The sequence below is a fragment of the Cyprinodon tularosa genome, unplaced genomic scaffold, assembly GCF_016077235.1.
Source record: "Cyprinodon tularosa strain WSP-4 unplaced genomic scaffold, ASM1607723v1 ctg38, whole genome shotgun sequence".
Taxonomy (NCBI): Eukaryota; Metazoa; Chordata; class Actinopteri; order Cyprinodontiformes; family Cyprinodontidae; genus Cyprinodon; species Cyprinodon tularosa.
Window position 1 is genome coordinate 975,766 of NW_024039096.1, and position 508,668 is coordinate 1,484,433.

Genomic DNA, 508,668 nt, shown 5'->3' on the forward strand with positions numbered 1-508,668 from the left:
GAAGAAGATCTAAAGATCTTTGAGCTACAAAGCCCATTCTCTTATTCACCAAATTTTCCTCATGCTCTCTAATAATTAGCGCTGTACCACAGATGTGCCTAATTTTTCCCTACTCCGAATGTGAACACAGGATATGAAGATTTAAAGCAAGCATCATATGCTTTCTATTTGATCAGGCCATTAAAAATAATGATAAAGATTCAAGCTGAGTGACCTGGGTGGAGAAAAAGTTAACAAAAAGACTTAGAGAGCTTTAACAAATCAGAACATATGGAGAAGAAGAAAGGAGAAAATGTGACTGAGGATCAATTCAATGGACTCCGAGGCAAACAGGATAAATGAGTAAGCAGGCAATAAAAATGTTCAAAGAATTTCAGGGCTAAAAATGTCAGCAAAATATTGGATATCCTGTTTCTCACCAGTAATTCATTTCCCCAATAAACAAGTATGAAACATAAGCTTTCACCCCTATTATTCAAACACCATGAGAGAAATCACATAAGATCAGGTATGAAGATGGAAAGAAAAAAAGAACAGATGTTAAGATTGCAGTTAAGATTTGACATTTTAATTCAATATTATTTGAAAAGAGGAAATTAAATCCATCCTTTGTGTAAATAAGTTAAAAGTGTCACCAGTGGAAATGACCCAATGCAGGAAGCCATCTGCTTTGACTCCAGCGTCAGCTGTAAACATTTCCACCCGCTGCACCACCGACTAGATGGCACTTCATCACACAGAGACCTGCACTGTTATTGATGAGATTTCAGAAACAAGCATCCTGGATTCCTTCAAATAAGCAGCTGAGGGGGACCTATAATTCCTCCTGAACTACTTCCTGACCTTCATTGCTCTCTGGAGAGGCCTGAACATGACATTTTTCTCAGTCCCAGACCCTACATGTCTACAAACATTAGCTGTTTCCCAGTGCCAAATTCAAGAGCCTAAATTTAAAATTCTCAATGAATATAGTAACACATACTATATTAGAGCAGAGATGGGAAGTGAAAGGAAAAGCAATTTTCTTGTGAAAATAAATCTTTAATGTGACCAGATTTAGTATTTACAAGATCTAAAGCTGGGCTAGATAAAACAATACCCCTTATCTCAAAAAAATATATAGTGCACCATGGTTGGGAGCATTATTCTGTGGGGTGGGAATTTGTCAGCAGTTTTCATTCTGGCAGCAACAGACTTGGGTCTTCAGGTTCAACTTACAGCAAAAAAAAAAGCTAAACTTAAAATATAACAGTCTGGTTTAGATCAAAGCAAAACTATGTATTGTCATAATCGAGACAGCATCAAAAGCTAAGTCCAACCTAGAATCTGTTTCAAGATGATGATGCTGCCTGTCTAATTCCACTGGGCTGGAGCCGGGGGGGGGATTTACCATTAGGCAATACTAGGCAGTTCCCAAAAAACTATGTTTACATGTATGTTTTATACAACTATTCCTTATTCACAGAGATGTACTTGAGTAAAGTAACAAAGTACAAATACTTTGTTACTGTACTCAAGTAGATTTTTCTGATATTTTTACTTTACTTTACTACTAATTTTTATGGCGACTTTTTAGTTCTACTCCTTACATTTTTACACAAATATCTGTACTTTCTACTCCTTACATTTAAAAAAATTGGCTCGTTACTTTAGTTTTGAATCATTTCAATGGAGTTACCGTTATTATTTTTCACGTAATCAATACCAAATTCAATCTAATTGGATGGGAATCTACCTTGCATTTGACGCACCACTACAGGATGAATCGACAGATTCGGCGGTATTCATTCGCGGCAAATCATTGCAGCTTGGTGGCGGTGGCGTTAGCATAGTAGTATGGACGACGAGATGATTGAAAATGAACACAACGGAGATCTAGTCCTATTGGCAGACATCCATTTAAAATGTAGGCAATGGCATGAAAAAAGTGGTTTCTACTTTTACTTTTATACTTTAAGTAAATTTACAAGCGTGTACTTTGTTACTTTTACTTGAGTAAAGAAGTTTAATCAGTACTTCCACTTTTACCAGAGTATTTTTTAACACAAGTATCTGTACTTTTACTCAAGTACGGAAAGTGAGTACTTTTGCCATCTCTGCTTATTCATGCACATTATGTTTTTGATGAAAATCCTTTTTCGCTAAAAGGCCATCAGAATGCTTATAATAGGTGTTTCTCAGCCCCTCAATGATTTACAGTGATTTCAGATCCCTTTAGTACTTTTATTTCAAAAATGATTCTAGCACCAAATCTAGCAATTTTTTTCTATTGGAGACTTTTTGCGACAACATATAAAGCACAAAACTCTGCTCTCCAGAGCAAGTAGATTCGTAACCCGGCTCCTGCTCTCCTCTATCTTGTCTGCTGTCATGATTCATGCAGCTATTATTTCATCCAAATGAAAAATGGAGAACAGATAAGCAGATCATGGCTTGTCTACAGTGAAAAGAAGGGCTGTTGTATTTACTTTTGCCGTCGCCTTTTTGGAAACACAGGAAGGAGCAATCAGCTAAGTGAGCTTAGTGCTTGGGAAAAAAAACTTTAATTTCTCTTGAGACAGCATGAAAAGTCAGCTGAATACAAAACATAGAGAGGAAAACAACAAGAAAGGGGACAAGAAGAGAGGGACAAAACCTAGAACAAATAATGTATATCTATTCTATTAAAATGTCTGTATCTGTATGATGTTTTAATGGGTTGTCTCCTCAGTTTAGAGGGCCCCATGCCTGTTTTTGCCTAGGGACCCAAATTTCTTGAATCCACCCCTGAGCTTGAGCTATTTAGTTAAGGAGAATTGGGGAAAAAAAGATGCATCTAGAAGATCTTAGAGAAAATCTAAGAGCTGTAATCACAGTAAAAAGGTGCTTCAGCAACTTTAGACTTAAAGAGTGTGAAACGAAATTCTTCATGAAAATGCTGCTCTGACATTTGTGTAAGTAGCAATGCGACAAATTACTTCTCCGAAGTACTGTAGTAATTGTGCGAGGAAGGAGGCTTGCTGTTTCCCTTGGAGCCCCCCCTGAGGTACCACACAGCTGGTTTGCAGTAATTGCTGTGCAAAGGAGAGATGGGGAGAGGTAGAGGAGGAGGGGGGAAAGTAACCCAAACTGGTCTGAGCATTTTCCGCAACCCTGATGGATGTCATGCTACGTTAGGGGTCCATACCAGGTGTGCAGGTCAAGTATTGTGAAACATAAAATAGCATTTGCATCAACACTTGAAGAGCTAAACTTTAAGGGTTTCATCAACCTTTCTGTGTAATCTCATTCCTCCTCTTTATGTCATTTCCTTTAAGACCTCCTCTCCTTGGTCCACTAGTTTCCCATCATTACCTTAAGTTTTCCCACAGTTGTTTATTAGAGGGATTTGGCCCCGTCTAGTGGTCAAAGATGTGAACTTCCAGGGCTTGATGATTTCAGAAAATTTCAGGATCCTCCTGTTCAATTTCTGACCATTTGTGAGATTCGCACCTTGACAACCGTCAAGGGAAATGTTCTGTTTTTACAGTTTATGCAATAATACATTCACCCTGTAACACTTTTTGGTCTTTTATTATCATCAGAACCCTACATACATTCATTGTATGCTTATTTATTTATTGAGCATTTATTTATTCCTGCATTTATTTTTAAATATGGTAGAGCTCACAGTAAAAATCAGAGAGGAAGTTCAGCTTATTCACCTTAATATGTCACTATGTGCCCTTTTATTGTTGGCTCTAGGAATTGGAAGCTTAGATTTAAATTAAGGAATATTGCTATGAAACACATAGATGTAAGGTTTTATCTCTATTAAAATGTGTCCCAAAAAAGGAAGACTTCTTTTAAAATAAATCAAACCTATTCAAAATCAGTGGTCAGAACATGTTTAAATCAGTTTAATTATTAAAAAAAAAAAATTGTGACCAGTTACTCTTTTCATAAATACCCCTAAAAATCTTTTTGGTGAGGCCCTTGGTGAGGCTCATGATGTAATCATTTTTCTAAGCTTTGTAAAATGTGTCTTCTTTTATTTTGAAACTCGAATATGGACAAATTCTTTAGACTATAATAAAGCTTAATACAGTCTTTGTAATATTTTAAAGCCTTTTTAAATTATAGATGACATTAGGGAATTATAGATTACATGAGGAAAGGTGGTTTAAAGGGTATTTTGTTTGGTTTTTTATTTTCAATTATTTTTAGTTCACTTCCTGACATGATATGCGAACTACCTGTTTGGATTTATTTGGATCTACTGGTTTATTCAGACAATATTTCTCTAAGTTTAGAATCATGTTCAGGCAGTTATCTATACTCAGGTTACAGGTTTAATGCTTAATAGTTTATTGGGTACACAAAATTCACTTTATCACTATAGCCACAGTAAACCATTAAAGATATAAAACAAGCACATTTTCTTAAAGTTAGATCATTGTGAGAATATTAAAACTCTTTTTTCCTAATATCTGTTGCTTATATTGCTACAAAACATAAAGGTTTTAAGTTGTGATATTTTATCATCTCATTAAAGATGCGATTAAAAAAAAAAAAAAAAACTCCAGCAGAGGAGAGCTGAAGGTCATCGTTCACTTTTTTCAGTTTCATTGTTCTATTATTTTTAGATATTGTCTCAAAACATTTGATCTAAAACATAATAATAAACTTTTACTGTAATGAGTTTTTCTACATTTTTAAACATGGAGAAGCAGCATTTAGTTCCTATGCTCCACTTATCTGGAACAAACTTCTAGAAAACTGTAAAAGTGCGGAAAGCCTGAGTTCCTTTAAATCAAGACTAAAAACACATTTGTTTAGGATTGCCTTCGACTGTTCTAGTTAAACAGTTCAATTAAAACATCATTAGTTCAACTGTTTTATTTTCTTTAGTCCAACTGTTTTTAATAATCTTTTTTGTTTCTGCATTTTTTTTTCCTACTTGCTTTGATTCTGTTTTATTTTCCTATATTTTAATCATGTAAAGCACTTTACATTGTATTTGTACTGAATTGTGCTATGCATATACATTTGCCTTGCCTTGCCTTCCTACTGAGATGCAAAACACAAGCCTTGGATTTTGTTTATTCAAATATTTTGTTATATTGAGAAAAAGAGACCTCAAGCTGATTTTGCATTGATTTTATATGGATATTTAAGCTTATTTAGTCACACTAAGCTTACATTAGAAAAAATCGACATCTAGATAAGTCATTTTTTCTTAAAATAAGTGCATTTGTTCTTGGATTGAAGGGGTAAAAGAGACATTTGGCCAATGGAACAAGATAATTTAGACTTATAATAAGAAAACAAAATTGGTTTGTCTTATTTCAAGTGCATAATATCTAATTATCTTAGTAAAAATACTAATTCCATTGGAAAACTACCTCATTTACCTACTGAAATCAAGGTTAAAAACACTTAATTTAAGAAATGTTTACTTATTTCTAGATTGTTTTTTCAGTGTAATTATGCGTTGAGGTGAGACCTCATTTGATTATTTAATGTAAATATATAGCAGTTTAATTATATGACCTTGAGGTGGCTTGCAGCAGTTAGATTTTTTTTGCAATTAACAAAAAAAAACACCAAACACTAAAATGATCTCCATAACTTTGCATCTCAAAACAAGAAACCTTGCTAGTGAGTAAATATATATCAATCCTATAATCATGACAGTGATGCTTGCAGCAGGTTTGATCTGAAAACATTCTCTCTAGTCTACAATGCCAATGTTAGAGAATTTCCTGGACTGTAACTATAGAAATAACAACAAAAAAGTAAAATAAAAAAACAAACCAGTCCACTTAGGTTATTGGGAAACATTACAACAGACTCTCTCACAGCAGGTGCAGCTGTTTACAGGTTCTATAAATCCATCATATGAAGCCTAAGGGATATTTACAGACTGCAAGACTCTGGCAAGTCTTACCTGCTCGTCCAGACTGTAACATCATCCAGATCTCCCTCTACCAATCTCTCCAGCTCTCCAAACCTTCTCAACAGCCAACAGCATCCAAGTCTCTTTCATTAGCAGCTTTGTTAGGTTCAAACTCCTGCCTCCAACCAGCTGCACCGGCCTAGTCTACCTCCTACTCAATGAAGCCCCCTTCCTCCTCCTTCTTTCAGTTCACCAGCAGTGTCCAAGCCCCGAGGGGAAGAAAACTCCATCATCATAAATCTACCCATACTATCATCATCAGCTCTACTCTATTCTGCCAGGGTCTGACGGCCAAAAACATTTATTCATGTCAATAAACTTTCTAATTGCCTTCTTGTGAGTCCCTTATGCTGGTTGAAATATTTTTAGAAAGTCCGATATTCAATCCATATCAACATTCAATTCAATTCAGTTTATTTCTATAGCGCCAATTCACAGCACATGTCATCTTAAGGAACTTTACAGTTCACCTGATCATATAGTCAAATTGATTCATAGTTTGCTATGTAAGGAAAACCAGTTGATTACATCAACTCCTTGACTCGAATGCGATCCCTCACGCTTAGCATGCTTGTAGCGACAGTGGAGAGGAAAAACTCCCTTTTAACAGGAAGAAACTTCCAGCAGAACCAGGCTCAGTGTGAGCGGCCCTCTGCTGTGGCCGATTGGAGTTCACGGAGACAGAAGCAGATACAAAAAGCCACTAGACGGGGCCCCGTCCAGGAAACACAGCGAGGCGGGTGAGCTCCGAGCCAACTCCCATGACAGAGGATGAGGAGAGCACATCCAGCCAGTCGCAGAGAAACAGGACTACACTGAAAAACAGGCTGATCTAGAAAATCTATAAGCAAAGGTGTTGATGGCAGCAGCACAGCTGATATTTCTCATCATGCACAAAGTGTACTGTGTTTGCTGCATATCTGAGTATTAGCAAAAACAGCCAGAATATTTCCCTATTCTGAAAACAAAACAAGCGGCCATGACAGGTCAACATAGAGCTAAAGTTACCTGTCCTCTCCAGGAAGCTCCTACCTTGCCCACCGCTTGCCCAGTAAATATGTCCACTTCTTCCAGTCAGCCAGCAGACACTAATCTGCACAGTAACGGTTTATAGTTAACCCTTTAAAGCCATCCAGGAATAAAACAAAACAGAAAATAACTTTTTTTTGGTTTGAATTCCTTATTCGCTCTTTTAACAAAATATGTAAAAAGAAAAAACAGAAATACATTTTCCATCCATCCATCCATCTTCCTCCGCTTATCTGGGGTAGGGTTGCGGGGGCAGCAGCTTAAGAAGGGAGGCCCAGACTAGGAACGTAGATCGACCGGTAAATCGAGAGCTTCGCTTTTTGACTCAGCTCTCTCTTCACTAGAGGTGGGCGGATCGATCCCAGGATCGATACTATCGATACCAACGCTGGTATTTATATTGAACAATATTCGTTTAACAAGATCGATACTTTTTATCCTCTCTCGCGCGCGCTGACTGCTGCGGAGTCACCAGTTTCCCCATATGTGTAACAGCACTTTGCTCCCCCTCCCCTCTCCTACAGTCACATGGCTCAGCGGCGCCAGCCAATCAGCGTGCAGGCTTAGCTTGGCCTGCCCACTCAGCACTACGTCACACAGACAACCGCGCTGCCGGTTGCTGGGTGAGTGCTCACTCAGACTTGGATGGAGAGAGAGACCAAAGACCCGCCTCCAGCCTCAGACAGACATCTTTGACCCAAGCGTTTCAGTCCTCCAGAGAATATCCAGGTAGATAACAGTGGTCATCGTCTGCAGCACTTCATTATACATCATATATTACTCAGAAAGTGTAGTTAAGACCTTGAAAAAACCAAGTACATTTATCCCATTAAAAATTGTTAGCTAAAATAAGCTAACATTAGATAATCTCTTATTTATTCCACGATTGAGAACTTTATAGAAAAAAAGCAACAGGCAAGTGCAGCTTAAATGTAAAAAGTATCGGTATCGATATCGGCGATACTGACCCAGTATTTACTTGGTATCGGATCGATTAAAAAATCCCGGTATCGCCCACCTCTACTCTTCACCACGACGGAACGGTACAGCGCCCGCTTCACGGCAGATGCTGCACCAATCCGCCTGTCGATCTCCCGCTCCCTTCTTCCCTCATTCGTGAACAAGATCCCGAGATACTTAAACTCCTCCACTTGGGACAGGACACCCCCCCTGACCCGGAGAAGGCACTCTACCCTTTTCCGGCTCAAGACCATGGCCTCGGATTTGGAGTCACTGATCCCCATCCCGGCAGCTTCACACTCGGCTGCGAACCGATCCAGCGAGAGCTGCAGATCATGACCTGATGAAGCCAACATCATCTGCAAAAAGCAGAGATGCAATCCTAAGGCCACCAAAACGGTTGAAGGTGTTGAGAAATACATTTTTGATATTAATAATTTATTACTATGATAAGTCAAGATTATTTTTTGTGTAGTCTTCTACTGGCTGTTATCAGGTATATCTGATTGTGTACAATAGGATTGTGAGCAAAGTTTTTACCATTAAATTATGCAAAAGGTGTCAGATGCAAAACATTTCAGAAACCGTATGTATCAAGTACGATACATTTGACATTATAGGGTTAATATCTTAGTCAAGAAAATATGTTTGTTTGGCTGTGAGGGTTTCTTTGATTTTGTTAAGCCTTCCTAAAGAAGATGTGTCAGTGAAAGAGTGTCGGTAGAAAACATTTTATAATTCACAACAAATGAGTACTGTAGTGCTAAAGGTAATATTTTCTCACACACAAAACCCAAAAGGCTTAAAAATCATTAAACAGAAACTAAGTTATTTGATATATTTATCCTTGGTAACTGTTTAAGAGCCTATAACAGCACCAAGACGTTTCTGGTGAAAAGTTAATAGGGAAAAAAACAAATCGAACTCCAAGATGGTAATACCTCATTTAATTATTTATTCATTTTTAAACATAAGAAAGAATGGACTGCTCCAAGGTAACAAAAATAACACTGCAAATTAAAATCAAGTGCACTTCAACAACATTTAGCTCTTCAGGGCTTCGGCCCCTTCCAGCTGCTTGGAGTGAAATACACAAAACTAAAACAAAAAAAAATCATCCCAATCGGTCATTACTGTAAGGCTTTGGGTGATGATGCTTCTGGTTAGAAATTCAGCAATGACAAAGACCCATTTATAGAAAACCCAACATCACAACAAAGACCTTTGCAGAACCATTACACAAACAGAAACGTATATAACGAGACAAGACATGGGCCGTGTAATGGACTCAGGAGGAGTCAGGCAGTGGGCTCATTCGTGTTAAACGTCTGCTTTAAGCCACTTATCAGAATGAAGGCGAGAAAATGACGACAGATGGAGCGTCACCGGGCCAAGCAGTATTTGTAAGCGATTTCCGGCACATGTTTGAAAGTCCTCAGGAGCAACAGAGGGTAGAGATTACCACATCGTGGTCAATTTAGAAGAGTTAAACCAGACGAGTTTCCACGCTGAGATATCCACTGAATATCATCTAAGCTTTTTTCAGCCCAACAGATGGCCGCATAGGACTGCAAAAATTGAGAGAAAATTGCAGGAAATTACTTAAAAGTCGATTTGCGTACCTTTCTGTGATAATAAACAAAACTACCTGGCTGTTTTTGATTAATTTAACAAGCCTCTTCTGCAACGCAAATAAGTTACAATTACAGTCTGGCCCAGTTCTGACTGCCATTAGTCTTGTAAGTGACTCATCCAAAAGCAACACCGATAATGACGAGGGGTATTTAACAGAATGGTCAGAGAAGTAAATCACAAGAACTGTTTGTAGCAAAAAAAAAGAAGAAAAAAAGAAGCACAAATAGTTTCAAACCACCAAAGAAAATATACTTTCAATGTAACGTCAATAAATTTACAAACTTTTCAACAGCATTTTTAACCTATTACATTCAAACACTGTCCAATCTTTACACTGTAACAGGCCTGGTATGTGAATAAAATACTGCAATATACAATTGCTTTAAGTTACATACGTTACGTTAAGCATATATAGCAATGTCATTTCACATTCTTTGTAATACATAGTGTGTTTCACAAATGAGTGCTGGCATCAGTTAAAAAAAGTGGTCACGATGCAGAAAGTCATGAAGAAAATTTGTTAAAACAAAAAAAATAATAAAATACAGAAATGGCAATAAAACAAGAAACAAATATGTTGGGCAAGTGGCAGTGTTTTGTTTGTTTTTTGTTGATATTTTTGTTGGTTAATGCATAAAATGTGATGTGATCGAGTGTGAATATGAATATTAAATTTTTTCACATCTAGGCATGGGCTGGCTTCAAGTTTCTTTCTTTTTTTTTTGGTTTGGATTTTCGTTATAACAAGTCCTTAGGATTCAACTACCCCTGGCCTGCTGCTGCTGCAAACACACAATCAGCTGTGTACATAAGGGAATCTCCATAAAAAAAAGGTTCCCCTACAGTAAATATTAATTACATCTTGCAAAACAAGATTGGGAAATAGCTGTACGATAAAGGGGGAGGAAAAAAAAAAAAACAGTTGGGTGGGTTCAGTCTGCACTGGAAAAAATTATCTAATAATGAGCATAAATGTCTGAAATTAAGTGTATTTCCTCTTAATTTCAGGACGTAAAGGAGATGATTTGCCAATGGAATGACTATTTTTACTCTTAAAATTAGATATTTAGATAATATGCACTTAAAATAATGTTTTTTCCTATTTTAAATGTAAATTGTCTTGTTCTATTGTCAAAATGTCTGTTATCTCCTCAATTCAAGAACAAATGCACTTATTTTAAGAAAATAATGACTTATCTAGATTTCAATTTTTTCCTGTGTGCCTCTCCCAGTTACTATTGCACGCTGTCAGTCAGGTATGTGTCCAAAAAGTGCAGATTTCACCTGCACATTTTCATTTAAAACGAAAGCTGCTAAAGTTGTCTTTGAGTTCGGAACTCCTTCAGGTAAAAGAAAATGGCAAATATGCATTGCAAAAAATGGAAATCTAAATGAGTAATTTTTTCTTAAATTAAGTGCATTTGTTCTTGAAATGGGGAGGTAACTGAGACACTTTGCAAATGGAACAAGACAATTTATATTTAAAATAAGAAAAAAGCAATTGCATTGTCTTATTTCAAGTGCATATTATCTAATTACCTTATTTTAGGAGTAAAAATACTCAATCCATTGTCAAATCATCCCATTTACCTACTAAAATTAAGGTTAAATACACTTGATTTAAGACATTTTTACTTATTTCTAGATAACTTTTGCAATGCACTGGAAAAACGATCTGGAAATAATAAAAAATGTCTTAAATTAAGTGTATTTACCCTTAATTTGAGAAGGTAAATGAGAGTTCGCCAATGGAATGAGTATTTTTACTCTTAAAATAAGATATTTAGATAATATGCACTTAAAATAAGAGAATGCAATTGTGTTTTCTTATTTTAAGTGTAAATTGTCTTGTTCAATTGGCAAAATGTCTCTTTTACCTCCTTAATCCAAGAACAAATGCACTTATTTTAAGAAAAAATAACTGATCTAGATTTAGATTTTTTCCAGTGTGGCTTGGAGCTCCACTTATAACTTTTTAAGACAAGAATGTAAATCAGATCGTTTTAGCAAGATCAGATGGATTCTGTCTGCTGGTAGAAAAATTGTTCAACAAGCTGATGTCAGTTTGATCGGCTCCCATCCTATAGTTTGTTTAGGTCTTCAAGTACTTTAAACAGCTGTTTGAAAAAATATATCTGTTGCCAGATGAACTGCACAACAATGCTACAAACTGCACAGTTTGTAGCATTGTTGCCTTGCAGTGAGCACTGGAAAAACAATCTAGAAATAAGTAAAAATGTCTTAGATTAAGTGTATTTACCCTTAATTTGAGTACATAAATGAGATATTTTGCCAATGGAATGAGTATTTTTCACTCTTGAAATAAGATAATTAGATAATAAGCACTTTAAATTAGACAATGCAATTCTTATTTTAAGTGTAAATTGTCTTGTTTCATTGGCAAGATGTCTCTTTTACCTCCTCAACAAATGGATTTATTTTAGAAAAAATTACTTATCTAGATTTCGATTTTCTGAGTTTACCTGAACTCCCTGCGCAAGCAACCGTTCTCTCTGACATGACATCACAATATGTTGCCTCTAAGTTGGAATGTGAATGGTTGTCAACCTCTGTGTTGCCCTGTAAGGGACCAGCAGCAACCACGGCTCCAACCCACATTTTACCCTTAGACAGCTGGTCTATGGCTTGTCCATCAAGTCCTTCATAACCTTGATGGAAAGGCAGTAGAAGATGATTGGATGTTTCCAGCATGAAACAATGGTTGCCTTCTTATGTCGTTTATTTGTATTTTGTATTTCAAATTCCACCTCTGTGTGCACAAACTTAGCCATTTAAGTGAAAGCAGGTTCAGGCTCTTGATACGCCATAGAAGATTTGGCCAAACCAAAATAAAATAATTGAAAAATTATAAGTATTACACCATAGGGATCTGATGCCAGCCCATGCCTAGTCACAGAGAAGCTTTTTCATTTCAGTAGCGACAGAAAATGTCCTCATGGTTCAAAAGATGTCTACAATGTGTGAATAAAATCCTTAACTGATGGTTGGTGACATGCAGATCTTTGCAGCAGTTGATTTGAATTAGATTTGCAAAGATATTTAGCTGAGCTAAAATAGAAACTATATTATTCATTTGGAAGAGTTTTATTTATTTGGGGTTTTTTTTGTGCAGTAGATTAAATAGATCTACTTTGGATTATGATGTAAGAGTTGGAGCAATATAGGCTCCTCTTTCAATATATAGTGTGAATTCTATGAGTTAAAGGAAATAAGCCGTGCATTAGGACATTTTACTATTAAATTAAACCCCTGGCTGTTTAACAACAAGAAGGAAGAATTTGTGTGAAAAAAAACAACAATAAAAACTTTAAAGATCGCTAAGGATCAACTCCAACATTTTCACATGACCAAAAATGAGAGAGGTCAGTGTCGAGTAGAACAACTTGTATGTAAACCTGGACTGAGAGACATTAAAACTGCTTCTTTATTCTCATTCAGCAAAGTCAGAACTTGAGTTTAACTCCCTTTGAGAATATTACCTTTTCTGGCTTTTCCTTGTGGCCAATAATGAGTCAGAGTTCACAGGAGTTCTGGACGTTAGTGAATGTGAAATCTAAATAATCTTTTTTATGACATTAGAGGCCTTTAAAATTATTCTATTTGTGTATCTATGGGTATTAAGGGGGGGTTGAAGATTGCAAAAGTTTTCCAACAAGCTAAACTTAATCACATTTTGTCACGTTACAGAATCAAGCTTCATTGTATTTTGAGTGGATTTTAAGTTATTTACTATCATGAAGTAGCACACAATTGTTAAAGTGAACAAATATCCTGCATTATCCCGATTTATTGTTATACCTCTAAGTAATCTGAAGTGCAACGAATGCTTTCAGAAATCCCCTTGTTAGTAAAGGGTTGTAAACAAGGTCCACGTGTTTCTTAGAGCCTCTTATGTTTATTAAATAACATTAGTGAACAAACAGCTTCATAAAGACTGATTAATTCAACCTAATAGGTCAGCAATTAAACTAAACAGTTCAAATTAATCCATTATGTCCAACAGATGGCCTCAACTTCACATTTATGTGCTATTTCATTTTCATCCGTCACATGAAACATGATAAAATCTCAAGAAGCAGGGTTATGAATACTTTAGAATATTACTCCAAATACAGCTAATTTAAAAGTGTTTCTCAGTATTCCTTATTAAGACATGTGTTCATTAGATGATGGTATAACTGTTCTGATATACTTAAAAAAATATCTAACGGCTACAGGCTTAAAGACAGAGAAATATGAGAGATCAAATGTTATACATAATAAATTAGTGAAATTATTTATTTATTTCATCATTAAAGTATATAACAGAAATATTATTTTCCAAAAGAACATTAGAATAAGTAATAATACTATGATTATCTGCTGATGGAGTTTGGGTTTCATCTCCAGTTTCTCCAAAGTTTGCAAAGTGAAATTAAAGTCATACAAAAAGAAAACAGGCTATTTGTTCTCGCCATCTGTTTTTATGTCACTAGGGGGCGACATTGATTTGAGAATATCTGCAGGGCTGAACAGATGCAGTTTGTTTCTGAAGTAAAGGTCATCTTATGTAAAGCGTCCCATATTTAAAATAATTAATATGATGCAGCTAAAGACTATGCTGTCAAATTTAAGGTCGATGTGTCATTGAAAAAGCTGCTCTGTGTTATTTCCTCTATTAGTTTTAATAAACTGAGGTTGTGTGGAGTACAGACTGAACCGGTTGTTTCTGTGAAAAACTTGCAATAAACATAACATGTGAGAGATCTGTATGGTGAAATGGAGAATCAGTCTGTAGAAAAACATGTTTCTCCACAGATGTCCATTCAAATTTGCAAAAATAACATTAAATGAGTGCCTACTGTTTGTAAATCATTGAATACAATGGCATTGATAAGTGTAATGCATGTGGCTATAGCTCATGAAGGAACCGCAGGGAGTCTCAAATTGAGACAAATAATTAGAGATGCACCAATCATGCTTTTTTTCAGCTTGATAAAGATATTGATCTATGCATTGCAGGATATATCCCTAATCCTAATCCCACTCAGGATTTAAGTGCATGCCAGGGTTCTTATGAACTAGACAGTTCAAAATTCACACCCCTTTTTTTTTTTGTTCAAACTGTGTTGAAGTTTGGTTTCTCTGTGTTCAACAATAATATAAAAATTACAGATGGTGAAAAAAAAAGTATTTTAACCAACATTTTTGCATTTTTACTTTTATATGGGCTCTACCTAGGACCTACTTAGCCCCATTCTGCTCAGATTCTCTGGCTGTTTTTATTTTTTTCTTAATTTTTTTTTTTTGTTTTTTTGTTTTTTTGTTTAAGCCAGCTCATTTAAATAATGTTTAAGTGTAAATTTAACACGCAGCTGTTCACTAATTTGCCATGGGATTAAGGATTTTTTGCAGACGAGGGGCAGCAAAAAGTTAAGCTGAAGACTGAATGATGTGGATTAAACATAAATAAAAATTTAGTATTTGGGAATCTTAAGCCATGCTTATGAAAAAAAAAAGACTCAGCTTCCAAAGTTACACTCAGGCAGTGGGCTGCGTTTAAAACCCTAAATCTGTTTTTTTTTTTTTTCAAATAAAAAAACACTCAATCGTCCAATGTAGAAAACTAATTTCAGAGTGGTCAAGTCTATGGTTTTGAGCTGTAAAGTCATTACCTTCATTCTCGGCCCTGATTAAGGTAAAAATGTCCGCAAGTAGCCTTAATATTGCAACTCCTTAAGGAAAACCCTGGAGCAGCTCAGACAGCCGCCACCCCTCTGCTTCTGCTGCACCACCTTCAAGTTAAAACCCTGCAGAAGCAGAAGTGCCCTGTTCTATTAGTTCAGGCAGCTCTGTGATCCAGATATTTATCCCAGTGGAACCCATATATAATAAAAATACATAAATATTGAAAAAATTATTGCATATAAAACAATACAAATATTATTTGTATTTATTGATTTTAAATCATTAATACTGTCATTTTCAAAGATCCAATACATAAAAGCAAGAAATCTTTAAAATCTGGATTTGAGAGTTTCTAAGCCAAAAGAGAGGAAAAATAGCAGTATTTAAACTTCTGAATGAGCACATATTTATAAGTGGATTATCTCATTAAATTTAAAAAAAAACAAAAACATTTTAATGACTTGGACTAAAAATTCTATCTAGTTTTGCCAAATAAATGATAACAAATCATCTAAATGTAAAAAAAATTATGTTTTTTTCTTATGGATCCTGGAATAGGTTACTATCTTATAAGATTATTATATATAGTTTTCCTTTTTCCATACTTAAAGTAAAAAAAAAAGATCCCATATTTTCCCAGACAGCATAGGAACCCTGGCATGCCGTTCGTCGATGCATTTACAGCCCAAAGATATTAGGAACAATCCATTTTGATGCATTTAATGAACAGAGCAAGAAAAAAAAAATCCCAAAAATGTACCATATACAGAAAAGTCAAAGATAACCTAGCCAGTACAGTAGATTGGTGCATCTCTAAACAAAACAGGCGTCCTGGTTAAAATAAAGAGATTTAAATATCAGAATCATACAACAACTTGACATGCACATCATATCTGAGTATTAATGTACATGAAGTTTTGTTGTTAAAAACAGTAATAATGGCAGAGAGACCCTAATACAAATATAACATGAAATCTTAAGACATAATGACGATACCTACACATTATAGACACATTGCTTTTACATTCATATATGTCAACACTTAAATATGTATATACAGTATACATATACATATATATATATTATGATGTATACAGATATATTGGGAAAGTAATTATTTGCGGCATTTATGATGGGTAAAAGCCATTTTGATATTTGTCCCACCAGATTCTGAGTTTATATAATCTGGATTGTTGGACCAAGACTCAGACTAAAGCCAGTTCTTTCTCTTTATTTCCCTTCAATCTACTGTAGATACCATCCTTCCCTGGACAAATACATTTACAATCATCAACTAATGCATTGTCATTAGCAAACAGCTATAGAACTGAGGGTGTTACATGAGTACTGCTGGGTAATTCATTCCAAATATGATTATATTTCATATATCTGATAGGGTATTGACATATATTGCAATGCTTCAGTGCATACAAACATCAAGTGTATGTTTATGTGTGCATGGGTTTCTGTTTGGCACACATGTAGGGCTGTGGGTGTGTTTTGACAAACGGTGTTAATGAAATAGTGGCATCTGATACTAGCTGAAGGGCTGTGGGTGAAGGGAGCTGGCAGTGGATTTACTCTCTGGTGCGATGACAGAAACGCTCTCGACTGAAGGCCAATGGCATCCTTCCCAGCTGACACGTTTGACACTGTAAGGCCTCTAGATTGAAACTGGCTTTTTTAAGCGTCCAAGCGACCGGACAGTGGCGGATTAAGCTCATAAAGTCGTCATTTATTGAAGAGTGCTGCTTATATTTGGGTTCTTGGGCGTCGGCTCTTTTCAGATATACATTATCACTGTTATCTAAATGGATTGGAGCAGAGTGCACAAATATGAAGAGGTCTGCTTTACTTTAAAATTGTTGGAGCTGAATTTCTGATAATACAACTTAAGAACTTTTTTGTTCATAAGACCCATCAGAAAAATATCTTGTCTTGCTTAGAAAAAAAAACAGCAGCACATGTCAGGCTGGCTAAACTACATCCTGTTAAATGCTGCTTTAATTAGAGCAATGTTCCTCAGCTGAAGCCTAGTAAACTGGGATTCCTCAAGGATCCATTTTGACTTTTCCGCAATTATTGTCTTATTTCTTGCCCTGAGGGTCTACATTGAGCAAAACATCACATTTCCTGCTCCTGCCATGCTGATGACATCCTGATCTATTTGCATATTAAAGAGAACATTTGATTTTAAACTGTATTTAATCGGTTTAGTTAAATTAATAACCTAAATAAGGTTTAAGTTACCCAAGTAAACTTATTTGCTAAATTCAACCTCCTTATCAGTTTAGTTATTTTTTCTGGTCAGAAGGCCTTACTATTCAGGCCTTAAGATTAACACCCACCAATCTGCTAAATACGACTGATTTTCAGTGGTTGGTATTTGACCAAGGAACGAATGACATGTGCTGCACTGACTGTTTTTATATGTTTCCTATATTCTCAATCTCATGCCGTACATTTTTTTACTGCTGTAAAAATGTTTTATAACTGTGTTCATCACTTTTTTTCTATTTTAGTTTTTATCTTTTGAATTAATCTTCTACTTCCCTGGAGCTCTTTTAATATTTAAAGAAACAACCCATTTTATTACTTTGTAAACTTCATATTTATATATTTATTTGACACCTTTCAGTGGCAAGTCAATTAAAAGTGCTGCACAAGAGAGGATAATAAAAAAACAATGTGCATTGCAGAGGCATAAAGGCAACACTAATGGTTAAAAAGAATGTTACTTAAGATGGTTATACAAAAAAGCTAAAATGATTGATAAAAATTAAAGAGAAGTTATATAAACTAATAATGTTTAGATAGCTCAGTCAGAGGGTGCTCTATAAAAATGTGTTTTAATAAACCGTGAGTTTTGGTACTTTTAAAGTTTTCTGGGAGTTTGTTACAAATTAGTGGATAATAAGAACTAGAAGCTGCTTCTTCATCTTTGGTTCTGGACATGCAGACTTAAGCCAAAGGACCTGAAAGGTCTGGGCGTCTGATAATGACAATGTATTTAGGTTTTAAGGCAATAAGTAGCAGCTTTAATCATAATAAGCAAATTATTCCAAACAACAAAAAATGTGGCTACTGAAAATGCTGAGTGGCTAGTAGCTTTGGAAAACCGCTACCCACATTGGCTGTTGAGCAAAAGGATTTGCATGTCTATATGCACATGTCTGAAGTAGAATAAAATCAATCTAAGATGGATCTTTCCATTTTTTTAAGGTATAAAGCTCAACAGAGGCCTCTTTCATCATTGTCCGAGTTCCTCCAGGGAGTGAAAACTCTAACTTGATTGAACGAAAAATAAGAACCTGAAGGAAAATGCCTTAATGATAAAAAGTATATTTTCTCTTTCTGTAAATTATGCCTTTTATTTAAATGGGATTTTCTTGTTGCAGCACTAAACTGATTGGTGGTGGAGAAAATACTCCCCAAGTGAAAAAAATTTGACTGTGACTTTGAATTTATTATAGGTATTTAATAAAAAAAAAAAAGCCTAAAAATATAAACGAGTAACATGATCTAGTGCTGCAGAGTTATGATTAAATGCTGTTCCTTCTTTATTCCCTATTCATATATCATACGAAGTGGATGAACGTTTCTATAACTAGAATTCTTGTCTCCAGCTGGAGGATGTGGATTTTGTCACAAAGAAGTGTATTTATAAATATAATGGAAATAGATATTTCCATTTTATTGTTTTAACATGGAACTAACTAGACTCACAATCCAACTAAAAGGAACATTCTTCACATAAAATATAGCCGTAACATGAGCGAGCCACACAGCTCATTATTTCTACTTATCACAACCTTCAATGGTTTTTGGTATTTTGACTCTTTTACTGCCAAAGTTGTCAAACCAGAAGCCAAAAGTGAAACGGAACAGCCAGGGTGTAGGTGCATTCGAGAGCGAGAAGGTGTATTTACTTAGTTCCTTGTGTATAGAAGATAAAGACTTAAGTATATTATGGATTAAATCTGGGTGTCTTTAAAGTCTATGGAATGTTTGGGATTTTCCTTCATCTACTTTTTCTCCATGTTCAAACATTTTTGATATTTAGGATATTTCTTCTCCTTTCTGCAATTTACTCCAGTTCGCAGAGAATCACTGACATTCCGGCAGTGGAAAACTATGGAATGATTGTGCTATAATCTTCAGTTTGATACAAATTTGTAAGAATAGCTTAAAAATCAGGGGAGGTTTTTCTCTTATTAAAATCGTATTGAAATCAAAAGAATGCGTTATGAAGGTACGCTTGTCATCTTTCAAATTTAGAGAAATTCTGCCCAGAGGTGAAGTTTGGAGTAATAGAGAAGAAGGTGGGAAAATTTAACTGTTTGTGCATACATGAAGGACAGGTATTTACACAGATAAATGCATGTTTGTACCCCTGATATGTTAGATGGGTGCTGGTTCCGTCGGGGTGCGATCGGCCTGACGAGAAGAGACGGGTCCTTTAGACATCTCTCCTGTTTTCATTTGGTCTTTGTTTTCCCCACCTCTCCGTTCAGCTTGCCCTCCTTTGCCAGCTTCTCGTTGAGTTGGCACAGCTGGCGTAGGAAGCCGTCGTTGGGGCCGATCTCTCTCTTCTGCCTCACGGTGGCCAGAGCCTGCCGAGCATCCATTTTATGTCGTATCATGAGGTAAGCAACGACCATGGTCGGAGAGCGGCTGTAGCCTTCTCTGCAGTGGACATACACCTTCCCTGGAGGACCGACATCAAAACCGTAAGAGGCATTCATGCAAACCAGGAGCAAAAAAATGCAATTTTTAAAAGACATTAAGGTAGAATTCAATGTATTTATAAAACAATGTTTTATCCAGAGATGGGAAGTAACGAAATACAAATACTTCGTTACTGTACTCAAGTAGATTTTTCTGATATTTTTACTTTACTTTACTACTTATTTTTATGGCGACTTTTTACTTCTACTCCTTACATTTTACACAAATATCTGTACTTTCTACTCCTTACATTTAAAAAAATTGGCTCGTTACTTTAGTTTTGAATCATTTCAATGGAGTTACCGTTATTATTTTTCACGTCATCAATACCAAATTCAATCTAATTGGATGGGAATCTACGTTGCATTTGACGCACCACTACAAGATGAATCGACAGATTCGGCGGTATTCATTCGCGGCAAATCATTGCAGCTTGGTGGCCCCAGCGTTAGCATAGTAGCATGGACGACGAGATGATTGAAAATGAACACAACGGAGATCTAGTCCTATTGGCAGACATCCATTTAAAATGTAGGCAACGGCATGAAAAAAGTGGTTTCTACTTTTACTTTTATACTTTAAGTAAATTTACAAGCCTGTACTTTGTTACTTTTACTTGAGTAAAGAAGTTTAATCAGTACTTCCACTTTTACCAGAGTATTTTTTAACACAAGTATCCATACTTTTACTCAAGTACGGAAAGTGAGTACTTTTGCCATCTCTGATTTTATCCGAATGTTAAACTTGAAGTGCTCTGATTGACAATTAGCATGGGTTATATTAATTGTTTAAAAAATATCCATCATCTTTTTTTGACACTTTTTAGGTTTCAAAATAAATTTCTACATTGCATATTAGAAAAGAAAAAAGGGCTTTAGTCTGGGTCGATAACGAAACCATATTTTTTTCCTTCATTTTCAGAGAAAGAAATATGTAAGGCAAACAAAAACAAAAAGTATTCCAAAAAAGTTACAAAACGATCCAATGGACTTTGTTTTCAAGTTTGAAGATGTTTCGCTTCCCATCCAGGAAGCTTTTTCAATTGAAAATGTCAGAAATAGCGTTGAGTTTGAGGCTCTATAGAGTGGACCAAAAGCGAAAATATAGATTAAAGATATGAAGCTCTGACTATGATCTGGATTACTTAGAATCTTCACCAGCATTAAAATAGGTACTGGAACATGTGGCACACAGTGGATCTGTGACTTTCTAAAGCCCTGATTTAAAGGAAGAGTCAGTCAAAACCAACAATCTCAATCATCAGTTCATCTATCACCCACAAAACTAAGCCAAAAAGCATGCATACCATGTTCCACAACAGTTTTATTAATTATACAATATTCAAATCCCTCTGACAACTTCTATTGGACATCTTTTTGGTGATGACTTCAAGTATTTGCAATAGGAAAGTAGCCAGGCCATCAATCTAATTTTTGTTTCTCTACACGGAGGGACTCTGGCTAGACCAAGCAAACATGAATGGAACTTCAAGGCAAACAGAACATGTCGGTTAAATCAAAAGATATATCTGCCAGTGCCAATGATGAATTTGCAATTTTTGTGAATACAGCTTTTCACTGATGCAATTTTAGTCTTGTTGCACAGATAGAACAAATATTTGTACTTAAATTATACATTTTTTAAATGGTAGAGGTATTTAGTTTGGAAAATATTTAAAAAAATAAGACAGAGTTCAGATTGTCCAGTATCTAACCTACATATGACCACCCATTTACTAGTACATCTCTAAAAATACATGACACTAAAGAATATTCTTTCATTTGAATACTTAAAAAAACAAACAATTATGATCCACATGATCAGATTCTATGAGACAGAAGGACTTCACATTTATTTAAGCAGAGTTATCAAACTATAAAACCGCTGGTGTCGAAGAATAAAAGTAGCTTTAGGCTTAAGAAACATGAGGCCAAAACAAGAAGATGAATTAATAAAGAAAACAAAGAAAACTGGGGGCAGATGCTGTGACTAAAGCTGCTGAGGACAGCAGTTTTTCTGCCAGGAGATGCAAATACAACACAGAACCTCTGCTGCAGAAATCAGTCACAAAGGAACAAAGTCACACCTGGATAGATGAACATTGTCTGTATCTGTACAGAACATATTGTAGCCTATACTGACCCACCAGTTATATGCAAAGGCTAAATCTGGTGGCATGTTGGGCTGAAAATCCCAGGAGTGATTTACAGTAACAGAGCAGCTGATATACTGGTCTTAGGTCAGATCTGCAGATTCTGCACTTCCTTTGAACACCCAACCCCCTCTGTGTCCTTCTTCTACTTTATTCTATTTTTAACTTCTGATATTCTTCCCTCTCCTCCGCCATATTGGCTGAGAACAAACCTCTGCCAATGACATGACCTCTTCTGTTCCTAATCCCCCCGCCAACCATGGATCAATGCTGAATCCGAATCATCCTGTTAAAGACGCCAGATCTTTGGCTTATACCTTCAGTTATTATCTCGCCATGTCCACGTCAGCTTTGTCTTGCATCTTAGTGCTTTTTCCATCCAGTTCACCTTTTATTTGACATTTATCAGCTACAGCCAACAATCAAAGAGCATCAGAAAATATTGGAGTATCTTTTATTTCAGTAACTCTGTATAAACCTTGAGTCTAATAATATATTGAACAGGTTGATACAGTTCAAGCTTTTATTTCTAATAGGAGGGTTGACCCAAAAAAAATGACAGCTCATGAAAACATTAATAAAATAACTACTTCATAAAATAGAAATGTTAGATTATGGCCTTCATGATAATGGCAGTTGTCACGTTTTGTCATAGTTAAAAAGCCTGGCTCATCACAGGGGGCTATTATAAGAACATGAGTAGGAGTATAATACAAAAGTAACACTAAAAGGGGACACCTTAATTAAGAAAAATTTTAATTATCTAAAAAGTTGTTTTAGATGTAATAGCTATAGGAAGGATTGATCTCCTGTAGCAGTCTGTCTTGCAGCATGTTTTGACGGGCCTAAAAGTGAAGACACTCTTACTGTTCAATTTGTCTTCCTTTAAGGAGGATGTTTAGGGTTGTCTATAATGTTCTTCATTTATGAAGCTATTTTCTTGGTGAAATTTTCTGATGCAATCATTCTTTTTCATTTATTTAAATAGTAAATAACAATCCCAGAGTTCGAAGGGTAATGGGGGACAAAATCTTTCTAAAAAAAAAAAAGAAAAACAATCCACTGGACTTTGTTTCCAAGTTTGAAGACGTTTCACTTCCCATCCAGGAAGCTTTTACAATTCAAAATGTCAGGTTCTAGGTTTTATACAGTAGCCCAACGAAGCTTTGTTGTTGTTTTGAAAACATGCAAATTGGGACAGACGAAGGGGTCCAACAAATTGGAATGGGGGTCGTTTGGCTTCTTTTGTTGGTCTGCAATGACCCAAGTGTCTGAAAGGTCGGTCGTTAAAGGGGATTTTTTGCCTGGCTGAATAGACAAGGTCCTCCACTCTCGGGCTTGGGCTGCGATGATAACGAGAAGGGATTAACTCAATTGCTGCATTGTAGGTCTTTGACAGGTAGAACCTGAGTCCACCCCCTCTGTTTAAGTTTTTTTTTTTTTTCTTAACATAGGTAGCTTCCTTCACACCCCTTTCAAACCACCTATTTTCTTTGTCCAAAATGTGAACATTCAGAGCATTGTCTTGTCCAGGGGAGGTAGCTCTTTTGTGCAGGGCCATGCATCTGTGGAAAGGTTGTTTGGTTTCTCCAATATAAAGATCAGAGCATTCCTCACTGCATACAACACTCCGCTCATATTTCCTTAGGGACAAAATCCAACTTTCCTAAAGTCTAGTGTAAAGTTTCCACAGTCAGTAATGATTTGTGGAGTCATACCATCTGCTGGCTTTAGTCCATTGTGTTTACTGGGTTCTGTTCTTCTTATATTGGCTTACATTCTTATTCTGGTGGATTTTCTTTCTTGATTATTATTCAATATACCTCTTTTAAAGGGTTCAAATCCTTTTGAACCCATCTCAGCATTCATTTTTAATTTCCCTCATCTGCGCAGGCCCCAACCGAGCTGCAGCACTGGAAAAAATTGAAATCTAGCTAAGTAATTTTTTCTTAAAATAAGTGAATTTTTCTTGGATTGAGGAGGTAAAAGAGACATTTTGCCATTGGATCAAGACAAATTACACTTAAAATAAGAAAAAACAATTGCATTGTCTTATTTCAAGTGTATATTATCTAATTATCTTATTTTAAGAGTAAAAATACTCCTTCCATTGGCAAACTATCTCATTAACCTTCTCAAATTAAGGGTAAATAAACTTAATTTAAGAAATTTTTACTTATTTATAGATCGTTTTTCCAGTGTGGTCCTTCTAGTTGTACTCACCTTGTTCTCATGTGACTGATCATCTCCCCAGCCATTATAAGCCAGTCAGTACCCATCATCCTTTTCAGATCCCTGTAAGCTAGGTCAATAATTGTTGCACTGTGTGGGGCAACAATGACACAATTGTGCCATCATGTCATATGGTTGTGCATCATTAAATTTTTGGTAACTGCTCTGTTTAGCCAGAAAAAACATTCAGATTTTTCACACACAAATCATTACTTCAAAAACAGATGGAAGATAGTAACAGAAAAGGAAAAAAAAGAACAGAAAAAGTTAAGAAACATAAATGTGAGTCATAAGTTCGATTTGACACATTAATGCATACTGGAAATATATCTAGGTACAGTTTAATATCCTTTACAAGGTAGTTTTCTCTTCATTGTTTTACTATAAAATGTGTTTAAACCTTTGGAGGTTAAATAATTATGTTTATGAAAAGAAATTATTTGATAAAACAAGTATTTATTTTCTTTCTCACCATCTTTCCATTGCTTATTTAGGGTTTCTCTGGTTTCTCTCATGTCTCTAAAGCCCTGCGTACACTGTGCGATTTTCGGGGAGATTTTCCAATCGTGCGAGAATCTTTCGATTGGGCCGACTTTCAGCCTGATTGTGCGCCGTGAATCGTGTAGTGTATAGGGGGTTACGAGCGATGATCAGCCTCTCACAACCACCTCTCGATCAGGAATCATGAGGTTGGGAGAATATCAAACATGTTTGATTTTCTCCCAACCGTCGTGGACAAATCACTCAGAGCATTGCACAGCATTGCACAAATTACCAAGGCAGCGCGGTTCACTATAGTGAGCTTAATATCCCCCATTTGTTTGGCTTCAGAATAGAGAGCTACAGAGCAGCTCAATCTCAACCCTGCGTTCAGTCGTACAGTGTGAGCAGCAGACGCATGCAACGATTGAAAAAAATTGCACAGTGTACACTGGGCTTAAAGGTGCATTTAGAACGAACAAGGTGTCTATTGCCAGGGCAGTGGAATTACATAGTATCCCTATGCAAACCGCACTGGGAAAGGTGGGAAAGAAGCCACTTATAGTAAAAAGTTACTAAATCCTCGTATGGTGAATAAGATGACATAAGAATATTTTCGACCACATTCTAAAATTCTTCTTATAAACTCTCATGAATAGAAAACCCCAGAAGGAAGTGTTCTACCTTTTCACCAAGATTCCTCCTTGTTTATTGACATAGTTACAGACTTAATTTGTTTTGAACTATTTTGCATAATTATTAGATCAACTGCAGCTTGCCATCAAAACCAATAAAACCGTTGCCCGACTCCAAACCCCCCACCACTCCACCCCATTACTAAGAAAGCATGAGAGCAGATCCTCATTAAAAATCTTGACCATGACCTTTTTGGTGCTGTGAGCTATAAAATGTCACAGCTAATGCGCAGAGCACGTCATCTTACTGCTGCAACAGCATCTTCCTCAATCTTTTCTCTTTTCCACTTTACCTATTGACCTCTACACTTCATGTTTTTGCCATATTGCCTTGTATTTAAAGTTACCCCCCTTGGTAACAGCTGGTTATAAAATCAGGACACAAAATGGATGGTTCAGCACACCGCTTGGTAGTGGATACATTTTCTTTAAATTTTGAAAGAGCAGGAGAAGATTTTGAGGTAAAGAAGGCCTGCATTCTCCTGCGTCTGGAGGTTTCCTCCGTTTTGCTCTCTTTCTTGTTGTACAGCACACCTGACCTGGCAGCAAGATCAGATTCAAGACTGGGCTACGTTGTGGTTTCTGCTTTATTTGCTCACTTCTAGGGAGTTTAAAGGACCAGAGTTTAAACAAACCAATGTAAGAACCAGTTGTGTAACGTATAAAACATTTAGCCAATGTTGACAAAGAGGGACATGAGCCGATAAGAGAATATGGAGCGAGGCTCAAGGGAGTTTCAGATTTAGCTTTCTGATTATCCTCTGTCCTGACTTTTGAGACGCATAACCCACACTGAATCATTAAGGATGATTTAATTATGAAATGGTGTCGCCTCTATTTAACAAGCAGCACTAAGAGCTCGGTTTGCTTCAGTGTCAGTCTAGTCATCTCCTATACCAGGACTCTTTGGGAAAGACGACTAGAAAAGGCAGCTTATGAAAATAAATCAATGAAAACAGTTTTGAAGCCAAGATCTGTCAAAATGAAAGGATGATGTATGCATGTTTCAAAATAACTATATTAAAAACAATGATACTAACCTTAATAGACTGCAAGACCATTAATTCGAGTGGATGTAATGCAATGATTTCTTTCAATATGACTGTGCCTTCATTTTATAAGAAAATTATATTAAAAACTTTTTGCAACTCTTTTAATACACACAAAGCAGTTTATAGGCTGCAAGTTAAAAGAAAAGAACTTTATAAAAAGAACAGGAACGGGAACATTCTCACCTTTGCCATTATGGTGCGCCAGTCCTTTGTCTATAAAATCCCCCCCCTCCTCAAAGAAGGCACTAAGGTTGAAGTCCTCTGTGTCGTTGGCTGGAATGCCATGGTATGTAATCCCAGTCCCGGCGTAGAACTCCGGACTGGTGTTGACATGCATGAAGGAGGTACCCTCTGCTACGTTTAGGACGTGCGTCACCCCGAGTTTCTGCAGTCGCATTGGGTTGTGGGCCACAAACCTAAGTGGGAAGGGATGAAAGATTGCTGAAGCTGAAAGAAAGTGAAGGTCAGTTATGCAGCAGGTTTTTTTACAGACTGTAGGTCTTAAACTCCTAAGTGAAACATACTACTGTTCACATCTACACAATGTATTAGCTAGAATTATTAATCGGCGGGCCATTTAGCGTCTGGCTCATTAATTGACATCCGCCACAATGTGGCTGATATAAAAACTTTATTTTTGCTGCAAACAGGTTAAAGAAACTTCGGGTTGTTGCTGGTTGCTGGTTCTACTCCTTTTAATTCTATTTTAATACTACTTTTCAATTCCATCTTAAATAATATTTTTGGTTATTATGACAATTTGAGTTGGACTTTTGTTGGATAGCGCAAATCCCGTTTATGTCCATGTTTTTTTTTTAAATATATTCTGGCAGATATATATATCAGATATCAGCCAAAATATCGTATATTGTTTTATTAAAGCCCCCAATATCGATTTCAGCCTTAAAAATCCCATATACGTTTGGCTCTTCAAAGTACTTTAGGTCCGACAATAGATTATGAATACTATTAAACAGATTGCATGTTTTCCAGGTAAGAAAATTAAACTAATACAAAGATACAAGGGTGTTAAGCTCCATCTGTTTCGTTATTGACTGAATCACATCCTCATGTAAAAGAGCTCAGTGGTATTCCTGTATAAGAACTCAGTGTACATGTTTTGAAGTGATATTCTTAAGTTTATTATTTTCTTCGTATTTACTCTGCACCCTTTTCTTTTCCATGTCAGTTCAAAAATAAATAAAATAGCTTGGTTTTACAAAAAAAATCTTAGTCTTACACTACCAAACATTTTACATTGTATGGATGCATTGCAAGACAAACCAAAATAACCTAATTTTCCAAATGTATGTTTTTTCATGGTTCCTTATAATTTGGTTGAGGAAGATTAAAATTGAAATTCAGTAAAATTCCCAATTATATGACACAGAGCAAAGCTACCCAACAACAACAGGAGTGAGCATAGCTGTAGCTGCGTATTAAGCCATCCTGCAAGACTGCGGCAGCTTTACTCGTTTAATTTGAGAGCCAACACTCTAAACATTTTTCGGATTCTCTCATCTTCATCTTTGTTCTTGTCATTAGAACTCTTATTGTACAAGCTATTGTACTGTAATTCTTTACTATCACGAAGTCTGTGGTTAAAAGCCTTCAGCTGATCCAAAATGCTGCAGCCTGAGTTCTTATGAAAATGAAAAACTTAAATCATAGATTCTCTTCATCTGCTTCCTGTTAAATCCAGAAAATAATCTAAAATCTTCCTTCTCAAATATAAAGCCTTAAATGGCCAAGCTCCATCTTACATCAGAGATATGATTGTTCCTTATATTCCAAACAGAGCACTTTGCTCTCACTCTGCAGGTTTATTAGCGGTTCCTAGAATTTCTAAATGTAGAATGGGATGCAGATCTTTTATTTATCAGGCTCCTCTCCGTTAGAACCAACTACCAGTTTTAGTGCGTGAGGCAGACACCCTGTCCACTTTTAAGAATAGGCTTAAAACTTTCCTTTTTGATAAAGCTAATAGAGTGGCCCATGTTGCCCTAAGCTAACGCTATAGTTATGCTGCTATAGGCTTAGACTGCTAGAGGAAATAGAAACCCCTTTTCATTATTCTGCTTCATTCCATCTCTACTCTCCCAATCTGCAGAATTTGTTAGTTCCATGTCTAACTTTTCTGCTCTCTCTGCTTTTTCTCATAGTAGCTCAATCTGATCTGTTCCTGTGTGGCTGTGACTCCATCCTGGAGAGAAATATTAGCTGTGCTGCAGCCATTAAGCCCTGTTATAGATGTTGGTTCTTCAATCTAGTCCTGTTTCTCTGACTGTGACTAATTGGATGTGCTCTCGTTCATCCTTTGACGTGGGGGCTGGCTTGGAATTCGTCTGGCTTGCTGTGTGTTTTCTGGACAAGGCCGCCTGTGGACCTAGTTGACAGTTGCATTTTTTATCTCTGCTTCTTTTTCTATGTCTGCCTCAGTCTCCTTGAACCCCAGTCGGCCTCAGCAGATGGCCGTTCACACTGAGCCTGTTTCTGCTGGTGGTTTCCTCCTGTTAAAAGGGAGTTTTTCTCTCCACTGTCGCTACAAGCATGCTTGGTGTGAGGGATTGCTATTGAGTCAATGAGTCGATGCAATCAGCTGGTTTTCCTTAGATAGAAAACATTGAACAAATCTGACTGCATGATCTGGTTGAACTGTCTGTGTAAAGTGACCTGAGATGAAATGTGTTATGAATTGGCGCTATAGAAATAAACTGAATTGAAATTGAATTTAAACTAGCATTATGCCGATGCTATTTTTTGGCCCCGATACCTGGCTGTGCAGTGTTGCATCTGTTTGAAAGGAATATCCTATTCAGGGAATATATAATTCTAATTTAGAATAATGTGATGTCATTGGAGGGTTTTGATAACTGCATCAGTTTTTTGGGGGGATGACAAGCTCCATAACTGTTAACTTGCACAGACGTGCAAACATAATCTGAAGTTTGCAGAAGGTCAATAAATTTTACACTTATATTTTTTTTTTGTGATAAATGCCAGAAGACATTGTAGTCACATATTAAGTGGAAGGAGACGATTACAGTGGTAATCAGAATAGCCTAAAGCCAAGCCACAGAGTTACAGCAACAGCTTATTTATTTCAACAATAATATGAAAACAAAGATACTTAAATCCCTTCAACTCATGCAGCCAATTCCACCTCATGTCCTTTAATTCCAGGACACAATACATCTTTTCCTGCTCCAGCTCAAGTGCTAATAAATGCTGCTTTTACAAACAGCAACTGCATATCAGATCTATACAGCTAACAAGGCACAACAAAGCCGTGCAGGATAGTTGCTGTCTGGCCCAACGCCTGAAAACACTTTACTACCCAACCTGCCTGAAAGCACTGTCCATTGATTGTGAATTAAAGGTCTGTGTGTGTATAAAACACTATGTTCTGTCAAGGTTTTATGGAGCATTTAGTGTCACTAATTGTGCACAATTTATATCCAAACAGTATATCTCTTTGCATATATGGTTATGCAGAGAAAAGGGTATTTAAAGCATTTTGTGCTTTAATCAGATGTTAGGTGATAAAACACATGATAAAACAGGAGTGTGAATTTAATACAATACTATCTGAAAATTTTGCCATACTATTGCATTCTACCTCAAGTCTACAGTTAATAGAAAAATTTTTTGCAGAAGCTGCAAGTCTGTTGGGGTATGTCTATCAGCTCTACTCATCTAGAAAATGAGGTTCTTTACCTTTGTATAGGTGAACCTCAGTCAGACTGGATGAAGATACATCAACTCTTACCGCCTTTTTTAGAGGTTTTAAACTAAAGGTGGCTAAAACGAGGGTCTGCCCATCTATTGAGCATAATTTCCCCAAACTTAGGGGGATAGTGATTGAACATTTTTCGGATGTTAAATCAATGTTCTCCACCTCAACGAAGTGCAACGAGGGCTGAAACAATTAATCGGATTAATCATGGTTAATCAATTATTGAAAATAATCGTCAACTAATTTAGTGATCGATTATTCATTAACTGCAGTTTAGAGACTGTTAAACGTGCCTTTAGCTGACAGAGCGGCCAACTTAGGGTAGTAATTATGCCAAGATTTAAAAGAAATATATAAACATTTTGCAGTTAAGAAAATGCTCCTCAAGTGGGAAAAATCTGAGTTTCACCTGGTTTAATTTCGTACAAAGTCTTCTTTAATTAACCTTTGGCTATCCGATTATTAATTGATTAATCGGTAAAAGAATCGACAGATTAATAGATTTGCAAAATAATCGTTAGTTGAAGCACTACTCCAAAAAATTTATATTTGAGAGGACTAAGTCCTGCGCAGTGAAAAACATTTGCATTGTTTCACTGGAACTGTTCAATGTTTTTAACTAAGTAAAATCGGAATATTGAGGGTTTATTGCGACCTTCGACCTGACGGCATTCGCAAAACACACCTGGTGGTGATATCAGTATCATGTTGTCAGGATTGTTTTTATGAAAGGCAGAGAAGTTGGTGAGTAATAAAGGAAAGACTGGGATGAATTTAGGACAAAACCAGATAAAAACCTGTTACAGGCTGCAAAACTCCCTAATCTAGCACAGTTTCATCTTCCAGAGGCATCACAACTAAACATACAGACAGAGCTGCAATGGAAGGGTATTGATCAAAGACTAGGTTTAGACGTTAAATGAATTAAGAGGTCTATAGCAAAAGTGGTAAAGACTGTCCATAAATGCTTTGCATGCAGTCAGATATTCTGCAAAAAGAAATTGTTGAAACATTTTTTTCTCTAGACAAGCAAAGCCAAAAGATGCATAAGGCATAACAAAACATCTGCAGCAGTAATTTCAAAAATAGCTGGATTAGAGCTACAGATTCACATTAGGTCCACAATTCTCTCACTTTTTATTTGCAAGAAACTCAATCGACTCCTTCAATGGGCCACTTATTACCCGCTTGATACTAAGAATCTCTATAAAATGCAATGAAGATTGGGGTGGTGTGACTACTGTAATGTATAACAAAGCAGATTTTTAAATAACATTTTTTATACTGCTTAGGTTGACTCTTAAAAGCTCTGCTGCAATTATGCAACAGTAAATCCTGCATAAATGTCATTCCTTCATGTCTGATTGTTGTTTAATATATTTTATCTTAACCTCTATATGGCTGTTTATCTCGTGGCTTTTTTAAGGTGCTTTCTAAATTAGGTTGTACGGTATAGTGGTAAAAGACACACATTCAAAACCATCAATCTCAATGAGTCTGGGGGACTTGCTTTGACAGCTAGGTGTGCTTTTACTGTTATACGTGTTTAAAGTCAATACCTGGTCAGTAAGCCGAAGCTGGCTGGTTGACCTCGAGCTGCAAAAATGAGATGTTTGCAACACAGCAGCACCCCTACCACATATATAAAATAAACTAATAAATAAAATCCTGAAATTAAGCAGCCCAACTTCCTGTGTCTGAATAAAAGACATGGGACAGCTCCTCTGTTGTCATTAATAAGAAATCTCAGCTTATTAAGCCTGCATTCATCAATTATTAAACATATGCTTACAGTAGGAGCACTTTCAATTAAGCTGGAGAAAAAAACCTCAACACAAAATATAGTAAAGTGCTTCTCAACTACCCAACCCAATGCAGAGGCACACAGGGTTCAACTGGGTGCAAAGCCGACGCTTTCCCTCCTGCTGGAGTCCTAGCCTCCTCACCCTGGGATCTGCAGTCCCAACACATCCATTATTAAAGAGCAACGTCACAGAAAGCCAGAAAACAGCCACACCTTTATTTTGTCGCTGAGCTGTGCAAGGTGGTGTCAAGAGTGCTGACTACAACTGCTCTGAAAAATACCACAGGTCTGCAAAGTACAGTCATAATCCATTTATGAACAGGAAAGGCTCTCAGACTAGTTGTGTAAACACAAGCGCAGCACCGGTGATTCTTGTTTACTGGCTGCATAGTAGATGTAACGATCAGTTGCAAAGTTTTTATCTCCTTAAGGACCAAATATTATAGAAAATAAATGGAAAAAACTACACAAAACACAGCAAAATTATGACACTGCCATACAGTCCACAACAAAGCAAGCAAAACTAGTTGCTTGGTATTTTTGTTTTTTAATGAAACAACCAAAACCTTTTATTCCGTATTTTATATAGTATACCTAGATATGATACATATTTTTGTACTTTATCTAGGATAGGTCCTGGGGTTCTTCACTGTACCCTCATATGCCTTAAAAAACTTTTAAAGCAACCATCACTATGGAGTAGGGATGGGAATCGAAAACCGGTTCCTGCTCAGAACCGGTTCCGTATTTTCCGATTCCATGGCATCGTTTGGCAGCTCGCTGAACGATTCTTTTTTTGATTCCCGCAGCACCAGAGCCTAATGCGCCGGCTCTGGGGAGCACGACTTACGTCACGTTTTTTTTCGCAAGTTACGCATTTTCGATTCCCGCAGCACCAGAGCCTAGAGCGCCGGCTCTGGGGAGCATGACTTACGTCACGTTTTTTACGCAAGTTACGCAAGTTACGCAAGTTGGAAGAACTATTTGAGGAGGAAGACAACGAGCTGCGGTCACTTTGTGAATCAAAGCCCCGTCTTTCCTTAGCCCAGAGGGTAGATCAGGAAATCCAGCTCTATAAAAGCTTGCCCTCCATCCCCTGCAGGGATAGTGCCACACTGTGGTGGTGGAACAAGCAAGATACGCTGCCCTCGCTATCTGGACTGGCTGAAAACTACCTCTGTGTGCAGGCTTCCTCCACCCCATCTGAGAGGGTGTTCTCCACGGCTGGAAACACCTTAGGCGCTGAAAGATCCCGTATCCTTCCAGAAAAAGCAGATATGCTCATCTTTCTGCAAAAGAACTGTTAATTTTCCCTACTACTGTTTTATAATTAGTATTTTTTGTTATTTAAAATAGGTTATTATCCCATCATTTTTTAATAGAGATTGTTGGTTATTAAGTTTGTTCTTGTATTCATTTTTCATTTAAACACAGATGTTACTCCAGTTTCACATTTCCTGTGGACATCTTGATCTTGTTGAGTTTGTAAGATTGTGCAATTGTTAAGTAAACAAAGTTGATGCTGATAATCAAACTGTTTGTTCTCCTTTTTTCCCCAGATTGGAATCGAAAAAAGAATCGATAAAGAATCGAATCGTTTCATAGAATCGAAAAGGGAATTGGAATCGTGAAAATCTTTTCAATTCCCAACCCTACTATGGAGTCTGACAGGCTATATCAGAGTTGATCAAAGTGCATTACATTTACACCAACAAACATCAAATGTCAAATAAAATAAAGCTGTAACAAAACTTATAATCAGAGCCTAGATTGCTCGGAGTAATGTGGACATGTAAACTTCAGGACATGGAATTTAATTATTACACATAAAAATACATAAAAATGACTAATTCATCAGGATTTGTGGATTTATAGACTCCTGTTCCACATCTTAGTTAGTCATGCTGCCCATCTATGGTCTAATTTATCAGCAAAGCTGTTTGAATGAGTCCAGAGCACTCCTTCCATCTCTGAAAATGATTTAAAAGTTCCTGCATGTCAGGACTCCTGTTTTGTGTCTGTGTTTTCTGTGTTTGTCTCCCTTCATCCACCAGGAGGCGCCTGGTTCTGGTCCGCCTCCTCACACACCTGCGGATGGTTTCCTCGTTAAACGGAGTATTCTTAACCTGCTGACTGCCAGTACTTCGACGCCAGAGTGTTTGCCAGTTTTAGGTACTCTAGTCAAGCGGAGCTTTTGTCAACCTGAGTTTAACTTTATTTTGTCTTTGCCTCTTGACAGGAAGTAGTCCTGCTAACTGGATCTCTCGGACCTTCACACCCTGGAAGGATAAACTGAGCTTCAAACTGAGCTGAGGTTCAAACAGGAGGTGTGGATCCACTTTCTCCAAGAGATCGTTTGAGCTTTCACTGAGAAAGGGATTATTCTCCACAACGACCCGTTCAAGTCCCGCAGGAAATCTGAGTGGCAGTCAGTTTCTCCGTTCTCCAACAATCAACCGCATTCTGGGTAAAACCTGTTCCGTCCTCCACCGAATCAGACAGACACTGGAACCACAGCACACAGACAGGAGTCAAGGATCCAACAACTTCACTGGAAATGTGAGTTGGCAACCAAAACCTCTTCTCCAAGTTTCACGAGTCAAATTCCCCACTGAGCCTGAACTAACCGCTGTGTTTTCCCCTCACTTTGCAGTTCCGGTTGAGCAGTGTTCTGAGCAACACTTCTCCCCCTGTTTACTTCTTCAATTAAACCCAGTTAACCTTTTACCTGGTCTCTCTGTTCGGTTTTCTGCATTTTTGGGTCAGAACTTTGAAACATCATGACACTGCACTTGTTTTGGAACAGCCATGCTTTACACGCCACATTTGGAACTACTTGCCTGCAGGCAAAGTTGCTAATATGTGCTCATAATATGGTGACACAAAACAGGGGATGAGTTTAGTGTCAGACAGTTTAATAGGTCATAATTCTTTATTATTATGTAATTTAGGAAAAACAAATCACTTGATTTTTTCTGTTTAACTTCAATAAACTTTAATGTCGCTAAACTACCAAAAAGGTGCAAATACATTTCCATATCTGCACTCAAAGAAAAAAAATCAAATTTATTTCCCACTAACTGTGTCATGGCCTGAAAAACCCTTCATCCTAACTATGAATCTCTGCCTGGAAATAGTTAAAGGGCGACACACCTGGGAGCCAGCTGAGATCTTTTTTTCTGTGCAATCAGAGTGAGGATCTTAAATTATAATACAAGTTAATAAAATGGTGCATCACAAGAAAAAAAATATCTTCGCTGTTTTAAATGGTATTGTGGCCAGCTAGACAAATATAGTTCATGTTAGGGTACGACTATTATGATGTAATAGGACTGCATAGAGGCTTTTACTATCCCCCTTTATATAAACAATGGATGAGACACAGTTCTAAACAATCAATATCACCTTTCTCTGCATGAAAATGTGCTATAAAGAAAAAAGCATTACACTATGCTTTCATTGTTGTAGTGTAAGAGTTTTATAAATACATTATAAACAAGATTAAATTTTCTACAAGAATTAATCATTAATGGTATAAGCCAGAGGTCACGGATTGGCCGACCGCGGTCCCTATCCGGACCCACCTGCCGGCTAATCCGGACTCAACTTAATTTAAACATTTATAAATGACTGCATGTTGTCAACTCTGTAGGTGGTGCCTCAGAATCAGAATAGCTAAAAGGAAATTAGCTATAATATGTATCTATTATCTATTGTTTTTTTCTGGATTAATCAAAATGCAGAAGGCTCAAAATAAAAAACAAGAATTATTTCGCTTTTATATGTAGGTTATATTGGTCTGTATATTTTAGGATGCATGCAGGGTGTAAGAAAACACTAACCACTAACTTTTTATGTAGTACCAGTAAGAATTAAAAATGTATTTCACCCCTGCTCTTTGTTTCATCCAAGAGTGACAATTGTTTTCTTTCTTTCTTTGCAACCTTTTGATCTGATATTTAACCAAAATTATGTTGCTAGATGTTTATATACAGTGGGCTGTACATTTTGCAGTATTTGGCTTCATATAAAAATGCTCAAGAATGCTTCTACAAAAAGAAATTTTTCCCAGCTAAATTCCCCTAATAGGGTGTGGGCTCAGCCCCCAATGTTCCAAGGTCCAGGAAACGCCTCTGGTTTGAAATATCTCTAATAGGTTCATGAGAAAACATCTGCTAGTTTTAGTCGGTGGGCAGGGCTAACCTCGATCCTGTCTGAGGTCTGTAGCTGCTTCCTCCATGGTGGAACACAGGTAGCGCTCGCTAGAGATCAATGACATGACGATACCGACTAACCAAAAGCCCAGTCCTCCCACTAGACTCAACATTCTGTATTCTCCTGCTCTCTCCAATAGACATTTCAATCTGAAAAACTCACATGGAGAGAAAAGACAATTAAAAGAAATGTATAGATACAATTACTTTATTTGGTGCTCAAACCTCGACAGGAAACATAGCACTTAATTTTGATAGATATGCATGAACAGGAGTAAAGAACAGGGCTGTTTCCCCCCAGGCCTGAAACTTGTGGTGGAGTGGAGATAGATGAAGTTGGTCAGTCTGTAGACTGCTGGTTAGCAAGACGGTATGTTGAGCTTTATGGGGAGATCCAGTGGACTGCATGAGCTGATACTAGAGCTTCACTAAGGGACCTGGAAGATGGAAGTCCAGTTTGAATAACACAGGTTAGGGAACCTGTCCATGATGAGCAAGCATGAAGCGACAGTGGAGAGGAAAAATCCCCGTTGGGAAGAAACCTCTGGCAGAACCAGGCTCAACATGGCCGTCTTCTGCCAGACCTCTTGAGATGAGACAGGGAACGCAGTAAGAGTCCGGGAGGAATGACACTCATGACATTAAGCTTTAGCTACGATGGTGGAGGAGGGGCTGGAGGTGGGTTGAAACGGGATCACCTGAATCGAAGTCAGACACAACGTAACCACCGCTTGCACACTAGGCAGCAGACAGGTTGCCAATCGGATGCGTTTTAAGATGCACTTTGGATGCTGACTGGCTTCCGTGGAGGCAGGGTTCAAAGCTGATTGGCTGTGTCCTAGGCGGATGAAGGCGAGTAATCAGTTTATTCAGTTGAACTTCAACCTAGGCTCCATTTTCAAAAATCAACTCTTTATTTCCAACTTTTATTTCCTTTAAATGTCCTTATTTTTATTTATTTTAGTCATGCATGCCGTCTGTTCGGCCCCTTACCTGCTGTTTTTATGATGCTTTATAAATAAAGCTACCAGGAAGCCCTTCCTTCCACAAACAAGTTTCGAACCTGGGTTTCCTGTATCAAAGACAAAAGCTAAACCAGCTAAATATTGACAAGCTATAATCAGTATGCACACTGAGCAAAAATAATGCACCGTTTTTGGCATTAACTTAATCATATTTAGTTACTTTAACACATTTTTTTCATGTTAGCAGGGTAGGACATAAACAATTATGTTTAAATAACTAATTATGATTAAGTAGATGCCAAAAAATTATTCTGTGCAGTCATATGCACAAAAGATAGATATATATCATTCCTTTACGATAAATACATAAAGGTAGGTTGAATGCAGTGATCTACTTTTGCTTTTTTAGCATTCACACAATAAAACAACTCCCTAAAAGTCTTCTTGTGTGTTAGCTTTGAAGATAGCCATGAAGGCTGAATACTCAGTTCTTCATAATCAGGGAACAAAACTTCATCATCAGACATAAAGCCTGAATTCTCAAAGGAAATTTATGAGGCTGAAAGCACATCAAAGTGCCTCTCAGACCTGCAGTATTGTGTGATGAGCTTCCACTGAGCGCAGGATTGCCAGCACTTCGCTTGGAGGCACGCCCCAGCAGACAGACATATTCATATTGATTTTAATGTAGCACGCAGATACAGAAATGTGCTCTACATCCTGTTATGCTGACCCTTCATTCTACTCTGTTCTGGTAGCCTCAAGATGTATGGAAGGTTGCACAAAAAAGAACATCAAATACATGTAAAGTGCTTAATTACAACAGAACATATTTAAGCGTTTTTGCAGACTGTTTGAAGTTATGTAGCTATTTAGTCTTATGTGGGTTTTTGGTGCCTAATAGAAGATTTGTTTAAGAAACAATCCAACTAAAGCTTAAGATATTCTGCTTGATGAGTTTTGGATGCAGCATATTTAAAGACAGAGAATGTTATTCATATTTTATATAAAATTTATACTGTAGTTTTGGTTTAATTAACTGCTTAGTAAGTTGTTCCTTCAGCAAATTTACACTCCTGTAATGAATTACTTGATTTCTAAATTAGTTAATGATTATTTCATTTAATCAATTCGATGTACATTTTTAAACTGTGGCTCAGACTGAACCCACCAATCACTCAAAGCAGTTGATCTGCCCAGGTAATGCAGGCTTGCTGGGGGGGGAAAAACTGCTTTCATGACATAGATGTGTTGAAATATGGGCTTTAACCATCACCGTTTCTAAGTGAGATAGCTAGAAATGCTGTATCAAAAATTAAATTATAAATAATTTCCTCTTTAGGTTAGCAAAGTTTACCTTAGAGGTCAAGCTTGGAGCTCTGAGCATCAATTAAAGTCCGCTGACAGGGACCTTCTGTTTGAGCGTTTTCTTGCATGAACCCCCTAGGCCCACCCTGAGGTTCCAAATACATTGGAATTACACTTATTGCATCCAGACTTAAAGTCTTAGTGAAATGGCCGTTCCAACAGTTGCATCCCCAGATATTGTTAGGTTCTCTTGATGTTTTGATGATGCAAAGTGAAAGTAGCACTTTAAGAAATAAAAGTCGTAGGGAAGCGGCTGTTCCAACAATTGCATTTCCGAATTCTCCCGATAGGTGCCCGACTTTACACGAGTAAATAAAGTGATTATCAGGGGTATGGGATTGTTGTGGCAGAAGGTTCGCAAGCATTTTGGTTGTGGCCACTTTCTCGGAAGCATCTTGCTAACCAGTTAGCAACTTAGTGTTGGTAGGTTCCCAATGGGAAATTCCATTGGGACCAAGTAGCACTAAATTGGTGACTTAGAAATGACACTGTCAAGGAACGCTATGGACAGCGGAAACATGCAAGAGGAGGAGAGTTTAGTGTCGGAGGTCGTCGATGAGTCTCCTCCGTCATCCATTTTTTATCTAGAGGAGGAAAGTGGGGATGAAGATGTTGTGGAAGAGGATGCCAGGGCGACAGAGGCTTGGTTTGGTGTAGAAGGCTTACAGCCGTCCATGTTTGAGCCCTTGCCTCGCAACGCTGCCAGTTCTGTTAGCTCTACGCCTGCAGAAGACACAGACGTCCATCCCCGTGAACACTGGGACGGAATTCAATGGGAAAGGAAATTTTTCTTATTTCTTATTTCAACCGTTGCGTATATTAGCTGCGACATATGAGTCAAGATGCTATGACCAAAAAAATTTGATTGACAGATAACCGTTGACATATGATTGGCCGAATTTAGGTGAACAGGCTGACGTATAACTAACTGGCCTGCATAAGATAAGGGGGGAAAAAATCCACAGATTTTACAAAAGGTACTTTTTTAAACAGAAATGTTCTAAATTTTGGGACAATATAGTCTGATAAATAGTACATTTATATATATGTTTAACCCAAAATGATTTGACATTTAAATATGACTTCCCTACGACTTTAATATCAGCAGATAGAAGGTCCACAAACAGGGCTGAAAGCCTGAAAATATTTTCATTTTATCTCATTTATTTATATCTGCCATTGAAGGATATTGATTACTTTGTCTTATCGTTTGTCAGCTTGGTCAATTATATTGCACCTTCATACATAAATCTGTTTAAATTACATTAATAGATTACTAATAGATTTACACTTATTGGTTCGATTAAAGGTCTTTAAATGATAAATAATAATATGAGTTAGATTCCCTCACATGTCAATGTTTTAATTGAAATTTTATTGTTAGTGCATATTTAGCTTTTATTTGTGTGTTTTGTACGTATGTAATGATGTGATGTAATTTTGATGCCTATCTTGGCCAGGTCTCCCTTGCAAAAGAGATTTTTAATCTCAAAGGGTATTACCTGGTTAAATAAAGGATAAATGAAAAAATGAGTTGGGGCATGTTTTAATGTGTGATAATTATTGTTTGCCAGTAATGTGAAGATAATGTGAAGACTGGACTTTATTTGTGCAGCGTTCACATCTCTACCTAAAAAGATTATAGGACCTTTATGTTAAAACTAAAAAAAATAAAAAAACAGTAACTGTGCACTTTTAATTCAACAACTATAATCACAAACATTTAAATAACAAATCGACAATACGGTTAATTTTGATGGATTTAAACAATTTCTACCACAGATTTTAAAGTTTTAAGTGATTCTGCTCGGGACTATGAAAATGTAATATTGCATTTAATGCATTTAAAGTTTTTTAGTGTTTGAACAAACTGTAGGATGAAGTGAGAGCTGTTGGATGCTGTGCGTCTGCATCCCAGCTGGATAGAATGGGAGCGGCTGGTTGAAGACATGGCAGTGACATTGGAGGGATTCTATGGAGATATTTCTTCTTTCATACGTTGTCTCTGTTTTCAAGAATCTATATCAATAAAGATGTGAAATGTTTGATTATTGGACTGTTTCCAGTCATCCGCCTAAAGGCTGTTTACTTGGAGCGCGCCCCGGCGCGCGTGTTGCCCAGCATGCGACACTCCTGTCACGGCTTAATTAAATAATAATAAAATAACAATCCACGAGACTGCCTCCGTGGGTGATGCATTTGCATTAAAAAACAGCACTCACGCGTTCCCGATATAAATCTTGGGGAAGACCTCGTTGTAGTGCTGGGTGGGGAGGTTGTAGAAGCCGCTGCCGTCGGAGAGAAGCTGGTTGAGCTGCTGAACGGTAACCTCACCGCCTGCAGCCGGGATGTCTGTCGGTGGGGGCGGCGGCTGATGGTGATGATGCTGCTGCTTCGTGGGGCTCAGGTGTTTTTTCATGGCTCGCCTTTATTTTTTCTTTAATATCTTTTTTCCCCCTCTTCTCTCACCTGGTTTCAGATTATGACCACCCGGTGTTCAACAGATTCTCTTTTACCTTGGCACGTGAAAGCGCGAGCCCTTCAGTTTTCTCCCAACGGTGGTGGTGAAGCGCGTGAGTTTACGCAGTGGTTTTCAGCCACTCTTTCAAAGTAAAAGACCATAGACCCAAACATTCTAACGCAAACACATCAGATAAAAAAATGGGATAGATTTCCAGAGGCATAGCCAGAAGATGTTTATAAGGGTGGCCAGGCAATAACCAATGTACACTGAGGGGGGCCGAAGCGGATAAGCACCAGAACCTCAGGGTCAATCTACACTGTTCCAACAGGAAAATGAATGAGCAAAACATCTATAATTTCTAAATGAAGACAAACTATACTTTCCTACAGCCTTTGCTAACAAATAGACGATAATATTCAAACATCCCTGCTTTCTAGATAAAAGATATAGTGCATAAAATACTTTGAGGTTTGAGTTTTTGGCTAAATCTTTTCCATTGTCATTACTTACCTACTTTCATCAGTAATCATTCTGCATAAAACTGATATTTAATTCAATTCAGTTTATTTATATAGCGCCAAATTCACAACACCCGGTTGCAGCGCTCGTGATCAGCGCGTCAATCAAACCTGGCCGCAATCGGCAGCTTTGCCTCCGTCCTCTTCCTCAGTGGGATTTCTCTGGTGGCCTGATCGGTATGTATGCTGTATGACAATTTGACACATTCACTTCCTGCTCCTCCACAAAGTAGTAATATTTTGTTGACAGGTCTATGTGGGGCCTGGTGATCTGGGGAATTCCAGCGGCGTTAACTTGGGAGAAACAACACAGCTTTGACACGTTTCAGCTGCAGCTTTTTGATAGCTACCGGCAGTCGGACGCCTGAGCTGCGGCTCCACCTCGGTTCCAATTGTTGTTTAACCGCGGCGGTGCGGACTGAGACGCCTTAATCAGCCGGTATCGTGGCTGGTTAAACTTGGAGCCCGCCTGCAGCAGAAATTGCCCTCTTCCAGCAGCATAGGCTGGGCTGGATTATTCAAGGGGCTGTTTATGTGACAATTGTTCAACCTCTGTTACTGGACTGGTTCTTGATTGTTATTATTCCCGGTATTATTTTTCTTATCCTGAGTTTATTCAGTTATCTGGGTTGCCTGAGTCCATGGGGAATTGCATTTTGGGTTCCAATTGTTCCTGTGACTCTTAATGTTTGTTTTTTTTGGGTTATTCTTTTTTTTCTCTCCCCTTATAGTGTGTGTGCGCGTGTGTGTGTGAAAAGCTATTTATGCCCCTCTTTGTCTTTTCAGTTGCTGAGAGCTGACGTGGTGGTTCCTGGTGTCCTGGTGGTGGGGACTTCCCGTTTTGGTGTGCAGTGCCGCCCCCTTCTAGTCCATTGTTTTACAGAGTGCATGTGTGTAGTGGCTGCCACGAGTGATTTGGGGTGCCTTCCTTTCTGTTTTGCTTTATCTACTGGGATCACTCCTCACTTCGCCTCGACCCACTCCATCAGGTAAGCCTCAGCACCTGAATTAGGCTCCCCCCTCGCCTTCCCGTGTGTGTGGGTAGTATATTTTAACAAGACCTGTTATTTTAATCATGTTTAAATAAAGAATTGCTGTTTTTTTTCTAAATTATAACCACGTCTCTGACTCTCTTTATGGTAGAACGGATCTACGTATCCTACCTTTAAAATTAATTCTTTGGGTGAAATTCCCAAGGTGGCGTTATTGGTCCATTAGAAATCGCTAGTATCAGGTTCTCTTTCCTGTATACACCACCCTGCTGCCACATTCTGGCGTTGCTGGTAGGACCTACTAAGAGCAGAGATGTGTGTTTCTCCCTTTTATTTTTTTCTTCTCTTCCCTTTGCTCTTGTGTTTCTTATTGTTAAATATTTGTATTCTCTTGGTCCAGGTTGGGGTTGAACAGTTGTGTGTATTGCTGTGACTTAGACTTAAAAAAAAAAAAAAAAAAAAAAAAAAAAAAATCCAACTAGGTTTTTTTTTTTTTTTTTTTTTCCCTTCTCTTAATACGCCGCTGCCCCAGGTAGATTATTATTTTTTTTTTTTTTTTCTGTTGGTGGGGGTGTGTAGCTATGGATACAGAACTGCAGGATTTAAGGAACTTAGTTGCACAGTTAAAGGCGGATAATGAGAGGCTGCGACAGGAACAGGTGGCGGCCAGGCCTGCCCTTGATGCGGCGGCCTCCGGCCACTGTTGGTACTGTAACAGAGAGACTTGTTTTTGTGCCCCGAGATAGGAAATGCCCTATGTTCAGAGGAAAGTCAGGGATTGGCATTAGTGAATGGATTGAGGAGGTGCAGGCGTGTATTAGAGCGCGTCATTTGGCTGCATCCGACCAGGCTTTTTTCCTCTTAGATCACCTTGAGGGAGAGGCACGTGAGGAAATAAGATTTCGGCCCGATGCAGAACGAACAGACCCAGCTAAAATAATCGCGATATTACAGGAGCTGTATGGTTGCTTTGACCCCTATGTAGGGTTGCAGGAAGCCTTCTTTTCTCGTCGACAGCAAGAAGGCGAGACTCTTCAGGAGTTCTCCCTTGCATTAATGAGCCTTATGGCATCTGTTAAACAGCGCGCCCCTAGTGACGTGCATAATGCTGAGGTCTTACTGCGCGATCAGTTTGTTGAACACGTAACTGATGGTGCTCTTCGTCGCGAATTGAAGCAGTTTGTGCGTAGGCAGCCAACCGCTACGTTGCTTGAAGTCCGGGCTGAGGCGATCCAATGGGAGCGGGAGGGTTTGCCAGGAGGAGCCAGGGGCAGAAGTTATTCTGTCCCCTCAGTTCTTGGGTTTCAGTGTGGAGCTACAAGTGGCCCACAGTTGTCCGTCAAGCCACCCCTGGCGTCCGAGCTAAGGGAGATGAAGGAGATGCTTAAACTCCAGCAAGAGCAAATCAACCAACTTACACAAAGCATTTCTCGCTTGCCGGGCCCTCATTCCCAGGGCCGCCCCTCACAGTGGGGCCCAGTTATCTGTAAGCGATGCCACCAACCAGGACATTTTGCTAGGGAATGTGACGGGGTCCGTGTTCCTCGCCCGCAGCAGCCTTTGCCTGCACAGAAGACAAGTGTACAACACAGTCCTTCACGGCCTGCGGAAAACTACCACCCGCCGAGCTGTTGAGTCACAGTTCGGCGGGCAGTGATATTGGCTCAAGAACAGGAGGTGGTTCAGAAATGCCCAACCTCATGTCCTCTTGCCCCCATATGTGTATTAATATTGGGGGTATTGCTGTTCCTTGTTTGGTGGATACTGGATCCATGGTATCTACCATCACGGAGAGCTTTTTCCATTAGCATTTTGAGCCGTGGGGCCCGGAGAAACTGCGCTTGTGTGACTGGCTACAGCTCCGTGCAGCCAATGGGTTAGACATCCCTTACCTTGGGTACATGGAACTGGATATTGAACTGTGCGGTAAGCTGATGCCAAAGTGTGGCATTTTGGTGGTTAAGGACTTGCCCAATGGTATGTCTGCACAGGCCCCTGGGGTGCTGGGGATGAATGTGATCCACCGATGTTATGGCGAACTCTTCGGGCGACATGGTTTGGCCCTCTTTGACTTACCCTCTGTATCACAGGCTCCTAAGTTAGTTCTGCAAAAGTGCCATCAAGCTAGTATACGGCCCCCTCAGCCCGCCTGTGGAAGAGCCATGGTGCGGGGACGGAAGGCCTGGCGGATTCCAGGTGGTACATTTAAGATTGTGGCTGCTACCTGCTCTGAGCACTTCGCAAATACCACTGTGTTGTTTGAGCCACGAGGCTCTGGCCTTCCAGCCGGGCTACTTGCCTCACCATCTTTGGTCAAAGTGGAAAGGGGGACTGCATACATCCCCATTGTAAATGTGGGTTCCACTGATGTGCTGCTTTACCCGCGCACAGTCGTAGGGAGTTTGGAGGTGGTGAGCGTTGTGAGCCTGCCAGCAGGCGTTACAGAGGTACCCTCCTCTGTTGCCACAGTGGCTTCCCATGTAGTTGCCCCCTCCATTACGGAGCAGATAGCGGCCATGGATTTGTCTCCCCTTCCTGCTGAGGAGCAGGATCGGCTGAGGTTGCTTCTCAGCAAGTATGAGTCTGTCTTTGCTTGTCATGACAGCGACTTGGGTTGCACTAATCTGATCGCTCATGGCATTCCGCTTTTGGATGATGTCCCAGTCCGTCAGCGGTACAGACGCATTCCTCCGTCGGATTACGACCTAGTTAAAGAGCATATTAACAAGCTGTTGGAAGCATAGATAATTAGGGAGAGCAGTAGCCCCTATGCGTCACCCATCGTCCTCGCCAAGAAGAAAGATGGTAGTCTGCGCATGTGCGTCGACTACAGGCCCCTGAACCGGAAGACCCGGAAAGATGCGTTTCCTCTTCCCCGCATTGAGGAGTCCTTGGACGCTCTGACTGGTGCTTGTTGGTTCTCCACCATGGACCTAGCCAGTGGATACAACCAGGTCCCGGTGGTTGAAGCGGATCGGCCTAAAACGGCATTCTGCACCCCGTTTGGCCTCTTCGAGTGGAATCGCATGCCCTTTGGGCTCTGCAATGCTCCCAGTACTTTCCAACGTCTGATGCAGCGGCTCTTCGGGGACCAACAGTGTCAGTCCTTGTTGATTTACTTGGACGACATTGTTGTGTTCTCTTCCACCATTGAGCAGCACTTGGAGAGACTGGAGGTTGTTCTGGGGCGTTTACAACATCAGGGCCTGAAGGCCAAGCTTGCTAAATGTGCCTTTTTCCAGCAGGAGGTGCGGTATTTGGGGCATGTGATCTCGGACCAGGGTGTTTCCACCGACCCCAGTAAGGTTGAAGTGGTAACCGACTGGCAGCCTCCAAGCACCATCTCGGAACTGCGGTCGTTCCTTGGCTTTGCCAGTTACTACCGCCGGTTCGTGAAGGGCTTTGCCAAGTTGGCCGCCCCTCTGCACCAGCTGGTAGCCAAGCTGGGGAGCACAAAATCCGGGAAGAGACCAGAGGGTGCAGTGGCAGGGAACTGGTCTGAGGAATGCCAACGCAGTTTTGAGGCCCTTAAGACCAAGCTCACCACAGCTCCTGTGTTGGCATATGCTGATTTTTCCCTCCCTTTCATTTTGGAGGTTGATGCCAGTTTTGGTGGCCTAGGAGCGGTCCTGTCACAGGAGCAGAACGGCAAGGTAAGGCCCATCGCTTATGCGAGTAGGGGCCTAAGGCCCACGGAGCGCAATATGGCCAACTATAGCTCCATGAAGTTGGAGTTTTTGGCTCTTAAATGGGCCATGACCGAAAAATTTAGGGAGTATCTGCTTGGTCAGAAGTGTATTGTTTACACGGATAACAACCCCCTCAGCCACCTGTCATCGGCTAAGCTTGGGGCCACCGAACAACGCTGGGCAGCCCAGCTTGCCGCATTTGACTTTGAAATCAAATATAGATCAGGGAGGGTCAATAGGAATGCTGACGCTTTGTCTCGCCAGCAGCCTCCCAGTATGCAGGACATGGAAGCCATGCTCCCGGGTACATCACTCCCGGCCTCTCTGCAGCAAGCTCTGCGGGTTTCCAAAGCAGAGGCAGGACAGGCTACCATCATAGCCCTTCCTCACCATGCCCCTGCAGAGATCTGTAGGCTGCAGCAGACCGACCCTGTTATCCAGCAGTTCCTACAGTTTTGGGAGGAAAAGCGACAACCAACCCCTGCTGAGCGTAAATTGCTCACCCCACCCGCGCTGGCTTTGCTCCGTCAGTGGGATCGTTTGGTGGAAAGGAACGGCACTTTGTACCGCCAGACCCTCTGGCCAGATGGTGCTGAGTCCGTCTGTCAGCTGCTGTTACCAGCGGTACTAAAAGAAGAGGTTTTAACAGAAGCCCATCAGAAACATGGCCATCAGGGCATCGAACAGACTCTGGAGTTGTTGCGGCAGCGGTGTTACTGGCCGGGTATGTCCTCTGATGTGGCACATTGGTGCCAATCCTGTGAGAGGTGCAAGGTGGCCAAAGGCACTAACTCTGCCACCCATAGCTTCATGGGGCATTTGCTGGCTTCTCGGCCTAATGAAATCGTGGCCATAGACTTCACGGTCTTGGAACCAACCCAGGCTGGGGTAGAAGATGTTCTGGTCATGACGGATGTGTTCAGCAAGTACACGCTTGCCGTACCCACTCGTGACCAGCGAGCCTCCACTGTGGCTCAGGCTCTGGTAACTGAATGGTTTTGTAAATTGGGGGTGCCTGCCCGCATCCATTCAGATCAGGGTCGAAATTCGCCTGAGCTGCGGCTCCACCTCGGTTCCAATTGTTGTTTAACCGCGGCGGTGCGGTCTGAGACGCCTTAATCAGCCGGTATCGTGGCTGGTTAAACTTGGAGCCCGCCTGCAGCAGAAATTGCCCTCTTCCAGCAGCATAGGCTGGGCTGGATTATTCAAGGGGCTGTTTATGTGACAATTGTTCAACCTCTGTTACTGGACTGGTTCTTGATTGTTATTATTCCCGGTATTATTTTTCTTATCCTGAGTTTATTCAGTTATCTGGGTTGCCTGAGTCCATGGGGAATTGCATTTTGGGTTCCAATTGTTCCTGTGACTCTTAATGTTTTTTTTTTTTGGGTTATTCTTTTTTTTCTCTCCCCTTATAGTGTGTGTGCGCGTGTGTGTGTGAAAAGCTATTTATGCCCCTCTTTGTCTTTTCAGTTGCTGAGAGCTGACGTGGTGGTTCCTGGTGTCCTGGTGGTGGGGACTTCCCGTTTTGGTGTGCAGTGCCGCCCCCTTCTAGTCCATTGTTTTACAGAGTGCATGTGTGTAGTGGCTGCCACGAGTGATTTGGGGTGCCTTCCTTTCTGTTTTGCTTTATCTACTGGGATCACTCCTCACTTCGCCTCGACCCACTCCATCAGGTAAGCCTCAGCACCTGAATTAGGCTCCCCCCTCGCCTTCCCGTGTGTGTGGGTAGTATATTTTAACAAGACCTGTTATTTTAATCATGTTTAAATAAAGAATTGCTGTTTTTTTTCTAAATTATAACCACGTCTCTGACTCTCTTTATGGTAGAACGGATCTACGTATCCTACCTTTAAAATTAATTCTTTGGGTGAAATTCCCAAGGTGGCGTTATTGGTCCATTAGAAATCGCTAGTATCAGGTTCTCTTTCCTGTATACACCACCCTGCTGCCACAATAGGGGTGGCCACATGGGTGGCCATGGCCACCCATCTAGCTCCGCCCCTGATTTCCACGTAGTTAAATTGATATAATACATTTTACACATTTTCCTTCTTTATTTTGAAATATATTGTCACAATATTAACCCAACAATGACAAACTTCAGTTCAATTCCAATTCAGTTTCACTTCTATTCACAACTCATGTCATCTCAGGGCACTTTAGAGACAATTCAACCAGATCATACAGTCAAATTTATTCAAAGTTTTCTATCTTAGAAAACCAGTTGAGTCGTAATTGATTCGAAAGCAATCCCTCACACCTATCATGCTTGTAGTGACAGTTGAGAGGGAAAACTCCCTTTTAACAGGAAGAAACCTCCCTCAGAAGCAGGCTCAGTGTGAGCGGCCATCTGCTGAGGTCGACTGGGGTTCAAGGAGACAAAAGCAGACATAGAAAAAGAAGCATAGATTCAAAAGGCATCTGCCAACCAGCTCCACAGGTGGTCCCGTCTAGGGAACACAGTCAGGCAGATGAGCTCTACGTCAGAGGATGAAAGAGAGCACATCCAGTTAGTCACAGTCAGAGAAACAGGACTACACTGAAAAACAGACCAAGCTCCAACATCTATAAATAAAGGTGTTGATGGCAGCAGCACAGCTGATGTTTCTCTCCAGGATGCAGTCACAGCCAAACAGGACAAGACCAGATGATGCTACTATGAGAAAGCAGAGAGACTTGCATTTAAAAGAAGCAGCTGGGAAGATCCTCGGTGTCCCCCTCCCCTCTCTATTGGACATTTATCACTCCCGCCTCACCGGCAGAGCCACCAGGATCGCAGGTGACCCCACCCACCCCGCCCACAATGTCTTCACTTTGCTGCCGTCCGGGAGGAGGCTGCAGAGTCTCCGGGCCAGAACCAGTAGGCTCAGAGACAGCTTCTTCCATCAGGCAGTGAGGATGCTCAATTCCCTCCCTGCCCTGCCCCCCTTCGCCCCCCCCTGACCCCCCAATATCCCCATCCTCTACTATTTTCCACTACTCTCCCCAGGACTGCTACTCTATGCACTATTTGCACCATTCACACTACTGTTTACATATTTAATATTTTAATATTTATTTTATATCTTAGGTTTTTATTTTCGTGCTATGGCTCATTTAATATATATATATTTTTATATTTTATTATGCACCGTGTTGTATGTTACATGTAGCACATTTGACAATAAAGTTGAGTTGAGTTGATAAAAGAAGGAAGCAGATGTGGTTGAACCTAACGCATGCTGGAGGGAAGAAACAAAATTAAATTTATTTGTAAAACTGTCAGATCAAATATGGAGTCTTTATGGTTTTTATTCAGTATTTACCATGTTGTCCGTCCTGTATTTGACACCTAAATTCAAGTTTTTGCAATTGTTTTTACTTTTGAAGTTGGCAGAATGCAAGTTTCTGTTCTCACAAAAGGCCCTCTCAGTGTTTATTTTTATTCTCAGATATTTAACTTTGTTTCTTTTTTTATTTATTTTAACTATTCTGTTAATTCCGGCTTTTGATGTGAATTTTCTGTTCATGTTGTTTTTTTGCCAAATTATTTTGTACTTGGATTTCCTTTGATCTAGTTTTTGTATATCATTTTCTGCTTTATATCTTAAATCATTATTTTTTTCTTTGCAGCTCGAATTCCTACTTTATTTGATTTATAATAAGATCATCGGTTTCAATTAATGCTTAATGCTTTTTTATGTTTGAATCAGTTTTTCTCTATGAGTGTATTTCTATTGTATTCTAAAATAAATAAATAGAAATAAATAAGCTGGAAAAAAATTACATTTTATCTTGAGTTTTTTTTAAAACAACTTCCTTTATGTAGAGTTTAACAACCACTTGACATTTCTCTCATTCACCACCATTTATTCCAATCCACAGACAGTCTTTCTCATTCTGGAGATGGTTGGCTGATAAACTGTAGGGGGACACACAGAGGACACAAGGTGGACAGGGTGCTTGTTGGAGGTTAAACATGATTCTTTTCTGCTTTCTGTCAGGTTTAAGCTCAGAGTAAGAGTTCAGTTATTCTCTGTTTTGCAGGTTATGTCTGGGTTGTAATGCGTAACAACAGCTTAATGATTTTTTTATTTGTTTTTTAATCATAAGGGAAGAATGTTGATTTATTGTCCAACAGACAGGAATTGAATGCTGAATTTAAACAGTTTATTAGAAAGTTGAGTGGAAGGAAAAAGTCCTAGTTAAGTGTTTAACCCAGGAGTTCACAAACATCTCTGATCTCATACCAATGTAACAGAATAGCAACTGCCTAAAAACACATCAAATTACTTTACCCTGTACTTAATTTAAAATACAGAAAATAAATGCTTTGATAAATGTATTTTTTTAAATTATATTAAATAACTTTGTCATTTCAAATACATTTTAATTAGTTACTAGGACATTTAACTATTGCTTGGCGAATTTTACAATTTAATTGTTTATTTAATATCAAAATGGAGTATTAGATAATTAAATAAATGTTACATCTAAGTCATAAGTAAGTTATTTGATTGTACATTTATTTGATTAATTGGACATTCACATGACTATTTTTCATTATATATTTTGGCCTTTCATATGCCTTAAATTATTTTAAAACCATCCCAAGAACACCCCACCAGGAGTCTCCCTATCGTCTCTCAGGGAGCCCCTGGTTTAACTCTTAGGGAGTAATGTGCTGCCACGCTGAGTACCACATGTGTTGTGAACTGGAGTTCAGGGTTGTGTTCCAGAACCCAGAGGGACAATCTGACCTTAGAACTGACAACCTACAAAAATATCACTTTTTCTGTGATAAATCTTTAGATAATCTGTGATAAATCTTATGTATCCATATTAAACCAAAACACAAACATATTTTTCTGCATGTCTAAAGTTATCATTTATTGAAACTGTAAAGAAATCTATTGTGCTGACACATTTGAGCTGTATATAAATGACTATGAAAACATAATGGTGAAAGTCTTGGTTTGTTAGTTACTGTTTTTCTTGGTTTTCCATTTGTTTTCCTCTGCTGCCCTCTTGTGTCATCTTGTCCTTGCTCTGTTTTCTGTTCTGCCAACACCTGTTTTCAATTCCCTCGTTAGCCCTCTTTTTGTCTCTGTCCCCTTTAAAAGCCCTCCCTCTTCAGTTCCTGTTTGCTGGATCCTCGTCTAACTTCTGCCTGCCTTCCTCGTCTCTCCCTGGCTCCTAGAGTTTTGGTCTACCCCTGATGTCTCCTTGGTTCAGGTTTATTTGGATTTTTTGTTGAATTTTTGATTCCTGCCCCTGGACCTGTGAACCTTAATAAACCCACTTTAATTCACCTCTGCCAACTGATCTCTGCATTTGGGTTCCCCAAACTAACACCGTTTCATGACAAATGGCAGGTATAACAGAATTCAGTCTTAGTCAGACCAAAAAAATGGCTCCGGTTACATACTACTGGGCTGCCATCATTAAGAACGTCCCTTAATAATAGTTAAAAGACACTTATTAATAGATCTGGTGAATCACACGTCATTACACATATCAGTTTTCCTCTCCACTGTCGCTACAAACATGCATAGTGTGAGAGATTGGAATTGAGTCAATGAGTTGACGGAATCAACTGGTTTTCCTTAGATAGAAAACTTTGAATTCATTTGACTCTATGATCTGGAGAGCTGTAAAGTGCTTTGAGATGACGTGTTGTGAATTGGCGCTATAGAAATAAACTGAATTGAATTGATAAGATAAAGGATAAAGTAGAATCCGATGCACAACCAAAGTTTTCTCTGTTCAAAATCATCCTTTCTTTCTGTTTGCCCCCATTCATTTCCAAACTCCTGTCACATACATAATGAATGAACCTGTCTTAACCAGTAAACTGCTTGCGAAAACATTTGCCTCAATTAGTCCATAACGTTACAGCACAGCTACGAAAACCATGTAATGCACCTTCCACATGTAACAGATAGGAAATATTAGGGTGTCAGTTGAACATACATAAATTTAAATCAAAGAATAATCCAAACAAGATGTATTAGGAGAGTTGGTGATGAATTTCCAAACAATAATTTGCTAATTTAAACTAGAGAAAATTAGGGGCTCGTATTTTGCAGACAACACAGTAAAGTACATAGACTCTGTTGAAAACGCCCTATAGAGCTGTCAATGTATATTCTGTTATCTTTCCATTGATGTTTTTTTTTTGGGAAACATTTCTGGACAATTTTGTACAAGCAGCCACTAGATGGAGCCACTTTCATATTACATCAACAAGGCATGAGCCAGTGTTGTGAAGAAACAGTAACTAAGGAAATATTTGGTTATAAGGCATTTTCTTCTGTTATTATCATATCATTATCAGTATTTATGAGTTCAAGTTTTTCCGAAACTTTGCTGCGCCTGTTTAGTTAGGATACACTGCTTACTGTCCATGTCTGTGATTTCTTGGTGGTAGTCATGAATTATGAGGCAGGTAAATGAGTTAGAGCTTTCAGCCTTGTTCTGTCTGGCCATGAAAAAATAATCTCTCCCAGCTATAATGAATTATGAACAAACTTTTATCAACAACTGATGTAGAAAATGTCTAGATTTGATCTCTGATTGGTTCACATTTAGGGTTGGGCCTTAAAGACAGTTTTAGTAAACAAGTCATTCCAAGGAAGGTGTTGACATTCTTGTGACAGCAGCGGTAGTCCTGATAGAGGTGAAATATTCAGAGCATGAGATGAGGAAAGGTAAAAAGAGATATGATGCAGTGGAAATCATTGTTAGCTTTACTAAAGGTTATCATCATAGTACCGAAAGTACTAAAGGGGCTGAGAGGTGAACTCTGGTCTGGGGGGTATGTCTGTAGTGACAACTCTGTGAATCTCAAAGACTTAGCTGTTTGACTTGACTTTACTTAAATGCTCCTGATGCACTTCACTTACAATCCAATCATCATTGTTGTGTTCTCATGGTGATGAAGGGAGGTGCAGTGTAATACCATGACCTCCACAGATCTAGTGGAACCAGATTTGAACTACCTGCATGCATCTTCTCTCTCTATGTGAATGTGGGTGGGTGTGTGCTCTTGTTTTTAATACATTGTGGCACTCATTTTCAGGTAAAATGGGACATTGTGGGGACCGACTGCTCCTTGTGGGGACCGATACCTGGACCCAACATAGGGAAGTGTTGTTTTTGGGTAAGGGGTCACTATGTTTTGAAATGGGTTTAGACTGGGTTTGGGGTTGGATATGAAGCTGTGAATGGTTATGTTTAGGGTAAGGGTCGTGGTTAGGCTGTAGAAATTAATGGAAATCAATGGAAATGCCCTGCAAAGCTAATGAGACAAGTTGGTGTGTGTGTGTGTGTGTGTGTGTGTGTGTGTGTGTGTGTGTGTGTGTGTGTGTGTGTGTGTGTGTTAGTTTAACTAACTATAAAGGACCACAGCTTCCTTTGACCTTTGTAACATATCTGGTATAAACATTTTCCTAAGCTCTGATATTTGAAAAGGTTAGTTATTTTTCAAAATCTGAGTTCATCCATCCATCCTCTTTCCATCCATCAATTTATCAGTCCATCCATCCATCCTGCATTCATTCATCCATCCATCCTCCTTCCATACATCTATTTATCAGTCCATCCATCCATCCTGCATTCATCAATCCATCCATCCATCCATCCATCAATCCAGCCAGGTCTCCCTCGAAAAAGAGATTTTATCTCAAGGGACTTCCGGGTAAAATAAAGGTAAAATAAAATAAAAATAAATCCATCCATCCGTCCATCCATCCATTCATTCATCCATCCATCCAGCATATATTCATCCATCCATCCTCCTTCCATAGATCAATTTATCAGTCCATCCATCCATCCATCCATCCATCCATCCATCCATCCATCCATCCATCCATCCATCCATCCATCCATCCATCCAAGCATTTGTTTCCTTTCCCTTCACAATTATGCACTGCTTTGTGTTGCTCTGTCAAATAAATACAGAATATATATTTATATGATTATGTGGAACTTTACTGTTTTAACTTTACAAAATGGGAAGAAGTTCAAAGGTAATGAATCATTTTAAGAACCATTGTGAACAGAGTTGTAGAGTAACTTTGGAATAGTTCTATCCTTAAGCTTTTATTCTCCTTGAAGCAGGTGTGAAATGTTGCAACCAATCAGGTCTGATGGACCATTTAGAAAAGGAACAAACAGCTGGCATTGCCGGCTTGACCTCCACAGTTCATTTAAATTATTGGCTGAGCTGTTTGGTGATAGATCCTTCCAATGTCCTAAAGATTTTAGAGTGCAACATTGATTAAGTAGCAGATTTATTGATGCATCCCCCTTTTCTCATTTTACTCCCCAATGCCACATGATCAGATAATTGGATGACTACCACCTGAGTCCTGCTGCAAATCATCTATAAGTGACAAACAAAGGATTTAAGGGGATGCAAAAATCCTATTTGAGGACACTCAACTTATGTAGTGATATTTTAATTTCAATAATTTGCATGTTTAGTGAATTAGCTTGACTAGAATGATAAATGTTATTCTAAAACATTGACCAAACTGACTTGATAAGTTGCAGTGCTGAATTATGTCGAAGCATCAGAGAAGATGCTTTTTTCCTATATATAATATACATAAACAGCTACTAAGGCGTAACAACTGTCTCAGAAAATATATCATTCATTTATAGCTAAGAGTGTCAGAGGAACATCGACAATCCAGTGAATAATTTCTTCCTCTATAGAGATTTTGACATATTAAAACTCACACTGTTTCTTATTGGGATTTTATTTAGCAAAACAACACAAAGTAGTGCTAAAACTGTGAAATGGAGGAATTGGTAAACAAGGTTTTCAAAAACGTCTAAAGAAAACTTTAGTCTGAATGTAGTCTGAAAATATTTCTTTCACATATTTAAACCTTTAATAAGCTCCTTTACACATAATAGATCTAATTTTTCCATTTGTTTCAAACAAAGCAACTTACAAATGACTCTTAGGGCTATAAATAACTTTTTCTTTTTTTTTTTTTATTATAGACTAGTGGCTTAAGTTATCCTTATTTACCTCTTTGGTTTTGCTGCTATAGACTTAGACAGTGATACACAATTGTATTTGTCCAATTCCTGCATCCTCTTCCACATTTAGGGTATCAATTAATGGCTCTAATGTAAGTTCTCTCAGCTAAACTCTAGCAAAACGGAAATAATTCACATTAACCAACAATAGCCATGCCTATTGCCACCACCCCCCTGACCTTTTGAAGCCTTTGCATCATATTTAACCTGATCTTCAAAGACACCAAACATGTCACTAAAACCACCTTCTACCAACACCAAAGCATTGGCAGCCTCCATCCATCCTTCTTCCAATATGCAGATTTTCTAATAAATGCCTTTTGCACCTCTAGCTGAACCACTCAGTCTAAAAGTGTGCAGTTCCACAGACCTCTAAGACGCTGCAAAGAACCCTTAAGCCTCCAGTTCCCTGGTAGACGACCGTAGGTTGAGATGAAGATGCCGCCCACCCAGGAGTACGAGGGGTGGGTGAGAGAGCAGCTTTTTAATAAATACCGGTACTATTATTATTAGAAAGTGGATTCCAGATATATGACCACTTCTTGTTACTCTATAACATTCACCTACTATTGTCTATTTTTGCAATAGCAGCAGTTATTTAAACTTTCAACTTTTTGTTTTGAAAGAGGCTACAGTAGCACGGTGTTCTGTTCAGCTGTAAACCTGTCCATGTGGGTGGCATCAGTTGGGCCGCTGCTCCCCACAGCTTTACATTCTAGTGGTTGCATCTCTCTAAAACATAGCTTCTGGGTGAGGATTTACTGCATCTAACTCTATGTGCTCTTTTTGTCTTCCAAACTTCATTACTGATCATATTGCTTAGATGTGTTTCTCTCCTAAATGAAGTCACCTTAGTAGCCACAACTGCAACTAACCTTTACTTTTCTCTCATCAGGAAAGTCCCCTTGGATCAGTGCTTCTATATTCCTGTGGTCACTAAGCCTAGCTATTTTGGAGGTTTCTCCCTGGTAAAGTGGAGTTTTTCTTTTCAGTGTCGTTACATGCATGAGGGATTGCTTCATATTCAGCAACACAATCGAAGCAACTGTGCACTTCCACTACATGCTCAGACAGAAGTAAATCAACCTTTTAACCTGCATGAATTAAATCTGTAAAATGTCTTAACATAACGTGTGCTCAATTGGCGCAGTTATCTAAATTGAATTGAATATGTATTCAGCACCTCAGGAACAAGACTTTTCAGGTGTGTCTCTCCCAGCTTTGAAAGCTGAAAGAGACCCGTTCGGTTTTTGAATTTTGGAGCTTGCCACAGAGTAGGAAATTATAAAACTTAAGTATACTTTAACCAAACTATTAGATTTTTGGATTTGGTTCTGGTGACATTCGAAGGCAAACCTCAGCTCTAGCTTACGGTCCTTTGTACCTTTTAATCCCATCTTTCCGTTATATTCTCACCAGTTTTTCATTTTGCTCCATGCCACCATGTTTTTCACCATAAACTTTCCAGATTTCAACAACAATAAAAGCTATCTGTTGTTTTCCTTTCACGGCACAGTTAAGTGCTACTGTTTGACAAGTTAACCAAACACTCAGAAGTTGGAATATTGAGGAGTATGATAATCATTTTGGAAAACATATTATAATTGTATGTCAATATGTAGAAAAATAGCTTAGGTTTATCATTAAATCTAATTAACTTCATGAGAGGTGAAGGTGTACGGCACACATACTCATAAAAAAAACTTAACATCACCTCAATCATTTACCATCTGTAAAAAAAAATGTAGTAAAATATTTATTGTTCTTGGATCAAAAAATCTTCACATGCCTTTTATCCACTCTATAAAAAAACATGGCATTAGAACTGAAGCAGTTTTTTCACTTGGTTTCCAAAGATTTCTTTAAGATGGAAGTGTACCCTGCAGCCTCCTTTTAGCTGAATTATCCAGATGGTCTTTGCCTGTGCTGTCATTTAGAGCTACCCTGACTTTCTCGCTCTATTGTAATGCATATCTGCATGTGGTACTTTTAGCCCAAAGTTCCCTTTCATCGCAGAATAAGTGAATCTCAATCATTCTTGACTCCTTTTATTCACAGTGACCAATGCTCTGTCCAGCTTCAGTCAGAAGCTTTTGTAATCCCATGGTCGAGGGTTATTTGTCTTAATTCAGGGGATATTTAACAAAAGTCAGTTCTACAAGAGAGGGATGAGAAAACATTTGCCATCTGCCTGATTGCCTCCAAACAACTGGAAGGTGATCTTTATGCAGAATTCTTAGAAAAGCTGATAAACAAACACTAGCTAGTCAAACATTTAGTCTTGCAGGAAAATACTTCATATTTTTTGCTTTTATTTGCAGAAATAAAGGTAATTCTAAAATCATTGTATTCCACTTGAAAACATCCCTTTCTGTACTTAATGACCCATCAACTGTTTTTTTTTTCTTAGATCCCTTATAAAAAGAAATAAAGTAGATGTTACGGCACTGTAACCTGACTCCGCCAGATGGATTTGCTCCGTTGAAGTAATTTTGAGAAGGGGCGAAAATACTGGTTAGCTGATTGGCCTATGTTGGTGATAGACGGGCCAAATAAACCAATCAGATCAACGAAGCATATGACGCACTAAAAGAACGACGACGAAGAGGAGCCAATTGATAGATCAAACTCTTGCCGAAACCAGTCGGGAGAAGAGCAAAAACATATTTTCCTCTGAGAAAAGCCTCCAGAGCAGTGTTTTGCTCTTCTTTCAGTGAAGAAATACTCTGTAATTCCGATAAAACTTGCTCGATAGCCACGCTAACGCTAGTTTCATCAGCCGAAGCCGCCATGTTCTTTAGACTGAACTGTCGCGCTTTTCGTTGCGTCACACCTCAACCCGCCTCAAAGCCAACGCTGATTGGACGTTCGCTTGGTAAACAGCTCCAAATTTAACGGAGAGTAGCCAGACTGATCTGCGAGTGAAACCTTGAAAGCTCGCGAGATCAGGATGGTCTCACGAGGCTAACAGCACTGAACATTAAGGGGGAAAATATCAAGAATTACTTCTTGCACACTATTATTTCAGAAGAGAAAATACCCAGATTATAACATTGTTTTTTTATGTTATTGTTTTTTTAAAAGAACAATGGGTGACACATCTGTTTACTAAATATAACGTCCTCTGGATTTGTGACAATCAGGACATTTCCTCATTGCATATGGAGTGAATTTTTAGGGAATTTATAAAAACTCCAAAGGCATAGAAAACTGCAGGGGGGGGGGGGGGGGGGGGGATTACCTATACCATATCTATCCGAGGCACATTTATTTATATAGCACATTTCATTGGCAAATTATTCAAAGCAATTTACATGAGGAAAAAAGATAAACAAAATATTTAGAGAATAAAAGAGACACATTAAAACAAAAATAAAATGAATGAAAGTTAACTAATAATATTTAGATAGTACAGTCAAAGGCCACTCCAAATAAATGTGTTTTGTTATCTTGATTTAAAGCATCTAATGGTTTCAGTGATTTTACAGCTTTCTGGGAGTTAATTCCAGATTTGTTAAGCAGAAGAACTAAAAACTGCTTCTCTGTGTTTGGGTCTGAGTATGCAGAGTATTTCTAGATGCGGGTTAGTTTTCAGAAAGCTTAACTAAATCTTAAAGTGTGGAATTGGGAAAGTCCTTCTGATATGAGCAAGTTAAACTCTGATGCATATCTGGTCATTAGAGGTAAAACCCTGGGACTAATGTTGAGCCTCTCTGATGTTACTGATGCTTTGGCAGCTCTGAGTCGACATTGGTGTGGGTGGACATCTACCCCAGAGTCATCTTTGCATCTCAGCTCTAGTTTAAATGGATGGTGGTGTTTGCTCAAATCTTTAGGAATCATCCAAAAAGAGACCGACTCCATGGAAGAGGGTCACACAAAACAGATAAACTTACCAGGGTTCAAAGGCAGGCCATGACACTGTTTCCATGTATTTGTATAACCCTACCAAAGTCACTGCGTTTGATTAACACCTAAAAATATGAATGAACTTGGGTAAAAAGGATATATAAACTTTAATTAGCCTCCAATGTCTTGAGCAAAATCTCACATGATTAAAAAAAAGGAGTTTTGTTTGTGGTGCACTGCTGTTCTCATGTCTTATTCCTCTACAGTTGCTTGTTTCATCTTCTTTTTGAAGATGAGTGAGTAAACAGAATACCCCCTCTGCTCCTACCCCCCTGTAATCACATTATTTATTGATGCTTACACTGCATTGGTAAAAATAAACCTAATATTACCTTATAAATCGGATTTCTCCCCTCTTATAGACAAGTTGATTTACGTCTCCATAATTCAGTAAATTAAGGTTGCATAAGCCAGGCAGCACCAACATGGCACGGCATCAAGCTCTACCTGCAAACATCTGGGAGAGCTGATAACATTCTCCCACATTACAAATAGAGGTTTGTGCTTTCCACTTCAAGCAAACCTTCCTCCTCTAAACTCAATGGTTTGTTTGAGGAGAGGATCTCCTCCATTTTGTCAGCTAAGATTAACAGCCTGCATGTTTGTGTTTCCCATACAAAGGCTCTTTGATCAAACCCTGATTAGACCAGATGTTATTTGAACCCCAAAGTGATAACGTGATTACCACACAGTGTTTTCTCTGGTAATCTGTCTGCAAAATGCTGGGGAAAAGAGAGCAAGGCAATCTGAACTAGACCCACAGAGCTGTGAGTCTGTTTGCATCCTTACCTGCAGTTAGGAATGAAAGTGTAAACAATGTTTATATGATGTCTGAGTTTGTCTAGAGTAAATTAACTTTATTTAGGTTCAATTCAAACTCTCACTCTCCTTTAACTTGAAGCTAATGCTTATACAAACAGATGCTCTGCTTTTTGTTGGCGTATTAAAACAATCATCCTCAGCAATATTGGAATTATTGAGCTGACTCAATATGATAAATAATCTTAACACATTTTAAGAAAATGGCCGTCCTAATTGTTGAAGATGCTGTGAGATCATATTTTAGTCTTCAATCCATTATTTCATCCCTTTAATACTAATTGTCCTTGTCTGTGATCTCTACCTAATTATTAAATGAGAGTAAAGAAGCTTTTAACTTTACATAAATCACGCATTTAACTACTATTAGGGTTAAATTCATCAAAAATATAATTCATTTTTGTGGTAATGTTCTCGGTACAATATGAATAAGCCTGTACAATAAAACTTCGGCAAATAGGACTTTATATAAATAAATTATACAGAACTAGATTATGATTGTTTATGATATAAAATCGCATTATAGTCACCTTTACTGATTAAGGGTGACAAATTCATAATGTAACTGATCACGCAGGCAGCTAGATACTAAAAAAATACTAGAGGATGTTTTGTATCAGCCAATGGGGATGCAGATCCGAACCGCTGAAGCTCCTTGGCCTACTAAGTCATTGTGTTTAAAAGTGTAATTTTACAATAAAATAAAAAAATATGAGGAAAAACCTCATTATGAAATAAAATCAGACTTTCTTAAGTGTTACATTTTAAAATAAAAACTGCTAGAGCTAAATAAAAATGTTTCAACAATAATTGATGTTATTGGGATATTATATGACATATATTTTTTTATGATGAGTTTAGATTTTTTATTATTATGAATATATATTTTTGGTATTTTCCCAATTTCATTGTCACATTTTACATTAGTGTTTCCACATTTAATGTTTTTTTATTCAAGTAGCTATTTTTTCACAATGACCTATTTATTTCTTTTTAAACACGTTGGCGTTCCATGTAGTATAACAGATTAAAACGCATCAAAATTACCCTCAAAAACTGAAGATTTCTATCAGTTCTTAAGGACTAAACTAAATTAGTGGGAGATGCCATAAAACGTACAAAATAAAATTGGTAATAATGAAAAATCTGATTTACAAGAAGCACATAAGTGTGATGGAAAACACAATCAGCCCATGTATGGCATGCACATCTTGGGGAGTGCTGGTCTAGTGGATTAGAGCAGTGCGCTTGTGCTCTGCGAAGGTTGCAAGTACCCAGTGTGATCCTGACAGCCTCCACTCTGGGTCTCTGTGCAAGACCTTTAACTGCTCCCTGAGTGCCACACATGCAGCCCTCTGCTCCCCAAGGGGATGGGTTAAATGCACAGGTAAATTTCTTCAGTGTGAGATCAATGAAATTCAATTATCTGGTCCACTTTCAGGCCAAGTGGCGTATGCCATGGTACAACCAGTGCCATCATTGTCAGACCTGGCCCAATTCTGGTTGAAATATCAGTTGTCATGCCAGCAGCTAACCAATAGTGCAGGCTTGAAGCCAGAGCAGGCCCAGACATGTCTACTGTGTGGGGTCTATCAGTCACATAGTAGGGCTGGGCAATTATTTGTATTTGCAATATATTGTGGCACTCACTTTTAGGAACATTCAATTTAACAAGAGAAACAGATTTTCACTGCAGCCCTTTAGTTGGCAGTAATACTCTTTAAGTGTACTTGCAAACAGAAAGGTGGAGAGTGGCCGCTAACACGTAGATCCATGCAAGCAAGTAGAAGTAAGCACTTTTTCGCACAGTACAGGCTAGAAACCAAGGAGTGTGGACAAGCAAGCTTTTAAGATCACAAAAAATGTCTTCAAGCTTGTGGTTTGTGCAAAACAAAATCAAAATAAAATCACTATCACAATACAGGTTAAAAATACCCCGGATTTTGATTTTGGGCAAAATCATTCAGCCCTTTTACATAGGGAGTGTTTTTGTTACGTCAATGGCATGCTGCAAAAAGAAAATTCCAGCACTTTCTAATAACTAGTTGCCACCCTGACCTCCAGCAAAAATACTTTACTACCTCATTACACTTGCAAAACATATGGTTACCTGGTGTGCTACAATATTGGGAATAAAACAGGAATAGGAAAACTGGTAATAGGCATGTTGCCTTGTGGTTACCCTAGGTGGTTTTAGCAAAAGTATAGTCATTAATTGTATTGATGATTAGGCTCTCTTCACTCCGATTCTCAAAAAGCAGTACAGCACACTTGGCGCACTGCTGAGTGTTAATCCAAGACTGATGAACTTCCAGAGCTCCATAGGCAAGGCAAGGCAAGGCAAATTTATTTGTATAGCACAATTCAGTACAAAGACATTGCAAAGTGCTTTACATGATTAAAATACAGGAAAATAAAACAGAATCAAAGCAAGTAGGAAAAAAATAACAAAATAAAAAAATAAAATAACAAATGCAGAAACAAAGAAGAATATTAAAAAAGTTGAACTAAAGAAAAAAAAGTTGAACTAATGATGAAGGCAATCCTAAACAAATGTGTTTTTAGTCTTGATTTAAAGAAACTCAGGCTTTCTGCACTTTTACAGTTTTCTGGAAGTTTGGTCCAGATAAGTGGAGCATAGGAACTAAATGCTGCTTCTCCATGTTTAGTTCTGGTTCTAGGTATGCAGAGCAGGCTGGAGCCAGAATACCTGAGTGGTCTGGAGGGTTGATACACTGATAGCAAGTCTGTGATGTATTTAGGTGCTAAGCCATTCAGAGATTTATAGACTAACAGAAGTATTTTAAAGTCTATTCTCTGAGACACAGGGAGCCAGTGTAAGGACTTTAGAACTGGGGTGATGTGCTCTACTTTCTTAGTCTTAGGCTACGTTCACACTGCAGGCCTTAATGCTCAATTCCGATTTTTTTGTGAAATCGGATTTTTTTGCGTGTCCGTTCACACTTCCAAGTATATGCGACTTGTATGTGATCTACTGTGTGAACTGAATGCGTCCAACCGAAGTGTCCCGCATGCGCACTCGAGGACGCGATGACGTCACACGTAGCAAGCGTCCTCAGTGTTTGCGGAAGTAAACATGACTCGTAATACCGCAGCGTATATTGCGTTCTTTAAGTTCTTCTCCAACAGGAGCAGGCACATTACGAACGAAATCTTTTTAAGAAGATCAAAAAGAAAGACCCTCCCCCGGTTCCGGTAAGACCCTTCGAGTTTGGTCTGAATCGAGCTTTCTAAATATGACTTAAGTCAGCAACCTCACTTGCTCTCCATTGACTGCTCTCTGTGTTATCTTCCGCCATGGTTGTTAGTTTTTCCCGCCTCCGCTTAGTAGGACGCAGATTAGTAACGTTTAGTAATATTTGTCAAGTATCAATGACGTGTAGGTCGGATGAATGCGACCTGGCCGTACAGACACAGGTCGCATTTGAAAAGATCAGATACGTATCGGATTCAGGACCACATATCCAAGTGGCCTGGGTCGCATTTGAAAAAATCCGATCTGTGTCGTTCAGACTGTCATAAAAAGATCAGATACAGGTCACATATGGGCAAAAAAATCGGAATTGGGTCACTTCAGGCTGCGGTGTGAACGTAGCCTTAGTGAGGACACAGGCAGCAGAGTTCTGGGTCAGCTGCAGCTGTCTGATCCACTTTTTAGGCAGACCTGTGAAAACGCCGTTGCAGTAATCCATTCGACTAAAAATAAATGCATGGATTCGTTTTTCCAGATCACGCTGAGACATTAGTTGTTTAATCCTGGAAATGTTCTTCAGGTGAAAGGTAGAAAGCCGGCCTTGTAATTGTCTTTAAATGCTTTTGGAGGTTCAAGTCTGAATCCATACTCATTCAGTCTCAAATATGTGTTAATGTGTTTTAAAAAAAGATGGGGGAGAGATCTTCCTAAAATATGAAACAATGCAGGGATAAATAATGAATCATTTTAACACACAATGCACAACAAAGAAGTGAAATAAGTTATTTGGTGTTCGGGCCCCGGCAGAAGACCTTGACGCTGTGAATCAATATTCGCTTGGCTCAGTAACCTAGGAACAGGATTAGAGTAATCATCTTCCTGGGGGCCAGGACACTGGTGGTGGGATAATCCAGAGGGTGATTGGGACTGAGAATAGCGTGAGTGTGAGGTGGGAGATAGAGGTGGGTGAAAGTTTGTTGCTGTGCTAGAGGGAGGCTAGGCCAGGAGCTAAATTAAGGGGATCTTCAAAGATGATTGGCTTAAGAGGAGGTGCCATCCTTGCATTTATTGGCTGAAGCTTGAAGGAGGGATATCACAGGTGGTCCAGGTTAAGATAATGAGAGTCCAGATTGAGCTTCATATTAAAGCTTTTTGGGGGGAACACCAGCTATACTGTAAATCTTAGGTAGAATAAAATAATCTAAAATAGAAAAGAACTTAAAAGTAGAGGAGGAACAACATGAAAGGGAAAGCCTGATGGCTTCCTAAAAGATGGAAAGACTTAAAAGACAAACACAGAAATTTGTTTTGTTACAGATTCTGCATGTGAGTTTTTGTCGGGGTTTTGTTGTTTGTTTGTTTTCTTTTTTCCTGCATCAGATATTTCTGTCTCACAGTCTTTGTGTTCGTTTGCATCCTCTTCCTGTCCTCCATACCCCGGGCAGACAGCCACCCTTCCTGAGTCTGGTTCTGCCTAAGGTTCCATCCCTGTCACAGGAAGTTGTCCTTTAGACTGTCTCCTTTAGAGAAAAACAAACACCATTATGGAAAAAGTTTAATATAACATAAACTGCGACAGGCTGCAATAGCTTGATAACATACAAAGGAGGGCAATGCATTGAGTTGATATTTTGTTAAAGCATTTGTCATCTTTTTACATCACAAAAGGCATTTCTTTATATATATATATATTTTACTGTAGACAATATTAAGGAGCCAACTGGAGAAACTTTCTAACAGGAATGCAGACACTTGTTTTCCACATATTTTATCTGACAGCGAGATTGATTTTAATGGAACTAATTTGGGCTGTTCTCAGTTAGATTAACTGGATGGGATGCATTGTGACATTATTTTCTATTTTTACATGAATTGACCCATAGGGACTCAATAAATGTAGCTTGATTATAACAGATTTTCGGTTTTCAAAATACTCGTCTGTGACTGGCCTCTTGATTGAGATTTGACTTCTCCCAGACTGTGTTTATTCCTCCAGTGCTATCTTTAGCCCCAAGCTGTAAATACTCATTGTGCCTGATCAGAGTTGACGCTACGGATAGACCTCATTTAGACATATGTCGATGGTGCTTTTTATCAGTATGTTTTGTCCAGGTTAGGAACACAGTTTTTGTACAAACAGCTATAATGTTTGTTTAAAAAAAAAAACAATTAAGGTTTGTAAATTGATAAAAACTGAAGAAATTACAATTAAACTAAAACACAATTTGATTTTATCCGCCAACCGTCTCCCCTTATTTTGATTTTAGTTGGAAAATGTAGCTGCTCCCTAAATTATTTAACCCTAAGCAATATTAAAGCAGATTTCACTCATATGGCCTGGTGTAAATGTGAACTTTAAACATGTATAAGCTTTTTGCCAGCCTCGTGAGACCATCCTGATCTCGCGAGCTTTCAAGATTTCACTCGCTAATCAGTCTGGAGACTCTCCATTGAAGAAAATTTGGAGCCGTTCACCAAACGATCGTCCAATCAGCGTTGGCTTTGAGGCGGGTTGAGGTGTGACGCAACGAGAAGCGCGACAGTTCAGTCTAAAGAACATGGCGGCTTCAGCCGATGAAACTAGCCTTAGCGTGGCTATCGAGCAAGTTTTATCGGAATTACAGAGTATTTCTTCACCGAAAGAAGAGCAAAACACTGCTCTGGAGGCTTTTCTAAGAGGAAAAGATGTTTTTGCTCTTCTCCCGACTGGTTTCGGCAAGAGTAGCCTGGCTTGTGGTTGTGTTTTCGTCGTCGCTCTGTTAGTACATCATATGCTTCGTTGTTTATTTGGCCCGTCTATCACCAACATAGGCCAATCAGCTAACCAGTATTTTCGCCCCTTCCCAAAATTACTGCAACTGAAGGTTTCCAGATGGATATGCGGAGCAAATCCATCTGGCGGAGTCAGGTTAGCTTTTTGCAGAGTTCCTGGGGAAATTTTGCCAACTCCTCCATGGGGCCGCCAGTTAAATAATATCCTCAATTCTGTGCAATTCTAAATCCCACCAGGGATTTCTGGTCTGTTCAGGTATCTAAGGTGGCCAGTATCCTTTCTCCCAGGATTCTCCAATACTTCTTCAGAGCAAGAAAATAATACCCCAGAAGTTAATGGACTAATCACGCCATTTAACAGAGGGGATGTTGTACTTCTCAGCAAATACTTCAAGCTTGTATGTACAGTCAAACAAATGAAGAACTGTGGATTTTAATCAATTTATAGAATAATCTGAGATTTTTGAGAAAAAATTAACAGTTCCATTGCCTGAGAAAAAGATGTTTGTGCATCAGGGAGAAAAAGTAAAACATCATCTGCATAAATTTTAATCGTGTATCTTATTTTTCTACATTTTATACCTTTAATATTTTAAGTTTGGTTGATTGTTGCAGCTAGTAGTTCAGTAAAGATACTGAAAAGTTAGGGGCAGTGTGGAAATCCTTCCCCCGCGATCCTCTGAAGATCAAAGCTTGAATAAGTTTGATTATTTGTTCTTATACAAGCTGTCGGAGAACTGTAATATTTTAAACATTTTGAGAATTTCAAAGCCAAATTTATGCAGAGATAAAAAAAATAACTTAAAGTTAACTATCAAATTCTTCTTCTGTATCTAACAATGAAATTTGAACATTTATATTCTAGGAATATTCAATTAGATTTGTTAATCTGCTGAATGAATGCTTTCCCTTAGTAAAGCAAGTTTAATCACAATTTATTAAACAAGGATTTATTCTTTCTAAATGTTTTGCAAAAGCTTTTCAAATATTTTAAGGTCAAGATCAATGAGCGACATTGGTTGAAAGCTGGTAGGAAAAGAAATGGTAAAAACAATGGTAAAAAAAAACTAGGGTTAAAAATACAGTTTTCTGAAAAGAAAAATGATATTTGGCATAAAGATGAAAGCTCTAGGTATTAAAATAATGTTTTCTCCTTAAAGGGACCAGAGAGAGAGAGATATTCAGAGTCTACAAACTACGAACTCTGAAGGTTTGGATGAGGAAATGTTTTTGAAAGATTTTCTTTGAAATTTTCAATTTCTTACGCTTAATAATTTATTTTTTTTCTTTTTCATCTGTTGTACTTCTAGAGATGCTGGGTACTTTTTGTTTGTTTTTCTCTTATGCTACGTTCAGACTGCACACAAGTGAGGCAGCAGAAGCAGCTAGTTTACATGCAAAGTGCATGGCTGACGTGCATCAAGGTTTATCAAAAGGTCCTACATCATGTTTTGAACTGCAGGAGCAGGGCAACTGAAACAGCACCTCATGAGCTTCTGAGCATCTGACTCAAGCAGCAGATGCTGGAGTTGGAAAAATTGAACTTTTGCTGCTCATCCCGCTACATCAACCAATCAGAGAAGCTGATCTGGGAGTTTACAGGGAGACAGCTATGATAACTCCTCTGAAACAGTTTACTAACACCTAAATTAAAGGAGAATTCCGGTTTTTAACACTTTTAGCCCATTTTCTGTAGTGTCCAGGATGAAATCGAATGATCGACACCAACATTTTGACAATTGGTCCTGTCTCTGCTTTTTGGCTCATGCAGAATCCCCCCCTGGCTGCTTCAGAATGGCTTCCATTGTGCATGTCCGATAATGTCCTTAAAACAACCTTAAATGTTCTTTTTTTAAAATATGCTACTCACCGGGTCGTCAGCGCTGTTCAATGACGTTCCAAAAAACGTTTCGTAAAGAAAAAACGTTCCTGTAGTGTTTTATTTAGCATTTTGTAAATCCCATTGAGTTCTGTTGGAATAGTCAATATCCCTCCGCCACCGGAAACGGAAATGGGGCCTGTTTACACTTAGTTGTAGTCTTTTCGCTTCACTCTGTGTACTCCGACGTCGAGGTGCTAACGTCTCTGTTAAACACTTTAAAAAACTCTGAAAATGGAATACGAAAGGTGGATTCTTGAGGAGGACATATTGGACTTTGAGTTTGACGGTAGAGGATACCGTTTTGAACCGGAATATACTGAGGAGGAGTATATAGAGACATTGTCGCCAACTAGTGGTCTGGAGTGTGCAACGCTTCAGATTCGAACGGGAAGCGGAAGTTTATAAGCGGTTGTGATGTATCGGAAAAAATAGTTCTGGGATTTACAAAATGCTAAATAAAACAAGACAGGAACGTTTTTTTTCACGAAACTTTTTTTGGAACGTCATTGAACAGCGCTGACGACCCGGTGAGTAGCATATTTTAAAAAAAGAACGTTTAAGGTTGTTTTAAGGACATTATCGGACATGCACTATGGAAGCCATTCTGAAGCAGCCAGGGGGGGATTCTGCATGAGCCAAAAATCAGAGACAGGACCAATTGTCAAAATTTTGGTGTCGATCATTCGATTTCATCCTGGACACTACAGAAAATGGGCTAAAAGTGTTAAAAACCGGAATTCTCCTTTAACTTAAAAGCTTCAAAGATGCTCTTGAGCCGTGTTAGAGAAGCATCAAAAATAAAGCAGCAGAAGCTTTTTTGCTGATTCAAGTGTTTGCAGTCTGAATGTAGCATTAGGCTTCATCCAAATACCTCAAGTTTTAGCATGTACCTCCTGTTCCTAGCTCCTATTCCTTCACCTTTCCCTGGGTCAACAGTAAGAAGACTATCTGGATGGGGCAGCCTGTCGAGCTGGTTGACAGTTACCTTTTGTATCTTTGCTTCTTTCTATATGTCGGCTTCTGTCACCTTGAACCCCAGTCGCCCTCGGCAGATGGCCGCTCACACTGAGTCAGTGAGGCAATGCAATCAGCTGGTTTCCCTTAAATAGAAAAGTTTAAACCAATCTTAATGTATGATCTCGTTGAATTGTCTCTGTAAAGTGCTATGAGATGATGTGTTGTGAATTGGCGCTATAAAAAATAAACTGAATTGAGCTGAATTGAATTGAAGACTATCCAGGGTAGGAAAGGAGGTTCGGACTGCTGTGCCTTCAACCTTATGGACATCATTATGCAGCAGACAAGCATTTGAATGCTGGTCAAATTGGGGCTACAGCCTTTCAGAAGAGAACAAAAACAAATAACAGACATATTAAAATTAAGCAGGTGGCTAAAACTCTCCAATATAAAACCCAAAACATATGAAGGTGAAAACAGATGCATGTTTCACACACATACGCATACTGCATCTTCCTTCTTTCTGAATTCATGTTTCCTAATTTTGCTGATTTGCCTTTGACTGCAAATACTCCACACAGACTTGTTCTTCTCCTGAGTGGCTAAATGTTCTGGAATATGTATAGTTTTGAATTAATAGATTTAACAAAGAGGCCTACATTTAGAAAAACATCAAATATTTTTTTAAAAAGCTGTAACATGAACAGAGTTAAACTACCAGCTGCATGACAGGAGCAGTAAGACTTTGATATTTGCTTTTTTTCTTCAAAACTGTGGACATTTAGTATTAAAACTCTGAAAACATCATACATCAAATTCAAAATGGATGAATGTAAGTCTATAAAGAAACTGTAAAAACCAACCTAAGGTTTCAGCTACACTTATTGGAAATATGTATTTTACCAGTTGTCAGGTCTAAGCACCTAAAACATCAGACATATATACCGGGAAAGAAAGAAAGCACAGAGACAATTAATTTAGTTACTTGCGAGAATAGGAAGGAGACTGCAGAGTTTACAAATCTCCAACCCACTCTGCAGTCTTCAGCTTTCTCCTTGCTGTTTGTTGAAGAAAAGGGGATTTCCTAATTACATCAGCTTAGGTTTAACTAAAGGGAAAGGGGAAGCAAAAGGATCTTACTTTAAACCTCAGCACATATGTTAAAACAAAGCATGTTCAAATTGTTCAAAAGAACACATGTTTAGAAGAAACATGTGATAGAGGCTGTTCAGGCCTCCTTCACAACCCGTCCGTTGCATGACCTTTATCTGGAACAATCTTAAGCAAGAGTTAATAAAAGATGAATCACACATCATACATCATAATAGTTCATTAGAACACAACCCATCAAACACAAACGGAGTATAGATAAAATATCTCTAACACCAGTACTCTCACCGGCTGTGTATTGTTAACTTGTTAAGCTCTGATTGGCAAACAGTGGTCTCATATTCCCTTTATAAACCCTCCAGCTCTCATTCCTTTCATTGCTGGTCTTCAGTATGATGACTTTCCAGATTGTCCTGGGGTATGGCAATCTATCAAAAAAAATCTAAAATCTAATTAACAAAAATCTATGATATTTTTTGTTGTTAATTTTTGTATTTTTCTTGTTCCCTTGCTAACCTTGGATGTTTTTGGTCTTCCTATGAAAGGTGAAGTATTAACCTAGAAATACCTCCAGTAAATAATTTTAAGACCTGAACAAACATTTTATGTCTACGTCCAAAATCGCTACACAAGGGTGACAGCGGTGAAGTATCAACTCCTTCCCATGCTGCTCATGTGTCATTCAGTGCTCCTGCAGTAAAAGGTCCTAGTCAACCTTTCCCAGTGCAACAACCAGCAGCGTTTGTTGGCATGAGCCCAATGGCTGGCGTATATACCGGTTCTGTTCCTGTACAACCTGGACAGTATGACACCTATGCTGTTCCTGCAGGATATTCTAGTGCTGCCTCTCAACAGGCTTTAGCTGCTCAACCTATCCCAACAGGTAACCAGTCTCAGATTGTTCAGTGACCTGCTATAGCTGAGTTTTTCAGATCTATAAAAACAATCTAACCTGAAACCTATTTCCACAACCATTATCAGAATGGATCATCACCCCTACTTTTGAGGAAATATCAACCAACGTTGAGGACACTAGTGCCCCTCTCCCTCCTCCACAGCCTCTAGGAGCTACCCTTCAGTCTGGGGAGACTGCCAACATTGTAAAGGAAGCTGAACTTGGGCATTACCAGCGGGAGACGGAGGAATCAGGCTACCCAGCTGTCCCCACAAACTCTGACTTTGGTGGCTTGTTGCCCTACCCTCTTGTTCCTCTTTATGGCCTTCCCTACCCTTACCCTGCTTTTGACTACAGGCTCCTGTTTGGCCAATATCCTCCTGGAACCTACACTACCTTCGGTAGAAATCATGAGAGGGGCAAAGACTATTCTAAGGAAATTCACTATCTGAAGGAACATGTATCTGATGTTCCAGAAACCCCCCAGAATCCTGGACTTGGACAGCAGAATTTCATCCCAAGGACCCCCTAAATGGAGGCAGAGGTTGGTGAATGACTCTTGTAGATTAAATTAATATTAACTAATGCTCTGTTTGTTCTCTTCTTAGATGAAGCGCCCCAGTCTTGGAAGAATTTTATTTATATCTTTTATGGCTTAAAATAAAATCTTCAAAATGCCTGCCTGTCCCTGTGAGGTTTTCTGTATGAAGGTGACATTTTGGTGGCCTGCCGGCTTGTGTGTATATCCTGGCAGGAAACTAGTTTTTAGGAACTTGGCCATCTTTGTTTGCTGTCTGGGTTTAGCTGCACTAAAAGTAGTCGGGGCTTTCTATTATCTTAAATGGACTAAAACATATGGATGCCCAAATTAATGGAAGGCCAATGACACTAGAGACACTAGAAATCCTGAGGTTTGAAACTGGTATGGCAGAAAAAGAGTCTGTGATTTTTGACACTAGAGTTGTGTAAACACTACACTTGTGCATTAAATGCATCTAAGCTTGGAGAACTTAGTACCCGCTTTAATCTTTACCTACTGAATCCCACAGCCTTTGGCCATGTAGTGCAAATGCAGACAAGAGGGTAAACTTTAACTACAGTTCCTCATTAAATGGGGGGTGGGGGGGGGGGGTTGAAAGGATTAAAATGCTATTGTAACTTGTCTTGGACAACAAATATAATTGTTGCATTTTCATACAACAAATTCAACTTCTATTCAAGCTAAAACTTGAATCAAACTCTTGACAAAGCTAATTACTCTTATTTACACATCTGAGGAAATTAGATGTTCGGTACAAAATTTTCAACATGACTTGTCACTATTCATCTATCACAAAGCCACTGGAAATCCACTTGCAGGCACCTGGGAGATCAGGATTTTTACCATGCTTGTCCTCATTGAAAATGTCTACCCTTTTGCACAACGATTTGGCTTTTGTCAACATGGGAGAGCCAAATCTGAAAGGTATTTAGTCCTGATTTAATGTCTAAGGTATTGTTTCCTTTCAACCGGATGATGCATCTCTTTGAATTGAAGCAGTCTTTCCATGTGCATGCTGCCCATTTCATGACATCCCATTATAACACCATTTCTGGCAATTCGGCTCCTGTTTTGGAAGGGTAAACAGGGGACCTTACAGGTAAAAAGCAGCACAAATCAAGCACAAATAATCGCACTGCCTAGCATCACCACTAGGCATTTATTTACTGTGCAGGCATACCACGGTGAAGTTAGGTGCTCCCTAGAGTGGGTGGTTAATGACAACTCTACAAAAATTTAGCAACCACTAATTTTTCCAGGACAGGGAGAGGGAGCCAGTCAGAGAGCAGAAACTGAGGATGAGTTTTTGCATGACTTTAAAGGAACAGCATATCATAGTTAAGTTTATTTTGCATGATGTAGACCCTTTAATGCAGACAAGTTAAATTGTGATTCAATAAATACAATTTTTACATTTTCACAGAGGTGTAACTAGTTTTTTAAACCTAAATGACAGAAAATAAGCCACAGTTACAAGTTATGACAAATGTTTTTGACCCAGAATTACCTCCATGCATTTAGGTCAATCTACCAAGAATATGCCTTTAAAATATACTGATCTGTGACAAAATGTTGAAAGGTATAAACAACAATATTTTGGACATACTTTGCTTCAACCCTGTGGGATTATATAGTGTAAAAGGGAAATATTCTAACCAGGGACAAGATTCTTGATTCTTTTGCAGAATTTTTGAGCAAATAAAATAAAGATACACTTTTTAAGAACAGTTACCTGGCAAAGCAAAGCAGTTTCACACCTCTGCTCAAAACTCTGGGAAGGTGTCAGTTTACACAACTTTGTGTAAAAGAGCATTAAGTTTTCCTTTTTAATGTAGTTCAATAATGGGTCCAACTATCCTACCAAATGAGGTTCAATATGTCATTTTAAATTTTAAATAAATGTATTTTTTAGTGCTGGAAAAAATGTTTTTATACTACAAAAAAATCCAAATGTTCATATTTAATTTTTTATTTAATTCTTTTTTTTCCTACATAACTACATAAGCTAATATTGAAAATAAATAAATCAATATTGAAAAAATTAAATCAACTCCATACATTTCTGCAATTCAGAGCAGGTAAGATCAGTCTTATTCTTTTCTCTTGCACAACAGCTTCTGGAAAAGTCTCAGGCCTGTGCTGCTGTCCTCTTGCATGAGTATGTACACGTGTATAACCTTGACAGAGAAATTCTAGGCTTCACTGAGTGCCTGCAAGCACTGCGCTATCTTTAGCTTTTGTTGTAGCTTTTACCATTGGCCTCTTCCCACTCCTCCTATTTCTCCTCCACAGCCTACTCACTGTTGGCTGCACATGCAAGCATGCAATCTTATTCATGCTTGCACACGATCATCAAACCCCGTGCACACTCAACTCACGGAACTTGCACACTGCCTGTGGCTGTTACCGGGCAGAATGGAAGAAAGCAACCTAGTTCTGGGTAAAAAAACTTTAAAGTGATGTTTATTTGTCAGTGTGGAGTGAAAGAGTTTCTCTTGCTCCCTGAGTGCCTATGATTTCTGCCTGAAGGCAAGTTATGAGCATCGAGTTTCACAGGATTTTCCCTGGTCTTTTTTGATGGCCTGAAAAGAGCTAAAACCAAACTGAATAAATGAATCATAATAAACACTCACTAGAGGGTAGTACTCCACCAAATCATTTTCTGATGTACTATTTTTATTGCATATTATGCATGTGGGCCAGTCTCACTAATGATATGAAGTGGAAATAATGCAGTGTGACTCTTGATGCTTTTATCAGCTTGCGGCTTATATTCAGAGAGTTCATCAATAGTTTATAAGCACTCTGCTCAGCTCCTCTGATTTGTCAGCTAAATATCTGACATTCTCAGCTTGTTTTATTTTCTAATAGTCAAATAGGAGGTTAAAAAATGTTAACTTTGGGTACATTGAGGCTAAGAGGAGATATCACCTTTAGCTGAGCTGACCAAAAGAATCTGATCAGAGGTGTTTGTCTTGATAAACCAGTTCCCACAGGCTGTAGTGTTTGTAAACATGTCTAATTCCTTTCGGGTGGTTTATTCCCAAAACAACTCACGTTTAATTTTATTTTTCATTCTTTTTCAAGGATGCAGTCTTCATATTAGATCCGCAGGTCAGCCCTGCATGTTATCTTCAGACTCAAGCTGATATGAAATAAAGCTTTATTTTCAAAGTCATGCAGCATCGTGATGGAAAACAACTGAAATGCAGGGAAAGCCACGCAATATTGTGCAACAGCCCTGAAACATCCCTGCAGAGAACTCCCAGCTCTTTGATTCTCATCATGTTTGGTTTTTTTTTGGCACAGGTAGTTCAAAAGGATCCTCGAAGAGGGTTATAATGTTATCAAAGAAAATCTAAAATGCAGTAAAATGTGGTTATAAAATACATTTTAATGCTATAGTGGAATAAAAATCACATACAAATGAAAACCAAATACAGTGATGTGAAAAAATTTACATGTTTCAGAACATTAAGCCCATTTTATTATAAAATGTGGCGAGACTAGATTGAAATCGGGAAATTATAAATTTCTGAACCCAAATAAAATTGCTCCACAATGCCACCTTGGGAATTTCACCCAAGGAATATTACTCTCCTTTTTGATAGGACACACAAGTTCGCTCATGCGTGGATTAAGACATCTGAGACAATTTTAAAATGTACAAACAGCTTTTTATTAGAGGCTTCTTAAAATATTCTTTTTAAAACCAATTCTTTATAACACTAAAGAGAAAAAAAAAAAAAGTAACTACAGTAGCTGAGGTTACCGGCGGAAGGGGGCCACCATAGGACGGTATCCACCCAAACACAGCACACAAAACCCCTGTAAAGCACCAGACGCAGTGAGAAGACCCAAACTCAGGAATCACGGCACACAAAAAAAGAAGACACCGTCACCACACCAACACTGCCGCCGGGCCTCAGCACTGTCAGCAGAGAGAGAAAAAAACAATTAATAAAGACAACAATCCAAAATGTACAACAAAAAGAAAACAATATCAGCCTAAATGTATAAATAGTTATACCACACCAAAAGGCTGGGACAAAAATAAAGAAAAACAAATTAAAATATCCAAATCCGGTGCGACCCTCTGGCCACGCAACAACAGCAGGTGAACTGAGCGCGCCGGTGCCGCACGCCACTGCCGCACGCCAAACACCACTTCAATTAGGACGTGTAGCCGCCGCCACAATCCAAGGTTGATGATGCGCAGAATCCGGAATATCAACAGAGCAGCAATGGTAATATGGGGAGAGCTGTAAAAGTTAATTAGTCAATATTTAACAAAACTGCAACAAATTGGCGCTAACAATGAGCGTTACTTCTTACCTCCCAATCCAGACAAACTCATGTATGCGCACACACACACACAAACCGACGACGAGGAGGAGAGCCGCACAGTAGCGTTTTGCCTATGATCACACCTGATTTAGATCTTCTGTGAACAAGCAGCAATAGTGCAAAAAGAGGGGAGACCTACCACCAAGATCAGAGCAGCATGCACCTGATGTTATGCCTTTCGACTGTCAGTCCCTGAGACGCGAGTCACAGCCAAAGCTTGAGGAAGACATGTGTGTCCGATTGGGCGCAGCGGCTTCTTATATACCACGCCCACTTTGCCCAGCCGGAACCTCGCACCTGAAAGCTATTTGTATAGCAATACATATATTTCTATACCACTACAATAACATAAACAACCCAAAGAAATGCAAAAAGCAGAAAACTTCCCCTGGTTCCCAGGTTCACCACCAACCACGACAGCAGGGTGGTGGGACTCATCAGAGACGACAACGACCAGCACTAAAGAGGAGGTGGAGTAATTTGTGGGCTGGTACAGAGATAACAGCCTCGTCCTGAATGTGGAGAAGATGAATGAGATCATCGTTGACTTCAAAAAAAGTCAACGATTAAAAAACAAAATGGCCTAACCATGCTCTACTGTTCATCAACAGCTCAGCTATAGAGGTCGTCAGCAGCACCAAATTCCTGGGGGTGCGCATCACAGACAACCTCACCTGGACTCTAAACAGCACCTCGTGGCTCAAAAGTGCTTATACTTCCTGCAGAGGATGAGGAGAGCCCACCTGCCCCCACCCATCCTCACCACCTTCTACAGAAGCACCATAGAGAGCATTCTGACCAGCTGCCTCACTGTGTGGTGTGGAGGCTACAGTGCCTCAGACTGGAAGAAGGTGAGGAGAGTGGTGAGAACAGCAGAGAAGATCATGGGGGCTCCTCTTCCCTCCATTAAAGACATTTCATCCCAGCGCTGCGTGTCACAAGCCCATAACATCATCAATGACCCCTCACACCCCTAACCTGACTCCGCCAGATGGATTTGCTCCGCATATCCATCTGGAAACCTTCAGTTGAAGTAATTTTGGGAAGGGGCAAAAATACTGGTTAGCTGATTGGCCTATGTTGGTGATAGACGGGCCAAATAAACCAATCAGATCAACGAAGCATATGACATAACAGAGCGACGACGAAGAGGAGCCAATTGATAGATCAAACTCTTGCCGAAACCAGTCGGGAGAAGAGCAGAAAACATCTTTTCCTCTGAGAAAAGCCTCCAGAGCAGTGTTTTGCTCTTCTTTCAGTGAAGAAATACTCTGTAATTCCGATAAAACTTGCTCAATTGCCCCGCTAACGCTAGTTTCATCGGCTGAAGCCGCCATGTTCTTTAGACTGAACTGTCGCGCTTCTCGTTGCGTCACACCTTAACCCGCCTCAAAGCCAACGCTGATTGGACGTTCGTTTGGTGAACGGCTCCAAATTTTCTTCAACGGAGAGTCTCCAGACTGATTAGCGAGTGAAATCTTGAAAGCTCGCGAGATCAGGATGGTCTCACGAGGCTATCACACCCCCAACATGGACTGTTCTCCCTGTTGCCCTCTGGGAAGAGGCTTCACAGCATTCAATGCATTCCCAGCAGGTTCCGGAACAGCTTCTTCCCCACTGCCATCAGACACCTGAAATGTTGAAAAAAACACCTAACCAAAAATACTGCATTCTTGCACCATGTTTGTTCTATTTCTTTTTTTTTCTTCCACGTACGGTAGTTTATATTGGATCACTGCTGCACTCTATGGAATGGAAATGTTCACTGTTAAGATGCTGCTTATCTACTGTCTAAAAGCTGTGCAAAACAACATTTTGTTTTGTAATAAAAGTTGTCAAAGTCCAAGTCTAAAACTTTCCAGAAAATCAGTGTTATTGAATGCGATCCATACAAAGTCCCTGCAGACTTTTTTCGACAGCTTTTTTCAACTTATAGGCTTCCTCAATTTTTCTTTTAAGACTCATACTTATATTTTACACACAACCCGCCCTCATACACGATAGAAATCTGAAAGCTTTTAAGAGCACAGATGCCTTTAGATGCCTTGCAGCTGATGCCAAAGATGTTTGAATCTGATTGAGTTTCTGATTGAGTTTCCTGCCACGTCAGCAATACTGTCTGTATATTATGCCTTCGTTGACCCAAATATGTATTTGCCCATTTGTTTATGCAAAACAGAATAAATGTCAACAGAGATGGCTGTTAACGATCAGAATGGCTGACTGCACCTTGAAAAGTAGTGATCCTCTATGGTCACTAGATGAGCATATATATAACAGAATGCTTTGCAAGCAGAGCTCTGCTCTCAAAGCATTATGGGATTTGTTTTCACAGCGGTCCGCTGTTGCTACCCAACAGCAGTGACAAATAACAAGGTTGGCATAGGCACCATGCAAGGAGGCGGGCTCTCTTGACCAACAGGGAGCAAAAAGTAGTGATCATCTGTCCAAACGGTCAGTTAACCAAGTTAACTATAAAGCCCACTATATAGTCCCCCCTCTATATATAGATGGAGGGGTTAGGACGGACATTCGGAGAAAGCCATAAAACCGGTGCAGCTATCTTTGTTTTGTTTCAGCCTTCCACCTCTGCTTGACATCATACACATCACTGCATTTAATGGCTCTGAAACATTTCTGTATCGAGGCAAATACACTTCTTGGCTTCTGGCAAGATGTATTTTTCAGAAGTTTGTAAATTTACAAATCTCGCAACAATTTATCATGCCTGTGAGGTAAGTCTGAGTTTCACCTTTTGGATTTCTTGAGGAGAGCAGAACACAGCTAGCCTCAACAGACCATCCTGATCTCGCGAGTTTTCAAGGTTTCACTCGCAGATCAGTCTAAGGACTCTCCGTTAAAGAAAATTTGGAGCCGTTCACCAAACGAACGTCCAATCAGCGTTGGCTTTGAGGCGGGTTGAGGTGTGACGCAACGAGAAGCGCGACAGTTCAGTCTAAAGAACATGGCGGCTTCTGCTGATGAAACTAGCGTTAGCGTGGCTATCAGGCAAGTTTTATCGGAATTACAGAGTATTTCTTCACTGAAAGAAGAGCAAAACATTGCTCTGGAGGCTTTTCTCAGAGGAAAAAATGTTTTTGCTCTTCTCCCGACTGGTTTCGGCAAGAGTAGCCTGGCTTGTGGTTGTGTTTTCGTTGTCGCTCTGTTAGTATGTCATATGCTTCGTTGATCTGATTGGTTTATTTGGCCCGTCTATCACCAACATAGGCCAATCAGCTAACCAGTATTTTCGCCCCTTCCCAAAATTACTTCAACGGAAGGTTTCCAGATGGATATGTGAAGCAAATCCATCTGGCGGAGTCAGGTTAGAACACAGCTCCATCAGTTATTGCAAAATCAGGCCAAGAAACAAACAAAAAAGGTCTGGCAAATACCATAGCTATATGTTGTTTATTATATCAAATTGTGTGTGGAAGCTTTCAAAAAACAATTACAGGACTGTCGCTTCAAAAGAGGAATCAGTAGCTTAAAACTTACATTTAAATTAACATCAGATTTTAAGCCCAAATTTTAACTTTTCTGATTTAGAACAGAAAAATAAGTAGATTGAATTCATCAAATGTTTTTAACTTAAAAAAAACTGCAGAAAAAATGTGTGCATTTTATGCCTCCGTTTGTTCAACTCATCACGTCCAACATCTACTTGTAATGAGGTGAACAAGTACGTCCTTTCTTCCAGGATCCGAAAATTACCTTTTCATGCATTTAAATCCCTGTTCAATCATGTCAGTGTGAGACTGTCTGATGATAGTCATTTAACACCACAGCGTGCGAGCTATGGGTGTCTGTGTTCAGCTGTTTCTCTCTTCTTCCTCTTTTTGTTTTCTTTTTTTCTGCATGACAGATTCTGAAACTGTCAGGTGTGTTCATGCGGTTCTACAGAGAAAGCAGACCAGTGCTCTAAGTTAGAATATCTTTTCTGTCGTTGAGCTTTCAGGCCGGTCAGGTGAGACAGATCTGAAAGTATGGATTTTTTTCTCCAAGCGAAAGAAAATCTTTTTTTTTTTTCTCATTTCACTTTAGCAAACGTGAATGTGAGAGAAATAATTCCGTTTATTCCACTTCTAAGATATCCAGTGGATTTTCCTGCCAGGCTCCCAGTGGGTTTTCTTGCAGCTGTTATGTTCTGAAACTCAGCATGCGTGCTGGACTGCACAGCTGGTAAATAATGAATGGAAATACTAAATGTGGTTCCTTCTGCAAAAGCCAAGCTGCAGTTTTAGAACCTCTGAATTCCCCTTAAAATGCACCGCGCCCCTGACAGAATGAGAGGCTGTTTAACTGTATAGAGGTTTTCCTTTCCCTGATGCTTTTAGCTAAGTTTCTAATGACAGAGCCGTTGGAAGCCCTAAAGGTCAGTCTCTGCCGCCTAGTTACAGACCTCTGCATGCTCCATGTTGGGTCGCTTTAATGTGCACCCAAGGAGATTTTCCTCAAACAATTCAATGAGTGGTTTTCCCATTTTCTTTTTCTCTTTATCATCTCCTTTTTTAGACATGAAGATAAGGAAGCTTCAGGCAATTGAGAAAGGGAGTTGTAAAATTTTCTTCACTAAAGGAAAATGGTGTGGTGGTTTTATTGTGTAGGGACATCTAAGTAAATCAGAATGAAAGCAAATGCAGTTTAGTAATTTCATTCAAAAGGTTAGACTGGTAATATTTTAGGTTTATTACAAATAGGTTTTAAGGTTTCTATCTGTTGCTTTTAAAAAGTATGGCTTACAGCCAATGACAATACTCAGCAAATTCAAATATTAAACAAGACCAATTGATGTCTTTCTTTATATTTTGACCATATTATGCTGCACAAAAATATCGGAAAGGCTGCTCACCTCACTAACATGAGAAAGCCACAAAATTTCAGTATTGTAACGTATGATTGGAAAGTTGGGTGGAAGAAAAAATTGAGGGTGCACAAGTAAGAGAAATAAACAGATTTAAGAGGATTGTTCAGCAAAAGCCCATCCTAAAGGCAGCCATCAGTTGAAGAGCCATCAGATACTAGTCTGTCCGATACACAAAGAGAGACTGTTTTCTCCCTTGTGCTAAATTGCTTTTGAATAAGAGATAACATCAGTAATGTCTTGCCTGCACTGAGGAGAAAAGGAACGGGGATGTTGCCCAGTGATCCAAAGTTGTGTTTTCAGATAAAACTACATTTTGCATTTGGTTTGGATGTTAATATCCCACAGTCGGGATAAGTGGAAAGGCACAGATTCCTAGTGTCTTGAGGTTCAGTGTGATATTTTAAAAACCGACTGAAATCTTTTATTATCACTGTGCTTGATTTACCAGCCAGCTTTCTAGCCCTAAACTCCACATACTGCAGTTAATGGGTTGATTGTCAAGACAAATTTAAGAGAAATCTGATGCCTTAACAAAAAACTTTCCATTGATAAATCACACAGGTCCATCCAGGATCTTTGACATGTTTTTATTCATAACCTTCTTACGTCCAGCTCTCCCCCTTTTTCTTCCCCACTTTTTCCTTTCACTCAACCTTTCACTGATGTGCTCCCATGAAATGATCCTAACAGCAAGATTCTTTTGAAAAACTGGGCAGCTCTCATGATTGAAATGGATTTCGGAAATTAATTAATATTCTAATTTATTAAAATATTTCACTGAGCTACTCCTCTACTGGTTTTAGAAAACGTTTGCGTTACATGTGTACAAAAGGCCTTTGTGCTCTTGTGGTTTGAGAAGCATAACCCATAATCCAAATGTTCTTGGTTTCATTCCAGTAGAACTCTGTGCTTCATTCTCCTATTCCCTTTCATTCAGATAGACTGAAAATAAAAAGGCTAATGTTTTTCTCAGTTTAGCTACTGACAGTTATTAGAGCCTTTATAGGCAAATAATCTGATTTACATGGAAAATCAAGAGTCGTTATTGTCATTATATCTCAATACTGAAATTTTTCTAAGACATCAGTTAAAAATGCATATGAGAAAAAAAACAGACATAAAGCAATACTAAGAATATAGAAGAACGAACATCATCAGAGGAGACTTTAAAAAGTAGAAACAAGAAAACTTATGAATATGGAATGTCGCCTATTTGGTTTTTGCATAAAGTTCATCGTGGTGTCAGCAGCGACCTCCTTGGTCTTAGTAGTGTTCAGTCTGAGATTCCTCTTTGAGAACCACTATACAGTCAGATTGTCTTCTCTGTAATGGGTTTCGTCATTAGCCCCATTTACACTACCGTCTTGAAACCGATCCGTGCCGAGCTTTGTTCTTTAAACGGTCATAGAATGATTATACAGGGTATTTGGTGCTGGTCCCTAAGGTCTCTGGAAAGGGTGTGTAACATTGTTTCATACCTAACAAAATGTCCGGGGGGAATTTCAAAATTGTCCGGCATTTTGGTCGACTACATTACAGCATGTAATCGAAACCCACTGGTCACTCGAACCGAGCCGTCAGCTCTGGGGCTGGTCCAGGAACCCCTGCGTACGGGGGCAGGGAGCCTTTTCAGAATCCCAAATCTGGTCACCATAGATATGGTAGCATTGCTATCAACAGTTTAGCGACAAAATTATACTTACAGCTAGCAGTTGTGATGATGAACTAGTACCAGTTTAGCACGGTTCGCTGGCACGGTCCCCTTCAGTTTTGCATGCCATTTACACTCAACAGTTATCTCGGTTACTATGCTTGTACCAATCTCAGTACAGTTTCAAAAGGGATCATTGTCAGAAATGAGAAACACCACAGTAGTGTTGTCCTGAAAATTTACGGACATGTTTGTTTTGTAAAGAGCAGTCATGTGTGAATTGAGTGAAGGAGGCGGGACTGAGAACTCAGCCTTGCGACATTCCTGTGTTTAGGATCAGTGGGGCTGATGTGGGTATCTCCATCTTTGCCATCTGGGGCCTGTTGATAAGGAAGCCACTCATCCAGGAGAAAAGATTGCAGCAATTATTAACACAGAAGTTATAAGGCTTAAAAGGGGGACAGTCGAGTTTTTTTGACATTTTTTACATTCATTTTTTTCTGAAAGATTAACACATCCTTCTGTTGTACTATTTGTAATCTTGTGTTTTATGCTTTGTTTTTGCTAAGTTTGTTCGTAAAGAAAGCCCTTCCTTGTATATGTACAATAACAACAGAGGTATGATAATGTGCTTGTCATTCTTTCAACTCAGTTTAGTTTATCTATATAGCGCCAATTCACAACACGTCATCTAAAGGCACTTTACAGAGACAATTCAACCAGATCATCCAGTCAGATTGATTCAGAGTTCTCTATCTAAGGAAAACCAGTTGATTGCATCGACTCGCTGACTCGAATGTAATCCCTCACAGCAAGCATGCTTGTAACGACAGTGGAGAGGAAAAACTTCCTTTTAACAGGAAGAAACCTCCAGCAGAACCAGGCTCAGTGTGAGCAGCCATCTGCCGAGGCTGACTGGGGTTCAAGGAAACAGAAGAAGAGATACAAAAGGCAACTGTAAAAGGCGGACCCGTCCAGGAAACACACAGCCAGGCTGACGAGCTCCGAGCCAGCGCCTATGTCAGAGGATGAAAGAGAGCTCATCCAGTTAGTCACAGTCAGAGAAACAGGACTACACTGAAAAACAGGTCAAGCTCAAAGATCTATAAACAAGGGTGTTTATTGCAGCACCACAGCTGATATTTCTCTCCACGATGGAGTCACAGCCAAACAGGAAGAGACCAAATGAAGCTACTGCGAGAAAAAGCAAAGAGAGCATAATGTTAGAGATTGAACTAATAAATACTGCAGAATGGGAGAATAGAAATAAAATGAGGAAAAGGGGTAACTATGTCATCCAGCAGTCTAAACCTATAGAAGCAAAGATGCAGAAAATAGCTTAGGATAACTTAAGTTTTGATGAGGTATTAGAAAGGTAGAGCCACAGTGTGGCCAAGGTAGAACATTTTTTGGGTTTTTGAAAATCAGGCCGACATTGTGGAGGCGTCTGCAAATACAGAGGAGTGGAAGAAGAATCTGGGGTTTAACAGAAAAAAAAAAAAAAAAAAACAAGTCCTGAAAGCCCAACAATCTAAGTCTTCCATTAGGCCCCGGAACAAAGCCGGCTAATACCAGCAAAATAAACCATGTACAAAAAATAAAGACAGAGTGCCACACTACCAAAATAAACAGCTGCAGGCCGCCAGCTGGCTCAAAACAAACACAGGACACGTAATCCACACAGGACAGCCCACTCTGAGCTGGAGAAGGAAACCAGTGAGAGCAACACAGTTCAGTGATTTAAGGACTGCGGTGATGTGTTCCACTTTCCACATGTTGCTCAGCGTGTTTTGTTTGAGGTTGTTTTTGTTTTGTTTTTATTGACAGCGGTTGAAGTGCCATCATAATCAACCCCCCAAAAAATAAAAGCATCTTCATTTTTTTTCCTTATCATGTTTGGATTAATATTATCTTGTCTTGCAACGTTATAATTATCATGTTATATCTAAAGTTTTTAGAATGTTCAAACACCTTTTTGTGATTTGTTGGCTGTTTTTAATCATTTCTTGGCTTACATGTTTACTTTAATCCATGTGCAAATTACATCCCTGTAAAAAATCCCATTCATATAAAAAAGGGAAGCTTAGCCAAAGCCTCTGGTATATTTGATGTGTGGATTAGTTTTCCTAATGTTTTTCTATCTTTGTACCTAAAAGACCTGTTGTTGTTTTCTTGTTTATCCTTACTTTATTTTTAGTTTTTTCCTTTTCCTACTATACCAAATGGTTTAATCATCACAGCCAAGCTCTTACAAGAGTATTAGGATTAACTAACCTGTTATTGCTTTTTAAAAACACAGGAGATTATTATTCTCCTTTCTGAATATTTCATTCATCTTTTTTTTCCGTTTAGCAGCACATGTGGGTTCTCACATGTGAGGTATTACCATCGCTGGGTTTTCCTGTCTAGACATGATCTAATGCTCTCTGTGACCCGGTAGTCTCATTCCACCAGTGATTCCTGGCAAGGTTCAAATTTTAAGGCCGCTGTAATAGGATTACATTTTGAACCTAAGGACTTTGTCTCTGTCTCCTTTACTTGCCAGTTGACTTTAGTTGTGCTACAAAATGCTTTACATAGAGAAGCAATGTGTAGAACAAAACAGGAAACTCTTTGTGGTTGTCATACAGAACATTTGTTGAAAACTGATAAAATAAATGTAGTGTCTCCAAAGGCTAAGGTCTATGTTGCTGATTGTATGTGCAAACTATAATCTTGCTTTTTTTATGTAGCATCTGGAGGAATGGCCTCTTCGTCTGTGAGTAGCATTTTACCACATGTAAATACTTGTCTTGTTTTACTGGAAATAATAATAGCATCCTTATCAGAATATGAGCTTTTAGTACATTTGCAAATTTTTTACCATCTTTGCAGCTCAAAAACGGTCTATCTGACCAATATGATTGCTGGACTTCGTGGTGCTTCTACTTGCTTAAAATTATATAATATAAGCAAGCAGAAATATAATAAACAGATGTTAGAAGATAACAAACGGAAATTATCATCATCCAGGCATAACATATTCTTAGTGCATGTAAAACTCTGATTTCGATTTTTTTTTTTGCCATTTCGTAAATATAAAAAATTGACCTAAATAAAATATTTATTTCTTGTTAAACATTGAAAGAAGGATCTATGTTGTTTAAAACTGTGCATTTCAATATCTGCTTTTAATTTTATTTCCCTCCCAAAACACTTTTTTTTAATCACTTTGGTTTGCAATGTCTTATTATATAATGTTTTAATAGTGTCCCTCATGTATTTGTTGCTGTACTGTGTTTCATGTTCTCCTGTGTGTTTCGATAACAAACGTAAATCCATTTTGTGTCCTTAAAATTAACGCACGTCTGTCTTAACATGTTGATTTCTAAAGCTGTAAGATCAAAATAGATTACCTCATAATTGTGAGGTGAAAATAAGAGAATGTATTGTTTTCAAAGGAGTTTTAGAAATAAAAACCAGAAGAAAGTGGCATGCTTTTGTATTCAGGTCTCACCATCTTTCCCTTCCTGACCAGCTTTCCTCCCTTTCCTGAAGATCATCACAGCATAATTAAGTCAACAGCATGTGTTATTTATATAAAATATATAAATAAAATTTAAACAAAAAATGCATATTAAGTGTGAAACTACCAAGCCAACTTTGACATTTAGCTCTTTTGTTTCCTGTTCTATATAAGCTGGACAACATTACTGAAAGTCAGGTCTCCCCCTGACTTTCAACATTTATGGTTTTATATTGAGATTCCAGATGGTCAGTGTTCCTTAAATTTGATTAACGTGAAAGTTATTGCAGTGCCGTAATGATTTGGACTTGCATCATGCAGAATTAGAGTAAATATCCAGCCATCCATTGTCTATTAACTCAGAGTCCCTGGATGCTGGTGCCTATCCCCGGGAGTTAAAGAGGAAGAGGCAGGGTGTTCCCCAATTAGAAACTCACAAATACCCATACATGGTTTAACCTCTCAAAACCCACCGTTTTAAAGCGTTTACAAATAACAACTCAGAATGCATGAAAATTACACCGGTAAAATTTTGGAAAAATCATTGGAGAGCTTAGATTCTCCACAATTCAACAACCTATTTCATTTTATGGACATAGGGAGCACAAAAAGCACAACTGACACAGATATACCAGCATGTCAAAATGTACTAGGATAAAGCAGCCACAACAAGCAAGTTATTTATTACTGCTGTTCATATTTTCGAGAATAAAAAAACAACTTTGAGTCATGTTTGAACTGGTGCAGCTTGGGTGTTTTACTCACCCAGTTTTCATGTATATATTCAGAAACTAGAAGGTGTTAGCTGTCAAATAATGTATCACATGTGTAATTTGGGCTTATAGTTCCTAAGTTATTTGCGTTTCCATTTGGGTATGCAAAATAGGTGAGAATTTCCCAAAATGAGGTGGATATAAAGAGGTTAAAATCAATCAAATCATCAAATGTTTCCTTGTTCTGTGCTGCAGCAAATTGATTGATTGACTTTATGATCTCACAGTGGATAAATTTACTTGTCACATCAGCTCAAATAGTCAAAAAAGAAGAACGTGCCAAAGAGGGAAAAAGGTGCATGGGATGTGCGTCTACATATTACAGCTTCTTTTTTAATAGTAGGATTGTTATACAGGGTTTTTCCACAGGGTGATTACACTGGTATTGATATGGATGGATATTTATATTTATATACAGTATATAGTTATATAGTTATTTTGATCATCTGTAAAAGAAAAAACAGGTAACTTTTTATATTAAGATGAAGTCAGATTCCATTTAAAGTCAACAAGCATGTCTTCAGCTGTGACATAAACATCGCTGTATGGGTTGTTTATAGTCACAATCGCAAAAGAACAGTAATTTTCCAAAGCAAAACCTTTTAATAATCCAGTCTGCCTTGGAATGGAGATATTAAGTCTGGCCGACATCTTCCAGAGAAATCTTTCACAGAAAAATGTGAAAAAGAAAGAAAAGGAATCCCATGATGGATTGTTCAAACACTTGCCGCATGAGTGGAATTAACAAAAAGCCCACTGTGGGTGGTTCACTGCAGAACCAAATCCGCATCTGATCCGCATCTTTTATTTCAACTTAGTGAATTTTAAAGTCACTAATCTGAAATAAAAATTATACTTAGTATACTCGTTCATATATGTCAAAAAGCTTTCCTGCTAGTAGTCATGCTCTCTAAAAGTTCTTCATACCTGTGTATAAATGACTTGGAGTGTATTAGAGTGAATGTGGCAGTAATTTAAAGGTCTGATTTTGATCCCAGAGGGAGGGGGGTTATCATCAAACACCTGGGTTTAAAAAGTTCTGATCTATCGCAGAGGGGTTTGGGAGATGGAAGAAAAAAAGATGAAAGGGATCAAATCAAACCCTGCATGAAAGGGAGGAGAAGGATGAACAGTGAGTGTTTCTAAACGTCGCTCATGGTTTATCAGTTTCTTTTTTGTATTTTTCTGGCATTTCCTGATTGAAAGATTTTTCCTAATCGTGTTCACCAAAACATTGGGATTTGTGTCAGAAGGCTATCTATAGTACAACTAAACTCATAATACAATTGAATAGAATGTGAAACATTGACATATTTGATCATTCTGATGCATTAAAGCGAGCCGTACCTGCACCCTCAGCACAAAACCAAACGCACCTGCAGATGCTACAAACAAACAGCTCTGAAAACCTCTCAGCCTTACTTCAGCAGCAGGATTAGTGAGCTGGCATATGGTGGCCAATGGGCACAGCTTCGGCATACCCCATTAACTGGCCGTCTCTGGATGAGTTTCTGAGTATGCTTCTAATAGCGGGATCAAGGTTTGACCCAAGGTTATGTTGTTGGAGAACGAAATGAAACCTATAAACCCCACAAACCTTCAAAGAGGGCCTTTAACCTTTAGACTATGTAAACAGAAAACAAGTGTATATTGCTTCCAAAAAAAATATGGGCGACGTATTTACATCTTTCAAGCATTTTTGTCGCATAACATTCACAGACTTCAATGTGTGTAAATTTGAAAAACATCCAGCGTCCCTGACTCAATGTTTTGCTGGAAAATCGTTTTAAGATCAAACCTCCTGTAATCTGGCTACACCTTCATCAGATCCACACATCAGAAACATTTTTTTTTCACTGATTCTTTGCATAAAACTGAATGGGAAGTAAATCTACAGAGCATCGTTTAAACGTTCCCACAAATTCTTTCATCAGGTGTTTATTTGTCTTCTTATTGTCTCATGATATTTTACTGGAGGTTTCTTCCTGTTAAATGTTTTTATTTTAATTTTAACTAATAATGTTGAAGATTCTCAGTCATCCAGTCATTCCAAAAATGTTTAAAAAGCAATCCACTGGGCTTGGTTTCTACGTTTGAAGACGTTTCGCTTCCCATCCAGGAAGCTTTTAAAATGTCAGAAATAGTGTTGAGTTCTAGGCTTTATGCAGTAGCCCAACAAAGCCTTGATTTTGCCTGAGCTTTGCTCTGTTTCAATTTGCATGAAAAGCAAAAAACAGGAAAAACAAGGCTTTGATGGGTTACTGCAGAGGTCACGGATTAGCGGACCGCGGTCTGGATCCGGACCCACCTGCTGGCTAATCCGGACCCAGCCTGATTTAAAACATTTATAAATTACCGCATGTTTTCCAATGACAGTATCTAACTTCACTTGTGCTGCTTCTCCTGTTTATATGGTAAAGCCCTCCGGAGCGACTGGAACCAGGCGACACATGATCCAAATTAGCCAATGAGCTGCTGTCAGTCTGGGTTGCTGCTGCTGCCACTTTTAGACACAGCAGGCAAACCTGTGGCAAGCCGGGCGATGGGAAAGAAGGAGAAGACGATGAGAAAAAGAGAGCAGAGAAAGCGTGGACTGCTGGAAGAACTGCTGTGAACTGGTGAAAGAAAAGTGAAATGGTGTGCTCAAAGATGACCCTGAAAATGAGCACCTTGATATGTGCTTGAGAATGGCTTAGTCTCCGTTCAAACCCAGGTTTAAAGCCTTGCAGGGCAGCATAAAGCCGACTGCGAACATTAAGCCATAAAAAAGAAAGAAAAAGAACAAACGGTCAGTTCAGGTGTTTTGTAAAATATGTCAATCAGGGAATTGTCTATATACCAAACTGAAAGATTGTTGTTCTCTAATTAAAAAAAAAACACTTTAGATTTTAAAATGGAAATATTTTCTATTTTTTAAATATTTTTCTATTTAAAAATTTAATTCATAACATGGATGCATAAAAACCTCATTTTATTTTGGTGTTAAATTCTGTTTAAAGTAACCGATTATAATTACAAATGTCTCCAGACCTTTTTGATGATTTTCTTTATTCAGATCACGCTGATTTTTAATTGGTTACCCCTGGGCTATTGTATAAAGTGTCAAACTCAACACTATTTCTGACAGTTTGAAATGAAAAAGCTTCCTGGATGGGAAGAGAAACGTCTTAAAACTTGAAAACAAAGTCCAGTGGATTGTTTTTTAACTTTTTTAACAAATCCTACTTGAAAGGTCCGACAAACCTCTAAGGTATTTGCAGAAAATCTAGATTTTTACAAATAATAAATTACACATAATCAGGATTTGATGTACCAATTAGGTGATATTTGATGGTAATCTAAACACTGTAATGAGACAAAATGTGTAAATGTGTTTGTGTTTTAAGCTAATCTTTGTTACTTTCTTCTGAGAAATAAATTATTCCTTAATCTAAAACCATGACTAAGATAAATAAATTTAAATGAGCTATTCACAAAATGTTCAGCTCACAACCCACCACAAAAGAAGAAGACGCCCATCCCACTGTCACACTGAGAAATACAGCCTTGATGTTATTTCTCTCCCGGTTTATAGCTCCATACGTAAGAGAATTGAAGCCTCGGCTTCCTTTGCAATCTATTCAGTCCCATAGATATCCATAATAAAGGCTAGATGTCTCGTCCGCGCTGCTGGCAATGGGGGTCGACGTCCGCACGTGGCGGCCATCTTGCCACAGGCAGCTCGCTCATTCGTAACATTGTGTTTTAAAGGCGCATGTACTTAAATAACCATAACTTCCTCAATTGTCTAACGATTCTCAAACTGTTTGGTTTGTTAAACAAAAGTCAGACATGTAGTTATGAAACTGCACACTTATGAATAATTATAACCATGGAATTTCATATGAAAAGAACATTGAATAGAACATACAGGTGCAATAAATATACACATGCACAAGGTATTTATGTTAAATCAATATATGCTATTAAAACTCAGTGTACTGAATGGCAACATGATATATAGATATATCTATAGATATCTATACATGTATAAATATGTGTATATATATATATATATATATATATATATATATATATATATATATATATATATATATATATATATATATATATATATATATATATATATATATATATATATATATATATATATATATATATATATAAATAAACACTTTTATTTGGGTGTGATTAATTATTTCACAGTCCTAATTTATTTATATTTACATACATACTTTTATAATATGAATATTATTGTTATAATAAAATATGAAATACTGACAAAAAAGGCTTATTGTGTGGCAACCTCTTGGTGTAGCAGCATAATCCAGGTTTCAAATTAAAGGTAACACTTTGAAGTTTCATGTAGACTATTCGGATTAATATATTATATCAGGGGGTAATTACACAAAAGTTCCTATTTTTAAACCATTATAAAAGTGACATTTATTTGCTATTAAAATTGGTACAATAGTCCCCTTCACAAGTATGTATAGATGTAGCATGTTGAAATCCCCAACTACACTACTGTGATGGTATACACATGGAAGACAGAGATTTAAAAAATGACCCAAAAAACATAGCTTGGCTAATGCCCTTTGAAAAGGAAGGTTTTATTGAGCTTCTGTATAATGTACAAGAGAGCGTTGTCCACAAGGCCATCAAAGCGGACAGGAAGGTAGCTGTGGTCATGTACTAGTGCAGGAATGTCAGCAAACGGGGATGGAAGATCTTCTCCTCCTGCTTACACATTATATAACCTGCAGAAACAAAAACAAAAGTGACCAACAACAATTCACGGTGTATAAGATTGGTATATCAATATGTGATTAAATTTCAATGATACACATGCCCTTTGAAGATGAGCTGGAAAGTTGAAAATGTTTGGCACAACACCATCTTTAAGTTGTCCAAAGGAAACTAATACAAACTTATAAAAGCTTTGAGTCAACAACAATCTTGTAATACTATTATGTCATAGCAAAAGTCTGGCATCTTCCTTTTAATAAACCCAGCAAATTCCTGTAACATAATGTAAGATGTGTTGACAAACCAAATCGATTGGAAATCATGTTCAATTCTGCCTCTTCCACTGATGTAAAGTTGCTGGTTAACGTTAGCAGCTAGCTAAACTGTAACGTTAGCTGCTAACTTACTAACGTTAGGTCTCACTTTGCAGCTTCTTGTTATTAGCCAGCTAACGTTAGGCTAATAATGAAAATACAACAACACTCAGATTATTGTTATTAGCCAACTAATAACTACAACCACATCCACAAATATTGTAATTTACACCAAAGATTAATTGTCATACAATTGTTATTGGTGTCAGTAAAACCTATATAATTGACTAATAATCTCAGCCTTGATAACTTGCGCAAGTAGCCGTGATGCACAACTATGCTGCGCGATTAAGTCATTTTTCGACAAGAAAATCTGCAATTTCGACATGTTCAAGCATCAAGAATAATAGCCACGTTCATAATGTTTGTAAGAAACCAAACTGTTTGTAAATCCGTCAAGAATTCAGTGAGATAAGAGTATTTGTGTTCGTGCTGATCACTCACCTTACATTAGGTACCACAGAGCACAACAGAAAGCCTGCCTGAGGTAAGATGGCCGCCGGTGATGCCGTTTGAGACTCCGCCGTAAGACATCTAGCCTTTATTATGGGTATCTATGTTCAGTCCTGCAGGCTCAAGTGTAAAATAAGGCCAAGTGGCAGCTTTACAACCTCTCAATAAATGGTGAAAAACCTAATCTACCCCCCCCCCGCCCACACACACACTCACATGCAAGCACTGTCCCTTTTGAACCCTCACAAGACCTTTACTGTCTCCTAAGCACCAAATCTTCTCTACCCACTAACCTCCCTGAAAGCACAGCAGCTCCTGTGATTGAAGGCCTAGAAAACGTTTTATTTTTATTTTCATTTTCGATGTATCCTTGATGTTTATAACAAAAAAAAAAAAAAAAAAAAAGAAGGCCAGTGGAGGACTCACACAGAGAGAAAATGTTAACTCTGACACCTGAGGTAGGGTAACTCTTAACAGGTAGTTGCAGATAGAAGGAATAGACAGAGATGGACAAGAAAAAGAGCAAAGCAGACAATGGAGCTGACAGAGTGATCTCAGGTTTTCAGTATCGATCCGAGCTGCTTTTCCTCACCGCCCTGCCCCCTCAGGAACCCCAACTGGATTGGACACCCAGCCACATAAAGCAATATGACCCCCCACCGATGCCCTCTTAGGTCACTGTTTAGTGACTGCTGACTTCTGGTTGCCTTGGTGACAGAAAATTACATGTGAGACCTGGGTGGCCGCATGGATTGTGCTGAGTTCCCTGGTTGCTCTTTCATTATAAAGTCCATAAGAAAAACTGCTGCTAAGCGTTGCTGCTCTGTTTAGAGACCAGCTAGGATGTAAGCTATGATTTCTAGCTACTGATATCTATTTCTATCCCATGTTACATTCGTGATGCAGTGCAATATGAAAAAGTAATTACGCCGTAAATCTTATTGTTATGCAACTCTCTGCCTAGACAACATCATCAGCTCCTTAATAAAACCCTTTTACATCACCGGGGAGGACCTTTTTGACAAATCCAACTTTTTTGATTCATTTACTGATATGGATATCAACATAAGTCCATGAAAAACTTGATTATTACATCTTAGACACTTGGCTGCCATGTTGAATTCAGAGGATGAGGTAGATAAGGATATTATGAATCTCTAATTAGAAATTCATTATTATTTATTTCAACTTTCTATTCACAATTTTAAATCTACAAGCTGTCAATCTATGGAGTATGGCGTGTCTCAGAGATTAGGAGTTTCTACAATTTGGAAAACCACTGAAATCTTCCACTTATAACAACGTTTATATGATGACTTACTGATCCTCTTCCACTTGACTTGGTTTTAGGAGTTTTAACACCAGAGGAACATGCTCAAAATTAGCCAATGTGTTGCGACTTGTAATGGTTACAAACTGTTAAAGGTGCTAAAAAATGGCTGTCATGTTGGATATTAAGATTAGGATAGATCTGCAAAATTAGGTTTCATTAGGATTATTATTGTCGAAGATGTGTGATTCCGTTAACCCCTAATAATTCCTGACTGTTGCGTGTCAGAACTAATGTTTTCCCAAGTAGTTTTTCTAATTAGGGCGGTTCCTCTTTTGAGCTATGCAGTTATCATCTTCATCATCTACATCGCAAAGATTTAGGATTGGAATAATAGCTGTGTCCTCCATCTAAGAACATAGTGTGATATTTTGATAAGGCTAGAGGCATGGATGTGTCCTCATCTGCAAACGTGTATGATGTAATGATCTCATCAATGACCCCTCACACCCCCACCATGGACTGTTCTCCCTGCTGCCCTCAGGGAAGACGCTTTGAAGCATCCGATGCAGGTCCAGCTGATTCCGAAACAGCTTCTTCCCCACTGCCATCAGACAGCTGAACTTTTAAGAAAACTCAAAATCATGTCACAGACTCTGCATCACACTGACATCACCAAACCAAAACACTGCAAATTTGCATCATATATATTTAATGCTCTGAACTTCCATATCAATGCATTTTATTTTATTTTATGTTATTTTTGCTCCATGTTTTTCTTTCTCCCACACGGATTACATTTGATCCATGCTCCACTTTAAGAAATAGAAATGTCATTAGAGCTGTACATAATGAAATGTTGTTTTATACACAGTCTGTGTTATATAAAATGACAATAAAAGTTGTCTAAGTCTAACTTTAATGATGTGGGATACTGGAGTTCTTTTTTTTTTACAGTGTCCTGTCTGGTAATGTGGCAATAAGAATAATTGTCTTGATGCCAAAAAGAGCCCAACAGATTTTACTTTCACAAGTGGAGCAGTATGGCAATTGCCATACTGCTCCACTTGTTTCATACATATAAATTGCTTTATTATAATTATGCAGGGAGTTTTACAGTTTATATGGACACTGCAATGTAAATAGAACAGAAAAACAGAAGAAAAGGAAAAAAGAAAAAAGAGAAAAGATGAAAGAAAGAAGAGATAGGAGATAATGACAAAACATTTTCAGTCTGCTTCATCGCCTGTAACGAGATGAAAAAAAAGAACAGCACAACCGAAAAACATGGTACGAGACATACAATAAAGCAACACCTTGAAACTATTGCTGAAGTAATATTATTAAGTCTGACATGTACTCTGTGTTACCTGAAGATATGAATATGGGATACTGGAGTTGTATAGAATGCTTCTCTAACTGTGATTCGGGGCCACTTCAGCAGGATGTGAGCCCAGTTGGTAAGAGCTGCCTTTTGCAACTCAAAGCAGCTCCTCTGATCTGATCATGTCTCCTCATTATTTAATACATATAGATTAGGACATTTTATTTAAAGAGTTTGTCCCGAGTAATCTCTTTTCAGAAAGGAATTGGAGACAGAAAGCTTCAAGGTGCAAGGTGCTTCAAAATTGCAGTGGTAGATCCAACCAGGAAATCTGATCATCAAAGAGGGAGAAAATCTGACTTCAAAGTCAAACCCAAACTAGACGGCTAGAGATGTTCTGTTTGTTAGAAATTCTAATCACTCTGTTCCCCTCTTTAACTTATGAACCACATGTTCCATATGAGGAAGGTTAAAGGCGACTCTTCCAGTTCATCTTGGTTAAACCTCTTTATGCTTTAATTTAATGTGTGCTTATTTGTTGTTTTAGGACTTTTTGCTGAAATAAATACAAAAATAGATGCATTGCTCCAAGGTTTAGCCTGTTTTGGGCAGATAAGCTTGCGCAGATGTTGCCATATTTTTCAGGCACTCTAACACTTATTTGGCTTTCTATGATAAAATGCATTCTAAGTTAATTCCTCATCTGCGTTTACTATAGATTCCCAGTATCTGCATTCGGGTGAAAAGCCGGTGCTTGTGTAAAGCTTTATCTAGCCCAATAACCCCAAACTGCTTCACGCTATAATCAATCCTTGAATCTTTAATTAACACATTCACATCCTTATATGGGAGATACTCTTGGTTTAGGACAGAACTGGTTAAACTGGAGTAACAGTGACCATCAAAACGTCCTGTGAGCCAACAAAACAGTCACACTGCATTTTTGAAGCAATGTTTTCTACCATGTTTTGTTTAAAATTACATTATTGTCGAAAAATTTGGCTCATATTGCAAATAAATAGAACAGAGTTTAGCTCACCTCCTGCCACCCCTCTGACACCTCCAGCCCCCCACACACTCACACTGTCCCAAATGGCTCAACCCTCCCCCCAGCCTTCTCCTGTACAGCGCCTCTCCACCACCACCCTCCCCTCCTCCTCCTCCACTGAGGACATCTGCACCAACCCCCGTGTGACTACAGGCCAGGTTAAGAGGCAGCTGGAAAGACTACATCAGCGCAAGGCTGCAGGCCCTGATGGCATCACACCCAGGATCCTGAAGACCTGCGCCAGCCAGCTGTCTCCTGTACTGGGACATCTCTACAACCTCAGCCTGAGTCAGGAGAAAGTCCCATTGCTGTGGAAGACGCCGTGCTTGGTTCCTGTCCCCAAGAAGCCGAGGCCATCCGACCCAGCAGACTACAGACCGGTCGCCCTCACATCACATGTGATGAAGGTCCTGGAGAGACTGGTCTTAGCCCAGCTGAGGCCACAGGTGAGGACGTTTCTGGACCCTTTGCAGTTTGCCTACCAGTCCCACTTAGGAGTTGACGATGCTGTCATTTACTTGCTGCAATGAGCCCATTTGCATCTGGATGGTGGAGGAGGCACTGTGAGGATCACTTTCTTTGATTTCTCCAGTGCTTTCAACACCATTCAGCCTCTGCTGCTGGGTGAGAAGCTGCGGGTGATGGGTGTCGACGACACAAGGATCTCCTGGATTACTGACTACTTGACAGGCAGGCCACAGTTTGTCCGTCTGGGCAGTGTCCTGTCTGATGTGGTGGTCAGTGATACAGAGGCTCCACAGGGAACTGTGCTCTCTCCCTTCCTCTTCATCGTATACACCACTGACTTTCAGTACAATTCTGAGTCATGTCACCTGCAGAAGTTTTCTGATGACTCAGCTGTTGTAGGGTGTATAAGAGAGGGAGAGGAGGGGGAGTACAGGACACTGGTGGACAACTTTGTGGAGTGGTCCGAACAGAACCACCTGAGGCTGAATGTCAACAAGACCAGAGAGATGGTGATTGACTTCAGGAGAGAGAAGAGGTCTTCACAGCCACTACGGATTAGGGGGGAGGTGGTGGAGGAGGTGGAGGACTACAGATACTTGGGAGTGATAATTGACAATAGACTGGACTGGAGGTCTAACTCTGAGGCTGTGTACAAGAAGGGGATGAGCAGACTGTATTTCTTGAGGAAGCTGAGATCCTTCAATGTGTGCAGCAAGATGTTGGAGATCTTTTACCAGTCTGTTGTTGCCAGCACCATTTCTTTGCTGCTGTGTGTTGGGGCAGCAGCATTAGAGCCAGCTACACCAACAGACTAGATAAAATCATCAGGAGGGCTGGTTCTGTACTTGGACTCAGGCTGGAGTCTTTTGGGACTGTGGTGGAGAGGAGAACGCTGAATAAACTCTTATCCATCATTGACAATGATCAGCACCCTCTCCACCACACAGTGGTCAGACAGCGAAGCACCTTTTCTGCTGCTCCAGCTCCGCTGTCGAAGGGACAGATACAGGAAATCTTTCCTACCATATGCCATCACATTGTACAATAAAAAATAAACTCTTGTTTCAGCATACAGTAACCAGCACTGTACTGTACTGCACTCCATATTTTAATACTTATTTATAATCTGTTCACTGCACCTCAGGACTGTTCACTGCACCCTTATAATGTAAATACGTGTGGATGTTATGTTATTTTTACTTTTTCTTATCTTATTGTGTTGTGACTGTCACTATGTGTAAAGCTGCTGCTACACTGCAATTTCCCAGCTTGGGATAAATAAAGTACATCTATCTATCTATCTATCTATCTATCTATCTATCTATCTATCTATCTATCTATCTATCTATCTATCTATCTATCTATCTATCTATCTATCTATCTATCTATCTATCTATCTATCTATCTATCTATCTATCTATCTATCTATCTATCTATCTATCTATCTATCTATCTATCTATCTATCTATCTATCTATCTATCTATCTATCTATCTATCTATCTATCTATCTATCTAAATGGAAACACTGGAGAAGAATGAGCATTGCTAAAAGTCTATAGGGAGACCTCTTAAGTTAAGAGATAAAAAAAAAAAAACAACTAAAAATTACGTCATGAGGAGAAGTGGGGTTCTTATGGCAGCTGAAAGCATCAAAAAAGAGAAGAAATTTACTCTCTGCATTTGACCCATCCCCTTGTGGAGCAGTGGGCTGCCATTGTGTACTCGGTTTTGCTCAGGAACCCAGAGTGGAGACTGTGAGGATCTAACTTGCAACCTTCTGAGAGCACAAGTGCACTAATCTAACCACTAGGCCAACACTCCCCGTTATGTTCACTGGGATGATGTTTTTGCAAAAGGTGCATCTTATCATGAAATGGACTGTTTACATCTACAATGGTATGAAAGAAAGAATAAAATAAATAAAATCTAATTTATGTAAATGATCTCACTTTTGATATATTTAATCTTAGTTTTGAGGTTTTTCAAGGCTTTTATGTCTAATTCTTACATGTCAATGATGTCTACAACTTAGAAAAAAAAAAGTCTGCACAGCATATGTTAGAAAATATTCCATGAATGCAAACCAGAAAGGAGCCATGTGGCTCTTCTGGTTGCTTTCTTCAAACCGAGATAAAGCATGCTTTAAATCTGGAAAGAGAATCTCGGCCTCTTTAGCTTCAGCTGACTGATACCTCTGAATGTCAACATTGTGTATCAGCTGTTGGAAAACAGCATATCTTAATGCAAATTCATTCCAGCACCAGCTGCTGTGTCAAGATGAAAATACCCTTGAAACTTCTAATGAGCTCCCTGCTGTGAATAAAGAAGGCAAGGAGGTCACAGAAGTTACAATAAGAGGAGGGTGTGCTTTTCTGGGTTATCTTCAAGTGTTATGTGTTCCTGCATTCATGTGCAAGCAAGTGCCTTGACTGGAGGCAAAGGACTGGATAACGAGTCGTTATCATGTCATTGTGTGGTGAAACTAAAGCTGCAGTATCCACACTCACACTCGCAGGTCTAAAATGTCTGACCTCATATTTTCCAAACCCATAAACCCCATTAATGCAGCTCCAGCCCTGTCACAAACAGCAGCGTTTCTGTAAAATGTGGCACCCAAACACCCAATAATGTACAGAACCCCTAAAGCAAGCAGTAAAGGTCACTGGTTTGTTGTTTTTCTCCTTGTAAAGAGGATTCCTTAACACAGATATCCCCTTTTACAGTTAAACCGGACTCACCACTATCAGGTCCAGGTGACGGCCCCCAGGCAGCACTTTCATCTTCCCTCATCTGGTTTCACCACCGTTCACACCTTGATTCATGTGTTTCCAACATCTCTCAGGACAACCAGCTGGATAAACGACCCACATATTACTACCACACACCAGATGGGTACAAACTGTTCTTTAGCTTGACTGATTCATTCCTCACTGTAGTTACAATTAGTAATTTTATCTCTATATGATGTAGTTACACATGCAGGTAGAATAGAAAATCTGTTTATTGTCCCACAAAGGGTAAATTCTGGTATTGGCTGATAATAGTAAAAGGGAAAACGCAGTCCTGGCCCTTTGGACCCTCAACAATGGCTCTTAATAATGACTAAATTGATATAAAGAACTAACTAATGTGGTTTAATAACAAACCGCATTCTTAGAAGCTTTAGTGGTTTTGAAAATATGAATTTGAACCAAATTTTTACAACTAAACTACATTAAAAGAACCAGAAATATGTCTTTAGAGCTATTTTTAATTAGCTTGGAAATTAATACATCCTTCGTTTTGCATTAAAGAATAAAAAAATCCATTATTCGTTTTATATGATTTATGTTTTTCCTTATTTTTAAAAGCTAAAAATACAGATCAACTCTTGGTTGTTTAAGATGGTACCAGATTTTCCATGGCAAATATTTAACAAAAAATAACAGGTTGTTTTATTGTAAAGTAAATGTAATATTTTGCTAGCCTCGTGAGACCATCCTGATCTCGCGAGCTTTCAAGATTTCACTCGCTAATCAGTCTGGAGACTCTCCGTTGAAGAAAATTTGGAGCCGTTCACCAAACGAACGTCCAATCAGCGTTGGCTTTGAGGCGGGTTGAGGTGTGACGCAACGAGAAGCGCGACAGTTCCGTTTAAAGAACATGGCGGCTTCAGCCGATGAAACTAGCGTTAGCGTGGCTATCGAGCAAGTTTTATCGGAATTACAGAGTATTTCTTCACTGAAAGAACAGCAAAACACTGCTCTGGAGGCTTTTCTCAGAGGAAAAGATGTTTTTGCTCTTCTCCCGACTGGTTTCGGCAAGAGTAGCCTGGCTGTTAGTACGTCATATGCTTCGTTGATTTGATTGGTTTATTTGGCCTGTCTATCACCAACATAGGCCAATCAGCTAACCAGTATTTTCGCCCCTTACCAAAATTACTTCAACGGAAGGTTTCCAGATGGATATGCGGAGCAAATCCATCTGGCGGAGTCAGGTTAATATTTTGCAGTTCCAGATTACTTTACAGACTCAAAGCAAAATGACTTTTTGATGCCAACTGATGCAGAACCTCTGCTTTAAAAGCTGCACTTTCTGCTGAGAGCAAAAAGGGATCCAGGCAGCATCATCCTGTGGGGATGTAGAAGTGAGAAGTCATAAAGATGGATGGTTTAAAACAAAAAGTTAACAAAATACTTATGGGACAGATCTTATATTAAGCAGGACAGAGATATGATGAACTGCTTTAAATCAAAACTCTTTCTTCTCGTAGAACAGCTCATTTAAAGTTTAGAACCTGGAGAATTTGTGACCCTGCTTGAAAATAGATGTTGACAAATTGATTATCTTCATGTCTTACCAAATTAGAGCTATTTAGCAGATAAGTTACTGCAGTCAAAAACTTAATTACATGAAATATGCACATCATAATGCTCCTATTTTTGGTTTGCTTCTCACTTATAACTTCTATTGAATCTATTTACATTTTTGGTTTAAAGGGATAATATGTTCGGGGGTGTAAAAATACCTTAGTAAGGCACCTCGTTCAGCTGCAGGGAAAAGATCCCTAGTTTGTTTATTTTGTTAATTATATCCAACACAGGCTTGCTTAGCAGCTTAGCTGATATAAGTTTCTGTCAGCTTGAACCCCATAGTTAAGACCAGAAAAGAAAAGAAAAACTTAGAAACCCCAAAGAAATTTCAGCTGCTTTTAATTTACTTGCTCAGGATAACCTGAATCCTTTAAATGCAAAAACAGCCCTGGGTGGAATACGTTTACATTATCACAAAAGAATAAACAGCAACAGCTTCGGACATCTTAATAGTCGCAGTTTCACCATCAGCAGTTGGCAGACAACAGAAGGTGGGAATCCAACTAAACGGATTGTTTCGTCTCCGATGGGGGAAGGGAAGGACCTCCCTGATGGCCTCGTTTACCTCCCCATGAATAGTAAATACAGCCAGAACTCAGGACTTTAAAGTCCAAATGGGTGCTGTGCAAACATTTCATGAATGTGATGGAAGAACAGCATGCAATTCTTGTTATCTGCAGTTTCATAGTGACTCTCCTTCAGATCAAGTTAACCCCAGAGGGAAATATCTGTTTCATTAGTTTCTGTGTGCTCTGATGCACAGACGGTAACCCGACTCACAGCCTCCAAAACAGAAGAAAGAGTGCAACTTTTTGCCTTTAAATAAATAACTTACGTGATTTTATGCTTAAAGTGCAATGATGCCAATTTTCCATACAGGGTTAAGGATTTATTCAGCCTCTAAATTTACAAAAATGTACAATTTGTATAAACATTGGAATGATAACAACTGAAACTTCACATCTGCATGTGCTGATGACAGGAATGTGCTTTCTATTAGTGAATAATTAATACTCTGAAACCACAGAACATTGCTTCACGTCGCATTATTAGGAGAACTCTGGCCTCTGTCCACAAAGAAGCATCCAATAAATATTTTAGAAAGAATTAAAAACAGCCTCTCTGTGAAACGGGAGGGTTTTTCTTCTCTAGAATCTTTTCATATAAATGTTTTTAGTCCTTCTTAGAAATCCTCTTTAAGTATGGCCTAAACAAGCACTTAGTGATAACTGACTGTTGTCGATATCAAATGGTTCAGCTTTCCACGGCACCAACGCCAAGAAAGTCAATACTGCTTCGGTTTTATGAGCAAGTCCATTTCTGCTGACCCCTGAAGGCAGTTTATAATTGCTGTTTTTCTGTTGGCACAAATTGCTCTCCTTCAGGAAAAAAAAAAACGGCTCATTGAGCCTAGAAGTGTCCCAACGCTGAGAGGATCTCCTCGAGGTTATGCCCACAATCCCGGAGCTCAGAGTTCATCTCTTTCTGTTTCGACTGTGCTTCACCGTCTTCTTCCGCTTCAGGATCATCTCGTAGAGTTTCTCCAGGCCCGCCTGCAGCCCCTGTCCGTCCACGGCGCTGCAGCCCTGCACGTGGTACAGCGTGTAGATGCCGAGCTCATGCACGGACAGCAGTTTTTCCACCTCGCCGACGGACAAGGCCGAGTCCAGGTCCTGTTTGTTAGCCAGGATCAGCACCGGCACCCCTTGGTTCTCTGAGGTGCGGGTGATCTTATGGAGCTCCACTTTAGCCTCCTCCAAACGCTCCAACTCAGTGGAGTCCACAACAAACACTATCCCATCCGTTCGGCGGGTGTAGGACTTCCAGAGGGGCCGCAGCTTCTCCTGACCGCCCACGTCCCACACTTGGAAGTTCGTGGCCCGGGCCCCCCCCACTGCCACCTTCACTTTCTCCGTGTTGAAACCTTTAGTAGGGATTGTTTTCACAAACTCCTTCAGTTTGAGCCTGTAGAGCAGGGAGGTTTTCCCAGCTGAGTCCAAGCCGATCACCACAACATGCAGACACTGGAAGCTGGGCAGGAAGGACGAGGTGGGGGCGATGTCGGTCAGCTGGTTCCCCATGATTCGGACCAAGAATTCACACCCGCTGAGGAGAGGTGGCAGATTCCTTGAAACTTGCAGATCCAAACAGGCTGACAGGACTGGACGATGACTGGAGACCTTATCAAAACACAGAGCAAAAGCTTGGGTTAACATTCAATGAAAAGATAAGTTCAGCCTGTCTGCAATGTGAACTATTTCAGTGTCAAGCATCGATGATAAGAGTGGAAGAGTTTGAATTCCACCATCTGATGCAACGTGATGGAAAACAACCGTCTGTGTCGCAACCTGTCGAGTTTACATCAACAAACCTGGTTGAGACGACACCGACCGACGCGCAGAAAATAAATAATGGAAAAATGATGACAACACATCACCCTGGTGAACATAGTGGTGGCAGCATCATGCTGTGGGGATGTTTTTCTTCAGTTAAAGTAAATGTATCAAGATGCTGCAAACTTTTGGTAATGGGGTAAAGATTTAACACCCTCCCCCCATCTACCAACAAGACAATGACCCTTAAAATGCAAAGGAATGGTTCAAATCACAGCTTATTAGTTAACTCAGTTGACCTAGTTAAAGTCCCAGCTTGGATCTAATCAAGATTCTGTCGTTAGACCTTAAAAATGTTTACCGATAGATTCTATTCACTCCATCAAGCTGATTTTGAGCAGTTCAGAAACAAAAAAAAGAGGTCGATTTTTACAAAAACACAAAGCAGATAAAAGGAGTAAAGTTGGATTTTACCGTGAAAGATGATGCACATTAATACAAATCCTTTAAGTTTTGCAAAAAAATTGATATACCGTATTTTCACGACCATAAGGCGCACCGTACTAAAAGGCGCAGTCTCAGTTATGTGTCCCATTTCTGTATTTAACACACACATAAGGCGCACCGGACTATAGGGCGCATTTTTTATATACAGGTACATGTCCTCTACTACCTTTAAATAGCTCTACTGCGTATTTTAAAAATACAGCGGGGGCAAAACTGAGTATGATTGTGCTTTATTCATGTATTTATTACAAAGTATTAATCAAACCTGCGAGCTGGCCGTGAGACAGACATATCGCAGATGACACAGCGCTGTGATCACTCCTAAATTAACTTAAAATCCTGAAACCTGCCGACGGAATATGTTCGCTTTTATTGCCGGTATCCTGGTGCCTGCAGTTTAAATTATTTAGATGAAAAGCACCTGCCAGCCACCGCGGTGAGGCTGCTGTTGAAGGGATTTCTGCTGTCGGTGATCCGCTGGTATGTGGGGGTCTGAGCGCCTCCGACAGAAATAGATAATCTGGATGAACTGACTGCAATTAAGTTTTCAGGTGGCCTTTCTCACTTAAAAACATATTAAAACTACTTTATTCCCCCTGATCACAGCAAATATAGCTGCAAGATTTAGATTATTTAGATGAAAAAACACCTGCCAGCCACCGTGGTGAAGAGGAGGAGACCCGCCCAGAGGCTGCTGTTGAATTAAGTTTTCAGGTAGAAAAATAGAGCGGGAGCAAAACTGAGTATGTTTGTGCTTTATTCATGTATTTATTACAAAGTATTAATCAAACCCATCAAAGTCATCATCCTCTGTTTCTGAATAAAACAGCTGCGCTAAATCAGACATGCCAGTTTCCCCTTCTTCGCTGTCAGTCACTTTCCGTGCAGCGCGGCTCCTCAGAAATAATGCCGGCTTTTGCGAAAGCTTGAACAACAGAGCCAGCAGACACGTTAGTCCAAGCATCTGCAATCCATCCGCAAACGGTGGCGTAACTTGCCCGGCGCTGCCTTCCACTTATCCTGAAACTGTGATCTCCGTCTGTCATCCATCGCTCCCACGCCGCTCGCAGCCTTACTTTGAACGGCCGCTTCACACTGATGTCGAGCGGTGGAAGTTCCTTTGTCAGACCCCCGGGATAACGGCGAGCACAGCGTTCATTTGATTCACCTTTTTTTCACATCGGCTGTGAGATGGGCACGCAGCGATGGTGATGCGTGGAAAAAAGCACCTGGTCTCCTCACATACACCTGCCTTTCATCATCTTCTCATCCATCCAGCCCGTTTCATTTGCGTTAATATCATATGTCATCAGAGCGCTGTGTCTGTCTCGCTGTCAGCTCCCAGATCAGCTTCCCTGATTGGTTGATGCGGCGCGTCCAGCAGCAAAACTTCAATTTTTCCATCTCGAGCAGCAGCAGCGTGTTGGCGGTGCGTCAGATGCTTAAACGCTCCCGACGTGCTGCACCTGCAGCTCAAAATGCGCTGCGGGACCTTTTGCTGCGCCTATACGCGCGTCAACCATTGACTTTGCATGTAAACTCGCTGCTTCTGCTGCACCTGCTGGGTCCGGTTCACACCGATGTCCAGAGGTTGAACAGCGAGCACAGCCTTAATTTGTTTCCCCATGTTTTTCACATCAGCTGTGAGATGGGCACGCATGGAGTTACATATTAACAGCGATGGTGATGAGTGGAAAAAAAAACACCTGGTCTCCTTACATTCAGCCACTCTTTCATCATCTCCTCAATGAGGTGGTCTCAAAAGTCACAGTTACAACACACATAAGGCGCACCGCACCATAGGGCGCACCGCACATTTTGAGGGAAAAAAGACGTTTAAGTGCGCCTTATAGTCGTGAAAATACGGTAATTGCTTTTAAGACACTAGTCAGTCTAAACTGATTTCCTCCACATTTAGACTATAATAAATAATCTTGTATATTCAGTCCTACATTAAGGAGCCAAACAACAGTTAATTGGACGTTTGTGCTTGTGTTAGTCTTATTTGCTCTGCCTAATCCTCTTAAGACGGTTAAGCAGAAAGTCTTTTCCTTCAGGCTGATTGATTTCAATCCAGAGGAAGCAATATGTATCCAGGGCTTCCCTCAGCACTGCTGCAGCAGCAGCTGCTCTAATCCGGTTGTTGTTGACATCCTGATGCCCATCATCACACAGCTGCTTCTGCACTCTGGCCTATTCTGCATTCATCCTATAAGGTGGTGAAGCAGCGGACGCTGAGCTGCAGAGAAAATGCACAGTCATGTTTCAGATCTGAGGGTTTTGACCTCTGACTAAATCTAACTGTGCAGGAAGAGAGCAGAGCTCATCCTCTCATGCAGACGGCGGCACCTTTCATCTTTTTGTTCTAACAATATATCAAGTGGAAAACTTCCCCCAATTCCCTGGAAACCTCTCAGCTCTAGAAACTCAAACATGACTTCCAGTTTTAAAATGCAAAAATAATTCATCCATACCTGGTTAAATGATTGGAGGAATAATCATCCGCAGGAGAAAAATAAAACCATGTTTGAAAGGAAATGTTTCTGTTCTCTCTCTGTTGCTCCTGCTCCTGCTCCACCGGCCGGTCGGATCTCCTCCTGCTGCTCCTCTGACTGAGGAGGAATCCTGGAGGCTCAGCCAGCACCACCTTCAGCCCGGCTGACGTCACGGTCAGCTGAGGGTTACTCTGGCGCCTCCTGCTGGAGGAGTTATGAACTGCAGGGCATACAGAGGCGCTCTCTCACCCGAGCGTCTAAAACATTAAACACATAAAAGACATAAAGAAAAAACTTATTTTGACAATTGATGTTGAAATTGACCTGAGATTTATTCACAAAACATTATCCATCAACATCAGAATAAACAATGTTGTTATAACTCCACAGAGAGAAAAACTGTTTTATTATTCATAATTTAAAGTGGAAAAAATAACAGAAATTCAGCTTTTACTCTGGTTTTAACCATCAAAAATAAACATAGTTTCAACATTTTCCCCTGTACAATTATTTATGTTATTACTTCTACTAAAATGAATTGAAGTTTTTGCTTCACTGATCAGAGAATTAAATCATTTACGCTTGGGAATTGCAAAATACTTGCACTGTAAATGATCCATCCTATTCCCTTCACAAAGAAAGAAAGAAAGTAAGTAAGTAAGTAAGTAAGTAAACTTTATTTGTATAGCACTTTTCACAGACAAAGTCACAAAGTGCTTCACATGATAACATAAAAACAACACAAGTAAAAACAGATAAAATGCAATAAAAGCTATAATAAATAAGGGAATAAAACAACAGGCTATGTGCTTTGGAAGGCTAGTGAAAACATGTGTGTTTTTAGCTGTTTTTTAAAGATGTCCACCGAGTCCAGAGAGCGCAGGGACAGGGGGAGTTCATTCCAAAGACGGGGTGCCACCGCTTTTAAGAAAGAAAGAAAGAAAGAAAGAAAGAAAGAAAGAAAGAAAGAAAGAAAGAAAGAAAGAAAGAAAGAAAGAAAGAAAGAAAGAAAGAAAGAAAGAAAGAAAGAAAGAAAGAAAGAAAGAAAGAAAGAAAGAAAGAAAGAATAAATTGATATTAGTGATATAGTAGGACTCTTGTATTAGTGAAGTCATCATTTATTTGAATTAGTTACTATCAGATTGTAGGATAATTACAAACATTTCAGCCAAATATTTGAGTGAAAAAGCACATTATTTAATAAAGCTGCAGATATTTTCTAGAAAATAATCAGCAGAATAAAATTAAAAAATCTCTCTAACACGTTTTACAAAACAGTTACAAATGACCAAACATGTTCAATACAGCACATTGCTCTTCAAGTTGGTTTGGAGCTTTCTATTGTGATGCTTTGGCTCCACCTTGTGGCAAAAGTACTAAAAAAAAAACTATGTTTTAGAAATGGGGAAAATTACCAAAAATCTCATATTTTTTTCTGTTGAAAGCTTGAAAGCAAAAGAAGACTCGTGTGCAAACAATTTTCAGGAACATCAGCTTATTATCTCCTCTATGTAATATTTTTTGCTCGATATGAAATCTTATTTTTTCAAATCCTAATTTTGCCAAACTAAGCTATATTTTTCATTTCACCTATTAAGCAACACAATGGTTTCAGTAACATAACATCAGTGCAACAACTTGGAAAGATAAAAAAAAAAGCTTGACCTTTTTTTAAAAAAAAAAGATGAACAAAGACTCATTTCAAACTTCTACACAAATCTTACCATTGAAATCATTTTTATGCATTTTTCTTCTTTTAAAGCTACACTCTTGCTTTAAAGATTTTATTACAGTCAGTTACATAACAGAAAAATGGGATTCAGTGTAACTGGTTGATGAAAAATAGAGATCTGTGATGAAAATGATCAAAACCCTAACATGAACAGGATATCCTGAGCTATTTTCTGCATCTTTGCTTCTATAGGCTTAGACTGCTGGAGGAAATAGTTACCCCTTTTAATCATTTTATCTCTATTCTCCCATTCTGCAGTATTTATTAGTTTAACCTCTAACATTATTCTCTCTGTTTTTTTCTCACAGTAGCTTATATTTGGTTTCTTCCTGTTTGGCTGTGACTCCATCCTGGAGAAAAATATCAGTTATGCTGCTGCCATCAACACCTTTGTTTATAGATCTTGGAGCTTGGCCTGTTTTTCAGTGTAGTCCTGTTTCTCTGACTGTGACTGGCTGAATGTGCTCTCTGTCATCCTCTGATATGGGAGCTGGCTCGGAACTTGTTTGCCCGACTGTGTTTCCTGGACGGGGCCGCCTGTGGAGCTGGTTGACTGTTGCCTTCTGAATCTCTGCTTTTTCTTTGTTCACTTCTGTCTCCTTGAACCCCAGTAGGCCTCGGCAGATGGCCGCTCACACTGAGCCTGGTTCTGCTGGATGTTTCTTCTTGTTTAAAGGGATTTTTCCTCTCCAGTGTTGCCATAAGCATGCGTGGTGTGAGGGATTGCTTCCGAGTCAATGAGTCGAATTAATCAGCTGGTTTTCTTCAGATAGAAAACTTTGAACCAATCTGACTGTACTATCTGGTCGAATTGTAAAGCACCTTTAGATGACGTGTGTTGTGAAATGGTACTATGTATATAGACTGAATTGAATTGAATTAAAATATTATCCTAAGCTTTGAAAAGCTCAAACATCTCTCTTTAATGCATCACTTGAAAAACAGAAAAGGGGGGTGACTTATCATCCTCCAAATCTGACCCATCTCAAAGAGCGGCATGTAGAAAACCTAGATTAAAAAAGCTAAGCAATGTAGCTGAGACAGCAACCATCTGTAAGTACTTCCAAATTCTGGCAAAGTAGGGAGCTGAGCTGACCATAGAAGTGTAAATCTTGGGTTAGGTCTATATTTGAAAATCTTTCTGAAATTTCCCCATTCCCCCTGTGGAACAAGGTGGTGGCAGGGTCATTCTGTGGGGACAATGAATCTCTAGGACAGATAGATATACCGACAGATAGATAGGATGCTGATAAGATAAACCAACAGAGTCTTTGACAAATGTCACAGTTTAATAAAGTGCAAATGAAATTATCACTAACAGAGATCAACTCTGTAATAAAAAACATAGGGTTTAATAACACTGAAAACATGGACAGCTTTAAAAAGCACAAGAGTTAAAGTCATTTGTAATAAAATATTAAGTTACTTATATTGAAAACATTAATGTGCTTCATTTATAAGATGGTAGTGATTGATCAAAAGCCTTTGGAATATCAAAATACTGGCATAATACAATCTCATTATCAAAGAACTCGATCACACCTTAAAATAATAAAAACAGTGTCTCATTGCTGATGTCTATAATGACGGTTCATCATCTCCACAGGATGGGGCATGGTTGAGTTATTCCCACAGTCGATGTACTCGAAAACATCCTGTGAAAGCTGCTCGCTGTGAGACATGTAAGTGATATTCATGGTCATCCTGGGTGGAAAACAGAAGACAAAAAAATAAACATCAACAACTGCATCTTTATTTTAAACAAGACTTTTAATTAAATTAAACTGAGGCAACAGTAAGCATATATAATAAAAAAATGTATGGCACTTGTTTTCTCTGCTTTTTGTTTCTTTGTTGAGGTCTAGATGCAAAAGATCTATATTTGGCCATTCAGCAAAGAAGCTGCTACATGGCTGTACATCTTATTTTGGCATTTGACCAATTAGATGAGGCCTTTAATGATATATTACCTACTGTAAATTAAGTTGGAAAAAAAAGGAAACAAGAAAAAAAAAAGTTAATTTAAAAGTTAATAATAAACCTAGTGAACAATTATACTATAACTAAAAAATATACGTATCAGCATTAATGCCTCTAGGGTTATGTTGTACCAAAAATGTTTTTCTTTCAATCTCAGAGTGTTTTTGATGAATTTCTTATAGAAGCACTTTGTTATTTTTCTTAATATATTCGGGCAAGTCGGCATTTCTTGTTATTACACTGACATTAATTTTTGCCATCAAAATATTCGTATTTTTTAATGTTACAAAGGTGATAAGAACTTGTCCTGGATTCCAATAACATTGTTGGCTTGAAATCACCGAGTGCCCTATAAAGGGTTAATAAAGAAACAAACAAGCTTAGCTCCATGTAAAAAAAAATAAATAAATCATCCCATCCTGAAAACAGACTTGAGTGAAGTTTATGTGTTTGAGTCATTGAGTGGTACTTAGATAATTTTCCTGATGGAAACCCAAAATGAAAATTACCTGTTGGTTGCACATTCTCCTTCAGGACTTCCGGCTTTAATCAATTAATTACAGCAAGCAGGTTGGGTCAAAAAGGAGGAAAGCAGCCAAAGGCCATTACATTTAATTGGACAATTAGGTATGTTGTTAAAGGACCCATAACTGTCCTTTTAATGAAAGGCTGTTACTGTTATATCAGAGGTAACTGAGTGCTCAACTTCCAAAACGTGTCACCATTTTTGTGTTGGGTTTATTTTCCCTAAAATCCATGGGTTTTCTGGCACATCTATGGAGGGAATTCTCAAATAAAGATTTTTTTTTTTTTTTTTTTTTTTTTTTTTTAACCTTGAAACAACCCCCTTGGAGATGTTTTTTTTTTTTTTTTGCCCCCGTTTATCATTGATGCTGGCCTTAACTAATACCAGAGAGGTCTCCAGTATTGGTGGGCTGTTAGAGGACTCCTAGACAAAACGTAACTGTTTCTCCTTTTTTCTTACAACCAATACATTATTTATTACTTTTTTGAGACTTTGTCTGCTTTACATTCAGATGGGTCCCATAGAGGTTATTTTTTTAAATAAAATAAAAAAAAAATCAATAGAAAGTAGCTTATCTGAGTTCATTACTGACTCGTAACGAATGAATTCTTTGTCACATAGAACCAGGTAGTGTCAGGAATCCAGTTTGTGTGGTCTGTTTTTGTGTTTCCTTTCCTCCTCCACCAGGTGGTGCCCCATCCTCATTGGGCCTCCCTGCACACCTGCAGCCCGTTGCCTCATTACCTGAGGACTCTTAAGCTGCTGACTGCCTCTACCTCAACGCCAGAGTGCTTGCCAGTTTGGGATACTCTAGCAATGCTTAGTTTAGCAGAGTCCTTGCTGTTTTTGTCTTTGCCTCTCGGCAGGAAGCCATCCTGCAAACTGGATGTTTTGGACCTTCTCCCCCCTGGAAGGATTCTCTGAGCACCAAACTGAGCTGAAGATTCAAGTTTGTGGTTTGGATCCACTTTTCCCCCCCAACAATTGTTTTGGGCTTCTCTCTGAGCAGGGGATTAATCTCCACAATAACCCGTTCAAGTACCGCAGGAAAAGTGGCAGTCGGCTTCTCCGTTCACCAGGGAACAACCGCAATCTGGGTAAACCCTGTCCGCCCTCCAAAGGACAAGTAATTCACTGGACAAATAACTGAAAAAAACTTGAGGGGGAGAGATTTTCATATTTTGAATGGATTTGATGATATCAATACATGATGATGATCAACGGATTTGGATAAAAAATATCAGGTTGAGCTCTCACGGTTTGGCACCTACATGTAATAAGCGAGTGCTTTCAAGTCCATCTATGACACTATATTGAATAAATATCAGACCAAATCCAAAATGACTCAAATATTTTTTTTAATTCTCAAAGTAAATAAAGTTAGATAAAGCACAAACCTGGGGTTTTAGTGTAAAGTCCCACACTTTAAAATGCTTTCCTTTTGTAAATGATATTCTGAGGACCACTGACCCCTATCCAACTCCTGTTTTAACCTGTTTTAATGCCGTCTAATGCAGTTATATCCCAGGTGTCTGCTGAGTGTCATGTTTGAACAGTTAAAATACCCCAGCAACTATCTGGTATCTCTATTGCCAACACTTGTGGACCATAAAGCTGTGTCAGATATGCAACCTACAGCTGTCTTATCACACCAGATAATCGGCAAACCCTTCTGTGGTTTTTATGTGAAGAGTTATATCTATATTGCACCATTCCTTCTGTTACCAAACCTTATTTTTTTAACATAAACATGGAGCTTCTTCACCATCTTGAAGCACTACAGTCAAAACTGGAGCTAAATATAAATTTTTCTTCATCCTTGATGGCTCGTTTAACTTTGATGCACACATTTCCTTCTGACACTGAAAGGTGTAGTGACATGTGGAAGCTACCAAAAAGAAAAGCAGAAGTTATTTCTTTTTCTAAAGCAAAACAAAAGAGAACAAGGAAAAAAAAATTGCCAATGAAAGTTCTGCGGCCTAGATCTTTTCCTCATTCGCCAAATTCTAAAAACAAAAACCAAACCGAGTTTCACTGCCCTTCCGTGCTTTCTGAAGGGAACATTTAAGATTCGAAGATAGCGCCCTTGTCTACATCAGCCCTTTTTTTGCGGCTGTGGCTTGTCACACAGCTGCAGAGAAGTGTTGCCTCTTTGAGATAAGCTGACGTCTGCCTCTGCTGTTGGTTTTGTCATTGAGATGAAAAACTTACTGCAGTCTCAGGAACAATGTGTGGATCTTGATAGTACTTGACTTGCAGTAATTGCTGAAAGAGATAAACATGAAGTACTGAAAACACACATTTAGACAATGGCAACAAGATGTAGATTCAGAGTTTTCATGAAATGTTCCCGTAGTTTGGTGGTAATCAAGTTTTGTTCTTACTTTAAGCCTTTGTCTATGAGTGGCAGGTCGATTTGAACAGTGTACTGCAAGAACCAAAAGGCAAGACAGTTATAATAGGGCAAGTACAGAATAAAAGTAAAAAAAAATAAAAGTGTTATTGCTACTATATATTTATAACAATGCCTATAGTGGATTTTACTGCAATTTTATCCAGCAGCATACATTCGTATTTAACCCCCAAGTGTGCTATTTAATCTCTCTAAATTATCCATTACTCTCCAAATATGCATTAGTGTAAAATATCCATAAATGTATATTGGTTATTTATTCTCCAGGTGCACAGTTTTATATTGTTAAACAGTTTACAGTACAGTACTGTTTATATTTTAACTTTTCACTTATTATTTTATTATTATACATTTTTCAAAGGTCAACATTTGTGTGACCATTTTTTCTATGAACTTTTTGCTGCTGTAAACAGCAGAATTTCCCCATTGTGGGACAATAAAGGGATTTTCTGTTTTATTCTATTCTATTCTACATTCTACATCCAGCTGTTCTGTTAGAGCTTCATAAAGCCTGCGAAACACAGCAGAGTTCTGGGATACAGAGATATATTTAAGTTAAGGTTGGGTTCTAAAAGAATTCTTCAAGCTTTGGACATTTTACAGAGCAGAAAAATTCACTATCATCTAAAAATGGAGAGTTTGATATGGCTGCAGACCTACCGAGGCATGATGACCAACTAAACTTGAATGGATAGGACACCAGTTCAAAAAAGGATGTGCTCCTTACTCCATGTTCAAGTTATAAGCTGCGCAGCAGCTTTGTATATTTAGTAATAAAGATGACTTACTCCATTCAAGATACAAAACATTAAAATGACCCACATTTTGACACCAAGTTTTTATTTGGCCAGTTTAAATAAAGTAAACCATTTTAAAACCAAGGTTTATGACAATAGTGTCAGGACTCCTGTCTGTCTGTTTGTGTTTTCTGTGTTTGTCTCCCTTCCTCCACCAGGAGGCGCCTGGTTCTGGTCCACCTCCTCACACACCTGCTGACGGTTACTTCGTTAACGGAGTGTTCTTAAGCTGCTGATTGCCACTACCTCAACGCCAGAGTGTTTGCCAATTTTAGGTACTCTAGCCAAGCTGAGTTTTGCTGAGTCAAACTGAGTTCTAGTCAACCTGAGTTTTAACTTTGTTTTTTGTCTTTGCCTCTCGGCAGGAAATCCTGCAAAATTGGATTTTTCGGACCTTCTCTCCCTGGAAGGACCAACTGAGCTACAAACTGAGCTGGGGTTCAAACAGGAGGTTTGGATCCACTTTTCCCAAGAGATCGTTTGAGCTTCGCACTGAGCAAGGGATTCATCTCCACTACGACCCGTTCAAGTACCGCAGGAAATCTGAGTGACAGTCAGTTTCTCCGTTCACCTATAACAACCGCATTCTGGGTAAACCCTGTTCCGCCCTCCATCGAATCAGACAAACACTGAAACTACAGCATACAGACAGAAGTCAAGGATTCTACAACTTCTCTGGAAAAGTGAGTCAGCAACCAAATCCTCTTCTCCAAGTTCACGAATCAAATTTCCCACTGAGCCTGAACTAACCGCTGTTTCTTCCCCTCACTTTTCAGTTCCGGTTGAGCAGTATTCAGAGCAACACTTCTCTCTGAATTATCTCTTTAATAAAACCTGTTAAACCTTCTCCCTGGTCTCCCTGTTTGGTCTTCTGCATTTGGGTCTGAACCTTAGTAAAATCATGACAAATATAGGGTCTCTATATATCATCATCTTTGTCTTATTTTATTTTAAATTCCAAAAGGTGAAAACCAATCCATGCTTCAAATTTCTCAATTTAAAAGAATCCTCTCAGAAATCTGACCTATTTATGTTAAAACTGCATGTTGATGTTGGCTTTAATTCAAAAAGTGTAAAAAAGTTGCCTGGTTTGTATTTTTTTTTGCCGTGTGGGATCATTATCCAACCTTACTGATCAAATAAGGAAAGAGGTACAGACAGAAATCTCAGTATCTATATTATACACAGGTGGTGAAGATCCGGTTTAAAAAAGAAAGTTTTCCTTCCACATTTATATTTATTTATTTTCTGTTTCCTTTCACATAAAATCCACATAAGATGTTTGTAATTTGAACCTCAACGTGCATCAAAAAGCAAAGAGATTAAATACTTTTTGCAAGGAAACGTATGTCATTAGTAAGTTTTGGTCATGCTGACACTCACCGATTTTGTCGTCCGAGACGGTATGGCAGACATGTTGGATATTTTAGTATGACCCACCACTGTTTCACCAACCAGGCCCTGCATGGTGAACTCAGCAATTTGAACCGGAACAAAGTTCTCGTTTGTGATGTTGATAAGATTCTAGGAGAGAAAAAAAAAAAACATACAAAGTTTCACTGGGCAAACCAATACATACATTTTTACCACTAAAAGGTGTCAGTGACTTTGTCAGTTGTATAACACCTGCTGCTAGTCATGTGAAAGCCTTTAACGCATCTCTCACAAACTTTATAACTATGACTGCACGAGAAGTCTGTGTGATGCAAGTTTAAATATTAAATGTAAAACATAGTGACAGTGCAAAAAAAAAAAAAGGCTTTCACAATGTCTTGTTCATATTTTGCAAACCTGAGTGTTGCACGTTATGATTTAGGGGGGAATTTCGAACACTGGCAACAGCGGTTAGGGGGAACGCTTTCATTTCCTCTTTTGAGTAAATTTCTACCAGAAAAAAATCCTTAATCCTTTCCCAGACAGATCAACAGCCGCTTTAGTTGCTAAATGCTCTCAGACATCCAGGATATGAAAAATCTAAAAACATTTAAGAATATAGCAAGTGGAAAGATCTTGCAATTAACTACAAAAAATAAAGTCAACCAATAGAGCCAGCCCCTCCTAAAAGACTCAGCTGTGCATTTAAGCCTAAAAGAAAACGGAAGCTCTTTAAAGCAGCCAACCTTTTTTGACTTTTGTACCCCTTTGGGCATTTTGTCTTACCATAAGTACCCCAATCAGTCAAAAGTATATATGACTGTCCAAAAGTGGAATACACTATTAAAATAAAGACTATTTTGAGAGTGATCTATGTGAGAAACAGAATGGAAAGATACAGAAGATATTTGGTGTTTGGAGTTTCTTTTTATCAGAATCAGAAATACTTTAATACTCTCCGAGGGAAATTACTTTTGTTACACGCTCCAGTTACAGTTTTATATAATACATATACACACATCCAACTATACAATATAATAAAGCTCTTCTGTATATATATCTGTACGTATATCATACAAAAACTAAATCCAAATAAAGTCAAAATCCAAGTAAAGTGATACGTGGCGTGCAAAAATAGTGCACAAATGTCAATTACGATGACCACAGGTAGGAATGATTTCCTGTGTCGCTCTGTGGTGCATCTGGGTAGGAGGAGTCTTCTGCTGAAGGAGCTCGTCTGCTGGACCAGTGTGTCGTGGAGAGGATGTGAGTCATTGTCTAAGATGGACTGAAACCTGGACATATACTATATCAAGCCAGGGAATTCTCCTATGGGGATTAATAAAGTAACTATCTATCTATGTATCTGTATGTCTATCTATCTCTTTTAATTTGAGCATTTAATTTTTATAAATGTATGCTTTCCATCTCTAATAATAAAAAAAAACAACATGAATATGTTGGAAATTAGTAAGGAATCGAAATTAATACAAAATAAAATATTATAAACCTGTATTTATAAGACTGGAGCTCCTCCGAGTAACTCCTTTATAATCATATTTAAACTTGATGAATTCGGAACAAAATATAGAACAAAAATTATAGTCAGACTGACTTGTTTTCATCAAAACACCTGAGCTGCTTTGATGAGCTCCAATATCTCAGTGATCTCAGGCTGTTCTCTACATCCAGTCTGTTCCTCTGCTTGGTTTTAATGTGGATCACAGCTGAAGGGGAACTCAAACACATAAAAGCTTGTTTACTTTTTCAACTGGGTCCTCACAAAGAAAAACGGATCCCAGTCGCAGACCACTACTGATACGGGTACCCCCAGTTGGGAAACACTGCTTTAAAGGACCACCAACTAACCATAGGATGTCTAATGAACATGCAGATCACGTCTATCTGGGGTCTCTATAAAAATAAGGTCAATGTGTATGTTAACTGGGAGTAGTGGCCTAGTGGTTAGGGCTCACACTTGGAATCCTCAGGTTCTGAGTTCAAGCCCCACTCCCACGGACTGCCACTCTGGGTCCTTGAGGGGGGGAAGAAGTTAATGAGGTCAAAGTTTGAATGTGGGACTAGCCATTTTTTTGGACATCATAAATATGTTAAATGCATTTGAAGATAGTTTCTTTTGTTTTTTTTACATACCCATAGACGTGACTATATGTTGTCCTTTTTAGGTTTTCTTCGCACGTCTAATGGTGCACAATAAAAGGCCAGATGACGTCTTTTTTCCAACGTCTACCATGTGTCTCATTTAGACTTCTACAGAAACGCTATGCGAATCTTGTCACTGCCCACTGTGCATGTCTAATTTCCAGCCCCACAAGACAACTAAATTTAGTGCAAATGTAGTGCATGTGAAATGATTTAGCTTTGTTGTCCTAAATTAACTTAAGTAAATTAACTTCTGGTTCTGCAAGGATGACTAACTGTGGCCTTAGTGCATTTCGTTGCAAATGTCAGCAGTTTTAAATAAATCCAGTATTACTAGCTATTTGATTGTTGTTGTGTTTCTTCTAATGTTCCTGTAAAACAACCAGCACCAACACATTTTTATGCTTTTCCAAGATTTGGTCTTTGCGTACCACTAGTGTTTGTACAAATACTGATGACTTGAGCATCTAAAACTCCTAAAAGAAGGGTAGATGAAGGACCCACATTCACTGTGGACTGACAGGTCATTTTATTTGGTCACTTTAGCATTTCTGGTTGTCTGCATCTTGGACGATCGAATAAAATCAATTTGAAAAAAATGGAGAAGTGGCGAAACGTCTTCAAATCTTGGAAACCAAGTCCCGTGGATATTTTTTGAATTGGCCTACATGCAAATGCATAAGTGTTAGGATTATTCTTATTATTGATGTGTGTGTCATAGTTTTGGATCTGTTTAAGTTTTATCTTTGAGTTTTCATTGGTTTTATTTCCATTTTGTGTTATTCTAGATATTTTGGATTGTATTTGAGTTCTTAGGTATTTCTTTTTTGCCCTCTGTCACCTTTTCGCTAGCTCCCTTCTAGGCTCCTCTGTCCACACCTGCTCCCAATCTGCTGATTTGCCTGCTCTTTGTTTCTGTCTCCCATATATGTGCCTCCTGCTCAATCACTGTTTGCTGGTTTGTCATCATTTCTTCTTCCTTAAAGTGAGATTTCTGTATTTTTGTGGATTCTGAGGATTTATGTTTTTGGATTTTGGCTTCTGTTACCTTTTTGTTATTAAGGCCCCGTCCACACGAAGTCAAACCCTGGCCTAAACGCACAAATTTTTCACCAAACCAGCCTCTAATCCATACGAAGCCGGCGTTTCGGGGGTCTGCAAACAGTCTTTTTTTTTTATCAGGCCTTCAGAGTGGGAAGATTTTGAAACGCCGTTTTAGCGTTTCCATCTTCAAGCTCTAACCGCATTTTTTTTCTTACACGCATGCGTCATAGCGTCGCCTCTAAACACGCATGCGTGACACAGTATCACAACAACAATGGCGCCGTACTGTGTTGAATGGTTGCTGCTCATGCTACTCACCCTGCTGTCGGGCTTACAACAGACGTCCAGTGGATATTTTTTGAATTTTTACGGAATTGAAAAAAAATAGTGCTTGAGTCCTCCCATATTTCAGGGGTTACCACAACAAGTCATTATGACTTACTTACAGACTTGGAAACGTGTTTTATTCTGGTTGTCCTTCCTGGCTACGCTGTGGGGAGGATTAGACCTTTTCAGTAACATAATCCGTAACGAGAAATTCATTCCTAAACATGATTAACAGCTAATGAACAACCAAATGAAGTTTCAGATAAAATATTGATATTATAAGAGGGGTAGACAGCAGCTAGGATTTTAAAATAAATAAATGTAATGTGTCAGTGAACCAGCTAAAGGGACAACTCGAGTTGAGGGGGGATAGCACCGCATTTCTTAAAAAAAATCTTAAAAATCTTCCTCCTTCTTAAATGACCATCACCCCATAACATCCCTTGTAACATTTTATTACTGAATGTGTAAACTTTCGACTATATATTAACAGTAATGGCAACAATATTGCCTTTCAACATTTGGCGGGCTGTGGGCTGATGAGTAGCCTGGGCAAAATAAATGAAATAAAAGAAGTGTCCTACCATGACTATGAAGCTGATCCCAGTGGGAAATTTGTCCTCTGCATTTGTCTCTAACTATGTAGGGGCAGTAATAGCCATGCCAGCCCGGGGACTGACTGCTCTACTGTAAGGTACCTTGGTCAGGGTCAATGACCGGCGTACCTGACATGTAACAACCATACCATGCATATCGCTTTAGGTTAATAGACTATATTGATAGCAATAGCTTTGCTATCATTAGTATCAGTATTAATCAGGACGTTTATTCCAAACTGAGCTGCTTTCGTGCTGCTTCAGGGAACACAGACATTCATACCGCCTCATCAAGCCTCATCCTGCCTTCAGTCAAATATTTGTTGCATTGTTTTTTGTTTTTTTTTAAACTGGTTTGTGAACTTTTCTTCATTATCTGGAACTGGAAGGTGCTAACAGGCTTAGCTCAATACTTCCTTGTTTACCCCCTCCACACATGTGCAATATTACATTTGTTTTTTATTGGAAATACACAAAAAGGGCTTTTTTTGTTGTTGTTTTTTTTAATCAACAAACCGAACAAAAACCGGGAAAAAAAAGAACAAATAATACACCAACAGGCCCGGGCAATCTTTCAGAAAGAAGTTTACTTGTAACCAGAGTGAGCTTCTGGTGTAAAAATGAAACAAATTTCATAAAATTTGGCTTTTAATAACCATAATATCACTGGGAACTGACCGCAGCCTCAATGAGAATCTGTGGTTCAGAAAGATCTGTTAGTCTCATCGCTTCCATGCTACAAAGCACAAATTGCTAATTCAAGCATTTAGTGCATGCACTGCACAATGCATGGAGATACTCAAAAAATTTGCAAAAATTAACCTTCAAAACACATCTCTCTGTGCAAAAGGAATTGACATAATGTCCAGTCTGCATCACCTAAATAGCTTTTGTAAAACATTGTGAGGTGTCTTTTAGAGTCGCCGCACACATTGTGTTGCTTTACTTACGTTGACCTCCAAATCCACAGAATCTGGGTAGAAATAGACCAAGACTGACAACACAGACACCGGCTTGAGCGTGACGCTCCGAGGGAAGAAGAAGAAAAGGATCAGGCAGCAAAGAAAAAGGCAAATACCCATGGAGATGCACACGTACAGCTTTCTGAAACATAAATACAGCGTGGTTAAAATCTAATTAACAGAAACCTAAAGCTGAATCTTTTTGATTTTCTCCTTACGTGCGTCTGGGTTTTAACCGCACATCGCTGCATGGTATCACAGCAAGGAGCTGATCTTGCTGGCCTGCCGTTACAAAAAAAAGTTATTTTTTTTTTTTGTTTTCCTGGATAAAAAGAAGAAATGAAAGACTCCAAACGAGCACATTTGTTTCCTTTCTTCTTGAAAGTCAAATTAAAGCAATTTATCATTTAGTTTCAATCCAAAGTGAAAAAAATGAATAAAAATCAGGACAAAAGCTGTTTTCCAGGGGAATAAAACCAACCTCTGGGAATTCGTCCAGTGCCTTGACACGTTGGGCAGGTGTCACTCGAGGAGCTTCCATTAGTGCTGCCGTAATGAGGAGTGTTTTTGAGCGTTTTCTCCCTCTCCATCGCTTTAGCTACCTTAGGATCCAGACCGTTCCTGCTGACAGGATCAGGCGGCGCCATGACCCTTCCCTAAAAGACAAAGTCCAGTTTAAGCATAAAAATAAGAAACCTGACACCGACAAAAACAGCTGCCTCAGGTCCAACTTTAGTCACATAATAAACAATATTTCCCCCACAAAACATTTATAACAACCATAAAAATTCCTGAAGACATGTAAGATATCATGACATGGAGAAGACAAAGAAGACTCCCATTAGTCTTTTTATCATTTGGTAACAAATTAAATTAGAAAAAAGGCTTAGCACAAATTTTATTTTATCAAAGCATTTTAAATTCAAACGTTGGCCTTTTCTAAAACAATTTTAAATAGAAACAGGATCAAAGATGATTAGAAAAATTCAGAAACAAAGAAAAACAAACATGAAATAAGAAATGATAGAAAAAGGCCTTTTTAAAAAGCATTCAGACTATACGGACTCATTTTGATTTATTTCCTATTTTTAAACTGAATGCATTTTATTTTCTCCTATTTATCTGAAATCGTTTTCAGACCATTTACTTTATGTCTGACCATCCCCTACCAAAAGTTGTCCTTGTGGCCTACATGCAAATGCATAAGTGTTAGGATTATTCTTATTATTGATGTGTGTGTCATAGTTTTGGTTCTGTTTAAGTTTTATCTTTGAGTTTTCATTGGTTTTATTTCCATTTTGTGTTATTCTAGATATTTTGGATTGTATTGGAGTTCTTAGGTATTTCTTTTTTGCCCTCTGTCACCTTTTCGCTAGCTCCCTTCTAGGCTCCTCTGTCCACACCTGCTCCCAATCTGCTGATTTGCCTGCTCTTTGTTTTTGTCTCCCATATATGTACCTCCTGCTCAGTCACTGTTTGCTGGTTTGTCATCATTTCTTCTTCCTTAAAGTGAGATTTCTGTATTTTTGTGGATTCTGAGGATTTATGTTTTTGGATTTTGGCTTCTGTTACCTTTTTGTTATTAAGGCCCCGTCCACACGAAGTCAAACCCTGGCCTAAACGCACACATTTTTCACCAAACCAGCCTCTCATCCATACGAAAGCGGCGTTTCGGGGTCTGTAAACAATCTTTTTTTTATTAAGCCTTCAGAGTGGAAAGATTTTGAAACACCGTTTTCGCGTTTCCATCTTTAAGCTCTAACCGCATTTTTTTTTCTTACACGCATGCGTCATAGCGTCGCCTCTAAACACGCATGCGCGACACTGTATCACAACAACAATGGCGCCGTACTGTGTTGAATGGTTGCTGCTCATGCTACTCACCCTGCTGTCGGGCTTACAACAGAATCTTCTTCTGGAATAGCTCCAGGAAGAACAGAGCAATATCGACAACATAGTTCAGCACCTGAATTTGACTGAACCACGAAAATGGACCCGCAGGGCAACCATGTATAAATATTAGTGCGCATGCCCAACATTTCATCGCCTCTTTTTGCTTTGGCACCACAGCGCCACTTACAGGCCTGGCATACATTTTGCAGCGTTTTCATGCATTCGTGTGGACGATCACATTTATTTTGCGTCTCCGTCTTTACGACAAACGTTCTGGAAAATATTAGCGTTTCGTGTTCGTTTTGACTTCGTGTGGACGGGGCCTAAGTCTGCAAAAAAAAAAAAACCTTCAGCTTAAGTCTCAGGATTTGGGTCCTCCTCTTCAAACATCCACCTAACCTGACGGTGTGAGTCTGTTAATCCTTAATATTACCTGCCTATTGAGTGTCTAAACTAGTGTTTTCCAAAGTACTTTATCTAATTAGGACCGTTCCTCTGTCAGGATAAAAAGTCATCTTCATGATGCATTTGGCAAAGATTTGGGAATGGAATGAGAGCGGTGTCCTCGTTCTAAGAACATCGTGTAATACTTTGATAAGGCTGTCACAGACCAGACCTTATTTCAATTAAGAAACTGTGTAGGCTTTTTAAAGCCCATCCATTCACTTTATTTATTTATTTATTTTTTGGCGGTGCTGTTTGGGGCATGTGGAATATTCAAAACATTTAAATTTTTTGCGGTTAATCATACACATCGATATACTAACATCAAAGATGATAAATGCAGAATTCATGCTCTAATCAGAAATATATTTTGTGTTATATGGGGTAAAGAGAAAATGTGTCTTTGCAAGTCATCCATCTTCAGTGAAATCATAGACAAATGACAATTTTGATAAAAAGTTTTCAAATAATCAATTTATGTAGATATTAGTGCTTTTAAATATCAATTTTATGCAGAATGTTTATTGATACAAGTAGGTAAGTAATGACTATGGAAAAGATTTACGCCCCAGAACTTAAAACTGAAAGAATTTTATCCACTATACGTTTCATTTAGAAAGCACGGATGTTTAAATATCTATTTGTTAGCAAAGGCTGTAGGAAAGTATAGCTTGTCTTCATTTAGAAAATATGGATTTTTTTTGCTCGTTAATTTTACTGTTGGAACAGTGTAGACTGACCCTCAGGTTCTGGGACTATTTTCGATTTTTAAGAAATTTTATTTAAAAAAAAAGTTGGGACTTTTCTTCAATATCTATGTCAAATTGTTTTACTACATTAGCCTGATGAGGCACACTCATTTTTATTCCATTTCAACCCTTTGTATACCGTATTTTCACGACCATAAGGCGCACCGGACTAAAAGGCGCAGTCTCAGTTATGTGTGCCATTTCTGTATTTAACACACACATAAGGCGCACCGGACTATAGGGCGCGTTTTTTATATACAGGTACATGTCCTCTCAGGTGGATTTTCCCACTTAAAAACATATTAAAACTACTTTATACCCACTGATCACAGCAAATAAAGCTGCAAGGTGTATTTATTACAAAGTATTATTCAAACCTGGGAACCGGCCGTGAGAGACACATCGCTGATGACACAGGGCTGTGATTACTCCTCTGATACAGTTTATTGACGCATAAATTAACTTAAAACATAGGCAGGATAATAATCTGGATGAACTGACTGCAATGATTAAATTTTCAGGTGGACTTTCTCACTTAAAAAGATTTAGATTATTTAGATGAAAAAAACACCTGCGGAGGTGAGCCCGGATGCGCCGCGGCCCAGAGGCTGCTGTTGAATTAAGTTTTCAGGTAGAAAAATAGAGCGGGAGCAAAACTGAGTATGATTGTGCTTTATTCAAGTATTTATTACAGAGTATTAATCAAACCCCTCAAAGTCCTCATCCTCTGTTTCTGAATTAAACAGCTGCGCTAAATCCGACAGGCCAGTTTCCCCTTCTTCTTCGCTGTCAGAGTCACTTTCCGTGCCGGGCGGCTCCTTGGAAATGATGCCGGCTTTTGCGAAAGCTCGAACAACAGTCCCAGCAGAAACGTTAGTCCAAGCATCTACAATCCATCCGCAAACGGTGGCGTAACTTGCCCGGCGCTGCCTTCCACTTTTAGTGAAACTGTGCTCTCCGTCTGTCATCCATCGCTCCCACGCCGCTCGCAGCCTTACTTTGATCGGCCGGTTCACACCGATGTCGAGCGGTTGAAGTTCCTTTGTCAGACCCCCCGGGATAACGGCAAGCACAGCGTTCATTTCTTTGACCTTTTTTTTCACAACGGCTGTGAGATGGGCACGCATGGAGTCACAAATTAACAGAGATGGTGATGCGTGGAAAAAAACCACCTGGTCTCCTTACATACACCTCCCTCAGCCAAGCTTTCATCATCTCCTCGTCCATTCAGCCTTTTTCATTCGCCTTAATAACAACTCCAGCTGGAAAAGTCTCTTTTGGCAAAGTCTTTCTTTTAAAAATCACCATAGGCGGCAGTTTCTGTCCATTTGCGTGGCAGCCAAGCACAACAGTAAACGACGCCTTTTCATACCCCGTTGTGTGTATCGCTACAGTGCTGGTCCCCTTCTTCTCCACGGTGTGATTCACCGGGATGTCGAAAGTGAGCGGCACCTCGTCCATGTTGGTGATGTGGCTTGGCTGGATGACTTTGTCAGCGATGTATTTGCTGCAGAAAGAGTGGAAGCTCGCCAGCTTTTCATCATAATCCACCGGATGTCGCTGAGCAACTGTAGTCCTGGTCCGGATGGAAAAATTGTTCTGTTCTTTTATACACAAGCCACGCCCACACTTCCCCCTTTAAGGTTCTCACATACTCATGGTGGTCTCAACAACGTCCGCAGATAGGGCGCACCGCACCATAGGGCGCACCCCACATTTTGAGGGGAAAAAAAAGACGTTTAGGTGCGCCTTATAGTCGTGAAAATACGGTACTTTTTTTGCCCATTAAAAAAAGGGCCCCAGAACTGGAAGCAACCCAGATCTGGTCACCCTAGGGCCGCCCATGATATCTGACACATAAGGAAAGCATTAACTGCACGTGACTGCAATACATCGTCTAAATGATCTAAATTAATTATTAATCTACATTTGACTGACTTTTAGAAAATAATCAGTCAGAAATCATTGTTGCAGCGAAACATTTTCCCTTAGACGATGTAAGAACAACATATGTCGGTTTAATGTTTAAATAAGATTTTACAAACATATGTTTGAACTTTAGGAGGCTAATGTTTGTGTACCTGGTGATAATAAAAGTACGTTTTTTTAATAACTTAAACATTATCGCCCGCTCATAAAGTTAATAAACTAGGTGTTTATTATTGTTGAACTTGAACTAAAGCAACCTTTCTTCAGTAAGATCCCAGCAGACAGTCTGATCAACACGGAGCCGCTTTCTTACCTTCACTGCTGCGCTGTTGCTTTTAATTTCAGTTGGTTTCCGGAGAGAAAAAAGACAAAAACCGAAGTGTTGATTTTGCTTTAAAATATCGCATTGAAAAGATTCGTCGTCCTTTTTTGCTGCGTCAAAGTGTGAGGAATGGTTTAAGAGGGACGACTTCCTCGTTTCTATCGGTGATGGTTCAGTTCCTGTTTATCAGCAGCAAGACGGGCTGTGAGAGGTGCTGCTGAGCATGACGGATGAATATGGAGCAATGTTTGACGAAGGAAGGAAGGAAGAAAGGAATCAAGGAAGGAATCAATCAAGGAAGGAAGGAATCAATCAAGGAAAGAATCAATCAAGGAAGGAATCAATCAAGGAATGAATCAAGAAGAAGGAAGGACGGAATCAAGGAAGGAAGCAAGAAAAGGGAGGAAGGAATACATGAAGGAAGGAATCAAGGGAGGAAGGAATGAATGAAGGAAAGAATCAAGGAAGGACGGAATCAATCAAGGAAGGAATCAAGGAAGGAAGGAATTAATCAAGGAAGGAATCAAGGAAGGAAGGAATCAATCAAGGAAGTAATCAAGGAAAGAATCAATCATGGAAGGAATCAATCAAGGAAAGAATCAAGGAATTAATCAAGAAGAAGGAAGGAAGGAATCAAGGAAAGAAGCAAGGAAAGGGAGGAAGGAATACATGAAGGAAGGAATCAATGGAGGAAGGAATGAATTAAGGAAAGAATCAAGGAAGGAAGGAATAAATCAAGGTAGGAAGGACGGAATCAAGGAAGGAAGGACGGAATCAATCAAGAAAGGAAGGAAGGAATCGATCAAGGAATGAAGGATGGAATCAAGGAAGGAATCATTTAAGGAATCAAGGAATTAATGATTGATATAAAACATCAGTTAAAAATCATTTTTGTTAGTAGGGGTGTAAATCACACCCATCATGGCGATTCGATTCAGTATCAATTTCCTGACCCAACGATTCAATTATTTAGATAATCAAGAATACACCACAATACAATTCGATTTGATTAATTGGTTAATGTATTTTTTTATTTTTTTTACCTTACAGGCCAGACAATGTTTCCAATTTGAATTAAATCAATTAAAGCTGTAATATCGTTATGCATTAATTTGAGAAACAACAGCAAATGCCAGAAGTAGCAAAGCTGTATTCCACCTATAGGCCTATGAAAACCTCATTCACTGAAAATTAATAATGCCTCTGTTCTCAAGATTCTGAAAGGCCTTGCAGCAAAAATACTGCAAGCGGAGAGAGGGTAGTGGCTGAAGGAAGCGAGGTAGGAGGGCAAAATAGGTTTAGCGCCACTGCAGCACGGGAGTCCGAATTGCAACCAGGAGCAAATGGATAAACATAGACCGGGGGGGGGGGGAAACAAACATGAATCGATACTCTTGCAGAGGTGTTGATGCATCAGATCGTTGGCTGTTGGATCGATGTGTCTATACAAAACGATTATAATTTATACCCCTTATTGTTAGGATAATAAACACTGATGCGTGTCTGAACTGATGTTTTCCACAATAGTTTATCTAATTAAAACAGTTCCTCTATCCCGATATTCAGTTATAATCTTCATTCTGTACGTGGCAAATATTTGGGAATGGAAAGAGTACTAAAGACGTATAAAATGCCTTTTTAACTGTTAATCGGGCCACTTCCTAAGAGATGAGAACGGAAGTGAGGAGCTGCCTTCTTTAAATTCTAAGCAACTTCTCTGATCTGAATAAGATTACAATTTCTATCAGAATCATGCCTCGTGGTTATTTAATACATATAAGTTATAAAGTGTTATTAAAAGAGTTTGTCCCGAGTGATCTCTTTTCAGGGAAAAGAACCTTAGAGATGGAGCTTAAAGGTGCATCTATGAAGGTAAAAACAAATGTCGGCTAAAAATAATTAAATGAGGAAATTGTTAAATTGTAGTTGTCCATCTGACACAGTTTGTAAAACCCCAAAGCTAAATAAAATCCTCCATGTTCTGTGGAAAGAAGGAAAGGAACTTTACTATTCTAAGTCTTCACTGCTCTCTGTTGGCGGGTCGCTGTATCACCTGACTTACAAAAGGAATAAGTCAGACAAATAGGAGTAATTTTGCAGTTATAAGACAATTCGATATGATGCACTTGAAATAAGATAAAGTACTTTTTTTTTATTTTAATGTAAAAATCATTCTTTTGGCAAATTCTCTTACCTGCCTACTTAAGGCTAATATATAAAATACAGTTATTTTTTGCTGTGTGTTTCTCTCATTGCAGAGGCAATAACCTGTCTAGGGCCGCCCATGAATCGGGGTGATACGATACCAATATTACACCTCAGAGAATTGACACCGATATGGATCCTTTACGATATCAGCATGAATCATACATCATTTTATTACTTATTTTATAGTGTTTAAAGGTAGAAAAAGCTTGATCAAGTGATATTTCTAAAGCAGAGAAAAATATCTAACATCATCTATGAGAATAACTGACCTATTTCTATTCACCAAAGAGTGACTTAAATTGTAAACAAGAAGGCCGATATATTACGATTATTTTTTGGCTGATATTGGACCGATTTCTCATATTATTATCGAATTGGGACATCCCTAACTTAAACTGAGCTTTAAAATAGTTTTGGTGATATTGCAGCAAAATAACTCAAGCAAAAGGCAAATATACTGTTTTACAATCTAAATTAAGTTTATAAAGTGAGTCTATAAACTATTAGCCTTGTGAGACCATCCTGATATCATGAGCTTTCAAGGTTTCACTCGCAGATAAGTCTGGCTACTTTCCGTTAAAGAAAATTTGGAGCCGTTCACCAAACGAACGTCCAATCAGCGTTGGCTTTGAGGCGGGTTGAGGTGTGATTCAACGAGAAGCGCGACAGTTCAGTCTAAAGAACATGGCGGCTTCAGCCGATGAAACTAGCATTAGCGTGGCTATCGAGCAAGTTTTATCGGAATTACAGAGTATTTCTTCACTGAAAGAAGTTCAAAACACTGCTCTGGAGGCTTTTCTCAGAGGAAAATATGTTTTAGCTCTTCTCCTGACTGGTTTCGGCAAGAGTTTGATCTATCAATTGGCTCCTCTTCGTCGTCGCTCTGTTAGTACGTCATATGCTTCGTTGATCTGATTGGTTTATTTGGCCCGTCTATCACCAACTTAGGCCAATCAGCTAACCAGTATTTTAGCCCCTTCCCAAAATTACTTCAACGGAAGGTTTCCAGATGGATATGCGGAGCAAATCCAGCAAATCCATCTGGTGGAGTCAGGTTAATAAACTATTTAAATGCGCAAACATAACCTAGAGCTACACTAAGATCAGCTGTATTAAACTGAACAATGACAGGAGAAACTGCAGTGAAATAAACTACAGTATGCTAACATACATTAAAAAGAATATGAGATAAAGTGGAAATTTGTTAAGACGAGCTAAATTTTGGCATCTGCACACCACAGGGTTTGTGTTGTGCAGGGGTTTTATTTAATTTTATCTTGGTTCATGTTTTATTTTGCCGCACCTTGGTGTATTAAATGTAAAGTGCATAGAAAATAATGTACCATCACTATACTAAGCCGAATTAAACAGAAATAAAATAATTTTAAGCTAAGTGGCAGAAAATTTTTGAACAAAAATACACATTTACAATGTGCTTTAAAGAACCCTTTGGAGGATTTCTATTAGTTTTTTACTTCCACGCTTTATGCTTAGCCGAACAACCTAAAATCAGTTTACTGTTCACGATAAAAAAAAAAAAAATTATATTAATTTGGGATATTAACTCATAATTGTTAGCTGTAAATCTTTAATAAATGGTTTCATTATTCATATCATCATGGGCGGTTCTAGACAGGGACCAACGGGGGCCAGTGCCCCTGTAGATCATGTTCTGGCCCCTGTACTGAAGAAATAAAAAAATTCTAATGATAATATGCACTGGAACAGACATGGTTACTCATAGGTCCTTTGGATCTATTTAATTATTTTTCTTTACAAATTCTGTTTTACTAATTATTCAAAAACAATGAGGTGATAGCTTCAGTGGTATCGAGATAGGATCCCAGTTTTCATCTGCTAAATGTTTTTTTTTTCACAACAAATAATTTTTAAAAAAAGCTCTAATTTTTACAGATGAATTTAACAGTTTTTCTTGAGTTCTAATTCAGATTTTATAGAAAACGGTAATTTTAACTTAAATTAGATCAAAAATATGCAAAATTCCTAAATTATCAATGTATATTGACCTCAAAAGAAATAGAATTTTTATTGAACCCAATTGAAAAGAAATTTTCACTTCATGCAGCTCTCATATATTTGAACCTCTTGCCCTGTTTTTTATTTCATGCTTTTCTGTGCCCCCATGAAAACACGCTGGCCCCCTCCTTGCCCCCTGGTGCATTTGGTCTAGATCCACCAAACATAATTAAGGGAAAAGGTTTCAGCTAATTTCCACCAAAATATGCCCACTTTGCTGCAGCCTCATCATACCACTAAATAGAGACCACAAATATTGTTGCACCAGATTTCCCTGCTTAAAAAAAACGCGGTTAAAATGCTTCCCAGGCTTTAACGCCGGATGTAAAAACCTTAAAGGATTTATTCCTTTGTATCAGCAACTTCTTGATCTCCATTCTTAGGCTCTAAATCAGAGACCAAAAGGCAACAAACAGATGAGCAAAGATTTTATTGGCAGATTCAGAGAAGAGTATTTAAAGTGTACACTCTGTTGCAGAAGAATCATTTTACAAGCAATGAAGGTATATTTAGAATTACTCTCTAGAGCATTTTTACTTGGAACAATTGTAAACATAAGAAAACAATGGTTTCTAAAAACCTCACACACACACAGAAGGTGCACATTAACTTAAATCCAGACACACAACACAGTGTCAATATACATGACGAGCATGTTTCAGTAAACTAATCATCATCGCTAACAGGAGGCAATGCAATCAAATCAGATATACTTGGGTCCATGTTTAGCTTGTGGAATGTGTGTTAAAAGACATCTCAGCTTTAATTAGCGCTAAATGAGGATTGCTGGGTTTCACTTTAAGTTTATGATCGGAAACACGTGGAAGTGATAAAAGAAGTAACAAATCTGTGTTTGTTTCACTCTGACTGTGCTAAGACCACAAGAACATTACTCACCTCTAAAGCCTCTATTTATCATGCAGTTGTCAAAAAAAGCATCCAAATCTGAACAGTGATCCGCTCTGAGAGTTTGGTTTACATTCCACATGTCAACGTCTAAAATAACAGTACTCTGATACAGAAGTAGATTGCATTGTTAGGCAAATTTCACTACAATAATTAAAGAAAATAAAACTTAAATATTTTCATTACTGCACTCTTAACCCATGCAGCTTCTCAGTAGTTTCCTTTTTGTCGCTCTATATATTAGCCAAACCTTTAGGGAGCAGGATTAATTTACAGCGCCGAGGAAGCAGCTACAACAGCCATACAAAACACAGGGATGAGGATCGTCGATATTTCGGTTTGCGCTCATTTTTGACCAATACATACAGCTTAATGGTCCGGGTAAACAAAGCTACCGGCGAGAATCATTTACAAGAAGGTGCACAGTACATGGGGAATTTTAAGAAAAGCAGTTAAAGCCCAACGAAAAACAGAAACTGTTATATGATATAAATGATGCCAGGAAACTTATGCTTCTTCTCAAATTTTGTTCCATATATTTGAAGATAAAAGCGTAGTGTAATGTTGGAAGACAAAAAAAGCAATAAACACAATTCAGCACAGAAGAGTGCAAAACATTTAAAAGTCAAACTCTAAAGTTACGTTTTTTTTTTTTAAATGAAGGTAGAAATAATTATTTCCTATGAGTCTAGGCGACATGGCGGCTCCGCTCATTGCGGAGGGTCAGCAGCTTCGTTCTGACTTTCCTCGGCCATCTGGACCAGTTCGTTGACGGTGTGCAGCAGGTTGTAGCCGTGCTTCCTCAGCAGCTGCTGGTTGAGCCGCTGGTCCTTAAAGCCCATCTCCAGCAGCACGGCCATCATGGAAGGGTCCTGCCTGGTGGCGGGGTCGATCCCTCGCTGCAAAAAGACAGGAAGAAAAAAGGAGGAGAGGGTAGTGGTAAAAAGGGGGGAGGAAAATGAAGGTGAAGCATCTTAAAAAAGACAAAAGTTTATGTAATTTGCAGACACAATTTAATTACTAAAACTCTGCACTAATATCCCCCCAAAAAAACAAAAAAATCTATTATTTTCATTCAAGATCCTTAGTCTTCAGTCTCAGATGTAGTGCTCCCCCTTAAAACTCTGCTTTCACACAAATTACACCCTCCATTACCAACAACAGCCCTTTCTAAAATCTCTGTTTCTACCCTCAAATTTTACGTTTTAGCATCTATGCTCCATTTGTCAGCAACCTCCCCTCCTTCCTGCGAGTCTAACTTGTATTATGGCTTTAAGGGATGACATGTAAAACAACAGTACAAATGATTTTCGCTGCGTTCTGTTAACCTGAGATGTAAATAGTATATATGCAGGTTTTTAGATGGCTGTATTTAGTAGATATTTTTCTTACAAATGTATTAGGTGTAACTGAACTGTTAATCGCACCCTAAAAAGGCCAATGATGTCAAAGTTTAACTTTTTTCTGCTCGTTGGAAAAGAGCAAAATACAATCTGCAACCAGAAAGGGGGCAGTTTTAACTCTCAGTATTGTTCATTTGAGGTTGAGAGCAGAGTTTTCATGGCGTCCAGAACAACACCTGAGACTGAAATCTAGCTCTTAAACTGTAAACATATTATTTCAGAAGAAAAATAACAGAAACTGGCACAAAAACTTGACTAATTTGTGTTCAGTTCCATCGATCGACTAATTTTTGTTGCTCCTCTTTAACAAATATTAAAAAATTACGTCTGCTGCTGGCTCAGTAACTGTTTACATGACACATGCACACACACATGCTTATAATCTGGATTTAAATAATATTTAAGGAAGTATAGTGTTTAAGCTGTAAGGATTAAGGGAGAAAGTAAGAAATATTTCCTTGAAGTAACAGCAACGACTGGAACTAAATTCTTGAAAGGCATGGGTCAGTTAAGGATAGGTTTTCAAATAGGGGTGTAAATAATAATCGTTTTGTATCAATGCATCGATCTAACAGCCGACGATCCGATGCATCGATACGTCCGCAAGAATATTGATCCATGTTTTTTTTTTTTTCCTCCGGTCTATTTTTATCCATTTGCTCCCGGGTGTAATTCTCACTCCTGTGCTGCGGTGGTTCTAAACCTATTTTGCCCTCCTACCTTGCTTCCTGGTTATACTCTTACAGCAGTGTGTTGCAGTAAGCTTGACACAGACATTTTTGATTTATGCTCAATATTGAAGCGTGGTCTGTGCTACACGCTGTGGGTCTAGATATGGCCGAGGCGGCGAGGAAGTGGGGGAGAGTTTAGTCCGACAACGGAGGGACATGAGGGCCAAAAAGAGCGGAGATCCAGGTGGAAAAATGGTCCCAGCATTCTCGCGCACCTCGCTCTTCTAGCTGGTCCGACTTCATAAATTGTTTTCTGCAATTTCGGTCATAAAAACAAAACAAGCCGGTCTCCTGTCTGCGGCACTGTCTGCGGTCAGCTACAATTTGGGAGAGGAGCAGCGGAGCGTCTGTGGAGGGGGCGGGGACGTCTGGAGCCGAGGTATTTCATTGCACTCGTTGCACTGATTTTATGCAGTATTTTTTGATGAAAGGCCTTGCAGAATCTATAACGCAGGGGTATTATTATTTTTTTTAGTGAATGAGATTTTAATAGGAATAGGTGGAGTACAACCTTTCTACTTCTGTTATTTGCTATTGTTTCTTTAAAAAAAAAGCATAATATTACAGCTTTCATTGATATATTTCATATTTGAAACAATGTTTAGCCTGTAAGGTGTAAAAAAAATAAAAATAAATAATCGAATCGTGTTGTATTCTTGAGTCTCGAAAATAATCGAATCGTTGGGTCAAGAAATCGATACTGAATCGAATCGCCATGATGGATGTGATTTACGCCCCTATATTCAAAGATAAAAAAATAAACAAAAAAAGATTGTTCAAACTTGCTACATGTTCCGTTATTAAATGAAGAGAGCTAGAAAAACATCAGTTGTCAGCTTTATTTATAAGTAAACTTAACTTTAAAAACCTTTAGGACAAAATAGTCTATGTACACAGATTCCCCCTTAAAAGTAAGGGACTGGTGACTGCTGTGTCTGTGAGTCGGCACCAGCAGGATGATGTCTGTAGAGACCCGATGGTCATATTTCCTTAAATTTGACAGTAATGTCCTCCTTTTTATCTGACCTCACAAACTCTGAGCATGAATGCTAACTATTTCAAACAGATATTTTGCAGAAGCAGCAGCTAAAGTAGTTTAAGTTTTCTGCAATCAGCGAGTGAGAATAATAACATGAAAGCTAAATCTATATGCAGTTTGTCTTCAGACTCTACTTAAAGGTTATTATCACTGATATAACAGAAGATTCATTAAATTAAACAAGAGAAGATTTAATGACCTGGGATCTTTAACAGAATTAGAACGTTATCAAAGAGGAATTTCTGGTAACAAAATCTCTATTTTCTACATAAATTAAACTTTGTATTTGAGTAGTAATAACATTAAATGGAAACTGATGACAATCAATAAGCTAAATCATGCATTATGGTGTATAAATAGATAAAGACAATTGTTTTGAGAAGGTTTAGAGGTAAATAAGCTTATACTAGGACTGTGAATTTAATTCAGAATGTTTAGGTAGTAAACCATGAACATGGATGCAACAAGTTTGATCATTTTTCCCAAGAAAAAAAAATCCTGTTTATTTGCAGTAGTGGTGTGAGAACTTAAGGAGAGACATTTATCCCTCATAGGCAGCTGATTGCAAGCTGTACCTGCTTAATATTAGCGAGTTAGGACTAGCCTAAAAAGGCAAATACAATTCTGAGTAAAAACATGATTCTTTAAAAATGACGCTTCATAGATTTAGAAAAGTTTGCTTGAGTCTAACTTTAACAACTGATTATTTAATTTTACCAACAATAAAAAAGCAGATTTTATGTTTTGCTTTTTAAGATTTTGCTGCAATGTTTGTGTAAATGTGACACTAGCTGGGTTTCCATTAACCATCAATTGCACAGATTCTTATTATGAAATAGAATTTGCTAAACGCAAATACTGCAATTTAGATGTTTTTCAATAAAGTTTCTATGCTTCAATGGGGCTTTTTTTTTGTGGTTGCATCGAAATTATTATATTTACCGTAAATTCCGGACTATAGAGCGCATCTGATTACAAGCCGCACGCTCTAATTTTAGAAAGAAAATCAATTTTTGTACTTTTATAAGCCGCAGGTTTCCCACGTTGTATGAGATATTTACAAATAAAGATATTACACGTGAGCATTTTTTTTCAACGTTTGATTTAATCCGTTTGATATAACAAATAAATACGGTACATATTATGAATGCTTTTTTTTATTTTTTTTCCAAACTACCTGTAACACATTTAAATATACGTATGTGTCGGTAACACGCAAATAACGCTGCATATACCGGTACTTTTAATTGAACAACGCACAGAACATTGCAGCCGACCAGGAAAAGTCATTAATCATTTCCTTGGTGTCTGAATGGAACAGCTTCAGCGCCATGAAAAAAGACATGTATTAACCGCACTGTATTATAGGCCGCAGTGTTCAAACAGCAGGAAATAAAGTAGCGGCTTATAGTCCGGAATTTACGGTAACTTTTTTGCTTCACTCAAGTCACATGATTTGAAACTGGACATTACTGCCTTGTGAAAAGACAAAGAAGACCATAAGTAGTTAGAGGATGATGGCGCGGCATATTGGGATTCATAAAAGAGACCGGGTAATTTTTACATTTAAAACGCGTTGATGAGCGCAATGAACACTTTAGTCAGAGACTTGGACACCATCTGTAAAAAGGAGCGCTACCGCAGGTCATTCATTCCTGCTGTCACCAGACTCTATAATAATGCACTATATAACCATAATAACTCCTGTAAAAACCACTGTGCAGCTACATTATAGTTTCTTTTTATTTATTGACTGTGCAATATTCTTTGCAATATGCTGAATGTGCAATATTTCTACACCTGTATATAAGCCATCTGGACTGTACATATTCTTATTTTCTTATTTTTATTTTGTTTTTCATTGTGTGCGATACATGTACACTTGCACCTTAATCCTATTTATCTTGATATACTGTATATACCTGGATATACTGTATATATATTGCTTATTCTTAATGCACCTTTTTCCTCCCTGTTTGCACCTTCTTTAACTTCTATGCCAATATGTGATGAGTGAATTTCTCTGCTGTGAGATCAATAAAGCTAATCTAATCTAATCTAATTAAAGCCGTGGCTGAAATATGGAAATATATCTCATGTGTTTACATCCGCCATGTTGTTTTCAAGAGTTATCAGGTAAACAAACACATTTGCGTGCAATTTTAATTGCATTTCTTATTTAATTGGAATACCGCAAATGCCAGTCTGCATTTTCTAAATAATCAACATCAATTGTTTGAATTCAGGTCATCATAAATCTACAACCAACCCATGTCAGACATTGGGATACCTGGCATTTAGTTGTCAGGTGACCTATTTCCAAATCATAGCAGACTAGAATAAAACTGCTGTGCACTGTTAACCGTTTTGTTTTGCTTGTGCAAATACTCAAACAAGCAAATTAACAGCCACTGATAATGAAATGCTCTCACATTGGAGGTTTATTTTAGTTATAGAACACACTTTTAGGTCATGTACCTGTATGGAACAGTTAGGTCCAGTGAAGAGAGCCTTATAAGCAGATGCGGCCACAGAAAGGGCCCCTTTGACAAGTCCCTCTGTGATGCCTCCTTGGCCCCTGGTGCAAACACAGTCATACTCACTGATTACGCTAATTACATCTTAGGTTATCAGACTAAATTCTGTTGCAGTGCAGAAAGAAAAAGGGGGGGGAAAAAAGAGACTAGAGCACAGAAATTGAAGCATAAGATGTTTTACTCTGCTGTTTTGCACCTTGGCTGCAGCGCTTTGCCCGCTCTCGGATTGTACGCCTCAAAGGCACTGCATGCTGAGCCGGCTGATCTGGACAAACCGGATGATACTAGAAAAGGAAATAACCCACAAAAAGATCTCATTAGATGATGAACATAAGTTGTTTTTTTTCCTTCTTTGCTTAGGGAACAAATCCTGAAAACCTGCGTGCCGTGTTAGTTCCTCTGTTCTTGCAGTTGTCATGTGTTTCCTGTGCAGTCCTAACTTCCTTTTAAAACTATGAAGCAACTAAGTCATGTAAACACAATGAGTCTAAACAGCAGACAGTAAAGCTAAACTGACTAATTTTTACATGAATAAATAAGCAACCTCGTATTTTTATGTGCCAGCCTATGTTGTGTTTTTGTAATGTGGTCACATCCAGACGCTGTTAACTCACCATTTAGGTGAACCCTTGGTGGCTGTGGCTCGAATGGTTCGCAGGCTGGAGGACTGGGATCCCCAGCCAGATACAGAGCCTCTGACCTGAAACAGAAACACGTATTTCACTATTTAAGGCTTCATTCTTTTCTACTCCAGATTGTTGTTCTATTTAAAGAGCCCAAAAAATCTGGAATTCAATAATCTAGGCAAGTCACAATACATTATATAAAAAAGTATAATGTAAAAAGTATACTGCTCATAGAAATAAAGGAAACACTCAAATAACAAACCATAAATGAAATATTCTTATTGAATACTTTGTTCTGTACTAAATTCAATGTGCCGACAACAAAATCATCAATGGAAATTAAATGCATTAACCAATGGAGGCCTGGATTTGGACTCGCACACAAAATTAAAGTGGAAAAACACTACAGGCTGATTCAATTTTGTTGTAATGTCCTTAAAATGGGTGAAAATGAGGCTCAGGATTGTGTCTGGCCTCTGAGTGCCTGCATGACCTCCCTACAATGCCTGGCCTGCTCCTAATGAAGTGACAGATGGTCTCCTGAGGGATCTCCTCCCAGACCTGGACTAAAGCATCCACCAACTCCTGGACAGTCTGTGGTACAACGTGATGTTGGTGAATGGATCGAGATATGATGCCCCAGAAGTGCTCAATCGGACTGAGGTCTGGGGAACGGGCGGGCCAGTCCATAGCTTCGATGCCTTCATCCAGCACGAACTGCTCACGCACTCAAGCCACATGAGGTCTAGCATTGTCCTGTATTAGAAGGAACTAAGGGAAAACTGCACAAGCTTATGGTTTCACAAGGGGTCTGAGGAATAGCAGTCATGCTACCTCTGTCGAGCACATGGAGGGCTGTGCGGCCCTCCACAGAAATGCCATCCCACACCATTACTGACACACTGCTAAACTTGTTACACTGAAGGATGGTGCAGGCAGATCACTCTCCACGGTGTCTCCAGACTCTGTTACGTCTGTCACATGTGCCCAGTGTGAACCTGCTTTCATCTTTGAAGAGCACAGGGCGCCAGTGGCAAATTTGCCAATCCTGGATGCAATCCTGGATTTGCCAGGATAACATCGTTTAAGTGTAGGATTGGCAAATGCCAGGCATCCAGCACGGCATGGAGACCGGGCCCTCATACCATCCTCATGGAGTCGGTTTCTAACAGTTTATACAAACAAATGGACATTTGTGGCCTGTTGGATGTCCTTTTGCAAGGCTCTGCTGCTGGGTTGTTGCCCTCCTACGGCCTCCTCCACATCTCATGGTGTATTAGCCTGTCTCCTGGTAGCACCTCCAGCTTCAGGACACTACACTGACCGACACAACAAACCTTCTTGCCACAGCTCGCATTGATCCGCACCATCTGAGTCACTTGTGTGGGTTGCAGAATCCGTCTCATGTTACCACCAGTGATAAAGCACCAACAACATTCTAAAGTGACTAAAACATCAGCCAGAAAGCATAGGTACTGAGAACTAGTCTGTAGTCCCCACCTGCAGAATCACTCCTTTATTCAGTGTGTCTTGCTAATTGCTAATAACATCCACCTGTTGTCTAATCCATTTGCACAGCATTGTGTAGAATTGATTGTCAATCAATGTTGCTTCCTAAGTGATCAGTGTAGTATCATATGGATCCAATACAAGTCAATATATATATATTTATTTAAAATAACAGCCAATGAAAACTTCCATTTATTATTAAGGCCCGACTAGGAGCCCTGAATCCTAATGAGTCTCCGCTAACCTGGGCGAGTAGATGACCGGTGTTGGATGCAGGGGTTGAGGCACGACAGGCGGCGGCACCACTTCAGGGGTGAGGGTCACGGCGTCGAGCGTTTGGGACGCACACAGCATCTGGTTCACACTGCTGTGGATGGGAGAGACGTGGAGAGGCCAGGTGTTCCCCAGCGACTCCTCCACGGCGATGGTCTCCTCTTCCTTCCTCTCCGTCAGCGGAGCCTCCCCGCATGGCTCAAAGTTGCAGGGCTCATCCTTCTCCTGCTCTTGGTCAGGATCGGTGGACGAAGCTGCAGTGGCGGCGGCCGTGTCGGGCTGCGACATGGCAGAGCTGTACATGGACTCCCCCAGCGGTCGGCTGGTGTCGAAGCAGTCTGGGAGAACAATGACGTAGTCGTCGCTGGAGGAGACAGAGGACGTCTGGCTGCTGACCTGAGGTAGAAGAGGAGTGAGGCTTTTAGGCTTTATACAAGTGCTGAAACATCTTTGTTTTGTAAGTGTTAACGCAGTTGCATACGCTGATCACAATCAACCTGCAGCAAGTTTAGGGTGATAACTTTCATATGCATATTAACCAAATATATAAAAGTTAAAGCTTTTCCAGGAACAACTGTTCGGAGAGTCAGAGGTATAAAAGCAGGTGGCTGCATCCGTCCCTTATGGCTAAAATCCTCCCGCAAAGTGTTTTGAAAAGAAGCCTATGTTTAGGCATATGCGTCTAAATGTTTTAGACAATACCAACGTGACAAGAAGGGTAGCCGACGAAGGATGATGAGGTCGGGTTGAAATTCTGCAAGAAGTAAGAGTGGAAACGAAATCCTTCTGCTCAGATGATGATCTTCATGATGCAGACCTGCTCTCTAATGCAGGGGATCCCAAGGTGGAGATCGGAACCCCCGGGGGGTGCAAGAGGTATATGGAGGCCAAAATGTATAATAAAATATGAATGTGAATGTCCAATTAAATCAATACATTTATTTATCCGATACATAATTCAAATATTACATATAGAATTGAATTGTAAAATGTACCATTAAATATTAAAAATCAATTTAAAGTGTTGAATTAAATAATTTATTGATGTTTAAAGAATACATTTATTTTTAAACTTAAAACTTTTGTCATTTATATACACAGTTTATAAAAAAACAAACTTGGTTTTATAAAGCTTTCAGACAGTGAATGAGCAGCAGCTTAGCAGTATAAAAATTAATACAAGTTAGGGGTGGAACGGTTCACAAAATCCACGGTTCGGTTCGGTTCACGGTTTCGTGGTCACGGTTTTCGGTTCGGTATATGTTGATTGTTACCCCGAAAGCCCATAAAAATTAATGAAATTAATGAAAAAATCCCAAAAAATGAATGAATTGTAATTATTTTTAATGATCCGTGGAAACCCTGGATCATTTCCGCATGTTTTGCTGCTTTGAATTTAATCATCTCGCGCATGCCCTCTACGATCTCCAAGGAACTCAGAGCGGAGCGAACGGGAGCCACAGTGGAGGCTGTAGGCTTTGCTTTGTCCTGGCGGTCTGGAGCGCAGCGGAGCGGAGCGCTGATGGAGTATGTGGGATTTCGGGGTTAGCCTGACATGTTGGTCGTGTTGCTGTTGGCATAAACAAAACGTATCGCACAATGCTTGCACACTGTTGCACTTTTATCCACAACTTTCTTTCCGCCGTCATCGTAGGTCACTCTAAATGCAAAGTGGTCCCATACAGCAGACCTATAAAGTGCTGCTGGCGCGTCTTCCAACTCCTGTTCTTTACCACTCGCCATACCCACACAATTCTCCACAACAACTGATTATTTTCTGCTACACGCGGCTACACTGCTTCGCTTCTTCTTCTTACTACTGGTGGTTGGCTTTGGTCGCAGTACCGCCACCTTCTGCTCTGGAGTGTAATCGCTTCCTCTATGAGAAAAAGGAGCAGCGCATGAACCGAACGCAACACACACGAACCGAACCGAGACAGTCGAACCGAACGGTTCGGACGGTTTTCATAAACCGTTCCATCTCTAATACAAATACTTAATTTATAAATAAATATAGATTGAAGTAATTATATCTTTTTACAGGCAATTGTCAATCTTCTGTGATTTGTTTTTGGTATCTCAAGCTGAGATGTTTGGGAACCCCTGCTTTAATGTAACAGGACAGCTGGATCTTTACTGAGATCTGATGACACACCAGTCCATTTAACCATTACCAGATGTTAAACATTGATTCAAGTTTTTCCTCTCCACTCTCACTACAAGCATGTTTGGTATGAGGGATTGCCTTCGAATCAAAGAGTCGATGCAATCAACTAGTTTTAGATGGGAAACTTTGACCCAGTCTGACTGATCTGGTTGGATTGTCTCTGTAAAGTGCCTCAAATGAAATGTGTTGTGAATTGGTGCTATATAAATAAACCGAATTGAATTAAATAGGTTGCACTTGATTTGATTTGGGTACATCCAGAACACACGTTTGTTCCCAGTTATGTTCCACCTTTCGTTGTTAATCAACATGATAAATGTTATTCAAAGGTTTAAAGCGCGTTGGAATCATCACCTCATCCCAGTCTTCTCTGGTTCTGCCTTCTTCTTTCTCGCAGTCCTTTTCCTTCATGTTCTGCATGGCATGCAAAACCTCTTTGTCTTCGTTATCTTGATGAGAGCTGACGGTGAGGTTTTCATTTTCAGCTCCAGGCTCACGATCTACCAAGGAGAAAGAAACAAAATAACCAGCTTGGTTGCAGTTTTGACAGCGGTAAGAAAGTATTAAAATAAAGGGAAATTTGAGCTATATTGCTCACTTTGTCTGGAGTCATCCTCTGCCTGGGTCGTTTGGTTGAAGTCTACGTTTGCAGGCGGGGCTAAACTCTGGATTCTATCAGCATTCATCTCTTCCTGTTTAATTCTATCCTTCTGTTTCTCCCCAACCCCAAGTGGCCTCTCAAAGCCAAAGCCTGGTCCCCGGGTAACAACTGCAAATGTTTAACAGAGGTAAATGGAAATTAAATTTAAGCAACAAGCTTGAGCGATAAACACAGAGAAGAAGTGACCGTGGCACCTCACCCTGCGGTTTGAGGCTGCTGTGCTTGGCTCGGCGCGGAGGCCTGTGGTCAGGGGCTTCCTCCAACGTCAGGGAGCGGATCACAGTCTCACAGAGAAACTGAGCTCCACTGATCTCCTCTTCCTTCTCCTCTTCTTGCGCTACAGGCTCTGACACGTCCTTGGGCCTCAGTTTGACTCCTTGGAAAAATACAGCAAATGTAAGAAAGACAAAATAGATCTAGGTATTAGATTTCCCCTCGTCTTAAATCTATATGGGGCCTGAAGGCTTCAAGATAAAAAAAAAGCTATAAAAACCATGTATTTTTGTTACATTTCTGTGATGATTTAGCCAAATGTTTTCGGTCAGCGTCCTGCAGTACGACCTCGTTGTGACGGTTTAGTTTTTGGACATAGACAAGCAGATTTTTTTTAAATCATGTGGCATTTCAAAAAGTTCCAGAAGCGTCGAGCTTTTAAAATTATTACAAGGGCCCACAGCATCACACGTCCTTCACAGATATCAGCAGGGGAAACGGGAGCTTTTCTGGTTATTGTTCAGCCAAGACCCACACCTTGTTTATCTCAGGAAAAAATGTGTTCAGAACTAAAACTAAAATCCTAATGCTCAAAAACTAGTTTTTGCCGACTGTTTTTTTTTTTTCTGGATTAATCACATTATTATTATTATTTTGGAGCAACCGTTATCAGAATCAATCTGTCTAAAGTGATGTGGATGTACAAACGAAGCTGTTCATGTCAGTAAGTGTTAATGGGTTTTTGTTTTCAGGGACTAAAAGCGAACAAAAACCACACGTCTCCTCCTGAAGCAGAGATTCGACAGTCAGCCGGAATCTCCTCTCCAGCACCCTGGCATAGGCCTTCCTTGGGGGGTCTGATCCCCTTATAATTGGAACACGACCTCCGACCTCCTTCTTATGCAGGGGAACCACCACCCCAACCTGCCAATCCAAAGGCACCGTTTCCGACCTCCATGCAATGTTGAAAAGGCGTGTCAGCCAAGACGGCTGACAACATCCAGAGATCTGAGCTACTCAGGGAGGATCTCATCCACACGCAAAGCCTTGCTAACAGGGAGTTTTTTGACCACCTCAGTGACTTTAGCCTTGGGGAAGTCACTGAGACACGCCTGCTGAGACATGCCTGATGACACGCCATCTGGGGTGGCGTGTCAGCAGGATATAACAGCTCCTCAAAGCATCCCTTCCACTGCTCAAAGATGTCAGCAGCTCCCCACTCCCACTGAAAACAGTGTTAGCGAAGCACTGCTTCCCCATACAGATGCGCCAGACAGTTTACCAGGAAGAAAAAAAATGGAGCTTTATTGTAGAAAGTTAACAAAGCTCATCTTTTTGTTAATTGATTGTATAAACAAAAAGATTTACAGAAAGATTTAAAAATGATCTTTCTTTAGTAGTCAGTAGCACATCTCACCAAAAAGTTTTCGGACTCCGGTTGCCTCCGATTCATCCTTCGTCTGTGAGGTCATCGTCCTTTCCAGCACTGATGCATCATGAGGGAGGGGGGATATGCAAGGTGTCAAAGCTAAAGTGAAAACAGAAAGAGAAAACAAAGCTTTGTATTTGACACAGCCAAAAAAGGAACTCAAGAGTTGAGTTTACAGCTAATTAGTTTGCCGTTTTGAGAACTTTTGACTCACCGACAGGAGTGTTGTTGGGAACCTTCTCCAACTCTTGCACAATATTTATGTCCAGCAACTCAAACGACAGCAGATCCTGCAAATAAACAAAGAACAATGAAAGATTAAGTTTATTTAAAATGATAACAGAGACATTTTTCAGGTGACATTGTGTTTTCAGATCTAATTTGCCTTGATGAGGAAAATTTCAGCTAGTTGCTCTAAAACCTTCAGTGGGTTTGAACCTCTCTACTGCTTATGATCCATCTGATGGAAGAATCATCCATTAATCCCATAGAAATCGGTTCAGACCACAATCCACCCTCCTTTTGGATTGCTTTATGACCATATCTAAATCTATATTAATAAAACAAAACAACCATGGTAATTAGGGATGGGACTCAAAAAACGGTTCCTGTTCAGAACCGGTTCCGTGTTTCCCAATTCCACAGCACCGTTTGGCAGCTCGCTTAATGGTTCCCTTAAAGGTTCCACGCAGCAACAGAGCCTAGCGAAAGGTGACACTCATTTATTTAAATCAGGGGGTGATGAGTTTATTTCCAGAAATTGTACAGTAATGCTTTTTCATTAAACGGATGCCTTCTCCATTAGATTTAGATGACTGTGACGAGACGGGTAGCCTGGCTGGCTCAGAGGCTGGCTGCACCTTCTGTTTTCTCTGAGGCCAAGGTAGACGAATGTCACTGTGAACTTACCAAGTTCATTGTTTCACAGAATCGATAAAGAATCGAATCGTTTAACAGAACTCTATAAGGGAATCAGAATGGTGAAAATCTTAGCAATTCCCAACCCTACTGCTAATTTAATCAGCCACATGAGAAATAACCTCTCCCTAGAAAAGTGAGAATGACTAAAAGTAGAACAGGAGTTAATCCAATCTGCAGATACATATTTTTTGGTAGATGCATCATCAAAACCTGACAGAATGAAAAACAAGGATCAACTTTAGATTTTTTTTTATGTGATTCTGATTACATGTTCTTCACCAAATAATACATAAAAAAAATAATCTGTGTTTAAGTGTAGAAACAAGCCGGTGAGAACGGAGCAGCAAATCGGAAGTAAAATTGCTTTTGGAGAGAATTTAAAACCAAAAAGATGAAAAAAAAGAAAAAAAGCTGAGCTGCTGACAGATATCTTCGTTCTGGCTTATTTTGGTTGGATGAATCCGTGACTCCGACAGCCTGACAGAACGTTTCTTATTGGGGGTTTCTGAGTGAGCACCTGTGCCGTCAGGAGATCCACTGATGGAAAGTAGAAGTCCTCCTGGGGGAGGTCTACAGGGAAGGCAGATCCGCTCTCTTTTGGAGTCGTCTCCCTCTCTGCTGCCTTTCCCTCCTCCTTCTGAAAAAAAAAAAGCAGGATCATTAGATCTCAACATTGTACTGATTATCAACCATACTTCACCTAACAGGTTTTTTTTATTACATTAATCAATACGTCTTCAAATCCACTTTTAGGTTTATAAAACAAAGCTGGAAACAAAGAATGGTCATTTCCTATAATTCTTTTAGATTTCAGTTTTGAGTTACTCCCCCAAACTTTTAACCTGACTCTGCCAGATGGATTTGCTCCGCATATCCATCTGGAAACCTTCCATTGAAGTAATTTTGGGAAGGGGCGAAAATACTGGTTAGCTGATTGGCCTATGTTGGTGATAGGCGGGCCAAATAAACCAATCAGATCAACGAAGCATATGACGTACTAACAGCCAGGCTACTCTTGCTGAAACCAGTCGGGAGAAGAGCAAAAACATCTTTTCCTCTGTGAAAAGCCTCCATAGCAGTGTTTTGCTCTTCTTTCAGTGAAGAAATACTCTGTAATTCCGATAAAACTTGCTCGATAGCCACGCTAACGCTAGTTTCATCGGCTGAAGCCGCCATGTTCTTTAGACTGAACTGTCATGCTTCTCGTTGCGTCACACCTCAACCCGCCTCAAAGCCAATGCTGAATGGACGTTCGTTTGGTGAACGGCTCCAAATTTTCTTCCATGGAGAGTCTCCAGACTGATTAGCGAGTGAAATCTTGAAAGCTCGCGAGATCAGGATGGTCTCACAAGGCTACCAAACTTTAATTTCTAAAGACAAACAAAACTGTATGGACGGTTTCCTTTTTTTACCTCCAAGGACGTAAACGTTTTGTTATCTGGAAGAATTTGAATTGCCTCTATTCTAAAAGCATTGACGAAAGAAGAAAGAAAAATTAGCCCAAAATAATTTTTCTTTCCCTTCAAATCAGCAGGATATTTATAAACATCTATAATTATTTTAGTGAATGACTTTTAACAATTTTCCCTGTTGGACTTTGGCTGCGGGCAGCATGGTGGTGCAGTGGGTAGCATTGCTAACTTGCAGCAAGGAGGTTTTGGGTTTGATTCCCAGCCCAGGGTCTTTCTGCAAAGTGTTAACATGTTCTCCCTGTGAATGCTTGGGTTTTCTCCGGGTACTCCGGCTTCCCCGCACAGTCTAAAAACATGACTGTTAGGTTAATTGATTTCTCTATATTCTCCTTAGGTGTGAGTGTGAATGGTTGTGTTTGTCTCTGTGTTGCCCTGCAATGGACAGACGACCTGTCCAGGGTGGACCCCACCTCTCGCCTGTAGACAGCGGGAGATGGGGCACCAGCACCCCTCGTGACCCCAAAAGGGATAAGCAAGATGGAAAATGAAGGAATGGATTTTGGTTGCTGCGTTAAACCAGTTTTCAGTTCAGTTTCTGATCATAATCAACAGAATCCTATACTGTATGTCAGTAAGCTGTTAAACTAGAATCTATGAGCCAAACAAGTACGAAAATGATCATAAGGTTAGAGTATTAACCACTGTTGTATCTATGCATGACGAGTAACTTTGGTCCCCTTTGCACCAGGGTTAAACCACTCTCAACCACAGGACCTTAAAGGTTGACCAAGAACTGCTGGATTTGAGAAAATGTTGAAGTTTTTCCTCTGTTGCTTTCTGAGCATATCCCACTGCCACCACGACAGAGATGACCCTCTCTGCACTCTGGTCTTTTCCTCACGATCTTTGAACTTCTTTTAGATGTCTATGTAGCCCTCAGCTCCTAAGTCCTTTTAATTTGACGGGCCACGCTCTGTGCGACTTCACCCCAACTCTATTTACCTGCGGAGTCAGAGTGCCACTCCCTCCTCCATTCCCCACCTGTGGCTGTTGCATGCTCTGTTGGCGTCTCGTTTCAAAAAAGTTACTGGATCTTCCTAAAGATCTAATATTATAACCTGTCTTTTGGACTCGCTTCTCTCTCACAACTTGGGCCAAACCGCTCATGTTGTCTTTCATTAATACCACTACACAGACGGAGATCAACTTGTCATCCCTTCAACGGTCAGGTTTTTTTTTATGCCAGAAAAAGGACATCACCTTCACTACAACCTGGTTCACAACAACTTTTTCTAATTCAACTGAAGATGGCGAGCTAAGACCTCTACCTGTGCGGTAGGATACAGACTCTTCTTTCCTATAAGGATAAAAACTATTCTCTTCTCAACCCTGGATTACCATAGCGTATGGACTAACAATCTAACCTAACTGAACCTTGGGGACAATTAATCAAATACTGTTTTGTTATTAATGTTTGTGTGTTTGTTGTTTTTTTTTGTGTGTGTCTTGGCCACTTTAATACAAAACTAGTTAAACCTTATTTTTGTCTCTGTGATTATTCACACCTCGGGCTCCTCAACGAACCCTCTTCTGGTAACATCTTTCTACATCTATATCGTCAGTTCCTTGTCATTAGCCTTTAACAAGCGTTACATCTATCAGAGGTTTCTGCATGTCCACCATCAGTTTTGGCAATCATTTTAACCCAATGCATTTTAGGTGTGGTCATACTGCTGCCATAAGAGCTACGCAGAGAAAATATGAATGCTTCCATCTGATCACTATGAGCTGAACACAGAGGCTTTGAATCTTTGCTGTTTTTCTGGAGTCATGCTGTCGCCCAGCAATCAGCCTATATGCATTACCAAAGTGTATTCAGTCATTTGGATGGAGAGCCAATGGCCTTAAGGAAAGGATAAGGACTGATTCAGGTGAGAATCATTTCAGCTGCTTGTAAAATAGTTTTGGTTAAGTTAGAATTCAGCGATACAATGAAGCGCATTAGCCTGCTAGATGCTGTCCGAATGAGGCTTTAGTCTTGACGTTAGGCCGACCACGCTCCATATTCTAGTTACCAATCCAGACTGGTTTTGCTCCTTCTAGCCCATCCGGCTCAACATTTAGGACCCAGATAGAATATAACCAATCGAATCAACACAGTCTGGAAACTCTTAGGTTCTGTGATGCATTAAGTGAAGCTGAATTCTTAATGCAGCCTATAGGACCTCACCAGTTCCTCTGTTAATTTCTAATGAGTGAGAATCAGGTCTGGTGTGAAGGAGAACACAGCAATGATTCACCTTTAAATTAAATATTCAAGCATTTCATTAAGAGATTACCATCTCTGACCCAACTATTGCTTACGGATAATAATGTTTCATTGACTTTGTAATAAAAAAAAAAAAAAAACAATCCACTGGACTTCGTTTCCAAGTTTGAAGACGTTTTAATTCCCAACCAGGAAGCTTTTTTAATTCAAAATGTCAGGATTAGTGTTTAGTTTGAGGCTATGTTCGACTATGTTTCGACTTTGTAAATAATTTGTTTCTATAAAACACAATTTGAACATTGAAATTATTATTGTAGCAGAAACAAGATGCCGAACAACTAACAAAGATTGGTCGACTAAATTAATCTTTGCTGGATTTTTTTCCTTCCATTAGATTAAAACTGGACTTTTAGTATGATAATATGGGCAGATAGTTTTTTTTTTTAGTGGAGATGTACGGCTAGGAGCTTCAGAATGCCTGCAGAGCTGTTCTGTATTAGTTCAAAGGTTGATAGGAAACGCGGCCTCCGAAAATATGATATTTTATATTTATATTTATCTAAATATATGTAAAGAGAAGCTGATGTAGGTGAGGTCACTGAGTAGGAGACTTGCCGGTCGTTTGCTTTGATGTCCGAGCCCGTTCCGGCTGCTGCCAGAGTCGACCACAATGCTGCACCAGACCCGCGGGCCGAACTGACAGCCGCAGTGCGCCAGTCGCCAGTGGGAGGTGTACATCCCCTCCATGACGGGAGCGACAAAGGCCACGCTGACCACGCCCACTTGTCCTGGCAGGAGCAGGGGCACTGGGACCTCCCTCCTCTCCTCTGACGCCAAGCCGAGGTTTCCCCACATGAATACTAACTGCATACACACAAACACACACAGAACAAAAAAATAGGAACGCACATGCGAAAAAGCACAAGGACAAAAAGGATGCAACCAGAATAAACACAACAGAAATAAAATTTTTAAACAAAGACTTAAAAACTTAAATCACAACATAAATCTAACTGGATTAAATAAGAGGAACCCTGGATAAATGCAGATGTAGCTAAATTAATTGGAAATTAAACATTTACTTCAGTGTTTTCATTCAGAAAGAGAAACTTAAACAGATCCATTCCACCGTGGAAGATTATATTCAAGCTTTTATTTTATACGTTTGGATAAATATTGCTTACAGCTAATGAGAAAACAAAGTTCGTACTAATATTATGAACACAAACAGATCAGGCTAACTTTAACCCTTTAAAGCCCGATCCAAGAATAAAACAAAACAGAAAATTACTTTTTTTTTGGTTTGAATTCCTTATTTGGCCTTTTAACAAAATATGTAAAAAGAAAAAAAAGAAATACATTTTTGATATTAATAATTTATTACAATGCGATAAGTCAAGATTATTTGTTGTGTAGTCTTCTGCCCTCTGTATTCAGGTATATCTAGGATAGGATTTTGAGCAAATTTTTTACCAATAAATTATGCAAAAGGTGTCTGACGCAAAACATTTCAGAAACCGTATGTATCAAATACGATACATTTGGCATTACAGGGTTAAACCGTTTGATATAACCAAGCATATTATTGGAAAGTTTGGCGGAAGGAAAAAGTGTGATAAAAAAAAATATCTTGAGGTGATTGCAAAGATTTAAAAGTAGTGGACTGTGACTGAGTCTGAGCTTTAAGAGCTGAAAACTCCCACATCACTCGTTTAAGCCACTTAAGCTAGACACTTCTGAGTCAGAAGTATCCAATCTTGGGGGAAAAAAAGAAAAAAAAAAAAAGAGAAAAAGGACTTAGCTGTTGAGATCCAAGGTCCTTTCTTTGGCTGAAAGAGGAATTTCATTTGGACAATCATGGACCAGAGTCTAGAGTAAGAATCAAGTTCCTTCATCTGCTGCTGTTGATGCGGGATTCCTGTCAGTCAACGCAGTGTTCTAACAGAACATCATTTTAGAGCGACACACGCGTCCCTCTGGTGATTTCCTTTTCCTGCAGCTCCAGACACCTCCCTACCTCCAAAAAAATAGGTTATTTAACAGTTATGATATTAATAGGGTTATGGTTCGATTTGGTAGCAGATGAAGCAAATCCCTTATTACATTCCGCCATGTTCACTGGAAAAAATCTAAATCTAGATCAGTCATTTTTTCTTAAAATAAGTGCATTTGTTCTTGGATTAATGAGGTAAAAAAAAGAGACATTTTGCCAATGGAACAAGACAATTTACATTTAAAATAAGAAAACACAGTTGCATTCTCTTATTTCAAGTGCATATTATCTAAATATCTTATTTTAAGAGTAAAAATACTTATTGGCGAACTCTCATTTACCTTCTCAAATTAAGGGTAAATACACTTAATTTAAGACATTTTTTATTATTTCTAGATCATTTTTCCAGTGCATTGCGAAAGTTATCTAGAAATAAGTAAAAATGTCTTAAATCAAGTGTATTTAACCTTAATTTTAGTAGGTAAATGGGATGATTTGCCAATGGATTGAGTATTTTTACTCCTAAAATAAGGTAATTAGATAATATGCACTTGAAATAAGACAATGCAGTTGCTTTTTACTTATTTTAAATATAAATCGTCTTGTTCCATTTGCAAAGTGTCTCAGTTACCTCCCCAATTCAAGAACAAATGCACTTAATTTAAGAAAAAAATACTTATTTAGATTTCTATTTTTTGCAGTGCCAGGTCTAAACTGGGATCAAATGAAGTTAAAATATTATTCCTTTTTAATAAAAGCCTTGTTTTAATTGTCCTGATGAAAAGTTGTGTTCTCATTAGCTGTAAGCCGTTACCATTAAAATACTCACTCTGTGGCGTGAATAAATCTAATATAGACGTCTCCCTTTTTCAATTAAACACAGAAACAAATGAAATTTTGAACGATATCGGTATTCACTGAGACGCTCCTGTGATCTTAGTAGATTTTAGTAAATCAAGAGAGGAAAAGTTGAGAGAATAAAAGTGGAGATGAAGAGGGGACATAGAGAGAGATGGAGACAGAGAGGAAGGGGGAAGCCTGGTCTCTCGTTGAGTGGGGGGTGGGGGGGTACCTTGGTCTCTGAGGTCCAGCTGATTGTGCCCGAGTTCTTCATCTTCCAGTATTTGATGAACTTGGTACCAGGCTCCAGACGGGTGTTATCAGGCAGATTTTCATCCAGAAACAAGGCAGCCATAGTGGGCACCAAGGACGTGTGCGAGACCCCGGGACCCCTAGTTTCAAGTGTACAGAGCATTGTTGAAAAAAAGCCCTGGTTTCTCTATATTACGTATCTCTTTTGTTTCTCTATGAATCAAAAAAAGCAGGACCCCAGATTTTATTTTTTTTTTTGCAGCTCAAAAGCAATTTTTTTTTTTTTTTTTAGAAAATATATGAAGCAGCAGCAGCAGTTTTCACATTGAGGTAGTTCCAACATTTGCCACCACCCCAGAGCAGCCAGCGAAAACACTCATACAGACTAGATTACAAAGATGGCATATTTTGATTTCTTTTTTTCTTGGAAAAAAAAAAAAGACTTTTTGCATCCATGCTGGGCTAGAGGTACCCAGCACTGTCGGACGCCCTTCCAAGGTGGCGCTTACTCTGGACTGGAGGCCTGGGGGTCGGGGACCGGGGCTGGGATGTGACCTGGGTCTGTGGCTGGACTTGGGGCCGTTTCTGAGGCAGCGGGAGGAGGCAGCGCCGGGAACTGGGTGGACGTGGAGGCCATGTTTGTCAGGCTGGCTCTGTCTGAGGTAGAAGGTCCGCTCCACTGCAACCCCCTCTTCTCCAGCCTCAGTTTCTTCTTGATTTCCTTCACCTCTGCTTTCAGCTGCCTTCTTTCAGCTTTGAGGCGCTGTCTCTCAGCCTTGCGCACAGTCCTGTCTCCTCGCCTTGGGAACCTGGTTTAAAATGTCATCAGGAACACCTATTTGTTGACTATCAAAGGTTTACTTTCCAAAAAAACAAACAAAAACAAAAAACAGCACACATATTTTGCCTTGTCTTCGTCTTTAATAATGTAGATTCTACAACAACAACTAGAACTTTCTTTTAACTCTAGCTGGATGAGCCTCAGTTTTTAAAGGTTTACCTAAACTCTCCCGACGTTCCGTGCTCGGGGATGGAGAGAGGCGTCTTGGTTCTCACCAGGCTGTGGCTCGGATCATGGCTGTGTCTGCACATCTCGCACAGGATGCAGGATGGGCACACGCTGGGAAGAGACACGACAGAAATAATTTAACATACTCAAGTTTTGAAGTTTAGAAAAATCTAATATAGTTCAGATGATCACAAAAAACTTTTTTAAACAATAATTTCATTTCTGACAGGGAGCTATTAAAACAGCTTGTTTAAAATTTATGTTGCCCTTAATAATTAATAAATGCACATTTATTGGAGAACTAAAAAGGAACTATAATAGATCCTGTGTGACAAGCTGGTGTCAGCTGAAAGCCATCAAAAAAAAAAAAAATATCAGGCCTGGATTTGGGAAAAGGTTGTCTGCGTTAGGGGTGTAAATCCAATCCGATGCATCGATACGTCTGCAAGAGTATAGATTCGTGTTTTTTTTTCCTCCGGTCTATTTTTATCCATTTGCTCCTGGATGTAATTCTCCCTCCCGTGCTGCGGTGGCGCTAAACCTATTTTGCCCTCCTACCGCTCTTCCTGGTTATACTCTTACAGCAGTGTGTTGCTGTGAGCTTGACACAGACATTTTTAAATTATGCTCAATATTGAAGCGTGGTCTGCGCTACATGCTGTGGGTCTAGATACGGCCGAGGCGGAGAGGAAGTGGGGGCGAGTTTAGTCCGACGACGGAGGGACATGAGGGCTAAAAAGTGCGGGGATCCAGGTGGAAAAGGGTCCCAGCGTTCTCGCGCACCTCACGCTTCTAGCGGGTCAAACTTCAAGAGTTGTTTTCCGCAATTTCGGTCATAAAAACAAAACAAGCCGGCCTCCTGTCTGCGATCAGCTACAATTTGGGAGAGGTGCAGCAGAGCGTCTGTGGAGGGGGCGGGGACGTCGACACTCTGGAGCCGAGGTATTGCATTGCACTCATTGCACTGATTTTGTGCAGTATTTTTTTATGCAAGGCCTTTAAGAATCTATAACGCAGGGGTGTTATTATTTTTCAGTGAATGAGGTTTTAATAGGCCTAGGTGGAGTAAAACTTTTCCACTTCTGTTATTTGCTGTTGTTTCTAAAAAAAAAAAAAAAAAAAAAAAAAAAAAAGCATAACGTTATCGCAGCTTTCAGTAATTTATTTAAACTTTGAAACATTGTCTATTGTAAGGTGTAAAAAAAAAAAATAAATAGAACCAATTAATCGAATCGTATCGTATCGTGGTTTATTCCTGAGTATCGAAAATAATCAAATCGCCGGGTCAGGAAATCGATACTGAATCGAATCGCCATGATGGATGTTATTTACACCCCAAGTCTGCATGTGTGTTGCAGTGAATGCAAAGGTTTCCCTGCCCCTTCTGCAGACACTCTGGTGCACCTCTCCAAAATTGTAGGTGACCGCAGACAGGGGGCCTCTCATTGCTCAAATCTACATGAGCTCTACTCTATGCGTATTTCCTGTTTGATACCTAACTGGCTTGTTTTGTTTGTATGACCGCCATTTTGAAAAACGACTCGTGAAGATGGACCAGCTAGAAAAAGAACGCTGGGACCCTTTTTCCACCTGGATCCCCACTCCTTTTCGCCCTCATGTTCCTCCATTGTCACACAAACTTGCCCCCACTTCCTCATTACCTAGACCCAAAGCTAGTTCGTGATTGTCCCTCTTGCGTTGTGGCGTGGAATAACATAGCGCAGACCACACTTCAATATTGGGCATAAATCAAAAATATCTGTGACAAGCTCAATGCGAGAAACTGCTGCTGAAGTATAACCAGCCGTTGAGCCCTCACAGGGCACTCGGTGATAATCAAAATTTCACACAAACCTTTTTACAAAGCCTTGTTAATTGTGTAACATTTATTGAATAATATATATTTTCATGTCCACAACCAAAATCAATGTTGTGGTGAAGGTTTTTAGTCATCCAGGTCATAGTCATTCCAAAAAAGTTGAGAAAAATAATCCACTGGATTTTGTTTCCAAGTTTGAAAGACTTTTGGCTTCCCATCCAGGAAGCCTTTTACAATTCAAGACAAAGAAAGAAATCAAACGACCCTCATTCCAAAGGGGCAGACACATTCGTCCGGTTCAATTTGCATGTTTTCTAAGCCGAAACAAGGTTTTGATTTTGGTCCACTCTATAAAACCTCGGACTCAAAGCTATTTCTGACATTTTGAATTGAAAGGAGACAGATGCAAACACAAACTTTCCTAAAAACAAAACCTCGTTGGTGGAGGTGATTATAAAACTATTATTATATGAAACTATGACATCCTCTGTCTTGACGCCTACCTGCATTTGTAAGCCCCTTCTGAAGTGAGCTTGTTGCAGGTGCTGCAGATCGGGGTGTAGCCAAGTGATCCGTTACAGTTGGAAGGGCCCGGTCGGGGCCCGATAGGACCCTCGATGGCCCCACAGTCCTCTTGGAGCACATCGGAGGATTTGTGCGTACAACACTGGCCGGAGAAGTCGTTGCACATTCTTTCCACCACCTCTTTCACAACTTCATCCTTAAACTAGGACCCAAAACAAAAAAAAACTTTTAGTCTGAGTCTGAGCAGAAAGTTCAGTTCAGATCGTCCGTTTCGGCAGAGCTGACCTTCTCCATATACGATCTGAACCACATGGGAGGAGGATCGTCATCAGGTTTATTCCCCTTAGTATCTTTTACTGCTACCTGTAAGCAGAAGTGTCATACATTCATTAGTCATATGACATCACCAGATATGTCTGACAATGTTTTGACTGTTTCCATTTAGAGATGCACCAATCCAGTTTTGTTTTCTTCAGTTGGTACAGGATCCCGAGCCAATACTATTGGTCAATGAACTATATAACTAGCCTTGTGAGACCATCCTGATCTTGCGAGCTTTCAAGGTTTCACTCGCAGATCAGTCTGGCTACTTTCTGTTAAAGAAAATTTGGAGCCGTTCACCAAACGAACGTCCAATCAGCGTTGGCTTTGAGGCGGGTTGAGGTGTGATGCAACGAGAAGCGTGACAGTTCAGTCTAAACAACATGGCGGCTTCAGCCGATGAAACTAGCGTTAGCGTGGCTATCGAGGAAGTTTTATCGGAATTACAGATTATTTCTTCACTGAAAGAAGAGCAAAACACTGCTCTGGAGGCTTTTCTCAGAGGAAAAGATGTTTTTGCTCTTCTCCCGACTTATTTTCGGCAAGAGTTTGATCTATCAATTGGCTTGTGCCTGGCTTGTGGTTGTGTTTTCGTTGTCACTCTGTTAGTACGTCATATGCTTCGTTGATCTGATTGGTTTATTTGGCCCGTCTATCACCAACATAGGCCAATCAGCTAACCAGTATTTTCGCCCCTTCCCAAAATTACTTCAACGGAAGGTTTCCAGATGGATATGCGGAGCAAATCCATCTGGTGGAGTCAGGTTACTATATAACTTGCTATGTGACTGAAGTCATCAGGCTCGAAAAAACATTGTTTTTAAATGACTGGATGGAAGTCACTCATCTGATATCCGATCCAGCTAATAAGTCAATATCGGAGCTGATATCAATCCAGCTCAGTGAATCTGATTCTACACTGAAACCTGATTAAAATGCAGAAAAAAGAAACAAAGTTGTTTTCTTACGTTTTCTCTCTCTGGAGTGATCTGAGTGCCTTTATCCACGGATTTGACTCTGGATGGGTAAGGGGGAGCCGGCCGGAGGTCTCCTTTAAGCTCCTTCACCTCCGCCTTCAGTGGCCCGCCACACGCCTGGCCTTTCATCTTGTACACATTCATGTGCAGCTGGTTCCCCTGCTTCTCAGCACTCTGAAGAGGAAAATAATAAAACAGTGAAAAAAAAGTGAAGTATCCCAACACATCTAGGCTGCTGCTTTGCTGTCGTTATAGCCTTCTTATACCATCCCCATGGTGAAACATGATGCTGTGGGTATGATTTGCATAAGTATGAGCAGAGGATTAGTTTGGAGTCTCTGGGAAAATGAATAAAATGAAAGCCAAAAAATAGAGCTATAATAAAAGGCTTTATAGTTAACATTATTCCTGGGTTGGAAATTAACAACAAAAATGAATTTAATCATCTGTGACAAAGACTCACAAACCAGTCTGGTTTAGCTTGGAGCATTTTGCAAAGATAACTTAGAATTCATAATGAAATATGAGAAAACTTGAGGAAAAATAAAGTGAACCACTTCAGGAGGAATGTAAAAAATACCTTGATTGCTTCTTCATATTCACCTGAAAAAGAAAAACGTGAAGTTTACTATCAATATATTTCTTATGGGATATAAAACCATCAAATAATATCGTTCTTACCTTGACTGTTTATGCAAATCTAAAAGAAAAGATAAAAAAAATATTAGAAGGAATTCAGTCACTAGTTAAAAAAATACCACAAAAAGAGAAAATAATCATCTCAACACGCGGAAGATTTTTTTAGCTTAATTGCCTGTAAAGAAATGAAGAGTTCTAAAGAGATTTCGTGCATTTTTGTGAATACAATAGGTAATAAGTTCCCATCTCCAAAACCCTGAATAAATAGCTCTTACTCAGGTCAGTCAGTCAACTAATTACAGGAACTCTAAATCTCTTAAGCACACCAGAACTTAGACGGAGCTCCTGCCTTACATAATATGTACTTATCTTTTTTTTTTTTTTTTTGAATCCATGCTTCTACATTTCCATCAGCAGAGTTAAATACATTTAATACATCTGTTTGCATATTTAACAGTCTGAAACGATCAGTTCTCAGAGCATCTGTTAAAGATTTACTCAACATTTGACTCTTTACAGACCAAACCACCTTCTTTGTAGCCACATAACTTACACTCACTGAGCTAAATGGTAACAAGAAGTAGTAGGTTAATAAACTGCTGGTTCAGATTAAAATGCTCAAGAAATAATGAGGGGTGGGTTTTGCCAAAGAAGTCACGATTCGATTCAAATCACGATTCACATGCCACGATGCGATTCTATCACGATTCATCTCGATACTTGAAATATTGCGATGCATCGTGATATATTCACTGAACACTGTAAGAAAAAGATACAGCCCTTACCAGTGGCTGACTGGCTGGGTATGATCTGGATAGTGTCTTCAATTGATACATAAATGAAAGCAACTTAATTCATACACAGTTTTATTTATTGAAACAACTATCGAAGGTGTTGCCATGAAAACAAATACTGGACACAAATATTACTATTACTGGAGTGGACAGACTGACAAAAAGTGCTTAGGATTTATGATATTTAAAATAACAGTGCCGTTTACATGGCCTCAGTGGTCCTATATACCAATGAAATGGAAACATTTCCCCTTTTGGAAATTACGTGCGTTATATCAACTTGGTTTTTACATTCTTTGTTTTTAAAACCAAAATGCATCCAAACATCTGACTTTGAATGTGATGGAGCTGGGCAAATTTTCTCAGTCTCCATGTTTTGTTTATTAATGACTCGTCGCAGTATCCGCAGCGACATCTACTGGACTGAAAGTTGTATTCCACTTGCTTTTGGCGGATGTGTGCCAACCATTTGTTAAAATAATTGTATATAAATGTATCTGTGTAGTGTTATCATGCATAAAGCTGTGTGCTATGTGCATGTGTTTATAGCCTACTTTTCTGAAGTATACTGTGATTTGTGAACTTGCTTTTGGGGAGGTTGTGGTTGATTTACGAGCAGCACTCAACCTGCTGAACAACAGCTTAAACTTTGACTGAACCCTGAGATTTAGAGGACATGTTTGCTGAGACTGCAGCTGGGACCACTGATTCCAATAAATAGCGACTGAGAACGCTGGGACTGCAGAGTGAGGTGGAGATGGCAAACTCTGCAGTCCCTTCCTGCTCTCCTCACGAGTAAAACTAAATTAATTGTCTCTGTGCCTTCTTTCTTTCCCTGTATGTATGTATGATGTTTTAGGTGCTTAGACCTGACACCATTCATGTATTTTATTTATTCCTTTTTGTTAATTAAGAATCGATACTTGGCATCAAGAATCGATGCAGCAGATCACAAAAATTAGAATCGCGATGCATCGTCATGACGATTATTTTGCACACCCCTAGAAATAATGAAGATATTTATAAATTTCCATATTTAATTAAAAAGTATTTATTAGTTAGGGAAATTCAAAATACCATATTTTTGAAAGTAAAGTGGAGGATTTTTGCAAATTTTTTAAAAGACCCGTCCTCCCCACTTAAAAAAAAAAGTCTGCACATGCCCAACCCTATACCCGCTCCTGTAAGAAAACACCTAATAAACGTGTGTGAGGAGAAATGGGCTCGTGCACGCTCCGTTTAAAAGTTGCTTTTTGCATCACTCATACAAACGTACTAAACAAAAAAAGATTAGCAATTTTTCCATCATCACGTATCCAATAGCACGTAAACATATCACCAGAATGATTGACACTTAGGACCACTTATTTTGATGATCCACCTGGAGAAAGATCATCCTCCACTGGACCTTTAAATGTGCTGCTTATTTGTATAGTCAGATGTTCTGAACTTTTTAGAGCTCTTCAACACACAATCCATGGGTGAAATGACCATGAAGCACTGCTCGGCGACAATAACAGCTTACATGGGTCACACATTAAAACTCTGCTTGCCAATAACATATTTAGCTAGTCGGTTAAACTTTGCTGGCCCTTTAACCATTTTTACTCTTGCATGCCACTTCCTAACACTAGCTTTGACCCAAAGGGATTTTCATGCACAGGACTGTCGGATTTCGGAAGCATAGGGCTTCATTTTTTTTATTTTTATATATAATATTGTTCTGTTGGGATTTTCAGGCCATGACCGCCAGCAGTCATTTGGAGCTGTTTGGTTTATATGCTAAGTCTTAAGGTTCCTCCAAGGCCATGGTTCCTAATCAGAAAACGATGGACTGATCCACCCAGATTTGAGGTAAGACTTAAGTCTAAGGCAGATTAGTTCAAATATCTTTCTCCAGTCTGTTTTGGTAAAGGAAGGGTTTGGTAACGCATAGATAGATTAGAGCAACTGCTCCTCTCCGCTGAAAGAAGCCAGTTGAAGTGTTTGGGGATCCCTTTGGGGGAGAGGAGACTACAAGGATTATATATCAGATCTGACAAGGGAAACTTTTCAAATCACCCAAATGACCGATGATCTCTATGTTGCAGTTGAAATAGAAACTCATAGACCAGGAAAAACTTTTAGAATCAGTGACAACATGTGGCTTTGCTTTCAATTCAAACCGTTCTTGGTTAGTGAACCAGAGTCAAGGTACACAAGGGTTTTAAGGAGCTGCTGCCTTAAACTGGCAAAAGAAATTTCCATTGTACTCTTCATAGAGTTAAAGTATTTTTACCGATATATATATAGGGTGGGAATCTTAGCTCCCCACATAGCTTTACATACATGAAAAAAAACATTTGATACCCATGTGAACAACTATCGCTTGATCTTTTTTCACAACATAGATGTGTATTAATTTATGACTGATTAAATTCTAGTCCATATCTATACAATTTAAAATAATTTGACGCACATCCTACAGGTGGATGTTATGAAAGAGTATGAAGCAGTGGAACAGCATATATATGTATATATATATATTTGTTAAAGCAGATATCTTTAGAGAATCTGAAGGGGCACTTTAGATGGAAGGGGTGTTTATGGCTGATGTGGACGTCAGTGTAACCTGTAAATTGTAATTATCTGTGGTCACATGACTTTAGTTAGAGGTGAGTAAAAAGCGTCACACTTTCTGTTTGCTGTGAACTTATAAGCACCAGTGGATTCTGTTTGGATCATTATTTCAATATTATAAATGCTTATTTAATCTAGGTGTGTGTGTGTTTTGCTTTGCTTTAGTTTTTTTAGTTAACCTGGTTATGAAGAAAAATAAACCTGTTCTTGACTATACAATAAGGAGGACAGGGTGGGGCAGAGTCACATGCTTTAGGCTGGACTATGGACTGTGCACCAAAGGAAAGAAAGAGGTTAAATGCTTTTTTCTTGAGTTAACGCATCTGCTTTCTTTACTTTAAAGTCTAATCAATCCCCATTCACACTTTGTCTTCATTATGAAACTTCAGTTTGTTTAGTTTTCCAGTTTTCTTATAGCCTACTTTGAACTTTGATCTCCTTACCATCTGCTGATATGGAATTATTTGCTTTACCATGCTGAAAGTAGAAATAAAACCCTCTTTTGACATCCTCAGGTGTTCACAAAAATACATGTTTTTTTTTCTATAAACAACTGAATCTTGAATACCTTTTATTGTGGGTTTTAATTTAACAGACAAACATGAGGTGTTAACTAATAGTGAAAGGGGATTAAAATATAAACATTGTATTCTGAGCTCATCTTAGTACGAATTAGACTCCAGATCTGTACATTTTTCAATTAAGAAGTACTTTATTAATCCCAAAGGGAAATTAAATAACCCCTCCATAAGACGACTATAAACATGCATCCAGATGTGGACTCCAGTGGATTAGACGACAGTATATCCAGATTTTTACACCCAAACTGACTCAGACTGAGTCGTTATGTTAATAAAAAGCAGCAGTTTCAGTCTCTGAGCAAAGCTCAGGGAAAGATGCCCGAATAGAAAACGAAAAAAAAAAATTGAATACCTCTAATTCAGTTATATTACATTACTTTGCGTTGGTGCACAAATTAGTAAAAAATAAATAAAAATTAATGCATATAAACATGTTTTTATCATTTAGATACTTATCTGTGTATAAAAATTACGGTTGAACATAATTACATCAGTCACTGTAACCAGAAAAATATATATATATATATATATATATATATATATATATATATATATATAAACCGTACATATACATAGTCTTTTTTTAACTTCCTGTCATGACGTCATGTTTACATACAGACCCTACATAAAGACCCTTACCTCTTCGTTATCTTCATCGAAGTATTTAACTTGAAAATGGTTTATCCCAAATGACGCTTTGATCTGCAATGCAATTTAAAAGAGTTAGTTTCCAGTCTACAGTAAACAGACATTGTTAATTAGCTGTTACACTTACAACAAAGACTCAATAATGTCAATTACATGCTGAGAAATTTTACGTTTCGACAACTGAAAATTGAATGTAAAAATAAAAGCTTCATTATTAAATCAAGCTGAGGACATTTTCCTTGATAACGAGCAGCTGAACTAAGATCTTGTTGACCGAATTGACCGTCCTTCAGGTGATCTGCTGTTTACGCGTCTGCTAGGCCATTTCTAGGCCTGCTCTTCCCCAAACTGCGCCAGCTTTTTTTCCACCAGCAGCTTACCCAGGCTTCCACGGATTCCCATTCCAATTTGTCCACATCCTGAGCCAGGAATCTCTTCACGTTCCCGCGGAAGTTGACTTTAATTGTGACGGGGAGCCCCATGGCCGTCTGAAGTGGATTTAACGGCTTTCATTTGAGGTGACGTCGGCCTGCTTGATCCCTTCTGCCCTCGACTGTCTTCTCTTGTTTACATCGTCATCTGCGTCACAGAGAGACGGTGACGACCATGACGACGCTGTCTCTTCTTCTTCTGTAAATGAAATGCACTCAGCGCCACCTGGTGGACAAGCCATATAGTAAAAAATTAACAAAACACGCATTAAGGCATACATTTTTAGTATGTACAGTTTGTTCTGGTTCTAAAATAGAAATTACTTTTTTATTCCATTGTAGGAGCAATTTCTTCATTTTCAGTGCAAATCGTAGAATTTAGATTATTTATTTTTGATTTGTTATTTAGAATAAGATTTGTTTGGTGATTCACTTAAAGCTGAAGTCTGTAAGTTTTTAAAAATCCCTTTTTTGTCATATTGGCTAAAACTGTCCCTATGCCCAGACAGCAGTACATGTGATATGTAACCTGTAAAAAAAACTGCTTCAATTGGTACCGCCTACTGCCTGTATTTCAATCTGGAAAGAATAATTCGGGACGAGTCAAAACAACCAATCACAGCCAGAGGAGCGTCTGATGGAGTGTCAATCACAGCTCACACACGCTGAATCCATAATGTAGTTATGTGGAACATTTTTCTCACAGTATATATTATTTTCTATATTCTGGTGATTTTTAGAGAATTGAAGTAAAGAAGAATGGACCCTACTGAAATACTTGCATCTTAAATATACTGTAAACTAAGAATTTAAAAATTTTGTTTATGAATTATTCTCTTTAGTTTAAGTAAAATAAACAATGGGAAACTAATACGTTTTCACTGGATTACTGGCACTAATAGGAACAGGAACCAGTGCAATCGAATCCCATGCAAACTACTGTGATTGAATATTTAGATATAGATAAACATAGATATAGACAGATTTATTTGTCATTTTGTTTACACAAGTGTAAAACAAAAAAGAATTTCGTTTGGAAACAGCTCACTGGACAATTTCATCTTTTTTAAAAGTGCAGTCTTGAAAAATTGTAAAAAAAAAATATATATATATATATATATATATATATACACATATATAAAAACAGTAATATAGTAAATTTACAGTTCTATTTTACAGTTCTGTTCTATTATTTATTTGGTAATGGGCTAAGGATTGAAAAGATTAAAAAGCTTCATTCATTATCTTATTAGTCTTTTACAGAAATTAAGTTGAAACAAAAACGTGTTGTTAGGAATATATCATTAGATTCATCAGTCAACATTAAAATATCGATCTGTGGCCACAGTCTTATTGTACCACAGTCAAAGTAAAATTAGTAAATAAACGACTGACTCTATACCAAGCCATTTAGGAGCACGCCTGTCTATGTTAAGCCTGAAATTTCACAGAATGTATCTATTTTCCTACATAGTTTAATTTTGAAATGTTTGCCAAAAATAAATAAATAAAGGGTGTGAAAACAAAAACTTTGCCACCCATGTAAAATAAAAATGACCACAAAATATTAGTAATAGGATGCACTAATTGATTTTTGAATACTAGCATCAGTAACTAGAAGAGAAAAACTATTTATTTTTGGAGTTTTTAAATGATATTTCACCCTTTACAGCTGGAACTACACTTTAAAATTAGACACGCTGTAAATTTGTGGATTTTAACAAGATATATATATATTTTTTACCTTTATATGGGATTGTGTGCTTTATTTGGCTAATATTTTTTTCCTGATTCTGAGTCTGTGCATGTTTTAGTAATTGGATTTTCTCTTCAGAAACCTGTTTTCTCGAATAATGTGTGAGAGAAGAAAGAATAAAGTTAAATATTTTTGTCTTGAGTAAATTTGTCAATTGATCCAATACTTTTATTTGTGTTGTTTTGGTTTTTGTATAAGTATTTTCCCTTCGCTGACAAGCACTTCACATGTAAACCACATCAGGCTCCTTCCTTAATGGCACAACATGCTGTAGCTTTTACCTTTTTGTCTCCAAAAAAATTATCTTTAGGATGTCACAAACATGAAGATGAAGGTTTCTTCGGAAATATGTATTATTATTTTATTATTTTCATAAGCATCAGTTTCCCTTAAACCGTGGGGCAGTGAGCAGCACTGCAGCCTTGTAGCAAAAAGGTTTGGGGTTTAATTCCCGACCCGGGCTCGTTCTGCATGGAGGAATAAGTGTGACGGAAAATGGATGGAGGATTTTTCCTTTACAACTTTCCTGCCATTCTCTAAACTATCTTCCTTTAAAGCTTCTTCATCTACTAAAAATACAGTTTAAGAACCTCCACCATTTCCTATTGTTTTCCTAGCATTAATTAACTAAATTTAATTGCCAGATTTATTCATTTATAATGATATGATGAATACTGTCTGGAAATATCTGGAAACCAGGTCATTCTTTTCACACAGCTTATCCTTGGTCAGCCATTTTGAACCTAATCTTCAGTTTTAAAACAGGTGCAAACATGTTTGTATAAGAGGAGCAGATCTGCAGAAGAAGTGCAAAAGGATTTGCGTTTGCTCTTCAGCAGACAGCATATGCAAACCATTTTTAGTGTTTGCATTCATCAATATGCAGATCATATATAAAGTGTCAATGTAAAATTTGACCACATGCAAAGTGATTTTCCAAATGCAATGGTAGCATCAGTTTTGGTGTCTTTTTGGTACCTCTAAGAGTCAGATGCAGAAATATCAGTAGTCAGGGATGAGTTAAGAGTTTTAGTTTAAGAGGTGCTTTGCACCAGAGGTGGACTGTAGACAGACTTTGTATAAAACTGATGTAATGTCTTGTAATCCGGTGCTTTATGTATATGATGCATATAAAGAACGCCTAAGCAATGCCCCTATCTTACACCTAAGTGTTGATTCAGCTCAAGTTGTAATTATTCCTCAGGTTGTAACCACATAGTCCTGTGTATTTTGCATTTTGACATAGGTGGTGTTTTTTTTATTGTTATTGCCATGAGGCTGCTGCTCTCTCTCACTCTGCCCCAATCATGATGATCTACTAATGTGTAATCTTCCTTCCCTTTCAACGCAGTAAACTGAAACACACATTTTGGAAACAAAATTACTTATATAAAACAAATAAATATCACATCTATTCACATCAATGTTCCAGTTTTACACCAATTTCCTATTGAAATGATCTATTTTCAAAATCAAAAGGGGGTATTGACCCACAGACTGCCACTCTGAGTCTCTGAGCAAAACCCTTAAAAACCCGATTGCTCCCCGGGCGCCCCACGATGGCAGCCGACTGCTCCCCAAGTGGATGGGTTAAATACAGAGGTAAATCTCTACAATGTGAAATTAATTAAATTCCATTATCAATTATTATTATTTTGGCACCTTTTAATAAGTTTCAGTAAAAGTTAATGCCTAGGTTAAATCCAAATGATCCATTACAGAAATTCTCTTTGAATATGATCTGATCTACACCACCAAAATTCAGTCCTGTTACCTGGATGCTTCGCCACCTTCTCGACTACTCCGCCCAACTGAAGTTGCTTCATTTTTCCCTTTTTCTGGTTACAACCTAACAACACAATAAACCTGGCAAACATGATCATTTCTTTTTTATAGAACACAGAAAAAAGGTTGTGTCACTTCAGTTATAGTCATAATCCATACTGTGACACAAAAAAACAGAGGAGACCTGCACCACTGACTCCACAGTTTGATACATTCTTGGCCTTTGGCCTATCAAACATAAAGATATAAAATTGTATCTTTTTGATAAGAATGAACAAATGGTGCACAACCATGAAGTGGAATGAAATTTATTGAATATTTCAAGCTATTTTTAACAAATAAAAAACTGGGAGAGTTTAATCGGCCCCTTTACCTTCAGTTCAGCAAATTCTCTCCAGAAGTTCAGTGAGGGTCTCTGAATGCTCCAATGTTGACCTAAAAGACTGATAATAGTAATAATGATAATTATAATAGTAATAATATATTTTATGTGTAATGCACTTTAAATTTAAGAATAACCAAAGTAGTAATAAATTCATCATAAAAAGGTTAAAGCAAAAAATCAAAAAATAAACATCATTGTAAAGTACATATGAATAAATAAGTCGGTGGCATAATTATAAAAGTTGAACAGTCAATGATAAATAGAATCCACCTGTGTGTAAACAAATCTCTGTGTAAATGGACCTGCTCTGTGATCATCTCAGAGGTCTGTTTAAAGCGAGTATCATGAAGAACGAGGAACACACCAGGCATGTCCGAGATACTGTTGTGGAGAATTTTAAAGCTGGATTTGGATACAAAAGGTTTAAACATCCCAAGGAGAACCGTGCAAGCGATAATATTGAAATGGAAGGAGTATCAGACCACTGCAAATCTACGAAAACTCAGCCGTGTCTTTAAACTTTTAGCTCAAACAAGGAGAAGACTGATCAGAGATGCAGCAAAGAGACCCATGATCACTCTGGATGAAGTGCAGAGATCTACAGCTGATGTGGGAGACTCTATCCATAGGAGAACAGTCGGTCATATGCTGCATGCATCTGGCCTTTACGGAAGAAAGACATTTCCATAAAAAGTATTTTTTAAAGTTTGCCCCAAGCCACCAGAGAGACACAGAGCAAACTGGAAGAAGGTGCTCTGGTCAGATGAAACAAAAATCCAATTTTCTGGCAACCATGCAATGTTTTAGATTCGTTCTGCAGGGCAAACCCTTTTTTTCATTCCACACTACTTTTTAATTTGGAAGAGGATTAGGGCCACTGAAAAAAATGTAAAAAAGTTTACTAATTTTTGAATATTATTTCAGTTTAATATGGGAAAAACTCAGAAATCTGATTTTAATCTCATAATTCTGACATTTTTCTCAGAATTCTGACTCAGAATTTTGGATCTTAAGTGCCCTTTAAGATCTTTAATCCTAAATTGCACCATGAAGGTAGACATGTGGGAGCACTCAGCTTCACTAACAAAGATGTGAGTTGTTTCAGAGGCCCAGTAACACATTGGGGGAAAATGATGGAATAAGGCGACTTCTTACGTGCCCGGTGATGCTATTTCATTATTGGAAGAGTAGAAGGTGATTAAAACAAGAGAGCTCATTTAGTCTCTAGATGTGTCTACAGCTTGTTGCTAACATATTTGTTAGTTGTTAGAGAAAAAAAATCAGAATTCTTCGATTAAATTTAGAATTCTGAGAAAAAATAATTCCTAGATTAAAGTCAGAATTCTGAGATTAAAGTCAGAATTCTGAGAAAAAAGTCAGAATTCTGAGTTTTTCCCATATTAAACTGAAATAATATTCAAAAATTAGTAAACTTTTTTACATTTTTTCAGTGGCCCTGCCTAATCCCCTTCCAAATTAAAAAGAGATTAAATTCTGAGAAAATTTAGGCATGACAGAAGCTGTCGTTCATACTTATCACAGCAGGGGGCGATAGTCCACGTCTAGGGGCTTTGTGATACGCCAATCAACTCAAAGAAAAAGAGACGAAGAGTGTGGCTGAAAAGTGAGACAAGCCACACGATTAGCAGGAGAATTTCATGCCAGTGGGAAGATATTTATCCACTTGTTTGATCACAGAAGATGTCTTCACTCCTCAAGGTGGACAGGGAAATTAAAACCAAGGTGAGAGCAGAGGCCATTGGGAGCTCAGTCAACGGCGCGAGGTGTTAACAGTCTTCGATAGCATCTTGCTAGCCGCGCTTGGTTCGTAATGTGTGTTTGACTGATAGCCGTTAACAGTGACTGACCGGCCGGTTTCCCGCTCGCTCTTATCAACCGTTCAAAGAATTGCCGGTTTACATTGATGGTGGTATTACGGAGAAATGAGATGTAGGTTTTTGGTAGAAGGCTTCTGTCTGGGTTAGAAGCAGCTCGGGGAGCACATGCGGCCATGGAGGCCTCGGTTTGGCTAATCGGACGAGTCATAGTTATACCGGCTTTTGACTTTATTTACTGCAGATGTTTTCACAGAACCGACATTATAACACTGATGCTTCTTTCATTCAGCACACATAGCAAGGGAAGCGGAACATTTCTTTTCATTAAATAAATTTAAGTGTAATTCTGTAATTTAAATTCAGTAAGAAAACTCCTAAAATCAGCTTTTTGTAACACATATTTTAGTTTTATAAATCTATGTATATATAAATTAGGTTGTTTAATAGAGAGGTGCCAAGGCTGTTTTTCATCAGTTTAATTGAACCGATGTGTTATTTAGATGCATGTATTAAAACAATAACTTACAATAATAGAAAATCCCTTGATTGTTCCACAATGGGGGAATTCTAGTGTTTACAGCAGCAAAAAGATTATAGAAAGAAAATGCTCACAAGTATGGACTTTAGAAAAATGTATAAGAATAGCATAATAGTGAAGATTTAAAAGATAAACAATAAAATACTTTGCTGTTATAAAAAAGCATCTTCAGGTTTTGGGAATAAAAAAAAATAGATGCTTGATTAACTTTATTGACTTGGTGGTTTATATAATTCTGCTGAACTGAGGAAAAAGAAAAATGTACTTTGCACCAAATAACAGTAGATCATTTCCGTAAGATCCTTTCCAAAAGTAACAGTATCTCAATGTCTTGGAGAACTAATTTCCAATTGTGTGTTAAATTTAGGATGTTAAAATTTGTCGGATTAATCGTGATAATTTAAATGATCAACTAATCTAGTTAGCGATTAATTAACTGGAGTGTAGAGATTGTAAAATATGCCTTTAGCTGAAAGAGTGACCCATTTAGAGCAGGAATTATATCAAGATATATAAATATTTTGCATTTAAGGGGGTAAAAAAGCTTCATCTGTGAACATGCTCTATCAAGTGGTAAAGTTTTACCTTGACCTGGTTTAATTTAATAAAAAACATTCTTTAAGGAACCTTTGGCTATCCGATTATTATTTGATACACCATAAAAAATAATCTACAGATTAATCAATTTGCAAAATAATCTTTAGCTGCAGCTGTAATTAAATTATTTCATTTGGACTAATCAATATTAAAACTTAGACAGGAAGAGAAGTCTGCATCTTATAGCTCTACAGTAAAACTGTTAAACCACCAAATCTTGCAACGTATTAAAAGCTTATTTGTGTTAAAATGTAAACTGTGTTTAGGACATTGCATCAGTGATGAGTATTATTCCAAAGGTGCCTGTTTATTACCTGTGCAGTTGGTAGATTCTCGCCCTTAGCACTAATGTTTCCATTCAAATGACTTTGCATCATGAAGAGATTAAAATATGCACCAAATATTTATTTATAGCCCCAGATATATTTTTTGGGGGGATAAATTTACCCTTGTTTATGTCTTTATTAAATGTTATTTCATTCCAAATCCTCAAATTGTTAATGTTGGACAAAAGCAGGAATATCTTTCATTTTTTTTAGCCTCCTGATCAGAGGCCATCTTGGGGAAAATTTGGCAAATGTAATTAATACTAATTAATCTTTTCAGGTTTATTTCTTTTTTTGTGTAATTACCATTTCCTTGGAGAATTGTCCCAAAGTTAGAAAACAGACATATGTTGGATATTTTGAAGTAAAAGCTAGGTGTACAGCAGTTATTCAGAAATGTGCCACATTTTCTGTATAAAATGATAATAATTACAATACAGTCTCTATAAAGAAGTTTGGACATTAATTTGGTCTTTTAGTTTGAACAGAAATGATCTGTTCCAATAAAAACTTAAAGAGCAGTTTAATATAAACCCAATTACTAGCCTTCAAACACACAATTCCAGTATAAAGGAATGTTTTTGCGATCAGGTAAAGAAATAAAACATTACACCTTTCAACTGGGAAAACTTCTTGTTCTAATTGAACGAAATATTTTTATTGTTTGCAGGTTGATGCTTTCAGGGAACGTATCACAGCAGAAGTAAGTATTACATTTCTCACAAGGAAAAGTTCTTCATACACTTTTCAAATTATTCTCCTTAAAAAAATGTGCTTCTATTCTTTCAGGCAGAGGATTTAGTGGCAACCTTTTTCCCCAAAAAGTTACTGGAACTTGATCACTTCCTCAAGGTGAGTTGAAGACTCGTTTGTAGATTATTCCAGAATGTTTCTCTCACTCCTAGTAACAACTTACAAGTCTAATCTTTGTCTTATCTCAGCCTGCTGCTAGGTTATTTTATTGTTTCACCTTAGAGATGATGGTAATCCTGTTTAATAAAACATTTTTTTTAGGACCCCTGCATAAACATTGTTGATCTGAAAGAGATTCACTCAGAGATCAACCTCACCGTCCCGGACCCCATCTTGCTTTCAAACCTCCATGACGGATTGGAAGGGGTGAGTCGCAACCTTCCGGTTCCTCGGGACGACTTTTACTCTGAGCAGTTTTTAAATCAGCTCTGTCTGTTACAGCAAAATGCTAAGAAGAGAAAGTTGGAAGATGGAAGTGGAGAAGACAAAGGTCAGTTCTTTATCAATTGGTCAACATTTATCCATCTGGTCTTTATGTTCAACATCTGATTCTTCCGTTTCCTCTTCCAGTCACCGGCACTAAGGTCTTCGTCATGCCGGGTGGGATGATGAAGTGTAATGAGAACCTTGTTGAGCTCATTGAAAAGGTCAAGCCAGAGATCAGGACGCTCATAGAGAAATGCAACACAGTAAGTCTGTAAAGTGTCCTCCCCCCGATATTTCTTCACCAATATGTCAATAAAATGAGACGATGGGTATTAAATCCATAATTTTTTTATTTTATTATTTTTTATTTTTTTATAAGATTACAGGTAAATTACTGTAGTGTCACTTCATTTTTAAGCTATGTTTTTTATAAAGGAGCTCTATAAGGTATTTTTCTTTTTGATTAGATTATATTAATAACCCTCTAATCACAGTTGACCCTAAAACTAATTGATTATTGTCACTTTTAACATTGTGTTAAAAAAAATTTGATTTATCAATATATATAAAATCCAAAATATTAATTCATATAACCAAAGTGCATTTACCACAGTGTTGTACACTTTCCCCATCAACTGATATTATTATATCCATTTTAGATAATTAAGGCCAAAAAAGGAATATCGGATTTTATCGACTTGCATCTAAAATCTCTGATATTTTCTGGGTTAGGGTTTTCTGATAGAAACTCTGCTCTGTTAAAAATTTCTGAAACTTGTTTAATTTGACATGAATCAGCTACTTTAACAGCTTTTGTTGACTGTTATTTCCCTGATTTTAGTAATATTACTGGATCAAGCCTTTAATGTCATGAAGTCTAAAATAAGTAACAAAAGCTGATATGATTGATGCCAATTTCGTATCAGGTCCATATTTGTATCAGCCAATTTTAAAAGCTGCAATATCCGAATTATATCAGAAATGAAAAGGTTGAATCGAGACACCCCGACTATTAATGTGTTGTATAACTACAGTCATTTAAATCAGATAAAAACTAAAACGATGTTTATAATGCCAGAAGTTTGAGATCACACAGTAAATAATCTGTTCTAAATTTCAAGAATCAACAGCGGATTGAATAATGATACTGAAATTGATATCCAGCCTTTATCAGTACAGCAAAGCGGCTCTGGGAAGGATATTCGAAGCTGTAAACATTATTTCATTTGATCAGAAAATTCTTCTGGCCAGTTTTATTCGAACTGTTTGATTTAGCATTTCTCATCAATAGTGGTGCTGAAGGACCCCAAGTCTGAGTAAAATTATTAATGATCACCTCTATTTTTTTTTACATCTGTGATATGGGGAATAAAACCTTAAGGTGAATGAAGATGATCAGGTCGTAAAATGTCTGTAGAGATTACATCAGTTTGAACTGAACGAGGCAGACCGCCTGTGATTCCCCGCTGCTGAGTCTGTGTGGTTCCCACCTGCTGATGGGAGTGTCACAAGTCAGACAGGAAGAGAGATGCAAAGTAAAATACTTCCACTTTGAGGAAAATACTAAGTGAAAGAATAGCGTGACAAACCTGGTTTGTCAAGCAGACATTTTGACAAACAAAATCAATGAAGCATTTCAATAAACAGTGTTCTTAGTCATGGTAGGAGCTCAGGAGAAAAGCAAACAAAGTACAACAGTCTATTTTTTTTTTTTTAGCTTGACTGCTTTGTTTATGCTTGCAGAATTCTATACATACCCTAAAGTGGGGTTGGGAATTGATAAGATTTTCACGATTCCGATTTTCTTATTGATTCTGTGAAACGATTCGATTCCTTATTGATACTGTTGAATGAAAAAGCATTACTGCACAATTTCAGGAGTTAAACTCATCTCCCCCTGATTTCAATAAACGAGTGTCACATTTCTCTCGCTCCCTGAACTGCGGAGCAACTTGGTAGCATGTTTCGTTACATCCATTGCAATAGCTCGAATCATGTAAGAATTCCAGCTACCAGTAGTAGTGAAGTGAAGGGCTGGATTAACGAGGAAGGCACACTCCCTTTATATCCCCAAAGAAAGGTAGGAAATTGGTTTATTTCCAGAAATGCACAGATAAGCACAGCCAGTGATATAAAACTAGCTACTTACCACCAGAGATTTCATGCTGATCGTAACTTTAGCTTCTGTCCGGAAGCATCAAAAACACGACATTCTTTAAAATGTATGCCATGCTGTGTGCGCAGGTGTTTCTGCATGATGGATGTATTTCCTCCCACGGATGTAATTGCCACTTTGCGATGATTGCAAAGCTCCTTGTTGCCACCTTTCTCTTCCTTAAAATTAAGCCAAGCTTTCGATCGCTTTACCCGATGGGATGCCATTTTTTTTGTTTTGCTTTTCTAGCCTTACGCCTGGTCACATTATACTTGCTTACTGAATGGCGTGTGCGTAACTTGCGTAAAAAACGTGACGCAAGTCGTGCTGCCTAGCTAGGCTCTGGTGCTGCCTGGAATCGATAAGCGAATCGTTAAGCGAGCTGCCAAACGGGGCAATGGAATCGGAACACAGAACCGGTTCTGAACAGGAACCGGTTTTCGATTCCCATCCTTACCCTTAAGCCATAACTTGATCTCGTTAGCGACCCATCGAGGGACCCTACATGCAAACGGAAGGAACAGGTACAGCCCGATTTTAGTCAGGAATAACGAGTCAAACAATTTAGAAGCAATCAAATAGATAACATCTGCTCTTAGAGGATTGAGCCTTAGCAGATTGACTAATGCTCTGTTTATGTCAGCCTGGCTGGCCAGCCCACCACCATGCAGCCATTATATCCGAAAAAAGTTAGGGTTTGGGTGTTAAAGATGGGATGTAAGAGCTGTGGTCTGGCCTTAACTCCATAACTTCAAAGGAAGAGTGAAATAATTAGATTTTGACAAAAATGCGTTACACATTAAAAAAATAAACCTATGGACAATGTATTTCATTTATAGTAGTAATAAAAGTGTAATTTATGAATAAACGGAAACAACACCATGGAACTCTGCTGATTTTCTCTGCATTACCCATAAAAAATCAGCAGGTGGTGCTAGCACTACTTCAGCCAAGGTTTTGGCCTGATGTTGACTTATTCCTGCTTTCCTATTCAGATATCTGTTTAATAAACACCTTATTCCTAAAAAAAAAATTTAATCAGATTTGATTGAACTGAAAATGTTAACTAGCCCCCCCATCTCAATGTTTTTCTGTTTTTGTTAATTGTTTTTTTTTTTATCTGTCTCGATATGAAGGTGAAAATGTGGGTTCAGCTCCTCATTCCCAGGATAGAGGATGGAAACAACTTTGGGGTTTCCATCCAGGAGGAGACGGTTGCTGAACTGAGAACAGTTGAAGGAGAGGCGGCCTCTTATCTCGACCAGATATCGAGGTCAGCATTGCTTCCAAACGCTGCTTAGAAAAACCATCCAGAGAGTTTTTAACATCCAAATGTCGTATTTTATCTTTATCTCTAGATATTACATCACAAGAGCAAAGCTGGTTTCTAAAATAGCCAAATATCCTCACGTGGTAAGTAAAGAACTTTTGAATGAACATTTTATTGTTTCCTCATCATATGTTAGACTGTCGGTCTATTCAAAGGGAACAAGCACAGGAAATAAGATTACGCTAATTTGATTTTTAATAGCGTAAACGAAAAGTATTTCTTTGATTCTACATTCTAATTGGGAAGCATAGTGGTGGCCGTATCATGCTCTTTAGGTGATTTAGGTGCATGAGAGATTAAAGCCCTGTATAAAATGGATCAGAAAAGGATATATGGAAATATTGAATGCAGATCTAGTGGCATTAGTTTACACACTTGTGCTTATCAAATGTGTTTTTCTTCTCAATCAGGAGGACTATCGGCGCACAGTCACAGAAATTGATGAGAAGGAGTACATCAGTCTGAAGATCATAGTGTCAGAGCTCCGAAATCAATACGTATGTTTTTTGTCATATCGGCACCCATTAATATGTGATTCCTGCTTCTTTAACCTGACAGAAATGTTGTCTGCTTCCTCTACAGGTAACGTTACACGACATGATCCTAAAGAACATAGAGAAAATCAAGAGGCCTCGAAGCAGTAACGCTGACGCATTGTACTGATCATCGAGCCAAATCAGCTGCACCCCTGGTTCCCCTTTGGTATCTGTTCGTCTGCAGGACTACAGCGACACATTCTTCAACTTCAATACAATCAACCCAGCCCTCCATGAATTCATAGCTACATAAATGGACTTAAGCTCTTATTATTATTTTTTCTTTCATTGTAAGTTGTTTTTTGCTTGTTTTAAACCCTTAAAAAAAAATCCCTCAGTAAATGAGGAAACGAATCGTATAGCGATGTGTGTTTTTCAATTTTAATTAAACATTTTGTCCTCGGATGCTTGTGACATTTCCTTTTTTTGCAGCTGGAGTACACAGCAGTGCTTTTCTGCTTGTTTTTATTTTTTCATCCTCATTTAAAGGTCGCTCATTTATAGGAAACACCATTTTCTTGCTCTGAATGTTATACATTATATCTTGTAATTGTGACAGGATAATTAGAAAATGAGTTCTAGTTTAATGGGCTTCATTTTTTTTTTTCAGTGAAAATGCATAAGTGGTCAGAGCGTCTCAAATGTTGGGGCATTGATGCTATTAAATAAAATGCGTTTTGATAAAATCTTTGTGAAATCATTTTAATTTGGGGGAATATAACCACTGATCTCTATTTATTCACTGGATTGCTGAAAAAAACTGTAGTCATGTGCCGACATCTTGGTAATGTAATTACCATAACAACTAATCAATACATGTATATTGCTTGTACACATCAGTTTGTATGCATGTTTAATATTCCTAATATCTGACTACATCATTATGCTCCATTTCAAACTAATTTTGTTGTGATGGATTTGTAAAATGTTACATTTCATGATTTATAGACTTCATTCTGAATATGTGATGTGCCCATTTTTTTTTACCTTAAATGAGAGTAATCTGCTGCTATGAAACGGCAAGTGTGTGTTAAAGTGATGCCTTTATCTTTAAAAAGTCTTAAGCCCACCTGAAAATGAGAAAATCATAGTTTTTCTATGCTGTAGCGCATGTATTGTTTACATTCTGACCCGTCTAAATAGGGAGTACCAATATGGCGGCTTGTGACTTCACAGCAACGTGTACTACAACTGCCTTTCAGCAATCCAGTGACTAGAGATCAGTGAGTAAAACAGGGTAGCTTTTAGTGTAGCTGATTTTTTCTGCACTTTAAAAATTCCAGTGAGATTTTATTTTAAGTTAAATAATTTTTTAGAATGCAGACTGACTCATGTTGCCCTGTAGGTGTCACTAAATAGATGTAAATGCATCCAATAATGAAACAGAAAATATTGGACTTTTATTTTTACTGTACGAATTGTAAACATGCCAGAAGGCTTTTTATCTAAACTTGCAGTCTACTTATTGAAAACTTGCATATTTAAAACCTGATGGCTCAAAAATCCTTAATTTTGTATTCTGGTTCATCTGACTAAATTAAAATACCTATATTTTTGTCCAAGTTTGAAAACTGAAACTTGCACATGAAGTCAATTCATTATTCACAGAGTGATGTGTTAAATTGGTTTTACTTTTTTATTTAATAGAAATCTATTAAAGAGTCTGGAAAGCAGCTCCATATAGAAATAGAAAAAGATATTCAAAACAAGTAGAGTAGAATACAATTTTTTTATACAAATAAATATGAACACCAGTGATGCAACATTTTAGAGGTAAATGTAACAGATTTTCTCAGGACAAACCAGGGACTCTGACTGAGTTAGGACAGCTAAGAGCGCTTCACGTGAACGTATAACTAAAATTCTGTATGGCTGCAGAGCAGCAGCAGGCACCACTGTTCACATGCATGTCATTTACTGTGGGACATTCAGTACTATTCACTGTAGGAAACAGTCTCTGCAGGGTGCTGTTTTTGTTCTTGCACCTCAAAGTGTGTAGCATACAACGAAGAACAAAAAGCTCTGAAGAGCATGGTTTTAACATGAACAGAGCACTTTAGCCTGTATGAATAGTTAACTATAAACTTGTTTAGGTGTAAACTTAACACATCTGCATATCCCTATCAACTCAGGTATGATTTGTAACAAAATGTCCTAGATACAGTTGCTGGAAGAGCCTGACCACATAAATCAGAAAATACATTTTCATTTGTCATGGTTTTTTCAATCATGATGTAAATGTTGGCAGCATTGAACTTGATGTAAAATTCATGACCATACCTGGAACAGATATTCAGGAGCTGCGCAACAGAGGAGCAAAATGAGAAACCTCACTTAACCTGCATGGTCGGACAGGGGTGTAAGTATCCCAACTAACTATCCAGGTACATCTTGCCCTAATAATTTCTTAAATAACTTGCAATGATTGATTCGATCAAAGGCTTTGGAAACATCCAGAAAACACAGAAAAACTGTAGAACTCTGTGATCTTTGTCAAGAATTTCCTTCAGTTTCAATTAAATTCAATTAGTTTATTTCTATAGCAGCAATTCACAACACACGTCATCTCAAATCTCTTTACAGTTCACCAGATCATCCAGTCAAATTGATTCGAAGTTTTCTATCTAAGGAAAACCAGTTGATTGCATCGACTCACGGACTTGAAGGCAATCCCTCACACTAGGCATGCTTGTAGCGACAGTGGAGAGGAAAAACTTCCTTTTAACAGAATGAAACCTCCAGCAGAACCAGGCTCAGAGTGAGCCGTCATCTGCCGAGGCCGAATGGGATTCAAGGAGTTACAAGCAGAGATACCAAAAGAAACTGTAAACACACAGCCAGGGAGACGAGCTCCGAGCCAGCTCCCATGTCAGATGATGAAGAGAGCAAATCCAGCCAGTCATAGTCAGAGAAACAAGACTACACTGAATAACAGGCCCATGTCAAACATCTATAAACAAATTATTTCTCTTCGTTGCAAATATACAAACATCAGCACCACATTCCTGGAGGTTTAGGAATTATTGCTAGATTACAGTGAATAACAGGTCATCAAATGTTGCCGAATTATATTCAATCTGCATATGAACAATGAAGGCATCAGATACAGACAGAGAGTGGTCAAGCATATGCATAACTTTCACTAGGGAAAAGCACCTGCCTGGATGCTTAGAGTAAATTATAATGGAAAATGAAGTTTCTAAGTAAATCAAAAGCATCCCGTCAGTGATAAACAATTTTTAATTGAGACTTTAAGTATGTCCTTGTACTGTGCAGTGTATGGACTGAACACTTGGTTAAGGCTCCTCTGCTGTGATGATTCCATCTGTAAAGCAGTTTAGCACCAAGCTGTGGTTATGAGGTGTTCAGGAAGCCCAGACTGCTTTAAAAGCAGATTTCAGCTTATCTTCGCTTTTGCTTCCAGTGCCTCTGCTTTCCTCTCAACGACTCTGCATGGATTCTCCTCAGGCTGTAGCCCTGTGGTACGATCAAGCAAGGTGATACCATGTGGAGTGTGTTATGCTCAGTCCTACTGGAAATAAAAAAATGCATCCTCATGGTGCATAAATGTCACTAAAACCGTCTGGTATTCAGCTGCTCTGACTCTGTTATTGATTCTCCTTGCTTTGACACTTCACATCACATCTCCATAGCTTGTTCTGTTTGGTGACTCTTGAAGATTTGCTCTCCAAACTCTGAAGCTCCTTTAAATCCTTAAATGGGATTTGCATCACAATCCGCCATTACTGCAGTATTTTCCAACCACATTTTTTCCTTCCTTTTATCTTCTTGCTGCTTAACCTCTTTCTCCTGCACCGTGGAAAGGTCTGAATTCCACCCACATTGGGTACTGTGAAAGTAGGTTAAAGCACATGGAAGTAACCTGTGCATGCATGGGGATGGACATGCAAAATGCCATGCAACTGCACCGCTTTGCAGCCATAATTCTGGAAACATTCAGTCCAAATTTCACTCTGAGGCACACTGCTGTGAATTTGCTCACCAGCTAGAGCTCATGTTTGTTTTCTGTTTTTTTTTTTCGTTTCTTTGAACTGTAGAGATAAGATAGACCTGGACAGTGTAACAGAAAGAAAAAAAGCTCATCAAGTTGACTGATACAAATGTAAATCGATGCAAACAGTTGCCCAATGTCCCTGACGCAGTTGTGATGTGTGTCCTTGTTGATCCCCCCCCCCAACCGCCACCAAGCTCACATGTTAAGTGACCTCTGAATGTAGAGTTCTAACATGCAGCTTTGAGATCAGCACCGGAAATAACAGGAAGAGATAAAGAGCAGATATGATGTTCCTGTAAAAAAAAAAAAAAAGGGATTTGGTGTTTTTCTCCGTTTATGATCCCATTATTCACAAAGCTCAGGTCAGCATACTGCTTTGTGTCACATGCAGAGATGGGAAGTAACGAAGTACAAATACTTTGTTACTGTACTCAAGTAGATTTTTCTGATATTTTTACTTTACTTTACTACTTATTTTTATGGCGACTTTTTACTTCTACTCCTTACATTTTTACACAAATATCTGTACTTTCTACTCCTTACATTTTAAAAACTTGACTCGTTACTTTAGTTTTGAATCATTTCAATGGAGTTACCGTTATTATTTTTCACGTCATCAATACCAAATTCAATCTAATTGGATGGGAATCTACGTTGCATTTGACGCACCACTACAAGATGAATCGACAGATTCGGCGGTATTCATTCGCAGCAAATCATTGCAGCTTGGTGGCGGTGGCGTTAGCATAGTAGCATGGACGACGAGATGATTGAAAATGAACACAACGGAGATCTAGTCCTATTGGCAGACATCCATTTAAAATGTAGGCAACGGCATGAAAAAAGTGGTTTCTACTTTTACTTTTATACCTTAAGTAAATTTACAAGCCTGTACTTTGTTACTTTTACTCGAGTGAAGAAGTTTAATCAGTACTTCCACTTTTATCAGAGTATTTTTTAACACAAGTATCTGTACTTTTACTCAAGTACGGAAAGTGAGTACTTTTGCCATCTCTGGTCACATGAGACATAAAAACATTGAAAAAAGCCTTGCTTTTAAAATCCACAGTTGAAGTGCTGTCATTTTCAGCATCATGGCATATTAATTGCAGGTATTTTATTACTAGTTTGAATGGTTTGTTCCACGGTTGGAAAGATGAATCCTGCATCAATTTGCATGCTTATTGGAAATAGTAGAGTTTAGTTAAAGTGACACATTTTTTTTTATAACTACTCTTTAAATATCAACTTCTAAATTTGAATCCAGCCCAAATCAGCACCTTTCCAGCAGCTTAAATGTCACCTACTAAATTGTTTACGTGTTTTGATCCTTCGCCTGTTTGGGAACTTTTTTGTGGCATTTAAAACATTCTAACTTGTTCCCTGATTGGGTTGTGCCTCATCTCTATGGTTGTGCTTCATCAAGAAAATGTTCTCACACAAAAATAAATCACTTTAAAATGCTTGCTAAATGGCATTCCTTTAGCAGCGGCCAAAATTCAATTCTATGTCAGGAAGTCCAACTAATTTAAATGAACCGTATCATTTTTGCAGAGAGTAGCAGTCATATAAATACCTACAAGTATACCAAAGTTTTTGTCATTCAATTCAATTAAATTCAGTTTATTTCTATAGCGCCAATTTACATCACATCATCTCAAGAAACTTTACAGTTCACCAGATCATCCAGTCAAATTGATTTAAAGTTTTCTATCTAAGGAAAACCAGTTGATTGCATCGACTCATTGACTCGAAGGCAAACCCTCAACACTAAGCATGCTTGTAGCGACAGTGGAGAGGAAAAACTCCCTTTTAACAGGAAGAAACCTCCAGCAGAACCGGGCTCAGTGTGAGCAGCCATCTGCCAAGGCCGACTGAGGTTCAAGGAGACAGAAGCAGACATATAGAAAGAAGCAGAGATACAAAAGGCAACTGTAAAAGGCCTGGAAACACACAGCCAGACGAGGTGAAGCTACTATGAGAAAAAGTAGGGAGAGCATAACGTTACAGACTGAACTAACAGATTTTGCAGAGTGGGAGAATAGAGACAGAAAGAAGCAGAATGATGAAAATGGGGTCCCTATGTCTTCCAGAAGTCTAAGCCTATAGCAGCATAACTATAACGATAGCTCAGGACTGCATGTTTGTTTGTCCGAAACTTGCCGAGAGACAGTTTGCCAAGTATCAATAACGATATGCATATTGTCTGAGCCTGCAATTTGCATCAGAATGGAAAATAGAGAAGAATTACATAGAACTAAAACTTATCCATTCCTTATGTTGAAAATTTTTTTAAAGTTACTTTGCTTCATTGTCATACCACTCTGAAGGAAGGGTAGTTTAATGCACCATTATAGGAAAAACAACTCTAATTAATATAAGATTCATGCCATTACATGCCATAAAGGGATTTCTGAAAGATTCCACCCAAACTAAACCTTAAAACGTGCACAGGAGAGATATTTGCATTTAAGTCATTCAGGAACATTTAGAACAGGGGCCCTCAACCTGTGGCGCCGGATCCATAAGTGGCTTTTCCTCTCTTTTGCTAAAAATAATAAAAATTAATCTAATTCTTTCAAATCATTTAATTTGATTGCATTTTTTGCACTTTTAAAGTAGGAACGATTCTGGGGTTTTTTTACATTATTTTTCACAAGTCTCAGCAAACCATTTAAAATGTACTTTTAGTCTTTTTGCAGGTTTTTGTTTTCTTTTGAGACCTAAAATGTGAAAAGGTACAATGATTATTTAAAAAACGACTGAGGTACATATTCATCAAATGCAAGTGATCTTTTTTATTCAAAAAAAAGTCATGTAATGCTTTTGACTCTAAATGTTTCTTTGGATTGTAAAGGTTGCAGACCCCTGAGTTAGAAGAACAGGGCAGTAATAGTTTATAAAGTTAAAGGATTTGTGTCAATATTAAGGAATTAAATGTAGGCCAAATCTAACATAAGTTATTAGTTTCGGTCATATCTTGGATGCACTTTGCACTAATGTGTTCCCTTTATTCAAACTGTTAAACTGCAAATATTTTTCATAGAAATGTACCTCACTATTAAGGTTGATTGTGATCAGTTCATCGTTTGGATGTGTAGGGAAATAATTAGCATTTTTTTTACACTAAAATCTAACAAGTGAAAATAAAACGTATAAATTCTAAATCCTGTATAAGAATTAATTTATTCTTAATGTCAAATCAAGGTTAGGTTCTCTTTTAGGTGACCTATAATTTATCAGCAGATTAAATAACATACTAAGCAGGAACATTGCAGAGCAAAGGTGTGTCTGTTCTACCGTGAAATATTGACCCGTGCAATCCTGCTGATGTTTGTACTGTATGTCCAAAGCTCTCAGTCTATCCTTTGAGCCACGCAGGTTACTCAGTGTCAAGTATTAAGTGATACACGCAGTGTCTGCCTCGCTTTCTGCCCCTTGATCCAGCATCTGTCTCAAGAGTGCGTGGCTGTGGAGAAAGACAGAGTCACTATGTGCGATTGCAGGGTGAATCGAGCATGCTCTGGTTAATGTTTAATAGGTGTTCCTACCAGGGAATTACTCAGTGCTACGTTAAAACATTCTGCGAAAAAAAAGACATTTTATACTCTTTGAGAAAACGGGAATAAGATAATCATTTGGTTAAAAGTCAGACACTGTGTTTTGTCTGTTATAGCTTTATTTTTTGTTAAATTTGAGTAAAATATGATGTAATTCTGACCAATAACTATTTAAAAACGTTTCCTTAGTAAAGAAAATCAACTTTCCGTGTCTAGATTTTATTTAAAGTTAAGGGTCAAACAGTAATTGTTTTCTTATGTTCTTTTAGACTTTCAGTTAATATAATGTGGATGAATCTTATTCATCTTGCTCTTTTTAAATATGTAAAAAAAGAAGTGACAACCTGTTAAACAAAGACAGACTCTGAAGACCACTTTGGGACATTTTATTAACGTTGAGGACTGATTTCAGCTAGGAAGGAGATGTAGGAGCTACAAAAACCAAAGCTATGGAATATAACTTGAGACAAGATGGAATCATTGCTTGTTCATACAGAATTAGCATGTAAAACTATGGAGACACTATTTTTTTTAACAAATTATCATCCCTAATGGCATCAAACAATAGCAAATGGAATGTTCTAGCAATACTTAACAACCACTCCTACATCTCCGCTATCAGATCTACAAGATTTATACCTATTATAGAATTATAGGCTATAGAACTCTATGTTAATATAAAACAACTCTTTCAATCTAATCCACTTCTTTATCCTCTTAAAGTCAGTATTGATGACTAAGGAATTTAACTCAGTAAACATTACAAATATTTGTGAACAGTAATTGCTAGTAACATTAAAACTCACATATTAAAACATCTTAAATTACAATGTGCCTTTTTAATGTAAGATACAGAAGGACATAAGATGATTCAACTGTTGCATAATGTTTTTACTAAAGAAAAAACAGAAAAGGTTGATGCTGAAGGTTTTTTTGCAAATAACCTGCTGTTTGCAGTGTTCATGCTGTCTCAGTACAATGATGATTTAACCTAAATTTCTATCCTTTTTAAGGAGTTAACTTAATCAACTTGCTGCCTTAAGTCCCCAATACATCTACTTTGCATATGTTGCATAAATTCAATGCGTTAAAAGAGTTGCTTAGCAAAGGTTTACAGTACCGGTATGTCAAATACCACATAAACTTGTAAAAATATAAACCTAATACTTTTGTTTTTTGCTCACATTTATTTGAATTTTGTGCAAAGTGTAGCTTCTGGCTCCTGTTCTTAGCTTCTATTCCTTCACCTTTCATGGGGTTAGCAGAAAAGGAAAGGAGCTCTGGACTGCTGTGCTAATTCCAGACAGCCGTCAGCCTTATGGACGCCGTTATGCAACAGACACGCAAGTAGAGGGTGCTTGTCATATTGTGACTATTGTAAATGAGAATGTGAATCCCTCCTCCCTCCAGTGGAAATGGCTGTAGCTCTGTGGTATAAGTTCACGTGAAACCAAACATTTGCCCCTTTCTTAAAAAAATTCCCCTTTGTAATCAATTATGTCTTTGTTTTTTTCCTAACCTGAGATTTTCAGTCAATGTAACAAAATGCAGCAAAACAGCTGAATTTACATTTGAATTTCCATGTCTCCTCCTCCATTAGTTCACCATACACTCGCGCCAAATTCCAGACAGTTGGCTGGACTTTCTGGATGCAGACCCACTATTTAAAGGATGGACAGTCCACCCACCCTACCCACTACAGGCTTTAGGACCACCCTTAAAATGGCAGCTCCTCCATGGGAAGGCACAGACGAAGGGATAGTACTTAGGGTTAGTGTTTAGGTGCTGGTTTGGGATTGGGGTATCATGTAGGTTTGTTCAGCTCTGTGACATAGGCTTTGCTGATATGCCCTGTCATGCAAAGGATTGTTGGTAACTATAAACCCGCTGAGAGGGACTTCGGAGAAGTATCCTGCTTCCTCTTCCTACCACCTTCCTTACTATTTGGACGCCACTGCTACTCTCAACCAATGATGCAGTTCCCCTTTGGCCTAAGAGTCCTTACGGATTTGCAGTATTCTGACGGACTCTAAGAATTTTTCTTTTTATAAAGAAAGACTCTCTTTCAAATACTGTTAACAAATCGTCTTAACCTTTGTTTTAGTTAATATTTCCCCCTTGCCTAGATAATCCAAGCATCCCACAGGTGTGGCATATCAAGATGCTGATTAGACAGCATTATTGCCAAGGTGTGCTTCACAAGGCCACTCTAAAATGTGGAGTTTTATCACACAGCACCACCAAAGATTTGTGGGTATTGTGGGTTTTGAGAGAGTTTGTAATTTACAAGATGACTGCCTGAATATCTATATGAGCTGAGAATTATGCATTGACTTCTGTACCACAAACTGTCTTTAAAGGCATTTCAGAACATTTGGCAGATTATCCAACCAGCACCATGAACACCTATAATCTCACTAAAGGAGATGTGTTGTGGTCTAAGCAGATACTGTCTGCGATTCAGAACTCTTTCAATACAGTAAAACCAAACGTTAGATGGGCTTTTTAAGGTGGAAGGCCACAGTCACAACTGTGCACTAAATAAGTTGTCTAATCTGCTTCTTGATATGCCTGCTCTTATTTTAGCCAAGTAATAATGCTCAGAAACACATATTTAAACAGATCTGTGAACAATATTGGAGAAAAACCGAATTGATGCATCTGGGAAATATTTGGAATATTTGGAGTTAAAAATTAAATTTGTTAGTTTCTCCCAGTGCCAGACATGTGGAAATTATTTTTGGGAAGTAGTGACGTCTCACACAATTAACGCTAATTAGAAAACCTAAATAAACTGTTATAGTTATATGCAGAGTCCACTGAAAAAATGACCAGAAAATCTCCTTCTGGAAGTGCTATTCTTGTTTTGTTGTTTTAGGTGCAAATGATGCATTACAATGCGCATCTTTTTAGTGGAAAATACACTGCATTGCACTGTATTAAGTAAATTACTGGCTTATTTAATCTGAGTTTTCTTTAATAAAGATTAGGAAACAATTTAAGAAAATAAGGAATAGCTAAAAAAAAAAGTAGCTAAATTGAAGCACCATGTCAGATCTAAATTACAAGTTCTTATCAACCTCAGTTCCTTTGCAGATCCTGCAGAGAGCCCAAGGAACCAAAATAGTTGGGATTAAAAGTGCAAAAGCACTCTTACCAAAAGATAGTACATAAAAAGACACATGGTTGTCCGAGGAAAATGTCCATCCATCCAAGAGTTGAAGCAAGAACAAAGAAATCATAATGCACCCCATTTTGAAGGCAGCATTTGAGTTCTTCTTGAAGTCACCGTAGAACGGAGATTGCAGTCCGAGTCCGAGCCCTAGCAGACTACCCATGTTACGCAGGAGGCTGGCGAAGGGTGTGGTGTCCATGTGGATCCACTCCGGCCGGATGCACCATTTCTGGGCTTTTTCTATGGTCCAAAGCAAGTCCACTCCAACAATTTTAAGCAGCAGGTAGAAGCCAATAGCGAAAACAGTCATGAAGATGGTGATGATGAGGTATTTGCTCATGCTGGCGTTGTAAATCCACTTCTTTTTGGAAACTATTCCAGCGACAACAATCCCTATAAAGTAACAGAAAATTTGTGTATTTTATCAAACTATCACAAAACTTTCTGTTCTTTACGATAGAGATACAGGAAACCAGCCCACCTGTGATGAACCCTGTTATAACCTGATGTGGGAAATGGGCCGCCATGAAAACCCTGGACATGCAGACAATCAGCACCACCAGAGCCATCAAGGCCCACAAACCTATCTGTAACAACCTGAAAATATTCACACAGAATATAAGTGCCACAAGATTCTAGAGTCGTATTCTTTTTTAAAGAAATTGATCATTGCATGATCAAAAAACTCACCTGTATAGCAAAAAGGGGCATTTTTTTTCTCTTGCAATTGAAAGCAACGCAGTAACCATCACATACCAGACACCAGCTACACCCATAGCATGACCTGAAGGGCTTCCTGGAGCAGGAGATGAAATCCATAATTATGTTTTCATTTTTTTAAATAAATTAGATCAATTAGAAACTTGCCAGTGGCTCAATCGTCCTCTCTGCTGCTGACTTTATATACTATTCATTTTTCTCCCTATATATTTATCCTTTTACTGATAGATAAGTTTGTAAATTGAGATCCTTTATAACCCCACTACAAAATACTGCTTTCATTACATGATAAAAAGGATGAGATATATGTTCTAATCTGCCATTTTAGTAAACATTTAATGGCGTGTTTTATTTAAAAAGGCATACTTTTAAATGCAAATATAATGAAAGTTTAAAAAAAAAAACGTATTTGATCTTTAAGTGATAATCCTAGCATCATGTTTGTGATATCTTTGATATCTTTGCAAATGTTTAGAACATCAACTCTAGTTTCTCACTCCACCTGCATATTTTTTAAAAACTTTTTTGGGGGTTTTTAAGTTCTAATTGAAAAAGTGGAACATAATCAGTAGTAAGCAAAACAGCAAGAGGTGTGCTTCAGTTTTCCAATAAGCATCCTCAAATATTGCAGTTTCTCTTTTTTTGAGATCTGAAAAATTTATTATTTTTTTCAGCTTTTATTGTCATTACACTGTCACAAGTACAGAGAAACGAAATTAACTCTCTATATTTAACCCATCCCGTTTGGGAAGCAGTAGGCTGCCATTGTGCGGCTTTGGGGGAGCAGTGTAGAGTTAAGGGTCTTGTTCAGGGACCCAAAGTGGCTGTCTGTGGGAGTGGGGCTTGAACTCAGAACCTCTGGAACCGAGGCACAATGCCCTAAACCAGGCATCCCCAAAGTCGGTCCTCGAGGGACACCGTCCTGAAGGTTTTTGAGGTTTCTCTGCTCCAGCACAGCTGATTTACATTTATAATTGATTAACAGGCTTTTGCTTAACTGCAGTCATCAGAATCAGCTGTGCTAAAGCAGAGAAACCTCTCAAACCTGCAGGACAGCGGCCCTCGAGGACTGACTTTGGGGATGCTTGCCATAAACTGTAGGTCTTCAACAGGGGGTCCACGGAGGTACTGCATGGGGGTTCCAAAAGTTTCGGTTGATTATACTTTTTTTAAATTTTCCCCCCTGCATATTTTCCAATAATTTAAATGTCTTTAAATCCACATTTACATGAATTCAACACACTGAAGTAAACAGATAAATGGAAACAATGGATCCAATCAGAATCAGAAATACTTTAAGGTGAAATTACTTTCAATACATGACACCATCTGTAATAGAGTGACTATAGGACCAGTTTGATATAACACAATTTCAATATATATAATTAGGGGGTCCCCTCTTCATCTCGCCATCAGTTTCGGGGTCCTTAGCCTGGAAATTGTCGAAGACCCCTGCCCTAAACCACTAGGCCAAAACTCCCCTAGTGCAATTTTTGACCTAAATGTGAATTCTGCTTTAGGTGTTATTAAATCACATCCACTGCAGCAGAACATGCGAGAGGAGGAATATCTTAAATTGAATATCTCTATAAATATCTGAAGATAAAAACTCCTTTAACTGGTCACAAGCAATTAAGTTGTGAACTCATTCATAAATATTATAAATTATATCCATTGAGTGAAGGCCAGGAGATACAGTAGCCTCCTATCAATGATTTACACAAATATTAAGCGCACCTGGAGTTCACTATGTCAGATAAATGTACTAAATCATTTGTTGTTTATTAGGAAGAAGCCTGGCATTCTTTGATCAGCACGTCTATCCTGCACCTTACCTGGTCCAGTCTCACATGTGATTGGAAACTGCTGCAGCGAAGGGGCCTTTCCCGCTCTGTAAAACTGGGTCTCATGAACCCACCAGTACGGCCTCTCCCCAGAAAGAACCCTACAATAAAGAATTGTTCACATCAGTCACAATATTGCTATTGCACCGACAGGATTTCTGGACTACATTTATTTACCATTTCAGCAATAAATTGAGCCAGTCTCCGATGACAGCCACCCAGATAAGCCTGACCCCCGTGTCTCTGCGTATGTAGAACCAGACGGGGAACAGGCAGAAGAACGTGGTGTGCAAATCAGCCACGGCAGAAGCAAGGCTGAAAAGGCCCTCGTACCTGCTGTATCTGGTCTGCAGGTGAATGGCCAGCTCAACCCCCCAGCTGTGAAGGAGATCCATGATATCACAGCGAAGACCTCAGAAGGAGGATGATAGCTGGAATCTGGCCTCCTTTTTCTTATTTGCAGGGACCTGTTACTGCAACGCTCTCTCTCAAACTGTCCTGTCTGCTTGTTCTCTTTGTGATCCGGACTTTACTCAAGGCTAGCAGATTTGTTTGCCTTTGGGACAGTACAGACAGGCAGTTCCTTAACCTTTACACCCGTCCAGAGGCCCCGTCTGTTAAAACCCATCAATAAAGAAGCCAATTTCTCCCCATAGTTACAGGAGAGTTTTTCGTCTCTCAAAGAGTAGAGGACATTTTATTATAAAACCTTTAAAAAAAAAATGTCATAACACAATAAAATATCATCAAAAAACAAAATATATTAGCTGAAGCAGGGGGATTTGTTGAAATGGTTTACATTTCATGCCATTTACTTTTGTACAAATTTTAATACAATTTAAACATCATCCATCCATCCATCCATCCATCCATCCATCCATCCATCCATCCATCCATCCATCCATCCATCCATCCATCCATCCATCCATCCATCCATCCATCCATCCATCCATCCATCCATCCATCTTGTTCCGCTTATCCGGGGTCAGGTCGCGGGGGTAGCAGCTTCATTAGGGAGACCCAGACGTTCTTTTTCTCCCCAGCCACTTGGGCCAGCTCCTCCGGGGGAATCCCAAGGCGCTCCCAGGCCAGCTGAGAAACACAGTCCCTCCAGCATGTCCTAGGTCTCCCACTGGATCTCCTCCCGGTTGGAGGTGCCAGGGAGACCTCTAGGAGGCATCCTAACCAGATGCCCGAGCCACCTCAACTGGCTCCTCTCGATGTGGAGGAGCAGTGGCTCTACTCTGAGTCCTACCCGGATGACTGAGCACCTCAGTCTATCTCTAAGGGAGAGCCCAGACACACTACGGAGAAAAGTAATTTCAGCCGATTGTGTCCGGGACCTTGTTTTTTCAGTCATAATGATAATGACCCAAAGATCATGACCATAGATGAGGGTAGGAACATGGATCGATGATAATTGAGAGCTTTGGTTTTTGGCTCAGCTCTCTCTTTACCAGAACTTAAACATCAAATAATAAAAAATTTAAAAAAATAACAAACTATCACCGCACTGACCCCCACCCAACTCGCCACAGTCATACCTACAACCCACAAAAAAAGAATAAATGAAAAAAATTATATATATATATATATATATATATATATATATATATATTATATATATATATATATATATATATATATTATATATATATATATATATATATATATATATATATATATATATATATATATATATATATATATATATATATATATATATATATATATATATATATATATATATTAATTTACATGTCCAGCATTTGATAGGTTTCAATGGATAGGGGAAGCAACGGCCTCCAAAATGTTTTTTTTTTTTATTTAATGCGAAAACAACAACCAACAATTGTTTAAAGGAGCTCACTCATTCCCTGGTTATATTTGGAGGTGGAAAAGTCTGCAAGGTTATAAAATGTCAGTCCTTTCAACATAATAAAATCTATTCCAGGATGAACAGGCAGTTCGTTTAAAAAGAAATGTGAGAACTGATCCATCTGAAACATCTAGAATTTAACTGAAAAAGGTAATTTAATTCAGTAAATTAATTAGACAAAGTCATACATAGATGCTTAAACAGGAAGTGATACATTTAAAAGGTTTTTCTGTTTATTTGCTGTTTAGTTAAATAAACTTTAGATTCAAGAAATTCTAGAGATTCAGGACACAACATCCACAGGATGCCTCCACAGATTTATGTGGAACCTTCTACTACTGCATCCAAGCATTGTGGTATGAAGGTGATGAGCCTGGGACTCTGCTGGGATGTTAGGGAAGCATTGTTTGCTTTTAATAGCAGCCTTTCTGGATATGCTCTGCTTAAGGTAGCTTGACATTGAGGTGGCTGTATGATTTGGATTGTGATGTTCTTTTAGGATAACTGAAGTTCCTGAGTTTCTTTTTTTTTTCTTCTTTTTTTTATCCTCTGGTGCTGGATATTTTTGGACATTTGTTAAGTTATATAACCATTGCAACAACAGCAAGTTGTTTTTTTTAACCCTTCGTACCACCTGAGTTGAAAAAGAAGCCCAGAGGGTGCAGAACTGGAGTAAGGAGAAGAGAGAGGAGCAGGAAATTCAAGCCATCTCTTCCATCAACCACTAACCCTAGCAATCTATAATAATAGGAATGCAGTATTATGTGTTTTACTGATGTCTGTAGGATCATATCCTGGACTTAAGTGTCCAGGTGTTCAGGCTTTCTGACCATATGAGCGGCAGATTAAAAAAGGCAGGAAAACTCAAAGGAAGTGGTTTGACAGTGCTTGTAAATAACTGATGGGGTCGTCCACAACATAATACTCTGAGTATGTCGTTGCAATCCATATATTGAGCTTTTGGCTGTTGGTTTATGTCCCTGTTATTTGAGCAGATATTAACCAGTTTTGTTTTGGTAACTTTAATTAGCTGCATCGGATCTACGCTGGAACGTCTGACAGAACTTCTCAGTCCCAACAACATCTTCATGGGATTAAATATGATCTTATTATTTCACAAATTTAATCCCAATGTAAGAGAATTGAAAACCTATTTGTTTAGGAAAGCATTTGAATTCTAGTAGATTAAGGGTTATTTTATGACCATGTCTCTTGACCATAAATGTAATCTTTTTATTTGTATTATAATTTTGTGAAGCACTTTGTGACCTCTATGTCTGTGAAAGGTGCTATATAGAAAAACATTACTTACTTACTTACAAATTAAGTTTGTTTAAAGGAATAGTACACCCAAAACATGATTAGCCTTCATTTTCTACTCACCCCCATGCTGAACAACACTCTGGAGTACTTTTTTGATATCTCAAATGCATCTGGAGATCTGGGAGGCTTCTTGCTGTCTGCTGACATTCAAATAATGGAGGTCTATGGTGCCCGAGAAAGAAAGGTCCATAAAAGTCCACAAAAAACGTGTCAATATTCCTCCATACGCTCGTCCAATGTATTCCAAGTGTCCTGAGTGGGTAGCATCCAGAATTTACTCGAAACGAAGTCATTTAGAATGTTTTTAGAGCATAAACAGTAGTGTATAGGATTTCCTGAAAGCGCGCACATGCGCGTTCACGACGCTACGGAAGCCGGCAGACCACACCAGATGAAAGTGCGCATTCAGCGTCTGCTCTGCCGATAATGCAAGCGTAGAAGAAGAAATGTGCTGTTTACCTGTGCAAAGAAAGAAACAACGAAAGAAAAATGTCTGAGGACTTCAGTGTTGAGGAAGAGCATGACTTCTTTGCCGAGCTGAATGCGCTGGTTTGGTCTGCCGGCTTCCGTAGCGCCGTGAACGCGAATGTGCGCACTTTCAGGAAATTCTATACACTACTGTTTATGCTCTAAAAACATTCTAAATGACTTCGTTTCGAGTAAATTCTGGATGCTACCCACTCAGGACACTTGGAATACATTGGACGAGCAGTATGGAGGAATATTGACACGTTTTTTGTGGACTTTTATGGACCTTTCTGCCTCGGGCACCATAGACCTCCATTATTTGAATGTCAGCAGACAGCAAGAAGCCTCCCAGATCTCCAGATGCATTTGAGATATCAAAAAAGTACTCCAGAGTGTTGTACAGCATGGGGGTGAGTAGAAAATGAAGGCTAATCATGTTTTGGGTGTACTATTCCTTTAATGGGGTAACTTCTCTGTATACTTATTTAGACAATATAGACCTTTTGAAAAAGAAGAACTTTGATAATAGGAGGCGGGTTCCTTGGTTCAATACACAGCTTTGCACTTTGAAGCATAATGCTTGGAAACAGGAGAGAAAATTCAGCATTATATTCCTAGGGACTGTGCTAAATTTGGAAAAATAGTCTACTAATATGGCCCTTTCTTAGAACTGGAGCAGTATATTTAGCTTTATGTTGGAGGATAATAAGTATAACCTTTTATTTCATTTTATTACAGTTGCCAAACTCACACAAAGCCATGGCTCTGTTGAACCCTCCATTCCCCCTGCTCTTAGGAGCAGTGATTTTATTGAATTCTTTATCAATATGATTGGTTCTATTACAAATAGGATCATTGGGACCCCTCCAAATATAACCAGAGGTAACCATTGAACCTAAACTGTGTCTGGACTGTTTCTATCCAGGTGAGCTTTCAGAGTTAGCAACATTATTAGCTTCTTCTATGCCTTCAACTTGAATATAAGATCAAATTCCTATGAAGTTATTTAAGAAAGTATTCCCTCTGATTTCCTCCTCCATTTTAGATATGATTAATCTATCTGTTACAGTGAATGTACTGCAGGCTTTAACGGTAGCTGTAACCTTTTCTTAAAGGGGTCATAGAATGCAAAACCGAGTTTCCATTGTCATAGATGAATAACGATAGTTCAGTAGGTGAAATGGACGTACAGAGTAGTTCAAACCCCATCGACAAAAAGAGGACGTCTGGTCACCCTACCATATCAACAATCTCGATGTTTCAGTGAGTGAGTGCTTGTTGCTATGATGCGTCTTTGCTCAGCAGCTTCGCTCGTTGTAAACCAACCAATCAGTGCACAGCTCATCTAAACATTAATGAGCATACCATAAAAGGAAGAAAACCTGTTGTTTCATTCTAGGGCTTTTAACCAGGCTTGCATTTGGGCTCATAGAACAGTAAATATGCCATTTTAAGCCCAGCCAATGTTACACACCCTATTTGGAGACCTTAAGGGCCAGCATCAAATACCCTATAGAATCATTCGATGACCCCGCTAAGAAAACCTCTCTTGGTCATTTATACTGTAGACCTAAATTTTATCCTTCTTTCTTGATTAAAATTCTTTAGAAAATAGTTTTTAAAGTGGCTACTTACACAGTAATGACCTTTTTGAAGAGTTTCATCATCGCTCTGAAACAGGTCTGGTAAAAGTCACCAATGACATCCTCATGGCTTCAGGTAATCGACGTGAATCTGTACTGAAGAGTCAAACACAGACTGTAAGCGAAGGAGCATCGAGGTGGAGCATGTCCTGCAACTCAATGACTCGATGCAAGTTGGTTTTCTTTAATATACAATTTGAAACTAATTTGCCTGTATGATCTGATTGAAATGTCTCTGAGAAAAGCGTTGAGATGACGTGTGTGGAGAACTGACATTGTTTGAATAAATTTAAATGGAAAATAATTAAATCTTACTTCAGAAGGATGTTTAGAACAACTAAAGATATATCAAAAATAGATCTGCATTTTAAAAGCACTGAGGTGGCAAATTTGCTGAATGAATAAAAGATAACAGATCATCCACTTTCTTAGAAAGGTGACATATACTGTAATGGCTTTTAGCCAAACAGAACCTGCTACACAGTTTCTTTTTTCATGTCTCCATTTTTCTGGGCCGTCTTGCATGATCTCCTGGCATTTGTTCAGTTTGATCATCAAGTGTTTCCTCCTTTCTGCTCAGCTCGAAGCCAGTTGTTTAATCTTTGATCCTGTTATATAAACCACAAACAGGTTGCTCCATCAAAGAGCAGTTTGTCCAAATCATCAAAAGAACAATTGCATAACTCAGAAATGGTTTCAAAAAATTTATTTTCGATTAAGCATAAAAAAAGAAGAATTTCAGGAAAGTGTGGATGTCATTCATTACGCAGGTCACAGGTTTGGCCTCTTCTTTGAACCCTTGAACAGTGACTCAGTGGGAAAGTCTCCAATTGTCTTTTTGTTTTCCCTTTATCTCATCAACTTGTTTGTGTGACGAACCTCCCAAACTCAGTGCTTTATTACACATGTGTAAGGTCCAAAGATCAGGGTGAGCATGCGTTTGTGTAGTGGGTCCCCGGGTATAAAACCAACCAGCTGTGTCACTGATAGCAACAGTCCTCTTTTTTTTTGAACCAACTCTCTCACAGCTCTGCACACTGAGACCTTTCTGCTTCCTGCAGGCTAAGATGTTCACTGATATCATGGATGCCATGCAGGGTTTTGGGGTGAGCAGCACCCGCTACCTGCAGACCAACTATAAAGATGCTCAGGGCCTTTTTCTCTGGGTCTCCTGGGCAGCGGACCTCAGGAACACCTTCTTCATCTTCTTCCCGCTTTGGTTCCACCTGCGGCCCTCAGTGGGCATCAAGCTGATCTGGGTGGCTGTAATCGGAGACTGGTTGAACTTGGTGTTTAAATGGTGAGTTGAATGTTCTTCTGAAATAAGTCAAATTATTGCTGATTTTTTTTTAAGATCCTAATAAATTTTTTTGTATTTCTTCTGTTTTCCTTCAGGATCCTTTTTGGAGAGAGGCCATACTGGTGGGTCCATGAGACAGCTTATTACACGGATGCGTCCCGTCCTCATATTGAGCAGTATCCAATGACCTGTGAGACCGGACCAGGTGAGAGATGCCACTGCACATCCATCAACTCAAAACATACATATACTTCCTGATGTAGAATTATTATTTTTTACACTTTTCGTAACACGGCAGGACATTTGGAGCACTTTAGGGCCACTTTGCATCTCTTTCTTGTCATTTTCTGAAAAAATATAAGAAAGAAGTTTTTGGTTGCATATTTGGTTAACTTTCCACAGTTCATTTATATTGCATAATAAAAAATATGGCAGCATAAGATTTGTGTAGAGTTTAGAGTAGAAAACCCCCCATTAAAGATGCCATTGAGAAATGCCTACAGAATTATATTTCAGATGCATAAAGCAACTAAAGAAGATGAACACATTTGATAAAGCAAACAGATTAAATTCTTTCATTAGATTAATTGTACACATAAATGCAAGTTTTTGTGTTTTGCAGCTTTTTTTGGTGTTAATACCAACTTTCTGTCATTCTAAATCTAGGCAGCCCATCTGGCCATGCTATGGGAGCTGCAGGAGTCTATTACACCCTTGTGACTTCCATTCTCGCCATTCTGACCAGCAAGAAATCATCAAACACAAACTGGTAAGAAAAACAACAGATTGGCAGTTTCTGTTTTTGCAGAACCCCATGTACTCCCATGACGTCGGAGCTGTTTACCACTTTGATGTATCAGGAGCTTATCATTCAGGACACACTATCTGTTCCAACCGCAGTTGATCATTGACTTCTTCTGCACACTGAGTGTTATTTCTGGGTTGTTTTTACTTTCAGGCAGATTAATTGCTGTTGATATTGGATTGATAAAGGGGTTAAGTGTTATATTGCATCAAAAGGTTCCGTTACATAGCTGATAATCTGAAATGCTGAATCTTATGATAAAAAAAACAAAAAAACAAACTGATTTTAAGTGTCTAAAATCTTTTTTTTTTTTTTTTGCAGGTATCTAAAGGCTCTACTATGGTCCGTGTTTTGGGGCGTCCAGGTGTGTGTGTGTCTTTCAAGGGTCTTTATTGCCGCCCACTTCCCTCATCAGGTCGTTGCAGGAGTTATCTCAGGTCAGTGCAGAATTTCTACAACCTTGCAGGATCCTAATCAGACAGTAGCTATCCATGAAGCCTAATATCTGATTTGCTTTGATGTTTCTAGGAATGATCGTGGCTGAGGCCTTTAACAGAACTCAGTGGATCTACAGCGCCAGTATGAAGAAGTACTTCTACACAACGCTCTTCTTGACAACTTTTGCCGTTGGCTTCTACGTGCTCCTAAAAGGCGTGGGTGTCGATCTTCTGTGGACGCTGGAGAAAGCCCAGAAGTGGTGCATCAGACCTGAGTGGGTCCACCTGGACACCACCCCCTTCGCCAGTCTTCTTCGCAACATGGGTACCCTGTTTGGCCTTGGTCTGGGCTTGCACTCTCCCCTGTACACTGAAACCAAAAAGAGCAGCAATGCATCAGCCAAAGTGGGTTGCATTGTCAGCTCCTTGTTCTTGCTGCATCTGTTTGACTCCTTCAAGCCTCCCACGCACACCGCAGCCCTCTTCTACTTGCTTTCCTTCTGCAAGAGCGCGACCGTGCCCTTGGTCATCGTTAGCATCATCCCATATTGCGTGAGCAGAGCTCTGACCCAGCAGAGGCAAAAGGGGATGTGAGAAATGACAATTGGTGAAAAAAGAAATGCAAACATTGACTGTTGGGAGACAATGAACATTAATAACAATAATAGAAAGCCTTTTCTTTGGTGCTTTCGCTTTATATGACTGTTTGACTCAGGAAAAAAGCTTGGAATGAATGATGAGAATTTGCATATTGTGTCATTTAGACACAGAACTCTGATGTAACAATAACAGAAAACATTATCCAGGATGCTTAGCGGCACTTACAAAGAACTGTTGTAAAGATAAAATATGATAACTGCAGCTTTTCCAGAGTTCTAGAAAGAGATGAATGAGCCTATTTTTGAATGTTAGCTTCTCAGCTTTGATATGCTATTTCTGCTATGAAACTATTGTGTTTTTCTGTGTTTTCTTTTTTAAAGTTGGCAATATTTTTTAAATAAAATAGAGAGAAAACCTTTGACCTGATTTTTATTTTAACAGTTACACAACCACAGACCTGCAATAGTTGACCAATCACTGCTTTTTATGCTGAGTTAATTACATCCTGCCCTCGAGGGAAGATAGCCTCTTTTGTGTTTTACAATAGCTGTAAAAAGTTTGATAAGTTTACTCTTACTTTTTAAAGATATTGAAATATTTCCCATAAAGTTGCAATACACAAACAAGCATGAGGGAAGCTGAAGTTTTAAAGGGCAGTTTGGGCGAATTCAGCAATATTTTTCTGGGGTGATTTTCATTAGATCAGAATATAACTTCCAATTAGGCCAGTGGGTCAGATTCAAATACTTTTTATAATAACCTCTCAGCAGGTCCTAAACATACTGTACTTTTCATCAAACCCAGATTTCTGAATTACTTTTTTAATTAGACTGAAGTAATATTCTAGAATTAAAAATATTTTTAACAGCTAAAGGCAGAAAATCATTATCATAGGCTTAAAAAAAAGTTTTTGGAAAATGAATCTACGTATTATGTTTCTCTTAGCAAACTGTGTTGAAATAAAGGAATATATCTGCAGTATCCATAGTTATTGAATAAGACTGTATAAAGTTTTACTATATATGGATACTTAGTCATTTTCAGTCTGATATTTTAATCATAATTTATGCAGTTCTATGGGGAATATCTTTCATCAAACCATGGAGAAGATTATTTAAAAAAAAAGGGATTCTGGAAATAAATGAAAATAAATCATTATTTAGAAATGAATTAGTTTCATGTAATTAACCCTCATATATATTTATCCTTAATCCCACTAAGGTTAGGGCAGCATATACTGAAAGATAATCTGACTTGGCATAAATTACCCAATACCTTAATCTAAAGAGTTCAGGTTCTTCTGATTTGGAATTTATGGATAATATTGACGCCATTTAGCAAAGAGTGTATCAAGATACCAGGCAAAAAATACACATTATTCCCACTGAAGCAGTTTTCTATTAAAAAAAAAATCACACCAACCTTTAACTGATACATTATCACTGAATCTATATGATTTTTATGGCAGTGCACTAATTTTATGACTTTATAAGAGCATTTGAATTTCCTCTTAAATGATCACCAAATTTATTTCTGTTTTTTACTGTGAATAATACTCAGTTTCCATCCAAAAATTCCTTTGATATTTAAAGTCCCTTAAATAGTCCTGATGGGCTACTTAATTAAAAAACAAGCAAAAAAAATGTATAAATAAAATAAACATAAATTTTACAATCTACTGCCACAACCTTAATCTACTTAGTCTAATTTGACAAATAATTCCCAAATATAATCTCCCATGACGGCAGGTTCAAATAAAAAAATAAGTCTTCTGCTCTCTCAAGAAGTTAAAGAAAGGAGTTTAACGTCTAAAATATTTGCAAAAATATCTAAATTATTTACAATAGAGAGTTTGAAAAAGAGGGCTCAGTATTTTACAAAGTGGATGATTATCTTATAAACACAAAAAACTCATAAGAAATTAGAAAACAGTCACAAAAGGTGGGACTATTGTTGTTTTCACATACAGGGTGTATATTTACCTTTTCAAATAAAGGCAAGTCTGTACATAGATATGATCCGTCGCCACTGATTAGGTCTGGGAAAAGGGAAGTCTGTGACTCTCTGAAAAAAACGTTAACCTGTGAGCCAGTCCTGGATAAAGTGTGAGAAATCATAGTTTTAACAAAGTAAAACATTTGAACAGGAATCCAATTGCCTTAATCAAAATGAAGCCCCCAGTTATCTTCTTTATTTACTGACCATTTTTAATGTAGTTAAGGAATGGTTATGATAATAGAAACAGAAGCACTTCAAAACTCAGTGAGCACCTTTAATGTCTGAAGATTGAAACCATTCAGGGAGAGAGTTGATCGATGGCTCACCGACAGAGGCATGGCCCTCAGCCTGACTTGCAGTGATGAAACAGATCCACACGTCATGCTTCTGTCTGACAGCTGGTTTGCACACATGCAGGATGTGGTGCAAGCTGAAAATTCAATATTTTTGTTTGTGAACTTCGTATTGAGACAAGCTTTTGTGTCAAACGACTTGTGACACAATTTTGGACCTTAAATGTGCAGTTTTACAAAAAAACATTTGTAGACCTTTTGGGGATTTTAGGTAAACATGAATTTAGCTGCACTTAGACAAAACAGCAATGCAAGTTTATGTTACCTTAACAAAATAAAAGCTTGACTCCTACATGTTTGCATGAAACAAACCTAAGCACATTTTATTTGAGTTTCATGGAATAAAACCTACACAGATTTGTCAAAAACAGAAAATTGGGGAACTCTAACAATATTTTTACAACTACAAAACATTTAAATCCCAACAAGTATGGTGTGCATATGAATTTAGCCTGTTTAACTCCAATTAGCCCTATAATCCCTAGTTTTGACTGATTATTTTACTCATTATTTAACACAGAAACATGTTTAGAACTATCTGGCTTAATGAGAAAACAATTCTACAAAATTTCAAAAAAATCTAGATTTACAGAGAGCAGAAATTGCTATTGTTGCTTCCTTTGATTATCGTTCTTTAACCACTTGTTCCTTTTTTCATTAACTTAGCCTTTTGTGATTTTCTGAGAGTTTTTGAAACTTTGGATGGTTATTATTTAGCTGTATTTGTTTTCTTTTTATTTGACTATAAATTGACTATAAAGAGATAAACACTCGTCATTAAATTTGCTTCAAACTGTCTCTTGTTGTCTTATTCTGTTGCATTTAAGCTGTTAGTGTTCCTGAGCTTTTTGTTTCATTATGGTGCTTATGTTTAATCCTGAAGTGTCACTAGGTGTCCCCCTGCTGGAGGAATAATGGTAAAAACAACCAAAAGCTGCTATTTCTATAGAAGAAGAAAAAAGTCCTTGTTACTTATTCACTTGAGTTAAAATTCCAATTTAAGATTGCTTTATATTACTTCAAAATATTAACTTCAATCAAATATTTAAACGTTTTGGAAATAATAATAATAATTTTCAGCAATTCAAAGAAAAATTTTAAAAAATAATCTTTAAAAATTAACCATCAAGCAGAAGGTGTCAGTCTGCTCAACAAATGGTGTTTTAATCATAAAGGATGAAATAAAATGGTTATTTTAAAGATATTTTTCAGTAAAACCTTTAAACAAATACCTCTTTACTTAAGTAAATGCACAGGTACTTTTGTAATAGTTAAAGTAAAGAGTTCCGTTTAAATAAGTAAAAAAGTAAAAGTGCAGGTTCTACATTGTACTTCAGTATAAAAGTTAAATAAGGACTGTTTCTTAAATAATACAAATAATTTTTTAAAACTATTCTTTAAAAAAGTCCTCATCACAGAAAATTTGTTACATTTCTTTTTCTTACTGTGTCAGTGGAGATAAATATATATATATATATATCTATATATATATATCTATATATATATATATATATATATATATATATATATATATATATATATATATATATATATATATATATATATATCTATATACATATAGATATATATATATACAGATATCAATATCTATATCTGTATATAGATATATATAGATATATCTATATATATATATCTACATAGATATCTATATACAGATATCAATATCTATATCTGTATATCTATATCTGTATATAGATATATCTATATACAGATTTATTTATTTATAGATATAGATACACTATATTGCCAAAAGTATTTGCTCACCCATCCAAATTATTGGAATCAGGTGTTCCAATCACTTCCATGGCCACAGGTGTATAAATTCAAGCACCTAGGCATGCAGACTGTTTTTACAAACATTTGTGAAAGAATGGGTCGCTCTCAGGAGCTCAGTGAATTCCAGCGTGGAACTGTGATAGGATGCCACCTGTGCAACAAATCCAGTCGTGAAATTTCCTCGCTCCTAAATATTCCACAGTCAACTGTCAGCTGTAATATAAGAAAATGGAAGTGTTTGGGAACGACAGCAACTCAGCCACGAAGTGGTAGGCCACGTAAACTGACGGAGCGGGGTCAGCGGATGCTGACGCGCATAGTGCGAAGAGGTCGCCAACTTTCTGCAGAGTCAATCACTACAGACCTCCAAACTTCATGTGGCCTTCAGATTAGCTCAAGAACAGTGCGCAGAGAGCTTCATGGAATGGGTTTCCATGGTCGAGCAGCTGCATCCAAGCCATACATCACCAAGTGCAATGCAAAGCGTCGGATGCGGTGGTGTAAAGCACGCCGCCACTGGACTCTAGAGCAGTGGAGACGCGTTCTCTGGAGTGACGAATCGCGCTTCTCCATCTGGCAATCTGATGGACGGGTCTGGGTTTGGCGGTTGCCAGGAGAACGGTACTTGTCTGACTGCATTGTGCCAAGTGTAAAGTTTGGTGGAGGGGGGATTATGGTGTGGGGTTGTTTTTCAGGAGCTGGGCTTGGCCCCTTAGTTCCAGTGAAAGGAACTCTGAATGCTTCAGCATACCAAGACATTTTGGACAATTCCATGCTCCCAACTTTGTGGGAACAGTTTGGAGCTGGCCCCTTCCTCTTCCAACATGACTGTGCACCAGTGCACAAAGCAAGGTCCATAAAGACATGGATGACAGAGTCTGGTGTGGATGAACTTGACTGGCCTGCACAGAGTCCTGACCTCAACCCGATAGAACACCTTTGGGATGAATTAGAGCGGAGACTGAGAGCCAGGCCTTCTCGTCCAACATCAGTGTGCGACCTCACAAATGCGCTTCTGGAAGAATGGTCAAAAATTCCCATAAACACACTCCTAAACCTTGTGGACAGCCTTCCCAGAAGAGTTGAAGCTGTTCTAGCTGCAAAGGGTGGACCGACGTCATATTGAACCCTATGGATTAGGAACGGGATGTCACTTAAGCTCATATGTGAGTCAAGGCAGGTGAGCAAATACTTTTGGCAATATAGTGTATATCACAGGGCAACACAGGGACAAACCAGACAAACAACCTATCACACACACACTAACACCTAAGGAGAATTTAGAGAAGTCAATTAACCTAACAGTCATGTTAGAACATGCAAACTCCATGCAGAAAGACCCGGGCTGGGAATCAAACCCAGAACCTGCTTGCTGCAAGGCCACTGTGCAGCCCCCTCTGTCAAACCTTTTCATAAAAATACCAGGACTGATTTTTGCATTCTGGGATGTCCCAGATGTCACCTAGGTGTTCTGCATGATCAAAAAATAAATCAAGAATAAAGTTTACAAAAAAAAAGAGTCCCTTTGAAATGATGTTTAAGTCTTAATATGTGATTCATAATCGACTTGTTTATAGCTCTGCAGATCCCCTCACACGGTGGACAGCCTCACAATGTACAGCTGCTAATGTTTTCCCAATTCCATGATACACCAGATGTCTGCATATTCCAAACAGCAGTACACCTCTTCTACGTCCTCAAATTACATTATTGTCAGACATTATCTTCCATTTCTCTCAGGAATTTATTGTTTATCTGAAGAAAAAATGTCCCGAATGAACAGGAGGGTTCCCCAACCTTGGCTTGTTGTAATAATCGTAGACAGCCTGTTTACTGAAAACACCAACAAACAAATCTTTGCATTCAACCAGGTCGTGACATCATTCTACCCATCATTTATGATGCAACTTGATTCATACCTTTCATAGGTTATCTTCCACACAGAAAAACAACAACGGCCCACAGTCATTTGGTTAAAACACAATTTATTTTTTTTTGTTTAAATAATTTTGAATCATCCAGGGTTGGCTATGTTGGTTTGTTATACATGTTGGTACCAGATTTAATATCAGTGAATGCATCGGGTAGAGATGTGTGTGGCGAGAAAAAAAAAAAAAAACAACATAAGAAAAGAAGAAAAACAAACACAGAAGTAGATTTACAATAAAAGCAAATAAGTAGTGTGATTTGTGTGATTCCAGCTGTTGATACAGTTACAGTTTGGTGATTGAGAATAAAAATCTAATCATGTAAATAACAGATTAACAAGATGAAAGTTGTAAAAATCCAACATAAAAATAGTCCCCTTTGTTAAAAACACCAGTAGACATAGAAGCTATAGTTTGCATGATGGGAATAAAGTTTATGGTGTTACACACACACGCCCTCACACACACACACACACACACACACACACCTCCATACTCAGGGCTGCTAGCAGTTAAGCGCTAATACTCCAGTCTGTAGGTTAAATCAGACAAAACCGTCTGTCCTTCACTGGATCCAAAGGGAAACGTTATTGTCCCACAACTTGAATGTGGAGCGTGTTTATTAAATCAAAGAGAGCCACAGATGATAGACACTTGTGTTATAATGAGTCTGAACAGAAAAAAGTTCTGTCAAACCCTCTCTAATTGTATTACAGTGCTTTAAAATTAGAAAAAAAAAAAAAAAGCAAACATTAAAAATACAGTGCCATAACATGCAGCAAAATATAATTTCTCTGAAGAACATTCCACAGCAGAGGAGCTGTTCATTACAGACATCCGACATGGAAAATCACTCTTCGTTTTCTTGCATTCGTTCCTCGCTCACATAGAGCTGTTTTGCTCCTTTTTTTTTTCATAATTTAGGGAAGAGCAAATCAGGTCACACAGCTAAGTGCACAGACTCTGCAAAGCCTTACCAGCTCAAATCAGTGCATAAACAATCTGTGAAGCTACTGGTTTTTTTGTTTTGTTTTTATACAGTGTCATTTATATACAAGAAAATCACCCATTTATTATTAGATTTTATTTTTATAAAAGAAGCACATGGTGCACTCCGGTGCAGCTGCTTCAGATCCAGGAGGAAAACAAACAAAAATCACGGTAGAGTAGAGAGTCTGAGATAGTGGAGTCTGTTCTGTCAGCAGGTCTTTTCTTTGGCTGCGGATGCAGTTCGTTCGCCGTCGATGAGAGAAAGTTCCCGTTCACAGCCGTGAGTGGCCCCTGTGTGTGTTTTCTTCTGTCCTTCTGACAGCGAGTGAGTTCAGTGACATGCTCATGCGAAATCAAGGAAAAGTAACATCATCTTGCTGTTAACCATGCGGTGTAGGAAAATACTTCTAACACGAGTCGGCTGCCTTGAAACGCCTCCACGCCTTTCTTCTTCCTCATGGACTCCAGTTCAGGTGTTTTTTTTTGTTCTTCGAGTGTGTAGCTGCTGTGAACGACTATAAAACCTGGAAGAAAAAGAGGAAAAATAAACATTTTCAAGCAATTAGAAAAATAAAACTGAAACCTCTATTTTGATTCTCTCATTTAAGCTTTGCTTTAATTAAGAGAAGCTACTGCAGATTCCTTTCAGCTACAATATCCCTACAAATCTGACAGTTTGGAGCGTTTTGGTTAAACTGACAACTCTTTTAGACTAAAAGTCTAAATGTTTCTCTTACCATGTTTATGTTAGAGCTTTGTTGTTATGACTGACTCTTTTCCCCGTGCTTCTTGTTGGAACCGTCTCCAGGCTTAGGGGTGAAATGATGACAGAAGCAGAAGGTTCGTCATGGAGACAGAAAAAAAACAGAATGAATAATTATTCATTTGTTCAAGATAAAACTGATCTCAAGGTATTATTTAAACATATATCCGGTTGATCACCACAGCAGGGAGCATGCTGGAAAAAAAATGTTTAGGGTGAGAGAGTAAGGTTTCTACTGATGTACAAAGAATTTAAACACATTAAACAAAAGCATACGAAAATAAATAAAAAAAAATTTCTAGATTCAATAAAACACCCAATATTTGTTATTTCAAACCTGAAAACACAGCAAAGCAATGCACAATGCTTTTGTTGCAAAACAACTCTTTCTTCCACGTAGGCATCAATGCTAACACGTCATTTTTATTCCCTTATTTATTATAGCTTTTATTGCATTTATCTGTTTTTACTTGTGTTGTTTTTATGTTATCATGTGAAGCACTTTGTGACTTTGTCTGTGGAAAGTGCTATACAAATAAAGTTTACTTACTTTACTTACTTTTTACTCATCATAATGTTTAAAATCAGTTTTCTATCTATTTAAAAAATATCAAACATGGCCACTAAAACAAAGGAAAATACTGCATTGAAATGACTTGAATTTAGCACGCTGCAGTAGTGGCTTATTCAAAAAATATCAGACATGCAATTAATCTGGAATATTGTTGTTTTTGATTGCTTAAGCCAATTAAAAATAAATCTCAATGATATAATAAAGTGTATATAATCTTTATTAAACTAGTGGTTTTAAATGATAGATTTCAATATTTGTGCTGCAAATGTTGGAGTTTCTTCCAATAAACAGCATGAAAGATGCATAAAAGAAATAGGGTTTAGAGATCCCCTAGCACCCCCCTTCCCCCAGGGCATATTTGCTCTTTAAGATTTTAGCTTACTTTGCTGAATCCTGATGATTCATAGAAAAAAAACCCCAGTTCTGCATCCTTAAAGTGAGAAGTCCACATTATGACCAAATGTGATGCTTTTATTTTGGCTTTGATTTTGCAGGTAACTACTCTTCTTTCTCCTTATGGCACCTTAGTGTGTGTGAAAATGTGTAAAAATAATAAGGAGTTTTCAACAGTATACTGCAATATGATTAATTCCTCTTACTAGACTGTTTGTTTGTTTGTTTAAACGTATTATTTCACTACTTACATTTAAGTTAATTTACTTTCCAAGATAATAAGATATTTAGACAAAAATGAGCAGTAACTAGTTACAGATACTCAGTTACATTTACTTGAGTGGCCTTTTAAGAAAAATGTACTTTAAGGTAGTTTTTCTGTATCATATTTTTACTTTTACATAAGTAAAAATATGATGAGGTATCATTACTTTACTTTTTTAAATAAAAATGTCCCAAAGAGACAAACATATAGTTAATCTGCTGATCCTGCCGTGTCTTTTGGAGGTACAGTGGAAATGCAGCAGAAAGTTTACTGCATCATTAAAATGAGAAGTCCACATTAAGACCAAATGTGATGCTTTTATTTTGGCTTCGATTTTGCAGGTAACTACTCTTGTTTCTCTTTATGGCACCTTAATTGTGTGTGAAAATGTGTAAAAATAATAAAGAGTTTTTAACAGTATACTGCAATATTATTAATTCCTCTTACTAGACTCTGATGGTTTGTTTAAATTTATTCTTTCACTACTTACATTTAAGTTAATTTACTTTCCAAGATAATAAGATATTTAGACAAAAATGAGCAGTAACTACTTACAGATACTCAGTTACATTTACTTAAGTTGTCTTTTGAGAAAATTCTACTTTAAGGTAGTTTTTCTGTATCATATTTTTACTTTTACATAAGTAAAAATATGATGAGGTATCATTACTTTACTTTTTTAAATAAAAATGTCCCAAAGAGACAAACATAAACAGTTAATCTGCCGTGTCTTTTGGAGACACAGTGGAAATGCAGCAGAAAGTTTACTGCATCATTAAAGTGAGAAGTCCACATTAAGACCAAATGTGATGCTTTTATTTTGACTTCGATTTTGCAGGTAACTACTCTTGTTTCTCTTTATGGCATCTTAATTTTGTGTGAAAATGTGTAAAAATAATAAGGAGTTTTCAACAGTATACTGCAATATTATTAATTCCTATTACTAGACTGACAGTTTGTTTAAATGTATTATTTCACTACTTACCTTTAAGTTAATTTACTTTTCAAGATAATAAGATATTTAGACGGTAATTACGGTAATTACTACTATACTAGTTACAGATACTCAGTTACATTTACTTGAGTGGCCTTTTGAGAAAAATGTACTTTAAGGTAGTTTTTCTGTATCATATTTGTACTTTTACATAAGTAAAAATATGATGAGGTATCATTACTTTACTTTTTTTAAATAAAAATGTCCCAAAGAGACATACATATACAGTTAATGTCTAAGTGAGATTTCTGTTTTCTACTCAAGCCTCTTTGCTTAATGTTATGTTCCATCTGCTGATCCTGCCGTGTCGTTTGGAGGTCAAGTGGAAATGCAGCAGAAAGTTTAATGCATCATGTTACAGGAAGTAAATATTATATTCTCACCAACTATAATATACTGTGGATAAAATTACTGTTTATTTACTGAATATTTTATATTTTGCTTTTTATGTCATTTTCAAGATTTTTAGGTAACTTTTTATTTTGCTAATTTATAAATTTTAAAAATTAAATCAGATGTTATAATGAGCTACTTTTCCCCATTACTTTTTCACTTTTACTTGGGTGATTTATTAGAAGGCTACTTTTTACTTTTAGTTGAGTAAAAATCAGATGAAGTAAAGCTGCTCTTACTTTAGTACAGTTTTTGGATATTATACCTTCCTTTATGTTTAGACAGTTGGATTTAGTTAGTAGAGAGTCACACCCAGCAAAGAACAAACATGCTGAAACCAGATTAGGACATTTCAGAGTGTTGCTAATGTTATGTGTTTATTTTTTACTAAAGTCAAAGGCAAAGTGGGTGCTGTAAGTCAGTCAATGTGAGGAGGTTGGTTTTAACGCCAACCTGGGTTTTCTCTCTCTGGGCTTCCTCCTTGTGTCCGTGTCGGGAGCGTTTCCCTCTTTTCTTGCCCTTACCGCCCTTATTTCCTGCTGCTGCTACATTTTCTGCTGATGCAGCAGCATCTGCTTCACCTACATCAACAGTCAAAGCTCCTTCCCCTGCTATATTAGGCTGTTCACATTCCCTTCTTTCCTCGGAGTTGAAACCCCGACGCACCACCTTCCTGATAACCTGTAGGGGGCAGAAGCATGTAAGGAAGAGGAGGATAGAGGTTTTTTTATAAAGGAGGAAAATATGACGGAATGAGAAATTAGATTTTTCTGGGTAGGCTGTAGTGAAGCAGCAGGAGGAGGACGGTTACTTTTCTGGTCACCAGATTTCCATCTTCGTCTATGAATTGCTCCTCAGTAACAGTTTGTCCTGGGATGTTTCTGGCCTCCTCTCCCTGTGGTAAAAGTTGAAAGAAAGGATGAGTGGGAAAACAAAAGGTGGATGGCTGGGAAGGAGAGGGAGGGCAAAAAGGAACTGGGAAAAATTAGGAAACAAAGAAGCAAATCGACTCTTCGAAAGTTATGAGCACATCAAGCTTATCTTATTAGAAGGTCAAACAGCTTCAAAGAAGTTTGGATCATAGAGGAACGAAAAAACAACAAAATAAAAAAAACTTCAAAAAGTTGCATTCATTCAAATCTGTAGTCAAGCAAATAAAACAGTAAAACCTCAACAAACCAGAATGCTTTAATATAACGAGCATCACAGTCAACACAAATTTAACTTTTAAAACATAAAAGTTTATTAGCTTCTTAGACCATGTTAATAATCCCCAAAACCCATAAACTTTGCTCAGGAATGGAACGATATTGGCTTCATTAGAACAAGACTAGACTGGATATTTTCCTATAGATGTTCTGAGAATGAAAAATCCTAACTTCTTTGGTTTTATTGACTGGTATGAAGTGTTGAGAAATATATGCTGTTTTAAATAAGTGGGATAATAGGTAGTCTAGTTGTAAAAGAAGAAGGGGGTGGTGGATATTTTTCCTCCAATTAATATAGTCTATTAACCTAAAGAAAAAACCCAGTCGGCCTCAGCAGATGGTCGCTCACACTGAGCCTGTAGTTAGACGCATAATCAAAACAAACTTCCTAAAAGGGATCTCCTGCTGGCACAAGTTATTTATTCTCATTTCCCTAAATAAAAGTGCCATAAGATTATAGAAAATTAATAACAAGTACAGATTGCGAAAGCCCAGGCAGAATGTCATGCTGGAAATGGCAGCATTTTATGCCTACCAAAATGGGAAGGGCTGAAATGAAGAACACCCGATTCATCTCTAGTGGAAATAAGACCTAATAATGCAACTAAATAAACTGATTGGCTCTGCATAACCAAAGAGCTAATGAAAGCCAAACCAAACATCATGCTGCAGGAGTAGTGGCTCACACCAAAAAGCTTTGCAAATATATCAAATCTGGATATAAAACTCAGCTTTAAATGAAAGAATACGGTGACATTTCTTCTATTACACAATTCTACCCGGTTCTGTATTTCCAGCAAAGTCTCAATGAAAACCAATCAACATCATTGCATGTGTCTGCAATACAGGAGCAAACAAACGCAACAGACGATAGTCGCACTTGCCTTGAGTTTTAACACATTTTTGTTTTTCTGACTGAGCTCAGCACTTACACACACCGAGCTTCACACACACCGAGCTTCACACACACCGAGCTTCACACACAGCAAGCCTCACACACCTTGAGAATGACCCGTCTGCGGTACACCCTGGTAGTGACGGTGGTCTCGTCATCAGAGCTGGACTCACCAGCTCTGATGGTTTCCTGGTGAAGGCAACCCAGCAGCAAGGCATTGTTATTAAACCCATATGTGTCTAGACTTAGACTTAGACTTCTTTATTTGTCATTTTGTATGCACAGAGTGCATACAGAACGAAATTGCGTTGCATACAGCTTATGAACATTGCATTGATATTTCAAATGAGATGGAATACCTTTCCGGATTGTTACACACGAGTTATACAAAAAGTGCAGCAGTGGTCAAAGTGTAAACAGTGCAGTGGATAAAAACAGTGTGCAAATTGCAATGGTTCAGTGCAAATAGTCATTTGTGCAAAAAATGCGTTATATGAGAATAGAAATGAGATGAACTGAGAAAGCTAAAAGTTAAATGTTCAGCAGCATTTGATGCCCGATAATGTGCAATAGGTGCAGAGTTCGGTTGGTGGATCAAAGGTTCAACAGTCTGAGGGCAGTGGAGAAGAAGCTGTTGCAGAACCTGGTATGCACACATTTAAAGTATGCCACATTTAATTTCTATGAATCATTTTAAATGCAGGGTAGAAATGCTCAAAATAGAGATTGGAGCCTTGATTTCAAACTTTAAATTAGAGTGTTTTTTTTAAATTCCTTTCCTTAATTGAATTAAGATGAATTACCTCTTAACAAAAGCCAGTGGCACATTTCTTCTATTTGATATATTATGGTCTTTAGACAAACAATTTGTTTGAGGCACAGCTAAAATCTGCAGCTCAGACATCGGATAAAGTAAATTTCCCTTGGTGGAAGACTCTCACCTGGACTTTGTGCTGGGATTTTTCACCCCCATCCTCCCGTCCTCTGCCAGGTCCCGCTGTCCTACTGTCCTCATCTGCTCCGTTCCCCTTGGCTCCTTTTTCTTTTGCTTCCCTGTCTGTGTGGCCTCCATTTTGAGCCGGCAGCTGCTCCAGGGAATCAGCCGGACTGTCGGGACTGAATTTGGTAAAAGGTTTCAGATCTAAGTTGATTTCTAAGTGCGCTTATTTGCATAGTTTAGCAGATGAAGCCTACCTGCTCTCTGTGTCTTTGCTGATGTGTCCAGCTGTGGCTCCAGACGTCTCGGCACTCCAGCCTGGAACCGAAGAAATGTTTTGTTCTGCTTGCCGTACTTGCTCTAGGATCGCATTCACTCTCTCCTCGGTCATCTCCTCTTCCTCCACGCCTCCCTCCAGCTGTATATCTTCCAACAGACTCCGCAGTCGCTCCTGGGTAATTTCCTCTTCTTCCTCTCTTCCGTTTTGTTGGTTCCCTGCCCTTCGGTCATTATCTGGCATCTCTACAGAGATCCCTCTGTCTCCCGCAGTCAGAAGTGTATCTTCTGGCCCCGCAATAGGAGGATCTGAGCCATGGGCTGGGACCACCGTGGGGGGTTCGCTGCTGGAGGTGCTTGTAGTCTGAGCAAGCGAGAGGTCACTAGGTCTGGTGAACGTGGTCCTACTAGGGGACGCTATGCTAGCTTCACCCTCACTAAAGAACTCATCGGAGCGTAGGGGGGTACAGGGGACGTAGTTGAGTTCTGTTGGGGTTTTCAGTTCCAGATCTATAATGTGGTCGCCTGGATGGATGGCAGGAGTAAAGGATTAGAGGATGGATGAAGGAGGGAGAGAGGAAACAGAGGGAGAGGAAGTGGGAGGGAGAGGTGAAGTTGTGGAGGTGATAAATGAAAAACATTTACTTCTGTAACATTTAGAAGCTTTCTGTTCAAAAGCCATTTTGAACAAAGTAAACACAAGAAAGCAGCAGAACATGTAAACTCTTAAGGGTTTTTTTCAGTAGGTTTTCTATATTGTGCATACATTGAATAAGGAGTTTGTATAGAAGTGACATTTTAGAAGAAGTAAGGCTTAAGATATCTTCAATTGTTTGGCTGTGACTCCATCCTGGAGATAGAAATCACCTGGGCTGCGGACATCAACTCCTCTGATTATAACTAATAGAGCCTAGCCTGCTTTTCAGTGTTTAGTCCTGTTTCTCTATTAGACCTTTTTTGTTTTTGCTTGAATTGTTTCTAGAAGAAGTGAAGACCCAAATGTGAGTTTAAAAATATTTTTAAAAAGTGAAGTATGGCATAAAAGGCCCCTTTAAGGCTTGATTAAACTAATTTGCAATCATATATTTCTTCTTCTAGTCTTCTGTGAAGAGACCTCATCAAAGCACTACTTCCAGTTAAAAAAATATACAGGTGCTGGTCATAAAATTAGAATATCATGAAAAAGTAGATTGATTTCAGTAATTCCATTTAAAAAGTGAAACTTGTATATTATATTCATACATTACATACAAACTCATATATTTCAGATGTTTATTTTGTTTAATTTTGATGATTACAAATGACAACAAATGAAAATCTCAAATTCATCATATCAGAAAATTAGAATATTGTGAAAAGGTTCAAAATTGATGGCCCCTGGTGCCACACTCTAATCAGCTAATTAACTCAAACCACCTGCAAAAGCCTTTAAATGGTCTTTCAGTCTAGTTCTATAGGCTACACAATCATGGGGAAGACTGCTGACTTGACAGTTGTCCAAAAGACGACCATCGACACCTTGCACAAGGAGGGCAAGACACAAAAGGTCATCGCTAAAGAGGCTGGCTGTTCACAGAGCTCAGTGTCCAAGCACATTAATAGAGAGGCGAAGGGAAGGAAAAGATGTGGTCGAAAAAAGTGTACAAGCAAGAGAGATAACCGCACCCTGGAGAGGATTGTGAAACAAAACCCCTTCAAAAATGTGGGGGAGATTCACAAAGAGTGGACTGCAGCTGGAGTGAGTGCTTCAAGAACCACCACACACAGACGTATGAAAGACATGGGTTTCTGCTGTCGCATTCCTTGTGTCAAGCCACTCTTGAACCACAGACAGCGTCAGAAGCGTCTTGCCTGGGCTAAAGAGAAACAGGATTGGACTGCTGGTGAGTGGTCCAAAGTCATGTTCTCTGATGAAAGTAAATTTTGCATTTCCTTTGGAAATCAAGGTCCCAGAGTCTGGAGGAAAAGAAGAGAGGCACTTCATCCACGTTGCTTGAAGTCCAGTGTAAAGTTTCCACAGTCAGTGATGGTTTGGGGTGCCATGTCATCTGCTGGTGTTGGTCCATTGTGTTTTCTGAGGTCCAGGGTCAACGCAGCCACATACCAGGAAGTTTTAGAGCACTTCATGCTTCCTGCAGCTGACCAACTTTTTGGAGATGCAGATTTCATTTTCCAACAGGACTTGGCACCTGCACACAGTGCCAAAGCTACCAGTACCTGGTTGAAGGACCATGGTATCCCTGTTCTTAATTGGCCAGCACACTCTCCTGACCTTAACCCCATAGAAAATCTATGGGGTATTGTGAAGAAGAAGATGCAATACACCAGACCCAACAATTCAGAAGAGCTAAAAGCCACTATTAGAGCAACCTGGGCTATCATAACACCTGAGCAGTGCCACAGACTGATCGACTCCATGCCACGCCGCATTGCTGCAGTAATACAGGCCAAAGGAGGCCCAACTAAATACTGAGTGCTGTACATGCTCATACTTTTCATGTTCATACTTTTCAGTTGGCCAACATTTCTATAAATCCTTTGTTTTTATTGGTCTTCAGCAATATTCTAATTTTCTGATATGATGAATTTGAGATTTTCATTTGTTGTCATTTGTAATCATCAAAATTAAACAAAATAAACATCTGAAATATATGAGTTTGTATGTAATGTATGAATATAATATACAAGTTTCACTTTTTAAATGGAATTACTGAAATCAATCTACTTTTTCATGATATTCTAATTTTATGACCAGCACCTGTATATATATATATAAAATGAAAACTATATTTCAAAATAACACAAAAGAAATGAATTCCTCTCATGGCTTTCCCATTCTCTTGGCTGATTATTGGTTGTTTTGGTAATGAAGATGGAAACCGGGAAAGGTTTTACAGCATACTTAGGATAAGGAAAAAACAACCAAACAGTCATGTTTCTATTAGAATGTCCAAAAGGTAAATGAATATACAATGTAAAATCTAAAAAAAATAAAACCACCCCTGTTGAGTTTACATGTTCTTCTGCAGGATAAACTTTAAACGACAGCTTGAGTGTAATTTGTATTTGGGACTTCTGAACCAAGCTTTAAGTCACAACACGCTAAAAAAGGATGGAGACATAGATATAAAGAGACACAAAAACATGTGAATGTGAAACTTGTAATCATAGCCACTCAGCTGCATGAATACAGTGCCTTTGCAAACATAATTATGCCCCTTTAGACCTTATCACTTTTTCATGTGACAGCCACAACATTCAGCCTTTAGGATTTTATGTGACACATCGAACCAAAGTTTTTAAAATAATTTTTTACAAACAAAATTCATTTAAGTGCAGTGGGCATTTGGACTGCTTTTACCAAAATACCCTGAAATAAAATCCAGTGTAAGTTCAGGCCTTATTGAATAAAAACAATATGAAGTCCACTGTGCAAAGTGCCAAAGTCACGCAGAGAAACTGCTAATGTGAGAAGGGAAGCCAAAATTTAACATAGTATATACTGTTTTAATGTATTTACTTTCTTTTTTACCCAAACATTTCTCATTTTAGCCTGTGTATGCCATCCATCCATCTTTCCATTCATTTTCCGTAACGCTGAGGGATGCTGGTGCCTATCTCCACATGTCAGGTCACCAGTCTATCGCAGGAACATGTGTATGCCTTGTGTCATTAACACCATGTCTCCTTTAGTTTAATTTTTAAACTGTTGTTCCTTCTCATTTTACTCTGCACCTCTACCCATAACCTTTCCTCTGTCTACTTGTTAAGCAACAGCCATATAGAACTCCCACTATAAGGGTATTTATATTCTATACTAGGTGCTATGTATGACAGAAAACTACTCTGCAAACCACCATGTACACACTACCTTTACATTATAACATGGTGGTAGCAGCATCATGCTATGGGGTTACTTTTCTTCTAAAGAAATGGGGAAACTGAAGTCAACTCTGGGGCTATACTGGACAAAAACATGCGGATCTAAAATAAATAAGTTCTACAAGCATTGATGTAGGAGGACTGAATGCAAACCCTTAACCTGACTCTGCCAGATGGATTTGCTCCGCATATCCATCTGGACACCTTCCGTTGAAGTAATTTTGAGAAGGGGTGAAAATACTGGTTAGCTGATTGGCCTATGTTGGTGATAGACGGGCCAAATAAACCAATCAGGTCAACAAAGCATATGACATAACAGAGCGACGACGAAGAGGAGCCAATTGATAGATCAAACTCTTGCCGAAACCAGTCGGGAGAAGAGCAAAAACATCTTTTCCTCTGAGAAAAGCCTCCAGAGCAGTGTTTTGCTCTTCTTTCAGTGAAGAAATACTCTGTAATTCCGATAAAACTTGCTCGATAGCCACGCTAACGCTAGTTTCATCGGCTGAAGCCGCCATGTTCTTTAGACTGAACTGTCGCGCTTCTCGTTGCGTCACACCTCAACCCGCCTCAAAGCCAACGCTGATTGGACGTTCGTTTGGTGAACGGCTCCAAATTTTCTTCAACGGAGAGTCTCCAGACTGATCTGCGAGTGAAATCTTGAAAGCTTGCGTGATCAGGATGGTCTCACGAGGCTAGCAAACCCTCACCACACTGTCCAGATTTTATTTGTAAAACAAAAGTAGATGAAAGATCAGTTTAAATTTGTGATTATAATGTAATAATCTGAAAGGGCAAAACAGTTTTGCAAGGCACTGCATCCCTCTCACTAAAGGTGGAGCTTTAAAGTCAGGCAGGTGTTTTGTAAATGCATTTAATTATCAAGCCATTTGCTTACAGATTTATAACTTTAAAAAACCAACTTCAGCTCATTATAGTAAAAGTTTAGTGTTTTCAATTGAAGCAAAATGAGGAGCAGAATAACGGACAGGGCTTTAGATGTAAATCTCAGGAACTGAATGATCACGTCTGAAGTACGAGGGGATTACAGGGGGAAGGGGAGACGTTGGGGGGGAAAGTGGATGGAGGATAGGAGGAGAGGAGAGGAAGATGCTACACATCTGTGGAGGTGGAGAGAACAAAGCAGGAGAGGACTGAGAGGTGAAAGGAGGCAGAGTGGGTTTGGGGGGTGGGAGGGAGTAGGAAGAGGGTAGATTTAGAGCAGAAGGAGAGAAGCTGGGAGGAAAGAAGAAGGTGGAACATCTAAAAGGACTTTGGGGAGTCGGTGGAGGAGAAGGGGAGTAAGGCAAGGCAGATAAATGAGGGAGAACAGGAGCAACAGGCAGGAGGTAAACAGGGGGTGTGGGAGGGGGGGAAGGGAAGGTGAAGACTGAGGAGGACAAAAGTCTAGTTTCAATCAGACAAGAAGGCGTATAGATGGAGTTTAAAGGCTGACAGGTTTTAGGATACAAAGGGAGAGAAGGACTATTAACTTTAGGAGCTGCGTTATTGCAAATGCACAAGACACATGAGAAGAAACAGGACGGTGATAGTTAGACAGTAATCAGACAAAAACACAAACAGCATGCAAAACAGACATGATAAGCGCTGACAGTAAACGGAAAAAAAAGGAACTGATGAAGGAGACAATGGTCTTCAAAATGCAGCATTTCTGCAGTCAGAGGTTTGCTGATTAGCTGATTAACCACAAGATCCGAAACTGGGAACTTCTTCATTAACTAACCTTGAAAACGTTTAAAACTCAAGGTAGTCAATTTGTTTCTTGTTGTAGCCACAACAGTAGCCATAATAGTAGCCGTACTAGTGGGCTACAAAGAAGGAAATCCACAAAGACTATTCTAAAAAAAAGCGCAGAAATTTAGAGGCTGGAGCGGTTAAATATCTAAATCAAAGTTACAAATTATCATAAAGTATATCATAAATATATAAAAAAAATATATATATAAGGAAAGTTCATTTATTTCACGATTTCTACTTTAAAAAGTGAACCTTTGTATAAATAATTACAATTTAATTTGGTGACTAATATATTCCAACCTTTTTCCCTTTTTGTGTTTCTCTTTTACTCTAAACATCAGAAAAAGAGAAAACACAAAGGAGCCGATATTATAATATGAAGTTTTTTAATCACTAATTAACTTTTTAAGGTGCTTCTTATGCCTAATGCTTTCGACAATACCTTACTACCAAGATATTCTGAGCAAGAGGATCTAAGAACATAAGCTAAGGCCTACAATTTATTATAATCTGATCAACCTTACAATTCCTCTTCATTTGCAATTGGCTAAACTGCCTTAAAGTGGCATCAAAGAGATCTAACATGTCAGCAAATCAGCATAGGACCAATAGAGCATGATGATGGAGTTTTAATAGATGGTTGACAGAGAGGACAGCAGCAGAAGCAGGCATCTGATCCAGAAGCTGCCATGGTTATTAGATGTACTCATTCCTGGGATTCAGCTGGTTAGTATTGCTGTTTACTGCCAGGATAATTTGCTGTAGACATTAGTTGCTCAGAAGCAAGAGGAAGAAGAGGAGGAAGAGGATGGGAGTCTGCTGGTCTCAAAGCAGAGGAAGCTACAGTGGAGCGTAAAGAACAGGAGGCTTGGAGGACAGAGGAGTAGCAGATACAGTACAGCTAGCAGCAGTAGAAGAAAAACACAGCAAATAAAACAGTAATTTCAACTCATCTGTGAGTGTCATCTCAACTTAGAGGGATCAAAACTCCTAGCTGAGTTGAAAAGCCTTTACCTACGAAAAAAGGATTAGGGCCACTGGAAAAAAAAAGTTTATTGATTTAAAATTTTTATTTCAATTTAGTATTGGAAAAAAGTCAGAATTCAGCTTTTTTCTCAGAATTCTGACTTTAATCTCAGAATTCTGACTTTTTTCTCAGAATTCTGACTTTCATCTCAGAATTCTGACTTTTTTATTGTCAGAATTCAGTCAGAATTCTGAGATGAAAGTCAGAATTCTGACTTTTTTCTCAGAATTCTGACTTTAATCTCAGAATTCTGACTTTTTTCCCATACTAAACTGAAATAAACTTTAAAAATCAGTTAACTTTATTTTTTCCACTGGCCCTAATCCTCTTCCGTATTTACCAGTTTAGAAATTGTTAAAAGAGTATTCTTATGTGATTAAGAAAAGCAGGCAGCCTTGAGCACAAGTCATGGATGCAGTTAATTGTCCTTAATCACTGAGAAACTGCCTTAACCCTTAAAACTATACAAAGATCTCATTGTTTCAAAATCACAAGGATCTTTGAATTAAGATGTGTTTAGGAACATCTATATGGCAGATTGGATATCAGATTACTGGCATCGTTTTGATTAAAATATATTAGGGTGCAAAATTAAAGTGAGTTAAAAGCAAATAAATGTGTTTCCATGCATACAACTCAGAGTAACGGAAAGTAAAAAAAAAATAATTATAATGATCCTCAGTGGGTCCAGCATAACAAGAAATCACTGCTACGTTTCATTCATTAGCAGGAAAGAGAAAAGGAAAGAGGTAGAGAGGATAAAAACAGACTTTCCGTACTGTATTAACGCAAACATGCTGTTCTGAGGAACCTGTTGCTCCCCTTTGGCTTAAAGGAAGATATTTTCTATTAAAGTATCAAATACTGACCCAAACAATATTATTATTATTACAAAAATGTCCAAACTGCTGTCTTGCCTCATCTGACAAAGAAACCTCATCCATTTGTTTTTCTAAATAATCAAATTAATCAGATGAGACAGACAGCGATCACTTCTCTCATCATGCGTTTGTGCATTTTCCATAAACAAACACACACAAAAGAATCGTGCACCATCAGTGATGCAGATTTTGAAGCATTCAGAACCCTTATTATGTTTTCCCTTTTCTAAAAGCCTACATGATAACTCCAGTGAAGCTATAGAATTAGGCTTAATCAAGTAACTAGAGCCTTTAGGTGGTTTTTGTAGCTCTCTAAGTGTTCGGTCCTACCTGACTGCTTCAGTGTTTGTGTGCACAGTCAGCTCTAACTATCTGGCTGAAAGAGGAAGTGAAAAATGAAGGGATAGACTGAGAGGATAGTTCAGCTAGGGTGGGCTACACTTTACCATCGGACTGATCCGGGAATACTGCGTTATCATCGGCAAAGCAGCGTGTGCCTGTTATGTTACCGTAGTCAAATATGGGCCCTTCCAGTAAAGTCACAATATCCAACCGATTGATCTTAGTCAGCACCGCAGTTAAAGTATCCGCTGGAGAGAAGAGAGGAAAAAACAGACAGGGAGAGGGACATAAGAGTATTTTTGAGTCATGTTTTGATCAACAAACAGCAGTTGTTTTTTTTTGGTGAATTATTTGGTTTGACCTCATTAGCAAAATAGATTTGACTATTTCAGTCACAGGACAGAACTTCTTGTGACTGAGGAAATTGTTACTTACCCAACTTAGGAGAGAAGAAAATGAGAAAATATAATAAAATCTTAAAAGACAAAACTTGACAAAGCAGCAACGCTCAACACATGCGTGATTCGACTTTTAACACAATAAAAACAGATAACGGAGCTGTTGAAATGACTTCTTTGGACACTAATAGTTAATGCAGCCACATAAACATCTGTAAACAGCTCAGAGACAGGAGATGGTAGGAAAGCCAGCTGGCCCAAGTGGAACTAGGACTGGACAATCATTTAATGCAAACATATCTTGTGATATAGTTTTATTCATTAATAGTGATTTGACTTTCAAACACAGTTACTGTACTTCGATATAGTTACGACAGGGTTACGGTGTTTGTCACTTTCTGACATTTAGGACGCAGCGGATTAGAGTCACACAGAAAGAGACGCTACAGTCTGACAACATGTGTGATGGCGTACAACAACTGCAGGTCAGTGGCTGCAGCTGTAAGCTGAGCTCAGCGGCAGGCTAAACTCTCCAACACTTCGAGATTTCGCTACAGATTTTGATTTTATTTAGTTCTAACTGAGCTGATTATGGCTTCAATAAAGGTTTGATTTGTGGTTGAGTGCTTATTCGTGTTGTCAATTCAGTTTATTTATACAGTGCCAATTCCCAACAAATTTACAGTTCACCAGATCATACAGTCAAATTGATTCAAGTTTTTTATCTAAGAAAAACCAGTTGATTGCATCGACTAATTGACTCGAATGCAATTCCTCACACTAGGCATGCTTTTAGCGAGAGTGGAGAGGAAAAACTCCCTTTTAACAGGAAGAAACCTCCAGCAGAACCAGGTATTTGCTGTCGGCAATTGTTGTACCCAAGTAAAAGAAAATAGGGCGGGGTTCAGTTTTTAATTCTTTGGCTACGTTCAGACTTAAGGCCTTAATGCTCAAATCCGTTTTTTTTTTTTTGCGTTGCCATTCACATTTTGGAATTTAAGCGACTCGTATGTGATCTCCTTTGTGAACTGCATCCATACAACGCAAGTGTCCCGCATGTGCATTAGAGGATGCAATGACGTCACAAGCAAGTGTGCTCTGTGTTTATGGAAGCAAACATGGATGGTAGTGCTGGAGCGCATCTAGCGATCTTTCCCGACCTTAAAAACTCAATCTTTTCAAGATGGTAAAAAAAAAAAAAGACTTCTCTCTGCATTACAGTTCGTCTCTTCATATCGTTCGTTTTTTCCTTCCCACATCTGCATAGCAGGACGCTGAATAGTGACCTTTGATGAGTATTAATGATGTTCAGGTCAGGTGAATGCGACCTGGCCGCATTTGAAAAGATCAGATTCGTATTAGATTCAGGTCCACAGAGCCAAGTGGCCTCAGTGGCACTGGAAAAAATCGGATCTATGTGGTTCAGATCAGATACAGGTCGCATACAGGCAAAAAAAAAAACTTATTTGGGTCAATTTAGGCTTTCAGAGTCCTTGTGTCCTTGGGCAAGGCACTTCACCTGCATTGCCTACTGATGGTGGTCAGAGGGACTGGTGACGTCAGTGTAGTTATTTTGGTATCCATGTTGTTTGAGTCAGCCCACGTCTTCCACTGTGACTGCTACAGAAATGGTGCTGCACTGCACAGCAAAAGGGCTCCATGTGTTGTGGTCCAGAGGTCTCTCAACTTTTCTCCACCAGAGGGAGCCTGAAATCTTCCTCCTGAGGGCATGAGCAGACTTCTGCACACCTGCTCCCCATCTGCTCGTTTGGAGGCTTTTTAAGGAGGAGGAGGCTGACACTTCTCTGCCAGTTTTGTCAGTAATGGTACCGGCAAACTTTGAGCCTGCTCAACCCAGATCTGCTTCCTGATTTTGAACCCACCTGACTCTGTGTTTTTCTGCCTCTCAGATCCTGAAATATCTGGAGATCAGCCAACTTCAAGACAAAACTCTCGCTGCCTGGAGCCTTACCTGTCTGCCCTCCGCCTCAGACCTCAGCCCTCAACCTGCCGACCAGCCTCTGGACCCTCAAGGTTTCCCCCCCCCGACCGGTCAAATACCCCTGAGCAGGTATTTAACCTTAACTGTCACCAAACAGCAAGTTACCTGGATCCAAGCTAACCGTTTCTGTCCTCTTCTAGTTGCCCCCCCTCCCGTGATCAGCCTGACGAACCAAGACAACCATCACCTTATCTTAAAATATTGTCAATAAACCTCATAATTGTTTTTACAGTCTCTTGAGTGTTTTCTGCATGTGGGTTAGAAGACTAGACCCTAACATGACACATGGCGCTATCTAGCAGAGTGGGGTGCAGAGGTAGCCCATTTCCTTCATTGTTTTAGATTAAAAAAAAAAAATCGATATTAGGAACTGAAAGATCGATTTAATAATGGGCAGCTGAAAATCATGATATATTGGCAAACAGATTTTTCGCCTGTCCCCTATATGTAAGTACAAGCCATTTTCCATTTAATAATATTAACAAACAGAATAGCATTAGTCCGACTAGAGCATTACCTCTATAGCATCAATAAGGGCTCATCTTGGTGTTTAAAGCTGTGAAATATGGCCTGATTAATATGATGAGGGAGAAATAATTACATAATTAACTGCGCTTTTTTTTTGGCTTGGCTCTCCGAATTATATATATATATTTTTACAAGTATGTCATAATTTGAGTTTCATAGAAAATAATTTTTCAGAAGAAATCTGTAGTATGCTTTTTGAGCTTTTTTTTTACCGTTTTTTTCAAGGCTTACTTTATTTATATCACTATTGGAATCTTATCGACTGAAATTAAGAAATATACCGTGATATTAATTTTGTCCATATTGTTCAGCCATATATCGCATCAAACATATAAATGAGCAATAATTAAGTCAGATGTACAAAGCCTTTTCAATTTCCCACACTTTCTGCTTACTTGTGGCATTTTTACCATCCCTGTGTACCCATTTCTTTAGTAGCATAAAACTCTGTGCTGTCAGAGAATTGGGGTTTTCCACTCTGATGAAGTTGATTTCTTCCACTGAGAAATTCAACTCCCTGGCCAGCTCTGTAAAAACAAAAAGAACAAAGCATCACAAAACATTATCTATTGCAGTAATTAGAGAGAAAGAAAATCAACATTTATTTGACTACATAATGTATAAAATGTCTGCTTATCCTTATAATATTAATAATAATATATATTTAAAAATGCACTCTGGAAGTGCAGACCTCTGCCAAGCAGCAAATCTTCCCCCATATTGTGACTTCAACCTTTAGCCAAAACTCACACATGATCTGAATCATTACGACATTGTAATGAATTGCTCCTTGACACGAGGCGCACCTCTGGTAAAAATGTCTTCAAAATCTGTTCATAACTTTTCAAGTTATCCTGTACACACGCAGACGGATAGACAAGAGGTAATAATAATAATTATTATCATCAAATGAGTGCTAATAGTTGCCCTAATGCCAAATAGTCTGAAAAAAATAAAGTACTGCTGCACACATGGGTGGATGGATGTTATTTAGCAAGAAAATGGTTTTAATTTGAACTCTAAGCTGCATATATCAGAAACTATGTCGTGATTTCTGATTATGGCACAATTCACTATACATTTTTAATAGAATTAAACAATCGGACTTTAAATAAATAACCTGCAACTGTAGAAATATGCCGAACACCCACTCAAGCTAACGAGAAATGGGGAGATGCTGCATGCTGAAAGCTTAAAATCCGAACAACTCTGTAAGCTACAGCTGCACAACAGAAGCTCACATTAAATATAGATTCTTTACTCTAGATGGAAAAAGCTCTACAACTGAAATCTGTACAAAGTGACAGGGTCACACCTATCTGTGCACATGCAGGCCAGCGTGAATCTGTACTGCAGTGCAGGATGCCAAGCTTCGACTGAAATGCAGAGGCCACACCCCTATTACTGCTGATGGGGAAAAATACACAAAAATATCCCCCTAAACCAGAGAGAAAACCAGAACCGTTGGGAAAAAGACTGCAGGACGGTTTGAAGCCCTTTATGAAGACGAACGTTTATTTCCCATTCCATCAAACCTTTGGCTTTATAAGATATAAACTAATCAAAATGAACAAAAGTAGAAAGTTGAAATAGTATACTCTAAGATAAATCTCAGATAATTCTACTTTCTAACCCAACCACTGAAATACATAAACTTTTAGATGATTTTCTAATTTAATAGGAGGCGCCTGTAATTGGGCCAACAATCATTAACTTGCATGTCTTGAGGCACTAAAACCCTGAAAATGATTGCAGGAAATCAATCACACGTAGCCTCACAATAATAAAGTGCCTACTCTAATGCAGCATATCCCACCTATGAAGGCCAGAGGGTGATCCCGCAAAAAATGGATTAGAACAGCAGTAGGTCTGAGTTAAAACCCATCGACTAAGCTGAATGAACCAGTAAGTTCCTATAATACACAGTTTGAAGCAGTGCTATGTGTTTTATGTTAATACTCTGACTCCAGTGATTAGGATACAATAAAAAAACTCAATATATGAATCATAATATTATGACTAACCAGTATAAATTCCACTGCGGTGCTGCTCAATAAAATTGCTTTAACTCTCCACTGGATGGCAACAGTGTAACACTATCAAACTCAAACAATGAAGCCTGATTTTAAGCCAGCTGAATCATCAGTCTCATTTTCATACTTCCTTGGTGCATTCTGCAGAAAACCGAAAGGTATTTAGAAGCTCACCGGTCCAGCTGAGGCCGAGGTGGTCGGCTACGATCGCCATACGGACGTTTGTTCTCTCACATGGGCTTTGAGGGCCTGAGTGAGTAAAGGCAGAAAACAAACACTTAGCAGCACATAAAGATGGTAAGATCCAAATGAGTTAGATATGATTCACAAACAAACAAAATGTCTTTCAAAGAGCTCACTAACATCTACAGAAAGAAACCCAATGGGACAGTAAACTTAGAGTCGGCTCATAATAATATGATGCAACTACAAAGGCACTGACAGTTATTTGGGAAGCTAATGTCTAAAGTTAAAATAAACAATAATAAACATGATCTTTTTTTTTCATGATGGTATAAAATATTTTATCTTTATTGATCCAGATCTTAATTTTTCTGGCCAGACCCTCCTCAAACTTTATGTCCTAGTTGGAAAAAAATATCCAACTTTCAAGTTGATTAAAAAACTGCCAGCAATAAATAGAAAAATATTCAAAGTAAAGCTCAAAAATATCTAATTTACTTTTAAAAGTAGATCAGTGAGTGTAAATCCGTAATCCATGACTTTCTTGTAAAGCAGCCCTGTTTTCTTATCTTCTACTGTAATAAGGTACCTTATTGTGGGGATTTTAATATGTTATGACATTACAAAACAATTGCTATTCCAGAAATTTAAAGCAGTTATTAGAAAATATTTAAGAGACTGTAACTGTGACAAACAAAGCTGAACAAGGACATAAGTTTCAGCTTTAAGCACACAAAATACGCAACATTTTCTTGAGGGGAAGGCCTGGATGAAGACTTTCCTGTCTAACCATCACCAAAGCATGTAAACATGTTTGATTTACTAAATGTTAATGAGACTTTAACTTGGACTGTGTGCTTTTGTCAGAAGAATGTGTGAAAAAGCATCTTAAACCTGCAGCTTAGTGGTGAGCAGGATCTAAGACGTAGTGGGCCTGTTATCTCAGAAACCATTTAGAAACATTAAGAGTGCATTGCGTAACTACAGCTTTTAAATATTGGGAAATTTTAATAGAAAATCAGTTCAATATAAGGTGATTTACTCCAACTTTGTGAAACAGCAAAGCAGTGAAGTAAGTGATTTCCAACTGCACAAAGTATTAATAGGAAATGCAAACTGCATTGTAACTAAAGTCCAGCTTTCCTTCTTTGTATGATTTCTTAACAAACAAACACAAAATTTATTCTTCACAATAAAAGTTTTTTTAACGCAGACATGAACCATCTCTACTCAAAAAATTATATTATCACCTGAACTTCTTTACAAATTTGCTACATGTAAGCCAAACTTCAATTTGATATATTTTTTTTGTGTATTAAACAACCATAAAATACTGCAAAATCATTTGGTAAAATAAAAAAAAAAGATTTTTGTTAAAACTTTGTGCCTAAAAAAACCATGGGATTTTTATTAGCTCCAGAATTAGTTTTGTTTGAATTGTTGCTATATTGATCTTGAGCAATTAGACATTATATTTTGTATAAGTAGCTTAAATTTAGATCTAACAGAGAGAAACTATGTTCGTCTTTTAAATGGCCTTGCCACAGATTCTTAATTAGATTCAGGTTCAGATAACTAAAAATATAAGTAGTTGGTTATGCTGCATGGGTATCAAAGTAAAGAGGGTTTATTACAAAAGTGATCTGATAAATTCCAGATTTTATTATTTTAGAAAAAAAAAAAAAAAAAAAAACTTCCATCATTATACTCAATAATTATGCAAAACTACATATTTGATTGAAATACAAACTGATATTGCAGGTAAAAATCTGACAGCTGTTTAAAAAAATAAAATAAAAGCAGCGCCAAACATCTATGGATCAGTAGTATTTAAAGCTTGAGGATTTGTGAGGCCAGAAAAGTGTATCACACTTTCATCTTAAATGTCTATCCGCTTATATAAGTAATAACAGTTTTTGTACTTAAGAGGTTTCTATCTCAACACTAAAAATAAACTGTATATCTCCTGGTAGATTTTTCTCTCACTGATAAAAACAGCTAAAGGGAACCAACTCACTTTGATTTTGTGGAATAGTTACCAGCTAACATTTATTTGACAATATATTGTTCTTAAAGTGATTTGATAATGCAGAAATACCACAAAATGATCTATTTAAACCAAATGAACCAACCTCCCTCTCACAAAAAAAAGAAAGATAAATTGTTCCCTAAGTTATGTTGACAGTGAAGGTGAAAACTGTGTCTCCTTGTGAAATGTAAGGCTAAAGTCACTGGAAGTGCAATCAAACTGACAAGAGTGAAGACACACAGTATAAAGGGGAATTTATCTCAATCTGCCACTTCAATGTCCCTGCAAACCACTGGTCCTAAAATAATTGATCATATTTTTCGTTATTTTTGATACACCCAAACCTGACCTAACCCCAAAGGAAGGAAGTTTATCTCTTTGCCTCTACAACAAGGATTACCAACTCCATTCCTCATGGGCTAGTGTCCTGCATGTTTTAGATTAACTCCACTGCTAGGGATACCGATACTTTAATTATCTCCTCAGCTTGTGATCAAGTTCTGCAAAGGCATGGCAGTAAACAAAAATATGATTTAAATGTGTTCAATCAGGGAAAGACCTAAAACATGTAAGACTCTAGCCCTTGAAGACTACACCTTGCCACCTCAGCTCAGAGCTACATCAAACAGCACAGGACACAGATAACAGGAAGGACAGGAAGAAGACAGCTACACTTACAGTACGCCACATTACAGACCACCAACAATAGCTACATGCATCTTATAGAGAAAGATAAAGTGCTTAAAATGTTGAGAAAGAGTTTACAAACTAGTCTCGTTCTCCATCACAGGAGTCCTGTTTGGTTGATCAACCTGACTCCCTTCCTCCATCTGCTCACGCTTCTTCTCTCCATGTGTCCACCTAATCTTCAGCTTGCTCGTCCTCAGCCTCTGACTGAGATCTCTAGTGGGTGGTGGTGATGTGGTGGTGGAAGTGGGGGTGGAGGTAGAAGTGCAGGAAGGACGGGAACTCCTAGAAGCTCTAGACGGTTTTGACAGGGATTTGTTCCTGGCAGTACTGTGGAAGCAGCCCTCCTCATTGGAGGGAAGAGTTTTTCCCACTAACTTAGTTTCAGCCTCCTTGAGTTTAGTTTTTTTTAAATGGTTGGCTGCCTTGCTTTTAACAGCCTTTGTTGAAGAGTTCCTTAAGACTATTGAACTATTATCACTTTTGTATTGGGGTTGAGTTCTTCCCTTTTTAACATTTTCCCTATAATTTCCTCTAACTGTAGGACTGTTTTTGGCCAGCATCTGCTCTTGGAAACAAGAAGGGTTTTTAATGGCTTTCAATATAGGGATTCGGGATTTTGGAAATAAAGATTTAAAAGGGTCCAGTCTTTCCCTGACTTCATGTTTAATCTCATGTGTCCTAAAAGAGAATCCATAAACATGTTCTTTTAAAATACCCATTGATACTTGATTCCTTTGACTGCATAGATTGTGGCCAACTACCCTCAAGGGCAACTTGGATCTGATTATACCGCCTTTGACTCCTTTGGCCATTTTTGATATTGCTATATTAGAAACAACCTTTCCTTTTGCATAGTGTTGCTCCAGCTGACTTGAAGAAGCATCTGTCCTACTAACCTCCCGCTGAGTTGGTCTTGAAGCAGACAACATGCTACATACAATACCGCCAACTTGAGCAATGCCTAAACTGGCGTTAGATGGAGTGCTACTAGTATTATTGCTCATTTTTTGCAGATTATTTGTCTGTTGTGAAGGTGCTGAAGGACAATATTGGCTTTGGTGATAAGTATTTTCAATCTCTGAGGTTGGTTTTGGCATACCTGAACAAGTATTGTTTTTAGAGTAGTATCCCATAGCATATGACTGTTCCTTCAAAGAGTTATCTGCTATGTTCATTGTATCAAAATGACAGTAATCTGCATAGTCTGGTATAATACTATAAAACCTATCTACAGTATTCCCTGAGACTTCATCACTACTGTTATTAAAGGTGCTTGTATTAGTAGTGCTATTTGACTTGTTAGGGGATGTTAGCGTTAAACCTGCTCTAAAAGTGGAGAATTTAGGCTCCATGTTGGAAGCTGGCTCTTTGCATGTGCTGTAACCAGACACATTGGGTATCTCTACAGTGGTAGTCTGAATGGAGACTTGAGGGACTGATAAGGTATAATGAGAATTAAACTCATTCATTTGTTGTGCGGAGGCATCCTTCTCTAAGTCCCTGACCCTGTACCTTCCCGCTGAGTAGTAATGCTCACCAATCTGAAAAAACTGGAGCCTTTCCTCCACCATGTCCCTCTTGCTCATGTCAATTGCACCACTGCGCGTCATCTCAAACATCTTCCCTTCATGGAAGGGGAAAGGATTTGGTTCACTCGTTGGGGTGCTATCATCCGTTGGAGTTTGGGCAGGGGTAGTTTCTGCTGTTGTAGCCTGAGACTGGTCTTCAACTGCTAGTCCATAAGGCTTTGGCTCCCCATTGTTGTCACGTGACCCACCCATATCAACGATTTCTCCTTCACCACCTTTACTTGACCATGGATCAAAGTCAAGCCCTTTAGTGGCAACAGTCTTAAAAGGAGAATTGAACTCCTCTTCTATTTTGTAACTAAAATAAGAGTCTGAAAATCCCTCTTTTTCTGAGGGTCTTTGTTCCTGGGTCTTTGCTTCATCTTTATTTACACTTTCAAATTTTCCATTACATGTAGATGTTTCTTTTTTCAAAGTGTCCTTCTGTAATTCCTCTGGTGTCTTTTCCTCCTCAATAACTTCAAGTTTGGTCGGGGGAAAAGACCGATCAGAAGACCTAAATGTGTCTGTTGTCCAGACATCTCTCCGGGTGTCTGAAAGTCCAAGAAGCCGTAAGTCAGCCTGCTCGCACAGGCCATCATCTTCATCTTGAAGCTCATAGCCATCAAGAGAGTCTATCTCTGTGGCATCTGTGTCATGAGAAAACTCAGCTGTTGTGGCTATAGAACAGTCTGTTATTGACTGATCATTTCCATTTTGTTCACAGTCATTTTCCTCAACTTTACCATTGGAAACTTTGGAACCATTGGTGGAGCCGTCGGACCCACCAGGTTCTTTGTTGCCATTTTTGTCATGTCTTTTGGGTTTAGGTGCTTTTTCTTTCTCCTTTTTATTTTCCTCCTCAGGAACATTTGAGGCCAATTTCTTACAAGGAATTGGTTGGAAGATTGACTCATCATTTTCGTCTTCAGCATTAGATTGACTGTCATCTGTACTAAGGGGCACAGGCGTAGGGGGTTGTATACGTATGACAGGTTCAGTTAGATGCTTGTCATGTTCCTCCTGTAAATTCACTTCCATCATTTCGGTTTCTGTCTCTGAAGAAGCACATGAGTCCTTTCTCTCTGTGTCTGAAATTTCTGAAGCTGAATCCAGAGGGGGAGGGGGAGGAAACTCAATATATGCAATGCCCTTGTCTTTTGACATTTCTTCTTGCTCCTTGCCTTTTGTTTCACCAACAGTGTTGATGATTGTTTCTTCTATCTTAAAATTATCAGGCAACGCCTGTTGATTGTCATTAATTTTATTTTCTTCTTTATTAGCATTAACAAGGTCTGCTTGTGCATCATGGACATTGGTTTTACTTTCAATTGTTGCCTCTTTTAAAGAGAAAACTGTATTTCCTTGACCATCTTCCTCCGAGTCCTCAGACACCTCCATGATGGGGCTTGGCTTGCCCGAAATGAATTCTAAAAAGCCATCAGGTGTTTTGCACGTGAGATCATAGCTGACTTCTTCAGAACTGGGGGTTTCTGGTGTAAGAGGGCTTTTACCTGAACTGTCTATGAAAGAAACTTGTTCTAAAGTGTCATCCTCTGGGCTTATGGGACTAATTGCAGAGTTTGACTTCTGTTTGACTGTGTGCAGTGCTCCCTTAGCCTCCCTCTCTGCCTGTCTGCCAACCTGGACATAAACAGGCAATGTTTTAATGCCTTTAAAGTTTTCTTTGGTTGTTACAGTAACTGGAGGGGTTATTACATTTTCCAGTATTTCTCCGGGGCTAGGTAGGTTATTGGAGTTTGAATCTTTTGGTAAATTATCAAGGATTTCAAATGTAAGCTCTGTTTTTGCTAGGCCTACATCTGGACTTTTAGGTTTAGATAGTGTAGGAATCTGTGAGGGCTTTGTTGTTATCTGTTTCTTTGTGAGACTGTTATCTAAACAGGGGGCTGTTGTTCTTACAGGTATCTGAGATTCTGTCTTTTTTCTAAGGTTTTTGTTTAGTGGTTCCTCTTCATCCTTCTTTGGCAGTTCAGATTTTGCATCTTGGTTAAATGACAAATTTTTTTGGGATTGCTGATATTTTTTACCGTCATTGTCACAAACATTGGGGGTCCTAACAGCATGTCTCTTATTACTTTCTTTAATGTCCTGGGTTTCCCTAAATTGACTATCTTGACCTCTAAGTGGAGCTTTATCAGTCTTAGTTTCACTAATGTTGTGGGAGGGTTCAATTACATTTTTGTTTGGGAGTTTGTCTGTTGTAGGAATTTTAGATGTGTGTATCAGGCCAGGCTTGCAATCTTCTTTGTTCCTAGACTTTTTTTGTATATGTTCTTCTGAGGTCTCGGGTGCTTTTGATGCTTTTCCTGCATTACAAACCTGATAAATGGGAAGTTTGCTTTCCTGTAGTTTCTTTACTGATGGTTTTGGTTGGACTGGTGGAGGAACTTTAGTAGGACTAGACTGACTTTGACTGGCCTTCTGAGCTGCAGATTCAAACTTCATCCTCACTGCACTAACCTTAGATGTTGAGGTTACATGGGAAGGGGAAGGTGGTTCTGATACAGTGGTCTTTGGTTCTTGTTTGACTTTATCATCACTTGTACTGAAGAATACACTTTTCTGCGGACTGTTTGGCACGCTAGAGCTTTTACTTTCAACTTCTGTGCAGCTACCAAAAAATTTACCAACTGAAGCTTCCTTAAGTTTCGTTTTACTGAACACCTCATCTCCTGCTTTAGGTTTCTGTTGTGTTTTTTCTGGACTGCTGCAGGCTGAAGTAGGCCAGGATCTAGGCTCCTTCAGTCGTCTCACTGGCTTTTTCTCAGGAGACTGAAGCTCATCATTAAGCTTCTCTGTTTTATCACGGAAAAATTGAGATACCTCACTGAGCTTTTCCTCAGCTTCCTTCACTGTCTGATCTACACGATCCTCATACAGTAGTTTGTCCCTGCTTCTATCATGCTTGTCCTCAGTAAATCTCATCCATACAGCATGTTTTGGACTGCCCGGTTCTGTTGAGTAATGGAGCACTGTCACCTTGTCAAACTGAGATGGTTCATCCTTTTGCAGGAATTTACCTGATTTAGGGGACCCATCTTTTGAAGACGAAACAAACTCCCTTTTGGGGCTTCCTTGCCCTTGGTTTGTACCCTCAGATCGACCATTTTCCTCAGAAACAATGTGATGGTTTTTATCAGCTACTGTTGAAGAATCTTCTACATCTGAATAAGACTGCATTGATGTTTCAATCTTTTCTGAGAGAAGCATTTTCTCAGCAAACTTATATGACTCTCCTCGGACCTCAGACAGTTCATCATCACAATATTCTATGGAGTGCTGGCTTAAGAGTTTTAGAGCTTTATAAGAGTCATCTCCTATAAGTTGGGCAGAACTAGGGCGACTGTCCTCTTCTTGTGATACTGGAGTGTTAACACGAGAAGTTTCCAGGAAAGAGGGCAGAGATTCTTCAGCAGTAAAATCTTCTTCTTCCTGCTGGGGCTCATCATAATCAGTAAGCTCCCTGATCCCACGATCACTTTTGTAAACGTATAGCTCAGGGTGTTTCTTTGTTTCTCGGAAAATAACCTCGGTTGGATCTGCTGTGCTGTGGCCCTTTTCAATATGGACCTCAATTATCCTTTCAACTTTGGGTTTGGATTTAATGTCCCGATCTAGAAACCTGGGAGTCAGCTCATCACCTTTAACCATGTCTTGATTAGATTGGTGCTCAAAGAGGCCTGCCAGTTCTTTTGATGGGTCACGACCTGATTGAAAAGCTTTCATGATATCTCTGACAGACATGGCTTCTTCTAACATCTCTTTGCCATCAGTTAACTGAGGCTTGTGATATACCATACGAGTTGTGGTCGTGATGTGAGTTTCCTCTTTGAGACACATGCTTTTGTTCATCAAGGCATCATCTTCTGGCATTTTCATTTGTAAAGCTGTTGTTGATTGGCTTTCCGACTCTAAAGGAGGTAAAGCACATGCAGTCTCCTCTATAAATGCAGGCTCGGAAAGATCATCTGGCTGATCAAAGCTCCTAATGTGGACAACCTCCGTTCTGGTCTCAGTTACACAAGGGGGGATTGGGGAATCTGTAAATAAAGGTTTAGGTCCTGTACTTTCTGCACTTTGAGGAGCGGAAGGAGTCTTTTCACTTCTCGTCTCAAACCCACTGTCTGACAGGGGACTCTTATCCTGCTCGTGAGAAAGCTCCTCAGGGGATTCCAAGATTGTGTCTGACCCTTGGTATGACTCAGCAAGCTTGCTTAAGTCTTTCTCTGAAGGAGACCTGATCATGCCTGAAACAGGCGGAGGCATTTTAAGTTTGTTCTCCTGTATTGTCATTGATGGTTTGAGGACTCGTTTTTGTTTTTCCTCACCTTCCTTTTTCACTTCATCCTCATACTTACTTTTCAGCTCTGCCATTTTTGACAGAGAAGTTGCACCAATATCATTTGTTAAATAATCTACTACTTTAGTTAACTCTAATTCTTTGTTAGACATCAACTGTTGCTTAAAAAGATTGTTTTCACCATACTGAGGGTAGTAGTCTTGAAGGGCATTTCTTTGAGCCTCTTCAATCTCATCTCTAGTAAATTCTTCCCACTCATCCTCTGAACTTGTCTCCTTACCTGCAATGGTCTTACCTTCAGCCATGATATCTTTTTGTAGTATCTCACTGACTTTGAATAAATCTTTTTTTACCTTCTCAACTAATGTATGTGGCTCCTGGTCTTCTAACTTAGACTCTTTAGGAGTTCCAGTGTTTGATGTCTGTACAGTTTTAGCAGCCATTTGTGTATCTGTCTGGAGAATAGCTGTCATTCTGATAAGATCCTGTTTCATTTCTGCTACGTCTTTCAGTATCTCCTGATTTGAGGCTGCGGTTGGATGGATTACTGGTGGTGTTATAAATGGAGGAGATTTTAACTGAGATTTCAATTTTGTTCCAGTAACGCATGAAGGGAATGATGAAGGGGATGAGGATGAGGTAAGAGGAGAATCGGGCAGGGCCATTTTGAGAGACCCTGGCCCTGGTTTAACAGGGCTGTCAGGGATGACATTGATAAGTGAATAAACAGGGACAGTCATTGTATTAGAAGAGACTGCTGGACTTGAGACAGCAGTTCCTGATCTCAGAGAACCATAAGCAGAGGTTACTGTTGCAGATCTGCGTGAAGACGACAGAGACCTAAGTGTCCCATAACCTGAGACTGAGTAAGAGTCTAAAGCTTCATTGATGGCTGCACTGACACTGGAAGTTGCTGCATGGGTCGTGGCTTGGATCCTTTCCTGAAGACTGCTGCTTCTCTCTGAGAGAAGACGTGACGAAGGGGAAGAAGGGGTGGAGGAGGAAGATGGGTATTTAACAGGTGACACTGATCCATTCATCATAGAAAACTCCGAGGAAGGAATGGTTGTTTGACCAGTTGACGAAAGAGGGGAAATCGATGTCCTTCCTCCTCTGGAGGTGAGTGTGGCTTCAACAGAAGTTTTTAGAGATGAGAGACTAGAGTTGCTTTTTACAGCAGAAAAGGTGGTGGCTTCTGTAGCAGCAGTGTTCACAAGGGCAGTTTTAAAAGGCAGATTAGAACTGTAGAAGTTATATAGAGATTTGGGGGATGTGACAGAACCAGTAATGGCTGAAGAACTCTCAGATAAAGAACCATTTGGTATTGAATGATTGAGAGGGATCCTCGATGTGTATGCTGAGGCAAGATTTTTAATTGAAGCTGGATCAGTGGCAGGTTTACTTCCAGATGTCGCAAGGATGGCAGATCCATGAGCAGGGTATGGACCCTGCTGGACAACGGTTTTAATGGGTGAAGGCACAGTCCTGTAAGACCTGATGGGAGAGGATGGTAAGTCGCCGATTGATTTAACTGGGGATGAAGAGGCAGGTGGTGGTGGTGAAGCTCCCAAGGTTGCTTTTGTAGTACATGCAGGTGAAGGTGCTGAAAGTTGCCAGGCAGATTTTAATGGAGCACAAGCTGGTGAGCCTGCCGGTGAATCGGCAGAGGTGAGGAGACCCCCCACTCCTGTGAGCCTTGTTTGGCCAGGGACGGTAATAGGAGCAGTCGACCATGGTGGGTAAGGTCTGGTTGGAAAGACAGGTTTGTGAGGGTGACCAGAAGGCAGTGTTCTTGTTGCTGCACTTCGTTCGACTGCTGTTTCTTCGGTGAATTTAGAGAAAAATGGTGACAAACGGATGATGTAGAAAATAACAACAGAATGCAAAAGAGTAGAGATAACAGGGGGAAAAAAATATGTTTGGGGAAAAAAATAAAGAGGAAAAAAGACAACACCAGAGGAGGAAGAGTTGGTCAGTTAGGCAGTCACATCATTAAGGAGGGAAACACTACATTTTAACTGCTGAGTAAGACATTTGAGTAAGAACAAAAAAAAAAAAAATGGAGCGGCAAAAAATGAAATTGTGTTCTGTGTGGTAAAAAAAAAGTATGTATGTAATGACTCAACCAGCTCCAGGTCATTTTGCCCCATTGCTAACTTGCATTGCCATTTTTTGACCAAGCTATTGACATTTTGTTTAGTTTTACTTGACTTTTATTCTTATTCTATAAACATACATAATAGACTATTAGTCTAATTTTAAAAGGAGTTAGTAAGTTTAATGATAGACCTAAATTTCTCAGATAAATTCATAGGATGTTGTCAAATAGTTTCCCTTACAGATTTTATCTACTTTTGCTTTCCTAGAATCTGATATGTTGCATAATAATACAAAAATAACCTGAATACATATTAAAGCAGTTTAACTGAGAACTGATTGAGAATTGCTTAGCCTACATCATGATGATAGAGATTTAACTGGTGTCTGATTAACCTAAATTGTCTAAAATGTGCAGTAAATCCCTGTCCATTCGGACTTCAAAGCTGCAGTAGGGATTTCTGAGAAAATCATGAAGTTAGCCAAAAAATTTGAACAAGCACTTTTTAAGCTTGATTTATGCTTGACGCATCTATGAGGCTAATTTACATCATTTCTAGCTTTCACGCCCCTCTCATGTGGACAGAATTTACACACCGTGCACCTCGAAAACTTTGCAACGATGCAGACAGATCTATGTGAAAAACATGATGAGCGAGTAACAGCTCTTACCAGTGAGGCTTTGCAAATATACGCAAACATCTAGAGACATCTTTTGATTTAGCTCATAAACAAAAGGTTGTAAAACATTTTTGCAAAACAATGACCGTCGCTCTTGGATGGAATGAAGGGGCTTAGAAAAAGTTGCAAACGCTTCCCTGTGTAATGTGGTCGTATAAGCTTAGGGTTTGCGCTGCACATGCCCCCCCGGAGCAGGCCAGAATAGGAGAAAAGCTGCAAACAATGTGACAGCTGGCTAATTTTCCACACGCATTGTACATGCATCAAGCATAACCCAACCCTTTCAACAACAGTATGAGTGCTGATGGGAAGGGGTGTAAGAAGGATTACACATACCCCTTACACTTCTCCAATTGGTTGTTTCAGACCTGATGCAATGAATTTGTGCAGAAGGCAGTCGAGCCACTGGATGGGGCAAGAATACATTGTCTTCTAAGATGCCAGTAATTACATTTTCTTGGGTCAGGATGTAGATAAAATAATATTTTACGTTCTGTATTATCTTCTGTCACTCATGTTTGGTGTTAAGTTTGTTTGATGATTTAAATGATTCATTTAAGAACAGTAACTGAAAAAGGAGAAATCTGTAAGGGGTAACAATCTTCATACTTTTCTCTATTATTTTTATTTGTTCATATCATAGTTTGGGTTGGTTGACTCATGAATTATGACCCATGCCAAACTATAGGGATGCACAAGCTGAAATCTTTATATCCGAGCATCCCTCAGCATAACTCTACATGACCTTCTGTTACGGCCCCTGGCCTTTTAAGACTGTGCAGGCTTGTTTTGTTATGCAGGTTCAGCTTTGATAAAACACCTTCCTTGCTGGCTGCCTGAAGGCTGCAGAGGAGCAGTGAGCTCATTCGACCAGCAGAGGATTGCCAAGGCAATCAGATGTCGATGAGGCCCCCCCACCATATAAAAGGCTCCTAAAAGCTCTCAATTGGGGGACTGCTAGTAGAAGGAGGTTTAGGCCCCGTCCACACGAAGTCAAAACGAACATGAAACGCTAATATTTTCCAGAATGTTTGTCGTAAAGACGGAGACATAAAATAAATGTGATCGTCCACACGAATGCATGAAAACGCTGCAAAATGTATGCCAGGCCTGTAAGTGGCGCTGTGGTGCCAAAGCAAAAATAGGCGACGAAATGTTGGGCATGCGCACTAATATTTATACATGGTTGCCCTGCGGGTCCATTTTCGTGGTTCAGTCAAATTCAGGTGCTGAACTATGTCGTTGATATTGCTCTGTTCTTTCTGGAGATATTCCAGAAGAAGATTCTGTTGTAAGCCCGACAGCAGGGTGAGTAGCATGAGCAGCAACCATTCAACACAGTACGGCGCCATTGTTGTTGTGATACTGTGTCGCGCATGCCTGTTTAGAGGCGACGCTATGACGCATGCGTGTAAGAAAAAAAATGCGGTTAGAGCTTAAAGATGGAAACGCGAAAACGGCGTTTCAAAATCTTCCCACTCTGAAGGCTTAATAAAAAGAAGATCGTTTACAGACCCCCGAAACGCCGGTTTCGTATGGATGAGAGGCTGGTTTGGTGAAAAATTTGTGTGTTTAGGCCAGGGTTCGGCTTCGTGTGGACGGGGCCTTAGTTAAGCTGTTCCCCCACCTTTGGTGTTTAAAACTGTTTTGGGCAGTTTGAACTCTTTGCTCTCGCTTGTTCTGTATATTGTTTGAATGTGCTTTAGGTGGACTTTGTACAAAATGGAAGCTTGTGTTTGGGAGGTTTGATGCTCCCTTTGTCTTTTCCCTTGAGTTGTTTTGAGTTTAACTAATACTGACTTGTTTGGACATTTTGTAACTTAATTTGCACTTAACCCTTCTTGAATTTGTTGCCCCTTTTCTTATGTTTTAATTGGGTTAAGTTGCATTGTGTTTATGGTCGGTGAAACCATCTTTTATCATAAATAATTTTACATTCACTTATTTTCTCCGGACACATTTTTATGTGACCTTCCCAGAACCTAGGTGCGTAACATCTTCATTTATTCATATTGTATTTCGTGTCTAAACCTATACCTGTAAAGATTTTTTTTATATTCTACTTACAGCTCATTGTATGGACATTTTTTCCCCCCTCAAAATAAAAAGATAGAAATGTCTTTTTTAAAAGGTTTAAATTGTTGTCACAACATTGTAGAGTTAAACCCTTCAATTTAAAGTATGAAATACTTGCCAACAGAATGATCAAAAATACAAAGCTATGCCTGCCTATAGGGCAAAATGACCAGAACCTGACTCAAACAGCAGCAGCAAGAACTGAGGGAATGAACTCAACAAAGCACACAAAGCAGCAAAGTAAATTACGAAGACGATGAATTAGATTGACAGCTGAGGGACAAAATAATAGCAAAAAATATGCACCAAGATAAACAAAAAACAACATGTCTCTTCGGACTTCAAATAATCTATTTTCACAGTGCCTTTTATCTGTTTTGCCCAAAATGTAAAGTCTTTTTCAAATTTAATTTTGGGAAATTGGACAATACGACAAAATAAAACAAAGAGCTGCAGAACTTCCAGTTTCCCTTCACCTTTCAAAACTAAAAGCAACAAAATATGACAAAATGTGCTGCCCAGGACTCCATTTTCAGCCCATTTTGTCATGCAGCATCACACCTGTGACAAGCAATAACTGGTAAAACAGAAAAGGAACTCGAGAACTTCCTGCATGCAATCCTGATCCAAACCAAGCTGCAATAATGCCACAAAGCCAAAACGAGCTTTTAGATTCAAACCACCATAAATGCAAAAAACTGAATTTTACTTTGACTTCCATCCAAAAGAATAAATCTTTGTTGGTAAGTTAAAGTAAAATTTCCAGTTCATCAGAGGAAACTAGAAGGGTGTACACTTCACAATGTGGGAAAGCACAGCACACAAAACTCAAAAAACACTCATGCAAAAATATGTACCATGTCGTGAACAAGCACAAGGACAGTACGTGTCATATGCAGGATGAGAGGTATGTGTTTGTTACAATAGCAAAGTCATTTCTACACAAGATTAATCACTTTAAAAGTTAATTAAACCTCTGCACACTTATTGATGTAATAAAATTAGCATATTTTTAAAGTCTTCAAAGGGGTTTGTTAGTGACAAGTCAAACTCACTCTGTGCAGGCTCGGTCAGATAGCTGTAGCGCTTACGTAAGGCTAGGGATGCAAAGGTATGACGTCGATCTGGCTTTTCAGTCTGCAACAATAGCAAACAACACAAAACTCCTATTAGTTTTAGGTCACCCTGAATTGCAAAGTGCTACAAAATGAGCACTTTTGAAATGAATAATTTAAACCAAACCTTTCAGTCTGACTTAGTTTATATTTATCTAACAACCAATCTATAATTATGCTCGTGGCTACAACGGGTGTGAATATTACAACTAGTGAGTTCTATTACAATAGGATAGGTGAAAAGTCTAATTTTGGAAGTTAATAGATCCTTTTTATCTTATACTTAAGTGTGCAAGGGACAACGACTAGAAATAAGCTGTGATTTTTACAAAGCTACTATATTTCATGCAACACTATTCAGCTAGAGGCGGACGTGAACGAGGAAAGCTGGTAACGCCCCTTGCAAGATATGGTAAAAGAAAAAAATGAGGTTAAAGAGCAGAGCGAGGCCACTACAGATTTGGCGCAGAGGACAGCAGATGGTGGGGAACGTGTGGTTTACCTCGTCCTCGGCATCTGACTCCGAATCCTGGTTCCCAGGATGCATTGCAGAAACGGGGGGAATAACATAATGGAAAGCAGGGGGGAAAAGAAACATCAGGGAGTGAAAAAGGAGTGATTGACAGAAGCTTAAACACTGAAGTGAAGCCACTTCAGTGAAACCAAAAAAAAAGAAGAAAAAACAGCACACAGAAAAAAGAAATATATATATATATATAAAGCGCCATCACCCAGAAGCAATAACGGCAAATGAATCAAGCCCAAAACAGCCCGAAAATAAAAGATGATGAAAAAAATATTAAGCACACAAGCCCTCAGCTAAAAGCATTCAAATCATAAGGCAGGTTGAACCAAAACAAAACAGCAAATGACACGAATCCACTGCAGAGATAACCAGTGACTAAAACAGAGAGAGAAGCTTTAAACAGATAAAAGACACAGTGGCAGCAGATTTGCCAAAATTCTACCTCTGTCTTTCATCTATCTGCACCGGAGGGTGGTGGGGGGGGGGGCAAAAAACACCCTAACCATGAGTATGGTTATGGATGTGAAGACAGAATGGAGAGTTCACGCTGTCTTACCTTTTTGACTGCGGGAAGCGTAATATTCAGGTTGCACACGGCAGTCTGTGGAAGGCCTTTTGTTGACCTGCACTCTTTAAGGAAAGTAAGGCGACCGCATGGCTCTTGGCTCGGATCTCTAACCTGAGGAGAGAGAAATTCATCTCAAAATGTTATTATAGGTTTATTTAGTTGCAGTTTTTGTAAATAACAGTATTTATGTTATTTACGCAATTTATGCACTATTTTTGCACGCCACGTATCACTTTACTTGGATTTATCACTTTACTTGGATTAATCACTTTACTTGGATTTTCACTTTATTTGGATTTTCACTTTATTTGGATTTAGTTTTTACATATGCATAGATATACGTACAGATATATATATATATATACAGAAGAGCTATATGTGTATATATTTTATCTCTTTTTATTCTTATTTTTTTTATCTTTATTATATTGTATAGTTGGATGTGTGCATATATATTATATAAAACTGTAACTGGAGCGTTTAACAAAAGTAATTTTCCTCTGGGATTAATAAAGTATTTCTGATTCTGATTATACCAATAGGATTCCCTTTTTCTGAAGATGTCCTTTGTTTTTTTGTTTTTCACACCTGTTTCATAATTTCGTTTAGTTTAAATAAATAACCTGGAGAAGTACAAAACACAAAAAAGGTGTCAGATTTGAGTTTGGACTTTATTTGGGTCATTGTCCTGTAGCGTTACCAAACGAAAAACTCGTTTAAGGGTGTTTTCACACCTTTAGTTCAGTTACTTTGGTCTGTATCAGTTGGTTAGTCTTTTGATAAATATTTTATTGCAGCGCTTTGGTTTGGTGTTACAGAGAAAACTTCAAGCAAAGCAAAACCGGTCCCCACAAAATGAGCAAGATCTCCGGCCTGTTTATTGATGAGATGTGTCCAAGCCGGAAAATCAAATATAGACCCTCAAAGCAGGTGCTGTTTTTAGAGGTAGTCGAAAAAACTGGATATCGTGAAACACTTATGATTTCCAATATACAGAGATGTATGACTGTAATTAAAAACAGAGTATATTGCTCTGACATACTGTCAAAGTATTTGCTACTTTGTTTCAGTAAAATGGGCGATAACTGTCTTAAAGTTCTCTGTTTTGGTGTAATACAACAATCTGGTGGGAGTCACTGTGTGCTGTTTTTAAACAGGTTGCTCTGATCACTCTCAGAGAAATGTTAAAATTTATCTCTATGAAGTGCATTAACTTACAAAAGCCTTCCTAATCTACAGTACATTTTTGCTAGCTTGTCTTCTTTTATCATGTTTTATTTTTTGGCTTAATGTCCTCCACTTTTCTACTGCAACATTTTCACAGCTCCTTTAGGGAGCACTGCTAAAGGGGCACTATTTAGGTTTATATATTTAACAACGTTATGGAGCGCTTATACATACAAACAGAACCAGAAAGTCAGTTCTGCATCATTGCCATCATTAAATGGTGAAAAATAATCTCGGACTGGACTTAGGCTCAATTCATCCTACTGCTTTGCATGCCTCTCTCTGCTTCATCTTACTTCTTTTACAAATTCCACTTTGGCTCGTTTTAAGAACGAATAGTGGCACCAGCTAGTGTACAATAGTACGATTACAACACTGAAAACATTTCTTTTTATGATATTACCAAAAATCAAATGGAATTCTTTTTTAAACAATTAAACTATTCATCAACAACTAATCATAAGTCGCCTTTTTCTTTTACCTTTACTAAGAAGTAAAATAATTGAAAGTTTGCATGAGTTTGTAAGCTTGAAGGTTCCTGTCTAAAACAACGTATGCAAAATATTAAGCCCAACACTAGGTCATTTAACCATATTATCCTCCCAGTTTAAAATTGTACCAGTTTGAGGACTTTATTCGTCTTTTATGAGAATTAAATGAGAATGTACCCACTTTAGACCCATTTTAGAGCCATTGTTATCAAATGCAAATAAAGACTGACCTTATTCAACCAGAAATAAGTATCAGAATTAGCTGGTGGTGGAAGGAAACTGGAAATGCCCAATAACATTTTCTATAGGATATTACAAAAGTAGAAATTGTAATGTGGAAAAATGTGAAAAAGTTTAAGTGGCATCAATATGCAGAGCATGAATGTATCTGTATAATCTTCCTCCTCCACACTGGTATTAGATGATGACTAATATGAGAATACCTTAACACAGAAGGGTAAACGGTTTTCCTTAAAGGCGTAGAAGTTGAGCACCAACTGTTGCCCCGTTTTGGTCAAAGGAGCCAGGTTTCCATAACAATCCACATAAATGGGCCTTCCCTCCAGAACCTAAAATAAATAAAAATCAAGATGTTATTTCTATTGAAAAATGTTGAAGGGAGTAGAACAAATGGTAGATTTGTTGTATAAGGCTAAACATTAATATTTTAAAGACAGCAGTAACCTTAATTTTAAAGCCGCTGAGGGCCCTGTCACACTTTGCCACTTTAGCCAGCGTATGCCAGACGTCCAAGAATCTCTTTAAATGCTGGCATACGCTGAACTTTCTATGTATTTTTTCAATTTGGGCATATACATAGCATATTCATAACAAGTCTAGAACTTATGTCCAACGACAGCCTAACTTATGCATAATAAATGCATAATAACAATGAAATGTCAGAAGCCAGTGTCCTGAGGGGAGCAGCGATGCACCCTGAGGCTGGCCAGCATAAAAAGATTTATTTGATTGCGCTATTACCGTATTTTCACGACCATAAGGCGCACCGTACTAAAAGGCGCAGTCTCGGCTATGTGTGCCATTACTGTATTTAACACACACATAAGGCGCACCGGATTATAGGGCGCGGATTTTATATACAGGCACATATCCTCTACTACGTTTAAATACCTCTACTGCGTATTTAAAAATAGAGCGGGAGCAAAACTGAGAGTGATTGTGCTTTATTCATGTATTTATTACAAAGTATTAATCAAACCCATCAAAGTCATCATCCTCTATTTCTGAATTAAAAAGCTGCGCTAAATCAGACATGTCAATTTCCCCTTCTTCGCTGTCAGAGTCACTTTCCGTGCCGGGCGGCTCCTCAGAAATGATGCCGGCTTTTGCGAAAGCTCGAACAACAGAGCCAGCAGACACGTTAGCCCAAGCATCTACAATCCATCCACGAACTGTGGCGTAACTTGCCCGGCGCTGCCTTCCACTTTTCGTGAAACTGTGGTCTCAGTCGGTCATCCATCGCTCCCACGCCGCTCGCAGCCTTACTTTGAACGGCCGGTTCACACCGATGTTGAGCGGTTGAAGCTCCTTTGTCAGACCTCCCAGAATAACAGCAAGCACAGCGTTCATTTGTTTCACCATGTTTTTCACATCGGCTGTGAGATGGGCACGCATGGAGTCACAGATTAACAGCGATGGTGATGTGTGGAAAAAACCACCTGGTTTCCTTACATACACCTCCCTCAGCCACTCTTTCATCATCTCCTCATCCATCCAGCCCTTCTCATTTGCCTTAATAACGACTCCAGCTGGAAAAGTCTCTTTAGGCAGTCTTTCTCTTAAAAATCACTATAGGCGACAGTTTCTGTCCATTTGTGTGGCAGCCAATCCACACCCACACTTCCCCCTTTAACGTTCTCATGGCGGTCTCAACAACGTCTGCAGTAACAACACACATAGGGTGTGCCGCACATTTTGAGGGAAAAAAAGACGTTTATATGTGCCTTATAGTCGCGAAAATACGGTAAACCTAGCTGCTGTTTACCGCCCGCCCCCCCCAAAAAGAGAGTAAATAAAAAGAAAAAACAAAATAAAGAAGGTTTGCAGTCGCAGCATATTCAGCGTCATGTCTGCTAGGAAGTTTGTTGGTCGTGGCTGTGAACGCAGGGAAGATCCATCATGCTCATCTTCTCGCTTACCCTATGATGGGGATGCTGTCTAGAGGACAACTGACGGTTGTGACCTGTGAACCCCCTTTTATACCGAAATGCTGCCAGTAGGCCATTATACAGTAGCTGTAAGTTAGAAACACGTTCAGCGGTCGTCTGGAACACGTCAAATATGTTGATATGGAGATAAGTTTTTGATAAGTTACACTCAAGTTATGTGCACGTAACTGATAGGCTTTGGATAAGCACGACTTATGAGTAACTTACACTTAACGTATGCCAACGATCAGATAACTTACCTTTAACTTATGCCCTAAGTATGAGCATACGCTGGCATTTGCCGTATGTCGACGTGTGCCAGCTTGTTCCAGCGCTCTTTGGCGTGCTCATAATTTATCCAACGTATACCAGCGTTTTTGCCAGATTTTTGATACGTCAGGCATACGCAGGTTAAATCGTCAAGGTGTGACAGGGGCTTGAGTTATTTTATCATAAGATGCAAATAAATTTTAAGTAATATGCTTTAGATGATCAGAGTTAAGGCAAAGTAATAAATCTCTGTATCTTAACATATCATTTATTTTGGATGCATTTTTTTAACGGAAGAGCAGACCCCATCTTAAATAAACCAAATGTACCTCTATGTCTTTACTCCTTGCCACCTCCTCAAAGTTCTCCTGCTGCTCCAGGGTTTTGTCCACTTTGTCATCTGTCATGCAGAAGCACCTCAGGCTGGACTCCACGGGGTCATTCATCTTGGCAAAAACTACAAACTTGGCCATGTAGGGCACACAGATCAGCTCTCTATAGAGCTGAGTGGCCAAGCCGACTGTCTCTGGGATCTGGTGGCAGTCTGCTAACCAGAACCTGCATCAGGAGACAAAAACAGAAAAAACAGGTAGAAGAATCATACACACGCTCGCCGACAGGGCGGGACAAAGGGGTCAACTGTCCCAGGCCCGGGACAGAGGGGGGCCCATTAAAAAATACAGGCACAAGTCATTTTTCAGAAAATATTTGTGAAAATATATTTAATACTAGAGTAACTAAATATGTAAATATATCTGCATTAAGTATATATACATGTTTTTTTGTAAATAAGCGGCCATTGGAACTCCCCCTTACCCAACATAAAAATGGTTTGACCAGGGCTACAACTTTTAAAGTTTGTTTCGCTGCAAACTAAGAATATCAGGTTTTAGGAAGTCCGGCGAACAGTCCGGCTACACGGCGTTTAAGTGTAGAGGGGGGGGCCCGAAAAAGACTGTGTTGTCCCGGGCGCTAGCAAAGCTGTCAGCTGGCATGATCATAGATACACAAATACAAATCATGTGGTGTCTGTGTGTTATGCTTCACCTCGCAGAGACATTGGTAGTGAAAGAGACGCAATCGTTGACGAATGTGAGGGGAGTTGTTCCAGTGATGTCCTCCCACTGTGCTGGAGATGTACCACCTGCACACGGATAACATTTCTCACTTAATGGTCTTCATTTAAAATCCGAAAATTAACAAGTTTCATAAAGCATGACATTAAACCTCCTTAAAATGCTTTTTTTTTTAATTCTGCATCATTGTGCTTTAAACTGTTCCGGTTCAAATAGCAAACAATCCCAAACTAACAGATAAAATAGACATCTGAGAGGAAAAAGATTCTTGATTTACCAAAATAATTTGTATTGAGCATGCAACTTCCCAATTTTGCTACATAACTTAACTAAACATAACTAAAGTACAGGATGAAGGATGAGTTTAAATAATACGGAAAAATCAAAGAGCTTTGATTACTTTTCCAAAAGAAATGTTTTAACCAAAGTATTACCTTGTCAAGTTTTTATCACAACGTTTAAGAACATCATTTAAAAAAACCTGATCCTAACCAAAAGAATCTTTAGAGACCAAAACATAAATAAAGTCACTATAAGTTCCCTGAAACATTTGAAAATGTAAAACTATCCTAAAATAACGAAAGTATATCATTATCAGTAAGGATGCAGCTTTTTTCTCCTGTTTATGGATTGATGATTGTATAATGAGCTGTATCATTCCTTTTTATTAAAAACTGTTATTTTTAATGATTTTCAGGGCTGACATACACAATACATACCTGGAATATCTCTCATCTTCAGTGATTAGCTAGGGCAATTATTTTTCTTGTTTTTTTCCCCCATTTAAGTTCCGTTGATATTGTCAATGACTGGTGTGTATAATAAAAATCTTTTGTAAGCTCAATTGCTTGTGCAAATTGGGCAATGATGAGCAAAATGAAAGGTGTTAGTAATTTTTGTTCAAAAATATTTTTTTCCCACCATTTTGGGTTTTAATCTGGTTTGAAGTTATGTGTCCAACAAATCTTTTGGTTAAACCAACCAATCTAATTTGGCAGTGTTTTTACACAATATATATATTGGTGAAAGGGCAAACCAATAAAAATCAACCACATTGGCATAAAATACTGGTTAATATTATAGCAACTTTCTAAAGTCAAAGGCAGGTCTTGAACCTAAAACCTCTAGATTGCAAATGAAAGGCTTAAAGCTCACACCACTAGCAAGAGTAACTGTTCATCAGAAAGGGATACTACTAAATACTAATGTTACAACTGATAACAGTGGCTTGCTCAGATTCTGATCATTATGTTGCTTAATGTAACCAAAATGAAAACAATTCTGGTTAAATTAAACAATATAACATAAATCAACTAGATTGGTTGTTTTTATAGCCAATCTATTCTTAGATTATATCCAAACTCTAGACAAATACTGCAACTCTCCAACAAATGCCCACATCTTGACTGAATAATGAGGCTGTTTAGATGCTTGCAGAAGTTTGCTGTGAGCTGAACCACTTACTGAAGCGGTGATGTTGTATGGCCGGGTCACAAGTCTTTGGGCATAATTAATTTTGGCTCCTCCCCTAAATGAAGCCTTGTTACGCGCTTCGCGGAAATGCCCTCTCCACTAATCGACACATGCCTCGAAGCCTCAGCTCATCCATCCCATAACATCACTACTTTTAACCAACATAAAGGTCTGTTAAATTTTTATATTTATCTATAAACCAAACATCAAATGAGTTGATATATAATCAAATAGCTCTATTAACTGATATCAGGTCAGAATTTAATAAAAAAAATTTAAATAAATTCTAACTTTGTTTAAAAATCTTAAACTTGGGTTGAATTATGCTTTGTGGATTTTATATCCCAACACCATTTAGTCTAATATGAGTAAAATCTACAAATTCTCACTAAAAGACACTTCAAGCTATATTTTCTTTGAATGTTTTTGTATTAACCTGAAATGTGGAATACAGTAAGTTTTTTGTATAAGGCCAAAAGGTGGCCCTGTTTTATTTATTTTTTTTTATTAAATTTTTTTGGACCAGCTCTCACCTGTAATGCTACAGAGGAGGCGGAGGCAAGGTGTACTGTCTCCTTTGTAACCATTAGTAAGCCCCTCCCCTGAGAGTGGTGGTATTGGGATCGTCATGGTGATGGGCTTGTGGAACTTTCTCCTTCTGGGCTCCACGGTAACAATGGGACTGAAGGTTGCTCGGTTCCCAAGGATTTTCTTCACAGTGTCCTCAGGAATGGGCTGGGCCTGGCCGAAGAGACACGGCGCTTAAAAAGGGATGCTCACTTCAGAGATCCAAACATTTACATTTTGTTGCATTTTCTCGGCAGGTCGTGGCATTTCAAAGACAAGCGCTAACAGATATGTTTAACCTAAAACCAACCTGTAATCCCACTTTGATTTTCTTAGTTAACGCCCCCTCGGGGAAGGAAGCTTGGACCAATGGGACGCTCCGGCTGCAGAGAGTTCCTCCCTCTGGTCCCATCTGGTGGGTCTCCTGTCTGACCCGGGACACCACAGCAAAGTACTGTGGAAAGTCCTTAGTGACGATGCGACAGATCCTCTTCCTCTCCAGCTCCTCAGGACTATCTAGTTCTATACGGAAAGGGTTAAAGTTGTAGAAGATCAGCAACATAAAAAACAATCAAAATAGTATAGCACAAAAAGTGGTTTCAACAAAGTTTTTTTGTATCACTAGTGGCTTGTTTTTTCGACAATAGGCTGACAGGAAAGGGGGTATGAGAGAGGGGGAGATACATGCGGCAAAGGCCCACAGGTCAGATTCGAGTCCGGGTCGGCCGCGTCGAAGACTAAGGCCTCTGTACATGGGTCGTGCACACTAACAGCCACCTGCACGCCGCGTTAACATTAAAACCAGAACTGTTATGCTTATAATTAGGTTTTATGTGATGGAAAAAAAAAAAGTAGGGCATGTTTGGTAACAAACTGTATTCTAATACTTCTAAATAAAGTCCTGAGCAATCAACTGCCCTCAGATGCTACCTAAAAGTTAAATGAAATTTAATATAAATCCAAACTGTTCTATGAAGGTCTAAAGGGCAGTGCGTATTATTTGAGTGTTGACAGTCACAGACGGTAAGCATAGAAAAATCACTGGATATGGTTCTAAATCTGCCGTTTTACATCATGTTGAGAATGACCATTGCTCTTTGTGACCAAAAATATACTGCAGTAAATGTCTGACAATAAGCATGTAAATCCATGATTGTAACTGAAGTTACAACATGTAGCTGTAATGTTGGTGGAAATTACTGTGAAATACTTTTATGGGCACATATTTATTTTGTTCATTTTTCTTTCTAGATGGTTTAATATTGACTTTAGTTGAAGAAGTTCTTGTTTAGTATATTTTGGACTTTGGATACTTTTTTTGTAATCAATTTGGCCTCGTTAATTAGTGGCTGTTGGACCACCTATAAATAGGCTGGGTTTTGATTTGGGAGGGCCTCCACTATGGAGGACTAACTCTGCCATATTTAAAAATAAATACAGAAATAAATAAATGCTCAATAAATAAATAGCATATAATTAATTGCCGCTAAAAATACAATGAACAAATAAATGTAAGAAGAAATTAAATTATACAGTAAGACATAAATATATATAACTCTTTCAATTAGCTTCTTTATTTATTTGCCTTTGTAATATTAACCTTATTTATTTTTTTGTCCTTTATTATCTTCAACTTTATTTTTTTAAGTATTTATTTATGTGCATGTTATAATATTTTGTCTGTTTTATTCTTCCTTTGTATTTTTTTTACCCTAGTTATTTCTTCGCCGCTGTTTATTTCTGCCTGCCCTTTTTACATTTCTGTATGCATTTCTGCCTCATTATGCAAATGAGGAGGGGGTGTGTCTTAGATAGTCAACTTGTATTTTTGGTTGCAATTAATTGTATGCTTATTTATTTATTGAGCATTTATTTATTTCTGTATTTATTTTTAAATATGGCAGAGTTGGTCCTCCATTCTCCGCCCTTCTGCTTGATCGTTCATCTCCACCACAGAGGAGGCGCACCGATCTCTAGTTGCTGTAGCCTGCAGCTGAAGTGCCATGCTGTATTTTTGTTAGCATTTGTTTGGATGCTGTTTTCGTTATGATTTTAGCCATGTGGGACCGGTAGTCCTATTTTCGATTCTTTATTTCTTTTAGTAGTTTATTTTTGCTATAGTCCAGTACTAGTAGAAGCTTTGACGGCCCTGTATGGGGTTGGCCCCCCTTCTGTACCGTTTTGTTGTTTTTGATCGGCTAACCAGGTCCAACTTTCTTGGCTACTTTGGGTTTTTTGGTCTTTTCTTTTTTCTCTCCTTCTTTCCTCTTTTTTTTTTGACACAGAAGCTGAAAATATTTAATTCATGTTTTTTCTCTCTCTACAGACCATTGAAACAGCTGATTTGAGAAAAAAAGTGTTTGAGAGTAAAAAAAAAAAGAAGAAATAAAAATAAATTATTTAGTACCCTTAGTTTTGTATGTGTCCTCAAATATGTGGTGCCCTTGTGGACGTAACAAATACTCACAATTACTTATTGTGATATATTTACAGGGAAATATTGGATACATATTCCCAGTAAATTAATGTGATATTACTGTAAAAGTAATGCAATTAGTAGCCAGTAATTTACCTTAAATTCATAGTGAAAAAAATTAACAGTGTGGTTCTTGTATTTTTAGCTTTCAAAAAATGTTCTCTTGCTTCCTTATTAATTTACAGATCTTTTGCACTGCTGGCTTGTTGCCCCAGAATTAAAAGAACATTTTGCTTTGTTTGAAGAAGGGGATTTCTCCATTAATACAAAAACCTACCAGTTATCTGGTATGATTTTTATTTCTGCATAATTAGTTACATATCTCTGGCTCTGCATGCAGTGCAGAGCAAACAATAGCTATGAAATGTAAAAATGAGTCGGGGCGCCTCACCTTCATCCATCCCATTCAGAAGCTGATTGAGGTCAGTGGTCTTGCAGTCATACAGATGTTCCTTCCAGGATTCTCCATTCTCACTGCGCAGCAGGATCAGCTCTCTCTCCTGGCCCCGCATTGAGGCAAAATGTGGGATCTCTACTATCACAGGCCTAGCAGGGGACATGTCAGAGACAAAAGGCCTAATTAATATCACCTCCTTTCCCTCCACTGAAATGAAAAGTTAAAGTAAAACTGAAAAAAAAATCAGAAAGCAAGACTGGTTTTAGAGAGTGATGTCAAATGATCATTTGAAATATGAAAAATGACAGGGTTCAAGCTGCAGCTCCGCAAGAATCAAAATGGACACAGATATAGAACAGAGCAGAGCTACCACAAATCAAACATAAGGTGAATGTGCTGGTTTCCATATCACATAAACAAATTTCTGATGATGACAGTGCTAAATAAAAATAGCTCCAATGGTAGACATAGGGAGGTAATGGGACAATCAGGGCAAATGTAACGCATAGAATATCATGAAAGGTGATAAAAAGCTGCACAGCCCATAATGATACAAGGCATGATGGTAAAAGAAAGGAGTGTGAAGTCTCAATAGAACAAGTATAAGATTTTATTAGTTAAACTTCATAGCAGTTAAAACACTCCTGACAAACACTCTTTAAGTCCACACCCCCCAACCCCACCTTCTCAGGCTCAAACTCACAGTTATCAGGTAATCTCTACAACATAAACTCTAAATTCACATGAATGATTGAGAATGAGGATAGATGGATGGATGGATAATGGATGGATGGAACTTTTAGACAATGGGGATGCACATAGACTTTTTTGGAAGACAACAATTTTGATACTATGATTTTTTCATACTTGCAGGAGTTGACTTCTTTAGTCTTTTATCTTCAAAGAAAAATTATTTAGTAGTAGTTTTTGTTAAAGGTACTATTAACCAAATAGGTATTTCACAGTGAAAGGTTGCAGTGCAAAAGTAAAACAAAGAAATCTAAAATGTATCCTGTTGGATCTCATATTTCACTGAAAAAAAAGGTTTTATCACGATCGGGGAAAGCCAATTAGCCTAATGGGGCTAATGGAGAAAATCCACTTCCATGGTTTGTACAGACTCTCGACCTGTGGCCTCTGACATAATTGTTAAATAAACATCCAGATTACTGTGATTAGGACTGATGCCATGAAATGACAATTTTCTATAATTTCTCCCCATGAAAAACATTTTTTTTTACCCCCACTGGACCAATGCCTGTGATTTCGCTTGTGCATCAGATTTAAGTACAAGAAACAGTCAGTGCAAAGGTTCTTTCTTATTTTAGTATGTATATATGAAAATGCAATTAATTGCATTAACTTTTTTACATGTTAAAATGTTTCTAATTAATGAATCAAAATGAACACGTTAAATTCCCGGCTCTATTGCTAGGATGATTAAGATGTTTATTATTTAATCGTGACAGATAATGCACAGTTTAAAAAAAAAAAAGAAATACAGAATCTATAAAATTTGACATTATTATGAAAGTAATATGTTTTTTATTTTTTTTATTTCACATACTCATTTTTATTCTTATTTTATTGTTTTATTCATTTCTAATTTTCTTTTTAATATTGTAAATTTGAAACCACTAAAATATGATGAAATAGTTAACATGATGGAAGAATACATAAATGATTAAAAAGAAGAGCAACAGAATAAAAAAAAACAAATAAACTTAACCCACTGAGTGAGTTCTTCTGTTTTCAGAAGACAAAGAGGGCACACCATCTGGTCCTTGAGGGCCCCTTGGTGCCTGCGGGCACCGCGTTGGTGACCCCTGCCCTAACCACTAGGCCGCCACTCCCCCATTTATATATTAATAAATATATATTTATATTATAAATAAATATAACTTATTTATTTACATCAATCATTCATCTGATCTGTTTGCTGTGGGCATGACTAATATTCTGACATTATAAAGTACACTTTAATAAAACATACAGAAAAAAAACAGGAAAATAAAGATATGACAGAAAAAATTATTTTAATGCTGATGTAATGGAAATGAAGGAAGGAAGGACGGTGCTGTGTTTCAGGGTAAAAGATGTCTCATGCCCAGCAAAGCGCAGTCCAGTCTGAACAGCCAATTAAAACACATTGAGTGAAGTTAACTGAGATCATAAAAAATAACAAAAAAATTGTTCATAATCCAGTTAGCACCTTAGTGGTTAACGGTTGGAACACCCTCCTTTTGGTAATTAGACAGTGAGGCTCAGCTGACTCAGAACAAAAAAGGGCCAAAAGGGTATTTTCGACATATCCACAATTGCTGGAAAAATATTTATTCAACTTAAGTAAATATATATTCCAAAACAGTTTATTTATGCAATGAATCTATCACTGCTTCCATCCTCTTTCCCTGACTTTATTGATGGCAACAGTTTCCCTTTTTATTCAATTAAAGATCGATAGCCTTTTATCAATAAAATGTGCTGCACTTTCCTGTTAGGCCATGATTTGCCAATGAACTCTGGTCGACTGCATGGTCTGCTGCTCGATCTGTCTTGCATCAGTGACATTAAGCAAACAAGGGGTCCGTGTTGGAAAAACACAGCAGTTGTGGCTTCACACAATTTGCCCAGTTATGTCTGGCTCTTCTAAATGAGTTTTATGAATAAACCCTCAGGTTAGCACATAAACAGAAACTTATATTTTAGAGAATTTGTGATCCCAAAATATTATTCTAAACTTTACCTCCCTTTCAACTTTCCTTTGGTCAAAAGAGAAACTAATGCTACGTTCACACCAGATGCAGCAAAAGCAGCAAAATCGCGTCTGCTGCTTCATTTTTGCTGCTTGTACCAGCTAGTTCTGACGCGCGGCTTAAGCAGCTTTGCTGCTCTTTCTGCACGGTGCAAAAGTGTGTCTGACGCGCGTTGGGCGGAGCTACTCTATGCTTTCTCTGCCTTGCAGCTATATTTGCTGTGATCAGTGGGAATAAAGTAGTCTGCCTTCCCATATTTTTTCTGTCGGAGCCGCTCAGACCCCCACATACCAGCGGTGCGCCGACAGTAGGAATCCTTTCATCAGCAGCCTCTGGCCGGGTCGCCTCGTCGCGGTTCACCGCGGCAGCTGGTAGGTGTTTTTCATCTAAATAATCCAAACTGCAGGCAGCAGGATAATAAAAGCCAACATATTCTGCCGGCAGATTTCTGCATTTTAAGTTAATTTAGGCGTCAATAAACTGTTTAAGAGGAGTGATCATAGCGCTCTGATCATCAGCGCTGTCTCTCTCCCTGCCAGCTCCCAGATCAGCTTCTCTGATTGGTTGACGCGGCGCATCGAGCAGCAAAAATTCAATTTTTCCATCTCGAGCAGCAGCGCGTTTGCGGCGCGTCACGCAAACCATTGACTTTGCATGTAAAGTCGCTGCTTCTGTCGCGCCAGCTGCGTCCGGTGTGAACGTAGCATTAGGGCCTAGTCCAGCATTTTTTTTCAGCTTCAGTCCTCTAAAGGGCTTATATAAAAGCAAAATCATTTTTTTTCTGAATTTCTAACTATGTTTTGAATGTTATGTGGTATTTGGTCATGCCCAAAGGGGTATTTCCTTTGATTAAAGCATTGCAGGTATTCTCATTAATTCTGCTCCTTGAGTAGCAGTTGTTCAGCTCATTGTCTTGGAAAAACCACAGAGCTGAGACAACTCAGCTCTAATCTGCACAGTGACAGTGACTGCTCATATAATATCTAAGTTGTGAAAATGTGTTTTGACATGTCGTACTTTGCACTGAATGCAAGTGTTTTTCTTAGATTTTGAGAAAACAAATATTACCACAAAAATATAATAATATGCAAAAATATAGTGGAAAAAGTAAAATATTACATGATATGTATGCCTACAGTTTTTTTTGGAAGGTTTAAAAATGCATGATTTAATTTAAGGTGAAATTTTCTTGCGGTCATTTGCTGACTAATGCAGATCATATAGACAATATTTAAAGGCCTTTTACACATCTTTCCAAGGAATGGCAGCAAGTGGGGCAGGCGCCATACAATGAAGTGGCTGCAAAGTAAGTGCAATGAAATTGAAGCCAAGATGCGTAGTTTTAGGAAGAACAAAAGTGGTGAAAACTATAAGAAAGGAACTTCTCTCTGTAATGCTGCTGCTAGAAATAGACGTAGCAGTGCTGGACTCATAATACATTTTCTTCCCAAAACTACATGAAAACCATATAAAAGCTACAACCTGATAAACTGAGGTCAACAGAGATGGGCAACAAAATCCTTCAGGATGGAGCAGCCTCAACATGTTGTGTCCTGGGGGTAGGTGGGGGGGTAGAGAAAGAAGCTACAGTATGCTTGGTTCCTACCCAACAAATCTAGTTCCTCTGGGTCCCAGCTGGAGCACTGGACTAACCAGGCTCTCGCCTTCATTAAGGGCTGGCAGCTTTCTGGGAAGATGGAGCTTACTGTGTCCACAAGATAATGAGACAAACATTTATATAAAACACAACCTCACAATAGCTGGCTCATCTGGGCAAATTATTGCCCCTTCGCCATTTCTCCTTTTTACAGCTTTGTTCCTTTCGTCCCAAGCATTTGAGGGTGCAAAATGGCAACAAACATCAGCTGTCCAACAGCTTATGCCTATCTGGTATTCACCTTGACATGAATCCTTCTAAGTACATTTCTAAAATCTACCCCCAGTTTATTTTACGGAAATCGGTTTGTAATATTCAGCTAATTAGAATTACAGTTTAAAACAAGATCTGTAGAAAATCTAGAAATAAAATGACATCAAATTTAAGATTTGAATATTTTTCTGTGAATTGCTTCCATATTTAATGAAGATACACGACCAATAAGAATATGAAAGAAACAGGCACACAGCTGTTTAGTCCATGGTAATTTACTGGTATAAGGAAAGGATAAAATAATGAGACAAATCGGCGAAGGGGCAAGTTAACCCAGAGCCGGCTTCTTTTCATTACTCACAGCAGAGTGAATAAGTGATTTACACATAAAGAGTCTTGATAAGTTGTTTGAAGGATAGATATGCTTAAAAAAAATAAATAAATAATAAGTATATAAATATATATATATATATATATATATATATATATATATATATATATATATATATATATATATATATATATATATCAAAAAATAGCAGCATTAACTAATAACTACAAAAAAATAGAAAAATTTAATTAAAAGTAGAAATGTGATTGCCCGTCATAGTTTCACAAAATTCTGTGTGCTTTGACAATTTTCCTTTCCTTTCATATGTGAATCTAATTCTGAACCTTTGGATTTTAATTGGAATAAAATTTGTAAATGTGTCGATAAGATTAATTAAAAGGCCAAATCCTTTCTCTGAACTTCCAAAACATATTTCGATTTAACGAGCTGCTTTTCCTTCAATAGCCAACTATGGGTGGTTAATTTCTCTTTTTGAATTTGCTCATCTTTAATGCTAAATCTTGGGTTGAATTCTAGTTGTGTCTCCCTCCAACAAGATTCACACTATAGTTTGCTGTAATTTTGGCCGATTCCTCCTCATTGAACTAGCCTGACGTAGTCCGACTCAATTCTAGTCAGAATATGAGTCTGATACTGCTCCATAGAGCTGTGATTATGGGGCGTGTTTCGAACAAACCAGGAAAAAAAATGCCTCTGCACTCAATTGGTTAGACCTACAACCAATAAGAGCAACGGAGTGCGTGACGTATGTTACGAGGCATAGTTGTTGTCCACAAAAATCAAAGCGTGCAGTTGCACGCCTAGAATAAGAAGATGAGACTTGATCGCGTTTCTCTGTTCCTCTTTAAAAATTAATTTGCTGTCGATATCTTCTAGAACAGACCTAATAGCAGAATCTACTCACCTAAACTCTCCAGCGGCAGCCATTATTGTTGTCACCCAAGTGCGCATTGGTCACGTGGTTGATTACGTTACTGTTGGTCATCTGTCCATCATTGTATAAAGCCCGCCCTGACAATTTGATTGGATCGCCTGACAGTGGGCGATAATACTCGCGCTACTATGGAGCAGAGCCAGACCGAACTTCCTGACCTCAAACTTTGTGGGCGGGACTAAGTTTGGAATGGCACCCAGGCAATCTTTGAACAGCTGTAACTTGTCAACTCTGCAGATCATGTCCATAAATGCCTTAAAGCTACAGTGTGTAATAATTACAGGCATATAAAGTCAGAAATTTAATATATTATACATAACTATGTTATTTATCATCACCTATGAGCTCAGCCTTTTAACCATAATATTTGCGTTGCCTTAGAATTCGTTATTTATAATTACATAGGAGCGGGTCTCGCAGCCATGGAGGCTGACATCTTTGCGCTACGGCAAGCGCAGAGGCAACAAACTAGCGATTGCGAGATCTCCCATGACGCTCAAAAATAACTACGGCAAGTTGAGAGAGATTAACTGAGACGGTACTGAACAGTAGATGGCAGTATTATGCCTGAGAAGCGTTTAGTCTGCCTGAAACCAAAGAAGAAGAAGAAGCAGGTATACTGCGCCTCAGTAACAAGAAAGGTGAACAAGGCGGCAGGCGTGAGTGACTTTGCAAACTGTTTGGCACTGTGTGGCCAAACATCAGACGAATGGAGGATCATGCCTACTCTGTATCACAACGAAAAGCGGCGGACACCGAACCCCCGTCATCTAAGAAGCGGAAACACGACGAGAATAAACGCAAGCGTGACAAGAAACGGCAAAAAACACGGATCAACATTGGCACGGCATTTACACGATGGAAGTCACTGATGGAGGAAAAAGGTTTTCAAAGTGACGCTCAAGTTGCCAGTTTTCTCTTGGACAGGTAATTAATCCTACACACACAATTGTCTAATATCACTGCAGTTTTTGGAGTACAGGATGCTCAGACCTGTCTAAAACAATAACATGCTGCGTGATGATGCTGTTACTCTCCAGTATACTTATTCAGCAACGTCCCTGACGTTTCACAGGTAATGATTCAGTAATTTTCTGTAAAATAATTTTCTGGATATATACCTCGGTTACTTCTCTCCGGCTCCTTTGGAGATCTTCAAGCCTTTCCTCCTCTGCTCTCACCCCGCTGGCTCCCCTCTCTCGCCTGGCCCTAGCTGCACGGCCTCCCTGCCTTCGCCCTCGTCCTCTCCCTCTCCCTCGCGTTGTAACCCCCGTGCCACCAAAATGACTTGGACTCTGTAAACGGGGGATATATATTCTTCCAGCGAACACAATCTCGCTGTTAAACTAATGACTACAATTACTTCGTCTGTTTATATCACCATGCAAAGCAGCTCACCAAGACGTCACAACGATGTAGAAAAAATAACGGGTATATTTATTATCTTAAGTCTACATGAAATCTATACCCTACACAGACTAATGAAATACTATCTGTAAAATTATCTATGTAAACAAACCTCCTCACTTGAGAGGGTAGGTGATGTGGACGTCGTAGAAGAAATTTTGTCCCGTAACGCTCGCCGTACTGTTGGGGGGGAGAAGCGGTGGGGGGGAGATGTTCATGTTGCTGCGGTCTGTAGTCTGACCGCTAGATGTCGCTGAAAATTACACACTGTAGCTTTAAGGGACTCAAATCAGAGCTTTATGATGGACACTCTAAAATTTAGACTCAAAGGTCAAAGCTTCAAATTTTTCATCAAATCAAATAAGTTTAAAAAAAAAAAGTAAATCCACAAAACGTATTAAATAAATAGAAAAATGTCAACATCGACATAAAATAGATTCTGCACCAATAGGAGGAGTCGGTTAAAGTCATGTGATTCAGAGCTGAGGCACTGCAAGATCATAGTAGCTCAATAATACAAATAGTTTCTTCTCTACATTACATTTGTTAGAGTTAAACAAAAAAAAAAAAAACAAAAAAAAAAAACGCAGAATGGGGGTGGACATCAGGCAAGCTTTTGAGCGTCGGTGCCCACTTATAGAAGCAAAGGGCACAGATGCAATTGCTCTACTACTGTCATACTTCTCTATCATTTTTCAAACAGATCAACATCATACTTTAAGGTAAAGAAAAATATTAAAGATTATCTTGACTGAGCTATGCTTTGGTCCAAAATGTCTTCCAGATATCTGATGTCTTCAGATGTTCTTTTCATGATTTAACAAAAATAAATAGTATGCCGGATGAGTTACCTTAAAACATCTACAAGTATGCCTCTGTTTGAGTCAACAGTTGTGGATTGACCTGAACCATTCTGGCCTTTCCTGCCTCATTCTGACGGCACTAATGTCTGGGTTACTGAATATCAAGAAACTGTTAATATGCAGTTAAGAAATTTTTATTATTTGGATAATCCTAATAATTTGTAAATATTATGCCAGGTTAATTTTTAAAGCAATAGTTTTTTTTCTTCCGTGTTTAACTGAATGTTTTGAAATGATAAGGATATTAAATGTTATAAAAACATTTAATAAAAAGGATTTTATCATCACCGTCTGTTCTGGACCTCTAAGTATATGGGGAGCTTAGGTGTCCTTTTGGAACACAAAGATTGAGATTCTGGAAAAAAAAAAAACTGCACACATCGCTCCTCAAAATGCAAATGCACTCATTCACACATTAAAATATCATTTTACATGGCGGAAAATGGTGATGTAACAAGCAAAAGGAGAGGGATGTTTCCCAAGAAACTGATACTGACTAGATTTAGATAAAGAAAAGTGCAGCCTTACCCTAAAAACTGAGCCCCTGCCGGTCCAACCTCCACCAGTCTGCTCGCCAAGCCTTCTCCTTCCACCATCGGAGGAGGGGAGGCCAGCTTGTGCCTTTTTACCAGACGACAAGTGATCCTGGTGGGGGCTGTGCATTTTCTCGGTGGGATGATGATGCGCATCCCGTTGTGCCGACTTCCCCTCATCGAGCCGCCTCTGGCGTCGACCATAAAGCTGACCAGGAACCTGAAGTTGGGAATACAAAGGAAGAGAAAATAGTAGAGAGGAAAAAGACGAAGACAGGAGAAGCAGAGAGAATATGGAAACAGGGATGTAATACGTAAAACACGTTTTAATCGTAGCGCCGATATAAAGAAAAGATTTAGTTAAGGTGAGGTTGTGTCCCATGCTTGGTCGTATAAAAAAATCACAGTAAGTGTAAAGAAAACAGTAAAGGGAACTAAAAGGTGAGGGGCCTTCTATGTTGGCTGGAACCAAAGTAAGAAAGAAAAAAACAGCACCAACTCAAACATTAAGTTTACACTTAATGGCCATCTTATTAGGTATACCTTTTCAATTTCTTTTTAAAATGGTAAGTAAAAAATTTGCAACATTGGACATCTAGATGAGGTGGAGGTAATTTTTTTAAAGCGCAAACTAAGCTTCAGAATGGGAAGCCACTTTTAGATTCTGACTGTCGGTGCTAGATTGGCCAATTTGACTATTTCAGAGACTGTCGATCTACTGGGATTTTCATGGGACACCATTTTGTCTGGTTTACAGAAAATGGAAAAGTAACAGTAAGCAGCAATTCTGTCGTAGAAAACGTCTGGTTAAGGTCAGAGGAGGACAATTTGGTTCAAGATTATAAAAAAAAGAAAACAATGACCTAGCAGGGTGGCTAAAAGGTTAAGCCTTGTATAACACAGTAATCTAGTTCATCTGTGATGAGTACACATCTAAGAATAAAAAGTGATGAACTTCTGTAACTCTGAGTCATAGATGACTAATGACTGATTTGGTGGAACAAATCCAGATTTTTCAAAAATTTAATCTTCACCTACATAAAATCGATTAAATTCCCAATTCAATAAGTCTCCTTCCAGGCTGTAAACAATCTTAAGCAGGAAATGTCAGACCTCAAATGTGTAATATGGAGTTCACTGTAGTGCAATGGGCCCTACAGACATCAGATCACGGTTGAGCAGAGCCCCTTTGGGATGTGGTGAAATGGAAGATTTCCATTTAGTCTGTGAAGCAGATAATTCTGCAGCAACCACATAATGGTAACATCTTTGGGAGCAAAACCTTGTCAAATCAAATGCAAAGAAAGAAAAAAGGGAATTCCTTTTTTTGTTTTGCAAAAAGGGGGGGTCATATAATATAGAAGCTGTTACTAATAAAGTGGCCATTAAGTGCATCTGTAACCATTGAATTTATTTTCTTAAAGCTGCCAACAAAGGAGTCTCTTTTTTGTATTTTTTTTTTTTTACATAAAAGGAAGTTAAGCATTAAATAATTTCTGTCCCTAACTCACAAAAAATAATAATAGTTTACACTCACACAGACCCAAACCATGCAACATGGTGTTTAAAATGTCATGTTAGTTTGAACTCTATGGTGTTATTAATAAAAACAAAGAGTCATAGATGCACAAATTAATTGTCCAAAAACAGGAATTGACCAGTTTTCCTTTGATCGGCTCTAATCAGCAGGTCAAACACTAACAAGCCAGTTATCTTAGCGAAACGTATTCCAACCAGAAATTGTTGTGGAGCTAGGGTGAAAAAGAACGCATCTATATTCTAAGCTCCTATGTAATATAAATACATAAAGGGAAATAAGATAGAGTTTATATATACGCTGATGCAGAATACATTCATGGATCTCAAAAGTATTGATAAAAAAAAAAAGAAGATAAATAAAATAACCAGAAGCTTCAAAACAGCAGCATTAATTAAATGCAAGTGTGACCATCACCAAAAAGCTGGAACATCATAATAAAAGCTGGAAAAAAAGAAAAGGATAAAGGTAACGTTTTTAGAAGTTGGTCAGTCTTAAAAATCATTACGGAAAATTGGAAAACATAAAAAACATTTCCCAATATTCTCATCTGAGTCGACATTCTAGCAAACTGACTCCGGCAGATTTAAAAAACAAAAACAAATGTAAGATTTTACAGGATTAAATTTGCAATAGAAAAGGTAAAGTCAATAAATTAATAATTTTAAATAAATTTAGTGAAGGATTTCTTATGAAGTGTTATCAAAGTAAAAGTATTTTCTCTTTGAGAAAAAAAAAACTTTAAATATTGTTTAAGCAACTATCAAGGTCATACAGAAACTCACTAATTTCCTTATCTTGTAGTAAGACTTTACATAAAAAAGGCCTTTAAACATCATGAAACTGAAGCAAAAGTAAGAAAAATACGCCAAACTTTTGAGAAACTTTGAAAAACTGACATAGCCAGACAAATAAGAACGCCTCCTGCTTCTCACCTTTACAGGTCTTCCAGCAGAAATGGGTAATTGGTGTAACATATGCTGGTACCTTTTAGCTAAAACATCAATTTCTAGATAGTTCCGATTACAAAAAACCATGGAAAAGAAGTATAAGATTATTAAAGAATCAAAAAAAAAAAAGAAATATATATATATATATATATATATATATATATATATATATATATATATAATCCCATTGATATATTTTTGGCATATAGTCACTCAGTTTAGTTAGAAAATAAAAACAAAAGGACAAAAAAACACAACCAACAAATGCTCCTGCTTTGTGTCACGTGTGTAACATCAGTTCATGAGTGAGGAAAGCAAACACAGATGTTATGAGTGAACTGAGAGGGGAAGGTGTGATAGAGGGCAACCAATCACAGTCAAATCACCTGCTGTCGTACTGCGGGAGCGGAGAGGAAAGACTGCAGAATGAACGACAAAGTAACGCAAGGAGGAACAGGTCAACAGATTTGTCACTCTGACAGAAAAAAATTAAAAATAAGAAATCTGAAACTCTGGGAAATGCTTTATAATTGACCAATAATGGTGTTTCCAGGTTTCTAAACAACAAAAAAGTTGGAATCAGTCTAAATTAAATGTGTATTATTCAGTAAATTCAAACCATTTCCCAAAAAACCAAACATTATTTCAGCTGCAGCTACATCATGGCTGCGGTTCAGACAGGCTAAAGGTTAAAGAGATGGAAATTATAAAGAGATCTTAAAAACACTGTAACACAGGCAGGAAGAAACCAGCCTCCCACCTTATCCCTTATTCAACAACCTTTTCAGATTTGTCTCATTTTCATGGTTAAACTGAGAAAACAGATATTTTCTCCCTCATTTGTTCTCCTGTCTTTATAAATTCTTCCTTCCAAACATGCTTACCCAGAGTGGACCGGCGAGGAGACGAGGTTGACGTTATCTAGTGGGTCTGCGGTCCAGCTGTACCTCCTCAGGGAGTCGTTGTCTGCATCCCTGGCAGTCAGCAGATGCTGGGGGGCAGAAAACATGGTGAGACATTTCCTTTAGTATCCAATAGAAGGAGGTCTTTATTATTTACCAGCAACTCATTCCATTATCATGTGAAGAGCGTCACTTTTTTTTAATGCAGAGGAAATAAAATGCTTTCGAAAAAGGATGAAAATAATTTTTTTTACATTTTCTCAGTTCGCAACAACCAACTTACAACGAGCAAAAACAATGTGTTATACTGGGATAAACAAACACAAAGCAATTTTGTGCAAAACATTGAATGACAAGTTTCTGCAGAGTAAAAATTGTGCAGAATAGATCAAGCTCCATCAGATTGGATAAAAACTGTTTTAAATGGATTTAAACTAATCTTTTGCAGCTCTAAATATAGGTTTAGGTTTAAGTAAGAAATGAATTCTTGCCAATCCTGTCAGTTTAGGTGGACTGTCAAATGTTGGTGGGTTTGATGTTGTGCTTTTACCTTTTAGTTTTAGATGATGACATTATGCAGACGTATTAAAATAAAATCGAAAACTGTTTTAAAACCCAACCCTTCTCCACAAATTTCTCCCTGATCTGACTCTTTATTGTCCTGTTCTATTTGATTCTGTTGCATTTTATTTTTTTCTACTGTTTTTTTAACCAATTTAATAAGGGAATATTTGTGTGAAAACTTGGATCACTTTCCTTCTAAGTCCCAATAATTCTCCACTTTCTGTGGTCCTTAAATATAAAATTCAACTTAAATACATTAAAGGTACAGGGGACAATCTTTTAATTCCGGGTGGATCATCTAAATAAGTGGTCCTCCTAACTGTCAATCATTCTGGTGATATGTTTATGTAAGGCCGTCCTACATGCTCGTCCCCTTAAAACCTCGAACTCAATACAAACTCAAATTAAAAAAGCTTCCTGAATGGGAAGCAAAACATCTTCTAACTTTGAAACAAAGTCCAGTGGATTGTTTAATTTTCTTTTTTTGGAAGTCCCGTTAGCTATCTTTTTCTGCGCATGCACACTTTCAGCCACATATGTGTGGTGAGCCACGGTTTCAGACAGTCATTGAAGCTCACCTTTCTCACCTCGTTTCTTTGAAAATGGCCGAGGGTCGTTAGAGAAAAACTGTCTACAAAGTGTAGGAGAAGAAAAGAAATGCCTCAGAAGAGGCAGATATATTCCAGAGAGCTCTCCGCACAAAGCATTATGGGATTTGCTGTCACAGCGAACCGCTGTCGCCATAGGCTGTCACTACCCGACAGTAGTGTCTAATAACAAAGATAGTGCAGGCACCGCGCAGTGGAGGAAGAAAATCACTGATCATCTGTCCGAACGGTCAGTTAACTTAGTTATCTATAAAGTCCACTATATAAGGTGTATGTGGACACAGTAAGGTTGTATGAGCTATTAAAACTGCAAATTTTAAACAGGGTGTGCACGAGTAGAAATGGGCTCGTGCATGCTCTTATATTCGCTTTTTTTTTTCTTTTTTAAGTGAAGAGGGTGGGTCTTTTAACCCACAATACCTTTAAAGCTACAGTGTGTAATTTTCAGCGACATCTAACGTTCAGACTGCAGACCGCAGCAACATGGACATCTCCCCCCCACCGCTTCTCCCCCCCAACAGTACGGCGAGCGTTACGGGACAAAATGTCTTCCACGACGTCCGCATCACCTATCTTCTCAAGTGATGAGGTTTGTTTACATAGATAATTTTAAAACTGCCATCTATTGTTCAGTACCGTCTCAGTTCATCTCTCTCAACTTGCCGTAGTTACTTTCGAGCGTAATGGGCGATCTCGCAATCGCTAGTTTGTTGGCTCTGCGCTGCCGTAGTGCAAAGATGTCTGCCTCCATGGCTGCGAGACCCGCTCCTATGTAATTATAAATAACGAATTCTAAGGCAACGCAAATATTAAGGTTAAGAGGCTGAGCTCGTAGATGATGATAAATAACATAGTTATGTATAATATATTACATTTCTGACTGTATATCTCTGTAATTATTACACACTGTAGCTTTAACATTTTAAGATGCAATGTGACAAAATGCCAAAAACCACAATTATCATTTTTCCAAGGCCTATTTTGTGACTTTTCTTAATAACCCATTGCAATGCCTGTAAAACGTTTCCTGATTTCTTGTTGTTACTTTCTCTCAAAACAGAAATTTTCTGGCAAGTGTATGATATAAAGAAAAATTGTGAAATTGTGTAATGAAAATACTGTCCTTCCTGTGATAAATTATAATAATTCTGATTTCTCAGTAGAAAGTAAAACTTTCATAATGTTGAGAGTTTGATGAGATACTATTTGATCCCAGTGACACATTGATCAAGCTGTATTCAGCCAATCCAAAACAGTATGAACACATGAATAGAGGAACATTTACAACTCCAAGCATTTTTTATGTGATCTTCATTTTTCCCTTGTAAATAAAACTATTTTATGTTACTTGCAGAACATAAAAGCACTTCTTAGATTGCAGTTGACATGTAATATCTCTAATATAGAGCTGTGGAAAAATAAGGAGAAAGCAGGCATGAGTTTTTTCTGTGACATGCATGATCAGATTGAAGTCTACCTTATTGCGATGCTCTACAATGAAAGATCGTTCCTTACAGAGCATCTGGGCCAGCGTGAGAGAAAAACAACATGCTGTTAATCAGCAGAAGGTACACAGAAACAGACAAAATAACAGAAATTCAAGCTTTTAAAAACTTGGAAACATACTTGCAATAACTACGACGGAGTATGAGGGTCAGGCTAGAGATTTATTTTTTTCATTTTCGAGAATAAGGTCATAACATTATGAGAATAAAGTCGTAATATTACGAGAATTAAGGCATCATACACAAACCCGTTTCAGAAAGAAAGCTTCAAGCTCTGACCAGCATATGATGGCCGACCAGCTCCACCAAACAGAAACCTGAGTCCACTTTGACATCCTGCCCATTTTGATGTTGCTGTGCTGAAAGATTTCCTTATTTGTCAAACCAGAGCCAAAGTATAACTTCCCATGATGCTCTACATTCCTCATTTTAGTGAAGAAAGTGCTTCTTGTAAGAGTTGTCATAAAATACAACTTGTTTCTCGGAATTTTTTATGACTTTATTCTCGTAATTTTATGACTTTATTCTCGTAATGTTATGAATTTATTCTCGAAATAGAAGGAAAAAATATCTCTAGCCTGGCCCTAATACTCCGTCATACTATAATACTACTGTGAATGGAAGAGATAACTGTCAATATGAACTCTGGGCTGAGGTGTGTAAATGCTGGACTGCACGTTTGTTTTCATCTGTTTTGATAGTCCTGTAATCTTCCACCGTCTCCAACAGTATATCATTTCTTTCTGAAAGTTTTCCTTTGAGGTTTGACTGACTATTTTTGCAAGTTTGACTTAACTTTAACAGTTATTCAGCCTCTTAAACTATTGGGGATTAATTAGGGTGGTTGTTTTTCAGCTAGGATAGGACTATCCTATTTAATAAATTAGAACAACTTTTAAAAAATCCTTTGTTTCAGTAACTCAGTTAACAAATTTAACATTACTTAGATAAATTATACACATAATTATGTGTTTCATCCTTTATCTGCTAATTATGATGCGTTTCTAGTTACAGCAAATGATAAATGTGTTTTATGTTTTTATTAAACATAAATACAAAGAAAGACTTTAAAAATGGATCAGCTGATTTTGGAGGGCAGCTCTGTGATTGGACGCCCTCTGGACTAAGTGCTGGAGGTGGGAAACAAAAGACCCACTCTAAATTAACATCTCTGTTGGATAATGTTTCCCACCCCATGCAAAAAGCTATTGCTGAACTAGAGAGCTCCTTCAGTGACAGACTGCTGCACCCTAAATGCACCAGGGAGCGTTATCACAGATCCTTCCTCCCAGCAGCTGGAAGACTTTATAACCACCACTGTTCCCAACAACCTCAATTAGTTGTTACATTCATACTGATTTTGCACAGTTTCTACCTTAGTCAGTTAAATAACATGCTGCAGTCATTTTTGCACATCTCTGATGTTGCTGCTATTTTCAAATATCCATTATTGTAAAAATATCCATAGCTGTATATTGGTTATCTACAGTATATTCCTCAGGTGCACAGTATTTATATCGGTAAATCACTTTACAGTACAGAATTTTAGTGTTTATCTTTTAACTCTTCACCATTATGTTATTCTTATACATTTTTCTAAGGTCCATATTTGTTTGACAATTTTTTCTATAATCTTTTTGCTGCTGTAAACACCATAATTTACCAATTGTGGGACACTTAAGGGATTTTCTCTTCTATTCTATTCTAAAATACCTTTTCCAGAAAGCCAGAACATACAAGATAACAAGAGTGTCGATTAGAGCTTTTGCACAGGTTCATTTTCATTCATAATTGTGGAAGACAAGTCTGGTACTTGAGCATTAAACCGGAAGCCTCTAAGATCATAGACAATAGTTATTCCATCTGTAATAGGAGTAAAGTAGGGCATCACCATAATCTCTCCTATATAGAAGCCTTAAGAATGCCATGGCCTCTTTCAGGTGAAATATAACAGGATTTGGTCGTCTTTGTGTCACAGCACCCCCTCGGGTGTAAGAGGATTGCTGAACTGCCTTTCTTTTGGCTCAGCACCAAGCCAGCTTTGCAACATTTGGAGACAGGAGTGTATCAAGGTAAAGGTTGAAAAATACATACCGGGTCCTTGGTGGGGGCCAGGATCTCCTCGATCATCATGCTGTCCCGCGTGAACGAGCTCCGGTTCAACGTGTTGGACCTATCAGAACTGAAGGAACGGAGGCTTGGTGTGGTTGGGACAGGAGTCACGGATTACCAAGACAACAGTCACAGGGATGAAGGGAAGGGAGGGAGAGTTGGCGAGGGGTGGAGGGTAAAGGGATATGAAAGTAAACAGAAAAAAAAAAATACATTAAATGCATGCAGCTTCCAGGAACCTGACTGTCCACAAACAATAAAACTGAAAACTTAAGAGGAAGATAAAGAAAATATACTCATTTGTTTGCAGCAACAAAACTCTTTTAACCTATTATTATTAAGTAACAGTGGTACCACACAGGAGACAAAAGCTTTTCTATATAATTTCCATTATGATAAAAAAATAAGCTGATTTCAGATCCTATTACCTCTCTGACAGATTTACCTCTTGCGTCTTCTTAATTCTGTCAGAGTGCGGTAAGTTGTGATGCTGTGATTATGCCGTGCGATGGAACTTTACGAGACAAACTAACAGCATTCCTGAGAAATGACGTGAGGAGAGTTTGTCTGCAACATCCCAGGAGCGATTACACTAATTAGTAATTAGAGAGTGGAAAACCAGATAGAGAGAGGAAATCATCTGGGCCAGACTTTGGAAAACTGCACGAGGATCAGCTTTTAAAAAAATGCGTTAGTGATTCTTTAGGGTCTAAAACATTTATTGGACTTATGTAACGTGTTTTTGTATGTGTTATATTTTCAGAACATGTAACACTGGAGTCAATATTGTGTTGCTAAGCAAATATTTGTAACAATGTTAAACTGCTTATCTTAATAAAATGCCCCCGCAAAAAAATTTCACACACATTTCTGAAGTTTTATGTAATTTTATTGCATTACAAATTCTAATTTACTTTTTTTCCAGATAATTTTAAAGGCAAACCTACTAAATAAACCTTAAATGATGCACATTTAGTCATGTAATACAGCTTATTCATTTAAACTGTAAGGTTTATATATTTAGAATTAATAAAGTATACTTCAAAAAACAAATCTTATTGTTTGAAATGGATCTAGGTTACGCAATTCAATCTATAACTTTTATGTATTTGAAATAAATTAGCTTATTATGCAAATTAATGCCTTTCATGTGAGGTTTAGTCAGTAGCTTTCTATACTATCTAAAAAAAGTAAATGGAAATCTGTTATGTAACAGACTTACATAAACCTTAAGATTTTAGTGAAATATTTCTGATTGTGCTCTTAGTTAATTTCTATCTGACAATGATCACACATAAAAAGTCAATAGAAGACTGCATGCATGTTTATGCACTAATAATATGCTTAAATATGTCAGCTTTGGGACCCTAGTTTGCTTTTTGACTTTGGTAATGATGCATTTTTCCACCGTAAAATCTTCTCTGATTAAAATGTGCTTTTCTGAAATGACTTAACCACATATAGAGAAATGCATCCTTAAATCTGGTGGAGGGCTGTTTTAACTCAAGTCCCTGGAAGCAGAATAAAGGAAATCTCCACAACAAACCAAAATGATGCAAGGCTCCAACTTTGTGCAAACCTCACAGAGACCCAGGCAAGACCAATAACCACAGTCAAACACAAAAGCAAACAAAAGATGCTGTTAGAACCAGCTGCAAGGAAAAAATTAAGACACCAGACCAAACAAGTACATCCCACAATGTTAGACACCAAAACAACCAATACAAAAATCATTGGATTAGAGGTAAGGTGTGCAGGAACACTTTAATATTTCAGCACATGTGGCCATTATACTAACAGAGACCGGGGTCTAGGGGAGGGAAAAGGGTGAGACAGGGTGTTGGTGGGGGGGCCTGGTCATGCTGTGAGCCTTACCTGACTTTGGTACTAAGGATAGGAACGGACATGAGGAGAGAATAAAACATCATGAAGAAAGCAGAGGAGTGAAAGAATAGATGCAAAGAGCAGCAGGAGCAGAGATGCAGAAGGATGTTAACTGAATGTGGGAGAATGTGCTTACTTTATAAAACTCTCAACCATAAACTATGATTTAATGTCAGACTATGACACTTAGAGTGATTTATTTATTGTTATTTTCAGGGTATATAAGAAAAAAAACGAATTAAACAACCAATACAACACAAAGTGAATATAAACATTAAAATAGTAATTTTGTGGGAATTTAGGCATTTTATCTAATAAAACCTTAAACATATAGATTAGAAAATTTGGTTGGATTAATCTTGCACCAAGCGGACTTGGTAAATCTTAGAAGACTGGTACTGCTAAATAAAAAAAAAAGCCCAATATTTAAAGCAACAAGGTGTAACTTTTAGCCACTAGGGGCGCTACACTTGCAACTTCTAGGTTAAGCAACACTCCACTGACACAAAATAAAAGAGTCTCCCTCTGGTCAGATCCCTAACTGCCCCCTAAGACCTAACCCTTAACGTCACTCCCAATGAAGTCACACTTGCAGCTTTGGAGGGCACCTTTACTGAAGGTGGGGGGTCATACAGTAAACAAGAATGGGAAGGCCTCTTCCCTCCAACGGAAAAAGGAATGCAATGGTTGCTATGGTAACACTGTGATGCCTAATCTGCATGGCTGTAGCTCTGTGGTGCAGGTTGATATAACATCAAACATTTGCCCCTTTCTTAAAAAAAACTGTATATATTTAAATAAAGCTATTTTAAAGAGCATATTACCTTTTTGAATCAATGTGTTTTTTCTTTTTCCTGACTAATGATTATCTGTCAGTGCGACAAAAATGCTGCAAAACAGGTGTTGAATGCCCATGTCCGTTCCGTAATTAGTTCGCCGTTAGACCCGGTGCCAAATTCCAGCCATTCCGAAGGATGATGGATGAGGATGGTCCTCAATATGGCGAACGCTCCACAGGAATGAGCAAACAAAGCATTAGTGCTTAGGCTTAGTGTTTAGGTGACCGGTTTGGGATTGAGCCTCTGTGTTCTGGAATCTGACAGAGGATCAATCTGGACCTGCAGATTAAAAAGTAATAGCGTTCCATGTAAAGACAAGTTCACATGACTCATTCAGTCATGGACCAAACCCTACCAATCACAAAGGCGGCTTTTTGAGGGGCAACCTGCACGGAGCATCAATATGCACCAAGTGCTGTGTACTGACTAGTGTTGCGCCGATGCAATTTTTTGCCACGATACCTATACCCGATACATGGCTGTGCAGTATTGGCCGATACCGATACTACTTGAATGTAAAATAATTGCCATCATGGCTTTGTCCAGCTGCTGCCTACCTTTGTGAAGCAGGAAAAAGACTAATACAAAGTGATTCCAGTACAACTTTTTATTGCTACCTGGAATGAGTGACAATAGTTGAATAAACTTTTGCTCTCAAAATGGTATCATGCCCTATTTGTAGGTATTCGCCGATACCGATAACACCATTTTAGTGCAGTAACTGGGCCCTGTCCGATACTGGTATAGGTATCGGATAGAAAACCATTTAAATATCTCAAATGATGTAATTCTTGGTTCAAAAGTGACTTAGTACGTGCCCAAAATTAAATTCCATAATCCTATTATGTATAAGCATAACTGGTTTAATACGTTTTCTAATGACAACAATATTTTTCTGTGTGAAAACAATGTCTTAAGCTGCTGGTACACTCTTTATAAACCTTACACTTATGTTGGCATATTCAAAACGTATCTCACATGTGTATAAATGTTAAAGAATCAAAGCAAAATTTGGGGAAAATAGGATGAAGTTTATTTATTGCATATGCGTAAGCTGCATTAGTATTTGGGATGAAGGGTATAAAATCTGCATTATGCTACAGTGCAAGAACAGATTGAGTTCATTTTATTATTGTTTTACCGTCTCATATTTTATTTAGCAAAGGGTATAATGACAATTTTACGTTGAAAGTTCAATCATTTATAGACGGCATTTCCCGATTGGTTGGATAATGTACTGAATTACTTAGTAAAGTCACTTCCAGCCTTTGGTAACTTGAATTAAGTGAATCATCATGTGGACTTGGCATCTGCACAGCACAGGAGGAGATTAAATAATGTCATTAGCGTGTCATAAATTACTTAATGTTGTCAGATGGATTATTTTAATTTGATTCTGTTGATTTGGATTTTACAGACACCAAGCCTGAGTTTGAGTAGTGGAATTAAACTTAGCTTATCCAAAAGATTAATTAATTGTTTAGAAAGCAGTTTGAAAATTTTTTTTGCAAAGGTCTAGATTACTATGTGGTTTTCTCTTAACAGATTAAATAATCTTTCTCTATATTTGAAAATGGCTTTTATATTAGCCGATATACTTGAGTTATCTTATGTTTAAATACAGTTGTGTGATTAGTAATGTGTGATTAGAACATGAAAGTACGATACAGTGTATGATCATAAAAAAAAAACAGATTCCAGGAAAAACTTTTGCATTTTTGTTTATTTAACTTTCTTTAGGTCAGAATAATGTGGTGACGCCATACAAATAAATAAAAAAAATCTATTCTGCAACTGTGACTTTTAGAGGTGTATGAAGTTTTCCTGCATACATTACTGCATTTTAAGCTTTAAAGCTATAGTGTGTAATTTTCAGCGACATCTAACGTTCAGACTGCAGACCGCAGCAACATGAACATCTCCCCCCCACCGCTTCTCCCCCCCAACAGTACGGCGAGCGTTAAGAGACAAAATGTCTTCCACGACGTCCGCATCACCTATCTTCTCTTTAATACTGCCATCTATTGTTCACTCCCGTCCTAGTTCATCTCTCTCAACTTGCCGTAGTTACTTTCGAGCGTAATGGGCGATCTCGCAATCGCTAGTTTGTTGGCTCTGCGCTGCCGTAGCGCAAAGATGTCTGCCTCCATGGCTGCGAGACCCGCTCCTATGTAATTATAAATAACGAATTCTAAGGCAACGCAAATATTAAGGTTAAGAGGCTGAGCTCGTAGATGATGATAAATAACATAGTTATGTATAATATATTACATTTCTGACTGTATATCCCTGTAATTATTACACACTGTAGCTTTAACCTTTTAGCTTTTTGTTCGTTTTAAATGTGAATTTTCTTTGTGTATTATTTAATTTATGTTCAATGCTTACATTAAATTGTAAATCTTTCATGTAATTCTGCCTGTTTACTTTTTTTTTTAATCACTCGAAGTTTAAACACAATTTCTTCTCTAAACAATGGGACTTTAGTTGATTTAAAGTAAAAATCTATTGACCTACTATCAATAGTCCGATATGTTATTTTTTTTAGATGTTAGTCTAAATAATTTATTTATTTTACCTTTTAAAGATGATTGTCGAACAAAACTGCCAAAGCTGGATGACAAAGACGCCCGATCTTGTAAACTAGTTGTAAACTAAACTGATTGAACACACTCAGGCAGCCTACGCTCGAGGCTTTCTAAATTGAACGTGTTTCTAATTTCCTATGGCTCTCTGTCTGTTTATGTCACTCCTCAGATATGTTATAATCCCTCCCTCACTCTGCAGTGAGTTGCACAAGGGTCAATGTTTTCTAAAGAGAATAAAGTTCAACAGAATAAACTGTAACCTTTGAGTGTTGCTGCAAAAACTCCCACTGCTGCGATTTCTAAAAGACGAGATGAGAAAACTGCTATCAGATCAGGTTTTGCGTATCCAATAGACACGTAGACCTATATTTGTAAGACAGATGTTTGTTGCTGATTGTCAAACACGTCACTACGTATGAGGAAAGTTTAACTGTTGCAGTTCTATGCTTATTTTGTTGCTGATAAATAGTTACCACTCAGATACACACAAAGAAGGATAGATCTCAAATGTTTCTATTAATCTCTCCTTGCTAACTGTGGTCAGACTCAAAACAGTTATACTGCTTTTTATGTATACAATCAAAAATGCATGTATAAAATAAAGCTCTTAAATTCTAGAATAGAACTGCATGTGAAGGACGCTTTATTCAGGCACCATTATGCTCGTTCCAGATAAACTGTAGTGACAGTGAAGACTTTTATTTGCGTTTACACTATGAAGATGTATGTGGTTATTTATACAATAAGGGGTGGTTTATACAGTAAAGATTGATTTTTACTAAGATGTTGACAGCGGCATCTTTGAGATTTAACAAACCAACACCATTCCCAGGGGTTTTAAAGCTCTCTTTTGGTGATGCAGTCTTCCTGTAACTCACCATAGAGGAATTTGGTCTCTGGTGTCAAAACTACATTTAAAAAATCAACAACCCTAACAGCATTTAAGTTAGACCATGCAATTTTGCACTGGAAAAAATCTAAATCTAGACGAGTCATTTTTTGCTTAAAATAAGTGCATTTGCTCTTGGATTAAGGTAGTAAAAGAGACATCTTGCCAATGGAACAAGGCAATTTACACTTAGAGTAAGAAAACAGAATAGCATTGTTTAATTTCAAGTGCATATTATCTAATTATCTTATTTATCAGAGTAAAAATACTTATTCCGTTGGCAAACTATCTCATTTACCTACTCAAATTAAGGGGAAATACACTTAATTTAAGACATTTTTACTTATTTCTAGATCGTTTTTCCAGTGTGTTCGTCTTCCAATTCAGTGATTCCAAAACGGAGGTAGTCTTACCTCTAGTGGTCTGTGAGTGCATTGCAAGGAGTACATGAAAATATTTTCTTAAATTAAATTTTTGTAAATTAAAAAAGGGCTGGGATGTGTTTTGCTTTATGAGTACCCAATTGAAAAAAATAAACAAACTTTTATCAACCAAAAAGTATTTTTTTTAGTTCATCTTCAGCTGTCTCATACTGGAAAACCAAGCACAGGAACAGCCTGGGATCAGTTTGGAATACAGCTGATCCCAATCTGCTCCTCTGCTTGGTTTTTCCTGTGTGAGACAGCTGAAGATGAACTCAAAGAAAAACCAAGCAGAGGAACAGCCTGGGATGATTTTTGTTCCTAATTAATCAAGTTTAAATGTGATTATAAGCAAGTTACTCAGAGGAGCTCCAGTTTTATAAATACAGGTTCATAAAATGATTTTATTTTGTATTTATTTTGATTCCTTACTAACTTCCAGTGAACATATTTATTTATTTATTTTTTATTTGAGATAATAAAATGCCTAAGAATTAAATGCTCAAGTTAAAAGATTAAACAAAATAGTTTTTACTTTATAATCAGTTATTGTACGTTCAAATTTTGAAAAATCATTAATACTTTTGACTGAGAGGGGTACTCATGATACGAAAAAAAAATGCACAAAGGGGTACACCTTTGACAAAAGTCAAAAAAGGTTGGGAAACAATGTTCTAATTTACTGGAATACCTTCTATATAGTTCTTTTCTATTGGTACCAACTCTACTTGCCTTGTTTTTCAGTCTGTATGTGATAGAAACACAAGGCAACAAAGGAAGACCTTCTGCTTAGTCTGTAGCCTTAATGGTTGGTTATCCTCCCCCTGCAGTGTGTCGCAGTGATTTTTGATTTATGCCCAATATTAAAGAATAGGCTACAGTATGTTATTCCACGCCACAATGCAAGAGGGACAAACACAAACTAGCTGTAGGTTTAGATGCGGCCGTGGCGGTGAATAAGTGGGGGCAAGTTTGTGGGACAACGGAGGAACATGGGGGCGAAAAAGAGCAGGGATCCAGGTGGAAAAAGGGCCCCAGCGTTCTTGCGCACCTCTCTCTTCTAACTGGTCGAACTTCACCAAAATGATGGTTATACAAACAAAACAAGCCGGTAAGATATGAAACAGGAAATACGCATAGTGTAGAGCGGATGACCAATCAGAGGCCTCCTCTCTGCGTTCACTGCGAAACACGTAGACGACATGGTGTCTGAGTATAAATTAGCCTTTAGTCAGACTCACAGAGAGGCAGAGAAGACAAAGCACTCTGGATAAGTACAGGAGAGAAAGGGAGGCCATGAGCTGTTATAAAAAGCTAACCCATTCAATGCTACCCATCTACGGTGGTCATGCACACACATTAAGCTTAGCATACAGTGCATTAGCAGTTTAAGGAAATATTTCTTTTGATATTTATGCTGCGTAATATGCATGTGAGACTGATGAATCCATTTTTCCAGTCACATTTTCACCACAACAGGGTATAATTGGGAACATACTGAAGCAGTTATTCTAAATGAAGAGCCTAAAAAAGTGTTTCAAGATGTATCTAAACAACCTGCGTTGCTCTGAATGGAAGAGAGCCATGAGAAAGCAGCAAACTAGTTGTGCAATGTCTTTTTCGACAAACAGCTTTAGTCCTGGGAGATTACAGTAATGCAGCTGTTAAAACATTATTCTAAAGACACTTTCTATAACCGCACTCAAATCCAGTTCATCTACATGTGTTTGATTGGCAGCCACTATAATGCATAGTGACTAATTTAGCTGATTGACAGAAAAGACCAATAATTATTGGTAGGTTAAAAATTGGTGTACCCCCCTGATGAATGTTATGCTTAAAGAAAAACAACAGCTTAATTCAATTCACTGGTCTGGCTGTTTACTCCCTGTTTAAGGTGTTGTAAACTGTCTTGTGTCATTAATCTTTAGATTGTTCTTTATCTCAAAATCATGAATCCATATCTTTAACAAATAACATTTTTCAACAGGGATATTGATTTTTATTTTTTATTTTTGTTTGTTGCAAAAATATTTGCTAGATCCTTCTTACGGTATTGCTAATACGAGGCCATCCATTTGATTTATTTTTTGGGAGTCAAAACAATCTATGCTGTAGTTGCAGTGAGAAATTTCCAGATGATGCTTTCAAAGGCACCATTTCACAGGGCATGGATGCTCCTGCTTTACTTTCATAGTTTCCTTATGATGACTGGAATAATTTTTTTTCGTGCTTCAAAGTTTCATTTCTGGTGAATTGCTGCTTTGAAAATAAACTGACTCAAACCTAATTATTTTGATTTTGTCAAAAAGTATTTTTTGTTTCAGACCTATCCTGCTTAACAAAGCTATCCTCTTAAACAAACAACCAAAAAGCATATGATGATTTACAATGAAGTACACTTTAAAGGTTTTTGGATGCATTTGTTTGATGAATGCACTTGAAAACTTAATTCTTCATGGCAATAGTTGAATGTTTTTAGTTTTCTGCTTTCTTGGAGGCTTTAGCCACAAACCTGTTTTTTTCTTATGAAAAACAAAACCTGGCTCTGTATAGACCAGGGTTCTGGAGCCATTTATGACTGCAGCCCAGCTAATATACCTTATTTAAAGTCAAAATACATTGAATGACCTTTTTTTTAACAAAAGAAAAAGGTAACTTCTATTTAATAAATCTCTACCCCAGGGGATATGCAATTTCATCTTTTAGAGTGAAGGAAAAAACTTGCAAAAACAGAATAAACAAAGTTCAATGGGTTGGTTATAGTTTGGGGAAATTTTGTTTTAAAAACAATGTATTTCGCTCTTTAAAAAATATTAAAAATATATATTTGTAATATAATAAGTCAGGTAAATATATTTTGTGATTTTCTTAGCTAATAAAACTGAATTAGAGCTGTGAGCTTTAAGCTGAAAGCTGTTTTTAGAAAAAAAGATTACATATCCTTTTTATATTTATTATATTTATATTTGATATTATAGGAAAATCATGTTACAAAACAGTTTTCCCACTTAATAATATAATATGTATTATATTGAGAAATAGATATATATAGCATTTTCTACACTGTCTACATTTTTTACACTCTATAGTTAGAGGGTATATATATTTCAGGTCTCCCTCAAAAAATTATTTTATCTCAAGGGACTTCCTGGTAAAATAAAGGTTAAATAAAATAAAATAAAAAAATATTCTTGTTTTTGGAGTTAGATATTGTAGAAAATGCTAAGACAGGCATTTGTTTGTACATATTTTGTTAAAAAAAATTAGCCTGCTCTTTAGCCTGCTCAATGAAGAGCCATTGTTTAGCATCCAAGGGGCCACTTGCAGCTCTAAAATCATAGGTTACCAACCGGCGGTATAGACAGTCAAAACAACAAAGATGCCAGAAGATGTTATATGCTGACAGGAAGCCTCCATTAGTCACAACACACAGTTAAAAAATGCTTTTATATATTTTATGTGTATGAAACCTTTCAGACGCTCTTTGCAAGAAAGTTCATGAAAAAGACAAACGACTACTGACTTTTTGTATTACTGTGGTATAGTGAGCCTTACCTCTGTGACCGCGCTCCAACGCTGAAGCCCATGTAGCCCTCCTGTGGGAGCGAGTCGTCCCCCAGTTCCCTCAGGTCATGGGGGGCCAGATATTTGTCTGTGTCCCCCGTCATTGCATCATCACCTGTCAGATTAAAAGACACAGAGAGTAGAAATTAGAACTTGCTAGGATATTGCCTAAGGGAAATAGTTGATTGTTTCCTGTTTGTTCTTTTCTTTTTCTTTTTTCTTTACTCATGCAGAAACACAAACTCATTAGGGCATGTCGATCAATGCATCATTTGCCCAGAGGCTGTTTTTTCAGCTTAATTTTGGTCTAACAACCCACTCAGACAACGTCTTATTAAAAATCCGCTTAACTCTTTTTGGAATCCAAATAGAGTTAAAACAAGTCGAAGCATATTTAAATTTGGTTTCTGTCAAACAAAACTAAAAAGGAAAAAAAAGAGAAATTTAAAACAGTCTGAACTAAGCTTTGCTTCATCACTCTAAACACACCACAGACACTGAAAATACATGTTAAGAGTTAGAGCAGAAGTTAAAAGTTTAGGAGGAAAGTTGTTAGCAGCATGGTTTTACCCACAGAGGTACAGTAGACCATGAATCTACTGATGAATCGCTGACTGCACGGTGGAAGCCAGAGGAGGCAAGTGCATGCAAGCGGAGAGACGGAAGAAAGAAAAGGAAGGCATTCCAGCAACAACAAAGCAACAGAGACGCCCCCTCCCCTTCATCACCATCCCATCACTACCCCACTGCTGCTGCAAGACCCCTCCCCCCCAAAAGCCCCCCCCCACCCCAAACAGCACCAGGATACTTCACAGACCCCCATCTGGCCACATTCCAACCCATTCTCCTGCATTCGCTCTGCACTCAGATCCCAAAGTTCCCAAAGCAAAGAACTTAGACTAACCTGCTGCCTTAAAGCAATTCATTCGGACTTAAGTCCACTGCAGGCGTTCACTCCAGACTAACTTTTCCTCAACTTCTAAACTCACTTGCTCCAGCATTAACTGTCTATCTCGGTTTTAGAGTCCGGCACTCATGCAAACAGATCGTCTTTCTCCCGCCTACCAGATCCGCTGCTGGATTATCTGTGTGTGTGTGTGTTTAAGAGAGAGTTTCCGAGCACACACCTACAGCTCCCTGCAGCACAGAAATAGTAGGGGGCTTTGTGACTCACACAGTTGTCTAACATCTAACCACCCTTTATAGTTTACAGACCACCTTGAAAAAGTATTCACACCTCTTCAACCTCTTACATTCTGTCACATTACAGCCATAAATATTATTGTATTTTACTTAGTTTTTATAGAAAATATGTACAAAAAGTAGTCAGAGTTTGTAAACTGGATGAAAAACAATATTTCTAAATATCTTTTAGAAACTAAAATCTGAAAAACGGGGCAAAAATTTGAATACGGTTCCTGATAAAGTAGAAAGTAATCGATTTCATCAATAAGCTTCAGTGTTCAGTTACAAACGATGTCCAAATAAATTTAAGATTCGCATAACATTCTGTTCCTCAAAGACCTCAGATGTTTGCTGCAGGACATGAGACAACAATAAACATACAACCATAAACTCAATGTTTTCAGTTTGTACTTTTACTTCAACAAAATGGATCCACCATGATTATGGGAGCCCTGCATTCACAGCTAGCATGTTCCAAGGAAGCGGATCCAACGACAAATGGTTAACAATTTGCAACATTGCACTAAGATATGCAAAAGACCCAAGAATGAGCATGTTTACATGCACAATAGGAGGATCGATCCAGAACTATTTTCTGTTATGCAAACTATAAATCTTGTCTCAACAGAATAGTGGCAAGAAAAAAACAAACAAACAAAAAAACAGCAATTACTAAAGTTACGTAGCCACATTATTTTGTATTAAATGTATATAGTAGTCCCTCACTCTGGTTGTGTACGTTTCTATAACATATTATTATTATTATTATTATTATTATTATTATTATTATTATTATTATTATTATTATTTCGTGCGCACGTTTATCGTGCGCACGAAATACTATTTCGTGGCCACGCAATAAGTTTAACGTGCGCACGAAATACTTATTAATAATATTAATATCATTCCTGGACAACAGGGTAAGCAAATCGAGCGCGCCTTAGACCTTAGAGAAGGCGCGCTCGATTTGCTTACCCAGTCGGTCTCCGCCAGTCACGTGACATTTGTTGCTAAGACGCTATTTTAGGTGGAAAAGGCGTAGTGTAAACAACCGCAGCATAGCTAAACGAAGGACTAAAGGGCCGTTTACATAGCAGCCTGTCCAAGATAAGTCATTACAGTTAACATAAGCCTGAAAACAGGGGCGGATTTATTGATATTATTAATAAGTATTTCGTGCGCACATTAAACTTATTGCGTGGCCGCGAAATACTACTTCGTGCGCACGAAATACTACTTCGTGGCCACAATTGAACAGTTTTTTTGACCATGTCATCAGAGGGGCTCTATTTAAATCCAACTTCATATATACATATTACAATCTTTAAACACAAGTGAAAATCAATGTGTTTAAAAAAGACACCTATTCATCCATTCATTCGATAAATGGGTTTAAGTTTCAAATGAAATTAGATAAAGAGGCTTTTTTAGTGAATGAACATAAGAAGTTTTTTTTGTAGAGCTGAACTACAACATTTCAACAACGTCTTTGTGATAGCTCCTAGGAATTTCCGTCTGACAGAACTGATATGATCTTGTCAGCTCACTGGAAAAAATCTAAATCTAGATAAGTACATTTTTCTTAAAATTAGTGCATTTCTTCTTTAATTGAGGAGGTTAAATAGTCATTCTGCCAATGGAACAAGATGATTTACATTTAAAATAAGAAAACACAATTGCATTGTCTTATTTCAAGTGCATATTATCTAAACATCTTATTTTAAGAGTAAAAACACTAATTCCATTGGAAAATCATCTCATTTACCTTCTCAAATTAAGGTTAAATACATTTAATTTAAGAAAGTTTTGCTTATTTCTAGATCGTTTTTGCAGTGGCTTTGGAGGCCTCCTTACTCTAAGCTGAGCTGCCTGAGCTGCTTTACAGCTAATTTGGCAGCAAAAAGGTCATTGATGATTAAGAGATACTTAATTAAATTAAGACCTTTCCTCATGAAACAACCCATTGTTTGAATGGGAAGATGGCTGGACCATATAGAGCTTTTTATCATTTAGCTAATGAACAACTATTCGGGCATCGAAGATTTTTTTTTTCTATCTGATATCTTAAAAGATTTCCTTTGATTTTTTTTCATGCAAAAAGTGTTTGAGGTGTAGCTCTAAAGTACTGTACATCCACATGTGGCTTCATTCAAAGGTGGTGTTTTGAATCAGGAGCTTAGAGCTATGAAAGCATCATCTGGGCACCCCACACCTGATTAATGGCAGAGTAATCTTAGCGGATGTAAATTTCAGGATTTGAACAAAGTAATAAAATTAGTTTCTAGAAAATTATCTTTTTCTCAATTTTCTTGTCACCCTAACTGACTGAAACCAAAAAAAAGTATGTTATTCTCTGCAAGGCCGTTGTGAGCCGAATAAATGTGGATTTTTGACATTTTAAATTAATAAACAGAACAAATCATTTCCGTGTGACGTCTTTAAATGAATTAAGACTATTAAAAAAAACAAAAACAAAGCAAAACAAACATCTCCAGGGCAAATTGAGCTAAGTGGGGACAAAACCAACTATTGATTGAAAACTTTTCCGTGGCACAGATGGGCGAGTTCATTTGCTTCTGGGCCAGAATGCAGATCACAGGGGAGAACACAACATGTACAGCACAAACAGAGACACAGCAGGAACTGTTTCAGTGTTAGCTTTTGGCTACAATTCAAGCATCACTGAGAGGCCAGGGAAGACAAAGGGTCGAGTGTCTGTGTCGTCTGCTAACAGGCCTGAAAAGAAATTTGTTACACACTCCACAATGCCATTGTTGGCATAGCAACAGAAGAGCATTCTCCCTTAAATTTAATACAAAACAGACAGTGCAAATATGCTTTAAAAGAACTGCACTATCAACTCTAAACTGTAAAAAAAACTAAAATAAGAGCAAATGTGTGTTTTTAAAAGTATGAACTTAGTGCTTACTCTTTCTTTCTTCAAATCTTGTTAAGTTCTTTTGATTTACAGGCTTGTTCTTTGGGTTTATGCATGTTTTAAAAAGTTTTTATATGAATGTTGACTGCTTTTTCACTAATTGTCCATTTTCAGGAGAAAGTTTCTGTCTCAGTACTGACCGATGGATCATTAAGGTAATATGGGCTCCAAAAATGTAAAGGAAAACACATTAAATACAATTCAACAAAGGATAAGATTAAACTAGAGCTCTAGCCCCTTTGTTACTAATAACTTGTAATTTTTTTAATTAAGCATAGCCTAATTTATGAAAATGCATCAAGGGCGAATTGGACCTTTTTTTATTTTTCGCACACAAAAAAATACTTTCAAGGACTTGTAGGTGCTTTTAAATACATGATATCATGAGAAAGCTATTTCAGTAACTCAAAATCATCAAAGACTCAAACGCTGTGATACTTTTTAAGTGTTTACTTGTTGCGAAATATGGCTTCTAAAAAATGAAAACTTTTTATTAAATTTTAGACCCATTAAACCGAGATTAAATTTAGAACCGCAACTTTATCCAAATGTAATGGGCTATACAATCACGGGGAAGACATGTAACATGTCAGCCATTGACAACCTCTCTAAGGAAGTCATCACTAATGTTTGTGAAATACTGCATGTTTGCAATTAGCTTCAGTGGTAAATAAGGTTAAACTGTTTCAGGCTAAGACCGCTTTGACCACGCCTTTATATTTAAAGCAGTATCATATGAAAATAATGTGATTCCTAGATAAGCTGAGATCACTTATTTGGCTACTTGAGAAACTCAGAGAACAATCAAGTCCAAGTCCTAGAGGTGTAATTGATCCTTAAAGTGTGAAAAGAGTCATAAATTTATCTGACACAATGTGCTGTGCATAAGAAATCCATACAAAACAAGAGCGTTACATTTTGAATTCAATTACTGAAATAAGTGTCACTTTTAAGAAAAAACAAAACAAAAGAAACAGTAGAGGAGCACATAAATGATTAGAATCCTTAAAGCACAGACATGCAGAGAGAATGAAGGAAAGCAAATGGAAAGAGATGAGAAATACCTTCTTCCACATCAGAAAAATAGTCGTCTGTGATCATTTCTGGGACATTGGCTTTACAGACTGTATTCAGATGAAGGAGACGGGTAGGATTAAAAAAAGAACAACAGAACAAAAAGTTGCAAAAATGAGGAAGAAATCATATTTATAACAAAATCATATTAGAGAAAAAAAAGTGATTATGGGACATTTTGAATGGCTGATAAATCAGTTTCAAATAATAAATAATAAACAATCAATGATTAAAGAACTAATTATAAATGAGTTAACAAAAAAATAATAAAGATGAATTCATTAGCACCGAGTTTGCATCCTTCAAACCCAGAAACCGAATGAGAATGTGAGCCTATGTCGGAGGAATTGTTTTTAAATCAAACCTTACCGTCATCGTCAGACATGTCCAGCACCTCGTTCATGGTCTCTGGGACGTTCATCTTGTGTTTCTCTATTACAGTCTGTGGGAGACAGAAAACACTTGACTTATATGTTGATTATGTTATAAAAAAATAAAAAAAGTAAAAGTTTGCTCTTTTTTTCCAGAATTAAATAAGATGCTACTTTCCTTTCCCCATTGATGGCCGTAAATAATTCAACATAAATGTTAGCAGATTTCCTTTGGATTAATTGGAATTTGTCTGAAAGGAATAGTACACCCAAAACATGATTAGCCTTCATTTTCTACCCATCCCCATGCTGAACAACACTCTGGAGTACTTTTTTGATATCTCAAATGCATCTGGAGATCTGGGAGGCTTCCTGCTGTCTGCTGACATTCAAATAATGGAGGTCTACAGCATATCCATTAAGAAAATGCGCACTTTCATCTGGTTTGGTCTGCTGCGGTTTCCGTAGACTTGTGAACGCGCTTTTAGGAAATCCTATACTCTACTGTTTATGCTCTAAAAACATTCTAAATGACTTCGTTTCGAGTAAATTATGGACGCTACCCACTCAGGACACTTGGAATACATTGGACGAGCAGTATGGAGGAATATTGACACGTTTTTTGTGGACTTTTATGGACCTATCTGCCTTGGGCACCATAGACCTCCATTGTTTGAATGTCAGCAGACAGCAAGAAGCCTCCCAGATCTCCAGATGCATTTGAGATCAAAAAAGTACTCCAGAGTGTTGTTCAGCATGGGGGTGAGTACAAAATGAAGGCTAATCATGTTTTGGGTGTACTATTCCTTTAATCCCAACCCGGATCAATAATAACAGTTACAAATCTTACCTTAAACCTAAAAGTAAACGTTACGAATCTAACCACACACATCACCAAAAGAACAGCATAACCATTAAGAAAAACCGGGTGGTAGCATCATGGCTTATTTATCATGCGGTGTCAGTTTTAACCCAAACAATCAGCTGTCTTATTTTTCTACCATCGCAATGAGTCCAGACCTACATCCTAATCTGGAAGAATGGCTCTATGCAAGGAGAAGACCAAAGCTGATTATGACAATCAGTGGGATCAACTAAATGAAGGGCTGTGGACTAAAATGACCAACACTATGCTAGACTTAGCCAACCCTTAAAAAGGTAAGTAGAAATATATGGCCATGTTAGTATATGAGACGCTCATAAGTTTGATCTTCAATTATAAAAAAATATAAAATGTCTCACATTCCTACATTTTGGAATCAGACTAGCAATATAACCAAAATATGAAAAAAAAAAAGTGTAACTATTTAACAGAATAAAAAATTGAAGAACATCGCTTCCCACATCTTTTTTTCTAAATGGTTTGATTTGAACAGGCAGGTTATGGTGTGTTACTGATTTAAGAAATGTGTCCTATTAATAGAGAGTAGCTAGAGGGTGTTCCATTTCTAACCTGGCAGTAGCCAGATTGACATGTGTAGAAATGAGTTGAGTTTCTATGCTATCAATCATAAAAAAAATAGATTAAACTTTAAGATCTCACAATGGAGAAATTAATTTTCTGTATTCAACCGATTCCTTTTGGGGAGCAGTGGCAGTGTGCAGCGCCCGGTGAACAATTGGGGGTTAAGGTTTTTGCTCAGAGAGCCAGAGTGGCAGTGGGTTTCAAACTCACAACCTCAGGATTCCAAGCCCTATGCCCTAACCAGCAGGCCAAAGTTCAGTCTGTCTGTTAAAAGGAGGGATGTTTAGTATAATGCTTCAAGCTGATTGGGTGACTTGCCAGCTAGTACCCGCCTTCCATAATATGCTTTCAGCCAATCGTACCAGTGAATTTTTATGCTTATGGAGGAGCCATCATGTCATTGTGCAATGATTTTTGTAGAATATGCAAGACAGACCTGCGCATAAAAAGCGTTTTAAGCAACACAAAGTTGATTTTTGAACGTTGTCAACCCTCTAATGAAAAAACTTTGCAAGGACGACAGATGGACATGGGATGCAACTTGTCAGAGGATGAATAAAAATTGTGCAAGTTATGCTTTTGACATAAATTGGAGTGAATACAGGCGGACTTTGTCATTTTAAAGAAATGGAGAGAGGCAGAAAACGGGATGACAGGTGAAGCATCATCTTCTGCTAAACTGAAGAGAGTTTATTCCATCTAAACCTCTGAGGTCTATTATGTCAACACAAGCCAATGAATCCAGTGAAGCCGCCTCTCGCCTACTCTCCCTACCTCCAGCGTAGCCATGTTTGTAATGCCCTGGCAAGGCCCTTCTGACTGTCGTCATTCCTGCATGTCCTGCTGCAGAAAGCACTGCTGGCATGTCATTGGTCCAACTCGCTGGTTGTTACGAGACGGACGTATGAGCGGGAGTCTTTAAAGATGGATTTGTTGTGAGACCGAAAACTCAGATCTCACGACAATCCATCTTGCAGCTCAAGGTTACTTCATTTCAGTCAGTGCCACAAAAATTCAGCAAATAAATAAGTCAAGGTATGATAATCTGAAAACAAATACAGACCTGAGTGGTTAGAGTCTCCTCTGTGACCACTTTGAGTGTGTCAACTACAGAAATGTAGCCCAGTCTCCTGGCGATTGACAGGGCGCTGTTCCCATTCTAAAAAAAAAAAGAAATCAGAGAATGATGATAAGGATAAAGGGCCATTTTTGGTCAGTAACCAGATCTATGCAAGATAAATGTGTGAGTCTTGTCCTTCTGTGCATCCTTACGGCAGTGAGTTCGTTGGGCGAGGCCCCGTGGTGCAGCAGCAGGTTGATGATGTGCGTGTGTCCCTGCTGAGCGGCTTGATGCAGAGGTGTGTACCCGTTCTGCAGAGGGAGGAGAGGAGCTCAGCCAGATAGAAAACAAACACAGAAAACCATGTTTTCACAAAGCTGCTAGTTTACCTTGGTCTTTGCGTTGACCTTTGCCTGATTCTTGAGCAGAAAGTTTACCATCTTCACGTTACCATAGTGACAGGCCACATGGAGAGGGGTGTATCCCAGCTGATGACACAAAAAATTTGATCGTAAACATTTTATTTTTATATCTATATAATTTAGTAAAAAAACGTGATTAGAATGTTGATTTCACAAGAAGTCTTTAAAGGCCTGTTGAAAAGTTTTAAAACACAAAGACTTTTTTTTTTTTTTTTTTTTTACTTTTTCCTATTAGTAACAATATTGTATTTATTTATTTAATTTTCAGGTTTGAGGAATTTTTCTCTCTCTGACCTCTTTGAGGTCGTTTTAGGTTTGAATGTCAAACAGTGCTTTAAGTCTGTTGTTAACTAATATGTTAGCAGAGACAGCTTTCCCCTAAATGATTCAAGCTGAAGGTGAATTACATGATAATATACCAAAACAGTCTATGACAACATCAAGGCATCCCCCTAAAGATGAAGTTGCAGCTTTTTAAAAGTTTTTTCCAGTATTCTTCTGTATTTTACTCCATTCATCTTCCCATGAACTCCGCCAAACTTCTCTGTCCCTTTAATAGTTAGGAATCCCTCAGGATGAGGCAGCCAACACTGTGTTGAATGGTGTGCTTAGAGTACATTAGTGTTTTCTTCATATGAAACAAAAATGAAAATGACATCTTAGTCCGATCAGAGAAGAGCTCTCTTTCTACAACTCTTCTCAAACTTCTTCAATTCACTTCAATTTATTTATATAATATAATTAATAATGTATAATTCACAACACATGTCACCTCAAAGCACTTTACAATTCACCAGAAAATACAGCCACATTGATTCAGATTTTTCTATCTAAGGAAAACTAGTTGATTGCATCGACTCATTGACTCGAAGGCAATCCCTCACATCAAGCATGCTTGTAGCAACAGTGGAGAGGAAAAACTCCCCTTTAACAGGAAGAAACCTCCAGCAGAACCAGGCTCAGTGTGAGTGGCCATAAGCAGACAGATGCAGAGATACAAAAGGCAACTGAAAAAGCTGGAACCCGTCCAGGAAACACACAGCCAGGCAATTATTGTGGGGTTTCCCCCCAATCTCACCATTTTTCTTGCAACTCTTCTATAAAACCTAGATTTTGGAGGGGCTCAACTATGCTGTCTTATTCGCAGCTCCTCCCCTGGGTGTGCGCCATCCTGTCCGAGTATATATTTTAACATCTTATCTTTCAGGTGAAGTGGCAGATGTTGGAATTTTGATCCATAATTGGAACATCTGGACCAGATGATCTTTTGAAACAGCTACTCTTTCCCTTCTTGAAGCCCTGCTCTCTGGTTCATAATCTCTTTTCCCAGCTTGTGACGTAGGTTTGCTGTTGTGCAAAACTCTTTTTTCAGATTCTTGATTGAACAGGTCTTTGTGAATTGTTGAGAGCTTGTAAAATTATCCTCTAACTTGTCTCAAACCTTCACAGAACGGCTGGATATAGATTGAGATCCAACATTATTTACTTCATATAGCTGATATTTGTGAGAAATCAAAACACGTGTAAATTACTGATTTTTATTTACTTCTTTGCTCATCTCTCCTACACTCTTTGAGCAGCTTTTCCCAGAAAGAAAATCCAGCTCCAGTTCCAAAGAATCATGCTTCACCTAATTCATTTTTCATTTAAAAAATCCCGTATTCATATCTTGCTTTTTGTAAAACATTTTTAGTTTTTTATATTCGCTGCTCTGATTACAGAAGCCTTTATCTCCAAAAACCTGTTAAAAGCATTATTTTGTAACCTTTATTCAGGTGAGTCCCACTGAGGTACAGGGCCTCATTTTCACGAGCCCTATCATAAAATAAAACCAACTAAAACCTGACATTTGAGGAGTAAATGGAACAGGACTCTCTCATTACCTTGGTCTCAGGGTCTATGGAGGCTCCATGGTTAACTAACACCTCCGCAACGTTGACTTTATCTTCCTGGGCAGCCAGGTGGAGTGGAGTCAGACCAGACTGAGGAGACAAACAATGATAGAGTCACAGTCAAAGGGAAACACAGCTGGTTTTAGGCTTGATGGCAGGTTTGGACCTCAGGAGGAAGAGAGTTTAGGGGGCATCAAAAAAGAATCAGAGAAGAAATAACAGAGTCTCGGGTAAAGATTGTTATTCTCAACTATAATAACACCCCAAGGTTATGAATATATATTTACGCTCCTAACACAGACCCTTAGTTAAATGTGACTCCTCTAACGTCCCATTTGCCCTCAAATAAAGAACAAAAAAGAAGCTTTCAGGCCGGCGTGTCTGGGTGTGTGTGGCACCTTGTTGCTGGAGCCAACAGGAGCGTCTCGAGCCAGCAGCAGAGTCACTATGTCCACGTTTCCTTCTTGTGCTGCCAGGTGCAGAGGAGTGATGCCCTGACGCGTCACCGTGCTGGTGGAGGCGCCGTACTCCAGCAAGGTGGTGGCGATCTCCATCTGATTCTTCTTGGCCGTGATGTGAAGCGGAGTGTAACCGTTCTGTAAAAAAACAAAAACAAAACAACGGATTAAAGCAGACGACCACTAGGATACCTGCAGAAATGTTTATCTTTAATGAAAAACTTCAGTTAAGCTCTTCACAGGAAAAAAGGGTCAAGTTTGGTTTTTAGTGTTGGAATAATAAATAATCGGATTACATGCAGATTCATTTTTTCCTCACACAGCTAATATTTTGTTGTAATTCAGAAAATGTAGCTTCATTTCCTTTTATGGTGGCTCAATCTGTTCTTTGGCAAACTATATTTTATTTCTCAGTGGGACCTTCTGAGTCTTTTCTCTGTCTTTGCAATCATTGCAGCAGCCACGGATGGACAGAAACCCTCGATCACATTTCGTTCATTGTGGTCACATAGTCAGTAACCCCACACACAACCACTTTTTCATAAGTTTTAATGCACACTAGCATAAATATATTGGTTTGTTTATTTTGACAATATTGAAGACATTAGTTCCAATTGTAGCGCGCACATTTGGTCAACTTTTGTATATTTAATTTTGTCAAATGCTTAATATATTTTGTGCTTTCTTTTCTGGTGTTGTGGGAGTGCCATCAACTGGGAGAATGTGGCTGACATGATCATGGACTGATTGGGTGATACCATCTGGAGTTCCACTATGGAGGAAGACCATGGACTCCACATTTTAAATATGTTGCATAATTTCTTCTTCTTACTTTTGTGATTTGCTCATTTTGTTAATTTGTTTAATGATTGTCATTTAAGTTTAATCCTTAAGCTAACTGTTTAGTAATTTTTTGTTAAATTGGTGTAGATGTTCTCCCTACCTCTTCCTCAGTGTGTCAGTCTGGTCTGATCAGCCAGTATTTAAGTCCCCTTTGTTTGCTGTGTGTCAGGTCAGTTTTTGTTTGTTCAGTTAGTTTGAGGTTTGATATGTTTGAACTTGATATTTTTTGCCCTTAGTTAGTCTCTTCATTTGACCTCTTTTAAGGGCCCTGAAATTTTTGTTTGGATTACTGCTACTTTGGGTAAATAAAACCCAGTTTTCTTGACAATCACCACTGTGTCCTCATGCTTGGCTGGCTCGGTCCCTCACATTCATCAAACTGCAAAAAATTTAACTCTAACTAAGTCAATTTCTCTTAAAATAGGAGCATTTTTTATTGAATTGAGCAGGTTAGTGAGTCACCTGCCTGTGGAAGAAGACAATTTACATTTTAAACAACTGCAGCCTCTTATTTCAAGTGCATAATATCAAAATTTTTTTAAAATACAAATTTTATTGGCAGATCATCTTATTTACCTACTCAAATAAAGGGTAAATACACTAATTTTAAGACTGAACCTTTGCTATTAGTAGTTATATATTCCAGTTTTTTTGTTTTCTTCCCCGTCTCCCTGGAAAAGTCCAGACAAGGAAATAATGTATTTATCAAACCGTCAATGTAATGTTTTGACAACAAATTACTTTTAGCAATTCTTGGACTGTAGCTTTTATTTTTATTTGTGAAATAACTTTATAAATTGTCCCTACTCTTACTTGGGTAAAATATTTGGCCCCTTTATTCACAGTGACGAATTTGCCTGAATAATTGACTATCTTTTTTCTTTTCTTTCTTTTTTTCCCCCTCTGTGTCCTGTTTTGCAAGTATAGCTCTGAGGATCGATGTGCCAGAGCTGAATAATTGCCCAACAGATTTACTTCCACAAGCAGACCTTTATAGTTGGTGCCATAAGTTTCCACTTGGTAATTAGATGTGAAACTTTACTGAAAATGATTAAGGGCCTAAAATCGTATGGAACGGACTTGGAGGCAGAAAGGGACGTAAGAAAGGGAGAGGGGAAAAGTTTAGGAAAATAAAGGAGAGAGGAGAAAAAAAAACACTTATGAACAAGCTTTAAAACTAAATTCCCCCTAATGAAGACAGTAAAAATGAAAAAAAAAAGTTTTTTATTTATACACAATGATATTATATCTGACAAACCCAGCATGACATTTGGAAGTAACTAATATACACTAAGGGATAAATATAGGCTGCTTTAACATATGTGTGAGTGTTTTCATAACTGTGTTTCACAGGAAACTGATATGGAAAATTGAATGTAACTTAACTCAAAACAATTTCCTGAAGCTTTAGTTCATCCAATAATTAATTCTGTTAGGGTGTGCAGCCTGTCTGATTTCTGGGGCAGATTCTTTACTGAGCAGATGCTGCCAAAGTGGAAAGGGTGTGGAATGAGGCCGTGCAGAGCAGAATGACTGGACGTCTCTAACTGGGTCAGGCTGCTTTGGCGCACAGAGCGACAGAGATGCTTTTAGGAACATTCGATTTGAACCAACCCCCTCCCTGCCATCTCTTACCTTGGCAGCAGCGTGGGGTGAAGCTCCCTGTTTGAGCAAGAGCAGTGCCACCTTCTGGTTATCATAGTGTGCTGCCACATGCAGTGGAGTTAGTCCACTCTGAACACACACAAACATGAGCAAAGGTTAGATGGTGAAAAAAAAAAAATGAAAAACTTCCCAGTTTGGGAAGCTCTCAGAATGTTTTTTCATTTGGATGATGAATTTCTAAATGTTTTGCATAATTGCTTTTGGAAAATTATTCAAGCTCAGTCAGGTTGCATGAACATCATCTCTCACTAATATTTTTAGAAGTCTTACTACAGGTGATCAAATTTAGGTCTGGACTTTGACTGGACCATTCTTAATACGGTTTAGTCGAAGCTTTTCTTTGCAGCTCTGGCTTCATCTTTACAATTATCCACTTAATAGTTTCTAAGAATCCGTCTTCCAGCATCGTCCTGTGCTAAACTTTATCCTCCCTTTCAACTTAGAAAGCTTTCCCAATCACTGCTGAAGCACATCCTCAGCATAATGCAGCCACTACCATGTTTGAAAATGCAGTATAAGGTTTTATTGGTCTCATTTGTTTTCTGCCATAAATACGAGGCTTTGAAAGTTACTAAAGATTATATTTTGGTCTCTTCTGACCATAGAACAATCTCTCACATGTTTACTTTGACCCCACATCATTCAATCAAACCTAACCGACATCTTTTAGGGCTTTCATTTAATCTATGGTATCCTAATCTACACTCTTCCCCTAAGTCGAACTTCCCTAAGACGACCTATTATTTTCCTTCCACTTCACAATTATAAACAGCTTTGTGTTGGTCTACGACCTGACATCCCGCAAAATAACATTTAACAAGTAAACCACAGGTTTGTGGTTTTAAGGAGACAAAGGATTAAAAAAACATCAAGGGATGTTATTACTTTTCTACACAAGAGGATGAGGGCATTAAAGAAAAAAAAAGACAACCACTCAAAACAAAAGACTACTGAATTCTGACTTTTTTCTCTCTGAATTAAAAGCCTAATTTATTAGGATTCTATCACCAAAGTCTGGGATTATCACTTAAATAAAGAAGGAATAAACAAGTCATAATTCTACGAGAACTAGTTTGAGATTAAGGACAGAATTCTGAGAATAAAATCAGAATTAGTCCGAATTTTGAGACTGAAGTCAGAAATCAATAGGCTATTTTGTTTCATTAAGCAGACGTTGTTGTTTTTTTTTGTTCAGTGTCCCTAATCCCCTTCCATACTTTTTCTTGGCACTCTATATGCATAAATAACGGTATTGAAATCTGTACTCCTAAATTATCTTAGCGATGCTTTAACTTGTGTCACCTTTCCAGAAGCATCAACTGGAGCGTTCTTCTGAAGCAGCAGGTTGGCTACCTCTATCTTTCCATACTTTGCAGCAACATGTAAAGGAGTGAAACCCTTCTGTAGGAAAACAAAAGACAACAAAAAGAGATTCAATCAATGCTGCATAACAGACTTTATGAATAATTTTAAGGTTAAATATAAACAAGTCACTGATTATTACAGATTTTTTCCCCCCAAACTGCAAACCTGTTTTATACAGTAACAAAGCCTGAAGTGTTATCTTATTGGGTTATCAAACAATCCATAAAATAAAAAAACTGCCACTATAGGTACTGCTAAGAAAACTATGTCAAACCAAAGCAAACAGCTGATCTAGGAAAATGGCTTTTAGATGATTCAGCTTCAAAATATAAAATGGGGAGATTTTAATTAATGCTACTCTGCAGTAGCAAAAAATATTGCACAAATATCCCTGTTGAGCTCATGATAATAGAGAATTAAGACTCTCCAAACTATATTAACCCAGAAAAGGCTGTAAGACCCCGCAAAAACCTGTAAAACATGTCATTTATGACTTGTTTGCTCGGTACCTTTGTAGTAATGCTCAGATTAGCGCCTTGATCGAGCAGAGATGCAGCCACGTCTCGGTGTCCCTCCCTGGCAGCCAGGTGCAGAGGTGTGTATCCAGAGTTGGTGGTGGCATCTGGACATGCTCCTTTTGTCAGCAGCTGCTGCACGATGTCGGGTTTACCGAGACGACTTGAGATGTGCAGCGGAGTCTGGTCATCCTGAAGTAAAAAAAAAGAGAAAACAACACAAATCCATTAATACAAAAACATATTAATCCGTTCTTTCTTCCTAGTGCGTATAGCAGCTGAACTGGCGGTTTTCCTCTTTCTGAGGAAAGGGATTGAACTTACATTTAAAGAGTATTTAACCATACATTTTTGGCAACAATAAACTCAGTTTAAAAATGTCTTAGTAATAAAGCATATTTCATATGCTTGTTTAAGCTGCTGTTTGTGAGAACAAAGCAAGCATTTTCTGATGGAGACCAGATCATGGTAAATAACAGGACCTGCAAACTCACACAAAGATAAAGCAAACTCTTTGTTCCGTCAGGCAAATTGCTCAGCTATGTTCAGATTTCCTTTTCTGTTCTCTTATTATCCATCTACAAAAGTGTGGAACAGATTTGTATAATTTCCAACATTTTAAAAAGTTCCTATTCAGTCAGTAAAAGCTATTTAAACCATCAGATGATTCAGTTCTTAAGGATCTTTACAGAAGACCTTCTAATTCTCAAAATAGACATTAAAGCAGAGCTGCTCCTTAAATAGCTCTACTGGTGAGATGCAGTTTATTTTGAACTGAAATAGTTTGCTCACCTTTAATCAAGATATAAGTGATGCATTTGGGTAAAACTGCTTGTTTCCACGTAGACAGAGCAAAGAAAAATGCATTTTTAAAGTAAATAGCTATTTGTGTCACACAGAAGAGAGCAATAAAAATCTAATTAAACTTTGTACACCAGAAAACAGCAACATACTGATTAGAAACTCAATTTTTGATGAATGCTCTGAAAAGTCAGGGACTAAAGTTCTCTATTAACAATGGTTAGAATTTGGGGTGCTGCTGTGGCATAGAGGTAGAGTGCATAGACCCATACACAGCTTAGAGTACAGGCCTTGCTGACCTTGGCCAAATGTTTCTCCCCTCTCTAACAATTAAGGCCCCTAGAGGCTAAAAATAATCTTAAAAAATCAACAATTTTTAGAATGAATCATAGCTGACAACTTATCACTTTATATGTCTTGAGTGTTGTGTTGCAATTTGCAAACATATTTTATAAATTCTATCCTGATTGTTTTGAGTCGAAAACAGCAGCTGCATTTACAGTTTATAAGATTGAAAGTTTAGATCCAAATAAATGTGTAATTAAAAACAGGACCAAACATATAAAGTCACTTCTGTCTGCCCTGAGATGCTGGGGCGTGACCACTAGGACCATGCAGTGATCTATTTCAATGCAACAATTTTAAAGAAATAAAATAGGCTACATATTATATATATTCTGATTTTTAATTCAGAGGGATCAGTGAAAGATGCTAGAGGGGTCTGAACAGGCTCTAAATATAGGTTCTGAAAAGTCACATTGCTGTTTGTTTTCATATTGCTGTAAAATAAGTGGGCGGAGCCTATGCTGAAGGCAGCCTTATGACAATGTGAGGCTGCACTTTTAGACACCTCCAATAAATATTGAAGCATGGGGATATTGAAACTGGAATTTAATTCTAGTACTACACAGCAATGATAAAAGGTTGGGAGGCTTTTAATACATCTCACACCGAGTCTGGTTCGGCTGGGGGTTTCTTCCTGTTAAAAAGGAGTTTTCCTCTCCACTGTCACTACAAGCATGCTCGGTGTGAGGGATTGTTAAAGTGTCAATGGGTCTGTGCAATCAGCTGGTTTTTCTTAGATAGAAAACTATGAAAGAACCCGACAGTATGGTCTGGTTGAATTGTCACTGTAAAGTGCCTTCGGATGACTTGTGTTGTGAATTGGCACTATAGAAATAACTGAATAGAAATTGAATGTAGAACAAAACATTTCTGAAATTTATGATGTGTTTAGAAGAAAACTAGGGAACTCTCTTTACATGCTCTTCAATATGATGTGTAATTAGGCGTGTAGCTAACCTGACTCCGCCAGATGGATTTGCTCCACATATCCATCTGGAAACCTTCCGTTGAAGTAATTTTGGGAAGAAGCGAAAATACTGGTTAGCTGATTGGCCTATGTTGGTGATAGACGGGCCAAATAAACCAATCAGATCAACGAAGCATATGACGTACTAACAGAGCGATGACGAAAACACAACCACAAGCCAGGCTATTCTTGCCGAAACCAGCCGGGAGAAGAGCAAAAACATCTAGTCCTCTGAGAAAAGCCTCCAGAGCAGTGTTTTGCTCTTCTTTCAGCGAAGAAATACTCTGTAATTCCGATAAAACTTGCTCGATAGCCAGGCTAACGCTAGTTTCATCGGCTGAAGTCGCCATGTTCTTTAGACTGAACTGTCGCACTTCTCGTTGCGTCACACCTCAACCCGCCTCAAAGCCAACGCTGATTGGACGTTCGTTTGGTGAACGGCTCCAAATTTTCTTTAATGGAGAGTCTCCAGACTGATTTGCGAGTGAAACCTTGAAAGCTCGCGAGATCAGGATGGTCTCACAAGGCTAGGGTGTAGCAGTATAGGATTGAAAATGCTGAAACTTCAAATTAATTTGGACTTATGCTGAAAATGGCCATGCTTTTTTCCCTTCATAATTATGTCTGTAGTGATTCGTCAAATGGTGATTTATTTCTTTTTAGAAATGTGTGCTTTATGGTGCACACAGGAAGGAAACGAAATAAAAAAAGAGATGAATGACTTTATTTACTTAAAGGGACCATAGAATGCAAAACTGACTTTACATTGTCATAGATGAATAACGATAGTTCAGTGGGTAAAATGGACGTACAGAGAAGTTCAAACCCCATCAACACCTTTCTCAAATCTCACAAATCTCAACTTCCACCATAAAATGGGCGAATCCAAAGAAAGAACAGAGTTGATGTAAACCGGGGGTTTATGCCATGAAATCGACACCCACTGGTTCACTGGCCCAAAAACCTGAACAGAGGTCGCGAAGATGTAAGACACCAGTTTAGCTGTTTAGCCTACAGTTGGGTTAACTTCTACAAGAATTACAAAGCAGGCAGTTTCTCTATTGTAAATGAGCCAGAACCACGGGCGTAAATACAGTGTTCCAGGCTGCACGGAGAAAGGGGACATTTTCCACAGTCTTCCCAAGGATCCAAAGACTCGACAAGCATGGATTTTTTTTTGTTTTTCAGAAGATCCCTGCAAAGTTTGATGCTCAGCTGTTCATTTCTTCTAAGCATTTTATCAAAGACAGCTTTCAAAATCGGTGACAGTTCAAAGGAGGATCTGCTAAACTTCTTTTACTGAAACGAGGGGCTGTTCCGACCGTAAGGTCATCACAACCGCAAGCTGTATGCATAATTTTTTTGCTAAGCTGTTGATAGTAATGCTAGCATATCTAGGGGGTATGAAGTGTCGACTGCTGGGCCGCTGATTCTACCGGACCTCAGCAGAGAGCCATGTGCCGCCCGTTCGCAGCCGGAGGAGGGGGAATGGGGGCCGGTAACTCAGGCGGGGGGAAGCACGGGGCAGGCTACTGTCACCAGGTCGGTTGCTCCGTCCCCTGCTGGCTCCATGCCCCCCCAGGGTTCCCGGACCAGTCCTGGAGCTGAAGGCTCCAGTGCTGCACTGTAGTCGACCAAAATCCCGGACGATTTAGAAATTCCCCCCGGACATTTTTTTAGGTATAAATAGATGGCGTCTGGTCACCCTACCATATCAACAATTTCTATGTTTTAGTGAGTGAGAGCTTGTTGCTATGATACGTCTTTGCTCAGCAGCTTCCCTCATTATAAACCAACCAATCAGCCCACGGCTCATCTAATATTCATCAGCATACTATAAAAGGAAGAAAACCTGTCGTTTCATTCTAGGGCTTTTAACCAGGCTTGCATTAGGGCTCATAGAACAGCAAATATGGCATTTTTAGCTTAACCAATGCTACACACCCTATTCAGAGACCTTAAGGACCAGCATGAAATATAATCATTTTATGATTATAGAGGGTATTAAAGTCTTGTTCTAACAGTAAAGCTGAACACACACACCAACTCCAGAGGTCTTGCATACAAGCATGTTCAAAATGATGAATAGATGACGTACCTTTGCCTTGGCATCAACCTGGGCTCCGTTCTGAATCAAATATCGGACCACATCAGACTGTCCAGCCCTCGCTGCCATGTGCAGCGCTGTCTCACCTCTCTGAAATACATAAACACCCCAGACCGCCCAAAAAATAAAAGCTATGCAAAAGCAGATTTGAGAAAACATTAGAGGAAGTATTTTAAATAGTTTGAAAAAGCCAAGGCATCTTTAATTTCTATTAAAATAACTAATGTCTTGTTACTTTCTGTTCCTATGGTAACCTTACAACAAACACAACATACTAAACTAATAAAGAATGAGTTAAACTTCAAAAAAATATCATCACTGTAGAAGATTTGGGCTAACTTTTTAGGTTTAATGGTGTTATTATTCTAATGTGGTTAATAATCCTTCCAACAATGTTTTCCATTGGAGCAATTAAAGTTTAGAGTGAATATTTGACACCAGGCATAGTGACAAGGAAAAGAAACCATTCAGGAACTTTCTGATCTCACCACATTGCTCGAGTTGGGGGAAGCCCCGTGGTTGATCAGCTGGTGGACGATGTTTTCATGTCCCATAAACGCAGCAACATGGATCGGCGTCAGACCAGACTGTAGATGGAGGCAGAATAAAAAAACAAAAACAAAAGACACCACTTCCAGATTAAAAGTCACAAATTCAGGAGAAGCATATCAATTATTATTGGGGATTTAGTGGCAAAGATAAACACATAATTTGAATTAACCTGATGAACAAGTACAGGTGCTGGTCATAAAATTAGAATATCATGAAAAAGTAGATTGATTTCAGTAATTCCATTTAAAAAGTGAAACTTGTATATTATATTCATACATTACATACAAACTCATATATTTCAGATGTTTATTTTGTTTAATTTTGATGATTACAAATGACAACAAATGAAAATCTCAAATTCATCATATCAGAAAATTAGAATATTGTGAAAAGGTTCAAAATTGATGGCCCCTGGTGCCACACTCTAATCAGCTAATTAACTCAAACCACCTGCAAAAGCCTTTAAATGGTCTTTCAGTCTAGTTCTATAGGCTACACAATCATGGGGAAGACTGCTGACTTGACAGTTGTCCAAAAGACGACCATCGACACCTTGCACAAGGAGGGCAAGACACAAAAGGTCATCGCTAAAGAGGCTGGCTGTTCACAGAGCTCAGTGTCCAAGCACATTAATAGAGAGGCGAAGGGAAGGAAAAGATGTGGTCGAAAAAAGTGTACAAGCAAGAGAGATAACCGCACCCTGGAGAGGATTGTGAAACAAAACCCTTTCAAAAATGTGGGGGAGATTCACAAAGAGTGGACTGCAGCTGGAGTGAGTGCTTCAAGAACCACCACACACAGACGTATGAAAGACATGGGTTTCTGCTGTCGCATTCCTTGTGTCAAGCCACTCTTGAACCACAGACAGCGTCAGAAGCGTCTTGCCTGGGCTAAAGAGAAACAGGACTGGACTGCTGGTGAGTGGTCCAAAGTCATGTTCTCTGATGAAAGTAAATTTTGTATTTCCTTTGGAAATCAAGGTCCCAGAGTCTGGAGGAAAAGAAGAGAGGCACTTCATCCACGTTGCTTGAAGTCCAGTGTAAAGTTTCCACAGTCAGTGATGGTTTGGGGTGCCATGTCATCTGCTGGTGTTGGTCCATTGTGTTTTCTGAGGTCCAGGGTCAACGCAGCCACATACCAGGAAGTTTTAGAGCACTTCATGCTTCCTGCAGCTGACCAACTTTTTGGAGATGCAGATTTCATTTTCCAACAGGACTTGGCACCTGCACACAGTGCCAAAGCTACCAGTACCTGGTTGAAGGACCATGGTATCCCTGTTCTTAATTGGCCAGCAAACTCTCCTGACCTTAACCCCATAGAAAATCTATGGGGTATTGTGAAGAAGAAGATGCAATACACCAGACCCAACAATTCAGAAGAGCTAAAAGCCACTATTAGAGCAACCTGGGCTATCATAACACCTGAGCAGTGCCACAGACTGATCGACTCCATGCCACGCCGCATTGCTGCAGTAATACAGGCCAAAGGAGGCCCAACTAAATACTGAGTGCTGTACATGCTCATACTTTTCATGTTCATACTTTTCAGTTGGCCAACATTTCTATAAATCCTTTGTTTTTATTGGTCTTCAGTAATATTCTAATTTTCTGATATGATGAATTTGAGATTTTCATTTGTTGTCATTTGTAATCATCAAAATTAAACAAAATAAACATCTGAAATATATGAGTTTGTATGTAATGTATGAATATAATATACAAGTTTCACTTTTTAAATGGAATTACTGAAATCAATCTACTTTTTCATGATATTCTAATTTTATGACCAGCACCTGTAAATATGTACTGACTTATATTCTTCCCATTTTCTCTGAATTCTGAGGACAAACAAATCTGTTGATGAACTCTGAATATCTGAAAATATGTTCTTATCTGAAACAATTACCCTCAGCAAAGAAAAACAAATACTACTAATATTTAGCTTTTTTATATACCAAAAATAATGTTATGACTTTTAGATAAACGTCCCGACTACATGATGTGCTTCATTTATATTAGGGCTGAAACTAACGATTATTTTGCAAATTAATTAATCTGTCGATTATTTTTTTATTTTTTTCCTCATATTTTTTCTTTCAATTAATAATTGGATAGCCAAAGGTTCCTTAAAGAAGACGTTTTGCTAAATTAAACCAAGTGAAACTAAAACTGATTTCTGTATAGAGCATAATGACTGATGAAAAAGAATTCTATCTTAAATGAAAAATGTTCACATGTTTTTATTACAATTTGGTATAATTGCTGCTCAAGGTAGGTGGATCTGTCGTCTGCTTTAGAGTCTCTACACTCCAGTTAACAGATAATTGATTAATAATTGAGTTGACGATTATTTCAATAATTGATTAATCACAATTAATCCAATAAATTGTCTCAGCCCTAATTCATGTCTAAAGAAATAAGTGGAAAGGTGATTTTTTTTCATAAGCATGAAAATATCTAAACAGTAAAGCTAAGCTTACAATGAAAAAACCGTAACATTGTATGAAGATGTACCGATTACGCAGATTTATCACGATTACATGATGCAACTCTTTTAAGCTTTTTTTTTAAAGAGACAGTAGCAGAGTTACAAGCTCCACCACTGGCTTTGTGACAAAAAAATAAATTACAATTTTAATTTATCAAATAGCACAAAACCTTTTTCATTTATTTATTTATTTTTTTTAAACAATAAGTACAAAAAAAAAATGATTACACAATTTGCTCGAAAAAGGTGAACGATAAAAAATCTTTGAATTTTTAACCAAGAATGAATCCTTGTGGTGAAGAGAAAGATGATTGTGAGATAAATCAAATTTTTTTTTTTTACCAGTGTCTGTCAAAATTTGTGAAAAACTAGTTAAGATTGTGCTAAAAATCTTAGGAAGTAAACTTTTACAAATGATCTAAAGAAAGACAATAAAGAAGGCAGTGCAGAATTGTAGCAGACAGTGTGCACCCAAAATACGTAAAAAAAAAGCGACAGCCTAATGTTCAGAATAGTGAATTTTTTTTTTAAATAAAATTATTTTTTTGGTGTCTTAATTGCCATTTTGACATGGTTTAAAATGTAAATTTTGATTTTTGTTAATTGAATTTTTAGGTGGTTAATAGTTCACCACTCAGAGCCTTTTAAGCAATTTTTTGCAGTTTAAAGATGTGCAAAAATACGATGCATGAAATGTGCACAAGAAAAGCCTCCGTAAAACAAGCTTTTAGAACTAAATAATTCATTGTCAGTGCTGGCACATGGTACAGACACATAATAACTGCTCTGTAAACCAAAGCTGATATGTTGCTTTAATAACACACATATTCCACACATGAACAAAAACACAAATTCCCTACCTCTGTGACGGCCTGTATAGACGCCCCATGCTTCAGAAGCAGTTCCATCACTTTCAGTCTGTTTTTCTTACAGGCAATGTGCAGAGGGGTAAAACCATTCTAAGATTAAAAAAAAGAAAAAACAAAAAGAAATGTAAATTTCAAAAAGTAAAGATAGTCCAAAGAAAGTCTTTGTGTTTCTCGTTTGAAGTCCCGCAGAGTGAAAAGGAGGAAAACTCTCAAACACCAAATGGAAAGTTTAAAACAAAGAGAAAACTTTTTCCCCTGAAAGCTTCTCCTTTAGAAACCTGACAAACATATTGAGAAAGATCGAGTCTGCTCGGCACCCAAAATAGATAATTTTCCCTACAGCTCACTTTTTTCTCTCCAACTGTAGTCTCCCCCCCTCTTTCTGTTTCTTTTAGGTTTTTGGCTCAGTCGTATGACTTCATTTCCAACCCGTGTTCTTTTTTTTCTCTCCTCATTCTCTCCGGTCATAAAGTCCCAGAGCTCTAACCACACCCAGACCTTTCCCATTACTGAGCCCAAATCCCACTCTTACGTCAGAAAAGAAGCTAGTGATATGTTTTCCATCATGCTCTTTGTCCTGTTGTATGGCTGATCTCCCCAGTTTTTATTTTTCTGTAAGATTTTTTTGCAGAACCAAGTCAAATTGGGACTTCTGTTTCCTATCTGAGTTTCTATCAGTATAAGTAATTGTAAATAAATTTCTTTCAATCTTTGATTCAAGTATTGCTCCTCACCAGTGCCTTAGCGTTGGGATTAGCCTTCTTGTCCAAAATGACCTTGGCCACCTTGTAGTGACCGCAGTGTGCGGCCACGTGAAGAGCCGTCAGGTAGTCATTCGTCACATCGTCTACAGGCACCTCGTGGTGCAGCAGCAGCTGGACACAGTTCAGGTGGTCACCCTGCGTCGCCATGTGAAGAGGAGATAAACCATTCTGGGGAGACAAGATAGTGACAGTTTTTATGGAGTTAGAAATTAATGGAGTAATTAATGGAACGTAAGAGTGTCAGGGTAACAAAGATGGAAAAGCTGAAGTTGCACCTTGGTCTTGGACAGTATTGGAGCTCCTCTGTTCAGCAGCATCTCCACCACCTGCTCATGGCCACTTCTGGCACCACAGTGGAGAGGAGTCAAACCATCCTGCAAAAAAGAGCAACCAGTTAAATCTGATCTCACTTCAGTGACCAGGCATTCAGCTCTAATAATAATAATAATAATAATGAATTTTATTTGTAACGCACTTTACATTTGACTTCAAATCTCAAAGTGCTACATAAAAAAAAAAAAAAAAACTCTGATGCATAGACAAAAAAAAAACAAAAAACATTTTGTCCACTTTTTGGCCACATCCAAAGATGGATGCCATTTTGTTTTTTGCACCCAAGTAACACCTTGTTGTGTTTTAGGCTCCACCTCTAAGATTGGGTGCTGTTTCCTGAGCACTTATCTCTATTTATTCACGGAATTGCTGATAGGCCGCTGATAGTACGAGGTGGAGTGAAGTCACTGGCCGCCATATTGGTACTCCCTAGTTAAACCTGTTGCAATGTAAACAATACTTTGCCTACAGCATCGAACAACGATGATCTTCTCATTTTCAGGGGGGCTTAACACTTTTAAAATAAAGATAAATTCATCACTTTGATACACACTTATTGATTTATAACATAAGTAGATTACTGTAACTTATGATACATAAAATAGGGATATCACATTGCATAGTCAGTATGAAGTCAATGAAGTGTATAAATCATGTAATATGACATATGACAAAAATCCATCACAGCAAAATCTAAATTGATGATGTACATGTAATATACATGTATTGAGTACATTGTTGCGGTAATTACATATTACATATATTTTCAACATTTCAAATCAAGACTGAATTACGTGTCAATTAATGTTATAGTATTTTCCTATTTGCAAATTGTGCATGAATGATTCCATAAACTTCTATGTTGTGTCTGTGCATTAGACTTTGAAAATGTTTGAGTTGCTTGCTGACTATGACCTGGATGACTAAGAACCTTCACCAGTTATCCACTTAGTAAAGAATTACTACATTGACATTTCACAGTGAATTACTATCTATTTACTCTACTTTCTATTTTCTAAAGTGAGACAGTGTGTATATGGCTAACTCAGTCAATATACTGTACTTGAGTCAGTCCAAGATAGCCAGACTAATGTTACCCTAGAAACTATAATACAGGATACATCGGCGTACTGTATATATGGAGTTTATTGGTTAGTACATCCAGTATGTGAAATTACCAGTGAAAGGTCTTCCTACAGCTGGCAAACTGCTTGTTTTTGCAGCCAAATGCTAAACAAGTAGATTTTTATGCCACATCTCCGTGGGAGTACCAATATGGCGGTCAGTGGCTTCACTATTGGCTATCAGCATTCCAGTGAATAAGTAGAGATCAGTTTTCTGGAGTCTAAGCCCAATCAGCTATCGCCTGCACACTATTTAGGGTCTGTGAAGCTATACTTCAGGGCCTCTGGGCCGTTTGTCTGTCATACACCTCTGGGGTTGTTTGTAGCATATAATGGGCTGTAATTTCCTGCAATAGAAACCTGTTCAGATGTTCGTTTGTTTTTTTTTTGTAGAGGAGAGCTGCCTTTAGTTTAACCCCAGTTTTCTCCTGTTTATGTGCTTGTTGGGTAGGTTATTTTGTAGGCTTGTATATTTTGGTTTTAGTTTGAGTTAGGTAAGTCTACTTTTCTTTTTCTTGTTTTGTTTGTTATTTTTGCATGAGCTCTGCCTGAACCTATTACCACTCTACATATAACTTAGTTTAAAAAAATGTCGGAATTAACCTCTTTAAATGCATTTTTGACTCCTTGATTTCCTGTCTAAACCTATGTTGGTCCCTTATACCTCCTACACCCGGCCAGGGGACGTAACAACTTTAACAGGGATAGTTTTTCTACATTATGAGGCACAATAAAGCTACTAAATCAATGGAAACTTAAAAAGCAATGACGGCGCAAAACTCTGCCAGCAGCACATTTTGTTTCATATTGTGACATATGCCTATAGCTAAAAGACGCACATGATCTAGATCATTACCTAATTTTATTTCATTGTTCCTCAGCATGAGGGGAACCTCCAATACAAATGTATTAAGTTCAGTTCATAACTTTTCAACTACTCCTGCTAAGAAAACCAACAAACATGACCCAAAACATGGCAGTTATTACCTCCCTGGCAGAGGTAATAACTGCCATGCATGGTGGTGGCAGCATAATGGCGTGGTGTTATTCTAATTTTAGCAAAGAATGGATGGTAAAAATTCTAAAAAATTCTTGAACTTCATCTTCAATCAAAAAATAATCAATGATACCTGGAGGGAACTGGGTGTTTCAACCTGAAAACAATCTCCAACAGATATAAATATTAATTTAATAGATTAATCAGGCTTTAATTAAATTCTTTAATTGGCTCCAACATCAATTAAACTCTAGGAAACCAGCCTTTTTAATTAACTGCTGGTAAGAAGAAGTTTAAATATCTGGTGAGAATTATATCAGAAGTTTAGTGGTATTACAGAAATGTGCAGTAGAGGTTCCATGATCTCATTGTTTACCTGCACATGGATTGATATGTTTAAGTTTTTATTAAATTTAACCCGTTTAAAGTAAATACAAAATACATTTTTATTTGTGAGCCAACATTTAATTTTAATTATCTGAAGTTGTGTGTTATACCATCAATCAATCCTGGTAAAATTATTTAGACCCTTATTTAACATACATACCTTTAATGAGTGCATGTCAACCTTTAATAATAAGAACTTTTGTGCTTTCTCACATTTGCAAAAATTTTGTTTTGGATTTTTTTGCAGTTAAACCAGAACTAAAAAGATCAGTTTTCCTCTTTGATAACATCTCAGAAGGTCTGAAACCTGTCGGTACCTTTGTCCTTGCATCGATCTTCGCCCCTCTCTCCAGTAGCAGCCGCACCATGTTGGTGTTTCCTCGTTTGGATGCTACATGCAGAGGTGTTATATCATTCTGTAATAAAGAATAAGGAAATACTCACTCATACAGTGTCTAAACAGTCCTTTTATTTAAGCGCTAAAATATGAAAGTAGATCAGAAAATGAGTAATTTTGGCTATATTTCTACAGGTAACTGATAGCAAAAAGACTTTGTGTATTTAGTAAATGCCACATTTCTCATCACACATTATTCTCTGTTAGAAAGTAACATGACCAGACAGCCCTAAAGGAAAATGAATCATATTTTCCCTTTTAATCTTTAACTGGAATAAACAAATAGCTTTGCATAGGGACCATAGGGACATGTCCCTACCAAAATTTTGGACCAAACTATTTGTCCCTACCACTAATTTGATTTAAATAACATGTTTATATAAAATGTTTATAATTTACAATTCAGCGTGGTGGATCACACATCACAGCCTATTCTTTTTCTGTCTTAGTCACTGGTAAGTTTAAATGCAAACCTTTTCAAATTGGAGAAAAAGTCCTAATTCCACATTCATCAGAGCCGGTGATGCTTCAAACATTGATAAACAACATCTAGTGTGTGTAGTGCTTATAAAATTAGTATATATGTAGCAGGAAATGCTGCTTTTCTCTTTAAACGAAATGCACCCTGATGCTCACGTAGAGCATAAAAAAGCATGCATATTTTTGCATAGGTCAAATGATATTAATGAAACTTTGAACCAATAGTGTCCCTACCAAAGTGGAAATCAAACCTACGCCCTTGCTATAGTTCAAAGTCGCAGACAGAGATCACGCGTTTCCAGATCCTGAAAGCTCTGTGAAAGAGCTGGGATATCGCCTATTCAAAACGAAACAAAAAGAGGGTGAGCTGACTTAAAGGTATAGTGGAGGATGTTCTTTCCAGGTCGATCATCAAAATCAGTGGTCGTCCTAACTATTAATCATTCAGGTGATATGTTTATATAAGGCCGTCCTACGTGCTCGTCTTCATTTTTACTTATCGGTGGTGAGTCTGACATAGTGGAAAAATTACAAATCCTCTTTTGTAAAGTAAGCTTGTATGAGCGATGCAAACAGCAACTTGTAAGCAGAGCGCACACAAGGAGAAATGGGCTCCTGCATGCTCTTGCATGTGCTTAATAAGCTTTCCCTCTCTGGAATGGGTACAGTGTTGTCCATGTGCATTTTTTTTTTTTTAAGTGGAGAGGACGGGTTCTTTCAAAAAATTTTGAAAATCCTCCACTATACCTTTAAGAAAGTACAGAAGCAGAGCATGAGAGTGCGCCACTTACTGGCTAGGAGGACTTAAACTGGTATCAGTCAACTTTAAGTTCCAGCAAAGCTGCAGCCATAGTTTCCTTTCCTGTTTTCCCATCAATGATTTGTAAATATTATGGCATCTTGTTGAATAATTTGTATTACTTGGTACCTAACAGTAGCTCTAATTAGCCTGATAAACCAGTCTAAATGTGAGATTAAATGTGTAATTTAGTCTGGCACTAATGAATGAGACGTCAGAAGATTGTTGATGAGAACAACCAGTTGTTTTTTAATCCATGTCTGTGCCTATTGGCCAACGCTCTGACCAATGAGCGCAACTGACTGTGACGTAGAAAGCGCGACAGGAACTTGGACAACAATGGACAATAATGTGACAAAATGTAAAACACACCCAAAAAGTATGAAAACTGTTAGAATTGCAATGTTTTTGTTATTGACTAATATATTGAAAACAGAAGAAAAAATTGCACACCTGTTTGCAAAATAAATTTAATGAATATTTATCGTTTATCTTTTACTCTGTGACCTAATAACACAGAACAGGATCAAAAGGGATCCAGGTATCTATGTTTTCTCCTATGGACTGACAAAGCAGCTGCAGAGTCACATAAACACTGAAGCCGCCGATGGAGCATTTGTTGCAGCAAGCACTTCATAAGGTACTTACCCTGGCCTTGAAGTCTACAGCTGCCCCTCTGTTGAGCAACAGTGTCGCCACATTGATGTTGCCATAGTGAGCCGCAATGTGGAGGGGGGTAAATCCGCTCTGAAAGGGAGGAGACAGAAAAGGAGCACAGACTGAATTAAAACAGGCAGCAAGGACCAACCAAACCCTGTCACAATAAGAGTTAAAGGCTAAAAGCATGAAGAGTCGAGATTTGAGGATTAACTGGCCAAAGACAGGCAGGGAGAAAAACCAAAAAAAATCCCTACATGAGCAGAAACCAAACATGCTGTCAAACCAGAGCTACGCTTTACTTTTATGGCTAAATTACACTCGTTGGCCATTAGATAAACAGACGTGATTTAAGGCAGACCAGCAACTAAAGACCAGGATATGGCTCAAGAAATATTGGCAAATGAGTGTTAATATTAACACAAATGTGACCTTTTTCTTAGGGTTAACCTAAAGTACCCAAAGGTTATGTGACTTAGAATTATCAAAAATAGGTCAGCTGTGGGAAACACTCTGATCTTTAATGACATGCTTCCATCTTACAGGAAGTAGAGAAACCATTCATGCAGGCAAACATGCGTTTCCATCCAACCTGCTGAACAAAAGACAATAAGCTCCACTTTAAACTTGTGACTATGTTTTGAACTGAACGCCTAAAAAACCAAAGAAACGATTCGGACTAAACATGCAACTATATGTTCTCGTATTTTTGTAAGTATGACTAATAGTGATTAAAATGAAATGCAGCAGAGAACCAAAATTGATGTTTTTGACAACTGCTACAGAATCTCCTAGATAACTACTGTATTTTTGTTAGAGCAAGACAAGCAGTGTATTTAAATGAATGTCACTTTAATCAAAGAAAACAATGTAAATAGATAATTTAACAATTTATTTCAACCTTTTACCAGGATGAGACTATCCATGTCTTCATGGTCTGCTTAAATGTGAAACATGTCTGAATAAGTCGACTAATGTATTAAGAGAACAACCCTTTGCTTTTAGATTGGAATAAATGGTTACATCCCTAGAAATCCCAACAAACTGAAAGACATCCTTTTAATTTTTTTCTTTAAAATGAAGATAAATCCAAATGAGAATCATAGTTACAAAAGACTAGGTTTATAGACATGTGAACCGTTAACTGTACCAAAGACTGGAAAAGCAACCTATAAGTAATAAGAAATAAGTAAACATTTCTTAAATTAACTGTATTTGTCCTTAATTTGAGTAGGTAAATGAGATAGTTTGCCAATGGAATGAGCATTTTTACTCTTAAAAACAGATAATTAGATAATATGCACTTGAAATAAGACAATGCAATTGTGTTTTCTTATTTTAATTGTAAATTGTTTTGTTCCATTGGCAAAATGTCTCTCTAACCTCAATCCAAGAACAAATGCAGTTATTTTAAGAAAAAAATTACTTATCTAGATTTAGATTTTTTCCATTGTAAAGACTAGTAAGCAGTGCAACGTTTTTGTAAATGTTTCTCTTTGTCAATCTAGAACTACTAACAAGGAGTATTTTTGCTTTGGCCTCTTCTTTCACACATAAGCATCACATTTAGAGTAAAACTGGAGCATCTGCAGCACCAATAGCTCTTTTTTTACACATCCACCCTCAGCTAGATCTGTACTTCAAGGCCACATGTGGGGCATAAGAGAACTAGAAAATGTGTTTATGCAGATTTTAAACTCCACTGCTGGGAAAGCTAGTCACTGCATACACACAAAGCAACGTCTAAATGTAAAGCAGGCTCATCAACAGGCACAGAGGTGAGATGCAAAAGCATTCACGCCAGCATTATGCATTCATGCTAGCAGACAGAAGGCTTTGCAGGGGAGAGCATGGATGAAGAAAGAGAAGAGTATAAAGAAGTAGAAGAAAAGAAGATGTACCTCTGTTGTTCTATTCACCATCATCTAGAAGGGGGGAAAAAGGAAGAGGCAGGGAACGGAGGGGTAGGAAAAACAGGAACGTATCAAAGGAGGAAAGGTTGCAGAGGAAGAGAGAATGGGGCGGTTAGTGCACCACAACAAATACAACAGAAACACCGACATGGTTGCACCAAGCTCTCAGATGGATATGGGACAATGCAGTTGTAAATAATGAAAAGAACTAAAGGGGAATCACAGCAGCACACACAAAAAGAAAATGGACTGAAACTGTGTCCTGTGCTGTCTGCTGTAAACCTCAACATCTCTACTTTGACAGTTTTACTAAATTGAGTTGATTTTTATCAGTTTATTTAAATGAGCTTGATTGATACAACCAGTCTGAAACGTTCAATAAGTCACTAAAAAAAATATCCATCCATTTAAATGGGTTTCAATGTGGATTTTTTTATGGAGGAAATATTCGGGTAAGTCTTGTTTACTACAAGTACTCTATGTCTAAATCAAACCACAAATCTTACAGGTATAATGCCTGGATTGTACAAATATGTTTATTATTCTGAAAACTATGATGTCAGCAAACTAAAGATGGAGGTTATCATATAAGTTACCATAATCTAAGCTAAACCTATACTATATATATATATATATATATATATATATATATATATATATATATATATATATATATATATATATATATATATATAAACACTTCTGAACATCTTTGTATCTCTGCTTCTGTCTCCTTGAACCCCAGTTGGCCTCAGCAGATGGCCGCTCACACTGAGCCTGGTTCTGCTGGAGGTTTCTTCCTGTTCAAATGGAGTTTTTCCTCTCCACTGTCGCTACAAGCATGCTTAGTGTGAGGGATTGCCTCCGATTCAATGAGTAGATGCAATCAACTGGTTTTCCTTAGATGGAAAACTTTGAATCGATTTGACTGTATGATCTGGTTAACTGTAAAGTGCCTTAAGATGACATGTGTTGTGAATTGGCGCTATATAAATAAACTGAACTGAATTGAACTGAACATTGAAACATAATTTATTGCTCTGTAATCTACAGCTGCAGCAACTCCTAGTTATGAATTAAAGGAAAAGCCTTAAATTGGGTTACAGGGAAGTAGGTTCAGGCTGTTTGAAAGAGGATAGTAAAAGAGAAAGTAAAAGCTTGGATAAAAGAAAGGTCATGTTCTGTATCTCAAAGCCGCTCACTGACATGGCATCAGTACAGAAGCTGCATTGCTTTCGAGAGCTAACAGACTGTACCTTCGACTCCACATCTGCATTGTGGTCATTTTGGAGGAGGAGGGCTGCAGCCTTGGTGTCGTCTTTCCGGGCAGCTATGTGCAAAGCTGGGAGTCGGACCTTCCCTTTGGTATCGTTTTCCAGTAGGAGGGAAACCACCTGGTCATGGCCCTGCTGCAGCGCCACTGCCAGAGGAGTAAAACCGTCCTGTAAAAACAACAGAGCTAGTTCAAGATTTCAGAGAATTTGTAAAAAGACAAGGGCTGATTTCAACCAGATTTTAATATCAGTCAGACAGTTCAAGAGTGGTTTAAGAGGTTTGGCAATGTCTTGCATAATTGGCTGATAAATCTGAACATCATCAGCAAAACAATGGAAGGGGATATTATGTTTTTTAAAAATGTAACCTGAATATAGAGATTAAAAATTACCTGAACTAAAACAGGTCCTTGAAGGACCGTGTGAGTCAAAACAGCTGTGGAAGAACAACACGGCCAATTGGTTGGATATTACACAATCTAAGCTCTAACTAACTACAAAACACTGGGCAAGTTTAAAGGTGCTTATTACTACTGTTGCCAAGGGGTGAAAATGTCATATAAATACAGGACTTCACTGTAAATTATGTTATGTGGTAATGAAAAATGCAACATTAGAAAACACATTCAAAAGGGAAAAAAAACTCTGAAAGCAGTAAAATCAACTGTAAGAAAAGCTCTGCATAAGCACTGCATAATTGAAATGCTTCAGCCCACAGGGAGAAATCATCATCAAATCATATGGGATTGTAGACATTAGGGGTGAGTATTCTCATGGGTTTTACTATAGAATATGTGTCACAATGCTTGGGTCACAATATGATATCATCACAATATTAGACTTAGACAACTTTATTGTCATTTCACACAGAGTGAATACAAAAAAAATGTTGTTTAGTACAGATTTCATTGAAATTTCCATTTCAAAAAGTGCAGCAGTGATCAAATATAAACAGTGTGGGAGACACAACATGCTTTTTTGCACCATGTTGTTTCTCCCACACTGTTTATATGGTACCTCATCTACAGATATGCTGCTGCGCCAATCAGCAAAAGTGCTCCACAGCTCTATCTACCAGAGTGGGGATGCAGAGGTAGCCCATTTTCCCTCATTGTTTTGGCTCAAATGTTTTGTCTTTTTAAATTGATATTAGGAACTGAAAGATTAATTTTCTATTGGGCAGCTGAATAATCACAATATATTGCTAAATCATTTTTTTCCCCACACCCCTAGTAGATATTATTATGGAGTACTGTTCACCAAATCATTATAGTTAAACCAGAAAAAGAATGCCATCCACAGGACATCTGAAGGAATGAAGAAAATATTTAACTTTTTAAACATTAATCTCTCTTAGCATCAAGTTTATGCCTCAACTAATCATCTAACCCAATCTAATCTCATTTTTCATGTGTTTGAAGTTTTAGCCCCTTTTAAATAGGTTGTGAAATGATTTAGTTACGTGTGGTTTGAACCCCTGGGCCACCGTATCTATCAGAAAAGGGTCAATAAATGAAGGATTCATAATATTCAGAAAGTAAGCTGAGGTTTATTGCTTTAGCTAAAATGTCTTAAATTTCTCTCTACAAAATACTCTGATGCTTATATTCTTTACAGGATGCTAACCTTCCATTAGAAGACATGTATCTAAAAGTGCAAAGCATTCTAATGACCACTTAGCATCTTACGCAGGATCTAGCAGTGTCGTAAAATTTTTAAAAACATGCAGCTGCTAATGGACATTCATTGAAGAAGCTAACAAAGCTTGAATGCAATAAATCTCCTACATTATGAAATAAATCAGAAAAGAGGGGAAGCAGCAGCGTCTCTCTGGGTCATCAGTGAAAAGGAAAGATTTCTCCTTAGAAGTTTCTACCCAAGTGACGTGTGTTTACACAGGGCACAGACCAGCAGGACAACACCAACTCAGCATCATTACACACCCACACATCAAAGCTGAACGCTGCCCCCAGAGATCCTGCACAAAAGCGAACAGAGGCGAGCATCCGCACAAGCAAACACACGCCAGCATGCAAACACACACACATAATCTGATCCAAAGGAAACACAGTCACACCCAAGGGAACACAAATATATTCAGATGCATACATTTGGCATTTTTTTTATGGTTTTCAAAGGTGTTGAGACACTGCGAAACTCTACAGCTCCTCCAATAGAGACGCTTATAAAAACAAATAATATACAAAAAAAATCTAAACATAAAGAGGATTTTTCCAATTTCTCCATCCTCGTGCTCTGCTAAAATGTTTAAAGCTGAATTATTAACCACACAGAGATGCCTCCAACATAGATATGTTTGCAGGCATGAATTATTCACATGTATGTCCCACTGGAGGAGAGGGTAAAAGGAGGGGGAATGATGGGATGTGGTGGAAAACAGGTCGAGGAGGAGTCGGGTGCAGACAAAAAAGGGAATATTCAGGGAATAAAGGAGGGAGTAAGATGTGGAGGTGTGTGATGGAGCAGTTTGTGGAAATGTCAAGGACAAAGTTCTGAACGCACATAGATTTCCAAAAAAGGAACATTCACAGGTTCAAACTGATTTAGGAAACAACTGGGTAGATTTTCATCAGGCAGGCTCTGCTAACTTTCCTTTTGTACAAATCTGAGGGTGTTGTACATCCCCCTGTTGGCAAAGATCCTCCATGTTTTCTTTAAAATACCAGGAAAAAAAGTTAAAGTTAGCATTGAAGCATTTTAAAATCCGTTTTTCTGCTACATATGACCAATCAGACACCTCTTAAAATAGTTCCTCCTTAAGCTAATCTTCCTGGCCTCATCACAGGTGGGGGCGACTAAGAGTACAGACAGTGGACATCCAGGGGACGGACATTGAGATACTTTTGGAGTTCAGGGGGTGCTCCTAAAGACTCTCTATGACTCTGTTGTAGCATCAGCCATCATCCATGGAGCTCTCTGTTGGAGCAGTGGCTTATGTGTAGCTGAGAGAAAGCAGCTGGATAAGCTCAGGAAGGCCAGCTCTGTGATTGGATGCCCTCTGGACTCAGTGCAGGAGGCAGGAAACAAAAGGATCCTAATTAAATTAACATCTCTGTTGGATAATGTTTCCCACCTCATGCATGAAGCTGGTGCAGAACTGGAGAGCTCCTTCAGTGACCGACTGCTGCATCCTACAGTAAATGCACCAGGGAGCGTTATCACAGATCCTTCCTCCCAGCTGCTTTAAGACTCTATAATCACCACTGTTCCCAACAACGTCACCTTTTCGCTGATGTAAACACCAGAATTTCCCCATTGTGGGACAATTTTCTATTCTATTCTAATATGTTGAGCAAAAATAATTGAGCATTAAAAGGAAAACTGATCACATTCAAAAAACACTTTTATCCAAATTTGGTGTTTTATTTTTAAAGAGATAAAAAGTTGCAGCATATGGTTCCTGCCCCTAAGAAAAGTACAAGGTAACATCTCTTTTTATCACCGTTAGTCATTTTTAATTATTTTCTGTTGTGTGCGTAGATCAATACAGATAAGCCTACTTGTGTTAGTTTATGATACCTAATATGGTAAAAAAAAAAAGTACTTTTAATTTAATATCCCAGCAATAAGCTCATATATCTGACATGCAAATCTAGTTTGTCTTGTGTTGGTTTTAGCAGTTGTTGTGATGAGCCATGTCTTTTTACCTTAATATAAAAATATGCTAGATTTGAGTAAAAGATTAAAAGAAAATGCACATTGCTGAAATAATATGAGGTAAAAAAAAAAAAAAAAGTATAAAGCTCATTAACCTGCAGTTACAACGCTGACTAATTTGGCCTCCATTTTAAAGTGCAAAGATGAAAGCAACTGTTGAAAAAAGTGTTCTTCATTTATGCAGCATCAAATAGTTAATCAAATGTAACAACTTTAAATTGTTTGATGGGAAATTACTTCTTCCAAATGTAATTTTAACTACAGATAAAACTAAAACATTTTGGTTTTCAAGCATCCTCCTCTTTTTCATTGATCCTCACCAATGCTCAATGGGTTCATCTGCAGCCATCTGCTGCTAAATTAGATAAACACCTTCTTTTCCCCAGAAATATCTCCCACAAGTTTATCACTAATTTTTAATTCTTTCCCTGAGAGAAAATCTTTGAAGAATTAATTTGACTTTAGTGTGAGAGGAAAGCAGTATTCTTGAGTTTTTCTAATTCTATTATATTAATCATATATATTTTTAGAAAGAATTAAGGATCTTTGCGAAATGTATATCAAATCTGTTGTTTCCAGGAAGGGAAATATGCACATAAACTACTAACATAAGTTTTCAGTAAAACACATTATTTGTAACCTAATAAGATGCCATGTTTGTCTTAGTCATGCAAAGCTGGCAGTTCTTTGTCCTGCTGCAGATGGCTCACTCACAGCGCTCTGTCTGCTCACGTCACAGCCTCATAACGTCACTGATTTCTCCCTGTGCAGGCAGCTGAATGAAGCCAAGGTCACTCTGATCAAACGTCATCCTCACACCAGACTCTCTCTTTCTCCGTTGCACATTACGCTCCCTGAAGCAATTAATCTAAACCGTCATTTCGAACATCTCAAAAGTGGGCCACCACTAAACGGTAACCGTTTAGCACAGAGAGACCGTTAATAATGTTTTATTTTAATTACGGGCTGGTAGAATGAGGGCTGGGACAAGTCTCTAGCTGTTAAAGATGCATCAGGAGCTGTGACTGTGCATGTAAACATGTATTACATTGCCAGTGCTTGTATGTGTTTTTTTTTATTACCTCGGTTGCGATGCTCTGACTGGAGCCATTGTCAAGTAAGAACTGAACCACCTCCAAGTGATTCTCCTGCGCTGCCATGTACAGTGGAGTAAAGCCATTCTGAGAAAACAAACAGAAAATAATGTTAAACATTAACATCTGAGGCAGTCTCACTCTCAACATGCTTTACAGTATTCATGGCCACCTAATCAGAATCTTGATATTTCACCCTTTTAACAATTCCCATTAGTTTCACATGGGTTCACATGTGATTCCTTTATCCCTTAAAATGGAATACCTGAAGCACAATGTGCGATCCCATTTCCACATATGACCATGCATTCAGTGTTCCATTCAAATTTAAATAAAGTGTGGATTTTTTTGATCGCGTGTGCACCACATGTTACCATGTTTCCCCCATGTGGATATCATTTGATTATTCTCTGTGCAATACCCTTTTCACATTTATAAAATTCAAATGAATCACATGTACAGTAGAAGCACATGTATATGTGTGGTTTTTGAAAAATGTGATATGCATGAAAAAACATGATATCATGGGTAAAATTCATAGGACCTTCTGTGCAGAATTTCCACTATGAATAGAACAATTAGTATAATGCTGCACAGATGCAAAGTTAGGACTTCTATTAGTTGCTCTGTGAACATGGTGTTTACCTTCTACAAGACGGTGCTGCTAGTTCATGTCATGCTTTTGCCCTTTCTGTGATTGTCGGTTCTTTTTAAGTTTTCTTTTTGAGTTTTTAGTTACATTTTCATTTGTATCATTCTGTGTTTTCAAGGTAATTGGTTTCTATTCCATCTTGTGCCATTCTTGTTGCTTTTCTGGTGGTATTTGAGTTCTTTCTTGTTTACTTTCTGTTGCCCCCTTGTGCCAGTCTCCTTCCGTTAGCTCCCTTCTAGATCCTTTTGTCCACACCTGCTCCCAATCAGTTGATTACTCCATTCTTTGTTCTGTTTGCCATATATACTCCTCCTCTGCAGTTATTGTTTGCTGGATTCTCTTCATTCCTTTCCTAACCAATGTGTTCCCCTTTGTTCTGGTTCCTGTTTTCATTAATTAGCTATTTCTGGAAGAAATCTGCAAGAAACCACCTCAGCTTCCGTGTCTGCATTTGGGTCCTATAAAAAACCTCCACACAACCAGACAGTTCAGTTGGTTTCACTTTCTTCAACATAAAGAAAATCTCTGCCATTAAGTTTGTGTTTTGTTTTTCTCTTAGTTTTGTTTTCTTTCGTTTCCCATTAAAATATGCAGCTGGTTTACTGGTTCTCTGTCCAGTCGTTTGACTTTCCTAATACATAGTCATCATGTCCCTGCACTTCCTGACACCTGACTTCCACAAAATGTGAACTGAATTTGAATTTTTGACTGATTCCTTTAGAATAAATAAGTTAGGTGAGTTATTTGAACTGAATCTGGACAATATTTGGTCTTCAATTTGTTGATTTTCACAGAAAAAAAAATTAAAATCAATATTACTTTAACTGTCAGGTCATTTTCTGTTTATTAAATCATAAGGATTTTCTTTTAAACACATTTACTCAAACAATAGCTTTTTAAGGATCATAACAGCCACTTCAGGAGATACTGTAGGCAGTGACTGTGCTTATATACCAGCTATATTCATTGAGTCATTTTTGAAAACATCCTATGTCAGATTTTTGTATATGAATTATATAAACCATGATGTTTTTTAAAGTCCATCACCCACGTCTCACCCAGAAGCTGTAAAGCTGGATGTTTTTACAGCAAAGGGAGCTGCGGTAGCTCGCTCATGATGTGCGTTCTGTCGCCTCCACACATACCTCACACCTGATAGCAGCGGAGATAAAAGCTGACCTGCTGCTGAGGTTACTGTGGAGTAGGGTTTGTTATCGAGAGGTTCCTTCTTGACGTTTTAAAGGGGAACACTGCAGCGCTTAGTAGTTGTCTTCTTTAGAGATTTCAACTATTTTAAGTGTATAATTTAGCTAAATGTCCAGAGGTTTAAAACCATTAGTCTTTTTATATGAGCATGTTAGCATATTCTGAAGCTTTTAGCTTTATAAGCTTTACAAGAGAAAAAAAGAAGACGTTCAATAAAAATAAAAAAAACTTTTATACAAAAGAAACATACTTTATTATCTTTAAAAAACATCTTTAATATTACATTTAGCATTTAGAGGATTTTAGAAGATGAGCATTTATAACAAACATTTAAGAATCAAACACTCTCCTGCATGAAGTAATGTATGGAGCTACTAATGCCTTCATCTCTGTTCTCAGTGTCTAACCAACATAAAATGCACATGGCGGTCCTGAACACCCTGATTTTTTTACCTCTCCTCTGTGTTCTTAGCCCCCATTTGGTTGCAGCTGGTCACCACTCCTACTGAGGTGGCTTTAGCTGCAGATCAGAAGAGTTGTTCCTTTAATCTGTCGACAATTATCATGGGATATGTGTGGGGAGGAAATGTGGGCAGTTTCTGGAAAATTTTGTCATTTACAAAAAAAAAAAAAAAAACTTCTGGCTCAGAAACCTAAATGTACAAAGTTTCCTCTTAAATCTTGTAAGACATATTTATCATTAATTTTGAATTGATCTAAAGAACAAAAAAGAAAAACAGACTAAAAAATAAAATAATAAAACAAGATGGTGGACTTTTAGATTATGACTTATCAGATTTATTGTTTTAACCTTTTAGTTTGTTCAGGCAAAAACTGACAGTCTAATATTGCCCAGATTCTAAAGCAGTCAAGTAGCCACCAACCATCATACTACCACCACCATGTCTAACTCCTGGTATGATGTTCATTTTACCAAGGAGGCAATGTTTTCACTTGTGGTTGTTGGTTTGCCTGTTAGAAGCATTACTTGACAAGTTAAGAATTGATATTAAGGAAACATTTACCACAGGTGCGCCTCATGTCAAATAACATTTCATTCAAATTGCTTTAGGTGTAAATCAAAATATGGGGCAAAATTTGCTGCTTGGAGTTCTGTGCACTTTGAGTGCTTTTCTACTTCTATTCTAAGTTTTAAAATCTGTTAGGTATAATGAACTAAACACCTTCCTGGTAAAGGTTCTTGGTCATCCAGGTAATGGCAGTTCCAAAAGTTCATTTGAAAAACACCAAGATTACCTTACCTCTGTTCCTGTAGCTGTAGATATCTACAAACATCTTTAAATATTTCAGGCAAACAACAGCTGTAATGGTGTCTGATTGTTTGGAGAAGTCTGATCTGCATATGTATTCAAAAGTAATGTATAGAGCAGGTTTTTCCAGACAGCTCAAAGCTTGAAGCTTCTCCCTTTTTAGCTCTAAACCGAGTAAGTTCTTTGAATAAATAGCTAAATGTCTTCAATCGAAAGAACTGAAGTCCAGACGTTTTATTTTTATTCAAAGATGCTTTTTAATAGTTGCCTTCACTCAAGTCCTACTTTGTTTTGTCAGTGTACAAATATATTTTTTTTTTTTTTCTAAAAACCTTTAGCTCATCCAGTTCTTTCAGAACTTTCCTCTGCAGGCCATTTTGCAGAGTCTCAGTGCATCACAGCTCATGTTTTTGTCATTTGTGAATAATAGCTCTCACTGTGGTCTAATTGAGTTTCAAGGCCTTAAAGCTGTTAAAAAAAACATTTCTAGTTGCAAAACCATTTGTTTCTAATCTATTTTTTTTTTTTTTTGAAATACATTTTAGGTTTGTTCCTCTCCTTCTATTTAAAGAATCTGTTCACTCTACAGTTGATTCAGTAAATAGGTCTGATTTATGCTGATGAAATTTAACTCAGTTTTCCAAAATATGTTGCCAATCAAATCCATGTCCTAACAAAACAGTTTTACACATAGAATAAGTTACATTTTAGTGTTGCGCTGATGCCATTTTTTGGCCCCGATACTGATACTTGGCTGTGCAGTATTGGCTCATACCGATACCATCTTTTGCCATCATGGCTTTGTCAAGCTAACCTGACTCCGCCAGATGGATTTGCTCCGCATATCGATCTGGAAACCTTCCGTTGAAGAAATTTTGGGAAGGGGCGAAAATACTGGTTATCTGATTGGCCTATGTTGGTGACAGATGGGCCAAATAAACCAATCAGATCAACGAAGCATATGATGTACTAACAGAGCGACGACGAAAACACAACCACAAGCCAGGCACAAGCCAATTGATAGATCAAACTCTTGCCGAAACCAGTCGGGAGAAGAGCAAAAACATCTTTTCCTCTGAGAAAAGCCTCCAGAGCAGTGTTTTGCTCTTCTTTCAGTGAAGAAATACTCTGTAATTCCGATAAAACTTGCTCGATAGCCACGCTAACGCTAGTTTCATCGGCTGAAGCCGCCATGTTCTTTAGACTGAACTGTCGCGCTTCTCGTTGCGTCACACCTCAACCCGCCTCAAAGCCAACGCTGATTGGACGTTCGTTTGGCGAACGGCTCCAAATTTTCTTTAACGGAGAGTCTCCAGACTGATCTGCGAGTTAAACCTTGAAAGCTCGCGAGATCAGGATGGTCTCACGAGGCTATTGTCAAGCTGCTGCCAACCTTTGTGCAGCAGGAAAAAGACTAATACAAAGTGAATCCAGTAGAACTTTTTATTGCCTACCTGGAATGGGTGACAACAGCTGAATAAACTTCTGGCTCTCAAAATGGTATCGGTGCCCTATTTGTTGGTTCTCGCCAATACCAGTATAAGGGTATCAGTATCGGTGCAACACTAGTATATTTGCACAGAATCTTTTCCATAATATAATGAATCCACATTTGTAACCTTCATTTTGTATTCAATCAGGTTATTTTTGTCTGATAACATGTTTAAAAAAAATTTAGAAAATTTAGATGACATAGTAGTAGTAACAACAACAAAAGCAATTTTTCCCCCTGGAAATAAACTTTTGTCAGGTATAATCCCTCTTTTTAAAAGTAAACATTTAGTTTTAATCAGATTTTATTCGGGCAGGCCTCAATCAAAATAACCTGAAAGACGTTACTATATCGGATGTTCATGCATTGGTAGGCAATCTAATCAACTATTCATTTTAAATGTTTCCCCAGTTTCAAATTTTTTTTAGAAGTGTTATTTTTTTAATTAAATAGGTGTAAATTTAAGTGAATTCAGCACTTATGCATGATAATGCCTGATGGATGAAATGAAAGTCTGCAGCTGTGCTGCAGCAGTAACAAGTATTGAAAAACCAGGGAAACAAGCCTTAAGGGACCATAATATTTCCTGCAAAGTGAGCAGAGGAATCTCTGGGTCTGAGAGATTTCATTTCTCGCGCGTTGTCTTGATTGGGATAATCATTCACATTAAATATCCTCCCATGGATCAACAGAATCCTCTCCTTCACATTTAGTCATCAGAAACACATTAATGGACATGATAATGTGATATAAAAATGATAAATCTCCTGGTGTTGATTTACTAAGAAGCAATTTGCTCTTTATAGTTCAACATTATCAGCTTTAGGGTCCAAACGTGCCGATTTACCAAATGTTTTAATAAAGGCACATTTCACAGACTGATTGACTGTAGCAAAATAAAACCCTTGACGGTTGAAGAGTCTCACTAATGTTTCAAAGATAACTAAACATCAGAGCATATCAAAAACAACTTCTGTATTTTACTTCTCAGCTTCAGGTTCTGACACAGATATTATCATTGGTGCTGTGGTCACAGAGTCCACTTTAAATGTGTGTGTGTTGACTATTGAATATAGGCCAAGCTGCACAGCAAAAGCTGCTGACACAGCAAACACACAGATTGATGCTGTTTGTACAACAGTTTGTGCAGCTGTCATAAACATGCATGCATGCACACACTCCCCCATACTTTGCAGTATGCATGTGTGTTTGAGTGTGTCGTACCTGAGACTGCGCGTTGACGTTTGCACCATTTGTGACGAGCTCCTTCACCACGTCGGTCTGTCCAGCAAGGGAGGCGATGTGCAGCGCGGTGTTTCCTTTCTGCTAGCACAAAAAAACAGCAAACAAATAAGCTAAAAATCACTTTTAATGACTGAAAATGTGTTTTTTCAAAGTGAGTTACATAAACTTTTTTATACATTGAGCAAATAGTTCATTTTTTGAGTCCAAGCCCAGTTCTGAGGTTGTTGTTCTTTTTTTTGAAACTTAAACAAGATCCCTGTCGAGTACAAGAGCAGAAAAAATCCGATTGGCAACAATGAAATAAGAACAACACAGCATTCATCTGTGATTCTGTATCCATTTTGGTGTTAAACCTGAACACCGCTTCTTTAAACTGTCTGATTACTTGCAGTTAGAGGAGGGTTTTAAAAGGACTGTGTTATTTACGTCTTTCTCTATAAAAGTAAAAAAAAAAACATTTGATCGGGTATTTAAATGTTTTGATGTCAATTTTAAACTGAATTATAGTCATTTCTTCCCAATCATATGATATATCCACCTATCTTTAATAATTGAAGCCTGTGAGATGCGTTGTTTAGGAAATGTAACCCAGCAGCTTCTGCCTCAGCAATAGGGGGTTTTCAGGTGACGTCAGGCTCACGTGACTACCCAGCTCGTCCGCCATATTGGGTGGCAGCCTTAGGCAGTATTGACAATAAAAAATGGTGAAAACGTGTGTAATTGTTGGTTGCACGGCCCGTGGAGGTAGAGATCAACGCTCTTTCTATCGCATACCAGCCGTAATCGTGAATCAATGTGAAAAAACAAAACAGCTATCTGAACAACGACGTCACCTATGGCTGACACGGATATCCAGGTCCGATTTGGACGGTGTTAAAGCTGAAGTCTGTAAGTTTTTAAAAATCACTTTTTTGTCATATTGGCTAAAACTGTCCCTATGCCCAGACAGCAGTACATGTGATATGTAACCTGTGAAAAAAACTGCTTCAATTGGTCCCGCATACTGTCTGTATTTCAATCTGGAAAGAATAATTCGGGACGAGTCAAAACAACCAATCACAGCCAGAGGAGCGTCTGATGGAGCAATCACAGCTCACACACGCTGAATCCCCCCCCCCCGTCTGGTCGCATGCGGTAGCCGCGCAGATGCTCTGAGAGGGGTGGAGCTTTGAGGTGGGGCATGAGTGAAGCAGAGAGGGTGGGGGAGTGGCGTGAAACCTGTTTTTCTTCAAATTTTCCGTCGAAGTCTGCTCTTTCCTCAATGTTACAGACTGCAGCTTTAAGCTGGAATACGCCAGAGTCTGCAGTGCTCACTTTGTCACAGGTAATTAACTGTCAAGCATTTAAAACATGTAAGAATATATTAATAATAGGGCTTGGGCGTCATGACGTATTACTTTCCGTGGCCGCGATGTTGACTGCCTCCGCCGCCGCTACTCAGACTACTGCCTATGACTACCGCGTACTGGACTCCCTCTCTCAGCCGTGTTTTAATTTGATTAATTTCACCTTAACTTGATTTCAACCAGCGGGAAAAGGCTCAAATATGTGAGAAACCCGGAGGGTTTAGGGAGGTTTGGCAGTTAACGTTACTAACCAAACCTTTGAAACACATAGCAGCTAGTTAAAAGTACATTACATGCCTGAGTGGTTGTTAGCACTAACGGTTAGCACTGTTTGCTGACTTTATGAGCTGCAGCTCCTGAACCCATCCATTCGTAAACTGCACATGAGACTCCAAGGACTTGTAGCTTTGGAACTGTTCGCGCACCGCCGGCCGTTAGCCACCTAGCATAGCGAGCCCTGCGTCGGATTGTTTACATTTTTACCATCTTATTAAAACAAACCTGTCCACGTATGATGGCGATTTCCTTCATGTACATCACTTCGACATCTCGTACCCAACCAGATGCGAACTGGTTGAGAGCCTCTAGACCCTTGTACGCTCTCATTTCCTCAAGAGTGCGCAGAGGGTTTTCACTGAACACCAGGTAATGAACTATGTCACCGTGCTCCACATTTGGCCAATCATCTGGATTAGTGCTAAACAAGGCACCGTGGAGGGCATAGGGGTCCATATGGTCGATCACGGAACATTTCCTCAGATATGTTCCATGATCTAGTGGCTCTAGCGTGCTGGCGTACTTATCCATTCGCGACATGATATATATGATATACGATAATATGCCACCCAAGATGGCGGACCGGAAGCTGGCCAGTGACGTCACTGAAAACCCCCTATTCTGCTTCAATTAGATCTAAAACGCATTAAATGGTTAATATGAGGAGCTAATTAATTTGTTATGCAAGAACCCTGAAAAAAATAAAACATTTTACTTATCAAGAAACCCTTTGTTAGAATAGCATGTCAGTCAGGACCATGCCTATCCTCTGCACTAGTGGCTTGTTTTTTTTAACTGTAGGCTGAAAGTAAAAGGGGGTATGAGAGAGGGGGAGATACATGCGGCAAAGGACCACAGGCCAGATTCGAACCCGGGTCGGAGGCCCATGTACGGAGGCTCAAACTGAAAATTAAAACATGTTGCATATCTATACTGATGTGGAATGGGTAATGTGTTAGGAACAAAGGGAAGCCATATCATTTGATGAAAATAGAAAAATACTAACCTACAGGGAAATTAATCTGAAGTCACCAATAAAGGGAAAATGTAATTGCAGCAACTAAAAATCGTGCTCAAAAGCCTGGCCCCAGGGTCTCCACATGCTTGTATACAAGACAGCGGGAACGACCTGCACATATCTACAGCATAAGGCATGGCATGATCACAGACGATTAGGGGCCCAAGACCCACCGCACCTGTGAGGGCTTCTAACAATGGCTCTAAGAATTGACCCTGATACCTAATAACAGTCAGGGTACAGTAACATAGTTTATGCTTTATAGGTCTGTATCCCATCATGAATATGTGTTGACCAAATCAACACTGACCCCCACCAAACCAATCACACTGAATGACGATGCTGGCAGATTCTCCTGACCCTTTCCCATCCATCAACTGAGTTCAGACTCTGCTTCGATCTGTGGAAGTATCAGGGCTCCAGGCCAAACCTGCCATTTCAAGTGTTGCCTGGAAAGTCCCGGTGAAGCACTGCAGCTCACAATTGACATTTTAACAGTCTACTGATCCGACCATTCAAGTCAGTTCATTTATATAGCGCAAATTCACAACACTTGTTATCTCAAGGCACTTTATAGAGACAATTCAACCAGATCATACAGTCAGATCAGCTGAAAGTTTCTATCTAGAGAAAACCAGCTGACTGCATCGTGTTAATCTTCATTAAACATATAACTTCTTAAAGGCAATCAGTTGGGTTTCTGTCAGTATGATTTGGGAGAATTGTCTCCGTAAAGTGCCTTGACAAAATTTTGCAAATTTATGCTACATACATTAAGTGATTTCAAATAAATTGAGACTGCAAAAATCTACCTGAATTACAAAATATATAAAGAAATCAACAATTGTTTTTATGCAGGATGGAAGAAACAACGAACATCAACAATCATATGAATAAGCTGAACCGCATGTTGAAATGGGAGCTCACTGTTTATATGGATGCACCTGTTACATGTCTGAAAGCAATAAAGAGCAGCAGCTGTTGCCATTCGGTCATTCTTGCTGTTGGAGCTCAGTAAAACTCACTGCAGCAAAGAACAACAGCACAAACACAGTGCTTTGGCCCCTTTAGGGCCCACTGTCTTTCACGTGTTATAGCTTTTCCCCTTATTTTCAGATCACCACCAACCCCAAGAACCACTGCCTGTTCTCTTCCTAACTAATTTCTTAAAACAACCCAAGATTTCACAAGGACGGGGTTAGATCTTTTCTTTTTTGAAGGTTGGAGGAAATTTGGAGTTCAACATTTTACCTGGTGACCATCCAGAGTGCGCCACCACCGAGTGGAGTTCATTAATGTTAGTTAAGCTATAAGCATTCTTCTGCAAACCACAAAAATCAAACCTGCAGCTATAACTAAAATGGTCGGTTGACCCTGACTTTTATGGAGGATAAAAAGTGCCAAAATTAAATAAATAAATATAGCATTAAATAAATAATTAAATGTGTCAATAATTAATCAAATGTGGAATTAAATAAATAAATGTGTCATTCATTAATTAAAACCACGTCACTAATATAAAGTGCCACAATTAAATAAATAAATACAGCGCTAAACAATTAATTAAATTTGTAATTCATTAAATTAATAAGGAATTAATATATAAATGTGTCATTAATTTAATAAAATACGTCTTCATTTTATAAAAAAATATATATATAATTATTTCAGTGTGTATTTAATTATTTCATGGTCCTGTGCATCGAAACCATTAAAAGAATCTGTCAAACTCACCCATCAAAGTTAGGGGGCGGTTATCTAACACCTGATTGGTCACCCTGCACATTAAGGCGAAGCAAATCGATTACAGAGACTGTGATCTACAGGTTGTGAACATACTCTGATACAGTAGGTAGCGACTCAATTCGCTTTAACCCCGCGACACATTTATATATTTAATTCCTTATTTATTTAATGAATTACACATTTAATTAATTGTTTATTGCTGTATTTACTTATTTAATTGTGGCACTTTATATTAGTGACGTGGTTTTAATGAATGAATGACACATTTATTTATTTACTTCCACATTTAATTAATTATTGACACATTTAAGTATTTATTTAATGCTGTATTTGTTTATTTAATTTTGGCACTTTTTATCCTCCATAGACTTTAGCTTACGGCTCTACTAAACAGAGCATGGGAACCATGTTTTGTATTATATACACATTTAGTTATAATAAAGGTTGATGTTAGCGTCCTTTCTACAAACAAACCTGGCTTTATATCAGCGCAGACGTCAGATTATTACATGAGTATCAAACTAAGCTTGTTTTTGATTGGATGGTTAAACTCCAGAGTTAATTTCTACCTACAGTTGTCTTATTTGGCTTTAGTGCAGCAAAAAAGTGGGGGTAGAAAAACTAGCATTGTTCCTGAACAGTGGAAGAAGTGAATCTGCTTCTCTGAGATGCACCGGACCCTGATTAAGTCAGTTGGCGGTAATAAACATATATGATCCTTTACCTGCAGGCTTGCCGTTACTAGTTTTTGATCCATGCTAACAACACTGGAAAAAATCGAAATCTAAATTAGTCATCTTTTCTTAAAATAAGTGTATTTGATCTTGGATTGAGGAGGTAAAAGACACATTTTGCCAAAGAAACAAGACAATTTACATTTAAAATAAGAAAACACAATTGCATTGTCTTCTTTTGAGTGTATTTTATCTAATTATTTTATTTTAAGAGTAAAAATACTCATTCCAGTGGCATACTATCTCATTTACCTACTCAAATTAAAGGTAAATACACTTAATTTAAGAAAATTTGACTTATTTGTACGTTTTTTTTTCTCACAGGTATTTAGATGTAAACCATATATTTTTTTGCACTTTTTTGAAGACATGGGTGAACTCTGTCACCACAGGCATAGGTTAAATGTTGGATAAATATTTGGATTTACTTTTTTGGTGTTTCTTTTCTTCATTTTACTCTCTGCTTAGGATGTGGCAGAGCTCTTGAGGCCCTATATAATTGGAAAGCCCTGCTAACCACCCACCACTGCCACCCCCACACCTTTCCTACAACCTAGAGACACAGTTCTAATTTTTTTATTATCAACACTATTAATTTACTTATTTTATTAATTGTAAGAAATACTAACAGTGTGGAGAGGCATTCCTGGCTTTTACACTTGATTTTTGTTGTTTATGTATAAATAAATATGTAAAAAGAAGCCATTACTGTCCAAGTTTCCTGTATTTTATCTTGATGAGATGCATTTATTTTTATCTACAGGCTAGAAATGTCCACAGATTTGATTTCAAATATCTGGTCAATTTAGTATAGATGTTTTTTGAGTTTATTAAAGCAAATTATTATTTTTTTTTAATGGAGCAAAATAAATGTTTAGATAATGATAATTCTATAAATATTACATTGCATATTTCAAGTAAAACCATTAGGCAAATATCATGACGATCATTACAACAATAAAGGGATGTGCATTTTGACTGCTTTCACTCAAATAACCAGGACTTTATTTGAGACTTGGGATTTGACTTGCAAAAACTGACTAATAAAGATCTCTGTTACAGGCTAATTTATTCTTGGTTTAAAGGGTAAACTTGCATTCAACATGCTTTGTTTTATAGTTGTAGCTTTTGTTGTGGTATGTTTTGTCGGGTTTAGAACAGCGGATGAAATTAGGATCCTCAGAGTTCCTGGGAGCTCATTGTACAAACTAGAGCCAATATGTCCAGTGCGAGCTAAACACGCGCACTGGTTCTCTGCTCTATAGAGAGAGCTGATACGTATGTGCATTTGCACTTGAGACACAAAAATATTTCGGATGCAAAAGCAAACAATAAATACCTTAAATTTAGTGCAGTCACTAAAATTAAACATCTACAAGGAGTTTATGCTCTATATCTATCAATCACTGAAGCCTTTGAGGGAATGATTAACATGGAGGCACATAATTGTAAATGTTACCAGCCTTACTTTGCTTTTTTTTAGATTCAGTGACTGCTTACCTGATTTGAAATCCACTTACAGTAAGTGCAAAAAAATGTATTTAAACATTTTTTTTGTTGTTATCTGTATTTTAAAAGTATGCCTTTTCAGGATTCTAAAATTGGTGTTTAAGAATTGTCAACATTATCTTACAATAATAACATGTAATTGAAAAGTCATATTTAAAAATCGGTGTAATTTTGAATTATTGTTGTTAACAGAAACATCTGGGCTGTCAATGAGCTACCTGGAGACAAATGGCACCAAAATTAACCCGTTTTCTGGTGAAAATCCAGAAGACAGATGTACCTGGTTCAGCACACTACAGTCAAACACTTGCATTGCCTCCTCAAAATGCAATCAAGCACACTTTATAACCACAAGCTGTTTTCATTTTCATTGGTGTTTTATATGACCGAATGATACAAAGCGGTAAAAATCTCAAGAATGGACATAAATAGTTCCTTCTCTCAGGTAATACCAGCTATAACTTGTCCTGAACTTATTATATAACTTAACCTGAATTTATAGTGAACTTAACCTGAATTTATAGTGTTTACACCAGTAGGTTGAACAAGAAGCTGCAGACCTTTAATCATTTTCAACATAATGGGAGAACTATTAAATCGGTACTCCTTCTAGGAAGCAATTTATCATAATTTACATGGCCAAGAAAATATCACGTAGTGGAAAAGTGTCAAGCTCTCTTCAAAACAAATCTGAATTCATAGTCTCCACTACTACACAGCCATTCATCCCCTCAGCTGACATTAGAGGAATGTGACTTTGGGAAAGGGTGCAAACTCAGCAGACTGTGGGTGTGGATTCAAGCAGCCTCATGGCGCGCCTGTGTGAGTTATTATGTCTTGTTTATGTGACCACTGGGTGCTACACACCTTGGTGGCTGCATCCACGTTGGCACCCTGCTTGATGAGCTCTGCCACCACTTCCACATGGCCCTCCTTCGAGGCCAGATGGAGAGCGTTCAGACCGTTCTGTGCAACAAAAAAAAAGGAAGTTAGGGAGAGAGGAATCAAAGAAGAAAACGGTTTGATAAAGCCGATATATAGTCATGATTAAAAACTCAAATCTGAGCGTAGCCATTTGGGAATTTCTTCCGCATTAATGGGATCAATAATATTTAAAAAGCAAAGTTTTGTCAGATACCTCTGAAATTGTCTTTTATTTTGAGTTCTATCAATTTTAGGAGAGAAAAAATTACAAGGCACATTGAGATAACTTTTATGCTCCTTTTTCTCTTAAACAAAAATAAAAAGGTACAAAAGTAGCAACACTTGACCTTCGTTTAATCACCCCTTGAGGTGGAATAGTGGCAGCACATGGGGAAAGCAAGTTGAAGGAATGTTAGAACCCTTCCGTTAATCAAGGATGAGAACCAAAATCGCAGTTTCTGGATAGCGCCCTCTTGTGGGCCCATTTCACACTTCAGATGTTCTGGCACGCTAAAGCTTAACATGTTTTAATACAATAGTTGTATTTGCAGATGCAACCTCCTTTAAAAAAGGTCAAAACTCTGACTGGAGATTAAAACTTAAAAGCGGATAAAATGCTTCAGCTTAAATTTAGCTAGAGAACCTTTTCATTTTATGAAATAGTATTGGCATAAAAAACAAACAAACAGGACTTCTCTTTTTTTCTTCTTCTAAACAACAGCACCTCAAATCTGTCAGATTATAAGGACCTCACTGGTGCACAAACCTCTGGTCGAGGTGTGAGAGCAACCAAAAATCTGTACGACTTCAATGTCCATGCTCCTGCTCTGCTATTCCAAAAGTTTGGTGTCCTTTTGACGAGGTCTTTCTTTTTTTTCTTATTTTTATTTTGTTTTATTTTTGGGGTCTCTGTCATGATGAATGATTAAAGGTATAATGGAGGATTCTCGCAATATTTGGAAAGACCCGCCCTCTCCACTTAAAAAACTGCACATGCACAACTCTGTACCCACCAGAGGTGTCAAGTAATAAAGCACAAATACTTTGTTACTGTACTTAAGTGTACTTTTTAGGTATCTATACTTTACTACAATACTTATTTTTCTTCCTACTTCTGTACTTTCTATTCCTTACACTTTTAAAACAAATGTTACTCGTTACTCTTGGCTTCGGTTTAATGTTTTTATTTCACGTCATGTGCGCCATCCAATGCAGCTCATTGGCTCCATCCACATCTAGTGAAAACAAGTGTAATTGGATGAGTCATATAACGCAAACACTCATTGGTTAGCTCAAGGAAATCATCAGAAGCAACCAGGTGTTCTTTAAACTGCAAACATGAATTGTCTATGTCATGCTACAATGTCGGATTCAGAAAAAGATAGAGTTAGAATGTCTGAAAGGTCGGAAACAGGCGAGAGCGTATCGAAGATGGACACGGAGACCAACGAGGCTTCCCTCATCCTTGGGCCTATCTGAAATGAATTTTTCGAAATAGTCGAAAAATTGAGTTTTCAATTCCTATAGTGGCATCTGGCTGTTTTATAAGATTAGACTTTTATACTTTCAGTAGTTTTTTGAGCACATACTTTTTTACTTTTACTTGAGTAAAGAGGTCAAGTTGATACTTCAACTTTTACCAGAGTGTTTTTAAACTGCAGTATCTATACTTCTACTTAAGTAACAAATGTGTGAACTTTTGACACCACTGGTACCCTCTCCCGAGAGGGAACGCCTATTGAACGCGTGCAAGAGCCCATTTAACCTCACGCACATTTAGTGGAAAAATTACAAATCATCTTTTGGAAAGTAAGCTTGCATCCAAACAGCAGAGGATTCAAGTAACAAAGTACAAATACTTTGTTACTGTACTTAAGTACACTTTTTAGGTATCTATACTTTACTCCATTACTTATTTTTGTTCCTACTTCTGACTTCTACTCATTACATTTTCACACAAGTATCTGTACATTTTATTCCTTACTTTTTTAAAACAAACGTTACTCGTTACTCTTGGTTTGGGTTTAATTTTTATAAATATTTATTTCACGTCATGTGCTCCATCCAATGCAGATCATTGACTCCATCCACATCTAGTGAAAACTAGTGTGATTGGATGAATAATATAATGCAAACACTCATTGGTTAGCTAAAGGAAATCATCAGAAGCAAGCAGGTGTTCTTCAAACTGCTAACGTGAATTGTCTATGCCATGCTACAATGTCGGATTCAGTAAAAGATGTTGAAATGTCTGAAAGGTCAGACACAGGCGAGAGCGTATCGGGAGATGGAGACCAACAAGACCTCCCTCATCCTTGGAAGAATTTTTCAAAATAGTCGAAAAATTGTGCTTTCAATTCATATAGTGGCATCTGGCTTTTTTTTTTTTTACTTTATACTTTCATACTTTAAGTAGTTTTTGGAGCACATACTTTTTCACTTTTACTTGAGTAAAGAGGTCAAGTTGATACTTCAACTTTTACCAGAGTGTTTTTAAACTGCAGTCTCTTTACTTCTACTTAAGTAACAAACATGTGTACTTTTGACACCACTGCCAAACAGCAACTTTTAAACAATGTCAGACTCACCACCGATAAGAGAAAATGGGTATGAGCACATAGGACGGCCTTACTGTTCATAAACATATCACCAGAATGATTAACAATTAGGAGGACCACTTATTTTGATGATCCACCCAGAAAAAGAATATCCTCCACTATACTGTACCTTTTTGATTCATCTCCACCTTTCTTTTTTGCCAAACACTTTCCGGTGCATGGATTTGTTCCCTGCTTCAGCTGAAGACAAATGGCCCCGGATCATAATAACAACACAGCCATTGTTCTTTTTGTGGTTAAACTGTCCCTAATTTGGAGTGAGGTGTTTATTTATACCAAACTACATTGAGATACAGTGGAAGGTTTAAAAAACTTCCACTGTGTTTCTACAGAAATTAGTCACAGTAAGAAAATGGCTTCTTCTTTTCTGCCAAGCAGACAGCCATGTGTAAATATTAGAACACTGTTCTTTAAATACATTTCAACATATTTTGCATTCATTCTAACTGGACATCTTTGAAAACATTACATTCTTCCAGGTTACAGTAAGTGTCCTGCAACGTAATTGTGATATTTTTAAATCTCAGGCTTACCTGATTGCAAATATTAATGTCGACCCCATTCTTCAGGTAATCCAAAGCTTTCTCAAGATTTCCAGCCCGAGCTGCTCGCAGATAACAGGCGTTTACATCCGTCTGGAGGAGAAGAAAAAACAGAGGAAGACGAGGGTTCGTTAGCTTAGTTTTGCTCCTGTTTGAGACATCTGCCCACTGATTCATGTCCCTGTAACACCTTCATCAGCCCTGATCTCATACATTTGAAGCCTTCAGCAAGTCCCTGAAGGCTCCTCGTAAAAAAAATAAAAATAAATAAATTGTGAGGTTAATGTATGGGTGTGGAGCTCAGACAGGCTGAATGACAGCTGGAAAAATGATCAGTGGTTTTTTATTTTTTTTATTTTTTATAAACTGATTGAACAATAAACTGTTTTTAGGATTTCTGCTGTGTTAAGCTGCACTGCAAGGAGCCAAGAATAACCAACCAACATGAAAGATTTACTGCATCTCGGATGAAGGTTTCTTTGAGTCGTTTTCCTGCACATGACAGAGATGTGATGATGAAAATGTTTATTGCCTTCAATGCAAGTCCTTCCCACTGGTTAAGGTCGGCGCTGACAGCCCACATCAACCATCGCTGCAATCATTTGACAAAAGCTACAAAAATCATTTTAAAATGTTGATTACCATGTTTTTCATAAGCCAGGGCTTTTCTAGATGCACCCTCTGCAAATGAAAGTCTATAATGGGTCTGCAGCAGAGCAAGTTCAATTAGCTGCTGCTTCCAGTTTGCACAATCAATGGCATAAATATGCTCTGCCTACACATCTGTGATGCTGTGTGTGAGTATTTGTATGAGTGGGTTGGTATAAGCAGCAGAATAGCGTCAGGCACCGCTGTATGGGACGGGACGCAGAAGCCGAAACAGAAACCAAGAACCACGGTGAAAATACGACGCAATCGATATCAGCAGCCAGGGTGTGTGTCTCTGGTTTCATGACTGCAATGCTGAGCTGAAGTCCGCCACACCCATGGAGTCAGATATACACATTCTCTACATACCCCCTAATCTAGGTCCTGATTTAGCACTGACTACCAACTACTCCATCTATTTTCATCTGTTTTTAGATGGAAATGTATTTAGGTGGCAGTTAAATATGCAACAATAACAGATTTCCCTCAAACCTTCTTCGCCAACGTTTGGCACTCGTCCTTCAGAGGTGGATGAAAGCATCAAGCTCATTTCTGAATAATGGTATCTCAGAGACACACAGAAGGATAAATCACCTTGATCATTCCTGACCTGAGGTCATCCTGTTAACGGCTCAAAAACCCAATCTTTTTATGGTCAGTGAATGCACCACTTTCTTAGACTAGAACACTCTGCAGTATGACAGTTGTTACTGAGGTGAAGCATAGAGGTTATTTTTAAAATTAATTTTATGATTTTATTGTAACTGAAGCTGATGAAAATAAATTCAGATTAAAACAAATAAAAAATATATACTTCAAGACACACAGTGCAGCAGTGGAGAGGCTGTATTCCCCAACACGGCTGTCTTTCACTGAAAAAAATAGAAATCTAGATAAGTCATTTTTTTCCTAAAATAAGTGCATTTGTTCTTGAATTGAGGAGATAAAAGAGACATTTTGCCAATGGGACAAGACAATTTACTTTCAAAATAAGAAAGCACTATTGCATTGTCTTATTTCAAGTGCATTTTATCCAAATATCTTATTTAAAGAGTAAAAATACTCATTCCATTGGCAAATCATCTCATTTACCTACTCAAATTAAAGGTAAATACACCTAATTTAAGACATTTTTACTTGTTTCTAGATCGTTTTTCCAGTGTTGGTTCCTTCTCTCTCAACGCAATTTACTTCAAGCCAGCATACGCTCAATTAAAGGCCAGTAAAATTAAAATATTAAATCTTTAACCCATCTCTGCCCTGGTAATCCAACATCATGTTTCCCTGGTACTACACTGTAATTAAATTACCTAAATACAACTTCTGACACTAAAAGTAGAAAAATGGTTTAAAATAAAGGACAATTTTCAGATTGCTGTTAAAAAGGAAACTGAATCTTTGATGCAATACTTTACAAAAAAAGGAGATTCCAAACCAGCAGCAATATCCAGATCAGAGAGTCTCTCATTTGTTTTAATGTGACAAACCTGGTTAACACCTGCATTCTAGATCTCCGTTCTGCTCAAGGCGTGAACTCAAATCACTCGGGATTAGTGGCACATAGATTGCGAAGATAGGGTGAGGATCTAATTGCTCTCAGTTCTGTGCCAACACTTATTTTTAGACCTGCTTTACCACAAAAAAATGCACTATTTTTGCACGCCACACATCACTTTATTTGGATTTATCACTTTACTTGGATTTTTACTTTATTTGGATTTAGTTTTTACATATGCATAGATATACGTACATATATATATATATATATATATATATATATATATATATATATATATATATATATATATATACAGAAGAGCTATATGTGTATATATTTTATCTCTTTTTATTCTTATTTTTTATCTTTATTATATTGTATAGTTGGATGTGTGTATATATTATATAAAACTGTAACTGGAGCGTGTAACAAAAGTAATTTCCATCTGGGATTATTAAAGTATTTCTGATTCTGATTCTGAAAAAAAAACAAACAAAAAAAAAACTACTAAGTGGAATAAAATAACACAGGAAACTGAGGAAACTCACATTTACCAGCAGCAAAGTGAAACACACATAGAAACATGTGGATGCACACAATGAACAAACCAAAGACTGAAATAGCATACAAATAATTAAGAAGTGGAATGAAAAATGTGCAAAATATTGTATATATACACTGAGAAAACACCATAGGATAATTTAAAACAATACAATAACTGCTGAAACAGCAGGGATTTAAACATTTATTGGGCTTGTTGGTAGCAGTGATGGTTATAAAGTTTAACACTTGTTCGGAGGAGGGAGAGTTTTCGTGCAGGGTGTTTTTTTAAACGGCCAAAAGCTCCAAAGTCTTTTGAAAATGACTCATTTAATTCAGCAGCCTGTTCACCAGTGAATATATTAACTGATTTTTTTTTTTGTTCCGTTAAATCATAGTTTAATTCTTCTCACATCTTCAAACTGATTCTTAGAGAAGCAGCTTAATACAACTATTGCTCAGCCAGATTTCTCTCAGCAGCAGGACGATTACGGAAATATCTAAACTTTTTGGACTATTCTCTGAAATTATGGAAACAGACCAGCCTACCAGCAGGACGTCCTTTAGATGCACTGCTTTCTATGTTTGGAAACATTCACTCAAAGGCTAGAGGAACATTTCAAGGACAATTTTGTGAAGACTTTATTCATTGTTTGATTTCGAACTTGAACCCATTTAGAAGAAAGTCGATTATCTTTTTTTTTTCTCTTTTTGTGTTGTAATTCTTAAAAGCATACAAATAATAATCTAAGTCGATTGGTCAGACCTCTAAAAGCTCTTGATCTTGGCCATGCAAAGCCCTAATCAGAAGATCTAACAATAAAAAGGAAGATAAATAAAGATGTAGAGTGTTGTGTGCAAAAAGTGAAATGATCAAATAAAACAAGACCGAATCAATTAAATCTATGCAGAAGCACCTACTGTTGAATAGTGGACAGCCCACACCTTTCCTAAAAGCTAATAGACTTATTCTCCCTCTATTTGTGTTTAAGCTTGATAAAAAGTCAATTAATTACATCAATACAAATGTATTGACAAAAAGTATTGACAAAAAGACTAGCTATATCTTCTACTTTACGTTATCCTAAATTAAACAACCTTCTGTCACGCCTGAAAATAAACATGATGACTAACACCAGCAATTGAAAAAATGAAAAGTTGGTAAACATTTTTAACTAATTTACTGAAGTCGTTTCAGTAGTTTTAAAAATTTAAAAACAGGGAAAAAAAGAAAAAAACAACCCTGAAATGATCCTAGCTGTCACCGGATTTATTGGTCCGTCTTTCATTACACACAGAGAGATAATCTGCAGATTATTGCCAAAAGCTGGTTGCTGAGCTCATTTCCCACTCGCTGAATGGTTCTTATCTCAGTTCATCGCTGCACATTGACAAAGTGTTTGTGCAGAAAGGAGGGGTCTCGCCGGACCATGACATCAGACTCAATAACACAAAAAATCTTTTCCCGGTAACACTAACACACAAACGTTTTAATGTTATGCATGGCCGCTGATGTTTAAGGTTAAACTTTTTTCAAAAACTATTTCTGAATATTTCCAGGAAGTAAATTGTTAATTGCTTTATTTACATACTGCAAATATCAGTTGCCATGCTTCTCTAAAACATCAGGACAACAACAATGAAGCACTAATGTAGCACCTAGATTCAATTCAATTCAGTTTATTTATAGAGTGCCAAATTCACAACACATGTCATCTCAAGGCACTTTACAGTTCAACCAGATCATTCAGTCAAATTGATACAAAGTTTTCTATCTAAGGAAAACCAGTTGATTGCATTGACTCAAATACAATCCCTCACACTAAGCATGCTTGTAGCAACAGTGGAGAGGAAAAATAGATTCAGATAGTAAACATTGCCACATAAACATGCACAAAAAAAATCTACCATTCACAAACTCAAAAGACAATCTTCTCTATTTTGATGCTCCTGCAACTGCCTGTAACCCTGACACTCCTCCCTAGAAGCCTTTCTATGTCCTGTCCTATATGTAGGGCTGGGCCATAAAATGTTTAGCAAAAAACTTTTGCTAAATCGATGTAAAGGACATTATATCATTTGGTTTTACTGTATCCTATCATAAGTGATGTTAAATTGACATTAACTGAAATCTGATGTCTGGATTTAAAACAACTAAAGACAACGAGGGGGATAAAACCAAAGTCGTTGGCAAGATCGGCCAAGTGGCTGTCGTTTTTTGCAGAAATACTACAAATCTCAGAAATCACTTGACAATATATCACCCTATGCTAACATCTGACAACAAACCTTCCTGAGCAAAGCAAAAAAAAATGGACTCGCTGCCATTACCAGCAGATTAAGATCACAGAGGTCTTCGCGACTTTTGTGTACAAAGATTCACGCCTGTACTCTGCAGTGGAAAATGAAGGCTTCAAGCGGTTTGAGTTCTGCAGAGCAAAGCTGAGTAAAGCAGCGTCAGCATTTAAGTTACTCCATTCGTCCCCCATACTGCTCTGTTGTCTCCAGCTATCTTCTCCGTGGGCAACACTTGGCTCGACCAATGGGATGAGATGATTCTGGATCATTACATATATGTTGTCAGCTCATTAGTCACAATGCACGACAGGGCCAGGCAACAAGTTTACCCTAAGTTTTGTATTTGACAAGGCCTTGTTATTCATTTTCCATTAGCTTTTTACTGACTATGTTTTTACTCTGATGGTAAAACAGGACAAAATATGTTCCTTTTCTGCTTAATTTGGGACAGAGACTATTTCTAAATACTGAACGATTCAATTTTTCAAGAGATGGTTGTTAGGGCCAATACTGCAAATATAGTTCGTGCAGTTGAGATAATGCATGTTGGCTATTCTAAAAACTCCTGCTGTGTCTGCTTGTTCGTGTGAAGTGCATAGCAACATTCTTTCATTGGAGTACAAAGGCATACCACATAGAAGTTGCTTCAACTGCCAGGGAACATGCTAACACTTGGATGCCATGACACTGGAAAACTTTTGGAGCAACAGCCAGCCATCTCTGCTACTCTCCTTGGAGAAGACATGGGAAGGAATGAAAAAAAGCTGGAAAGATTGCTAAAGATTTGGTCCTGGTGTTTAAACCGTTTAAAGAAGCCACACTAGCACTGTCAGAAGACAAGCGACTAACTCTGTCTGCCATCATCCCACATCTCTGTCATTCCACTGCCTTGAAGACTGCTCTGTAGTGAGGATTTAAAAGCTGCTGTAAAGGATACCTTGGGGACAAGGTAGCTATACATTTTTCATCTTTTTTTTTTTTTTTGCAGCACTAGTGGCTCGTTTTTTTGACAGTAGGCTGACAGAAAAGGGGGTGTGAGAGTGGGGAAGAGACATTTGGCCACAGTCCGGATTCGAACCCTGGTCGGCCGCGTCGAGGACTAAGGCCTCCGTATAAGGGTCACGCAAGCTGACTGCTGCGCCACCTGCACGCCCGAAATGTTTCATCCTTCATATGTGGATTTTCTTATTACTGTTTATAGCAGTCGTTGACCCATATTACATTATGTGTTTATCTTTACTGGTACGGTTACAACTTTTCTTTCTCTGCCAAGATATGAAGGACACACGGACAGCTCGAATGCAGCATAAGCGCTGGACACAAGCTTTAAGGCCCTCCCGTTCCTGTCTGCTGCAGAGCAAAATTACATCTTCTCCACCGCTGCATGTGATGCAAGTATTTAGAAAACTTTTTAATTCAATAAAAACAATTTCTGTGATAATTAAAACAATCGATAAGAAAAATATATAACTTGATTTATGTAAGAGTTTTTCAATCTTTTTTTTCTGTCCAAATCAACAGCAAGAAAATTATGGCAATAACGCTGATAAATAAGCCATGGATATAGCAGAAGCAACTTTGTCCAAAAAGCCCAAGACATTCAGCACATTGGAGTCTCTCCTTGGTACAGTCTACTCTCCAACAGTAAAGAATCAGGGATAAAAACCTCCAGCAATGAGGGACGAAGATGAAATGAGGAGAAACGGGGCTGAAATCCTGCTGGTCTGAACGAGAATCCTTTGATCTCACTGCAAGAAATAAAAGTCTAAATGAGGAGGTAAGGGAGGTAAGGGAGACACTTATATTTAGCAAAATTTACATTTAGAATAAGAAAAAACAACTGCTTTTTCTTATCTTAAAGGAAAATTCCGGTTTTTAACACTTTTAGCCCCTTTTCTGTAGTGTCCAGGATGAAATCGAATGATCGACACCAAAATTTTGACGATTGGTCCTGTCTCTGCTATTTGGCTCATGCAGAATCCCCCCCTGGCTGCTTCAGAATGGCTTTCATAGTGCATGTCCGATAATGTCCTTAAAACAACCTTAAACGTTCTTTTTTTAAAATATGCTACTCACCGGGTCGTCAGCGCTGTTCAATGACGTTCCAAAAAAAGTTTAGTGAAGAAAAACCGTTCCTGTCTTGTTTTATTTTGCATTTTGTAAATCCCAGAACTATTTTTTCCGATACATCACAACCGCTTATAAACTTCCGCTTCCCGTTCGAATCTGAAGCGTTGCACACTCCAGACCACTAGTTGGCGACAATGTTTGTACCGTCAAACTCAAAGTCCAATATGTCCTCCTCAAGAATCCACCTTTCGTATTCCATTTTCAGAGTTTTTTAAAGTGTTTAACAGAGACGTTAGCACCTCGACGTCGGAGTACACAGAGTGAAGCAGAAACACTTGGGCCTTGCGAAAAAAGACTACAACTAAGTGTAAACAGGCCCAATTTCCGTTTCCGGTGGGGGAGGGATATTGACTATTCCAACAGAACTCAATGGGATTTACAAAATGCTAAATAAAACACTACAGGAACGTTTTTTCTTTACGAAACTTGTTTTTGAACGTCATTGAACAGCGTTGACGACTCGGTGAGTAGCATATTTTAAGGACATTATCGGACATGCACTATGAAAGCCATTCTGAAGCAGCCAGGGGGGGATTCTGCATGAGCCAAATAGCAGAGATAGGACCAATCGTCAAAATTTTGGTGTCGATCATTCGATTTCATCCTGGACACTACAGAAAAGGGGCTAAAAGTGTTAAAAACCGGAATTTTCCTTTAAGTGCATATTATCTATTTATGTATAAAATACTCATTCCATTGACAGACTGTCTTATTTACCTGCTAAAATTAAAGGTAAATGCACTTATTTTAAGAAATTTTTACTTATTTCTAGATCATTTTTGCAGTGTTGGTGGAGGTCAAATGGAAGGAGTATCCACTGTTGGCTCGCCTTGTAAAGCAACCTCTGTGTGTCCAAGGGGCCAGAGGTGCATGGAAAAGGTTATTCTCAATGACTGGTGACATTTTAACAGCAAAAAGCTTCTAAGCTCAGATCATGTCAATGAGCTCATTTTCCTTCAATCAAAAATCTCACAGTTATTGAGAAGAAAGACAAAAAATAGACATAGTATTAAATGTTACCAAAGTATCAATTTAAATAAAACTAAATGTTTATTAGGGACTAGAACAAAACCTTAACAATGAATAGCTAACAGAGGCAGTAGCAGTAGATGCACTTTATGTGAGCTGAAGGCCTGGCTGCTGATAAATCTGTTAATGCATGTATATATCAGCCAATGCCGATACAAGAATAGAAACGCCATTATCGGTCAGCCAATATATAGGTCTATATCTTCAGTAATTTCACAATCACATGATATCATAAGGTATATTTGACATCACGTGGATATATACGTACAATTAGGGATGTCCCAATACAAATTTTTCATTTTCAGTACAACTCTGATATTGTAGATTTGGGCAACAACTGATACAAATATTGTTCTGACACGACATCAGTATGAATCATACATACTTTTAGTATTCATTTTTTTATTGTTGATGTTAGAAAAGGCTTGATCATGTAATATTACTCAAACAGAGAACAATAGTCAGCAATAGGTATAAGAAAAAACTATGTTAACCTATATATTATTAACGGGTTAAATAAGCCTTTAACAGTAGCAGATAAAAGTGTAGTGTTTCTATTAGCCAGCTTATATTGGATATTTTAGATGTAAGCCAATATATTCAGATGTTCAGTTCTTAGCTTCTGCTCTAATAGTTTCATCACTATCCGTCATTGGAAGCAAGCTAATCTTAGAGTGGTGTGATAGTGGCATTCCTTTGTGTGGAAGATTGCCAAACCTGTTCAAATCAGATGTGACTTGGCAGCGAATAATTCAGAGTATTATAAGAAATCCAACCTCTCACCGCCCTCGTAAAAAAATAATAAAAACTAGACTGGCACAGATTACACATTCTGTGTAAGTGGAAAGATGAGACGTTGAGAAACAACAAAATAAATTTTTGAGCTGCTTTTCTATGATCAATAGATAACTTGTTTGCTCACTTTGAGAAATAATCGATGTCAACGGCTATTTTTTACCATTTAATCTTACCTAACAGTTAGTTTAAAAAAGCTATGGAGAGATTTTATCATTAGGATCATAATAACAACAAGCTTTTTGCTTTGTGAGATAACTTTTCATAGACAAAGCTATAAACACACAGGGTTAAAACCATGTGTGGAAGCTCAAATATTATAACCTAATTAAAATGTGTCTCTTTTAGGCAGCAAAGAGCTTTTGTAGCTGTATTCCAGTATAACTTTGGTTAAATGTTTGACCTTTCTTCTCAACATAATAGGAAAAGTTCATCTAAATTAGCGGAAGTCCTCACAGGGAGCCAAATTTAATGCATACTTTCGCTAAAGTTCAAGTTCAGTGCTTTACTTGGTCCAAAAACAGCTTTAACATTTATTTTAGGTTATTTTTTGAAGAAAATATCTAACTATCTCCAGGTTTACATCATCAAGCTGATGATTTGAGGGGATATTGACTAACTAGCTGCAGTCCCAGATGCTGTACTACCCAACCTCCCAACCACAGCTGGAACGCCTGGAGATCAGCCTTAGCCAAGGCTTTTCATGTTAGATCATGGAAAGTTTATAAAGTTTGATTTGAGGACAACTATCGACTATTAATGTTGCAAAAATTCACATTTTTCAATGTAGACAGCTGCCTTTGCTAAGGTGACTCTTCTGTATTTGACCAAATATTTTCAATATTTTGAATATGCTGGGGTGGAGGAATTGGAGCCCTTAAATACGGTGGCCCTGAAGTGCAAACTGCAACTACAAATCTAAAAGCGCAACTACATTAAGGAAATCGCAACTACATAAAGCAAAGCACAACTACATTTAGAAAAACAAAACTACATAAAGCAAAGCGCAACTACATTAAGGAAATCGCAACTACATAAAGCAAAGCACAACTACATTAAGGAAATCGCAACTACATAAAGCAAAGCGCAACTACATTTAGAAAAACAAAACTACATAAAGCAAAGCGCAACTACATTAAGAAAAACAAAACTACATAAAGCAAAGCACAACTACATTTAGAAAAACAAAACTACATAAAGCAAAGCACAACTCCATTAAGAAAAACAAAACTACATAAAGCAAAGCGCAACTACATTAAGAAAAACAAAACTACATAAAGCAAAGCGCAACTACATTAAGGAAATCGCAACTACATAAAGCAAAGCACAACTACATTAAGAAAAACAAAACTACATAAAGCAAAGCGCAACTACATTAAGGAAAACACAATTACATTAACCTACAGGAAAAGGTAGGTACCAGTGGGAAACATGAGACATCGCTGATTGGACGACGGGGCCGTTTGACCCTTGAACCGGAAGTCATTCTGCCTGCTGCGGCTTTTGAAAAAATGGATATTGTCGGCGCCCCAAACATAGCTGCCGTTATCCAGGAATACTTTGAATCAGGACATACGTACGAGGTGATACTGGATATGCTCAAGACTAATTACGAAATTTCAGTTAGTTTGCGTACACTGAAGACACACTTAAAAGAAGCTGGACTGTTCAGACGACGCAACTTCCGTTTCAAGGGTCAAACGGCGCCGTCGTCCAACCTTTTTCCGGTAGGGTAATGTAATTGTGTTTTTCTTAATGTAGTTTCGCTCTGCTTTATGTAGTCGCGATTTCCTTAATGTAGTTGCATTTTTAGATTTGTAGTTGCAGTTTGCACTTCAGGGCCACCGTACTTAAACCTCTAAAATGTATTCTATAGTGCTTTAAATACATGGAAGTAAATTTGATAATTATTCAATTAATAACTTACTTTATGAAAATCCGTAAACCCTAATCCTCAGACAAAGTTGTCAAGAGGAATTCTTTTTAAGGAGTTTGTAGAGGAAACTAAAAAACATGGACATTTTGGAGACACAAGTTTCAAAAGAAAAACATAAACTGAGTTAATTAGGAACCAAGAGGAAAAAAAAGGGTTGCACTGAACATGTGAGACAAGGTAATGCTTTGTTTGTACATCGGCAAGTGACTTATTTACCATACATCTCTGACTGAAGATTTAAAAAGGAAAATATAATAATAAAAAAAAAAACAGAGAGAAACGGTCAATAGCAAAAGGAGTGGAAAACTAAAGGTTTCTTATACATAGTAAATCTAATTTTGCTTACTCTGAAGATGTTTTCTTTAACATAATTTTCTTTACACGTATTATATCAATGAGGCCATTCTATGAAATTTCAAGGCCCCTGCATGCTTATCTTGACCCCTTTGCTCAAATAGCCCAACATTTGCCTCATCCATGGATAGCACTTTTCGCCAGTTCTTAAAAATGTGCATGCAGTTTTTGGAACAGGGGTTACCTCTGTTTGCTTTTAATCAGACCATGTTAATGTTTAAACAATATAGCTTCACTGCAGATTGTGACAATTGTGTTTTAGGGCCTCCCAGTTCACCACAGGCATAAATCCTTGTTGTTGTTTAACCTCATTAACAACTTCATTTTATCTTTGCCATGAAAGTTTCTTTTAAACCGTAAAGAACTTGGGCTTAGTTAAATGTTGAAAGAGGTTGAAGCAAATCAACACTGATGCCATAAAGCAAGCTGACAAAGCTTGTGGAAACACTCTGTGGCCCATACTTAAACTTTGCCCGATGTGACGGCAAAGAATGTGTTGGATTTGATCCACTAGAGAAGGAAACTTATTTTCCTTAGTTTTTATTTTTTAAAAACCAACAACATGTGAACGAATAAAATTGTTTCAATAACAGTGTTAAGTATGCGTGCAACTACTTTTAATGCCTCTAACCATTTCACCAATAGACATGATCTAAAGGAATGCCTTTTCATTTAAATAAACCTTCAAATGTGTAATTCCTGCCATAAAACTGACCAATTTCATCTGTAATTCAATGCATTTCACCTATTGGGAATTAATGCCAAGAATGTGGACACTATCAGCTAAGACACAGAAAGAATACATCAATAAAAGAGACAAAATATTTCAGAGATGTTTACTTGTTTAGTCCCAAACCTCATAGCGACTTAGGTGAGATAAAGTGAAAACATAAAGATTACATTTATACAATAACAGATAGCAATAGCTTAAAGGAATAGTACACCCAAAACATGATTAGCCTTCATTTTCTACTCTCCCCAGCGCTGAACAACACTCTGGAGTACTTTTTTGATATCTCAAATGCATCTGGAGATCTGGGAGGCTTCTTGCTGTCTGCTGACATTCAAATAATGGAGGTCTATGGTGCCCGAGGCAGAAAGGTCCATAAAAGTCCACAAAAAACGTGTCAATATTCCTCCATACTGCTTGTCCAATGTATTCCAAGTGTCCTGAGTGGGTAGCGTCCATAATTTACTCGAAACGAACTCATTTAGAATGTTTTTAGAGCCTAAACAGTAGTGTATAGGATTTCCTAAACGCGCGCGCATGCGAGTTCACGACTCTACGGAAACCGCGGCAGACCAAACCAAATGAAAGTGCGCATTCAGCGTCTGCTCTGCCGATAATTCAAGCATAGAAGAAGAAATGTGCTGTTTACCTGTGCAAAGAAAGAAACAACGAAAGAAAAATGTCTGAGGACTTCAGTGTTGAGGAAGAGCATGAGTTCTTTGCTGAGCTGAATGCGCACTTTTATCTGGTTTAGTCTGCCGCGGTTTCCGTAGCGTCGTGAACTTGCAGGCGCGCGCTTTCAGGAAATCCTATACACTACTGTTTATGCTCTAAAAACATTCTAAATGACTTCGTTTCGAGTAAATTCTGGATGCTACCCACTCAGGACACTTGGAATACATTGGACGAGCAGTATGGAGGGATATTGACACGTTTTTTGTGGACTTTTATGGACCTTTCTGTCTCGGGCGCCGTAGACCTCCATTATTTGAATGTCAGCAGACAGCAAGAAGTCTCCCAGATCTCCAGATGCATTTGAGATATCAAAAAAGTACTCCTGAGTGTTGTTCAGCATGGGGGTGAGTAGAAAATGAAGGCTAATCATGTTTTGGGTGTACTATTCCTTTAAGTTGTGGGGCTGCTCAGTGGACAGTGGATAGTACTCTTGCCTTGCAGCAAGAATGTTTCTGGTTTGATTTACAGCCTGTGGACTTTCTTCATGCATGGGTTTTTTCCGGGTACTTTGGTTTCCTTCCACAGTCCAAAAACATGACTGTTAAGCCGGGCATTGGGTGCGGCTACACCTCACGATGCTCAGCCCGACACTCTGATGTGATCTACCTGTACATTTAAAAATCAGGTTGGACTCAGCTCTGCAGTGAGATGATGCTACTTGGACTTGTCTATCCGGACGAGTAGAAGAAGAATATGAAGCTCATTTGAGTAAAACGCGCTGCCATGGCAATTTGTGCAATTTTGTGCTGAAAGCCCTAAAAAAAAAGCAGTATTTGAGAAAGACATGGCTGACTAAACATGGCTACTAAGGTCTGTCAATTTTACAGAAAGAACTCAATTTCACCCGCACCCCCGCCATGTTTCTGTGTTTTCCTCTTAGAGGAAGAAGAAGAATCCTTGTTTGCACACTGACTGATTTGCCAACGACGGTCGACTGAAAATCAAACATGTTTGATTTTCTCCTGAACTCACGATTCCTGATCGGGAGGAGGTTGTGAGAGGCTGATAACCACTCGTTAACCCCTGTATACTACACAACGCACGATCAGGCTGAAAGTCGGCCCAATGGGAAAATTCTTGCATGACTGGAAAATCATAACCCGACTCCGCCAGATGGATTTGCTCCGCATATCCATCTGGAAACCTTCCGTTAAAGACATTTTGGGAAGGGGCGAAAATACTGGTTAGCTGATTGGCCTATGTTGGTGATAGACGGGCCAAATAAACCAATCAGATCAACGAAGCATATGACGTACTAACAGACCGACGACGAAAACACAACCACAAGCCAGGCTACTCTTGCCGAAACCAGTTGGGAGAAGAGCAAAAACATCTTTTCCTCTGAGAAAAGCCTCCAGAGCAGTGTTTTGCTCTTCTTTCAGCGAAGAAATACTCTGTAATTCCGATAAAACTTGCTCAATAGCCACGCTAACGCTAGTTTCATCGGCTGAAGCCGCCATGTTCTTTAGACTGAACTGTCGCGCTTGTCGTTGCGTCACACCTCAACCCGCCTCAAAGCCAACGCTGACTGGACGTTCGTTTGGTGAACGGCTCCAAATTTTCTTTAACGGAGAGTCTCCAGACTGATCTGCAAGTGAAACCTTGAAAGCTTGCGAGATCAGGATGGTCTCACGAGGCTAGGAAAATCAGCCCAAAAAGGGTAAAAGATCGCGCAATGCGATGGACCGGCGACCTGTCCAGGGTGGACCCCGCCTCTCACCCATTGACAGCTGTAGATAGGCAACAGCACCCCTCTTGACCCCAGCAGGGATAAGCTTGAAGGAAGCTTAAGTTGTTCGTGTCTTGGAAAAAGAATGTAAATCCCAAATCATGTCCAAAGTATCTAATGTACATATTGACCATCGTCAGCTGGCACTACTTTGTACTAAACAGCTGACAGCAGCTGACGTTACATCAAGTAAACAGATGTTAGTTATAGGCTTTCATTACAGCGGATGACTGGAAATAAGGGAATAATGCTGTGCAGTTCTTCAAAACAAGACCAGAGGTTCTTCAGAATCTTGGTGAAAAGATCAGTATCATTTGAAATTTTTCACATTTTTCACAACAAGCTTTAACTCAAATCACTGTTATTCTACATGACAGACCACCACACATGATGAAACATTGTTTTCAGTTTTTTACAGTATGCCACGAAATATCTGAATGTCTGTCATGTACTTGTATTTAGTCGCTTTACTCTGGTGCAAAAAGTAAAATTCAGCACAACTGGTTTATTTCAGAGATGAAATTATTATTAAATATGTAAAGAAATTTTATAAACAGGAGTTCTAAAAGTGATTTAGTTTTTTTTTTTGGTTAATTTGTAATGAAAAACTAAAAGGTGTTGTATGCATACAAAAAGACAACAGTCTCATGAAGACCAAATACAGCTTACAGGTCAGAAGTAGTTTAAAGTAGCAATCATGACAAATAAAAGAAATAAAGAAGCTATCACCCTAACCTAAATGACGGAGCATTTCTAACTGTAACCTGGAGGACAATTATCAACCATGAAGGGAATCACAGGAACAGCCTTTACAGTTTTACACAAACTAAATATGAAAACATAAATAATAAGAACATTTAAGGAACGGTGTGCTTTTATCAGATTAATAAAGAAAAGACTTTTGGCCTATGGGTGCTGTTTTTAAAGTTAATCTGTCAAAATTTAGCAAAATTTAAGGTTATAGCCTATAGTATGTTTTAAGAGAAAAATGAGGGGTTTATTTTTTAAAGTCATTTTTTTACTTTTTCATTCATTCATTTATTAAAAAAAAAAGAGTCAAAGTTCCAAACTAAATATTTAGATTGTCAGTTAAAAAATTTGTCAGCACACTAAATATGTATTTCCTAAACTAAATTTTAATTATATTAAATACATTTTTATTTTCTAAACCAAATACTTGTTTGATAGTTAGTTTGAATGTGAAATACATGTTAAGTTTGGAGTTATTTAGTTTGTTACATAAATATTTAGTACCAAAATAAATATTTAGCTAGCTTGGTACTAGCTAAATATTTAATTTGCAAATCAAATATTTGGTTTGTTAAATAAATATTTAGCTTGGAGCTAAGTAATTATTTAACAAACTAAATATTACATTTGCAAACTAAATATTTAGATTGGAAGTTTTGATTTTTATAAATGAATGAATGACATGGTGAAAAAATGACTTGGAAAACATAACCTCCTTATTATTCCTCCTTACACACACTAAATTCACTTGAATATTGTTCCTAATTTTTGGCTGCTTAACTTTATAAACAGCACCCCATATTGGACTGCAAGAAAAATGTAGCAGTAAAAAATGCCAATAACCCTGATCAGTAATGGTAGTGAAATAGGATAATTTTCCTGTTCTGGGACAGAGAGGCCGGTCAGGGTTGCTGGGAAACGGATGGAGCACAATACATGCCGATCCTTGAGGAAAACTGACCAAGAAAAAACTCAAGTTCAATGTCTAGATGACGTGCATCAAACCGTAGAGCATCCATGCTGAACCGTGACCTCAACTCTATATATGCTGGTGTTTTATTTATTTATTTCCCAGCATAATAAGTCCAATTATTTAGCAGCTGTGAACTCCATGATAATTCCTTTGGGTCTTATTAGACACAGTAATAACTAACCAACCCACATAACCTCAGCTCAGAGGGAAAAAAACTGAGCTATGCCTTTAAGAAGCCATACACTGCATAGTGCATATCACATATCACTGTGACTCTTTCTGGCTTTTGTCCTTTGGCTAATGCAGCAATCAAACAACATCCACCTTGTCTTCTAAATGTATTCCACTTCTCCTTTATTAGATTTCTCTCCTCCATTCCTAAAAACACACTAGTTTCTTTCATTGTCCAAGGTCAGATGCCTCCATCTGTATCGGCATTCAACATGAAACAGTACCTGCAGAACTCTGTGTTTTACAGACTCTTTAGCACAATGACAGCAGCCAGTTAAAAATGTATAATCACAGTGAGAGGTTACAGGGATACACTCCCACACGCACACGTCCACATGCACGCAGCCACGCACTGCAGCAGTGGTGCAGTAAAGTTAGAACTGCAACCTGTCCCATCAACTCAGCCTGTAACATCAACCAGTCAGTCAACTTCACAACATCACTGAATCCAACCCCTTACACTGTTGACCCTGCACGCATGTTTGCATCACAGCAAAGCAGCAGGACACAAAGCAATGATAACCATCAATGACTTTTCTTTAAAGTACAAGGACTTACTTCTGCCAAGTATTCTGCTGCTTCCTCCACTGCCATGTTTGTCAGCCTGCAGCTCAAAACGTGAAACCTGAGCACTCAATGACTGTGGCAGCTAGCCCTGGCCTGGAAGCCCAGGGAGAGAGGGATGGGGGCAAGACAAGAGAGGGAGAGAGGGGAGGTCCTGACAGAGAGAGAGAGGGAGGGAGAGAGGAAGAGAGGGTGATAGGGGTATTTTGTCACAGCTAAAAATACTTGGCTATGAGTGAGAAAGTCCAGAACAAGGAAGAAAAGCTCCAACGTCAAAGTGGAGCAACAAGCACTCTGAAGACAATATGCTGCTCTGTGTACCAGGATGCAGACAAACAACCTGCTGCCAAATACTGAAAACTAATCAAATAGGAAGTTTATGCAATTCACAAGTTTTACTTTTAACATTTTGCTAAAATTAAACTATAATCAACTTTGGTGAGATTTTATTGTAACAGGAAGTAGAGCATATTTGTCAAATAAAATATTCTTTCAATATGTTTTGTAAATAAAATCTTTTCTACAGAACATGAACCAATAATCAGCATCATAAAAACCAAGAAACACTGCATGTAGGGATGCACAATATTGGGATTTTGGCCGATATCAGATATGCCGATATTTTAAAACTCACGTAGCCGATAACCGATATCGATACCGATGTTAAAGCTGGACAAAAATAAGTAGTCATTGAAAATAGCAGTTTTGTTATCCATTTCTGACACTTTGAAAAATAATATACTCAAATATATTTTCATATGCTGATATCAAATTGATTTTTAAAAACGCGGTATCGATCTATTTTACTTTCAAAATCTCGTGAAATTTCATCGTTCTGTTACAAACTCTTGTAATATTTTGTAAATTCTTTTGAGATTTTGTTAGTAAAATAGATCGATACCGCGTCAATATATCAACATATAAAAATATGGCAACATTTCGTGAATTTTCGGGGGCTTTCGTAGCATAACGATGACATATAGCAAATTTCATTAGTAAAAGAGATTGATATGGTGTTTTTAAATGGCAATATATCAGCATATGAAGATATTGTGATATTTTAATGTATCAATATTTTTTCCCTCGTCTTTAGAAGTTTTTAAGTCTGTAAAAAATAAGTTTTTGAGGAAGAAGAAGAAGTAGTATTTTTATTTTTTTTTTTTAGACTTCAGAAACTCAGAAGCTGATCAAATATCGGGTTAAATATCGGTGGGGCGGCCGATGTCCGATATTCAGTTTTAAGGCCGATACCGACAGGGGGCCGATTATATCGTGCATCCCTAACTGCATGACATGTCAACAATAACCTTGTTGAAATCAAATTAGGGTGAGTTAAAAAAACAATAACACCAACTCTTAGTATTTAACAGAGAACTCTTGATGCTTCATTAATCTAAAAATATCTACACTTTGCACAAGTCAGTAAAGGCCTTTTAACAAAACTCAAACCTTTAGAAACCTTGTTTATTCCTCTATTTAGTTTTCCTCCCTTACAGTACAGTAAGTCATAAAATGGGCCCTAACCCTAAAATGATAAAAATGGAGATGTATTGATGACCCTAACCATGACTGGGGATTGTTGGTCTAGTGGATAGACCACTGGGCTTGTGTTCTGAGAAGGCTGCAAGTACACGATTTAATCCCCACATTGTGGGTCTCTGAGCAAGACCATTAACCCCACACTGCTCCTCAGGTGCTGCACAGTGGCAGCCCACTGCTCCCCAAGTGGATGAGTTAAATGCAGAGAGTTAATTCCTCCATTGTGAGGTCAATAAAGTTAAATTTAAAAAAAATTCTTAGTTACTCTGGTTATGGCAACAACAAAACAGGCTTAAATTAGAAGGCAACTTGACTTTTGCTCAGTTTTATAAGAAATCTCAATATCTACTTTATCCAGGAGTCTTTTTCATTGTATTTAAGCAGCATGGAGGACTATCATCCTAAGAACACTCCTAGTCAGATGCAAATCAAAGACGCACTCCTTGTTCTGGATTGTTGGAGTTTTTTTGTTATGCATGTGTTACGTGATTGGCCTTTTCAATCATTAAGAGAGTGCTTATATAGTTTATTTGTAATAAGCTGCATGACTGAATTGTAAATGCGTGGAAGCTGAAGCCAAAGTCCTACAACTCTGTTTAGTGAGCTTTTTCCTCTTCTAACAAAGATGGCTTCCTTCACCCCTCTTTCAAACCGTCTGCCCTCTCTGTCCAAAATCTGTACGAAAGTCCGGTTGCCTTCTAATTTAAGCCTTTTTTGTGGTGACCTGACCATGGCATGCAGTAAGGACTTTGACCAGAAAATCATATTTGCGTTTGTGTACGTTTATGCGTCTTTCTGTTCTAGGCAAATATAGGTTTAAAAAGATCTACCATTTGAATCCCTTGTTCTAGAGCTCATAGCGTTCTTGCAGAGACTCAAACCAGAATCCCAACTTAAACCTATGTGACAAGGTAAAATAGTTAGGATTATTTGAAGGATGCCCCAATCTAAAAAAAAAAACACAGTTACAGCCTCTGTGCATGTGACACCAATATTTCAAACTCCGGTAAAAAAAACAAACACTGCAAGGGAAAACCCAGGAAAACACAGAGTGTTGCAAGAAGCAGAGTTGCAGTAATAAAAAGGAATCTGCAAACGCCACGAACAGATTCTGGTGTGACTGCTTTCAGGGTAAGTTTGCAAATTATTGCTGTAGCTGGAGTTTCAATTTAAATTCAGAAACCAGAAATATAAATGGTCTGTGCTTTTTTTTGCAGCCTTTTGAGTAAAAAAGGAGTTGATAACAGGATGATGGTAAGAGTTGAGTTTTCGTTTCCCGTTGAACAGTTAATATTCATTTATTACACAAAAAATAGGCTCTTATTAAAAACTTGTAAAAGCATTTTTAACTAATAAAAAAAGTTTTTGTTTCAACGATAGATCTGTCTAATTAAACCAGAATATTATCAGACAAATAATCTGATTAAGTTAAACATAATCAGATTATAAAGACTGGTAGATTTCAAGTATTTTATGCATCAAGTGCCTATAATCTTATTATTTAAAAAAGAAGCTTAGAGGAAATGGGATTGAGAGGAGTGAGATGTTCAGTAAACAAACTCATCACAGTTGTGTTGAAACACTAAAGCTGCGATGCTGTATTTTTGTTTTATAAATTCATTTTGTAAGTCTGACTGGCAAGACAAATTTCAACAATATTCTTATTTATTAATCAATTTTATGTTATTGTTTGATATATTTTTCAGCCTTATTTTTTCAACTTATTTCCAAACTTACTGTAATAAAATAAAATTTCACCTTGCTTCACTAAATTATTTTGTTCAGAGAAAAATACTTTACATAACCAACAAAAATCTACATATATTGATGCTTTTTTATTAACAAACATCTGAGCTTGATCCGTTCTATCTTCCGGAACTTTGTTTGTATTTTTAGCTTCCTGCAGTATTTTCATAAAAAACCTGTTGTGTTTGCGTTTATATTCTCAGTGTTGTGTTTTTTGCTTCTTACAGCAACAGAAGATTTGATAACAGGCAAACTTTTATTTCTACCCAGCAGGTTAGAGTTGTGATTGTGTTGCTGTTGACGGCAGTAGCGTATCAGTTGCCCCGCCCCCAAGACTGCAGCGACATCTACAGATCCGGCTCAGGTCTGGATGGAGTTTACACAATCTACCCAGCAGGACCCACCTCGCCGGTTCAGGTTTACTGCGACATGGGCAGAGACGATGTTGGCGACTCTGCAGAAAAATGGACGGTTAGTTTGAAACAAAAGAAAGGAACAACTGACTAATCTTTTTTCTCCTTGTCTGTGTAGTTGGGGCTCATGAATGCATATTTCATTGAATACCATACCATACCAACTTTATTTATGAAGCACTTTATGCACCGGACAGGACCAAAGTGCTGTACACAATCATAAAATACAATAACATTATAAAATAGAGAATGTTTTATTACTCTAAATCCTTAGTTTTTATTGTTTTTAAAATATTCTGCATCTTTCTTATACAATCATGACAGGCACCTACATTAAATATTTGGATATCTCCTTCAGAAAAAAAACATCCCCTAACAAAAAAAAGTCATATCCAGCTTTTTTTATTGTCATTACACTGTCACAGTACAGAGAAACAAAATTCACCCTCTGCATTTAACCCACCCCCTTGGGGAGCAGTGGGCTGCCACTGTGCGGCGCCCCGGGAGCAGTGTGGGGTTAAGGGTCTTGCTCAGGGACCCAGAGTGGCAGTCTGTGAGAGTGGGGCTCGAACTCAGAACCTCTGGATTCCAAGCTCTATGCCGACACTCCCCCTGGAAACGCTGCAAACTGCAGCAGTAAAGCTGCAGTTTTTGCTGTGATGCCCTATTTGGTTTATACCAAACATCTCAGCTTGTGTAGTTACCAAATAGTTCTGAACTGGACTCATCTTTCCAAAGAAGATCATTCCAGAAATCCTGGTCTGCGACAATCTTTGGTTTAGCTTTTATGTTTCTGTAAGAGCAAAGATTTCAGTTGTCATGTACAGTCATGCTTTTAACTCACCAGTAGCAGAAGCATGGTGGACTGTTCATTGATGGCATTTAGTCTTTTTGGAGATTTCTTCGGAAATCATGTGGCCTGCTCTCAGGCAGAAAAAGCTTAGAATGTCAGCCTTGGGCAAGCTGGCATTTCTGTTGAATGTCCTCCACTTTAGATTTTTTTTATTATTATTTCAATCTAAATTGAACCGTCAGGAGCAAAACAATCTAAGTGTCTGGGGTTTAACAGGGAAAACATTCTCCACATTGCAGATGAATGCCTTTCTAATCATGTGATCCTGGTTATTTCAGTCATTTAATTTGGACATAACTGTGGTAGTGTTAGTTTTTTTTTTTTTCACACAAGATAACGCTTTTAAAAAATACATTTTACATTGAGTTTTAAAAGATTTTCTTCATTTCTTCTTTTTTATTGTGAGTTTGTCATGTTAGAAAATGTCCAAATATATTAGAATGTCAATGTCAATGTCAAATTTATTTATATAGCACTTTAAAAACAGGTATAAAACTGCACCAAAGTGCTGTACAGGACAAACAATAGTACTAATTAATAAAAACAGATTATTAAAACACTTCAAGTAAATGTCAAAGAATAAAAATGAGTTTTAAGAAGCGATTTAAAATGATCCAGGCTGTGGGCAGATTAAATTTGAAAAGGTAAATTGTTCCATAAAATTGGAGCAACAATTTTATGGAACAATTAGAAAACACACACAAGCTAGCATTTTTATTGTATACTATTTTATTGTTTAAAATCAGGTGATTCAGAGAAGACAAGATGGCACCGTCAACTTCTTTATGAAGTGGGATCACTACAAATCTGGATTTGGAAATGCTGCTGGAGAGTACTGGCTTGGTATGAGTAAACTAATCATGCAAAAGCAAAATTAATGTATACAAATCACTTGTATGTAAATAAGAATAGCAAATATATTAACTATTGCTCAGCATATACAAAACTATAGTAAATATGTTTACTGTAGCTCTGTTTTCTTATTTTCCAGACAGCACAGGAATCCTGACAGGTACTGGTTGAATTCTGTCTGCTGTTTATTTCTTAGGCCTTGAAACGATGCACCTGCTGACTCAAACGAGAAACTACGAGCTGAGGGTGGATATGGAGGACTTTGAGGGTCAGAAGGTTTTTGCTCTTTATTCTGCCTTCTCTGTTGGCTCAGAGGCTGATGGATACAAGCTGAACTTGGGAAGTTTCATTAGAGGGGCAGCAGGTCAAACATTTTATTTTCAATCTTAACTTTTCTTTCTCTTTTTTTTATCTCTGCAAAATATTTTATTAATTCATCATTTCTTCCATCAGGAGATTCTCTGAGCTATCACAATGGAAGGAAATTTACAACCATTGACAAAGATCAGGACTCGCATGTCACAAACTGTGCCCGGCACGCCTATGGTGCATTCTGGTACGGGGACTGCCACACCTCAAATCCAAACGGTATCTACGCCTGGGGTCCTTCGGCTCGAGCAACTGGTGTGCACTGGAAAACTTTTAAAGGGCTTGAATACTCTCTGAAAACCATGATCATGAAGATCAGACCAGTGGCTCTATAAATACAGGACAGACTCACAGAAAAGTCCTTTAAGAGCTTCTGTAGAATAACAGTGAAGTTGAATGTAGTTTAACTTATCAACACATTTGAACAAATCTAGTTTTTTTTCAGTGTTCAAATAATGGAGACATTTATAGTTTATTATTTCATTAAACAGTTCACTCTGTTTAAATAAACATAATGTGTTCCAAAAGTGGGTTTACATTCCTGTTTGTAGACCAGTAGCAAGCAAATAATCTAATATAAATGTAAAAGTTTATTTTTTAAGTCTAATACACTAATAATACTTAAATTGTAAGCTAGATTTTGAGTTTTTTTTTATCAGTATGACACTTTAAATGTATTACTCTGGTTTTGATAAACCAGATAGCATATGTAAGTGTATATGAGTGTAACCTTCTGGAATATATTTCAGAAATGTATTTTTTTTATTATTATTATCAGATTGTATGGGAAAAAACTCAGACCCTGAAAGCTCTGCTCATTAAAATGTGGGTCCTCTGCCAGTCCCTGGTGGCCAGTCAGTAGAACTGCATGAACTGCAGCAGAAATCAGGAGCCTGTGTTTCAGCAGCGATGAGATCATCTCTATACATGAAAACATTAAGGTTTCACTATAAAGAAACAATCAGAAAAAGTATAAATCCTTTTTTTAACTTATGAATTTAATCTGTGGTAATAACAAACTATATCCAGGTTAACTAGAGTGGAGGAGTTCCTCCTAAAGACATCAAACATCTGGATCAGTCTATTCTGACTCTAAGTAAAAGAGCTTTTGAAAACAATCTGTGTGTTTTGTCTTTGAGTACACACATTTGTGTTTGTCATGCTGCATCTGATTTGCTGCTGAGAACTGCACCCTGATTGGCTGCTGAGCCACTGCAGTCTCTGTGTTCTCCCAGCACTCGAGTTGCAGATGGAGGAGGATCAAAACGGCTGGCACGAGTGCTTTCTGTCACTCCTTTCACATCATCTCTAAACAATGAGATCGGAAGTCTGTTAAGCTTAATTGTAGCGCTGACTCATAATCAACACATCCCTCAGCATAATTTTTTTAAGGCTTTTCTCCAGATGTGAGACACATGCAGTAAACATAAGGAGGCTTTGTGCATCATTAGGTCTCACTATTATTGGCCGGCTGATGTGCCCTGCACCTTTCTTATTGGAGAACAACAGATGACGTTGCTCTGCTGCTGCTTCTGGGCTGCAGGCCCAGAGCTCATTTGATGGTACACTTCTGGTATGAGTGCATATACAGACTGTAAATCAGACCGGATTACCTACAGTATAGACAGACCTGAGCCCGTCATGAGCTCAGATCTGTACAAGTCTGAACTTTGCCTCTGCTAGCACAGGGCGGTGTGAGGGAAAAAGCAGAACATCAGCTTCAGTGGAGCTGCACCCCTGTTTAACGTCTCCGACGGAAACGGAGAAATACTCATGAATAAATTAACTTCACCCTTCCACCCAAGCCATGCATGGCACGCAGCACCACAACAGGGATTAGCAGCAACTGAGTGGAGCTGTTTTACAAACACATGCATGAAAAGAAAAAAACGAAAAAACTCCTGCATCATCTACTTCCTATCATTATGCAGAGAGCATGAACCCTATTAGATTTTTAAGAGGATATTGATTCAGGAGGAGCGATGTGAAGCTGTACTGGAAGTCAGCAGTAGATCACGTTGAACATCATGACAGTAGAGATCATACAGATCAAGCAACTGCCAGTCTTATCAGCTATCAGGATAAAGTTGTCACACTATCAAAAGCAGTAAATTCTATTAAGGAAATACCATAAAGCACACTAACTAACATTTGCTGTATAAAACGGACTTTTACGATTGCATAAGGAAGAATTTTTAAATAAATTTCTAAACTCACTGCAAAAAGAATTAGTGGAGTATCTTGCAGCTGATGATCAAAAACAAGAACAGCCCTAAACCGTTTGTACTGCACTCTGAAATTCATAGCATTAAAGCTAAACAATACGCCCCATAGTACAATATCCTTTAGGCTCATAACGCAACAGTTTGAACATCAGAGGGCTTCCCGAACGATGTGTTGATTCCTAACACTAGAAATTATCTTTATGTGGGAAACTGTTAGGTTTATTCAATGATGATTATTAAAGTAATGTGTGTTCATATGAAAAATTGTAGAAATGAGATGCTCCACTTCTGTCTCATGATTCAGTCAGAAGACCATCCTGCCTTGTCATTCTAGTGGAGCGTCCTGTCTTTATGAACTGATCAATTGTTCTGTCAGAACAATACACTGTTTGTAACCATGTGTCTTGTTCTGTTAATAAAACGCTCTGCGGAGGAGGTCCGGTGGGAGACAGTGTGTTTGAGTCTGGGGTTCAACTGTCTCTCCTTTCTGCAGAAGCCGTATGAAAAATCCATTACTGTGTATTTCAGTTCTTTTTTTGCAAACCTACATTTATGAACCCAACAGAAACTGAAAAAAACAACAAGGGAAATTATAAAAAAAAAATTGAATTTATACTTATTTTCTCATATACAAACATATATTATGTCACGTATGAAGCAGTAGTGAGAATGATTGCAATTTAACAAAATGCTTATTTTAAACTGCAGAGGCGCTGCTTTAAGGTCACATTATATTTAAAAAAGAGTAAAATGCACTTTCTCACTCCAGACCATTAGGTGGCCCAAATATTTCTTAAAGTGGGTTTTTAGACACACAGAGAGGAGAAGAGAGAGTTGCAGCTAGTGCAGGATCTATGCATGCAAGTAAAAAAAAAAAGAGCACTTTTCCACAAACCAGTAACATGAAATTCCTGCAACAATACAATAGGCTCAGGACAAGCAAACTTGAAAAGTTTATGGAAACAATAAAATCTTAGAATGAAATGAGTACATATTACAGATAGTGGAAAGGAAAATCGAAATAAAACTGGAATGTTGGTGAAAAAAAAAAAAGGCAGTTTGGATTTTTCTCTTACTATTCTGTGTAAGAAGGCATGAAAGCCTGTGTCAGATATTTGATTTGTTAAAGTAAGAATGAGTAGTGGCCTAAAAAACCTGGTAAACATTAAAAATTTTTTGTTCATTTTTCAGTTATTTTCAGTAAAACTAAACTCTTCTACTCTTTTGCAAAAATTTCTCCTGTAAATGATGTTCGTTCTACTTTATTCAAATAACAATGCTCTCTAAAGATATTAAAGTTTATTCTTTTGTTATCGTAGTAGCATAGCTTATCATTTATACAATATACATATGGAAATGTAATGATTCCATTTTGGTAGGTTTTTATGTTTTCAAGACATGTACGTATTTATGTTTTCAGAAAAACATCCATCCATCCAAAATTATTAGGTCACAAAAAAACCACAAATTATCCCCTTTCCACACACGAATGTCTTGTCTCTCTTCCACCACAGTTTCCAGATGTGTATTGACTTATTTAAATAAAAGCTGTTACTACTAACTTCCACTAACAGGGTAGTACTGCATGAGCAGTGGCCCTTATATCTCACAAAGCCTCCAGCTAATTAAGGAGATGTCCTGTGATCGATACAGCAGTTTGGACAATTGCACAGCATCAGCATCACTGCTTCAGCTCTCTGCTGACACTTTGGCTCTGGTAGGTATGTTGACACAGACACTGAACGGTGGTTCTTATTTTAATAATCCTCACTAGGACAGAACACACTGTTTACACATGTGGGTCATTAGACCAATTGGGACTTAAAACTGTATTTTTTTTTTTCCACAAATAAGTTGTTGAATACAGAAGCTTATTCCATGATTGGTTTCATGGTTCCCAGTTTGCTCATGTGTAACTATAGAACAGCAGACTAGTAAAAGCAGGACAGATGTTTTTTTGTTTTTTGACAGCAAAACTTTGTACTAAATCATTATTACCCATGGGGTTCCATATCTCTAAATTTCACGAGGGGTGCTGGTGCCTATCTCCAGCTGTCTATGGGCGAGAAGTGCGGTACACCCTGGACAGGTCATCAGTCCATCGCAGGGTAACACAGAGACAAACAGGACAAACAACCATTCTCACACCGTCACACCTAAGGAGAATTTAGATAAGCCAATTAACTTAATGTTTTTGCACTGTGGGAGGAAGCCAGAGTACCCGGAGAGAACCCGTGCATGCACATGGAGAGCGTGCAAACTCCATGCAGAAATACCCTGGGCCGGGAACCTTCTTGCTATAAGGCATCAGTGCTACCCACTGCGTCACTGAGCAGCTAAAAAAAAAATCACAATATAATTATCTAATCCATTGATTTGTTTAGATATAGTAGAAAACCTGTGTGAAACACAAGCAAAATATGGATCATCCCTAATAAAAGAGTAATCCACTACCATGCAAACGTATTTTACTCTAAACATCTACAGCCTGTTTTTCTTTAATGACATCAGATAAACAAACTAGTTCTTGGAAAATAGTTTTCCAGAAATATGATGATTTAGAGAAGCATCTTAATTGTGACACATAAAGGATAAATGTATTACTAAGATCATCTATCCTCCAGCAAGGATGACATAAACACGTCAAAAAATGCTTTGATCACATCCATTAAGAACAGATTATTTTGCAAACATCATTTAGTCCAGCAATTACAATTTTTGATATGAGGGAAATAATAGCTCATAATTAGGGATGGGAATCGAAAACCGGTTCCTGTTAAGAACCGGTTCCGTATTTTCCGATTCCATGGCATCGTTTGGCAGCTCACTGAACGATTCTTTTTTCGATTCCCGCAGCACCAGAACCTAGAGCGCCGGCTCTGGGGAGCACGACTTACGTCACGTTTTTTACGTAAGTTACGCAAGTTACGCAAGTTGGAAGAACTATTCGAGGAGGAAGACAACGAGCTGCGGTCACTTTGTGAATCAAAGCCCCGTCTTTCCTTAGCCCAGAGGGTAGATCAGGAAATCCAGCTCTATAAAAGCTTGCCCTCCATCCCCTGCAGGGATAGCGCCACACTGTGGTGGTGGAACAAGCAAGATACGCTGCCCTTGCTATCTGACTGGCTGAAAACTACCTCTGTGTGCAGGCTTCCTCCACCCCATCTGAGAGGGTGTTCTCCACGGCTGGAGACACCATAAGCCCTGAAAGATCCTGTATCCTTCCAGAAAAAGCAGATATGCTCATCTTTCTGCAAAATAACTGTTAATTTTCCCTACTACTCTTTTATAATTAGTATTTTTTGTTATTTAAAATAGGTTATTATCCCATCATTTGTTATTAGACATTGTTGGTTATTAAGTTTGTTCTTGTATATTTATTTTTCATTTAAACACAGATGTTACTCCAGTTTCACATTTCCTGTGGACATCTTGATCTTGTTGAGTTTGTAAGATTGTGCAATAGTTAAGTAAACAAAGTTGATGCTGATAATCAAACTGTTTGTTCTCCTTTTTCCCCCAAATTGGAATCGAAAAAAGAATCGATAAAGAATCGAATCATTTCATAGAATCGAAAAGGGAATCGGAATCGTGAAAATCTTTTCAATTCCCAACCCTACTCATAATTGTGGAAAAGGGTTAAACACAGTGTGTGCTATCGCTAATACAGACACCTTAAGCAGCACAGTTATGCAGTTATGATTGCTTTAAACATAAAATTTATCAGGTACGAAATGTTTTTCTTTTTTTGTGTCTTTTCTCAGTAAAAAACTTTTGCTGATATCTGCAGCTGATCAACGGTGTCCTGCAACATTTAGATGTCTGTTCTTCCACACATCTAAATCAAATAGCTGAATTAGCTTCTCAGTGTACAGCCAGGTTCTGTGGAATCCTGCTAACCTGATTATTTAACTCAGGTGGGTTGATTGGAGACATTTAAAAGGTGCAGGAAACCAAAACTCAAGGGTCAGAGTTGAGGAAGCCTGCTTTAAAGAATCAATGGATAACCCAAAAATAAATAAATAAATCTTCACTTCATGGAGTCAGATTTTAACCTCGAGACTTTAAAACCCCTAATTTTGCTACTTTTTAATATTATGTTATGAAGTAAGGAAAAATTACATCTGTCAGTTTCAGACATTAATAAAAGATAAATCATTAAAAAAAGCCCTTTGGTCATTATTTCTCATGGTGTTTAAATATTTGTACCTTGTAAGATGTTTGCAGTGTATAATTACTCCACTAAGTTTACAATCATGTATATCTACATTTGTAAAACCCAACTAGGAGTATCTGGATAAAGTTTTACTGCATATTTTTTCCAACATTCTGACTTTATTATCATAATTTTGTGTAGCTGTGTTTTCCAAACCACACTCAAATTGACTTTAAAAATAAATAATTATTAAAATGTCCAAATCTAACATGTGATTTATCTTCGGTATTAAAAAAATACACAAAACTCAGGTGCAAGCAAACCGAAACTGCAAAAGTGCAAAATGACAAACGGGTGAAAAGAAAAGCTCCTTGGTTCAATCTATGCTTTCAAAAACAAAGACAGCAATATGATGGATGAAATGAAAAGGTTAAAACTGATGCCTATGCATGTGTGCTGCATAAATGAATGAAGTGCCCCAGTTCTAAGTGTCGATCTTCCACTGCAGAAGAGAAAATTGGAGAACGAGGCTGCAGGGAGGTGGAGGAAGGGAGGATGAAAGACCTAACTAACAACATCCTCCACCTCTCCATCGTTTTGCCTTCAGTTCTCGGTTTCTTTCTGCCTCTGCTCAGCACTCCTCCCTGCCTGATCTCTCTCCCCCACCAGCATGCCTTCATTGTCTTCTAACTTGATTTTACTCTTCCTATCTCATTTCTGCAGCGTGTTGAAGATGTGTTACCACTCCCCTGCATCACAGTTAACCCCTCGTTGTCCTGCCTGTCCACCAATCACAGCGCTTAGAAGGCACTGCGCCACTTCTCTAGACAGGCAACCCCCAATCTGTTATCAGGTTAAAATAATCACCCTATCCTGATGCTACATAAGTGCCAAAAAAAAACATTCTACCGTCATGGATACCTTTCTTCAGACGTCCTCACTTTAACCCCATAGATACAGCTCTATCCTCCCTTCTTATACTATCTGATCCAAGATCCTTTCTTTATCTTCTGTGATGTGATGGAGTTCTTCTATAATTCATGATGCTCTCTTGTATGGTTTGCTTGCTTCTCTGTGCATGCAAAGCAAAGGGGTATCACACCTTTCATGTATTTTCTTTGTAACTGAAAAAAAAAAAAAGGAATTTCTTCGGTTTTCATAAACTATGCCTTATTATCTGGCCAAGCATTGATTGGATCTTTGGCTCAGGCTATTGGGGACACACATTTCTTCCACTGTTTTGTCTTTGGACAAAGGACTTCTCTACGAATTAGAAATTCATCTCGTCAGTAACTTGACACCTCCTAAAGTGTATCCAGATGCATTTATTGCTTGTGCTGCTCCTGTATTCAGCGGCTTTGCTATATTTGCTGGGATAAGTGGGCAAAAGGTAGTTTTAAGAGCACCTTATAACAAAGAGAATGACCCATATCGTGCATTAAATTAAAACTGTATAAAGTTACAGCTTAGAGTTACGGAAAATAAAATACTAACTTAAAACCAAGCAGATTGTTATGTCAAACCAACTTAATAAACATAACACTTTTTTTTTTTATTGTACACCTTTTTTCAATTAGGTTCAGTTTATTTATATACCGCCAATTCACAACAGATGTCATCTCAAGGAACTTTACAGTTCAACCAGATCATGAAGTCACATTGATTTAAAGTTTTTTATCTATGGAAAACCATTGACTCGAATGCAATCCCTCACACTAAGCATGCTTGTAGTGACAGTGGAGAGGAAAAACTCCCTTTTAACAGGAAGAAACCTCCAGCAGAACCAGGCTCAGTGTGAGCGGCCATCTGCTGAGGCAGACTGGGGTTCAAGGAGACAGAAGCAGAGATACAAAAAGCAGCTGTAAAAGGCGGCCCTGTCAAGGAAACACACAGCCATGCAGACGAGCTCTGAGCCAGCTCCCATGTCAGAGGTTGAAGAGAGCACATCCAGACAGTCACAGTCAGAGAAACAGGACTGCACTGAAAAACAGGCCAATCTCCAATATCTATAAACAAAGGGGTTGATGGCTGCAGCTCAGCTGTTATTTTTCTCCAGGATGGAGTCAATGCCAAACAGGAACAGAAAAGGAACAATTCAACCTTTTCCTTCCACTTAACTTTTCATCAATATGTCTCTGTACACAATAACAGTATGAATTGCTGGCATCTACACCTACAACCTTTAATGAATGATCCACTCATGAAATATAATCTCAATATGTCCTTTTACGCATAATGAATGCATTTAATTTATGACTTTAAATACTTTTTACTATTAACACATTTACTTAAATGATGCCCCAATTTACTAGGATTAAAGTTTGGCCCTAACTAGAGATGTCCCGATCCAGGTTTTTGCACTTCCGATCCGATACCGATATTGTTTTTGGACTTCCGATCCGATACCGATACTGGCCGATATCAGCCTATCCGAGCATGTATTTAAGTTTAAGTTTAAGTATTTAGCCTTAGTTGTAAGACTCATGTTGAAAAGGGTTTTAGTACTCTTGATAACATCTAGCCAGCTAAATTAGGTGAGATTGAATAAAACACAATGCTTGGTAACAACAAACTTACCTGTTTATTAAGAGATAAACACAAACTGGACAAAATTACGAATAGCAATCTGAAATTGCACAGGGAACAGTAAAACCGTAAACAGTTAAATGTGCAAGTATTACTGTAAGTTTTAATAAAAATGCAAAACAGGGGAACACTGGCGCAAAATAGTGGAATGGATCGTTTCAATCGGCGAAACTGGAAAATACAGACCGGATTTTTTTTTTAAAACTGGATCGGCATTTTACATGCTTTGCCGATACGCATTTTTTTGCCAATATCGGCGTCCCGATCCGATACGTCGATCGGATCGGGACAAGCCTAGCCCTAACATCTTTTTTTTTTTCCAAGTTAACCTTTCTCCAGTAAAACAGCTGCATAGATCAAATTATTCCAAGAGCACAATCATACCATTATGATTTGTATGTATATTATGAGGGATATACAGTATATATTCATAACGAAAGGAGAGATCCATTGCATCAGGTTCTACCTCTAAGTGCTAATTTCTTCTTATTGTCCCTGACCCAGCTGGTACAAATGAACAGAGAAATAAATCAATGCATAAAAATCAGCAGGATGCTATGCAAAAAATATAAATGTAATAAAAATCAATCAAGTAAGACTATAAAAAAGCAACCTCTACAGTCAGTTCTTAACACACATACTCACAGGACCTCACCATGAATGCCAATTACATATATCTGCTTACATTTAACAAAAACAAAGAATTCAGTTATACAGGCTGAAACTCAATGAAGTACAATACGCCATCAGGCAGTTAAACACAATCTCTGTTCAAAAAGTCATCACATCCGTAATCTCAAACCAGGTGGCTCCACTCTCATCAGTTTAAATTAGGTGAACAGTTTCAATTAGAAGACATAATAACTTATAAAGGTCTGTATGAAGGCAGAATGCTGCCAAAAGTACATAAACGTAATAAATAATCACACAAGCAGTTTCTACTAAAACACATGCATGGAAACTATTCTCCAAATGCATTCTGAATGTTTCAGTCTTGCAGATTTAATACTCACGTGTGGATTTGTTTCTGTGCACCACTGTATATTTTCTCAATTAAAGAGTTGAAACCAACCTGAGAAAGTAAACTGTCTGTGATTGGCTACATTAAAGGATATGTTGCCTCTTGAGCAGTGGCGGCTGGTGAAAAATATTTTTGGTGGGGCTGATATAGCCTAGTGTATGTCTCCAACTAATCCGGAATAAGAATTCAAATAAACCATTGGACAATACATACAATTTAACAGTAATGATTTAATTTACTATATAATAACTAACAGTGATGATTTTGGTCACTGTGACGGGGTTCTTTGGCCTCCAAGAATCCAGGCTCAGTCGGGTTACCGGTGTTGGTGATTTATTGTGCTCAAAAACTCAAAACAGGGTGCAAAAGAAACTAAACATATACAAGATACTCTGGGCCTCAGCCTCCCTCCAGTTACCAGCAATGTAACAAAGTAACAGAAAACAAAAATTGCCGCTTTTCTTCCCACAGCCCTCATTAAATAGTTTAAGCCCCTCACCTCAGGCTCTCTTATTTCTGATTTCTTCTCATGAATCAGTTTTGTCCATATATTACCACCACAAACAATTGATGTACAAAAACAAATAATTTTTACAACTTAATTCTTTTACACAGATTCATTGACTTATTCAATTACACCAAACTGGGTTTGAACCCAGCAAAGACGCAGCCAGACTGAAGATGACAAGTCCCCATAGCATAAACATGTACACACCCACACCCCACACACACACACACACACACGCACACACACACACACACACACACACACACACACACACACACACACACACACACACACACACACACGGCTAACCCCACTGAAATATTAAGTGTGCACCCTCAATACGCCAGCAGGTAACCAACAGCTTGTGTGTTTTAAGTTCATGGAGCTACTGGGCTCAGCGCGAGTGTATTGGTCCTCACAAGCACAGTATAACAGGAATGCGTGTGTGGCGCGCAAAGTTAGAGAGGTTGTTTTAAGCCACGAGGTGGATTCGTCACAGTCACAATAACCATGAGATGAAATGTTCATATCCTACAACAGGGATGTTCTTCTGGCAAACGGGTAGATAAATAAGGATCTCACCGAATTTGGTGGAAGCTGCATCTCGGTCGTTACATTCGCCATCTTCCCTCTAATTGTCTGCACCTGCGCTTGGGTTCAGAAGCCTTTTAAAGCGCAGTATTTTCAGCGCCCCAAGACCATAAAGTTCCGAGACGCTGATTGGCCATTAAATTCATCTAGCAATAGTACATGATTGACAGATTCTTTGCAAATGTGGGGCTGTCTGATCACAGCCCCCAGAACAGAGACGGTAGGAGTCTGTCTGTGGAAATCCACAAATTAATGACAGTAGATAGGGAAATGTAGTTTATATAATTTGTTTTGCTTATAGGTACACAGTCTAGAGAGTAAAACTGACATTTATGCGTTAATTTCTAAAAATATATTTTACGTTTCTCTCTTCTTATCAGGGGGGGCGGTGCCCCAGCGCCCCCTATGGGCCGGCCGCCAATGCTCTTGAGACAGCACTGTTTTCTAACTGGCGGAAGCTGATATCATTAGCAAAACATCTTTAGGCCGATTGCTGTTCTCTTAAGGAGTGTTAAATTAATCAAGTGAAGTCATTTTTTACGATATGACAAAGGGAAATAGACCATCCAAACAGACATGGCTAAGCTAAGGCTGCATCAATGACACAAAAGTCTCTGCTCTATAACACATTTTGCATGTTAATCATGTTATATCAGACATTCTTTAGGTCACATTAACCTCAGCCAAATAATAGTGGTAAATCTATTCCAACCCCGCAAACGTTTTTGATTTAAAGGGGTCATAGAATGATTCTCTAGGGTATTTCATGCTGGTCCTTAAGGTCTCTGAATAGGGTATGTAAAAATGATTGTGCTGAAAATGGCATATTTGCTGTTCTATGAGCCCTAATGCAAGCCTGGTTAAAAGCCCTAGTATGAATGAACAGTTTTTCTTCCTTTTAGGGTATGCTCATGAATATTGAGATGAGCTGTGCGCTGATTGGTTGGTTTACAATGTGCAAAGCTGCTGAGCAAAGACGCATCATAGCAACAAGCACTCGCTCACTGAAACATCGAAATTGTTGATATGGTAGGATGACCAGACGTCCTCCGTTTCCCAAACATGTCCTACTTTTCATACCTAAAAAAAATGTCCAGGGGGAATTTCAAAATGACCTATATTCGCCTCTTGCCCATTGACTGCTGGAGATAGGCACCAGCACCCCTCGCGACCCCACTTGGGACAAGCGTGTAAGAAAATGGATGGATGGATGGAATTTCAAAATTGTCTGGGATTTTGGTCGACCATAGTGCTGTGTTCACAATTAAAAGAGTTGTTTTTACTTCTCCCAACCAGGAGTTCACCTTGAAAAAAATAAAAATAAAAAATACAAAGTTTTTTTTGACAAGCTGTTAAGGGCTGATCAAGCTACAAAAAAAAAAGTGCGTAATTCAGTGTGATCTCCGTTTTTGTATTGGTAACATAAATGACCAAGGTTTAAACTGTACAGCACAAAACAGTAGAAGCAAAGGTAAGCTGGCTGTAAGCTTCTAATACAAGACTTGGCTTAAATTAGTGTCAAGAGATTAATATACAAGTCTGTTCAATAGGGAATTCTTTATATGTGTGCTGTGCTCCAGCCCCCAAATCCCAGGAGCAAATCTGAGGCAGAACAATAAAGGCTTCTGGTAGCTGACAGCCACGACTATAGGGAGGGAGGCGACAATAGAGAACCATAAAAGGGAGAGGAGGTTCACAGATAAAGAGTGGTGGGAGGGGTGGATGGGGGGATACAGACCTGAAAAGTGAGCTATCCCCAAAATAACCCTCAGTAGCTGCACCATAAGGGTGCCATAAAACTTTAAGGGTCAATAAGGGTCACATGACAGGAAAAGGTGAGATACCATGAACCCTCCATACTTACGTGTGGATTTGTTTCTGTGTGCTCATGTATATTTTGTCAATTAAAGGGTTGAAACCAACCTGAGGAAGTAAACTCTCTGTGATTGGCTAGTTTGAACTAAGAGATGAGTTAATTTTTTAACAATACCGTTGCTGATATCTTACTAGGCGCCTTTTGTTTTGTACATGATGCCACAAAAGTGCATCTCCATTAGAATCAAACTGATCTATGGGAAGTCTTACAAAATCCTTTAGAGGCATATTCGCATACCATATGTTATTTTCAAAGAATTAAAAAAAGCTATTAGGAAAGACACCCTTAGGGTTCATAAAATGTAGGTTTTTGCTTAAGAAGAACTGAAATACACAATTTATGGATACAATTTCTGCAGAAAGGAGAGACAGTTGAACCCCAGACTCAAACACACTGTCTCCCACTGGACCTCCTCCACAGAGCGTTTATTAACAGAACATGACGCATGGTTACAAACAGAGTATTGTTCATGAAGACAGAATGCTCCATCAGAATGACAAGGCAGGATGGTCTCCTGACTGAAAAATGACACAGGAGTGGACCATCCCCTTGCAAAAATGTTTCATAAACACACATTAATTTTATAATCATCATTGAATAAACCTAACACACCCTTAAAACGAGAAATATCCTACTTAGGTATCTTGTCTCAAACGCGTATGCTTGTTTTTACTGGCCTGCGTGTACATCTATGCATGTATGTAAAGTTAAGTCAACAATTATTGATACATGTGGAAAATATTGGTTTGTAAAAATATCTTAAATTTGAACATGTTTCTCCTGACAGGGAGTAACATTAATGATGTGGAAAAAAATTAGGGTGATGGCATGAAGGCCTTCCACCTTCAAAGATTTGGAGCTTAACATTGTCAAAATATAAGTGGACATGTGAACTGCTTTGACTAGATTTCTCTAATGTTTGGCTGCTTCAAAGGTTCGATTAAGGATTTTCACAGCTTATCAAGAAAGTTGTGAGGTACCTCACTTATTTCCTATCAGAAACTAAAAACTTTATTGGATAAACTCATTTCAAAATTCAATCCGTTTGGGGTAAATGGTTTTTGACATTTTTATGTGCTGATTTCTATTTTGAATTAAATCCAACTAGTTTTCATGTAGTAGATTATTACAAATGTTTGTTTGTATATATATTACTGAGCTAGCTGTTATACTGATATGATAATAAAGGAATAATAAAAAAAAAAAAGATTATCTGTGTACATATATCTACTTTGACATGAAAACCATTCAGTAAAATCTTCCCCCACAGCTTTGATAATCATTTATATTGATTTGAATCCTATGGTTTTGTTTTACATAACAACCTTATGTTGTCCCCCCAGAAGAAACAATCAGACAGCTGTGGGGCAGCAGAAACTCAGTGAACCAAGCTATACAAAAATATAAAAAAGGGCTGACTGTAATGCTGCATGAGACACCACTTTGTTTATGCCAAGCATCTTTAAAAGCATCGACCAGCTTCAAGTTCAACATGGCCGGTTTGTGCGAGGATGCAGCCATTAGCTTTATTGGCTGCTGCTCATGCTCTCAGCGGTACTCCGAAAACATGTTTTCCTGCTTCCAGTTATGAAATAGGCTCTGCAAGAGCTTTGCAATCAAATTAGATGTGAAAGACAATTAGTCCAACCCAACAAAAGCTTTGCTAACATAAAACTTTAAAAACAAAACCTATTGGTTTTGAACAGAATTGTAAGGAATTGTAATACAGAATTGTATTTTAAATATGCTGCAAGTTAAAATAAAGGTTAGACTGTAATGCAAGAACTTGCTAATTATCACGTTATCAATGCACCTGTTTAGTGAATAGTCATTTTAAACTCCCATTTTATTCATTAGATAATGATGCAACTATTTTTTATTTATTTATAAAGCTAGTCAGGTTACATTGACAGTAGTAGTTACAAGTTGTAGAGTTTCTTTTGTTTTACCTAGCTGTTTAAAAACAGCCTAAATGCTGTAATTCAACAATCCCCCACTTAAGTTTTGCCACTGAAACCTCTAACCTGTACAATGAAATAAAAAACTACAAATATTTTCATTTAGTCACATAGGCTACAGCTCTTTTAGACGTGTTTTGCCATTAAAATATTCACATCCTTTTTATGAGCAATCATTGCTCATATTTAGACAGACAGTTTATACTTTTAAGAAGAAACAATCCAACAAAAGACTGAATCAAAACACAAAATGGTAAAGAGAAATCTGTCAGCATAACATGACTGGTCAAAAGGTCAAAGAGGTTAGATGACGTCTTAGCTAAAAAAAATATGCCGACCATATTCTGCCTGTACTTTTCTACATTAGTGTAAATAATTAACTATAAATTACCACTCCAGTAAAGATGTGTTTGAAATGTTAAAAAACAAAATCATTTTTATACACTCACACCTGAGTTATGCCAAACTTAACCCTGTCATAACATTGAGCCAAAAAACTTTGATCAGCAAAAATATCCAATAAAAATGCATCTGTCATGATTTATTTATCAAAAAATGTCAATATGTTCACTAGCCAGGGTTGCACAATACTAATACAATACTAATATATCTACATCAAAATGAAAATAATGAAAACTGTAGCAATCACTATTCTTTGCATGGCAGCTCTACTGCACCATACAGTATGAAGATTGGAAGGTAAGAAACCTCTGAATTTCAAAGGTAGTATTCCAACATCAGAAATTCCAGGTCATTTTTTAACATTTGAATTTGGTAAAGCTACTATTTTCTTTAAACAGATGTAGACTATATGACTAGTATCATTTACTCCAAACCTTGGATGTTACCTGGAAATCTAAGGCTTATGTGTTCTTAAAATTGTTGAACAGGTTAATTACTTTCACCATTCAGTGTGTTAGAGGAACCCCAGAATAATATTTGCTTATTCAGGTCAGTTTTAGGTGATTTAAAGAGAAGAACTATTACACAGATGAACAATTTAACCATCAGACTTTCCCTGCTGAGGAACCCAACAAACTGACTTTCTAAGCTGGATTCATGCATTGTTCTGTCAGACCAGCATACCCATAGTCAATACACATGAGCAAGACATCAGATTTGCGTTTATCCCTGTAGTTTTGTATGAAAAATACATTTTAAACTACCTCAATGGCTGTGTATCCCTTTAGTCATCTACAAAAAAAAATTTTAAGGTCTGATCGCCATATGCTTCAAAAAACACCAAAAAGTACGTAAATTTTTTTTAGAGGACTAATTGATACACGCCCGTTGGGGTAGTTTAAAGTAGGGATGCACGATATTGGGATTTTGGCCGATATCCGATATGCCGATATTTTAAAACTCATGTAGCCGATAACCGATACCGATACTGCTGGACAAAAATAAGTAGTCATTGAAAATAGCAGTTTTATTATCCATTTCTGACACTTTGAAAAATAATATACTCAAATATATTTTCATATGCTGATATCAAATAGATTTTTTTAAACGCGGTAGCGATCTATTTTACTTTCAAAATCTTGTGAAATTTCATCGTTCTGTTACAAACTCTTGTGATATTTTGCAAATTCTTGTGAGATTTTGTTAGTAAAATAGATCGATACCGCGTCAATATATCAACATATAAAAATATGGCAAAATTTCGTGAATTTTCGGGGGATTTCGTAGCATAACGATGACATATAGCAATATTTCATTAGTAAAAGAGGTTGATATGGTGTTTTTAAATGGCAATATATCAGCATATGAAGATAATGTGATATTTTACTGTATCAATATTTTTCCCTCGTCTTTAGAAGTTTTTAAGTCTGTAAAAAAGAAGTTTTTGAGGAAGAAGAAGAAGTAGTACTTTTTTATTTTATTTTTTAGACTTTAGAAACTCAGAAGCTGATCAAATATCGGGTTAAATATCGGTGGGGGTGCCGATGTCCGATATTCAGTTTTAAGGCTGACATAGGCCGATACCGATAGGGGGCCGATTGTATCGTGCATCCCTAGTTTAAAGTGTATTTTTCGTACAAAACTAAAGGAGTAAACTAAAGGGATAAACTGGGATAAAGTAAAGGGATAAAAAGGTTTTGACTATGGGTATGCTAGTCTGACCGGGTATGCTCATCTGACTGAACACTGTGCCAGTTCAGCTCTAAGACAATCGGCTAGCTGAAAAACCTTTTTCTAAAATTCCTGAGCAGCATTCAAAGACCTGCAATTTGCATAGAAGTTCCGTTTCTGGATTTTATTTTATTAAGTTAACTAATGTAAAGCACATGTCTTCCAGAAAAATGTAAAGAATATCTGTAATTTTTAAAAAGAACTGTCAGAATCCATAAGTTTGTTAACAAGCAGGAGAAGATTTTCACTAAACCCTCATCTGTTAGTTCTACAACAAAGTGGAAACCTTTTTCTGGTTTTACTGTAAAAATACAGAACATTGATCAAGTTTCAGTTAATAGTAGCCCATCTACCAGCTCAGGCGACATTGTGAAACCAAAGGGAAAACAAAAGCTTGGCCCGATGGGACGGGTGAAATCGAGTCAGGTGAGGCAAAGAAAAGACATAATGAGGAGATGTGATCCGAGGAGAGGGAGGATATTTTTGCTCTCCTGTGCCAAGAACAGGCCCTGGGCAGACAGCGATATAGATTTACCTTGGATGAGCCAGCGATAGATGATACGTTCTCTCCAATGTTACGCTACAAACACGGGGGAACTGCTGATGTGACATAAACCTTTTTTTTTTTCTATTGCAGCCTCAACATATGCCTTACCTGTTGCCTTGAACATAAACCGGTCATTGAAAAGGTGCAAATAAAGGTCAACATTCAGGCCGTGATTTCTGGTGATATATATGCTCTCCTTTGGTTTCATTCTGTGCCATCCCAGCATGATGGGATTTTTTTCCCTCCAGCCTCCTAAAGTTTTCTATGCATAATATTTTTACATATAAATCAGCTATTGCCTCAACTACACATGAAAAATTGCTCCATTTTCACACAAAAACATGCAGTCAAAATCAGTGTGACCTCTACTGTAGGAAGGATTTGTTACTTCATTTAAAGAAAAGGCAAGTGAAAATATCTACTTTCAAACTGCTCCTGTTCTCCGGGTCTGCAGTGTCCTAAGATCAGGAGCCTTTTTTTGGAACAATACACTCCATGAAGTCTAAGTGATTTAAAATGGATAATGAAGCACAAAAGCAATCAGTAAAGAACGATGGTTATAGGATTAAACAACAAGTCCGAGCATCTCCTCCTTGTCTATTCATGTTCATGCTCAATAGTGTTTATCATTTTAAACTTCTTTCATTTGCTTTTGTTAAGTAAAATCATATCTATTTGTTTTCCGGAATGAAGATTGGAGGAGTTGCTGGGTAGAGATACTGAAAGGATGAGGTATTGCTGTTTTGGTTCTGACCTTTTGAGGATAAAAATTCTTATTTAAGGTAAATATTACCTTTTTCTGCATCGATGTTACCTTGAACAAAGTACTGCAAAAAAATCTAAATCTAGATAAGTCATTTTTTCTTAAACTAAGTGCATTTGTTCTTGAATTGAGGAGGTAAAAGAGACATTTTGCCAATGGAACAAGACGATTTACATTTAGAATAAGAAAACTCTATTGGATAGTCTTATTTCAAGTGCATATTATCTAATAATCTTATTTTAAGAGTAAAATTACTCATTCCATTGGCAAACTATCTAATTTACCTGCTCAAATTAAGGTTAAATACACTTAATTTAAGAAATTTTTACTTATTTCTAGATCTTTTTTGCAGTGGAGATTTAAGCTCACATCTAATGACACTAACGGAAAGGTGCAGCTTGTAAAGAAAATGTTTTTATATTTTCTTGATTTCTTAGCTGATGCTGCCGGTTTTCTCTGGCAGGTGTGACAGTTTCTGTCACACTGATTAAAGCTCCTTACAAAGCAGAACTGCATCCAGGATTTCCCTCCACTTTAACAGCATGTGTGATTATCCAAACTGAAAACCTTTAGTGAGTTTACATCCACACAGCAAGTTCTGCGTGCCACCCTGCAGGAGCTCCACCCAAACGGGTGTTCTTTCTCAGAGCCCGTCACGAAGCAAACCCAACCTAAAGATGGATGCTGTCATTATTGCAAAGGTTTTTCACCAATAATGTGGCAATAAATAAATAAATACATACAACGGGGCCAAAACAAGAAACTTGCAAATGCTCAGTTAATTTTCAAACAATTTTGAGTCTGGTTGTAGTAGCAATATGCCATCCACTTTTTATTTTTGACAAAGGCTCCACAGCTGTGTGAAGTGCTTCATAAACTGAGCCCTGGTTTTCTGTTTCTGACGATCCAGTAAGGATATAAATATCCAAAGGACTACAGACTAAATTTTTAAACATTGATAATGATGTTATATCGAGAGGAAAAGATCTCAAGCTATCTTTGTAAGCATCCTTATTTGGTGTGACAACAGCTTTATTATCTGTATCAACTTGTGGAATTTAGATCTTAAAAAAATTGTATAATCTTGATATTGATATTCAAAGATTTTGAGCATATTTTTTTTATTCTGTTGTGTGATAAAACTTGTATTATATTATCATTCCAGAGAAAGAAATTGATTCATAAAGTTTTCCTGACATATCATGTATTTGCATAGTCAGATAGCTTTTAATGTAATGACCAACTCATTACCTCAAAGACAGAGAAATCTCCATCCATCCATCCATCCATCCATCCATCCATCCATCCATCCATCCATCCATCCATCCATCCATCCATCCATCCATCCATCCATTTTCTTCCGCTTAATCGGGGCCGGGTTGCAGAGGCAGCAGTCTAAGCAAAAATGCCCAGACTTCCCGATCCACGAACACTTCCTCCAGCTGCTCTGGGGGAACCCCGAGGCGACACCAGGCCAGCTCAGAGATATAGTCCCTTCAGCGTGTCCAGGCCTTCTAAAAGGCCTCTTCCCAATGGGACATGCCTGGAACACCTCCCGAGGGAGGTGACCAGGAAGCATCCAAAACAGATGCCCGATCCACCTCAGCTAAGATATCTCAATCTTTCTAAATAATAATGTTTTATTTTTATTGATTTCCCATTGGAGAAATTGACCTCTGCATTTAACCCATCCCCTTGAGGACCAGTGGGAATCCTGGGAGCCCTGTCGGGTTAACCCCTAGAACCCTACGGACCCACCGGTGGGTCCAGCTGCTACGTGACCTCGTAATTTTAACAAACCCCCAGTATTGATGTAAAAAACATATTTGGCACAGTTTGGTGACATTTTTGGATAAATGTGCCAAAATGGCCCCTCCGCCTAAGAAATTTCTCACTAATACCATTCTAAAATAAATATGATTCATCTGATTGAGTCCAAATTTGGTATATTTTTACACAACATTTAGATTTAAAAGTCTGTACTACTGTTTTGTGCTATAAATAATATTTTGGTAGTGTTTTGCAATGTTTATTTCAAAGAAAATTTTGGCGAGGTTCAAAAAATGCAAAATATTTTGTATTTTGTCCCTAATATTTCAGGCAGGGTCAAAGCTGCAATGGTGCTGACACCAGAAAACCATTCTATGACATCTTACCTTTACAGAGGTACCAAAAGTTTCTTCTTAAATCTAATAGCTGTGAGACTATAAGTGATTTACTTTTGTGTGTTTTTGTCAGGCAGAAATTTATTTATTCCCCCTGAGGGTGTAAGAGGTTAAGGGTCTTGCTCAGAGAGCCAGAGTGGCAGTCTGTGGAAGTGGGGCTCGAACTCAGAACTTCAGGATTCCAAGCTCTATGCCATAACCACTAGGCCACCTCCTCCCCAAGGTGTATCACTTTTCATCTTTACATAAAAATGATCTATAACGTCATTTTCCTCAGATAAATATAAAAATTTGCTCTTTTCTATCCATTTTAACCTTGACTTTTAAGGTCACAGCATTGGTTCTATATATGAATTATAACAGGTGGCTAACACCACACTAATCCTGACCTCAGGCTGCTCCACCCAACACAAACAAACCTAAATCTCAGCACGTTCACATCCAACAAGGCTGAAGCTGTATCAACAACAGCCGAATCAGAAAGGTCAACAAACTTATTCAGACCCTGAAGCCTTCATTAGCGAAGCCATCGCTGCAGCAGAGATGTTATTGATTTCAACTCCCAGCTATTGATCAGCATCTAGGTGTTCTGTGTGTCAAAGATCAAGTCTTAACTTTTATCCTTGGATTAAAAACAGGCAGAGAAAAGGTCCAGGCCTAACCGCAGGGCGTGAACACTGAAGAGGCGTGATTCTCCTCTGAAGTCACGCACGTTCTCACCACCAAAACAGGAACCGTGAGGTTCCTCCAGACCAACCCCAAAACAAGCAATAGATGATGCTAAATAAAGAATGATAATTAAACACAACTGGAATCATCAGGAATTAGCCTGTAAGCACAAACTATTCATCTAATAAAACTGGTAGTTTCCTCCCATCTCTCAGAACAGGAGATGTTTTATAGCTCAGCTGGATTTTGAGGTCTGTTATTTATCTAATTCCCCTGCTGCGCGTGCTCCCGGCTCATCCATCTTTCTGTCGTTTTCACCCACCCATCCACCCTCCTGAGTATTCCCACTGGGGCTGCCCCCTCTCATCTCAATGCATGTGCATGGAGGATTGTGTTTGTCTCAGAGAGGAGGCTGCATCATGACAAAAGAGAAGCTCCTGGACTCCACCAGACCCACACTGCCTCCAACCCCTCGGTTACTTCCACCCTTCTTCTCTGTGAATCTCTTTACCTTTTTCTTTACTTCACGCGATTTCCTCCTTGCCCTCTTTCTCTCCTTCTCTTTCTCCTTCTCATCTTCTGCAGCGAGATTCTCATCCGCCTTTTTCTTCAGCTGTGAGGCGGCGTGCGCCATGGTGCTCCAGCCCAGTTAATCCAGACAGGTGGGAAGCAAGGGGTGGGGGGGTGAATGGACTTCACCCTTTTTTTTATGTATTAGCTCCTAATTACTTTCCTTTCCTTCGTTTTCTCAGAGGAGAAGCCGTCACAGGTGTGGAGGGAGGTGATTGTCTAGGAGGGACTTTTAAAATTTCCCTCTTTGTTTGAGCTCTTCTTTTCTTCCTCTGCAGCTATTCACACTGTGTCTATGCTGTAATCCAGTTTGAAGCAGGGCAGACGCACGGCTATCCCGGTTTCATCTCCTTAAATTCCCACTCTGAAAATAATGCTTCTTCCACTGCTTTAGGTGCCAAAGGAATTAACCAAATCTAAAAAAATACGTTTCTTTTAAATGATTGTCCTCTAGTGAAGAAAAACAAAAAATAAATAAATAAATAAATGAAGATCAGCTTAGTTGCAGGAACATTTAGAGCTCCAGGGTGGCAGGTCCAAAAGGAGGCTGAAGCCCCTACATCAACACAAAGCTCTGGTGTCTGGTTAAATAGACAAGTCCTGTTGCCTGCTTGACTGGTTTCCCAAGTCTGCACCTGAGCAGCGAGCCATCCTCTGTGTACACGCAGCCGCACATGTTACGTCTAGCTGGGATGGGATGGAAATGACAGTGGAAAGGAGGCTGAGACAGAAGGATGAGATTGGAAGGGGGGGGGGGGGGGGGGTAAAGGAGGGGCAGAGAGAGGTAGAGAGAGCAGCTGGGACAGCAGGAAAAAAAGAGAAAGGAAGGGATGAATACCTCTGCGTAGTACCAGCTGGTTATGTTTAAGAGATAAGGGAGGAATAACATAGACTGCATGCAGGGAACATACAGGACCAACACACAGCATGATGGTCCTCACTGGTTTTATTCCATCTCCACACCCAACAGATTAAAACGCAACAATCACTTTAATCCGTTATGATTAGAAAAAAGAATCTAAACAAAGAAAAAAAGTCTGTATGAAAAACAAAGTTCTGTATTAATATGAAAAAAATAAGATTCAATTATTGCTATTTAGGCAGTGATGACCTTGGACTGAGCCTCAACATGTAACGTACGCTTCAGCCAGCAGACAGAGAGAACCGCCTTTGAAGGCACGGGGAGGAGTGGCCATAAGGAGGTCCAGGAAGCTTCCTAATCAGCTGGAACACAGCAGTTTTTCCTCCTTGTCCCATAAAACGCACCACGCAGGTGGCCCAGTACAACAGACTGGGCCAATCTGATGTTCTGCACATTAAGGGGAGATACAGACAGCCCCTCCCATTTTTAGAGGAAACAAAAGCAAACAAAAGAAGGAAACACCTGTTTATTATATACCAGTGAAATGCAACTAGCTACTTTACAGAAATCTTAACAATATTTTACCCAACAATTAAAGATAAATATTGCATTTGAGCTTTTTTCATAGAGAAACTTTTAATTCTTATTCCCAAAATATGATTAGTGCAGAAAAGTCTCATTTATGGCATTTCTTTAATTTCTAACCTTTTATTTGCATCCCTTGCCATCATTACTTATATAATTCAACCGTAGGCATCGAATATTTATATTTTAGAAAAGGGTTTTCCACTGTTAAATGTGAAGATGTGATATCTTCTGGGGATTTCTAATGGCTGGTTTAGTTGTTAAAAGTGACATAATTGGTCATCTAATATGAAAGTCTTCCTTTCTATAGAAAAACTGTTTCTATGCACATCTTAAAGCTACAGTGTGTAACTTTTAGCGACATCTAGCGGTCAGACTGCAGACTGCAGCAACATGAACATCCCCCCCCCCACCGCTTCTCCCCCCCAACAGTACGGCGAGCGTTACGGGACAAAATGTCTTCCACAACGTCTGCATCACCTACCTTCTCAAGTGATGAGGTTTGTTTACATAGATAATTTTACAGATAGTATTTCATTAATCTGTGTAGGGTATAGATTTCATGTAGACTTAAGATAATAAATATACCCGTTATTTTTTCTACATCGTTGTGACGTTTTGGCGATCTCGCAATCGCTAGTTTGTTGGCTCTGCGTTGCCGTAGCGCAAAGATGTCTGCCTCCATGGCTGCGAGACCCGCTCCTATGTAATTATAAATAACGAATTCTAAGGCAACGCAAATATTAAGGTTAAGAGGCTGAGCTCGTAGATGATGATAAATAACATAGGTATGTATAATATATTACATTTCTGACTGTATATCCCTGTAATTATTACACACTGTAGCTTTAAGTTGACATAACTTTAAACAGAATAAGTTTCAAATCTAATGAAAATTAAAACTATAATTGACAAAAAGGGACATAATAATTCTAATGGCTAAAAGAAACAATAGGATTTAAGGGTTTGGTCCCATTAACAGAATCTTTCTTTAATATTTTGCACTATTACAGTTCTTAGAAACATTTATCCTTGTATTTTAGTGTGCAAACGATTAAATTACATGCATATAGTCTATCATAAAAGAAATGTCTTCCTTACCTGGAAATTCCTGTTCAACAAAGTCGCCAGAGCTAATAAAAAACTTTACTTAATGTAATATAATAAGTAATCTGTCAGGCAGTGGTTTCAGCTGTGATCTATTATAATCCCTCATTATGTCCATCTATAAGAGGATCTAACGACTAAGATGTAGCAGCCCCTTAAAGGCCTCTTGTCTCCTAACAGCTAAGATTAACTTGAGGTGATTCCTTTCAATGTGGATCAGATTCTTAAAACAACTGTAACAACAGATGAAGACATTGGGAAGGTTTTTAATTTTCTTTCTTGTTTCTAGTGGTGTTTATCATCCAGGATATTTAGCCAGTGAATCTGCTCACTGAGACCAGGAACAGCACTTTAGAAAGCATCTGATTCAAAATTTGGATCAACATCAGAAATGTCAGTCCCATTTGTCCTGTTTAATTACTCGTAATCTGCTGTTTCCTTTCTGAGACTTTCTCCATTAATCTTTGAGTCGTTGTGTTGTTTTTTTACTACAATTTAGAGGATTCTAAGCAGTGATTTACAGAAAAGGCACTGCAGTTAACCAAATTATGTCTGAATGTGTGTCACTGGCTTACACATGGAATGAGCAATGTTATTTTCCGCAAAGGAATAATGCACTTTCACCCTAAGGGGATTTCAAATAATTGTCCTCCTTTCAGATTGAAAGAGAAATGGAATACATCAATATTTAAAACAAAATGTTATTTTGCAGGACTATTGCTTGAAGTAGAGCCTCTACATCAACTGGAGTCAGCTGGGGGGATGCAGGCATCTGATCAAGTTGCCTCTGGGAGGCTTTTCTGTCCACATGTCATTGGGAGGAGACATCAAACTATCAGAGGGACTTTAGATCTATTAAGGTCTGGGAAAGCTAAAATAAATGGAGCTGAGAAGGGATGTTATGGATAAGGATGTCTAAGTTTTGCTCATGAAGTTGTAAACTACTGTGAGCACATCTTGAATATGCAGAATAGGCTGTATAAGATCAATTGTTTCAGATTTTTTTTTAATAAAAAAAATTAGAAAACTTTTAAATTCTTCAAAATGTGCATCATTAAGAATAAACAAAATACATAAAATCTTTAAAAAATAACCTCTCCATCTAAAGAAGCATCTTTCCTGTGGTGTTTGGCTCCCTCTACTGGTGTATCAGAAAACTGTTTCATGTGACCCTTTTTTCTTCTTATTCAACAGAAATCAACAAAATAAAGTGCTGGCAAACCCTGTGGCCCAATCTGCTGTGTTCCTACTGGGATTAGAATTAATTAGCTAGTATATAGATTGATCAGAGCCTTCAAATCCCACACAGTCGCTGTGAAGCTTGGAAATAAAAATAGGCAATGAGACGCCATCCCACAGTCACTTCTGTTTCTTTTATTTCAGTTTTTTTTATGTGTTAAGAGTTATTTTCTCTTTTTTCACATTAATTTGGTTCTAATATTGTTTCTCGTTAATAATAATTAAAAAAAGCATAATTTACCAGTAATTTATATTTAGTCCAACAGATTTAAAAGGCCCTCCAACTTTGAATTTATGTCTGACCTTTTTTTTAATGTAAAGAAAACAAATTCTTATTATGACATATTTTCTCTAGATCTATTAATTCTCTCTCAGAATATCAACATGCAAAAATACCAGGAACTAAAATGTATCTCTCTGTCCGGTTACTTACTAACTGCCCACGATGAAAGAGGGCAGCGACTCATGGTCAGATGAGGCAAAATCACAACAAATATATCTAATAGGGTGGCAGCTAATTAGTAACCTATAGGTTATTCTAACAATTAAACTCAACATCCACTAATTTTTTTTTAACTCTTTAATTTCATTGTATATGATCTGAAATAGTACACAAACTAGACAGTCACAAATGCTTCTGTTTTTTTTGTTAGAGAATCAATACTTTTTTGCCTGCAATCCAATAAAATCGAACATTTATGCCAAGCTTTGCATCTGAGGCTGAAGAAAGAAGTTCTAACATCAACAAGTCAAAAGCTCAGCTCTTTCTGCTTAACATCAATAATATGCAAAATGAAAAGCTCAATATTACATTGAATTCTGGATTTTAAAAGAAAATTTTTAACATCATAAAAAAAAGTTTCTATTTTTTCCATATTTTTTCCAGACAAAGGAGTTTTTCCTTTCTAGCAAAAAAGTATTCAGATTTGGATGGGCAATTTAGGACTTATTGCTGCTCTGAGTGGGTCACTCCTTCGAGTTTTTTTTTTCTTCAATTATAAATTTCTTCAGATTAATTTTAATCTATCTAATATTTAAAACAATATTAAATATTAGATAGATGAAAATTAAACTGATTGTTCCAGCCATAATGTCTAGAAGAACTAAGGTGAGACATTCAACATAAGGAACGCCCAACTGTAAAGCATTGAGGTGGCAGCATCATGCTGGGGGGTCGTGCATGCATATTTAAAAATGCAGATTTAACAGTAAGGACCACCAATAAACTTCACTTCAGTTCCAGCATTAGATAGTTAAAACCTTAAAGCAGTTGAGTTTTCCAGCGATGATCCTAAAATGAAAACTTTTATGAAATCAACAAAGCAGTTCATTCATGCTAATTTACATGAACTGTTATATTTCTACTGGGAGAGGATGCTTTTTGCATTTTGAAAAAAGACATTCAGCCAAACATTGTAGGGGAAAAAAATCAAATAAAATGAATGGGAGCAGTGTATAATATAATAAAGTGCAGCCCTGATGCTGGGCTGTCACATCAGAGAAAATCTCTTTATTTCGACACTGCACGGTTACGTCTTTCAACTGTCTAATGTCTTACTGTCTACCTTCAGACATGAAGCAGAGACCAGATACCTGATGAACAGTGCACCAAATAAACTTAAAAAGAACTAAAAAACATAATTCACAATTTGATGTTTAAATGACTGGTAAACAAAGCTTGAGGCCTGATGGGCTTCAAACTGAGCACATATGCAAGAGGAGATGGAGATGGAGTCAGGCTCTGGGTATGCAGTTAAAAAATGGGATATATTGTGTTTATAGATCAAGAAAAACAACAAGATTGAACTACAAACAGAAACTGAAGCTTTATAAAGGTTTTCCATTAGAAGTCAGATGTCCAATAAGCCCTAATTTGTCCAGAAAAAAAATGGAGAAATGGAGGGAACCCTTTAGAACGATTTACCACGGATCCATAACGAGGGCTTTGAAATGAAGACAAAATGTATTTATCTCTGTCTGTCCTTCTGTCACGGGTCAGCCTTGGTCTCCTGCTGGCACTCTGCCAGCTGTCTCCTTGGCAACAGGATACAAGAGCCACAAATAGCCCGTAGCAGCACATCCCTCCGCTGTGCCAGTGCTAGATCGGACCACATCACACCTCTTTAAATTTCATATCCCTCCCCAGTAACAGATAGATCTGAAAGGGGAATCACGTGGTTCTGATCTCTCCTGTTTTACCAACAATGTTTTAACGTTTGTTTAGACCATTTTAAAGGATCTGAGTTTGCAGGATAATAATTATGAAGAGAATGAGTCCCTACCTTCCAATGGAAAGTACGGTAGGCTGACAAATGAATATTTTCCTTCCTTCATGAGTATGTCCCCCCCCCATACAAAGTACCGGTATGTGATGTGGTGGGAAATAATGTTTTCTCTGTGTGTGTATGTTTTTATATTAAATGGTTCTGGTGCCTCGTGGTCAGTTCTCCCTTGAAAAAAAATATTTATATTAATTTATATTAATCCTAATAAAAATAAATAAACAAAAACATTTTTGGGGCTTTATGGGAGCGTGTTTTACATAAATAGGTTCATGTTCTCTGCCCTTCCTCGACTTCTGCAGATACCTGGGCATTTCTGACTGTAGTGAAACAAACAAAAGTACTGAATTTATCTACATTGGACTCCAGTCAAGTAGCAGAAGTATTGATAATAAATAGAAACCACATATATCTGACATGAATACTTGTGCATTTTTAATTCATTACTTCTTATACATTAAACAAATGTCCTTTTAAGCTATCTCGTCTGTTCCTTTAAAAGGCTGACTGCACTTAGACCAGTTTTACAATAAATCTGCAACATTACAAAATATGTTTAAAATGAGTTTAGATGCCCTGATAAGATTGTTTTGCAAATATTAAGGCGTGTTTGGATCTGCCTAAATAAAATGAGCAGACTGCACTGTTTAATGGCAGTTAAGAGTGGTTGTAAAGAAAGATAAGGTTCTAAGCCACGCAGTTAGAGTTGATAATGATAAATAATAAATATATACTAATTATAATACAAAATGTTATCAATAGAGCAATTTACATAGGTGACATATCTCAAACAAAAGCAAATATATAAATAATCAAAATAACTAAAGTTAAATATAAAACAGAATATCAAAATATATTTTTTAATGTATGATTGCTTGGTGAAGACACATGCAAAAAAAGGTCCACACATACACCGTCTACTGAATTGCATAAACAAATTATTTAGCACCTCCTCTGAAGCTCTGCTCTGCATGTACAAACATGTTTGCATTAGAGACCCTTAATGTTTCAAAACAACAAACTACTCAGGAGTTAAAAAAATATATTGGATTCATTATTTTTAAACACGTATTCTGGGTTTTAGTGAGTAGAATGTGTTTCCAGCCTCATAATTAGGCATATGACACCATAAATACCAAAAAACATTCCATGAATACTTAAAGGAATAGTACACCCAAAACATGATTAGCCTTCATTTTCTACTCACCCCCATGCTGAACAACACTCTGGAGTACTTTTTTGATATCTCAAATGAATCTGGAGATCTGGGAGGCTTCTTGCTGTCTGCTGACATTCAAATAATGGAGGTCTATGGCGCCCGAGACAGAAAGGTCCATAAAAGTCCACAAAAAACGTGTCAATATTCCTCCATGCTGCTCGTCCAATGTATTCCAAGTGTCCTGAGTGGGTAGCGTCCATAATTTACTCGAAACAAAGTCATTTAGAATGTTTTTAGAGCATAAACAGTAGTGTATAGGATTTCCTGAAAGCGCGTTCACGACATTACGGAAACCGCGGCAGACCAACCCAGACGAAAGTGCGCATTCAGCTCGGCAAAGAACTCATGCTCTTCCTCAACACTGAAGTCCTCAGACATTTTTCTTTCGTTGTTTCTTTCTTTGCACAGGTAAACAGCACATTTCTTCTTCTACGCTTGCATTATTGGCAGAGCAGACGCTGAATGCGCACTTTCATCTGGTTTGGTCTGCCGGCTTCCGTAGCATCGTGAACGCGCAGGTGCGCGCTTTCAGGAAATCCTATACACTACTGTTTATGCTCTAAAAACATTCTAAATGACTTCGTTTCGAGTAAATTCTGGATGCTACCCACTCAGGACACTTGGAATACATTGGACAAGCAGTATGGAGGAATATTGACAGGTTTTTTTGTGGACTTTTATGGACCTTTCTGCCTCGGGCACCATAGACCTCCATTATTTGAATGTCAGCAGACAGCAAGAAGCCTCTCAGATCTCCAGATGCATTTGAGATATCAAAAAAGTACTCCAGAGTGTTGTTCAGCATGGGGGTGAGTAGAAAATGAAGGCTAATCATGTTTTGGGTGTACTATTCCACGAAGTCTCTATTTATGCTGCAGAATATGCTTCATGGAATGTCAGACACGTCAAAAAGAGTATGTGTGGATTATAGGAAACCCCTTTGATGAGGAAAATTACAATCCAAGTTCACTGCCTTTGAAGATCTAATTCTTATAAATCTTCCTCTCTTTACACTCAATTTATGTTTGTCTTCTCTGATTCCGAACCCTCGCTGGCATCATCAAGGTTAATTAGTCATGAACTTTCCCTTTTAGAGACCAATAAGTCATCCTAATCCATGCACACACACACACAGAGAATTTATATCCTATCCTACACACAATGCACACACCCGCACTCAGAGAGCATACTGGAAACCAGCAGGATGCAGCCACTTCAGGATGGGTATCCTGACCTAACTCTGCTGGGCATGCTCAGTAGAACCATGAGAGCGACCCCGGCAGTGACACCCTGGCAGCCTGTCATGGAAACACATAACGAAGGAGGCATGTGGCCACTGGGAGAGGTTGCTGCAGAGCGAGGTGTTGGAGATGGTGAACGGTAAAAGCTGATCTACAGGAAAGCAAGTAGTAACAGGAAAGTATGCAGAGACCCTTTCAGCTAAAATTTATTCCACTTTGTGCTCTTTTACAAACCAGTCTCCAAATCAATTCATTCACCAGGTTCTCCTTAAACAGAATATTCTTTTTTCAGACATTTCCCTTTCCATCCAAGAAGCTTTTTCAATTCAAAATGTCAGGAATAGCGTTGAGAACGGTTGGTTTTGTTTCAAAAACATGCAAATTCAAACAGACGAAGGGGTCCACCCTTCTGGAATGAGGGTCGTTTGGTTTCCTTTGTCAGCTAAATGGAGCAGTGGATAGCACCTTGCAAGAAGGTTCCGGGTTCCCGGCCCGGGATCTTTCTGAATGGAGTTTGCATGTTCTCCCTGAGCATGCATGGGTTCTCTCTGGGTACTACGGCTTCCTCCCACAGTCCAAAAACATGACTGTTAGGTTAAATGGCTCCTCTAAATTCTCCTTAGGCGTGAATGGTTGTTTGTCTCTGTGTTGCCCTGCTATGGACTGGATACCTTTCCAGGGTGTATCCCGCCTCTCGCCCGTAGACAGCTGGTGATAGACACCAGCACCCCTCACGACCCCGCTTGGCATAAACGTGACAGAAAATGGATGGATCTCACATTGGAGAAATGTACCTCTGATTTTAACCCATCCCTTTGGAAAGCAGTGCGCTGCCATCGTGCGGCGCCCGGGGAGCAGTGTGGGTTTAAGGGTCTTGCTCAGGGAGCCAGAGTGGCAGTCTGTGGGAGTGGGGCTCGAACTCAGAACCTCAGGACTCCAAGCACTATTCCCTAACCACTAGGCTGCCGCTCAACGCATCAATTCCAAGGTTTCAATTTTTTTTTTCAAATCTGATTTTTATCGAGTCTCATTACGAAACTCAAGCCCCGTGTGTGTGTGCCAAAATAATACAGAATCATGACATTAAAAAGCAATAAGCAATTATAGCACAATAACAAAAGAATAACAGCAATAGACGGTGCAAGGATTGGCCTGGTTAAAGCAGTTTAAAAAATAAGCTATTAAGAGCAATACTGAAGCCGTGATCTGTCCAACAATACTCCCTCCAGTAACTGTTGAAGAAAGGACTCTGAATTTATGAATGCACAAAAGTAAAACAAAAATGCTGCAGTTTAGAAATCACTAATACTGTCTGATAATTAGGCACACCTGCAGCCAGCTGATTAGCAGGCCACTTCAACACTTTTTTCCGTTTATATTTGAATAGATAAAGCTATTAAAAGCTAGTTTTTTTATCTATGGACATGGATGCTTTACTGAAACACAAATACCTTTCTGATTTTAGGGTCATATATCTAAAGACTAAAAATTTTAAAAAGTTTAAAAATTTTAAAGACATATTTCCTCCATATTTTGCCACGGTTTAGGTTTTATTCTTAAAAGAATTGAAAAAAAGGGGCTACTGTAAAAGTACTTAATTTCAAAGGGAATATAGGCCAAAAAACAATTGCCATCCTTTCGGCCACCCACTCATCAATCCATCCATCCATCCATCCATCCATCCATCCATCCATGGCCCTGAATAGATCACCAGCCCATCGACGGGTTGACCAGAGCAGCACTAGCTCTGAACTCTCTCTTACACCACTATCTATGATCTTCGACTTCAAGAAAATTTTTTACATATTACGCCCAGATGCATAAAAATTGGGGTGAAAAGTAGACCTCATAAGGAATTCCTTATGATTACATAACACTCTCATGTTAGCTTATTTAAGTCTGAAAGTGAATAATGTTGGGAAAACAAACGGACACTAATTGGTTTCGGGTTTAACTCAGTTAAATCCATAAAGGTTGACCTTACTGGTCTTGCTGATATTGGTAATATCAATTAAACAAGTGGGTCACCCACAAGATGCCCATCATTACAACTTCAGTTTGATTAAAATCCATTTAAAGCCATTTAAAGATTGTTTTGATAGATATATATCAGTGAAAAACAAACGGTTCAAGTTCTAAAGATTAAAATGATTGTTAGAATTCCCCAGTTACTGCATATATGGAGGCGTTCTTGTATCAGCACAGAAATATGATGTGTTATATCTATTTGTGCTTGGAGTGTGCAATTAATTTTTATTGTACATGTCGGCTGTTTTTGCGCTGATTCATACCTGGGTCCTATCAAAACAGGAGAGAGCTTGGTTCTTTGATAGTGTTCAGTAAGTGCTCTGTTTGTGCTGCTCATACGTCACGGCAAACAAGCACATGATGTGTCTGCGTTTTCCCGTTTGCCCACTGCACTGATGGCTGCGGTAGAGCGAAGAGAAGGGACTGATTACAGTATAATTAACTGTAAGCACACGTGGCTGCCACCAGTATAGTTCACATATAAACAGACAGAGAAATCTAGACAAATAGGGAGGTGCATCTCAGTGAGTGTGAGGAAGAGTCTGGGTGTTTCCAGCAGATGATCTGTGGCTATTCTCAATCAGCTCAGAAGATCCTCTCTCCTACCTACATGTTTCATATTTAACCATGTATTTCTTTTAAACCTTTATTTAAACACTGAAGTCTGTCGATATTTGGGGTTATAGCTTTTATCTGTGGATGGGTTATTAAGCTGTTATTATTATTTTTATCTCAGTTAAAGTTTCTGCTACAATTTATTGGCAGTTTTAGGTTGGATAAGCAACAAAAGCTTTGAGTTCAACATTAACTAGTAATTAGTTTACTATCTAACTTACCGGTTAACGATTAATACTGTTAGTAACTATTTCCAATTGCAACCCTTTTTTTTGCTGTCTAGGGACAACATAAGTTAACAACACTAGAAACAACACTTCCATTATTTTCTATAAACAGCATGCACACATTGAAAGTAATCACTCAGTGCATCAAAATAATTTATTGTGGTGGTTATTTTCTGCCACACAAATGGAGAGAACTAGAAGATTTATAAAAAAAAATTTACAACATCTTGTAAAATGGCAAAGATTAATCAATAAGGATCATAAACACAGAGGCCCTGACCTCATAAGACCCCAAATAATGAGTGCTATCAAATAAAAAAGGACATGGGGAACTAATAAGTGTGTTTCCAATGATCTTCTAAGTTTGTGTGGAAAATAAACAACAGGTGCAAAAGTGTGGTAGACGGTCATATTTGTATGAGCATTCTGCATGTAAAGGCTGGAGAGGATGAGAAAGCGGCAGATATCAGAAAATATACAAAACAATTCAAAATATTAATAAAAGTTCCCTTAACCTAGTTTGGATGTTAAAATGCTGACTGAGAGCTAGTTATTGCATTTCTTGTTATGTAAGTTTGAACACTGAGAAAAACTAACCACCAAAGCATGAAATGTCATGTAAGTAAAATAATTCAACTATAATTGCAGATTGGTAACATCTTAGAGCTGGGCAACATGGAATAAAAATAATAGCCTGATACTTTTGAATGGTATGGCAATATACGATATATTCATTTCGATATGTTTTATGGCTTTCTGTAAATATAGCTCTGAATCAAAGCCTAAATGTTACACAGGCACATTTTCTAAAAAAAAAAAAAAAAAAAATTGCAAATATATAACAAAGTAGACCATCTTGCTATAAACAATATAGACTCATCTTCTAGCAGTTTTGAAAAAGGGATAATTTTTAAATCTCGACATATTGCTTGCCCAACAACATTAAATAAAAAGATATTACACAATCAGATAAGCCTTGCTTTTTAAGAAGGCTAACAGGTTCGGAGAGTTTTACACAATTTTCAGACTTAATCAATTAACTGCACTAAAGATAACCTGTACATAAACAGAAGCTCTGGATTTAAAATGTCATCCTTTCAAAGCATAAGGTTCCGTATTTGTTTTCATCTCTGCCCATGTAAATAAAAAAATATTTTTGTGCGATCTTTAAACTTTGATCTACAGAGAGGAAAAGCCAGGAGCCCAAATACCAACTTTAATTCAAAACCTTGCAAACGATGGCATCAACTATGTGGAAAAAATTTTGTTTTGGAAAAACATATGAGCAAAAATCTTAAGGATCGCTACTGGAGTTCACTGCAAAGGTCACTGGCTGCGATTTCCACAGCTGAACACACAGAAGATGATGACATCATCCTCTCAGTCTCCTGTCACCATGGCTACAGTCACATCAGCCTGACTACTCCAGTCTGACATCTTTACTTGTCTTCAATCAGAACTCCATCTCAGAAATCGAGGCACATTTCAGGCGACAGCTTCACAGCATTTGATTTGAAAATAGTCATGTGTGGCGGTTATAGCTGTTTGTATATTTACTGAAATCTGATCCTTAAACACTCAAATTTAGAGCAGCTGTCCGAGAACAGGGAAATAATCACCTGTCCTATGATCAATAAATAACACAACAGCTTGTGATACTAAATAGTTGTATTTCAGCATAAGGTAAGGTGTAAGTTTTAGGAGTGGCACATCCTGCACTCATCTTTTAGGAGTCGTGCTCCTTATTCCAGGAGGAGATTTCAAATGTTCCTCTTACAAAGTACTTCATAAGGACCAGACTCTTGCATGTGTTTAAAGTTAAATTCAAAGACTAAAGAGTTCGACATTTTTTTATATTTTTTTTTAGCTGGTCAGCAGACAAATGAGTAAAAAAAAAAAATTCCTTGAATTTATTAGCAACCTGCAAAACCACCTAAGATGGGTTGTAGGGAGAGATGCTGGAGAAGAGGAGAAAGGATGCAAGGACAATTGAATCAATGAATGAGCAAAAAACAGTCTATATTTACCCAGAATTTAATAATGTATTAACTTAATTAATAAATGACTTCACAGAGTAAAAAAAAAAAAACATTCAGGAGAAAAATAGTTGGTCTCCTAACATGTAGGTGATGCAGAACAATGTATAATAAATGGGTAGCTGCATAAAACCACCTTTAGTGAGCGTGCACAGATCCTCTTCATAAGAAACAGATTAATGTGTAAAAAAAAAGAACAATAAACTGAGTTTGTTTGATTGCAGCCACACCTGGCAAATAAATATATCACATTAAATCGACATGAAGATACTGGAGATAAATGAGTTTAGAGCTACTGAGTTACGACTGGGAGATCTAGCAGCTACACAGTGCAGCAGGAAATAAATAAATTTAGAGTTCAGCTACTTTGGAGTCCCTCCAGTGCAGGTTTTCATCAGTGATCTATAGCTGACACTGTGCAAGCTTTTCTGCAGACCACGGCTCCTTCGCAATTTGCTACTGCTGCTTAGTCAGTTGCCTCAACATTAAACTAATTCCTCACGTTTATGGCTTCTGAGCACATTTTACCCTGACAGAGTAACATTAATGGAAGCTTCCATCAGCAATAATTGAGGGAATTTATTGCTTCTCTAAAAACAACATCTCTACAACTAAAGATTTGTCAACGAAAAGAGTCTTACAATTTAATTTTCAATTACTATAATTTGAATATTCTACTCACACACACAAAAAAAATAATTTATGGCTTTGTAATAATTCATAATCCACAGAACTAAAAAAAAAAATGCTTACAAACATTGCCAAACGGGAAAAAAATAAAATTTACATTCCATTCATTTCTGCTGCAAAAAGAAAAGATAATAAAATAGTAAAAGACATTTGAAAAAGAATCTTAAAGGTATACTATGCAACCGGTGTTGATTTTCCAGCGAGGCTCCCCCCAGAGGGCGAAAGTAAAAGTGCACTGTCGTAAATATGCACATCTGTTCTCCTGGTTTCTCCGTCAAGCCAGGTGCGGTTGTTTTGAGCTTAGCAGACAGGCGAACGCGACGAATGACTAAGCATCTGTCGCGCGTGACGCGCCGCAAACGGGCTGCTGCTCGAGATGGAAAAATTGAATTTTTGCTGCTCGACGCGCCACGTCAACCAATTAGAGAAGCTGATCTGGGAGCTGGCAGGGAGAGAGACACAGCGCTGATGATCAGAGCACTGTGGTCACTCCTCTTAAACAGTTTATTGACGCCTAAATTAACTTAAAATGCAGAAATCTGCCGGCAGAATATGTACGTTTTTATTATCCTGCTGCCTGCAGTTTGGATTATTTAGATGAAAAACACCTACCAGCTGCCGTGGTGAACCGCGAGGAGGCGACCCGGCCAGAGGCTGCTGATGAAGGGATTCCTACTGTCGGCGCACCGCTGGTATGTGGGGGTCTGAGCGGCTCCGACAGAAAAAATATCGGAAGGCAGGATGGTAATCTGGATGAACTGACTGCACTGATTACGTTTTCACTTGCATTTTCTCACTTAAAAACATATTAAAACTACTTTATTCCCACTGATCACAGCAAATATAGCTGCAAGGCAGAGAAAGGATAGTGAAGCTCCGCCCAACGCGCGTCAGACACACTTTTGCACCGCACAGCCAGAGCAGCAAAGCTGCTTCAGCCGTGCGTCAGAACTAACTGGTACAAGCAGTAAAAATGAAGCAGCAGACGCGATTTTGCTGCATCCGGTGTGAAAGCAGCGCTGCACAAAGATCGCCACTGTGCTAGCAACGAGCATGGTTTTAACTGGGGGGTGTAGCAGGTTTCGCCGTAAAGCAAGACCGTCTCTCGCGAGACTTCTGAGCCTGTGGGTGCGGGTCGGTGCTCCTGCAATTGCAAGTGCGGTATTTCCCCCACAGACCACCAGGGTGGCTGAGAATACCTTTGTTCAACCTGAAATGACTCATTTCATCATCCAAAACGTTATGGAACACATTAATTAACTGAAAAATGTTGCATAGTGTGCCTTTAAAATGGGGTAAACATTTGTATCCAACCTCCGTTACTCTGTTGCCTCAAAATGTATCCCTACAAATTGCCAGTGAAAATCAAATAAAGTCATCTTTTGTCTAAATGAATCTTGGTGGCTACCTGAAGTTTCCTATAAAGTAGCTTTTAAAACATCCATCCATCCATTTTCTTACACGCTTGTCCCGAATGGGGTCGCAGGGGGTGCTGGTGCCCATCTCAAGCAGTCAATGGGCGAGAGGCGGGGTCCACCCTGGACAGGTCGCCAGTCCATTCATGCACACACTCACACCTAAGTTTTAAAACAGTAAATAATAATTTCAACATCTCAGAGATGATGTGTGAAAATAGCACACCTACCAATACAGTGCCCATCTAAACAGACAACAGGAAAGGAGAGTGTTAATCAAAGAAAAAGCCTATTTAACTTTGGAGGAGCTGCAGCAATACATCAACCTGACTCCGCCAGATGGATTTGCTCCGTGTATCCATCTGGAAACCTTCCGTAGAAGTAATTTTGGGAAGGGGCAAAAATACTGGTTAGCTGATTGGCCTATGTTGGTGATAGACGGGCCAAATAAACCAATCAGATCAACGAAGCATATGACGTACTAACAGAGCGACGACGAAAACACAACCACAAGCCAGGCTACTCTTGCCGAAACCAGTCGGGAGAAGAGCAAAAACATCTTTTCCTCTGAGAAAAGCCTCCAGAGCAGTGTTTTGCTCTTCTTTCAGGGAAGAAATACTCTGGAATTCCGATAAAACTTGCTCGATAGCCACGCTAACGCTAGTTTCATCGGCTGAAGCCGCCATGTTCTTTAGACTGAACTGTCGCGCTTCTCGTTGCGTCACACCTCAACCGGCCTCAAAGCCAACGCTGATTGGACGTTCGTTTGGTGAACGGCTCCAAATTTCCTTTAACAGAGAGTCTCCAGACTGATTTGCGAGTGAAATCTTGAAAGCTCGAGAGATCAGGATGGTCTCACGAGGCTAGCAATACATGGCTCTTGTGGAATAATTGATCTGCATAAAAAATGGCCATAATGCATTTATTAAGTTCGGTATTTACTGCAGGGGGTGAGAAAAGTTAATATTTAAAGAAGATAATGTGTCCCATTTCGATTTTTCAAAGAGCACAGAAAGATCCTTGTGTTTAATACTTTGATTGCAATCATCTTTGCTAGACTTTGAGCTGTTAGTTAAAAAACAACAATTCTGAAGTGACCCATCTTTCTTATTTAGGAGAAACAGAAGAGATGTCTGTTATCACTAAGCACTTACAAAACTTAAATATGATTTTACATACCGGTACTATAGCAACACCATTTATCAAGACAATCATTGTTTAAAGCTTTAACACTAATGTTAAATAAAATAGATTAAAGAAATAATTAAATAATTATTTCAAATTTAGCATCACAAACGGATGCTGCATATAGATTCCTACTTTCTGTGGATTAGGAACTGCTTAAAGCAGAGAGTTCTGGTTCCAAGTCAGCTGCTGATTAAAGCAAATCGATCAGTCTATATTAAATCATTATATCCAGACCCTAAAACACACCACTTTCTCCGTGTTTTATTCCTTCCTCTTCTTAAATCCAACATAATCTCTTTTTTTCTTCTATACATGTTTATGACTGTTTGAGGTGAGAAAAAAAGGAGCCCCATTCAGTGAACGGACCACGTTATAAGAGCTGGGTTCCGTCCTCTCCCTGTGAAGTAAAGGAAACTGAGCCAATCGCAGCGCTCTGCTCCATGGCTGCCTCAGCAAAAACACAATATGTTGGCTCCAAAGGGCCACACTGGCAGGAACTCCAAAGAATACCATCAGCTTCGCTATGCTGCTTCTATTGTATATATATTACATGCAGCTTGAATAACTATGCAGACAATAAACAAGGAGGCCGGAGATCCCAGAATGATGAATGTTAGCTGAAGTCTAACACTGCAAAGTACCTTAGTCAGCTATTTTTCTTTTTTCTTTGCCTAACTTAACATTTTTTTTTCCTGCACCATTCCAACCTCTGCAGCTTTATAAACCCAAATTACTGTAGAAAGACAATTTTCCTAATTTTTATATAAGTTTATCAAGACTATTAAAACTAAGTAACATAATTCTATGCAAGTTTAACATACTGATACTCATTCACAAACAGAAAAAAATAAATCTTTGCTTGAGAATGTAGTGGCTTTGGTGCTACTACATAGATTATAAAATGCCAAGGGTGTGACTAGAGTATAATGTTGCCGACTTTCTGAGCAGGCCAGAATGTCTGAATGGACATCTGATCGGTTTAAAGTTATGGTCTGCATCCCAGACTTCCTGCTTTAAAGAAGAACCTGCAACCCAACCCCAATAGAAGAAACTGGCCAAAGTCCATAAGTCGCTTGGTGTTTAAGGGCTTATCAGGTGTCTTCAGCAATGTCTGCCTCAACAGGAATTGTGATCTACACACGAGGTCACTCAGCTTGCAAATCGCTGTGCACCGAGCATTCCAACTGGGATTACATCGGGGTATTTAGTAACCGGTCCAAAACCAACCCTCAGTGCAAGTCTCTTTATGCTTGCATGTTGGAACCTCAAAGTTTTAATGATCAACTGCAGACAAAATGGAAAAATGTATTTTGTTTGCACCTCTATAGTTCAGCCATTAGACTACGCTGTGATGCATACAAGGTATGCAAGCTTTCCCATCTATTATGCCTTTTCTTTATATCAAAGACAATAATTTGCCTTTGGTCCAGTTTGATCTTGACTAGGTTATAATTCCAAACTAAAGTCCACAAAAAATCAAACATCATACATTCTTAAAGATAAAGTCAAAATGTTAAAGTACCCTAGATTTTAATATACCCAAGATATCTTTTAAAATCACAGAAGACAGGAATAAATCAAACTTAAAGTAAAGTATTTGAATTCTTTGTTGTCTTTCTATGACTAAAAGAGAAGCATTAGCTGTAATTAAAATGGTTATATGAAAAAAGTGTTTTGATGAATCAGATTGCCTCTGTTCTGGAGCAACCACTTAATTCCTGTTGTGAACATCGACTGTATTGACATTAGAGAGGGAGTGGGCTGGATATTATGAACGTGGGCAGTCTTGTTATATAAGCAAAAGTCCACTTCTCTGAATAAAGCAACACGGAAACACTGAAAAAGCATGCATGCATGTGCTGTTCGCCTCACCAGATTTAAGATCAGAGCTTTGAAGCAGATCTTTTCAGTATGACAGTTTACAGCAGATTATGGCAATGCAATTAAAAATGAAAATTTCATCCTACATGAAAAAATAAAAGCCAAATGACCCTTTTTTTCACAGCTAGCCTTCAGTGTGCAGAGATCTTAATTAAACTTGGCAATGTTGAATTTCCAAACATGACTGTACCACAGTGGCTTTCCTTCCTTTACACATATTCGTATATACATATTTAGTGTCATTCATTTAACTCTTTGTCCATCATATTTGATATGATGTTTGTTCACCCTATAACCGCTTGAACTATTCTGGAAAGATTGGCACTGGGTGTAGGGGCTTTTTTAGAAGAAAAGTTCCCCATTCTTACAAAATCACATTTGTAAGGTAAGACATTGATGTAAGACAAAAGGGTCTAGTTAAAAGACCTTGATCTTACCAATTGAACATACATCAGTAAGTCAAAAACACTTGATCTATCCAAATCTATATTAAGCGTCATGTTGGAACGAGAGGCTGCTCAGTGGCGCAGCGGTTAGCATTGTTGCCTTGCAGTAATAAGGTTCCAGGGTTCCATTCCCGGCCCGAGGTCTTTCTGCTTGGAGTTTGCATGTTCTCCCTGAGGATGCATGGGTTCTTTCCGGGTACTCCGGCTTGGTGACCTGTCCAGGGTGTACCCCTCCTCCCAACCATTAATAGCTGGACATAAGAGTGACAGAAAGTGAATGGATGGATGTTGGAGCAAGAACCCACACTTATTCATTGTCCAACATGCCTTGGTTTGCTGAAGGATAATGAGTTTATTTCACTGCAGTCATGCTTTCCACCCAGAGAACACTTTTCGAACATTTTAGCAGCTGCTGATTGGCCTTAGAAACCCATTCCGTGAAGCTCTCTTTCTCTAGATCTTGAAAATTGTCAAAATATTAAGAAGGCCACATGACAGTCCAAACAATTTGCTGTGTAGAGTGTTGCAGTGAGAAAACTATGTGACTTAAATTATTGAACAGGTAACACACTATTAAACCACATCACCAGAAACAAAGTTTCCTGAGGTCGACCCATTTCTTTACCAATGATAGTAAAAACAGCCAGTATGTATCTAGCTATGCCCAGATACTTTACTTTATACTATTGTAGGCAATGCATGACAGAAACACTAATATAATGGGTTATAATGAGTGAACAAATACCTTTTGGTAATATTATGTATAAACTGGTAAAAGCTTATGATTTTTATTTATTTATATGTAATTCACTTGAATTACTAGTGTACAATAACATCCTTTTTAACTCTACAAACTCTACAAAACTCTACAAAATGTGGGCCGACGGTGGTGTCTGATGTAGGAGTTTACCCTGCAACAGCAGGGCTGTCGGTTCAAACCCCAGCTCTGGCTTTCAGTGTAGTTGTGTCCTTCGGCAAAACACTTCACCTGCATTGCCTACTGACGTTGGTCAGAGGGACTCGTGGCTCCAGTGTATAGCCGCCTCACTTCTGTCAGTGAGCTCCAGGGCAGCTGTGGCTACTGTGTCACCATCAGTGTATGCATGAATTGGCTAATAACTGAAAGTAGTGTTAAGTGGTTTGGTCAAGTCCTCTGATTTTAAAAAGCTCTACAGTTTATATGTAAAAACAGGAAAAAAAGGAGATCTAAAAAAAATTCAACAGCAGCTAAATTTAAACAGTATTACCCATGAGCTGGATGCTGGAACTTACTTAAAAAGTTATTTGAGGAGTTGTTTCTCATCTTTCTCTGAATAGTTATTTTAATTAAAGAAACAATGTGTAACTAGACCTGTAGCTATACCTATAACTTCCAGATTCATCAACAATAAAAGCCTCTGGCAACACCGCCCTGTTGCAAAATAAACCATCCCTCATCCATCTTCTCCTGCTTAACACTAACTAACACCTCTAGATTAGAGAAACAAAAATATTACCTGTTTTATTTGTTAACAACAACTTCTAGCTTAGTTATCTCAGACTACTATACAGCAGAGCTTTGGGTCACATGACTCATTCAGTGATGGATCCGCTCCCTGAAGTTACAAAGTGGAGTTTTTGAGAAGAGCAACCTGCAGGGAGCAACAGTAGGCAACAAATCCTGCATATTGAAGTGAAAATTTAAAATTTCATATGTCTAAAATTAAACTAAGGTCAAAAGTTAAACAGTGCTGCTTAATGTTCAAAATAATGCAAGGTAAATCAAAAGCAAAGTTCTTAATTGAGTCATGATAGAGCCATTTCTTTTCGTTCATTTTCTACACCGGGGTTTAGAATTTTCCTGTTTGTACGTACCTGAGGTGTTTTATTTTTATCCATCTAGTCTGTTGTGTGTGGTTTTTTTTTTTAAGATTGATTCATTTTCATAAAGTTACTGACCTCACCTGGTGATGTTGCATTCTAAGTGTCCATTTTAAATAAAAAAATTAATCTGTTTTGAATGATGAGATTAAACAGCATCCAGCTCCTCCCCTCTGTGCTAAGGTATTACTTCTAGTAAGACGCTGACACCATGCTTCTGTCTTTAGTTACACGTTTCAGACAGACTGGACTTAAGTTGCACTGAAGAAATGTAAAATCCATGCCAAGTTGTGTGTTTAGGATTAAGAACTTCAGCTCATATTCGTTTGTACCTCTGAATTCATTGGGTTCAGTCAGGGATAGAGTAATGGTAAGCATTTTTTAAACTAATCTAAAGCTAAAGCTTCTATTTCTACACCCAGCTGCTTTTTTTTTTTCAGGTAAAACTGTTGTCTTTCTCTGATGACAAACATCCATCTCGGCCACTTCCTCCCTCTCCCAGTGGGTCTTTGTTGGCATAGTTACATCCATTAACACGCCTAAGCTTAGATCCATTTGGTTGCACTCACACTCACCTTCTTGCTCTCCATTTGTATGAAACTCATAGGGCTTAAAGTCGTAGGGAAGTCATTTTTAAATGTCAAATCATTTTGGCTTAAACATGTATATAAATGTTATCTTTATCAAATGATACTGTCCTGAAAAAACGAGAACATTTCTATTTAAAAAAAAAAATCTTGTCTTAAAATCTGTTTTTTCCCCCCCCTGTTATCTTATGCAAACGCGTTAGTATTACATCAGTTTGTTCACCTAAATTCGGCCAATCATATATCAACGGTCATCTGTCAATCTAATTTTTTTCGGCCATTGCATCTTGATTCATATGTTTCAGCTAATATACGCAACGGTTGAAATAAGAAATAAGAATAATTTCCCTTACCATTGAGTTCCATCCCAGTGTTCATGGGGATGGACGTCTGTGTCTTACAGAACAGAACGGGCAGCGTTGCGAGGCAAGGGCTCAAACATGTACGGCTGTAAGCCTTCTACACCAAACCAAGCTTCTGCCGCCCTGGCGTCCTCTTCCACAAGAACTTTGTCCCTGCTTTCCTCGTCTAAATAAAAAATGTATGACGGAGGAGACTCATCCACGACCTCCGACACTAAACTCTCCTCCTCTTGCATGTTTCCGCTGTCCATAGCGTTCCTTGACAGTGTCGTTTCTAAGTCACCAATTTAGTGCTACTTGGTCCCAATGTAATTTTCCCATTGGGAACCTACTACCACTAAGTTGCTAACTGGTTACCAAGATGCTTTTGCCAAACCAGCCACAAGCAAACTTGCTTGCGAACCATTCGCCACAACAATCCCGCCTACTTAAAAAAAACAACCAATCACATTCACTTTATTCACTTGTGTAAAGTCGGGCACCACTCAGAAGTATTCGGAAATGCAAAGGTTGGAACAGCCGCTTCCCTACAACTTTAAAGCAAAACAGAGCACCTTCATTTCCTTAAGCGCTGCTGATGTTTAAAAAAAAAAAAAAAAAAAAAAAGACTTTAAACTAAAAAAATATAAAAATATCAATCATAGAAAGCATGCACTTTTTGGACATAAATGACATAAAATATTGTTGTATTTGCATTATAATAAGTATGAAATATGTGCATCAAGGTAGGCTGCAGTGTGGAGAAGTTGTTATGACTACTGCCTTCAAAAAATAAGGTCTTGTTTTCTATATGGACTTTTTCCCTTCTCCGGGCGCATGAATGGGTTATCTCCAGGTACTCTGGCTGCCTCCAAAAATATCCTTATCAGGTTCATTAGTGTCTCTTTATATTATGCTTAAGTATTAGTGTGTGTTTGCATGATTGCTGTTCCAGAAGGTCTCTGTGTTGCCCTGGTGACTATTCAGGCGTAGCCCTCGTCTGGCCCAATGACTGCTGGATATGGATCACAGCCACCTCACAGTGGCTATAGATGGATGAAGAATAGATAAATATGTTATCCTACTAACACAGAAATAATCAAAAAAGTCTAATTTAAAAAAAAGTAAATAAAGATATTTGATTCCAGGTCAATAATATCCTCTATCTTTTATAATAATGCAGTATGTCTGATCAACAAGAGTTTTGTCTTTCATAGCACTGTCTTCCTACATGTGAGGTTGTCTGATCAAATGAGTCCAACATAAAACATTGGATATCTTACTTGTTTCTGAAGGTGTGACTAATATGGTTACTTTTGAGTGGTACTTAAAGGAATAGTACACCCAAAACATGATTAGCCTTCATTTTCTACTCACCCCCATGCTGAACAACACTCTGGAATACTTTTTTGATATCTCAAATGCATCTGGATATCTGGGAGGCTTCTTGCTGTCTGCTGACATTCAAATAATGGAGGTCTATGGTGCCCGAGGCAGAAAGGTCCATAAAAGTCCACAAAAAACGTGTCAATATTCCTCCATACTGCTCGTCCAATGTATTCCAAGTGTCCTGAGTGGGTAGCGTCCATAATTTACTCGAAACGAAGTCATTTAGAATGTTTTTAGAGCATAAACAGTAGTGTATAGGATTTCCTAAAAGCGCGTTCACGAGTCTACGGAAACCGCGGCAGACCAAACCAGACGAAAGTGCGCATTCAGCGTCTGCTCTGCCGATAATGCAAGCGTAGAAGAAGAAATGTGCTGTTTACCTGTGCAAAGAAAGAACCAACAAAAGAAAAATGTCTGAGGACTTCAGTGTTGAGGAAGAGCATGAGTTCTTTGCTGAGCTGAATGCGCACTTTCGTCTGGATTGGTCTGCCGCGGTTTCCGTAGCGTCATGAACGCGCTTTCAGGAAATCCTATACACTACTGTTTATGCTCTAAAAACATTCTAATTGACTTCGTTTCGAGTAAATTATGGACGCTACCCACTCAGGACACTTGGAATACATTGGACGAGCAGTATGGAGGAATATTGAAACGTTTTTTGTGGACTTTTATGGACCTTTCTGCCTCGGGCGCTGGGCACCTCCATTATTTGAATGTCAGCAGACAGCAAGAAGCCTCCCAGATCTCCAGATGCATTTTTAGATATCAAAAAAATACTCCAGAGTGTTGTTCAGCATGGGGGTGAGTAGAAAATGAAGGCTGTTTTGGGTGTACTATTCCTTTAAGGTAAGGTTACACAAACTGGTGTAAAATTGTTATTCCTAATGGTATGCATATTTTTAAGCTACTCCTTATTTTTTTATCAGGAATGCAAGTTATTGATTAGTGAATAATTGTATTGTGCTGCCTGCCGCAAGATTGCTCCACCCACTCAGAAATTCAAGGCTGTGAAAACAAAGGCTAAACCAACTTAGTTTTAATGGATACACGGTGAAGCTCACTGTTATCTAAGGCAGGCATCCCCAACCTCGGTCCCCAAGGCCCGCTGTCCTGCAGATTTGAGAGGTTTCCCTGCTTTAGCACAGCTGATTATAATGATTGCAGTAGAACAAAAGCCTGTTAATCAGCTTTCAATTAAAATCAGCTGTGCTGGAGCAAGGATACCTCTAAAACCTGCAGGACAGCGGGCCTCGAGGACCGAGGTTGGGGATGCCTGATCTAAGGCAAATAAGGCACTTTTCCTGATCAGAAAACATTAACACAACAAAGACGAGCAAATTTGTTATCCTTCATCAATTCAGTAAAATTATTTAAAAGCGCCAAAGTTTTGCCTTTTACAGTTACAACAGTTACAAACAGGTGAGTGAAAAAGTACATAAACAAGTGAGACATGTTTCTATCACATATTTAATCAGGCTATGTATATATACTTAAGGCTCATGCAGACATGTTGCTTTAGATATAGTTTATAACAAAACTGGTTTTTCAATTAAGAAGCACAAACTTGTTGAAGCTACACATAAGCAAACAATTTTGTTATGACAAAAAACGGAAGAATTCTTTGTTCGTACAGAACAACCGGTTGCTCCACTTTATTACTGTTGCGTTGAGCTACTTGCGCAGACTTCTATTCATCTATTAAATTTTTTTAAGTCCTCTTTTTAGGTTTTGTAAATAGAATTAACCGTATTCACGCCAATTTCTAAATTACATGTTTCACACTGACATCATTTAGCTGTTTTATTAGAACAGATTCCTATATCCACTATAAATTCTTATACAGTAAAGTTACTAGTAATGCTGACAGTGTGCTCCTTCAGGAGAAGGCCCTTTCACTTCAGGACAAATCACGATCGCTGATTGGTCACTTGCTTCAATTGGTTCCAAGATTGATTGACAGGTGGCGCCAGGAGGCCATTCATTAGTTTTCTCTCTAGTAAAGAGGATCTTTGCACATAAACAAATAATATAAAAAAAAAGAAATTTTGTACAATATGCTGAGCTTAAACAGTAAAACGTCATTATAATTTAATTATTTATTGTACCAGCTGCATTAAACACTGACTGAATAAACAAAAACATGTTTTCCTACACATTACTTAACTCAGACATATGCATAAGATGAGGCAAAATAGGAACCTATTGAAATATTATAGTGAAATTTCCAATAAACAGAGATGTAAAATTATTAATATAAAACAGGATATGTCGTTTTAACAGGCTGTCCGATTATTTACCATTCTGTTTCAATGAATTGGACACCAACACTGATATCACTCTATGTTTTTATTATAATCCAAAAATCTGTGCTGGAAGAGACGTGCAGCTAGCAGAGCTCATACACAGGGGGTTCTGTTTGCTCTCAGGGTGATGTCAAAATTTGCTCTATGAGCTGCAATTAAATTACAAAATACTTTACCATGTAAAGTGCTTTTTGTAGGCATGATCATATCCTCACCTTTCAAATGCAGCAGAGAAGCAAAGCAGCTTCGCCATGCAGCACAGCTAAATGGGCGCTATTGCCTTGTTTTCATTTAACAGTGGAAATGATCCATCTGGATCCAGTTCCGTTTCTGCTCTTGCGTGCCTCCGCTCTGGCATTACTCTCTCGTACCATGTCTTTCGGTTGTGCTGTTCTTTTTTCATCTCGTTACAGGTGATGAAGCAGACTGACAATGTTTTGTTATTGTCTCCTTTCTATCTCCTCTTTCTTTCATCTTTTCTCTTTTTCTTTTCTTTTCTCCTTTTTCTTCTTCTGTTTTTCTGCTCTATTGTACAGTGTACTCTATTGTACTCTACAGTGTCCATATAAACTGTAAAACTCCCTGCATAATTACAATAAAGCAATTTATATTTAAAATAAAAAATAAAAACATGAGCTTATTTTGGTTAAGTAATAACAACTCATTACTGAGAGCATTCTTAGCATACAACAGAAAATAAGCCCATAAAAAGGCTCATAAATGACATTAAAAGGCTAGTATTAGATTATGAACTATAGAATGAAATATAAGATTAGGAATTTATTAAAAAAAATAAAAATATTTTACGATCACGATGAAGCAGTCATGTGGCTTAAAGATATTTCTGTTCCAATAAAATCAAACTATTAACTAACTAAGCCTGGTCATTTCTGGCTGGGTTCTACTGTATATTCGCCCTAGAGTGCATTACTTTGCTTCTCCTGCAACACAAGGTAAACAACCTTCACTGATACCTTTTAGGCTAATCTCCTCTAAACTAATATGACAATTTGCTAACTGACACATCAGCTTTATCTTAGGTCCTCTCTCACTGGTTTATGACAGTAATTCTTTCACCTAACGCATCTCCTGCATGCATAATTCTCACCTTTAACACCCACCACTCAGTACACTCTGTAGCTCTAATATTGTGTTAGTCGTTGGATCTTCCCATATTACTCATCCAGTGTCTCCTCCTCACTGTTTTAACATCAGTCCCTAGCAACAAGTGGAACAGTGAAGGCAACACTTCCCAAAACAATACATCTCCATTTTGGATTTACATCTTCTTGATATTATCTTCTCTTTTTGACTCTCTTAATAGCCTTCCTCCCCTATTCTGCCCACTCAGTTCTTTATCTGTCCCTTTTCCTCTAAAACAGACGTGACTAGTTTATTTTCTTTGACATAAATCTAATCTGTATTTCTGTTTGATTTTTTTCTCTGAAGCCTCTCCTCTTCCCTCCCATCACTTCCCGACTGTCTGCTCTCCAGAGTATCACAGAAACACAACAGTCATGTCTCATCAGCCAAGACATCCTCTCGAATCAGAAACGTGAGCTTTTCATTTGAACTGCTGTCCCTCCTTGTTTTCATTGAATTACTGCTTTTTTTTTTCTTCCAACCACTTTCTAAAACTGTTCCATTTGGTAAAAGTCTCCTGTATTTGGTATATTTGACCATTTAAAGGCTGTTCACATGAATTTACTCAACGCAACATTTTTGCTCCAACTGCAGGAAGCAAATCTCCAATTTCATATTGGATCCGTGTTGCACATTACTGTTTTAAATCATTAAGGTTTACAAAATACATATCTGCTAAATATCAGAATCTGTCAATCCATTTTCCACGGTTATCCCTGTTGGGGTCTACGGCCGAAAGGCGGGGTACATTCTGGACAGGTTGCCAGTCCATCGCAGGGCAACACAAAGACAAAGAGGACAAACAACAATTCACACACACACTCACACCTAAGGAAAATTAAGAGAAGCCAATTAACCTAACAGTCATGTTTTTGAAATGTGGAAGGAAGCCGGAGTACCTGGAGAGAACCCATGCATGATTAGGGAGAACATGCAAACTCCTTGCAGAAAGACCCCGGGCCCCTGAATCAAAACTTAAACCCTCTTGCTGCAAGGCAGCATTGCTACCCACTGCGCTACTGTGCAGCTTTAAATATCAGAATGACGAGGGAAATTATTTCTAATTATAATTTTCATGATTTGGAAGTTCATATAGAAAAAAAACGTTTCTGGAATGCCAAGATACAGAGTCTGGCTTATCTCTGTGTACAATCTCCAGGTGCCCCTTGTTGCTTCATTCCTCCATTCAAATACGTAAATGCAACCATAACCACCAAAGGAATGTCAAGCTGGAGACTGACTTGTTTTGTGGTAAAAATATGAAAGAATAAAAAATAAAATCAATGAGCAGAAGCTAAAGACATTGGGAAAGTTTCTTATTCTGCTTTATGTACATCATTAAGGGTGCAATAATACATCCTTCCTTATCAATTAAAAGATTAACACTGAACTACATCAAAGAAAATGAAGCATCAATTCAGATATACTTTTAGTTAAAAACTGTTCAAGGCACGTCACTTTTGTTAAGAGGGTTGGGCAATTAATTACATTTGCTATAAAAGCGCACTTTTCATAAAATGCCATTTTCAAATCACAGAGGCATTCAATATTAATCTCATTACGTTTAGGAAGAATTAAAACCTAAATTTCTCACTCCAGCCCTTTAGGTAGCAGTAAAACACTTAAAGTGGGTTTGTCGCCACAAAGAAAGGTTAAGAAAGTTGGAGTTACAATGATCCATGCATGCAAGTAGACTTGCATGCAAACTTAGTACTCTTAGTACTCTTTTCACAAAAACGTTGCTTTAAATTAATGCAAAAAGGGCTCCTCTCAAGCAAGCTTTCAAAAACTGAAAGCCTAGGGTTAGAGCAAAGGAAATTAGAAATAAAATTGGCATTGCAATATTGGTAAAAATAATCACAATTTTGATTCTTGACAAAAATCGTTAAGGCCTAATAGTTAAGAGGCGACCTATTAAAACATATTTTTTTTATTACAGGAATGGTGTTTTTCTTTTTATCTAAATGCCTGCTGTCTCTAAAAGCTTAGAACTTAAACGGTTAAACCATGTTTAAGTATTTTGTAAGAAAACATCATTCTGAAAGTGAGCTCCTGTTAAGTGAACTGAAACCATATAGTGACAGACTTTATGAGATAAACAATCATCATACAGTCATCCAAAAAAGTTGATAACACATTGGATCGTCAGGTTGAGACTGGAGATTTACATCCCTAGTGACCATGATGAATATCGGAGCAATTTCTAAAAACATAAACCAATAAGTTAAAATTTGGATGCAAAAAGATTTTCACATTGGACAGTAACCCCAAGCCTCAAAGAGATGAAACAATGTGATATTAATATTTGTAACACTACCAAAAATGCTGATTATTATGGTATCTGTGAAAATGGGAATGATTCATATGGGATGAAAACATTTATGTTAAATTATAAATCAGTGGAATAGCAGGAGAGTGTACACCTTTGTGGATACCTGTTTTTGATTAAATAATTTTTATGATTTCTTTTTCCAAACCTTGCACTCCTCTCAAGTTGCCTTTTTGGATTTACATCTTGATATTCATAAATGTTATTGTTGTTTGAAAAGAAGAGTTTATTTTGTATTGAAATCTTTAGTTATCCAAATTCCTATATTAGAACATCAATATCAGAATCAGAACTGAAAAAATGTAGATTAGTGCATCTCTAAAGCATACCACCAAATCAGTTACTTGCTTAAGGACAACAAACTCAATGTTTTGAAGAGCTAAAATGGTGGAGGGATACCATCCTGACTAAGTAACGGCAATTATCTGAGGAGGAATGGACCAAACTGACTATTAAGGCATAATTAATATGCAAGTCCCCAAAATATCTAAGCTCAATTTAACAAGTCGACTTTCTTTAGAAACTTTTCCAACAGCATTGTTCCCTTTGTTCAGATATTATCCACACTGCGAAACCATTAAACCATCCACAGACCCCTGTGGATCTGCAGCCTTCAGTCTGAGTGGCCTTTAGCTAGATCAAGCTGGCACTGCAGAGATTTCCCCGTCTGTCTGCCAAATAGACCCAGGTGTATTAAACCACAGGAAAATGTCTGGTTCTACTGGTAAAAATCTGAACCAAGGCTCTTTACATCTAAATATCCATGTGTTGTGTTCACGTTCTAAAACGTAGCTCCAAATTTACTATTTTAATAAATCAAATTTAGGTTGGAAGACATTAAGCCTATATTCAGAGACGGACCAGATTATCTGATACAGTTAAACTTAAGTTTTTGCAGCTTGAATTTCATAAAGTGCTTTTAGATCATTGTGTTCTGTTTGTAGTGTAAATGATCATTAAAAATAGAAATCAGTGAAATTTATGATTACTATAATCCTTGAAGACGTCTTATTGAGTATATTAAAGTCCGTCATTCCTTTTTTTTCATTTTAAAGGAAAGAAGATCCTTGGTGAGGAAAAAAATCAATAGTGCATTCAAAGTTTAAATAGATAATGAGGCTAATCAATTTAGCAACCGAGACTGACAAATCTTTCAATGCATTAAAATATTCTACAGCCCCTTATAGATTAAAATTATGATCCATCATTAAAGAAAATAATATAGTTTCTTATATTTCTTTGTCTTGTTGTTTAGCCCTACCTCCTCATAACTACCCCCTTTTCTGTGTAATTTCCCTCAGGACAGATCTTCCTTTATCTTTCTGCTTACGTCGCAATATGCCACACAAAAAAATGAGCCTTCATCTTAGCAGCAGGTCAACAATAAAACAGGTATGGAAAGGTTGCTTCTTCAATATGAACACTGTATAGCAATATTAAAAGATAAAGAACATCTTGTTCATAAAAGGTTACCTTCATTATCCACTGAAAGGGAGAAGCTACTTGTTACACCATATAATAAAGAAGAATATAGTTATTTGGTTATTTGCAGTGTAATAACCAAAAACAGCTGACTTTACATAAGACTGGATGGTGTAGAATGGATAATGCTAAGGAAGCATTCTTTTAACGGGAAAAAACCTTAACCTGCACACTGTATAGCAAAGCAATGTTGCATATATTCTAACTTTGCTTCTAAACTCCTTCCCATTTGCACGCAGCTCTTTTGATTTTACTATCAACATGATTCCAGTAAAAACGTTAACAGATAAAACCAATGTGAAATGGCCCTCAATACAACACTCAAAACTCTAAAATCACTTGGTTTTAAATGAAGCACCTTAAGCTCTGGAGCCGTTGTTTTGTCACCAAGCAGGTTATTACCTGCATCTATCAGACAAGACATTTTTATGACCACAGCATTATAAAAGTAATTTTTATTGCCATGTTTTCGCTTACAAGCTAAATAACTTTCCGTTTTTCATAACTAAGAGAAGTGAAAGAATCTAGAACAAATACAACTCTTCTACTTGCAGAAATCAAGGTGTCACTTTTGAAATGAAATAGCAGCAAAGCACAAAAACCTAAAGTAGTCAGCCAAAGTACGGGAAAAACAAACAAACAAAAACCTTAACTGCTAGGCAGAATGAAAACTGCATTTCAGCTGGAAGAAAGGCAGCATTCTCCACACTTTTGTAAAAAGTGTTTAGAAGTAGATATTTTGTTCTTTTTGCTATTAGTCACTTTGACAGCTATTGTTAAAATAGGTTGACTTCAATATAAAACACTTTTACACACAACCATGTTGGCAGGGGTGAAAGAAAACTGCAGATGCTCATATAAGTTATTACCTTAATATAAAGTTTTGAAATTATTGTTATATTTGGTTATTTGGATGTGACCAACTATGCATATACCGGTATTTAACCCATATAGAGCAAACATTTGCAGCTGTGCTACACATCTGTCTTTTGGCACCTTGATGGATCAAACCCAGCTAAGTCCAGTATGTTTCCCAACTATTTTCCCAACAGGGCAGGGACCAAATTAAATGCATAACAAGTCTGGCCTTAGATACTTATTGGTTTCCCTGAATGATCTGGAAAATGAATGGAAGATTAATTTCTGTGTTTCCTTCATTGAACGATATTTAAGTGTGAATTATGAATTAAAGAACCCGATTAAAAAGGTGCACTTTTTTTCCCCTCGTTCTCATAGTTTCTTTACATCTATCCACTCAGTTAGGAAATTTATAATTTTAACATGTAGGAAAAACATGACATTATTTAGGAAATTCTCTGTGTAAATTTGTATTATAAAGCCACATGAGGATATTCAAAAAACTTTAATTGGTTAAACTGTTAAAACAATAAAAGTTTAGCTTTAGTTAATCAAGGGTTAAAATAGCTGCAATCTTTTTAATGGATTCCTTTAACAAATAGTCCTGTGGGTGCTACAAAAGCCTGAGTTACAGATTAGCAAAAAGAAATGACATCATACAAGGTATCATTGCCATAATGCTAACAAAGAGTTATACTTCTACTTTACTATAAAGGCTGTAAGTATATGATGAAAGGCTTTTATGTTAAATATGCTGAACATTTATTATGAAAAATATTATGAAGTTTAGGGACTTTTGTATATTTTCATTTTAGCCCTGAATATATTCATTTTAATAATATAGAAAAACTAAAAGCTTAACAAATTTATGTATATTAAAAGCTGCTTCCCCCAGACTGTAACTGTAAATTAATGTCAGCTGAGAGGGAGAAAGAAAAGGAGGGAGGGTTTAAGGATGAATTAGTGAACAGATTGGTATATGATGGATGGTTTGGTGAGTTCTGCAAATTATAAAACGTGATTAAGTGTCATAAAAAGATTTTGCCATCAGTTTCAGCGTTCTTGGCTTTATCTATATTAAGACACTTTATCCTTTGGACCATTTTAAAATATGGATCCCTACTGGAACTTTTATTTTTTACATACAAATATATGGTTAACACAGATGACTTTTATGAATAATTAATTAAGGGCTTCAAATTGGCCTAAGACCATGTCAGACAATACCAGAAAATATTTCCAAATTCTGAAAAATTCTTCTCTAAAATTATTTAAAATGAAATTGGTGGGCATGGGGTGAGCACACACTTAGCCACACACTTCGCCTGCCAAAGTAGACCTATAAATCCAAAAGTCTCTGCTTAGCAGGTATCGAGGCATTTAAGGCATTGGCCTCTAATCAAATGAATGGCGTAATGGACCAATCTGGGTGAACCGATGGCAGAGACGGCACAGATAAAGAAAGGCCTCGCAGTTCTTTTCTCACTTAAAACTGTCCAATTTTATTATCCTTCACACTCAGACCCCCCAGTCGACCTCCCACACCACCACCCCTGTTTTTACCCGTCGTCATTGTTCCTTCATCCTTCTCCTTTATTCTCATCTGTTGCTCAAGAATTCCCCTCCCAGCATTTATCATCTGCTCAAACAAAGGCATCAAGAGCTTCCTAGTGGCAACTCAGATTATTTTAACACATAAGAGGATGTCAGTAAAAAACAAAAAAAATATTTTCTGTCAGTCCACTTTTGTAAACAATAAATTGAGGAGTCCTTTACACAAAATTATTAAAATAACATATTTCTTGTTAAAACTAGAAGCTAAAGGGGTTTTGCTTTGACAAGAAAATACAAAGTGAATCATCATGTCATCAAACCACTTACTGAAGTCTCTTAGCAACAAAAGCAATAGCTTCAACCCATCAACAAGGTGGAGAAAATTAATCTTCTAAGCACAAAAGGTTTAAACTCCAACCATTTTAAAAAGCCTTTGTCCAAATGTCCATTCTGTGACCCACTAGAAAGATCTCTTTTTTAATCCCCAGCAGCCAGACCATGTTGTTTACAAAGCTCTGAGCGTCTTTTACCTTCTTTCCCTTCTTCTTGCGATGAGCCGACTTCCCTGTGGATTTCTCTTTGGCTTCCTCACTCATCCCGGCAGCTGTGAGAACCTCAAACAGCTGTTTGCTTCAGATCCAAAAAGGCTGTTTTTGTTAATCCAACATGAATGAGTACAGAAGAGTGGACTGGCGGCCACTCTGGAAGTGCACAGTGAACAACTCGCTCAGCTGCTCACACCCACTTTCACACACAAACCCACTAGGAGTGTGAGGAGAGGAGCCGGAGAAGCACAGAGGCTGGAGCGATGGAGAGATGCACATTCTGGCTCTTTCTTTTTGCCTTTGTTCCTCTCCCTATTTTCATGTGCACTTCACTTCTACCTGTGGTCGACTCCCACACGCTCCAAGAGTGAGATCACAGCAGCAACAAGCCACAGCGCAGGAGCTTCAGTATAAATAGCAATCACTGCCAGCTCATCCACAGGTTGTTTGTGTCTGTGCACCCTTTGACAGATCAAGAACGCACCTCCTCAAGGTGTTAATAAAATCTAAGAAAAATATTTATTGATATTGGCCTAATATCAGGCATCGACTAGCATGAGACTGTAATTCGTTTTAATTTTTATAAAAAGAACCAAATATTAGAAATTGGCCAATACATTGTTTCTTTTTTTTGATGTCAATACTTATTTTTATTATTATTACTTAAGTCTAACCAATCCCCAATATGTGCTACCGATTTTTGGGGACTGATCTTTGAAACAAATATTGACTTTTCTTTCTCCTTTTATATGATTTCAATGACTTATTTATAATGTTAACACAAAGTTATTATCAACAAATCATATAAAAATGGAGGGATCAGCACTACATACACTTTGCACAATCTTACCAACGAATCGGCGATACCAAAACAAGAAAAAAAAACGGCTAGCATTGTTCAAAAATATCCGGCAGCTGATATATCGTTCGGGCTTCACTAGATTATGTATTTTTAAACACAAATCTGACCAATATCCTACACCTCTTGTCACATTTTATTATAACGATAATTATAATAAGTATTTACTAAGGAAATTCATATTTTAATGCACAGATTTCTGAAATCTCTCACTGGTTTTTGCACACCTACCTCATTTGATACTAGATGAAGTTTTATCATAAACAGAAAGAAGGGCATTCTACACAAGATTTCCATTTGACGTTGTGTGAGGATCCTTCTGGCTTACATATTGAATTGATCACTTGTTTTCACAACAGTAGATATATTTCCTTTATTTCTGTGTTTATAGTGAAAAACCTAAAGGGGTTTTCCCTTATAAACACGATGTGGCATCCAACTGGAAATCCACTTCAACTGTGCCTCAAATCTCTAACTCTGAATATTAATTTGGAGGTAAATCAATAAAAATACCCTCATTAACATTCAACCACTTCTATATTGATCTCCACTTTCGGTGGACAGAAACCCAATAAGTACCTTGCATAAATAATTCTACGCCGATTCTTCTTATCAGACGTAGCTACAGTAAAGCTCAATCAGACTGGATGGAGAGTGTCAGCGGACATGTTTATCCAGTCATACCATAGGTTCTTAACAGGATATCGGTCTGGACTTCCAATGGTCTATTCTCACACATGAACATGCTTTGCTCTACACCATTTGGCTGTAGCGCTGACTTACATTTGGGCTTGTTTTCCTGCTGGAAAGACCCGGGTTTAAATAGTTTAACTCCCTCTAACTAGTTTTCTTTTAGGATCTCCTTTATCTACCTACATCCGCCCTTTAATCAGCTTCCCTCGCCCTGCTAAAATAAAATATTCTCACATAACGTCACCATTATGTTTTACTCTAGTAATGATTAGGGGTGAGTATTGGCATGGGTGCTGCAATAGGATACGTGTCAAGATACTTGGGTCACAATACGATATCATGATATTGCAATATCCCTATTTATTGCAATATTAGTCCCAGCTATAAAAATGAAATGCATAGATAAAAAAGCGAGTGTTGCAAATGTTTATCAGAAGATATTGATTTAGTTATTTTGGTATTCATGCTGTTTTGGGTCTGAGTCAGTCCATGTCTTTCACTGTGGCTGGCTCAACTATAAATATGGCGCTGCTATGCAAAGCAATGAGGCTCCACAGCGCGATCTACCAGAGTGGGGGTGCAGAGGTAGCCAATTTTCCCACAATGTTTTAGGTAAGAATTATTTGTTTGTTAAAAATTAATACTAGGAACTGAAAGATCAATATTATATCAAGGAGCCAAATCGATTTCCCTCCCCACACCCCAAGTAATGATGGGTTCTTTGTAAGACTCCTGCAACACAAGGTGTTTTGCTTGCTGGAAAAAAATGTATTTGGTCTAAGGGGTTTACTGAATTACTTTAAAAGGTCCTATATCATTTCATCATCCTTAAAAGCAGTTTTAAAAAACGTTAAGTTTTGGTCGATTTTGGCTCTCCCCAGTGGTGTATTATTTTGCCTGAAGAAAGACAGCATTTTCCATGAGCAACAGGGTGTGTGTGGTAAAGTCCTTTCAATTGGATTGAAATACATTTCTGTTTCCAAATAAAAGATGAATAGCGATGAGGTAATTAATCCAAATGTGGTGAAACAATGTCATATGACTATTTTGAACATAAGAAACATTAAACGTTTTGTTCCATTTCTTTAAAAGCTTCAAAGTAAACACACATATAGATCCCAGCAGAAAGGTGCAACATTGCCAAAATATCAACCCTGCACAGTTTGCAAAAATATCATGTCTCTCAGGGAAATTTAGTCTTGTCGACTTCCCTCTTTATAAGGAATGGGGAAAGGGGGAGGTGACGTAATGCGTAAAGCAGTCTGCACATTTGCAGTTGTTTTGTGTGGCAGAGAGACTGCCACCCTCTTTAAGGTTTCTAAGTGCAGGTGAAAGCGACCCAGATCCCCTCAGGCCATGACAGATGTGTCATCAAACCAGTTGCAAGTCGACATATAAATACAGAAGTAATGAAAATATTTTACGAAGGATGAAAATTTACTTGGTGTTGGTTTAAGTGCATGTAATGCTTTAACACTAAGGAGTATTAATTGATTTGAAATAATAATTTTTCTTCCAACCCAGCAGACAAAACGGGCCTTTAAAGCCCAGCCGTCGCTCTCTGTATGGGTGCTGTTGACCTCACGATAGCACGCCACTTCTAAAGGCGGAACAAAGTTCAAGACCTTTTTCATGATTTCAACATTCATTAAAAAAGAAAAGTTATTGTCTTTGTACTGATTAGGTCAAAAAGACACATTTCACAAAAACTAGATCACACACCCCCACCCTGATAAGAAAAAGTACCGTAATAAAAAGTAGTAAAAAGTTTTTGTCTACAGTACAGAGTAGCAGCGTGGTTAAAATGTGACGTTTTTTTCCCCTTGACGGTTTAATCTATGAGAGAAGGGCAGGCAGACAGAGGATTTATGTGCAAATTTTAAAATCTATTGAAAGAAAAACAACATAAATATGCAGCTAAGTAAACGTTTGTTGCTTCTTTTAAGAGAAACGCTGAAAGGCAGCGGTGAGAATATTATCTTTAGGGTTAGATGATTATTTTATGATTGATCTGACTCAAAATTGAAAACCACATGGAGCAAATATGTTTCTGATTCATTTAGATCAATCTAGTGAAAAATGTAAGATTAGTTGGTTTTATTGAAATTTTAACGGTAAAAGGAACATTATGCATTTTTTTTTCCATTATTTTCTGAAGTAAGTCATAAATGCATCTCATAAATGTCAAACATCTGTATGGACATAAAAATAACTTCCAAATTAAATATAAAATTAGGAGACAGTTAGAAAAAAATTAACTACTATCCACTAAGCAAGACAGAAGTGAAACAAAACCTTTTCACCATGACCTCAAACCTTCAGCTTCCTTATCAATAATGAACAAAGGCAGGAAATCTCCCGTGGCGGTGGATCGTTGGATTACTGCACTCACATGGAAAGTGGATTATGCCAGTGTGAGTGAGTTTGCCCAGTACAATTATAACTGCATCACCCTGTATGAAGCAGAACCAATAAGGGATTGTATCCTAGACTGTTGATTATTTTTTCTCTTCAAGGCAGAGCCACACTTTCTTTTTAAATTTTCCATCTGCCATCATGCCAGCAGTAATTAGGCTCAACCTGTAGACAAAATGTTCTATTTTAGCTGTGATATTGTCATATTTCATTTAAAGACTATAACTTCCCATGTTTATACTGTGAGCCGGTTTTCCTCCAACTGAAGCATGTAGTTGACACCTAGTGGCCAAATCTTGCAATTACAAAAACATTTTTCAAATTACTTTTCAAAAATCTTAATGTAATCAAATATCTTGAAGTAGCAACATCCTATTCAGCGATAGGAACTCGTATTTATATTATGCTGTGAGAATTTAATTGTACCTCCATAAAGGGATTTATTCACAATAACACTGAAGTGCAGCAGTAAGACCTTCCACAGCTCATTTTAAATTGTCCGAGACATGCTCCTTGAAGTAGCTTTCCCTGAAGACTCAGATCCGCTTCTTTAAAAGGTGTCTCTGAGGGTGATGCAGGTTTAATTTCCTCGAAGGTTTCTGCAAATAACTGTCCACTAATCTCATCCTCCATATGTGATTGCAAACATGAAATGCAAGCATATAAAGCTATTAGAGATGTATTATAGTCTTCTAACAGTCCAATCAAATGAAAAACTTACTCTAGTTGATATGTTTTCATCCTGAAAAACTATGAACAGACATTACTCTATACAGTAAATATTACTGTAGCTCCACTAGTCCATGTTTCAAATTTTAGCAAATGCTCAAAAAAAGTAGGCTAGTTAGTTTTTTTTTTTGTTTGTTTTTGTTTTACAAATAAAATCACTTAGATAACTCTTTAAATAGCTCTAAATCTGGGTGTAGAGATGGATTCAGACATGGATCCTCAGAGGTTCATAAAGACACGAACAAAGGCGGCCTTCTATCAACTAAAGAACATCTCCAGGAATAAAGGACTAATGTCTCAGCGGGACTATGAAAAAATTGTTTATGCATTCAACTTTAGTAGAATCGATCACTGCAGCAGTGTCCTCAAAGATCTGCCTAAGGCCCCGTCCACACGAAGTCAAAACGAACACGAAACGCTAATATTTTCCAGAACGTTTGTCGTAAAGCTGGAGACGTAAAATAAATGTGATCGTCCACACGAATGCATGAAAACGCTGCAAAATGTATGCCAGGCCTGTAAGTGGCGCTGTGGTGCCAAAGCAAAAATAGGCGACGAAATGTTGGGCATGCGCACTAATATTTATACATGGTTGCTCTGCGGGTCCATTTTCGTGGTTCAGTCAAATTCAGGTGCTGAACTATGTCGTCGATATTGCTCTGTTCTTCCTGGAGATATTCCAGAAGAAGAAGATTCTGTTGTAAGCCCGACAGCAGGGAGAGTAGCAGGAGCAGCAACCATTTAACACAGTACAGCGCCATTGTTGTTGTGATACTGTGTCGCGCATGCGTGTTTAGAGGCGACGCTATGACGCATGCGTGTAAAAAAAAAAATGCAGTTAGAGCTTAAAGATGGAAACGCGAAAACGGAGTTTCTAAATCTTCCCACTCTGAAGGCTTAAAAAAAAAAAGATCGTTTACAGACCCCCGAAACGCCGGCTTCGTATGGATGAGAGGCTGGTTTGGTGAAAAATTTGTGCGTTTAGGCCAGGGTTTGGCTTCGTGTGGACGGGGCCTAAATGTGTAGACAACTGCAGATGATCCAAAATGCTGCAGCCTGTATCCTCAATAGAACTAAGAAAGTGGAGAACATCATCCAAGTTCTAAAGTCCTTCTACTTACTGCTTCAACTTCTACTGAAACTCAGAGAAAACACTCTCTGAATGCTGCTGTTAGTCTATAATTTACCGAATGGCTTAGCCCCAAAAGACATTACAGACTTTTCTGTCAGTGGATCAACAGCCAGACCTCTCAGGTCATCTGGCTCTAATCTACTCTACAGAACCAGAACCAAGCATGGAACAGCGGCTTGTAGTTTCTATGCTTCACTAATCTGCAGGAAACTCCTGGAAAACTTAAAAGCTAAACATCTCATTAGCTTTAAATCCTTATTAAAAGAGATTTTTTTCGACTATCCTTTGACTGAGCTATCAAAACATAATAGTTACATTTTCATCCAACTTTTCTTCCATTTTATTCTTCCAGTTTTTAATAAGTAGTTTTCTTTTTTATATATATATAATCATCTTAGCTTAATTATTAATGTTTTTTAATTAGTGGTAAGGCCTCAATGTTATTTTCTTCTTCTTTTCCTGTACAGCATTGTAAACCTGCCTTGCTTTGGATAATGTGATTGGTTTGGGTCGGTTTCATTTAAACAATTTTTTAAAACTGCAAACATTTTCTATCACTACATTCAAATTGATTCATTTTTCATGGAACATCAGATAAAGAGATATAGTGACAGAGAACAATTTTATCCAGCTCAGTGAAACATTAATCTTAGTATCCTCCCATCCCCCACTGGTTGACTCATCAAAAACTATTTTCCTCATTTACAGGAGAATGTTTGAAAGCAAAAAAAATCACTTTGAAAACAAGGCTATCACACGTATTAAGACATCCAGTGTGGTGCATGAATGCGTTTGAATGCACAGCATTCACTGAATATGTTCATATTTTTAGTGAACGGATCACTTTTGAAGTAATAAACATGAACAAGAGCGACGTTCAAGAAGAATGGGTGATACGCACAGCTCACACTCGCTTTCAATCAGTAACGACTCTTTTAATGGATAACGTCAGTTTTTTGGCACAGACCAGCAGTAGACATTTGGCAGTAGTAGTGGCAGAGTTTGAAGACCTAACAGAGGAAGAATGGGCTTTTACTTTTGTCCAAACTGTGCCTACCAGGACTGAACAAACAAGTCAGTACGTCAGCCACGTCCACTTCAAATTTAAAGCGATATTTTGAGTTAAAGCATCCGAGCTATCTTGGGAAATATCCGCTTCTGAATGATAAACATGAGAAATAACTTTTTTTATCCAGGCCAAAAAATGGCATTGGCACAACACTAATATATATATATATATATATATATATATATATATATATATATATATATATATATATATATATATATATATATATATATATATATATATATATATATATATATATATAATGTTCTGCACATAATCTCAATACACTGTCACAAATGCAGAACAACAAAATTAACCTCTCTGCATTTAAAGGAAAAGTCAAGTCACATTCAGAATACAAACTTCTGAAAGTACTTCAAGTATGAGATTATTACATACTGTTCAATAAATGATACGTTTTTTTTTATTAAGAGTAATTTAATTTTAATGTGCTTTTTTAATGTGTTTGTAGGACTCAGTGATCGCAACAACAAATATTGCTTTTATTTTTTTTCTTTTATTTTTTTACTGATTAAAGCTAAATTCATTAAATCACCTCTAACATATTAGTTTTAGGTATAAATAATCATTCATCGGTTATTCCTTGCCGACCGGAGTTTTCCTTTAACTTATCCCCTTGGTGAGCAGTGGGCTGCCATAGTGCGCTGCCCGGGGAGCAGTGTGGGGATAATGGTCTTGCTCAGGGAGACAGAGTGGCAGCCTGTGGGAGTGGGGCTTCAACTCAGAACCTCTGGACTCCAAGCTCTTTGCCCTGACCACTATGCCGCCACACCCCTATGGATGAGGTAATGTCATTTCAGAACTGCAGATGAGAAGGAACATGGGGCCAGCTCTGATGATTATCAGAGCTGATATTAAACCCAAAAAGTACAATAACCACTTTACTTCTGTGTCATTCTATAAAAATTAAATGTTTTTGATAAAATAATTAAAGCTGCAATAATCAAATAAATTATAGCAACTGTATTTCTGTCATAGAAGTTAAAAGACGCTTTGAAGAAGAGGAAGTTTTACTCAAACTGTGAAAATCCAGCTCTGTTTCACCAGCATCTCCTCTCAGTTGAAAATAAAACTAGCAGCTGAAACACACCTTAACTTTCACACAGACATCCACTGATAATAATGTCTCCATCTGATTGCATCAGACCATGCAGCAGCAACTCAATATCTTTAAAAGTAATATTCTCTCTTTCTATCAGCCATTAGGGGCCTGCTGGAAAGAGGAGTGGTTTATATGATTGCACCATAAGTGCTCCATAACTATGAATAATAACAGAAAAGAGAGGTGGTGGTTATTGGAGATAGAGGGTGGTCAGGACCAGTGGGATGCTAATGGGACCGAAACAACCAGCTGGACAGAGGGAAGCAAAGCTCATTTAGGCCTAAATGATAAGTAAACAAGAAGCTTCAGATAACAGGAGGGAAATACAAGAGACTATTAGTTTTCTTTTATCTATGGGTCCTTCACCATCGCAGAGTTAAGAGGGCAGGTGGGAAATGTTATTAGGGAGATGGTTAAGATGAAGTCTCCTGTATATATGTAACAGGAGATTTATTGTGTCTGATTTATGGGAGGACAGTAACAGGAATGATTGCAGCAGAGGAAGATGTTCTGGTGTTCTGTGATGCCTTAGAATAATTTGCAGGGAAAGTTGTTTATAGGTTGGGCATGTGTAATAAAGGCTCAGTTATTCATTACCAATGAGTGATTCGTAGAAATGAGATGCATGGAAACAACGCCTTTAGCTGTGGGTGAAATTACAGAATTTTGCAGATCCTGACAGCTCCAACACATGTTTATCTAGACCATCGGAGCTCAGCTGGACTTTACCATCTAATAAGAATCATTAAAATTATCATCATAAGAATCTACCAAAAACACGTGTTCTCAACAACTTAGCCCATGAGTGCAGATTATCACCATATTAGAAAAATATTGAGCCATCCCTGTCATATTCAAGGCCTGCAACCCCAATCCAGCCTGTTATGGCAATTTATTCAGCCCTAGAGTGCAAAAAAGGAGTAAACACTGCAAAAAAAAAAAAGGGAATATAAAATATTCATTTCTTTTTAAATAAGTTTATTTTTCCTTGTCTTGAGTTGATAAGGCAGTTTGGAAATGAAATAAAATTATATACATTTCAAACAAGAAAAAAAAAAAAAAAATACAACTCCGTTATCTTATTTCCAGGGTATAACATCTAATTGTCTTTTTTTAAGACAAAAACTACTAATTCAATTGGCAGATCATCTTATTTACCTACACAAACTATTTACTTGTTTTTAGATGAGTTTCTCCAGTCTAGTGTCATAAAGTAGAGCAACAGGCCCTTCTAACGACTTGATTATGTCAAACTGACGAGATACAAACGTGAACTTGAGGCCCCTCTATTAAGCTTTAAAGTCTTAGAGTCCAACAAGCTTCTAATTTTTACAATATCTGAAACAAGTTAATAATTTTTACATCCACAAACCTTCAAAATAACTAACATAACATAACCTATGCAAAAACATAGTTACCTTGGCGTTGCATGGGCATAAGAAAATTAAGACCAATTTAAAAAACAAAAAAAGAAAAACTTTATTTAGTACAATTTTAAGACATTTTAGGGTCTTCAAAGCTCTTCTAAAGCTTATCTTGCTTTTTCTTCCTCCATTTAATTAAAAATTATTTTTATTTGCGTATGCCATTGAAATTTGTCCTCTTTATTTAACCAATTAAGTTCAAGAGCGTGATATTTGGAAAACGCAGGACTGCTCATTGAAGCAGTGGGTAGCACTGCTGCCTTGCAGCAAGAAGGTTCCTGGTTCCATTCCTGCTCGGGGTCTTTCTGCATTAGGTTTGCATGGTCACCCTGTTCATGCGTGGGTTCTCTCCGGGTACTCCGGCTTTCCCCCACAGTCCAAAAACTTGACTGTTAGGTTGATTGGCTTCACTAAATTCTTCTAGGTGTGAGTGTGTGTGTGAATGGTTGTTTATCCGGTTTGTCTCCGTGTTGCCCTGCGATGGACTGGCGACCTGTCCAGGGTGGACCCGCCTCTTGCCCATTGACAGCTTTAGATAGGGACTACTACCCTCAAGATCCCAACTGGGATAAAGCGTGATGGAAAAAATTTTATATCTTCTTTATATCTTTACCATGCAGGGCTTTAGATTAGATTAGATTAGCTGAGCTTTATTGATCTCACAGCGAGGAAATTCACTGGTCACATATTGGCATAGTAATAAAGAAGGTGCAAACAAGGAGGAAAAGGTGCATTAGGAATAAAAATTAACTAAAAATAAACTAAAAAAAAAGAATAAAAATAAGAAATAAAAAAATGTAAAAATACAAGGGAGTAACACAGAGGTTTGAGGTGACATATGTACAATTCGAATGGCTTATCTACAGGTGGATTGCCTTTTACATTAAAGTGTAGTAGGTAAGGAACAACGGTGAGGTAGTGACTACTATATTCACATATATTGCACAGTCAGCATATTGCACAGAATATTACACAGTCAATAAATAAAAATATAGTTGCACAGTGGTTGTTACAGGAGTTATTGTAAGCATGAGCATATGGTTGCGGCTTAGCAGTGAAATTGCAACATCTACTATTGCCTTCACTACTGTCGTATGCATAGAGATCGTAGGCAAAACAATCTCATATAGATGTGTTACCAGTAAGAGAAAACAACAGGCCCTAAGAAACTGAAGAATTAAACAAGGCAAAAAGGAGTAAAACATAATAAAACAACAGAGAAACGATCAAAAACAAACAATGAAGAAACATAAAGCCTAAAATAAGTCTTAGCGCCAACAATGTGTTGTTTCACATGTTCCTTTGTGATTTTTGCTCTGTTACATGCCTGCCAGGCTGTTTGCTTTTCTTTCCCCTCCCCTCTGCTTCTACACAGGTAGCAGAAGCTGGGATCCATTTCCCCTTGATTGATTCTCTCCACCTTTGGACCAATCAGGATCCAGGGAGGTCCTATATAAGCAAGCCACTTAGAGATCCTACCCCTTTTTTTTTTTCCTTGGCTTGCTTGCTGCATGGTTGTGTTCTGTGTGTCTAATGGTCTGTGGTGGGAGTTAGTGGACAAGGTAAGGTTGGGGTACCCTGTACATCTCATCACGTAGGAATATTTCTGTTAAACACACTAGGTAAGTAGGTGGATGCCACCCTTGTAAAGTTTTGGTGAATCTTTTTGTTAGATTAGTTAAGCAGGGTTTTTTTTTCATTTGTTTTATGTAGCTTAGACCGTAGGTAGGCCCTGTTTTTGTTTTATTATTTTCTTTGATTTGGCACCACCTAATCGTCCCTTTCTCCCCCACCATTTGTATGAGTTGCTCGGGATTTTCTGTAACCAATAAATCCCTGATTTTTCTTTTCTAACATTCACTTGGTCTCTGAATTTTTTTGTGGTTGTCAAGTTACTTCCCTCTCTCCCCAGTAAAGGGGGGGAGCCGTAACATGCTCAAACTGAATACAAATGCTGAAATGAAAGGTCAAAGTTTCCAAATTGCAATAAAATATCAAGCTACTGTGATAAAGTTAGCTTTTTTTCCCTTTTTACTTATATCAGACAGTAGAGGCATTATGACCATATTCTGACGAGCAGAGCAATGCTTGATGAAAAAAATATATTTTTTAAAAAGACCACTCACACAGAACCATTAATTTTTCTCTCCATTCTAGTTAAAAAAATGTATAATCCTCAACTTTTATAGAGATGGCTGAATTTTCAGTTTTATTCTTATAATAAAGAGCTTTTTTTTTCTTGATTTTTGCTCACCTTGTTTTACATCCTTTACTTCTCAAGAAATAATTTGGATGCAGGGTGAAACCGTCCATTAAAACGGTAAACAGTGATAAGACCTGGACGAGTTAGAATGTGTTTAACAGATCAAATGAGGGCAGACTGAGCAGCCGCGGCCTGTCACAAATTGTTCACCATTTCGATTAATTTCAAGCAGCAATGCATTTACCCATCTGGAAGTTCAATCTCTGAATTTGAAGAAATTGTTAAATCTCTTATTGCATCCCCTTTTATCTGTCAGCTGATGAATGTTAAAAGCACCAAATAAATGGCAACCAATCAACTTCCAAGTGACCCCTTTATCGTCTTTAATTTGCATTTTTCTGACACTGAAGGTTCGCAGTATAAATCTATGATTAGATTAGGGTTGTATGCAAAAATCAAGTCCAAAAGCAGGCCTGCATATGCTTAAAAAAAAGCTTCTGGGAAAACCTGAGCACACTGCAGGTGAGAACATGTTGCAGGCAGCTGTTGGTTGTAAATTGTGAAATCTTGTGTCAAAACGGCAGAGGATAGAATTTAGTGTTTCAGCACAGAATGAAGGGATCGCTCCCACAGCAAAGGGAAAACACTGGGGCTTAGTGTTTGCTCCACATAGGGTGAACTTTGGAGGTTTTTATATGAAAATAAGTGTACTTACAAATATGGCACCTGTCTTTCAAGTTTTGTTTATCTGTAATAACCTGATGTGTAGGAATGTCAGTCCAAAACTATACAGCCTGATATAGATCAGGGTTTAGTGCAAACGAAACCAAAGAATAAAGACTCTGACTGGTTTCAATTTGTTTTTTTATCTACTTTTTTTGCATAGCCTTACTCTTCCCTTAGGTCCTCTCAACACCTATTTCTCTACATCCAAAGTTAGAGAAGTCAGTCCAGGAACTGATGCGTGACAATAAATCTTCAAATTAAGGAATAAAATAGACAAACTACCCTTGACGCTCGCTGCATATTAATGACCTCATTTGAGAGAGAATCTTGATTACGAAAAGCCAGGAGGAAATTAGTCAGCGTTCATATTTCGTTACCAAGGCAGCACCATGGCGAAAGATGAATCCCTATGGTAACCTTAGAGTGGCAGTATTTCTCCATGGCAACCACCCAAAACAACAACAACAAAAAAAGCTTTCAAGAGGAAGCTCAGCATAAAAGAGATGATCACAATCAAAAGAGCTTGTAGTTTATTTATGCCTGGGACTCAATCTGCTTTTCTAAGCTTCTAAGATGAAGAGGCTGGATTTTACACATGAGCCTGAATTAACCAGCGCGGTCAAAAAGGTCAGAATGAGTGCAGTGACCCTGGGTTAACTTCTCAACAGGGTATCTATCCAACTACCCATTACATAAAACACACACATAACATTTTATTCTTAACCATCTGACATCAAATCAAAATTAACAATTTATTTTAGATGTCCTATGACAACCTTTGCACATCCTTTTTTAGCAAAGAGGTTGAAGCCAGCTTACCCACGTTATAGACTGTAAACTCTAAAGAATTAGCATTTGTATTTTTATTTAAAAACTGTTTATTATTGCAAAGGTTACATCCCTTTCTTCCACACTTTCCCTGCTGTGGGATGTAGAATTAATTGAAAATCTGTTAGTCAGAGATTATCATAAAGGTTGACTGTTATTTCAGATGCAATAACACTGTGACACAGTTTGGTATGAAAGCTTTATTTGTCTGAATTACATTTTTTTTTTTTGCTTTTGAAAAAGCTTCTCCTGATTCAGCCCAGAGGCAGCAACGTCTTCCTAATCTTACTGAAGCTGCAGAATCCACCATGATAAAATAAAAGTGTTTTTAAGCTAAAAAATATATTTACTTCGTGAGACTTAAAGCTGACATGATATAGAGATTGACTGGTACAGGCTTTCATAAAGGCTGATGCCAAACCCACCATTCCTATTCGTTTAGGAGTTTTGGGTTTTCATGAGCTGTATGCCAAAATTATCCGCATTAAGACATTAAATGAAATATTTCAGTCAGTGTGTATTAAATCTAAAATGTATGAATGTTCCAGTTTTATCATTACATTATGGAAAATAATGAACACAATATGCTAATATTTTGATTAGGACCTGTATTTCATTCTGGCATTATAGAGCATGAAACCAGGAATTTTAACTGACAATTCACAAACTAATTAGCCAAAAATCAACACTGCTCAGGTTCCTCTTGGTTCAGCTTCAGTTGACATTTTGGTGAGTTAAATAGAAAATAGGGTTGTTGTTTTTTTTCTGCACATTAAATGTAGCAAAAAAATCCAACTTCCATCCTTTTTCTTTTTTTAAAAGCACTACCACACACCATAATCATACATACACGTTGCCTAAGCTTATAAAAACTTTCCTTCAGTTATAGGGATAGGAATCGAAAACCGGTTCCTGTTCAGAAACGGTTCTGTGTGTTCCAATTCCATGGCACCGTTTGGCAGCTCGCTTAACGGTTCTCTTAACAGTTCCACGCAGCACCAGATCCTAGGACTGGGCAGCACGAATAGGTTTTCTAAATAAGTCACATCATGTTTTTTACGCAAGTTATGCACATGGCATTCAGTAAGCAAGTACGACATGAAAAGGCGTAAGTCTAGAAAAGCAAAGCAAAAAAAATGGTGTCCCATTGGGTAAACCGATCGAAAGTCTGGATGCAAAGTGGTAATTACATCCGCAGGAGGAAATACATCCAACATGCAGAAAAACTTGCGCACACAACATGGCATACATTTTAAGGAATGCCGTGTTTTTGATGCTTCCGGAGAGAAGCTAAAGTTACGACCAGCATGGAAGGCAAGTGGTAAGTAGGGTAAGTAGCTAGTTTTATATCACTGGCTGTGCTTAATGTGGTTCCTAGTAAATTATATGCCATTTCTGGAAATAAACCAATTTCCTACCTTTCTTTGGGGTTACTAAACGTACTACAAAGTTGCTCCGCAGTTCAGGAAGCCAGAGAAAGGTGCCGCTCGTTTATTTAAATCAGGGGGAGATTAGTTTATTTCCCGAAATCGTACTATAATGCTTTTTCATTAAATCGATGCCTTCTCCATTAGATTTAGGTGACTGTGACGAGACGGGTAGCCTGGCTGGCTCAGAGGCTGGCAGCACCCGTTCACTGCCTTCTGTTTTCTCCGAGGCAGGCAGAAAATAGAATGTCCCAGGCCAAGGTAGACGAATGTCACCGTGCACTTACCAAGTTCTTTGTTTCACAGAATCAATGAGAATCGATAAGGAAACGAATCACGATTCCGATTCATAAGGGAATCGGAATCGTGAAAATCTTATCAATTCCCAACCCTATTGAGTTACATTAAAACAAGTGGAATAAGGTATCGACACAGAAAAGATTAAGAGCAGACATGAAACAGTATGAAGCTTTGAACTCCATCAACAAAGGTGATAACAGCTTAGTTGGCTAAAGGCCTGGACACAGCAGTTGCGTATGACTTTTAAATCTTCAAGCCGATTATTTTACATGTCAGACTGATGATACAGAGGCTCTGACTAGTGTACAGGTTTTTTTCACTTTTGTCTACAGTAGTAGCAATTCACCATTTCTCCACTTTCCTTGATGGGCCCAAAGTTGGTCATTGGCAGGTCCCCTACAATTCATTTAAAAAAAATCTAACATATTCTTTGTGTCATGATTTGTGGACATTAAGGTCTAAAGAGAAGTGTCATCTTCTGGTCAGACCCTGTAATTCAGTGAAAGGGTGGAGTCAGAGTAATATGCAAGCCCATGAGAAGGCCAGTGGCTGGAAGTTGGAGGGGATTTTGATACCATTCAGATGGTTTTTGACTGGGAATGGCCATTTTGAATGGCAGCTACTCTATGTGCTACACATAAACTAAAACGATTTGCCATATTTGACTGGGCCAGATTATGAAATGTTATTTAAAAAAACAAAACAAAAAACACAAGCGCATTCTACAAACCAAAGCCCCACTTAATGAGCAGCATCTCAAACCAGAACAGATAGAAAGAGATTTCAGAACATGACTCAGCCAGAAAAAGCAAAAAGGCAGTGCAACTCTAAAAAAATAGTGAAAGGTCCTTAATGACTTCAAAAGATGCAAGCGTGTTGTGTACAATAATCTGCAATGGGATTAGAGATTCATGGTTTCACTTTCTTTTTATTTTCATTAATTGATCATCGGCAGGTAAAGTAATATAATTGATAATTTTTCCTCATTTGTTTAATTTTTTAACACAAAGAACACTCAAGAGTCTTTTGTAAATAAACACGACCACCAACAGAAGGTATTCTAGTCACTCTTTTAAGTACAATCATTTAGATAAAGCTAAAATTAGATGAAGCTCCAAAAATTCAGCTAACATTCCTGCATGCATCTTGCTTTATGCCCTTGTAAAAAAAATGTTAAACAAAAAAGTTTAAACAGTCGTAAAACAAGAGAGACTCTTTTACGCGGAAGAAAAAAAAAATCCCACTTTCTCACACACCCTTACCCCCCTATACAGACTCACACACGACAACTGAGAAAGAGCAGATACACAAACAGCAGCCAGTGAGACTCCCACTCTTGATTTACAATCCGTCTTTGTCTTGGGATGCACACACTAACACAATGCTAATGCGAGGGAAAAGGACACAGTTCCACGCCTAAAATGGTCTCGTCGCCAAGACCGGCGATGAGATTCCACAGTGACGGTAGCGCAGCTGGAAAACTTGGATCTGTGCTATTGTTCTGCCTGTGAGCACTCAGAAACTAGTGACACACCTGTTATTTCATTGTCAGGTTCTCTGTCACAAAAGAGGTGAAGGTTGGGCAACTTTTTCAACCTTACAAAGGTTAAAAGTTGAGATAGCAGAGGATAAAACAACACACATATTCCCATTATATTTTTATTGGAAGCATACTTTAGCTAACATTATAGATCCTTAAACAAGCGTAATAGAGGGATGTAAAAATTCTAAATATTCAAAAGTATATGGAGACAAAACACTAACTTTTTTTTTCCCTCACTAAAGTTATGTTAATTTTTTTTATGCTTGTAAAATTAGACAAAAAAGAGCATCATGAAGACCAAGAAAAAGCAGAAAAATAACGCTTTGGAGAAGTTGAAAAGAGCGTTTTTTTTTTTTTATGAAAAAATTATTTAGCACTTTTCATGGCACAACTGTAAACATACTAAGAAATGACTTTTAGCCTAAACTGACAGAAGAGCATTATTTAAAGAGGAGGCCAGAAGGCCCATGGTAACTCTGGAGAAGCTCCAGTCACCCAGAGACCCTGCTGATGAATGTTCCGCCAAAAGATAGAATCCACCAGTCTGTATTGGTGTCAGTCGGTGCGACTGAGTTTTTCTGTCCCTCTTTCAGTCCCATTCTATTATAACTGCTGACACACTGGTACGTATTCATCCATTCATTTATTGGCTCATCCTTTCTTTCTGTGGACTGATGTTACTAAATGACTCATCTGTTCTGACCAGCTGATCCACAATAAGATCATTTCTTGTTTTTCTTTTACTATTTTTTTTAACTATTTTAAACCTTTGCAATCTGAGTTTTTTTCAACTCATTACAACATTATAAAACCGCCTCAAGAGTTTAAAGAAAATAACCAAAACACAATATATTGTGCCGCTTTAGGACCTGACATAATCATAAAGCTTAAAAAGGTTTTATCAGGCAGATATTTTCATTAGTCCTATTTATATGTCTGAAATGAGTTGTATTTTAAATAGATGTAAAGAAATTGTTGAAAAAGCACAAAGAAAGAGGGCACTCAGTGAAATCCTTTGAAAATCAAAATTTCAAGCTAATACTGTAGTGTTATTGGAATACAGGACACAATCTTATTACCTTCGTAAAATAAAAAAATAGGGATATTTTGCTGGCAAGCTTTTTGTGTCCTTGTAATAACAAGAAACTCCAACTTACCCGAATATATAAAGAAAAACAATAAAAGATCTTCTATGACAAATTCATGAGAAACATTCTGAGAGTGAAAGACAAACATTTCTTTTGGTCTAACATAACCTTAGTGGCATTAATACGGAAGAGGAATGCCATGAAGAGGGCCACTGAAAAAAAAAAAAAGTTAACTGATTTTTAAAAAAAATTTTCAGTTTAATATGGAAAAAAGTCAGAATTCTGAGATTAAAGTCCGAATTCTGAGATTAAAGTCAGAATTCTGACATTAAAGTCAGAATTCGACCGTGTCCCTCGGGGGGCCCTGTGGGGGGTTCTCCGGGAGTACGAGGTGCCGGGCCCTTTGATACGGGCTGTCAGGTCCCTGTATGACCGGTGTCAGAGTCTGGTCCGCATTGCCGGCAGTAAGTCGGGCTTGTTTCCGGTGAGAGTTGGACTCCGCCAGGGCTGCCCTTTGTCACCGATTCTGTTCATTACCTTCATGGACAGAATTTCTAGGCGCAGCCAAGGTGTTGAGGGGATCCGTTTTGGTGGCCTTAGGATTGCGTCTCTGCTTTTCGCAGATGATGTGGTCCTGTTCGCTTCATCAGGTCGTGATCTGCAGCTCTCGCTGGATCGGTTCGCAGCCGAGTGTGAAGCGGCCGGGATGGGGATCAGTGCCTCCAAATCCGAGGCCATGCTCTTGAGCCGGAAAAGGGTAGAGTGCCTTCTCCGGGTCAGGGGGGGTGTCCTGCCCCAAGTGGAGGAGTTTAAGTATCTTGGGATCTTGTTCACGAATGAGGGAAGAAGGGAGCGGGAGATCGACAGGCGGATTGGTGCAGCATCTGCCGTGAAGCGGGCGCTGTACCGGTCCGTCGTGGTGAAGAGAGAGCTGAGTCAAAAAGCGAAGCTCTCGATTTACCGGTCGATCTACGTTCCTACCCTCATCTATGGTCATGAACTCTGGGTCATGACCGAAAGAACGAGATTGCGGATACAAGCGGCCGAAATGGGTTTCCTCCGTAGGGTGGCTGGGCTCTCCCTTAGAGATAGGGTGAGAAGCTCGGTCATCCGGGAGGGACTCCGAGTAGAGCCGCTGCTCCTCCACGTCGAGAGGAGCCAGTTGAGGTGGCTTGGGCATCTGTTTAGGATGCCTCCTGGACGCCTCCCTGGTGAGGTGTTCCGGGCACGTCCCACCGGGGGGAGGCCCCGGGGAAGACCCAGGACACGCTGGAGAGACTATGTTTCTCGGCTGGCCTGGGAACGCCTTGGGGTTCCTCCTGAGGAGCTGGAAGAAGTGGCTGGGGAGAGGGAAGTCTGGGCCTCCCTTCTTAAGCTGCTGCCCCCGCGACCCTACCCCAGATAAGCGGAGGAAGATGGATGGATGGATGGATGGATGGATGGATGGATGGAGTTAACTTTTTTTTTTTTTTTCCAGTGGCCCTAATCCTCTTCCGTACATTAATGCTGATACTGGCACTTACATTTTTGTTTTGTTTATAAACCTAAATATAATTGTTAACTAGGCTTATTAACTTTTAAACTTTACTTTTGAACTTTTCAATTAGCTTTTTACCTTTTTTTCCTGACTTGTTACTTGTTAAAATGCTGGATATAGATCTTGAGCTTCTAGACCTCAGTGAGGGACGAGGGGGGGGGGGGGGGGGGGGGGACTCACTATGTAAGTGATCAAAAACAGTAACTTGAGCTATAAAGGGTTAAATCCATTAATATCATTTCCAAATTACGCCGATCTCAGTCCAGTCCATCATCTTTGAGATAAACAAGCCTGATCTGTTGCAAAGGTCTTGGCATTAAATTCCTCAGCAGACCTTCGGCCTTCTAGTAAAAAGGAGCTAACAGTAGCTCATGGCTGTTTTGGCATCAAGACCAGCACATGATAGGCAGGTTGTCATCACGGCATGGCAGACCTGTTTGTACCTTCAATGACACCAAACAATCCAAGGTTACAGGTCAAATACAGTCTGTAGGTGTGTTTAGTAAATAAATACACTTGTTTGAAATTAAAGCTTTCAAACTGCATGAATTATTGCTAATATAAAGTACCATAAAAAATTATTTGTGCTCATAACGTTGCCTTCTGACAAGTGTCCATCTTATTTAGTTTTTATTGTAAATGAAAATTAAGAACCTTAAGTGTATTATACAAGCCCAACGTTTTTTAAGTATATGACACCAGAGCACAATTTATTCTTTGTCAGGCAATCTTTTTAGACATCTCCCTGGCTTAAGGATTGCATTAATAAAACCCCACTGCTAGGAAGAGCACAACTAAATTAGAGGAAGCTTGCAGCAATCAATGTGTTATAAACTTACTAGGGCTGCAACTAATGATTATTTTGCAAATCGATTAATCTGTTGATGATTTTTTTTCCTATTAAACGATTAATAATCGGATAGCAAAAGGTTCCTTTTTCAAATTTCAACCAGGTAAAACTAAAACTTTTCCACTTGAGTAGTTCTTGATAAAGAATATTGACAGACGAAAAAGGTTTTCTTACCTTAAATGCAATTTTTTCCCCCCTTTTTTTGTTGCAATTTTGGGGTATTGCTCTAAGTGGGTCGCTCAGTTACCGGCAGTTTTTATAATCTCTAAACTCCAGTTAATGATTAATCGATTACTAAATTAGTTGACGATTATTTCAATAAGTGATTAATCATGATTAATCCAGTTGTTTCAGCCCTGATATTTACCTAAACTAATTTTACACCATGCAGAAGTTCTGTCTGCACTGATGAACATCCAACTCACCTCAGCATCCTGAATGCTTGAGGTTGGCGCTATGGCAGTCATCACATTATCAACAATAGCCTTTCACAGGAACTCACTTTATACCCTTTATCCAATGATTGATGAAAACAATATAAGGTAATAATCTGTTTTATTAAAACAAAAAAAAATTTAAAAGTAACATTGTTTTACAAGTCTTTATTATGTTTTAAAAAGAATAATGGAACAACTTGCATGGTAGAATAATAATAAGTAATTTAGGACAACATTATGCGTATTATGTTGACTTACAAGCTTAAACAGATGCTAATAAGACTAATAGAAGAGGAAACTATGGCTCAACTTCTTTGCTGGAGACTGTTTTATATTTTTTAATCTAAATTAGGGATTACATGATTTTCCCTGCTTTTGCAAAATAGCACATGTTTAAAGATTTCTCCATTTTTTTTTATTGAACTCAAAAACATAAAAGCACAAGCAGATGCTTCATAATCAGAAATTGGTGAAAAAAACAAACCTGAGATTTTTTGGGAGTTTAATTTGCTGCTCAACTATCAAAGCTGATCTACACTACAAAAAAATTCCAGAAATAACTAAAATATTCTTAAATCAAGTGTATTTACCCTTAATTTGAGTAGGTAAATAAGACGATTTGCCAATGGAATGATTTTTCTTTACTTAATTAAAATAACAATTTTAGATGATATGCACTTTAAATAAGACTATGCAATTGTTTTTTTTTTTTTCTTATTTTAAATTTAAATTGTCCAATTGGCAAAGTGTCTCACATACATAAAATTTACTTATTTTAAGAAAAAGCTGACTTGTTCAGATTTAATTTTTTGCAGTGAAGGGCATATTTTTATTTGCTTTACAGGGTTTCTCTATAGACATGTGCACAAATGCAGACCAGTTAACACAATATTTCCACACAAATGAAGATATGCCTGAGTAAGTTATACCTAAATCAGCTGCTACTTGCAGCCATCGACATGTTTCGGGCATAATCCTAACTAAGCGTTTGATGGCTCTCACTGTCAATAGCTCCTATTCTGCTACAAAGAGTCTGTCTACTCTGTCCCACCGTGTGTCTGGCTCTGCTGCCTTACTAAACTGACCGAACTCCCACTTACATGGGAATCCTGGCCAAAGCGTACTCAGAATAACGCCACATTCAGCTAACAGGCAGTTAAACATTCACTCCTGAGGGCAAATAAAAGCTAATAGTGCTAAGTCAACACAAATCCACTGATTCAACATAATAGTTGGAGGCTCAGGTATTTAAAGACAACCCCCTGGAAGGATACCAACAGGTGTTTACCAAATACTTTGTCGCAGTCTCAAACACAGTCATTCAGTTACTTGACATTACCTCACCGTGACTGAGGTCATGTTTACCCACTCTACTACAATACACAGCCAGAGGGTGAATCAGTGAGCTCGCTGCCTCCCCTGCAGCCCACTGAGTCAGCTGAATGGGACGTTTATCTCCACAGTCAGCAGGATGATGGGGAAAGATCACTTAGGATAAATCAAAACTAAACTAGAGTGACAAAGTTTTCCATTCAGCAATTTCAGGGTTTTATACTGGTCACATTTAGCATAAAAATTAACAAATCAAGAGATTCTAGACAATGTCATTTAAAGTTTTAAGGATAGTTATACACTAAAAAGAATAATGTAACAGTTTTTGGCATTTATTTAATCATTCCAATCATACTTTAATGCAAATGCTTAATGTTAGCAGGGTAGGACATAAAACAATTGTGTTATAGTAACTAATTACTATTAAGTAAATGCAAAAAACAGTTGCATAATTTCTTTCAGTGTATAAAATGCAAAATTCTATAGAGAGCATTATACAACAACAAAAGACTAGAATATAAAAATAAGCAGAGCAAGAAAAAAAATTTGCAAAAAAGAAAATAACTGATATGAGTCTAACTTATTAGATTTGATCCTTTTTTTCCAATTTCTGACAGAGCTCAGGACAGATTTCTCTAACTACTGTAACTGTTACATTTCAAAGTCTAAAATTTCATGCATCATAATTTCCCATGGGCCTTTAGTAGAGAAATCGGCCCACAGCATCACAGCTCCTCTAACTTACTGACACTTGTTCAGAACCAAACCCTGGTTACGTTTGAACGAGAGACATAAATGTCTGCAATGTTTTCACAGAGAGTAAAACTATTTGCCATGCAGATGCTGTTTAATGGTTGCTATGGAGATGCGGTGACCCAAAAATGCAAGTCTTTGCAACAGTGAGCCTTGAGTTTGCTCCCCACTGTGCATGCCCCTAATCTAAAGTCCCTATCCAGCCTTGTGTTATACTTTTAGCTGGTAATGGGTTTGAGGAGGTCAACACCGGATTGGAAAGGCATAAGTTTTATTAAAAACCCAAATTAACAAAATAAATGTTTCACGGCTGAATATAAAACAGTCCACACCTCAATGCATTTGTGAGGTGGTTTAAAAGGGGGGTGTGCACAGCAGATCCAATCACAACCCTACAATTTTGGTGCCTTTTCACGAAGGTGCTACGAAAACATATTTTAGGCTTTGTTCACTTTTTAGTTTAATTTTCTAACCTGTTATTTACTAGTTATGCATGCCAGATAAATTCAAAAATACTTTTTAATCTCAAGGGTAAATCTAATAATGTAGTAAATTATATTATAGAAGGTTCCTGGGTGGATTGTTGTAGATTGATGGATGTAGGCAGGAAGAATCTTCTGTAGGGGTCTGTCTTGCAGTGAATCTGGAAAAGCCTCTAACTGAAGAGGATGCTCTGGGTCACAAGAGCTGAAGCAAATATTTAATGTTGGAAATAACAGCTCTTGACAATCAGCTCTTCATCCCTGCCATATACAGAGGCTTTTCTCTGTTCATTAGCCGCTTGTGATGCATTTTAGAAACCATTGTGTTATGTTTCTTTCCATAACTTAACTATACAGAATGAGCAGAACCCCAGTGGAACGTGACTTAGTTTTGATTCAACATATTTTCCAGAACACAGTGAGATCAATGCGCTGATATCATATTCGGTGTTCTTCCACATAGAACACAAAATAGTACCATTCAATAATCTATTATTTTATCACATACATAACAGTTCCTCCCATCCAGCTTTGACGAACCAAAAATATACTTAGCAAAATGTTGTAAACCAATAAACTGGCTCAAACAGAAACATAAAAACCTCTTTAGATATTTGCAACACAAAACGGTTATCTACTCTTAACATTTAAACTGCTTCTGTTATAAAGGAACGGATGATCTACAAATTCAGTCTCTGAGGTGCTCTGCGATTTCTCTCAGGATAACGTCTACTTGTTTGACTAGAGTCTATGGTGCTCTGTGTGGAAGATTCCGCTGTTGTCACACTGGTGGATTCACACGAACCCTGAACCCCAGAAGATGTGGCAAAAGTAAACTCTTCTGAATCTCGAGATGTAGATGTGTCCTCAGGTTGCTCTAGATTTTTGTGGGTCTCCACATCTAGGATCTGATCAACATGTCTACGCCAGACTGAGTTATCTCCAATATTTATGTTGTATGTCAGAGGTCCTGTCTGTGACAGAATTGTGCCAGGCTGCCATTTCTGACTTGGGCATCTATAGCCTCTGGTGAGAACTTTTTGTCCGATCTCAAAAGATCTGGTTTTGTTCCCTCTTGTTTCCACCGGAAAAGGCTGTTGGTCCTCAACATTCTTCCGAATGTCTGGTTTCAACAGATCCAAACGGGATCTCAGATTTCTTCCCATGAAAAGCATTGCAGGCGTTTGTCCAGTTGTTGCATGAACGGTGTTTCTGTAAGCCAATAAAAAGTTGTCGATTTTCAATTGCAGAGGTCTCCCCTCTGTCCGGCTGGCTTTCATGGACCTCTTGAATGACTGAATGAACCGTTCAGCTTGCCCATTCGTTGCAGGGTGATACGGGGCTGAAGTGATATGTCGTACACCATTGTTCTTAAGAAAACACTGGAACTCTTCTGCAGTGAACTGTCGACCATTGTCACTTACAAGCTGATGAGGCAGACCTGTGCGGGCAAAAAGTGACCTCAGGGCATTGATTGGGCTGCTTGTTGTTGCCTGCTATACAGGAAAAATTTCTGGCCACTTTGAGTGAGCATCCACCACAATCAAGAACATTTGGTCCATAAATGGTCCAGCATAGTCTATGTGGATGCGTTGCCAAGGGGTGGATGGCCACTCCCACCTGTGCACTGGTGCAGGCTTGGGCTGGCGCAGTGTCTGCTGGTAACCAATGCAGGACTTAGCCATGACCTCTATTTCACAGTCTATGCCTGGCCACCAAACATAGCTCCTAGCAAGACCTTTCATCTTAACCACCCCCAAATGTCCATTATGAAGTGAATTCAGCACCCTTTTACGTAGTAGGGGCGGTATTATGACACGGGTTCCCCACATTACACATCCTTGGGAAACCGATAGCTGGTCTTTGCAGCTGAAGTATGCAGAGAACTGAGTGTCAATAGAACATGGCCAGCCATTCACAGTAAAATCGTATACTTTGGACAAGATTGTGTCCCGACTTATTTCTCTTTTTACCTGAGCACTTGTCACAGGCAGAGGTTCCATTTGTGAAATGTGAAACACAGTTTCTGGATCAGTAGTTTCTTTAGTGGTTTGAGTTTGTGGAAGGCGTGAAAGTCCATCTGCGTTTCCATGCAGTTTTGTCCCTTTAAATTCAATGCTGTAGGTGTGTGAGCCAAGGAACAAAGCCCATCGCTGTAACCTTGCTGCAGCCATGGTTGGCACACCTTTCTGAGGGTTAAAGATGGAAACCAGTGGTCGGTGGTCTGTGACCAGAGTGAAGTGTCTTCCGTATAAATATTGATTGAACTTCTTCACTCCCCACACTAGACTTAGTGCTTCTCTGTCTATTTGCGCATAATTACGCTCTGCTGCATTCAGGGACCTTGAGGCAAAAGCGATTGGTCGTTCCACTCCATCAGGCATTCTATGAGATAGCACAGCACCGATGCCGTATGGAGAGGCATCACATGCAAGGCGAAGAGGAAGATTTGGGTCAAAGTGTGTTAGCACTTCCTCTGATGTAATGAGCTGCTTAGCACTATTAAATGCTTTTTCACAGTCTTTTGTCCAGTTCCACTTGACATTTTGTTGCAACAGTGCGTGTAGCGGGTGCAGGACTGTTGACAGGTTCGGCAGAAACTTGTGATAATAATTAAGCCTAAAAATGAGCGTAATTCGCTGACAGTTTTAGGCTCTGGTGCCTTCAAGACTGCTTCAACTTTGTCTTTGGTTTTGTGGAGTCCATACTTGTCAATGCGATGTCCACAATACTCAATGGCATCTTTAAAGAACTCACACTTTTTCCTGTTCGCTCTCAATCCATATTTTTCTAACCTTGCCAGGACAGCTGCTAGGTTAGCTAAATGTGTTTCTTCATCAACACCTGTGACAATAATGTCATCCAGAAAACATTGTGTTTCTGGAATGCCCTGTAGAACCTGATCCATAGCCCGTTGCCACACTGCAGGAGCACTGGCGATACCAAATACCAGTCGGTTGTATTGGAATAGGCCTTTGTGAGTATTTATCACTAGATATTTCTTAGCTGCCTCTTCCACTTCCATCTGTAGGTAAGCTTGGGCGAGGTCAATTTTTGAAAAGTGTTTGCCACCAGCCACTGCAGTGAATATGCCTTCTATCCGCGGAAGTGGGTACTGATCTACGCGGAGTACTGGGTTCACTGAAACCTTAAAATCACCACAGATTCTCACGCTGTCGCCTGTTTTCTTGCTCACTGACACTATTGGTGTAGCCCAGTCTGACCATTCCACCTTGGTGAGTATTCCTTGCTCTTCCAAGCGTTGCAGCTCTGCTTCGACTTTGGGTCGTATAGCATATGGTACAGGACGAGCCTTGTGAAATCTGGGTTTTGCATCATCAGCCAGTATGATCTGTGCTTTAATATTTTTCAGAGTGCCAATTCCTTCTTTGAACACAGGAGCATGCTCCTCAATTGTTTGTTTCAGTCTTTCCTCCACAGAACTTGCACTCAGGTCAGGTGCCAGTCTCATGGATTTTATTTCTTTCCAGTTGAGTTGGAAGTGTTTCAACCAGTCACGTCCAAATAATGGGACACCTCCATTTTTCAGAACATAAAGTTCAAGGTTGCATTTGTTTTTCTCATATTCCACTTTCACTTTTATTTTTCCCAAGGGACTTATTCTTTCACCTGTGTATGTTTTTAGTTTCACTGAGGTGTGCTTTAATTTCAGATTTGGGAACTTCTCTCTGTAATCATCATATGAGATCAGTGAAAGGGCTGACCCAGTATCCAGTTCCATCTGTAATATAACCCCTTGTACTTTAGGAGTGAGCCATATAGCATCTTTATATTTCTCCTTGTCTTGCATTGTATGCAGCTCCAAGCATGCCAAATGCTCCTGAGAAGAAGCTGAGTCTGTCTCATTTAATTCATGCAGTTTCCTGTCTTTGTTCCACGTTTTGTTTTTCTTAAATTGTTTTGATCTGCACATTTTCTGTATATGTCCCTTTTTGTTGCACTGGAGACATTCTTTATCCTTAAACCACCAATTAGCGGCATTATGTGACTTTTTGCCGCATCTGTAACAGGTCTGTAATTTATCATTAGGCTGCGCACGCATTTTATTGACAGAACACTGCTCCGTGAATTTTCCTTGAAGCTCTCCTGCATCTTTTGCTGCAGTTTCCATGGATATAACAATTTCTAATGCACGTTGCAATGTCAGATTATCCTCTGTGAGGAGTCGTGTCTGTGTGCTTTCATTGTGCAGCCCGCAGACGAAACGGTCTCTCAGGGAATCTGACAGCCCCTCCCCGAACTGACAGTGCTCCGACAGCCGCCGAAGCTCCGCGATGTACTCCGAAGTGGACTCTGTTTTTAACTGATTCCGTTTATGAAATCTGAATCGTTCGGCGATGACAAGGGGCTTTGGTTGGAAATGTTTTTGGAGAACCTCTGTGATCTCCTTAAAACTTTTGCTTGCCGGTTTGTCCGGTGTAATGAGGCTGCGCAGCAAGTTATACATTTTCGCCCCCATTACGCTCAGTAACACGGCGACTTTCCTCTCATCCTCTACTTTGTTAGCCAGACAGTACTGTTCAACTCGCTCCACGTATGTTGTCCAGTCCTCTGTGCCGTTTTCAAAAATGTTCATTTGTCCTACGCCTCGCAACATTTTTGGTGGGGTGCTCGTTACTCACTTTCTTTCTGTAGATCGTTAGTTAGTGAGCCACATTAATGTCCAGACGGAGGATTTTTTTTTCTTCTTTTCTTATCTTTCTGTTGCTTCCAAGGCTTTCCCCCTCTCTGTCGTTACATGCACATCGGGGATCAGTTTAAACCTCGTCGCCAGTTTGTTATGTTTCTTTCCATAACTTAACTATATAGAATGAGCAGAACCCCAGTGGAACGTGACTTAGTTTTTATTCAACATATTTTCCAGAACACAGTGAGATCAATGCGCTGATATCATATTCGGTGTTCTTCCACATAGAACACAAAATAGTACCATTCAATAATCTATTATTTTATCACATACATAACACATTGGCTTGGTAATATTACTACGTTCAAAAAGGTCACGGGTCTTATCTCTAGGTAAGTAATTGATTATTATGGTCATTAAGGCCATTTGCAGAATAACGGTGTCAGTTATCGTATTTTAAAACATGACAATGACAGTAAACAAAAACATACATCCAGCATATCTATTCCAAGTGGAAAGTCCTAAAAGAATTGTCTCATTTATCAGGAGCATGCTGAATTTTTTTATCCTATACCGACAGTACCTGGAGGTTTTGAGAGACTTTTTAAGCAAAGATGTCATCCGTTACATAAATCTGTATGCCTTTTAAAGGAATTTTTGGATGTGCCAATAATGGTGGCCTTGATGAACTGGTAAAAACTGTTATTTCTGAACACAGAATTGTTCTAATTAGATACAATTTGAATAAAAGTTTGGATTATATATTTTTTGCCTTTTTGTGTGCTTGTGATAAAATGGTGCCCTGTACGGTAAGCCCTTTTACCAAAAAGAAAAAAATCTCAGCAGGCTGCTAGCTTCACACATACTACAAGAATTTCTCTCCAAACTGAGATCACTCTTACTAAGGTTTTATCAAAATGAAATATTAAAACAAAACTATGGAGTGATTTTTCCTGCCAAAACGTTGTGTACAAAAATGCATGTTGCACACACACATAAAGCATGTTGCAAATGCATAAAGCATGTTTCACACAAACAAATCGTATCACTCACAAATTAACATGTTGCACTCAAATAAATCTTATTGTTCACAAATATAGCTTGTGTTACAAACTCTCCTCTAATGTCACAAAAAAAAATTTTTTTTTTCAAACTGTCCTTAAAGGTTGCACACACACAAACATTTGTTTTACAAACCGCACTGCCGAAAGTCACGTGATACATGGAGAATTGTCATTCTGACTAACCGACAGCAGGTGGCGCCATACAATCAAAACAACTGAAATGTGCAGGTGTTACGTCGAGCTGCGTTTCCCCATCGGAACGCGGTTCCCCCTGCATCTCCGCACAGCGCAGTCAGCAATGTTAGAGTCCGGTTTGTAAAACTAATTTTTGTGTGTGTGCAACATTTAAGGACAGTTTGAAAAAAAAGTTTTATTTGTGTGTGACATTAGAGGAGAGTTTGTAACACAAGTTTTATTTGTGAACAATAAGATTTATTTGAGTGCAACATGCTTTATTTGTGTGTGCAACATGCAAAATGTATGGAGGGAAAAATCCCTCCATACAGAACTTTCATTTCAGAAGATTTGTTCTCCACTTTGTTCCCCAGCTGTGCTTATTTTTTTCCTCTGTTGTGAATTAACTATTGTTGGAACATGCCAAAAACCTGTTGATAAAGGAAGCCCGTCTCCATGACAGAGCTGGTCCATAAAACTAAAGCACTTTTTTTGTTGAACTCATTCATGGCATCCCATAAAATCCCATATATTCCCGTAACACAACACTTCTTCTTTTGATCCTGTCAGACCACCCTGTACACACACACAGCACAATCATTGTGGTGACCATTAGCTTTTCACCCGGACATAGGTGGAGCCTCACATGCATTGTTTGCTCTTCCACAATAAACCTCCAGCACAGTCTTGGCAACTGGCAGCAGTACTTTGGAAATGAGTGGCCTTCCATTTCCCACTACAATCTGTGGTCAACCATTAAGCCAGGAGAAACTGCAGACAGATAGACGCATGAACACACAAATAAGTAACACCATGCAATAGAAAAAGATTATAGAATTTAACAGATTTGGTCAGTTCAAATATGTATCTTAGAATTAAAAACAGCACTGTTGATGCATAGACATGAGCCTGCAGACCGAATCAAGACAAACAATTCTATTCTCAACAGCATATTATGTGATAAAGTAAAGGCATATACTGCAAAAAATATAAATCTCAGTAATTCAATTTTCTTTTAAATAACTGCATTTTTTTCTTGAATTAAGAAGGTATGTGAGACGCTTTGCCAATGAATAAGGCAGTTTATGCTTTAAATAAGAAAAAATAACTTCATAATATCTAAATATCTTATTTTAAGGGTAAAACTCTAATTCCATAGGCAGATCGTCTTATCTACTCAAACTAAGGGTAAATACACTTATTTTACAACATTTTTACTCATTTTTAGATCGTTTTTGCAGTGTATGTATTTTTAAAGTACAAAAGTGTCTAAAATTGGAAATCAAATGATTGCAAAGTCATATTATTCAGGTTGAACTTTGAGTTGGTCTCTTGAATCCTTCTTGTTGTTTTAACCTGGTTAAATAAAAGTTTGATGATGATTATGTAAAGCAATATGCTCTTTGTAAAATAAAGTAGTGAAGTCAAAAGCTTCATTTAGCTGCAACCAACCTTTCTTAAAGACCAGATGAGGCTGAAGTGGCACATATAAAATAAGTTCCACATAATTGAGCTAAAGGATATATATTTAGGTTTCATGTTTGCAGAAAAAAAATCCCATGAACAATAAATTTTGTTCCATTCAATTACTTTTACAGGTAAATTCCCTAGAAATATCTTTATTCACAATGCAGGAATACTCTGCTATCATAACATCTTGAAATTTATGACAGCAATCCCCTGAGGTGCACAGAATCTTTCCTGGGTAAAGCTATGCGGTCGATCCTGTTCCTGCATGCAAGCTGGCAAAGCATACACAAACGTCAACACTGTGCTCTTGACAGATTATTATAAGTGGAAAATGTTTCTCTTCAAATTTGTCATCTCCTTCAAAGAACCAACTGGCAGGAAAGAAAACACGATTTTAGCCGCCACAAAGACTAAAAGTTATACTACACTGTAATGCCTTAAATTAGGATAGAGGAAAGGAGGCAGAAAATGCACACACCTTACAGACAGACAAGTAGTATCTTCAAGACTGGTTGTGAAATTTTTACAATTGTGAATCCTGATAAGTCCCTGTTAAGACTACTTGCTATAAAGCAGTGAGAGGTCAAGGTTGCTTTTTGAGGCTTTAGTCAAGAGGATTTAAGGACATGAGTTAAAAATTCATAGTCATATTATCATTTTTTTAAGATATATATTCCAGTCGCTTACTCTGGCAGCTAACAACATTTTTAAGAAAGATGATCACATCTTGCTGGAAAATGATTTTTTATGTTTGTGTTTGATTCTTTGTTTTTGCTCAGTTTGTTTTTAAATAAAGCTCTTTGTGTATATTTACAATAGTTATTACGGTATGATGCTGCGCATGTGCACAGAGGGTAAACAAGGAAGTATTGGGCTCATCAAGCTAATCTCCAAGTTAAGCTGTTAAAAAAAAAATGAAAAGTCCAAGATCAAGTTGTGAAAATTGCAAGAAAAAAAGCTTACTGTAGGGATAAGACTTGAATAGTGCTCGGAATGCAGCATAAGCGTTGTTCCAACAACAACAAAAAAAACTTAAAAACAATCCAGTGGACTTTGTTGTCAAGTTTGAAGACGTTGCGCTTCCCATCCAGGAAACTTTTTCAATTCAAAATGTCAGGAATAGCGTTGAAATCGAGGCTTTATACAGTAGCCTATCAAAACCTTGTTTTGTTTTGAAAACATGCAGATTGAAAGAGACGAAGGGGTCCACCCCTTTGGAATGGGGGTCGTTTGGCTTCTTTTGTTAGCCTGAGAATTGGAACTGCAACCGTTGGAACGGCCGCTACCCTACCACTTTAACATCACCAGAGATGGGAAGTAACGAAGTACAAATACTTCGTTACTGTACTCAAGTAGATTTTTCTGATATTTTTACTTTACTTTACTACTTATTTTTATGGCAACTTTTTACTTCTACTCCTTACATTTTTACACAAATATCTGTACTTTCTACTCCTTACATTTTAAAAAATTGGCTCGTTACTTTAGTTTTGAATCATTTCAATGGAGTTACTGTTATTATTTTTCACGTCATCAATACCAAATTCAGTCTAATTGGATGGGAATCTACGTTGCATTAGACACACCACTACAAGATGAATCGACAGATTCGGCGGTATTCATTCACGGCAAATCACTGCAGCTTGGTGGCGGTGGCGTTAGCATAGTAGTATGGACGACGAGATAATTGAAAATGAACACAACGGAGATCTAGTCCTATTGGCAGACATCCATTTAAAATGTAGGCAACGGCATGAAAAAAGTGGTTTCTACTTTTACTTTTATACTTTAAGTAAATTTACAAGCCTGTACTTTGTTACTTTTACTTGAGTAAAGAAGTTTAATCAGTACTTCCACTTTTACCAGAGTATTTTTTTACACAAGTATCTGTACTTTTACTCAAGTACGGAAGGTGAGTACTTTTGCCATCTCTGAACATCACAGACTAATACCAAAATAGTTCTCTATGGACAACTTTTGAATCGCCTTGGGGAGACCATAATTTTTCGGAAAAGCCCCAGAAGATCTGAAGAAAAACAGTCCACCTTAGTTCATCCGGAGCTGCGTCTGGACGACTCTCGGATTCGGTGGTACTTCCTTATAAATCTACCCCTGCAGAAAGGCACCGATGCTGGGCAGTGGGCAGTGACAGTCTGTGCTGGAGGTAATGGAGGATGATTAACAGTCCTTCTAGGGGCAAATTATAACGGCTTTTTCAAAAAGGACTTCAAAAGGACAAACTTAACACCATCAGGAAGGATGTTTGGTGTGTATAACCTTATTTTATTATGATTGAATGATATTTGGTCTTTTTGTATAGGAATATAATATGAATACGAACCTTTAAATACGTTTTCAATTTTGCGGATCATCCATCATAATTTGGGGTCATTTGAGTCTTTCATTTACTTTTATATGTTTTCTCTTATTTTAATTGTGAACTTTAAGTGCTGCTTTCAACATCTTTACTGTTTGGTGTTTATCTTAAGGTTTTAAGGTTTACTTTAAGAAATTTGGGTCTTGCCATAGGCTTTTTTTTCTTGTTAAACATTAGTCAGATGTTTTTCTTCAATGTATCTTAGTTTCTTACATGCCTGGCTTCATTGGCTAAAGGTTTCCAATTGGTTTTGCTGTTTTTCTCTTATGTTTTTGTTTCTTTGCAATCAGTCCCATCTCATTTAGCTGCTGCCTTTCTTGTTTGGCACCAATCATCCACATCAGCCTCACCTGTGTTCAGCTTTTGTTTAGATCATGTCTTACCACCTACGTAGCTATCAGTTTTTTTTTCACCCTACAGGGTGGAATACTGGTTCCATCCGTTCTTTCAAAACAGCAAACTGAGGTGGTGAGTGAGGCCACTTCCGTTTGCAGGTTTTCTTATTAAATAATTAAACCCTCCTTTCTGCCTCCATCTGCCGGTCTGCCCATGGATCCATCCAAGTCCAACACTTCCTGAAAATCATCTTTCACTTCAAGGTGTCCCTTGTATTTTTAATCGGCCCATTTGTGTCAATATTTTTTTGCAATCACATCTGCAACTCTTTCGGGGTATGGCTTACTCTGTTTAATTTAAAAACTGACATTTTTGTCAATTCTTGAAAGTATTTTAAAGTGAATCTAAATTCTAAATCTCGCCACAGACTTTAACTTTAATCTGTCTGGACTTTGACAAGTGCATTTTAACACCGGAATATGCTTTGATCATAATCGTTTCATTGTAGCTCTGGCTGCATGCTAAGGTAGTCTTCTTACTATAAAATTTAACCCCTGTCCCAGTCTGGTTTGCCTTAATGTTATTTCTATGTCTAATTTTATTTATCCTCTCAACTCTGACCAGCTTCCCTGTACCTGCTGAACAAACCCACCTTACAGAATGTTCCTTCCAATATACAATGCAACCAAAGTGGAGGTTTGTTCAGCAAGATCATTAAAGCTGTGGCCCTTTTTAGACAGAGTGATTTGCGCGTTGCAAAGATCTGCGTCTTTCTGTATTTAGCCGATACAGTACTCTAGATGGTTGGCGCGTTAATTTTTTTCTATTTTGATGTTAGTAGCAAATGTGCATTTTTCCCATGCTAATAAAGCACTATGACTAGGTCTGCTAGTTGAAAGAAAAACAGCAGCAAAGAAAGAGGCTGCAGGTGCACAAAACTCTCAGGTCCAGAAAGGAGCTTGCGGAGTTGTCGTTTATGAAAATGCTTCATTTCCACAGCAACTTCTTCCAGGTTAACCTTAGGCTAAGTGTGGATCATTGACTTTTCTCAATTTCACTTCCTTGTGTTTTTGGCTCAAAGCCAGATAATTCTCATGTCATTGCACACCGCAGTCAAACTTTGACTGGGCGTGCATGCAAGCTTACAGAGCAGTGCATTGCGCTTTGCTCGATAAAGCAATGAACTGCTCTTGTGTGGCACAAGACCTGAAAATGATGGGTTTCACAGACGAGAAGTATGGCTGTGTCAGCCTGTCTGAAAAAAAACACCATAGCCTTCATCCAACCATTGCATTTCCCACTAAGGCATAGAGTTTTATCGTTTTCTGTTGCTACATGCTCAACCAGCAGACCCAAATCCTGTAAAGTCAACAATTTGATCTGCTGGATCTCTCTGAAAGCTTTTAAACAATCTGTATGTTTTGACTGAACTGACACTGAAGAGCCTGAGATGACATAAGTTGAAAATTGGTGATATAGAAATAACTAAACAGAATTACTATGACTAGAGCACCTTTTCTTACTTGTTTGCTTCTGTCTCAAATAAGGCTTCTGACCAAATAAAAATGGTACCTCCCTCAACAATGGCTTTCTTCCTGCCACTGTGCAAATGTGGTAATGCGACAAAAAGTGAAAATTCTAACATGCATGATGGCTTTAGTGAGCCGTGCACTTGCACTCTTTCGACTTTAAAACCATTCTCTAATAACAGCGACTGCAGCTAAATCCATAATGGTAGAAAACAATACAAACATCTGCAAATGATCTAATCTCAATTAGCTCATGTAAAACCAATGTGAAAGCCTAGACAGCAATCTAGGCTGAAACTCTAAATCGAAAGCGCCTTAATGGCAGATTGGAATAAACAATCCTGTTAAAGCATTTTTTTTTATTCATAACTGTTTTTAAACCACAGAGAGCTCCCATATTTACAAAATCCTTAAAATTATTTCACATCTTGCTTCTTATATGATTATAGAAGCTATTTCTAGTATTTTCTTATAAAGGACCTTATGTTTTACTGTTATAAAACCACAAATCTTTTTCTGTCATTTTCTAAACAAATGCACTCTTTAAGAAAACTACATTAAAATATATAAAAAGTAAAATGTAATATTCCAGTTTTTTTTTCTCTAGTCTAAATATTAGATGTGTCTATTTGCTTAAACTTTGCACTGCAGGAGAAAAAAATAGATTAGCCCCTAACCCAGTGGCTCTGAAGAAGGTAATGAGAGTTTCATGTCAAAACTGTGAATGTTTGTTTCAGGTGGGGTGACTCTAACCTGTGTCCTCTTTGTTTTGTCTTAAACTAAGTCGATTTCATTGGATTATAATGGAAACCCAGAAAAATAAGTAATCTTAAATTAAAGAGAAAAAGTGACACTCTTCATTATTCAGGTTTTCTCTTCAAAAAGCTGTAAATTTTTTACCCTTCACTTATTTTTCCACCATTATGTATAAATACAGCACTATAAAAACTGTCCTCAAAATAATAAGGTAGTTTTTTTTCAAATAGCATTTAAAGTTCTACTTAAGATTAAAATCCATAGTATATATAACTTATTTAGTTAAATTATCAACATATTATTTCATAAACTTTAGTTTTCATGAGATGTAATCCATATTTAACAATATTAACCAGAATTACTCTTTAATATTACCACTACTTTAATTTACTACTACTTTAATACATCACTGTAAGAACCCTTCACTTTTAAAATCATTACTGAAATAAAACGTGGTTCTGTTATTTACTCAGATGCACCTGTATGTCTGGGATACAGGATCTGATCATCATAGGAGGCGTTTTGTAGTTTAATTCCACAATTATATACAGGAGGCTGATAATATTGGTAAAAGTAAACTCAGACTCAAACCAAAAGAAAAAAACTATTAAAATAATTATTTTATACCTAGAAACACACCTTTAACGGAAATCTGAATTACAGTTATTATATATAGACAATTAACTACTGATCTTTGACTTTGGGACTCCAACTGATTAAAAATGTGGCTTCCCTGAATTAAACAAAAGTGTGAGCGGGGGGGAAAAACACACAATTTGCTCCTTTCGGGGTCAAGAAAACACTAAATCTCTTACCTGCTCCTCGCGGTCACCTGTGGCGGAAGAGGCCATGTTGGAGAAAAAGTAGTGCGCTCTGCAGCTGCTGCTCTCAGGTGAGTTTTTTTTTCCACAGATCCTCACGCTGTAAAAGATCCACAGTGGTAACTCAAAAGAGGGTGAAGCATCTGTAGCAGATCCACCCTCTCGGACCAACCCGCGGTGTGCTACCCTCAGAGATGGATCAGTATTCCGGGGGACAGCGGAGTTTTTTGCGCCGCTGGAAACTCCAGCTAAACCGGGGGGAGTGTACTGTTACCGCAGCTGCTCGGAGCAGCGACTCCGCCGAACTTTAAGGTGAGGAGGAAACCCGCCGCTAGGGGGCAGAGTTGTTCTTTTGGGTTAAAATAAATACATTGAAAGGACGCGTCCAGAAGCTATGGAGGACCAACTCTGCCATATTAAAAAATGAATACACAAATAAATAAATGCTCGATAAATAAATAGGAATACAATTTATTGCCACCCAAAATACAATAAACTAATAAATGTAGGTAGAAATTAAAATATACAGTGAGACATAAATGTATGAATCTCTTTTAATTAGCTGTTTTATTTATTTGCTATTTTAATAATTCTTCAACTTTATTTATTACTTCTTTTTTAAGTATTTATTTATGTGTAATATTTTTGTATTATTCTTTCTTTGTATTTTTTACCATATATATTTCTTCAATGCTATTTATTTCTGCCTGTCGTTTTTACATATCTGTTTGCATTTCTGCTTCATTATGCAAATAAGGAGGGGTGTGTCCTAGAGGGTCAACTTCTGCCTATTGGTTGGTATTTTGGGGGGCAATAATTGTATGCTTATTTATTTATTGAGCATTTATTATTTGTTTCTGTATTTTTTTTAATATGGCCGAGTTGGTCCTCCATATTCCCTTTAAGCAGCTCCACAAATTGTATCTCAGCTGTTGAACTTTCCAACAGAATAACCCAAAGTTTAACACAATTTGACAACATTTAAATGTGAAAATAATCTAGCAACCTAAAATTAATGTGTACATTATGTGTACAATGAATTAACCAACACCATCCCATATTATTGTATCTACATACAGCATTTAAGTACCGGTATTGATAGTTTTGACTATTTCCTACTTTTGCTCAAGAGTGGGTGTGCATTTCTGAAGGAACCTGTTGAGATTGGAGCACAAATACTGACTAGATATGTCGAGAGGGTTATTATAGTGTAATTACTTGTTTCCATATCCAAAGGAATAAAGTTTGCTTTGATAAAGACTGGTTTGAATTTTAATCCCTTTACAACAAGGACTAAATATTTATATAGGAGCATTTTCATGTTACCATTGCCATTCACACCTTTTCATTTTATTTTATTTCTTTTGGGGGGAGCAACCACATGATGTTGGCCTAGATGCATATTCAATGCACACACACCCACAGACACAAAACAATAGAGTAGAATGTAGAACTATTACAGTTTTTAAATAAATAAATAAAACACACCTTAAATTTTAGGCTCTTTCTCATGCATAGTGGCAAACAAAAACATTGAATTTAAAGCTAAATTAAATTTGTATAATCCATTTTATCCTTTATATGAATGGTAAATTTATTTCTAAATGAAAGCTATATCATATCTTAATATTATATCTAATAAGTCTATTTTAAATCTAAATATAGCCTGAATCTTACTCTTAAATATGAGATTTAAATATTTGCGAGATATGTTAGCTAACAGCATATAACAGCTAATGAAGTGATTATATGCTGTCCCCATTACAATCTTTCACAGTTAGTCTTATGATTAGTTTTGATTTTGTGACAAACTTCCAAAAGCACAAGTTTGATTTATTTTGGCCATAATGTTTCCCCCTATATGGGTTTGTGAGTTTTTAGCCAGCTCTGGCTGTTTTCTTTAGAGGAAAACGCAGCTATATTCCAACCCCTCATTCTAGTCCGGACATAAAAAGTATACATTGATGGACGTATATTCTAAACACCTTTACAGCAATATTTATTTGTGCGTTATTTGTTTAATTTAGAAATCGTGTCAGTATTTACATGGAAATATATTCAAGTCTTTTGACATCTATAAAAAAAAAAGTAAAAGTATTCAAACTGCAGTTAAAACTTGTTTTGACAGTGTCAAAGTGTCATGTTTTTGGGGGGTTTCTTTAATTATTTCTCTTTGATTTACATCATTCATGAAAGGCAGCTAACATTAGTCCCCCAAGCTAACATCTCTCCTATCACTATTCCATCAAAAGCAGACAGTCCAACAATCAGGGGCTCAATTTGAATACCTGAAACTTTCTCCCTTTACCTTTCACAGGGTCCACAGTAGAACTCAATCCAAGGAGAGAGATTAGCTACAGACTGTGGTACTGAATCCAGGCAGCCTTCAGAAACATGAATGATCAAACTGGGACTATAGCCTTCCAAAAAAAAAAAAAAGAAAGTTGTCCAAATGTAACAAATGGCTGAGGTTGTTCCTTAAAAAACCCGAACACATGAAGGCGTGTACATTTGCATGCATATTGCATATTTTTGTTCAACTCCAAAAGGTGGGCATTTTTCTTCCTGGGTGCATCCTCTGAAGGTCAGATTTATCATAGCGAGGTGCCGTGGCCCATTCATTGAGTGTCCAATCAAGCAGGCTGCACCATGCCTTTCAAAAAGTCTGCACACCACTGCTGCCAGTACTATTCTGATAGTACTTATGGTGCCCACTGATGCACTTGCACCGGGAAGTTCAAATTTAAGTCTACTTAATAATTTCAGGAATTCAGATCAAGCCACAGACTTACCTGCTGTCTGTCAGAAAGTGTTTTGCTTAGGTTTTTCACCTTTTGTGTAAGAAATGAGGAAACAGCGGTAAATGAACCATGGAAAAAGTGTTAAAAACTACATCTACATGAATATACATGCACAGGTCTAATTCTTGTGCATACCCTCACAAAAAAAATAAATAAAATCCTTCCCAAAAGAAAAACATGAATTTGAATATCATTTTAGAAGGATTTTACATAAAATTGCAGAATCAACCACCATCTTAAGAAAAGTGAACTGCATGCCTGATAAAATAACCTGCATCTTTTCAATATTTTCCCATTGCATCAGTTACGCCATTTCCTAAGTCACCATTTCTTTGGGGCATTTGAAACAAAGTCTTAATCTAGGTCAGATCCAAAACATTTTCTACGCTGAAAAGCTGAACCCTGCACACTATGCCAGACATTCTTAACAATAACTGTTATTTGTACTGTATTTAACCCAATTTTTTTTATATATATAATGCAAAGTAAACTCACTGAATTAAATAAGTGAAATGTAGTCAAATTTGGTGTCAAATCCATAAATTGAGGGGCTGAAGCTTTAAAATGCCTTAACTTTTAACAAGTCTGGCATCTTGTTGTGACCCGTTACCTGGTTTGTGCAGAATAAAAAAAAAATAAAAATTTTGCATTATTCTGTGTTGCTTTAATAGGGGGGAAAAATATCAGTCCAATGGATAGATTTAAAAAGGATGTCCTTTAAAATGTTGCAGGGTTTATTATTGATTTGAGGTGTACGGAAGAGGATTACGGCCACTGGGGGAAAAAAAAAAAAAAAAAAAAAAGTCAACTGATTTTGAAATTTTATTTCAGTTTAGCATACCAAACTGAAATAAAATTTTAAAATCAGTTAACTTTTTTTTTTTTTTTCCCCAGTGGCCCTAATCCTTTTCCGTAGGTGGTGTGTTAAAAAAACCACATGCATATGTGCAAAGTGAATTATTTTACCTGCCTTACAGAAAGCCAAGAGATCCACATTAAAACCAGCCCAGTAAGCTTTTATTTATACTAAAACTAATGTAGTTAAATCATTCTAATGCTTTCATCTGTGTCCCGTTGTGCAGGGGATGAGAAGATGAGGATGGTGAAAACTGACGAGGGGGGAGATTTTTAGTGCAAAATAAACAAGTCAGTCATTTCCTCCTTGTCACAGAGACCTTAAAGGAATAGTACACCCAAAACATGATTAGCCTTCATTTTCTACTCACCCCCATGCTGAACAACACTCTGGAGTACTTTTTTGATATCTCAAATGCATCTGGAGATCTGGGAGGCTTCTTGCTGTCTGCTGACATTCAAATAATGGAGGTCTATGGTGCCCGAGACAGAAAGGTCCATAAAAGTCCACAAAAAACGTGTCAATATTCCTCCATACTGCTCGTCCAATGTATTCCAAGTGTCCTGAGTGGGTGGCGTCCAGAATTTACTCGAAACGAAGTCATTTAGAATGTTTTTAGAGCATAAACAGTAGTGTATAGGATTTCCTGAAAGCGAGTTCACGACGCTACGGAAACCGCGGCAGACCAAACCAGAGGAAAGTGCGCATTCAGCTCGGCAAAGAACTCATGCTCTTCCTCAACACTGAAGTCCTCAGACATTTTTTCTTTCGTTGTTTCTTTCTTTGCACAGGTAAACAGCACATTTCTTCTTCTACGCTTGCATTATCGGCAGAGCAGACGCTGAATGCGCACTTTCATCTGATTTGGTCTGCCGGCTTCCGTAGCGTCGTGAACATGCAGGCGCGCGCTTTCAGGAAATCCTATACACTACTGTTTATGCTCTAAAAACATTCTAAATGACTTCGTTTCGAGTAAATTCTGGATGCTACCCACTCAGGACATTAGAGGAATATTGACACCTTTCTGCCTCGGGCGCTGGGCACCTCCATTATTTGAATGTCAGCAGACAGCAAGAAGCCTCCCAGATCTCCAGATGCATTTGAGATATCAAAAAAGTACTCCAGAGTGTTGTTCAGCATGGGGGTGAGTAGAAAATGAAGGCTAATCATGTTTTGGGTGTACTATTCCTTTAAGCTTCAACAAAGTTAATCTGTACAGAATTTGAACATATGGTGGCAGTGTTGGCTTAAAAATGTTTCTTGACTTCCTTAAAACTTGGCAGTTTAATATGTCTTTTCAACCTTTTACAAGTTGAGTTGGAGTAAAAAGACGGGATAATTAAAAGTAAAAAGATTTAAGCCTAAACTCTAAACTATTTCAGAACCCCAGATTTGAGTTTGAGTGAAGATTATAAATCAAAACGATTGACCTAAACCAGCATTTAGAAAACGGCACCAGGGTTTAAATCCTATAAATGACTAAGCTTTTTATGCCTTTTAGTTTAGCCATATTTAATATTTTGTGGCTCTGTAGGCTAAATATTCTTAGTTTAAAGAGTAGGACATTTGTAATTATTTTATAACAAGGATAAAGTCAAATTCTTATGCAATTCAAATCTGAATGGACCAAATAATGTAAACGCCACCTGTTCTGTTGTCATCCATTTTGTAAAGCGTCTTAAGCGGAGATTTGTTTTAAATCGGTGGTAAACAGAGAAGCTGAACCAGCGGTAAAAAAAAAACCTCAAGACCAACATTTTTATCTGCTTGTTAATTTATTGTATGTTGGCATAAAGTTTGTCGATTTTTGGCTGGAAGAGAGCTTTCAGCTCAAGCCTCTTTGCTTTCAGGGTGGGAGTCAACAGGCCATTCTCGATGGTGAAGAGCTCCGGGTGAAGATGTACATCTTTCACCTGCATCAGAGACAATACAAGATGATTTAAACCTCAAACACATGGATCACAAGAAGAGCGTCAGAGTTGGAGCATGAATTTTAACCTGTACATTCAATGGAAATGACCAAATCATTCACAACAGAGACATTACATAATTGAATCCCCATCTGCTATGACAGAAAAATGTTCAGTCTTTACCTGCTCAAAAGACTTTAGACCAGCTTCTCTTCCCAGTTTGGTCATATCTGCAATTATGGCCTTTTTAATATCCTGAAAAGAATAAGTTATTCTTAGTCATTCAGTTGAACATGTCTCCGTCTACAGACCTCTGTTCAAATTTTATTTGCAGACATTTAGTTTATGAGTTTTACAGCAAGCTTGCAGAATTCACCAACTGGCAGCATTTAGTACTAATGATCATGTTCCCTGAAAATTCTTGACTTCAGTCATAAGTCTAAAACTCCAGAGGGGAGACGTCCTACACGTTTCACACATAAACCTACTGTGTTCTTGCAGAGTTCTTCAATGGAGCCCTGGATGCCGAGAGATTTTGCAATACCTGGCAGGGTGTCAGCGTCAGGGACCACAATAGCAATCAGGCAGGACTGCACAGGAAATAGAACAGTTATTTAGATTTTTTTTAAATTAAATGAACTTTGAAAGGCACATGAGGGGGAATAAAAATGTTACCTGCAAACTGTCACCATGAACAAACACCTGAGCCACAAGTCCACTGCGGACATAAACATTCTCGATCTTCTCTGGGGCAATGTACTCCCCCTGAGCCAGCTTGAAGATGTTCTTCTTTCGGTCAATAATCTTCAAGACACCGCTCTAGTGTAAAAGAGAAAAAAATAAAAAATAAATCCCATGACATAAGAAATATTAACTGGTTTGTTATAACTGAAATAATTTATCGTGCCACTTCTAAAGTGATACAATCTGGTTTATTGGAGTTTGGAAGATACCTAAAAAAAAAAAAAAAAAAACTATTGTACATAACCTTTGAATAAAAGATCTTGCATTGTTTTAAATGTATACAAGTAATGGCATGTGATTCTATTATTGGAACGGTTGACCTAGTAGTATCAAATAGCATTTATAGAACCAAATTAAACACAGATGATATAGAGATGACCAATTACTAACTGTACCCGAAGAAAAAGTATTGAGGTTGATGCTTGTAGGACATAGTACATTTGTAATCTGGGTTGGAATCTTCAATTATGCGGAGATATAACCAGATAGGAAGTGAAATAAGAGCTTTAGCAACAACTAAGTTCTTTTTAAGTACTATGATTTACATAGTATTTAGTATTTGCATCCTAAGCAGACAAAGTGATGATCAGCAAACAAACACCATGCATCTTTCTCATTCCAGTCATCCTTTACTCGCTGTTCTATCTCATAAAATCTCAAAGATGATCAAGTGATGGGTTTTAACTCAACAGAAAAGTGGAAAACCTCAAGGGGTATGAATATCTTTGCAAGGCACCGTTTAGATGGTAAAACAAATCTATTGCATTTTACCGGAAGCCATTTGCCGATATCACCAGTATGGAGCCAACCATCCTTATCCAAGGCCTCTGCAGTCTTTTCCGGGTCCTTCAAGTAGCCCTTGAATACATTTGTGCCCTTAATGCACACCTGTGGGGAGAAAAGAAAAAATAGAAAATAAGACAAATTTAAAGAGTCGTTTTCAGAGCAGAAAATACATATGACACATTCCAAGTAGAGGCCTTGGAATTGCACAGCTAAGCAATAATTTATGTACATATATGTTTTATACAGTAGGAAATTCTCAGGGCATACACTCTGCACCCAACGTAGCCTGCTTCACAACGTCTGCATCAATAGAATGCAAGTTATGGGCCCTTAAGTGATAATAGTGGACTCACTTAGCCATGCAAGAACCAGAAGAGATCAGCCTGGCTTTCTTTTAAGTACATGTGAACTGAAAGTTATAAATCAGGATTCAAGTTGCTGGCTCATTATTCAAGTGGAAAGCAAGAACTGTGATTCTTTACTGTTCTGCAAAGCCATGCTAACCGGTTTGAGAATTTCTGTTCAGTCTACCTCTCCTTCCCCATTTGAAGCAAAGTAGTTCATTTCCTCCACATCAACCAACTTCACCAAATTACAAGGCAGGGGCACACCAACATGACCTGAAATAAAAAGGGAATTTTCTATTTTTTGCAACCTGCTCAGCCTTTTCAATCTCATCTCAAATATGACCCTTTTGTCAACATTACAAATAAATCTCAAACTTGGTAAAGCATATAGAAACAGGTGGTCTTGTGTTATAGTTTGCACCAGCTGCATACCAGAGGTTGCATCTCCGGGTAAGGTGAAAGTGCAGGCTGCTGCACACTCCGTCTGACCGTATCCTTCAAAGATCTGAGAGAATCACAAAGAAGAAGAAACATCTGGAATCAATTTTAAGCAATTGTTCCTTTCCAAAAACCAACATCACTATCACTTTATAAGAAGCTCCTTTAAAATTTCTAAACAGGTTAAAACCCTCCTGAGTTAGCCTTTCCTGTAACATTGTTTATTGAAACATCTTTCATAAATGAATATGTATAAATAATCTGTTCAAATGTAGGATAACTTGCATGTGTCGACAGACTACTGTATAAAAAGGCTGTATTGCAAGACCAAACCTTTCATACAGCTGGTTCCAAGCTGTGGAGACTGGGGGAGAAAAAGCAACTAAATGGCCATTAATAAAGCCACAACTTGTGGAAATAAATTTGAAAGTTATTAATAACAACAACTGCAAAGATCTTTTTTTTTTTTTTACCAATAGCTGTTGTGGCAAAAAACAAAATATTCCTACAATGTAATTTGGGAGAAAAAAATAAAAAAAAAGCAAAGAAAAGTGTGGTTGTTTAAGGGATCCACAAGTAAGTAGAATAGTAAGATGAATATTCTTAAAGAGAGACAAAGCATTCATAACTAGTCATCGAGTACACCAAGAGGATTAAGGGTTTATCACCTGGCAGCCCAGAGCGGCCCTGAGGAAGCTAAGAACAGATGGTGATATGGGTGCAGCTCCGGTCACCATGATCCGGACACGGCCCCCCAGAGACTCCTGAATAAGGTAGGACATGTTTACAGTCACTGTGTAAAACAGTTCATTTATAAAAGCAAATTTCACTTTTATTAAGCAAGGTTCTTTGCATAAAAAAAAAGAGAACTAAAATGGCAAAACCTTAAAACAAAAAGAATACAAGTCAATGAAAAATCTGTCTAGTGAACATTAGCATGTTTTGAAGCACAGGATCTTATGTGACCATTGAAGCACAAGAGTGACCAATACACAGTCCCTAAGAGGGAGTTTTATTAAAGCCTTAGTTTGTTTTTTAAAGTGAAGTAAATAGTAATTATAACAAAGTCCAAAAATAATTTTGTTTTTCTAAAGTCTTATAAACTGAAGTTAGTAGCAGTTAAACCTTTGTTGCTTAAAACCAACGATGTGATTTGAGAAAATCCTGGTACTGCCACCATAACAAACATCTGTACATTGTCTTTGTAGTTATGATAATGACGTTTCCTTTAAATTAAGCCTAATGTCCTGACAGCAAAAGCTAAAGCAGCACCAAGTATGTTGAGTCCCACTATAGTCCCCCTAAAAAACTTTTTGAAAATGGCACCATAGTAAACACAGACTGCCCTCCGCATGCCACACACCTCTGACCTAAAAGCGCAGTCACTCCAAAAGCAGCTGGGATACCATATTACAACCAAACACCCCAAAGCATTTTACATTTACGTAATGCAAACTAGTATACAGCAGCCTTTTGGTTTTCCTGTCAAATTTACACTTTTATACAAGTCGGTGCATGTCTGTCTCTGGAGTTTTTTTTTTTTTTAAAGGCCTCCCCAGAGAGCAAACGAATTGCCCAAATTCACTTTTTCCACCTCTGTCCAGATCCAATTCTATTCTGTTCTACGAAAAATAAAACTATAATAAGCATTTCCTGTGATGCAATGAATGAACGCCTTCTGTCTGCAACACAGAGGGACGAGGTCACTTTATCATGAATAATGCAGCCAAACACCCTTTTCTAAAGACCAACCGAGTCAGAGAAGAAGACAGAAAGGAAAACTTAGACAGATCTACTACATTTCAAAAATTAAGCACAGGTGCCGTCTGAATGCATGAACAGATCTTAAATGCATCAAATGAAGTTACAGTTAATTGCAAATGATCAACTACCTCAGCAGTTGTTTGGGGGAAGACGGTGGCGTTGGATTTAGACGTTTGCCCGGCAACCGGAGGGTTGTCAGTTCAAGCCCCAGCTAAGACTTTCAGTGTTGTGTCATTGGGCTAGACACTTCAAATGCATTGCCTACTAAGGGTGGTCTGATTGGCTGGTGGCACCGGTGTATCGCAGCCTTGCTTCTGTCAGTGCGCCCCAGGTACATGCCATTTACCATTTTACTGATTACAAACAGTTAATGTAGCATACAGAGCATGTGAACCTGGAGCCACATATGGCGAGGAGCTTATAACTGAGCCACTGCTCTTATGCATTAAAGAAGTTAGTCAAGGTGGTTTGAACATATGATCCAAAAGATTCCTGGATGTTTTCCTGTGATGGCAAATTCTAACCCCAAGAAGACCTGCAGGCTGACCCATAATGTGGCAGAGAGGCTATATTATCCCTTCATGCCCTGGAACATGTTGGGTCCCTCCGAAATAACATTGCCATACACAGGTATGTCTTTGCTGCACTCCTGAACTTTTACACACCCCCAATCAAATCTTAGATATGCAGGGAATAATAGTCCTTAATTTGAAATGAAAGATTGCAATCAAAGTTTGCACATTTATAGCAGGTGTGCAAAGCAAATTAAGTGATAATACTATTGGGAAGTAAAATGTAAAATCTGTTCAGAAAATGTTTCAATAAAATTAGCCTGCGATTGGAGAGTTAAAAATTAGTAATTCAATCTTTGGGTTTAGATTGTATACATTTCAAGAGACCATACCTGGACTTTGTTGAAAATGAGCTTATCCCATATACTGTTTTTCCTGATGATGCCGTCCTTCACCTCAGCATATTTCATCTCAGCAGCAAAGTTAAGCAGCCATTTTTTAAAGGGAGTTGTGGCTCCACTTTGAACCTGGCAGCAGAGATGGAGAGCTGTAGTAACAAAACTTCCATTCATTTAAAAAGGAAAAATATAAGCACAGCTGTTTTAGCAGTCTACCAACTTTGTCATAGATTCGATTAAGGAGTCGAGGCACCACTGGGAAAACTGTGGGCTGTAGAGTTTTCATGTCATCTGGCAGCAGCCGAATGTCCCCCTGGAAGAACCCCACCTTGGCCCCAGCACCATAAACCACTGTCTGAAACATTCAGGAAAACTCATCCAACACTCTCACACACATCCTGAACAGGAATTTGATCTCAACAGAATCCCTCTACTTACCTGTACAATCCTCTCAAACATGTGTGCTAAAGGCAGAAAAGAAATGCTGATATCCTCAGGAGATGGAACTAAGGATGTCTGAAAGGGCCAAATGACACAAATCAAACTGAATGGAAAAAAAGGAATAAGAATGAATGCCTTAATGTGGATACAGGTGTATTTGCTTGTACCTCGAAGGTTCTGAGGACAGCTGCAGCATCAGCAACAACATTTTCATGCGTCAACATCGCACCCTTTGGGTTTCCTTTAGGAAAAATTAAAAAAGGCCAGAAAGTCATGATTAACTAAATCAGCTCTACATTTCTTCTGAGAAGCAAAAATCATGCCTTTAGCATTAGCTTAACTTTTAACCTTCTAAAAGTTGTAAAAAAAAATTCTTAGACTCCCTTCAAAAGTTTATTGGACTTTTAGAGCTTTTCACAATAAACAGACAGTTGTGTTTCAAAGGGACGTCTGGGTTATTAGACATAAAAGTCTGAAATTTCTGCAAACTATAGAGTAGATAATCACCTGTCGTCCCACTGGTGAAGCAAACGATACAGAGGTCCTCTGGCTTTGGGGGCTATTTGGAAATGAAATCAGTACCTCAGAGTTTGCAGTTTAACACATTAGAAATATTTCGGGACGGGAAAAAACATGACTTACAAGTGGCTTTTGAAGATTACCTTTTCCCAGTCCCTGAAGTTTAAGAAAAAAAAAAGGTTATGTCAAGTGATTTCTAATAAGGTACGTTGGGTTTTAGTAGTTCATTACCTCCAATTCCTCCATAGACAAAATGTCCACCCCACACTTCTTTCCTCGCTCAATCAGCTCAGTGCTGAAAGAGTCCATGAGCACAACCATTTTGAGAACTGAGGTTTGGCCTTTTTCATGGTTCAGCAGCAGGGCTTCTGCTTTCTTCTGGTTGTCACAGAGCACTGTAGAGATCTCAGCTTAGGGAAGAAAATAAAATGTGCATATTTGTGTTAAGGCTGCCCTTAAACCATGCTTTTCTTCTGCAAATTTACACAAGTATAAGTTTAGACAAAGTCAAACCAATATACTGATGAAGAGAAGATAAGATTTAAATCCCTCAGACACCTTTGGGAGCATATTTGCTGAACTTCTTATGGTCTCTGCAATTAGCATCATGAGAGAGTAAAGCTCCAATTACCTTGGTTGATAATAAAGACCAGAGCCTCAGGACCCAGAGTGTCGTACAGGGGGACTGCTACCATGGAGTAGGTGTAACATGCCAGCTCACCAATAATCCACTGAAAGTTTGTGAGACAACAGAAGTTAGAGAAAATAATAACCGGAAAAAAGCAAACAAGATATTTTATGTTAAATGAAATACTACCTCAGGTCTGTTCTGAGCAAAGATGCCAATGAATGTCTCAGAGTTGGGCTTTAAACCTTTGTGAAGAAGTCCTGACCCCAGATGCTGTGCCCTGTCAGAAACCTTCAGGTGAAAAAGATAAGAGCATTTATGCACAACTTCTTTAATGGCGATTACAATTATAATTTAAGCACATATAAAAATAATCTCAGTTGTTGCTACAAGGTCATATTCAAAAGTCCAGGTTTGAAAAAGATTTAACTTTCTCCAAGAAGAACATATATTGAATACACTTTACATCAGGGGTAACCAATTAAAAATTAGCAGGGTCCAAATAAAGAAAAATCAACCAGCAAAGGTCCGGAGACAGTTTTAATTATAATCTGTTACTTTAAACTGAATGTAACACTGAAATAAAATTTGTATTTTATGTCTCCATGTTATACATAAAATGTGTGTAAAGTGTTTTTTGAATGTAGTAGAGAACAATCGTTCAGTTTGGTATAAAAACAATTTCCTGATTCACATACTTTATAAAACACCTGAACTGACATTTATTTTTTTCTTCCCCCTTTCTTTTTTCTGGCTTAATGAGAGCAGTGGGATTTAGGCTGCACTACAAGGCTTTTAAACCAGAGTTTAAATGGTGACAAAGCCATTCTCAAGCACATACCAAGGTGCATCGGACAAGATGCGGTAATTTATAAATGTTTTAAATCAGGTTGGGTCCAGATTAGCCAGCAGGTGGGTCCGGATCCGGACTGCGGTCCGCTAATCCGTGACCTCTGCTTTACATCATTTAGAAATGTATAATTCTTTTTAGAATGCACTGATTAAAGTGGACTACTCATTTCCTCAAAATCTGTAGACTAATTATGAGATCAGATATTTGTCTTCTCTGTAATTGTCAAGAAAGTTAATCACGGTCCTTTTAAACCATTTGACTGTACCTGTTTGTACTTCAGCCACTGGTAAGGCCTTCCTGGCTTTCTGTAGCCCAAACATGCTCCATTACCTGTAAAATAAGATGGACTTTATGTCATCTCATGTACCAGTGCTTTCAGAAGACTTCACACTCTGCTTAACTAGGCACCATATTTTGGTTTTGCCAGATCATTTGACCACAAGTGGATTCTTGTCTGATCTAATTAGTTCCTTATGAAAATCAATAACAATGCAGCTTTTCTAGCTGCTGCTTTTCTGGCGTACTTTCATTTCAAGTTTGATCAGATTAACAGAATCTTAACACATTTATAATTTTTAGATGATGGTACAAAGTGTAGCCTAATTTCTTGTCCATTGTTAAACAAACTGATTACCTGAGACCCTCAGGCCCCTATGAAAAACCTCATAAAGGGTCTTTGCATCATTGTAGTGATATGACATCAGGTTGTTGTTGTCTTCCAACAAGGCACTTTTTCTTGCTCCATCCTGAAAAGAGAAATCATCCAAGTTTTAGATTTTAAGTGACTTCTAAGAAAATATCTCATTAGAATGACCACACTATTAAACCATAAGACTACAGTAACTTTCTGCACATATCACCTTAACTCCAAGCGTCTGGTTGTTGAGGTCAGCTGGACTGCGGAGCGGATTGGGTCGTGCATTAAGATAATAAAGGGTGGCAACACCGACAGCAATCAATGAGAAAACCACTGGGGTTGGGAGAGGCGAGAAGAGCAACTGGAAGATGAAGTCCATGGTGCAGGATGAGCTGGGGTGGTAGATCTATGAGAGGAACCAATATATCAAACTTCTAATATGAAAACAAAGCTTCTAGATAAAAAGTCAGGTTATAGTGATGAAACACCCTTTCAATACAAATTCCCAAAACATAGGTAAAATTAAGAAGACAAGCTGATTACATTTGTACAAGTATTCCAAATCTAGACTTTTCCGGTTTTCCTTAGGGAAAAAACAACAAAAAAAGCAAATATTCGACAGCCCTCTTTTAGGCGACCCTCACAGATTTCCTTCAGATTAACACTCGACTGTCCAAAAACTTCATTCCCGTCTTAGTTTTGATGTTTTCTTGTGGTCATGCGACTAAAATATGAAATCTTTCACTTCTAGTTTTTTAACAGAGAACCACAGATTTGAGGCTCAAACTTTCTTGCATCTGCCACAATTTTCTAACTACCTTTACCTTGACAAGTGCCTCATTTCCATCCCAAGACAAGCAAATCCATATTCTGCCTCTACCACCAACAACATCTTTCACCGTGGGGATGATAGATTTTTTTCTTTTTCCTGTTGACGAGTGCTTTTGTCCAAGATATGCCCATAGTTCCTGTTTCCTTTTGTCAAATCAAAACAGTCTTACATGGTTTTGAAAGATTTTAATCAATGCCTGGATATTTTTTTTAAAGCAAGAAAAATTGTCTAGGCCAGACAAAGCCATTTTAAGAACAATCCCATCTTCCCTGCTCTGCCTTTATGTTCCTGGCAGGCTACCAACAGTTTTCATCTTGTCCTTTCATGGGTTTTAGAGAAATGTAAAATTTTCATCACCCTAGGTGTGTCAAAGCCTTGGTCACATTATTGGACCCTGGCTTTAGCTAAATTGTGAAAATGTCACATTCCTTACAGAACTGAACTTATCTCAGGAAAAAAAAAAAGGCTCAATAGCACTTTAAGAGGACCAATGTCACAGTTGAGGCAGAAATATTCAAACAATTCTTCTCTCCTCTCCTATTCAACCCAGTATTTTGACCGTTGTATTTACTTTATAGATCCAACAAATTCTTTAAGATGCAAATTTGTAAGGGAATTAGATTTGGAATTTTTCTTTTGTCAACTAGTGCATTCATCAGATGTTACATCTGAGAGTATACCAGTTTAGAAGATATGAATTCTAGTTAAAACTTTGCAGCAGTACAATTACCAGTCACACATTTACAAATGCCAAACTACATCCCTGGTGAAGCAATTTTACACTCCTAACCAGTTGGTTGCATTAATATATCTGAAAATTGTTCACCAATCACCTTTAAACTTCTGCTGGTTTATTTGTGGTTGGCAAAGAACCTTCTGGTAAATTACTGCCACTAACTGGTGAGGAGTGCAACAGCTTAATCAGGAGTTGACGATTAATCTTTTTAAATTTGTGACTCGATTTGTACTTGTACTGTAACTTCTAAACTTGCACGAAATATCTGATGTCACGTGCATTTGTTGAAAACAAATACAATTCTGAATCATATCTCGTGTGCTGAATTGCACTTAGAAATGTAGATGCATACACTTTATCGACGGCCATCTTACTCCATATTTAAACATCTCCAGAGTTCTGCTTTTATGGTAGCCTCAGCAGCTCCAGGTTTAAGTTTGCATTAATCAGGCAAAAGTTACTCTTATAACCTACTCTAAAAAAGATAAGATTTGTTTTCACATAGGACATTTGGTCATGGTTTGCAGGCATTTCTTATGCAAACACAGTGGAAGATGACAATGCCACTCTTTGGTTCCCACTTTTAAATTGCACCAACATACCAATTCATTCTCAACTGAATAATAATTTATAGAGTTTAAAGTCAGTTTGTAAATGAACTAAGACCAACTTTTGTTGTACGCATTTTCAAATACACATTTTTCAAACTGGACAAATATGCATCGGCTCAGAGAAAACTATTAAGTGGCAGCACACAGATCTCTTGAAACAATCGTTTTTAGAACAGGCAACAAAAATGATTTAAAGCAACCGTTTAACAACACAAAAAGCCCTTAAATGAGGCCAAATTAAAACATTATTCCTGGATGGAATACCAACCTGCTGCTAGCCCTCTCAGGTGTGCGGTGAGTGCAGACTGCAGATCCTCTGGCTCTGCTCTGGGAGAGAAATGCCTGGAGTACAAAAGCAGATAAAACAGCTGATGACTTAGGATCTTTGAACTTTGGTCACCATTACCCCCACTGATAAAAAGAATAAAAGCAACAAAAGGATCTTGGTTTGTAGTTCACAGCATGAAGGTTGTGCAATTTATTAAGTTACTTCAGAGGGTTTTTCTGCTTGCCCCTTCTTAATTGCAGTACAGAAAGATAAAACAGACTTATCAGTTAATGACAAAGGAAAAAGAGAAGAAATCAAGAAGTTGCACCTGATGAAAGATTAGTACCCTTATCTACACTTTAGCATGTCCAAAGTACAAATAATTCAAATCCTAGGCAGTGGAAAAAAAAAACCCACACACATGCACAACTATTACAAACAGTAACAACATTTATGGTTTAGAGCCTCTGCGACATGCCACCCAATTTCCTGTTACGTTCAGTTCTATCTGTAAAGACACTCATTGATGTTATAGCTTAATAAACATCTTAAAGCAAAAACAGTTAGCAGATATCGCCCCGATGAGTATCTTAAGTTTGAAGAGCACATCTGCAATAAGATTAGGGGGAAAAAGAAAATGCAGATCTATCTGGAACTCCCAGAGAACAAATATGGAACAGAAGGAAAAAAAACAAAAACAAAAAAATAGACAGTTAAAATTAGTTTTTACTTAATATATCAACAAAGAAAAAGATCTTTGAGTTAAATGCCTTTATGCCAAAGCTGAGTTTTAAGAATGCATTATGACCTTTGTGTGCTGATTTTGCAAAGCAATGCTTGGTGCGGATTCTCATTATTCTATAAAGTTGGTTTGTAAAGTGTTGATTATTACCTGGTGGGATTAGCATTACCAGAAGCAGCAGTTTGGGATCAGGCTGAGCAGAGATCCCCTGAGCAAAAGCAGCTGAGGACAGCAACACCCCAGATGTACAATCTGCCTGCCTGCTGTCATTAGCGCCTCAAACTGCACACAGGTGTGACAGCTCCTCAGTGCCGGTCAAGGCTCAACCTGCAAACTCTACTCACTGCAGATAACACACCCAGGGGATTATTTGTGATGTTTTCATTTATTCTTCTGCCACTCCTTGATGACCATAACCCTTTACACATTCATTTATTTTTCATTAAAAGTTAGAGTGGAAATTTGTCTCTGTTAAGGTAAAAAGAGACAATTATGGCCTCTCTGATTGGATTTATGGGTGCCAGCGACAGCCATAGATAAAATACTGCCACCTTTGGAGTGACCTCTGGTAGATATGAAGTCATTTAAACGTTATCTCCTTTAAATATCTTCTATTTCATCTGATGATGCCAAAAGTTTAATCCCTCGTAATAAAATAGATTTGGTATCTGTTGAATGATGATGAACAATTGTATTAATATTAAAGGGTTAAACATAAAATGGCTGTTATTCTCTTAACTACATTTAAAAAAAAAAATCCTAAAGAGTGAGAATATATGATAAACTTGATTTACATATTAAAACAAAAAATGTTTCCATAAACAAGAAAAAACACTATTGTTTGTTTTTGAAAGAGTTTCATGATCAGCCAGTTTCATAGCAGACATTTTTGGCTTGGATTATGTGGTAGCTGCATTCCAATCCACTTTATATAGCAGATAAAAAAAATGTTTCCAATGTGCTGCACATAAAAACAAACAAAAAAAACCAATACACACAGAAAAAAGCAGTAAGAGCTTTAAATGAATAAGTAATGAAAAAGACAAAGAGGGCCACACAATTATGCAGTGTTAAAAGCCAAAGAGTAAAAGTGGGTCTTGAGACAAGACTTAAAACACTCCACTGTGGAGGCTGTTCAAATATGGAGGGGCAAAGTATTCCAAAGTCTGGGTCCAACTACAGAACAGACTTTGTCCCCTCTGGTTTCAGAGATGGCAAAAGTACTCACTTTCCGTACTTGATTAAAAGTACAGATACTTGTGTTAAAAAATACTCTGGTAAAAGTAAAAGTACTGATTAAACTTCTTTACTCAAGTAAAAGTAACAAAGTACATGCTTGTAAATTTACTTAAAGTATATAAGTAAAAGTAGAAATCACTTTTTTTCATGCTGTTGCCTACATTTTAAATGGATGTCTGCCAATAGGACTAGATCTCAGTTGTGTTCATTTTTAATCATCTCGTCGTCCATACTACTATGCTAACGCCACCGCCACCAAGCTGCAATGATTTGCCGCGAATGAATACCACCGAATCTGTCGATTCATCTTGTAGTGGTGCGTCAAATGCAACGTAGATTCCCATCCAATTAGATTGAATTTGGTATTGATGACGTGAAAAATAATAACGGTAACTCCATTGAAATGCTTCAAAACTAAAGTAACGAGCCAATTTTTTAAAATGTAAGAAGTAGAAAGTACAGATATTTGTGTAAAAATGTAAGGAGTAGAAGTAAAAAGTCGCCATAAAAATAAGTAGTAAAGTAAAGTAAAAATATCAGAAAAATCTACTTGAGTACAGTAACGAAGTATTTGTACTTCGTTACTTCCCATCTCTGTCTGCTTTTAAGCCTTGTCTTAGGCACTATTAACTGAAGATGGCCCTCAGACCTCAGAGCACGTGCCGAAGAGTAAATCTGGAGGAGGTCAGCAATGTATTGAGGAGCCATCCCATTCACTGCAGTTTTCACCAGGAGTGCAGTCAGCTTTTGCAACCAATGCATGTCAGTTTTAGTTTGCAAAAATACAGCAAACATATACTTTGCAGGGTATCTCAGTAATCTTGAAACATTAAAGTCTGCTGTGAAGTAGAGAGTTTAAAATTGATAAGTATTTTGCTATGTACAACAGCAGTTTTTCCTGGAATTACAGGTTTAGGTAAAGTTCCCATGGTCAACCCCTTGATTTTTATTTAGTCATTTAAGCTTTATTTAACGAGGAAAAAATCCCATTGAGATTAAAAACCTCTTTTTTAAGGGAGTCCAGGCCAGGAGGCAGCAAAGTTACATAATAAACATAGATACATTAAATTAAATGATGGGTACATAGAAAAACATATCAACTAAAACAATTACAGATAATTGAGGCTGCTTTGAATTCTTTCACTTTCAACTTAAAAGCATTTAAGGATAAAAACTCAGTCAACTTCCAGTTTCTTTGTAAAAAAATTCCATGCAAAAGGAACTGTGTAGCTAAAGGCTTTCTTCCCTAGTTCTGTGAGGGCAAAAGGAACAATAAGCAACAGCTGATCGTTGGATCTCAGGGCATAAGAAGCCATGCTTTTCTGTGTAAGTAAGGTACAAATGTAAGATGTCAGTAATCCAAGAAGGGCCTTGTAAATAAAAGTGTACCAATGACACTGCCTTCTCATAGAGAGTGAAGGCCATCCCACCTGAGGTCACAGTGATGTGTCATGGCTCTATAGTAGCATTCTTATAAAAAAGGTCACGGTAATCTAAGACCGATAAAAATGTGGCAGAGACAAGCCGCTTTTTTACTCCGAAAGAAAAACATGTCTTATTACGAAAGAAGAAGCCCAGTTTAACTTTTAATTTCTTCACAAGTTTATCAATAAAAGGTTTGAAGTTGGTATGAAAGTTTGAAGGAAAATATAGATTTTCTCCAGATACTGCTGCTTCCACCCACAGCCCAAACCAAGCATATTAGATCAATTGCTCTTGCTTAATTTGTAAAAAAAAAATGTGTTTAAATCTCTGAACTTGTTGACTTTTGTTTTTAAAACACCATAGTGTTGGTAGCATTATGATATGGGCCTGATGTGGGTGCTTTCTAAGAAAGGACAAAGATGCTTCGTAACTTCGAAGATGAATGGAGATAGATGTAGAGCCTTGAAGAAAAATTCTCAGAAGGACTAAAACCAAACAGCCAGAGCAGAAGAAGGGTTTGGATTAGAGTATATTCATTTGTTAGAATGGCTAAGTCAAATTCAAGACTAATAGCCAATTAAAACCCTTTGTTAAAAAATCTGAAAGAACTGGAGTTATTATGCAAAATGAGTCTCCTGTGGGTACAGCTGGTAAAAATAGCCCAAAAGGTCTGTAATGGCAGTTAAAGTTGGTTTTTACAGTACCTAGTTCTGACCCCACTGGACAAAACACTTCTCAGTAATATTAGTTGGACTTTGCTGTTGGATGACAATATGTAAGAAGTTTAAGGTGTGAATACTAATGATGTGAAGTCCCAAATGTTTTTTTTTTAAGTGTCTGTGAAGTTTCTTAATCTTTGATCCAGCAATGGCATAACTAAGAATGAAATTTCAAAATTTCTGTTTACTCAAAGAGATTTTATGTAGGCTTTTCCAGAAAAACATCGTTATAATAACCTATTTTACCCTCTACAACTGAAACATTGTTTGATGAGCAGACTGACACCTTAGTAGTTCAGCGCCTGTTATCCTGAGTATACTTTTGGTCAGAAGTCCCCATGCTGTTCTGAGAATATGACATCAAGCATGCCCATGTTATAGGTATAGTGGAGGATTTTCACAAATTTTTAAAAAGACCCGCCCTCTCCACTTTAAAAAAAGAGCACATGCACAATCCTGTACCCGCTCCCAAGAGGGAACGCCTTTAAAAGCGTGCAAGAGCTTTATTTATATGTATATATATGTATATATGTGTGCATGTGTATATGTATGTATGTATATATATATATATATATATATATATATATATATATATATATATATATATATATATATATATATATATATATATATATACATATGTATTATTATTTATTTATTATCTTTTTTTTTTTCTGCCGGTGGGGGGAGCAGTTGCGGGCAGGTCAGTGTCTGGTGTCTACTGTCGCATTGGGGGGGCTTTTCTGCTTGGCGTTCTTTTTCCGGGGGGGGATTGGCATGTCTGTTCTCTCGGGGGGCGGCCCCGTTGGGTGGGGGTCCTGCTGGTGGCACGCCGCTGGTGTGTGGGGGTCTGGGCGGCTCCGGCGGGGTTGGTGTTGGGGGGCTGGTGTGGATGGGCTGGCTGGGCTGGTTGGGTCTTTGGGTGGGTTTTCCCGCTTGGAGGCATGGTGGAGTTCCTTTGGTCCCACTGATCGCGGCGGTTGTGGCTGCGGGGTGGGTGGGGGGTGGAGTGGCTCCGGCCGGCGCGCGTCGGGGGGGCCGGGGCGGCGGAGGTGCTTCAGCGGCATGTTGGGGGCAGCGGCGAGGGGGGGCGGCAGGCGAAGCTGTGCTGCTCTGGCTTGGTCCGGTGGGGGAGCGGCGTGGTTAGCTCCGCTCTGGCTCCGTGCTGCCCGCGGGCTGCTGGGGGGGGGTGGTTGCGCCGGCTGCGGTCTGTTCTTCTGGCGGTCGGGCGCCGGGCGGCTTTTCTGCTCTTGGGTCAGTTCTGTGCGCGGTCTGTTGCGTTGCGCGCTGTTGGCGTCTGTTTTGGTGGGGCAGGGCCCTGCTTTTGGCCTGGGGGGCGTTTTGGGTGGGGTTCTGCGGCGCTCGGTGGGCGCGGCCGCCTGTGTGTTTTTCGGGGGTGGTGCGGTCGCGTTGGGTGTTGCGGCCGGTCGCCGGGGCTTGGTGCCGGGGGGCGAGGCGTGTTTCGGCGCTCTGTGTGGCCGGTGTTCTTTGCCCGGCCCTACTATAGGGTGTCCGGCTGCCGGCGGAGCCCGCGGACTCGCCTCCGCGGCTCCCTGGGGCGCCGGCATGGCGGTGGCTGGGGGGCTTCTTGGGGGCTGTCTCTCCTCCTCCCTTGGTGGGGGTCCGATTTCCGGGGCTGGCCCCTCCTTGGTGCCTTCGCTCTTGGGGTCCCTTTAGGCGCCTGGGGCTTTGGGTCTCCCGGCGCTGGACTCAGTGCTCTGGGGGGGTGCCTCTTTGGTTCTCCACAACCACTATTGAGCATTTTTTCTATGGATAAACTTTACATGCACAAGTTCACCCTCACAAACAATTACAGGTGCTTGGCTCCAGGTACTCAGAGATTCACTTCCATACAGAAAGCCCACATCCGTATCTGCAGGTAACACAGAGTACATGTCAGACTTAATATTACTTTAGCGATAGTTTCAAGGTGTTGATTTATTGTATGTCTCGTACCATGTCTTTTGGTTGTGCTGTTCTTTTTTCATCTCGTTACAGGTGATGAAGCAGACTGAAAATGTTTTGTCATTGTCTCCTTTCTCTTCTTTCTTTCATCTTTTCTCTTTCTTTTTCCCTTTTCTTCTTCTGTTTTTCTGCTCTATTTACATTGCAGTGTCCATATAAACTGTAAAACTCCCTGCATAATTATAATAAAGCAATTTGTATGCATGAAACAAGGGGAGCTATATGGCAATTGCCATACTGCTACACTTGTGAAAGTAAAATCTGTTGGGCTCTTTTTGGCATCAAGACAATTATTCTTATTGCCACATTGCCAGACAGGACACTGTAAAAAAAAAAAAAAAAAAAAGCGTGCAAGAGCATGCACAAGCCCATTTTTCCTCGTGCATGCTCTGTTTAAAAGGTACTGTTTGCATTGCTTATACAAGCTTAATTTCCAAAAGAAGATTTGCAATTTTTCCTCTATTTCAGACTCACCACCGGTAAGTTAAAATGGGGATGATACGTAGGACAACCTCACGTAAACATATCACCAGAATGATTGACAATTAGGAATACACTTATTTTAATGATCCAACCAGAAAATGAACATCCTCCACTATTTCTTTAAATGTGTCCAACTTAGCAAACAATCGTAGCATCATTTTCCACTCAGACACCATTGAACTCCACAAAAGCTGAGAGTAAATTAAAACAACGGTCAGGTTTTGGTTGAGGTTTTGAACAGCCAAATGCAGAGGCAGGGAGGCAGAGGAGAGTTCTTAGAAATTTTATTGAATGTTCACAAGCAACTGAGGCAGGAATCCAAAAATCCAGCATAAAAATGTAAAACAAAACAAAACAGAAGAGAAGAGAAGAGAAGAGAACCATGGAGACATCAGGGGGCACTAGGAAGCACTAGGAGCTGAGGAAAAACGAGGAACCAGCACTGAGGACCTGCACAGGGAGAGTATTTATGGCTGACTGAACAAAGGCAGGACTAACGAGCTGATTGGGAGCAGGTGTGAACAGAAGCTTCTAGAAAGGAGCTACGGAAAAAGAGACCAACACAAGAGAGCAACAAAGAAAAAACTAAGAACTCAAAAATATCCAGAAATCACAACAAAATAGGAATTAAACCAATAAAACTAGAAACCATTGAGCAACGTAAAACTGAATACTCAAAGGAAAACTTAACAGAACCAAGACCGTGACAACAGCATTGTTAAGTGTGAGGTACGAGAACATGCAGAAGAGTGATGCAGTTCTGTGTTTGGCAACAGGTGAAAGTATCATAGGAAAACTCTGTGAGAGTAAAAGTAATACCGAAGATAACATTAGGCTATTATAATTTCCTGGAAAGTAACAAACAGGAACCGAATACATTGTTGAAGAGATCCACTGCACAGGAAAATCGGTTAACAGGAAAATGTCAAATTGTGGACACCAAAAATTGGCCAATATGGAAGAGTAGCAAAAGAAAAAAACCCATTAGAGGTTCAAATTATAGTTAAAATCATGAATCATCACAGGATAGCACAATCATCACAAATAAAGAAGGGTACACATCAAACTTGTAAAGTAGTGTGTTTTGGTAAAATAGGACCAAGAGAAGTTCTGTTTGTAATAAAAATAATTGCAGCATTATGCTGTTAAATTAATGGGAAGATAGGTAGAGTTAAATACGGGGAAATCTGGGAGGAAAACCTTTTAGACGCAGCAAAAGACTCAAGTCAGGGACAGAGGTTTACCTTCCAACTGCTCTTTAACAGTTATCCTTTTCATAATTCATTTCTCATTAAAACTCCTGCTCCTCATGAGTGGCTTTAGATTTCTTTCTTCTGTCTCGTTTTCAGAAATCAGAATTTTTAAAGAGCATGCACTGCTCCATCAGAAAAATATCATTTTATAGTTGGTTAATTTTAGTAAATCAGTTTAAGAAAAGGCAATTTAAAGTATAAAGATCCATCACACATGATTATATTTGGTGTTTATTGCTGCAAATTTACATGTTTTTTCATTTAAACTAATCACTAGCTTCAATGTCTTCTAATGAAGAGATACAGTAAAGTTCAGATCTTTTAGGAAATAACAAAATTACATAAATGCAATTGAAAAAGGCATGAATCGAGGTAGAATGAGTACATCTAAAAAAATAAAATAATAAGGAAAGTGCAGTGTTTTTGTTACAGTAATTTCAGAAAGAGGAACAATTTTGTTATAGATTCATTACACAGAGTAAAATATTTCAAGCTTTTAATTCTTGTGATTTCTTGTGACTAAACAATGTGTCTCTGCAGAGGCGTGCACAGACATTTTGGGGGGCAGGTGCTCAGGAGGGGGGGGGGGGGGGCACTTTTTAGTGCACGTGTAACACTTAATTATAAAAAAAAATAAACGCATGTTGAATGAAATTAGACTTTTATTTGTAACATTCTCTAAACGTGAGTTTTCAATGGAGAAAAGTCACATCACCAACAGAACAGACTAAAGCGTACTTCTTTCATCTGGCTCATCTCCCTGTTTTCCCTCACCCATCTGTTCTCGCTCATCCTGGTCTTTTTCTGTCTCTGTGTCTTCCCTGAACTCTTCCTCATCTCCTGTCCTGGTAGATGTTGATGGTATAGAGCTTCCCTGCTGTGACTGGCTACAATGTATTAATAATAACCATCATGACAATAATAATAATAATAATAATAATAATAATAATAATAATAATAATAATAATAATAATAATAATAATAATAATAATAATAATAATAATAATAATAATAATAATAATAATAATAATAATAATAATAATAGCTTTAACAAATATGCCACATTAGTTTAAATAATGGGCTATTAGGGCAACATGACTGGAAGTCTTGTCACGTGGATATGACTTATGGTAGCCTACAAAATAATAGCTATTTTAATACCTGCTGCACAAACCACTTAAAAATAAAATGTGAACAGCTTTTAAGATTTTTCAATATGATTAACCCTCCTTTCTTGGCATTGTGCTGCAATTACTAAATCAATATACAATTAAGACAATAAAGAGACCAAAATGTGTTAATTTATGTTGCCTAACAAAACCTATACAACAGAAAACGTTTGTCTTAAGACATAGATTTGTACAGAAGAGGATTAGGGCCACTGAAAAAAAAAAAGTTAACAGATTTTTAAATTTTATTTCAGTTTAACATGGGAAAAAATTCTGAGATTAAAGTCAGAATACTGAGCAAAAAGTCAGAATTCTCAGCGAAAAGTCAAAATTATGAGAAAAAAGTTAGAATTCTGAGATTAAAGTCAGCATTCTGACTTTTTTCCCATACTAAACTGAAATAAAATTTAAAAATCAGTTAACTTATTTTTTTTTCAGTGGCCCTAATCCTCTTCCGTAGATTTGCAATTGCAAACTCTACCAAAATTATTTGTAGCCTATGTGGTCGTCCTCACGTTATCTGTCATTGACTTGGGCTACAGTGTAAAACTTTCAGAATCAGAATCAGGTTTATTGCCATTGTTAGTGAAGGAGTTCACAAACTAGGAATTTTTTATGGTACAATCGTGCAACATGAAACATATAATATGGAATAGGTAAATAAAATTATAAAAATATCTAAAAACTGTGGGTATACGTCATGCAATAAAATAGACTAATGTATACACTTAAGATAAAAAATATGGATACAAAATATAAAAAGTAAAACAGCATCTTACAAGGAGACGACTAGTTTATCAGGTGACCAGTCGGCAAAATGCTTGTTTGGTGCTGCTGAATGAGACATTTTAATGCACAACAAAATGATTCTGCTTGATCTGTATATTACCTGGCTAATAGGGCACGGGAGAAGCAGCCTGTCAGCGACCGTTCCTGCTATCTGAAAACTGCTATGATGCTGCGCATCTGGCATGCCCTGCGGGCGACCGAGCGAGGTCACGTGACAAAGGAAGAGAGAGAGGCTGGGTCGTTTCGGGGCATTGTTTCAGTCGTTTTTAATGGCTCAGGTTTTCAAAAGATCATTTCAAAACCGACCTCAGTAAAATCTTAATAATATTAATAATAATAATAATAAAAAAAAAACGAGTTTCAAAAGGGCATTTTCTTTGATAGAGGGCAAACTTCCTAGTGCTTTAGCACCACCTAGTGTCTATGTGTGCACGCCCCTGTGTCTCTGCCCTGTTTTTTGTGTTATTCTGTTAATATGTGACCCCATAAAAACAAAAATTGGTCCAGAACTGCCACCGATTATGGTTATAGGTTTAGAAAACACTAAATTCAGCTTCTCAGAAAATTAGCATACTTTTTTTTTCAACTTATATTTTTTTATTAATATCTATCATATCAAGTCTTTTATTTTGTACGTTAATAGCAAACAAAGTTACATGACCTTTTGAAAAAAGGAAACTTATATTATTTTATTAATATCATCATATCAAGTTTTCGTTTCTAATGATGTCAAAATGTTATTATTTTTATGTTTTAAACTAAAGATAAATACAATTTTAGCCAAACAATAGATGGATACTGTCCTTCGATAGACTGGCGACCTGTCCATGGTTTACCTAGTTTCGCTATAGACTGCTGGAGATAAAAACCAGCACTCGCCATGACCCTGATGAATTAGTGGAAAAAGGATGGATGGAAGATTTTTCTCTTCTTTTTCAGTTTATATCCAGAGTTATTAAGAGCCACTCCGAATGGTCTAAAGAGCAACTTGTGGCTCCACGGATGCAGGTTGCAAACTGCTGCCCTAGAGACATAAATCTAGGCTCAGCCCTCCTAATCAATTTAATGACGTTCTAATTCACTGAGATGCAGCTGTACTTCTTCAATCCACTGATTGCCCTTTTACTTCTTAGTACATTTCCATCTCTTTTCTTTGTCCATCAAAACTGCTCCTCATCCTTTTTCCATCATTTTTTTCTAACTTGTGAGTACAAATACTCTCTCAACAGTTTATCTTGGTCTGACATATGTACCTCCTACTTTCCTCCACATATTTACATTTTCTCCTCCCTAAACAATTGTCCAGCATCACAGAGGTAGTTGAGTACTTAAAGCCTCTTCGTCCAGAATCCAATAGGATGATAGTAGGTCCATATCTCCAGCATGAACCACGCATTGTTGCACCACCTTACACTTTTTACCACTGCTGCCGCCATGATCATCCAAAACAGCAGCAGCAATGGATCTCCAAATCACAAGCTGCTGATTGGCTTCCAGGCTCCCTGGAACGTGTCCTTCCCTTACAGCGCGCTGCGGCTGGGCTCGGCCATTCAGATAGCCGTGGAGAAGGTGAACAACAATCCCTCCTTCTTGGGAAACTACAGTCTTGATTTTGTGTACAAGGACACTGACTGTAATCCTAAAGAGTCCCTGGGAGGATTCATCCATCAAGTGTGGAGAGAAAATGTGACAGCCTTGTTTGGACCAGTGTGTCCTGAGGAGGCAGAGGTAAGACTTAGATCATTTTTATCCTCTTTATCGTTTTATGTTTTCAAGCAATACATTCATGAAGGGTTTTCTTTCTTTATAATTTTTAGATAAGTGATCCAAATGTGTTATTGAGCATACTCTTGTTCATATTGATGGAATAAAAAAAATAATAAAGCTTTATTTCTTAGATATGTTTAAATATTTTATTTTATATTTTGTCACTTATCTTAATCAAACCCCAAAGAAGGAAAAAAAAAACTTTATGTGGGTCATTCTGCAGGTGTGACCTTATTTTTTTTCTTAATGCTGACTATAAAAAGAACCAAGTATATGTTTCTAAAGTCCTAACATAATTTATTGCTTAAAGGAAAGATATAGTAATACTATTTACATTTTTCCACACTAATAATTAAAACGGAGGCTCAGTGAGTAATGTTGAAATATAAGAATGCTTAATAATTCTCTAAAATGCCAAATACTTGTATTGCATTTATGCAAAAAAAAAAATATATATATGTTAACATGTAATTAATGATATTATGTATAATAGAAGACTATAGATTGGTGTTTTTATTGAGTTCAGTTCAACTCTGTCTGTCAAATATTCAGGTATATAAACTAAAATCCTTTTATGAAATACTCATACTCAATACTTATATAGAATGCGGGACAATATGAATCATGGTCTTTGAAGAAAATGTAAGATTTAATAGCATCAATCCTTAGCAAGGCTGTGACATGACGTATGACTTAACTGCTCCATTTTTTACACTTTATTAGGTCACAGGTCTCATTGCATCTGCGTGGCACATTCCCATGTTTGGCTTTGTGGGCCAGTCTTCTAAACTGGAAGACAGAGTAATGTACGATTCCTACATCAAAATCATGCCACCTCTGAATCGGGGCTCAGAGGTTCTGGCGAAGACCCTGGAGTTCTTTGGGTGGAGTCATGTGGCAATGATCGGAGGGGGGTTGAAGACAAACACCTGGGACAAAGTGGACGCTTTGTGGAACACGGTGGAGAACCTGCTCAGGGCTCATTTCAAATTAACTGCAGAACTAAAGTTTGACACCAGCAATCCTGATCTTCTTTATCAGAACGTCAAATACATCTCAACGGTCGCCAGAGGTAAAGCAGGTGTATGTGCACTCATATGTGCAGAAATGAATCTAATGCAGAACTCTATCAACAAAACTGAATGCACAACTTTGGATATACTGTGGATTTTTAGTAGAACCTGAACTCTATGTTCAAAACACAGAAAATATATGTAAGCAAATGCCTTTCCTCCTCTTTTAAAATTAGAAAAGTTGCGCCTCAACCCTTAACTTTTTGTTAATGTCATTAAGTATGTTCTTGTATAATTCCAGCTGTACATTTTACGAATCCTTTTATGGAGTATTTTCACACATTTCCCCTGCAGTAGGTTCGGCTTTATTCAAATATATGTTTTTGAACCTTTATCCCCAACACATTTAAACTTTTGTATCATGTTCATTTAGGTTAAATGTTCAACAACAATTCACATCAGTAATTCCTGGAATTTTTTTTATTTTAAATACATATATTTCTTCATTTCCTTTCATTTGTAAAGGTTTTATCTTACAAATTTTACTTTAGCTATCTCCCATTTATTATTGATATTTTAGTTTGAGAGAAACCATCAACGGTAACATTTGTTTTTCTGTAAAGTAAAACTCTTTAAAATTTCTTCCCTAGTTATTGTGGTGGTAACAAACAGAGAGGACTCCATAGCCCTGCTGCTGGAGGCTGAGCGTCAGGGTCTGATGAATGGCGACTATGTGTTCTTCCTGATGCAGCATTTTGAGGTCAGTGAAGTGGAGAGGGAAGCAAATCAAAGACGTATATTCAGCTGAACACACAATCAGAGAAGGTCTCAATGCAGAGAGAGGGAGATTTCATCGACCTTGTTAAAGAATTTCACAGGGTTTAATAGAGCTTGTTGAAGGAATCTGCAGATTTATCTTTAATACCACTTATTATAAAAGTCAAAATTTGGATCTGACAGTTGTCTAAATGTGGGTTTAGTGCTGGCAAATAATGTGTTTTTGAATATCAGCATATTCTCTAAAACAATGACATAGTGTAGATAAATTAAAGTGAGAATATTCATCAAAATATCGGTTATGTTAAAATTATTAAATTTAATTTAATAATAAAATGTGAAATCAATTCAAAAATTCATATATTTATAAATATATTCTACCAATTCTGTGCATCTCTACAAAACAGATTCCGTGTCTGTTACATTGGTCCTTAAGCAATGCATTCAGGTTATGTTTTATTATTTCAGCTCTGAGGATATGAAGGGGCTAATCTTCAAAGATTCCAAATAAGGGGTGCTGAATTTCATGTGCAATGTTTTTGGTACATGTTATAAGTGGGCTGGTTCTGGGTGATCTAGTCTACAAAAAATTTCTGTGCAGATGTTATGACGTTGAACCGTTTTGGATCTGTCCATAAAAACAAGCAGAATGCATGATCTATAGGCAGTAGAGAGTGGGGATTAAAGAAAGAAGAGGTTGTTAGCAATGCAGTTGGCTAACAACCCAGTTGGCCCTACAGGACCCAATGAGGGGTAGCTGAAAATTGAAAGGCGTCAAAAATATTCAACGGTCAGTCTGTACAGGAAAGTTAAAACACACACACAATATCTATATTTTCCAAATAAGTCACTGAAGAAAGACTAGCTAATAAAGCTATGCACATACTTATACCTCGGGTTTCTTCATATTGATTTATAGTTCTATAGCAGTTGTCCTTTATTTTTAAATACATAGAAGACTCCTAGATGGCTGCAGAGACAAATTCTCATTCATAACACCTAAAACAGAAATTCTTAATGGAGCTAGAATCCTCTCTAATTGTATTTTATAATAAATAATTTTTGCTGTATTATTGATGTCAGTTTTTGGTTAATATACTTAAAGTGGTAGGAAAGTCATATTTAAATGTCAAATCATTCTGGCTTAAACATGTATATAAATGTACTCTTTATCAGACGATATTTTCCCAAAAGTAAGAAAATTTCTATTTAAAACAAAAAAATCCTGTCTTAAAATCTGTGTTGTTGTTTTTTCTTCGTTATCTTATGCAGGCCAGTTAGTTATACGTCAGCTTGTACATCTGAATTCGGCCAATTATATATCAACGGTCATCTGTCAATCAAATTTTTTCGGTCATAGCATCTCGATTCATATGTCACAGCTAATATACGTAACGTTGAAATAAGAATAATTTCTTTTCCCATTTAGTTCCATCCCAGTGTTCACGGGGATGGACGTCTGTGTCTTCGGCAGGCGTAGAGCTAACAGAACTGGCAGCGTTGCGATTCAAGGGCTCCAACATGTACGGCTGGAAGCCTTCTATACCAAACCAAGCTTCTGCCGCCCTGGCGTCCTCTTTCACAACATTTTCGTCCTGACTTTCCTTCTCTAAATAAAAAATGGATGACGGAGGAGACTCATCCACAACCTCCGACACTAAACTATCCTACTCTTGCATGTTTCTGCTGTCCATAGCGCTCCTTAACAGTGTCCCAATGGGAAATTCCCATTGGTAACCTACTAGCACTAAGTTGCTAACTGGTTAGCAAGATGCTTCCGACAAACCGGCCACAATCAAACTTGCTTGCAACCAATCACATTCACTTTATTTACTGTAAAGTCGTGCACCACTGGGGAGAATTTGGAAATGCAACATGGGCGTAGGTTTGCATAGGGACCATAGGGACATGTCCCTACCAAAATTTTGAACCGACCTAATTGTCCCTACCAATAATTGGATGTGAGCAACATGTTTATAATTTACAGCAGTAGTTGTTGCAGCTGTGGCTTCTTTTTCTCTCGCAGCTCCTCTGCCTGGTCTCTCCTGTCCCTGTCATGTAGCAGCGCATGGAACTGTGCTGCACTGTTTAACTCCACTCTCATTGGTTGTTCTGCCTTAAGTTCCGCCTTCTCTCTCTCTCTGATCGGCTGTTTCCTAGTCCGTGTGTGCTTGGAGCATAAAATTGAAAATGTATTCACACTAGAATGCCGTGGTTACTACAATTAATATTAGGCTACAAAACTAGTCCCAATTAAAAAAAAAGGAATATCATGTACACTAAAAAACAAAAACCTTTTTTTTCTTTTTTAAAACAATATATTCTGAGTCAGCGAGGAGTTCTGAAGACTGCTGGAAAAATGGGCAAATAAAGGCTGTAAGCCATCAACATTTCTGATTCTTAGCCACAGCCAATTAAGAAAGAAAAGGTGAAATAATCAATTAATACGATTCATTTTTTCAGTCCCAGATAAAATACATGAAATGAGCGACACAGAGTAACTACAGCCCAGATGTTCCACTTTTATAGTGAAGTTAATATTTTAATGAATGTATTATTTTGCTTGATACAAAGCAAGTATTCTAGGTAAAAATATAAGAGTGGGGTTTAACTCTGCACAATTCTATATCTTCAGAAGAAAATTCTGTATTTACCTTCTCTCTTAGTCGTTCAAATGAAACCATTTTCAAAGTGGAAAACAGTCCTAATTCCACATTGATCAGAGCCGGTGATACTTCAAACATTAATAAACAGCATCTAATGAGTGTAGTGCTTATACATTTTTATTAATGTAGCAAAATGATGCTTTTCTCTTTAAACAATGAATTCCTCTTATCAGTATGGATGCTCACATCGTGCATAAAAAAGGGCATGCATATTGCATAGCACCAATGACACCCGACCAATAGTGTCCCTACCAAAGTTCAAATCAAACCTACGCCCTTGAAATGCAACCCTGGTAGTTGGAGGTTATATTGATGAAAAATATTTAAAAAAAATAATAATACTAATACTAAACATTACTCATAGAGCACTCCACATAAGTAGTCTATCTCCAACTGTTACAACCCCCACAGAAAGTTTGCATGCCCCAAAACGGGTGAGAATGTATAACTGTGCTTAAGGCTTATTTGAATGCATGGAGAAAAAAAGCCCTATTGCAGAGAATAAGAGATTGGTCATTCTCTTCAGAATCTTCTCTCTCCTTCCTTTGCCATTGTACCAATGTCTCCTTTGTTGTATCAAGGACGGCAGATATATTTGCGATATTTTCACTGAAAAAGGCACAAAACTTTGCACCTTCTTTGAACATCTGCTCTGCTCGTATAAAAAATGTTTGCACGTGTGTTAGGACACATAAATGAACATGAACATGTCGTGTATGAACATGATTGATGATTATTGGTGTGATAAAAATAACTCATCCTCTGTTTTTCCACTAATTGTTTTTCCTTTGAGCAGGATAACTGGTGGAAAGGGCCCCTGAACAGCAGAGTAAAACAGGACAACACAAGAGCTTTCGACATGACATTTGTCATCAGCCAGAAATCCTACGAAGGATATGAGTACTATGATTTCTTCAAAGAAGTGTTTCAAAAACTGAAAGGACATCCTTTCTGGAGTAACCTGACATCTGAAAGTGAGGTTGGAACGCTGTAAAGACACAACTGATAAAAACGTAAACAATTGTCTGATCTGTTGAATCTGGCTATTTTAATCATGTTTTTCTTGAAAAATCTCAGGTTAGCCCATATTCAGCATATCTCCATGATGCTGTACTTCTTTATGTGATGGGGCTGAAGGAAGTTCTGAAGGAAGGAAAAGATCCTCATGATGGCCGACAGCTTCTGGAGAAACTGAAAAACAGAGACAAGATTCGCTTTCATGGTAAATATAAAACGCTCTCCATCGCAAACCAAGTATTTCATGATACTTTTCTTGTAGACTTGTTTCATAATTATTCCGCCAGCTTGTTTAAGAATCATCTTTAGTGGATTAGGAGTCCTTGTGGAGCTTCAGTGACTGCTGACAACTGTGCAGTCAGCCGACCTCCACATGTTCGTACCGTTGACGCAGTTTATATGCATAAAAAGATCTACAATTGAATTAGTTTTCTAAAAAATTACATTTTCAAATGTTTACTATGAAGCTCCTGTTATAACAATCCAAATCATATCCAACAACTTTTTAAATTCTAACATTAAGTTTTTAATTTGTCTTTTAAACAAATTCTGACAGAAAGTTAGGTTACCTCCCATAGTTTTATTAGTCACACATTTTACAATAATCAAATCTTCTTTAGTAACAGACGCATCAGATCCATCATAGTTATCAATGCTTCCTGATCAATAAGTTGCATTTAAGGATAAGAGGATGTCCATCCATCTGCCACAATTATCCCTGCTGGGGTTGCTGGTGCCTATCGCCAGCTGTCAAAGGGACACAAGACTCAAGAGGCAACGCAGAGTCAAACAACCATTGATGCACAGACTCACACCCAAGGAGAATTTAAAGCAGACAAATAGCAGTCATGTTTTTGGACTGTGGGAGAAAGCCAGAATACCCGGAGAGAACCCACGCATGCACAGGGAGAACATGCAAACTCCATGCAGAAACTCCAGGCTGGGAATTGAACCCAGAACCTTCTTGCTGCAAGACAGCAGTGCTACTCACTGTGTCTGTCTGTACATCCATAAGAGGATGTCCATTTTCTTTAATTTAGTCTTTTTTTCAATTGTGAAAAAAAATGGTTATATTTTTGTGCTTTCAATCAAACTTATACAAATTTAATGGTAGGAGATTTGGCAGCAAATTTTAAAATAAACCAATGATACTAATTGACAATAAGCCCATTTCATTTTCAAAATTAGATGTTTTCTACAACGCTTGTATATATTCCAGGCCAATGATTGGCCACCACTACCAGCTGAGTACAATTCACCACCTGCAGAACAAGCAGTTCCCCTTTAAAACAGAGATTGGAGCAGTGATATTGTTTTAATTTAACGTTTTAACCATAAAAGAAAAATACTGTAATTAATTAATATCAATATAGATCCTGATCCTGATGCAGAATCTCAGATGTATTTAGAGACAGAGATCTTCTTAGCCTCTTTAATGTATAGAACATGCAGGACAACAAATATTTCATTTAAATAGCATAGATTATTTGCAACATCATTTTCCTGTTGCTACTGTGCATTTAATGTAAAGTGACCCTGAACTGGTCCTGACACCTGGCAGTTTTCGACTACTCCTTAGTGCGAACTCATCCCTGCCTTTCCACCTCTTTTAAAATTTAGTGGCTTCGCCACTGTGTGATTCTGAGTCAGTCAAAACAGATGCTGTCCTGCATTGCAACCCTTCAATCACGTTTCAAGCCTTGACAGCAAATGGTAATATAACATGACTGTTTAGCTATTAACGAGAAAGAAACATAAATCCTCCATTCTTATATACTTTGTAATGTAGCCATGCCTTATCGTTTGCAGGGGCCTCTGGACTTGTTCACTTTGATGAAGAAGGTGAGAGATCTATGGACTACTCCATTTATGACCTGCAGCGTGTAGGAGGCAACACCATGTTTGTACCCATCCTGCATTTTGAAAGCCAAAGTAAAAGTGTCAGGTAGGAGCTTATTCCAATTATTCAAAAAACACGATTCAAGTAAAACATAATGAAGTTAGGGATTAAGTCATGGTGCTAACCCAAAACATAAGCTGCTTCAGAATATTTCAAACTGTAGCTCCAACCTCCTGCTTCCAGCTCTTATGCTTTCACCTTTTGCATTGTCAACAGAAAGAAATATATAGATATACGCCTGAAAGTGCACATGCGCAGAAAAAGATTGCTAACTGGGACGAGCATGTAGGACGGCCTTACGTAAACATATCACCAGAATGATTGACAATTAGGAGGACCACTTTTTTAGATGATCCACCAAATCCACAAATAAAAGATCAATCAAGAAATTTTGGCTGTCTATTCACTGAAGTGGTTATTTTTTAGACAACTTTTTACTTCTACTCTTTATATATTTTTTCGCAATAATCTCTACTTTTTGCTCTTTACATTTTAAATAGACTTTGTTTCATTTAAGCTCATATTTGTTTGCATTTAAAAAAAAATAAAAACCATGAAAATAATGGCAATTCATATATTTTTGGTTGGACTTCACCAACTTGTTGTTCGCCACATATCAAAATACTTAGTATTTCAAGATGATGCAAACACCGCAAAAAATGGAAATCTATATGAGTCATTTTTGCTTAAATCAAGTAAATTTTTTCTTGAATTGAGGAGATACGTGAGACACCTTGCCAATGGAACAAGACAATTTACATTTAAAATAAGAAAAAAAACAATAGCTTTGTCTTATTTCAAGTAAATATTATCTAATTATCTTATTTCAGGAGTAGAAATGCTCATTTCATTGGCAAGTCAATTACCTACTAAAATTAAGGGTAAATACACTTATTTTAAGAAATTTTGTACTTATTTCTAGATGGCTTTTGCAGTGAAGTTAGATTTAACATTTATCATCCAGAAAAAAAAGTGTAGTAACCAGTATTAGGTTTAAAGCATCTGTCAACATTTTTTCTGCATTACTTTTACTTTTATACTTTTAAAATAGTTGTAAAAATAGTAATTTTACACATTTATTTGAGTAAAAAGCTTAACTGCACACTCCAACTACTACTAAAGTGTTTTTAAACCATAGGATTTACTGATGTATTTAACTGTCTCTTGCAGACCTACATCTATGTTTGCTTCTGTGATTTGGCCGAAAGGAAAGCCTCCTTCTGATATACCAGAATGTGGTTTCAATGATGAGAACTGCGAATGGCTGACAAATGGTAAAGAACAACTTAGAACTGAGACAGACAAAAAGATTAACATACAATTGCATCTGATCTTTCACTATTGTTATTTCTATGAGACACAGAAATTGCACTGTTGGCTGTCCTTGTGACCTTCCCCCTCATCGGCGTAGTGGCGGTTTTGTGGATCGGGGTCCTCATGTTTCAAAAGTTTCGGCTCCAGACGAGGCTGGATGACTCCAATTGGTGGATAATCAATTACAATGACATCACCATCATCAGGGAGCCTTCAGTACGAGCAATCAGATTAAACAATAAAAAGAGCTGGAATATGTCAGTGATTATTGTTCACTCTCTAGTTTGGTTGCTTGCATATCTTTACCCAGTTTCTTTTCCATATTTCATCCAGGGAAACCCGGGTATATCTCATAGCTCCACCGGTAGTCACACTGGGAGCAGCTGTCAGAGCACCTTCTCCAGCCACAGTTACGACCTGAAGGACAAAACAGGGAGAGAGCACATTTATACAACCATAGGCCTCTACCAGGTGAAACATTCTTTTTCAGAAGATAAATAAATGTATAGGAGCAAAATGTAGCAAAATGATTTGCTAATTATTTGCACACAACTCTCCACGCACATTTGCAGATAATTTTGCAACAATATTGCTCCCATACAAATGCATTTAAAAAAAGTTAACATTGTTTGACCACAAGTAGAATAAATAGTTCTACTTAATTAAAATGAGTCTTTAAATTAATGTGGGAATTTAATTTAATCTAATTTAATGTTATTTAATTTCCCTTCCTGGCTGACATAAATTATTTCTTTTCATACAGGGAAATCAAGTGGCCATCAAGTACATCAAGAACCCAATAAACTGTAATTTCCAGAAACCTTCAGTTATTGTCGAATTTAATCTGGTAAAGTTCATTATGTTTTTTGGATTTCTTTGTAACTATTGTGCAGTAAGATTTATTAATGTAAAATAAAGGAAAATATAAATAGACATTAAAAAATAATCACAAACGTCTTTTACAAATATGCTAGTTGTAAAACTTAAGACTACATTATTATTATATTATATATTTTCTACATTTATAGAGATATACAAGTAGGTAACATACTTTCTAAGTACACAAAGAAAACTGTAGCTACTCTGTCACTAATTATTTTAAACCTCTTAAGAAAGATGAAGGAGATGAAACATGAAAACCTGGTGCAGTTCTTTGGTGTGTGCATTGAGCCACCAAACATATGCCTTGTCACGCAGTACTGCAAGAAAGGAAGCCTGAAGGTAAATAGAAAATCGTATTTTCTTCATGTCAAATAAATAAACAAAACATAAATATATGCATATGTGTGTATGTTAACTTGGTTTTATTTTCTTTTTAAAGGATGTTTTTGGAGCTTCCGATATTGATCTGGAATGGATGTTTAAACTCTCGTTTGCTTATGACATTGTTAATGTAAGTATCTTTTTTTTTAGTTTCTAGAGTCCTGTGATTGTCATGTTGGGTTCTAGGCGTCTAACCCACATGCAGTAATCACTCTTAGAAACAGAGAAAAAGTTAAACGATTTATTGAACAATGTTCACAAGTTAATAAATGCACTGGTTCTTGGTTCTTCGGACTGGTCACGGGAGGGAAGCCACTGAGGAGGAAAGAGCAGTTAGAGTTGATCCAGAAAACTTGCAGTTTATAGATGACGAGGATAAATACCTGCTCAGAGAGGATTCTGATCGGCAGGGGGGGAACCTTGTGGGTCCAGAGGCTAGTCGGCAGGCAGAGGGCTGAGGGCAGAGGCAGAGACTGAGACGGAGTGCAGGCAGGCAGATTCCAGACAGAGATTACTTTCTCCAGGATTACAGATTTCCAGATAAGTCAGGATCTGTGAGGCAGAAGAACACTAGATCAGGTTGGTTCACAAAATCAGGGTTACAGATCAAAGATGCTGGCTCCGGTTTTGCTGTACCAATACTGGCAAACACTCTGGCAGGGAAGTGTCAGCCTCCTCCTCCTTAAATAGGTCCTCTGATGAGCAGACAGGAAACAGGTGTGTAGAAACACGCTCATGCCCTCAGGAGGAAGATCTAAGGCGCCCTCTGGTGGAGAAAGTGGACAAGCCTCCAGATCCCAACAGCGATAAATTAATTCCACACCTAAATTATTTATATCATTCAAAATAAATTTGAACTTTACCCAAAGTTAACCTGAGTAAATACCCAGGTTAAAGTGCCTTGTTTCATGATCTGGCATAAGCAAGTTTGACAAATAAGCAAAAAAAATAAAAATGACGGTAATTCTAGCTGAGGGAAAATCAAATAAAAGGACAGAAAATATGCAGATATATATTCAGACAAAAGTGTCTAATATGTCATATATTTGAAATGAATTAATTTATTACATTAAACTTTTGTTATTTCTTGTGAATACTTTTTAAGTCCTATTATTTTATTCTATTTTTTTCACTACTGAAATATTGCTGTGACCCAGGGAATGGACTTCATTCACCACAGCAAACTTAAATTTCATGGGAACCTGAAGCCCAGCACATGTCTGGTGGACAGCAGACTACAAATCAAACTCTCTGGTTTTGGATTATGGGAGTTTAAATATGGAGGAAAAAACAAGCTCAGCCTGATGGAAAGTCCGGATTATAAAGGTAAAACTGACCTGAACTCAGACTTAAAATATGATAGGATAACAAATCTTTGTATTGTTCTTAAGATAATAGGACTTTTTCTTAGATCTGTACTGGACAGCCCCTGAGCTTCTGAGACAGGTTGGACTACCGTGTAATGGGACACCCAAAGGAGACATCTATAGCTTTGCCATCATCATGTGGGAGCTTATGTATAACTCTAAAGGGGGTCCGTATCAAGACATCAACCTGGACCCCAAAGGTCTGTGAATTAGAGCTAATAGCACATAAAAGCTGAAAAAAAGAACTACATAATACCTCCAAACCTGTTGAAGAACTTACAACTGTTAATCTGTAGCCCACTTCTTAGAACTACCGGTAATCAACTACTTTCCACAATCAGCAGGTTTCTTTGGAGAACTAATATAAGGGACTTCATTATAACTTAAAGCTGAAGTCTGTAAGTTTTTAAAAATCACTTTTTTGTCATATTGGCTAAAACTGTCCCTATGCCCAGACAGCATTACATGTGATATGTAACCTGTGAAAAAAACTGCTCCAATTGGTCCCGCATACTGCCTGTATTTTAATTTTGAAAGAATAATTCGGGACGAGTCAAAACAACCAATCACAGCCAGAGGAGCGTCTGCTGGAGTGTCAATCACAGCTCCCCCCCCCACCGCTTAACCTGCCGCAGCGCCCGGCTGCCGCAGTCAGGAGGACGCGCGTGGAAGTCATGGCGGAGCGACAGCCACCAGAGAAAGAGAAACTGCCCTTACTGCCCCTGCCGACAATTGCTTACATGGCAAACTTCGGTATAACTAGCATCTTATATCTAGCTGCTTGGAGGTGAGTGTTATCGCTCTTACCGGTTCACACTCCATGCCGCGTACGCTGCTTGGACGCTTGTGGTCGCATGTGGTAGCCGCGCAGGTGCTGTGAGAGGGATGGGGCTTGGAGGTGGGGCATGAGTGAAGCAGAGAGGGTGGGGGAGTGACGTGAAACCTGTTTTTCTTCAAATTTTCAGTCGAAGTCTGCTCTCTTCTCAATGTTACAGACTGTAGCTTTAAAGCTTGCCCTAAAAGTTTTATCGAACTAATATAAGTTTCAGCCAGTAGTGTGTAAATTCATGATAGGTTAGGATGCATATTGCCCAGCAACCGCTACCCTGATGCATGTTACATGAATTGAATTGAAGATAAGACGGGATAAATATAGCATTTTTCCCGTTTATTTTGGTAATGGTTTTGTCTGGATGGTCAAATATTGGCTAATAACCCACGATCCATTGTTGTTTTTGTAAACATTTTCAATGACAGTCCTGTGCAAAATAATGGATATAACAATAATTTTTTTATGTGTATTATTACAAAAAGTAAAATGTTTTGTCCTCAAGCTAACCCACTTGCATCACTAAATAACGATACATCTTATTAGGAAATTGAGATTGTTAGAAATTAGGAAAAAATCTAAAATCACAAATATAGAAATTATTTTCTGGTCATTTTCTTTTTCCATTGAAGTTGTTTTAACCTTGTATGTTTCAAGAAATTATAATGCAGCTGCGGATACCATTTCAAGGGGAACCTCTTAGACCTGTGTTATGCGAGCAGCTGTGTGATGAGAAGGTGAATGCGCTGCTCAGAGCCTGTTGGAGTGAAAACCCTGACCACCGACCACCTTTTGCATCGATTCGCAGGAGGCTGAGAGATATAAGTCCAGAGAGGTATGTTTACAGTTGTTTTTTTTAACTACTAAAATCTTTAAAAAAAATATTAGCTATAATTACTGATAAGGTGCCACACATAAGCTTCTGTGTATCTAAAACCCTACTTGCTGATAAAGATTTTTCTTATTCTGATTCTGAACAGGCACAAAGTGTGCAAATAACATCTGAATCTGTTAGTTTTTGGTTATCTTGGGTGCACACCTGCCCTTAATTATAGGAAGTCTAATCAACCATTAATGAAAGGAGATTAGTCCAAGTGAGAATTTCTAGATATTCGCATATAGATAGCAGAGAGATTACAAAAGATCAAAATTATTTCACTTTGCAAAATATCAGTCTGGATGAAAAAAAACAAAAAAAGCATTATATGCAGGACAAAAAGGGGAGCAAAGGGCAGCAAAGCAGACAACTTTTTCACAGACAGAGTGGAGGTGGAGAAAAAATTCTATCACAGTCTGGTGCGTCTGGTAGTGAGTCATGTGATAGAAAGTTTTCGAACATTGATCTGTTGTCCATTCCAAACTTTGTTTCACAGTTCATAAGCTAGCTAATTTTTCTCCCCATTATAAACTACGAAGGAAACTCTGGATTTATACATTTCCCTGATGTTTTAGTTAATCTTTACATGAAAACATTAACCAAACTGCTCTACTCAAAAAGCAACTTATGTTCTGAACAGACGCTTGCAGAGCAACAGCAGCCGCCTGGCTTTAAATATCACCAGTGGATTGTTTACTTGTGGCCCTATTAGATGGAGTTCACATAATACAACCTACCAAGTGAAGTTTTATTTTTTATGTGAGCCTATTTTACTTAGTTTAACAGCTGCTGGTGATTTTATTTATCAATATAACTTTTAATTATTTTAATTTTTGTTCCTGGCATCTTATTCAACACACAATTATGTTCAAATGACTGTAAATCATAAAAGACCTTTTATTTTAAATTTAATTTATTTTTCTACAGACTGTAATATAATTTCATTTAAAAAGAAAAAAATGAATTGTATTAACTTTTTTTCAGTCTTGCAAACAATAAATAATTCAAAATATATTTCATTGTATTTTCAGGCTCCCACTACCAAGTAAAATTCACGTTTTTCTTTACATAATTATGGGAATGATATGCAAAAATATAACTGAAATGCATAATTGTATTTAAACCATTATCATAATGGTCCCCCGTCCCATTTTGGCTATTGTGGGGGCCAATGAGATATCTTTTGTGAGACTCTACGGAAAAATATTGAATCTTTTTGACCGAATGTTTCCCCATAATTCATATAGAACTAGATAGAAAAGAAAACATCTACATCTGAATAAAATCAGCTTAAACATTGAAAAAGAATATACTATATTCTGGTTTGATGAATTCAGGGGTGGACTTTATGAACATATCGCAAAAGAACAACATAAAAAGTTAAATCTGATGATGGAAGCATCATGCTCAGGGGTTGAAATTTTATCGGGCTTAAAAAAACATTTTCATTGTGATATTGTCTTTTGTAGTCATGCAAATATTCTTGATAACATGGTGGACAAGTTGGAGAAGTATGCAAATCACCTTGAGGAAGTGGTGGATGAGCGGACCAACCAGCTCACAGCAGAGAAAGCCAGAGCAGACAATCTTCTCTCCAGCATGTTGCCAAAGTACCAACTACAAAACCATCCGATCTTTTTATATTGATCTTTTTTAATCAGTCTAGTCAGCCTCATCAAGTCTATTCATGTATCTTCCCATATAGATACATCGCAGACCAGCTGATGTCGGGGAAGTCGGTGGAGCCACAAAGCTACGATATGGTGACCATCTTCTTCTCCGACATTGTGGGCTTCACTTCCATGTGTTCTTCCAGCACAGCAATGGAAGTGGTAACGTTCCTCAACGAGCTCTACAGTCTGTTTGACGACATCATAAAGATGTATGACGTCTACAAAGTAAGAATTATTCACTCAGCTCTAATTGGTAATAATATATTTGGACTTTAGGAACACATTAACTTAGCATGAAGCTAAGATGGGATAGAATAAAATAGAATATAATAAAACGGAAAAAGCATTTATTAGTGAAATATAAACGGAAACATAAATACACAAATTGGTATAAAGAATAGAAAATGTCAATAAGAGAGTGTGCATTAAGGGGAAATTTGCTCACAAAAAAAAATATATATATATAGCTCTAAGTTGTTCAAAACAGTATATAAAAAACTGTGACGATTTTTTATCCAGTTGTCATTTTAAAATTAGCAATTAGCTCAGACAGAAAAGCTGAACCAACAAAACTGAGAAAGGTCATTCATGACCAAAATTTATGCAGCAACAAAAAATAAGACAACAAATAAACTTAAAAAAGAAAAGCACTACTATTGTTACTTAAAATTAGCTACCAACGTTCAACTCCTTTACCATTTAAAGCTTAACAACAACCAGATATATATATATATATATATATATATATATATATTTATTAATTCAGACAAACCTTGCCTGATGTACACTTCTGGATTAACTGGGCTGTTGTATGTTTTTTAATAAATGTCATCTGTTGGACTTCATCAGGTAGAAACCATTGGTGATGCTTACATGGTAGCCAGTGGACTTCCCATCAGCAATGGCAACAAGCATGCTTTGGAAATATGCACGATGGCGCTACACTTCCTCAGTGCCATTCAGGTCTTCAGAATCCCTCATAAACCAGACGAAATCCTTGCGATACGTATTGGCATACACTCTGGTAAGCTCTGGTGGAGTGAGAAAGGACTCTCAGTTTAGGTGTCATTTCGGTGACTGTACTAATAATTTTTAACATTTGAATATTTGTTAAGTTCAAATCTATACATAGTGGGCTTTTATATTTAGCCTAAAAATAGTCAATCTGGAGAGAAAGAGTGTCATTAGAGGAGCTTAATATTAAATTTATGAATAGAGGTAACACGGATAGATTTATCAAAAATTTTCTAAGGAGAACTAGCTGATTGCATGGACTCGTTGACTGTCTGTAATCCTTCACACCAAGCATGCTTGCAGCGACAGTGGAGATGAAAAATCACATCTAACAGGAAGAAACCTCAAGCAGAACCAGGCTTAGTGTGAGCGGCCATCTGCTGAGGCCAACTGGGGTTCAAGGAGACAGAAGCAGAGATACACATATTTACGGAGCCCCTCTGATGACATGGTCAAAAAAATGTTTTAATTGTGGCCACGAAATAGTACTTCGGGCGCACGTTAAACTTATTGCGTGGCCACGAAATAGTATTTCGTGCGCACGAAATACTACTTCGTGGCCACAATTAAACATTTTTTTTGACCATGTCATCAGAGGGGCTCTGTACATATTGACATAAATGAAATAAATTATTTGGCACTCTGGCCCCACCAGAAGACTTTGATGCTTTAACTCAACATTTGCTTGGATGAGTCACCCCAGAGGGTGAGTGGGACTGAGAATAGTCTGAGAATGAGGTGAAAGTAGTTTGCTTGCGTGCGAGAGAGAGAAGCTAGGTCAGGAGCTAAATGAAGGATATCTTGAAAGATGATTGGTTGTGTAGGAGGTGCGGTCCTGAGATAACTGGCTGAAACTGGACGAGGGACATCGCAGGTGGTTCAGGTGAAGCTGATAAGAGTCTTCCAGATTGTATTTATTTACAACATGTCAGTGTTCTTCAACTACATTGCTCGTCTTTTAATCACATTAAAAGTACTTTTGACTTGTTTTTTGTTTTTGTTTTTTTTATAGTGTAACAGAAATGTGAAAAACTATAAAAATACAAAAGTTTTTACAATGCCTTTTAACATATTTGTCTATATAATAAAGTGAACTATTTTTCACCCGCTTGGTATTTTAAATGTAAACTGACTATTTGAGAATGTTTCGATATGCTTCAGAGTTTTTGTAAAGTTTTTGTAAAGACTTTAAATTGTAAAATAATAGAACCATAAGTTGTTTGAGTAGTTTGTAAAGGGAAATCTTTCCTGCCCAGTCCAACTGATCTGGTGTGGCTCCTACAGGCCCAGTGGTTGCTGGAGTGGTGGGGACCACTATGCCTCGCTACTGCCTCTTTGGTGATACAGTAAATACAGCCTCACGCATGGAGAGTAACAGTTTACGTAAGTAGAATCTTTTTTCAGCAGTTTCTTACTGACGCTATGCTGTTGTTTTGTTTTTTTGGACAGTAGGCTGACAGGAAAGAAGGTTATGAGAGAGGGGAAGGGACATGCGGAAAAGGTCGGATTCGAACCCGGGTCGGCCATGTCGAGGTCTAAGGCCTCCGTACATGGGTCGCGTTCCCTAACCACTAACCAAAGCATGCCCGAGATAGCATGTCGTTTAATTTACAAATTCTGACCAGCCTTAGTGTGTAAATAATTTTATTCACAAGATGCTGGGACAAAAAACTACGATATAATTACTTCACTCTTAGAAGAAAGGGAAATGTTCTATTAAACTTTATAAACCACAAGATATAACACAACCAATTGCTTTAGGTTTGGACCTCAAGTCTAAATCCCCAAAACAATTACACTTTTATGAGACATAAAAGAAATTTATATAGTAGTAATTGTGAAGTAATAAAAAATATCTAGATATCTTAATTAGAAAAAGGCATTTAATCTGATCTGCAGCACAAAAGCCTTCATTGTAAAGATATTGATGAAACTCTAAAAGAGGTTTATATCATATTCTCAGTTGTTTGTGTTTCTTTTTTTGCTACAGAAGATGATGTTTGTGAAACCATATTTCTGTATAACATAGCACAACAATTTTAGATTTTTTTTTTGTATATTTTAAAAAATAAATAGCGGTACTACAAAATTGATTAAAAAGAGCTTAAAATTATAAATTTCTTGTTTGCATATAATGATGTTATTAGATGTAGACCTTTAACAACTTATCCCTGAGGTTGGTTGAAACATTTAACCTCATCAATGACAAAAACAAATGATTATTGCGGCATAAATTACCTCATTTATTAAATTCTAAGAATGTGTGAATGAAAGTTGTTATCCGAACTTTATCCTCTACATTCACATCAATCTAAATCTTTACAAGATTGAAATGACGCCATTCTCTCTGAGATATTTTCTTGAACCTTAATCCTCCGATCATATAAAGGTTGGTTCTTTCTGTGGACAAATGAACTTTTACCACCTTTGTCACCAGATAACTAGTTTCATGATGTTAATGGTTTAATTTCAGCGATTTATTTTTGAATCAGTATTAATTCTAACTTAATGACAAACAAGTGTATTTTCCTTTATTTAGTTTTGTTGATTTCCAATTTAGTAACATGAACCTTTTTTTTAAACAGCACTAAGGATCCACATATCTCAGTCAACAGCTGACATTCTGATCCAAGCTGGATCATTTGAGTTGAAAGAAAGAGGGGACATCGAAATTAAGGTGATTTCTCTTGAGATTTTCAAAGATATGGAGTCTTTTATTTGGGAGATACTCTGACCAGAATATATATATTTTTAACAGGGTAAGGGTGTCCAGAAGACCTACTGGCTACTAAAAAAAACAGGATTTAATCCTAATCTCAGTTCCCTCAGCTCATTACAAGGTGACAGTCTGAAGGTGCAGACAGAGGTAAGTGGAAATTAAAAAAATAAAGATGGTAGAAAGAAAAATCCACAGTATAAATCAATTTTAAATGTAATGTTGCTATAACACTGTTTTTTTAGTCCAGTTTTCTCAGCTCCAGATCTTGCAAAATGTACTGTATGATTTTTTTCTTTCCAAATGTTGACACACCTTAACAGAACTTAAGGTAGTAAAAATTAGATCTATTTTATCTTTAGCATTTAATGACATGAGAGCACACCCACAACAGCCTGGTACAGTAGTACAGAAACTGGCAGGCAGAGTTAGATTACAAAGGCAGGACTAACAGAGTCAAAGGAAACAGAACAAATCAGATAACTACAGATGTCGAAACTTTGACTTCTGGGACATTATACAGGGCACCATTAAAACATTGCTCTGTTGCAGCTGCAATCTTGACTGTTATGGTTACAGATAAGCACTGGTGCATTATGGGCCTGCTTTCTGTGCTGTCTGTCTGAACAGGCTACATCTAAAACTCTGCATTTTTCACAAAATCCCTTCTGTGTTAAACTTTAAAAAAAAAAAGGTGCCACTAAATTAACTGAGTTAGAATTTTGTCACAATTTTTGTTTCCCAGTTTAATATTCAATAATTTGCTTTCAAAATTAAACGTTTAGTTTGATTTCAGATATTTTTCTCTTCTTGTTAACAAAGGTTTACTGTTGTTATGATATGATGATAAGTCAGTGTTGCTGTGCAAAAGATTTTGTTCTTACCTCATGTAACAGCTAACTTGAGCTGTTGGTAAATACTGTCCACCACAGGTCGATTTTATTTACTTTTTTTTTCTTATGTGAGATTGTCTGTTATTCTATAAATTAAAGTTTTAGCATGGCACCATCAGTACATTATGCAAATTTGCCTGAAAGTTTTGTGCTTTCATCTTTTGTTGTTTCTCTATGTCAAAGAAACAAGGAGTAACCAGATCGTCTGTCACAAAGTCCCAAATGATCCAGCCCAGATCCTCGATGACTACGGTGCATGTTTAGGTGCTGCATTGAGAATGAAATCGTCTGTAACACATCGTCAAGAAGTGACTATCCCATGTACTTAGTACAACAAGAACTATTTGGTCACTGATTCTTTCAAGAGTAAAATTTATGGGGTTTTAATTTCTCTGAAAGAGTTTTATTCATTTTTGTTTCTTTTCCTAAATTTAATTAAGCATTAAATATAAATACAATTTCTAAGCAATTGTATAAATACAATAATACGGAAGAGGATTAGGGCCACTGAAAAAAAGAAAAATGATTTTTAAATTTTATTACAGTTTAATATGGGAAAAAGTCAAAATTCTGAGATAAAAGTCAGAATTCTAAGAAAAAAGTCCGAATTCTGAGAGAATTCGGACTTTTTTTCTCATATTATAAGTTATCATACAATAAGTTGTCATATAAAAAAAATAAAAAACTGTAAATTTACAGTCATATGTTTATATTCCTGTTTTTATATATGTTTTTTAGTATTTTTCAAGGCTGCACTTTTAAAAAAGCTGAAATTGTCCATAGAACTGTTCCAAATGAAATCTCATTTTGTTTTACACTTGTGTAAACAAAATGACAAATCTGTCTTAGTCTAAGCCTAACATTGTTCTGTAATAAAAACTAAAAATCTGTTAACTTTTTCAGTGGCCCTAATCCTCTTCCATACAACAGCAGGATACATTTATTCTTCTCAGAGGACAGTCTGCCAATGCATTTTAATCATGTGATGTAGATTCATATGATTCTTAAGGTGTAATTAAAATAGAAGGATTTCAGAAACGATTGGTCTACAAATTCACACAAGCCATCAGAATCAGAAAAAACACCTTAGTTTGTGTGGAAGAGTTTATTTTTGATAAAAATGACTATCGTTTCCAATCTTTCCACCTTTTGGAAAGCAACATGCACATATTTCTGAACAGCAGCAGACATAAAACCTCTTTAACATTTAATATTCACTGTGAAAAAACTAAATCTGTCTGTTTATTTTGAAAATAAAAATACAGGGGGTGAAGACATCACTTCACAAAATGACATAAAAAAAACTTTTGAGATAAATACCTCAACAAGGTACAATATTAAAAATGCTACTAAAAGCTTTTCTGCTCTATATTAAAGATTTTACTCTATGAAAGCATAATGTTTTTTTTTTTTTGTAATCCTTCAGCATTTCTGTTCTCAATCCATGTTTGACATGTTTATCTACCTCATTTATGTTCTTGATTTGGTTGTATTCTTGTGTCTAAACTGTAGTTATTTGCTGTCAACAATGAAAAACAATAAAGATTTTGACTTAAAGGAAAGGAGTATTTTCATTGAGTCATTAAAAGTTGACTTTTTTCTTTTTTAAGATTTACCAGATTTTCTTAATACAGCAATTAATTTTACCTTGGGAAGGTATTCATGCACTCCCTGAGTCCTGGGTGACACTTCCCTCTGCAGCTGTACACACGTTGGTAGTGTGTGTAACAAGATTTGTGATTACCAAGGTTTCTTTTAAAAATTGTTTTTAACTTTTTAAGTATTTTCTAGTTCAAACCAATGTTCATCAGGACCAGGAGCAGGATGAGAAGAAAGGTCCCTGACGTGGAAAATGAGAAACAATCAATAATCAGCTGGGGGGGAAAACATTTTAAGACAAAATATTAAAGATTAACATCTTTTATAATGTGTTTATATTCTTTTCTGGAAAAAAAAAAACAAACAAAAAACAGCATTTCAAAAAATAGGTTTATTTATGTTGCAAGTAATGCTGACTTAATTTTCCCTTGAAATCCATCGGAATCTCAGTTTAGGTCTTAATGTAATTGATGATTTGCTGAGAATGTCATCAGTTTATATTAAACTTAATCCCTTTTAAATTGTAAAAACCTCCATCCAACCCATTATTAAAGCAGCAGCAACAGAAAGTAGAAAAAGGGAAAGATTTCTACTTGTTATTGATTCCAAACAGTAACCGCTGCTCTTTTTTTAAATTATACAGAGAGACAAATGTTTGCTTTCTTTAAACTTTGCTTTAGGTTCATAAATGGAAATAACTTCTGACTAGATTTTATACAGTAAAACATTTCAGCTAGTTATTGTTCATATCGTCACCTGTTGTGTGCTCATTATTTGATGATTCACTTCCTGTAAACAAATCAAGATAACAGTGATTAAAAATGCCAGTTGTACTATTTTTGTATGTTATTCTATCTTATTAAAAGTAAAATACTTGAAAAAATGCATTTTCAATACCTTGAATCTGAAATTCAGTGGTGAGGATTCCTCCACTTGGTTCTACTTCTGAAGACAAGGACCTCTTAGAGCACGGGCTCTTTAAAGAAAAATAACATTATTAATAACTTTTTTTCTGATCGCCATTATGTCACTTGCTGACGGAAAAAAAAATTATAATAAATATATATTTATATATACATATAACACATTACAGTATACGTATATAAGTATCTGTTGCAACAAATATTACTCAAACGCCAAAGTTACCTGAGACATATTTCAGCTGTTGACCATCCCTGCATTTATCACTTTCTAGTTCTTAGAGCTTTTTTTGCAAAAACTTGAAGTTTTAATTTCCTAAAAGTCAGATTCCTTCCTAAAATTAACAGCTGACTTTCTCCAAACTTTGTTGTTTTTTAATCCTACATCTTACTTTTTCCGAACTTATTAGTTTCCTTATGTAAAAGCACAATTACTGCCTACGAGCTTAAAATGTATTTAAAGTTTTAGACGTTACTTTCACCAAGTTAAAGCTACTTTATAACTTTGATTGGAATTACTGGAATTGACAATGTATTTTACCAACTTATAAATAACTGTTCTGGAAGTTATAGTTTTTTTTTTTTTTTTTTATCTTTTCAGTATTTAAGGATTAACTTTCCATAACTTGCAGGTAACTTTTCATAACTTAGGTTACTTTATAGACAACAGCCATTACTAAACTTACCAATAACTGTCCTTTAACGTTTTGGGTAACAATCTGGTAACTTCTCAGAGGTAAATAAAATATTGTGCAGAAAGTGTAGAAGCTACATTCTAATTTTACTAATTTTTAGTAAAGTACCCCATAACCTGGTACTTTCAGGAACATGAAAGTACCTGTAAGTTCACCAAAGCATCATGTGTCTTTAGAAAAGATATCTGTAGGGCCACGAAAACCAAAAAAAAATAACTTATAAAATAACTTATAAGTTACGGAAAGTACAAAATAAAATACAAAGCAGATCATAATTCTAGGAAAGCAAACTGTTTACTTAAGAAAAGAACAAGCTGTATCATGCTTTGCTGGCAAGTTTACTTGCAAAAATCAGACCTAATCCTGTAAGAAAACTTTACAAATGTTTATGCCAGTGGCTCAGTCTGGTTGAATGTCTTATTTATGTGTTTTGTAATTTGTTTTACGTTAATTTGTTTCTTTATATAAGTTTTTTTTGGAATTAACCATAACAAGTTCACATGACCAGAGGTAAGATATTGTACTTCAGTGCAAACATTCAACATTAAATAATTAAAATGGAGTCAAGAAAGTGAGTATTTTACCTATAGATGTTTAAAAAGTAAGACAAAACTTCCAAGATCAAGTGTGAAAGAGCAAACAAAATATCAGACGTGTTGACACATGTTGAATGAGGCATGAGGTAAAGCTATGGAAGCTGCCAAGTCAATGGATCCATGAGTAATTACTGCCAGCAGAGGGCAACGTTGTTCTAAAATGTTTATATTTGCTGATTGTTCCCAGTCTAGGAATAAGGGATAAATTTACCACCATCAGGATGAATGCTTGGTGCATAAAGTTCTTCTTGAAGATGAATCTATGGTTTTTGGTGTGATAGTACGTGGCCATGTCCCTTTAATATATTTCTGTTTGTGATTAAGTCTAGCTGTTGTACTCACAGGCTGACAGACTAGCCTCTCTGCATCACAGATGTGGACCTCGCAGTGAAGCCACACGGTGGAAACCTTCTCCAGTCGCTGGAAGCGGAAAGAGTTGAACTTAAAGGTGGAGCGACTGTCTTTGGCATTATCGAAAATGGTCACAGTGTAGTCAGCCGGACAGCTGGTGGCAAACAGACATTCAGGAGCTAATACACACACACAATAAATCTAGTTTATTGACCTTTTCAAGAGATTTAAAATGAGTTGGCACCTGTTGATGATAAGACTCCACCTCTTACTGTCTGTTGAATAAGGAGTTGGAGTCGCCCAGCAGTTGTTAATAACAACTTTGAACCTAATGGTTAAAATACAGTTTGATTCTATAATTAGGATTATACATATTACTTAAAATGAAGTTTAATCATTAAATGTATAGTGGAGGATTTTGTTTTTTCCAGGTGGATCATCAAAATAAGTGGTTCTCTTAATCATTCTGGTGATATGTTTATGTCAGGCCGTCCTATGTTCTTGTCCTGTTAGCTACCTTTTTCTGCGCATGCACAATTTCAGGTGTATATATATATATATATATATATATATATATATATATATATATATATATATATATATATATATATATATATATAGCTCACCTTTCTCACTGTGGTTCTTTATCACAATACTTTGCATGGAGAGCTCTCCTCGCAAAGCATTATGAGATTTGATGTCACAGCAGCCCACTCTCGCCATAGGCTATTGCTACCCGACAGTGGCGACTAATAACAAAGATGGCGCAGGCACCATGTGGTGGAGGAGGAGTTACCTGACCAACAGAGAGCAAAAAGTAGTGATCATCTGAACGGTAAGTTAACTGAGTTAGCTATAAAGTCCAGTATATAGTCCCTGCTCTATATAGCGATTGAGAGATTTAGGGGTTAGAGCGGGCGTTCTGACACAGTAAGCCTGTATGAGCGATGAGAACAGCAACTTTTAAACAGAGCGTGCAAGAGAATGCACAAGCCCATTTCTTCTTGTGCGTTCCCTCTCGAGAGCGGTTACAGGGTTGTGCATATGCATTTTTTTTTTTTAAGCGGAGAGGGCAGTCTTTTAAAAAATTTGCTTAAATCCTCCACAATACCTTTAAGGAAAAATGCTTTATACCTATTACTTAGACCTTTTGCTTCAATACCGATAAAAACTTCCGAGCCAATCTCAGAGGTGTCAATCACATAGGGAGCATCCTTAGCATACAGGAACTTCGAGTTCTACAAAATACAATATTTTTTGTTGTTTTAATCATCAAGTAATTTCAAATGACACAGAAACAAAAAAGACTGCAAGAAAAGCTGGCTTTTGGCCAGAATTTCTGATATAAATGAATGCATTACAGACGTGGAGTCCAGAGGAGGAACTGAATCTGTAAAGCCGCGACTCACCGTGAACACGTTCATAGACAACTGTGATCTAAAAGTCCCTAAACTCCCATTGTTGACATAAACTGTAGCAACTCTAGAAAAAGCAGAGGGTTTAGTAAAAACGCTGCAAGTCATTGTGTCAGCATGCAGTTATTACCCAAAGAGTAATTATGTGTGAACGGGGTCTTGAGCTGGTGCTTACCTCTGGCTGAAGACTGCGTTATTCACCAGGTAGGCTGCTCGGTACATGCAGGTGAAGGTGTAGTTGACTGGCTGGTTTCTGACTGTTAGGGAAGTATCATTGGACACAATGGAGTTGTAGAAGATGTACTTTGCATCTTTGCCTGGCATGTACTGCATAAAAAACGAAAAAATAAAATACCAGTGAAAAATTATCTCAACTACTCTTTTTCAAATGTTTTATTTGGTTAAACTGTTTTTTTATTCAATTGTAAAACTTAAGCAAAATAAAGACTCTTTTGTTTGATTGCGTTAGAACTGAAGAGAAAAAGTACTGTGCTTCAGCATGGCTTTTCAGCTTGTGCATGTGCCTTACCTCAGATTGTGTGCCGCAGTATGAATGGTTTCTGGGCGTTAGGTCTGGGATAATGAAGCGGTAGTAGCCTGGGCTGTGTATTCCAGTGTAACACACTCCACCCAGGGATAGCTGGTCTATATCCCAGCCATAAGGACACTCTGGGACATTGGCGATGATGGCATTAGGAAAACAGGACACAACAACATAGTCTGGAATATAAATCAAAGAGATAAAATTCAAAAAATTTGATTACAGTTCATATTTTACTTAAAATAGGGCAACTATTAATGATGAAAAGTGTATTTTGAGGTAAGGTTTTTTAAAGCTGTTTAGTCAACATAATCTAAATAAAAGAAACGAAGCACAGTGAAGAGATATCTGTTGAAGGATGACTTCCAGTTTGTGGGATTGGTTGCATGTCCAGGTTTGGGTGAGAACCAGGAAACAACTGTTTTTCTGTCTTTTTCAAATCCAGTTTTTACCTGCTTTTTGTGGTGCACATGTCAGCGCAACGGGTAACCCCAAAAACAGTGCAAGAAATGAAGCCATAGTGAGAAGCTGCAACAACAAAACATGCATTTGTCAATAATGTAATATTATGGGATAAAATGGAAGGATCTAAATCCATAAGAATTAAATATGACTCACCTTGTGGAGCTAACACCTTTAACCTGCTGAATGTCAGAGGATCCCCATATCTCTCCTGCAGGTCGTCTGTAAACGAGCTTGGAGACGACTTGAGAAGGCATTTTATACTGTGATAGATAAGAGTAAATGGCTTTCAGTCATTCTCCTGTCTCCAATTTTCCCACTGGCATTACTGGTTTAAAAGCTCTATTGTAAGGATTTTCACAAAAAGCTCTCTGTGCTGCTTAGACTCTTAAATAACCAGCATCCCATTAGCATCAGCTGTTCGCACATTGGGAAAAGAGAGATATTAGTTTGCACAATGGACACTCAATAGTTTTGATTTAAAGGATGACAAAGGATGGGATTAAGAACACATAGTATTGCGGAAAAAAGCAGACATACTTTTAAAGTTTATTTTTATTGAAAACCTCTTCATACAAAAAAAGAAAAAAAATGCTATGGGGCTTCTCCAACTAATTTTACTGCCTCTTTAAAGGCACACTATGCAACATTTTTCATTTAATTAATGTGTTCCATAACGTTATGGATGATTAAATGAGTCATTTCAGGTTGAACAAAGGTATTCTCGGCCGCCCTGGTGGTCTGTGGGGGAAATACTGCACTTGCAATTGCAGGAGCACCGACCCGCACCCACAGGCTCAGAAGTCTCGTGAGAGTCAGTCTTGCTTTACGGCGAGAACTGCTACACGCCCCCAGTTAAAAGCATTCTCGTTGCTAGCACAGTGGCAATCTTTGTGCAGTTATGCTACGTTCACGCAGCAAAAGCAGCAAAATCGCGTCTGCTGCTTCCTTTTTGCTGCTTGTACCAGTTAGTTCTGACGCGCGGCTGAAGCAGCTTTGCTGCTCTGGCTGCGCGGTGCAAAAGTGTGTCTAAGGCGCATTGGGCGGAGCTTCACTATCCTTTCTCTGCCTTGCAGCTATATTTGCTGTGATCAGTGGGAATAAAGTAGTTTTAATATGTGTTTAAGTGAGAAAATACACCTGAAAACGTAATCAGTGCAGTCAGTTCATTCAGATTATTATCCTGCCTTCAATATTTTTTCTGTCGGAGCCGCTCAGACCCCCACATACCAGGGATGCGCTGAGAGTATGGATCCCTTCATCAGCAGCGGTTCACCGCGGCAGCTGGTAGGTGTTTTTCATCTAAATAATCCAAACTGCATATTCTGCCGGCAGTTTTCTGCATTTTAAGTTAATTTAGGCGTCAATAAACTGTTTAAGAGGAGTGATCATCAGCGCTGTGTCTCTCTCCCTGCGTTAAACGCACCCGACGCGCTGCTTCAGCTGCTCATACGTGCTGCGCCTGCTGCTCAAAACGCACCGCGGGACCTTTTGCTGCGCCTTGACGCGCGTCAACCATTGACTTTGCATGTAAACTCGCTGCTTCTGTCGCGCCAGCTACGTCCAGTGTGAACGCAGCATTAGTCATTCGCTGCTAAGCTCAAAACAACCGCGCCTGGCTTGACGGAGAAACCAGGAGAACAGCTGAGCATATTTACGACAGTGCACTTTTACTTTCACCCTCTGGGGGGAGCCTCGCTGGAAAATCCACACCGGTTGCATAGTGTACCTTTAATGTAAGTATATTTCTTTTTTCTTTTTTTTTCTTTTTAAGAAGAGTGCTTTACTGCTTCATTTTTTTGATTTAACAGACTTTACATGTTATGTTTTTCATTTTGGAAGTTTTAATTAATCATTATTTTTATATTAATTTATATCTGTGTTTTATAGAGCAATGAAAAGGTCTTTTAAAGATTTCTAATGTTTATGGTGGTTACAAAAAAGCTATCTGAAATGCTTTGCCCCGTCATTTTATAGTAATTGCCCTCTAAACCTGTGGTTGTGCCCAATGGTATAGTCAATAAGTCACCAAGATAGAACCAGTTTGAGAGCATTATTCTGAATGATTACAAAAGCAACACACCATGGCCTGAACTACAGAAATTTGATGAGAAGGAAGATCAAGAAATATTTCACTATGGATAGAATTGCTGTCAGGTTATGTCAAGGTTCGAAGATGACCCAAATGCAGAGATGGCAGCAGAAGTGGTTTCTTATAGGATTAATAATTCAAAAGGCACAGAGGCAACAGTCCACAGACAAAATACTGAAAAACAAAATCGAGGAGATGTCAGGGAAAACACACATGGGGACAGGAAACGACTGGGAACCAGCAAAGAGTAACTGAACAGGAGTTGTATATATGGGAGACAGAAACAATGGGAGGGCTAATTAGCAGACAAGGAGCAGGTGTGGACAGAAGGATCTAGAAGGGAGCTAGAAGAAGGGGACTGACACAAGAGGGCAACAGAAGGTAAAAAAGAAATACATAAGAACTCAAATACAACCAGAAAACAACTCAAAACCGAAATGAAACCAATAAACTAGAAAACACAGAAAAACATGTCGTGTTTAAGATCTTTTGAGAATTCACAAAAGAGTGAGAGCAAGTTGTCCACAAATGGAGTAAATAAAGAATTTTGGTGAAACTTCCCTGGAGTGAAATTCAATTCAATTCAGTTTATTTCTATATCGCCAATTCACAACACATGTCATCTCAAGGCACTTTACAGTTCACCAGATCATACAGTCAAATTGATTCAGAGTTTTTTTTATCTAAGGAAAACCAGTTGATTGCCGACTGAGGTATGGAGACAGAAGCAGAGATACAAAAAGCAACGGCAAAAGGCGGCCCCCCATCCAGGAAACACACAGCCAAGGAGAAGAGATCTGAGCCAACTCCCATGTCAGAGGATGAAGAAAGCACATCCAGCCAGTCAAAGTCAGAGAAACAGGACTTCACTGGAAAAACAGGCCGATCTCCATCACCTATAAACAAAGGTGTTGATGGCTGCAGCACAGCTGATATCTCGCTCCAGGATGGAGTCACAGCCAAACAGGAACAGGTGTGGCGAAGCTATTATGAGAAAAAGCAGAAAGAGCATAACGTTAGAGATTGAACTAACACATTCTGCAGAGTTGAAGAATAGAGATAGAATGAAGCAACATTATGAAATAGGGATCCCTATGTTCTCTAGAAGTCTAAGCCTATAGCAGCATAACTATAGAGATAGCTCAGGATAACCAAATAAAATGCTTACCAAAGTGAGTCTAAGGACCCATCGTGCCTGCAGACCTCAGATGTTTATGCTAGGGTCAGGGTTCATGATGTTAACCAGCAAATACCAAACCCTGATGATTCCAAGGATATTAGGAAAAGTTGTCTCTTGTAAAAAGTGAACTATTTGAAAAGAGATAGCCCTGTTTTATCTATCTATCTATCTATCTATCTATCTATCTATCTATCTATCTATCTATCTATCTATCTATCTATCTATCTATCTATCTATCTATCTATCTATCTATCTATCTATCTATCTATCTATCTATCTATCTATCTATCTATCTATCTATCTATCTATCTATCTATCTATCTATCTATCTATCTATCTATCCCTCCATTCTTTATTTTCATCATCTTTAGTACATAATCGATTGTGAAAACCTTTTGAATCAGGATCAACTTCATAGGCTGTGAATGCATAGAAAATTTGACTTTGGTTTCATGAGCTTGCTGCACATTAACAGTGAATATAAATAAAAGGAACAGTAACATTTTAACATCCACTTAAAGATTAAAGCAGGATATTCTAATACACCAACATATCTTAAGGAGGCTGCTAAATAAACGTAGAGGCAGTGAGGACTCCATGCCTAGACATGTAAAGATACTAGCTCAGATAAGATGGCAGCATACACAGACAGTAGTGTTCTTAAGTGGAGGGGATAGGCCTCCGACTAATATCAGGTTCCTCACTGCCTTGTGTTAGGATACCAGTCTTGTCTGGCCAGCCTTTCTTATGCCTGTGAAATCTGCTTTTTTATTGAGCCACTTTCTTGTTTTTATTGTTGTCTAATATTTGGATGGTTTTCTTATTAAAGTTATTTCAGTTAACATGATATAAAATTGGTTTATCTTTTAGATATGATTTTTCACTTTATTTCTGCATCATATTGTTGAAGAAATTAAATATCGGCTATTTGTAAAACTAATTTATTTCTTTTAATGTATTGCAATTAAATTAACACCCACATTGCAAAAACCTCATATGAAAATCTGAACAATGAGGGAAAAAGAAACGAGTCTAGACACTAATGTGGCTCACAGAAAACCTGAACTTGGTAACCTTGCAAAGAGACAAACTGCAGACAATTAGCATCTAAATGGAGCGATAAGGAGAATCGCTGTGGTTTGACTATGGAAGATACAGATCTGTGAGGGAGTGAAAGGGAAAGTTTGGGTTTCAAGCACCTGTTGAAGGTAACAATTGAGAGTTGTAAGATTCCTCTGTGTTACACAACTGCACCATGGGATCCAAAAGGTGCTCAGGAGGAGATGGAGTCTTCGCTCACGTGTTTGATTGACTGGTAGAGTTAAATCACAACTGATTTCCTATCAAGCCATAATATTTTGAATTTAATTTGGCAGGATGGTTTTAAAAATTTTCCCCCTTGCAAACTAAATTTGAATTGAAATTAGATATTGATCTAACTCAAAAAAAAATTTTAAAAGCACATTTAGCTGTAATTATTTTAACATTTTCAGTTTGGACTTGTAATTAAATACTTCAAATATTAAAAAGCATTATTTTATTTAAAATGATGAATAGAATTAGGAAGTGAAGCGAAACATCACTAGATATGCAAAACATTTATTTTATTAGATTTTATTGAATAGTGCTTTTGTAAACATTCACAACATTAATAAAAAGAAAAAAGAAAAACAGCATTTATACACGGGCCTAATAGCACATTTTAAGACATCATGACAGAAAATACAAACATTTCTTCTGTACATTACACTCACCGGCCTCTTTATTAGGTACACCTGTCCAACTGCTCATTAACACTTGATTTCTAAGCAGCCAATCACATGGCAGCAACTCAGTGCATTTAGGCATGTAGACATGGTCAAGACAATCTCCTGCAGTTCAAACCGAGCATCAGTATGGGGAAGAAAGGTGATTTGAGTGACTTTGAACGTGGCATGATTGTTGGTGCCAGAAGGGCTGGTCTGAGTATTTCAGAAACTGCTGATCTACTGGGATTTTCACGCACAACCATCTCTAGGGTTTACAGAGAATGGTCAGAAAAAGAAAAAACATCCAGTGAGCGGCAGTTCTGTGGGCGGAAATGCCTTGTTGATGCCAGAGGTCAGAGGAGAATGGCCAGACTGGTTCGAGCTGATAGAAGGGCAACAGTGACTCAAATAACCACCCGTTACAACCAAGGTGGGCAGAAGAGCATCTCTGAACGCACAGTACGTCGAACTTTGAGGCAGATGGGCTACAGCAGCAGAAGACCACACCGGGTGCCACTCCTTTCAGCTAAGAACAGGAAACTGAGGCTACAATTTGCACAAGCTCATCGAAATTGGACAATAGAAGATTGGAAAAACGTTGCCTGGTCTGATGAGTCTCGATTTCTGCTGCGACATTCGGATGGTAGGGTCAGAATTTGGCGTCTACAACATGAAAGCATGGATCCATCCTGCCTTGTATCAACGGTTCAGGCTGGTGGTGGTGGTGTCATGGTGTGGGGAATATTTTCTTGGCACTCTTTGGGCCCCTTGGTACCAATTGAGCATCGTTGCAACGCCACAGCCTACCTGAGTATTGTTGCTGACCATGTCCATCCCTTTATGACCACAATGTACCCAACTTCTGATGGCTACTTTCAGCAGGATAATGCGCCATGTCATAAAGCTGGAATCATCTCAGACTGGTTTCTTGAACATGACAATGAGTTCACTCTAGCATGGGGTACCTAATAAAGTGGCCGGTGAGTGTATATTTACATAATAAATAACTCTAGCCTTGGGGTTCTATGTTAAAGTTTGGGAACTTGGCAGGTCCAGCTTGTCCATTCTGGTAGGTAAATAAAGTCCCTCCTGAAACACAAGAGACAATTATTAATGTTTTGGACATCAGAAGTTTTTCTAATCAAACAGATATATTAGATTTTTTATGGAACACACCAATTTATTTATGCTTATTGTTTAATTGATAATTAAATAATTCAAGAATATTGTAAGAAACAGTTCTTTGTACAGATTTTGTGTCTATCATAAATATCTCCCATTCCATGTTTTAATTAGAATTGCTTGTTAAGATAGTATGCAACAGAAAAAAATGTGGTATTAAACCTTTTAAAACAAATAAAACCAAATAAATCAAAGCCCCCACACAAAACATTGGAATTGAGCTTATTCCCATTGATAAAAACATAGACAAACTTATGAATTTTCCTTTTTAGCTCATTTGTATCTTATGTAATTTTCTGTCTGTTGAGGGAATAAACTCAGTATAAGTTAGATTACTTACTCTCTGCGATGCTTTATGCTGCTTTCACGACAAAGCAGACCCTCTTCACATGGGCAGATCTGGTTGATGCTGAAGGCCAGGCCGCCGTCAGGAACATAGCAACTCTCGTTAAGAACCAGCCGCTTCTTGCATACCATCTCACCATGATGACGAGCGCAACACATCGAAGCCCCACAGTCTCTGTCAGCTTTACATCTGGACCCTTATTGAGGAAAAACAGGTGTTAAACTACATATTCCCCATGCATTTTTATCTAGAAATATTTTGTAATTGAACTTTTTAGAGCTCTTAGTCCTGTAGGTTAATTAGAAAATATAAAAGAGCTAAATTCATCATAAGAAGAAGCAGATATTTCTACACTCGACATGCAAAAGAAGTAAGAAAAAAAGAAAATAAGAACATGAAGAGGGAAGTAAAGAATAACAGGCTTCCATAGAAGAACATATGGCGGACGCTGACAAAGAAAACTAGGAAATTAGGAAAGGAAGAGTACAAACGATGATACAATGAATGATAACAACAAGGAATAAGGAAAGAAAGAGCAACGCAATCATGTAAGAAATAAAGTAAGAAAGCAAACAAGGATTAAAAATAAAAAAATGAAAAATAAAAAGTGTGACTGCAAAGATAGATTTGATTTTGAATTAATGTTATATATATCTTTACCCTCTTGTCCAATGGGAATGCTGCGGTGACACCTTCCAAACATGCATTTGAGTCCACGGACACACTGAGCATCCCTTCTACAGTACTGGCCCTCTCCGCGTAAAGGCACGCAAACACTGAAGTGTCGATCGCATGAGAAACCACGTCCACAAGCTCTGTCACTGTCACACACAGCCGGCAGGCCCTGCAGTCAGAATAAAACCCATATTCTCATATTCAGGCTAACAGAGGACTCATTTTTACATAGTGATATGTGAAATCAAAGGTTCAAAAAAAAGCATGCACATTCTTACCGTGAGTGCTTTTGCCACAGGAGTGCTCTCTCTAAGAGCTTTAGGTCCTTCTTTGGGAGGGCTGTGAGGCATATTAAGCATCCAGGCCCAAATACGAGCATCAGTACCAGAGATCCACAAAAACAGAAAAACCAAGTTTGGTTTCCCCAACATCTCAGAGACCGGCAAAAACCACATCAAGTGAGAGAAATTTCTAAAGGGATGACTCAGAGTGAGAAAACGAGAAATTTCAAGAGGTCCACCAGTGAGGAGATCAATCCAGCGACAACTGGCTGGCTCCTCTTCTGTTATGACTTTTATAGGCCAACAAGGTTTGACCTCCCCCTCTCCCTACTGTTTGTCCAGGCATTAGGGTAGGAGGAGACAATTAGTTTTTAATGGATTAACTAAATTGACTAAGCTACCCCCTGCAGGTAGAAAACAGTGGCCGAATGAGAGGACATGGGGTGCTGACAACAGTCTATGACAATAGAACTGCGACAAGCACCACCTCTGTATGGTTATCTCAGCCAGACAAACCAACAAGCAGGACAAAAGAAGACAAATGCATGACATGTTTCACTGCTCAGAGTGACAAGTGCTGCCACTAAAGGTCCTGGCCCCAAAACTATGAGCAAACAGATCTGGTCCCGACCTTTAACGTTGCTTTCCCCCCTAAACTATCCAGCTTCAGACCCCTCACTGAGAGCAATTTGGAAAAACACACCCAGCAGAAGACCTCATGATCTCATTAAGAGTAATTACAATCAGACATTAGTCTTCCCAGGCAGAAAAGCTGGGAGAGCTGATGAAAACAAAGATGTTTTTTTTTTCCCCCTGCACATTTCTCTTCAACGGGAGCAGGATCTCAGACAAACTATCTAACTATGAATAACTATAAATAAGAAACCTTTTAATTGTGATTCTCGTCCTCATTATCTCCTATTTATGCAAGTTCTAGCAGCACTGCCATCTTTCTTCTCTGTCAGGAGTTAAAAGTGGCAGGTACTTTTACATTTATGTTTAGTTGCAAGTTTTTGGTTTGCTTTTAGTTTTGTTTTTCTTTCATTTCATGCATTCCTAAGGTGATGAAAATTACTTTCCCACTTTCACCAAAACATGTCTTTAAGTGTCTTAATTATTCTATTATTATAATTATTTGTATTATAGTTATTTATTCCTTTATCACTTCATCTGCTAAATGTAAGGGGTATTTGTGATCACTTGTTTATTTTGCAAAAACTGTAAGTTTTACTGTGGCTAAATTATTGCTTGAAAAACTCAAAAGCCTTAAAAAAGAAAGTAACCAATGTACCACTGAGTGTTTAGAAATGTAAAAAAAAAATGCACATGAGTGAATAGAGAATGTAAGTTTTATCAGATTCTTCTTGAGTAGAATTAATTAAAGGTATTTTAAAAATACAGTTGTCAAACCACTAATAAAAATATAAAGCTTTCAGTTTTGAAAATAAAACAAAAAGACCAAAAACCCTGACAATTGGATAAAAAGAAAATGTTAACAGAACATTTATTATTTTTGTACTTTAACATGAACTCACGTGGCGACAGACCTAAAACCAGGTCAATGAACTTTGAAGCTTTTTACATCGACAATCCAAATACCGTCTCATTTTTTATTTAATCATCAGACAAGGCAAAGACTGAGCTATTTCAATATCTAGAGGAGTCCTTCTAAAGGTATCAGACGTATTAATATTATATCACTTGTTGCATACGCAGTTGGGCAACTACAGCTGCCTGTGAAAAAGAGATAAAATGATTTCTAGCTCCAAACTGGGAAAAGTCATCTCAAATAATCATCTAAATTGCACAATTAGATATAAAACCTGGTGGTTTTATAACATACCAAAAAGTGGTATGTTAATTAAGAAACTACAATATGATTACATTTCTTGAATGTTGTTTATAAAGCAAAACTATTGAAGTGTCTCTAATAGGCAAAAAACATCACGGGACACAAAAACTATTTAAATAAGCTATACAAACCCAGAATATCAGTCAGAGAATACGCAAAAAAAGCTAGGGGTCACATTTTGTGCTATCAAAAATGAAAAAAATAATAACAAAATAAATCGACAAATTGCAACAAAGCTAATGACTTGCTAGCTTGAACTGTCTGAAATTGGTTTGAAAGATACACAAAACTTTCACTTCCAGTCTAACTGGCTTCCAAGCACGGATGTGTTGTGAAATGCAGCCCTGTTTTATAAACTTTCCATGCAGGAATAGGTAGTACATGTAGATGTAAATTGGTTCCAAATGGCCTTTGTCGAGTACTCAAATGGTAGGTTTTTTTTTGTCACCAACTCTAACACCCTTGAGTGTGACAACACAGCAGGGAGGCATTTGTTAACACCTGTTCTTGACGCTTGCTTGGTAGTTTGCTCCATCTACAACTTGAAGAGTTTCTGCTTCAACAGCTGATAATACAAATATCCCCCATTTCCACTGGTGTGTGATAATGTCAACTGTTTTTACTTTGCATGTGAATTCTGCTCCATTTGGAGTTTATCCTCTTTGGCGCCTGAAAGGAAACCCCCTCCTTGGTCTAAGGCCCCATCCACACGAAGACAAAACGAACACGAAACGCTAATATTTTCCAGAACGTTTGTCGTAAAGACGGAGACGTAAAATAAATGTGATCGTCCACACGAATGCATGAAAACGCTGCAAAATGTATGCCAGGCCTGTAAGTGGCAAAAATAGGCGACGAAATGTTGGGCATGCGCACTAATATTTATACATGGTTGCCCTGCGGGTCCATTTTCGTGGTTCAGTCAAATTCAGGTGCTGAACTATGTTGTCGATATTGCTCTGTTCTTCCTGGAGATATTCCAGAAGAAGAAGATTCTGTAGTAAGCCCGACAGCAGGGTGAGTAGCATGAGCAGCAACCATTCAACACAGTACGGCGCCAGTGTTGTTGTGATACTGTGTCGCGCATGCATGTTTAGAGGCGACGCTATGACGCATGCGTGTAAGAAAAAAAAATGCGGTTAGAGCTTAAAGATGGAAACGCGAAAACTGCGTTTCAAAATCTTCCCACTCTGAAGGCTGAATAAAAAAAAGATCGTTTACAGACCCCGAAACGCCGGCTTCGTGGGGATGAGAGGCTGGTTTGGTGAAAAATTTGTGCGTTTAGGCCAGGGTTTGGCTTCGTGTGGACGGGGCCTAAGACTTGGCTGTAAAAAAATTGAAGTTTCAAACATTTCATACATTTAAGTGAATATCCCTGCTTTTTCTGCTGATTTTACGCATAATTCCCATGACAAACAATCAAACTGTTTCATATCTTTACATCATGTCGACAATGGACTCTGGGCATTAACAGCCAGCATATCATTGTAAATCCAGAGTTGCACACAAAAGCCTTAGAGTTTGTTAAACCAACATAATCCAATACTCTGCATGGAGTTAGAACTATAAAATTGGGTTTGTATATGAAAAATATAACCATAAGCTTTTATAATCTGTAAAACAATTACTACCATCTACGGCAATAATGGCAGACATTGTATTTTAATGAGTCTGTTTTGAAACTTAGAAACTGTATTTTGAATTAAACATAATCTTTTCAATGGAGTCTGTCAGAGACTATGTTTTTTATTTTTTTATTTTAAGATTTGCTGAGTGCTCTGTGAGTAATACTCCATGTTTGACAACACAATTGACTTCTTTGAGTTTGTTGCATTTCTGCTGAGGAAGCAACATCCATCCTTATCCTGCCGCTTGTATGCCATGGTCATGGGATCTAATGCCTATCTCCCGCAGCCTTTTGGCAAAAGGTTCAGCACAACCTAGAAAGGTTGCCACTCCATCATAGGGGGAACCAGAGGCACACACACAACTAAGGGAAATTTAGAGATTTACCCAACAGCCCAGTGCTGGGACTGTGGAAGGAAGATAGAGTACCCAGAGAGAAACCATGCATGCACAGAGAGAACATGCAAACACACACATAAAGACCAACCAAAGACAAAATACTCTGAAATAGTAAGTCGGCTTTCTGCAAACTTGGGAAAAGTAAATCTGTACCAGTGGTTGCTTGGAAATTAATGTGTGTTTTGTGTCTTTGTTATATATTACACAAACCTTTATCTGATATTTTGGTCCATACTAATGTGTTAGCATCTAAAAGCTGCAGCAACTTTGTCAATGTTAATTTCTTATTCCATGATCTCTCAAAGGAGCTATATAATAGTTCTAGAGGCCTTTGAAGTACACAGAAGTCATTGTGATATTCAAGAAAGTAAATAATTTGGGTTTTTGAGATTATGCATGATCCTCTGTCCTGTTGAATGATAAAGGATACACATAGTCAACAATGAAAGGACCTTTGAAATGGTTTTCAAATTGCTCTACCCTCTATTTTCATTCTTCATTATTTGCAAAAAAGATGGCGGCTGCGTGAGTGTTTTGTGTTGCAGACTGTTCTGCCAAACAAACTTTTTTCGAAAGATATGGCCTTCAATTATCTCTAATTACTGAAACATGTTGTAAAACTTAAAGTTATATGAAAATTGCTGCCAACTTTTTGTTTCAAGAAACGTTCTGACGCTTTAGCAAGCCCTAAGATGCAGTCAGGTGCAAATGAAGTTCTCCTGGACGCGCTCCAGCAATTAAAGTCCGAAATGGTGCGTCATTTTGATGCAAGAATGGACACTGTCCAGAGTAACTTGGAAACAATAAAGCTCTCGCTTTCAAATCTAGGAGAGCATGTCTCGCAGCTTGAGCAGAGAGTTAGCAGCAACGAGGACAACATCTCTGATTATGGGAAACGAATGGAAGTATTAGAAAAGGAAAACGCATACCTGCGCGCCAA

General features: G+C 38.0%; 13 protein-coding genes across 65 annotated transcripts; 4 read left to right on the plus strand and 9 right to left on the minus strand.

Annotated features, from left to right (window-relative positions):
- Window positions 1-18,075: 18,075 nt before the first annotated feature.
- Window positions 18,076-41,224, minus strand: dusp3a (dual specificity phosphatase 3a). The gene is made up of 3 exons (XM_038296906.1): window positions 40,878-41,224; window positions 26,752-26,984; window positions 18,076-19,937 (listed from the first exon to the last, which is right to left on the minus strand). Exons 1-3 carry the CDS (start codon window positions 41,072-41,074, stop codon window positions 19,708-19,710), a joined length of 660 nt encoding a protein of 219 aa, XP_038152834.1. The 5' UTR covers window positions 41,075-41,224; the 3' UTR covers window positions 18,076-19,707.
- Window positions 41,225-101,502: 60,278 nt separating this feature from the next.
- Window positions 101,503-106,108, minus strand: arl4d (ADP-ribosylation factor-like 4D). The gene is made up of 2 exons (XM_038297041.1): window positions 105,950-106,108; window positions 101,503-102,815 (listed from the first exon to the last, which is right to left on the minus strand). Exon 2 carries the CDS (start codon window positions 102,714-102,716, stop codon window positions 102,111-102,113), a length of 606 nt encoding a protein of 201 aa, XP_038152969.1. The 5' UTR covers window positions 102,717-102,815; window positions 105,950-106,108; the 3' UTR covers window positions 101,503-102,110.
- Window positions 106,109-108,967: 2,859 nt separating this feature from the next.
- On the minus strand, window positions 108,968-125,426 carry tmem106a (transmembrane protein 106A). Its single transcript, XM_038296902.1, has 8 exons — window positions 125,213-125,426; window positions 120,366-120,540; window positions 120,103-120,166; window positions 119,873-120,026; window positions 114,802-114,942; window positions 112,593-112,636; window positions 112,420-112,473; window positions 108,968-109,406 (listed from the first exon to the last, which is right to left on the minus strand). The coding sequence occupies exons 2-8, from the start codon at window positions 120,529-120,531 to the stop codon at window positions 109,268-109,270; spliced, it is 762 nt and encodes a 253-aa protein (XP_038152830.1). The 5' UTR covers window positions 120,532-120,540; window positions 125,213-125,426; the 3' UTR covers window positions 108,968-109,267.
- Window positions 125,427-129,877: 4,451 nt separating this feature from the next.
- On the minus strand, window positions 129,878-161,176 carry nbr1a (NBR1 autophagy cargo receptor a). 3 transcript variants are annotated; one of them, XM_038296958.1, is made up of 22 exons: window positions 160,960-161,176; window positions 160,571-160,633; window positions 155,980-155,998; window positions 155,879-155,901; window positions 155,290-155,472; window positions 154,286-154,363; window positions 153,979-154,202; window positions 151,648-151,767; window positions 151,157-151,456; window positions 150,628-150,787; window positions 148,178-148,426; window positions 144,399-144,518; window positions 143,175-143,250; window positions 142,949-143,059; window positions 141,518-141,694; window positions 141,256-141,426; window positions 141,012-141,157; window positions 138,462-138,886; window positions 136,697-136,782; window positions 136,279-136,366; window positions 136,024-136,123; window positions 129,878-131,271 (listed from the first exon to the last, which is right to left on the minus strand). In XM_038296958.1, exons 1-22 carry the CDS (start codon window positions 161,059-161,061, stop codon window positions 131,083-131,085), a joined length of 3,210 nt encoding a protein of 1,069 aa, XP_038152886.1. In that variant the 5' UTR covers window positions 161,062-161,176; the 3' UTR covers window positions 129,878-131,082. The 3 variants fall into 3 exon arrangements, with proteins under 3 accessions (XP_038152886.1, XP_038152888.1, XP_038152887.1); XM_038296959.1 differs by lacking the exon at window positions 136,024-136,123 and having other exon boundaries at window positions 131,098-131,271; window positions 160,960-161,175; XM_038296960.1 differs by lacking the exons at window positions 136,024-136,123; window positions 136,279-136,366.
- A 5,337-nt stretch (window positions 161,177-166,513) lies between these two features.
- On the plus strand, window positions 166,514-173,840 carry psme3 (proteasome activator subunit 3). The gene is made up of 10 exons (XM_038296961.1): window positions 166,514-166,679; window positions 168,906-168,938; window positions 169,025-169,087; window positions 169,250-169,354; window positions 169,430-169,478; window positions 169,559-169,677; window positions 172,706-172,842; window positions 172,928-172,982; window positions 173,310-173,396; window positions 173,482-173,840. Exons 1-10 carry the CDS (start codon window positions 166,638-166,640, stop codon window positions 173,560-173,562), a joined length of 771 nt encoding a protein of 256 aa, XP_038152889.1. The 5' UTR covers window positions 166,514-166,637; the 3' UTR covers window positions 173,563-173,840.
- A 7,707-nt stretch (window positions 173,841-181,547) lies between these two features.
- g6pc1a.1 (glucose-6-phosphatase catalytic subunit 1a, tandem duplicate 1) lies at window positions 181,548-187,289 on the minus strand. The gene is made up of 5 exons (XM_038296967.1): window positions 186,927-187,289; window positions 186,741-186,850; window positions 184,876-184,981; window positions 184,667-184,782; window positions 181,548-184,578 (listed from the first exon to the last, which is right to left on the minus strand). The coding sequence occupies exons 1-5, from the start codon at window positions 187,142-187,144 to the stop codon at window positions 184,073-184,075; spliced, it is 1,056 nt and encodes a 351-aa protein (XP_038152895.1). The 5' UTR covers window positions 187,145-187,289; the 3' UTR covers window positions 181,548-184,072.
- Window positions 187,290-193,042: 5,753 nt separating this feature from the next.
- g6pc1a.2 (glucose-6-phosphatase catalytic subunit 1a, tandem duplicate 2) lies at window positions 193,043-195,623 on the plus strand. The gene is made up of 5 exons (XM_038297038.1): window positions 193,043-193,362; window positions 193,458-193,567; window positions 194,029-194,131; window positions 194,489-194,604; window positions 194,696-195,623. Exons 1-5 carry the CDS (start codon window positions 193,130-193,132, stop codon window positions 195,196-195,198), a joined length of 1,065 nt encoding a protein of 354 aa, XP_038152966.1. The 5' UTR covers window positions 193,043-193,129; the 3' UTR covers window positions 195,199-195,623.
- Window positions 195,624-201,320: 5,697 nt separating this feature from the next.
- On the minus strand, window positions 201,321-443,100 carry LOC119791111 (ankyrin-3-like). Of its 50 annotated transcripts, none has more exons than XM_038297004.1 (51): window positions 442,812-443,100; window positions 328,752-328,853; window positions 325,544-325,642; window positions 318,027-318,128; window positions 312,170-312,268; window positions 307,392-307,577; window positions 306,124-306,147; window positions 304,214-304,312; window positions 302,207-302,305; window positions 299,324-299,422; window positions 299,019-299,216; window positions 298,276-298,374; window positions 294,865-294,963; window positions 294,368-294,466; window positions 290,151-290,348; window positions 289,579-289,677; window positions 288,247-288,345; window positions 285,709-285,906; window positions 285,302-285,400; window positions 283,386-283,484; window positions 283,209-283,307; window positions 283,000-283,095; window positions 280,470-280,542; window positions 280,091-280,150; window positions 274,895-275,018; window positions 266,590-266,601; window positions 264,697-264,799; window positions 262,575-262,619; window positions 259,908-260,014; window positions 259,410-259,442; window positions 256,532-256,756; window positions 247,816-247,970; window positions 245,259-245,470; window positions 244,915-245,122; window positions 242,880-242,976; window positions 242,162-242,390; window positions 239,838-239,963; window positions 237,665-237,787; window positions 237,085-237,111; window positions 236,523-236,604; window positions 224,801-232,429; window positions 221,994-222,068; window positions 220,182-220,313; window positions 216,963-217,106; window positions 208,950-209,493; window positions 208,697-208,871; window positions 207,861-207,944; window positions 206,464-206,547; window positions 206,106-206,333; window positions 203,008-203,079; window positions 201,321-202,794 (listed from the first exon to the last, which is right to left on the minus strand). In XM_038297004.1, the coding sequence occupies exons 1-50, from the start codon at window positions 442,845-442,847 to the stop codon at window positions 203,032-203,034; spliced, it is 13,611 nt and encodes a 4,536-aa protein (XP_038152932.1). In that variant the 5' UTR covers window positions 442,848-443,100; the 3' UTR covers window positions 201,321-202,794; window positions 203,008-203,031. The 50 variants fall into 50 exon arrangements, with proteins under 50 accessions (XP_038152932.1, XP_038152923.1, XP_038152962.1 ...); XM_038296995.1 differs by lacking the exon at window positions 442,812-443,100 and adding an exon at window positions 406,678-406,972; XM_038297034.1 differs by lacking the exon at window positions 442,812-443,100 and adding an exon at window positions 373,182-373,942 and having other exon boundaries at window positions 226,259-232,429; window positions 264,697-264,784; window positions 318,027-318,125.
- On the plus strand, window positions 348,116-352,590 carry LOC119791114 (microfibril-associated glycoprotein 4-like). Its single transcript, XM_038297037.1, has 5 exons — window positions 348,116-348,493; window positions 349,256-349,456; window positions 350,998-351,094; window positions 351,300-351,467; window positions 351,557-352,590. Exons 1-5 carry the CDS (start codon window positions 348,434-348,436, stop codon window positions 351,805-351,807), a joined length of 777 nt encoding a protein of 258 aa, XP_038152965.1. The 5' UTR covers window positions 348,116-348,433; the 3' UTR covers window positions 351,808-352,590.
- Window positions 443,101-448,230: 5,130 nt separating the features above from the next.
- Window positions 448,231-459,924, minus strand: acsl5 (acyl-CoA synthetase long chain family member 5). Its single transcript, XM_038296981.1, has 22 exons — window positions 459,791-459,924; window positions 458,899-458,972; window positions 456,675-456,857; window positions 456,449-456,560; window positions 456,080-456,144; window positions 455,151-455,252; window positions 454,965-455,064; window positions 454,565-454,743; window positions 454,457-454,489; window positions 454,322-454,373; window positions 453,982-454,055; window positions 453,812-453,889; window positions 453,594-453,728; window positions 453,368-453,502; window positions 451,368-451,463; window positions 450,694-450,766; window positions 450,446-450,534; window positions 449,900-450,016; window positions 449,060-449,203; window positions 448,873-448,974; window positions 448,568-448,639; window positions 448,231-448,387 (listed from the first exon to the last, which is right to left on the minus strand). The coding sequence occupies exons 3-22, from the start codon at window positions 456,828-456,830 to the stop codon at window positions 448,250-448,252; spliced, it is 2,052 nt and encodes a 683-aa protein (XP_038152909.1). The 5' UTR covers window positions 456,831-456,857; window positions 458,899-458,972; window positions 459,791-459,924; the 3' UTR covers window positions 448,231-448,249.
- Window positions 459,925-470,045: 10,121 nt separating this feature from the next.
- gucy2g (guanylate cyclase 2g) lies at window positions 470,046-490,327 on the plus strand. Its single transcript, XM_038296920.1, has 22 exons — window positions 470,046-470,410; window positions 471,173-471,521; window positions 472,113-472,222; window positions 475,702-475,884; window positions 475,983-476,127; window positions 477,732-477,867; window positions 478,993-479,096; window positions 479,186-479,352; window positions 479,470-479,607; window positions 479,900-479,983; window positions 480,253-480,357; window positions 480,458-480,529; window positions 481,557-481,725; window positions 481,811-481,966; window positions 483,253-483,430; window positions 484,942-485,082; window positions 485,178-485,370; window positions 485,995-486,169; window positions 487,444-487,542; window positions 488,745-488,836; window positions 488,918-489,025; window positions 489,952-490,327. The coding sequence occupies exons 1-22, from the start codon at window positions 470,066-470,068 to the stop codon at window positions 490,030-490,032; spliced, it is 3,330 nt and encodes a 1,109-aa protein (XP_038152848.1). The 5' UTR covers window positions 470,046-470,065; the 3' UTR covers window positions 490,033-490,327.
- A 965-nt stretch (window positions 490,328-491,292) lies between these two features.
- Window positions 491,293-496,611, minus strand: tectb (tectorin beta). Of its 2 annotated transcripts, none has more exons than XM_038296938.1 (11): window positions 496,504-496,611; window positions 496,338-496,413; window positions 495,874-496,064; window positions 495,520-495,671; window positions 495,339-495,411; window positions 495,064-495,167; window positions 494,174-494,257; window positions 493,921-494,083; window positions 492,265-492,343; window positions 492,124-492,156; window positions 491,293-491,608 (listed from the first exon to the last, which is right to left on the minus strand). In XM_038296938.1, exons 2-11 carry the CDS (start codon window positions 496,402-496,404, stop codon window positions 491,556-491,558), a joined length of 999 nt encoding a protein of 332 aa, XP_038152866.1. In that variant the 5' UTR covers window positions 496,405-496,413; window positions 496,504-496,611; the 3' UTR covers window positions 491,293-491,555. The 2 variants fall into 2 exon arrangements, with proteins under 2 accessions (XP_038152866.1, XP_038152865.1); XM_038296937.1 differs by having other exon boundaries at window positions 495,339-495,441.
- A 4,655-nt stretch (window positions 496,612-501,266) lies between these two features.
- On the minus strand, window positions 501,267-504,120 carry LOC119791040 (dickkopf-related protein 3-like). The gene is made up of 5 exons (XM_038296876.1): window positions 503,849-504,120; window positions 503,556-503,739; window positions 502,890-503,091; window positions 502,357-502,456; window positions 501,267-501,366 (listed from the first exon to the last, which is right to left on the minus strand). The coding sequence occupies exons 1-4, from the start codon at window positions 504,023-504,025 to the stop codon at window positions 502,396-502,398; spliced, it is 624 nt and encodes a 207-aa protein (XP_038152804.1). The 5' UTR covers window positions 504,026-504,120; the 3' UTR covers window positions 501,267-501,366; window positions 502,357-502,395.
- Between the last annotated feature and the right edge of the window lie 4,548 nt (window positions 504,121-508,668).

Excerpts from the sequence above, each read along its gene's own strand:
- dusp3a (XM_038296906.1), bottom strand. The coding sequence starts at position 41,074 with ATGAAAAAACACCTGAGCCCCACGAAGCAGCAGCATCATCACCATCAG. Across the intron at positions 26,985-40,877 it reads AAGATTTATATCGGGAACGC|GTTTGTGGCCCACAACCCAA; the intron begins GTGAGTGCTGTT and ends CTTCCCACTTAG. Across the intron at positions 19,938-26,751 it reads GGCGCACCATAATGGCAAAG|GGAAGGTGTATGTCCACTGC; the intron begins GTGAGAATGTTC and ends TCGGTCCTCCAG.
- arl4d (XM_038297041.1), bottom strand. The coding sequence starts at position 102,716 with ATGGGGAACCAGCTGACCGACATCGCCCCCACCTCGTCCTTCCTGCCC.
- tmem106a (XM_038296902.1), bottom strand. The coding sequence starts at position 120,531 with ATGGCGCCGCCTGATCCTGTCAGCAGGAACGGTCTGGATCCTAAGGTA. Across the intron at positions 114,943-119,872 it reads CTGTGGATTTGGAGGTCAAC|AATCTTATCAACATCACAAA; the intron begins GTAAGTAAAGCA and ends TTTCTCTCCTAG. Across the intron at positions 112,637-114,801 it reads CGTCTCGGACGACAAAATCG|TACACTGTTCAAATCGACCT; the intron begins GTGAGTGTCAGC and ends TGGTTCTTGCAG.
- nbr1a (XM_038296958.1), bottom strand. The coding sequence starts at position 161,061 with ATGGGGCTCCCCGTCACAATTAAAGTCAACTTCCGCGGGAACGTGAAG. Across the intron at positions 151,768-153,978 it reads GAAGGGGCTTACAAATGCAG|CGTGTGCCCATCCTGCATCC; the intron begins GTAGGCGTCAAG and ends GTCTCTTCCCAG. Across the intron at positions 136,783-138,461 it reads CCGGTCATCTACTCGCCCAG|GTCAGAGGCTCTGTATCTGG; the intron begins GTTAGCGGAGAC and ends TTTCTGTTTCAG.
- psme3 (XM_038296961.1), top strand. The coding sequence starts at position 166,638 with ATGTCTTCACTCCTCAAGGTGGACAGGGAAATTAAAACCAAG. Across the intron at positions 169,479-169,558 it reads TGGAAGTGGAGAAGACAAAG|TCACCGGCACTAAGGTCTTC; the intron begins GTCAGTTCTTTA and ends TTCCTCTTCCAG. Across the intron at positions 172,983-173,309 it reads TAGCCAAATATCCTCACGTG|GAGGACTATCGGCGCACAGT; the intron begins GTAAGTAAAGAA and ends CTTCTCAATCAG.
- g6pc1a.1 (XM_038296967.1), bottom strand. The coding sequence starts at position 187,144 with ATGGATCTCCTTCACAGCTGGGGGGTTGAGCTGGCCATTCACCTGCAG. Across the intron at positions 186,851-186,926 it reads CTCAATTTATTGCTGAAATG|GGTTCTTTCTGGGGAGAGGC; the intron begins GTAAATAAATGT and ends TCTTTATTGTAG. Across the intron at positions 184,579-184,666 it reads TATAACAGGGTTCATCACAG|GGATTGTTGTCGCTGGAATA; the intron begins GTGGGCTGGTTT and ends GTTACTTTATAG.
- g6pc1a.2 (XM_038297038.1), top strand. The coding sequence starts at position 193,130 with ATGTTCACTGATATCATGGATGCCATGCAGGGTTTTGGGGTGAGCAGC. Across the intron at positions 193,568-194,028 it reads GACCTGTGAGACCGGACCAG|GCAGCCCATCTGGCCATGCT; the intron begins GTGAGAGATGCC and ends TTCTAAATCTAG. Across the intron at positions 194,132-194,488 it reads AAATCATCAAACACAAACTG|GTATCTAAAGGCTCTACTAT; the intron begins GTAAGAAAAACA and ends TTTTTTTTGCAG.
- LOC119791114 (XM_038297037.1), top strand. The coding sequence starts at position 348,434 with ATGGTCTGTGCTTTTTTTTGCAGCCTTTTGAGTAAAAAAGGAGTTGAT. Across the intron at positions 351,095-351,299 it reads TGCTGGAGAGTACTGGCTTG|GCCTTGAAACGATGCACCTG; the intron begins GTATGAGTAAAC and ends TTTATTTCTTAG. Across the intron at positions 351,468-351,556 it reads TTTCATTAGAGGGGCAGCAG|GAGATTCTCTGAGCTATCAC; the intron begins GTCAAACATTTT and ends TTCTTCCATCAG.
- LOC119791111 (XM_038296982.1), bottom strand. The coding sequence starts at position 373,304 with ATGGCGCACGCCGCCTCACAGCTGAAGAAAAAGGCGGATGAGAATCTC. Across the intron at positions 318,129-325,543 it reads ACGTGGATGCAGCCACCAAG|CAGAAAGGAAACACCGCGCT; the intron begins GTGTGTAGCACC and ends TTTTTGTGCTAG. Across the intron at positions 220,314-221,993 it reads CCTCGGCCTCAGCTGGACCG|AGCTGGCCAGGGAGTTGAAT; the intron begins GTGAGCTTCTAA and ends TTGTTTTTACAG.
- acsl5 (XM_038296981.1), bottom strand. The coding sequence starts at position 456,830 with ATGGACTTCATCTTCCAGTTGCTCTTCTCGCCTCTCCCAACCCCAGTG. Across the intron at positions 455,065-455,150 it reads TTGCTCAGAACAGACCTGAG|TGGATTATTGGTGAGCTGGC; the intron begins GTAGTATTTCAT and ends ACAAACTTTCAG. Across the intron at positions 450,535-450,693 it reads ACCCGGAGATGCAACCTCTG|GTCATGTTGGTGTGCCCCTG; the intron begins GTATGCAGCTGG and ends TTTTTATTTCAG.
- gucy2g (XM_038296920.1), top strand. The coding sequence starts at position 470,066 with ATGAACCACGCATTGTTGCACCACCTTACACTTTTTACCACTGCTGCC. Across the intron at positions 475,885-475,982 it reads ACCTGACATCTGAAAGTGAG|GTTAGCCCATATTCAGCATA; the intron begins GTTGGAACGCTG and ends GAAAAATCTCAG. Across the intron at positions 481,726-481,810 it reads GGAAAGTCCGGATTATAAAG|ATCTGTACTGGACAGCCCCT; the intron begins GTAAAACTGACC and ends ACTTTTTCTTAG.
- tectb (XM_038296937.1), bottom strand. The coding sequence starts at position 496,404 with ATGGCTTCATTTCTTGCACTGTTTTTGGGGTTACCCGTTGCGCTGACA. Across the intron at positions 492,344-493,920 it reads AGAGGCTAGTCTGTCAGCCT|AGCCCGTGCTCTAAGAGGTC; the intron begins GTGAGTACAACA and ends TTTTCTTTAAAG. Across the intron at positions 492,157-492,264 it reads CACTGAATTTCAGATTCAAG|GAAGTGAATCATCAAATAAT; the intron begins GTATTGAAAATG and ends ATTTGTTTACAG.
- LOC119791040 (XM_038296876.1), bottom strand. The coding sequence starts at position 504,025 with ATGTGGTTTTTGCCGGTCTCTGAGATGTTGGGGAAACCAAACTTGGTT. Across the intron at positions 503,092-503,555 it reads CATTCCCATTGGACAAGAGG|GGTCCAGATGTAAAGCTGAC; the intron begins GTAAAGATATAT and ends TTCCTCAATAAG. Across the intron at positions 502,457-502,889 it reads AGCATAAAGCATCGCAGAGA|GAGGGACTTTATTTACCTAC; the intron begins GTAAGTAATCTA and ends CTTGTGTTTCAG.